This window comes from Pinus tabuliformis, chromosome 3_1 (assembly GCF_031772625.1).
Source record: "Pinus tabuliformis cultivar Carrire ecotype Pingquan chromosome 3_1, CPIR1, whole genome shotgun sequence".
Taxonomy (NCBI): Eukaryota; Viridiplantae; Streptophyta; class Pinopsida; order Pinales; family Pinaceae; genus Pinus; species Pinus tabuliformis.
In genome coordinates, this window is record NC_142301.1 from 100,600,839 (window position 1) to 101,177,554 (window position 576,716).

Here is a 576,716-nt window from a genome sequence, read left to right on the forward strand (position 1 = left end):
CTACCACGCGTAGTGACTTTTTCTCAAAAATCATTTTGCTCTTTTTCAGATTTATGACTCCATTCATATCGGTAGCCCAGTCTATTCCTAGTAGCGTGGGATAGGGATTGCTGTCATCGACAATCTCTATCACTTCAAAATCCGCCTGTGCGCTCGTGCCTTCAATATCGATTGTCACCCCTTGCAATCTTCCCATGGGCAAAATCTTCTGTTGGTTCGCCATTCGTAACTGAATAGGGGACCATTGTAACGCGGGTCTGCCCATGCATTCCCATGTTTGCTTTGGTAGTACATTCACGTCCGAACCCAGATCCAGGATTACCTGATCCATTTCGTACTCGCCTATTTGTGCAGTCAACCTCATCTCCCTTCCTATGCACAATGCATGCTTTCCAAGTTTTCGGACCACGCGCAGTTCTCCTGACCCGCGCACCTAGTGATAAGTTCCTGTAGCCCTTTGACTGCCTTGTTGTCGTGTAATAGTTTCATGCATGTCTCCAAAAAGGTAGTGAGCATTGAAGGATCCATCCCTGGTTCTAGTTGATCCTTATTACCTAAAGTGGAGGCCTCTGTGAAGCTCTTCTTAGCTTCCATGAATGTCTCCTTCGCGCATTCTAAGTTAAACTTGGGTTCCTTTGTAGGAGCCTTGTGAACCCACACGCTGTCTTCTGGTGGCTTCCCTTTATCATCTCTCGTGGTCATACCGCTCCTGAGCATCATGTTTACATTTGGGTCTTCTTTGCGTGTTTTAGACCTCATAATTTGTAAATTCTAGGTTGGAGGGGGCTGGGGTACCCCCTTTTCGAGCATCCTTGCTATCAATGAAGGGAAATCTTCTACCTCATGATCAAATTGATTACAGTACCAACATGATATCCTAGTTGGGTTCGTACAATCGCGGGCATAATGCCCTGGCCCTCCGCAATTGTAACAAATTATCTGGCCGCGACCCCTTCTTGGTCCCATTCCACCTCGACCTCGACCGCGCCCCTAAAACCTTGTGTGCGCCATCCCTGCATTTGGATCGAGGGCTCGCATTTTAGCCCGCACCCTATAGGTAGGAGTGCGATCCATCATTAGTTCATAGCTTCAGCAGGTGCATTCGTCATGGCCTACCGACCTGCAAAAATTACAAAACAATTCCTGGGATGTCTGTGTATACTTCTGCAGCAGATGACAATTATCTGTGGTGTGTTTTCCTCCTATCTGACAGATCGCCCACCATAATGCAGATGCCATGCTTGGCCCTGCCTATGCCTCCGGTCTTAATGGCATTGGTCCTCCCCCTGCCAAGTAGTTCATGAAAGGCAATGGTCCTTGTCGTGCCCTTGGCCTTTGCATTTTATGCACCACACTTCCTCGTGCACCTTCGGCCGAGTTGTCCTATCCTGTTTCAAACTTTGCATCTCCAGACACAGATTCTGTAGTTGTGTATGGATTTGTTGGACTCCCAACCCAAGGTCTTGTATAGGGGTCTCATGCAATCTCATCGCCATCTCCAACGCTTCGGCCTAGGTGGAAAGTTTTTGCTGAGATAGTGCTGTCCTTAAGTGTGGCGTAAGCGAGGCCACAAACCATGTGCAATGCTGTGCATCTGTTAACGTCATATTGGCTTCGTGGATCGTACTCTTCAGCCTTTGGTCTAAATCCCAGGGGGTCTCACCCGGGAGCATCGCGATCTCCTTAAACACGATGATTGATTGTGTCTTTGATTTTGGCCTGCTAAATTCCCTGTTCAGCGCGGTCTGGATCTCTACAATTCCTGCGTTCGGGTGGTCATTAGAATGCTTGATATTGGCATTTTGGCACAGATGTGGCGCTATGGTACAGGTGTTGTCCTTGATGGCAACTCACTTTGGCGATAGATCTGAGTTCAAGTGCTCAGAATGAAGGAAATCTTGTATACATAGGTACATCTTGCCGAAGACGCGTATACACGCGGTTTATACGTTCCGAAGTCGCGTATGCGTATACACGCACTTTTATGCACATAAAAGCGCGTACATGATGGGAAACTTATTTTTGGTCCGTGGTTGTTAGTCCTTGGAATTTGAACCTTTGGTTGTGGACCATGGTATCTCGGCAGAAGAGTTGAACCCAGGTTTTTGGCCCTTGGTATTGGTTTATTATGGTTTTGGACCGTGGTATTGAGGAAGGCCTAAAACTATAAAAGAGGAAGTAGATCATGTGGCAAGGATCATCTGAATTATTGAATATCTGATATTGTGATAGATCTGGAATACGGGTGATTGGGTTATGGTGCAGATCTAGATCTGAATGAAGGTGGAACCTGAGCGCAAGAAGGATAAGGACTATTGATGGATCTAAATCTCAAGGCTTGAACATTGGTATCTCTGTATGATTTTGATCTGTTATATGTGGCGCACTCTTGATCTATAAATCTGGGTTAACTAATGTCTGAATGCTTAAAAGAATAAATTATCCTTTATAGATCTGTACGCAGGTTCAGTGAATTGAAGGTGCGTATATACGCGTTTTCTGTGAATGAAAGACGCGTATACGCAGGTTGGTTGTGGTACAGAAGCGTATACTCGCAGGTTGATGAACAGTGAAGTAGCGTATATGTCTTGATTTATGTTCTAGCTGCTTCTGTTTTATTGCTGCAGTGTTCTGGGTTCAGAATTGGTGTTTGATTACAGTTACTGTGTTCTGGGTTCAGTGGTCAGAGGAGTGCTTAGTTGTTTCAGCTTTTGATTGGTGAAAAGGAGTTTGGGTTATGCAGAAATTCTTGATGTTTGATTGATGTTACTTGTGGATCCAGTCTGAAAATTAATGAAACGAGGTCCCTGAAAGCAAAGAGAAGGTTGCAGCCTTCTGCAGGTAGGAGCCTGCGTACTAGTATCTCAAGCTAGTACAAGAACTAAGGGGGTTGAAGCTCCCTTCCAGGGAAGCTGGAAAACGAGAGAGAGTTGTAGCTCTCTGCAGGTTGCAGCCTGCGTACTGGTAAAGTCTGCTCCAGTACAAGACATTGTAAAGAGAAGTTTCTAATTAAAAAGAAGATAGAGACGAATTGCAGCAGGGGGTTTTCACCCACATTGGGTTTCCTCCTTATATCTTGTGTTCTTGTGTGTGACTGTCTTCTGCTCCGTTTCACTGTTTCTAGTACTGTTTATGTGCATCTGAATCACAGATTAATAACTGACATCTGAAAGATAATTCAAATTATAAGTCTGATTTATATACGCGGGTTTCTTTATCTGTAGTTGCGTATATACGCGGGTTGTATTAACTGAAGTAGCGTATATCATCTGGAATTTGAAAAGGAAATATTTGGCTTGATAATATTGATTCACCCCCCCTCTCAGTATTATTTCCAACACTTGATATACCACATTAAGGTGCGATCTTGCAGCGCGCTCACCAACGTAGCATTTTTAATATTATAATCCATGACACCCTGTGCTTCCCATACTTCTCTTACCATGAACCAAAATTGGTCCAGATCTTCATTTCCTACTCCTTTGAACACCGATAGTTTGATCACACTCGCCATACTGAACTGCGGTGGTGGCGGAGGTGGAGTGGGTGGAGATGGAGGTGAGGGGGGTGAAATGGGTGGCGGTGTGGGTGGAGGTGGTAAATGCGGAATTCTCTGTCTTATCAAACTGACCGCGCTTCTCAGAGAAACTTTCACGAGCTCCTCCTCGCTTTCCCGCGAGGGTGAAATCAAGGGACTGTTTTCTAACTCTTCACTACTTCCACTTTTGTAGATCTTCCCGCTCCACGTAGTCCCAAACATTAATTTATTCGCATAACCCGCTTTTCACACAATAGCATTTTAATCCAAGTGTTCAAAGATTTAATATACTTACCTCGTGGTCCCTTGAGAAAACATCACTCTGCCTCGATGTAGCTGACAGTCGTGTCTACCGCGAACTCAGTGATAAATCCTCCTATTATTCGGTCGAGCCAATGGTCCACAGCTCGCGCTATCTTATCTTCTAACGCTTCTAGTCTGCGCACTAATTCTGGAGTCCACACTATTGGTTTGTCGAACCTAAACCTTCCTTGACTGTCTGCTAACTTCGCGATCCACTCATACAACTTAGAAGGAAAGGATGCAAAGAAAATTTCGTGGATTTCCATGTACAAGTAGTGCTCCAACCACTGTTCCTTAGATACTTGTGAATTTCTGTTCTCCTGTGCCGCAAACTCGTGAATCTTTTTGTCCAACCACTCTTCAATTTCTTTCTTTGTTGGATTCCAGTGGCACGACATCAGACATCCTTTATGCAGATCCCGGTCCTGGCAACGGAACCATTTGTTGGCTTGTATGGGCCTGACCCAGGTTCAGAGGTGATTTAACCAAGCAAATCTGGTACTACTGGCCCTTTCGGCAACAGTTCGCGGAGCACGGACTGAGGTATTACCCGAAGTAGTATGGGAGTGTGCTAGAACTAAGTTTCCGCACCCTGGGGATGTCTGATGGGCTTCTGGAGGTTTGCGGTCTGACCTGTCGCTATGCGCACTTGCTATTCCTTCACAACCCGCATTGTTGTTTTCGCGCAGCACTGCTTGGAGCGCGACCCGTACAATACCCAAGTTCCTTGCTAATTAACTGATTACTTAACTTGTGTGTGTAAGATTTATGGTTATTACAACATATTCAATAATCATATCAGTGTGCATGATACATAAACTAATACAAACATAAAGAAGATAATGCACAACAAATACACAGAAATAAGAATCAACTTCTCTTTATTAATCTTCAATCCCGATTATAGACTCGACACCACCCTGCGCACTCAGCTGCAGACTCAGCTGCAGACTCTACTAGGCCTCTGCACACTCAGCTGCAGAGCCTCTTCCTACTACTACGACCCAATACACTTAGAATCCTACTCTAAGCTCGAACCATTCCTTCGCTACTCACTCTATCATCTACTCTCTTTTCAACTTAGAGCCTCGCTCTATTTATACAATCCCATGGTCCACGGACCATGGGTAGGCCGACATGACTTTATATTATATTGCATTACTTTAGGGAGGACATCCCTATGACTTAACCTCTACTTCGTGCTCCGCACCTACAATTCGCAGAGTCTTACAAAACCTTTGACCAAAACTTGGGCTTTGAGCCCAAAAACCTGTTGTGGGGGATTCCATGCCCAACAACAACAAAGTGACAAGCAGATTTTGAGCAACGTTAGATGTGCGTTGGGTCAAGGAAGTAACCAGATTTGGATCAGTTTATCTTGCAGCCTGTGGGTGCCATTTGGAGGACCTTCCATGGTGGTGAAGAGTCCATACTAGGAGCAGAATATACAGTGAAGGATTGGGCATCTTTGGATTGTTGGAGGGCAGCGTGTTTATAGCCCAAAGTAGCCCTAGATGAGCTATCTTGAAGTGAAGAAGAGGATATGAAGTTTGGGTGAATTAGTGCCAAAGTGCAGTACCTTGATGGACTAAGGTGATTGCTAGCCTTGCAGTTTGGAGCTTAGGATTAGGCCTACTCAAAGAGAAGATTGGATCAGTTTGTGTACATTCTACAAAAGTGACTTTTAGCAGTGTTAGGTGGAAGCCCTCCTAGAGTCTCAATGTGTTTTCCTTTGAAGGACCAAGGGGAAGCTAGTGAGCCATACGAAAGCGAAGGACCGATAAGACAAGGTATGACTTAGAGTTTGCGTAGAAAGTTTGTCATTGTATCTTGTATACCATAAACTGTTGTATTATTCAAAATTGGTTTAATATACCGAAGACTGGGTTGTACATTATTGTACAATATTTGTTAAAATTTGTGTACATGTGATTTACTGCTTTATATTTTCCACTGTGCAAAGTAGTTATGGTTGAGATTCTTGGTTTGATAGCATCGGTGTTTTTAAGACTCTAACCTAGACCCAAGATTGTGGAAATTCAACATCTAGATGATGCAAGTTGTGTCGCCCTGGCTCTTGTTGGTATAATCATCATCCTTGTTCTTTATGCCAATGATATTATTCTTATGCCAAGGAATTTGTACGAACTTAGTAAGCAACTAAGGAGCCTCGAGGACTTATACTCTAGTATGGATGTGACTATGAATATGAACGAAATGGATGTTATGATAATTAAATATAAAAATATCACCTACGATACTTTCATATATGACAAATAGCTAGGATGAAGTGCCTTCATACAAATATCTCAAAATCGGTATCCATAACAAGATCAATTGGAACTATAGCATTGAGAAAGGATAAATGGAGGGTGCAAATCTTATTAAGGGTGAAAACAATTGTAAATTAGTGGAATTTTGGCTATGGGATAAAAAAAAACTCCTCTTTTAGATTCTTGTCACTCTTTTTATCTTATGTATATGCAAATTTTGGGGATATAGTATCTCTAGATAATCTTGGAGAAAGATAGAGAAAATCCAAAAGAATTTTATAAGTTATAATCTCAAAATTAAAGGCAATACACCATATCCTATCCTATTCCAAGGAGCAAGCCTTTCCTCCATTGAGAGCAAAAATATGATTAGTCATGTTGCGATATAATGTATGAGAATAAGATAAACCACATGAACAACAAAAGGATCCTCAAACTTGCTTCAAACTCCAACAAAAACTACTGGTAGTTCAAGTGGCTATGGAATAAACATGCCAAGTCCTAGCAAAGTAATCGACGAATATAGGCAAAAGTCATTATATAGATTATGATAACATTAAAAATATTATTACAACTACATTTAAATAAAATATGTCGTATGACAGAGAATTAGAAAATTAAATAACTTTAAGATACTACAAGGAGGTGGTCAAACTTAATCTAGAAGATAAAAAATATCTCTCAGTTTTGACCACTACCTAGAAGGAATCGATATTGCTAAAACATGAACAAATGCCCTTGAGTTGCTTAGTGAGACTGGGTGTTGGACAATTCACAAAATAATGTGGGATGAATGAATCTATGAGCTTTGCAACAATGACACTAAGAGGGTTGAAGATGAAAAACACAGTGTCTTGTGTATATCTAAATTAGATCATAATTTCATAATATTTGTTATAACATGGACCTTTCTAACCTTCTAATTCACCAAATTTATGGTAAGCTTGAAATACTTCTTTTAACACATTTTGAGCACAAAAAAAAGTTCTTACCTTTCTTTAATGTGATAAACGAAGTCTAATGGCACTATATATATATAATCAAGATAAAGTTAATGTACTAAGTTAATTAGTGTCAAACTTGTTTTTATTTATTATTATAATGAATAAAATAACTTTTATTATTATTATAGCAGAGAATTTGTCATAAAAAGAACATACAATCATTGCTATCACTATGGCTCACATAACATTGGCGTCCAGAGAAATCCCCTTTGATTGAATATGATAACCCACAAACCAAACCATATTGAATAAAGTTAACCATAATTCAAACCTAAATAAATAGCATTATCAATGTGAATCCTAACCATTCAAAAATTATTTTAATTAATAATTCAATAGAGTTAATGCCACTAGCCGAATATAATAAACAAATCATATCAAACAAATTTAACTAATATTCAAATGTAAATTATGAATGTAAATCTCAACCAATTGTTATAAAACTAATGAAGATGTTTTTAGTATAAACTAAAATTATATTAAATTTTAATATTTTATTAATTAAATAAAATTTTAAATTAATAAAATCATTAATTTAAAAAAATTGTTAAATGGATGATATCCACCATCACCAATAAACAATTAAATTTGTCCTTTATAATAATATTTATAACTTTAACTCTACTCTAAGTTATATATATATAGATATCTTTTTTTCTTCTATGTATTGCCATTACCATAAACATATTTTTTTGGTTGGTTAACTCATGGTGGTTTGAACATAAAACCTTATGGAGCTCAACATTTCATGATCAAATCCATTGTCAATTAAGTAACCCCATAAACACCATAAACATTATATAGTGTTAAATAAATGATTCTCCACCATCACCAATAAACACTTAAGTTTGTCCTTTAAAATGATATTTATAACTTTAAACTCTACTCTAAGTTATATATATATATATATATTACAATTACCATAACCATTTTTTTTGGTTAGTTGACTCACAGTGGTTTGAACCTAGAATCTTATGGAGCTTAACACTTCATTATCAAAGCCATCATCAATTAAGCTACACCATGGACACAATATGTGTGTGTATATATATACATACACACACATTGTGTCCATGGGGTAGCTTAATTGACAATGGCTTTGTATATATATATACATATACACACACACACACACACATTGTGTCCATGGGGTAGCTTAATTGATGATGACTTTGATTATACACACACACACACACACACACATTGTGTCCATGGGGTAGCTTAATTGACGATGGCTTTGATAATGAAGTGTTAAGCTCCATAATATATATAATATTTTTAATTATTTATTTAAAAAACTATAATACATATGTCAAAGGAACATAACTCAAGTGGTATGATTCACGATTTTTGTCTCAAGTGGCGTGGGTTCAAGTCTCCAAAGACATGTTGGCTCACATGACATTTATGAAATAGTTCTACTAATGGTGGAATAGTGGCAGTCGTTTCTACGTAGTTACTAATTGTGCCTAGTGGAATGTACTCATTACTATTAAAAATATATATATAATACACATATAATTTTCTACTTGTAATCTCCAATTAAAATAATTATTTATGACCATTTATTTTTCTCCAAATTCTATCTAAAAGAGATTTTCCTGTGTATCCTTGTGCACACTGATCAACCCAATGCCCTTTGTTGTGTTTCTCTCTTCAATGAATATGGATTAGGGTTCAAGAGGGCCCTTGTGTTCCCCCCTCGCTGTCCCCTCCATACATAGCACCATTCAACACCCTTGTTGCTAGAGGGCCATGTTTTCAGAAGGCCAAATCCTCCAAATTTGTTAAGAAGATCGACAACATTCCAAAGGTGGAGGTTCATGCCTCTCAATCTAGATCAGTGGCCATGAAGCTTGCAGATCGAGGGCTTATTGGTCAGTTTATGGGCTAGTGGCCCTCTCGCAAATCCCTACGGGCATGGATCGATAAGAACTAGATATCCAAGATTAAAAATAAGATTTCAACGCCATTTTGCAATTGATAGTTTTGCACCGTCTTTTTTGAAGATAAAATAGTTTGGGATCTCATCTTCAAGAATAACCCCTACTTCATGGGGGACCAAGGGTTATATCTGGACCATTGGACTCTAGATTTTAATATTGAACGTGATTTTTTGGAAATAGTCTCGGTATGGGTCAAGCTTCACCTCTTCCCTCTACTTTGCTAAAACAAGGACAATTTTAGGAGTATAGGAATTGCCCTTGGAAAATACATCGACTGAATTGAGCCATGAGAAGGATTGCAAGTTTGTGCCAGAATCTATGTGGAGGTGGACCTACATAAGGTTTATTGGAAACAATAAATCTAAACCTAGACAATTGGTCTCACATACAAGAAGTTGATTATGACCAACTTCCATTTAAATGCAATTTTTTCCATGAATATGGCCATTTCACACACAATTTCAAGACGAAGGAATAAGAGCAGCTAAAGTAACCTAATGATGGAGAATAGTGGAAGAAACAAAAAAGGAGAAGAGGCCCCACAAGGATGAAAAACCAAGCTCCTTATCAAGTGACCAGGGTAGAAAGGGAAAGGGCCCATGTATCTAAAAATGCAAGGGCCAACGTTTGAAGAGGGAACCTCTACTAATATTAACAAGAGATCCCCATATCCAAATAATAACTTCAATATATTGAAATTGTTTCTGGAAGAAGGGGGAATTCTAGCTAATGCAATGATAATGGAGAAGGCCCCAAACCCCACTAAACCCTCTTCTCCTACAGCACCAGAAGGGATGCCTCCCCTAGAGGAGACCCCTATGGGACTCAAGGGGAGGGTTGAGACTTAAAAGAACAAGAATTCCAGTCCCCCAAGGCCCAGGGTGGAGGGTTACTAGCAAGATTTACAGATGCAAAATTAGATGCAGATAGGGAAAAGGAAATAAATAGTTTGTAAAGAAAAGTAGCGAGGAAGACAAATTGACAACTCTAGAATGAAAAAATTGAAAAAGATAAGGAAATGGGTACCCAAATGATAATCAATCCATCCAAAATCATCTATAGAAATGTCAATAAAAGCGACCTTGACCTCCATTTTTAAGGAAAAAAGTTTCATAATAAATAATGAAATTCCTCTCCTGGAACTGTAGGGGATTGGGCTCTAATAAACAAATGTTCAAATATAAATCTATAATAAAAAGTAAATGTCATTCATCCTCTTACTCCAAGAGATGAAGTTGGGGGAACAAGAGTCCCTCCAAAAGTTTTCAAAATTATGGAAGAATTTTGAGCTTAGAGTGATTGGATTACGTGGGACTTCTTAGGGCTTTTTTCAATTTGATCTATCTCCATTTTCAAGTTGATTGACTCACATTCAGCTCCTCATTGGCTGCTAGTATATTTTCTTCATCTCCCATCAAACAAGGTGTGTAATATTGTTAATGTATATGTGTATGTTCAATATATAGAAAAGATAAATTGTTGGGAATCTCTCCAAGACCTTAGAGACTCTCCTTGAATTCAAGATTGCATTATGGTAGGGAATTTTAATACAACCCTCCATCCTTGGAAAAGAAAAGGAGCCTTGTTACAGATCCATTTGGGCACATCAACCCCAAATTACAGATCGATACTATTAGGGCCCATCAACCCCTAATGCAGTTGTTACATGCCCTAAAGAAGTTAGTCATCAGAATGCCTTACTTCCAAAGAAGTTCCATCACTGAAAACATCCAAAAACTACCTCTAGGAAGATCAGCGCAGGTAGGCCTTCATTAGGGTGCGCTGCAATGCAAACCATACATTGACAGGGTGCTATGCAGCGCACTTGATCCCTCTTTGGCCTGTGTTGAGCGAATTTGAGCCAATTTCTGTGAGGGTTTGAAGATTCCTTATGCATTGGAAGCCTCTAGAAGTTTCTCAAATGCCACCTGCTCCTTTGAGTTCACCTTTGGATGAGAAAGGGAATTAGGAAACATCAATCCCCTATCCCATCTTCCATGGAATTGATTTCTTAATTTAGAAAGGCATTCATTATCTCCATTGATGGCACAACCTCCTTCACTCACCTATAAATAGATCCTTCATCTAAGAGATCAGGGCTAAAAAATATTGAGTTGTAAGAAGATGTTGGTGATATGAGATTAGAATTGACTGCAAGTATTGTATAGTGTTGGAGTGTATTGCTTTTCATGACGTTGAAGAGGATTTGAATTGGAAGAGTGTCGTTGGATCGAGCTTATATGGGTTGTAATCTTTCCTCTTATCAATAAAGTTTTCAAGACTTTTTACTTAGGCTTGTGTTACATGTTAATGCTTTCATATGTCTATCATGTTCTCGATTCCATGTTATTTATAAGTAATAGATCATTATCATTTTGCCTTGATGGGTCTTTGTTTATGTGGTTGTGCAGGTACTTTCCAAGCGATTTAAGTACGAAAAGGAGCAGCAAGATCGGTCAAGGGAGACAAGGAGCTAGCGAAATCTACAAGTAGGTTTCTCTCCTCTTTTGTTTTATCTATTTATTATAGAAAAAGATTAAGGTTACTTTGTCTGTTGTTTCTAGACCTGCTACTAGATCTATAGGGTTAGGTGTTTGTCCAAGAACACTAAATATTCCCAGAACAAATTGGCAAATCCACTGGGGATCATTTATCCTTCTTAGTAGCTTATCAACCTATTAAGACATTTATACATAATGTACTTGTGGTCGTTTATTGATTTCAGTCCTCTTTCATTGAAAATTGAGTGGAAACTGTGACAAAATTGCCTTCAGAATTGCTTGCTGTCATCAGCGCAGTTTGATGAATGACACAGTGCACTGCAATGCACTTCCCGCATAGGTTCAGTGCGATTCATCGCACTGTCTCTAACTGTTGCCTGCACTGATCCCTTTAGGGTCAGTTTCCCATCTAGGAACTGAAAGTTTTTGCCAATTTTCTCTTGTTTGAATGAGTTGTCAAATGCCAATGATATCTTATCTGTGAAAACAATTTTCATCTCTTGAATTTGGCCCTATTTAGACTGGATTGTTGGATTTTTTTTATGTATTTGTTTTATCATTTGCAATCCATTGTCGAAAGGTAGTTTTGATCAGTTGTTTTGTCGATAGAAAAGTGTCGTAAAATCGTCATTTTCTTCGAAAAACGAAGTTTCGTAAAGTCTTCCTTCATAAATAATCGATTGATTTACTTGTGCATTTGATTTGTATTTTCATTTAAAGTGTCGAAAATATTCATTTCTTTAAAATCGAAAGTGTTGTACAATCTTCCTTTCCCTTTTAAAAGAAATAGTCATAAATCGTCATTTTTTGTGGAAAGAGTTCTGAATCGTTTGTGCATTAGTTTTTCTTATTGCATCATTCACATTAAGAGAAATTGAAAAGAAATACATGCAATTTGCATTTTAGATCTTGAGTTTGTGTGTTCAAAAGGAATGTTTTAGGGAATTGCATTAGTTTGTGCTCTTTGCTTCTTGTTCAAAAAGTACTTCTATGCTCTATCTCTCATAGCTAGGATTTTCATTGTTGAAATTAAATGAAAAGAGTGCTTCTCATTCTAGTTGCATTCTTAGGAATTTCAGAACACATCACACAGTGAACCTTCAAAGGAAATTTTTGAGCAAGACCAAATTTAAAAAAACATCAATTAATCTAACAACGCATTGGAACTTAATGAAAAACATCTAGAGGTCTAGGCTAGAGACGTGTTCTGGCGTCTTTAAACCTAGTGGCTGTCGTTTTCACTGAAGGTTGGGTGATTCCTCCTCTCTGATTCGATAAGTGCTAGTACAGACTTGTGCTCCCTGTATCGTCACGTATATAGTGGGAGACCCCAATAGGTTGAAATCCTTTATCCCTAGGAAGCTGAGTCTGCCGCCTTACCGATCGCAACGCACCAAACACAACATTCGGGAAGATTGACTACCGTACGTAAAGTCCTTGGTCATTTCTCTTTCATTTATCACCAAGGTGTATATTGCAGTTTTGCGATTTGTCTGGTAAACCCTCTTGTCTAGAATCTCCAGAGCAGTCACTTTTGTTCCTTTTCAACTCTTTAAAAGTAAAAGGATCATCTGAGCACTTGTCCTTTCAGGCTCATTAAGAAGCGAAGGCAACTAGAGTCATCTTTTTTTTTTCTCGACTCTTTAAAAATGAAAAAGCAAAGTTGTGTCCTAGTGTCGTAAAAAATAATTGGCCATGAATAACATCCTCATTCCTTAGTTGATTTTAAGTTGATAAAAGTAATCTGCAATCGTGGAGGAAAATCAACCCAAACCCCGTCATTCACGGAGAACAATGAGCCAACTGCCTTTGCCTCCCGAAGCGACACCAGTTTAGACAAAGCAGTCTTGTTTAACTGAGTCTAGTACATCAAGAACTCTTAGTTCTTCACCTGGATTACCTGAAACATTTGTTTCAGTAGTTACAGAGACTCCAGTTACTCTGACTATTTCTGGTACATCCGTTCCTAAAGAAGAAGTTTCACAATTACCTGAGGACATTAGCACTGATCCTAGTGTAACAATAATCTAGGTTGTCCAACAACAAGTTGATACTCAACTTGAAACTGTTCAACCAAAAAGTACCTATAAACTTGAAACAACTCAACCAGGAGTTGGTCTAGGATCTATCCCAGTTCAAATAGAAGTTACATCTGAACCTAAAGTTGTTCAAGAACCTCCCTTTGAAACTGTTGTTCATTTACCGAAACATTTGGATTTCGAATTTCGACATTCAGAAGTTGTTACCCCTCAGACATCAGTCACTATTGAAACTACACTTTCATCAACATCAGAAATCTTTTACGGACCTGACGGTCAACCTCTTCCACCAGATTTGATTGCCATAGAGGAGGAATTAGTAGAGGATTCTACACCTGGAACCCCATTTCACTTTGGAACTGGGATTTATCTTTACCCTACTACTACTCCTGATTACTTTGCTTCATCTGATCCTGCTTCCTTGCAAGTTTCCATCGAATCTTTAAGACAACTTTTGGTCTAGTTAACTATGGTTGAATAACCGTTAACATCCAAGACTCTATCATTTGATGTAGTTGTAGCAGAATCTTCTGTTGTAACTCCTTCGATGTTTTCAACCACACCTGAGTCGCACCTGCATGGTGAATCGTCTATCCCGATTGGTTACCAATCATTGTCTAGAACCCACTCAGGGGTTGCTTATGCACCATGGTCATCACCCATGTCTTCAACCAGAATACTATCTAGTTCTTCTCTAATGGGAACTCAACAGTTTGATCCTGCACATTAGTATCATGCTGGGCAATTTGGTCATCAAAGACCTATGTATCCATTAAATACTGGATTGCCACCATATGGAGAAAAATATGTTTATTCACCATATCCTCCTTATTCCGGAGGACAACCATATGGTAGTTTCCACAATATTCAAGTCAAATTGGAATTAGAGTTTTTCAATGGCAACTAGTAATGCCAACTCAACCAGGGCTTGTGTATCCAACACAACCAACGTAAAATGTGTCAAATATTCCTACTACACCTGTTGTTACTACTGTGCCACAGTCACAAGCTCAAACTGTTGTATCTCAACCAGTACAAACTGATCCTTCTTCCTTGCAACCACAAGTTTCAAGTCAAGAGGTTTAAGTTTCTCAAGTTGTTATACAATAGCCACTTATTTCTGGAGCTCAACAACAACCTCAGGTTAGTATACCTTTATTTGGATTGACCCAGGCTTACACTAATATAGTTGATTCACAAGCCGGTCAACCTTTCATTACTGGGCAACAACAGTTGGTTCAACAACCGTGGCTGCCGCAATTCCAACAATCCCAATTCCAACAGTTCCAACCTCAGTTTGGACTTGGTTCACAAGCTCAACCTATTTTGGTCAATATCAATCTTACCAAGGTCCTGGGCAACAAAGATTTGTAGGTTATGGACAACCACAATATCAATCTGGTTATCAACAACCACCTTATACTGGTTTTGTTCAACAACCTTACCAAGGTTACCAAATGCAGATTCCCTACGATAGTCTGCAAAGACCTACTGCACAGGCAATTCCATCATATCCTGGGTATGCTCAACCTGACTTGAATCGACAGTTGCCATTCGTAGCAACTTTAGAATTACTAGATTTAAATTGACTCACCAATTCCATTGCATATGTACCTTGGTGGCCGGTAATTCCACACAAGTTACCATATGATATTCCAAAGTTTAACGGAAATCCTAGAGAAGACCCATCGAATCATGTGATGACCTTTCATTTATGGTGTTAATCCAACACTTTGAATGATGATTCGATCAGATTTTCTCTTTTCCAAATAAAACTTACTGGTCTAAGTGGTAAATGGTACATTGAATTACAAAGAGCTTCTTTTAATAACTTCACCACTTTAGCCACTACCTTTTTGACCCACTTCCAGTTACCTATCAGATATGAGACTAGAACGGAACTCTTGACCAACTTTAAACAGACTACCTCCACCCATATATCAGATCATATTCATGAGTGGCGGCGTCGTCGTCGAATGGTTAAGACATACGTTCCCGATCAACTTTTAGCTGAGGGGTTCATAAAGTCCTTATTGCCATCAATCACCAAAGATGTGGAAAAAGGTGGAGTTGTCACAGAAGAGAAAGTTATCGCTCATGCCCAATACTTGGATTTGATTTACACACAATCTGGCACGCTCTATGATAAAATTCCTAATGCACCTAGACCAGCTTACACTGTTCCACCACCCCCACAATCGAGTAAGGACTCTCATGCCGGTGACGGTGTGATCGGTTCTTCAAGCACATAGACAACAGGAAGACCATCTGGTCAAACTCTTGCTATTTCCAATCAAGCTGCAAATGCATCAGAAAACACTCATGCCTTTGAGATTAATGTCGTGTCATCTGAAAAAGGCAAAAATCCAAAGCAACCAGGAGGTAAGAAGAAGGGGAAGAATAACAAAAATAAACAGGAAAATTCCACTCCTGAGAAATCATATGATTACCCTACAACGCAGCTAGGAAACCTCATTATCCATGTCTGATATGTAATGACGAGCATTATACAAGAGATTGTCCACATCGCTCTGAGGTCTCTAAACTTTTAAAGACTTCAACCACATCAGCAGTGTTGACAGATCCGTTTCCAACCCCGGAGACACATTTGGTTGCAACTGATCATGCTTCCACATCCCAAGTACTCATGTTATCCATCACAAATCCACAAAACGATGTTTTGGTGTTGACAAGGAATAAAGATTATGGAAATCTGTCATTGTCCAATAACCAGGCCACTGATCAACCTAGTACTTCAACCTCGACTTCATCAGAAGTTGTTCCACCATTTGTACCTGAATTGACGATAAAGCCACCAAAGGGAGTTGTGCACAAATCAAAATTCAATCATCGTGCTCGAGCAGCTCAAAACTATAATATAGTGGAAGATCTGGCTCAATCACCTTCCGCTATGTCGACACTCGAGGTGTTGCAAAACTGTCCCTCCCAAAAACAAGCTTTATTGACAGCAATAGGTGGAATAGATACTACGGATTCCAATCTTATGGTTTTTAACCATGCGGGATATTCACCACAGTTACCTGCGTAATTGGATTTCCTAATACAAGTAAAAGCTCTCAATAAAAATGTTGACCGAACTATTATTGATGAGGGGGCATCTACTTGCATTATGTCCATGAGCAGCTGGAAAACACTTGGTTCACCGCCCTTGTCACAATCACCAACTACGTTAAAAGCTTTTGATGGAAAAGCATATACTCTATATGGGATTTTGAGTAACCTGCAAATTGAACTAGGGGGAAAGACAGTAACTGTTGACGTTGAGGTAGTTGACGGACTTCTTGATTACAACATTTTACTAGGAAGGCCTTGGGTATATGCTATGGCTACTGTCGTTTTCACATGCTTTCATACAATTGCATTCCCTTTCAAGGATGGAATCACAGTAATCGATCAACCAGCCTTCTTTGCCAATAGTTCACAGGCTACAGGAAGCATTCCATTGATACACGGAAACCCACTGCCACTTCAAAGTGTTGGAGTAGGTCTCCTTAAAGATCCTTCCCTGATGGGCACTTTTACCCTCCCGCCACCATTTGGTTTGGCGGAAGTGGCAAGAGTGGAGACTTGCAACATGATTTCTTCTACATCATCTGATTTTATGAAGATTTCCAACTACTTTGAAACTGATGGTCATAGCGAGGCATTGCCGCCAAGCCCCATTGAATCATCATAACAATCAATTTTTCGGGCTTGTGCGGCAAACCCTAATCCGCACTCAACAATTGTATGGGTAGATAGATCGTTAGAATATGGTACCTCTTCAGATCCTTTTTCACGTATACATTCTATGGATGAAGGAATCGTCACATCAATGTTGATAGGAGAGACGCTGTGGGAGGATTATCATCATTGTTCCCACCTTCTAGATGATAATGAAGATTATTCAAATGAACTAAATCACCCATCGATTGTTGATTTTTTGTCAAATTCTGTAAATACTGTAGATTCTGAGCGTAATTTTTCCAACATAGAAGAAACGATTTCTATAAAGATCTCGACCAAGCCTAACATGGTAGAAAACATTCATGTTGGCAAGTCATGTTCTCCCTTGGAACTTGAAAAGTACTGTGCTCTTTTTCATGAATTTCGAGATATCTTTGCATGGTCTTATGAGGATATGCCGGGCATTGACTCAAGTATTGTTGAACATGAGATTAAAATGTACCCTGATGTCAAACCAGTACGACAACGTCTTCGATCTGTTCATCCTAAGAAAGCTACTACCATTAAAGCAGAGGTTGAAAAATTTTTGCGTGCTGGCTTCATTTTCCCTGTACCTCTTACTGATTGGGTATCTAATATTGTTCCAGTGATGAAAAAACAAGGGACAATTCGAGTGTGCGTCGATTATAGGGATGTAAACCAAGCATGTCCAAAGGACAATTATCCTACACCTTTTATTGACCAGATTATTGACGAATGTGCCGGATGTGAAATCTTTTCATTCATGGATGGATTTTCTGGCTACAATCAAATCAATATTTGCCCACAGGACCAATCAAAAACTGCTTTTATATGTCCATGGGGCACATTCGCTTATCAAAATCTACCTTTTGGTTTGAAGAATGCAGGGGCTACATTTCAAAGGGCGATGAATTATGCCTTCCATGACATCAAGCACATTGTTCAACCTTATCTTGATGATTTGCTTGCTCATTCGCGAAAACGGACTGATCACCGGCAACATTTGAGAGCAATATTCTTACAATGTTGACACTACAAGATAAGACTCAATCCACATAAATGTGTGTTTTGTGTTGGCTCTGGTCGATTTTTGGATTCGTAGTTTCGAAAGATGGAATTCGACTCAATCCCATTAAGGTTCAGGAAATCCTTGACTTTCCTCCACCTTCAAACTTGTTACAGATACAAAGACTTCAAGGGAAGGCAAACTTTCTGAGGAGGTTCATTCCAAACTATGTTGAATTACCTAAAGGTTATACACATCTATTGAAGAAAGGGGTACCCTTCCATTGGGACCGAGTTGCGCACGCTTCTTTTGATGCTCTCAAAGATTCCCTGATTAGAGCATCATTAATGTATGCCCCAAACTATCAAAAATACTTTTACCTGTTTCTCGCCGCTGCAGATACAACAGTTGGTATGGTTTTAGTTCAAGAAGAAAGTGGAACTGAACATCCTATTTATTATTTGAGTCGTAATCTCAATGATACAGAAAGTAAATATTCATATGTCGAAAAGTTAGCCTTGGCAGCAGTTCAAGCTATGCAGAGATTTCGTCATTACATCCTCCTTCGCAAAACTACCATTGTATCAGATTGCAACCCTATGACATACATTTTGTCATGTTAATTGTTGGGGGGCAAGTATATTAAATGGATAATTATCTTGCAAGAGTTTGATTTGGAATTCATCAAATCTAAATCAAAGAAATCTCTTGTCTTTGCTGAGTTACTTTGCGATCTTCCCTTGTCCTCCAATGATTTCACATCAGAAGCATCAATCTTGGATGAGTCTCTGTTTCTTATCTCGTCAAGTGATCCATGGTATGGAGATATACTGGTCTATCTCTAGACCCAAGCTTTTCGACCTAATACCTCTCGCTCTGAACAATGACGTACTCAATACGAAGCCAAAGATTATCTGATCATTGGTGATACAATTTATCATTGTGGTGTCGATACGATCTTACGTAGGTGCCTTACTCATGAGGAGGCCGAAAAATATTTGAATGAGTGTCATTCGGGTGCTTGTGGGGGGAATTTATTTGGTTACACAACTGCACAAATTTTTTTACTTGCTAGTTACTTCTTCCCAACCATATTCAAAGATTTCATTCTTGCTATCAGAAGTTGCCATGCTTGTTAAATTTTTTACCATAAAACCAGATTACCGCCTGCACCACTACATCCAGTCATTGTTGTTGGCCCATTCACAAAATGGGGCATTGAATTTATGACATGTAACCCCACCTCGGTCGGGGGGCATGGGAATGTTATAGTCGTTATTGACTACTTTACCAAGTGGGCCGAGGCGATGCCAACATTGAACAACAATGGCGAAATGGCTGCTCTATTTTTTTTTCAACCATGTGGTTGCCAGGTTTGGTATACCACAAGCTATAGTTACAGATCATGGGTCGCATTTTCGCAACCACATGATGATCGAATTAACTGCCAAATTAGGACTGTCACATGATAGTTCTGCTCCATACTACCTGCAAGCTAACGGACAAGTTGAGGCTATCAACAAAGTCCTTAAGCACATGTTGCAAAGAATGATTGGAGTTCATAAAAGAAATTGGCATTTAATCCTGCACTCAGCTTTGTGGGCATATCGAATCGCGGTGAGAAATGCGACTGGATTTACACCTTTTCAGTTGGTGTATGGTTTGGAAGCAGTCTTACCAATCCAATGTGAAATCTCATCTCTCAAACTTGCGATTGACCTACTACCTGACACTTCTGAAGAAGAAGTGCGTTTCTTGGAGTTAATCCATCTAGATGAAACCTGTTGTGATGCCGCAGTGGCTAATGAAGCACATAAGAAACGCATCAAAGCGCAATATGATAAAAATGTTAAGCCTTGTGTCTTCTCAGAAGGTGACCTGGTCTTGCTTTACGATCAGGATTCTGATAAACTTGGAGCGGGAAAATTTGAACCATTATGGATGGGCCCTTATATTGTTAAACGTGTGTTGACGAAAGGTGCCTATGAGTTAGTGGACTATGATGGGATTCCATTGTTGCAGCCTTGAAACGGGTTGTACCTTAAACATTACTATGCTTAGTTGAGTGTAGTAAAACTCACTGTATATATGTTTTGTTTGCATTTGTGTGTGTTAGCTTCTTTTAGAGTTTTTATTTTGGTTAGGTAATCCACTTCGCATTTGTTGCAGATGTTGAACTTTTTGGAACCATTTGTTGGGTATGTCGATGGATCTAGTCGTAGTATGCAAAATTTATCCTCTGCAGCATGGGCCATTTTCACTCCAAGCGGCAAGTTAGTGAGTTTCAGAGGGATATGTATTGGACGATCGACAACCAATATTGCTGAGTATAGTGCGTTGATCGAACTCCTCTCTGATGCCATTTCACTTGGCATACGCTGAATCATCATTAGGCTAGACACACAGCTTGTCGTACTACAGCTTATTGGCATCTATACCGTCCGTAACCCAGCAATTCATCGCATGTTCCTTAGGGTTCATATTTTGGAAAGGTATTTTGAATTTATTCAATATCAGCACATTTCCAGAAATCTAAACACATTAACTGAATCTCTAGCGAACTATGTGTTAAATAGACATTTGCGACATATGTAAAGTAAACATTTCCAAATTCACATCATCATTTGAATAGGATTGCATCACTTAACCATAATAAAACTCTAAAAGTCAAATAGATAGCTGTATATAAGTTTTTACAAGTAATTTGTGTCCAAGACAAAAATTGGTCATTTGACCCAAAAAACTCAAAAATGTATGCAGAAAATATCCAAATAGACTAGTGCTGCTCATGATAATAGGTCACAACCTATGCTATCATGCGTAGGAGTCTCATCCAACGACTCGGCACGCCAATGGTATGGCGTTGCAATCGCATAGGTAACTCCTCAATCCGGACATCTGGAATACCCAGGGTTAAACCCTCTATGTGATCCTGTAGCTCGGCCAAGGTCTCTGCTAAGTCCAAGTCTCGGAGAACTGCCCTCCCAACAGATCTTTGTACTGGTGCACCTGCCTCCTGCTGGCATCCCATAGGTTGAACAAATCCAACATCTGCATGCATATAAATTTTTTTTTTAGTCTTAGCAATAATAAAAAAAAAACACAAAAAAGTAGAAACTTTAAAAAGAAAAAACACTGTGGTCAAACAGTTTACCAATAGCACTCCACTGCATTCCAACTGACAACACCAGATCTGGATCACCACAGAAATCCATCCCAGAGTATGGATATTCTGCAAAGGCCATCTACTGATGGTCAAACCACTCAAAGAAAGCAGAGGTAAATGAGATCAATGACTGGCCAGCATGCCTAGCCAAAAGATCTACCCACCTATGCATCCGTGGGTCTCTAGGTCCAGGTACTCCCAGTGAGATGTGTTGTGGCTGCATGAGTGAGATTCTCTCCAAGGCAAAAGAAATCAAGATAGACCCATAACCAAATTTTTTTGTCTTTCCATTATTTACCTTGGTCAGTTGTTCTTTCATTAATGAAAGAACTGCCTCACACCAGTTGAATACCTTTGGCTCCAGGCACTCTAAAGCACACTGCATATATGACCTGTTTGCCAAATGTAAAGTTGCGCTGCCAGCCAGTTTGGCGAGGGTAAAAAGGATTGTTCTCAATGGTAAATCACTGACATCCCTGATATTGATCTTTCCGTCTCTGCTAGGTTGAGCTCCTTCCTAGCAGAACTGTTGTATATAATCTCTCACCGATTCACCTCCTCTAGTAAATCCTGATAATGAGATGGGGGCACCTCGCCTCGACAGTCCAATTAGAGAGTAAATACCCTCGATGGCAAAGGGGATCATTTTTCCCCTAATGTGAAAAACTTGATCGGTAGGATCCCAAGAATGAACAAGATACTGTAAAAGTTCAATTTGTTGCCGCATACTAGATAATCGAAAATATTTCAGTAACCCACAATTCCTAAGGGCATCAAATTTTCCCTTTTCACTTAGGGCAACCATGTCTTGTTCCTCATGCTCTCGTTCTCTCCATACAATCACCATTTTGATATGATGAATGTTTGAAATGCAACCATTAGACAAATTAGGATCCAATTTTTGCAAAAAATAGTTGAAAATTTGGGAGAAAATAGCTGTAAAAAGTCGATTTTTGCGCCCATCGCACCCCTCCATTAGAGACAGTGCGCTGCAATGCATACTGCTTCTAGGTGTATGCAATGCAACGCACCTTTCCATATTGAAAGGGTGCACTGATCTAGACTGCGCAAAATGAAACCCTAGGAGCCTCAAAAACCAAAAAAATTTGCTCAAAACTGAAAATAAATGGAATTAAATGGAAGAGAATAGGGATAGCTCCTACCTGGTCCAGATGGCACGAGAAACGGTCCATTGAATCCTCCGCAATCAGCTAGTGAACTTTGAGGTAAAAAACTGCTCCAGAGCTCCAAAGTCAAATGGTAAAAGTGAAATGGTGAAAATGAATAATAAAACTTGTTTTATATTTATTTCTTGCATATTAATCGAATAAATGATAGTTTTTTATTCATTTTATCCATAAACATGTATATTTAATCCTTTTGATGGAGTTTTGAGCAGGTTTAACAGTTGAAAGCAGAATTCGACGTGCTTAAGTGTAAATTGAACATCTTTGACCACAAAGAAAACTTTTGTTTCTTTTTCAAGCTTTGTTAAAAATGAAAAGGAACCCCATAGAGTTCTCTTTAAACTCTTTTCAGACTCTCTAAATATGAAAAGATTGTGAGTGCTTGTCTATTCCAGCTCGTTAAGGGATTGGAAACGACATCTCTCTTCTATTATTTTACATTTTTCGGACTTGAGAGATTATTTTACGAAAAAGAACTTGTGAAGTTTTCTTTTTGTCCCTTTTCAAACTCTATAAACATGAAAAGGACCAAGTTATCTTTGTATTTAAACTCGTTAAAAACATCAAATAGCGACAAACTTGTCCATTTAGACAAGGCCGAGTTTCACATTCACTAGACTCGTTAAAGCATAAAATAGCGATGGATTCACTCGAAGGGTGAATTATAAAACAAGCATATGTTATCCTCCTCAAGCTTAATAAAAAATAAAGAGGTACTGGTCAGCAATCACTGGGGAAAATGGGAAAAAGTTGGGAAAACTTTATGGTAGTAGGTCGCTCTTGAACATGACACTTTCACCTCATCACCGTGACTATGTGGGTTGGGTCATTCAGCTTGATGGTTATCACACCGTTGGTCTATCATGCCATCCATTACTTTGTTTTGGGTCAATGCTACCAATTCATCTCAGTGTCGCCGATATGTTTAAGAGAAGTCATTCAGTTCAAACCTGATCCTTTGCAATACAGTAAACCTTCATTGATCCAGGTGGATGTTGGTGGCCACCCACCTATCCCATTTGGACCCCCACAACTCTCTCTTTCATCTTTTCAGTTTCCTTATTTGTAGCACAATTTACTATTTTTAGTAGTTTTTCGGGTCCTGAACTTCCGGAGCCGTTTTGAGGCCCTAAACGATGTTTTTTGGGAAATCTGGGGGAAACATGGGTCCATGGACTGATGTTACCCTTCGTAAAGTTGTAGTGCTCGGATAGATCTTTCTAACGAGCTATTGTATGTGTCAAACAGAGATCGTATGCCAAAGTTACAACCTCGGGAAATTGATGTACCAATTTACCCAAACGGGGCCCACAATTTGGCGTTTCATCTTCTAGGGTTAGATTTTGGGATGTGAAGGGTTTTCCATTGTTTCTCAACAATAAATAGGCCTTCGAGCCTCATTGTAACACAGTTCAGAGGCATGTACCCGCCACATCTCTTCTCAGAGATAAGCTACCATCGCCCTAGCTAGTTTATTTCCATTACTGTTTGTAAGCATAATTCAGTATTTTACATTAATGAAATGAAGTATTATTTTTGCTGCATATTTGCGTTTATGGTTATCTCTATAATTTGTTGCATCCCTGTTTAAATCCGGATCATTCATTTTCATGGTCACCATTCCTGAACCTTGTGTCGTCAGTCGATTCTCATCTCCAAAATCATTTACCTCGTTTCGTGTCATAGATGTGGGATACATCAAGGCCCTCCTGCGACGAGTTGCTTCTTGTCGACATCAGCACATCATCCAAGAAGTTAACTTAGAAACACCCCTTCAGTACCTTGAAGCTTGCATACATCAATGGCAGGTTTCTCGCTTCCGGCGATAGGTTGACATCAATGGCCTTCGACCGAAAGACTTTGTATGGTGTTCAACATCAAATCATTTATTCACACCATGCGAAATGTACTGTAGTACCTTGAGGGTCATCTTCATTATCGGTGATTCCTCTCGCGTCTGTTAACAACTTACATCATTAGCTAGTAATCAGACGATGTCTTTCCATCTTCGACTTCAGAACATCCATTCACATGGTTAGATTTGTACTTGAGAAAAAGATTGAACGAGATTGAAGACCCCGGATCTAGTTTCATCCATTCGGGTTGTGATATTTTCAGGAGTACTAAATCAAATGTACAATGGCCTTACATTCATGGTCAACCATTCATGGGTCTATATCTGTAGATGACTATATTTGTACATGTAATGAAAGTTTATAAGCTGAGCATGGGTATGCCTCCCTCAGCTAGTTCATGAGAAAATCAAATCATCATGATATATGTATTGTAATTGATGCAGGTCACCTTCTATTCGAAACCTCCTCTCCTCGTGATAAAGCATTTCACCCGACATATATATTTACGACTTCATGCTTTAGGGGGCAACTGTTACAGATCCATTTGGGCACATCAACCCCAAATTACAGATCGATACTATTAGGGCCCATCAACCCCTAGTGCAGTTGTTACATGCCCTAAAGAAGTTAGTCATCAGAATGCCTTACTTCCAAAGAAGTTCCATCACTGAAAACATCCAAAAACTACCTCTAAGAAGATCAGCGCAGGTAGGCCTTCATTAGGGTGCATTGCAATGCAAACCATACACTGATAGGGTGCTATGCAGTGCACTTGGTCCCTCTTTGGCCTGCGCTGAGTGAATTTGAGCAAATTTCCGTGAGGGTTTGAAGATTCCTTATCCATTGGAAGCCTCTAGAAGTTTGTCAAATGCCACCTGCTCCTTTGAGTTCGCCTTTGGATGAGAAAGTGAATTAGGAAACATCAATCCCCTATCCCTTCTTCCATGGAACTGATTTCTAAATTTAGAAAGGCATTCATTATCTCATTGATGGCACAACCTCCTTCACTGACCTAGAAATAGATCATTCATCTAAGAGGTCAGGGCTGAAAAATATTGAGTTGTAAGGAGATGCTGGTGATATGAGATTAGAATTGACTGCAAGTATTGTATAGTGTTGGAGTGTCTTGCTTTTCATGAGGTTGAAAGGATTTGAATTGGAAGAGTGCTGCTAGATCGAGCTTATATGGGTTGTAATCTTTCCTCTTATCAATAAAGTTTTCAAGACTTTTTCCTTATTCTTGTGTTACATGTTAATGCTTTCATATGTCTATCATGTTCTTGATTCCATGTTATTTATAAGCAGTAGATCATTATCATTTTGCCTTGATGGGTCTTTGTTTCTGTAGTTGTGTAGGTACTTTCCAAGCGATTTAAGTACGGAAAGGAGCAGCAAAATCAGTCAAGGGAGACAAGGAGCTAGTGAAATCTACAAGTAGGTTTCTCTCCTCTTTTGTTTTATCTGTTGATTATAGAAAAAGATTAAGATTACTTTGTCTGTTGTTTCTAGACATGCTACTAGATCTAGAGGGTTAGGCATTTGTCCAAGAACACTAAATATTCTCCAAACAAGCCTCCCCCATTTGAGATCAATTTAAAAAAAGTTTAGAGGATCTAAATACTTCATTAGATCTAATGGATATTAGGTTGTCTACCAATAAATTTACATGGAATAGTCATAGATCTAGCCTAGGGCATACTGCATCTTGCCTAGACATATTTTTAGTTGCATGCTCTTTTTTATCTCAAGACGCCAAGTCTCCTCTCAGATTCTTCCTTGGGCGAGTTCAAATCATTGTCCAATTCCTCTTGAAGTATCACATACAACAGACTATGGGCAATTTCCTTTCTGCCTCTCTTCTTTTTGGGTCAAAAGGGAAGGGTTCTCAGATTTGGTAAAGGAAGAATGGAGTAGGTGGGAAATTAGTTCTCCAATTACCTTCTGGGAAATAAAAATAAAAATTTTTGAAGTTAGCCATTAAGCAGTGGATAAAAACATATAGTGAAGATAGGGGGACCAAAATAAACATGCATAAATCATAGTGAGAAGAAGCCCAAAGGAAAATAGAGCAGGGATCCATCACAAGGAGCTTCTGCAATAGGATCATGCAAAATTCAAGACCTTCCATCATGCGCTCATATTAGTAGAGGAGGAATGGCACTTCAAGTCCCATAGTTTATGGCTACTACTTAGAGATCACAACACCAAGTTCTTCCATAACAAAAATAAGGCACAGGTTTGAAGGAATAATATTAAATTTGTCAGTATGGATGGAGTTTAAATCAAGGACTTCAAGGGGATCCAAAGGGTGACTATTTATTACTTCGATTCACTATACTATGCCCATCTTTTATGCAATTCATAATCGATATAGTACATGTTAGATAAAATCCCAAAATTGGTGTCTAAAGACGACAATTTGGACTTGTTGCGAAGCAATGTAACTAGGTTCAGCCTTCATAATTTATATTGTACTTGTATTATTGTATACTTCATGAAAACATCAAAAGAAGAATAGTTTTATTGTACTTGTATTATTGTATTATTTTTTCAAGCATAGGTTTCATTCTCAAATCATTTGGTCATCTAGGTCAAGCATGTCATTCATGCTTCTGGGGTTTATTGAGTCAAAAGAATATTTGTTATAAGTCAAAATATTGTTCTTGAGTCAAGTCCCATTTGGACTTTGAAGAGAAAATGGAAAAATAAAATTATTTGAGTCAAAAATGTAATTTTTGTATCTACAAAGGCCAAATTGGCCTTGCCTCTTCAAGTAAGCCTGGAAAGGGGTAATTCGACCTCTTGGATGTGTATATATAGAGACAGTTCAACATAATTTGAAGCATCACTCAAGCAAGTTCTATTTCTAAGACAAGAAGTGCAAAATTCAAGAGAAAAGGGAATTGGAATCAAGAGGGAGAAAGAAGAAAGGAAAATCAAAGTTTCTGCCCTAAAATTTGTCGTAGATTCCTCACACGTGCGAAATTATGAAGTTTTTGTGATCCAAAATTAAAAAAGTGAAGGTTTCATGAAATTATTTGCAAGCTAGTTTATGTCTTTTAGACTATGGATCATGATTTCAAAAGCACACAAACTTAAGTAAATTTCACAGAATTTTAACAGTTAAAAATGGACAAACATGCAACATCAAACAAAACAAATTGATAACAGAGTTCACCCCTACTGGGATATGTCTCTGGGTCTAACTTCCAATGGTGACCTTTTTTAATTATATGATAAAATGCTCAATACATCATGATACAAGCTCCAATATGTAAAAATAACACTGCCATCATGTCCAAAATTCCCAAAAACCCTTGTTTAGGCTCTTCTTGAGCTCAAAAGGATTAAAAATTGAGCAAGATAGGCTTCTTTTTCCAAATTGCCTATAAAATGCTATGCAAAAATGCTTGGTTATGCAAATTGGGAAAAAAAATCGCTTTAGCCCAATTGGTTGGGAATTTAGGTTAGTATCCCACAGGTTGCGGGTTCGATCCACAATTGGTGGCAGAGGTTGTGTTTGTTTTGTTATATATATATATATATATATATATATATATATATATATATATATATTTAATTCATTGGATTGAAGCCCTTCCTAATCTCCATGTTCCTGGTTGTGTGGTCCCATGGGACCGAGGGGCGTGGGCCATAGGCCACGCATTCTCCCTGGCACTGCTCCCAATCCTTTGTTTGACATATATCTTGGGCCTTGGGTGCAAGCAGGGTGCCATGCGCCCCGCCTATGTCTCTTCTGTCATTGGTTACATCGATGCCCATACAACTGGTGGTTGGCCCTTACCTTCCACAATAATTCCAATCTCTTTTCCGTTGGTTTTTCCTGTTCATACGTGACAGCCTCTCCCCAAACGTCAGACTGGTGGTTTTCAAATATAATGTGGCCACTATGTATTAACAAGTCACATAGTTGATTCAATAGTAGAGCACTGGATTGCTTGTTGTGAGGTCTAGGTGTCGATTTCTGTGGCCTCTAGTTCGACCCACATAAATTTTTGCACGGAGATTTAGGCCACTTAATGGCCTCTCATAGGGTCACGTGGCACCCTTTGATTGGCCCATGTGGTGGCCTATGATTGGATCACTTCACCAACCATACAACCCAGTCATTGATGACATCAGCTGACACATGGCTTCATGTGATTCGCCCACCTGTTTTTTTGTACACCCCGTCAACCCTTCCATGCTAGCATACAGATTGCCATGTCAGCTCCCATACCATGCACAATCAACCCGATTTGGCGTTGGTTTTGGGAGATTTTGAGCATTTTCATTTTTGAGCCTTTTTTTATCCCTTGGATAATTTTGCAAGGATGAAGTTGCAGATTCACTGTAAGTCTAAAATTATGAAGTTGGGAGATGAAATTATGAAGTTGGGAGATGAAATTCTGAAGTTGGGGATCGAAATTATGAAGCTAGATTTGTTTTTGAAGGTGTTGACTTGAGTTTACTTTGACTTGTTGGAAGAGCTTGGGAGGAGGGTTGACTTGGGTCTTATTAATGATCTTGGTCTCATTGTTTGGGTCTTGGATTCATCATTTGATTTGATTCTATAAGGAGAGAAGAATTTTCTTGGTTTTACCCCTAGAGGTGTTATATCCTGGCTTGAAGCCTACATCTTATGTTCATTGTCTATTTGTGATCCTCATAGTTTATTGTTTTGGTAATTGTTTGATGAACAAAACATAATATAGTAATAAGAATCCAACATAACTTCACAAGCAATTATCAGGTAAAGAGAAATCACCCCAAGTGCTTCCCCTATCGATTTCTCAACATGGTTTCAAAGCTAAGCTGAAGAAGAAGGCATCTTGAATATCACTCTTGTTGGAACAAGGAGAAGCCTTTCATAAAAGATACCTTGAAGGACATCATTTGTAGGAAGGAAACAAGGAAATACACTAGGAAGGATATAAGGAAGGGCATAAGAAAATGATATAAGGAAGGATACAAGGAATAGGACTAAAAAATGTTCATCTGGAAGGAAGGTTACTACTCCTCCATTAAAAGATTTATATCTTGAAGAAGAACATTGATCTCTCTCTCTTCAAATATCATCATATTGAAGGCACTTTGGAAGACATATTTAAGGAATCATACAAGGACAAGGAATAAAATGAAGCTTTATACAAAGAGGGATCAAGAATCTTGGGAACATCATTAAAGACACTATTGTTGGAGGCATCCTTAAAGTCATCACTCTAGGGTATCTTTGAAGTCTTTTGAAGTCTTGGGAACATCAAGGTATTTTTAGATATCTCTTATATCAAGTAAGTGCTACTTTATTCTCTATGGCTCAATCTTCAAATAAAATCACTTCATTTTGTAAGGAACATAATAAGCTTGATGAGTCAACAAAATTTTAGGCATGGAAGAAAATAATAGATTTGATACTTGTAGAAAATGAAGTCACAAACCATGTTCAAGGAAAAGTTGCAAAACCTGAAAAAGATAAGTCTCAAGAATGGGCCAAGTACATTCAAGGAGAAGTGAGGGCTCAAAGGATCCTTATTGAATCCATTAAGGATCATTCATTCCTTTTGTTGCATATTTGGGCACATCTAAAGCAAATTATGATAAGTTGGTGAAATTATATTATGTGTAGTCTCTTTTTCCAACACCTGTAGCACAAGTGCTTTAGGAGATATGAAAGCTTCCTAGAGACAACCTTTGTGTTGATTATAGACCAGTGCCTAGGACATCTTAAAGAGAGGAGTGCTTTTGGATATTATGAGTAGGGATTTCTGTTGCACTCCAATTGTCACATAGTTGGAAAAGATAATGAAAGGGGCTTGGTTCAATAGTCCTTCATCAAGGTAAACTCAAGCAAATACATGGATCTAAATGCACAAGGGGTAAATCAGGCCAATCTCAAAGAGAAATGTTTGGTTCTGGTGGCCGACACACAACAATAGGCAGCTTTAATATTGGCGTTATAAAAAAATGAAGATGAGGAAAGAAAGTGTTATCACTCCATAATTTATTAAGGCTGTGAAAAAGCCCAGAGGTAACCACAAAACCACTTTTAAGCTTAGAAGATAGCCCTTCTAAACTCAAAGAGGGATATCTTTATTTGATTTAGATTTGTTGTTGTGGGATTTTAGGCTAGTTATTAGGTTCAACGTTTGGTTTTTTGAAATGTTTGGTTGAAACTGCAAGGAAAGGGCATTGGGAAATGGAGTCAAAGTCTTAGGGTGATCAGATGCAGAAATATCATAATAGATTGAAACAAGGCAAGGTAGGCAGGCTATTGGATCTTTGAAGCTTTATGAATTAAAAAAGGAGGAAAATATTCAGATTCAAATAAACATAGAGATTTTTAACATGAATTCTATATTTAATTTCAATTTGAAAACATATATATTGCTTATAAGGCAGGACAGAGTGTAATTAAACAAGTTCAACCCTTCATCTTCTTTTAAACATTTCAGATAAGAAAACATATGAAAACATAGATATAACAAGTTTACAAAAGGAAAGACATCACCAATTAACCTCACATGAATCCTGGAACAATCTTCCATATTAATGAAATAATGACTTTCAGCTCAGTGAACAACTTTACATCAAAATGTGCTTTCTTGATACAAGTCCCAACCTTTCTTTATTACAAATGAAACAATATATAGAATAAAACTATCCTAAAATGTTACAATAATTATGGAATAAAATCCTGAATAATAACTAAAAATAAAATAATATCTCCAATTTATATGCTGGAAATATTGAATTGTTCATTAAACTCTGGAATTAGTTCATTGAATGCTGGAAATATGCAAAATGATCATTAATCTGCTGATCTTCTGCTGCTAGGTTTCTTAGATTGATGATATCTTCATGCCCTTGAAATCTAGAGCTGTTGATTTTCTACCTTGGATTCTGGAATGGTTGATGTTGTCTTCACAAAACCTGCTAGTTGCCCTCTCAAATCTAATTAACTCTGCCTCCTGTATTAACTAGTTGTCCCTTTGAGTTCTATTTCTGTCATTTATTTCTTTTCATCATATTTTGAATACTTCATTATTGTCACAAAATATTTGGGGAAAAATATATTTTGAATAATATTTTCCAAATATTTTGATTAAACTTGCAAATGAATTTCATAATTAAAATTTCAACACATTTGTTTGAATGATTTAAAAAACCATCTTGTTTTGAAATCCATGTGTTGTTTTTCCTTCCCATGGATTTCCAAAACTATGTGTTGTTTTGTCTTCCCATGGATTTTAAAAAACCATGTGTTGTTTTGCCTTCCCATGGATTTTTAAAAACCATGTGTTGTTTTGCATGGTTGGTAAAGTATTTTTACTTTCTCCTTTTACTTTCACCTATAACTTCATTTCACACCTGTAAATATCATTATCTGTAATTAATTTCACTTTGCACATATCTGAGGCATGAAAGATTGAGGGTTGGGACATAAAGGTGATTTGACTTTCGCTGATGCATGAAATTAAATGTGGTCCTAATGTTTTAGAAATTAGGTTACAAAGTTATTTTTGAATTAATTTTAATATTTCAAACAAATAATTTCACACTTAGGCCTTTTTCTTTGTTTTGTGGTTTTTAGGAACATACTTCAACTTGCTCTATATTTTGATCCGGATGTCGGTTTGAACTACCGGATATATCGTTGGAAAGATGATTTTGAGCACCTTACCATGAAAACACCTGCAACATGATCTAAACTAGAATTTATATGAGAAACATCTCCCAAACATTCAGAATTTTCTTGACCACAAGACTTCAAGAATTAAATGGCTCCTTGGATAAGCAAACCTTTAGGCTATGACACCTAGTGATCCATAGGCTAAACTCTATCAACATATTCCCCAAAATAAACAACTAGATAATCATCAATTGATCCTATAAATTATAGGACCCTAACATTGGCTCCAATGGGGATGACATCCTCCCTGTGAGGTGCTAAGAACACCGTAGACTAGTAGCCTAATCCTGTTGGCATTATGATACAGAACTGGCACTATGACCCAGGTGTTGTCCTTGATGGCAACTCACACAGATGACAAATCACAGTTCAGGCTCACAGAATGAAGAAAGAGAGGTATGCGCAGGTTCCCCATTGACCAAGCCGCGTGTACACGCGGGTTCTCAGACCAAAATGCATGTATAGCATACACACGCACTTTCACAGAAGGAAAGGCGCGTACATGTTGGGAAACTAAGTTTTGGTCCGCGGTATTTGGTCCATAGTAGTTTGGTATTAGTCCATGGTATTTGGTCTGAGGTATTGACCCCAGGTATTGGGTCCAAGGTATTGGTCTTACGTGGTTTTGGACCATGGTATTGAGAGAGGTCTAAACCTATATAAGGAGAAGAAGTGTGCAAGTGATGAATATCTGATGAAGGGTGAGATCTAGTATGCAGTTTATGGGTATGTGATGTTTTGTTAAGGATACACCTATGTGGCAAATGAAGGTTGATGAACCAGGATCATGAAGACTAAAATGCATTATCATTATATGGTATGATCATAAATAGATCTAAACACTGACTCATGTCTTATCCTTTATATCTTATGTTCTGGGAATATCTAAAGTTGAAAATTGCAGCGAAGGTATAAGTAATTAGTTTTAGATCTGTACGCAGGTTCCCTTTGGTGAAAGAGCGTATACACATTGGTTCGACATAGCCAAGTAGCATATACATTATGAGATTTGATATTTGAGGTTGTTGTTGGTTCTAGTGGTTGTTGCAGAGTTCTAGGTTCTGCTCTATGTTCTGGTGATTGTGTTTTGATGATAGGGTTTCATTGATTCAGTTGTTGGGTGATTCAAAGATTGATGATGTAGATATAGTTGATGGTTGTATTGCAGTGGAGATTGATTTTGTATTGATGGATCCAGTCTGAAAATTTATGAAACGTGGTCCCTGGAAGAAAAGAGAAGGTCATAGCCTTCTGTAGGCCAGCGCCTACGTACTAGTAAATATATTGGCTAGTACAAGAGCTAGGGGGTTGTAGCTCCCTTCCAGTAGAAGTTGGAGAACGAGAGAAGGTTGTAGCCTTCTGCAGGTGGGTGCCTGCGTACTGGTATGAGTCTGTGCCAGTACAAGATTGTAAACAGGTTTTTCTTATCTTAAAGAAAACAGCAGCAGGTGGTTTTTGTCCCACATTGGGTTTCCACCTTATATCATGGTGTTCATGTGTGCTTCTTATGTGTGATGATCTGTTCTGTTTTATTGCACCTGTTTACTGTTTATATGGTTAATAATGTTCTAATGCACTCATTAAAGATCAACATATGATGAATTAACTGAATCATAAGTTTGCTGGATATACGCTAGTTGCATTAAACACAGTTGCGTATACACACGGGTTGCCTTAACTGAAGTAGTGTATATGAATCTGATAATGGAAATGAAAAGGTTATTGATTTGATAATACTGATTCACCCCCCCCCTCTCAGTGTTATTTCTAACAATTGGTATCAGAGCAGGTCCTTCAGAAGAAGCTTGATCACTTGAAGGAAGATCCATCAGGATGAGTAATTAAGAAAGAGAGGGATCCATCAGACCACCAATCTTCGATGGGAGAAATTTTGTTTACTAGAAGATAAGAACCACAACCTATCTACAATCGCTTGGAACAGATATTTGGGAAATTGTGGAAGGAGGATATACATTTCCGTCAGCAATTCCTACAGATACGGTAGGTAGAAAGCAATATGAAATCAATGCCAAAGCTATTACTATCTTATTGGCAAGTTTGTCAAAATCAGAGTTTGTCAAGGTCATGCAGCTCAAATCAGCCAAAGAAATATGGGACAAAATCATTCTAAGCTATGAAGGAGACGCTCAGGTAAAATGTGCTAAGCTTCAAACTCTCAGAATTCAGTATGAAACTCTTAAGATGCATAGTGATGAAAGCATAGCTAATTACTTCCTACATATAGATGCGATTGTCAATTGTATGAAGAATCTAGGTGAAGAAATTAATGAAGTTGTCTTAGTTGAGAAAGTTTTGAGATCCTTGTCTGCTAAATTTGAACCCAAAGTGTCTACCATAGAAGAAAAATAGGATCTACAGAATATCACTATGACACAGCTTCATGGAATCTTAACTTCTTTTGAAATGAGAAAAGGAGGACCATCAGAAAGGAGAGAAGCCGCATTTAAAGTATCAACAAAGGGAAAAGAAAACCTCAATGAATCAGGATACATTTTAGAAGAAGAATATGAGGTAAATTTTGTCAAGAATCTTCAACAGGGATCTGGAAGGTTCAAAGGTAAGCTACCTTTCAAATGTTTTTCTTGTGGAAGATTTGGTCATTACGCTGCTAGATGCCCTCATAAAAAAGGAAAGATGTCTGAAGAAGGTAATAGAAGTTATTATACTCATAATAATAGTAATGACTCATCCAATAGTGATGAAGATAATCAAGAAATTAAACTTCTCATGGCATATGAAAATAATGACGTAGAAAAATAAGAAGTTACCAGATTAAATGATCAGTTGGAGACAATAACCAGAGTAAGGGAGCAACTGCAGGATGTAGTAAAAGATTAGAGCATAACAATCCAGAGAATTGAAGCTAAGATCCTCTCTCTAAAAGAAGATCTTGAAGAATCAAAGAAGAAGAATGAAGAAGCTCTTGAAGAACAAGAACATGAAGTGCTCGAATTAAGGCAACAAGTGGAAGAAGGAAGAAAAGTTGAAGAAAACATAAAGAAGAAATATCTGGAAAAGGAAGAACAACATCAGGTTGAGGTAAATATCTTAAAAGATAAATTAGAAGAAAAGGATAAACTGTTACAATTTCAAGACAGTACTAAGATTTTGGATGATATTCTTAGTAGTCAAAGATCCCCTGCTATCAAAACTGGTCTTGGTTTTTATGAAACTGTTGAAGGTGAATCTAGCTCACAGGGTGAGGGAAGGAATTCTAATGCAAAATCTGAAATGATCAACAAGGAGATAAGTGGTCAACCCTAGCAACAACCAAGGAAAGAAATTCTTCAAAGAAAATCTTTTGCTCCTAACTGTGGAAGTGATAGACGGTTATTTCCTTCGATGAGTAATGTTGAATGTTATGAATGTCATAATCTTGGACATGTTGCAGCCAAATGTAGAAGAAGAATGGTTCAAGACCATCACACAGAAAGATCATCACGTTCCAGGTACTTTAAGGGATATTGTTTTGCTTGCAATATGTTTGGTCACAAAGCTATTGATTGCAATAAAAGGAATATGAAACATGTAAGATGTTATGCATGTAACAAGTTTGGACATAAAGTAAAGGAATGCAGGAGAAAAATTCAGACACCAAAGCAAAAGGAGCATACATCATCTCAATCGCAGGTATTGAAGAAGACAAAATTAGTGTCAGAAAGATGTGGCATAACTCAGTTAGCAAACATAATAGACCCAGGGGAAGCTGAAAGTGTAAACCTTCAGTATTCCAATTTGCATACACAGATATTATGAAGCGAAGTCACGTATATACGCGAGTTAGAGGCTGCAGAGTCGCGTATATGGAGCTCTAAAGAAAAAGCAGCAGAACAGATTCAGGAAAAGAAGTCTGATATGGTTCGGTCATGGTATATGTTGGTTGGCACAGGTTCAGGGGGAGCATATGCTTCAAATAATGCATTGTTGGCATTATGGTTAGAAGTCTTTGGTGATGATGCTTATGATACATCTTGCTACTTATTGTTGGTTGGCCAAGAGAATGATATTGCAGGTTACAGGTCTGGATGCTGGTGACAGATGCTTATGGTGTAGATCATATATGGTGTATGATAGTTGCTGATGACTATCATGGTCTTGTTTAGATTGCTGGTCATTGTTATAAAATTCATGTATATCATTTGATGTAAAGGTAATGAAAAGACCCAATTTATAACCCCACTTTGCATGGGAAGAATGATGTAATAATGTCTATTTCAGTCATGTATAAACATTTGGTGTATCCCCACTTGGTTGGGAGATTGATGTATGTATGAGTCATTGGTGATAGGAAGATCATACTCACTTAGTTGAGTTGTAGAGTCATGTTATTCTTTTGAAAAATATTTTTGCAGACTCAACATGGGCTCGGGGGAGCATGAATGGATTGATACATCTTAGCATGTACAAAGGGGGAGCTCAATCAGAGATTTCAGCATGTACTCAGGGGGAGTATGGACAACAGAATGTATATCAAGGGAGATAATATCTTGGTCTGCCCTTTTCCCTTGATGTCAAAGGGGGAGAGTGACTTGGTGTGGTTGTTGCCATCAAGTCCAAAGGGGGATATTGTTGGCATTATGATACAGATCTGACACTATGACACGGGTGTTGTCCTTGATGGCAACTCACACAGATGACAGATCACAGTTCAGGCTCACAGAATGAAGAAAGAGAGGTATACACAGGTTCCCCATTGACCAAGCCGCGTGTACACACGGGTTCTTAGACCAAAATATGCTTATAGCGTACACACGCACTTTCACAGAAGGAAAGGTGCGTACATGTTGGAAAACTAAGTTTTGGTCCGTGGTATTTGGTCCATGGTAGTTTGGTATTGGTCCATGGCATTTGGTCTGAGGTATTGACCCCAGGTATTGGGTCCAAGGTATTGGTCTTACGTGGTTTTGGACCACGGTATTGAGAGAGGTCTAAAAATATATAAGGAGAAGAAGTGTGCAAGTGATGAATATCTGATGAAGGGTGAGATCTAGTATGCAGGTTATGGGTACGTGATGTTTTGTTAAGGATACACCTATGTGGCGAATGAAGGTTGATGAACCGGGATCATGAAGACTAAAATGCATTATCATTATATGGTATGATCATAAATAGATTTGAATACTGACTCATGTCTTATCCTTTATAACTTATGTTCTGGGTATATCTAAAGTTGAAAGTTGCAGCGAAGGTATAAGTAATTATTTTCAGATTTATACGTGGGTTCCCTTTGGTGAAAGAGCGTATACACGTTGGTTCGACACAACCAAGTAGTGTATACATTATGAGATTTGATATTTGAGGTTGCTGTTGGTTCTAGTGGTTGATGCAGAGTTCTGGGTTCTACTCTGTGTTTTGGTGACTGTGTTTTGATGATAGGGTTTCAATGATTCAGTTGTTGGGTGATTCAGAGATTGATGATGCAGATATAGTTGATGGTTGTATTGCAATGGAGATTGATTTTGTATTGATGGATCCAGTTTGAAAATTTATGAAATGTGATCCCTGGAAGAAAAGAGAAAGTCATAGCCTTTTGTAGGCCAGCATCTACGTACTAATAAATATATTGGCTAGTACAAGAGCTAGGGGGTTGTAGCTCCCTTCCAGTAGAAGCTAGAGAACGAGAGAAGATTGTAGCCTTCTACAGGTGGGTGCCTGCGTACTGGTATGAGTCTGCGCCAGTACAAGATTGTAAACAGGTTTTTCTTATCTTAAAGAAAACAACAGCAGGTAGTTTTTGTCCCGCATTGGGTTTCCACCTTATATCATGGTTTTCATGTGTGCTTCTTATGTGTGATGATCTGTTCTATTTTACTGCACCTGTTTACTATTTATATGGTCAATAATGTTCTGATGCACTCATTAAAGATCAACATATGATGAATTAACTGAATCATAAGTTTACTGGATATACGCTAGTTGCATTAAACACAGTTTCGTATACACACGGGTTGCCTTAACTGAAGTAACATATATGAATCTAATAATGGAAATGAAAAGGTTATTGATTTGATAATACTGATTCACCCACCCCTCTTAGAATTATTTCCAACAAATCCATTGGGTTGATCCCAAACCTGCAACTTGTGACCTATTCTGAAATTCAAACCTATGTACAAACTGAAAATGATACTGAATACTGTAAACTATAAACTATAAATTCAATATTTCCAATTTATTTGTTGGAAATATTGAATTGTTCATTAAACTCTGGAATTGGTTCACTGAATGCTAGAAATCTACAAAATGATCCTCAATTTGTTGATCTTCTGCTGCTAGGTGTCTTAAACTGATGATATCTTCATGCCCTTGAAATCTAGAGCTGTTGATTTTCTGCCTTGGATTCTGGAAAGTTGAAGCTGTCTTCACAAAACCTGCTAGCTTCCCTCTCAAATCTGATTAACTCTGCCACCTCTATTAACTAGCTGTCTCTTTGAGTTCTATTTTTGTCATTTTTTTCCTTGGATTCTGGAAAGTTGAAGTTGTCTTCACAAAACCTGCTAGCTTCCATCTCAAATCTGATTAACTCTGCCACCTCTATTAACTAGCTGTCTCTTTGAGTTCTATTTTTGTCATTTTCTGCCTTGGATTATGGAAAGTTGAAGTTGTCATCATCTTTTGAATACTTCACTATTGTCACAAAATATTTGGGGAAAAAAATATATTTTGAATAATATTTTCCAAATATTTTGATTAAACCTATAAATGAATTTCATAATTAAAATTTAACCATAGTTGTTTGAATGATTTAATAAACCATCTTGTTTTGAAATCCATGTGTTGTTTTTCCTTCCCATGGATTTCCAAAACTATGCGTTGTTTTTGCCTTCCCATGGATTTTTAAAAACCATGTGTTGTTTTGCCTTCCCATGGACTTTTAAAAACCATGTGTTGTTTTGCATGGTTGGTAAAGTATTTTAGCTTTCCCCTTTTACTTTCACCTGTAACTTCATTTCACACCTATAAATATCCTTACCAATAAATTCATTTCACTTGCCCCAGTAAATTCATTTCACCTATACCTGTAAATTCATTTTACACCTTAGCCTCATTTACCTCAGCCTCCCATCCGTAAAAATAATTTCATAAATCTATGAAATATTTCATTTACATGAGTCTCATTTTACAAAACCTCCCATCCCTAAACTTATTTCATAAATCTATTTTCCTTTCCCGCCAATAAAATTTGAATTAATATGGATAATGGATTTTCGGAGGGGAGGTAGTTTAGGAGGGGGGGGTCCTAAATGAAGGCAAAGAGGACAACTGTAACATCTGGTAAAAGTGAAAACAACTTTTCGGACCCCCCTTGGTTAAATATCAAAGGGTCTGAAATATATCAATAACCATTTATTTAACTTTACACATATCTCGAGGCATGAAAGATTAGGGTGATTTAATATTTAAGTGTGGGGTGGGGACATAAAGGTGATTTGACTTTTTATTTGAGGGGCTAGGGGGTCCGAAATATATCCATAAACATTTATTTAGCTTTGCACATATCTCGAGGCATGAAAGATTAGGGTGATTTAATATTTAAGTGTAGGGTGGGGACATAAAGGTGATTTGACTTTTTTATATTGACTTTGGCTGATGCATGAAATTAAATGTGATTCTAATGTTTTAGAAATTATGTTGCAAAGTTCATTTTGAATTAATTTTATTAATTCAAATAAATAATTTCACACTTAGGCCTCTTTCTTTGTTTTGTGGTTTTGAAGAGAAGACTTCAACTTGCTCTATCTTTTGATCTAGATGTTGGTTTGAAGCACAAGATATACCATTGGAAAGCCGCTTCTGAGAAATTTACCATAAAAACACCTGCAACATGATCTGAAACAGACTTTATATGCAAAAAATATGCCAAACATTCAGACTTGTCTTGACCATAGGACTTCAAGAATTAAATGGCTCCTTGGACAAGCAAACCTTTAGGCTACGACACCTAGTGATTCATAGGCTAAACTTTATCAAAATATTCCCCAAAATAAATAACCAGATAATCATCAATTGATCCTATAATTTATAGGACCCTAATAGAAATAAGGGAATTCGATACAGAGGGTTAGATATAATGCAGAATCCTAAGCATTAAGCTCCAACAGAAGTATGAAAGAATGAGGAGGTGAAATGGTAGGAATTGTGGGGTGAAAATTAAGGTTTCATACTCTATACCTCATGGACACACTTGTCATTAATCAACATCAGTAAATTTGTGTTGATTAAAGATACACAAGTAAATATGTAACTACACAGGTACTATTACTACTTTGCAGCATACATATAACCATGAGAGAGTGAAACCGATAACTTCATTACATAATTTCAGTAGAAGATAAACATGCATGAATTGAAATACAAAGAGGAAAACATACTGCTCATTGCTTTGATAGGAATCAACATAATATTTTCAATTAATCCTTCAAGAGTCTAAATCACGAGTCCATTACCTTTAGCAAAGTATCACTCAAGTCCCTCATGAACAGGCAAATAGAACCAAAAGTGGAATCACGAAATTTGGACCACTCGGGTGCAAAATTATGCAAACCTCAATTAAGTGTTTCTTCCCTCCTTTTATAAGGAGAGGGAGAGCTTTGAAAACCAGATAAAAAATATCTCAGTGAAAGCTATAGCTGTGTGATCGACTAACTATCTCGGCGTGTGACCCACAATGATTATAACAAGGATTTGATTCCTTCCTTTAAAATTATGCAAGAAATACAAAATAAACAAAAATAAGGAAAACTGAATAATGGTGGGGAAAATATCTCCTAGTCATTCCTGTTATGGCCTCTGCTCAACCACGTCTCTGCCTCAATGATTAGGCCAGTTTGCTTGTCTCTTTCCTCTTTAACCGCTTGAATTCCCCACTATCTGGAGCTAATAGCGATCAACTGTGGTGTCCTTAGTGGTGTTGCAGAATCACAACTGTCGACTCATCCATCACTTTAGACTTCCCTATATTACACTATCGGAGCCTGATATGTCTAGTAGTGTCATCACAATGTAATATCAGAGAAGTCCCATATTGCAACTTCATAGTGGTGCGACATTCAAATCCGCCAATTTTTTATCTTCGATATTATGAGCTCTTTGGCCCTTTTTGTTTTAGTTTGTTTTAGAATTTCTCTTGATAAGACTGACGAATGTGACCTGGTGCTTATCTTGAGGCACTAGGGCCTTTTGTTCCTACCAGGGGACTATCATTCCATTGTAAACTTCTCTCTGCCCCTGATTCTTTAAGTTCCTCTTGACCGTGGGCCAACCCTTATATCAGAGCCCCCTTATTGACGATTTCCAATCAAGGTTTTAACTTGGGTGGTGCGACATTTCAATTTCTCCGATCATCGATCGTCGATCACCCTCTGTGCTTAGCCCTTGGTTCTTTGACTCCATATGACCATGTGATAGCCCTTGCATCGGAGCCCCTTTATCAGTGAATTTCAAATGACCACTGTTGTAAAGTTCCGATATCCCTCAACCTCTGATTTGCGATCTACGATGTGGCGTCATCCTTGCCATGTGGCACTTCCTCAGTGGTGACACGTGTCACCCGGATATGCCCCCATAGCCCCCCTCAAAATGCCAAAATTGCATGACGTGTGTCCTTATTAGAGCTAATCATGTGCTGCCACATGTCATTTATGGAGCCAATCTTTGTTCACCATGTGTCCCTTATCGAAACCAATCTTATGTTGCCATGCATCCCTTTGGAGGAGAGAGAAAAAGCCCTAACCTGCTCTGGATTTTCCCTAAAATCCTTTGCTAATTCATCTTTGGTATTTCCTGGTGCTTTAACACTGAAGGCACAATCTGTTAAATTGGCAACTAGGGCCAAACTCCATGTGGGTCGGATTATTTATGGCAGCTGATATTTTTATTGGATCCCTCTCGTTGAGAGGTGTAGGATTGATCCAAAGATCATCCGATTCTGATAAGTATTTATGGAGATATGAATTTATTTTGTTTATGTAATTATTATCAAGCCGACCAGCTCTTATGTAGGCTCTAGAAGCCCAACTGACGTGTCTATTCATCACCCCCATTTTAGTATAAATATAAGAGGATTTGATGTCATTTATACACACACTTTAGGTAATCTCCTCTCCACGTCTGGGTTTTTGGAGAATGAGAAAACGCTAAGAGTAGTTGCCACTATGATGCCCTAACTGCTGTAATGCCCTAGCCGCAGCCGCAGGCTTATGAGGATGCACACAGAGATATTGTACGGTGTTAATGGAGACCATTAATACGCAGATTAGGGAATAAGCTGATGTAGTACATTGATACACAGATCTGGGAATAGGCTGTTCCTTACACGCAAGACTGTCTCATGATAAATCTGCTTCGTTGTCATATTGAAGAGCCGCAACAATTATACGCTGATTAGGAGGAGAATCTTAACACTGTCATGGAGAGGCCTAACACTGTCATAGGAGATGACCTTAACGCAGTCATAAAAGAGGCTTTCATAGCACATTCCATGTGCCCTAAATGCAGACCGTAAGACGCTGCCATTATATGTCCTAAACGCAATCATCTAGACGCAGAGTTCGGAGGGTCATATTATGCCCTAGCTGCAGGGAATAGGAGGGCTATTGACTGTATAAAGGAGGACTAAAGACAGGCCCTAATGCTGTCATAGAAGTGAACCTAAACGCTATCATGGAGATAGCCCTATCACAGTCATAGAAGAAGGCTTAATGTAAGCATGAATTTAAAAGCACCCATATGTAGTTCTAAGGAGAGGTCTACTCACTGTTACAAGAGACTCTCAAACGCAGCAAGAGGAAGACCCATATCCGCACCACAGGTTAGTCTCATGGCAGAAGGACGCAAGGAGGTATGTGCTTGTATCATTCTCGACACACCTGTAAATTAAAGACGTAGTCAAGATAGTCTTCAAATGGACGGAGCAGAAAAGAGGCACTGTACTAATATGAATGACGTAGTCACAATTTCTGTGATATCAATTATCTCACAGTATATGGATCTACCCCCCTGCTATATTAATATGTATATCAGTGATATCACAACAGGTCTCGGTATATATACATATGTGTATCTGTGCTCCTTCATGGTTTGCGTGCAATGAGAGGAAATAGTATCACATGCATTGGTGATGTTTTGAAGTCACTCTCTTCAGCGTTGCTATGTGCTAGGCCTCAGACCATAGCACCATAGCTAAGACTACCTTGGAGCTGCTGTCTTAGGATTGTTTGGAGTTTGTTTAGATCAGCCATTCAGCACAGTGTTGGGTGCAGCATGGTTAATACAACTCACTGCTGGATGCAGCATGATGGGCATCACTATGAAATCATGTGCATGGGCAGCCCAATGATACATTAGCAGGGGTAGCAACATGATAATGATGCACATTAGTCTGAGAAAGATCATGGACCTGGAAAGCAGCAAGGGGCAATATGCAGTAGTGCAACTAGAGGACGAGATGCAGCACGATGATAGGTATCAGTTGAAGTAGAATGTCTTCAACTGATCTCGTCGTTATAGAAGATGATCTATGCTTAGATCTAGACAAGTCAAAGTGTTGACTTTTGTTGTAATTGTACTATCTCTCTCTCTCTTTCTCTGCTGAACTTTGAAGATAAAAGAAGATTTGATCAAAGGGTTTCCCCACACATTGTGGGGTTTTTCCCTGGCTCGCGCCATATCTTGTGTCCTCTTGCCTTGGCTTGTCTTCTGCGATTTATATTTATGTTCTATCTGCAGTTTATCGTAATGTTGATGTGATTGCTAACTGTGAAAATTTAAATAAATTGCTCTAGCATAGAACATACCTAATCTTAACATGGTATCGGAGCTGAGGTGAAGACAATGCCCAAGCAAGAGTGAAATAGCAATCACCGAAGACAGTTGGGACAAGACAGTAGGATCAATGGGTTCCTCATAATTCACCGAGGGTGAATTCAAAGCAAAGAATGTTATCAGAATGGTGCAGCGGAAGATTTTGATGGTCCATCTTAAGATCACTTCATTGGGAAGTTCGGATCTAAGGGTGGAAGGAAAGGCGGATGCCTTGTTGAAATAAGTTCGGTCGTTATGCGAAGGAGTGCCCGAATGGCAGAGACACATCTCTTGATGAAGATAACAATCATTCCTGGGACATCTTCAATGATCAAAAGAATGGCTGGTAATGCAGGTCATCAAGGAAATGGTCGACTCTTCCACGAAAGCAAGGAACCCCAAAATCTCTTCGAACCTGATGTCCATCTCGGAAAAGGTTGCAGGGTGGCACTTATCGATGGAAAGGTACGTGTTTGAAAATAGATCTTTTAAAGATGTTTTTGAGTTCAGGGTTGTATCAAGTTGCAGGAAGTCCACTAGGGACCATGTCCGTTGACTCAGCTCTAGAGGTCTGTGAGTCAAATGGTGACTAGGATGCCTGAATTCAAAAGGAAGCATGAAGGTACATGTCTGAAATGCACCAAAGGAAAATATTATAAGGGTACCATTCCCCTCATGCAGCAGGTTCACAGGTTTGGAACAACCCGAGGAGTTTGAGAATCATGATCAAGGAATCTCATGTATACAGGTGGAAGAAAGCCCTCTATGGCTTGAAGAAAAACACCTCAGGCATAATATGTGAGGATTGATAGCTGTCTAATGCAGCTGAGATTCACTAGGAGTGAAACCAATCCAAACCATTACTCGAAGGTTGTGGATGATAAACCTCTCGTACCAGCACCTATGTCTGACAGGTGCAGACCCTCTCATTTATAGGAGACAGAGGGAGTTGGATTCTGAATGTGGGAAGATAAGATGCAAGCTTGTGACTGCCTCGAGGATCTTAACTTTCAGAAGTTATATGGTAATGATGTTGGACCAGATTTGGGAAATGCCTCTGAGTTTCATAAACTCATTCGCGTTGATGTTCTTGGAGAACCTCCGTCCGGACATCTGTGTTGCAGTTAGCATGGTGAGCTCATATTTGGTTGAGCCTCACTAGATTGGTGCCAAGAATCTTCTAAGATATCTTCAGGGCACAATCTCTCATGAATTGAGATACACTGCCGGAAATATGAAACCACATGATTATTCGAATGATGAGTGGGCAGGAAGTATGGAGGATCACTAGAGCACTTCTCAGTCCTGTTTGGAATCTGCCTTGATATCCTGGATGAGCAGGAAGCAGAAGTCGGTGAATCTAAGCACCACCAAGGCAGAATACATTGCTGATAGTATGGCCTTCTGTGAGGCAGTCTGGTTGCTGAAGCTCTTCAGTGAGCTGTTGGTACACATGATGAATACCACTGTGAATCTCTGTGACAACCAGAGATGGGATTCGATTATTGAGGAATCCCGTATTTCACAATTGCTCCAGCAGATAGACATCAATTACTGCCTTATCTGGGATAGGGTAAGTTGATGATCAAGGAGGCTCCATCACACTGAGATGATGTACAGGACAGAGCCCTGAGGAAAGATCAAATTTTTGATTTTCCCGAACGACTTGTAGTCGTCGAGAGACCTTTGTAAAAGGGTCCTGCATGCTGCATACATTGAGCTCTAGGAGCTTTGGGGGGCTTGCAGTTCTATTGGACAACATACGACCACAGGGTGACTCACCCTCCCCTGGTGGTGCGCACTGAAACAAGATGATTCGCTCTCTTGTGGGACAAGATGATTCGCTCTCTTCTGGGACAAGATGATTCGCTCTCTTGTGTAGCAGGATGATTAGTTCTCCTGTGAGGCCTGGATTGATGTGTTCTCCATGGCGATTGTAGCAGGATTGATGTGTTCTCCTCTGAGGCCTGGATTGATGTGTTCTCCATGGCAATTGTAGCAGGATTGATGTGTTCTCCTGTGAGGCCTGGATTGATGTGTTCTCCATGGCAGCCTGGATTGATGTGTTCTCCATGGCGATTGTAGCAGGATTGATGTGTTCTCCTGTGAGGACAGGATTGATTAAGTTCTCCTATCGAGGCATCCTACCCATGCAGTCTGGGACTCATGGGAAGTACCTCTCATCTGATCAATGAGCAGTGAAATGAAGTTAGGGACCATAGTAGTACCGATGGACGCATCGTTGTATCTACCGTACTCCCTACGCTGGGATGACCTTCATTGATCTGGGATCAATGATACTGGTTTGGGACCAGTGGTAGGAGTTGTACATACTATGACGCTGACTTCGGGTCGGCTGAGACTGGTCTGGGACCAGTGGTACATACTCCGAGACTGACTTCGTGTCAATGCAGTACTGTTCTGGGACCAGTGAGAGTCATACATACTATGACGCTGACTTTGGGTCGGTTGAGACTGGTCTGGGACCAGTGGTACGCACTCTGAGACAAACTTCGGGTTAGTGGAGAATGATATGACTCATTCTCGATCAATTCTTCTTCTTCATAGTTCAGCAGAGCTAAGCAGAGCAGAGCTACCAGAGCCAGCAGAGCAGAGCTAGCAGAGCCTGCAGAGCTGAGCAGAGCAGAGCTAGCAGAGCTACCAGAGCCAGCAGAGCTGAGTAGAGCAGAGCTACCAGAGCCAGCAGAGCTGAGCAGAGCAGAGCTACCAGAGCTAGCAGAGTAGAGCAGAGCCAGCAGAGCTGCGCAGGGTTGGGCAGAGTAGTGCAAGGCACTAATGGCAGAGATAGTACAGTCGTACATATAGATCAGCGGATGGAGTTCTCCCTAGTTGAGAGGGAGTGTTAAATTGGCAACTAGGGCCAAACTCCATGTGGGTCGACTTATTTATGGTAGCTGATATTTTTATTGGATCCCTCTCGTCGAGAGGTGTAGGATTGATCCAAAGATCATCCGATTCCGATAAGTATTTATGGAGATATGAATTTATTTTGTTTATGTAATTATTATCAAGCCGACCAGCTCTTATGTAGGCTCTAGAAGCCCAACCGACGTGTCTATTCATCACCCTCATTTTAGTATAAATATAAGAGGATTTGATGTCATTTAGACACACACTTTAGGTAATCTCCTCTCCACGTCTGGGTTTTTGGAGAAGGAGAAAGCGCTAAGAGTAGTTGCCACTATGATGCCCTAACTGCTGTAATGCCCTAGCCGCAGCCGCAGGCTTATGAGGATGCACACAGAGATCTTGTACGGTGTTAATGGAGACCATTAATACGCAGATTAGGGAATAAGCTGATGTAGTACATTGATACACAGATCTGGGAATAGGCTGTTCCTTACACGCAAGACTATCTCATGATAAATCTGCTTCGTTGTCATATTGAAGAGCCGTAGCAATTATACGCTGATCAAGAGGAGAATCTTAATGCTGTCATGGAGAGGCCTAACACTGTCATAGGAGATGACCTTAACGCAATCATAAAGGAGGCTTTCATAGCACATTCCATGTGCCCTAAATGCAGACCCTAAGACGCTGCCATTATATGTCCTAAACGCAGTCATCTAGACGCAGAGTTCGGAGGGTCATATTATGCCCTAGCTGCAAGGAATAGGAGGGCTATTGACTGTATAAAGGAGGACTAAAGACAGGCCCTAATGCTGTCATAGAAGTGAACCTAAACGCTATCATGGAGATAGCCCTATCACAGTCATAGAAGAAGGCTTAATGTAAGCATGAATAAAAGCACCCATATGCAGTTCTAAGGAGAGGTCTACTCACTGTTACAAGAGACTCTCAAACGCAGCAAGAGGAAGACCCAGATCCGCACCATAGGTTAGTTTCATGGCAGAAGGATGCAAGGAGGTATGTGCTTGTATCATTCTCGGCACACCTGTAAATTAAAGACATAGTCAAGATAGTCTTCAAATGAACGGAGCAGAAAAGAGGCACTGTACTAATATGACTGACGTAGTCACAATTTCTGTGATATCAATTATCTCACAGTATATGGATCTGCCCCCCTGCTATATTAATATGTATATCAGTGATATCACAACAGGTCTCGGTATATATACATATGTGTATCTGTGCTCCTTCATGGTTTGCGTGCAATGAGAGGAAATATTATCACATGCATTGGTGATGTTTTGAAGTCACTCTCTTCAGCATTGCTATGTGCTAGGCCTCAGACCATAGCACCATAGCTAAGACTACCTTGGAGCTGCTGTCTTAGGATTGTTTGGAGTTTGTTTAGATTAGCCATTCAACACAGTGTTGGGTGCAGCATGGTTAATACAACACACTGTTGGATGCAGCATGATGGGTAGCACTATGAAATCATGTGCATGGGCAGCCCAATGATACATTAGCAGGGGCAGCAACATGATAATGATGCACATTAGTCTGAGAAAGATCATGGACCTGGACAGCAGCAAGGGGCAATATGCAGTAGTGCAACTAGAGGACGAGATGCAGCACGATGATAGGTATCAGTTGAAGTAGAATGTCTTCAACTGATCTCGTCGTTATAGAAGATGATCTATGCTTAGATCTAGACAAGTCAAAGTGTTGACTTCTGTTGTAATTGTACTATCTCTCTCTCTCTCTTTCTCTGCTGAACTTTGAAGATAAAAGAAGATTTGATCAAAGGGTTTCCCCACACATTGTGGGTTTTGTCCTTAGCTCGCGCCATATCTTGTGTCCTCTTGCCTTGGCTTGTCTTCTGCGATTTATATTTATGTTCTATCTGCAGTTTATCGTAATGTTGATGTGAATGCTAACTGTGAAAATTTAAATAAATTGCTCTAGCATAGAACATACCTAATCTTAACACAATCCCGATTATTTGACATTATTGGCATTCGCTGATCACAACTTTCTTAATGCTGTCACTTTGAAAACGTTGATTGTCGATATGCAATATGGCCTGGAACCACCAGCTATCAATCACCGATTTGACTTTGTGCCTTTCTTTCGATTGCTGATTGCCAATTGCTCTGGACCTCCGATCACTGATATTTCTATGATGTGCGATCCCCTATATGCAGGACCTATGATATGATCTTCTTTCTTTCCTTTCAAAGGGAACAAAACCCCTTAACTTCAAATGACCATATATTTTGATCCATAAGTCCATTTTTGGAATTCCACATGCCGTTGGAAAGCATATTTCAAGCAACATCCAAGGGATAGGGTTTGATTTAACTTTGAGTGCTTATGTGGCTTGGAAGATGATTGCAAACGTTTATGATCTTTTGCACTCTTTTGACAGCTGAAAACATAATTTGCAGTGAGTGACAACATTATGTAAGCACTACAATGCGAATTTTTTTGAATTGAACAAGTCAGAAATCCTACTGTGGAAAACTGATTTACATCACCTACTTGTATTCTTCATTTAACAAGTTATTTTCATAATTTTTCAGAAAATATTAATGTAAATACAATGCATCCTACACCACTATACAGATCAAGAACTGAAAAATAAATTAGACAATCATGAAAAGGACACACTTATTTTTGGACTAAACATCCCTAGAAAAACCCAATGCGGGAAAACCGTTGCAGCATCTCTGAGGGTTTTCTATTATTAAGTAGAAGGTTTGAATACAAATGTTGGTTGCCCTCCCAGGAAACCAGTGACATAGAAATACAATGGCAGAGAACCTGAGTGAATTTTACCTCACTTCACCCGTCAAAATCTGGATGATCCGGCAACAAAACTGGCTGGCTCTGGCTACAACTTTGTTGCCCCTTCGTAGTAACTATGTGGGCCTACGTGGAGCTCTCTGAGGCTCTGCGTCAACACTTCTTCCCATAGTTTCATCTTTCCCGACTGTTCCGACAACTCCCCAACCTTCTGCGTGGAAGGCAGCTCTTCCTCTATGCTAGCCCTCCTAGCTCTGCGTCAAGGCTACGTGGGCCCAAACTAGCCCAACATAAGCTCTCCCAACTACTGTGATGCCTCCATAAGTTTCTCTTCGCCTCTTTGTCAGTATTCCCAAATTATTACTACCCCTCATCTACAAGATATCCCCAATCGATTTTCCTCCTGAAAACTTCTCACCTCAAAAAATTGATTTCCTCAATCTCTATGTGTGTATTCTCCAACTGACCCCTAGCCTCCATTTATACTTTTCTTGTTGAGGAATCAACGGACGAGATTAAGTCTCTAATCAACAGCTAAGATTAAATTTGACTTGATCCATGTCTCTTTGAAGCTTCTCACCCATATTTTCATTAATACCCATTAATATTTTAATTTTCCTAAGTTTAGACTTAGGAACCCCATTAAAAATATTAATTATTTTAATAAAATACAATCTAAGTGGAATTTTACCAAACGATTTATGGGTCTTGGAGATCTCATGTGTTCTAGCCCCTCCATAAAATTTAGGATCTAGAGCATATCCGATGCTACCCAAAAATCAATACTCCCTCTTAGTGATGAAGGTGCTCAAGCAATACTTCCTAGCAGAAGTATCACACTGATCCATGACATCGGTCCTCTGCTCTGATGATGCTCAGCCTGTTGCCCTTCATCCACTATGCTGCTTCAATCTATACTGCTATCCATGACACTACCACTGTCACTGCTACATTTGTACTACAATTCCCTCTCAATATGTTGCATCATGCTGCCCATAGCACTGCCACTGTTAACTGCTTCACTGCAACTCAATTGCTGAGAAGTAAGCAACTGAAAATTCACCCAAAAACTGACATGCTCGTTAGTCAGGATGCCCTGTGATGATAAAGCTACCTATGCTGCTAATTTTTGTTGACCCTCTGATGCTACTGCGCTGCTGTTGTACCTGTTATGTGCCTCCTACACTGTTGCAACACCCCACTGTGATGCTTCAGACTTTGGCACTCTAGCTTTGCCACTATTGCTCCATCATCCTTCGCACCAACTGACTCCTATCATTTTGCGACTGTCATTAAGGGCTCCCATAGCCGTATGTAATCCAAGAGTTTAGGCGCCTCAAGGATCTTTCCTGTCATGTAGTCCTCTTGAATACAACTCAATATCGCCCCACCTCTTCTCTAGAGGTGCATGAGCACTCATCGTGCGATCCTTATCATTGTCCTCTTTGTTAGCTTTTGATGGAGCATCCTTTGAGTCAGAATTATCTTCCTTGCTCTTCTTCTGAAGGCACTGAGTGGCCAAATGACCCAGTTCTCAAGATCTAAAGCATCTGACTTTGGATATATCTTTCTTTTTCCTCTTCTACTACCCTTGTTGTCCTGCTGATGTGAGAGTTGCATCCTCCTCTTCCTCCTTCTTGGCTCTGATCCCTTTGCTGCTACTTCTAGCCTTGGTCAACCATCTGATCTCTTCTCGTCGAAGATTTTCCCACATCTCCTCCCAACTGGGGAGAGAAGCCCTGCACAAGATGCTCTGGACAAAGGTTTCCCAGTCTTTAGTGACTGCATTCAGGGCAGTCCTGACAATGAATTCAGGATCTGGTGTAGAACCTACGAAATTTAGCTGGTCTCAGATTTCTTACAACCTGAGAAGGAAGGGATTGATTTCTTCTCCCTTTTGCATCTGATATTGTCTCAGCTGACTCTCAAGCAACATCTTTAGTTGAATGGAAGTTCCCTTGTACAAAGTTGTCAAGGCCTCCCACATTTCCCTTGATGTGTCCTTCTCAGTGATATGTGGGATCACATGATCCTTGACCCCATCCAATATCATGCACTTCGCTTTTTCCTGAGCCTCCTCGTACTTCTTGAGAGGATCAACATCAATTGAAACAACAACCGTCTTCAAGGCATAATCCTTGATGTGATTTTTGTCCAAAACTGCTAGGATCCTGGCCTTCCAGATGATAAAGTTGGATGCTCGATCCAACCTGTCCTGATCCCTCAGTCCATTAACTGCCATCTCTGCTCAAATGAGTGTCAAACTGGTTCTATTCTCCCTCTTTCATTTCTGCCCTAGCAAAACTCGGATCTATATTCCTTTGGCGCTGGAAATCCTCTAAGGAACAAGCACCCTCTGAAATTCGATTTCTTTCACGAAAATCCTTCTGCCAACAACTGTTGAACCACCCCTCTCTGATATTGCTTTGCTGTTGCTCAACATTGGATCTAGATTTCTTGGCAAGAAATCTTCTGAGGAACTGATTCCCTCTACTTTTCTTCTGCCCCACTAGGTATTGTTCTGCACCAACATAATCAACACCCCACCAACATCTATAGATGTAATATGCACTACACTTCTAGCCCTAGAAACTGGAAAATTGAGACTCAATAGTCTTTGCACTGGCCCAACAATCATTGCGCTGCCCTCTGTAGCTACAACGTCACACAAACAGGTTGACGCATGCTCTGCATGAGCTTCCCTTGGTGATTGCGTCACCCCTCCTCTGCTCTCTCGGCTAAAAATTGTGCGTCTCTTGGGAAAGTTGTCTTCAGCACAGATTCTCATCTATCCTTTCATTGATGGCTTTAGTCCTCCTTGATCTGCAATCCCTATGATACCATGCGAAAATTTATGAATCGAACAAGTCAGAAATCCTATTGTAGAAAACTGATTTACATCACCTACTTGTATTCTTCATTTAACAAGTTATTTTTAGAAATGTTCAGAAAATATTAATGTAAATAAACTGCATCCTACACCACTATACAGATCAAGAACTGAAAAATAAATGAGATAATCATGCAAAGGACACACTTATTTTTGGACTAAATGTCCCCAGAAAAACCCAATACAGGAAAACCGGTGCAATAGCTATGAGGGTTTTCTATTATTAAGCAGAAGTTATGAATACAAATGTTGGTTGCCCTCCCGAAAAATCAGTGACAAAGTAATACAATGGCAGAGAACCTGAGTGAGTTTTACCTCACTTCACCCGACAGAATCTGGTTGATATGACAAAAAAACAGGCTGGCCCCAACTACAACTTCGCTGCACCTTCGCAGTAACTGCATGGGCCTACGTGGAGCTCTCTGTGTAGAAATTTTGAATAATATAACACTTATTCACAGAGATTATCCCGATTATACACTATTTGCGGAATGCATGCATAATACATAACCTCCTCTATGTTGATCATCAATTTTGCGGAATTAAAAACAATGAAACATCAATCGCATGCGCACATTAACACAGTATGTACTGGGGAAAGCATACAGTTGAAAACCCCCAACTATCTGTATATTATAATGATAGAGAACATGTAACAATACATAGTACAATACTCCTCACAAGTACTCAGTACTATCTCCACCTGCTACACACAAACTAGCTCAGATCTGAATCAAGTCATAGGTTCAAATCTCCTCCACTGTCTGTCTGCCTCTACTGCGCAATCCAATGTGAGAATAGGAATGATCCAAGCTCGTTTTCCTTGGCTTGTACCGCGCAATCCTCATTGGCAATCTCCATCATTGATTGTGCAAATCTCATGCACAGCTATAGTCACAACTGATAGTAGTCTCCACCTCTAACACCTGTCTCCACTGAACTGTCCATGCACTGAGTTAACTGATGTATTATTTAGTTGCTTTATGAGTTAATAATTAGTGAATTAATTAAGAATTAATTCACATCACTCATCACTAGTGTATTCTGCAGTTAGACTAAATACAACTAGTTCAACTAAGTCAAACTGAACACAACTCCATCAACTCCTCAATCAACTCCACCAAACTCAATCACTTGAGTTCTAACTGAATTCCATCATGCAATAGCTCAACTAACCCATAAGAAAAGCGTATTTCCTTCTGGAAGTTACATGTGCCACATCCGTAGCTCGAACTGAAGTGCTCCAAGAGGATAAGATAATGTTTATAATCCAAATATTATTAAGAGCTAATAATATTTGACTGTTCTATTTTTAGCCTGGCAGTCTAAAAATAGACTCCGCCCATATGTCTAAAAATAGAAGTCCATCTATTTTTACCAACATGACCAATCATCCACAAATAGCATCCTGCAACTCATAGACCATGATCCATATGTCTAAAAATAGACATAGTCTGACTTTGCGCAAAAATAGCCTGCAGGCCCACATAGTGAAGGCGACTTCTTTTCACTAAGCTCCATCATCTTGTTGCATTTTCAACACTCTGAGGCTCTACATCAACACTTCTACCCACTGCTTCATATTTACTGGTGGTTCTGGCAGTTTCTGGCAGCTCCTCGACTTTTTGCGTGGAAGGCAGGTCTTCCTTTGCATTGGCCCTCCTGTCTTTGTGTCAAGGCTACGTGGGCCCAAAATGGCCTAGCATCAGCTCTCCTGGCTACTGCGCTGCCTCCATAAGTTTCTCTCCGCATCTCTGTCAGTATTCCTGAACTATCACTTCCCCTCAATTGCAAGATCTCCCCAATCAATTTTCCTCCTGAGAACTTCTCACCTTAGAAAATTGATTTCCTTAATCTCTCTGTGTGTATTCTCCAAGTGACCCCAAGCCTCCATTTATACTTTTCCTGTTTAGGGATAAACGACCAAGGTTAAGTCTCTAATCAATAGTTAAATATTAAATTAGACTTGATCCTTGTCTCTTAAAAGCTTCTCACCCATATTTTCATTAATACCCATTAATATTTTAATTTTCCTAAGGTTAGACTTAGGAACCCCATTAAAAATATTAATTATTTTAATAAAATACAATCTAGGTGGAATTTCACCAAACGATTTATGGGTCTTGGAGATCTCATGTGTTCTAGCCCCTCCACAAAATTTCGGAGCTAGAGCACATTCGATGCTACCCAAAAATCAACATACAAGTAAATATCTCTTAGGAATAAGCTTTACAAGACAAAGTTATAAAAGGATGAAGACTTGACCTCATACCTCTTGAAGGTTTCACAATTAAGGGATTAATTACAAGGGTTTGGAGAGGTTGGGACTCATTCTCAACTAATAACTTGTATACTCAATGCATTACCTCCCTATTAATTTGGTAGCGTAGGGATAAATTACCTCCATTGGACAATATTCCTCATCCAGAGAAGCCCCAAATTTCCCTTGGAAGAATTTAATTTGGTTAAGGAAAAAATGTAATTTAAAGTAAAAAAATCCACAATGACACAAAAGTCATGGTCCACCTAGAAGACAAATTAGCCCTCCTCCAATGCCTATAAATACAAGTCAAGGCACCTCATTTGGACATATTACATCAAGCATCACTCTCTTCTTCTATTGGTTTTTACATGTCAAATATTGTAGGGTTCTCTTTAGATGTGCGAAGGAGGAAGGTTCTCTTTTCTCTTGACCAAATTCTACTTCCGTTTGGGAGTCTTTGACAAGCATTGACCAAATTTGTTCTGGCGCTCTTTGACTTGGTTTGACCAAATTTTGACCTATTTTAGAAGTCCATATTTATTAGCATAAAAACTAAGGATATATGGGAACTTTGACTGCAGTTTACCACAAACCTTCTCTCTTTGTTGACCAGGTTTGACTGATATTTTTGGGGCTGTTTTGACTGAGTTTTGATCAACATTGGAGGTTGAATATTTCAACTGTTGATTGATCTCTTGGAGGACAATTTTAACCATTGACTTGTGACTGGTTAAGGTTTCTTCGACGTAACTGTTGGCTTTGATCAAAATTACAAAATGAATAGTTTGACAAGATTTTACTTTTGGGCTCATCTATTGGAATTTGGACATTGGGTTTGTTGAATGGTCAAAGATTTTAATTTGACTTTGTTGTTGATGAATTGGATCATTGTACTCTCTTTTTTGAAGATTTTACGAAAATCAAATAAAAATAAGAATTTGAAAGGGTTTTCCCCTTTGTGGGGTTTTCCTCTGGTTTTTCACCAATTCTATGTCCCTTGTCATTGCTTCTGATTGTCTCTTATTATACATTACATTTATTTTTCTATTTACAATTGTTATTTATCACTGAAAGATTGAATTGATTGTTAATTGAAGTTAAGAATTGGGCTAAAGTGATTGTTGTAATAGCATAGAACAATGGAAAATTAACACTCCCGAATGGAGTATCCTTTGACAAGAATTTTCTCAAGGAAGGACACTCCAAACTTTGATGAGGTGTGGTCTTTGTGTATGATAAAATAAACAAGAATAAAGTCAAAAGATGACACCAAACCAAATGAAAGGTCCCAACCTTTTGTTGCTAAGGTAGAGAAGAAGAAAGGGAAGTCTGGAAAGTTTGAGCCTCATCAAAGGAACACCAATCAGCCACGAAGAAATTTAGACATGTCTAAAGTGCAATACTTTGGGTGCAATGAACATGGACTCTTTAAGAGAGATTTTCCTAAAGACCCATAAAACAAGAAGAAAAATAAGAGGAAGGAATGAAGTGGGACACCTACATATGAAGAAAGTGAAGAACCCGAGAATAATTTGAAGAATGAAGACACCAAGGATCTATAATATTGAAGGACTCTCCCACAATCATGTTCGTTTACAGTATGTTTTACTTTTCATTAATAGATGGCAGTTATACTAGCATGTACAGTTATATTTGTAGAAGAAGTTTGGTATTGAGCATGACACCATGAAAATAAGTATAAAGCATTGGAAGGAATAAAATCTACATCATCTGTTGCATCTCATTGGTAGCAGTCATCAAACAAAGATAGAAGAAGATAGAATATCTTGGACCATCCAACACTTCACTATTCATGTAATTACTGTTTGACATTCACATCATGATAGAAGCAATCTTCTAGCTAGAAAGGATCACAAGTATCTGTTGTAGCAGCTACAACCACCCTCCAAAATGTTTCCTTAGCTTCGTTTTGGAGCCTCCCTACCAACCCTTCACAACAGCATGTCTTGCTTCGTCAAGTACACAAGCTTCAGTGATTTTCTTGCAGAAGCACAATAGTTTATCCAAGCTTGATGCATTCCCCTCACTGGTTGTTTCTCCAGGCTTGGTCCAGCTATAGGCTTAGCAACTCCCTCAAGAAATTGCGCAATTCTGGAGGGAAACCAACCTTCCCTCTAGAAATTGCACAATTCAGTCTGGCAGCCTGCTAGGCTCCAGAATTGCGCAATTCTTCCAGTCAAGCTTCATCCAGAAAATTGTGCAATTCCTCCCAGCTGGAATACTCAGCCTAGAATTTGCGCAATCCTAGGCAACAGTCAGCTGCTCTACCCAAAAATTGTGCAAATCTCCTGGGCAGTCAGCCCAGCTCCCTTCCAGAAATGCGCATTTTCTCCTAGCAGTTGAGCAGGCTCTTGCATGTGTAGTTGGTTTGACCAGTTCCACCCGGGACCAAGGAAACTTGACTTGCATGCATGGGATGATTTTTCTCGTAATAGAAAAAGCAACATGCAAAAAGCATCCCTAGATTTTAGGGAGCTATTTTTAGTAGTTGGAGGTTACATGCAAAAATCGTTTTAGAATATTTCCTCCAAGTGTCGCTTTTTCCTAGATTTGTGGCATGCACATCATGAGCTTCAAACTATCTATTTGATGCTTCAAAGCTCACTCATTCACATCGATCTTGGAGCTCTGACATCCCACAACACATCCAAGACTCTTCGACACATCCAGCTAAGCTATTCACGGGTAAGTGGTCTCAACTTGCCTTTTGCAGCATTTCTGTCACTTTTAGTGTTTTCGCTTGTGTGAGTGTTGTTTTCTTGATTTATTTGAATGCTCGTTGTTGTTTACATGCATACTAGCTTGTACTAGCATTGTTTTAGTTTTCATTACTATCTCACTGCTATCGCATGCATGAAACTGTTTTGCACGAACGGTCGCCGATTCAGTGACTTGCTTCACCCACATGCATGTTGTTCCATTTTCTGAATCTTTTATTCATTGTTTTCATGCATCATCATTTGCTTCTACTTACACTCAGTATCGCCATGCATTCACTTTCACATTTTCTTTCAGTTGCCCGTCGCCGGGTCTAGGAAGCCTTGGCCCGGACTCTTCCTCACCAAGACATCATTGCGCAATCTTGAGAGGGAAGGCTCTGTCTTTCCCTCAAGAAATGCACATTTTTTCCCAGTAACTGCCCTTCAGGCCTACTTCATGCAATTTTAAGGGACAATGACTGCTGGCCCAGAAAATTGTGCAATGTAGTCACTGAGCCTGTAGCCATTGCTAGTTGAAATTGTGCATTGCGCAATTCCAACAGTCAGTAGTCAGCCCAGATTGCGCATTGTGCAATTCCAGCAGTCAATTATGCCTCCCAGACAACCCAGACTTCCTTTTGCACAGTTCTGGCAGCCAGTTAGCCATCCTCCCAGAAGAAATTGTGCAATCCTTTCCTATCAATCCCCACGTATGTGTTATGTCGTTCCTGAATTTGCTTTGGTTTTCGCAGATATATTTCTTGCCATGCACGTTGCTTTATCTCCAGATCTAGCAGGTGTTCGTCCGCATCTTCACAGTTTAGGATCAATGGCCTCTAAGAGAGCGGGATCAAAGGACACTGATGGAAGTGCAACCAGAGCAGTGGTTGAGCGAGTGTCCGCAAGTCTATCGATCTATGAAGATACCAAGTTGATTCTATACAAGGACATCAAGATGAAGTGGCAAGAGGTCAATGATGCATTGCAGGCACATTTGGGGAAGACCTCAAACACCGCCAGGTATACGTGAACATCATCAAGTCCATCTTTTACCAGATTGCATGCAGATACCCCGTGTTCCCATGCGCAGACATGATACAATGGATTGTCTTGCACACTGACCCCGAGATGATGACCTTGCACAGTGTTAGCGGGATGAAGATTGGAACCTTCAGGGCATAGGATTATGATGATATGTATCAGATGTCGAAGCCCATAACCATCATGGAGACTCCCTTCAGCTTACCCAAAAACAATGCCAAATCCAGAGACATTATGAACAAATGGGTAAAGGAGCTGGCTAGATTAAGGATGACACTCAACCAGATCTACATGATGAAGATACTGCAGAAGGCGTATCAATACTTGGTCATTTTTGCATGTCGACTGTATGGCCAAGAAAGCATGGAAACCTTCCCATAGAGTTGGGTGATTGCGCTGGACCAACTGGCCAGAGAGGGAAAACCATGCAACTGGTCCGACATGTTGGCTCATCAACTGAAGGAATAGGTAAAGAGGGATTGATAGCCACCCAAAGGTATGCAAGCATAAATCTACATGTCCACCTACATCTTGGATGCAGTCTATGCCCGACAGGAGTTCCTAGGCTTGAAGTGGGCATGGTCACCGGCGAAGACTACTATGAACACTTATTGTAAGATGTTGTCTAAATGCAGCTTTAGAGGAGTTATCACACGACTGTCCGATCATTTTTTCACCCCGGTTTACAAGATGATATTCGAATAGGGCCCACCCTGCATGTCAATGGCAACAATGGAGGCATTGATAGACATAGCTAATTGGTATGCCTCATCATCCGACACCTTCATACAGATGTACAGTGTGGAGAATCCTCCACATGTTCTCCTGAATTTTGCCTTGGACGTGCTCGTCATGCAAAAAGTAGCATATCACATCTCGACAAGATTGACAGCTAGGCTGCACCGAAAGAAGAAGGCACCTTGAACCACTCTTCCGCTGTGCATTGGGTTATGCGAGATCCAGAGTTTCAAGCATGCGGATGTCGAGGCAAAGCAGATGAAGAAGCATCCATTCGACCTCCGAAGATACAATTCGTATGACCCGCATTGTCTTGTGAAAGATCACTGCACGAGAGTATAGTTCAACTGGATCCATGGGGCATTTCATTGGGCGGAGGAGGACCCATGGATATATTGCTACAATTTCTCCAGACCTAATGAACAAGTCGGCTTCACTATGGAATGGTTAGCAAAGCAACGTGAAGCAGCATCCCGGAGAGCACCAGACGAAGTAGAGGCGAACATACCGTTGCGCGACAAGGGCAAGAGGAAGATTTTCGATCACATGGAGGAAGAGAAAAGCTGCAAGTTCCGAGCAGATCCACTTGTGGATAAATCAGCTTTAGCCATAGAGGCAAAGAGGCAACAACATGACAAGTGAAACACACAAAGGCAGAGAGAGAAATGGAGAATGGAGGAAACAGAGAAGGAGTTCCATGAGTTGAAGGAGCAACTCCGAAAGGAACAGGAACTGCACAAATAGGAGAGGGAAGCACAACAACAATAGGTACATCAATGGGCGCAACATATACAGATGGATGAAACAATGCCCGTACAGGTAGTGGACTCATTAGAACAACTGACATCAGGAAAACATGGTGAACCATCGTAGGAGCAGGACTTCACTCAGGAGATAGAGCAAGCATTTGAATAGATGGATACGGACATTGAGCAACAGGATTTAGAGAAGGACATCAACCTCATGCCTCACCACCAAGGGGTCAACCCACCAGCTTCACCGCATCCAGAAGATGAGCAAGTCCCAAGTGACAAAGGAGACACTGAGATCCTTGGAGATCAGCCGGAAGGAGTGATGCACAACATCTCATTCGACGAGTCTCAACATAGATTTTTGCAATATCGCAGAGTGTCAAATCTGGAAGATCGTACATCTCTTACGCAGTATGAGGAACGAGTGATCATGCCTGACGTGCGAAAACATCCAAAACCTTGGTTGATGCCACTAGAGCATATGTCGAAGCCACTAGCTGAAGTGTCCAATTTTTGATAGCTGAGAATGAGTGAATGGCTAAGGACCTACAAACGACCAAGCAAGTAGGAGAGTTGGTGACAGCGTCCGCCCGAGAAGAACTAAAGAAGGCAATGCTAGATGAAGTATTGTCCCTTGACATAGTTATGCGGGCATTGTATTCCATGTTTGGTACTGTGCATAAGGCAGTCGTCCATGTCAACGGATGGCAGCCGCAATGTGTTAGAAGAGCACGTATCATGTCGAACATGCATGATGCTATTGATTACATGCAAACATGGATGATGAGATACAAGGGAGCCCTGCTTCACATGCCTAAGATGATGAAGCCTAGAGCAATCGAGTTGAAGGCATGCATCCGGAGTTAGATCCGGAACTACGAAGAGCTCCCATAGCTCATCACTTGTCTACAGGCTTCCCATGCACGTGTTTTCAAGAGTATGGATGTTGTGGTGTGTGCACATGAGATCCCATCTATTGGGACTCTCACCTAGGTGAAGACAAAGGCACAAGTCCGACTATAGCTTGACTCATACTTTGACGAGTTGATGCGCATAGCCACCAGCCCAAAGTTTCCAATCACTGCAGACACCATGCACAAGTATGTTGTTGGTCTGGCCGCATTGAAGACAATGATGCACATGCTTTTAGATGAGTTGGACAGAGGAGCCCGAGTAGTGTACCCGGATGCTATGGAGGCAAGAGTCAGGTTCTAGAAAGATGTCACCTTGGACTACACAGACACCATCGCAGACTATCGATCTTGGCATCAATACGCTACTGTTGATCATCGCGAGGATGTTGAAGAGTTGGACTTCCCATGGTTGTCTGAGTCATAGTGATGTCTTGCATGGCTTGCTCAAGCCGTTTTGTCTCACATGGGTACATGTGCATTGTAATGTAACATCTTGTCAAGTGTAAGTTTAAGTGTCGATAGTTGGATGTAACAATCATAGAGTAGATGAAGAGTCATGAGGGTAGATGAATTGTCACAAAGGGGAATGTCAAGGGTCACCCCACCCTTTGCTATAAATAGTCCCTCATAACTCATTTTAAAGGCTTTTGGTTAGCCAAGCTTCTAATAGGACTATCTTAGAGAAAGCTTGGACAATATTGTAATGAGCCTTGGCTTCTCCACTGCGTAGAGCTAGTACATCTCTTTGGAGGAGCAGGCAGTTGTGGTTGTAACGTTCCGCTGTCAGAACTAGTGGTTGGACATGGATGTATTGTATGACTGGAACTTACACTTCTTAATATAACAGAGCCAACACGTTTCATGCATATGTTGTATTGTATTCTATGCTATCTGGTTTACTCTAAATGATATATGTATTTGTTTGCTTACGCATGCATGTATGGACTATTTTGTATAAGTATGTATGAATCTTTCTGAAATGTGTTGTTGGTTTAACCATCACTTTGGATTGATCACTAACTTTCTTTCCAGCTTATGATGCATCTTCGCTCGTGCATTCCCTTCCAAGTCGCGTACTATTACAGGTTTCCAAGGGGCGCACTCACTTCACCCTCAGTGTGTTAGAACCTCTCATGCACCTTCCTTGACTTACTACAACTGTCACACCCTTTCTACCAACAGGGACATCTTACTTGCCTCTATGTGAAATCGTGGTCAAGGCATTACCATATGACCCACTACTAGGACTCCTACACCAAACAGTCTGAGGTCTAATTGGGACTTCTTACCGGGGAGATCCCCTGACATGTTGGCGGGTCCAACACCGTCAACATTTTTGGTGCTAGAAGGAGGGAAAGATGACAAGTTGTGTCCTCTCATCCTGTTTTGATCCTTTTCATATCTATCATGGATTCTTGCACTCTTCTCCCTCCACGTTGTTTTTCGAATGCCGAATTTGTTACCATCACGAGGGAGTTTTTTGATCTCTTACCCACATACACGTATGATGGTGAAGGTGAAGTGGCTTGGCCTGAGTTCTTGCATGAATTTCTTTCCATGCTTCATGAGGAAGATGGATGTTTTGACAAACACGCTAGTTTGCTTCTTGCATACACACTTCGCGAATATCCACATTGATGGCTATGCAGCCTGCGGATTGACAGTGTGCACTCACTTGAGAACTTGTGTGACCTCATTGAAGACACTTTCTATCATTTTGATCCAGACCATCTTGACCAAAACCTATTACAACAACAGAAGGCTCCGCATGAATCACCTATGGATTTTTGGCAGCACTTCCGTGATTTTCAATTTCAAGCTTCGAAGAGCCAGATGAAATTTTTCTATCATTGGGACCGATTCGAGTATTGCGTTAAGAATTCTTCTCGTCCCAAGAAGAAGTTTAAAATCAAGCCCCGCTCAGTATTCTTCAGTGATGGAGTTGCGCAATCACAGACGGATGTGGTCACTGTAACAAGTGACTGTCCACCATCCCCTCATCAAATAGCTCTGCCACTACAGGGTGATGTGGGAGATCATGCTCACACATCTGTTCAGCTGTCACATCCTCCCAACATCACTTTGCTTAATTTTCGTGCAGATTTGGTTGTGAGTCCATTGAGTTTTCATATGCATTTTGTTACACAACCTCTGTTTTTTTACTCGGCTAATCCTCCGAATGATACTGTCTTGCGCTCTTCCATTCCGAACTCTACACTTGTTGCGAACGAGGAACAAGCCACTGACGGAGTTGGTGTTGCACAACCAACATGCGCTATCATTCATGAAGAGTATGATTGGGATCTTGAGCATCAACACTCGACGAAGTATTACTCCCTTCCGCCCATGCCTCCTCCGTTCTTTCCTGACATCTTTGGTGAACTTGCCATCCATGATTTTGCATGTGTATCTTCAACTACAAATGCACCCATTATTGATCACTCATAGGACACACCGGATGTCAGTCCATCATCTGACAATGGAGAGGATAAGTTATTCATTGAAAATCCACTTGATTTTTCATCTTCCTTTTTTGGAAACACAGAGGATGAATTTGTTCGCTTCTCATCTACCCCTCAGTTTGATTCATCAAATCATGAGGATGCTAATGAAAACATTGATTTTTCTGATTGTGGTTGTCGTGATCCATTTACTCCCATATTCGATCACGATCATAATTCTATCACAGTCGATTTTTCGAAGCCACCAGTTTATGATGATCTATCTGACGATGAAGTTGAAACACCCAAGACTGTCGAGGCACTTTAGCCTGAGATGATGGTTATGTCAGGTCCTCGCTCTCTTGGGGTTAGTTTCACGCTTGATCTGGAAATTGTTCAATCACCCGAGGCTCCTCATCACTCATCTGTATGCATTAAAGATCAAGCTCACACACAAGTCATGCTTCCTCCACTCGAACTGCACGATCCCATCGCTCATGCATTGGAGGAATATTACATTGCAAGCACACGCGCCCGACACAAGTTGTATTTCTTACTTTCATTTGCTTGCATGTCACAGTCAAGAGTATGCGTATGCTTCAAAGCCGCACACAATGTCACAGAGCACCGTGCCAAGTCCACAGACCACATGTCATGCACTTGCACTCACTTATGTTCTGTGGATACTTTTAAACATGAAGTGTGTTTGTCTTCATTGTTATGTCTTTCTTGTTTGTTGGTTTACACAACTGGGTTGCTCGCGGGCCAAGCCTTCACCAACATGGGTCAACCAATGCGCCAGTGGCTGCATTGGAAATATCACTTCACGTGATTAGGCCCATACACCATTAGCTTAGGAGTAGGAGTAGTGTTTTCTTTCAGTTTGTTTGCTTGCATGCTTGTTTGATTACTTGCTTTGCTTGTTTGTTTGCCTACTTGCTTGTTTTCTTTATTGCTTCGCTTTCACATTTACTTTTGCTTCTGCTTTGATTTATTGTTTGTTTGCTTATTTTTGTTTGTAGGTTAGTTTCGCATGAAACCATGTATGACTCTTGAGACAAGCTAGGTAAAGTACAAGAGGTCTTGTACTGCTATCACTACTAGCTTATCTGTCATCCTGTCTCTGTGTGATGAACTTGTTACCATTAGTCCATGATACGTCGAAGGAAAATACGTATTGTTCGAAGTGAACCCTGGTGGAAACACAACACCTGTGTGCTAGATAGTGTCACCTACTCTAGTCAGTTGTTTTTGAGTTAACACTTGTCAACTTAGTCAAGTAGAGTAAGGTGAGGGGGAAAACCTTAACAAACATGTCAGAGGTATATAATAAACTAATTCTTTGAAGGAATAACCTCTTTTGCTCTCAATAAGTCGTGATCCCTTTTGCGCCTCTAAAATGAATAAGTGCTATGCACAATTATGAAAAAAATGAAAAGTGAAAAATGAAAAAAAAATGAAAAAAGAATAAGGTGAAAGAAGAGAAAGTCTTCTTGCGTAGAGAGGTGATGCAAGTAACTCTGCCAAGGTATTGACCAGGCTCGCTAGTAGCAGAGCGATGCTTGTGTTCCTGAGTGACTCCGTCGGGGCACTGTCCAGGCCTGCTGGCAGCGGAGCAACACCAGAGATGAAACTAAGACTTTGATGACTACATTGCTTGTGCACCAATATACCCCTCAACCCCAATTGAAACAACTGTGTTGACTTGGCTTGGAATGTGTGGTCAATTAACCAAGAGCTTGGTAGATGCTACATATTACAATCAAGCTAGTGTGAAACCAAGACAGACTAAGAGTTGAACAATACTTCCAGAGGTGTTAGACTTGTTTTCCACGAACAAGGTCCATTTAGAGAACTGAAGTTCTACCAGTGTGTCACCAAGTGTTGTAGCAGCTACAACCACCCTCCAAAATTTTGCCTTAGCTTCATTCTGGAGCCTCCCTACCAACCCTTCATAGCAGCATGTCTTGCTTCGTCAAGTACACAAGTACACAATCGTCTATTCAAGCTTGATGCATTCTCCTCACCGGTTGTTTCTCCAGACTTGGTCCAACTGCAAGCTAAGCAACTCCCTCAATAAATTGTGCAATTCTGGAGGGAAACCAACCTTTCCTCCAGAAATTGTGAAATTTAGTCTGGCAGCCTGCTGGGCTCCAGAATTGTGCAATTTTTCCAGTCAAGCTTCATCCAGAAAATTGCGCAATTCCTCCCAGCTAGACTTCTCAGCCCATAATTTGTGCAATCCTCGGTAGTAGTCAACTGCTCTACCCAGAAATTGTGCAAATATCGTGGGTAGTCATCCCAACTCCCTTCCAAAAATGCGCAATTTCTCCCAGCAGTTGAGTAGGCTCTTGCATGTGTAGTTGGTTTGATCAGTTCCACTTGGGACCAAGGAAACTTGCCTTGCATGCATGGGCTGCTTTTTCCCAGAATAGAAAAATCAACATGCAAAAAGCATCCCTAGATTTTAGGATCTATTTTTATTAGCTCGAGGTTACATGCAAAGATCGTTTTAGAATCCTTCCTCCAAGTGTCGCTTTTTCCTAGATTTGTGGCATGTGCATCATGAGCTTCAAAATATTTATTCGATGCTTCAGAGCTCACTCATTCACATCGATCTTGGAGCTTTGACATCCCACAGCACATCCAGGACTCTTTGACACATCCAACTCAACTATTCACGGGTAAGTGGTCTCAACTTGTCCTTTGCAGTATTTTTGTCGCTTTTTGTGTTTTAGCTTGTGTGAGTGTTGTTTGCTTTATTTCTTTGGATGCTTGCAATTGTTTACATGCATACTAGCTTGTACTAGCACTGTTTTAGTGTTCGCTATTATCTTGTTGTTGTCGCATGCATGAAACTGTTTTGCACGAACGATCGTCAATTCAGCAACTCACTTCACCCACATGCATGCTGTTCCATTTTCCGAATCTTTCGTTTATTGCTTTCATGCATGGTAATTTTCTTATGCTTACACTCAGTATCGTGATGCATTCACTTTCACATTTGCTTTCAGTTTCCAATCGGTGGGTCTGGGCAACCTTGGGCCAAACTCTGTCTCACCATGACAACATTGCGCAATCCTGAGAGGGAAGGCTTTGTCTTCCCCTCAGGAAATGTGCATTTTTTCCTAGTAACTGTCCTTCAGGCCTGCTTTGCGCAATTCTGAGGGACAATGATTGCTGGCCCAAAAAATTACACAATGCAGTCACTGAGCCTGTAGCCATTACTAGCTGAAATTGCGCATTGTGCAATTCCAACAGTCAGCAGTCTGTTTGGATTGCACATTGCACAATTCCAGCAGCCAATCATGCCTCCCAGACAACCCAGACTGCCTTTTGTGCAATTCTGGTAGCAGTCAGCCATCCTCCCAGAAGAAATTGCGCAATCCTTGCCTATCAATCCTCAGGTATGTGTTATATCGTTCCTGAATTTGCTTTTTCGCTGACATATTTCTTGCCATGCATGTCGCTTTGTCTCCAGATATAGCAGGTGTTCATCCACCTCTTGATAGTTCAGGATCAATGGCCTCCAAGAGAGAAGGATCAAAGGAAACTGATGGAAGTGCAACAGTTGAGCAAGTGTCCCCAAGTCTACTGATCTATGAAGATACCAAGCTAATTCTAGACAAGGACATCAAGCTGAAATGGCAAGACGTCAATGATGCATTTGTAGGCACATTTGGGGAAGACCTCGAAGACCGCTAGGTATACGTGAACATCCACAAGTCCAACTTGTACCGATTGCATGCAGATACCCCATGTTCCCATGTGCGGACATGATACACTGGATCATCTCGCACACTGACCCCAGGATGATGACCTTGAGCAGTGTCAGCAGGATGAAGATTCCAACCTTTAGGGCACAGGATTATGATGAGATGTATCATATGTCAGAGCGCGTAACCATCATGGAGAATCCCTTCAGCTTACGCAATAACAATGCCAACTCCAGAGACATTCTGAAGAATTTGGTAAAAGAGATGGCTAGATTCAGGATGACACCCAACCAGATCTACAAGATGAAGATACTGTGGAAGGCGTATCAATACTTGGTCATTTTCACATGTCAACTGTATGGCCAAGAAAGCACGGAAACCTTCCCACAGAGTTGGGTGATCGCCATGGACCAACTCGTCAGAGAGGGAAAACCATGCAACTGGTCTGACATGTTGGATCATCAGCTGAAGGAACAAGTAACAAGGGCTCGACAACCGCCCAAAGGTATGAAAGCAGAAATCTACATGCCCCCTACATCTTGGATGCAGTCTATGCCCGATAGGAGTTCCTGGGCTTGAAGTGGGCATGTTCACCGACGGAGGCTGTTGTGAACACTTATTGTAATATGTTGTCCAAATGCAGCTTCAGAGGAGTTATCACACAGCTGTCTGATCATTTTGTCACCCCAGTTTACAAGATGATATTCGAAAAGGATCCACTCTGCATGTCGATGGCAACAATGGAGGCACTGATAAACATAGCTGATTGTTATGCCTCACCGTCTGGCACCTTCATACGGATGTACAGTGTAGAGAAGCCTCCACATGTTCTACTGAAGTTTGCCTTGGATGTGCTCGTCATGCAGGAAGTAGCATATCACATCTCAGCAAGATTGACAACTAGGTTGCACTAGAAGAAGAAGGCACCTTGGCCCACTCTTCCGCTGTGCATTGGGTTATACAAGATTTAGAGTTTCAAGCATGTAGATGTCGAAGTAGAGCATATGAAGAAGTATCCATTTGACCTCCGAATTTACAATCGGTATGACCTGCATTGTCTTGTGAAAAAGATCACTGTACGAGAGTACAATTCAACTAGATCCATGGAGCATTTCATTGGGTGGAGGAGGACCCATGGAGATATTGCTACAGTTTCTCTAGACCCAATGAATAGGTCAGCTTTGCTGTGGAATATTTAACAAAGCAACGTGAAGCAGCATCCCAGAGAGAACCACAAGCAGCAACAATAGTATAGGCGAACATACTAGTGCGCAACAAAGGAAAGAGGAAGATTGTCGATCGCATGGAGGAAGAGAAAAGCTACAAGTTTCGAGCAGATCCACTTGTGGAGAAAGCAACTTTGGCCATAGAGGCAAAGAGACAACAACATGACAAGCGAAACACACAAAGCCAGAGAGAGAAACATAGAATGGAGGAAACAAAGAAGGAGTTTCATGAGTTCAAGGAGTAACTCCGAAAGGAACAGGAGCTGCACAAATAGGAGAGGGAAGAGCAACATCAACAGGTGCAACATGGGGCACAACATGTACAGATGAATGAAACAACTCCCATACAGGTAGTGGACTCATCAGAGCAACTGGCATTAGGAGAACAGGGTGAACCATCGTAGGAGCAGGACTTCGCTTAGGAGATAGAGTAAGCACTTGAATAGATGGATACGGACATGGAGCAATGGGAGTTAGAGTAGGACATCACCTTCATGCCTCGCCACCAAGGGGTCGACCCACCAGCTTCACTGCATCTAGAATATGAGTAAGTCCCAAGTGACCAAGGAGACACAAATATCCTTGGAGATCATCTAGAAGGAGAGATGCACAACATCTCATTCGACGAGTCTCAGCATAGAGTTGTGTAATCTCGCAAAGGGTCAACTCTGGAAGATCATACATCTCCTGCGCAGTATGAGGAATGAGTTATTGTGTCTCACATGCACAAACATCCAACAACCTTGGCCGATGCCACTAGAGCATATGCTGAAGCCACTAGCTCAAGTGTCTGCTTTCTGATAGTTGAGAATGAGCGAATGGCTAAGGAGCTACAAATGGCTAAGAAAGGAGGAGAGTTGGTGCAACATCTGCCCGAGCAGAACTTAAGAAGGCAATACTAGATGAAGTATTGTCCCTTGACACAGTTATGCGGGCATTGTATTCCAAGTTTGGTACCGTGCATAAGGCAGTCATCCATCTCAACGGATGGCAACCGCAATGTGCTAGAAGAGCATGCATCTTGTCAAACGTGCATGTTACTGTTATCACCCCAAGAAACTCTCCTAGGTTGTATATCAGAGATGCTCGGGAACATTACAAACTCAACAAAAATGTTGGAAATAGGTGGATATGGAAGCAATGATGCATATTCAAGCTAGAGAACCACTTCTACTATGCTTAACCCCAGACATGGGTGAACACCCCCAGACTACAAGGCTTTAGACCACCAATTACTCACAGTTTAAGGAATAGGTGAACATGGAGAATACTGACCACACCAGCAGATGCACAAGACCATGTGATGGCTGGCTGCAACCAGTAGAAAGGTCTGTAAATCTATTTCCTAATGCACAAACAGGATGACAGCTCTCTGGCACCAAGAAAACAGAAACCTGCATACACCTTCAATAATACATACTAGATTCTAACACAGAGGTGGGATGACAGCCCCTCTAATGCTAAACATCACGAGCACATGAAAAATGCATAACAGGCACAGCCTGGAACAAAGAAGAAGTGGACAGTGAGCAATTAACAGCAAAAGAAGCTTGGATTAGCTGAAAATGAAGACCAGATGCTGCAGGTATCATAGTAGTTACAATCTCAAGAAGTTGAACTTTACATCAAAACAATATCCATCAATCATCAACCCTCATTACATCTTGTTTTTCGGCATATATGGAGGTTGATTACAAAAACATCTGCTATCTTATGCGTGGAGGGATCATAATGGACCACCAACCGCATTAACTGTTTGATATGGGTCTCTGATACAATCTGTTGGCTTCAATGAACAAAATGACCTTTTCTGATGTCCAGCAGTCCTTCTCCGAGCAGGTGGATTCATGTATGAATAGAACCTCATAACTAATGAATGCGCTGATCTGCTCAAGGCTGTCCTTTCCTTTTCTGGCCATGCTGTTCCTTGATTGCAGTGGTTGAAGAGTTAATACAGACAGTATCGGGACTCGTAGCCGACCACCTTCGTTTTTTGGGAGCACAGAATAGGCTATGGACGTGGACAGAATGGCGGAGGCATGGTGGAGAAAGATCAGCCGTTGGATCAAGTGAATGAGCGGCAGAGATCTTTCGGCAGGGGCTATCGAGGTGATGAGGCTACGGATGATCGCAAGTTGTTGGATCTCAGGTGGGGAGATCCAATGGTCGTCGGGCAACTAACGGGAGGAAACGAGTGGAGTGAATCGTGAGCTGTCGGATCGTAGGCGGGCAGATCCGGCAGTGATCGGGAGCGGAAGGTGCGCGGGAGATAACGCGCGGGAGAATGGCGGTTTCGGTGGCGGGCGGTATTCCCCGCACCGCTTTCTGCGTCGGGTGGTAAACATACAATGGGCTTGCGATCCAGTCTTTGTGCGACACGCGGCGGAGGAAAACTGCTTTCCCCACAGGTTAACAAGCGCACAGGTTGCGGTGTCGGGAGGAGCGACTACCGTCAGATCTGGAGATGGACGATCGGATGGTGGGGAGATGAACGAGGTTTAACGTGCGGGGGCAAAGGTGCAAATCGTTGGATGGGGATGATCAACGGCTACGAACGAAGGATGTTATATGGGCTCGGTTTTGTGGGTTAAGCGCCCGGGTTAAAGGAAATGCAGGTTTATGGGAGAAATATGGATTCGAGCTGAGTTTTGAAAGAAAACAGGGCTAGCGGGGAAAGAAGAGATTTTAGGAGACAAAACAGAGAAAGCAGAGCTCATGCGAGCGTAGGAAAAATGAATAAGAAGGAGGAAGCGAAATGCTGCGGGCTCCCTTCTGAGCATAACACACAACCATACCTGTCTTTTACCCAACAAATACCGAATTATGTAGCAGAGCTAACACTGGCTCCTTCTGGGGATGAGATCCTCCCCGTGAGGTCTCAAGAATTGCAGACCAATGCCTTCAAACAAAACCAACTTTAAAAACATTGCCTAGTATTCCATTGGGCATGGAGTCAAATTAAGCTTATACTAAAACTGATAAAACAAAATATTTACAACTTTAAGGCCAAAGACCTTAAATCACACAAATTTTCAGAAAACGCCCATTAACTGGGCCATCAAAAACTGCCTCTCCTCCCATACTTTTCAGTATGAAGGTGTTGTTCCCTTGAATCTGAGAAATGATGAAAGGCCCTGTCCAGAAAGCATAAAATTTTCCATGGTTGCCTTTCTTTTGTTTTAGTGCATCCCATTTAAGGACCAAGTCTCCAACCTGAAAATTATCTGTCTTTGTCTTCCCGTCAAAAGCATCCTTGATCTTTTTCTGATATGCTGTAGCCTTTTCAACCAACTGTTCTCTAATTTGATGTACCTCTGCTAAATCAGTGATCCTCTTTGCCATGTTTTCTTCCTAATTCTGCTCTTCTTGAAGGAACTTTGCCACAGGGAGAGAGAACTGAATTGGGAATACAACTTCAGTGCCATATACCAGCTTGAAAGGAGAATTCCCTGTGGATTTCTTAATGGTCACTTTGCCAGCCCACAGTGCATACTTGAGCTTAGAATCCCAATTCTTTTTATTGTCCTCTAGGAGCTTTTTAATTATCCCGATCAGACTTTTATTAGAGGATTATACTAAACCATTTCCTTGAGGATAATATGCGGTGGAATGAACCAGTTTAATACCCATTGAATCACACATTTCCACTAATTCTTTTTCCCTAAAGGCTGGTGCAATATCTGTGACTAGTTTATGTGGACAACCAAATCTACTGAAGATATTCTCTGTCAAAAACTTCATGACCACACTATGATCAACCTTCCTAGTAGGGATTGCTTCAATCCACTTAGTGAAATAATCAGTAGCTACTAATATCCATCTGTGCTGGCCACTGGAATGTGGATTGATCTCTCCAATGAAATCCAAGCCCCACTGTTGAAAAGGTCCTTTTGCCTGTATTGGTTTTAGGGGCAGGGACTTCAACCACTGCTTTCCTTCAAATATTTTGCACTTGTCACAAGATTTAACAAATGAAAACACATTAGAGAATAAGGTGGGCCAATAATATCCAACTTTGAGAATTTTATGGGTTGTAGTCTTCCAATAATGGTGCCCTCCGCACATGCTGGAATGAAATTGCTGCATGACTTCTATTGATTGTTCTTTGTCCAGACACCTCAAAAGCATTCCAAATGGATCCCTCCAATAGAGCAGATTTTCATAGATACAATATTTTGCTGCCCTAAGCTTTATAGTTCTGGCTTGACTTTGAGTAAAGCTTGAAGGGATTTCTAGCTTCAACAAGAATTTAACTATTTCAGAATACCAATCACAAGAAGCTAGATTTTCGGCCACTCACTGCTTTCTCTCTAGTTCAGTTGCTTCCTCTTCTTTATCTGTCTGACCAACTTCTGCAATTGTGCACAGGAAATCAATATCCAATGATCTGCAATTTTCTTCAGCCAATAATTTGGCAAGCCCCTAACCTCTGACCAGCTTGGTGGGCTTTAGTTCTATATTAAATTCAATTAGCTTTGCAATCTATTTAGCCCTTCTTCCATCAGCATCAAGTTGTGTCAAGACATCTTTTATTGCAGTAGAGGGTACATATGCAATTATCTTGGAATGCAGAATGTAAACTCTGAAATCTTTCAAGGATTTGATAAGAGCATATGTTTGTTTTTCAATAATATCATACCTCAGTTCAACATCTCTCAAGTTCTTGCTGAAAAATGCTACTGGATGTTTTGAACCTTCTTCATTTGCCTGCAATAAAAGTGCTGCAATGGTGTCTTCAGAGGAAAATGAGAATATATGGAACTCCTTGCTATAATCTGGACTTATTAAAGTGGGAGCCTCCATAATAGCTTTTTTAATAGACTCAAATGATTTTCTTGCTGCATCAGTCCATCTGACCTCTGACCCTTTCTTCAACATGGAGGTAACATGCTTTACCAGTTCTGCAAAATTTGGTATAAACCTCCTTACAAAATTAATTTTTCCCAAAAAGGATTGGATATCCTTCTTCGATCTTGGGATAGACAAAGTCTGTATTGATTTTACTCTTTCTGGGTCAATTCGGACACCTGCAATAGAAACAATATGTCCCAACAGCTTGCCTTCTTCTAAAGAAAATTGTGATTTTTTAGGATTGACTGAAATCCCAAACCTTCTGCACTTCAGAAACACTTTTTTCAAATGCTGCAAATGATATTGATGGCTACTGCAGTATACTGTTATGTCATCAAGGTAGATAAGGACAAAATTATCCTTCTCTCTTACAAATGCTATATCCATAGCTCTCTGAAAGGTTGCTCCAACATTCATCAATCCAAAAGGCATCTTGGCATACATAAAAGTGCCCCAAGGAGTGGTGAATGCAGTCTTCTCTTGATCATCTGGATACACAGCAATCTGATTTAACCCTGAAAATCCATCCAAGAAAGACATCACTTTGGCTCCTGAGACCTTCTGCAACAAGTGCTCCATCTTGGGTAAGGGATAATTGTCTTTCTTAGAGCACTTATTAAGTTTCGGAAATCAACACACAGTCTGATTTCTCCATTCTTCTTCCTCACCACCACCAAATTGGCTACCCATTTTGAATATCTGAGAGGAACTATAATCTTGGCAGCAAATTTCTTTTTCAATTAGAGGAAGAAGCATAGGATTTATTGGTCTCAGCTTCTGTTTGAAAGGAATGGTGTCTTTCTCTAAAGGGATTTTATGCTAAATAATCTTTTTATCATAGGTTTTCAAGTCACTGTATTCCCAGGCAAACACATCAGCAAATTGCTTCATTAAACTGCAGTATTCAGAACTTTGGTTAGCAGACAGATGAGAAGACAGATTTATGTATCTAGGCTGACCTGGACTCCCTATGTCATGCTTACAGACTGCATATTGGTCTTCTTTTTGGGCAGCGTTGTAAGGCACATCATTTTGGTCAAACAGTCTTTCAAGAGGAATTGGACCCTTAGGAATATGATTGCTGGGAAGCTGGACAATGCTATTTTTGCCAATTCTACTTCTAAGCTGGGGTTTGGAGCTTTCTTCCAAGGCTTCATTTTCTTGGTCAATTTTCACTTCAGAAAACTCACCAATGACTTGCAGGAACCTATTTATCTCATCATCATCATCAAAAACTTTCCAATGCTGGACATTATTAGGCAAGGATGGTCTGTATTTCATTAGGACTTCATAAACTAGTCTGGGAGGCATGGGAGGGACAAACATGCTAGTAGACATAGCAAGGGAATCAACAAGCTGATTTTTGGCTCTAGGGATATATGAAATACAGAAATAATCAAAAGAATCTCTGATTCTCCATACCTCATCTCTGTATGCTTTTAGCCTTGGGTGCTTTGCCTGAAATGTTTTATTTATTTGCTGAATGATCAAATCCGCATCTCCAAATACCTTTATGTTCTTGATTCCTCTGTCTTTTGCTGCGTTAAGACCCAATATCAGAGCCTCATACTCTGCTATATTGTTAGTGACTTGAAAAGCCAGCTTAAAAGACAGCTGTGTGCTTTTTTGTTCTGGAGATATCAGCACCACCCCTGCTCCTGCAGTCTCCCTGCAGTCTCCCTCGAACATGCTCCATCAAAGAACATCTCCCAAACCTGACTTCCTTGCTCTTTCTCGGCCTGATTTGTTGGTTTCCTGAGCTGCATTGAGGCCTTCTAAGATTTTTGGAGCATGTATTCTTCTATTTGGAGAATACATGCTCCAAAATCGATGTCCACAGCATATATGGGATGATTAGTAGGATTCTTCTCATCACTGATGATGTATGTCAGCTGTGCTTCTATATACAATCTCCTGCTCTTTCCTCCAAAAATAAGGACAATGGCATAAGATAGATCATTCTGTAATGTCCCACCTAGTCTCTTAATCCATCCTCTAGAGAGTAGCATGCCAAACTTGGGAGGCACATCTGCTACCACAATATCCATCATCATACTCTTCATGGGCAACTGAGTTAAGGTAATGGCCAAGTCTTTGATTAATTCTAGGCATTTCACTTTCCTTGAATCAAAAGAGAATAAATTATGATAGGGTCTGGTGATATCAAGGCCTAACTCTTCCATGACAGCTTTAGGCATTAAATTGTAGCTGGCCCCTATGTCTAGCAGGCAATTGTGGAAGATTTTGTCATGAGTGGTCAAGGAGACATAAAAAGATGGAGAATTATTATCAGCAGGTTCAATCATGGGGCTAAGCACAATGGCAGGTTTGTCATCTTGCAAATTGACAGAGTCAGTGGAGGTTTGTGTGATTTCCAGCTCAAGGGCCTCAAGGATAGGCTTTCTAAATACTTCACTCTTTACCAACTCTACCAGAGGCACATATATTTTTAATTTCTGGACTTCTGACTCAAAGCTGAAAGAAGAAGATAACTTATCAGAACCTTTTACCTCTTGAACTGGAGCTTTGAGAATGACTGGATCAGCTGCTGGTCTTCTCTGTCTGATATTCTGTGACTCTGTTTGGACAACAGCTCTTTGGGCAAGATTCTCCTTGACATTTTTTGCATTTGACCTCAGATTATATCTTCGCTGCTCCTCAGTTTGTAGAATAGCTTCTCTGTCCCACTGCTGACTGTCTTGTTCCTGCAACAATGATTCTTCATAAGCAGCCAAAGTCAAGAATGCAGTGCTGCCTTTATCTTCCATGCAGTGAATTTCATCCTCATCTTCAAATTGTTCCTCCTCCATGACTACATTTTGAAAAGGAGCTTTAACTTTTTGTTCTTCTTTTGATTCTTCACCCCTCTGAATTATTTGTAACTGCTCATTTTCTCTTCTGAATGGATTTGGATTTCTTGGAGCAAATGTGTTCTGCTGCCTTGTTTTTCTCGAATTTTGCTCAACCTTTAGCTTAGAAATTTCAGCAGCCAATGACTCTATCATCTTAGTCATTTTTTCTAATTTGGGTTCTGAAGATGAAGCAAAGGAAGTAGAAGCCTGACCTCTCTGCCTTCTTCTGTTAGCTTGAATTTTGAGCTTTTTTGCAGCCATGATATTAGACTCTACTTCTAGGGCTGCATCCTGCATGTCTGCCAGAGTGGCACATCTTCTTTCTCTCAATAACAGGCAGAAATTAGAGTCAAAAGCATTGGCATAAGTGAGTTTGGTAGAGGCGGGGGTAGGATTTACCTCAGCTGGTATCTTACTATACATACGATTGAATCTTTTATTAAAATCAAGCAATGATTCCCCATTTTACCTCTTCAGGTTACCAAACTCTGTATGGTAATATAGCAAATCCTTTTTATCTCCCTAGTGCTTCAAAAATGCATCATCTAAGGCTTCAATATCTGTTATAGATCTCTGGGGTAATTCTCTGAACCACTTTCTGGCCTCTCCATCAAGGCTCTGGACAAAAACTCTCATCCACACATCATTTTCACTTATATCTAAGTTATCAACATAACTATAAAAAGCTTCAAGGTGTTCTTCTGCTGTTACTCCCTCTGTGCCAGTGAACTTAGGCATATATTTTTGATATTCTCCCACAGGCATAGGATTCAAAGGAACAGGCAAGACCAAAGGTCCATATCTGGCAGCTACAATTCTTTCTATCTTCGTGGGTGCTTGCTGGCCTGCCATGACTGGGGTATGTGGAAGGATACTAGCAGATTGAGCAATATGAAACAATCAAATAGATGACAGAGACAAAGGGATGTTTTGGACTGTATGGGAAGATTTCTTTGGACTGAGATTCAAAGGGGAACTAGATGGACAAGGGGCTGTATTAATCTCTGAAGGAATTTCCTTATTAACAGTGCTGGGCTCTAAATCTTCAAACTGTATATCTTCAGCTATAATTTTATCTTTCAAAGATGCATGAGGTTTCTTAGGCTTACCTGATCCTGATGCCACTTTCTGTGATGCTTTCTTCGATTTGATAGTCCTCTCAAGGTCAGGCACTGGTTTAGCTGGTGATTTCTGAGGATTTCTTCGAGTGTGTCTTACAAACTGAGCCAGAACTTCAATGTGGAGTCGCCAAATGTTGGTCTTCCTCTAGTGGAGTCGCCAGATAGATGATTACAACCAGAAATGTGCCCAGACCTTGTCTATCATCAAAATCTGGAACTATGTCGTTTTCCCAGGGAAACTGAGATTCAATTTCTTCTCCCGGCAACGACGCCAATTAATGTTATCACCCCAAGAAACTCTCCTAGGTCGTATATTAGAGATACTCGGGAACATTACAAACTCAACAAAAATGTTGGAAATAGGTGTATGAATGGAAGGAATGATGCATATTCAATCCAGATAACCACTTCTACTATGCTTAACCCCAAACATGGGTGAACACCCCCAGACTACAAGGCTTTAGACCACCAATTACTCACAGTTTAAGGAATAGGTGAACATGGAGAATACTGACCACACCAGTAGATGCACAAGACCATGTGATGGTCGGCTGCAACCAGTAGAAAGGTCTATAAATTTATTTCCTAATGCATAGACAGGATGATAGCTCTCTGGCACCAAGAAAACAGAAACATGCATACACCTTCAATAATATATATTAGATTCTAACACAGAGGTGGGATGACAGCCCCTCTAATGCTAAACATCAAGAGCACATGAAAAATGCATAATAGGCACAACCTGGAACAAAGAAGAAGTGGACAGTGAGCAATTAACAACAAAAGAAGCTTGCATTAGCTGAAAATGAAGACCAGACACTGCAGGTATCACAGCAGTTACAGTCTCCAGAAGTTGAACTTTACATCAAAACAATATCCATCAATCATCAACCCTCATTACATCTTGTTTTTCGGTATATATGGAGGTTGATTACAAAAATATCTGCTATCCTATGCGTGGAGGGGTCATAATGGACCACCAACCGCATTAACTGTTTGATATGGGTCTCTGATACAATCTGCTGGCTTCAATGAACAAAATGACCTTTTCTGATGTTCAATGGTCCTTCTCTGAGCAGGAGGATTCATGTATGAATAGAACCCCATAAATAATGAATGCGCTGATCTGCTCGAGGCTGTCCTTTCCTTTTTTTGGCCATGTTGTTCCTTGATTGCAGTGGTTGAAGAGTTAATATAGACAGTACCGGGACTGGTAGCCGGCCACCTTCGTTTTTCGGGAGCACAGAATAGGCTATGGGCGTGGACAAAATGGCGGAGGCATGGTGGAGAAAGATCAGTCGTTTGATCGAGTGAATGAGCGGCATAGATCTTTCGGCGGGGGCTATCGGGGCGATGAGGCTACAGACGATCGCAAGCCGTTGGATCTCGGGCGAGGAGATCCAACGGTCGTCGGGCAGCTAATGGGAGGAAACGGGCGGAGTGAATCGTGAGCCGTCGGATCACGGGTGGGCAAATCCGACGGTGATCGGGAGTGGAAGGTGCGCGGGAGATAACGCGCGGGAGAATGGCAGTTTCGGTGGCGGGCGGTATTCCCCGCACCACTTTCTGCGTCAGGCGGTAAACGTACAATGGGATTGCGATCCAGTCTTTGCGCGACACGCGGCGGAGGAAAACCGCTTTCCCCACGGGTTAACGAGCGTGCAGGTTGCGGTGTCGGGAGGAGTGACTACCGTCAGATCTGGAGATGGACGATCAGACGGCGGGGAGATGAACGAGGTTTAACGTGTGGGGGCAAAGGCGCAGACCGTTGGATGGGGACGATCAACGTCTACGAACGAAGGATGTTATATGGGCGTGGTTTCATGGGTTAAGCGCCCGGGCTAAAGGAAATGTAGGTTTATGGGAGAAATATGGATTCGCGCTGAGTTTTGAAAGAAAACAGGGCTAGCGGGGAAAGAAGAGATTTTAGGAGACAAAACAGAGAAAGCGGGGTTCATGCGAGCGTAGGAAAAATGAATAAGAAGGAGGAAGCGAACTGCTGTGGGCTCCCTTCTAAGCATAACACACGGCCATACCTGTCTTTTACCCAACAAATACAGAATTATTTAGCAGAGCTAACAGTTACTATTGATTATATGCAAACATGGACGATTAGATACAAGGGAGCCCCGCTTCACTTGCCTAAGATGATGAAGCCCAAAGCGGTCGAGCTGAAGGCATGCATTTGGAGTCAGATCCAGAACTATGAAGAGATCCCGCAGCTCATCACTAGCCTATAGGCTTCCCATGCACGTGTTTTCAAGAGTATGGATGTTGTGGTGCATGCACATGCAATCCCATCTATTGGGACTCTCACCTAGGTGAAGAAAAAGGCACAGGTACGACTAGAGCTTGACTCGTACTTTGACAAGTTGATGTGCATAGCCACTAGCCCAGATTTGCCAATTAGTGCAGACACCATGCACAAGTATGTTGTTGGTCCAACTGCATTGAAGACAATGATGTGCATGCTTTTAGACGAGAAAGAGGTTCCTGAGCAGTGTACCCGAATGCTATGGAGGCAAGAGTTAGGTTCTAAAAATATGTCACCTTGGAGTACACAAACACCATCGCGGACTACCGATCTTGGCATCAATACGCTACTATTGATCATCGTGAGGATGTTGAAGAGTTGGACTTCACACGGTTGTTCGAGTCATAGTGATGTCTTTCATGGATTTCTCAAGTCGTTTTGTCTCACATGGGTACATGTGCATTGTAATGTAACATCTTGTCAAGTGTAAGTTCAAGTGTCGATTATTGGATGTAACAGTCATAGAGTAGATGAAGAGTCATGAGGGTAGTTGAATTGTCACAAAGGGGAATGTCAAGGGTCATCGCACCCTTTGCTATAAATAGTGCCTCATAACTCATTGTAAAGGCTTTTGGTTAGTCAAGCTTCCAATAGAACTATCTTAGAGAAAGCTTGGATAGTATTGTAATGAGCCTTGGCTTCTCCACTGCGCAGAGCTAGTACACCTCTTTGGAGGAGCAAGCAGTTGTGGCTGTAACGTTCCGCTGTCAAAACTAGTGGTTGGATATGGATGTATTGTATGACTGGAACTTACACTTCTTAATATAACAGAGCCAACACGTTTCATGCATATGTTGTGTTGTATTCTATGCTATCTGGTGTACTCAAAATGATATATGTATTTGTTTGCTTACGCATGCATGTATGGACTATTCTGTATAAGTATGTATGAATCTTTCTAACATGTGTTGTTGGTTTAACCATAACTTTGGATTGCTCGCTAACTTGCTTTCCAGCTTGTGATGTATCTTCGCTCGTGTGTTCCCTTCCAAGCCACGTACTATTACATGTGTCCAAGGGGCACACTCACTTCACCCTCAGTGTGTTAGGACCTCTCATGCACCTTCCTTGACTTACTGCAACTGTCACACCCTTGCTACCAATGGGGACATCTTACTTTCCTCTGTACGAAATCACGGTCAAGGCATTACCGTACGACCCACTGCTGGGACTCCTACACCAAATGGTCTGAGGTCTAATTGGGACTTCTTACCGGAGAGATCCACTGACATGTTGGCGGGTCTAGCACTGTCAACAATATCCTTGATAGTATTATGAATATTCTTCACTATGTGAAAGAATATTTGTAACTTGACAAGATGCACATTTCTACCAAAATTATGGAAGCTAACATCAAAGATTCTACACATCACCCTCAAGAGGAAATGCAACTCGAAAAGAATACTAGATGGCAAGCATAAAGAAGAGATTCTCATTAGGAAGTAGAATCCATGTCTTTTGTAATATTTCAAGATGAGATTGTAGCAAAAATACACTTGGAACACAAGCATGGCATGTTTGGACGAAACTCTTTTGTTCAAATTACTCCACATAAAGAAGCATGATGAACAAGAAAGAACTCTTCCATAGAATCATGATAAATGAGCATGATGATTTGTTTTGGAAATATTCCATATAATTATCTATTGTATAGAGCGAAAAACTCATTATAAAGTTGAACAATACTCAATATGGTCTCCGAAAGCATGATATTAATCAACATCCGATTTTGTCTCTTGAAGAATGAAAGATGGTTTACTTAAGAGGGAGTTGCATAAAGTTTGTCAGATATGATCTTGAAGCTTATTAATTAGTTCACTCCACAAACACATTGATTGACACTTGAAAGGATGAAAGCATGAAGAAGGATTTCAATATGAACATAAATAATACAAGGGGATTTTGATCTCAGAGGAAGCTATTGGTAGAACATGACATCTTGAAGGCTATCATAATTGGATAACTCTAATTTTGATAATTTGATATTGATGATTCGTTTGAGATATGACTTGGCTACCTAAAAATACATATTGTAGAAGTATGGATGGGAAAGATAACAATTTAGGCAACATATCTACAACTATTTGGTTTAAGCTCAATTCTAATCACATGGATTGAGTGAACACCATTGATTTTTGGCTTAGTAGTATTGATGAACAAAATGTGTGCACCATGAAGGAAGGAAAGCTCGCAAGTCATAAGATAGCATGTTGGTCATGTTGAATATGATGATATTCACTTTCCAATAGACAAAGAAAGTAATGATTAACTCTACAATGACTGGTTTGGAAAGATACTATTGAAGATGAAGATAATTATTCATGGAAAGTGGTGTAGAAGGCTGATGGCATGAACCCTATTACAAAGAAAGATTAAGAAAATAGTTTGGCTCCACAACATCTAGGAAGGTCAAAGCTCAATATATGATATGAAGATAAGAGAGAGGAGTCGTTGGAAGAACAAGTAGTCAATGAAAGAAACAAAGAATGAAGAATATGAGTATGACGAAGTCTCCCTATTTGAGAGGGAGAAAGATAATATCACTTATATATGAAAAAGGAGTAATGACATCCTCCTTGATTGAGAAGGAGTGATGGTGAACACTATATTCTCTTCTCCATGTGTCATGTACTAGCCAAGACTAATAGCGGTACATCTTGTGAAGGCCATGGATGGAGAATGGAGAATTGAGGATTGGATAAGCATCTGGGAACTAGTACTCCCATAAGATTGGAAATCCAAAGTAGGAAGTAGTTCCATGGACTGACACTCTTTGAGGATCTAACAGGGTATCCAAGATAAGAATAAATCCTGAAAGGACGTACCTTGTAAACATATGGATGGGGTATGTACCTTGAGAGGATGAGGTGTCCATATATATGTGTCTCCCAATATTGTACTTTAATATTGTGGAGAGTTAGAGCTTGTTAGTCAAAATACCTAATTATGTTGGTATTTGACAATGCTAGTCATGATGTTGATGCTTAAAAGATGGCTTACCAATCTGACTCTTCTTATGAGAACATTTTAGTTTGAGAGTATCATTTTACCTATTATGGGTTTATGAATACCTCCCTAGTTAAGAGGGAGTGTTAGAAAATGTAACTACGTTCAGTCTTCATAATTTCTATTGTACTTGTATTATTGTATATTTCATGTAAACATGAAAAGAAGAAAGATAAATATTATTTTTTTCAAGCATGGGTTTCATGCTCAAATCATTTTGGTCATCTAGGTCAAGCATGTTATTCATGATTATAGGGTTTATTGAGTCAAAATAATATTTTTATAAGTCAAATTATTATTTTGAGTCAATTCCCATTTTGACTTTGAAGAAAAAAAAGGAAAAAAATTATTTGATTAAAAATTGTAATTTTTGTGTCTACAAAGACCAAGTTGGCCTTGCCTCTTCAAGTCGGCCTAGAAAGGGGTTATTTAACCTCCTTGATGTGTACATATAGAGACATTTTGATCACATTTGAAGCACCACTCAAGCAAGTTTGATCTCTAAGACAAGAAGTGCGAAATTCAAGAGGAGTTGGAAGCACGAGAGAGAAAGAAGAAAGGAAAATCAAATTTTTTGCCCTAGATTACTCACACATGCGAAATTATAAAGTTTTTGCAGGGCCAAAGTTGTAGATTCACTGCAGGACTACAATTTTGAAGCTGGGAGCCGAAATTATGAAGCTGGGAGCCGAAATTATGAAGATGGGGGTTGAAATTATGAAGCTGGAGTTGTTTTTGAAGGTGTTGACTTGAGTCTACTTTGACTTGCTAGAAGAGCTTTCGAGCAGGGCTAAATTGCATCTTGTTGATGGTCTTGGTCTTATTGTTTGGGTCTTGGATTTGTCATTCAATATGATTCTATGAGAAGAGAATAATTTTCTGGGTTTTTCCCTTGGAGAGGTTTTTCCCTGGCTTGGAGCCTACATCTTGTGTTCATTGTCTATTTGTGATCTTCATAGTTTATTGTTTTGGTAATTGTTTGATGAACATAACATAATAAAGTAATAAGAAGCCAACATAACTTTACAAGCAATTATCAAGTAAAGAGAAATCACCGTAAGTGCTTCCCTTATTGATTTCTCAACACAGATGGGTTTTCAACCCACTTCTATCAGGCTAATTGGGATGTCATTAAGTTTGATCAGATTCATTTAGTGGATTACATCTTCAAGCATGATTATATGGGAGAAGGGATTAAATCATCTTTCATTTCCTTGATTCCTAGGTCAATCTGTCCTCCTTCGCTAGGTATAAACCGATCTCTTTATGTAATGTTTCATATAAGATAATTTCTAAAATTTTAGCACAACACATAAATCCTCTCCTTCCCATGCTCATCTTTAAGAATCAAGGGAGATTAGTAGGAAATAGGTACATAATAGATACTATCATCTTGGTATAAGAAGCAATGCATTTGAGAAACGTAAGTAAGGATAAAGGTATGCTCATCAAACTTGATATGGAAAATGTATTCAACCATGTCAAATAAGAATTTTTATTAAAATTGTTATCTCAATTTGGCCTCAATGGAAATATTATAAAATGGGTGGAGGTTTGTATCTCCTCCCCTTGGATCTCCCCCTTGGTGAATGGCCACTCCTTGGGATTTTGTAAAGCCTCACGAGGGCTTCACCAAGGGTGCCTCTTGTCACCTTTCCTCTACATATTGATGGTAGATTCATTAAGAAAACATATTGAATACAAACGAAGAAGTGGAACCTTTTGGGTATAAGATATGTGTTAGACATCAAGAGTATAAATCACTCCCAATTTGCGGATGATACCCTCTTACTGGGAGGAGCCCCATTAATTATTGTAGGGCACTTCAAGTAGGTTATAGATTAATATCTAGTGGCTTATGAAGGTATTATTAATCATAGAAAATTACAAATCTATTCTTGGAATATTAGGCCCCTTATTGAAAAACAAGTGGGTCTCCTTATTGGGTTTCATCCTATAGCCTCTTGGAAATATTTCAAACATTTGGGGATTTTGATCTGTTTAAAATCCCATTATTCCCAAGCCTGGTCGAAAATTATTGTGAAATTCAAGTCCAAGATACAACAGTGGGGAGCGATTTGGTTGAAATTAGTTGGGAGACAAGTTCTTATTAAAGCAGTGTTATCAACTTTTCCTCTTTACTAATTCATAACTCTCCTAGTGCCAACTATGAATTTTTACAAACTAGCTAAAATTATGAGGATATTTTTATGTGAGGGTGGTAAGTAGAGCCATAAAATTTTTTATCACATCAAATGAGTTGTGTTAAAATCCCCAAAGTCTCATGGTGGTTTGGGGATTTAGGATCCCTCCCTTGTGAATATTGCATTAGATGCCAAGTTGGTATGGAGATACATTTCAAATCATTCTTCTTGGTGGAAAGAAGTTATGCGGTGAAAATACTTTCAACAAAAGCGATAGTTCAACCTCAAAGATCCCCTGGCTCCAAAAGGAGGCTTATTCATATGGAAGTTATTCTATTCATCTATGCATATGATTAATGAGAATATTTACAGATATCTGGGGAATGGGAAGCCAATAAATCTATGTTCAGAGCGAATATTTAATAAGCAAGCTTTAGAAATCCATGAGGAGCTAATCTTCTTGAGATATTGGCTGATCTATAAAAGAAAATTCACACTATTAGATATTTCAAAATAGGATTGCTCTGGTTTTTAGATTCGCTGGAACCTGGGTTGCATTCCACACCATCTTGGCTCAAGTTAACCATTTGATGTCATTGTTGTCTAGTTGTACCTCTAGGAATTAGGCCTTTGGTGATCACTGAGTATGGCAGAACTCAAAATTTACGGTTCAAGAAGGCTACTCAACTTTATTGTTTCAAGCACGACTTTCTCCAAAGTCTCATATTTGGTCATGAGTTTGGATTCCTAACCATCCATCAAAACTCAACTCCTTTTTCTGGGTGTTAACATATGGTAAAATATTGATAATAGATAATCTTTCGAAAAGAGGAATGGCTAGCCCTTCATGTTGTCCTTTATGCCTAAGATAAGAAGAAATAGTAGCTCATATATTTGTTACTTGTTCCTTTGTTTGTGAAGTTTGGAAGTTCACCCGTGCTCCTCTCTTCTCAAGAATTTGATGCCTTGAGCAACCCGCATCCCTCTTCACTTCTTGGGAGGGTCACTATCTTGGAAAATTCGAAAGAAACAACTCTTCCAAGAAAATATGGTTGACATTCTTGAAATTTGTTTGTTGGAAGGTTTGGATAACTCAAAATGACAACATTTTTAATAAGGAGTTGTATCACCCCCATTCTGTAGACTTAAGAGCTTGAGTATTATGTGTTGACTATTGGAAGAATTTTACACTCCCTGTTGATATTGGATACGTGGATTCCCAGGAAATGGAATGGCTTCTTAACCTCCTTCGTGGCTTGCCAAGGAGCGAGAAAACTCACTCAAGGATTGTAGAATGGTGGAAGTTGAACCTAGATCAAAGATGAAACGAACAAATGGAGGAAATCTCATACATCCTTTTTATTGAGTTTTCTTGGTGCTTATAAGCATAATTGAAGGTTGGTAGGAGTGGGAGGGATTATTATCAACCTTGATGGAAAATTTGAAATTGAGTACAGTTAGGGATTAGAAAATTGTACAAATAATGTGGCATAGGCATATGGATTACTGCAAGGGCTCCTTTTGGCCAAAGAAGTGAACATCAAATATTTGGTGGTGTTGGGAGCTTCATAATTGGTTATCCATCACCTTGTTCATGGATCTTTGCTTAGGGTGTTAAGAATGAAAAATTATGCTATAGATGATCTTGTGAATAAAGGTATAAAGCTAGATGTATGAGTCCTAGTGTGAAATGGTATTCCTTCCCTCATAACTATTCCTTAACACTGGGTCTGCTATAAAGTGTAAATTTTGTCTATATCTACAGGTCTTTTGGAGAATCTATATCTAATAGATATTAAAAGTAAAGATTTTCGTGACATTCCCAGTAAAGTTGGCCTCAAAGGATTTTCATTGTACTAACCTATTATGCAACTCATGATCGAAACGTGGATTTTGATTTAATAAAATTTTATCATCGTGATTTAAAAAAAATATGTTTATAATATTTTATAATTCGTATACTTTATAGGTTTGTTGGTAGGTGTATCTATTTCAAAATAGGGTTTCAATAATTTTAATTTGATTATTAAGTGGATGCTAGGAATCTAATCTCCAATAAATATCCAAATAATATTTTTAGCAATAGTAGCAATAAAGGATTCAAATTTATTTTAAAGGTAGTTATGGGTGTAGTCTAACTTATAGACGAAATGACCTTTTTCACGACCGTTTTTCTAGTTGATTTTAATCAAAATATGCCAGAGATTTTTAAAAACTTGAGTTTTAATTGTTTGTTTTGCATAATTCGAGTGCCCCATGGGTTTTTTAGGTGTTTGAATCCATTTTTGCATTCAAAAATGTATTTTGAACAACAAAAAAATTTGAAATTTTATTGCCGGATTTTGGTGAATTCTAGTGAAAAGTGTTATTTCGTCTATAAGTGAGACTACACTGGTAGTTATGTCCTTTTTACATTTCAACTTAATTAAAAAAAATTAATGTCTACATGTGTCAAATTCTATTTCATTAGGATTTTATTTACGACATTAAATTTTCATTACTTTATTACAACATGACTATGTTTTCTTGTTACTTTTTTTTAAATGTATGTATATTTAACTCATATAAGAATTGCTTTTATAATTAATAAATAATAATATTTAAAATAAAATTATAATTTAGTTAATTTTATTATTATTATTATAACCTTGGTAATATGAGATGTATGATGCAAGAAGTGTTTAATCCTTATTATTATGATTAGTCGATCAAAATTGACCAACTATTTGATTTATATTTTATATTTAATTTTTTAACAAATTATAATATAAATATATAATATTTCCAATTTTCTAAATCTACATTTTAATAATTACATAAAAAAAAAATTGTCATTCGAAAAACTTTCATTAGATTTTCAGGGAAGTGTAGCTTACAAAATCAGTGTCAAAAATCCCCTTTCTCTCATTCCGACGAGACTTGTTGAGATTGGGGACTAGAGGATACCATAGAAGACACTTTACAACCATTATTTCTAGGAGGCATTGTAGCCATAACATACGAGGAGGAAACAAAAAGGAGACCATAACTGACAACAACATATCAAGGAGGGGGATGGGGGGTAGTACAGGGGGAGCTGCAAAATAACCAACACGATCATGCATATGGAAATCAATGTGTTCCACCTGCACTTCCAAGCTGTGAAGGTGGTCGTTTGTGTGGCGATGGTTGCGGTGAAGGTTATCCAGTTGTTCTAGAATTTCATTTTGACTATATTGGATATCATTGAGATAGGCCACAATTTCATTGTGGTCTTCATACTTGTGGTCCCTGAGAATGTCCATATTGATTTGAATATTCCAAAGTTGTTCGGCAATGGACTCCATGGTAGCAGAAGCCACTATGTGTCATGTGGAGAGAGCTAGAGAGATAACTGCAACATCCTCGGTTTCCCGACTGGCCGAGTTGTCGGAGGACGAAATATGGCCTGGATCGAGTAACCCTACATGGAATTGTTGATCCCCCTCCCCCCTACAATGAGGCTGACCCCATTGGTGGGGCATAATGAATTTGGCAGGAGTTGACAACCAGCTGGGAGGGAAGGCTAAGGGAAATCCTTCATAGAACCTGCAAGAGAAATTACAATCACCAAGACTAAGAACCTGATGCCCCGGTTGGGTGCACCCCAGAACCCAGGAACCACATACTTTGAAACAGGAAGGGTAGGCGTCCACCTAAACCGAGGAGTTGTGCAGGGAAGACACCGCCCACCACCCAATTGACCCACTAAAACCAATGACACAACCCCAAGTGCGCAAAGAGATGAATTTAGTAGCACTTATCCCAAATGGGCATCCAGACCACAAATAGAACGGACCAGAGACTAGGGTAGCACCCCCACACGAAGAAAAACCATAGGTAATTTGCAACAAGGAGACGACAATGGAGCGACCACAAACAAACAATGACAGAGCCCTCAACTACATTGATAAGCAGAAGAAAATATGAACACTGATACTTTACCCCACACAATAGAAGGGAGTTCCAAGAACCTCTGTTTTCTTGGTGAGGGCCAAAGGCAAGCTGTCCCGAAAATGGTGTGGAGACGACAGAACGCCCTATCCGCTCGAGTGCCCGGATCTCAGGGACCCCAATGAACCTCCATGGAACCTATCTCACGTGCCTCTATTCTCCTCCCGACCTAAATTCATCGCCCAAACTTCTAGGCTGGAGTAAAGCAATAACATACCCTTGAATTTAATTGTTGAATATGCGAGAGAGATCATCGCTCGAGTGTATTTAATGCAGGGACGACGTATGATCAATATTTTAATGACCACTTGGAGGAGGGGCAAACCCCAATGGCCTCTCATGTGGCAGGTGTGTGCGCAATTGATCACCCCCATCGAGGGTAATAATTACATAATTTAAATAGACATTAATCATATTAATTTAACTAACTTTATAACTTTTTTTAAAGTGCTTAAAATCTCGTATTTTTCTACAAGCTATCACCAACTTTTATAGTCCTACATACTATTCTTAACTTCTTCTACACCACAACCTATTCAAGTAAACTTGTGACTATCAAAACAAAAATATATACATATTTAATTGTATATAAATGAAATTATTTCCTCTCTCTCTCTCTCTCTCTCACACATATATATTATTTAATTTAGTTGTTAAATTAGTAGTTATTATTCAATAATGGAGGTTGACTCATCACTGTTATTTTAAGGAAAATCGCATCACCTCGAGATATGGTGCACCGGGGAGCTATAAGGCTCCAACATATCGGTACATATGAACAGGTTGCCGACATTCTGACAAAGCCCCTAGGAAAGGTCAAATTTTTTACTTTCCAAGAACGACTTGGTGTTGTTCAGAAACCCTTGATGAGGGTCCTGTATGATGTGTGGAGCTCTTGTAGCTCCGAGGGGGGTTCGGGTTACTTCTTGGAGCGACATATGACCACAGGGTAAAAGAATCAAAACTTTCCCTGTAACACCCCGTGGCGACTATGTAGCAGGATGATTAGTTCTCTTGTGAGGTCTGGATGATGTGTTCTCCATGATGACTATGTAGCAGGATGTTTAGTTCTCCTGTGAGGACATGATTGATTACTTCTCCTGTCGAGGCATCCTACCCATGTAGTCTGGGACTCATGGGAAGTACCTCTCATCTGATCAATGAGCAGGGAAATGAGAATAGGGACCATAGTAGTACCGATGGACACATCGCTGTATATACCGTAATCCCTATGCTAGGATGACTTTCATTGATCTGGGATCAATGATACTGGTCTGGGACCAATGGTAGGAGTTGTACCCACTATGACACTGACTTCGGGTCGGTTGAGGACTGGTCTAGGACCAGTGGTACACACTCTAAGACCGACTTTGAGTCAGTGGAGGATGATACTGGTCTGGGACCAATGGTAGGAGTTGTACCCACTATGACACTGACTTCGGGTCAGTTGAGGACTGGTCTGGGACCAGTGGTACACACTCTGAGACTGACTTTGAGTCAGTATGATACATCCTCGATCATTTCTTTCTCTTCATAATTCGGACAAAGCAGAGCAGAGTTGAACCGAACAGAGCAGAGCAGATCAGAACAGGGCAGATCAGAACAGGGCAGATCAGAATAGGGCAGATCAGAACAGAGCAGAGCAGGCATGATAGAGCAGAGCAGAGCAGGGATCAAGCTGTACAACGCAGTGCATTTGATGGATGAATAGTAGCGACCGACAGACAGATTGCAGATGGAGTTCTCCCTAGTTGAGAGGGAGTGTTAAAATTGACAACTAGGGCCAAACTCCATGTGGGTCATCTTATTCATGACTGATAATATTTTTATTAGATTCCTCTTGTCAAGAGGTGTAGGATTAATCTAAAGATCATCCGATTCCGATAAGTATTTATGGAGATATGAATTTATTTTGATTATGTAATAATTATCAAGCCGACTAGCAACTCATGTAGGCTCAGAAGCCCAACAGTCGCATCTATTCAATCATCAACAGTTGTGTATAAATACAGGAGGTCTTTTCCTCATTTGGACTCACTCAACTCATCACATCTCCCTCTCTCTCCTGCACAGAAAAGAGGCTCTTCTCCTACTGTGCAGAAAGAGACTCTTCTCTCACACGTGTGGAAGGAAGGTGAAGAATTTAGCGCTGCAACTGCAGATCAGAAGTTTGGCCAGCATTGACCATCAGACTCCCTCCTCAGAACTGTGCTATAGGTGAATCTGGATCTTCTCTGAAGGCCACATTTTTTGGTGAAGGAATCAAGCCGATCCGACGGTCGGTTTGCCAGACATTCTCTGCCCTATTTTGGCTGATCTAGGGTTTGCTGCTACTGATGTAAATCAGATTTATGTACTATTTCTCTCTGCTGAATTATTGAAGATAAAGGAAGATTTGATCAAAGGGCTTCCCTACATTGGGGTTTGTCCCTGGCTAGCTGCCACATCTCGTGTCTCTTGTCTTGGCTTGTTTTCTGTCGATCGTTTAATGTTCTATCTGCACTTTACTTTATATACATGTGATTGCTAATCTGTGGATTATAATAAGAAAGATAAGTAAACTGCTATAAGCATAGAACATACCATAACTTAACACCCTTTGATGCTAGAGCTGCGTTCTCCTCCTCCTCCTTGGTCTTCATCTCACTCCCACTGCTGCCATTGCGGTTGACCTTAACCAGATCCCTCCTTAATTCTTCCTGTTGAAGAGTTTCCCACATCTCCTCCCATGAAGGTAGTCTTTCCCCACGCAATATACTTTGGACGAAGACTTGCCATTCATCTGAAACTCCATTCAAGGCCGTCCTTACCATTGTAGTAGACTAAGGAGTAGACCCCACTGCAATAAGCTGGTCTCTGGTGTCCTGAAGATGTTGAAGGTAGGAGTTAACCCCTTCTCCCTTATACATCAATGCCCGCTGCAACTTTTGTTCTAAGTACATCTTTCGCTGTTCGGAAGAACCCTCATACAGTAAAAACAAAGCTTCCCACATTTCTTGGGTTGAATCTTTACCCTGCAAATGTGAGACCACATGATCTTGAACTCCATCGATGATCTAAGTGGATATTGGTGGCCACCCGCCAATTCCACTTGGACCCCACCATTGCTTATTTCAGTTTTTTAGTTTCCTTAATTGTAGCAGAGTTTACTATTTTTAGCCGTTTTTCGAGTCCTAAACTTCTGGAGCTGTTTTGAGGCCCTAAATGACATTTTTTGGAAATCTACCAGCAACATTTTATTGTCCAAAATTGTCTTATACGTCGCAGTCCTCGGAGATATCTTTCCAATAGGCTATCATGTGTGTCAAACATAGATAATATGACCAAGTCGTGACCCCGGGAAGTTGGCTATCCAACTCACCCTAACGGGGCCCATAAACTCTTGGTGTTACATCTCCCCGGGTTAGGGTTTTGGTTGTTTAGGGTTTACTCTTATTGTTCAATAATAAAAAGGCCCTTGAGCCTCATTGTAAGGCAGTTCAGAGGCATGTAGCCGCCACATCTCTTCTCAGAGATAAGCTACCATTGCCCTAACTGGTTTATTTCCATTTCTGTTTGTAAGCATATTTCAGTATTTTACATTAATGAAATGAAGTATTATTTCCGTTGCATCTCTGTGTTTATGGTTATCTTTGTAATTTGTTGCGTTCTTGTTTAAATCTGGATTAGTGGTATCAGAGCGGTCTGCTTTTTTTTCTCTATCTTTCTTTGCATGTCCCCAACGAGGTTGAGATATAAGGAGTTAGGGCTTGAACTGGTCGAATCTTTGTAAGACCAGCCTCGAAAATCCTGACGACCTCCCATGGTAGATGAAAAGAAATATGAGGGGGTAGGAGATCCTATCAAAATCTTGCTCGAGGAAGCCCTCGAGCGACAAAGGAATGCAATGATGGACAACTTTGCCCAGATCCTTCAGCGGCTACCCAGGGGCGATGCATCGGCTTCCAACAACTACCCTGGAAACGCTGCACCGTTTAAGGTACAAGTTAATTTTGAAATCCCCATATTCGAGGGTCAGATAGATGCAGATGTCATCGATAAGTGGTTAAATTTGCTGGAGGGTTATTTTTCTGTTCATGATTTTTCCAATCGGGAAAAGATTATTTTCGCTCTCATCAAAGCAACCCCCACGTCAAGGACTGGTGGGAAACCTACTGCGAGCAGAAAGATGAAAGTACAGGCTCACTATTTTCAAACGCACCCACTTGGAATTCATTCCGGGATGCCATCAAGGAGTAGTACTACCCTGTCAGAAGCTATGAGGATCAATACATAAAGTGGACCATGCTGCGGCAGGGAAGGGACCAAGACGTGTCGGAGTTCACCAATATTTTCCATACCATTCACACAAAGTTGGGTATCAAGGATATGGAGCAGCATTTGGTACTCAAATACCATGGCTGCCTGCACAAGTACATCCAGGAAGAAATAGAATTCCTGAACACCTCCTCGCTCAGCACGACATATCAATATGCCGTCAAGGTCGAGCAAAAGTTTAAACATAAGAAGCGAGACTTAGGATCTGTGAATTCGAAGCAAGGGAAAGGTGCCCCCAAACCGCAGAACAAAGGATAAAGCCAAGGCGGGGTGGCCCAAGACAACCCGCCAAAGTTGCAAGCAAAGGACAACGCCGTGAAGCCAAATAAGGACACGGGAGAGTGGTGTGAGTTCCATAAGAGCTCCATTCACAACACAAGTGAGTGTCGGGCCAAGCAGTCACTAGTGGTCGAGCTAAAGGTTTCAGAATCAGATGCATGTTCCGACTCTGAGTCAGAACCCGAAAAGGGGAATGACAAAGGACGTAGATTATCGATGTGGAGCCCAACACCACCATTGCCACCACGAAGATCTAGAAGGAGGAACTCGAAGATCTAGAGGAGGAGGAGCGTTTCTTCCACTCTCAAATGTGGGTAAAGGGCACCCCGCTACAGCTCATTATCGATAGTGGGAGCCAAAAGAACCTCATTTTGGCAAAGGTCGTGAAGCGGCTGGGCTTACCGACCACAGCACATCCACAACCGTACACCATCGGGTGGCTTCAACAAGGATGAGATCTTCGCGTGAGCCAATAGTGTTGCTTTCCATACAACATCAAGACCTTCACGGATGAAGTATTGTGTGACATTGCTCCCCTTGAATTTTGTGTTGTATTATTAAGACAAACATACTTGTGGAAGCGACATGCTGTGTATGAATCAAGACCCCGTGCTGTTATTGTTACTTTGGGAAATAATTTGTACAGGATACCAGAGGTAGCACCGCCTACCGTCATCTCTTTGGTTATCGCAAAACAATGCAGTAAGCTCATTTCCAAAACCAGGAATTTTTTTTTCCTGATGATACGCCCTCAAGGAAAGAAGAAGATGGTGACCACGACCTCCAGACATGACCCCTCCACACGACAACTACAGATGGACAAGGTCGTGGAGGAGTACGAGGACATCTTCACCTCCCCCGTAGGGGTTCCTCTACACTGTCAGGTCAAGCACTCCATTGATCCGACCCCAGGTGTGCCGCTGAACAATGGACTAATCTATCGACACTTCGTTCTGGAGAATGATGAAATCAAGAGGCAGATTTGGGAGCTGCTTCAGAAAGGTCACATCCGTTTGAGTTCATCACCTTGTGGGAGCCCAATCATGTTGATACAGAAGAAGGATGGGACTTGGAGACTCTATATTGACTATCAGGCACTGAACAAGATCACTGTCCGTAATAGGTACCCGATCCAATGGATTGATGACCTCTTGGACCAACTGAAGGGGGAAAAATACTTTAGTAAGATCGATTTAAAGTTGAGATATCACTAGGTACCAATTGAACCCTCTGATGTGTGGAAGACTGCCTTCAAAGCCAAGGAGGGCCTTTTCGAATGTTTGGTTATGCCTTTTGGATTGAAGAATGCTCCTGCAACCTTCATGAGCCTAATGGATGACATCTTGCAGCCATTCATCAACTCATTTGTAGTGGTATACTTGGATGACATCCTGATCTTCAGCTAGAGTTGGGAAGAGCACCTCCACCACGTCCGACAGGTTCTCCGAACACTATGACAACACAAGTTATGTGCCAATTTGGAGAAATGCACTTTTGGCATGACCCAGGTTTAGTATCTGGGATACATTATTGATGAACAGGGGGTGCATGTGGATCCAGCCAAGATCCAAGTAATTTGGGATAGGCCATCTCCAACCACTCTGACAAAGCTTCACAGCTTTCTAGGTTTTGTCAACTTCTACCACAAGTTCGTGTTGGGATTTTCTCATATCACTTGGCCCTTGAGTCATGTCACCAAGGGAGGGGCAAGGAAAAATTCTTTTGGTCTGAATCTCAACAGAAGGTATTCACAGAGTTGAAAGATCGCCTCTGCTCGACACCATTGCTCGCATTACCAGACTTGTAACAACCATTTGAGGTCGAGACAATGCCTCTGACTATGCTATTGGGGTAGTCCTTACTCAACGCAGGCATCCAGTGGCATATCACAGTGAGAAACATTCAGACACAGTCCGGAAGTATCCCACTTATGACAAAGAGATGTATTCCATTGTGCAGGCTTGTCAACAATGGAAGCATTACATTCTGGGGAAGGAAATGGTCATCCACACAGACCACCTACCCTTGCAGTTCATACAGGCCCAAGGGAAATTGCAGAATGATTGCCATGAGAAGTGGTCCACATACCTACAACAGTTCCATTTGAATATCAAGTATAAAAAGGGCAGCACCAATAATGTTGCAGATTGCCTTAGTCAACCATTGATCATGGTGTTAACCACCGTGCTCAACTCTTGTGGGCACGAGACTTCTGATTGGCCACTTCTCTACAAAAGCGACTTAGAATTCAGCCACACATACCAGACACTCTTGGAGGGTCAGCATGTTCTAGATTTTCAACTTCAGGATGCCCGGGTATACCACTTGGGTCACCTCTATGTTCCTTCAAGCGAGCGTGCCAAGATGATTTGGGAAGCACACTACAGTCGGGTTGCTGGGCATTTCAGAGTCGAGAAAACAGTGGCAGTATTGCAGAAGTATTTCTATTGGCCGAATCTTCGACAGGATGTCGGGAAGTACATCAGATCATGCACTGTCTGCATCATTGCCAAACTGACCATCAAGAAGCAAGGCCTCTATACCCCGCTGCCTATCCCTAGTCGACCTTGCGAATCCATTCCATGGATTACATGTCAGGCCTTCCTTCCACTAAGCATGGCAACGATTGCGTTTTTGTGGTCGTCGATAGGTTCTCGAAGATGGCCATTATGGCGACCTGCAAGAAGAATATCACAGCAGAAGCCACTGCTAAACTCTTCTTTCAATGAATGTGGGTACACTTTGGGATCCCACAGTCTATCATCTCAGATCGGGACAACAGGTTCCTCAGTACATTTTGGTACAGTCTCTCGTCAATGTTGGACACTAAACTCACTAAGTCCACAGCCTTCCATCCTCAAACTGATGGCCAGACAGAGGTTGTCAACAGGATGATCGTACACATTCTGCGCATGTACAACTCAAAGCATCTATACACATGGGACGAGAGCATCCCCTATGTTCAGCACAGCTACAACCGGGCTCTCCATAGCTCGACTGGTCACAACCCTTTTTAGGTGGGCTTGGGATTCCAGCCACTATGTCCCATTGATGTGGCCATGCCGTTTGCAGCTACTCACACAGATTTGACTCATGTCCAGTCTGAAACAGATAAGGAAAACTTCATTGAGCACATCCAACATATTCGCCAGCAGGTCCATGACATTCTGGAGAAATCAAATGCCAAGTACAAGCAACGACATGATCAACATCAGGTGCCACACAAGTTTTAGGTGGGTGACAAAGTTTGGTTGCATTTGCAAAAGGAACGCCTTATCGGAGCCTATCAGAAACTCAGACCACTCCGATATGGTCCTTACACCATTACCAAGGTTGTGGGAGACAATGCATTTGAACTCAGCATTCCCCCATTCCTTACCTTGCACCCAGTGTTCAATGTGGACCGTCTTTAGCCATACTTTCCACCATTACTAGACACATCCGACATTGCAGAACAACACACACCCACAGAGTTAAATCCAGATTGCATGGAACAAGCGGCAACTGATCGGATCATAGACACACAGATCAATCACACTTGCCAATAGAATATCCAACTGTATTGAGTTGTCAAAGTAGGCCAACTCCTTCACAAGGGCAAGTGGCTCACCAGGGACCAAGTTCACTAGAAGTTCCCTCATCTCATGGAGGAACTCAACGCAATAGGGACCATTGCTTCCTAAGGGCGGAGGAATGATCCAGGTGGTTATTGGTGGCCACCCACCAATTCAACTTGGACCCCCACCATTGCTTCTTTCAGTTTTTCAATTTCCTTAGTTGTAGTACAGTTTACTATTTTTAGTAGTTTTTCGAGTCCTAAACTTCCGGAGCCATTTTGAGGCCCTAAACAACGTTTTTATGGAAATCTACCACCAACAAATTTTTGTCTTAAATCATCTTTTTCGTCATAGTCCTCGGAGAGATCTTTCCAATGGGCTATCATGCACGTCAAATGGAGATAATATGACCAAGTCGCGACCTTGTGAAGTTTGTTGTCCAACTCACCCCAACGGGGCCCATAAACTCTTGGTGTTACATCTCATCGGGTTAGGGTTTTGGTTGTTTAAGGTTTGCTCTTATTGTTCAATAATAAAAAGGCACTTGAGCCTCATTGTAAGGTAGTTCAGAGGCATGTAGCCACTGCATCTCTTCTCAGAGATAAGTTACCATCGCCCTAGCTGGTTTATTTCCATTTCTGCTTGTAAGCATATTTCAATGTTTTACATTAATGAAATGAAGTATTATTTTCGCTACATCTCTGTGTTTATGGTTATCTATATAATTTGTTGCGTTCTTGTTTAAATCCGGATCAGTGGTATCAAAGCGGTCTGTTTTTTTTCTCTTTTTTTCTTTGCATGTCCCCAACGAGGTCGAGATATAAGGAGTTAGGGCTTGAACTGTTAGAACCTTTGCAAGACCAGCCTCGCAAATCCCGATGGCCTCCCATGGCAGATGAAAAGAAATATGAGGGGACATGAAATCCTATCAAAATCTTGCTAGAGGAAGCCCTCAAGCGACAAAGGAATGCAATGATGGACAAATTTCCCAGATCCTTCAGCGGCTACCCTCGGTGACGCATCGGCTTCTAGCAGCTACTCTGGAAAAGCTGTACTGTTTAAGGTACAAGTTAATTTTGAAATCCCCATATTCGAGGGTCAGATAGACGCATACATCATTGATAAATGGTTAAATTTGCTAGAGGGTTATTTTTATGTTCATGATTTTTCCAGTCGGGAAAAGATTATTTTCGCTCTCCTCAAAGCAACCCCCCACGTCAAGGACTGGTGGAAAACCTAGTGCGAGTAGAAGAATGAAAGTACAGGCTCACTATTTTTAGCCTCACCCACTTGGAATTCATTCCATGATGCCATTAAGGAGCAATACTACCCTGTCGAAAGCTATGAGGATCAATACATAAAGTGGACCACGTCGCAGCAGGGAAGGGACCAAGACGTGCCGGAGTTCACCAATATTTTCCATACCCTTCGCACAAAGTTGGGTATTAAGGATACAGAGCAGCATTTGGTACTCAAATACCGTGGCTGCCTGCACAAGTACATCCAAGAAGAAATAGAATTCCTGAACATCTCCTCGCTCGGCACAACATATCGATATGCCGTTAAAGTTGAGAAAAAGTTTAAACAGAAGAAGCGAGACTTTAGATCTACAAATTCGAAGCAAGGGAAAGGTGCCCCTAAACCGTAGAACAAAGGACAAAGCCAAGGCAGGGCGGCCCAACACAAGCCGCCAAGCTGCAAGCAAATAACAACGCTGCGAAGCCAAAAAAGGACACGGGAATGTGGTGTGAGTTCCATAAGAGCTCCACTCACAACACAAGTGAGTGTCGGGCCAAGCAGTCACTGGTGGCCGAACTAAAGGTTTCAGAATCACATGCATGTTATGACTTTGAGTCAGAACCGGACAAGGGGAATGACAAAGGGAAGCAGATTATGGATGCGGAGCCCAACGCCACTGTTGCCACCACGAAGATCTAGAAGGAGGAACCCGAAGATCCAGAGGAGGAGGAGCGTCTCTTCCACTCCCAGAAGTGGGTAAACGGTGCCCCGCTACAATTCATTGTCGACAGTGGGAGCCAAAAGAACCTCATTTCGGTAGAGGTCGTGAAGTGGCTAGGTTTACCGACCACAGCACATCCATGACTGTACACCATTGGGTGGCTTCACCAAGGACATGATTTTCGCGTGAGCCAACAGTGTCGCCTTCCATACAACATCAAGCCCTTCACGGATGAGGTATTGTGTGACATTGCTCCCCTTGAAGTTTGTGATGTATTATTAGGACAACCATACTTGTGGAAGCGACATGCTGTGTATGAATCAAGGCCCCGTGCTGTTATTGTTACTTTGGGAAATAAGTTGTACAAGATACCAGAGGTAGCACCACCTACCGCCATCTCTTTGGTTATTGGAAAACAATGCAGTAAGCTCATTTCCAAAACCGGGAAATTTGATTTCCTGATGATACGCCCTCAAGGAAAGAAGAAGAAGATGGCCACGACCTCCAGATAGGGCCCCTCCACACGACAACTACAGATGGACAAGGTCGTCGAGGAGTACAAGGACATCTTCACCTCCCCCGCAGGGTTTCCTCTGCACTGTCAAGTCAAGCACTCCATCGATCTAACCCCAGGTGCGCCGCTGCCCAGTGGACCAATCTATCGACGCTCCATTCTGGAGAACAATGAAATCAAGAAGCAGATTCAGGAGCTGTTGTAGAAAGGTCACATCTTTCCGAGTTCATCGCCCTGTGGGAGCCCAATCGTGTTGGTACAGAAGAAGAATGGGACTTGGAGACTCTGTATTGACTATGGGGTGCTGAAAAAGATCACTGTCCGTAATAGGTACCCGATCCCATGGATTGATGACCTCCTGGACCAACTGAAGGGGGAAAATATTTCAGCAAGATCGATTTGAAGTCAGGATATCACCAAGTACCAATTGAACCCTCCGATGTGTGGAATACTGCCTTCAAAGCCAAGGAGGGCCTTTTCGAATGGTTGGTTATGCCTTTCGGATTGACGAATGCTCCTGCAACCTTCATGAGGCTAATGGATGACATCTTGTGGCCATTCATCAACTCATTTGTAGTGGTATACTTGGATGACATCCTGATCTTCAGCTAGAGTTGGGAAGAGCACCTCCACCACATCCGATAGGTTCTCCAAACACTGTGGCAACACAAATTATGTGCCAATTTGGAGAAATGAACTTTTGGCATGACCTAGGTTCAGTATCTCGGATACATTATTGATGAACAGGGGGTGCATGTGGATCCAGCCAAGATCCAAGTCATTCGGGATTGGCCATCTCCAACCACTCTGACAGAGCTTTGAAGCTTTCTAAGTCTTGCCAACTTCTATTGTAGGTTCGTGTTGGAATTTTCTCATATCACTTGGCCCTTAAGTCAAGTCACAAAGGGAGGAGCGAAAGCAAAATTCTTTTGGTCTGAATCTCAAGAGAAGACATTCACAGAGTTGAAATATCGTCTCTGCTCAACACCAGTGCTCACATTACTGGACTTGCAACAACCATTTGAGGTTGAGACAGATGCCTTTGACCATGCTATTGGGGTAGTCCTTACTCAACACGAGCATCCAGTGGCATATCATAGTGAGACACTTTCAGACACAGTCTGGAAGTATCCCACTTATGACAAAGAGATGTATTCCATTGTGCAGGCCTACCGACAATGGAAGCATTACATTTTGGGGAAGGAAACGGTCATCCACACAGACCACCGACCCCTTGCAATTCATACAGACCCAAGGGAAATTGCAGAATGATCGCCATCAGAAGTGGTCACATACCTGTAACAGTTCCATTTGAATATCAAGTATAAGAAGGACAACACCAATAATGTTGGAGATTGCCTCAGTCGACCACCAATCATGGCATTAACCATCGTGCTCAACTCTTGTGGGCACGAGACTTTTGATTGGCCACTTCTCTACAAAAGCGACCTAGAATTCAGCCACACATACTAGACACTATTTTAGGGTCAGCATGTTCCAGATTTTCACCTCCAGGATGCCCTGTTATGCCACCTAGGTCACCTTTGTGTTCCTTCAAGCGAGTGTGCCAAGATGATTTGGGAAGCACACTATAGTCGGGCAGCTGGGCATTTCAGATGTTGAAATTTGGTACCAGAGGACAGGTGGTTCCCTAAGGCTTTGATCTTTGGCCTAGGGAAAAATTTCTAAAATAATTTAATTTTTCTCCTAAAGTGACTTTATAATTTTTATAAAGTCAAATCTAATTTAAAAGTGACTTTAAGTGATAAAGTTACTAAAGTCTAATTTTAAAGTGACTTTATTAAAGTCAATGTAATATTAGAAAGGAAAAGTGACTTTGGAAATAAATGACTAAGTGGGTTTTTATTAAAGTGGGGTGAATTAAAAAATAGAAAGTGAAATTTAAATGAGCATTTAATCTCAGCCCTAGATCTCAATCTATTTCAGCCATTAGATTTAGGGATCACCCAAAAGTCACTTAGGGTTAGATTAAAGGAGAAAAGGAGGAAAAGGTCATTCATTCTTTCATGAGCAGATTGGGAGAAGGAGAGCAAGAGAGAAAGGGAGATTTCTGGACGGGGAGAAGAAAGAGGCAGCAGCTTGGCACACATTCCAAGGCAGCATTCCAGCAAGTCCGTACAGCTGAGTTAGCATATAGTGAAAGGCAGATTTTTGGGCACGATTTTCAAGGAGGCCGTACAGCAATTTGCACAGAAATCGAGGAGCAGAAATCTGAGTTTACTGGCACGATTTTCAAGGAGGTCGTACAACAGATTTTCAAGGAGGCAGTACAACAGTTTTCGGCACAGAAATCGAGGAAATCGTACAACAAAATTTCTGGCAGCTTGCACGATTTTCTAGGCAAGCCGTACAACAGAATTTAAGGCTGAAAATTGGCACAAAAATCGAGGAGGACGTACAACATTTATTGCTGTTCAGATTTTGCTATTTTCAAGTTTTTCCAGTTCGCTGTGAGGCACGGAAAACGAGATAAGTTGTAAAAGTTTACTTGCTGATTTTTTTGCTGAATATTTCTCACTGTAAAAAGCATTTTTCAGAAATAAGAAGGAGCTCTCGAACTGGTTTTCCCCAAGAGTTGTAGGGGGTTTTTCCAGGGTCACCTTGACCAAAAATCACTGTGTTTAAATGTGTTGAATGGTTGTTTGTATGCACTGATATTTATTTCTGCATTTTCTAGCATTCTGTAAAATTTCCAGAATTTGTGTTTTCAGCAAAAATTATTTTTCAGTTGTTGAATGTATGGCTATGGGAAAGAGCATTTAACTATTTTGGAGAAATAAGGTGAAACTGAAAATCGGGGTGGGAAATGAGAAATTTTTACATGGTATCAGAGCTTGAGTGCTGAAGTGTAGTTTGGGACAGCAAGGAGAAAAATTACAACCTGCTGATTTTTCACTCAGAAAATTCCAGCAAGCTGATTTTTCACAAACAACAGTTTTATCTTTACTACAGTAGTGCTATTTTTCAGTTTTAGGACAACAGGATGTCATTGGGATTAAGGGTGGAGGATAGGTTGGATGGGCATACAAATTACAGCGTTTGGAAGGAGAGAATGCAGAGTATCTTTGAGGAGGCAGAAGTCTGGGACATCATGGTGCATACCACACAGAACCCTGTTGTTGTGCCTACTGATGCTACTCAGTTGGCTGAGTATAATAAAAAGAACAACAAGGGTAAGAGACTGATTCTAGACGGAGTCAAAGACCATTGCATTCCTCATGTGAGAGGAAAGAGAAATGCCCATGAGATGTGGACAACATTGTCCAATCTCTACCAGAGTACCAATGAGAACCAGAAAATGGTCCTGAAGGAGAAGCTGAAGACTATTAAGATGGGTAATGATAGTGCAGCTGGATATCTCACAAAGATTACTAATGTGAGAGATGAGTTGGCAGCAGTTGGAGAGGACATTCCACCCACTGAGTTGGTGCGGATTGCAGTGAATGGCCTCCCCCGTTCATGGATGAACTTTGCTGATGGGGTTTGTGCACATGAGACCCTTCCCACATGGGAGAGGTTTTGGGATGATTGCATTCAGATAGAGATCAGGAAAGGTCAGCTTGGGGCAGCCAAGCCAGTTGAGCAGGATGAAGATGTAGCACTGTCGGCAGGAAGCAAGAAAGGCAAAGGGAAGAAGCAGGCTTCCACAAGCAATGGTGGGGGCAAAGACAAAGGTAAAGGTAAACAAGGTAACACACAGAAGGACTATTCCAAGGTGAAGTGTTGGAATTGTCAAAAGATGGGACACTATGCAGTTGTGTGTCTGGAGAAGAAGAAGAAGAAGGGGAAGAACCAGAGCATGGCAACTTCAGCAGAGGTTGAGGACTTTGCAGTTCGTTTTGACCGGGAGTTTGGGTTCACTGCGTATGAGTCCTCTAGTGCAGGATCACCTGCCACACAGGTTCAAAGGGAGCATGCTTTTCCCTTGATTAGCGGAGCATCTTCGGGTATCTGGTATGTGGACAGTGGGGCTTCACGTCACATGACAGGAGTCCGTGAGTACTTCTCAGAGCTTTCAAAGAGTGGCACTGATATAGAGGTAGTACTCGGTGATGACAGAGTTGTTAGAGCAGTCGGTGTGGGGACACTGACATTTCAGAGGGAGTCCAAACCTCCCTTGAAGGTGTCAGATATTCTTTATGTGCCAGGGATGAGGAAGAACTTCATATCCGTCTCAGCTTTGGAGGACAGAGGATATGAGGTACTGTTCAGGGGAGGACAGGTGTTGATGTATCCCAGAGGCACTCCAGCTGATTCAGCTAGAGTGATAGGTGTACGCCATGCAAAGGTGTACAAGTTTGCATTCCAGTCCCTTTTGGCATTGAGCGGTAGTATCGACAACAGAGCTAGCAGTTCTGAGCTGTGTGAGATTTGGCACCGCAGGATGGGACATATGTATCATGGAGCCTTGAGGACCTTGCGGGAGATCACTACAGGTGTGCCAAATTTCAGTACTGATCACTTTGATACTTGCAGAGGATGTGCGATGGGCAAGTTTGCCAAATCCCCTTTTCCCAGCAGTGACAGCAGAGTGACTGGGATACTTGATTTGATTCATTCCGATGTGAGCGGTCGAATGTCTCATGTTTCCTTGAGTGGATATGAGTACTATGTTTTATTCATTGATGATCACTCCAGGAGGACCTGGATTTATTTCTTGAAGACCAAGAGTGAGGTCTTCAAGCGGTTTCAGGAGTTTAGAGCTCTTGTGGAGACACAGACAGGTCAAAAGATCAAGTCCCTGAGGTCGGACAATGGGGGAGAGTACGCCCTTGGACAGTTTGTTGATTATTGTGCGGAGGCAGGCATTAGGAGGGAGTTCACTGTTCCTTACAACCCCCAGCAGAACGGGGTTGTGGAGAGGAAGAACAGATCCATCGTAGGGGCTGCCAAAGCCATGTTACATGATCAGGGGTTGCCATTGTTCTTGTGGGCAGAGGCCTGCAACACAGCTGTTTATTTGCAGAACAGGAGTCCGCATCGTGCCTTGGGGCACATGACTCCGGAGGAGGTTTTTTCTGGGAAGAAGCTTGATATTGGTCATCTTCGTATCTTTGGATGCATTACATACTTCTACATACCCAAGGAGAAGAGGACCAAACTAGAGCCCACCGCAGAGAAGGGTATCTTTGTGGGCTACAGTGAGACCTCAAAGGCCTTTCGGATTTACATTCCTGCACAGAGGAAAGTTGTTGTCAGGCGGGATGTGAAGTTCAAGGAGGATAGGGCCTTTATGAGGTCACGGGAGTTAGAGTATCTGGATTAGCCAGACCCTTAGCAGCAGTTGAGTCAGTCGCAGGGATCAGGAGGATCCAGAGGTATATCTATGAAGATGTCAGTTCCGTCAGTGAGCAGTGGCTCACCGAGCAAGAGGGGTGGTGCTCCGGGTAGCATGCAGAGCAGTTCACAAAGCAGTTCACCAGGGAGCCCACTAATGGACAGTTCACACGGTACCTCAGCTTCTACAGGTTCAGGTGCAGGCAGGAGGACAACAGACAGACAGTCAGGAGTTCAGGCTCCTGATGATGATGGGGAGGAGGAGTTTCATTCTCCTATGGGAGAAGTGCACTCAGGGAAGAGGAAGCCCAAGTGGCTTCAGGACACCTTGAGAGATGCCACATCTGTCGCTGAGCCTAAGAGGCCGGTCAGAGAGAGTAGACCACCTGAGAGGTTTTGTAGCTATATGGCAATGGCTACCAGCATCCTTGACTCTGAGCCTTCTAGCTATGAGGAGGCAGCTAGCTAGCAGGTCTGGAGAGAGGCCATGCAGGAGGAGTATTCTTCTATCATGAAGAATGATGTTTGGGAGGTGGTGTCGAGGCCTGAGGGCAAATCCGTGGTTACTTCCAGATGGCTTTACAAGGTAAAGCATGCTGCAGATGGCAGCATTGAGAAATTCAAAGTGAGGTTTGTGGCTAGAGGGTTCTCCCAGGTAGAGGGAGTTGATTATGAGGAGACCTTCGCTCCTGTGGCTCGATATACTTCGATCTGCTCCATTATATCGATAGCAGCAGAGATGGGTTGGAAGATCCACTAGATGGATGTGAAGACTGCATTTCTTAATGGCTTCATACAGGAGGAGGTGTACATTGAGCAGCCACAGGGCTTTGAGGTGCATGGGAAAGAGTCCCATGTGTGCAGACTGAAGAAGGCCCTTTATGGCCTGAAGCAAGCTCCCAGAGCTTGGTACTCCAGGATAGATACATACTTGCAGGGGATGGGTTTCAAAAAGAGTGAGGCAGATCCGAACCTTTACTTTATTGTGATAGGTGAGGAGCCTCTCATTCTGGTGTTGTATGTGAACGACTTGGTCATTACAGGTGTAGAGAGACTCATAGAGCACTACAAGAGAGATCTTGCGGCGGAGTTTGAGATGAAGAACATCATTACTTTTTGGGTTTGGAGGTGTGGCAGGAGGAGGGGCATTTCTTCCTGGGGCAGGGGAAGTATATTGTTGACATCCTTAGCAGATTCCACATGGAGGATTGTAGACCCATGTCGACATCGATGATCACCAATTGGAAGAAGCTTCATGCTTCGGATTCCGAGTTGGTGGATCCCACATTGTACAGGCAGCTGATTGGTTCCTTGATGTATTTGGTCAACACTAGATCATATATTTGTTTTGCAGTTAACACGATGAGTCAGTTTATGTGTGAGCCTAGGAAGGTTCATTGGGTGGTTGAAAAATACATTTTGCGGTATTTGTAGAGGACAGTGGATTATGGTCTGGACTACAGGCAGGGGGATGGAGTGAGACTGGCAGGTTATACTGATTCTGATTGGGCAGGTTGTGCTTCTGATAGGAAGGGCACTTCAGGGCACTGTTTTGGGTTGGGTTCAGCAGTAGTGTCATGGTTCAGCCGAAAGCAGCAGTCAGTAGCATTGATTTCAGCAGAAGCAGAGTATATGGCAGCTAGTCTAGCTAGTTGTGAGGCCATTTGGCTTCGCAAGATGTTGTTTGGCTTATTTGGTCAGCCGTTGAGACCTTTAGTGATTTACTGTGATAATCAGAGTTGCATTAAACTCACGGAGAATCCAGTATTTCATGACAGGTCAAAGCATATCGGGATCAAATATCATTTCATCAGAGACTGTGTTCAGAAGGGCGCTGTGAAGCTTGAGTATATTCTCACTGATGAGTAGGTTGCAGATATTGTTGCCAAAGCCTTACCACGGGGCAAGCATGACTACTTCAGAGACAAGATGGATGTGGTGAGGAACACCTTCCTCGGTAAGAGGGAGTGTTGAAATTTGGTACCGGAGTACAGGTGGTTCCCTAAGGCTTTGATCTTTGGCCTAGGGAAAAGTGTCCAAAATAATTTAATTTTTCTCCTAAAGTGACTTTATAATTTTTATAAAGTTGAATCTAATTTAAAAGTGACTTTAAGTGATAAAGTTACTAAAATCTAATTTTAAAGTGACTTTATTAAAGTCAATGTAAAATTAGAAAGGAAAAGTGACTTTGGAAATAAATGACTAAGTGGGTCTTCATTAAAGTGGGGTGAATTAAAAAATAGAAAGTGAGATTTAAATGAACATTTAATCTCAGCCATAGATCTCAATCTATTTCAGCCATTGGATTTAGGGATCACCCAAAAGTCACTGAGGGTTAGATTAAAGGAGGAAAAGGAGGAAAATGTCATTAATCCTTTCATGAGCAGATTGGGAGAAGGAGAGTAAGAGAGCAAGGGAGATTTCTGGACGGGGAGGAGAAGGAGGCAGTGGCTTGGCACACATTCCAAGGCAGCATTCCAGCAAGTCTGTACAGCGGAGTTAGCATATAGTGAAAGGCAGATTTTGGGGGCACGATTTTCAAGGAGGCTGTACAGCAGTTTGCACAGAAATCGAGGAGCAGAAATCTGAGTTTGCTGGCACGATTTTCAAGGAGGTCGTATAGCAGAATTTCTGGCAGCTTGCACAATTTTCTAGGCAGGCCATACAACAGAATTTAAGGTTGAAAATTGGCACAAAAATCAAGGAGGACGTACAACATTTATTGCTGTTCAGATTTTGTTGTTTGCAAGTTTTTCCAGTTGGCTGTGATGCACGAAAAACAAGATAAGTTGTAAAAGTTTACTTGCTGATTTTTTTGCTGAATATTTCTCACTGTAAAAAGCATTTTTCAGAAATAAGAAGGAGCTCTCGAACTGGTTTTCCCCAAGAGTTGTAGGGGGTTTTTCCAGGGTCACCTTGACAAAAAATCACTGTGTTTAAATGTGTTGAATGGTTGTTTGTATGTGCTGATATTTATTTCTGCATTTTCCAGTGTTTTGTAAAATTTCCAGAATTTGTGTTTTCAGCAAAATTTATTTTTCAGTTGTTGAATGTATGGCTATGGGAAAGGGCATTTAACTATTTTGGAGAAATAAGGTGAAACTGAAAACCGGGGTGGGAAATGAGAAATTTTTACACTAGAGTCGAGAAAACGGTGGCAATACTGCAGAAGTATTTCTATTGGCCGAATCTTCGACAGGATGTCCGGAAGTACATCAGATCATGCACTGCCTGCGCCATTGCCTAACCGACCATCAAGAAGCAAGGCCTCTATACCCCGCTGCCTACCCCTAGTCGACCTTGGGAATCCATCTCCATGGATTACATGTCAGGCCTTCCTTCCATTAAGCATGGAAATGAATGTGTTTTTGTGGTCGTCGATAGGTTCTCGAAGATGGTCATTATGGCGGCCTGCAAAGAGAAAAACAACAAAAGCCACTACTAAACTCTTCTTTGAACGAGCATGGGTACAATTTGGGATCCCACAGCCTAGCATCTCGGATCGGGACAGTAGGTTCCTCAGTACATTTTGGTCCAGTCTCTGGTCAATGCTGGACACCAAACTCACTAAGTCCACAACCTTCCATCCTCAAACTGATGTCCAGACAGAGGTTGTCAACAGGATGATCATACACATTCTGTACATGTACAACTCACAACATCCATGCACATGGGACGAGAGCCTCCCCTATGTTCAGCACAGCTACAGCCGGGCTCTCCACAGCTCGACTGGCTACAATCCTTTTCAGGTGGGATTGGGATTCTAGCCACTATGTCCCATTGATGTGGCCATGCCATTTGCAGCTACTCACGCAGATTTGGCTCATGTCCAGTGCGAAACAGATAAGGCAAAAATCTTCATTGAGCACATCCAACATATTCGCCAGCAAGTCCATGACATTATGGAGAAATCAAATGCCAAGTACAAGCAGTGACATGATCAACATCAGGTGCCACACAAGTTTCAGGTGGGTGACAAAGTCTGGTTACATTTGCAAAAGGAATGCCTTACCAGATCCTATCAGAAACTCAGACCACTCTGATATGGTCCTTACACCATTACCAAGGCTGTGGGAGACAATGCATTTGAGCTCAGCATTCCCCCATTCCTTGGCCTGCACCTAGTGTTCAATGTGGACCACCTTCGGCCATATTTTCCACCATTACGAGACACATCCAACATTGCAGAACAACTCACACCCACAGAGTTAAATCCAGATTCCATGGAACATGCTGCAATTGATCAGATCATGGACACATAGATCAAGCACACTTGCCAGCAAAATATCCAACTGTATTGAGTTGTCAAAGCAAGCCAACTCTTTCACTAGGGCAAGTGGCTCACTAGGGACCAAGTTCAGCAGAAGTTCCTTCATCTCATGGAGGAACTCAACGCAATGGGGACCATTGCTTCGTAGGGGGGGAGGAATGATCCAAGTGGATATTGGTGGCCACCCGCCAATTCCACTTGGACCCCCACAATTGTTTTTTTCAGTTTTGCAGTTTCCTTAATTGTAGCACAGTTTACTATTTTTAGTAGTTTTTCGGGTCCTAAACTTCCGGTGCTGTTTTGAGGCCCTAAACGACGTTTTTTTGGAAATCTACCGCCAGTCATTTTCTGTCTAAAATCATCCTTTACGTCGTAGTCCTCAGAGAGATCTTTCCAACGTGCTATCATGCACATCAAACAGAGATAATATGACCAAGTTGTGACTCCGGAAGTTGGCTGTCCAACTCACCCCAACGGGGCCCATAAACTCTTGGTGTTACATCTCCTCGGATTAGGGTTTTGGTTGTTTAGGGTTTGGTCTTATTGTTCAATAATAGAAAGGCCCTTGAGTCTCATTGTAAGGAAGTTTAGAGGCATATAGCCACCACATCTCTTCTTAGAGATGAGCTACCATTGCCCTAGCTAGTTTATTTCCATTTTCGTTTGTAAGCATATTTCAGTATTTTACATTAATGAAATGAAGTATTATTTCCGCCACATCTCCGTGTTTATGGTTATCTCTATAATTTGTTGCATTCTTGTTTAAATCCGGATCAGTGGTATCAGAGCGGTCTGCTTTTTTTCTTTGTTTTTCTTTGCATGTCCCCAACGAGGTTGGGATATAAGGAATTAGGGCTTGAACTAATCAAACCTTTGCAAGACTAGCCTTGCAAATCCTGACGGCCTTCCATGGTGGATGAAAAGAAAGACGAGGGGGCAGGAGATCCTATCAAAATCTTGCTCGAGGAAGCCCTCCAGCGACAAAGGAATGCAATGATGGATAGCTTTGCCCAGATCTTTCAACAGCTACCCAGGGGTGACGCATCGGCTTCCAACAACTACTCTGGAAAACTGTTTAAGGTACAAGTTAATTTTGAAATCCCCATATTCGAGGGTTAGATAGATGCAGATGCCGTTGATAAATGGTTAAATCTGCTAGAGGGTTATTTTTCTGTTCATGATTTTTCCAGTCGGGAAAAGATTATTTTCGCTCTCCTCAAAGAAGGCCCCCACGTCAAGCACTGATGGGAAACCTAATGCAAGCAGAAGTACAGGCTCAGTATTTTCAGCCGCACCCACTTGGAATTCATTTTGGGATGCCATCGAGGAGCAATACTACCCTGTCGAAAGCTATGAGGATCAATACATAAAGTGGACCACGTTGCGGCAGGGAAGGGACCAAGACGTGCCGGAGTTCACCAATATTTTCCATACCCTTCGCACAAAGTTGGGTATCAAGGATACGGAGCAGCATTTGGTACTCAAATACTGTGGCTGCCTGCACAAGTACATCCAGGAAGAAATAGAATTCCTGAACATCTCCTCGCTCAGCACGACATATCGATATGCCGTCAAGGTCGAGCAAAAGTTTAAACAGAAGAAGCGAGACTTTGGATCTGCGAATCTGAAGCAAGGGAAAGGTGCCCCCAAACCGCAGAACAAAGGACAAAGCCAAGGCGGGGCGACCCAAGACAACCCGCCAAAGCTACAAACAAAGAACAGCGCTGCGAAGCCAAAAAATGACACGGGAAAGTGGTGTGAGTTCCATAAGAGCTCCACTCACAACACAAGTGAGTGTCGGGACAAGCAGTCACTGGTGGCCGAACTAAAGGTTTCAGAATCATATGCATGTTATGACTTTGAGTCAGAACCGGACAAGGGGAATGACAAAGGGAAGCAGATTATCGATGCGGAGCCCAACGCCACCGTTGCCACCACGAAGATCTAGAAGGAGGAACCCGAAGATCCAGAGGAGGAGGAGCGTCTCTTCCACTCCCAGAAGTGGGTAAACGGTGCCCCGCTACAGTTCATTGTCGACAGTGGGAGCCAAAAGAACCTCATTTCGGCAGAGGTCGTGAAGTGGCTAGGCTTACCGACCACAGCACATCCATGACTGTACACCATTGGGTGGCTTCACCAAGGACATGATTTTCGCGTGAGCCAGCAGTGTCACCTTCCATACAACATCAAGCCCTTCACGGATGAGGTATTGTGTGACATTGCTCCCCTTGAAGTTTGTGATGTATTATTAGGAAAACCATACTTGTGGAAGCGACATGCTGTGTATGAATCAAGGCCCCGTGCTGTTATTGTTACTTTGGGAAATAAGTTGTACAAGATACCAGAGGTAGCACCACCTACCGCCATCTCTTTGGTTATTGGAAAACAATGCAGTAAGCTCATTTCCAAAACCGGGAAATTTGATTTCCTGATGATACGCCCTCAAGGAAAGAAGAAGAAGATGGCCACGACCTCCAAATAGGGCCCCTCCACACGACAACTACAGATGGACAAGGTCGTCGAGGAGTACAAGGACATCTTCACCTCCCCCGCAGGGTTTCCTCTGCACTGTCAAGTCAAGCACTCCATCGATCTAACCCCAGGTGCGCCGCTGCCCAGTGGACCAATCTATCGACGCTCCATTATGGAGAACGATGAAATCAAGAGGCAGATCCAGGAGCTGCTGCAGAAAGGTCACATTTGTTCGAGTTCATCGCCTTGTGGGAGCCCGATCGTGTTGGTATAGAAGAAGGACGGGACTTGGAGACTTTGTATTGACTATTGAGCGCTGAACAAGATCACTGTCCGTAATAGGTACCCGATCCCACGGATTGATGACCTCCTGGACCAACTGAAGGGGGAAAATATTTCAGCAAGATCGATTTGAAGTCAGGATATCCCCAGGTTCCAATCGAACCCTCCGATGTGTGGAACATTGCCTTCAAAGCCAAGGAGGGCCTTTTCGAATGGTTGGTTATGCCTTTCGGATTGACGAATGCTCCTGCAACCTCCATGATGCTAATGAATGACATCTTATGGCCATTCATCAACTCATTTGTAGTGGTATACTTGGATGACATCCTGATCTTCAGCCAGAGTTGGGAAGAGCACCTCCACCACATCCGACAGGTTCTCCAAACACTGCAGCAACACAAGTTATGTGCCAATTTGGAGAAGTGCACTTTTGGCATGACCCAGATTCAGTATCTAGGATACATTATTGATGAACAGGGGGTGCATGTGGATCCAGCCAAGATCCAAGTCATTCGAGATTGTCCATCTCCAACTACTCTGATAGAGATTCGCAACTTTCTAGGTCTTGCCAACTTCTACCATAGGTTCATGTCGGGATTTTATCATATCACTTGGCCCTTGAGTCAAGTCACCAAGGGAGGAGCGAAAGCAAAATTCTTTTGGTTTGAATCTCAACAAAAGGCATTCACAGAGTTGAAAGATCGCCTCTGCTCAGCACCAATGCTCGCATTACCAAACTTGCAACAACCATTTGCGGTCGAGACAGATGCCTCTAACTATGCTATTGGGGTATTCCTTACTCAACACAGGCATCCAATGGCATATCATACTGAGACACTTTCAGACACAATCTGGAAGTATCCCACTTATGACAAAGAGATGTATTCCATTGTGCAGCCTACCGACAATGGAAGCATTACATTTTGGGAAAGGAAATGATCATCCACACAGACCACCGACCCTTGCAATTCATACAGACGCAAGGGAAATTGCAGAATGACCGCCATCAGAAGTGGTCCACATACCTGCAACAGTTCCATTTGAATATCAAGTATAAGAAGGGCAACACCAATAATGTTGCAGATTGCCTCAGTCGACCACTGATCATGGCGTTAACCACCGTGCTCAACTCTTGTGGGCATGAAACTTCTGATTGGCCACTTCTCTACAAAAGCGACCTAGAATTCAGCCACACATACCAGACACTCTTGGAGGGTCAGCATGTTCCAGATTTTCATCTCTAGGATGCCTTGTTATGCCACCTGGGTCACCTTTGTGTTCCTTCAAGCGAGTGTGCCAAGATGATTTGGGAAGCACACTATAGTTGGGCTGATGGGCATTTCAGAGTCGAGAAAACGATGGCAGTACTGCAGAAGTATTTCTATTGACCGAATCTTCGACAGGATGTCGCGATGTACATCAGATCATGCACTGCCTGCACCATTGCCAAACCGACCATCAAGAAGCAAGGCCTCTATACCCCGTTTCCTACCCCTAGTCGACCTTGGGAATCCATCTCCATGGATTACATGTCAGGGCTTCCTTCCACTAAGCATGTAAATGACTGTGTTTTTGTGGTCGTCGATAGGTTCTCGAAGATGACCATTATGGCAGTGTGCAAGAATAATATCACAGCAGAAGTCACTGCTAAACTCTTCTTTGAACGAGTGTGGGTACACTTTGGGATCCCACAGTCTATCATCTCAGATCGGGATAGCAGGTTCCTCAGTAAATTTTGGTCCAGTCTCAGGTCAATGCTGGACACCAAACTCACTAAGTCCACAACCTTCCATCCTCAAACTGATGGCCAAACAGAGGTTGTCAACAAGATGATTGTACACATTTTGCTCATGTACAACTCAAAGCATCCATGCACATGGGACGAGAGCCTCCCCTATGTTCAACACAACTACAACCGGGCTCTCCACAACTCGACTGGCCACAACCCTTTTTAGGTGGGCTTAGGATTCCAGCCACTATGTCCCATTGACGTGGCCATGCCATTTGCAGCTACTCACACAGATTCAGCTCATGTCCAGTCCGAAACAGATAAGGCAAATAGCTTCATTGAGCACATCCAACATATTCGCCAGCAGGTCCATGACATTCTGGAGAAATCAAATGCCAAGTACAAGCAGCGACATGATCAACATCGGGTGCCACACAAGTTTCAGGTGGTTGACAAAGTCTGGTTGCATTTGCAAAATGAATGCCTTTACTAGAGCCTATCGGAAACTCAAACCACTCCGTTATGGTCTTTACACCATTACCAAGGCTGTGGGAGACAATGCATTTGAGCTCAGCATTCCCCCATTCCTTGGCCTGCACCTAGTGTTCAATGTAGACCGCCTTCGGCCATACTTTCCACCATTACTAGACACATCCGAGATTGTAGAACAACTCACACCCACAGAGTTAAATCTAGATTGCATGGAACACGCTGCAACTGATTGGATCATGGACACACAGATCAAGCATAGTCGCCAGCAGAATATCCAACTGTATCGAGTTGTCAAAGCAGGCCAACCCCTTCACCAGGGCAAGTGGCTCACCAAGGACCAAGTTCAGCAGAAGTTCTCTCATCTCATGGAGGAACTCAACGCAATGGGGACCATTGCTTCCTAAGGGGGGAGGAATGATCCAGGTGGATATTGGTGGCCACCTGCCAATTCCACTTGGACCCCCACCATTACTTCTTTCAGTTTTTCAGTTTCCGTGATTGTAGCACAATTTACTCTTTTTAGCAGTTTTTCGGGTCCTAAACTTTCGGAGTTGTTTTGAGGCCCTAAATGACGTTTTTTTGGAAATCTATTGCCAACGATATTTTGTGTAAAATCATCTTTTCTGTCGTAGTCCTTGGAGAAATCTTTCCAACGGGCTATCATGCACGTCAAACAGAGATAATATGACCAAGTCGCAACCTCGGGAAGTTGGCTGTCTAACTCACCCTAACGGTGCCCATAAACTCTTGGTGTTACATCTCCTCGGGTTAGGGTTTTGGTTGTTTAGGGTTTTCTCTTATTGTTCAATAATAAAAAGGCCCTTGAGCCTCATTGTAAGTCAGTTCAGAGGCATGTAGCCACCACATCTCTTCTCAGAGATAAGCTACCATTGCCCTAACTGGTTTATTTCCATTTCTGTTTGTAAGCATATTTTAGTATTTTACATTAATGAAATGAAGTATTATTTCCGTTGCATCTCCGTGTTTATGGTTATCTCTGTAATTTGTTGTGTTCCTGTTTAAATCCGGATCAATCGAGTATGAACCTCTTCGCCTTTCCCTGCTTGGCCTTGTACTTCTTCTTCTGATCATTTTCTGTGGGAACAACCACAACACTCTTGACGTAAGCTTCGAGATCGTACTCCTCCAGAACAAATAAGAGTTTGGTCTTCCATATGACATAGTTGGAAACTCCTTCCAACCTATCTTGATCTCTGAGCCCATGTGATGCCATCTCACCCAAACTGTCGAATTGACTCCTCTAGTCACTATGCAACACTGGTGTGCTGCCCGACAAGTGAAATATTCAAACTTTTGGCGAGAAAAGTTATCTGAGGAGAAAATTCCCCTTCTATGTGTCTTCGCTCTTTTATGACAAATTTCTTCCTCGACCGAAATCGTGCCCTTCAAGCACTGTGTTGAAGCTTTGCATCACTCCTTCTACCTCTGCAAGCTCATGATTCAGAAATCGTACCTCTCTGCCGACTCTCTCAAAGAGAGATTTCCCTGGAATCTCTACTTTCCCGATAAGGACTATGCATCCCTTCAAGGGGATTTGAATTGCTGCCAAATGCACCTATTGGCCTCTCTACTCAGTGTTGGATTTGCTCTTCCTATTTCAAAATCAATGCTCCGATACCATGTGAAAATTCCTATACTCAGGGAACCCCTACTACAACAAAACTGAATTTATTTCTCCTACTTGATTTTAATATATATTATCAAGTTATTTTTGAATAATACTAAAGTAAATTAATTCTACAACCTACACCAATTTAATTTGATTACATGAAACAAGAAACTGGGCAAGGAACAAGATACATAGGACATCGTTATTTTTGGACAGAATAGTCCCTGGAAAAACCCAATGCGGGAAAACTGGTGTAGCAACTCTAAGGGTTTTATTTATTAAGTAGTAGTTCAAAATACAATGTTGGTTGCCCTCTCGGCAATCCAGTGATAGAGAAAAAATATAATGGCAGAAAACTGAGTGAGATTACCTCACTTCACTCGGCAATTTTTTGTTGATCTAGTAGGAGAACTGGCTAGCCCCTGCTATCTCTGCGATGGCCCTGCATTAGCCTTACAGGCTCTGCGCTAGCCCTACGCTGTCTCTTCTACCTCCTGGAGCTTCTACGTCAACATCTCCCGACTATTCCGACAGTTCCAGATTTCTACGTGAAGGCAACTTTCTCCTATGCGCTGGCCCTTCTGGCTCTGCGTCAAGCCTGCGTGGGCCTAGACTATGCCATCGTTAGTCCCTCTAACTGTTGCGCTGCCTCCACTAGTGGCTCTCCACCTCTCTGTCCAGTATTCCCGAACTATCCCTGCCCCTTTGTTGCAGAATGATCACTCAGTTCGAATTTTTGGGTGTTGCTTTAGCTTGGGATCTACCATGATCTCTTGGATGAGTAGAAAGCAGAAGTCTGTTGCACTGAGTACAACTTGTTGGAAATAATACTGAGAGGGGGGGGTGAATCAGTATTATCAGATCAATCAAACTTTTTCAATTTCATGCTCAGAATCATATACGCTACTTCAATTAAGTAAACCCGCGTGTACACGCTACTGTGTCTAATGAAACTCGCGTATATCCAGAGATCTTATAATTCAGTTAGCTTAATCTTCAGTAAATGCATCAGATCATTATTAAGCATATTAACAATAAACAGGTGCAGAATAACAGAACAGAACATCACACAAGAGCCACACACATAAACACCATGATATAAGGTGGAAACCCAATGTGGGTGAAAACCACCTGCTGCAATTCGTCTCTTTCTCTTTAATAAGAAACTTCTTTTACAATGTACTGGTGCAGTCCTTTACCAGCACGCAGGCTGCAACCTGCAGAGGGCTACAACCCTCATAGCTCTTGTACTAGCCGATCCATTTACTAGTACGTAGGTGCCAACCCTACAGAAGGCTACAACCTTCACTCGTTTTCCAGCTGCTCCTGGAAGGGAGCTACAACCCCCTTGGCTCTTGTACTGGCTGATATGTTTACCAGTACGTAGGTGCCGGCCTACGATCTTCCCGGGACCACATTTCATACATTTTCATACTGGATCCATGAAACAATCACCATTGTAGAACAACCTGCATCATCAATTACTGAAACACCCAATTCTGAATCACTGTAACCCTGTCAACAACAACCAGACAACATAACAACAACCAGATCCAACTTCATCTTCAAATATCATACTTCACATTGTATACGCTACTTGGATGAACCCAACCTGCGTGTATACGCTCTTTTACCAAAACCAACCCGCGTACAGATCTGCAAATTCTAATTTATAACTTTGCAGCTATATCAGACATTAAAACATACCTAGATCATAACAATAAACATGCGTCAGTAGATCTGATCTATCCACAGTAAAACCATATGAAGATAATTATTCCAAGCCTTGAGATCTCGTTCCATCATTCATCATCCTCCACATGAGTGAAACCTTGGTTCAGATCACCAACCCATAATCAGCACTTGGATCTCACACTTCCTCAGATCTTCATCACTCACACACTCTTGCACCTTGCCTACATTCATATGCCTAATGATCTTCTCCTTATATAGCCTTAGGCCCTTTACAATACCACGGTCCAAAACCATAGTAACACAATACCATCAACTTCAAAACTAGGGATCAACACGTCCGTCGAGACGCCATGGTCCAAAACCATAGGCACAACTTCCAAGGACTAACCGCCATGGACCAAAGGTACGTTTTCACATACACGCGCTTTTACTGAAGCCAACCTGCGTGTACACGCGACTTGGGCTTAACGAACCTGCGTATATGAACTTCCTTGGCATGCTGTACTAAGATCTGTCTTCTGATTAAGTTGCCATCACCTGTACCAACCTCTGAGTGAGTTGCCATCAAGGAAAACACTTGAATCATAATGCCAACAATCTCCCCCTTTGGACTTGATGGCAACCACCACACCAAGTCACTCTCCCCCTTTGACATCAAGGGCAAAGGGCTGTGCTCCCCCTGAGGACATGCTGATACCTCTGCTTGGCTGTGCTGACTCATGCTCCCCCTGACAGTAGGCCAGATCTGCAAAAGATGTTCTTCAACAAGAACCAAGACTTATACACCATAAGGGACTTTCCTATCACCAAAAGACTCAATACTTACATCCATACTCCCTACCAAGAGGGGACATATCAGAAACAACCAATTACATTACAGCAGTCATCCCAGGCATAGTGGGGAAACCAACATAGGCCGTTACATGACCTTGACTCCATAAAAGAGATATCACAAGAGAGATATATGACATAGAGACAACAGATCTAGACCAAGACTTATGAAAATCATCAACAGCATATTATAAACATCTTTTTAGATCAGCAACCAGGATTTCTTTCTGAGCTCCTTTTCTTGAAATCAACAACCAAAACATCTGAATGCCAACAATGCTTTATGAGACTTTTAAGCTGCTCCCCCTGAACCTGTGCCTGCTGCACCTCCTGAAACCGTGCCTGAAGAATTCTGACATACCCACTGCTGTTCAGAACTCCAGAGTTTTCCCTTGCTGTTCAGAACTTCATATACGCGATTTCTCCTGCAAGAAAAGGCGTATGGACGCGGATATAATCTCTGCAACATGCGTACACCATACACGCGACTTTCTCAGCATAAATCCGCGTGTATACGCGTATATACCTTTCGTAACTTGCGTATACCAACTTTTCTGTAGAACAGACAAGCTTCAACAGCAGGATGAAGCATCAACTACTCCCAGCTTTTGTCTGAGATATTCAAAAGTTTCCCTGGGCAGTGGTTTTGTGAGAATATCAGCAACTTGTTCCTTAGAAGGAACATACTCCAACTTGACCTTCTGCTCAAGCACTTGTTCCCGAAGAAAATGGTACTTGATTGGTATGTGCTTGGTCTTTGAGTGCATGACTGGATTCTTTGAAATGCTGATTGCACTTGTATTATCACATAAGATAGAGACGGGTGGAGTGCAAGTGATTTGAAAGTCCTGCAAGGTCTGCATCATCCAAAGAAGTTGTGTGCAACAAGATGCTGCAGCCACATATTCTGCTTCAGCTGTAGATAAGGCAATCGAACTCTGTTTTTTGCTGAACCAAGATACTAATCTGGAACCCATGAAGAAAGCACCACCACTTGTGCTTTTCCTATCATCCACACTTCCAGCCCAATCTGCATCTGTGTAAGCATGAAGAGTGAGATCTGTATTTCTAGGATACCATAAGCCATAGTTTTGGGTCCCTTGAAGATATTTGAAGATTCTTTTGACTGCCTGAAGATGAGTTTCCTTTGGGTTGGCTTGAAATCTTCCAACCATTCCTACTGCATGTGTAATATCTGGTCGAGTCCCTGTCAAATAAAGCAAACTCCCAATCATGGATCTATAAGCAACCACTATATCAATACTGTCAACAATTCTGCCAAGTCTTTTATTGTAGCACTTGTATGCTTTGCTATGTGGAGAATAACCAAGAAGAATGCCCTCATCTGCTCTAGGTTCAAGTTTGCCAAGTTGCTCATCAGTATTCTTAATATAACATTTGCTCCCAAAGATTTTGAAATGCTTCACGGAAGGAGTTTTACCACTCCAAAGCTCATGAGGTGTTTGAGTGCTGTTTACTCGGACATTTGTTTTGTTAAGAATAATAACAGCAGCATGTGCAGCTTCACCCCAGAAGGTTGCAGGAGTACCTGATTCATCGAGCATAGCACGAGCCATTTGTTGGATAGTTCTGTTCATTCTTTCCACAACCCCATTTTGCTGAGGAGTTCTAGCTGTAGAGAATTCTCTTCTTATCCCATGTTCATCGCAGAAATCGAAAAATTCATTTGATGTGAACTCCCCACCTCTGTCAGATCTGAGGCACTTAATTTTGTGTCCTGATTCATTTTCAGCCAATGCTTTGAAGGATTTGAATTTTTCGAATGCTTCATCTTTGTGCTTCATAAGCCCTAACCAAACAAACCTTGAGAAATCATCAATGAATAATATCAGATATTCTTCTCCTCGAGGTGTCCTTTTCCTAAATGGACCACATACATCTGTATGGACTAGCTCAAGAGGCAAGCTAGCTGATCCTTCCTTCTCTGGAAAGTTAGTTCTGGTTTGCTTTCCAAACTGACAAGATTTGCATATGGTGTTGTCTGGAATTTTGATATCTGGAAGATCGCGAACTGCCTGATATTTGCATGCTTTCCTTATTTGTGAGAAGCTTAGATGTCCCAACCTTCGATGCCATAACCAGTGCTCTTCATCCTTGCTAAGATAGCATTGTTGTTGTCCTTCTTCAAATATGTACAGATTATTTGGAGTTCTTTTGCCTTTGAGAACTGTTTTACCTGTATCAAGATCACGAACAAGACATCCATTCGATCTGAAAATAACCTCGGTTTTTTGATCACACATCTGGCTGACACTTAGTAGATTATGCTTCAATCCATCAACATACAAAACATTTCCAGCCTTGACCTTTTCTTTCAAAGGAGCAATACCTTTTCCTTTTATAGTTGCAGGAGTATCATTTCCAAAAGAAACTTTCTTTCCCTTTTCTAAAGTAGAATAAGATTCAAGTTTTTCTTTATCACCTGTCATATGTTTCGAACATCCACTGTCAATGTACCATAGATTTTCCTGTCCTTCTGCATAAAAAACTATTCCACATCTTTCTGTCTGAGGTTCCTTTATTCTCCATTTTTTGGTGCTCGTGGCTTGTTCCTTTTTCTCCTGAAACCTGCTCCTGCATTCAGAGTCTTTATGACCAAAATTATTGCAAATAGAACATTCAACTTCATTTTCAAGAACCGAAAAGTTGTTATAGGTCCTCTTTGTAATCCCTGTCATACTTCTTTGTTTTTGAGCTTCCCTAGTCATGATTGTTTTATATGCAACACACTGAGCTGCTTTGTGACCAAAGTTATGGCAAGAAAAGCATTGTCCATTGAAGAAGCTTCTGCGGTTATTGAATCTACCAGCCAACTGATTGTAATTTCTATTTTCATCTATTCTTGAGCCAAACTGAGAGGATTTTACCTGTGGTTGGTTGTAGCTTTTGTTCACCCTTAAGAAGGATTGTCCCTGATAGTTTCTGTTTGTAATTCGTCCCTGCTTTACCTGATTATCTTCATTGTTCTTCTGCTCATTTCTTCTTGCTGCATCAAGATAACTTTTTGAGGTGGATGCTTGAGAGGTTTCTCCATTATAGCCCAAACCTGTCTTGTTTAGAGGAGACCGCTGCACATTGATAATCTCATCCAAAGTTTCAGATCCTTTGACAAACTTAAGATTAATAGCTTTTGTTTTCTCAATTTCTTTTCTGAGACCAACAATTTCACCTTCTAGTTTTTCAAGATGTTTTTCCTTTTCATCAATTTGAAATTGCAAAGTATCAATGATCACACTCTTTTCTTCTATGCATCTCTTGAGTCTAGTAATTTCATTATAGAGATTATCCACATCTACAGCATCCTCATAATCATCATCTTCAAATGCCATTAACAGCTTATATTTATTACCTTGTTCATCTTCATCACTGTTTGATAAGCCATCACTATCTTCATGGGTGTAGTAGCTTTTCTTATTTGCACTTTGTTTCTTGTTCCATCTAGCAGGTTCTTTTCCTTTATCCTTATAAGGACATTTTGCAGCATAATGACCTACTCTTCCACAAGCAAAGCATTTGAAAGGTAGCTTACCTCTGAACCTTCCAGAACCCCTTTGAAGATTTCTGACAAAATTTGATTCTTCTTCCTCTTCTTCTGGAACATGGCTTGCTTCATAGTAATCTTCTTTTCCTGATGCCTTAAAAGCAGCTTCCCTTCTATCAGATGGACCTTCCTTTCTCATTTCATAAGCAGTTAGAATTCCATGTAGCTGAGACATAGTGAGAACACAGAGATTTTCTTTTTCTTCTATTGCAGATACTTTAGATTCAAACTTGGGGGATAATGATCTTAGAATCTTTTGAACTACTATAGTCTCTTTTATTTCTTCACCCAAATTTTTCATGCAATTAAAAATCTCATCTACCCGAAGAAAATAATTAGCCACACTTTCATCATTATACATCTTGAGAGTCTCATATTGAATCCTGAGAGTTTGAAGTTTAGCTTGCTTTACCTGTTCATCTCCTTCATAGCTAGTGATCATTTTGTCCCATATCTCTTTTGCTGATTTGAAGTGCATGACCTTCATGAATTCTGTTTGGGATATATTTCCTAATAGAGTACTGACTGCTTTTGCATTTGTTTCATACTGCTTTTTCTCAGCTGGATCTGTAGGAGTAGCTGAAGGAAAAGCATAGCCTGTTTCTACAATGTTCCAAACTTCTGTACCAAGAGATTGAAGATATGCAGTAACTCTTACCTTCCAATAATTGAAATTTGTCCCATCAAAAATCGGTGGCCTGATTGATGCTTCTTTCTCGTAGTTGCTCATGATGAATGATCTACCTTCAAGCGATCAAGCTTCTCTGAAGGACCTGCTCTGATACCAATTGTTGGAAATAATACTGAGAGGGGGGGGGGGGGTGAATCAGTATTATCAGATCAATCAAACTTTTTCAATTTCATGCTCAGAATCATATACGCTACTTCAATTAAGTGAACCCGCGTGTACACGCTACTGTGTCTAATGAAACTCGCGTATATCCAGAGATCTTATAATTCAGTTAGCTTAATCTTCAGTAAATGCATCAGATCATTATTAAGCATATTAACAATAAACAGGTGCAGAATAACAGAACAAAACATCACACAAGAGCCACACACATAAACACCATGATATAAGGTGGAAACCCAATGTGGGTGAAAACCACCTGCTGCAATTCGTCTCTTTCTCTTTAATAAGAAACTTCTTTTACAATGTACTGGTGCAGTCCTTTACCAGCACGCAGGCTGCAACCTGCAGAGGGCTACAACCCTCATAGCTCTTGTACTAGCCGATCCATTTACTAGTACGTAGGTGCCAACCCTACAGAAGGCTACAACCTTCACTCGTTTTCCAGCTGCTCCTGGAAGGGAGCTACAACCCCCTTGGCTCTTGTACTGGCTGATATGTTTACCAGTACGTAGGTGCCGGCCTACGATCTTCCCGGGACCACGTTTCATACATTTTCATACTGGATCCATGAAACAATCACCATTGTAGAACAACCTGCATCATCAATTACTGAAACACCCAATTCTGAATCACTGTAACCCTGTCAACAACAACCAGACAACATAACAACAACCAGATCCAACTTCATCTTCAAATATCATACTTCACATTGTATACGCTACTTGGATGAACCCAACCTGCGTGTATACGCTCTTTTACCAAAACCAACCCGCGTACAGATCTGCAAATTCTAATTTATAACTTTGCAGCTATATCAGACATTAAAACATACCCAGATCATAACAATAAACATGCGTCAGTAGATCTGATCTATCCACAGTCAAACCATATGAAGATAATTATTCCAAGCCTTGAGATCTCGTTCCATCATTCATCATCCTCCACATGAGTGAAACCTTGGTTCAGATCACCAACCCATAATCAGCACTTGGATCTCACACTTCCTCAGATCTTCATCACTCACACACTCTTGCACCTTGCCTACATTCATATGCCTAATGATCTTCTCCTTATATAGCCTTAGGCCCTTTACAATACCACGGTCCAAAACCATAGTAACACAATACCATCAACTTCAAAACTAGGGATCAACACGTCCGTCGAGACGCCATGGTCCAAAACCATAGGCACAACTTCCAAGGACTAACCGCCATGGACCAAAGGTACGTTTTCACATACACGCGCTTTTACTGAAGCCAACCTGCGTGTACACGCGACTTGGGCTTAACGAACCTGCGTATATGAACTTCCTTGGCATGCTGTACTAAGATCTGTCTTCTGATTAAGTTGCCATCACCTGTACCAACCTCTGAGCACCTGTACCAACCTCTGAGTGAGTTGCCATCAAGGACAACACTTGAATCATAATGCCAACACAACTGAAGCAAAGTACATTGCTGCTAGCATGGCTAGCTGTGAGGTAGTTTGGCTAAGAAATATTTTTGGGGAACTATTTGAGTACATTCCAGACACAACAGTTATATATTGTGACAATAAGAGTGGGATTCATCTTGCAGAAATTTTTGTGTTTTATGACAAGTCCAAGCATATTGAGATCGAGTATCACTATATTCGAGTATGAAATTATATGATGCAAGTTTACTACCCATTGAATCATAACCTATGTTGGAGAAACATCATCAGAAAAGTACAATTAGTGCCTACGAAAATGGAATGTTTGGCAAGGGAAGCGACTAGATTATATCATTCATGAAATACACTAAAGAGTTGCTTAATAGCAACCTCCTACTTTGTAAGGTAGTGGTCACTCTTTATTGTTTGAATGGGAGCATATAAAGAATGAGATTGATTACCATTGTAATGTTGAATGATCATTAAAAGTATGTTGTGAAAGAACATAATGAATTATATATCATTTCTTGTTAAACTTATTTATAAAACTCCAAGATCTTTAAATTCTATCGTTTTTGGTTTAAAGTTTTATTTTCATAAAACATACAGCCACCCTAGATATTGTTATGAGATGAGAAAATAAAGCAAAATTCTCTATGTAACTTTGAAGAGAGAACCTTCCAATGAATGTTTAAATATCTTATCGTTCTTAGTCTTAAGAGTAGAGAAAGAAAGAACACAAGAACAAAATGAGAGAGAGGACCAAGAAAAATAGAAACTGAAATGTATATCTGTTTTATTCTCGAATGAATTTTCCATTACATGACATTCGATTTATTAGGTGAACAACTACCGTTACCCGTTACATAACTAAAACTAAATTGGTTACAAAACTGTTTGACCAAGTTCGTTGTCAAACCAACAAACTCCACCTTGACAACAACTTTCCCATTCATCATCTTTCCTGCAAGCCAAGAGAAGCTAAACACCACCGCAACTTCTCTACTGTAACTGGCTTTGTGAATATGTCTGCACAATTTTCTCGTGTGTGGACCTTTTTAAGAGCTACTTTTCCACCATCGATCACATGTCTCAGAAAATGATATCTCACATCAATGTGCTTGGTTCTGCTGTGATAGGCAGGATTTGTGGCCAAGTGAATAGCACTTTGACTGTCACAAAGTACACTCACTTTCTCCTGCGTCCTTCCGATTTCATTGAGCAAACCCTTTAACCAGATTGCTTCTTTACTGGCATCTGAAGCAGCTATATATTCAGCTTCGGTAGTGGACAATGCAACCGTGTCTTGAAGCTTTGACATCCAACTAATTGCTCCACCTGCAAGAGTAAAGACGTAACCTGTAGTAGATCTTCTTTTGTCCAAATCACCTGCATAATCAGCATCTACATATCCGCAGACTGATCCTTCACTACCACCAAAGACGATGCAATGATCTCTTGTGCCTCTTAGATATCGAAGCACCCATTTCACTGCTTGCCAATGTTCTTTACCTGGATTTGCCATGAATCTGCTGACAACTCCAACTGCATGTGAAATGTCAGGTCTTGTAGATACCATCGCATACATTAAGTTGCCTACTGCATTTGCATATGGTACATGAGACATATACTGCTTTTCTTCATCATCTCTAGGACTCAAAACCGAAGAAAGCTTAAAATGGGAAGCTAAAGGAACATTAACAGGTTTCACATTATTCATAGAGAACTTTTCAAGTACCTTCTCCACATACTTCTGCTGTGATAACCAAAGCTTACCATTTTTCCTGTCTCTGTGTATCTCCATGCCCAAGATATGTTTTGCTGCTCCAAGATCCTTCATATCAAACGCCCTAGAGAGTTGAGCCTTTAACCTGTTGATCTCTTCCATGCTTTTGCTTGCAATAAGCATATCGTCAACATACAAAGCTAAGATAATGAATATGCCATTGAAACTTTTGAAGTACACACAATGATCATACTCACTTCTTATAAAGTTCTGGCTCACCATGAAGGAATCAAACTTCTTGTACCATTGTCTGGGAGACTGCCTCAGACCATACAATGATTTCCTGAGCTTGCAAACTAATCTTCTGCTGCGACCTCGTACAAAACCTTCTGGTTGTTCCATATATATCTCTTCGTTCAAATCACCATGTAGAAAAGCTGTTTTAACATCTAACTGTTCTAACTCAAGATTAAGCAACGCAGTTAGTGCCAACACAGTACGTATAGAAACAAGTTTTACAACTGGAGAAAAAATCTCATGAAAGTCTATACCTTCAACCTGAGAATACCCTTTTGCTACCAGTCTCGCCTTATACCTCTCGATACTACCATCAACTTTTCGTTTCAACTTGAAGACCCATTTACACCCAACAACACTTCTCCCTTCAGGAAGCTCTACAAGATCCCAGGTATTGTTCTTGGCTAGGGAGTCCATTTCTTCTTCCATAGCCTTTTTCCATTTCTCGCTATCTGTATCATCTATCGCTTCCTGATAACAAGACGGTTCCCCATCTTCAGTAACCAAAGCAAAAGATGAAGCAGCAGAATCTTCATACCTTTTGGGAGTTTTCTTCGCCCTTGTAGACCTTCTCAGAGCTACTGGTTGCTGAACTGGTTCAGAAACTTGCTCTGGTTCAGAAGCTTCAACGGCTTCCTTTGTGTCTTCAACACCTTTGTCTCCAGAAGTCTCTCCTTCCTTTCGACTGTCACCGAAAGATCTAGCCTCCAACTGAACTCGTTGACTCGGCGATACCTGTTCCTGTTCAATTCTTTCAACATTTGATTTTAACAAAGATGATTCATCAAATGTTACATCTCTACTAATAACTATCTTCCGCAATGTAGGATCCCACAACCTATATCCTTTCACTGCATAGTCATACCCAACAAAGACATAACATTTCGACTTTGGATCTAACTTTGAACGCTGATTTTTTGGAATCAGAGAATAAGCATCACAGCCAAATATCCTCAAATGAGAATAGTCACAAGACTGACCTGTCCAGACTTCTTCAGGAATTTTACAATCAATTGCTACTGAGGGTGATCTGTTAACTAAATAACAAGCAGTAGATACTGCTTCCGCCCACAACTCCTTTTGCAAGTTAGCATTGCTGATCATGCTTCTGGCTCTTTCCATAAGAGTCCGATTCATACGCTCAGCAACACCATTTTGCTGAGGAGTATAAACAGCAGTTTTGTGTCTAACAATGCCCTCATCCTTACAGTATTGTTCAAATTCAACAGAAGCGAACTCACCACCATTGTCAGTTCTTAGACATTTAATAGATTTGCCTGTTCTTTTCTCTACCATTACTTTAAATTGTTTAAACACATTGAATACATCAGCTTTCCTTTTTAGCAGATAGACCCAAACTTTACGAGAATAATCATCAATGAACGTTACAAAATACAAAGCACCTCCATATGACATAACAGGGGAAGGCCCCCACACATCAGAATGAATGTAGTCTAAAACATCTTTACTATTATGATTGCCAACTTTAAATCTCTGTTTACACTGTTTCCCATACACACAATGTTTACAGAAATCTAAATTCAAGGATTTCAGACCGGAAAGAGATTTACGTTTCATCAGTATATGAAGACCTTTCTCGCTCATATGACCCAAACGCTGATGCCACAGACGAGTACCTGCTTCTTCCTTTTCCGACGCAACCGCTGCTTCACCGACCTGAGTACTTCCTTTTAACCTGTAAAGATTCCCGACCTTCTCTGCCTTCATAACCACAAGGGCACCTTTGAAGACTTTCAAAACGCCATTCTGACCTGTAAACTTATACCCATCTGAATCCAACACTCCCAAAGAGATTAAATTTTTCTTCAAATCAGGCACATGTCTAACACTAGTTAATGTCCTAACTGTGTTATCATACATCTTAATCCTGATATCTCCCATCCCAACAGTCTGACATGACATATTGTTACCCATAAATATAGAACTACCGTTTACATTTTCATACGAAGTAAACCAGTTTCTATGTCGGCACATATGATGCGAAGCACCAGAGTCTAACAGCCAGCTATCAAAACTATGAGAGACATTACATTCAGGTGAAGTTTCATCTATCGTACACAAATCTTCAGCAGATAAAACTTCGTCTACAATACCTGAATCAGCCTGATTCGCTTCGTTCTTCAGGTTTTCGGATTCCTTCCGTTTCCAACAGTCCTTCCTCAAGTGTCCAACTTTACCGCAGCTCCAACATTTTGCCTTACACTTTTTGCCCTTCGATTTCGACCTGGAAGTTCCCCTTGGTTTGTCTCCTCTTTCCTTTGAGCGTCCTCTAGCAACCATGGCTTCTGATGCAGTTGTATCAGTGCTGGATTTCCTTCGTACCTCTTCAGACAGAAGAGCTCCCACGACTGATTCAAACTTCAAAGAATCAGCAGAGCTAAAGCTGATCGAGGTTACGAAGTGATCCCATGATTCAGGCAGAGAACACAACAAGGTTATGGCTTTATCTTCTTCCTGTATTTTTACTTCCATATCTGTTAATTGACAAATTAGTGTATTAAAGACATTCAAATGTTCTGCAACGCTTGAACCTTCTTTCATTCGAAGACTGTATAATTGTCGTTTCAGATAAATTCTGTTAGTTAATGATTTTGTCATATAAAGGGTTTCAAGTTTTCCCCACAAACCTGACGCCGTGGTCTCTTCAACGATGTTGAAGAGAACTTCATCCGCTAGACATAGCCGGATGGTACTGAGAGCACGGGCATCCAAGTCCTCCCACTCTGTAGTAGTCATGGTTGTGGGTTTCTTAGTAACTCCATCCAATGCCTTGTGCAACCCTTGTTGCACAAGCAGATCCTTGACCTTTAGTTTCCAAAGAGCAAAATTGCTCTTTTCGGTGAATTTCTCCACCTCGAATCTTGCATTCGACATCTTGGCCATTTTTCCTCCTTCGTAGGGTTTCAGTCCGGTTTTCACGCTGTCACAAATCCTCTGCAGCGCCTGCAATTTCCCTCACGCGGTCACTGGACTGGACAAGCTCTTCCTTCACACACAACAGCAAAAAAAAACCGCCTGCAATTTCCCTCACGCAGTCACTGGACTGACGTCCCTCACGCAGACAGCCTCACGCACAGCAGCAAAAAACAAGCTCACTGGACTGGACAGGCTCTTCCTTCACGCACAGCAGCAAAAAAAAACGCCTGCAACGCAGCCTCAGACAGCCTCACTCACAGCAGCAAAAAAAAACAAGCCCTCACGCAGGTCTTGGACTTTCTGCAAGAACACTCTTTGGACTTTCTGCAAGAACACGCCGTCCACTCCACAAGTTCCAATCAATCACGCCGTCCAAGAGATTCTTCAAGCAATTCTGCAGGAACACACGCCGTCTACGGTCCACAGGAATTCAGGTTCGCACAACAGGGGTTTTGTCCTGGCTCCGATACCACTTCTTAGTCTTAAGAGCAGAGAAAGAAAGAACACAAGAACAAAATGAGAGAGAGGACCAAGAAAAATAGAAACTGAAATGTATATCTGTTTTATTCTCGAATGAATTTTCCATTACATGACATTCGATTTATTAGGTGAACAACTACCGTTACCCGTTACATAACTAAAACTAAATTGGTTACAAAACTGTTTGACCAAGTTCGTTGTCAAACCAACAATCGTGAAAAGAAAACCCATATTTTACTTACAAGAAATTCTCATGCATAGGTCTACTCATCTCCAACTATAACCAACCCATGCTTATCTATTCTATCTCAGCAAAACAACGATTTAAGTACCCTAATTTCAAAATTGTTAGTGATTTCTCATGTTTCTATCCCTGAAGGGTTTGCATCTACGTTACCGGATCCGCTGAGGGCAAAAGGTGGAACCGCGGATCCCCGAATCCGAAACTGGTACGGATACGGATACGCTAGGATCCGCGTACGGTCAAGTAGTGATTTAGTTAGTGACCATCTGCCGGTGTATATATATATAAATTTATATATAAAAATTTAAATAAAATTATGCGTAGTTTTTTAGTACCATCTGCCCGCTTATATATATATATATATAAATATTTAAATAAAACTATGCGTTATGTCACCATCTGGCATATAAGATTAAGCGTGAAGTTTTTTAATACATCTTCCGCATAGATTTCAATGAGGTTAATATATATATATAATAAATTTATTTTAAATCAATTTGTTTTTTAATAAGCTTTCAATATAAAAACTTCCGATTTAATTAAAAAGTTTATTTTAATGTTAATATATATATAATAATTTAATAAAGTTATTTTAATTTATTTACGGGTCATATTTTTAATATCATCTGGTATATATATGCGCTTTTTAAGATTACGTGTGAAGTTTCTTAATACCAGCATGAAGTTTCTTAATGCCATCTTCCCGCATATATATATATAAATAAAGATTTCAATAAAATTATGCGTCTAAGTTTTTTTAATAACCTTTTAATATAAAAACTTTCTGATTTAATTAAAAATTTATTTTGAAGTTAATATATATGTATAATAAAGTTATTTTAATTTATTATTTATTTTAAATCAATATGTTTTTTAAATACGCTCTCAATATAAAGATTTTTTATTTAATTAAAAAGTTTATTTTGGATGTTAATATATATAATAAAGTTATTTTAATTTATTTATTTTAAATCAATATATTTATGTTTAATAACCGTATGTTTTATATTTCATTTTAAATTTTTTATTTTTATAAGTCATAATTAAAAATTTATATAACTTTATGTTTGGTTGTTAAAAATTAAAATATTTTTTAATTTTTATAAATAAAAAAAAAAATATTTTATGTTATAACTTTATTTTAACAATTATATTAATATGTTTATTTGTTTGTTAGTTTTTAAATTTCATCATTTCAGTGTTCAGATTCATAAATTATCTAATAATTTTAGTTCTAATGTTGTGATTCATGAATGGTTTTGATTTTAAACATCAAATGTATTTTCTAAAATTTTTAAAAATATTATTATATATATGGTTTTGATTTTAAACATCAAATGTATTTTCTAAAATTTTTAAAAATATTATTATATATTTTTGTACTTGTCGTATCCTCGCCGTATCCGGATCCTGGCTTTTCAAAAATCCAACGGATCCGTATCCGGATCCGGATCCGTATCCGGATCCGTATCCGTATCCTGGTAACTTAGGTTTGCATTCATAGAACCCCTAGTGATGGGGTGTTGTCTGAATGTGTCTCCCTTAAAATTGGAAATAAAACTAACTTTCAAGGAACCCCTCTTCTAGGGAGAAAATTGAATGACATCCATACAGACGACCTCTATACATTTTGACTCATAATTTGACACACATAAAAATGAAGCAAATTTCGTTTTTACTTAATTTGATGAGTCCATCCAATCTCTTAAAGTTATTATATAGATTAAACTTTTAAATCTCATCATTCTCTTTTAAGTCAAAGGAGGTTGTTGATATTTCAGATTCGAAGAGAACAGGAGCATTATACAATTAGTAAGAAACCTGATTTTCGCAGGGCTAGCCAGTTTTGGATAGAATATAATACCACCTTTTTTTATTAGATTGCATGCATAACAACTTTGACATATCTAGAATCTGTATGACGTTATTACAGACAGCAACTGCCTGCTTATCGCATTGTCCATATTATAAATTTCAACTTTGAAAAGTTTCACTAAAGAAAATTACCAACATGCAAGCCATTTATTATGGTAAGAAAAATAACACAAACAACAACAAAACAAAATAGCTTTTTACTTTCAATTGTCAGGTACAACGTTACCCTTCTAGAAAGGGGTAATATAAACTGTTCTCAGGCGTTAGCTATACAATGACTGTGTTCAGGAGAGAAAACAGCTTGAGAACAAGCATGCTCTCTATTTGTTTAACTCAATCAAATGTTTGCTAGAAAGATTTATGATTGAATTCGCAATAACCCGAGCACTGCTTTTCATGTATCCACCTGATCAAAAGCAAACAAGGATGTTGAGTCAACTCAGTACGTTACCAACATAAAAGATGAATATCAAACAAACAGTTATATCTTATTCTTCAGGCTATATTAGCTTAGATATGAAGATGACCTGAAGTCAGCATAACAATAGGAATTTTCTTTTGCTGAGCAAACGCAAAAACCTTCTCATCACGCTTAATTACTCCATCCGGGTCAACCTACATATAGACAATTTCTTACTTTAATATGTTTCATATCAGTTGAAATGGGACCAAAAAAGAGGAGTGTTGTCTGTAAAACTAACTAGACAACCAACATATCCAAGTAGTCTTTCCTGAAATGAAATAAGGGAAGATAATGATAGAATATGTTAATGTCAATTTAAATCTATTTTAATTTTAGAGTATTGTGTTGCCTGTCAACATATAGTATTTGTGCATGTGATTTCTTGCACAGATGCTTTGTAATAGTGGTGTTGGGTTTTCATATGGTCAATGATATACTTTGCTCTTCTTATAAACAGAATATTGGTGAATGGGTTGGAAATATTGAGAAGTGGGGTGAACCAGTAAGTCGTTACTTTTAACAATTTTACACAGTTATTCTTGAAACTGAATTCACATGACATAATCAAGCATCCACAATATATGAATACACAGATCAATGTGCAAGTCAAAACTTGAAGAAGAAACACTTGTAAACAATCTTTATTTCATTACAACCATTTGTGAAGACAATACTCCTCTGTAATCACCAACTTACAACTTTCGTAGGCACCAACCTACAGTAGACTCCAATCTCCTCAGCTGAGCACCAACTCAGCAATTTGTAGGCACCGACCTACTTCTTCAGGATACTTCACAATTTTTCCTGGTTCACACAAACTTCCTTTCTTTAGTAGAAGTTTTCACTCAACCATGCCACTCTTAGATTTTCTCCTTCAAGCACGATCACAGCCACTTGTCCTTCTCCTTTGTCTTGTCCTAGTCCTTAGCTTGGTCACCAGTCATTCCTTAGCCTTCCTTTGTTGTTTTTGATCTGCTCTTCTTAGGTTGTTTTCTTCTGTCCTGGCAGTCCACAAAATTCTTGATTGACTTCACTTCCTAAGTTTGACCTTCCTGTACCTTGCTGCAATTTTGAGGGCTCTTCGAATCACTTAAATATACTGCCCAGTATGTAGCCTTCACTTCTGAACACTGTCAACAATTACAGGCCTTAAGCCTGTCGACAAAAGGGTTTGGCCCTGCTGTCCAATGCTGCAGGTATTCTCCTCCTATTACAGGTCTATAATCAAAGAAATGACACTGTTTTGCTCTTATATGCACCCCACAGGCCTACAGCTTAGCAAGGCTAGGGTTTGGCCTCCAAAACTTGTCACTGGCACAGCCTCCTAAAATTTGTTCATAAACAAGCCCTCAACTGAGCCATTAAACTGTCACAAGTATGCAATGGTCGGCCTGTTCAACTTTTCTGAGGTCTGTTCAAAGCAGGGGTTACCAGCCAGCCCTTTACAGGGTTTGGCCTACCCCAAAAAAGGGCTTAAAACAGGAATCTGCTAGACACACGAATTTGGCCTAGTCTCAGTATGATGCCACAAAAGAATGCCAAAAAATTCACCAGAGACAAAAAACACTCTTGAAATTCAAGTTTTTGCTCCCTCTAAATTTCAGCCTCCTCACCTCTGTCTGACTGCAGGGTATCCTCTGACATAATGTGAAAATTTTAACTCTATTGAAGCAACTGGAAATTATTTTCCTAACTGTAAATTTAATTATGCAGTTTATTTGCTACGACAAACAACGAATAAAATCACAACTGCAATTTTCACCATAAAAACGCTGCGGAAAATAAAATGCTGGAAACTGAGAAATATGCTAGCACACACAAATAATAATGACAATTATTTTTGGACAATTGTCCCCGAAAAACCCAATTGGGGAAACCGATGCAGTAGCTGAGGGTTTTTATTATTATGCAGTAGTGAGAAATTATGAGTACAATTTTTGGATGCCCAACTGGCTATCCGATTAACGAAATCTGACAAAAATATTTAGAGAAAATTTCTCTCCACCTGCAATCCTGACACTTGGCCTTCTCAGAAATCTGGCCATCTAACTCCTGTGCAAGGCCTTTTGCGCAAATGCTGTGCAAAGCCTCACACGTGTGGTTCTGTTCTGCCTCTGATCACGCCGTCCTGCATGTCTTTGCTACTAGAAGTGACTCTTCGAACCTCTGGAAGACTTTCCCGGCCTCTGGAAGCTGAATCCACTCCCGCTTCGGCTAAATCAAACTACTCTGCTGAAGCTTTTGTGCAAGCCCTGCACAACTTCAAAGTGGAATACCTCTGTCACTTGCTGCTGCCTCTCCGGAACTGGAAAAATTCCTCTGGACTCATTGTCTTTGCATCCTCTCTTTGGCTCGAACTCTTCCGACTGAATGCTTCTCTCTCGAAAAATCGCACTGCCAAGGAACAAGCTCACCCAGTGTATTTCTCCATCTACCCATCGACCTCCTTTTATAATCTCTAGTTGAGACTTCAACGACCACGATTAAAACTTAATTGATGGTTGAAATCATCTCCAACTTGATCCGTGTGAGTATCTAGAGAATTCAATCATTTCTCACTTAATTACTATTAATTAACTAGTTTTCCTAAGTTAGACTTAGGAAATATTTAAATGATAGTCAATGAATTTAATTGAGCTATCTCTAGGTGGAATTTCCAGAAACAATTTCTAGGTTTTGGAGAACTCATGTGTTTTAGCCTCTCCACAAAGTTTGAGACTAGAACACCATTCGATGCTACAAAAACTAACACTCCCTCTTAGCGAGGAAGGTGTTCTCCAACTGTCTCCATAACATCCTCCCACGCCGCTGATGTCTGAAAACTGTAGCTGTCTGCCACTGTCCATCAACTACTATCTGTAGCTGAACCATCTTGCATTTGTGTTGTTAATGGCACTGCACTGTACAACATGTACTGTTGCCAACTTTGCATCTGCACTGCAACTAACACTCCCTCACTATTGTTGTTGCCATTGCAACTACTGCAGTTGAGAAGTATCCAAAATATTGAATAAATTGTCTTGTGCTGCAACTATCTCTTGATTCTTTGACTACTACTAGCCTCTGCACTGTCCACTGGGAAATTTGCGTTGTTGTTGACTCTGCAATGTACCCTCTATACTGCTACCAACACTGATCTGTGCTTCTCAACATCTGACTGCAAGTAGTCTGCAACTATCCCTCAAGAACTGATTACACCATCTGACATTGATCCATCTGCTACTGAATACAGTGGGCCCCTAAAGCAAGGGTAATGATCTAAGAGAAAACACCATCCGATGCTTACCTCGATGGACCCTGCGCAACTCTGGAGTCTAGAATTCTATGTCTCCCCACCTCCCCCCTGGAGGTATAGTAGCATACAAATCAAATTGTTCTTCCAATTTGGAGGACACTTGGTCTATATCTACGGATGTTGCCGCCTAACCCTGTGTCGCCTTCTTGTCCTTATTATTAGTTTTTGTAGCATTGGATCGTGTTCTAGTCTCAAAACTTTGTGGAGAGGCTAAAACACGTGTTCTCAAAATCCCAAAAATCATTCATGGAAATTCTACCTAGAGGTGGCTCAATTAAATTAATTGACCATAATTAAAAAATTTCTAAGTCTAAATTAGGAAAAATGGTTAATTAATAGTAATTAATTAAGAAAGGTGAGAATTCTCTAGAAACTTACACGGATCGACTTGGAGATGATCTCAGCCATCGATTAAGTTTTAATTTTGGCCATTAGAGTCCCAACAAGAGATTATAATAAGAGCTCGATGGGTAGATGGAGAACACACCAGTGCAGATACTCAATGATCTAGGCAAATCGATTTTCTAGTAGCAGTGATTCAGCAAGAGGATTCAAGCCACAGATCGAGTAGTAGGTGGTAGAGGGGCAGTAGAGCAAATTTCTGGAGAAGTTTCTAGTTCCAGAGAGGCAGTGGGAGGAGGCCGAGATTATTCTCCAGGAGGTTGCGCAATGCCTCAAGAGGGAAAATCGATTCAGCCAATCAAGTGGCCGATTCAGTTGTTGAGTGCTGGGAATTTCTTCTAGAGGGGCTAGCGAATTTATTTCAAAGGCTGAGGCAGTCATAATCAGGCAGACAGAGGAAGTTCTAGGTTGCTCGAAATTACCTGTGCATGGACAGTTACCCACCACTTGTGGGTAGTATGCATAGGAGAAAATTTTTCTCCTAGATGGTCCTCAGCCGACAACCCCTTGCAACCACCAAATAGCTCGATGTGCCATTGTCTTCGCCACCTGAGCTAGCCATGTGGTCCCTTGCCCATTTGTTATGATCATACTCCCGACCCGAAAGGTATGGCTTTTCATTGGTATAGTTGAGTAATTTTGTTTACTTTTCATGTACACTTTTGGGCATGGATTGGTGGGGGATTTCGGCGGAAAGAGTGGGCTAGGTCTGTACTCTTGTCTCCTCTACCCAATTTGATGGTTAGCCTTGTATCCTAGTCATGTGGGATCTCTTTTACTGGTTACTGGCTTTAGGGTTGGCACTAAATGGGAAATCCTGATTTTGGTTGTCTGGTCCCGCTTCCGGATACCATATACATCACTCCCCTCCGCTCATTATAACCCCATTCATCATATTCACCATCTGGGTACACATGTCGATTGGGTCCACAAAGGGTTAGCCTCCCCTTCTCCTTGTCCACACTTTGGGTCGAGCCTAGAATGAAGCTCCAGAAGTTGATGCAGCTAAAAGAAAAAAAAAGCATAATTTGGCCACTCTCAATAGTAAATGTACCACAAAATGCAAAAGATGGTTGGGAGATACAAATTTAGCATGTGGGCAAAAGCCAAACATAATCTCTACCCCTTATCTATGGCCATCACCCTGGTTCCTATCGGCCTTAGATGAGCCTCCTCCACATTGAGGAACCCATGATTGTCCTAACCCCTCATGGGCAATGAAATGACCCACCTTAAAAGGGGGTACCTACTGCTATATACCACACATCATGCTCTCATTCCCTGGAGCTCCAACTAGTTATGAAGAGAAATCAACAAAAGGAAAAAGGCATATGAAGAAGGGTCTAAAAACAAAGGCCGGGGTAACTTATGTACCAGGATTTCTCCCTCATACACTCATATACCTAAGTGTGGGCTTCCCCTATTATAGCTACCCTTGTTCTGTAACATGTGGCTTGGAGTTTTTCCCTTGACCCCACTCCATCTCATCATTATATCACATGCCACCTACATTTGATGGACTAACATGGACATGTCACCCCATTTAAACGCTGAAACCACTTAATAGGGTCCTTGGTTAAACCTCTTATTAAGCTTGGAGACACTTGTACATGCCAAAGCCCACTATGGAAGAGCATGCCACCATGAAGTGCCCCATTGATTCCATGATTTGTAAACTCTTTTGCTTAATTATTCTAATGATTGTTGTATTGGAGGGCAAAGGGATGCATTGGATCTTATGCGGGATTGCATATGTGTCTCCATTCAGGGTTTGGTCACCCTATATAGGGTCCTAGCCCTCTAGAGGGCCACATTGGCACTTGCAGAGTGAGCGTTGAGAGCCATGGGCCTCCACCATAGCAGAGAGCACTTCATGGATCCCCAACACCCTTCAGAGATTGCTTGTGTTCCACCTATTGGATGAGGATGATGTACCTGGATCCCCATGCCCAACCGACTCCACACTTGCACCAAACACTTGGTAGAGGTCCAGGGTCCAGATGAGGATGTGTCTCATTGCAGGAGACAAAGGGAGGGCTTATGTCATCATCCTAGCCCTTACAGATGGTTTAAAGGCATTATTGATCCACTTGGAGACCCATGAGGATGTCATAGTGCCCCCACACCCACTTGGGGACACCACATGTGACTTGTTTGGATATCAAGGGACCAACCCCTTGATCACTATGTTTGGAGCCTTTTCTCTCAACTTGGCACACTTTGGACTCCACTAGGCCTTCTCAATGGCCCAACGACTCATTATGTATACTATTTTGTCCTATTGAGAGGCTTTATTGTTGTATTATTGAGCTATCTTGGTGGGCTTTTCACCAAGTCATGTCATTATTGAGCATTATTTTATTATTTGGGGCTAAGTAAGACAAATTAGGCTATTTGAATCCCCTATTTCACACATACATTTATTCAAACAGTTAGACCACAGTCCCATGCATTTCTTGTTACATCTAAAGATTTGTGTGCTATCACTCAAGCAACCAGAATCCAACTACCTATCACTGCTGCTACGTAATGCAATGATTTGTACGTGTTTCATTCATACAATTACATTCTTAAGACCGACATACAAGCACAGTTACTGAGGCTGTTGTACAATTTTGAAAAATTTTCATGCAAACATTTCATCAAATGGTGAAAAACCTCATGTACCTCTAAGATTTGAGTTTCCACCAACAAGAGATAGGTCCTCTATATATTATTTTCAGTCTGAACATAGTGAATGACTGTCATACAAGTGTGGGATTTTTGGATGCTTTAACATCTACAGATCGAACCCCAACATATCTATGAGAAAAATAGGATCAGCACCTTACGGTTCTTCTTGTTGTGAGAGGATGGAGTGCCGGTTTGAGGGAAGGCAGCAGATTTTAGGTATATTTGTTAGATGAATCTCAGTTCTACTACTGAATAACAAAGTTGAGAAAGTGAAGATGATGGCTGAATAAGATGGAACCAGTGCTTTGATGAGTATTTGGGTTTATGCGGATAGAATGCTGCAAGGGAGGCCATATTGCTTTACGAGGGAGGGTGTACCAGCTGAAAGTTCAAACCAAAAGAAACCCTATCCTAAAAATTTTAATGATATCAGGAAAAAATTCATAAAAATGCCATGCCAAAGTGGACAAACATTCAGGTTATGGAAACTAAAGTTTATCAGGAAATATTTCTAAGTACATTTTCACCATAAGTTGAGAGAAGAAGACAGCAAAGAAACAATTTCAAGTGATAAGCTTCTCCACAAATAGAACAATGTTGCCAACACAGAAAGCTCCACAATTGATGCTGAAGAAATTCCAAAACAAGCAAGCTCAGACAGAAAGACAATCTTTGTTAGTTTTTGTGGCATCGGATGTGTTCTAGTCTCGAAACTTGGTGGAGGGGTTAGAATACATGAGATCTCCATAACCCAGAAATTGTTTTTGGACATTCTACTTAGGGATGGCTTAAATAGATTATTAGCCCATTTTTAATTATTTCCTAAGTCTAAACTTAGAAAAAAGGGTTAATTAATCATAATTAATTAAGTCAAGGTGAGAATTCTCTAGAAACTCACATGGATCAACTTCGATATGATCCTGGCCCTTGATTAAGTTTTCATCTTCGTCATTGGAGGTTGTTAAAATTGGAAACTAGGGCCAACTTCCACCTTAGGACAGCTCATATGATGGAGATGATTATTGCATTGGATTCCTCTTTCGGAGAGGTACAATTTTGATATAAAGATCATCCCATTCTGACAAGCATAAATGGAATTAAGAATTTATTTCTCTTATGGACAAATTGTCAAGGTCAGCCACAGTGAAATGTAGGCTCATGAAGCCCAATAGATGGGTTTCCTCACCCTCAACGAGTTGTATAAATAGAGGTGACCTTTTCCTCATTTGGACATCTCATCACACCATCTTCTCTCTCTTGATTTGTTTGAACAACTAGGAAGTCTCTCTCTCTTCTTCGCACATGTGGCAGGAGGCCCAGTTTTCTGGGTAAAACAAGTTGAAGATTTCAGGGTGTTGACCAGCGTTGACTTAGGTGATTTGACCAGCATTGACCTTGGTTTTTGGACCAGATGTTAGATTTCTCTAGGCCACATTTATTAGCACAGAAATCGAGAAGTTTGGGACAGGTTGACCAGCGTTGACTTCAGGTTGACTTCATATTTGACTCCTGAAAATTACAGTAGTGTTTCTCTCCTTTGACTGGGTTTGACCGACTTGTTTTGGGCTGATTTTGACTCTACTATAAAGGGAAAATTGGACTGTTGTTGACCGAGCTGATTGGAGGACATTTTGGGGTAGCTTTGACAACAGTTGATTTTCTGGTTAGGGCTGCATTGACTGTTGGTTTGTCCGCTGATTTGGCAGATCTGTTTTGGGCTTACATTTATGATATTTTTACTCTCTCTCTTTCTCTCTACTTAACTATTGAAGAATAATAAGAAGATTTGATCAAAGGGTTTCCCCACATTGGGGTTTGTCCCTGGCATCCACCACATCTTGTGTACTCTTGTCTTGGCTTGTTTTTTGCATATGATTTTACGTTCTATCTGCATTTACCGTCAATGTTTATAAGTTAATGTGATTGCTACTGGATATAATTGGAATTTTTCATTGCGCTGCAAAAGGAGCATTGAGGTAAATTGTCTTAAGCATAGAACATACCATTTTTATCTAAAATTAACATGGTATCAGAACTGAGGTGAAGACAAAGCCCAAGCAAGAGTGAAGCAAAGCAATCACTAAAGGAAGCTGTTGGACAAGGACTTGGAACTAGTCCCAATGACGACTAAATCTTTCTTCAAATCTGAGGACAAGCTTAAGGACAAGTCCGATTATCATGCATGGAAGATGACTTTGGATTTGACTTTGGAAGAGAATGATGCCATGGACTATGTCAAAGGAAGAATCGCAGAGCCTTCTTCAAATGCATCCGCTGCTGCTCAAACCAAGTACAATAAAGGTGACGTAAAAGCTAATAAGATTATTGTTGATTCCATTCATAAGACTTTGCTTGCACATATTTCTGATTTGAAAACATCTAAGGAGATGTATGAAACGCTGGTTGGGATTTTCAAAGTGAACAATGCAAATCAAATTCTTTTTCTCAAGAACAAGTTGAAAGACATCAAAATGGATAGAGGAGAATCCATCCAATCCTACTTCATGAGGATCACTGAGATCAAGAATGATCTCCTATCTATTGGAGAGTCATTGGTGACAGGAAGCCCACTCTTATTGCACTTGGAGGCCTTACAAGAGAATGGGATGTGTTCAACACTACCATCCTCAACAATGACAGGATTCCGGGATTTGAGGAACTATTGTCTAGATGCACTCATGAAGAAATAAGGATGATGGAAAGAGACAAGCCCTCAAATGGAAACAATCCTACTACCTTCTCCGCTCATTCTAAAAGAAGGAACAATGTTGGTCCAAGGAATCAAGGACAAAGGTTCAAGTCAGGATTCAAAGAAGGAAGAAAAGGAAGGTGCTTCAACTATACCATGTTTGGCCATTTCACTAGAGAGTGTCCTCATAAGAAGGATACTCCAAGAGATGATGACAACAACAACAACAACAACTTCAAGGGCAATGGCAATCGAAGGAACAACAACTTCAATAACAAAGGAAAGAGGAATGCTCCTGCTGCTCGAAATGGAGGTGGTTGTTCTCCCAAGAAGTCGAGAAACTCCAGGTATGATGAAGCTAATGTTGTAAAGAAAAAAGAATTTTATCTTTATTTTTGCCCTTTCCACTGCCTCTCCTCCGGATACATTGGACCTGTTGTCACGCAGATTGGCACGACAACGCTCGGACCGGAGGCTGTCACTCTGATCCCCGATCCCTCCGTTTAAGCCTGTCTCCTGCGGCTAAGGGGGGTAGACCCTGCGAGATAGTGAAGACCAACTGCCAAACAGTTGGGTGGTAGACACGATACACGATATGATAAGCACTAGATGGATTTAGAGATTTAATAGACCAGTGCCTTGTGGAGTTAATGTTTAAATGATTACTTTTTAAATGATATAGAAACATGGACCATGAACAGCAACCATCTATCATCAGCTAAATCACATGACCAAAATGATATCCAGCAATTGAAAACTTCGAAAAGATAAATGCTTAAAACCACCACGAGAATTGTAAATTATTAACCAGATATCATATTTCGTATCTCAAACTTGAAAATTTAGCATCTCAGCATAAAACATATAACGCGAAAGCTCCTGAGACTTGCAAAAAATAATTTTCCACAAAATTTTTTAAATCTTTTTTAAATTTTTTATTTTTCAATATTATAAAAATTTAAAAAAAATCTAAAAAATAATTTAAAAAATTAAAATCTATTCTAAAACAAAAATATAACTCTAAGTCTAAATTTTTTTTTTTTTTTTATTGTTATTTCCTTTTTTTATAAATAAAAAATCTAATCTAAAAGAAACTAAATTATAAAAATCTAAACAAGAACTACGATTTAATATGTGCACCAAAATAAAAATAAAAAAATGAAATTGTATGTAAAACAAAAGAATTAAAATTTAACTAAACTAACAAAACCCTAAATATAACATACCTAAATTAAAACAAAAGAAACCATTAAATAACATCTAATCTAACGAAATACAAACGCTAACCCAAATTACCTGCTACGGACCTGAGCTCATAACGTGAAACCAAGCGGCTGAAAGATTAAACCATCGCGTAAATCAAAATCGAAATTGTAATATACCTGACCTGGCCCGGCGTGAGTTGATCGATATTTTTACCTGTCCGCATACCCAGATTCAATTCACCTGTTCTGCGTAAATGCCTGAAATGCTGAGCCGTCAACACTAATGCTGGTCCGATGCTTTGTCAACGGTGCTTCAGAAATCGATACCAGCAAATGTATCAGTCAATGGTGATGCAAGTCGATGTAGAGGTTGCGGGCTTGCTGCTGCTTTCTCCAGCGGTGATTGGCAAACGTGTGGATACTCCTGTAGATGCCCTTTTCGAATGCGTCTGTGGTTTCTTCAATGCTGAATGCGTTTCAAAACAAACCCTCTGAAGAGCTGCACGATTTTTCTTTTGCAAAAATGGATGGAAACTCAATGATACGATGGTGGAGGAGTCAACCGCATTTCATCATTTATTTTATTTTGATTTGCAGGTTGCAGCAGTTGATGTAATATGACTGCGTGGGAAATGGAGCTGGCAGTATGGGGAAGCAGCAGAAACTGCGTGAGGAAAAGAGGGATAGCCAGGGTATGGACTTAGAACAGCTAGAAATGAAATGAAAAGAGAAAGGACGCAGGAAGAGGAGATGGCTTTGCATGTAAACGTGAGGGAGAAATGGAGGATCTAATGGGCGGAGATTTGCAGCAGAAAAATGGGAAACACGAGCTATAGAAAGCAGATTCACTTGCTATCATTTTGCATGGAGGAGTACTATGATCCGGGCAACCATGATCTTCTTCTGAGAAAAATTTTACTCCTGATGAAAAATCCTGTACAAGAAAACAAAACCCTCGTATAGAGCAGAAACTTGAAAACCCTAGATCAGAAAAAATTTAAACCCTAAGACAGCTGATTAGTGTACAAATTGTGGCCCCTGAAATGCCAGATTTAGCAATAACAGCAGTAATATTTTCAATATATCAGAAATCTTGAACTTCACTGTGAACAGAAAGAAAATCTCTCAATGTAAAACAGAAAAGAAACTTTGAATGATTAACCCAGGGAACAATCAGCTGGGCTCTGCACAGAAAAGCCAGTGGGAGTCGGCTGGTTCAGCCTAGAACTTCCCCAAACGCCCACAATTTCCTTCAGAAAGGTTTTCCTGCACATCTCAAGCAACCATCAGCAAAGAGAGAGAGAATGCTGCTAGATCTCAGGAAATAATGGAGATACCTGCCATTATTCCAGAAACCCTAGCAACACTCAAACCCTAGCAAGTGAACAAGATACCTGTGCTCACAATACTCTAAAAACAAGCTAAAACTAATGGCTGAAAACTGAAATATGCAGAAAAATAAACATCTCACAGCAATTCCAGAGAGTAACACCGGCCAGATTTGGACCCCAAAGTCTTCTTTTATTAACCAGAAAATCAGATTACAAGAGAGCTTTTGAGTACAGACTCACAGATCAGATTGATCTGAAATGACCCCTAGCACCCTATTTAAAGGAAATGATCCCAACGGCTAGTTCGAGTGATCCATGTCGAAATGATCTCGACCGTTGATGAGGATCAAGACATCTCTTGATCTCATCCGTCGATTTATTAAAAAATAATATTTTGCATGCATTCACTTAAAATATTATTATTTTATTATTTAGGGTTTTTGCTCTATTTTTTAATTTTTAATTTTTATTTTTTAATTTTTTATTATTTTATTATTTTTTATTCATTTTTAATTTCTTAATTCATTTTAAAATGGATCATCGAACTAAGCCTTCGGAAACATCACCTAGGACCTAGGACTTAGGACTCATGAGGGAATTTAAAACATTTTCAACCCTCAAGACACATTTCATGATGACTTTTTACAATTTACATCTCAAGGGGACAAACCCACTTAATACAGACCCTCACAAATCACCCAGTTCTGCGACACAACTATAATCTAGCAGATCAACACACTAGGATTCTCCTAAAATTCCAATGACAAAATCCATCCCGGCTTTGGGGTCAGGTTTGAAGGAAAACTCTGCCGATCCATGGATCGGTGAGACGAAAAACCTTCCGGGACGTAGATTACCACTAGAAAGTTAGGTCCACCTAGACAATTCACATACACGACTCATGTCTGCTAAGATTATTTACAATTAATACATGCAGACTGGGTTTACAATTAACTTGATCAAGCTGCTGATGACTGCAGGATGGCACGGACACATCGATCAAGTGCTGCCCCTTTCTGCCAAGAAAAGAGGGGGTGTATTGCATGGGAAGTTGACCAGTAGTGGTCAACATATGGCTCTACTTGGGGACACGTTGCTGCTTGCAGGAATGTGAGAATCCAGAATCTGCATCCATACAACACAAAAATAAGTAGCGTCCATCCAAAAAATCATCATATACGTTAAGCACAGGAAAGATAAAAGCTCTTCATCTATTAACTATCTAAAGCGGAAATAAAAATGCGGAAAAACAAGGAGTAGGGTTAGAAATACGATACAAAGGATGCCCTACGGCATCAGATGTGTTCAATATAGTGCATACTGAGCATTTGCTTGCTTTCAGGCAAATCTGTGGGCTGCTTGTCGGATGTGCCATGTCCAATTTTGCATATGGTAGGACTTTTTCCTATCCGAAAATCAAGCTGCTCACGGCCGTCTGATGTATCAAATCTTCGTCTCATCTTCTTTCTCTTACGTTTTTTCTTTCTGGCAGATGGAATTACTGATGACCTGGAACTTTCTGTTTCAAAACTATCAGATGAAGTATGCGTGATATGTCTTTCTTTATCCTGCATCTGATCTTTATCATTCTTAAATCTATCCGGATCACCTTCAATTAACCATCTTTCAATTGAACTAATGACCTCCTCATAATAAGATGGAGCTTGTTGCGGCAAATGAGAAGGCTCCTGGTTTCTCTTATCATCTGACCATTGTTGAATCTTTTGAACTTGTATTCTAATGGCATCCATCTGACTAGAGCATTCATCCCTTATAGCACTGATTTGTATGGCATGATGCTCTTGCATGTGTTTTATTACTTTATCATTCTTTTCCTTTATGTCCATCAAGCAATGTTGCATGAAATTTATTTCTTCTTTATGATTCGCTTGCATGTCAGCCAACTGATTGTTATGATTGAACGTCATAGAGTCAATTTCCCTATCATGATCAGCTTTCATGGTCACCATATTTTCCTCTAAGACTGACATCTTGCTTTGCATGCTTCTAATTTCTATTTCATATTTAATTTTCATGGCCTCAATTTCCTTAGCATGCTGATTTTGTGTGACCTCCAACTCCCTATTACGTTTTTCCAGGTGGGTGCATAAAGTTTTAACATCATTGATAAGACTAGTTTGATTGCTTTCCATATTTCTTACCAGCATCATTAGATCTTGTATAATTTGCTTTTGTTCTTCCCTTTCACTATTATTTGTCCCTGATTTTTCACTTTCATGAACTTGGTCTGCGATATTTCCGGTGGATGACACATTCTGATCTTGAAAACTTTCTTCAACAGCTGGATTTTTTATAAGATTACTTTCTTTCTTTTGCACAATTTTAGAGGTAGAAGGCAAGCTGTTTGGACTATCATATCTATCTTTAAAAGCATTGAGAATGTCTTGTAAAGAAGTGAAAAAATCATTAGGAAAATTATTAAACCAATTCAAGGCATCGCCCTCTAAAGAATGGACAAATAGACGCATCTTGAAATCTTCATGATTATATTTAGGAAGTCTACAATATAAGATCATTACACAAGTAAACATGTTTAAATGGTGTCTAACAGCGACCGAATCACCACCCGAGAACTTAAATAATTTAGAAATGGCCTCTTTCGGAAGATCATGGAGATTATCAGTAAAATGACATGGTTTACATGAATAATCCATGATGAACAATAAGGGATCAAATGGATGATAGAAAGAGATTTCTGCTCAAGAAAATTAAGAGATGAAAGAAGTGGAGTCGCCACTTGAACAATGAATCTGATTCTAGGATCCAAAAAGTAACCACAAGCAGATATGAGGAAAGCTTCTTGTCTGGGAAAAATGAGAAAGTGGAGTCGCCACCCAAACAAGAAACACACCGAAGAAATGCTGATGCTATGGCAAAAAATAAGGCAATAAAAGATCCAAATGACAACCACAAAGGTTGAATCTGCCAGCTCAAATGAGAGATGAGAAAGATGAGAAGATGAATGTCGATGAAACACCAGGGACAGAAAAACTCTATCCCCGGCAACGGCGCCAAAAAATGTTGGCGTTGCCGGGCCAGATGAAAAGATAAGAAATGAGAAAGATGATTGTCGTTGAAACGCCGAGAAAACAATGTCCCCGGCAACGGCGCCAAAAAATGTTGTCGCGCAGATTGACACGACAACGCTCAGACCGGGGGCTGTCACTCTGATCCCCGATCCCTCCGTTTAAGCCTGTCTCCCGCGGCTAAGGGGGGTAGTCCCTGTGAGATGATGAGACCAACTGTCGACCAGTTGGTTGGGAGACACGAGATACGATATAAAAAGCACTCGATGGATTTGATTAATTTAGCAGACCAGTGCCTTAAGAGATTGTGGTTAAAACGATTACTTGTTAAATGATATAAAAATATGGACCATGAACAGTAATCATCTATCATCAGCTAAATCACAATGCTCTTAGAATGACCAAAACGATATCCAGCAATTGAGAATTTAGAAAAGATGAATGCTTTAAAACACCATGAGAACCATTAACCAGATATCAATTTCGCATCTCGACTTGAAAATTTTAGATCTCAGCATGAAAGATATAACATGATGATTCCCGAAAATAACTGGATCTAAAAAAAGAAAATTTTCCAAATTTTTTTTTTTTTTTTTTTTTTTTTTAAGTCTAAAAATTTAAAATTTAAAATCTATTCTAAAACTAAACCTAAATTAATTAAATAAAATCTCTTTTACTATTTTATATATATATATATATATATATATTTTATTTTTATAAAAAATAAAACAAAAATTAAAATCTAATTAAGTTAAATCTAAAACATTAAAATCTAAAAAATAAAATCAACTTAACAAAGCCTAAGTCCATTTATTTTATATTTTTATTTTTCATATAAACAAAAACTAAATTAAAACCCAAATAAGATAAAACCTAAACTAAACTAAAAATTAAATTAAAATCTAAACTATATTAAAAATAAAACTAAGCCTAAAAACTAATTAAAACATAAACATTTTTTGTTTTATTTTTTATGAATCTATATTTTAAACTAACACACATAACCTACGCTAACCTATGAAAACTCATTAACATATCATTCCACGCCTAAAGAAGTAAAATCGAAACTATGATAAAACCCTAAACCTAAAGAACTGAGGAAACAGAAAAAAAAAACGTGAAACGCAAATGGCTGAGCGTAAATACGATGAGTAATGCGATGGCAAATGAAGGACGCTGTAATGGCGTAAATCGAAATTGGGTAAACACATACGCAAACGCGATCACAAAAACAAAAACGCAAGACTCAATAACTGAATGCGTCCGATGCACAGTCGACAGCGGTCAAAATAAATCGATTTGAAATTCGCTGAAGACACAGAAATTACCTGGAGACAATCGACGCAGTGATCTGAGAAAGACTCGAATCGATCTTACCTGAGCTCACGCCAGAACTCGTGAATGCAGCCAAAAATCTTACAGCGATCCCTGCGGCGGAGTGGGAAACAGTTTACGCAGTCACGCCTTCACCCAAAATAGAAACCGGGACCTTAAATATTTGAATTTAAGTGCAGGTTGCTGGTGCTGTCGGCGGCTTGAGATCGATTTTAGAATAATCTTTCATACGTTTGGTGCATGGCCGCAAATGATAACCCACCGCACATAATCCAGGACCACAAGACTGATGCAAATCGATCTATTACTCCCACGCAAAATGCCCGCATATGCTTTACTGAAGACTCCTTCACGCTGGACGCAAAAGAAAACTCGTTTTCCTTGTTCACGAATGCACTTCGACGGACAGGCATACAGGCTTGATTTATAGCTTCCAAAAATGCTCAGTACAACACACAAAATGTCTGCTGGCGTTTGCTGAATAAATGAACTGATTCACGTGAAACTTTGCTTGCTATCGTTTTGCATGGAGGAGTGCTATGATCCGGGCAAGTCTGATCTCTTTCTGAAAATCCTAAAAAAAATTTACTCCTGATGAAAAACAAACCTGTACAAGAAAAAACAGAACCCTAATGAGAACTGTGTAAAGCAAAATATGAAACCCTAGATCAGCTAATTTAATGTACAGATTTGGCCCCTTAACAGCCAGATTCAGCAGTAGGCACAGAAATATTTTAAAGAAATAAAGATTTTCAGATTTTCACTGTGAAGAACTTCAGAAAATCTCTCATGCAACTTAGAAAAATATACCGAATGATGGACCCAGGATCAAATCCAACTGGGCTCAACAAAAAATGCTTGCGGGAGTTGGCTGGTTCAGCCGAGAACTTCCCCGAACACCCACAAAATTCCTTCAGAAAATGTTTTCTGCACAGCTCAAAACAACCGTCAATAAAGAGGGCAAAAATGCTGCTAGATCTCAAACAGTAATGGAGATACCTGCCATTACTTCAGAAACCCTAACAGCACTCAAACCCTAGCAAGTGGACAAGATACCTGTGCCCACACTACTCTACAAAAAGCTATTATTAATGGCTGAAAAGAAAATATGCAGAAAATTAAACAATCTCACAGCATTTCCAGAGAGTAACACCAGCAAAGATATGGACCCCAAAGTCTTCTTTTATTAACCAGAAACAGATTTACAAGAGAGCTTCTTCAGTATCAGACTCACAGATCGAATTGATCTGAAATGACCCCTAGCACCCTATTTAAAGGAAATGATCCCAACGGCTAGTTCGAGTGATCCATGTCGAAATGATCTCGACCGTTGATGAGGATCAAGACATCTCTTGATCTCATCCGTCGATTTATTAAAAAATAATATTTTGCATGCATTCACTTAAAATATTATTATTTTATTATTTAGGGTTTTTGCTCTATTTTTTAATTTTTTATTATTTTTTAATTTTTAATTTTTAATTATTTTATTAATTATTTTATTTATTTTATTATTTTTTATTCATTTTTAATTTTTTAATTCATTTTAAAATGGATCATCGAACTAAGCCTTCGGAAACATCATGAGGGAATTTAAAACATTTTCAACCCTCAAGACACATTTCATGATGACTTTTTACAATTTACATCTCAAGGGGACAAACCCACTTAATACAGACCCTCACAAATCACCCAGTTCTGCGACACAACTATAATCTAGCAGATCAACACACTAGGATTCTCCTAAAATTCCAATGACAAAATCCATCCTGGCTTTGGGGTCAGGTTTGAAGGAAAACTCTGCCGATCCATGGATCGGTGAGACGAAAAACCTTTCGGGACGTAGATTACCACTAGAAAGTTAGGTCCACCTAGACAATTCACATACACGACTCATGTCTGCTAAGATTATTTACAATTAATACATGCAGACTGGGTTTACAATTAACTTGATCAAGCTGCTGATGACTGCAGGATGGCACGGACACATCGATCAAGTGCTGCCCCTTTCTGCCAAGAAAAGAGGGGGTGTACTGCATGGGAAGTTGACCAGTAGTGGTCAACAGGACCATTGGTTGATTGATAGTGGTGCCTCAAGGCACTTCACTAGGTACAAAGAAGCTCTCTCAAACTTGGTTGAAAAGAAAACAAATATGGAAATTATATTGTTGCATTTTCTAATTCTATTGGTTAGAAAATTAATTTGTATTCTGCTGGTTTATTTCTTCTACTTGTAAATTCTAAACAAGTTATTTAAAACATTTAAATACCAAAATAAAGACAATACAGTCACAACATCTACAGATCATCAACTAAAAGAAAACAAGCACACAAGTGACACCGTTATTTTTGGACAAATGTCCATGGAAAAACTCAATGCGAGAAAATCGGTGCAACTATTCTGAGGGTTATATTATTATGCAGTCTTTCTAAGAACAACTAGGTGCCTAACCGACTCACCCAACATAGAAAAATACACGGTAGAAATACCTCTCTATCCGGAAATAGGTATTCAGAAAACCTATCCCACAAAACCCTCTCCAGCACAACTGAAGATCAGCGCTGGCCCTTCTGGCCTCTGCGTCAACCCCAGGACCCTCTGCGTCAGCCCTACGAGGCACTGCGCAACCTCTGGGACCCTTTGCGTCACTCCAACAACCTCTGCGTGGATGACGCAGTCCCTCTAGCCTCTGCGTTGACTCTGCTGGGCTCTATGTAGCCTGGACTAGCTGTTGCTCTCGCTCTCTCTGCTTCTGCACTAGTCTCTCACTACTGTCTCTGCCTCTCTGCCTCATACTCATTGCCCCTCACTACTGATCACTGATTCAACTTTGCTTAGCAAGCTCGCTCTAGCAAAATGAATGACTGATCACTTTGGTGTATTCTCCAACTGACCCTCAAGCCTCTTCTTATACTTTTCTCGTTGGCCCTTCAACGGCCTAGATTAAATCTCTAATCAACGGCTAAGATTAGATTTGGCTTGATCCATGACTTTTGGAACCTTCTAACCCAGTTTTATATTAATACCCATTAATATTTTAATTTTCCTAAGTTTAGACTTAGGAACTCCATTAAAAATATTAATTATTTTAATATCTCCCAAACTGGGTACAATCTATCCAAACCATTTATGGGCCTTGGAGATCTCATGTGCTTTAGCCTCTCCACCAATTTTCATGGCTAGAGCACATCCGATGCTACCCCAAATCAACACTCCCTCTTAGCAAGGAGTGTGCTCTAGTAATACTCCACATTGAGCATCACCCTGATTATCCGACACCGGTACTTGTGCTGATGCTAAGCCTCCCTGCCCAACATCCTCTGCACTGCTGCATCCTGTACTGCTGCCCATGGCTTTGCCATTGCCATTGCTGCATCCATATGACAGCTCCCTCTGCATCCGTGCTACCGCTGGTCCTTTCTCCCAACACTGCATCTGCACTGCAACCCCCTCTCATCATGCTGCATCGTGCCACTGCTAACTGCTACTGCACTGATACACAATTACTGAGAAGTAATTGATCCACCCAACTACTGACATCCATGCCAGGCTAGAAACACTCCTGATGTTGAAGCTACCTTTGCCACTAACAAGTGCTCCCTCTATTGACCTCTGCGTTGCTGCAACAACTCCCTGCATCTCGCATCGTTGCACACCTCTCTGTGCCATCCTACACTGGTGCAACACTCCTGTGCCTCTCACACTGTTGCAGCCTGCTAGCCTCGCGCTGCCCGGGGACTCCTGCATTGTAGCACTCTCTGCCGCTTCATTTGCATCCGTCTCTATCTACATCCGCTAGTCCTGCTACTCCTCTTTGGGGCTCCCGTAGCAAGGTATAATCCAAGAGGTTGGGTACCTCAAGGATCCTACCCCTCATCGCTTATAGTCCTTCTGACTACAACCCGATGTCTCCCCACTTCTTCTCAAGTGGCACATGAGCACTCATGGCATAATCGTCATCCTCCTCGACTTCTTTCTCCGCCTCGCTGGTGCTGCGTTTGAGTCAGAAGCCTCTCCCTTACTCTTCTTCTTCGAACACTGGCTCTCATAGTGACCCAGTTCCCCACAATGGAAGCACTTGACCTTGGAGAGGTCCGTCTTCTTCCTCTTCTCCTGCTTTCCCGCAGATGCTAGAGCCGCATCCTCTTCCTCTTCCTTCTTGATCCTAACCCCTTTGCCGCTACTTCTCGACTTGGTCAGCCATCTGATCTCTTCTTGACGAAGAGCCGCCCATAGTTCTTTCCAATCCGAAAGACTCGTCCTGCCCAATATGCTCTAGAAAAATGTCCGAATCCTCAGAGACTACGTTAAGTGCGGTCCTTACCATTAACTCCTGATCCGGCGTGGCCCCTATGGAAGTTAGTTGGTCATGGATTTCCTTCAACCAACAGAGGAAGACATCTATCTGCTCTCCCTTTTGCATCTGGTATGACCTTAGCTGGTTCTCCAAGAGCATCTTCCTCTGCACAAAAGTATGCTGGTATAATGTCTTCAAAGTGTCCCACATCTCCTTTGCCGTTTCCTTCTCGGTAATATGTGGGACCACATGATCCTTGACCCCATCAAGGATGATACACTTTGCCTTGGCCATTGCCTCCTCGTACCTTTCATTAGCTACCGGGTCAACTACGATAGCCATCACTCTCAAGGCGAAGCCCTTGATACGATGTCTGTCTAGAATGGACAAGATCCTGGCATTCCAGACCACAAAGTTGGACCCTCTGTCCAACCTGTCCTAATCTCTCAACCCATTCACGACCATCTCGTTGCTCATCTTTGTCGACTCCTCCGAGTCTCTCTACTTCCTACCTAGAAGTTCTCGGGTCGACTCCTACTGAGTCTCTCTACTTCCCATCTGGAAGTTCTCGGTTCGACTCCTCCGAGTCTCTCTACTTCTCGTCTAGAAGTTCTCTTGTAGACTCCCTCTAAGTCTCGATTTCCCTCCTAGAAATCCTTCTGCCAACTGTCAAGTTGCTCCTCTCCGATCGTCTGTGCAACTGCAACACTGATCTGGATTCCTTGGCTAGAAATCCGCCTCGGCAGCAACTCCCTCTACCTTGGTCTTGCCTTGTTAGGTACTGTTCTAACTACAGTACCCCACGAGCTTCGCTCTCGTAAACTGCCCACAACTTCCTTTGCCCCGGCAACTGAAGGATTGCGCCTCTTGGCTCTGCGCAATCCCAGCACACGAGAAAACAACTCCCTCAGCCAACTGCATCAGCCCTCCTGGCCTCTACGTGAGCCTTTCTTTGCGCTCCTCAGCCTCTGCGTTGGCCTCTCTCTAGCCCAGACTAATGACGTAATTCCTCTGCCTCAACCCTTCCTCTGTCTCTTCTGTAAGGATCAACTTCTGTCACTGGGGACAACTGATTCTGCTGCAAAAGCTCTACCTAGTTGATGCCTTCAGCTCTCCTGTGATCTGTAACCACCCTCTGATACCATGTTGAATTTTCTAATTCTATCCGTTTGAAAATTAATCTGTATTCTGCTGATTTATTTCTTCTACTTGTAAATTTTGAACAAGTTATTTAAAACATTTAAATACCGAAATAAACACAATACAGTCACAACATCTACAGATCAACAACTGAAAGAAAACAATCACATATGTGACACCGTTATTTTTGGACAAATATCCCCGGAAAAACCCAATGCGGGAAAACTGGTGCAGCGATTCTGAGGGTTATATTATTATGCAGTCTTTTAGAGTACAACTGGGTGCCTAACTGGCTCACCCAACAGAGAAAAATACACGGCAGCAATACCTCTCTATCCAGAAATAGGTATTCAGAAAACCTGTCCCACAAAACCCTCTCCAGCACAACTGAAGCTCAGTGCTGGCCCTTTTGGCCTCTGCATTAGCCTCCTGCTGACCTACGTCAGCCCCAGGACCCTCTGCGTCAACCCTCTGAGTCACTGCGTAGCCTCTGGGACCCTTTGCGTCACTCCAGTAGCCTCTGCGTGGATGACGCAGTCCATCTGGCCTATGCACTGACTCTGCTAGGCTCTGTGTAGCCTGGACTGGCTGCTGCTCTCGCTCTCTCTGCTTCTGCGCTGGTCTCTCAGTACTACCTCTCTGCCTCGTATTCACTGCCCCTTGCTGCTGATCACTGATTCAACTTTGCTTAGCAACCCCGCTCTAGCAAAATGAATGACTGATCACTCTGGTGTATTCTCCAACTAACCCTCAAGCCTCTTCTTATACTTTTCTCGTTGGTCTTTCAACGGCCGAGATTAAATCTCTAATCAACGACTAAGATTAGATTTGGCTTGATACATGACTTTTGGAACCTTCTACCCCAGTTTTATATTAATACCCATTAATATTTTATTTTTCCTAAGTTTAGACTTAGGAACTCCATTAAAAATATTAATTATTTTAATATCTTCCAAACTGGGTACAATCTGTCCAAACCATTCTGGGTCTTGGAGATCTCATGTGCTTTAGCCTCTCCACCAATTTTCATGGCTAGAGCACATCCGATGCTACCCCCAATCAACATATACTTGGGGATAATGCCACTTCTCCCGTGAAAGGAATTGGGACTGTTATTCTTCACTTAAATCAAGGTCAAACCCTTCACCTACAAGAAGTGATGTATGTACCTGATCTGAAAAAGAACTTAGTTTCTATTTCTGCGATGGAAGACAAAGGTTTTAAGGTGTCATTCATTGATGGGAAGGTTCGTCTTTGGCAAAGGAATCCAAGAGATGCATTCACTCTAGGATTCAGGGTTGAAGGTCTCTATCAGGTTGGAGGAAGTCCATTGGGAGCAATGATTTGTGACACCTCTCTTCAATCCGAATTATGGCACTGAAGATTTGCTCACCTTCATTTCAAAGCCTTACCCGATGTAAGGAAGATAGTCACAGGGATGCTCGAATTCAACTTGAATCATGAAGGTGTTTGTCAGGGACGTAAAGCTGGAAAATGTACAAGGGGACCATTCCCCTCAAGTGAGACTCAAACCACTGATATTCTTCAATTGGTCCATTCTGATCTATCAGGTATGTTGCTCGTGACATCTTTGGGTGGATATTTGTATTATGCTATTTTTGTGGATGACTTCTCTCACAAGACATGGATCTATTTCTTAAAGAAGAAGAATGAAGTATTCAAATGGTTCCTCTCCTTCAAAGCCTTGATCGAGAATCAAATAGGGAAGAAGATCAAAATTCTGAGGACCGATAATGGGACTGAATATGAGTCTAATGAATTCAAAGAATATTGTAGAGAAGCTGGCATTAAGAGGGAGACTACCACCGCATATACTCATGAAAAAAATGGTGTCGCTTAAAGGAAGAATCGTACTATCATTGAAGCCACCCGGGCTATGCTTCATGATCAAGGTCTTCCAAAGTTCTTATGGGAAGAAGCTGCCAACACCACTGTGTATGTCCAAAACCAATGCCCACATCAAGCTTTGGACTTCAGGGCACTCGAAGAAGTATTCACCGATAAGAAACCTAATGTTTCTCATTTTAGAATTTTTGGTTGTCCTGTATACTTTCATGTGTCAAAAGAGAAAAGAAACAAACTAGATGCATCGTTTGGGAAAAAGGGAACATTCGTGGGCTACAGTGAAACTTCAAAGGCATATAGAATCTATGTGCCTGGTCAAAGGGAAGTGGAATTAAGTCATGATGTCACTTTTGATGAAGATTTTGCACTTAGAAAAGTTCAAGATCTTCCTAGTCCTAGGAAGGCCAACGATGATGCTGATGTAGAAAAGCATGATGAATCTTCGTCCGATGAACCGATGCCCGATGTTGAAGGTCGGATGGATCCCATTGATCCACCTTCTAGTGACCCCTTTACTACAATAAAGGAACCTTTGTGGTTTAAAGATACTCTTGAAGATGTCAAGAAACACATTGCACTGAGGGGGACATTTCGTGAAAGCAAGAAGCCAAATAGGTACCAAGGGTACTTCGCTGCCATGAGTACCATTGTACAATCTAAGCTTTGTACATTCGAAAAAACCGTGAAGCAATAGGTTTGGAAGGATGCGATGAATGAAGAGCATGAATCGATCATGAAGAATGATGTACAGGATGTGGTTCTTAGACCTAAGGATAAGTTTGTGGCACAAAATCAAACATGGAGCTTATGGGAGTGCTGAAAAATTCAAGGCTAGATTTGTAGCTCGAGGCTTCTCTCAAAAGAAAGGAATAGACTATGATGAGATATTTACACTAGTTGCCCGATATACCACCATCCGTTCGATCATAGCTCTTGTTGCCTCGCAAGGATGGAACCTTCATCAGAAGGATGTCAAAACTACCTTCTTGCATGGTTCACTTAAGGAGGAAGTATATGTGGAACAACTCAAGGGGTTTGAAGTTCAAGATCGTGAGACACATGTATGCAGGTTGAAGAAATCCCTCTATGGGTTGAAGCAAGCCCCTAGGGCTTAGTATGAGAGGATCAATAGCTATCTTATGAAGCTAGGATTTACGAGAAGTGATGCTGACCCAAACCTATACTTCAAGGTTGAAAAGGACAGACCTCTCATTTTGGTCCTTTATGTGGATGATCTCTTTTTGACAGGTGATGACCCTCTCATTCATCAATGCAAGAGGGAGTTGGCTTCCAAGTTCGAGATGAAGGACCTAGGACTAATGCATTATTTCCTAGGGTTGGAGGTCTGGCAAAAGCCAGGTGAGATTTTCCTTTCTCAAGGAAAATATATTGTGAAGCTACTTGAGAGATGTGGGATGGTGGACTGCAAGTCTGTGACTACTCTGATGGAACTCAACTTCAAGAAGCTATGTGGAAGTGTTGTTGGGCCCGAATTGGCGAACCCTACCAAGTATTGTCAACTTGTGGGGGCCTTGATGATTCTGGTCAACTCTTGTCCTACATATGCTTCGTTGTGAACATGTTGAGTCAATATATGGTCGAGCCTCATCACATTCATTGGATTGCTGCCAAGAATCTCTTGAGATATCTCTGGGGCACAATCCACTATGGACTGAGATACACTGTCGGGGATTTGAGACTACATGGATATACAGATGTTAACTAGGCTGGTAGTGTGGTGGATTGTAAGAGCACGTCTAGATGCTACTTCTCTTTGGGGTCTGCTTCTATATCTTGGATGAGCATGGAGCAAAAATCGGTTGCACTAAGCACTGCCGAGGCCGAATACATTGTTGCGAGTATGACCTGCTATGAAGCAGTTTGGTTGAGGAAGCTCTTCAGTGAGCTATTTGAGCACGTGCTAGATACCACTGTGATCTTCTACAACAACCAAAGTGGGATTCGTCTATCAGAGAATCCTGTTTTCCACGACTGCTACAAGCACATTGATATTGTTGAAGAATCTAGGGCATTGATGTATAGTAGGATTCTTCTAGACTTGATAACAATTTGTGAAGCACTTTTACAATTTATCCTGTTAACTTAATCTTCTTCTCTTCTTATCAATGCATGTGTGCTTACTTCATCAAACTGCTACCAAAACACAAGAAACAAGAACACAAAATATTGGCTCTCTGCTTGGGCAAAACCTCTCTCTCTTAGAAAGGAAAATCCTTTCATAAATTTCTCTTATTGAAGCTTCTATTGATCAATGCCAAACCCTAGACCCTTGACAAGAATATCCTCCAAGCACACGTCAAATCCTTCCTCCTTCCTGCACTTTGTTTTCCGGCACTTCGTCCTCCTTTCGGGCCTCCGACACTTCGTTCCCCAACACTTCATCCTCCTTCTTCCTTCTTTAACTGGAGATAGACCTTGTCTATGTGAGCTCTAGAGATACTTGTTTTTTATATTTAGTGAGATCCTTCACCTATGAAGACACCTTTCCTTTCTTGACCAACCGAGTTTCTTCCTGATGTGTAGTTGTAGGCTTGATGTGACAGCACAACAACCCTAGTTTCTCGCACGTGTTGGAGGTTTCCTTGAATATTTGATGACTCCTATCTGTTGTCGCTTCCAAAGACAACCTCAGATTGCTTACATGACCAGTGCCTAGACACATCTAGATTTAGTGTGTCTCATATGATTCTTAGGAAACTGGGGACATCACATATATTTTTGTATATATATATAATAAACAACATGGGTTGGTTCATTCATCTAAAGGCATAAGCCATGTATTTTTGGTACTTCTTCACATGTACAACTCACAGAAATATATGTATGAAATAGTGGAGGCCAAGTAGTTCAATGACCTACAGTTTAATAAGCTTTGGCAGAGCGATGAGAGAGGATAGGGAGATAGAGTAACTCATCACATAGAACTTGAAGTGTCAGGAATTCTACACTTATCGCATAGAGCTTGAAGCCTCCAGAATTCTACATTTCTGAGCTAAAGGTAGACATAATGGATGAAAGAGGATGGGAGTGATGATTCATTGAGCGCAATTTTAAAGATATAGTATCAAATATCCATACAGGAACATGCATTAAAGAGTCAATACAAATGAATCTGTAAGAACATATGAAGCCTTTCTAGCAGCTACGATTACATGAATTCAGAGAGGAAAGATGAACATAATGGAATTTAACAAAAGGATAACATTTTCTTAATATTCTAAAAGACACATATCATAAAATCATACAGTCTTGACAATAACATGTAATTCTTTCTTTGGAATTCTGAACCTGTGTGAAGTGCTGCCTCCCCCTATTTATATGGGGAGGGGAGCATTGAACAGTAACTACAACAAAATATCTCAGTTGAGCCTCAGCTGTTAGATCGACTAGTTGTCTCGGCTTGGGATGGCTCTGTGGCCCAAAAATGACTACAAAAATTAATTCTTTCAATAAATGGCAACACATTACAAGAAAACAAAACATATCGATCAATCAAATGAACATGCCAACAAAATATCTCCATGCCCATCCCTGTGATCACCTTTGCTTCAGGTTGTTGCTTGCCCACGGTCTGGTCACCTGTGTCACAAGCCGATTCCCGTCACTTCTGCCTTTACTGCTCGGATCATTCGTTCTTCAAAACTGGGAGCGGTCAACTATCAGTTTAATGCCACAGTACAAAAGCAGAGGTTGCTTGGGCGGTACTTTGTCTTCCCTCTGCGTGGAGCACCATGCTGGATCATCAAGTCCTCCTAAGCTTCCATGTCTTCATTTACTCTGTATTCGTCGACCCTGGTTTCGTGTCACAAGGGGCCTTTCTGGGTCAGCCCATGCCGATTTTGAATGCTGCACCTCCTTTCTTAAATGCCTCAGTTGCCGACCCACCACGCCTTTAAAGTTTTGTGTTACTTCATCGCAGAGCTATCGCATCGGGGTTTTCCATTAAAGGTCCTTATGGGACAGGAGTGCCTCCCCTTGACAATTGTGATCGCCGATATGCAGGATTGGGCCCACCCGAGATATCGCAATCGGCCATTACATAGTATTACCTCTGTTTTCCCTGTTTGGTGATCATGCTGTTGAATATATGCCAAAAAATACGCTCGTCGTCCCACCGAGCGAAAGCGAAATAGACGTCTTAATGCTTATTGACCTGGGTCGTTGATCCGGGCCGATTTAATCTGGGAAGTTGATCCGGACCTAATGGTATCACAATCACAATGCAGGAGAGGGCCTTTTTACCACATTTCATAGTGCTTGCCAATAGTCCAGGCGCAAAACCTCCATAAAGCATGATACATAAAATATCGCATTAAGAACCAGGACTCGCATATCGCCATCGGAAAGGGCAGAGGGGCTTTAACACGGATTTATGGTGATTTCCGATGTTTCAGACGCGACGGTTTATAGAATGTATCACATAAAATATCACATCCGGGAGGGTTCTCGCACATCGCAATCGCAGGTTGGAAGGGACTTCGGTGGAGGAGGGACTTTGATGTGTGTGATCCCCGATTGCGATATCACAATTTGGGGAGGGGGGGGATTATCGCAATCGACGAGGAGTGGTGACGGGCAGATATGGCAATCAGCGGGGGATCTTTGCGATATGCGATATCGGCAGAGGAGGGATTCCATTGCAATTGGTGAGAAGGAGTGGTGCCGGGTGGATATGTATCACAAAAAAGGGAAAGGGTCGATAGCGATTACGGTTTGTGGGTCCCGATGCTTAAAAAAGGGTTTCGGCATGATCTCCGAATGTTTTAAAACATTTCAAAGGGGAATGGAAAACATTGCTAGAGTTGGATATACAAGGGATTTCGGCTAGAGATAAAAAAGGGTCACTGTGGCTAGAGTTTTAAAAAACAAAGGAAAAATGGGCTTTGTGAAAGAAATGGTTTTTAGAGAACATGGAAATTTCTCCAAAACGATTTAAGTTGGACTTGTTCTTCCCCCTTTAATCTCCAATTTGCAAAGCACAACAACCTCCTCTCTGTTCTTTTGCCCTCTTTGTGCAACTAGAACTCTCTTTTCAAAGGGTGACAACAACTATATTTGCTTGGGAGAGCCTCTTCTTAGCTCTAGTGGGAGGCCTTATAGGCCTAAGTTACTACCCAAACAAAGAGAGATATGGAACTGATATGTTGTTGTTGTTATGACCGCAGAGAGGCCTCTTTTTCTCGCACATGTGGCTGTGTTTGACCCTTGGAACAACCCCTTAAACTTCGGTCTTGTCTTCTCCTTCTTCGCTGCACTAGAGGCTCCTTATACTTGGCTTATTTTACTCTTTTCTTGACTTCTCTTGCTCACTGATTTCAGAGGTGAATTTCTTGTCGTTGGAGGAGTGGACAACCTCTATATATAGAGGATTATCCCTCCCTTAGGCCAACTTGAGTTTTCTTCATCGTTTTTGCTCCTTTTGGTGATGTCGTTGCATGGAGAGGACTTGTCTTTTCTTAGAGGGATATTCTTTGACTATTATACAAATATATAGATGGTGTAACATGCCCTTAAGGGTCTTCAACATTTTCTTTTGACTCTTTGACTCACCTATAGCACTTTGACATGTGCTAGACCTATTTCAATGAGCAAGAAACTCATTGATAAATATAACAAAAATAATATTTCTTTTCTTGAATAAATACAAATATCAAAAAACATTTATGAAGACCGAACCTAGTTACACTTTCTTCAACACTCCCTCTTAACTAAGGAGGTATTCATAAATCATTACAAGGTGTTTGTCTATTTTTCAATCTTGAAGAATTGACATAAGAGAAACCGGATTGGCAATCCATCTATTATAGCATCATAGTAACCAACATTGTTCATAACAAGGCCTTGACTAATAGCTCTATCTCTCATAAGATCAGAGCACAGTGTTGGCAAAACCAATGACTTATAGACACCTTAGTCATTGTCTCTCAAGGTACATACCCACCCGAGTGTTCACTGAGTATGACCTTCTAGGACTATTCTTGTCTTGGGTTCCCAGCCCTCAAAGAATATTTGTCCTCTTGCCTACTCTTGTCTTGGATGCCCTACACATCCTCAAAAAGTATCAGATGTCAGATGATTACCCAATCCTCCCATTCTTTCTTCCCAAGTGAAGATAAGAATGTTGTGTCTATCTCTTCCTCTTAATTGAGGAAGACATGCCTAGGTTTCCTCTGACAAGGAACTTGCCCAAGCTCCTTTGTAGTGGGGAACTTGTTAGAACTCCCTCTTAACTAGGGACTTGTCCATTCATCAACAACTTCCTTTTCATGGGTCCTTCAGCTGCTTGATCTCCTTCTTTCCTTCAATGTCATGAAGTCTTTGTTTGAACTTCTTCTTGGTAGGGCACCGACCATCGATCACTTTCCTTCCTGGTTTGTCATGTCATTGCTCCCTTCGTGGAAAGTGGCCTTCTTGATATATATCAGGTCCTTTTGTCATCTGGCTACTCCTTTGTCATCTTGTCTATGCTTCAGAATACTTATCACATGGATGCTTAGTTGTACTTGCTTGTTCCCATACTTTGATTTAGTAGCCCTTCATGACTTCATCCTGATATTGCTTCAACATCAAATGGTGCTTTTGCTGGATGGCTTCTTCATCATGACATCTTTGTAGAGTTGAATCAGTTATCTGCACCTTACTATCTCCAAGGCCTTCATAGGTGTCAAGGGTCCTTTGATCTTTTTCTTCCTTTGTCAGAGTTGTCATGCCTTCTTTCAGGAGATGTCTTTAATGGATCTTGTCAGATAGTGATTCTTTGTGACCATGGTGTTCTTCACATGCTTGATCTCTTTCTTCATTTGCTTCTTCTTGGATGATTAGTCAACCACCTTATACTCCTTATGGGAGCAATTCTTATGTTGACCTTCATTGCATTGCAGTACATGCCTTCGAGCATATCATTGGTAAAAGAGATCCTTTTATTCTTGATCATGCTTCTAGAACTTTTCCCATGACCTAATATGATGCTGCTGTTATGACCGCAGAGAGGCCTCTTTTTCTCGCACGTGTGGCTGTGTTTGACCTTTAAAACAACCCCTTAAACTTTGGTCTTGTCTTCTCCTTCTTCGCTACACTAAAGGCTCTTTATACTTGGCTTCTTTTACTCTTTTCTTGACTTCTCTTGCCCGCTGATATCAGAGGTGAATTGCTTGTCGTTGGAGGAGTGGACAACCTCTATATATAGAGGACCGCCCCTCCCTTATGCCAACTTGAGGCGACTTGAGTTTTCTTCATCGTTTTTGCTCCTTTTGGTGATGTCGTTGCATGGAGAGGACTTGTCTTTGCTTGGAGGGATATTCTTTAACTCTTATACAAATATATACATGGTGTAACATGCCCTTTAGGGTCTTCAACATTTTCTTTTGACTCTTTGACTCACCTATATCACTGACATGTGTTAGACCTATTTCAATGAGCAAGAAACTCATTGATAAATATAACAAAGATAATATTTATTTTCTTGAATAAATACAAATATCAAAAGTACATTTATGAAGACCGAACCTAGTTACACTTTCTTCAACAGATATTAGGTACCACATTATCTAGGATATGGTACAACGAGGAGCAGCTGGGCTCCAACACATCAGGACAGATGAGCACGTTGCAGACATTCTCACAAAGCCTCTCGGGAAGGTCAAATTCTTAACCTTCCGAGAGAGATTTGTAGTCGTGGAACAACCCTCTTATGAGGGTCCCATATGAGTTGAACATAGAGCTTTGGGAGCTCCTGGGTGCGTGTTGATTTGGGGTAGCATCGGATGTGCTCTAGCCATGAAAATTGGTGGAGAGGCTAAAGCACATGAGATCTCCAAGACCAAGAAATGGTTTGGGCAGATTGTACCCGGTTTGGGAGATATTAAAATAATTAATATTTTTAATGGAGTACTTAAGTCTAAACTTAGGAAAAATAAAATATTAATGGGTATTAATATAAGACTGGGTTAGAAAGTTCCAAACGTCATGGATCAAGCCAAATCTAATCTTAGTTGTTGATTAGAGATGTAATCTTGGCCGTTGAAGGAGCAACAGGAAAAGTATAAGAGGAGGCTTGAGGGTCAGTTGGAGAACACACCAGAGTGATCAGTCATTCGATTTACTAAAGCAGGGTTGCTAAGTAAGGTTGAATCAGTGATTAGCAGCGAGGGGCAGTGAGTATTGGACAGAGAGGCAAAGATAGTGCCGAGAGACCATCACAGAGGTAGAGAGGCAGACGCAAAAGCTAGAGCAGGTCACGCAGAGCCCAGGAGAGAGCGCAGAGGTCAGAGGGCCATCGTAATCCACGTAGAGGGAAACAGGAGCAACGCAGAGGGTCCCAGAGGCTGCACAGTGCCTCAGAAGGGCTGGTGCAGAGGGTTTTGAGGCTGACAAAGAGGCCAGGAGGGCTGACATAGTGCTTCAGTGGTGCTGGAGAGGGTTTCATGGGGTAGGTTTTCTGAATACCTGCTTTTGAATAGAGAGGTGTTACTGCCGGTTATTTTCTCTATCGGGTGAGCCAGTTTGGCACCCAGTTGTACTCAAGTATATACTGCATAATAATATAACCCTCAGAATTGCTGCACCAGTTTCCGCGCACTGGGTTTTTCCAGGGACGAGTTGTCCAAAAATAACAGTGTCATTTGTGTGTTTGCTATTTCTTTCAGTTGTTGATCTGTAGATGGTTGAGACTGTATTGTGTTTATTTCGATGTTTACATGTTTAAATAACTTGTTTGTAATTAACAAGTAGGAGAAATAAACCAGAAGAATACAAATAAAATTTCTAACAGATACACTTAGAAATTTCAACATGGTATCAGAGCGTGGTTGCAGATCACAGGAGAGTTGAAGGCATCAGCTGAAGCAGAGCCAACTGTCCCGAGTGACAGAAGCTGTTCCTTGTAGAAAGCAACAGAAGAAGGGTTGATGCAGAGGGGCTGCGTCATCAGTCCCGGTCAGAGAGAGGCCAGCGTAGAGTCTGAGGAGAGCGGAAAAAGGCTCACGCGGAGCCACGCAGAAACCAAAAGGGTTGACGCGGTTGGCGAAGGGGGCATTTTTGCCAATGTCGGGATTGCGTAGAGCCTAGAGGCTCAATCCTTCAGTTGCTGGGGCATAGGAAGATGTGGGCAGTTTGGGGAGTGAAGCTGGTGGGGTACTATGGGCAGAGCAATACCTAACAGGGTAAAACCAAGGTAGAGGGAGTTGCTACCGAGGTGGATTTCTAGCCAAGGAATCCAGATCAATGTTGCAGGTGCATAGAAGATCGGAGAGGTGCGACTTGACAATTGGCAAGAGGATTTCCAGAAGGGAAATCGTGACTCAGAGGGAGTCTAGCAGAGAACTTCCAGGCGGGAAGTAGAGAGACTCAACAGGAGTCGAAGAGAGAACTTCCGGAGGGAAGTAGAGAGACTCGGAGGAGTCAACAAGAAGAGCAGAGAGATGGCCATAAATGGGCTTAGGGATCAAGATAGGCTGGATGGGGCGTCCAACTTTGTGGTCTAGAAGGCCAGGATCCTGTCCATTCTAGATAGACATCGCATCAAGGCCTTCGCCTTGAAAACAATTGCGATCTTAGTTGACCCGACTGATAATGAGAAGTACGAGGAGGCAATGGCCAAGGCGAAATGTATCATCCTTGATGGGGTCAAGGATCATGTGGTCCAACATATTACTGAGAAGGAGACGACAAAGAAAATGTGGAACGCCTTGAAGACAATGTACCAGTATACTTTCCTGCAGAGGAAGATGTTATTTGAAAACCAGCTGCGATCATACTAGATGCAGAAGGGGGAACAAATAGATCACTTCCTTGGTAAATTGAAGGAGATACGAGACCAACTAACTTCCATAGGGGCCACGCTGGATCAGGAGTTGATGGTGAGGACCGCTCTAAACACAGTCTCCTAGGATTGGGAGACATTCGTCCAGAGCATTCTGGGCAGGGCGAATCTTCCAGATTGGGAAGAATTGTGGGTGGCTCTCTGCCAAGAAGAGATCAGACAGCTACGCAAGACGAGAAGTAGCAACAAAGGAGTCCGGATCAAGAAGGAAGAGGAAGAGGATGTAGCTCTGGAATCTGCGGGAAAGCAGGAGAAGAGGAAGAAAAAGGACCTCTCCAAGGTCAAGTGCTTCAACTGTGGGGAAATGGGTCATTATGCGAACCAGTGTCCGAGGAAGAAGAACAAGGGAGAGGGGTATGACTTTATGGCAGTGTTAGCGAAGGTAGAAAATGAGGTAGAGGAGGATGAAGATTGTGCCATGAGTGCTCATGTACCTCTAGAGAAGAGGTGGGGAGACATCGCGCTATAGTCGGGAAGACTACAAGCGATGAAGGGCAGGATCCTTGAAGTACCCAGACTCTTGGATCAGATCCTTGCTATGGGAGCCCCGAAGTGAGAAGAGCAGGACTGGCTGATGTTGGTAGAGACGGATGCAGATGAAGCGGCAGAGAGTGCTACAGTGCAGAAGTCCTTGGGCAGCGCGAGGCTAGCATGCTGCAACAGTGCGAGAGGCACAAAGAGTGTTGCAACAGTGCACGATGGCACAGAGAGGTTTGCAGCGGTGCGAGATGCAAGGAGTTGTTGCAGCAACACAGAGGCGGTAGAGGGAGCACTTGTTAGCGGCAGAGAGAGCTTCAACATTAGAAGTGTTTCTAGCCTGACAAGGATGTCAATAGTTGGGTGGATCGGTTACTTCCTTCTCAGTAACTGAGTTGCAGTGCAGTAGCACGATGCAGCATGATGAGAGGGGGTTGCAGCGCAGATGCAGTGTTGGGAGAAAGGACTAGTAGCAACACAGATGCAGAGGGAGCTACCGTACCGATGCAGCAGTGGCAGTGGCAGGTCCATGGGCAACAGCACAAGATGCAGCAGTGCAGAGGATGTTGGGCAGGGAGGCCCAGCATCAGCACAGGTACTGGTGCCATATAATCAGAGTAATGCTCAGTGAGGAGTATTACTAGAGCACAGTCCTCGTTAAGAGGGAGTGTTGATATGGGGTAGCATCGAATGTGCTCTAGCCATGGAAATTGGTGGAGACGCTAAAGCACATGAGATCTCCAAGACCTAGAAATGGTTTGGGTAGATTGTACCCGGTTTGGGAGATATTAAAATAATTAATATTTTTAGTGGAGTTCCTAAGTCTAAACTTAGGAAAATAAAATATTAATGGGTATTAATATAAAACTGGGTTAGAAGGTTCCAAAAGTCATGGATCAATCCAAATCTAATATTAGCCATTGATTAGAGATGTAATCTTGGTCGTTGAAGGAGCAACAGGAAAAGTATAAGAGGAGGCTTGAAGGTCAGTTGGAGAAGACACCAGAGTGATCAGTCATTCGATTTACTAAAGCGGGGTTGCTAAGTAAAGTCGAATCAATGATCAACAACGAGGGGTAGTGAGTGCTGGACAAAGACGTAGAGATAGTGCCGAGAGACCAGCGTAGAGGTAGAAAGGCAGACGCAGAAGCCAAAGCAAGCCACGTAGAGCCCAGTAGAGACAGTGTAGAGGCCAGAGGGCCTGCGTCATCCACGCAGAGGGCAGCAGGAGTGATGCAGAAGGTCCCAGAGGCTGCGTAGTGCCTCAGAGGGCTGACGCAGTGCTTCAGTGGTGCTAGAGAGGGTTTCGTGGGGCAGGTTTTCTGAATACTTACTTCCGAATAGAAAGGTATTACTACCGGTTATTTTCTTAGTCGGGTGAGCCAATTTGGCACCTAGTTGTACTCAAGGATATACTGCATAATAATATAACCCTCAGAATTACTGCACTAGTTTCCTCGCATTGGGTTTTTCCAGGGATGAGTTGTCCAAAAATAACTGTGTCACTTGTGTGTTTTCTATTTCTTTCAGTTGTTGATCTGTAGATGGTTGAGAGTGTATTGTGTTTATTTCGATGTTTATATGTTTAAATAACTTGTTTGTAATTAACAAGTAGGAGAAATAAACCAAAAGAATACAGATAAAATTTCTAACAGTTAGACTTAGAAATTTCAACAGTGTGTGGGGTACTTATTGGAGCTCGCTATGAGTGGCCATAGGGTGAGTGGTTCACCTTCCCCTAGTGGTATGTTGGATACAGGGTAAGTGGTTCACCTTCCTCTGTGATACCCCATTATGGTTGACATGTGTGTAGGGTGAGTGGTTCACCTTCCCCTACGATTGACATATGCATAGGATTAGTGGTTCACCTTCTCCTATGGCATATGAGTAGGATGAGTGGTTCACTTTCTCCTGTTGATTCCCCGACACACATCCTACCCATAGAGTCCGAGACTCATGGGAAGTACCTCTCATCTAGCCAATGAGTTGGGAAAAGCTGGTTAGGGACCATAGCACTACAGATGGCCGCATCATGTACTGCCCTACTCCCTATGACTAGGATGCTTGGTGTTCAACAACTTGATCTGGGATCAAGGACTGACTTTAGTTAGTAGAGAGTGGTATGATACACTCTCCATCACTTCTTCATTATTAATTCATGGTTCAGCAGACAAGAGCAACACAGTGATGGCACGGATGGTTCAGGATGACAAGTTGGCATGATGATGGATTGGCAAGTGGAATTCCCTCTAGTTGAGAGGGAGTGTTAAAATTGGCAACTAGGGCCAGCTTCCACCTTAGGACAACTCATATGATAGAGATGATTATTGCATTGGATTCCTATTTCAAAGAGGTACAATTTTGATATAAAGCTCATCTCATTCTGACAAGCAGAAATGGAATTAAGAATCTATTTCTCTTACGGACAAATTGTCAAGGTCAACCACAGTCAAATGTAGGCTCATGAAGCCCAATAGATGGGTCTCCTCACCCTCAATGAATTGTATAAATAGAGGTGACCTTTTCCTCATTTGGACATCATCTCATTACATCATCTTCTCTCTATTGATTAGTTCAAACATCTTGGAGGTCTCTCTCTTCTTTGCACGTGTGGCAGGAGGCCCAGTTTTCTGGGTAAAACAGGTTGAAGATTTCAAGGCGTTGACCAACGTTGACTTAGGGTGATTTGACCACCATTGACCTCAGTTTCTGGGCCAGAAGTTCGATTTCTCTAGGCTGCATTTATTGGCACAGAAATCGAAAAGTTTGGGACAGGTTGACCAACGTTGACTTCAGGTTGACTTCAGATTTGACTGCTGAAAATTACAGCAGTGTTTCTCTCTCATTTGACTGGGTTTGACCAACTTGTTTTGGGCTGATTTTGACTCTCCTATGAAGGCCGATATGACTGTTGTTGACTGAGTTGATTGGAGGACATTTTGGGGCAGCTTTGACCACCGTTGATTTTCTGGTTAGGGCTGCATTGACTGCTAGTTTGTCTGCTGATTTGGCATATCTGTTTTGGGCTTACATTTATGATATTTGTATTCTCTCTCTCTCTCTCTGCTGAGCTATTGAAGAATAATAAAAAGATTTGATCAAAGGGTTTCCCCACATTGGGGTTTGTCCCTGGCATTCGCCACATCTTGTGTTTTCTTGTCTTGGCTTGTTTTCTGCATATGATTTTTTGTTCTATCTGCATTTACTGCGAATGTTTATAAGTTAATGTGATTGCTACTAGATATAATTGGAAATTTTCATTGGGCTGCTAAAGGAACATTGAAGTAAATTGTCTTAAGCATAGAACATACCATTGTTATCTAAAATTAACAAAGGTCCAACAAAGGAGATTAAGAAGAAGTCGATGGGCACTTCGAGAATACACATGAGACACTTGAAATCGATTTTCCTCGAAGAGTTTGATTTTCTAGAGTAGCAGCAATCACTTGCCAGAAGAGTTTGAGCTTCAGGAGGGAAGCAAAGACAGTGAGGGGCAGGGACAGTGATCCAGAGGAAGTTTTCCAAATCCAGAGAGGCAACAGCAAGAGACCGAGTTATTCCCAGTGAGGCAATGCAGAGGACTGCGTAATTGCTTCAAAGGAGCAATTAGATTTAGCTGGAGGAAAAATCAATTCAACTTCCAAAGGCTTGGAAAGTCTTCTAGAAGGACAGAGAACCATTTTCCTCAGCAGAGACAGGTAGAACAACTTGATTAGAGGCAGTTCCGGGCTAGATTTCATAGGATCTGTGCAAGCACTACGCAAAGGGTCTAGGAGGACGAGTTTGTAAAGGAAAGTTGTGTTGGCGTTGCTTGTTGAGGGAAGGAAATTCCCTTAGATAATTTTGGTCAGATTTTCTTGCTGTTTGGATTGCCATTTGGGCATCCATAGATTGTACTCAAAATTTCATTGTTGCATTATAATAAAAAACTTCAACTGCTACATAAGTTTTCCCTAGTTGGGTTTTTCCGGGGGCATTTACCCAAAAATAATTGTCTCAAATTTTTTTATGTGCGCTAGATTTTCTCAATTTCCAGCGCTATTTTCTTCCGCGGTTTAATTTGTGACAGTTGCAGTGTGAATTATTTGATATTTGTCATAGCAGATAAACTGTTAAATTTAATTAAAAATTAGAAAAATAATTTCCAGTTGTTGCAATAGGATTTCAGTTTTAGAATTTTCACTTGGTATCAAAGCGTGATTGATTAGGCGGGAAGCTTAGAAGTGAAAGGTAGAAATCGTCCATATTTAGAGGGAGTTTGGCAGCACGATTTCCAAATCTGCGTAGAGGCTGGCTTAACATATCGAACTGCTGGGTAGAGGGTTCGGTTTTTCCAATGCAAGTGGCAAGAAAAATTCGCAGAGCCTAGAAATAGTTCCAGCATGCAGTAGAAAAGCCGATAAGCAGTTCCAGTGAGACAGATCAGATTTTCGCTGAGAAAATTCCTTGCTTTGACGCAGAAGGGTTTTGCAACAACAAAATCAACATCAGATGGAAGAGAAAGAGCACAAACTGAGGGAAAATTTCTCTCAGGGGATTTCAAGTTTTAGAAATCCAATTTTCTGTTGCAGATTGGTAGGTGTTGTGGGCAGAATTACTCACTCCAGAAGGTAGTGCGTGTAGCAGATCCAACATCCGATCAAGGAAGAGCGAGCTTTCGAGACTATTTTCTCCAATTTTTGAGTTTCACAGATTTTACAGCTTTGAAGGGATAATCGTACGAGATTGCCAGAATAGGTAGTGCGAGTTATCCATAATGCAGAATTGGGCAGTAGTTCGACTACCAGTTGTTGGAGGCAAGTGCCAAGGAAGTGTGAGTTTCAAAGAAAGGAAGGGTCCTACCCAGGGACTAGGCTTGAAAGGAGATTGTTAGGCACCAAATCTAGGAGGAGGGGGGGTGTGAGATTCTAGTGTGCTAGTTGGGTAGGGTCCATTGATGTGTCCTCCTCATGGATCATTACCTTGCTACAGCGGCCCACAGTATTCAGTACCAGGATGGATCAGTGTCAGAGATGCAGTCAAATTCCAGAGTGACAGTCGCAGACTAGTAGTTGTCAGGTGTTGAAGAGAGCAGTGCAGTGTTGGTAGCAGTGTAGAGTGGCACAATGCAGAGTCAACAACAGAGCAGATTCTTCAGTGGAAAGTGCAGTAGCTAGTAGCAGTGAGGACTTGGGAGACAAAAACTATTGATTTTTGGGTACCATTGGATGTGCTCTAGGTCCGAAATTTTGTGGAGGGTCTAGAACACATGAGATCTCCAAGACCCCATAAATCGTTTGGAGAAATTCCACTCGGAGTTAATGTTATTTAGATAATTAATTATTTTTAATGGTGCCTAAGTTAAAACTTAGGAAATTAAAATAATTAAAGTGAATTAATGTAAATATGGGTGAGAAGCTTCTAAGTGACGAGGATCAAGTCTAATTTAATTTTCGCTGTTGATTAGAGATTAGATCACGACCGTTAATTTCTCAACAAGAAAAGTATAAAGGAAGGCTTGGGGTGAGTTAGATAACACACACAGTAAGAGGAACACTTGAGCTAGGTCGAAATTCTAGGGCGTGGTTTGCTGAGAATTTCGGAGTAAGCTTCTAGTACAGAGGGGTAGTTTGGCAGCAGCACTTTCGTCCAAGGTCGAGAATACATAACAGAGTGGCAAAGCAGTAGCACGAAGAGACAATGCAGCTCTAGGAGGGTGACGCAGAGGCTTTGGACTGACGCAGTCACGCAGAGGTAGTGATGGGGTTTCTGTGAGGCAATTCGGGCATTGATTCAACAGATCGATTTCTGAGACGGGAAGGTTCACTGGGAGGATGACACAGCTCCTAGAGGAGGTGACGCAGTTCCAACACAGAGTTGGGAGTAGCCATTGCTGTACAACATTAGGGACAGTGCAGTCACTTGTGGGGTTTGTTCATCTAGTTGCTGGATCCGCCAAAATATCTGTCTTTAGATAGAGGTACTTCTGTCGGGTTTATTCTTTGTTAGGTGAGCCGGATTTGGCACCCTAGTTGTATTCAGAAATCTGCTTAATAATAAAACCCTCATATCTGCTGCACCGGTTTTCCCAGATTGGGTTTTTTCGGGGAGGTTTAGTCCAAAAATAAGTGTGTCCTTTGTGTGGTTGTCTCATTTATTTTTTCAGTACTTGATCTGTATATTGGTGTAGGCTGCAATGTATTTGCATTAATATTTTATGAATATTTCTTAAAATAACTTGCTAAAATGAAGAACACAAGTAGGAAATGCAAATCAGTTTACTGCAGTAGGATTTTTGATTTGTTAGATTCAGAAATTTTCATAGATGCATCATACTAAACACAGTTGATTCAGTATTTTGGATGCTTCTCAGTTGCAGTAGTTGCAGTTGCAACAACAACAGATGAGAGGGAGTTGCAGTGCAGATGCAGAGTTGGCAGCAGCATGGCAGTGTCAACAACAACATAGATGCAACATCAGAGTTGTGCAGTAGTTGGTGGTCTGTATGGCTAGGCATCAATAGTGTGACAGAAGGTGGTATGGAGACAGGGTGTTGGAGCAGGGTGTGCAACACTAGAACATAGTCCTCGCTAAAAGGGAGTGTTGGTTTTTGTAGCATCGGATGTGTTCTAGTCTTGAAACTTGGTGGAGAAGCTAGAATACATGAAATCTCCATAAGGCAGAAATCATTTATGGAAATTCCACCTAGAGATGGCTTAATTAGATTATTAGCCCATTTTTAATTATTTCCTAAGTCTAAACTTAGGAAAAGATGTTAATTAATTAAAATTAATTAATTCAAGGTGAGAATTCTCTAGAAACTCACACAGATCGACGCCGATATGATTCTGGCCCTTGATTAAGTTTTAATCTTGGTCATTGGAGGTTCAACAAAGGATATTAAGAAGAAGTCGATGGGCACTTGGTGAATACACTTGAGACACTTGAGATCGATTTTCCTTGGAGAGTTGATTTTCCATAGTAGCAGCAGTCACTTGCCGGAAGAGTTTGAGCTTCAGGAGGGAAGCAAAGATAGTGAGGGGCAGTGATCCAGAGGAAGTTTTCTAGATCCGGAGAGGCAGCAACAAGAGGTCAAGTTATTCCCAGTGAGGCAGCCCAGAGGACCGCGCAATTGCTTCAGAAGAGCAATTCGATTTAGCTAGAGGAAAAATCGATTCAACTTCCAGAGGCCTGGAAAGTCTTCTAGAAAGCCAGAGAATCATTTTCCTCAGCAGAGACAAGTAGAACAACTTGATCAAAGGCAATTCCAGGCTAGACATCATAGGCAATGTTGCACTAGTTGTTATCGGGATAATATCGGCGCGAGGAAAAAATCGGAAAAAATTGTAATAATCGGGAAAAAATTGGTAATAATTGGGAAAAAATCGTTCGGTACAAAAATATTCATTTTTTTTCAATTTTTTAATATCTAAACCATCTACAACATAAAATAAATACATTGACACTTAAATATGATAAAAGAACTAATATATAAGATGTTTAATATCATTTCTAGTGCTAAAATCACACATAACAGTGAATCATGTCCTGAATAGTAAGTCCGACTCCTGAGTCCCAACTCAGCCTCAAAATATAAAAAAAAAATATAATAATGTATCTCATGAGTAATAATGTCATATACAATGAAATGAACAAAATAACTAAAGTCTAATACTATTGATTTCCTCTGCCCCTCTTGTGAGAAAATTCCATAGCTTTCCCTTTCCCTCTAGATGTAGATGCTGGTGTTGGTGGAGTTGGCAGTGGAGTCTGTTGTGCTCTAGAAGCTGAAGAACTAGGAGTAGGAGCTATAGGAGGTAGACCACGTTCTCTACTGGTGGCAGGGGTAGCCCGAGCAGGTGGTGTCACCTCCTCCTCCTGTTCCTCGGCCTCCTCCTCCTCCTCCTCCTCCTCCCCCTCCACTACATCTTGCACTAACCAATCATCAGCAGACTCCATGAGAGGCCTCTTGGCCTCAACCCTCCATGCAGCAGTGGCGTCAATCCCATCCAATGAGATGGCCTCCATATCAGGTGTCCTCTCAAGTTGCCTCACCCACAATCGAAGATTGTAGTAGACGTAGACCATGTCATTAAGTCATTGGGACTCCAACCTGTACAAGATCATGAAATAATAATTAATAATTATAAAAAAAATGTTGTTTAATGAATTCAAAAATTTATTTGGAAATTTGCAATATTTTAAATTTTTAAGTGTTAACCTGTTGCGCTTCTTGTTGTGTATTTTTTCAAACACTCCAGTTGCGCTCACATCCTGAGGAGCTACATGTTTGGCTGAGCATTGGAATGGCAAGCTTTTGCAAAAGGGGTACCCTGGCACCATACATTCTCCACCATGCATCTACAACAAAATCCTCAGCTGCTGCATCAGTTTTTCCGGGGACATTTGTCCAAAAATAATTGTCTCAATTTTTTTTGTGTGTGCTAGATTTTCTCAGTTTTCTTCCATAGTTTAATTTGTGATGGTTGCAGAGTGAATTATTTTATATTTGTCGTAGCAAATAAATTGTTAAATTTAATTAACAATTAGAAAAATAATTTCCAATTGCTGCAATAGGATTTCATTTTTGGAATTTTCACAATCTTAGCCTAAAGGATGCACCATTATGATTAGACCATCCACCAGCTGTTTTCAGAAAATAAGACAAGAGAATCCAGTATCTATTCCTTCAACCACACTTACAGTAGCAGGGAGGGCTGCATAAATATGCCCAAGTTCCAGCCCCAACAGTCATTTGTAACAGCTATATTCAAGGAGGAGGGCGCCCCATTTTTTGTGACAAACCAATCCAGCTCTGTTCAAGTATTTAACTAATATCTACCATGCCACAGCCTGCATCATGGGCGTCATAAAATCCATAACATCTACCCTCTTATGCTGCATAGTGACTAAAAACTTGCCTTACATTTTACCTCATAACTAGTACACTAATTTATCTTTGTCCGTAATTGATTGACTCGTGTATAATGTTAGTTAAAATTCCATCAGATGCCAATTGAACTTTAGTAGTTATAACATTTGTAGCAAAAGTGTTTAACCTTAAAACCCAACTTAGTAAGCAAATCGTTCAAAACGGAGGAAAATTCTTTGGGTTCTTTCACATATACTACAAGCATTCATTAAAGATTAATCACAAAACAACACATTACTATATGCGTGAAACAAGAATTACAATTCAAAAGAAAATTGACAATAATCATTGCTTCTACACATTTAACAAATGCATATAAAAGCCAATTAGAAAGCAAGTCATTAACTTTAATTCAAACACATAAAAGAGCAAACCTAGTTGCATAGGATCTTAAGTTTTTGAAAGGGAGGAGAACAAATCTTATGTGCATTTCATCCTAAGAGATAAAAGGAAACTAACCTTTAGCCTACCTAATGGATCACCATTAAGAATATCAGTCCCTGCATTGTATAAAATCAAATCTGGTTCAAATGCATTCTGAGCAACCTGTGTTCCAAATGGAGTTAGAAATAAATTGAAGTGTACGATCAATAAACTTGAGAAAAAGCAACCATTTCCTGTCAGAATTGACCAACTGTCATACAAAATTATGCATTCATCTTCATCTGAACAATGCTATTACATTCAATTCAAAAGCTAACCATTACAAAGAGAATATCACCTTGTATGTGACTGAAGAATATGATCAAAGAGACGAGCTATATTGCCTAGCTTTTGAATGTTTGGCTCTTGACCTTTAAGCATAGGATAGTTGATCTAAAAGACTTATTTTCTTAAATGAAATTTTCTTCAATTCACTACAAGATTGATATAAAGTTGTTCCCTCTTGACATTTTAATCATTTCTCTTAACTAAATATCAAACAATAGATTTTCCACTCTCCCTTATGTAGTAGCAACTACCAAAGAGTTGGATATAATGAGGAGCTCAAGCAGAGGTACAACCTGTTGTCACCCTAACTCGCACTTCTTGAGATACAGTCCAAAAGCTCAAGTGCGAATCCAAGGGAAACTAAGAGGGAAGCCACTGTCACCTCACCAGCCCTCTTCTCACTTTAGGTTGGCTCTCCTGCAGCTCAACAAGGGCTTCCCTAGGATTTAAGGCAACGAGTTCCAAGGTGATATGAAGAGTAAATCTAGAAAAATGGTTCCGAAAGAGTTTTAGAATATAAAATTTGATGGGAGGAGCAGAGACTAGTGTCGTTTCATTGGGAAAATGGGGTTAACTTGGCCTGCCTTCAGAAAATATGAATGGATCTAGGGTGATGACTTGGGTTGTCCACTCTAACCCTAGTAGATCCATCTGCTACCTTTTACAAACTCCAAGATAAACTCGAGGGAAAATTAAAAACCTTCATAGGGTTTACAAGAAAGGATCTATCTAATAACAATATAAGAGAAAGCACCCTCACCACTAGATAAGTACATTTGCACTTATTACATTCAAAAATTAAATCCACAAGTCTTAGAAAGATCACTCGCTCAAGAAACCATTGCTCATCTATAAACCCTAGCCATGAAAAAATGAAAGAGGTTGCAACATTCATATGCAAATCATCTCCTCTCAATGAGGTGCATTACCCTTCATTGCATAGCACCAAATCGAAGACAAAAAAACTCCAACAAGATTTTAGAAATTTCAGAATTTGCCAAGGAATTTCTCACCCAATCCAATCATGATTTGCAAATGAGGAAGTGCATCTCTATTTATAGAGAGATGCTCAACTTGCCTTACATTAAAAATATTAATTTCTTTAAGAAAAGCCCCTAATCTAGACTATATAAGGGTATGTTACCCACCAATTTGTGGGTGATATCTATAGGGAAAAAATTTCTCCCAGATGGTCTTCAGCCAGCAGACAACAGCCCCTTGTAGGCACTAGATAGCTCAAAGTGCCATTTTCTCCGCCACCTGAGCCAGCAATGTGGTCCCTTGCCCATCTGTTATGATCATATGTTTGAAGGCAGGCCTTCCAAACTCGAAGGTATGGCTTATCATTGGACAATTGAGTATTTTTGTTTATTTATCATGGACACTTTGGGGATGGATTAGTGGGGGGATTTAGTGGAAAGAGTGGATTAGGTATGTACTCTTGTCTCCTCTGCCCTCTGGATGGTTAACCTCGTATTCTAGTCCTGTGGGAACTCTTTTATTGGCCACTAGGCTTTAGGGATGGCACTACATGGAAAAACCTGATTTTGGTTGCGTGGTCCCCGCTTCCCAAAACCATATACATCACTCCCCTTCTGCTCATTACAACCTCATTCATCATATTTCCCATCCGGGCCCACATTTGTTCATTACATCCACAAGGAGTTAGCCTCCCCCTCCCATTTTCCAAACCTTGGGTTGAGCCTGGAACGATGCCCCGAAGGTTGATGCAACTATAAAGAAAGAAAAAACATATTTGGCCAATTTCAATAGGGAATTGTACCATAAAATGCAAAAGATGGTCAGGACATACAAATTTTGCACGTGGGCAAAAGCCAAACATGAACTCTACCCCTTATCCATGGCCATCACTCTAGTTCCTATGGACCCTAGATGAGCCCCCCTCCATCCTTAAGGAACCCATGATTGTCCCAACCCTTGGTGGCCAATGACCTGCCCCACCTAAAGGGGGTATCTACTGTTGTATCCTACATATCATGCTCTCATCCCCTGGAGCCTCGAGTAGTTATAAAAGAAAAATCAATAAACAACAAAAAGCATATGAAGAAGGGTGGAAAAACAAAGGTCGGGGTAACTCATGTACCACAATTGCTCCCTCCTACACTCATATACTCAAGTGTGGGCTTCCCCATATTAGCTACCCTTGTACCATGGCATGTGGCCCAGAGCTTCCCCTTCACCCCATTCCATTCCATCACTATATCACATGCCACCTACCATTTGATGGATGTACCATGGACATGTCACCCCCTTTAGAGGTTGAAACCACCTAATAGGGTCCTTGGTTAACCCCCTTTTGAGCTTGGAGACACCTATACATGCCAAAGCCCACTATGGAAGGGCATGCCATTATGAAGTGTCCACTTGTGTTTCATGATTTGTAAGCTCTTTTACTTGATTACTCTAATGATTTGTTGTACTGGAAGGCGAGGAGACACATTGGATCTTATGCAGGATTGTAGGTGGATCTCCATTTGGGGTTCGGTCTCCCTATACGGGGTCCAAGCCCTTTAGAAGGTCACATTGGCACTTGTAAGGTGAGCGTAGAGAGCCATGGGCCTCCACCATAGCAGAGAGCACTTGATAGATTCCCAGCACCACTAAGTGTTTGTTCATGTTCCACCTTTTGGATGAGGATGATGCACCTAGATCACCATGCCCAACCAGCTTCACACTTGTACCACACACATGGGAAAGGTTCTAGGGTCCAGATGAAGATTTGGAGGGTTTATGTCATCGTCCTAGTCCTTGCAGATGGTTTATAGGCATTACTAATCCACTTGGAGACCCATGAGGATGTCATTGTGCCCCCACACCCACTTGGGGACACCACATGTGACTTGCTTGGATATCAAGGGGCCAACCCCTTGTTCACTATGTTTAGAGCCTATTCTCACACTTTGTCACACCTTAGCCTCCACGAGGTATTCTCAATGGCCCAATGACTCATTATGTTTACTATTTTGCCCTCTTGAAAGACTTATCTTTCTATTTTGGAGCTATCTTGGTGGGCTTGTCACCAAGTCGTATCATTATTGTACATTATTTTATTATTTGGGGCTTAATTAGGCCTAACTAGGAAAATCGAACTCATTAGGAAGGATATAAATTGATGAGAGCTCATTTGAGTTTCATCATCACTTGGATTTGGATCATTTGTTTCTTCTAGAAATTTCGTTGGGCCTTTTGATGGATGAATTGGAGATCTAAATGCATTTTGATGTTTGGAAGAGCTTAATGTCTTGTCTTGGAGCTTCGATCTCTTTGCATTTTGATGATTGGAATAATTTGGCTATACTTGTGAGTACCTTTTTCATGTTTATTTTTGTCTTATAAATTGTCTACGGAATATTTTCGTTCACGAAGTTGGTGTAGTTGCTCTTTATGTCAAGTTGTTATCTTTGTGAGGGATTTTCATATGATCATTGGAAGTATGGTGAGTTATTGTCCTAGAGGCAAATGAATGTTCATGAATTGCCTTGACAAGTCATCATTTGCAATATAAAGAAGTATAAATTTCCCTTTGTAGCCTAGTTGTTGCTTAGGCCATACGAAGTTGTTGGGGAACTGCTTGGTTGGAATTAAGCATATCTAAACGTTGATTTCATTTGACTCCATTCTCCCAATTGGCCAGGCACTTATCTAGTCTGAGGTGATCACCAAAAGAATATCTTTTACACCTCCTTTTCCTCTATTATAGACCTAACCCTATTGGGTCACCTAGGGCATCAAGCGAAATCTTTTGTAGCAATTCAAAACCCTTGAATATTGGTCCATTACTGCACTGGGGTTTTCTCAAGAGGTCCTCCAAGTTTGAGACAAAGCAGACGGTGGAATCCCGAGATATAGCAAGCCCTAGCCATAAGACCATCTCTTTCCCTAGGTTGATTTGGGGTTAGTGTTCTCACTTGGATCATTGCATTTAAAATTCAAGAAAGAATTTGTCCATGATCCTATTCTCCTCCCTAAACTAGTCAAGCCCCTCTAGTGTTGATCAACTCCACATCATTGACATAGTTTGGGTCCACTTTGGTTCTTTGTGGTTCCACAACTTTATAACTCAAATTCCACAAAGATTGCATAAAAACAACTTCTCCACAAGGATTCTTAGGTCAAGGAAGCTTGTCAAGGGACATTCCTCAAACCTAGGCTTAAGCATCCTCTTAACCCTTCCTAGACAGCCCATCACCTTGCTTCTTAAGCAAGTAAGCCACTCAATTGAGTCTCTCTAGTGAATAGGTTCTAGGGATCACTATCCACCCATTCATTAACATATTCATCCTTGTGATTCCTCTTATATGTTGAAGTTTCTAAGTTTACTTAGTTAGAAACCCTCCATGCACTTTATCTGATTTATTCCTACCTACTTGTTATTTTCCTTAATAAGTTAATTACAATGTAAATACTGAAAATAAACACTAGTGCATGCTCAACATATTACAGATCAACAACTAAAAAGAAACAAAAACAAACACACCATATGACACCATTATTTTTGGACCAATGTCTCTGTTGACCACTACGTGTCAACTAGCTGTAGCAGTACACCCCCTTTTTTCGAAAAAGGGATAGCACCTGATCAACGTGTCCATGCCATTCGACTACCATCATCAGCCCGATCATGTTATGTTGTAAACTCAGTCTGCATGTGTAAATTGTAAATAATCTTAGCAGATCTGTATCATGTATGTAATTACCTAGGTAAACCTAATTTTCTAGTGATGATCTACATTCCGGAAGGTTTTTTGTCTCACCGATCCATGATCGGCAGAGTTTTCCTTCAGCGTAACCCCAAAGCCGAAATGGATTTTGTCATTAGAATCTTAGGGGAGTCCTAGTGTGCTAAGTCGAATCTATGTAAAAGTGATTTGGGAATAATCGTAACTATTTGGTTAGGTTATTCCAAATTGCTTGATCTGCTAGATTATATTTGTGTCGCAAAACTAGGTGGTCTATGAGGGTCTATGTCAAATGGGTTTTCCCCCTTGAGATGTAAAAGTGTAAAAATCATGATGTAAAGTGTCTTGAGGGTTAGGAAATGTTTTATCCCCTCATAGGTCCTAGGTCCTAGGTAAAATTCCCAAAGGCTAAGTTCGAGGGTCCAAAAAAAAAATAAAATTAATAATAATAATAATAATACATATATAATAAAATAAAAAAATTAAAAATAAAAAAATACATAAAATAAAATAATACTAAGTCAAAGTTTTGAGGAAATAAATGCAAAATTTTAATTTTTTAATATATTAATATGCATTTAATTTAAAAAATGTGAAATTTCCTCGACATTTAAAATTTCGACGAATGAGATTAGAAGAGATTTTGATCCTCATCGACGGTCTAGATTACTTTGACATGGATCACTTGAACTAGCTGTTGGGAAATTTATCTTTAAATAGGGTGTCAGGGGTCATTTGAAATCATTCAATCTGGGAGTCTTGTGCTAAAGAAAGCTCTCTTGTAGTCATTTTTCATGTGCAATAAAGAAAGACTTTGGGGTTGAACTCTTGCTGGTGTTACTCTTCTGGAAATGCTGTAAGATGTTTTATTTTTGTGCATAATTTTAATTTCAGCCAGTGATGATAGCTTTATAAAGAGTGATTTTAAACAAAGGTATCTTGTTTGGTCGCTAGGGTTTGAATGGTAGTTAAATTTCTGAATATGATGGCAGGTATCTCCATTAGATCTAGATTTTAGTATCGTTTTCTCCCTCTTTGTTAATGGTTGAATTAAGTTGTGCAGGATATCCTTGATTTTGAGTTTACCAGGCGTTCGGGGAAGTTCTCGGCTGAACCAGCCAACTCCCGGATTGCATTTTCTGAAGAGCCCAGTTGGTTTTGATCCCGGGCTTATCATTAGAATTTCTGTTGCGGATGCATGAAGGGTTTTCTGAAGCACCTCATATCAAACTTCAAATTCTGAAAATATTTCTGTGGCATACTGATAAATATGGCTATTTAGAGCCTTTGAACTGTAATGTTGTAATTATTAGCTGGTTTTAGGGTTTCTAGTTTTGTTTCTTGCATATTTTGTTTCTGGGTGTTTGTTTTTGTCATTAAAGGTTGCAGATCTGAAGGTGAGATTCAATCTTGAAGCCAGATCTAGGCCCTGGAGGGTAAGATATGGCCTCAGGATCAGCTCTAGTAGGAATATTTGCTTCAGAACCACTTTTTTGCAGGTGCACGTTTCTATTATTCAAGGGTTTGAAAATCCAGCAAATTTTTATAGGGGTTAAATTGACAAATCTGAAGCAGCACGATTCAAAATTTCCATTAAAATTTTCAGAAAATTTCTTCAAGGGTTTCTGGGACACTGGTTTGCTACTTGCATTTTTAGTTTTTTTGTTGCTGCCTAAGGTTTCATTTTTATTACCGGAAAAAATTCGAATTTTTCTGTGGGCAATCCGATTTTCCCTATGGCTCCCATACCCTGTCCTCTACGTGCTGCCATCTAAGTTGCCGGAAACGGCTACCCTAAGCCCCAAAACAACATTTTCCCGTTTCAAATTCGGAACTGGGAACAAAACGCCGGAAAAACGCCAGAAAAACGTTTTGGTGCCGTTTTTTGTTTTTGGATACGGGACTTTTTTTTTCAAATGGCGCTTTTGTAGAAAAAAACGTGCCGTTTTAAAAAATTGAAAACGTTTTCTGAAATTCTGAAACGTATTTGGAAAAATTTTAAATGTTTGACAACAAAAAAACGGTTTTGAGGTCTACCTGCCGGGAACAGCAAACTTAAAATTGAAAATTCGCTACACGCATTACAAAATTGCTTTACTAACTTATATGCATTACTAAACCTAAGCTATTTGTTGTTGCCTTATTCATAACCCGCCGTTTACTTGCTGCTGCGTTGAGAACTTAAGCCGCCATCGAGACAGGTTGCTGCTGCGTTACTTGCTGTTCAGTAACCAGTTTGGACACCAAGGAGAGTTGAAACTTGAGAGCCGAGTTGAAAGCGCTCAGCACTGTCTGTTCAAAGAATCTAAAATCAAGTTGAGGACCCAAGACTCGAGCGTTGTTTGCACGAGGTATCAGGTATGTAGCATTTAAATTTACGGGTATTAGTCTTTAGACTCTTAGAGTTTAAGATTGTTTCACCGTTTGAGTTTTCAATAATATGCAATATGCTCGGTTTGTCAGTTAAACGTCCAGATTCCAGAAGGAAAACACCATGTTTAAGTTTAGTTTGCCATCCGCAAATACCAGATTTATTTCGTTTTATTTGAAGGCTGACCAAAAGCTGCAAAGCCCATATTTTTGTCTCCCAACACGCTTTCTTGAATTGCATCACACAAACCTGTGTTTGATTCTGCTTTTGCATCTATGCTGCTGGAGTTCCGAGGCTCTGCTAACATTAACCTATTGTGACCTTGAAATCTCAACCACAGGTTTATGACATATGTGCTTCCTAAAGTTTGTTTTTCCAGTTTCTTAATATGCTTTTGAGCATACTTGAATATATTAACTGTGATTTCATTTGTCATTTATCGACTTCTATGCCATCATGTAGTTTTGATTAACGTGTGTTTGTTCCCGATGAAGTTCTTTCCAAGTTAGTAAATTCACTCTCTTGGTTTCCGATTGAGAAACCTCAAACCTGTTCTTGGAGCTATATAAAAGAAGTTAACTACTTGCCATTTTCTTGAAGTTTCATCAACCCTATTTTACTGTTTTTGGATGTATTATGCTTTTCTTTGAGGCACAATTCAAATTTTATCGATCTACTTGCTTACAAATCTTATGTAAACTCTTTAGCGTATATATTTTAATGTGGCTTGATTATAAGTCTTCGACTTTTAGTTTACAAAAGGTATTTTGTTATTTTACACTATATTTATTTGCCATGCATAGCATGTACATGTTGAGATTTCTCGCTTAATGAGGGACATTCTTTTGTCTCGTATATATAGAGAGGCTCAAAATTTCAAATAAGTTTCCAAACACTGTCATACACTCAAGAAATTATACTTGGTTGTCTTAAAGTAAGGCTTTGTGGCAAAATATGCTAAGGCAAGCACATAGTTTTGTCTATCACATGCAAACTTTCACGGCAAAACTTCTATCCAACCCTTATGGGACATGTAGCCATTTCTGGAATCCTCCACTAGAACCTGTCCGTGGAACCAAGGAAAGAAGATCAAGTAAAATAAATGTAGCAGCTGACTCCACCAGATAGGACGATTTCTAGATGCTTCTAACATGATCCATGATGGGATTTTAAACAAAAAATTACCAAAACCTTTGCAGTTCAAGATATTTGAAGCCCATCTGTTGAACTGATTCTCATTTCCTACATAAAAAATTAACAATTTTGGAACAAGAAGCAAAGCTAGCAGAAAAACAAAAATAAACCAGAGCAGCGGTTGATATAGTGAACCCCAGTGACATCCCATCACCCAAAATTCTTGCCATGTCCATTTCAATGGAGCTGCTTTTAAATTTACAGAGAATGGCCTTATTTGGCTATATGCATGTTTTCCAGAATCCTCAACTGCCTCAGGTTCAGGTTCAGAAATTTGCAATAAAACCAGAATAAACGTAGTATTTTTTCCTTCCAATATATAGTTTGAGGTTTAGGCTTTGACCAATTACAAACAATAAAACAAATTCTGAAAATATAATAAAAATAGGCTGTCTTGTAACCAACTTTGCTATAGGGGTGAAGCATAAAAGTTTAAAACAGAATGTCAGAAACAGATATATTTAATAGTACATTAAATGGCAGACAAATTGATCATTAATCATTTAATGACATTCATATTACAGACATAAACAGTTTCACCATAAAGTACATAACAGTGGTACATCATTGGTCCTATCCACTAAATAATAATAAATATTTTTAGTTGGGACAGAAATTCTTAATTATCAGTATCTGGCAATGAAAATAGTGACCATGCTATATGCAACCATGCTGTATTTTTAATATATGATATATTGATATTTGTCAATTTTCTTTTTCAGTTTCATTTACAGCATCATCATCATCATTCATGGCAACTTCAAGTTCAGCCATTCATGAGGCAGAGGAAGTGGCACATGAAATTGAATCCACCCCTGGGCCTAAAGTTGATCCAAAGTCACCACTTTGGAAATATGTATCTACTGTTGGGAAGATCCAAGGAGGTGGATCATTGGCATGGGTTTGCAGCGAGTGTAAAAAGGAGTATAAGGGATCATACACACGGGTTAAAGCACATTTGCTTGCGTTAAAAGGCAATGGGGTTCGAATATGCAGTGGCCCACCTAAAGAGAATGGGGCAGATGGAAATGGTTTAAGCAAGGTAAAAATTGCAAAATATCAGAGAGAACAAGATGAGGCAGATGCTAAAGCAAATGAGGCAAATCCTACCTCCCATTTAAAACACCCAACAAGGTTGGGAGCATCTTCATCAAAGCCTCCACTTCATTCTCATGGAATTGTTGGTTCAAAGCGGTCAAATTTGGGACCACTTGAGAAGAGTTTTAATAATGATGCTCGAGAGATAGCAGATGCAGCTGTAGCCCAATGCATTTATGCAAATGGCCTTCCCTTTAACCTTGTGCGATCTCCTTACTGGGCAAAGATGGTAAAAAGTTTGAATGAAGCCCCAAGAGGGTACAAGAGCCCTGGATATGAGAAGATACGCACCACATTGTTGAGTGCTCAAAAGTTAGATTTGGAGGCTAAATTAGCCCCCATTCGTGATTCATGGCTCATTTCAGGGGTGTCCATCATTTCTGATGGATGGAAAGATCAAAGAAATAGGCCTTTGATCAATGTGATTGCTCAGAGCCCACATGGGGCAATGCTTTTGAAGGTAGTGGATTGTGAGGGGCAGATGAAAGATTCTCAATTCATTGCTAACATCTTGATTGAAGCAATTGAATTGGTGGGGCCTAAAAATGTTGTCCAGGTAATAACTGACAATGCAACGATGTGTAGAGCAACAAGCCTAATTATTGAAGGCAAATATCAACACATCTTTTGGACCCCTTGTGTTGTACATTCATTGAACCTCATGTTGAGCAAGTTGGGGAAGCAAATTGAGTGGATTCGAGTTATTTTTGAAGAGGCAAAAGAAATTCAAGCCTTTATCACAAACCACTACATGTCCCAAGGCATCTATAGGGAATTTGCTAAGTTAGAGCTCCTTAAGGTACCTATACTTTAAAGTGTAAACTTTAAAGTTTATTAAATATTTCATGGATTCTAATTTCTGACTCTAAATTCAAATATTTGAATTGAATTCTCAAATGTCATGATTCGTGAACCATAATAGGTTATTCAATCAAATTATAATTTTTAATTTGTTGAAATTTGAAACATTGGCAATTTGACCCCTGCAGGTTGCTGAGACTCGATTTGCTTCTCACATCATAGTCTTAACAAGGCTCATGCAGGTGAAAGATGCATTACAATCAATGGTATGCAGTTCTCTTTGGAATCAGTGGAGGCAATCCCAATCTGATAGAGCACAAGCAATGAAACGGTTGGTTGTTGATGGTGAATGGTGGGATAGGGTGGAGTACCTCTTGGCATTTACTAAACCAATTGTGGATTTGCTCTGTATGTTTGACACAGATATGCCTAATCTGAGAGAGGTGTATGAGGGCATTGATTCCATGATAGAGAAGATAAGGTTGGTTATAAATGCCAAGGAGAATGACCCGGATGAAATCTTATACAGAGAAGTAGAAGATATAATGACCAAAAGGTGGAATAAGATGACCACCCCATTGCACCTTTTAGCCTATGCAGCGAATCCAAAATATTATGCTGCAGAGTTGCTATGTGATCCAGAAAGAAGCGCACCAAACAAAGACCTAGAAGTCATAGAAGGATTTAAAAATGCTTTTAGAAAGCTTTTTGTAGATCCTGAAATTGGGCTTCGGATTCGTGCACAGTTTTCTCATTTTGTGGGATCAGAGGGTTGGGGTTGTGATATTGAGTGTATGCGGGACAAAAGCAGATTAAGTCCAATTGAGTGGTGGAACTTCTATGGTGGGGCACTTCCACATATCCAAAAATTGGCCATCAAGATCTTGTCACAGGTTGCTAGTTCCTCTTCAGCAGAAAGGAACTGGAGTACATACGGCTTCATCCATTCAATGAGGCGAAACAGATTGGGCTCTAAGAAGGCTGAGGAACTAGTGTATGTTCATTCAAACCTTCGCCTTCTGTCACACAAGAGAGATGAATACAAATTTGGGCCCACCAAATTATGGGACGTGGAACCAGAGTTGCCTGACTTGGATATGACATTGAATGCCATGTCTCATATGAATTTGTTTGATTCGGAGTCACCAATAGGTGGATCTTCAAGTGGACATGGCAGCAATGTTCCCAGTGCCACTTCTAGAGAGGATGTGGAAGTGGAACATTATAGTGGCATGAATGAAGACATATTTGATGATATGTAAATGTAATTTATGATGGTGTTTAAACTTTTGAACAACCATATGAATTATAATTTATGAGTAATGATAGTAGACTGCCAGTCATAGTTCATTTTGTACTTTGTAGTATGTACTATGTAGTAATTAGTATGCATTATTAATTTTGGTAATGATGGTGTCCATGTAACTTGTCATGTTGATAACTTGATGTTTGAAATTTGAAACAAAAACTTGATGATATGTTGAAACTTGAAACTTGAACCATGAATGTTTTAATAATCGTTAATGATGTTGACAATGTTGAATGTTTATGGCATATGTTGAATTGACGATGATGAATCATGATAGATCATAGATGATAATCTAGATTCTGAAATATGAATGGTAACATGAAATTTTTATTTTTAATATATATATATATATATGTGTGTGTGTGTGTGTCGTTTCTTGCCGTATCGTATCCAGATTTTTTGAAAATTTGCCGTATCCGTTACAAACCCCGTACTCGTATCCGTTTTCTGGTAACTTAGGCTGCCATCCCTCAATCGCTTCCAAAACCTGCAAACAAGTGGCTACCTGCTCCATCTACTACGCAGCTCTACGTTTCCCTCTACGCTGCATTTTCCTTGCTCCATTTGCAGCTTCAATGTTGCCATAACTAGCGTGCTGCCCACCTGCTCCTCATCACTATCATCGATCTGCATCCTCAAAAACACTTCCACCATTGCCATACCTCGCTTTGTCCACGACTTCCAAACCTGCAAAAATGCTGCCAATCCCTCTGCGTCTTCACCCCCGAGCGTCCAAATCCACGCACCTTTATCCGCATCCTGCCCCCACTACCCATTCACGCTGCCAGTCCTTTCCCAAACTGCTATCCATGTAGCCTACTCCACCTGTGTTTTCCCTCCCAAAGCACGCAATCCTCTTGCTGCTACGATCTATCCTCAAACAGCTATCCATTGAGCTACCATCTGTGTCCCTTCCTGCGTGCTGGTCAGCCCCTTCTAAGCTCGATTTCCCTTCATCATTCGACCCACAGCAAGCAAGCAAACTTGCAAAACAAACAAACTTGCAAAACAAACCCATGTCATCCCATCGCTCAGCCTCTCTGCCTGCGTCGAGCCTCTACACGTACCTGCATTTGCATCTTTTGTTTTCTTTTTGATACGTCTAGATCTAGGTTTTAGATTTTGATTAAATTTTAGTTTTAGAGTTAGGTTATATTTGTAATGTTTCGATCACATGAGTGTTATTATAATTAGATCTTAGGGTTAATATAATTAGTTTTTATTATTATTATTATTATTATTATTATTATAAACTTTTAGTTTTAGATTTCATTTTACTTGTATATATTTATTGTTTATTTTAAGTTTCATTTTAGACTTCTGTTTATTTTGATTTTAATCATTTAAAATAAAAATAAAAAATATAAAAATCATAAAATCATAATTTTTTTCTTTTTTAGGTTTTGGTTTGGTCTTATTTTAGAATTTAGTTTTTATTTTATTAAAAATAAAAAATTTTGAAATATTTTGTCACATTTAGTCTTGGCATATTCACTTAAGGATTTGTCGCATTTACAATTTTGGGTGTATCCTTTTCGCTAAGGCTAAAAGATTTTAAATGTGGGATTAATGTTTGTCATTTTTATATAGTCAAACGTGCTTAAATTTTATCTAAAGATTAGCTATATGAAAGTGGTAACTGGTTAACAATTAAATTTTATGGTTATTCAAAGCATTTGATCTTTTGAAGTATAATTGCTAAAGCTTTGTGCATCTTTTGAATATCTTGCATCTGGTGAAATTAATCATTGCTTGGATTATATAATGCTCGTTACATGTTGGATATTTTGTAAATATTTTCAAGCAATCATTAAATTACTTCATAAGCAGCAGCAGCTAATTAATTACTTGGTTTTCATTGACTCCATAAGGCATTGGTATTAATCATTTTTGATCAAATTATAAATCTTGAGCCTTAATCGAGTATTTGATTGCCTTGTTGTGTCTCCCGAACTAGCTGGTTCCCAGTTGGTCTTCCTTTTTCCCATAGGGTCTACCCCCCTTAGCCTGCTTCAAGGAGACGACTTAAACAGAGAGATCGGGGATCAGGGTGACAGCCCCCGCTCTGAGCGTTGTCGCGGTGCCTAAACACTCTGTATGACAACAGTCCCTAGAAAAACCCAATGTGGGAAAACCGGTGCAACTATCTAAGGGTTTTCTTATTAAGCAATATCAGAGTACAATCTGGGTGCCGAAACTGGCCTACCTAACAGAGAATTTCCTTGGCAATAATACCTCTTGGTTTCTGACAAATCTCCTAGCTGGAACCCTAGATAATCCTTCCGGCAGCTCCTCAGCATCAATCTACCCCATAAACCCCAGCATCTACACAATCTGGACTACATCAGCCTCTCCTAGTACAACGCTGGCCCTGCGTCAGCCTATCTTGGCCTGCGTTAGCCCCAAGAGGCCCTGCGTCAGCTCTTTGAGCCTCTGCGTCAGCTACACTAGCCTCTCTGGTGCTCTGCGCAGCACTTAGCTGCCTCTGCGTGGCCCTGCGTGAGCACTGGCTACTCTACTGCTCTCCCGGCACTATCTCTGCCTCTTTGTCTCTCTGTACTCAATGCCCCTCAACTGCTCTCCGATCACTGATTCTATCTCTCTTAGCAAACCCCGCTCTAGAGAATAGAATGACTAATCACTCTGGTGTACTTCTCCAAGTGACCCTCAAGCCTCCTCTTATACTCTTCCTGTTGACATTTCAACAGTCGAGATTAAGTCCCTAATCAACGACTAAGATTAGATCTGGCTTGATCCATGTCTTTTGGACCATTCTAACACAGATTGATATTAATACACATTAATATTTTATTTTCCCTAAGTTTAGACTTAGGGACTCCATTAAAAATATTAATTATTTTAATATCTCCTGATCTGTTTAGAATCTGCCTAAACCCTTTCTGGGTATTGGAGATCTCATGTGTCCCAACCTCTCCACTAAATTTCGTGGCTAGAGCACATCTGATGCTACCCCAAATCAACACTCCCTCTTAGAGAGGACTGCGCTCTAGCAATACTCCTCATTGAGTATTACTCTGATCATCTGGCATCGGTACCTATGCTGATGCTAGGCCTTCTTGCCCAACATCCTCTACACTGCTGCCCATGGCTGCCCATGGTTCTGCCACTGCCACTGCTGCATCTGTACGACAGCTCCCTCTACATCCGTGCTGCTGCTGGTCCTTTCTCCTAGCACTACATCCGCACTGCACCTCCTCTCATCATGTTGCATCGTGTTGCCAACTGTTGCACTGCAACTTAGTTACTGAGAAGTAACTAATCTCCCAACTGACCTCCCTGTTGGGCTAGAGACACTCACTGATGCTGAAGCTCCCTCTGCCGCTGACAAGTGCTCCCTCTCTAACCTCTGTGTTGCTGCAACAACTCCCTGCATCTCGCACCGTTGCACACCTCTCTGTGCCTTCCTGCACTGGTGCAACACTCTTGTGCCTATCGCACTGCTGCAGCTTGTTAGCCTTGCGCTGTCTCGGGACTCCTGCACTATAGCTCTCTCTACTACTTCATCCGCATCCATCTCTACTCGACTCAGCGAGTCTTGCTACTCCTCTTCAGGGCTCCCATAGGAAGGTCTAATCCAAGAGGCTGGGTACCTCGAGGATCCTACCCCTCATCGCCTGTAGTCCGCTTGACTACAGCTCGATGTCTCCCCACTTTCGCTCAAGTGGTGCGTGTGCACTCATGGCACAGTGATCGTCTGTCAAAACTTCCTTCTCTGCCCGTGTTGGAGCTACCTTAGTCTCAGAAGACTCTTCCTTACTCTTCTTCCTTGGACACTGGGTCGCATAATGACCCAGCTCCCCACAGTGGAAGCACTTGATCTTGGAGAGATCTTTCTTCTTCTGCTTTTCCTGATTTCCCTCAGATGCTAGGGCCACATCTTCTTCCTCCTGCTTGACTTTGATCCCCTTGTTGCTGCTGCTCGTCTTCGACTGCTATCTGATCTCTTCCTGGCGAAGAGCTGCCCACATCTCGTCCCAAGGTGGAAGTGTCCCTCTGCCCAGTATACTCTGGACGAATACTTCCCAGTGTTTTGAGACAACATTCAGGGTTGTCCTCACCATTAGCTCCTAATCCGGTGTCGCCCCTATAGCAGTCAACTAATCTCGGATCTCATTCAGTCCTCCGAGGAAGGTGTCAATCGATTGTCCCTTCTTCATTTGATATGACCTCATCTGATTCTCAAGCAGCTTTCTTCTTTGCATAGAAGTATGCTGGTACAGCTTCTTGAGATCCTCCCACATCTCAAATGTCGTTTCCTTCTCGGCTATGTGTGGTACTACATGATCCTTGACCTCGTCAAGGATAATGCTCTTGGCCCTCGCCATCGCCTCCTCGTACCTATCATTATCACTGGGGTCGACTGGGACAGCTATTACCTTCAAGGCGAAGTTCTTGACACGATTCCTGTCAAGTATGGATAAGATTCTGGCCTTCCAGACTGCAAAGTTCGATGCTCCGTCCAGTCTATCCTGGTCTCTTACTCCATGTAGTGCCATGATGCTCCTCTACTTCCCTCCTGGAAGTTCTATGTTCGACTCCTCTGAGTCGCTACTTCCCGTCTAGAAGCTCTCTTCTGGACTCCCTCTGAGTCCTGATTTCCCTCTTGGAAATCCTTCTGCCGCTTGTCGAGATGCCCCCTACTCTGATCGTCATGTGCAACCGCACCACTGATCTGGGTTCCTCGGCTGGAAACCCTCAGTAGCAACTCCTATGGCCTTAATCTGTCAGGTACTGTTCTGACTACAGTACCTCACCAGGTCCACTCTGCAATATTCCTTTAGCCTTCTAAACCCCAACAATTGCCTATTTGTGGACTGCATCAGCCCCTCTCTGCCTCACGCTGGCCCTGTGTCACCCCTGATGGGTCTGCGTCAGCCCTCGGAGGCCCTGCGTCACCCCTCTGGGCCTCTGCACAGCTCCCGACTGCCTCTGTGTGGCCCTGCGTGAGCCCTGGCTGGCTCTGCGTCACACTCCTTGGCTTTTGCGCTGCTAGAAACAACAACTGTCACCTCGAGACAGCTGTTTTCTGCTGCTATTGCTCCGCTCGGCTGATGTCTTTTAGTCCTCCTGTGATCTGCAATCACGCTCTGATACCATGTTGAAGTTTCTAAATTTACTTAGTTAGAAACCCTCCATGCACTTTATCTCATTTATTCCTACCTACTTGTTATTTTCCTTAACAAGTTATTTACAATGTAAATACTGAAAATAAACACTAGCGTGTGCTCAACATATTACAGATCAGCAACTAAAAAGAAATAGAAACAAACACACCATATGACACCATTATTTTTGGACCAATGTCCCCGGAAAAACCCAGTGTGGGAAAACCGGTGCAGCTATCTGAGGGTTTTCTTATTAAGCAATATCAGAGTACAATCTGGGTGCCAAAACTGGCCTACCCAACAGAGAATTTCCTTGGCAGTAATACCTCTTGGTTTTTGACCAATCTCCTAGTTGAAACCCTGGATAATCCTTCCGGCAGCTTCTCAGCACCAATCTGGACTGCGTCAGCCTCTCCTAGCCCAGTGTTGGCCCTGCGTCAGCCTATCTTGGCCTGCGTCAACCCTAGGAGGCCCTGCGTCAGCTCTCTGAGCCTATGCGTCAACTACACTGGCCTCTCTAGTGCTTTGCGCAACACTTACTGCCTTTGTGTGGCCCTGTGTGAGCACTCGCTACTCCTGCGTCACTCTCTCTAGCTGCTCTGCTGCTCTCCCGACACTATCTTTGCCTCTCTATCTCTCTGTACTCAATGCCCCTCAGCTGCTCTCCGATCACTGATTCTATCTCTCTTAGCAAAACCCACTCTAGAGAATAGAATGACTGATCACTCTGGTGTACTTCTCCAAGTGACCCTCAAGCCTCCTCTTATACTTTTCCTGTTGACATTTCAACGGCCGAGATTAAGTCCCTAATCAATGGCTAAGATTAGATCTGGCTTGATCCATGTCTTTTGGACCATTCTAACACAGATCCATATTAATACACATTAATATTTTATTTTCCCTAAGTTTAGACTTAGGGACTCCATTAAAAATATTAATTATTTTAATATTTCCTTATCTGTTTAGAATCTGCTCAAACCCTTTCTGGGTATTGGAGATCTCATGTGTCCCAACCTCTCCACCAAATTTTGTGGCTAGAGCACATCCGATGCTACCCCAAATCAACAATATATTGGGTCTCCTCCCATTGGTGAAAATTCATAAAGAGCAGGTAGCTATAGCTGAAGTGACAGTGGGCTATTGCTCCATTGTTGCCACTTGACCTAGTAGTTGCTCTATAGGATCCCCTCCTATGATCCCTGCTAGTTTGAGTGGTAATAGGGTAAAAAGCCCTCTTCTCTAATTAAGAAATCTAAAATACAAAGGAGGGCTTGTTCAAAGACACATGTACAATGATCTAATCCCAAATCCTCAAAGGAATGACATGCCCACATGTAATGGCAAGCAAGGGCTCCATAATACAACGTCCAACCTCCAAAGGTTCCCTAGAAGCTCTCTAAAACATATATATGCCCAAGAAATTCTTCAAAGTGTGCCAATTTGCATACCATGCCCCTTCTAAGTGGATATGTGGGCTTCCAAGGTGTAATGTCCCTAAATGGAAATTAACAACAAATACCAAGCAATGAGCTAGGAACAACAAAAATGAATCAAACCACGGACACGAATTTAAACACAATGAATTCAATAGAATAAACTAAGCCATTTTATTAATTATATGGAAACTGTGTACAAAATATGAGTTGAAATGATAGAACCTGGCTTGCTTCTAAGAGCATGCAATACCTAGGTGAGAAACTAAGTGAAATGTCCAGTTGAAATAGCCCAATCTGCCCAAATGCATTGCCCAAGAATTTTTGTTACTACTATTGTTGCTGTGGGAGGAAAATCGTATTATTACCCCTCAAAACTGCTCCAAAAATTCTGAAAAATTAGGGGGAGGCTCCTCACACAGAAACTAACAAAACCCAGAAAAATCTCAAAGACCCAAGTGGTAGAAATGGCTCCCCAATTAACTGTGCCTTGTTCTAGAAATACTTTTGCTGCTGGCTAGATTCAACTCTCTGTTTTGGCCTTCAAAAGTGCTCAGAAAATTTTGCCAAATTAACTGGAGCCTCACCACATAAAACCCACAAAAACCCTAAAATTGTTTGGGCTAATTCCAATTGTCCCAGAATGCCCACAATAGTGCAAAGTTCCCAACCACTAGGATGTGTGTCCAGCTAAAAATCTTTGTTGCAAAATGGCTCCAATTCCTCCCTCACACTACTGGAAATTTCTCAGATAAAATTCCTCCAGCAATAATAGTGAATTTCCAACCCAACTCCTGCTCCAAATATCCACTGTAAATCTTGGCTCTGAATGATGCTCAAAAGACCTTGTGCAGGGCCTTGGAGAGAGAATTTTGATCCCCTAGAGAGTGGAGTTCTCAGTCTGGAAAATTCCAAAGAGAAACTCGTCCTCCCTTAAGGAAATTTTCTGCAAATTCTCCAACCCAAATTCCACTGGTTAGCTACTCTCCTAAGCTTCACGAATTCTTCTTCTGCTTCCTCTTGGAATTTGCACTAGTTGAAGATTTGTTGTGAATTGGCTCACCAAATGACAGAAATTTGCTCTCAAAATCTCTCCTAGTGTGGCACTCAAAGTTCATCAAAGAGAGGTGGAATTCTCGCTTAGAAATTCCTTGTGCTAAACAACATTAATTAGCTTGGCTAAGCAGCTCAAGCAAACTCTCTACTTCTGAAAATGAAATGCCAAAAGACGTCCAAAATGAGACTCTCCTCCTTTATTTATAACCGTTTCTCCCCCTTTCTTTGTGGGCTCCACCAATTCGACCTCCCCTCTTCATCACTTTCTCTCTAATTTCATTCTTCCTAAGGACTTCGATTCCTTGTGCTAAACATCACTGGTTAGCTTAGTTAAGCAGCTCAAGCAAACTCTCTAGTTCTGAAAATGAAATGCCAAAAGATGTCCAAAATGAGACTCTCCTCCTCTATTTATACTTGTTGCTCCCCCTTTCCTTGTGGGCTCCACCAATTCGACCTCCCCTCTTCAACACTTCCTCTCTAATTTGATTCTTCCTAAGGACTTCGATTTTCCCTTTTGAGTGGCCCCCACAACCCATTACCATTTTAATTTATCTTTTTCTCCCAAGTTTAGCCTCCTTTTCTCTCCAAAATTAAGTGTTGCCTTCAAGATCTGCTTTTTCCTAAGTTTTATATGCCAAAATATTTATTAATCACCAAAATTGCAAAATTGAAAATTTTGCTTAGCAAAATTATTTATTGGGGACATGACAGACCTCCCCGCCAAAAATTGCTTGTCCTCAAGCAATTTCTGAACAAGTGCCCTCTCTATTTGCTGACCCAAATCGCTACTACAAATGATACTAGGGTCCCAAATGTGCCTCTGAGTCATCCCTATCCTCAACACTATCATGTCGTGAAGGAGTCCCTCGATACGAGGATCCCAAGCCATCTTGATCAATGTGAAGCACCCCTGGCTCCACTCATTGTCTAACCTGGTATAGGCATCCAAAGCCCTCCACATACCATCAGTAAGTAGAGCATCATGATAATGTAAAGCCCTCTCAAACTCCTCACGCAGCTGCTCTATTGAGTCACCAACCTCATGCACTCCAAAGGAGACCTCTGGATGATACAATTCGACCCCTGTGGAGATGTGTTAGTTTTTTTATCGTTGGGAAGCATTGGACAGGTGTTCTAGTCTCAAATTTGGCCAAAGAAGCTTAGAAAGCCCTCCACATACCATCAGTAAGTAGAGCATCATGATAATGTAAAGCCCTCTCAAACTCCTCACGCAGCTGCTCTATTGAGTCACCAACCTCATGCACTCCAAAGCAGCCCTCTGGAAGATACAATACGACCCCTGTGGAGATGTGTTAGTTTTTTATGGTTGGGAAGCATTGGACAGGTGTTCTAGTCTCGACTTTGGCCAAAGAAGCTTAGAAAGCCCTCCACATACCATCAGTAAGTAGAGCATCATGATAATGTAAAGCCCTCTCAAACTCCTCACACAGCTGCTCTATTGAGTCACCAACCTCATGCACTCCAAAGGAGACTTCTAGAAGATACAATTCGACCCTTGTGGAGATGTGTTAGTTTTTTTATGGTTGGGAAGCATTGGACAGGTGTTCTAGTCTCGACTTTGGCCAAAGAAGCTTAGACACACAAGAACTCTAGAACCCAGAAAAAGCTTCAAGAGAAAACACCTAGGGATTGCACAATTAAGTTAATTAGTCAATAATTAAATATTTCCCAAGTCTAACTTAGGAAAAGTGATTAATTAACAGGAATTAATTGAGAAAGGTGAGATTTCTCTAGAAACTCACATGGATTGGCTCGAAGATAATCTTAGCCATTGATGAAGATTTAATCATGGTTGTCGGTGAGCCAACGAGAGATTATAAGAAGAGGTCGAATTGGTAGATTGAGCTATCCAGCAGCAACAAAGAAGAAGAGTTCGAGCCAGAAGTGACGTGGGAGTAAGAGGGAACAGATACAGCATATCCAGAGGAGATTTCCAGTTTCGGACAGTCAGTAGCAAGCGGCCGAGTTATTCCTCAGGAGGCTGCGCAAAGACTGTGCAGGCAACTTCATAGAGGCAATTCGATTTGGCTAGAGAGGAAGTTGATTCAGCTTCCAGAGGTTGCGAAAGTTTTCCAGAGGGACGAAAAATCACTTCCAGAGTTAGCATAAGGCAAAACGACTTGATCAGAGGCAGTTTTCAGGAGTGTGAGTTACAAGTTGTGCATAAGCAGTGCAGAGGCTTGTGTTGGGGTTCTAGAAAAGCTAGTGTCTGAAGCTAAGTTGTGTCGGGATTGCTTGAGGAGATAGAAAATTCTCTCTAATAATTTTTGCCAGATTACCTTGGTGTGGATTGCCTAGTGAGGGCATCTAGATTCTGTACTCAGATTTGTTGCTGCTATAAATTATAATAATAAAACCCTCATCTGTTGCATCGATTTTCCCAAATTGGGTTTTTTCGGGGACATTTTTCAAAAACAAAATGTCATATTTTTATGTGTGTGCTCTATATTTCTCAATTTTCAGCATTTTATTTCTGCCGTGTTTATACTGTGAAGAAATTGCAGTGTGATTAATTCGTTATTTTGCTGTAAAAAAAATAAACTGTATAATTAATCAAGTTAGAAGAATTAATTCCAGTTGTTGCATTTCAAGGAAAATTTCACATGGTATTAGAGAAAGTTTAACAAATCAGTGGCTCAGAGACAAAGAGGGAGAAATTCCCAGTTCAGAGGGAGCAACAACACAATTTTCCCCAGATTTGTGCAAAGCCAGCCAGGCAGTGCGAACTATTAGGCAGAGGGATTGATTTTCTAGTGCAGGTGGCAGGAAAATTCGCAAAGCCCAGTAGCAGTTCCAGCAGGTGGTGGTGAAGGCGAGAAGTAGTTCCGGTGAGTAGATAACAAAGTTCATTGAGAAAATCTCGGCGTAGTGTTTTTTGTTGTAGCAGATCAATGTTGGGTGGAAGAGAAAAGCACACACAAAGGAATTTTCGGAATTTCTCAGAGGGTTTCCTGTTTCAGGAAGGAAATCTAAGATTTCCAGTTGCAGGAGAACATAGCAGTTTTGCCAGTCAGCCAGTGGAAGCATCAGGAGCAGCAGATCGTGTACCAGATTCTAGAGGACTTCCGGAAGGTTCACTGAGTTGCTTAGTTGAGGTAGCAGGCAGTGCAAGTACCAAAAAAGGACATCTAGAGGAAAGCAGTAGCAGATCTGCACATTTCCTAAGGAAGTGCGAGTAATAGAAGAAAGGCCAAGATGGAAAGAGAAGGAGATTTCCAGATCTAGTCTCTAGTTATTGAGTTTCACAAATTTTGCAGCTTTCTAGAGATGGTTGTACAAGATTGCCAGAGGAGGTCGTGTGAGTTATCCAGAATGCAGATCTAGGCAGCATATTGACTTCTAGTTGTTGGAGGCAGGTGTCGGAGGAAGTGCGAGTTGCAAAGCAAAGAAGGGTCCCAAATAGGAACCGCACTCAAAAGGAGATAGTGAGGCACTAGATCCAGGATGAGGAGAAGCTGGATACCTATAGCCTATGCATATCAAGCTGGGAAGGGTCCATAAAGGAGCAACAATAGTTTTTGATTACTCTTGATATGGATCATTACCCTTATTACCGGGGCCCACAGTATTCAGTCGCAGATGGATCAATGTTCAAGATGGCACAGTCAGTTCTTGAGGGACTGTTGCAGTACTAGTTGTAGCGTAGACAGTTACTAAAATAAAATAATGTACAAAATAACTAACTTTTGGTGACAAGCCCACCAAACTAGCTCATAAACAAAAGAATACGTCTCTTAAGAGGTCGAACGACCAATAATACATGTCGTTGGGCCTTATAAGAAGCCTGATGAAGTCCATAGGTGCCATAATAAGAAATAGGACTCCCAAAAGTAGTGGACAAGGGATTGGCCCCTTGTTCTCCAAATAATAAACCTGTGGTGCTCCAAATGGGTGTGGAGGCACACAAATAACCTTTGGGTCTCCAAATAGATCGAAGATGCATGTAGACAATCTGCAAGGGCTCAGATGATGGTGTAAGTGATGCCACATCATCATACAAGTCCTGGGTCATCTACCAAGTGCATGGTACAACTGTGGGGCCGACTTGGCATGGTGAACCAGGTGTATCTTCTTCATCCAATAGGTGAATCTTGAGCAATCTCTGAACGTCTCCAGGGATCCATGAAATGTTGTTTATTGCTGTTGAGGCCCATGGCTCTCTACACACACCCTTTGGGATGTTAGGACCCCGTATAGGGAGACCAAACCCAAAATGAAGACCATTTGCAATCCTGCATAAGATCCAATGTGTCCCCCTGCCTTCTAGTACAACAAGTCATTTAAAGAAATCGAGTTAAAGGGTTTACAAACCATGGACAGAACGAGGGCACTTCATAATGGCATGCCCTTCCATAGTGGGTTTTGGCATGTGCTAATGTCTCCAAGCTCCAAGGGGGATTAACAAAGTACCCTATTAGGTGGTTTCTACCTTTAAAGGGGGCAATATGTCCAAGGAAAGGTTACTTGGGAGCGGGAGCGGGAGCGATGTTTTTAGAAGCTCCCAGTGCGGGAGAGAATTTTTTATATAATATATATATTTTTTATATTTTGATGCATATATGTCAACAAAAGCATGCATAATGATGAAATAGATATAAATAGCATAAAAACATAGATTGACCATTGAACCATATAACATCAATCATCTAGAAGTTATAATCTTCATCAACCATGTCCACAAGTTAGTAACATACAACATATTGAGTCTCATGATTCATCAATCTTAAAGTTTCAAGCTTTCAAAATTCAATATATAAAATTTATTATCATTGATCACAAAAATTGTACTTGTAAGCTAAGTGTAACCATTACAACAAAGAATATCTAGCATGAAATGAAATGTTATAAAATGAAATGAAATGAAACAACTTTCAACTTTCACGAAGCATTATATTCATAATTCATTACCAATGAGTTATAATTGCCAACTTCAAACTTCAAACTTAAATTGTCATATATTGTTTACAAAAAATATCATAATAAATATGAAAGAGTCAACAGTTGTAAAAACTACTAGAAACTAGAAAAGACAAGTAAATCTATTATCTATTGCTAATGCTTGGGCCTCTTGCTGCCACGAGAAATGTCTAATTTTTTTTAGTCTTGTTGGAAAACCAATATCTTTGTCACTAATATCACCTTCTAAGCATTATCATAAGACAGAAAAAACATAGCGTGTCAAATCAAGATTTTGTTTGAGTGATGGGTACATCTTTTGTAGGGTCATGACAGAGGAGTTCGACAACCAATGTTACTAACATCAAGGTACATAGAGCGATTGGTGCTCTTGATTAAATATGAGTTCCATACCCTAAAACATAATAGAATCCAATGGAAACATTGCAATCCCCCAATCTTGAAATCTTGAAAAACTGATAAGTCTGTTGGATTTTGAATGAGATCTAAAATTCTACTTTCTCCATAACAAATCCAACGAGGTTGGAACCACTCTCAAACATCCTGAGTCATTTCATGGTAATGTTAAAAATTTAAGTAAAAGTATGAAAATGAAGATTAAGGAGAATATAACATTACCATGAATCGCATATCAATACTAGGGCCATAGGTTTGATCATTAGGCAACCCCACTAAAAAATTATTTGTTTCTTTGAGCAAGAATTGCATTTGGAATGTTACTGCAAAAACAAAATTGCAAAAAAGGCTAGGGAGTGAAAAATTCGCTGTCGAGGTCACTCCCGAAATTCGGTCCCTGCGGGAGTGATTTCAGGAGCGCACTCCGGGAGTAAGTTCGAGGGGGGGAGCAGCTCCCCCGCAACCCTAGTCCAAGGTACATCCTCCAAATGGTGGTGGCATGTGATAAAAAGATGAATGGAGTAGGGAATGAAAGGGGCAATCCTGGGCCACATGTCGAGGTACAAGGGTAGCTAATAAAAGGAAACCCATCCTTAGGTATATAATTTATAGGAGAGAGCAATCGTGGTACATGAGTTAACCCGACCTTGATTTTTCCACCCTTTTTCATGTCTTTTTCCTTTTATGATTTTTCTTTGATTAACTACTCGGTGCTCAAGGAACAAAAGCATGATGTGTAAAGTATAGCAGTGGATACCCCCTTTAAGGTGGGGCAATTCATCACCCACCAGGGGTTGGGACAATCATGGGTTTCTGAATGATAGAGGGGGCTCATCTAGGGCCTATAGGAACTGTTGACCACTCTGTGTCAACGACCCTATAACAGTACACCCTTTTTTTTGCAAAAGGGATTTCATCATTTAGATCATCCAAGATTCATCATCAGTCTTCAGTTTGTTAAAGTTGTAAACCCATTCTGCATGTTTATAATGTAAATGATCTTAGTAAGACCATTATGTATGTAACAACCTAGGTAAGCCTATTATTTTGGTGACGATTTCTATCCTAGGAGGTTTTTCGTCTCACTGATTCATCTGTGTTTTTAGACACAAATGATCGACAGAGTTTTTCCCTCCAGCCTCACCCCAAAGCTAGGGTGGATTTTGTCGTCAAAATCTTAGGTAAGTTCTAGTGTTCTAGTCGAGTCTTCTGTAAAGTGATTTGGGAATAATTTTAGCTAATTGGCTAAATTATTTTATTACAAATCACTTTGTCTACTAGATCATATTTGAGTCGCAGAATTCAGTAAACAATTAAGGGCCTATAATGAACGGGTGTTCCCCCTTTATGGATTAATTGTAATTATCTTATGTAAATAATATTTTCGCCATGATGCTAAAATATTAGAGCGTTGGAAAAAATAATTAATCCCTTCATGTGTCAATTAATTAAATTTTCTGGTAAAAATAAATTAAAAATTATAAGCTAAAAAATTTAATTAATTTGAGTCAAAGTTAAGTGTTAAGAAAAATAAAATCTCCAAATTAAAAAAATCGTGGGTTTTAGAAAATTTAATTTTTGAAAGTCCTTCACCAAGGGAATATTGAAAATATCAAGAAATTTTGGACCCTCGGGCCTTGGTAGTTAAGTAAAAGTCAGTTTTTTGAGAAAATTAACTCAAAATAATTAATTTTGAGTTAATTAAAAATCAGTTAAATGAAAAATTCGAATTTTCCTCATAAAATAAATATTTCGACGGTGATGATTAAAAGATAATTAGAACTCTATTAACGGTCAAGATTACTTTGACGGGGATCAAGCCAACAAGTTGTTTGGAGAATTTATCTCTAAATTAGAGGTCATTTGTCACATCAAAGGATCTGATTATTGAGTCGTGTACTTGTTTTTTAAGCTCTCTTGTAATCTTTTCTAGAATAATAATAACATAAAGTCTTTGGAGTTTACATTGATGGTGGTGTTCCTCTCCTGCATCTTATGGTAATATTGTTTTCAATGTTCTACTGAATATTATTTTTATAAATTGTTGATTAATATCCTTTAAGGAACAATTTATTGCACAGGTATCTTGCATAGTTTATTGGGTTTAAAATAGCATTTTAATTTAATAGAGTTAGCAGATATCTCTAATTCTAGAAAAATTACATTGTTATTTTATGTCTTTATTAATCTGACAGTTAAATCTGAAGTGCATAGAAATCATTTGAATTTAAAAAATCGGGCGTTTGGGGAAATCCTTGGTTGGACCAGCCAAATCCCAAGGCATAAGATCTAAAGAGCCCTCTTGATTAAAATCCTAAGATTATCTAACGATTTTCCTCTTGCGGGGATTTTCTGAGCTAATACCTAAATTAAAATTTTTATTTATCTTCAATAATTTGTGCTAAATAGATAGATCTGTAGTTTATTTGTATAGATCTGAAGTTTTATAATATTATTTTAAATTTCTGACAACTAGGTTTTGGGTATTAGTTTAATTTTCGTATATATGTGGGGTTTGGGGTTTCATTTTCATTTTGTGCAAGCATAGATTTGAAATTTGCCAATGATATTTTTTGGGTTTTGAGGCAGATCTAGGCCCTGGAGAGCAATATCTAGCCTCAAATTCTTGTTTGCAGGGATAAAACAACAAGATCCTTCAGTAAAAGTTTCGATTCAGGGTTTTCATAAAAAATTCTAAGATTTGAAATCAAATCTTGGGCCAAAATTTATTCTAAATTTAATTTTAATTTTTTTAAAGGCCTAGAAGCCCATTGTTGCCTTGGCTGCCCAACATTGCCTCTTTTTAGCCCTGTCATGGCTCCTGAAGGCCCTGTTGTGGCCTCAACTTCCTAATTTGGAATTTATCCAGGACATAATTAAATGTATTACAGACTTATGTGCATGGATATGCCTATGTTACTTTATGCAACGGATCGATAAGATTGCGAAATACATAGACACTGAAGCAGTTAGAGAAAACATAATAGGCAAACATGTAAACACGACAAGTTTAATAAGGAGTTCACCCAATACTCTCGGGCTACGTCTTCTAGTCCAGCCTTCAGTGGTGGCCTCTATATTATGTTTTCAAAGTAGAGTTTTTACAATAGTGAGCTCAATATGAGTCTCACTCAACAGATATAAATCAAAAGGACTGGATTTGGATCCCCCAAGTCTCTGGAATACATAGACTCTCCTTACTGAAACTCAACCTCTATTGGTCACAGTAGTATGAGCCCAATCTGAGACTCATACATGACAGGCATGTATAGAGGAGTTCGCTTGAATCTCTCAAGCCTTCTCTGGAGTACACAGACTCTCTGACTCTCTCTGGCTCTGTCTGGCTCAATGCTACCTTCAAGACAGCTCGGCTTCTCTCTGTTCTCCGCTCTTGGCTTTCTGCCTTGACTAACTCTCCTTTCTTGCTTTGTTTCTGTCAGTTCGTGGCTTTAAAGCCAATCTGCTTTCTGACTGTTCGTTTCTGCTTCCCGACGTTCTGGTTCTCCTGCCTCTTGTTCGTTTGAATTCCTCTATTTGGCGTCATCATCACTGTGTAATGCCTTTCAGGGAGGTGGCCACCTGTTTCATAACGAACTGAGTGTCAGTTCTCTTGGAAATGTTTGAACTGTCGTTATTTTCGTTTAACTCCCAGATTGCCCACGAACATGATTCCTCTGCCAACTCATTGTTCATGTCGGACTTCAAACTTTATACAACTCGGCCTGTTTACCTCATTGAATCCAGTCATCCGTCGGATCGCATGTCCGCCGTCGATCTGGAGCCTCCAAATCCTACAGTCTCCATCCATATCGGGCGAGTAAGTTGCACGACGTTTACCCGTCCGATGTGAACGGTTTTCTCTCTCTTCCGACAGGCGCATGGCACCCAGTGTGTGGCATCGGGCGGGACTTGGTTGAAACCGCTTACCACTCGAAGCCCTTCCGATATCCTACCGGTTTTCGTGTGGGACCCGCCTCTAACGGAATCGGCGAATTCCGTACGGTTTTTGACCTTTCGGGTCCGGGTCGCTCGGGGCTTTTTCTTTTCTGAGGGGTTTGCCCGACGATATGCAATTAGGGGTCTCAAAAACCTCCCCCGTTTCTCAAAAAGGCTTCCCGTTTTGTTGTTCCGTGGCAGTGCGCGTTACCATGGTCCAACGATCGACACGCTTGACCGAGGGTCCGCGTTACTCGGCGCTGCTCACAAATTACAACTGTTCGAGGATATTTCTGATAAGCTCAACCTTTGTAAGTCTTTGAAACTTTGGCATGAATTTTACAGAGTTATGAAAACTTAGAGACTTCTTTAGGATCCAATTTGGATCACGGCCTTTCCACTGAAAATCTTTTGGACCACCAAAAGTTGGTTTTTAAGCATCAATCAAGTGAGGGTACAGATTCCTTGCTTGCCCAATTTCTATCCATTTCGCACTGCTTGGTTTTGAACCTTTGAGTCCAATCCTCAGGTACTCAACATCCCCCCTGCGTGTAGTTCTCACCTTCCTATCCAGAACTATATCTTCTTGCAACTCATTGAGATGTTCAGGTAACAGATCATCAATAGAAGGCAATTGACTCTGCTCTTTGGGATCTTCAATTAATGAAGGTTCAAATAGTCTCAAGTTGTCTGCATTAACAACTGAGTAGATATGCATGTAAGCTGGTAAATTAAGGCGAAAAGCATTCTCACCAATTTTATCAAGTATCTTGAAAGGTCCATACCTTATTGGCTTCAGCTTCTTACCTTCACCTTGCATTCTGTCTTTGCTGATATATAGACAGACTTGATCACCAACTTGGAAACTATGCTCAGTCCGATGCTTATCATGCCTTGCTTTGTACTTGGCTTGGCTCTTTTCCAGTTGTTCCTGTACTGCCTGGTGAATCTCTTGGATTTGTTCGATAAACTTGGTTGCCTTGTCCACATTGTTAGCGCTTGAAATTTCACCTCAGGCTGAGAAAGGTAAACCTCAAGGCAACATCAAACCACTTAGCCTCGTAGCTAGCCCTACGGGGCTGGAGAGGGCTCTCTCCGGTCTATCTCGGTGAGATCTTCAATGGATGAGATGAACAATAGGGTAACACTGATTTTAGGCTAGTAAACTGATCAAAAAGGTTGATTTAGGGTTTTTAGGGTTTTTGGTGGCAAATTGAGGGGATGACAATTTTGGGTGCGGGGATTGGACACAGTTTCTGCAGGGGGTTCTTTGGGGCGAGGTAGGAGACAGTATTGATGCATTTGATTGAGGTGGATGGTCAGGAATGACAGGTGAGGAGCTAAGGAGAGCAAACAATAACTTTGAATTCTCCTTAAACAGTAGAAAACATAGAAATTAAACAAACTTAAAAGCAGAGCATGATAGTCATGAATTCTTACTTTAACACTTCGTTTGTTTAATGTGTAGAAGGAAAAGAAAGGAAATGATTCACATAACACACTTACAGGTACATAGAGAAACACACCATCAATACATGTAACCACAAGAATCCCAAAAAGGACTGCAAAACCCTGGTCTTCCTTAGCCAAAAATTGCAGAGATACAATGAATAATACAATGATAGCTTATCCCTCAAGAGTCCAACCTTCCAACCCCTGAAAATGATTAAGAAAATACATAATATAGGCAAGCCAACCTCTTCCCTTGCCTCTAGGGGTCGAGCTCATCCTTCTAGGAGCTGTTTCAACTAATTCTAAACTGAGCACTAAAATCTAGGCAGTCAAAACAACTTGCCTCTATAAGCTAGGAAACCAATTCATTCATTTAATTTTCACCTATCTCATGAATGAATCTTCTAGAAGAGATACATAAGTGTAAAAGTATCAAAAAATTACATTATTTACATCAAGGAGGATAACAATTCACTCCAAAAAGTCAAACATGGTCAAATCTGCGTTTTTTTGAGCTGTACAGTGAAATTTTGAGAAAATTGCCTGACAGGTCGCGCGCCTTTGGGACCACATTTGGGGCACTTCCAGGTGGCCAAATTGAGCAAGAGTAGGCTTGTTGGAAAGGTCTGTGAGTCTACTTTTCAACCCAACTGGAATTTCTGAATTTGGTGGTCATTTGCCCCTCCAAAATTGCAATCTCCCAAGACTGCTTTCTGCAACTCAAAAATGTGGCAGAAAGTCATTTTTTGCTTGTTTTTTGACTTTTTGGAGGCCCAAAACTTCATAAAATCTCAAGTCCATTGATGAGCATATGTAACTTCTCATGAAAAATCTGGAAATGTTGAGTTTTTGCAAAATGGAGTTGCCGGGATGAAGGGTCGCGCGGGGGGTGAGACCCGTTAATGGACAAAAACCTATAAATTGCCTGAAAAATAAAAATTGACCCAAAATTTTCAAAATTTCTTGGGATTTGTTCTGTGGCTGGGCTATTTAGTGCCTTGGTCCTTCAAGAAAGCCTCGGCCAAGATATGGAGGGGATCGGGCCTCTCTCCTTTTTTTTGCCTTGGCTAACCGCCTTTGGAACATCTTCATCTTCGCCTTGCATACATGCATTCTCGCCCAATAATGGTTCGTCATGTTCCGAAGCAGGCTCAACTTCTGGTGTTGACTTACGATCATCACTTTGCTCATAGTCGGTTTCGGTTTCTGACATGGTTTCAGGGGCAAAGTCACTGAAATGTACTGCTGCTTCTGCTTTGAAATCTGTTGTTTTAACTATTTTGAAATGCTGTCTCAAGGGGACAAGTAGCACAAGGGAAATGTTAGGGAAGGGAGACTTGGAAGGGAAATTGGGAAAAATATATGAAACAGGGGTTAAAGAGAGGAATCATGACATCAACATCATCATACAATTTCATTTGCAAGGATGTTATGGAAGGTAGGGTTTAGGGTTTGATTTCTTAGGGAGAGGGGTAGGGTTTAAGGCTCTTAGCAAATTTGGAAGGGAAATTTAAATAAATTGATAAGGAATATGTAATGGGAGGTGGTCGATAGGAAAGAAAAGGGATACCTCAAAACAGCATAATAAACCCTAGCAATTTTGACAACTTCAAGCTCAAAAGCACAATGGAGACTTTTACAAATACAATCATGACCTTCTTGAACTGTAGCAAGCAATAATTTTTCATAATTGAGGGCCTACCTTGCAAAATTTAGCAACTTGTGGTTCCTTGGCAGCTTGCTGGTAACTTTCTGTGGAGGAAACCCTGATGGGTCGCGCGCCAGGCTCAACGGGTCGCGCTTTTGCAGGAGGCTTTTGGAGGCCTTCCCGATGTCAGAATCAGGTGCAGGATAGCTCGTTGGAAAGGTCTTTGAGTCTACTTTCCAACCCAACTGGAATTTTTCAATTTGGAGTTCATTTGCCCTATCAAAAGTCAAATCTCCCAAGACTGGTCAAAAAGTGCCAAATGAGGCTGCCTCAAGGAAGAGTGTTGTTGCAGTCAACTTTTGAATGCCTTCCTCAACCCCAAATTTAGCTCATGATAGCTCATTGGAAAGCTCTTTGTGTCTAGTTATCATGTTACCCATCAAGAAAATAATTTGGTGTAAAAATTTCTGTTTTCCCACCCCGGTTTTCAGTTTCTCCTTATTTCTCCCATGTAGTTAAATGCCCATTCCCATAACCATACATTTAACAGACTGAAAAAAATAAATATTGCTGAAAACACAAATTCTGGAAATTTTTCAGAATGCTGGAAATTGCAGAATTAAAAATCAGCAATTAAAAACAGCCATTAAAACACATTAAAACACTGATATTTTTGGTCAACTTGACCCTGGAAAAACCCCCTACAACTCTTGGGGAAAACCAGTTTGAGAGCTCTTCTTTATTTCTGAAAATTGTCTTTTTATAGTAAGAATTATTCAGCAAAAAATCAGCAAGCAAATTTACAACTTATCTCCTTTCCCGTGCCTCACAGCAATCTGGAAATTACAGCAAACAGGACAACAATAAATGTTGTACGACCTCCGTTTTGTGTGCAGAAAAATCAGCAAACTGCTCCTCGATTTTTGTGCAAAAATCTGCCTTTCACTATGTGCTGAATCAGCTGTACAAATCTGCTCAACTGCTGCCTTGGAATGTGTGCCAAGCTGTTGTCTCCTTCTCCTTCCTGCTCAGAAATCTCTCTTGCTCTCTTGCTCTCCTTCTCCCAATCTGCTCATGAAAGAATGAATGATCTTTTCCTCCTTTTCCTCCTTTAATATAACTCCAAGTGACTTTTGGGTGATCTCTAAATCCAATGGCTGAAATAGATTTAGATCAATGGTTGAGATTAAATGCTCATTTAAATCTCACTTTCTATTTTTTAATTCACCCCACTTTAATAAAGACCCACTTAGTCATTTATTTCCAAAGTCACTTTTCCTTTCTAATTTTTCATTGACTTTATAAAAGTCACTTTAAAATTAGACTTAATAACTTTATCACTTAAAGTCACTTTTAAATTAGATTTAACTTTATAAAATTATAAAGTCACTTTAGGAGAAAAATTAAATTCTTTTGGACACTTTTCCCTAGGCCAAAGATCAAAGCCTAAGGGAACCACCTGTCCTCCGGTACCAAATTTCAACACTCCCTCTTACCGAGGAAGGTGTTCCTCACCACACCCATCTTGTCTCTGAAGTAAACATGCTTGCCCCGTGGTAAGGCTTTGGTAAGGATATCTGCAACCTGCTCATCAGTGGAAATATACTCAAGCTTCACAGCTCCCTTCTGAACATAGTCTCTGATGAAATGATATCTGATCCCGATATGCTTTGACCTGTCATGAAATACTGGATTCTCCGTGAGTTTAATGCAACTCTGATTATCACAGTAAATCACTGAAGGTCTCAACCGCTGACCAAATAAGCCAAACAACATCTTGCGAAGCCAGATGGCCTCACAACTAGCTAGACTGGCTGCCATATACTCTGCTTCCGCTGAACTCAGTGCTACTGACTGCTGCTTCCGGCTGAACCATGACACTACTGCTGAACCCAACCCAAAACAACACCCTGAAGTGCTCTTCCTATCAGAAGCACAACCTGCCCAATCAGAATCAGTGTATCCTGCCAATCTCACTCCATCTCCCTGCCTGTAGTCCGGACCATAATCCACTGTCCCCTGCAAGTACCGCAAAATGTGTTTTGCAGCCACCCAGTGAACCTTCCTAGGCTCACACATAAACTGACTCATCGTGTTGACTGCAAAACAGATATCTGGTCTAGTGTTGACCAAATACATCAAGGAACCAATCAGCTGCCTGTACAATGTGGGATCCACCAACTCGGAATCCGAAGCATGAAGCTTCTTCCAGTTGGTGATCATCGGTGTCGACATGGGTCTACAATCCTCCATGTGGAATCTGCTAAGGATGTCCACAATATACTTCCCCTGCCCCAGGAAGAAATGCCCCTCCTCCTGCCACACCTCCAAACCCAAAAAGTAATGCATCAAGCCGATGTCCTTCATCTCAAACTCCGCCGCAAGATCTCTCTTGCAGTGCTCTATGAGTCTCTCTGCACCTGTAATGATCAAGTCATCCACATACAGCACCAGAATGAGAGGCTCCTCACCAATCACAATAAAGTAAAGGTTCGGATCTGCCTCACTCTTTGTGAAACCCATCCCCTGCAAGTATGCATCTATCCTGGAGGACCAAGCTCTGGGAGCTTGCTTCAGGCCATAAAGGGCCTTCTTCAATCTGCACACATGGGACTCCTTCCCATGCACCTCAAAGCCCTGTGGCTGCTCAATGTACACCTCCTCCTGTATGAAGCCATTGAGAAATGCGGTCTTCACATCCATCTGGTGGATCTTTCAACCCATCTCTGCTGCTATTGATATAATGGAGCGGATCGAAGTATATCGAGCCACGGGAGCGAAGGTCTCCTCATAATCAACTCCCTCTACCTGGGAGAACCCTCTAGCCACAAACCTCGCTTTGAATTTCTCAATGCTGCCATCTGCAGCATGCTTTACCTTGTAAAGCCATCTGGAAGTAACCACGGATTTGCCCTCAGGCCTCGGCACCACCTCCCAAACATCATTCTTCATGATAGAAGAATACTCTTCCTGCATGGCCTCTCTCCAGACCTGCTGGCTAGCTGCCTCCTCATAGCTAGAAGGCTCAGAGTCAAGGATGCTGGTAACCATCGCCATATAACTACAAAACCTCTCAGGTGGTCTACTCTCTCTGACCGGCCTCTTCGGCTCAGCAACAGATGTGGCATCTCTCAAGGTGTCCTGAAGCCACTTGGGCTTCCTCTTCCCTGAGCGCACTTCTTCCACCGAAGAATGAAACTCCTCCTCATCATCATCAGTAGCCTGAACTCCTGACTGTCTGTCTGCTGTCCTCCTGCCTGCACCTGAACCTGTAGAAGCTGAGGTACCGTGTGAACTGTCCATCAGTGGACTCCCTAGTGAACTGCTCTGTGAACTGCTCTGCATGCTGCCTGGAGCACCACCCCTCTGGCTCGATGAGCCACTGCTCACTGACGGACCTGACATCCTCATAGATGTACCTCCGGATCCTCCTGATCCCTGCCCACTGGATCCGTGCGACTGACTCAACTGCTGCTGAGGGTCTGGCTGATCCAGATACTCTAACTCCCGTGACCTCCTAAAGGCCCTGTCCTCCTCGAACTTCACATCCCGTCTGACAACAACTCTCCTCTGTGCAGGAATGTAAATCCGAAAGGCCTTTGAGGTCTCACTGTAGCCCACAAAGATACCCTTCTCTGCGGTGGGCTCTAGTTTGGTCCTCTTCTCCTTGGGTATATAGGAGTATGTAATGCATCCAAAGATATGAAGATGACCAAGATCAGGCTTCTTCCCAGAGAAAGCCTCCTCCGGAGTCATGTGCCCCAAGGCACGATGCGGACTCCTGTTCTGCAAGTAAACAGCTGTGTTGCAGGCCTCTGCCCACAAGAACAATGGCAACCCCTGATCATGTAACATAGCTTTGGCAGCCTCTATGATGGATCTGTTCTTCCTCTCCGCAACCCCGTTCTGCTGGGGGTTGTAAGGAACAGTGAACTCCCTCCTAATGCCTGCCTCCGCACAATAGTCAACAAACTCTCCAAGGGTGTACTCTCCTCCATTGTCCGACCTCAAGGACTTGATCTTTCGGCCTGTCTGTGTCTCCACAAGAGCTCTGAACTCCTGAAACCGCTTGAAGACCTCACTCTTGGTCTTCAAGAAATAAATCCAGGTCCTCCTGGAGTGATCATCAATGAATAAAACATAGTACTCATACCCACTCAAGGAAACATGAGACATCCGACCGCTCACATCGGAATGAATCAAATCAAGTATCCCCGTCGCTCTGCTGTCACTGCTGGGAAAAGGGGATTTGGCAAATTTGCCCATCGCACAACCTCTGCAAGTATCAAAGTGATCAGTATTGAAATCTGGCACACCTGTAGTGATCTCCCGCAATGTCCTCAAGGCTCCATGATACATATGTCCCATCCTGCGGTGCCAAATCTCACACAGCTCAGAACTGCTAGCTCTGCTGTCGGTACTACTGCTCAATGCCAAAAGGGGCTGAAATGCAAACTTGTACACCTTTGCATGGCGTACACCTATCACTCTAGCTGAATCAGCTGGAGTGTCCCTGGGATACATCAACACCTGTCCTCCCCTGAACAGTACGTCATATCCTCTGTCCTCCAAAGCTGAGACGGATATGAGGTTCTTCCTCATCCCTGGCACATAAAGAACCTCTGACACCTTCAAGGGAGGTTTGGACTCCCTCTGAAATGTCACTGTCCCCACCCCGACTGCTCTAACAACTCTGTCATCACCGAGTACTACCTCAATATCAGTGCCACTCTTTGAAAGCTCTGAGAAGTACTCACGGACTCCTGTCATGTGACGTGAAGCCCCACTGTCCACATACCAAATACCTGTAGATGCTCCGCTAATCGAGGGAAAAGCATGCTCCCTCTGAACCTGTGTGGCAGGTGATCCTGCACTAGAGGACTCACATGTAGTGAACGCAAACTCCCGGTCAAAACGACCTGCAAAGTCCTCAATCTCAGCTGAAGCTGCCACGTCCTGGTTCTTCCCCTTCTTCTTCTTCTTCTCCGGACACACAACTGCATAGTGTCCCATCTTTTGACAATTCCAACACTTCACCTTGGAATAGTCCTTCTGTGAGTTCCCCGGTTTACCTTTACCTTTGCCTTTGCCCCCACCACTGCTTGTGGAAGCCTGCTTCTTCCCTTTGCCTTTCTTGCCTCCTGCCACCAGTGCTACATCCTCATCCTGCTCAACTGGCTTGGCTGCCCCAAGCTGTCCTTTCCTGATCTCTGTCTGAATGCAATCATCCCAAAACCTCTCCCATGTGGGAAGGGTCTCACGTGCACAAACCCCATCAGCAAAGTTCAACCATGAACGGGGGAGGCCATTCACTGCAATACGCACCAACTCAGTGGATGGAATGGCCTCTCCAATCGCTGCCAACTCATCTCTCACATTGGTAATCTTTGTGAGATATCCAGCTGCACTATCATTACCCATCTTAATGTTCTTCAGCTTCTCCTTCAGGACCATCTTCCGGTTCTCATTGGTACTCTGGTAGAGATTGGACAATGCTGTCCACATCTCATTGGCATTGCTCTTTCCTCTCACATGAGGAATGCAATGGTCTTTGATTCCGTCTAGAATCAGCCTCTTACCCTTATTGTTCTTCTTTTTATACTCAGCCAACTGAGTAACATCAGTGGGCACAACAACAGGGCTCTGTGCGGTATGCACCATGATATCCCAGACTTCTGCCTCCTCAAAGATACTCTGCATTCTCTCCTTCCAAACGCTGTAATTTATATGCCCATCCAGCCTATCCTCCACCCTCAATCCCAATGACATCCTGCTGTCCTAAAACTGAAAAATAGCACTGCTGTAGTAAAGATAAAACTGCTGTTTATGAAAAAATCAGCTTGCTGGAATTTTTTGAGTGAAAAATCAGCAACTGTAATTTTTCCTTTTGCTGTCCCAAACTGCCCTTCAGCACTCAAGCTCTGATACCATGTAAAAATTTCTGTTTTCCCACCCCGGTTTTCAGTTTCTCCTTATTTCTCCCATGTAGTTAAATGCCCATTCCCATAACCATACATTTAACAGACTGAAAAAAATAAATATTGCTGAAAACACAAATTCTGGAAATTTTTCAGAATGCTGGAAATTGCAGAATTAAAAATCAGCAATTAAAAACAGCCATTAAAACACATTAAAACACTGATATTTTTGGTCAACTTGACCCTGGAAAAACCCCCTACAACTCTTGGGGAAAACCAGTTTGAGAGCTCTTCTTTATTTCTGAAAATTGTCTTTTTATAGTGAGAATTATTCAGCAAAAAATCAGCAAGCAAATTTACAACTTATCTCCTTTCCCGTGCCTCACAGCAATCTGGAAATTACAGCAAACAGGACAACAATAAATGTTGTACGACCTCCGTTTTGTGTGCAGAAAAATCAGCAAACTGCTCCTCGATTTTTGTGCAAAAATCTGCCTTTCACTATGTGCTGAATCAGCTGTACAAATCTGCTCAACTGCTGCCTTGGAATGTGTGCCAAGCTGCTGTCTCCTTCTCCTTCCTGCTCAGAAATCTCTCTTGCTCTCTTGCTCTCCTTCTCCCAATCTGCTCATGAAAGAATGAATGATCTTTTCCTCTTTTCCTCCTTTAATATAACTCCAAGTGACTTTTGGGTGATCCAAGTGACTTTTGGGTGATCTCTAAATCCAATGGCTGAAATAGATTTAGATCAATGGTTGAGATTAAATGCTCATTTAAATCTCACTTTCTATTTTTTAATTCACCCCACTTTAATAAAGACCCACTTAGTCATTTATTTCCAAAGTCACTTTTCCTTTCTAATTTTTCATTGACTTTATAAAAGTCACTTTAAAATTAGACTTAATAACTTTATCACTTAAAGTCACTTTTAAATTAGATTTAACTTTATAAAATTATAAAGTCACTTTAGGAGAAAAATTAAATTCTTTTGGACACTTTTCCCTAGGCCAAAGATCAAACCCTAAGGGAACCACCTGTCCTCCGGTACCAAATTTCAACATTTGGCCAACCAATCTAGGAGAAAACTTGATTTTCCCAAGGTTACTTCAGAGGTGTCTTTGATTCTCCTGAGGCAACGGTATTCTTGACATTTCTCTCAAACCATGACACCTGTGCAAAAAGTGAAAGAGGTTTTTCTTCCTTGGCATGTTTTGGACAGAAACCTCTCTCAGTTTCCCAAAATTCATCTTTTATTTCTCTAAAACATCTTTTGAGTGAAACTTATCCCGATGTGTGGAACAGGGGATTTTGCCGAAATGAAGCGGAATGAAGGGGATAAGAAGCTTCTAAATTCTTAGGGAAATTTTTGGAAGTAGGGAGGGATGTTAGGAAGCAGGGGAAAGTGGAATATCAGAGATTGAGCGAGGGGAAGGGGTCCAAAAGGGCAAAACACAGGCCAAACCTAGAAAATTGCCAGGTTGTAGCTAGAAATTAGGGTTTGTGCAAAAATGAGGAATTTGGGGATCTAAGGGATGGGAAGCATTTGATAGGGTATTTTAAGGATAGGGGAAGGTGTATGAACATCTGGATACAAGTTTTGCCGATGACTTGACCGTCCAAGAGAAATTGGCTTTCAAAACCCTAGGAGAGGGAAATGACCTTGCCAAGGCACAACTGAAGCATGAACAAGGTGTAAAATGACTCATTAGACACTGAGATGATAATGACAACCCTATGAATGATGATAGACTCAGCTGAATAGTGACATAGATTGGCATTTGGGCAACTTTTAGAAGGAGTGAAAGCAAACCCTAGACCTAATGCCTAGTGACCAAATTTTGCTTGAAAACTCTTTGAAATGACAAAATTTGACCTTGACACTCTGAGATCACTTTGTAAGATCATATTTGATCACTGAAGGAAGGCTGGAAAGACTGACACTAAAACACATCACTGTGTCCATCAACCGCTATGTCTTTACCAAAGACAAAATCCAAGGGAGACCTTGGTGTGAAACCAAAACAGGTCTCAAAAGGAGATCTCTGTGTAGAAGAATGTTTAGCTCGGTTGTAAGCATGTTGCACATAACATAAATGTTCATCCCAAAGCTTGGGATGCTTGCTGCAATAGCCTCTGAGCAACTGGATCACTGTCCTGTTGACCACTTCTGTTTGGCCATCTGTTTGCAGATGAAAAGTTGTGCTCTTTTTCAATCTGGTGTCCATCAATTCCCACAAACTCGACCAAAATTTCCCAACAAATCGGGTATCTCGATCAGATATAATGGAAGTGGGTAATCCAAAATGAACCCATACATGCTGAAAGAACAACTTTGCAGTTTGTTCAGCTGTAATCTATTTGTTACAAGGTATTAAAATACACATTTTGCTGAACCTATCCACAACAACATATAAATAGTCATGACCTTTTCTAGATTTAGGCAGTCCCCCAACGAAGTCAATAGAAACACTTTCCCAAGGATGAGAAGGAGTTGGTAGTGGAGTGTACAAGCCTAGTTTTCTATTGCTGGGCTTGCTTTTAGCACACATGGTATACCCTCTTACATATCTAGAAACTGTCTCATGCATTTTTGGCCAATAACAAAATCTTTGCAGCTGTGCAACTGGTTTACTTATACCAAAGTGACTTGATATTAGAGAAGTGTGTGCTTCTCGAATTATCTTTACTCTTTCTGTTTGAGGAATGCGTAACTTTCCCAAATGATACAAGAGTTGGTCCTTAACATGATAATCCAATTCTTCTACTTGTTTGCAATGACTTAAAGTTGCATATACATCTTTAAAATCTATATCTTGAGCATACTGTTCAATGTAGCTTTCATGCAATATTGAATTATGCTTTAGTGGATACATTTATGATTGGTCTGGACAAATATCTACAACTTTGTTGTGTATGCCCTTTTTATATCTAATGACAAGATGAAACTGTTGTAAAAACCCATCCACCTATAGTGTCTTGATTGCTGCAACTTAGTTTGTGAGTGCAAATATTGAAGTGGTTGATAATCAGTGTGTATAACTGTCTCTTTGCCCATTAAATAATGTTTCCACTTTTTCACACTTTGTACTAATACATACAATTCTTTATCATATGTGGGATAGTTAACTACAGCAGAATTAAATGTCTCAGAATGATAACATATGGGGTTACCGTGCTGCATCAACACTGCTCCCATGGCATAGTCACTGACATCCGTTTCAATCTCAAATGGTCTTTGAAGATCGGGCAGTGCTAGTACTGGTGCTGTACTAATATTTTCTTTTAAGGTGTCGAAGGCTTTCTGCTGTTTGCCTCCCCACTGAAACACCTTGTTCAATCCCGTTAAAGCATGTAAGGGAGCTGCAATCAAGGAAAAGTTAGAAATAAACTTTCTCCAATATTGTGTTGCTCCTAAGAAGCTTCTAACTTCCGTAACAGATTTGGGTTCAAGCCAGTTTACAATGACTGCAACCTTAGAGGGATCTATTTTCAATTCACCACCCCCTACAATATGACCCAAATAATTCAAAGATGTTTTGCCAAATTCACATTTTGAGAGCTTAACATAAAGATTCTTTTTTTTCAAAACATCTAAAGTCTGCTTGACATGCTTTAAATGTTCTTCCCATGTTTTACTAAATATAAGAATGTCATCCAAATATACAATGACAAAATCATCAATAAAAGGTCTGAGTACATCATTCATTATTCTCATGAAAGTAGCAGGAGCATTAGTTAAGCCAAAAGGCATAACCAACCACTCATACAATCCCTGCTTTGTATTGAAAGCAATCTTCCATACATCTTGCTCTGCAACTCTGACCTGATAATAGCCACTATGCAAGTCCAACTTGGAAAAATAAACAGCTTCTTTCAACTGATCTAATAGATCATCTATGCGAGGAAGGGGATAACGATTTGTTATCGTTATCTTATTCAATGCTCGGTAATCAATGCACATTCTCCATGAGCCATCTTTCTTTCTCCCCAAGACAATTGGAGACCCACAAGGCGATGTGTTAGGTCTTATGAACCCTTTCTCGAGCAGCTCCTGTACCTGCTTCTTGATTTCTGCATTTTTTAAAGCGGACAACGTGTACATTCCGATGTTAGGCAATGGAGCATCTTGCTGCAAATTAATATCATGTACTATTTCCTTTTTGGGTGGCAGACCTTTAGGTTCTTGAAATAATATATCATATTCTGAAACAACTTTTTCTAAATCCGCTGCTTGTTTAGCATTACAGCCCTCAAATACATTGGTTTTATCAAGTTTCTTTTCCTTTACAACCATCAGCAAAAATTGTTTGCATGAATTTATAATTCTTTTCATCTGCCCTGAGTTTATGAGAGTATAATTATTCTTGAGTTTATGAGCTCTTACAATATATTCGATTCCATCTTTAACAAGTTGATACTTGTTTTCAGCTCTATAAAAAATAGCTTTTCTATCATACAAGTAAGGACTTCCTAAAACAATTCCACATATATTCAAGGGAACAATATCTAACTCAACCTGATCTACAAATGCTAACCCAAAAGAAAACCTAAATTTACATTGTCTAGTCACTTGTAGCTGTGCTTTATCACATAACCAACCTAATGGATATGGCTTTTTGTGAGGTGTGGTTAGTAATCCCAACTTCTTTACAATTTCTTCAGAAATTAAATTTACTTGTGAGCCACTATCAAACAAAGTATCAATCTTTTGATGCTTGGAAATAACTCAAATATGAAAAAGCTCATGTCTTTTCCTCTCATTTTCTTCATTATCAGTTGATTGTGTAGAATTACTAGTAGATGCTTCAGAATTTTTACTTTTTATACTTGTGGCTGCAATTGTTGTTTCATTTCCTGAATCTGACCCCAAATCTTTTTGAATAGCTGCAACAGTGTTCTTCTTCTTGCCATCGTACTTCTTGGGTTTCAGCTCCGGATGCAGAATCCAGCAGTGTTCATCATCATGCCCATCCTTCTTATAGTGAGTGCATGAAGATTTGGTCTTTTGTACAGTATTTGTCTTCTTCTCTTTCCATTTCTATTTTATTTTCTCCTTATTCTTGCTTGCAATGGGTTTTGATGATCCCCCAACTTCTGGGTTCACATTCTTGCCTCTAGCCTCTAGATGTGTAGCTTGAACAGATACCTCATCTATGCTAGTGGGATTAAACATGAGAATTGTGTGCCTTAAGTAGCTGTGTAGACCACCTATATACTTCAACAAAGTTTCAAGTGAGTCTAAAGAAATTCCTAGAATCAAAGCTCTTTTCCTAAATTCTTGAGTGTAACTTTGTACACTTTGCCCTTTTAATTGTCGAAGAGTTTGCCAACTCATCATGGCTTGCTGCATATAAGCTAGTGGATAGAATTGCTTTTTAATTGCAGAAACAAATTCACTCCAGACAGAAAGAATTTTACCATGCTTCTTCATGTCAGCTTGTGTCCTGCCTTCCCACCATACCAAGGCAATGCCTCCAAGGCGTAGGCTGGCCAGCTGAATCTTACTACTGTCTGAATCAATGCTCTGCACTCTGCAATAAACATCAATCTGTCTAATCCAATTATCCAACTTCTCTGCATTCAACTCTCCATCATATATTGGTAAATCAAATTTAACATCTAATTTAATCAAAGATGTCTTCTTTTTGTTTTCAGGGCTACTAGGAGGTGTGGGAAGTTTTTCTTCTTTCCCTTTGTCTTTAGAGTGGTCATGGAGGAGAGATTCTTCTGCTCCTTTATCTCGTTTGGTGTTTGATGCATCTTCCTCTCTACCTTTCTTAAATTCTCTTTACGTTTCCTCTACCATGGCTCTCATGGTCAGGAAACTATCCATGAACTGAGGGTCTGATTCCAAGGGACTTTCTTCTGACATTTTCCCCTTAGGATAGACTCTTCCAATTTCAGGATTAGTTTCAACCAACTCTCCTTCTCCTAATTTAAGCTTTCATCTAGTTAGCATTCAACAACAAAAGCTAGCACAAGTTTGTCTAACCTTAGTAACCTAGAGCTCTGATACCACTTGATCTAGAATTTATCAAGGACAAAGAATTAAAGGTATTACAGACTTATGTGCATGGATGTTCCTATGTTACTTTATGCAACGGATCGATAATATTGTGAAATACATAGACACTGAAGCAGTTAGAGAAAACATAATAGGCAAACATGTAAACACAACAAGTTTAATAAGGAGTTCACCTAATACTCCTAGGGTACGTCTCATGGTCCAGCCTTCAGTGGTGGCCTCTCTATTATGTTTTCAAAGCAGAGTTTTTACAACAGTGAGTTCAATTTGAGTCTCACTCAACAGATATAAATCAGTAGGACTGGACTTGGATCCCCCAAGTCTCTAGAGTACACAGACTCTCCTTACTGAAACTCGACCTCTATTGGTCACAGTAGTATGAGCCCAATCTAAGACTCATACATGACAGGCATGTACAAAGGAGTTCGCTTGAACCTCTCAAGCCTTCTCTGGAGTACACAGACTCTCTAACTCTCTCTGGCTCTGTCTGGCTTGATGTTGCCTTCAGGTCAGCTTGGCTTCTTCTCTCTGTTCTCTGCTCTTGGCTTTCTGCCTTGACTAACTCTCCTTGCTTGCTTTGTTTCTGTCAGTTCGTGGCTTTAAAGCCAATCTGCTTTCTGACTGTTCGTTTCCGCTTCCCGACATTCTGGTTCTCCTACCTCTTGTCCATTTGAATTCCTCTATTCGGCATCATCATCACTATGTAACGCCTTTCAGGGAGGTGGCCACTTGTTTCATAACGAACTAAGTGTCAGTTCTCTTGGAAATGTTTGAACTGCCGTTATTTTCGTTTAACTCCCAGATTGCCCGCGAACATGATTCCTCTGCCAACTCATCGTTCACACCGGACTTCAAACTTTATACAACTCAGCCTGTTTACCCCGTTGACTCTGGTCATCCGTCGGATCGCATGTCCACCATCGATCTGGAGCCTCCAGATCCTACGGTTTCCATCCATATCGGGCGGGTAAGTTGCATGATGTTTACCCATCCGATGTGAGCGATTTTCTCTCTCTTCCGCCGGACGCGTGGCACCCAGTGTGTGGCATCGGGCGGGACTCGATTGAAACCACTTACCACTCGAAGCCCTTCCAATATCTTGCCGGTTTTCGTGTGGGACCCACCTCTGACGGAATCAGCGAATTCCGTACAGTTTTTTACTTTTCGAGTCTGGGTCGCTTGGGGCTTTTTCTTCTCTGAGGGGTTTGCCCGGCGATATGCGATTAGGGGTCTCAGAAACCTCCTCCGTTTCTCAAAAAAGCTTCCCGTTTTGCTGTTCCGTGGCAGCGCGCATTACCATGGGCCAACGGTCGGCGCGCTTGACCGAGGATCCTCGTTACTTGGTGCTGCTCACAAATTACAACTATTTGAGGATATTTCTCATAAGCTCGACCTTTGTAAGTCTTTGAAACTTTGGCATGAATTTTATAGAGTTATGAAAACTTAGAGAGTTCTTTAGGATCCAATTCGGAGCACTTCCTCACAACCCTCCTTTCCCTTTCCCTTTCCGCTGCTCCCTTTCCTCCCTTATTTCTCCGCAACAGCTTCCTCCCTTGCTGTCGCTGCCCTCTTTTCCCTGCGACACCATCTCCCTCCCTGCCTTTTCTCCTCTCTTCCTCACCTCGCTCAGCCCTCCCCTTCCCTCCTACCTTCTTTCACGTTGTTGTAGCAACCTCCCTCTAATCAGCACCCCATTCCTCGTCCATTTTGCCTATCGCAAGGCCTTCTCCCCTATCGTGGCTTCTAGCCCCTCAGCCTTCTCATTCCCTGCTTCCTAAAACTCCTTTCGCAACCCTTAATTCCATATACTAGGCCTGCCTGCCCTCTTAAAACCCTCATGACACCTCGTTAAATCTTATCACTGCCTTCATTTTGTTGCTTGTAGCAACTCTCAGGCCTTAACGCAGACATTTAGTGGCCTCTTAACCTCATCTGCTGCCCTATCTTCCTCCTTAAGTTTGAATGCGAGCTCTTTCTTGGCCTCATTCCCTCACTGTCTGGACTGCCTTTGATTCGCTTCATCATTGTGGGAAAAGAGACAAACTTCTGGGTTGTTGCATCAAAAATTTTGCAGAAGAAACTCATGTTTCAATCCACATGTCACTGCAAATTTTGGGCAAGTGGCTTGTGGCTTCAAGGCCTAGGGACTCACGTTTCATTCCCTAACCTCTATTTCTATCACTGTCCAATACATTAAGCTAATTATTTATGCAGTGACATTAAGCACATTGAAAATAATCATCGAGTATAAATCTATAATTTAAGTGATTGTCTCATTGCTTTCAGAGGTCTGATCATAATACTTGGTTGCATCATTAGTAGAAAAGATAATTTGTTTGATTGATTGAGCATTAACTTGGCATCTTGAATTCATTGGTAACTCACTGCTATTCTGAATACATTTCTGAAGTTAAAGTGCTGAAAGAGAATTTAATTCACTGTTGTCCTCACTATTTCCATCACTGGTTAAACTAAAAGTAACTTTGAGACTGATATTCAGAATTTTATAAGTGTTTGTTGTCTCTCATGATCTGAAATTGCATTTAAGCTTAGTTTCTAGAAGTGTTTCACCCCTGCAGTGTGAGAAGCGTTTAGCATCTAATATTTTTTTATTGACTTTCTTGTTTCGTCAGAAAATATAGGGGTGATTATGCTCATGATCTAATCCTCTTTAAGGTAAGTAGCATTTGAAAGAATTGCTAAATTACATTGAATACTTGAGCTACTTTTGCAAATCTCTTAGCTAACTAGCTCTAAATTTCAAGAAGTTTGTCATTGACATTTTTCATCAAGATTGGATAAGTGCTTAATCGTGATTTTGGACAAATTGTACATTTTGCGAAAATTTCATTTCAGTATTCTTCGTATTGAACATTTATTTTTGGGATTGAAAATTGAAAACTTAGCTTAAGTACTTAGTGCATAACTCAAAATCAATCGTAAATCTAAGTGCTCCAAAGTTTCAAATCTCACTTTACTAATCATCTTCTAATTCCTCCTTGCATTTTGCATTCTAAGTTAGTCTTGCATTTAATAATCGAATTTCAAGCATAAGTTTGGTTGAAAGAAAGATAAGAACACCTTTGTGTCTTCTCTTGAGAAGTCTAGTATTTTTAGGGTCTAAAACGGTGATCTTGCAGTCGTCGGAGCCACAGCCCATACAACACCAGAGACATCAGGTACGTTAGATTTCAAGCAGAGGAATTGTTAATCACACCCTATTGTGCTTCACCTTGACTTCTCTCTGCCATTCATTGTAAATCTTAGGCTCAATACAGACAAAATCAAAGGACAAACTTAGAATAGACATTTAAAAAAATCAACCAAAATTCTTGCATTTCACTTAAGTCATAGAAATTGCATTTTCATATAGAATAGTTAATCATTAGAGCAAGAGTTGTCCATTTTGTACTTCGTTCTAAATCTACTTAGCAATATAGTTGACTCCACAAGGCACTGGTGGCAATCATCTAAATCTAATCAAATCCTTAAAGTCTTGCTAGATCTAAACAAGTACATGACCGCTCTACTGTGTCTCTCTGATTGGTTGGTTCCCAACTAGTCCTTCTTCCATCCATTTCCGTAGGGTCTACCCCCCTTAATCTGTTGTTGGGAGACAACTTAAATGAAGAAATTGGAGATCAGTGTGACAGCCCCCGATCTGAGCCGTTATCACGGTGCCTAGACATTTTGTGCGACAACAGGAACTAGGGTGATGGCCATGGGAATGGGGTAGAGCTCATGCATTGGCTTTTGCCCACGTGCTAAATGTGTTTGTCCTGACCATCTTTTGAATTTTTTGGTACATTTCCTGTTGAATGTGGCCAATTATGCTTTCACTTTTCTTTTTAGCTGCATCAACCTCCAGGGCATCGTTCTATGTCTGACCCAAAGTGTGGGTAAGGGGAAGGGGAGGTTAACCCTATGTGGACCCTGTTGACCACTACGTGTCAACGACCCATAGCAGTACACCCCATTTTTTTCACAGAAGGGATAATCCCTGATCGATGTGTTTGTGCCGTCCAGCTATCATCATCAGCGTGATCATCATCTTATAATGTAAACCCAGTCTGCATGTGTATAATGTAAATAATCTCAGCAGATGTGTGTCGTGTATGTAATCATCTAGGTAAACATAATTTTCTAGTGACGATCTACATTTCGGGAGGTTTTTTGTCTCACCGATCCATTCTCGGATGGTCGGCAGAGTTTTCCTTCAGCGTTACCCCAAAGCCGGAGTGGATTTTGTCACTGGGATCTTAGGGGAGTACTAGTGTTCTAGATCGAGTCTATGTAAAAGTGATTTGGGAATAATTCTAACTATATGGTTAGGTTATTTTATTACAAATTGCTTGATCTGTTAGATTATATTTTGGTGTCGCAGAACTGGGTACTCTGTGAGGGTCTTTTGCAAATGGGTTTTCCCCATTGAGAAGTAAAAAACGTAAAAATCATGATGTAAAGTATCTTGAAGGTTAGAAAAATAATTTATCCCCTCATAGGTTAATTAAATAAATTTTCTGGCCAAAATTAATTAGAATCCTAAGCCAAAAATTTAATTAATTATAGGGCCTAGATAAATTTAAATTTTCCAAAGACAAAATTCGTGAGTCCTTTAAAATTCAAATTTTAAAAGGCCCAGGGACTAAGATAAATTGATTATTTTGCTAAATTTTAGGCCTTTGGTCCCTGGGGTTAAGTCAAAGTCAAAATTTTGAGGAAATTAATTCAAAAATTTAATTTTTGAATTAATTAAAATATATTTAATTGAAAAATTCGAAATTTCCTCAATAATTAAAATTTCAATGGATGAAATTAAAAGAAATTTTGATCCTTATCAACGGTCGAGATTACTTTGAGAAGGATAACTCAAACTAGCCGTTAGAAGATTTATCTTTAAATAAGGGGTCAGTTGTCAGTTGAGATCATCCGATCTCTGGATTGTGTACTAAGCTCTCAAGCTCTCTTGTATACTTTTTTGAATTAATGCAAAAGTCTTTGGGGTTTCAACATGTTGTAGTGTTCCTCTTTATGAATTTATGGTAACATTGTTTTAATTTCTGCTTAATATTATGTGAAAACTACCAATCAATAGCTCTCTTAGAATAATTTGAATATAGGTATCTCATTCAGTTTGTTGGATCTAGGATAACATTTTTAATTTTGATTGAAGTAGCAAGTATCTCTATTTCTTCAGAATTTTATTGTTGTTCTATTTCTCTAGTTGATTTGATGGTTGATCTAGTGTTTGCAAAAGATCTCTCAGTTTCTCATTAAGCGTTTGGGGAAAGTTCTCGGTTGGATCAGCCAACTCTCAACACATATTTTCTGAAGAACCTACTTCATATAAGCCTCGGGATTTATCTAACGATAATCTTTTTTCTGCGGGGTGTGTTTGGGCTAGTATCTCTCTAAAATTTCAAAATCTTTTAAATATTTTGTGGAAATTTTGATAGATTTGGCTATTAAGAGCCTTAGATTATCAGATCTGGGAGCAGAGTTGGACTCATACTCTCAAATCTGTTAGATCTATAAATTATTTGTATAGATCTGTAAATTATTTGTATAGATCTATTATTTACTTGTGTAGATCTGAAATTTTGTAACATAATTTTGAATTTTAACACTTGGGTTTTTGGGATTTTCTCTATTTTTTGTACATATTGGGCATTGGGTTTTTCTTTTTTCACTTGTGCAGGAATAGATCTAAGAAATCAGCCAAGAAAATCTTCAAGTCTACGCTAGATCTAGACCCTGGAGGGCAAGATCTGGCTCAAAAATTGTTTGCAGGAATAGATCTGAGAAATCAGCCAAGTGAATCTTTAGATCTGAGCTAGATCTAGACCCTGGAGGGCTAGATCTGGGCTCAAAAATTGTTTGCAGGAATAGATCTAAGGAATCAACCAAGTAAATCTTCAAATCTGAGATTTTTCAAGCAGATCTGGGGGTGTTGAGACAGATCTAGGCCCTGAAGGGCAATATCTTATCCCAAATCCTTTTACAAGGCCAATCATTAAAAATTTTGCAATAAATCCGAAGATCTGAAACAAAATAATTTTTTTCAGAACAAGAGTTTCAAGTTTCTGGGCTCCTAAGCCCAGATCTGCCTTCTCCTAGCCCAACGCTAGTTCTATTAGGCCTAGTGCTAGCTCTCATTGGCCTTAGATTCCCTTGCTCCATTTCTGATTTGAATATTTGATTTTCTGAAGCTAATCATTGGTGGGCTTTTGCAAAAAATTTGGTAAAAATTTGTGTTTCAGATATTGAATTTTTTTTGGCAACTTGAGCAAGTGATCTTCAAGGCCTAGGGCCTAAGGGTTTGATCTCTAAACCATCTTTTTTCTCACTGTTTGCTACAACAGTCATATACCTTTCTAATAGTGGTGAAAAACACATCTAAGTGGTTTGAAATTAACTAAAAAATTGCTAAATACATTAATAAGTCATTTATGTTTGATGTGTATAAAGAATTTGGCCTAGATCTACATTTTGGGTCACTGTTATCTCTGAATAATTTTGTTTCTGAAGTCTGAAATATAACAGTGAAAAAAATTCATGTGGGTCAACCTAAAATCAATTCCTAAGTTGTCTAATACATTAAGGAATTAATTTTTTGAGTTGGGCATTCATCATTAGGTTTATTTCATGTTTTAATCGCTCGCTGTAATAAGTATATCAGATCTTATATAATTCCGGAAATCACATCACAACATGCTGAAAATTTTTGATAATTCACGTGGGCAAGTTTGGAAAATTTTTGGTAAATTTTTGGCATAAAGATATCATTGATAGCTCACTGTTTTCATTGTCATATTGTTGTAGTCATAAAGTTTTTCTTACTGCTGTCCAAAAAATTAATTTCTGAAAATTAAGTACTTTGTCATGGAATTGTGATAAAATGCATATCCTTTGTTTCATAAACTAAATATTTTTTTTAGCATCTGTTGACATTGATATCGAATTGCAAAGTTGTTTTTGTTCTCTTTGAGCTAAATTGTATCAAGAAGATTTGAAATACGCTGGTGTTTCAATTATAGTATCTTCAAGAGTTTATTTTCTAAGTCTTCATCTAAAAAAAGGCGAGCATTTCATTTGGGTAATTGAGGGCTTTTGTGGCATCAGTGTTTTCCCATTCTCGAGTCTAACTTCATCTCATCTTCTGGTGCATTTGCATATAAGTTAACTGTGCATATATAAAATTTACTTCCAAGCATAAGCTTGTCGATAGACAGATAGATCTCCATCCATCTTTTCTTGAGAACCCTGTTTTAATAGTACTTAAAAGTTAAAACGGTGACCTTGCAGTCGTCAGAGCCACAGTTCTCTGCAACACCTAGGCACCGGGTATGTTAGAATTTCAGGAGAGGTATCGTTAATCACACCTTAGTGTATTTCTCCTAATCTTCTCTCTGCCAATTACTATGAAATCAGGCTCAACACAGAAAGGATTGAAGGGTTCACATTTAAATAGGCATTTAACTAAAATTAACCAAAATCCTTGCATCTCACATTAGTTTTAGGATCTGCATTTCATATAAAATACTCATTCATCTAAGCAGCTGTTGCTAATCGATTACTTGGTCTTAATTTCCCTAGCAAGATCGTTGACTCCATTAGGCACTGGTATCAATCGTTTAAAATCTAATCAAATCCTATAAGTCTTGCTAAATCTTAATCAAGTACTTGATCGCTTCACTATGTCTCTCGAACTGGTTGGTTCCCAACTAGTTCTTTTTCATTCCACTTTTCCATAGGGTCTACCCCCCTTAGCCTGTTGTAGGGAGACAGCTTAAACGGAGAGACTGGCGATCAGGGTGATAGCCCCCGATCTGAGTCGTTGTCGTGGTGCCTAGACATTCTGTGCGATAATAGACCCAGTCGAAGAATGTGGACCCAAGTGGGAAGAATGATGAAATTATGTTATAATGAATGGAGGGGGAGTGACATATGTCGATGAGGGAGAGGGGCCACGTGACCAAAATTAGGGTTTCCCATGAAGTACCATCCCTAGAACCCAAAGGTTAGTAAAAGAGATCCCACGAGACTAAGGTCCAAGGGTAACATCCAAAGAGGTCTAGGGACAAGAGTATAGACCTAGCCCACTCTTTCTGCCGAATCCCCCCATCAATTCATGCCAAAAAGTTTCCATGATAAGTAAACTAAAATACTCAATTACCAAATGACAAGGCATACCTTTAGGTTTGGGAGGCCCACCTTCAAGCATACGATCATGACAAATGAATCAGGGACCACATGGCTAGCTCAGGTGGCAGAAAAGTAGCACAACGAGCTAGTTGGTGGCTACAAGTGTGAAAATTCTATCACTACAACAACTGATTTATTTTACCTACTTATTTCCCGATAAGTTATTTATGAAAATCCTTCAGTAAACATTAAAATAAATTATGTTGCAGATATCACATCATAATACAGAAAAAAACACATGCACAAGAATTAACACATCGACACAAATATTTCGGACAATCAGTCCCCGGAAAAATCCAATGTAGGAAAACCGGTGTAGCAAGGGAGGATTTTATTATTCAACAATTCTTCAATACAACTGGGTGCCAAACTGGCTTACCTAACAGAGAGAAAATTCTTTAGCACTTCCCCCAGTCCTAGCGTCAGCCTGGCTGACCTCTATGTTAGCCCCTGCCTCTCTATGTCAACACTGAGCCTCTCTGTGTCACCCACGCAGGCCCTCCAGTGACTGCGTAGTCTACTGCCTCTACATCTGCCTATCCAACCTCTGTGTTGTTCCTCTGGTGTTGTTCTCGACTCTCTGTTCCGTAGTCGTTGCTCTCCAGACCACTAGTTCGAATTTCTCAGCTAACCTCACTCCAGAAATCGAACTGACTGGTCTACCTCAGCATATTCTCCAACTGACCCTCAAGCCTCTACTTATACTTTTCCTGTTGGTCCTTTAATGACCGAGAATAAATCTCTAATCAACGGCTAAGATTAGATTTGGATTGATTCATGACTTTTGGAACCTTCTAACCTAGTTTTATGTTAATACCCATTAATATTTTATTTTTCCTAAGTTTAGACTTAGCAACTCCATTAAAAATATTAATTATTTTAATATCTCCCACACTAGTTAGAATCTGCCCAAACCATTTCTGGGTCTTGGAGATCTCATGTGCTTTAGCCTCTCCACCAATTTTCATAGCTAGAGCACATCCGATGCTACCCCAAATCAACACTCCCTCTTAGCGAGGACTGTGCTCTAGTAATACTTCACACTAAGCATTACTCTGATCATACGACATCGGTACCTGTGCTGATGCTAAGCCTCCCTACCCAACATCCTTTGCTCTGCTGCATCCTGTACTGCTGCCCATGGCTCTATCATTGCCACTGCTACATCTGTGTTGTAGTTCCCTTTGCATCCGTGCTATTGCTAATCCATCTTCCCGACACTACATCTGCACTGCAAACTCCTTCTCATCATGTTGCATCGTGCTACTGTTGACTACTACTGCACTGGAACATCATATCCATTTCTGCTACTAAAATGGATTCTTTATCATCCCCATCTTCTCCCTGAAATAATCAAACTTGGTTCTTCCAAAGGCCTTGGTAAGGATGTCTGCCACCTGTTCTCCTGTAGGAGTGTAGCTCAACTGTATAGCTCCTCGTTGGACACAGTGTCTGACAAAGTGACACCGGATATCAATATGCTTTGACCGATCATGAAACACTGGATTCTCAGAGAGCTTGATGCAACTCTGATTATTACACATGATCCTGGTCGCCTCCATCTTTCTTCTGAATAGGTTCACAAGCAGTTTTCTAAGCCATATGGCCTCGCACGAAGTTGTGCTTGCGGCCATATATTCTGCCTCAGCTGAGCTCAAAGCCACGGATTTTTGTTTCCTACTGCACCAGGAGGTCATTCCTGATCCAATGTTGAAACAGTACCTAGAGGTACTTTTCCGATCCACTGAACTTCCTGCCCAATCTGCATCAGTAAACCCACTCAATCTGATAACCTTACCCCTGGCATACAAGAGTCCATAATCAACTATTCCCTGTAAATACCTGAGAACATGTTTGGCTGTTGCCCAGTGCGCCCTCTTCGACTCCACCATGAACTGACTGAGGGTGTTGACAGCGTAGCAAATGTCTGTCCTGGTATTGACTAGATACATCAGGGACCCTATGAGCTGCCTGTATAAGGTGAGATCAACATCTTTGTCTTTTAATGCATTAATCTTCTTCTAGTTGGTTATCATTGGAGTAACCATGGGATTCAGGATTTCTGAAGCATATCTCCCTTGCCCAAGGAAAATCTCCCCCTTTTCTGACAAACTTCCAACCCTAGGAAATAATGCATTCGTTCCAAATCCTTCATGTCAAACTCCGTGGCTAGATTCTTCTTGCAGTCCCCTATGAGCCGGGATGATCCTGTCAAGAAGAGATCATCCACATATAATACTAATATTAGAGGCTCATTCTCTACAACCAGATAGTAGAGATTTGGATCTGCATCACTCTTGACAAATCCCATTTTTTGCAAGTAGCCATCAATTCGCCCATACCACGCTCTAGGTGTCTGTTTCAGCCCATACAAGGCTTTCTTCAATCTGCATACATGAGACTTCTTCTCATGTGTCTCAAAGCCCTCTGGTTGTTCAATGTATACCTCTTCTTCTATCACACCGTTCAGAAATGTCATTTTGACATCCATCTGATGAATCTCCTACCCCATCTATGCTACAAGAGATATCACAGTTCGAATAGATGTATACCTGGCTACCAGGGTGAAGGTTTCTTCGTAGTCAATTCCTTCCGAACATACCCCTTAGCCACAAACTTGTCTTTGTATTTCTCAACACTGTTGTCTGCAGCGTATTTAATCTTGTAGATCCACCTTGAACCTACCACTGATCTGTCTTCAGGCCTTGGCACTACCTCCCAGACATCGTTCACTGTTATGGAGTTGTACTCCTCTACCATCGCATCCAGCCAAACCTAATGTTGAGCTGCGTCCTGAAAACTGGTAGGCTCCCCATCCTGAGCTACTAATGCTTGATATCTATCTGGCTGTTTTCGCTCCCTCTTATTGTTCCTTGGCGCATCGATGAAGTCCTCTGCATCTCGCAGAATCTGATGAAGTTCCCTGCTCGTTCTTCCTCTGCCAGCAGGCGCTTCTGTTAGCTCCTCCTCATCCTGTGATTCTTCCTAACCCGAGGAAGAATTCTTTTCTTCTGTTGGTTGAACAGGTTTGACCAACGATTCCTCTTTTGACTGCTCCTCGGAAGGCATTTCTCGAGATTTTCTAAAAGCCCTGTGTTCCATGAACTTCACATCTCGTCGAACTATTATCTTCCTGCTCCCCGGAAGATAGATTTTGTATGCCTTAGTGTTCTCGCTATATCCCACTAGATATTCTTTCTCTACAGTTTGATCCAACTTCTTCCTCTTTTCCTCAGGTATGCGGCAATATGCTAAGCTCCCAAATATCCTGAAATCACTGATAAGGAGTTCTATTCTGAACATAGACTGTTGTGTTGCATGCTTCTGCCCAAAGGAATTTTAGCATATCCTAAAAACACATCATGGCCCTAGTTGCTTCTACAATAGTCATGTTCTTTCTTTCTACTACTCCATTCTGCTCCGGATTGTACGGAGTTGTCCACTCTCTTCTGATGCCCTCCTTAGCGCAAAAATTAGTGAAGTCCTTATCGACATACTCTCCACCATTATTTGAGTGCAAAACTTCTATTTTCTTCCCAATCAGATTCTCGACCAGAGCCTTGAACTCTTTGAATCGACAAAAAACCTCGCCCTTGGTTTTCAGAAAATAAATCCAAGTTTTCCTTGAGTGGTCAACATTGAAGGTAAGGAAGTACTCGGCACCACTAAGAGCTTTAGCAGACATGGGTCCACAGATATCTGAGTGTATCAATCCTAGTACACTCTTGGCCCTGTTTTTACTTCTAGGAAATGCTGCCTTGGCATACTTTCCTAGAGCACATCCTCTGCATACATCATCTCGCTTTGTACTAAGATCTGGAACTCCTGTTACAGTGCTCCTAAGAATTCTCAAAGCCCCATGGTGCAAATGTCCCATTCTTCTGTGCCATAGTTCGTTCAAATCCTTGTCTCCGTGACTACCTATTAGTGTCATTGGTGATTCTAGTTGTAGTCTATATAGCCTGTTACTTTCGATCCCGATCTGCACTTTCTTTTTCCAACTAGGGTGTTTGATGTATACTTTCTCCTTGATGAAGAAAACGTCATAGCCTTTGCCTTGAAGTTGTGACACGGAAAGTAAGTTCATCCCCAATCCTGGTACATGCAGAACATTAGTAGCATGGAACCGCTCTCCTGTTTCAATTTGAAAAACTATGGTACCCTCCCTACTAGAGTACATTTTGCCTTGTTCCCCATGGTGATCTGAAAGTTCATCTTCTCCCCCCGATAATCTGAGAAACATTCCCGGATTCCCGTCATATGCCAAGAGGCCCCACTGTCTTTATACCATACCTCTAATGATGCAAAGCTAGTCACACAAGCCACTTCTTCTTCCAGCCTGGGAGCCATCTTAGAGAAATCGAAATCACTTTCTCTTGCGAAATTTTCAGAAAATTTGTGCGAGTCTCCTGACATAGATGCCTCTGCATCATGGTCTCAACCCATAATTGATTTTTCCTTCCTGTCTTTGATTACTTCCTCTAGTACCATGTGAAAATTCTATCACTACAACAACTGATTTATTTTACCTATTTATTTCCCGACAAGTTATTTATGAAAATCCTTCAGTAAACATTAAAATCAATTCTGTTGCAGATATCACATCATAATACAGAAACAAACAGATGCACAAGAATTAACACATCGACACAAATATTTGGACAATCAGTCCCCAGAAAAACCCAATGTGGGAAAACGGTGCAGCAAGGGAGGATTTTATTATTCAGCAATTCATTAGTACAACTGGGTGCCAAACTGGCTTACCCAACAGAGAGAAAATTCTTCAGCACTTCCCCCAGTCCCAGCGTCAGCCTGGCTGATCTCTACGTAGCTCCCAGACTCTCTGTGCCAGCCCCTGCCTCTCTGCGTCAGCATTGGGCTTCTCTGCGTCACCCACGCAGGGCCTCCGGTCACTGTGCAGACTGCAACCTCTGCGTCTGCCTCTCCAACCTCTGCACTGTTCCCCTGGTGTTGTTCCCAACTCTCTGTTCCGTACGTGCTGCCTCCTGCTACGCTCCAGACCACTAGTTCGAATTTCTCAGCTAACCCCACTCCAGAAATCGAACTGACTGGTCTCCCTAAGTGTATTCTCCAACTGACCCTCAAGCCCCTTCTTATACTTTTCTTGCTGGTCCTTCAACAACCGAGATTAAATCTCTAATCAACGGCTAAGATTAGATTTGCCTTGATCCATGACTTTTGGAACCTTCTAACCCAGTTTTATATTAATACCCATTAATATTTTATTTTTCCTAAGTTTAGGCTTAGCAACTCCATTAAAAATATTAATTATTTTAATATCTCCCAAACTGGTTAGAATCTGCCCAAACCATTTCTGGGTCTTGGAGATCTCATGTGCTTTACCCTCTCCACCAAGTTTCATGGCTAGAGCACATCTGATGCTACCGCAAATCAACAACAAGGGGTTGCAAGCTGCGGGCTGAGAACCATCTTGGAGAAAATTTTCTCCTAGGCATATGACCCACAAAATGGTGGGTAACATCTAGCTCCAACTAGAACGTGATCTCTCGAAAAGTGGGCGAAGCTACTCAAACGGGAGGTCATAAGAACACCAGGAATCTCTTGGTTACCGTATACCTGTTACCTACACATATCAAAGACTAAACGCACGGGGCAACATGTTTCTATGGTGTCTTAAGATCACCCACGCTTAGTGTTAGCCCATAAAATCAATAGGAAAGTAAATATAATGCAAATTTAATTTAAATGCATCTAATCTACCATGAGAAATATCATATGATGTTAGTTCTAATGAGAAAATGAGCATGCAATGCATCCTACCCTAACATGCATACGACGAAGCTAATATTAAGTGTAATCATAAAGCCAGTGCAACCAACATATCATCAAATCAATATAAATATGACTACCTATATGATTCATGTAGAAAATCCCAAAGGGAATGCAAGCCCAAACACATGGAGGATGTTGCGGGCAAGGAGGTGGGACAATATGGTTTCCTTGTGAGGTAAGAGGAATCCCTAAGAAAAGGAACACGAGTCAATCTAGAAATGCAAAGTCTTCCCTCTAAGTACACAATGGTGGAATGAATTATTATCCTTAAGAACTTCTTATCACAATCATCACTCATAATATTGTGCTTTGTAGCTACCCCAAGGTTGTGATGAGAGGGGAACGAAGGGTGAGGGAAAGAACGAGTGCAACAAAAAGGTTGCTCAAGGTGATGGTCAGATTGGAGAAGGGAGGTCTTGGAGTGATCAAAACCCTGAGGGTGTGTCCAACGAGGTAAAGTATAATAAATGAGGGGCTCTTCCTCGACACTATACCTGGAAGGGGAAAAGGGCTCACGGTCACTTGAGATCATATGACAAGGGGTGAGGGAATCACTTAATGAAGACTCAAGATGATGAACAATAGAAAAGGGCAAAGGGGAAGGTGAAGTCTCAATGGGATTATTTTCCTGAAAATCCAACTCTAGAGGCTCAAGTGATTTGAATATAATCCTGGAATCAAAAGGAAGGTACGTATGAGCAACGGCCTTATCAATCCTATCATTGTTGGTACCAAAGATTGGGTCTTCCCAAAAAGGAGAATCAATCATCTCCAATTGCTCCTTTTCATGCAAGGGAAATGATAATTCTCCTCTCCAAGGGTATTGATGGATATTTCCTCATAAATAATGCTCGAGAGAAAGGGAGGACCACCCTCAACCTCATCCTCCTTGTCGATGTCATAAGTGGGAGCACGATCAAATTGAGGACCAACAATTTCCCATTTCTCCTTTTCAATATGGAAATAATCGCCAATGTCATCTTCTAAGGAGCTAACGGGATCACCTTCCTCAAGGTTCTCAAAAGGAGAATCATCGGGAGTACTATCCTTGAGAAAGGTAAGATTAGTCTCAACTTCACTTTCCATAGCCTCATTCTTCCCAACACGTGTCCTCAAAATCATCCTTTTCATCATGTGGACCCAAGCAGAACTCGTCTTCCAGCTCATTACTTTGATTCTCAATGTCGTGATGACGCTCAATGAAGGCTTCCTCTTGGATGCTTAATGCAGGGTCTACTTGAAAATGTCTAAGAAAGCCATCAATGAAGTCTTCAATAGATGAGATACTCCTAGGTTCGTGATTATGCAACTGTGAGTTATGACCACCAATAGATCTCATGAACAACAACATAAGGACATCCTAGTGAACCACTCTCTCTTTTGAAGTATGTGCATTAAATCTTTCTACATGGTCAATTGTGGAGAGTGGATCACCATCAAACACGGGTGCCCAGGGACGCTAGGGTTGTCCAAAGCAGGAAAATCATAAAAGAAAGACACCCTACTTTGGGTATACATGTAAAATTTGGTAGAGTCGCCAGGCTGAATTTAAAGATGCCTAGAAAAAATGCTTGTTTCACCCTACAAGCATCGACTTTAAAGTTCAATGAAGAACTAGGGCTTTGCTCTTCCAACGGAGTCTCCAAGAATGATGTCAATATGTTGTATGGGGAACAAAACACACATCTCGTGTGCCTGACAACGACGCTAGAAATGTTACTTCTCAAACTAGCAAGGGTCCTAAAAGGGGATCCTCGAAGGGCTACTACCAGGTTAAGGGCAACAATGGAGGAATAGCCCATTGTCACCTTGGCTAAGGCTCCCTACTCTTTACAAACTTTGGCCAATGGGAGGAGACCCGTTATGACAAGGATCACGATATGGATGGATCAATGATAAGGTGAGGGGTGATCCCAGAAGCCTATTCACAAGAGAGGCTCAAATATGTGGCTTGCTTGCTTTGGAGTGCAAGCTTGAAAGGCTCTCAAGGAAGGGCTTAAGCAGAATTTCAAGGTTTAGGTTCAAGGTATGTATCTTATAATGGAGGTTCCTAAGCCCTAAAATTCCTATGAATACTTGGATTCCAAGTGATCTTTGAAGGATTGTCCTTAATGGTGTATGGGACCACATGGGACCAACTGGTCCCGAGGTTAGGCCAAGGGGGGAGGGTTTAGCAACCAAGGATATGTTTGAACTGCTCCAAAGGAAGAAAGGGACCAAAGAAAGAATTTCTTGAGCAAGGCCATATAAGAGTCCCAATGAGGTTTCTAGCCTAAGGAAACCAAGGGCAAGATTCAATCTCGAGGATAGGGCTTGAGATATCTCAAAATCCCATGGTCAGAATTTCTTCAAAATTGGAGGGCACTTAGGAGACACACCAGCACAGAGGATGCCATGAGATCGAATTTTTTGAGTGGATGGTTTGCGGGATAAATGATGCCCTAGGAGACGTAATGGGCTAGGCTTGGGAAAAAAAAAAGGTGAGAGAAGGAAATAAGTTTAAGGTGATCACCTTTATGGTGGACCAGTGCCTAATCCTTTGGGGAGATTTGGAGTCAAGAGTAATTATGACTATGGTTATTGAATTTTCTATGTCAAGGATGCCTCAAAGACAACTTCGCATGGCATTAGGGTAGCAGCAAAAACAACTTCAAAAACTTTATACTTCGTTTTGCAAAATAGATGGCTTATCAAGATGAATTTCAATGAAGAAGCATCTCTAGGAACATTCATTCATAATACATGGCCCATACATGAAGCATCACTATCTAGAAATTGAATTTCCACAACTTTGCATAAATGGATGCAGTAAATTAGCCTTAGTATAGCAAAATCCGAACAACAATGTATGTGACAAAAAATAGAAAAGAGAAAATCGCATTAAATTGCACTTACATGTATTAAGAGTATATCCAACCATCAAGACTTTGCCAATCAAGAAGCTCCAAGACAAGAGAAAATGATCCAAACATCAAAATTCATTCCATGCTCCAAAAATTCATCCTCCAAGAAGGGTAGCAAAGTTCTCTAGGGAGATACAAGTCTAATCCAAGTGATGACGCTAAAATGAAATCACATCACTTGTATTTATAGTATATACACTACTAATGAGTTCGATTTAGCTAATTATGCCTGATTAGCCCCTAAAATAAAATAGCGTACAAAGTTTTGATGACAAGCCCAACAAACTAGCTCATAAACAAAAGAATAAGCTTCTCAAGAGGTCGAATGACCAATATTTTCTGTCGTTGGGCCTTATAAGAGGCCTAGTGAAGTCCATAGGTGCGATAATGAGAAATAGGACTCCCAAAGTAGTGGACAAGGGGTTGGCTACTTATTCTCCAAATAATAAACTTGTGGTGTTCCAAATGGGTGTGAGGGCACACAAGTAACCTCATGGGTCTCCAAATAGATCAAAGATGCATGTAGACCAAATGCAAGGGTTCAAATGATGGTGTAAGTGATGCCACATCATCATATAGCTCCTAGGTCATCTGTCAAGTGCATGGTACAACTGTGGGGTCGGCTAGGCATGGTGAACCAGGTGCATCTTCTTTGTCCAATAGGTGAATCTTGAGCAACTTTTGAACGTCTCCCGGGATCCATGGAAAGTGATCTACTGTTGTGGAGACCCATGGCTCTCTACACACACCCTACATGTGTCAATGTAGCCCTCTGGAGGGTTAGAACCCCGTATAGGGAGACCAAACCCAAAATGGAGACCATTTGCAATCCTACATAAGATCCAATGCATTCCCTTGCCTTCCAGTATAACAAGTCATTTAAATAAATCAAGTTAAGGAGCTTACAAACCATAGACAACAGGTGGGCACTTCATAATGGCATGCCCTTCCATAGTGGGCTTTGGCATGTGCTAATGTCTCCAAGCTCCAAGGGGGGTTAACCAAGTACCCTATTAGGTGGTTTCTACCCTTAAAAGGGGCAGTATGTCCTAAGTACATCCTCCAAATGGTGGTGGCATGTGATAAAGAGATGAATGGGGTAGGGAATGAAAGGGGCAATCCTACGCCACATGTCGAGGTACAAGGTTAGCTAATAAAGGGAATCCCACACTTGGGTATATAACGTATAGGAGGGAGTAATCGTGGTACATGAGTTAGCTTGACTTTGAGTTTTCCACCCTTCTTATGCCTTTTGCCTTTTATGATTTTTCTTTGATTAACTGTTTGGGGCTCGAGGAACAAGAGTATGATGTGTAAAGTACAGTAGTGGATACCCCCTTTAAGGTGGGGCAATTCATCGCCCGCCAAGGGTTGGGACAATCAAAGGTTCCTGAATGATAGAGGAGGCTCATCTAGGGCCTATAGGAACGAGGGTGATGGCCATGGGAATGGGGTAGAGCTCATGGATTGGCTTTTGCCCGCGTGCTAAATGTGTTTGTCCCAACCATCTTTTGCATTTTGTGGTACATTTTCATGTTGAATGTGGTCAATTATTCTTTTACTTTTCTTTTTAGCTGCATCAACCTTTGGGGCATCGTTCAATGCTTAAACCAAGGTGTGGGTAAGGGGAAGGGGAGGCTAACCCTATGTGGACCTAGTGGAGGAATGTGGACCCAGGTGGGAAGAATGATGAAATAAGGTTATAATGAATGGAGGGGGAGTGATATATGTGGATGAGGGAGTGGGACCACGCAACCAAAATCAGTGTTTCCCATGAAGTACTATCCATATAACCCAAAGGTTAGTAAAAGAGATCCCACGAACTAAGGTCCAAGGGTAACATCCAAAAGAGGTCGAGGGGACAGGAGCACAAACCTAACCCACTCTTTCCGCCGAATCCCCCCATCAATTCATGCCCAAAAGTTTCCATGATCAGTAAACTACAATACTCAATTACCAAATGACAAGGCATATCTTTAAGTTTGGGAAACCCACCTTCAAACATACAATCATGACAAATAGGTTAGGGACCACATGGCTGGCTCAGGTGGCAGAGAAGTGGCACAACGAGCTAGTTGGTGGTTGCAAGGGGCTGCTAGCTATCGACTGAGAACCATCTTGGAGAAAATTTTAACCTAGGGATATCACCCACAAAATGGTGGGTAATAGTCCCTAAATGGAAATTAACAGCAAATACCAAACAAAGAACTAGGAACAAAAATGAATCAAACCACGGACACAACTTTATACACACAATGAATCCAACAAAATAAACTGAGCCATTTTATTAATTATATGGAAACTGTGTACAAAATATGAGCTAAAATGATAGAACCCGGGCTTGCTTCTGCAAGCATGCAATACCCAGGTGAGAAACTATGTGAAATCTCTAGCTGAAATAGCCCAATATGCCCAAATGCACTGCCCAGGAATTTATGCTACTGTTTCTAGATGAATGCATAAAGATGGGTTACACTTTTGGGCCAAATGTGGCAATGAAATTTCAAAATTTTATTCTTTTATCAAATTGAAGCCCTCAAAATTCATATAAGCATTGTGAATTTCGATACAGAGTAAAAAGACAATTTGTGGAGAATTATGTTGTCCTAATGATATTTTTTGAAAAAAATTTAATGGTGTATAATCCGTCAATTTTCCATTAAATGAAATGCTTGTCCTTGCAAATTTTGCACATCTTAATAGGTATGCGTGTGTTCATCTTAATAGGTATGCGTGTGTTCACGTAGCATAACTTAATCTAAAATGTGTAATTTAAATATATATATATATATAAATGAGGATGACCTAGATGGAGAGAACTAAGTTTTTCATATTAAATTTTTTTTTTTAATGCAAAATTATATTTTTTTTGTTATTTTTCGAAGTTGGCGGAGTAATATTTCAATTTCATTTTGCAGACACGTCTTCGCATAAGATTTTTTTCTACTATTTAAATAAATTTAAAAACAAAGAGTACCCTTTTGAATAGGACTTGTAAACAAAGATATTCGTATTTTTTGAAAATTTTTCGTTTTGTATATTTTACGTTATTGATTTTTTATTCAGCCCTTTGAAACTGTTAAAAAAAATTCAAGCATTATGTTTAAAAGAAACTAGATGAAAAATATCATATGAATTCGAAAATGTCAAACTCTTATGCCATTGGATAGAGGATTCCTTCATGAATCCAACATGATCAACTCCACCACATAAGGACAAATTCTGCCTGAAGTCCACTAGGGTACAAAATGGTGTTGCAAAGAAATCTACAGAAGGGGAGCTAAAACTCCATTTTTTAGGCCCTCAACAGCTCGATCGAGCACTTAAAAAGCTCGATCAAGCGCTTAAGGTAAAATTTGAAATAGCTTGATTGAGGGTTTAACAAACCCTCGATCGAGCTCTTGACATGGTTAAAAAAGGGCTCGATCAAGCTATAGCTCAATTGAGCCCTTTAAATCATAAACTTCCCTTTGTGTTTTGGGCAGGAAGTTTTAAAAAACATAGCTCAATCGAGCATATGGATGGATCGAGCTCCTATGTAACTGTGGGTTACGTAGGAGCTTGATCGAGGGTTTATTTTTAAGCAGTCAAACAACTCGATCGAGCACTAAAATATACCTTGGTTGAGTTGCTTTTTTTCTCCCTCCCAACTCACGTGCTTTCCAAAAACTGTAACCCATCTTCATGCATTCACCTTATTGTTTCTGCTAGAGGAAAACTGTAATAATACCCTTCAAAACTACTCCACAATTTCTAAAAAATTATGGGGAGGGTCCTTGCAACCCAGCTAACAAAACCCAAAAAAATCTCACGGACCCAAGTGGTAGAAACGGCTCCCCAAATAATTGTTAGCCTCATACTCACAACCAATAAGTCCAAAATAATAAAATTATGAAACTTGAAAATATAATTCCTACTTGTCTTTGATGTGCTCATCAATTCTAGAATGAGTTTGTTCCTAATACTTGGGATCTTGTTGAGGTCTAGTTGGTTGAGAGATTCTCTCCAACTAGTTAGCCTCCTAGATTAGTGTGTAGTTGAGATATTCACTCAACCAAGAGATTGCATGTCTAAGATAGACTAACTATCTTGAGACATAGCTTGATGTATTTATATTGTATCATTATCATTATTTGGTAATAAAATACATAGTGGAATTGGATGGAAACCTGCTGAAGAAGGTTTTGCATTTGCGAAGAAAATCAAATCCGTGGAAAGAAATGTTTATGTGCGAAGTATGCCTATTCACAGTGGGTGTAGTTGAAATGGAACATTCATGGATTGTGAGGAGCAGTAGATAAGTGTATTCGTGTGTTGTGCGCTATGTGGATCTGTAGCGTACAAGTGTGCTACGAGTGTTGCTTGCAAATCCCAATTGGTCGTCGATACAAGGAAAGAAGTCGCAGCAGATCAAAAAGGCATGTGAGAGGAATGGCAGAATCAATTGTAGGAGAAATCACTGCTTGCTTGATGTGTGGAAGGGTTATGACATTCAACAGAGCTTGGTAATGGAGGCGGTGGCTTAGTTGATGTGGAATGGACTACTACTTGGCTTACAACGTGTACTGAGTTGACTAACAGTGAGGTGTTAAACCCTATGTGAAGCAGAATTTCGGAGTCGAGAATTTCTAGCTTAAACTCGGCTTATAAATTTGTATTACCTACCTGATTGCTATACTGCAAGGCCCAAGAGTCAAACACCCATGCAATAAATTTTCTTAAATTTCTGGCAGTTGGACCCAGAGGTGATGTTTCCAGGATCCAACCAGCACTAATAAGGCATCCAATCGATGAAGAAGCGGAAATAGTGTAAGTTTGAAAAAGATTCTCCTTTAAATGCCTACGTAAATCAATACGAGCGACGAGAATGGAAACATGTATCGCAGAGAATTATAAATAAAGGCCTGGACAAAGATCCAAAATCCTGTGCAGAGCACTGGAAGAACTACCTGAAGCCTAGAATTAAGAGAGGCTCCTTATCCGAAGACGAGCAGCAACTCGTAAATCTTTTGGGAAAATGCGGTAACAGGTGGAAAGGTATGTGAGTCGAGTCGACTCATGTAACTCGAGAAAGAGCGTTGTGAGAAAGGCTCTCATGTGTTCGAGAGAGGGGTGATCCAGGATTTTTTTGCTATGGATGCGTTATTAAATTACATATAACAGAGCACTTAAAAACCATGGAACACAAGCATATAAAACGAAGATAAAAGACATAATCACACATGAAATCAAGAAACAAAGATTTGATTACAGAGTTCATCCAATTTGGACTACATCTCTAGGCCCTGCTCAATAGTAGGGACGCCTTCATTCATTAAGTGGCATAAAAAGAGATAAAAGTACAAGCAACATTCATTTACAATCCTTATACCTCCAAGCTAGAAGATGGACGAAGAATGGAGAGCCCAACTTCAGAAACAGACAATACCACTAAATTCCTAGTGAAAAATTGCGTAGAATCGCCTATCGGAACACCCAATTCGGAGAAATGAAGCTTCTGCATCCTCTCGAAAACTCCCTGCTGCTCAAGGTGAGGCTCTGGCCTGCTACCAGGTCAAGTTACTGCTGTACACAATGATTTTCTGAATTCCTATGCCAGTCCCCCCTTTTTCCTATGCAGACTGTCCATTATATATGTTGGTGGCTAACTCCTCAATCCCGGGCAGTTCCTAGCAAAGGACAAGTATAGCAAGTGGGCAGTTTCTTCACCAAGAATCTCGGACCCTGATAGCACGCAGGTAACAACCCGCCAAACATAGCGAAACCTCTTAACTTCTTAACTGCACATTAATCACAGAGAATCGACGCTTTCAATCGGCAGACAGACTTGGCCTTTGCGACAAGCGGCCTGCGATAAAGGTGGACCTGACGAACTATTAAACTATAGTATATAATATATCGGGTCTGGAAGAACTTCGCAAATCGCAAATCAGCAGACCCGAGGGCGATTCTCCATACAACCACTTCCCTTTGCAATCTGTGATTGCGATATCGCACGCTGACTCAGCCAGGGGCCGATTCTTTACTGCGGGCTTCTGCGATTGCGATTAGTGAACTGCAACACGCCACTTGGCATTTCCTCATTCGCCGAAGAGTCCTGCCACGTCATCTTCTCCTGCCACCTATCCAAGTCAAACCTGAACTTTGACTTGCTCTAACTTCTTCATATGAGCTTGAATTCGAGTGTCGTTCGCATCGTTGGAATCAGGATGACGAGCACTCCGATCCGATTCTAAGTTTATATAGTTTCTGTCAATTTGAGTTTTGAGCCTTTTTACCATGCCACTAGTACTTTTTAAAGATCCACCTGGATCCTCCTAGATCAATCCTCCCCACTAAGAGAAGCTTTTGGTCCTCCAAAAGCATTAAATAATCTGCAACTACTCTGTACATTATCTGCACCACAAGTGTCCTAACAGGTCATCCTTCCTTCTCCTTCACCTTTGTCCTTCAGAGCCATAAGCAATGAGCTGACACCTGCATCCCCTGCAAACCTGTAGTAAAATATCTTGCAAATTACATGTTTAGCTATATGACCAAAAATGATCCAAGCATCCCATACTTGCCACGAGTTTATAACACATACTCTATGGTCAAGTTTACATAAAAATGGAAACAATACCCAGCTATCAATACAAGGCCAAACATCATTGTTGCTTCAACAAGTGATGGAAAACACATCATCACTGCAACACATGATTTACAAAAATAAGGCCAAACACTATTGTTGCTTCAACAAGTGATGGAAACACATCATCACTTTCACAGTTTAAAATGCAACACAAAATAAGGCCAAACATCATGGTTGCTTCTACAAGTGATGGAAAACACATCATCACTACAACACATGATTTACAAGAAATACAGCCATGACGTTCTACCCCACCTAGAAGAACCATCTCTCACTTATCAAAGTGACTAGGTCGTCTCCTTGTGGCGCATTCGCTAGTCAAACAACTGTTTCACCTGGTTCATGCACGGATGCTTTGTCCTTGCGACGCTGCTCTAGATGGAGCCTCCAACACGTGGCTCTTTGATGACCACCTCTATCGCAATGACTACAATAAGCCTTCTTCCTCCAGATCTGCTTTACCTTCTTCTTTGCTTGCTATTGAGAGGGTCTTTCACGCCTCATCCCTTTTCGTGCTGCTATTCTTCTCCAACACTCAGCAAACACATGGTTATGCAATCCAAAAAAACTGCAAGTTTTTCTATGCCATGATTTTCGTTCATTATTAACAATACAGTTGTAATCAAAATGAACATTAGAATACCAAGACTGGTTATACCTTTCTTGTTGGTCTCTGGTATGATCATGGGAACGAGAGCTTGCCTCAACTCTTTCTCTGCAATGCATACTGCCATAGGTTGATGGTGATGTGTTCCCATCATCCTCTTTCCTCAATGGTTTCAACAATGTCATGGAAGCTTCTAACATCTTTGAGCACTATCCTTCAGTGCACCCCAACCTTGTGAATCGAGGTCTTTGCTCAACCTCCAATGGCTGAGTTATGCCTTGGCTATTAACACCAAGTCCTTCTTCCTTGTACCTCATCTCGGTAAGGAGTCTCATGTTTGTCCCTGTAATGGGTACTTCCACAGTTCCAACAGAAATTATATTATGCGAAGACGAAACTAAAGAGAAATCAACATCTTTTACCTCCACTATCGATTTGGAAAGAACTAATGAGGGCTTCTCATCATCTGTCGTTGGTGGTTCGTTGGTTGTTTTGGCACATTCCCCAACCTCCTTCCTGACATACCCAAGTCCTGTATGTCGAGGTAATTCCTCTACTTTGATGGGGTTTATGATGCCCTGGCCATTAATGTCGAGGCCCTTCCCCTCATACCCCATTCTCCTTAACAGTTTGGAGCTGATTCCTGTGGTATGGTTTTCAAAAGCAGCGAAATCATCATCAGGAAAAATACACGAAGTCGAAGAATTACTTTTTACCTCACGGGGGTCACACTACAGCTTTTCCAAGGCCTCGTCCTTGGCTTGCAACCTCTATTTCTCCTCTTTCTTTTCCTATAGAAGCCTCCTTAATTCAGCAAGCTCTGCTTGAAGACTCTAGTTGTTTCACTTCAACTCTTCCAGGGCCTCATCTGTGGTTCGCAACTGATGCTGCAATCATTGCTTCTCTCTTTCTCTTCTCGTAGTAGCCTTCTTAATTCAGCGTTCTCTTCTTGAAGTCTCTGGTTAATCTCCTCATTCGAGGAAGGCGAGGAATAAAATGCATAAACACCGAAAGATGTGGAGAACGCATCACTCTCCAATCTCTCTGTCTCCTCCACTGTTCTCTTCTCATACGTGCCATACATGATGTCCACCATTTTGGACATTTGCAAAAAGGTCTCGTGCATTTCTTTATCATTCTCCATGGCTGCACACTCGGTCATTCATGCTTGCAATTCTTAACAACAAGAAGACCGCTTCTCTTCCCAACAAGCTTCAACATCCGCCATGTCTCCTCTTCGTGATGCACATCCTTTAAGGCTTATTTCTAGTTAGCGTACTCATGCAATTCACATCAACTAAGCCCTGCTCTGATACCACTTGATCCAAGATTTTTTTGCTATGGATGCGTTATTAAATTACATATAATAGAGCACTTAAAAACCATGGAACACAAGCATATAAAATGAAGATAAAAAACATAATCACGCATGAGATCAAGACACGGAGATTTGATTACGGATTTCATCAAATTTGGACTACGTCTCCAAGCCCTGCTCAATAGTGAGGAGGCCTTCATTCATTAAGTGGCATAAAAAGAGATACAAGTACAAGCAACATTAATTTACAATCCTTATACCTCCAAGCTAGAAGATGGAAGAAGAATGGAGAGCCCAACTTCAAAAACACATAATACCACTGAAATCCTGGCAAAAAATCGTGCAGAACCGCCTATTTGAACACCCAATTCGGAGAAATGAAGCTTCTGCACTCAAGGCAAGGTTCCGGCCTGCTGCCAGGTCGGGTTACTGCTGTACACAATGATTTTCTGAATTCCTATGCCAGTCCCCCCTTTTTCCTATGCAGACAGTCCATTATATATGCTGGTGGCTAACTCCTCAATCCCAGGCAGTTCCTAGCGAAGGACAAGTATAGCAGGCGGGCAATTTCTTCACCAAGAATCTCGAATCCTGATAGCACGCAAGTAACAACCCACCAAACATAGCGAAACCTCTTAACTTCTTAACCGCACATTAATCACCGAGAATCGACGCTTTCAGTCGGAAAACAGACCTGGCCTTTGCGACAAGCAGCCTGCGATAAAGGCGTACCCGACGGACTATTAAACTACAGTATATAATATATCAGGTCTGGAAAACCTTTGCAAATTGCAAATCGGCAGACCCGGGGGTGATTCTCCATACAACCACTTCCCTTTGCGATCTACGATTGTGATATCGCAAATCGCAACCTGACTAAACCGGGGGCCGATTCCTTAACCGCGTTCCTTGCGATTTGCGATTGCGATATATCGCATCGCACTCTGGCTTGCTCCGGGGGCCGATTCTTTACCACCAACCCGCCTCCGATCTATGATTGCGATATCGCAAATCGCAACTTGGTAGTGCTGGAGACCGATTCTTTACTTGCGAGCTTCTGCGATTGTGATCAGCGAACTGCAACCCGCCACTTGGCGTTTCCTCATTCGTCGAAGAGTCCTGCCACGTCATCTTCTCCTGCCCCATGTCCAAGTAAAACCTGAACATTGACTTTCTCTAACTTCTTCATATGAGCTCGGATTCGAGTGTCGTTCGCATCGTTGGAATCAGGATGATGAGCACTTCGATCCGATGCTAAGTTTATACAATTTCTAACACTTTGAGTTTTGAGCATTTTTACTATGCCATTAGTCCTTTTTAGAGATCCACCTGGATCAATCCTCCTAGATCCTCCGGTATCAATCCTCCTAGATCCTCCTAGATTCTCCTGGATCAAGGGGTGTCAGATTTGGTGAACAAGACTGAAGAATTGTCTTTCATTAAATGTTATAAACACATCTATGTATTTAATCTTGTTCATGTAGGAAGATTCTTCATTTAGGCAGATAGCAAGATGCTAGTGGAGAATCGTAAGGTATATCTCAACATCCCATTGATGACTACTGTTGTCTGCATGTGTATATGAGACTCTGAGACCATTTTGTAAAATCATATATTCTTCATTTGGAAAAACAATTGCATGAATAAGGAGCAGGAGCAGACGCAGGAGGTGGAGACGGAGACGAGCTTGCTGACAAGAACTAAAACAAACTGTCACCATATGCAAGATTCACAACCACAATTTTCGATGCCACTACAATTGCTAACGTTATAATTTAGCACCCTGTTCTAGAAATACTACTATTGTTGGCTAGCTTCAACCCTCTGTTTTGGTCTTCAAAAGTGCTCATAAAATTCTGCCAAATTAACTGGAGACTCATCTCATAAAACCCATAAATTGTTTGGGCTAATTCCAACTGTCCCAAAACGCCCAGAATATTACGAAGTTCCCAACTACTGGGTTTTGCGTCCAACTAAAAATCTCTGCTGCAAAATGGCTCCAATTCCTCCCTCACACTGCTGGAAATTTCTCCTGCAAAATTCCTTTGGCAATAATAGTGAATTTCCAGCCCAACTCCTGCTCCAAATCTCCACTGTAAATCTCTACTCTGAATGATGCTCAAAAAACCCTGCATAGGCCCTTGGAGAGAGAAATTTGATCCTCTCGATAACAGATTTCTCAGCCTAGAAAATTACCAAGAGAAACTCGTCCTCCCCTAGGGAATTTTTTTGCAAATTCTCCAGCCCCACTGGTTAGATTCTCTCCTAAGCTAGACGAATTCTTCTTTTACATCCTCTTGGAATTCGCACTAGTTGAAGATTTGTTGTGAACTGGCTTTCCAAATGGAAAAATTTTGCTCTCAAAATCTCTCCTAGGGTGACACTCAAAGTTCACCGAAGAAGAGGTGGAATTCTCGCTTGGAAATTCCTTATGCTAAACAACATTGGTTAACTTGGCTAAGCAACTCAAGCAAACTCTCTAGTTTTGAAAAAGAAATCCCAAAAGATGTCCAAAATGAGACTCTCCTCTATTTATAATTGTTTCTCCCCCTTTCTTTGTGAGCTCCACCAATTCGATCTCCCCTCTTCATCACTTTCTCTCTATTTCGATTCTTCCTAAGGAGTTCAATTTTTCCCTTTTGAGTGACACCCACAACCCACTATCATTTTAATTTATCTTTTTCTCATAAGTTTAGCCTCCTTTTCTCTCCAAATTAAGTGTTGCCTCCAAGATCCATGTTTTCCTAAGTTTTATATGCCAAAATATTTATTAATCACCAAAATTGAAAATTTTGGTTAGCGAAATTATGTATTGGGGACACAAGGTATATACTCAACCTCTGAAGTTCCAAACTAGTGGGTCTCTTCAACCAATCATGCAAAAAAGGGTTGCCAACTCTTCCATCAACATTGGATATGTTAACCCTCAGTTAGAGGGGGTATATAGACGTTTCCAGTGTATCATTCACCACCATTGTAAGCCCAAGGTCAAAATTCAAAGCCTTGTAAAAACCATGTGAGGACTTGTATTAGCCTTTAGGTCTCATAGACCCGTGTCTTGTCAATTTGTGTCTATATTCATTGCGATTGGTTGGACCATGCCCAGTCCCTTAAAAGCTTCATTTAGGTGATCAGATTGGGATACCTAGCGAGGCTTCTCATGAGGACTCATGGTTTTATGGGAGCCTACCTTCTGTAGGAGCGATTGTGAAATTTTGATTTATTGTTGCAAATATTGGTTATTATTCTCCTATCTTTTCTGATTTTTTGTCCACTACAATTTACTTGTGGCAAATACTCAATAAAACAAAATTGCAACCTCACGAAAAATAAATACTACAAGAATTGAGAAATATATGCACACACACAAATAATGAACATCAATGTTTTTGGATAATTATCCCTAGAAAAACACCGAAGGGAAAACCAATTCTGCAGATGAGAGTTTTATTATTAAATCTTCAACAAAAATATTACAACTGCTTGCCTAGCACTGGCAAAGCTCCGGAAAAATTATTTCTTCACTTCTAAAAGACACCTCTGACCTCCTCAAAGTTGTTCAACCCACCAAAATCAATTTGGCCTCCCTCTGAAGTTGATTTCAGCTCACACGTGTGACATGGCTGAGAAAATCGACCCTCCTGGCAACTTGCATTGGCTAGGTAAATAATCTCAGCCTCCACTAGAAATTTGTCCCCTCTAGCGAATCAATCCTCCTATGCAAATCCATCTCTCCTGTGCAAATATCCTTGCTCCGGAAATTTTCCTCTTTAAGCAATTCACACTGCCAGTCTAGGTAATTCTTACCCCCTACTGGATCAATTTGCATTGTTGGAAAATCCAGTGAAGCACCACCCGCATAAGACCCGCGAGTACCTGCGGGTCTTGGTGAGTTTTAAAGCCAGCCAGGTCACTCGCATAGAACCCACGCTTAAGACCTGGACTCTGTGGGTATTTTATTAAACCCGGCTACCCATTTAAGACTCGCGGGTTTGCCATAAGACCCATTGACCCTCAAAAGGCAATGATTTTTTTATTTTTTTATTTTTGATTTTATTTTTCTTTTCTTTTTTGGAAATGAGGTGGAGGGAAAGGGAAAATGGAGGCAAGAAAATGCTTTATAAGCACCTCTCTCGCTTTCATTTGTCATTCACTTGTCATTTGAGTGTTTCGCTAAATTCTATGTATGTTGAGTGACTCCATTGCATAGTGAAGAGCTCTTGGAGGAGGCTAAAGGAGGTTTCAACAGATCAGACCCAGCTTCAGGTAGGCTTCATGAACCTTGTTTGAATGTTTTCCATGTAAATTTTTTTAAATTTTTTGTATTCAATTTTTTTTTAGTTTGCAAATTTTTTTGGCCTTGTCGCTGAGTTTCTCAACCACACAGCGGCACCACAATTACAAGAATTCACCATCAGAGTTCTAAGTCAACCCTGCAGTGCTTCTTCTTGTGAGCGCAATTGATCAGTGTTTGAGCACATCCACAACAAAAAGAAAAACAGGTTGGAGCATGAGAGGTTGGAGAAGTTGGTTTTCATCTACTACAACCTTCGAATGCTCACAAACCAAGTGCAACCAAAGGATATAGATCCAATTTTATTGGATACTATTGATTTAGAGTCTGATTGGGTTGTGGAGGAGTCCCCTGATTTGAGTTGGCTTGATGAAGAGGCTGAGGATCTCTCTAGTTTGCCATCTCAAGTGGAGACTCCAAATACTCTTGACTCATAGTTGCTTCAGCCTTCCGATGTTAGCACTAGCTCCACGAGGGCTTATTGTAGGCGTATTCATCCATCAGTGATGAGACTCAAGATTGTTATCAGACAATAATTTATCATTTATGACATATGTATTTGAATTTTGAACTTGCTGACATTTTTTATTTTAATTATGGAATCATTAATCCTTTTCTTATTCAGTATCTAAATGTTTTGCTTACAAAAATCGAATATGTTATGTTGTACTTTTATAAATATGAGATGATGTTATGAATTATTGCATATATTGCGGTTTTTATAACTTATAAGGATTGGAATTGTCATTAGTTTCTTTTTTGTGCTTAAAATTTACCATATTTTAACATTTTTTTGTATTTTGACGAGTCTTATATGAGTCTTATATGGGTTGTTCCCGAGTCTTATACGAGTCAATGAGTCAATAGCGAGGCAAGTCTTATACGAGTACGAGTCGTGCAACATTGGGAAAATCAGCGTCTCATTACAGAAAAATTGATCTCCTAATTTCTTTGGAAATCTCTATGAAGAATCCCTCTAACAACCTCTGCTGAAACACCTGCTACTGATGTCCCTGCGCTACCTCTGTGCCTTTACCCTCACCACAAATTTGTGTCTCTGTGTGTTCTCCAAATGCACATAAATTTCCTCTTATAACCTCTTGTTGACGAATCAATAGCCATGATCTAATTGCAATCGATGGCTAAGATCATCTCGACTCCATCAAGTGAATTTTCCGAAAGTCTCTAGAGGAAAATCGACTTACCCCTAAGTTAGACTTAGGAAAATTAATTGACTGTTTAATTAAATCTAATTAGGGCCACCAATTCTGGGTATTGAAGAAAATGTGTTCCTTAGCCTTATAGACACATTCTAAGACTAGAACACTTGTTTGAGCTACACCAACTAACAACGATCACTGGTGTATGGGCCAGTCCAACCTATGTGACGGTGCACCTATGTCATTCCACATTTTTAGTATCTATAGAGTTTGTAGGTGACCTTGGGCTTGATGAAGTATTACTCACAATAGCTCACAACATAGCAATCTCTTGTGACAACATTCACGCTTCCCAATGCAAAATGGTCTAGGGAATTAAAAAGTCAACCCACACTTAAATTGTAGAACAAGACTAGAGGATGCCATGTGACATGGAAATTTCAGAATCGGAGCATCCAGTGAAAAGTTATGGCTTGGTCAAACTTAGTCATCAATATAGGGATTATTCCAACTAGATTTTCAAGCAGAACACTGGGCAGTTTCTTGCCTGCATTATGTCAAAAGTGATTAGTACGAAAAGACAGAAAACATGTGTTAGAATTCTAAGATCATGTAGGACATTGGACATCAGGCACAAGGGCAGGGTGACGTAGTAGTTTAGTGATGATGTGACAATGTACTAGAGGTTAAGGAAAAACATAGGCAAACCCATTACAGAGCAAGACTAGAGCAGCAAAACTCAGGTTTCAGATTTTCTAGAATAGAATTGACGATGGATATCTCCTTTATGGGCCCAAATCGAATTATTGAAGGGAGAATTAGTGCCAAGTCAAGGTCGAATTAGTCATTGGGATCAAAAAGTAACCGTTGGAAAGGAAGTCAACTAGCTGTTAGACTTACTTTGGACCAAAAATTTAGAAGATGGACCTAGCAACTAGCCATTGCAACAATTTCTCTTCAAAGGACCAATTCGACTCCCACCAAATCAATTCATACCCTTCAATGCGCACAAATCAAATTGCGTATGGACCAAAGAAGCTAGACGTTGGAAGAATCTTGGTGTTATTTTACTTTTTGAACATTGAAGACCATTTTCAAAAGAATGTCGTGGCCTATCCTGGGATTCTTAGACCAATTCGAACCCCCTGGAGATTATTAAATTTATTTTGTAATATTTCATGAAATTAAAAATTGCTAAGTCTTGAATTGTGGAAGACTAGCAATATTTTTAATGAGGACAGCCAACTAGCCTTTAACTAGCCATTAGAGTTTTTTTCTATAAAATGCTAGGCTCTCCTCCATTGTAATTTTTGTTGTTCACTTTAGACAAGTGCCATCTAATAAAAGGAGCTCATCTATTTTGCAAACATTTGTTCTTTTGTATAATTGTGGAGTGTTTGGTATTAATATTCTTCTTCTTGCTATTGCCATTGAATATTATGTTTTTAATTCTAATTTCACTTTGCTAATTAGTAATTTTTTCCTAAAAAAATGTTCTTTGCCAATGAGGAGCTATTACGTTACATGGAAGCATGCAATTAGGGTTCCACACTTGTTTGTTTTAGTTTTGGAAGTAAATCAGTATGAGGGTTCTAAATTGTTTCAAAAAAAGGTTTTATTATCTCAAGGGCTTTGTATTTTGCCACACAAAGAGAACAAAGGTTGGAGATCTAACATAAGAGGGATGATCCTAAGGAGAATTGAAAGTTGCAAGGTGGATTAAGCTAAAGTGGGGGCAATTTATTGAAGGACCAAGCCCACTCCCTGGACATGAACCGGGCATAGAAACTTAGAGGAATCTCTACTTCACACTCTAGCAAAGGGTGAGACTCCAAGGCACGGGTAAAAAATCCAACAACCAACAATATCAAATTCTTCAAATTTCTTTTAATTTTTTGCAATAAAGTAGAATTTCTGCATGCTAGTTTTCATTGTCATATTAATTGACACCAAGCTATTTGTTGGGGAAAATTAATAAAATTGTTAGGTCTGTTACCCACCACCTATGGGTAGTGTATATAGGAGAAAATTTTTCTCGTAGATGGTCCTTGTTACCCACCATTTTGTGGGTGATATCCCTCAAAGAAATTTTTTCTCAATGATGGTCCTCAGCCAGCAACCAGCAACCCCTTGCAGCCACCATCTAGCTCATTGTGTCAGTTCTCTGCCAACAGAGTCAGCGATGTGGTCCCTCACCCATTTGTCATGATCGTATTTTTGAAGGTGGGTCTCCCAAACCTAAAGGTATGGCTTGTCATTTCATGATTGAGTATTTTAGTTTACTTATCATGGAAACTCTTGGGCATGGATTAATGGGGGGATTTGGCGGAAAGAGTGGACTAGGTCTGTGATCTTGTCCCCTAAGTCTCTTTTGAATGTTAAACTTGGACCCTAGTCCTGTGGGATCTCTTTTATTGACCTTTCGGCTTTAGGGATGGCACTACATGGGAAACCCCAATTTTGGTTGCGTGGTCCCACTCCCCGATCCACATATATCAACCCCCTTCCTCATTATAATTCTATTCATCACTTCTCCCACCTGGGTCCACACAGGGTCAACCACCCCCTCCCCTTGCCCACATCTTAGGTCGATGCTACCCCAAATCAACATAGAGGCTCATTCTCTATAACCAGATAGTAGAGATTTGGATCTGCGTGACTCTTGACAAATCCCATCTTCTGCAAGTAGCCATCGATTCGACCATACCATGCTCTAGGTGCATGTTTCAGCCCATATGAGGCTTTCTTCAATCTGCATACATGAGACTTCTTCTCATGTGCCCCAAAGCCCTCTCGTTGTTCAATGTATACCTCTTCTTCTATCACCCCTGTTCAGAAATGTCGTTTTGACATCCATCTGATGAATCTCCCACCCCATCTATGTTGCAAGAGATATCACAGTTCTAATAGATGTATACCTGGCAACCAGGGCGAGGGTCTTTTCGTAGTCAATTCCTTCCTTCTAAGCATACCCCTTAGCCACAGACCTGGCTTTGTATTTCTCAACACTCTCGTCTGCAGCATATTTAATCTTGTAGATCCATCTTGAACGTACCACTGATCTATCTTGAGGCCTTGGTACCACCTCCCAGACATCATTCACCATTATGGAGTTGTACTCCTCTACCATCACATCCAGCAAAACCTAATGTTGAGCTGCCTCCTGAAAACTGGCAAGCTCCCCATCTTGAGCTACTAATGCCTGATATCTATCTGGTTGTTTTCGCTCCCTCTTATTGTTCCTTGGCGCATCGATGAAGTCCTCTTCATCTCGCAGAATCTAACGAAGTATCCTGCTCGTTCTTACTCTGCCAGTGGGTGCTTCTGTTAGCTCCTCATCCTGAGATTCTTGCTGATCCGAGGAAGAATTCTTTACTTTCGTTGGTTGAAGAGGTTTGACCAACGGCTCCTCTTTTGACTGCTCTTCGGAAGGCATTTCTCGAGATTTTCTGAAAGCCCTTTCCTCCATGAACTTCACATCTCGTCGAACTACTACCTTCTTACTCCCTGGAAGATAGATTTTGTCTGCCTTAGCGTTCTCGCTATATCCCACTAGATATCCTTTCTCTCCAGTTTGATCTAGCTTCTTCCTCTCTTCCTCGAGTACGCAGCAATATGCTAAGCTCCCAAATATCCTGAAATGACTGACTTCAGGCGTCTTCCCTGTGAAAACTTTCTTTGGAGTAATCTTGCCCAATGCCCGATGAGGAGTCCTGTTCTAAACATAGACTGTTGTGTTGCATGCTTTTGCCCAGAAGAATTTTGGCATAACCTGACCATACATCATGGCCCTAGCTGCTTCTACAATAGTCCTATTCTTCCTTTCTGCTACTCCATTCTGCTCCGAATTGTAAGGAGTTGTCCACTCTCGTCTGATGCCCTCCTTAACGCAAAAATCCATGAAGTCCTTATCGACATACTCTCCACCATTATTTGAGCGCAAAACTTTTATTTTCTTCCCAGTCAGATTCTCCACCGGAGCCTTGAACTCTTTGAATTGACAGAAGACCTCGTCCTTGGTTTTCAGAAAATAAATCCAAGTTCTCCTTGAGTGGTCATTAATGAAAGTAAGGAAGTACTTAGCACCACTAAGAGCTTTAGTGGACATAGGTCCGCAGATATCTGAGTGTATCAATCCTAGTACACTCTTAGCCCTGTTCTTACTTCTAGGAAATGCTGCTTTGGCATACTTTCACAGAGCACATCCTCTGTATACATCAGCTCGTTTCGTACTAAGATCCGGAACTCCTATTACAGTGTTTCTAAGAATTCTCAGAGCCCCATGGTGTAAATGTCCCATTCTTCTGTGCCATAATTCGTTCAAATCCTTGTCTCCACGACTGCCTATTAGTGCCATTAGTGATTCTAGTTGTATTTTGTACAACATGTTACTTTTGATCCCGATCTGCACATTCTTTTTCTAGCTTGGGTGCTTGACGTATACTTTCTCCTTGATGAAGAAAACGTCATAGCCTTTGACTTGAAGTTGCGACACGGAAAGTAAATTCATCCCCAATCCTGGTACATGCAGCACATTGGTAGCACAGAACCGCTCTCCCGTTTCTATTTGAAAAACTATGGTACCCCTCCCTACTGGAGTACACTTTGCCTTGTTCCCCATGGTGATCTGAGAGTTCATCCTCTCCTCCCGATAATCTGAGGAAAATTCTCGGATTCCCGTCATATGCCAAGAGGCTTCACTGTCTATATACCATACTTTTGATGATGCAGAGCTAGTCACAAAAGCCACTTCTTCTTCCAGCTTGGAAGCCAACATAGAGAAATCGAAGTCACTATCTCTCGTGCAATTTTCTGAAAATCTGTGCGAGTCTCCTGACATAGATGCCTTTGCATCATGGTTTCGACCCATAATTGATTTTCCCTTCCTGTCTCTAATTACTTGCTCTGATACCATGTGAAAATTTTATCACTGCGACAACTAATTTATTTTACCTACTTATTTGCCAATAAGTTATTTACGAAAAACCCTTCAATAAACATTAAAATAAACATTGATACAAATATCACACCATAATACAAAAACAAAAACATGCACAAGAATCAACAAATCAACACAGATATTTTGGACAAATGTCTCTAGAAAAACCCAATGCGGGAAAACCGGTGCAGCATAGGAGGATTTTATTATTCAGCAATTCTTCAGTACAACTGGGTGCCAAACTGGCTTACCCAATAGAGGCCAAATTCTCCAACCCTTCTCCCAACCTCAACGTTAGGCTTACTGGCCTCTACGCAGTTCGTAGACCTACTACGTCAACTCCTGCCTCTGTGTGTCAGCACTGGGCCTCTCTATGTCACCCATGCAGGCCTTCAGTGATTGCGCAATCTGCTTCCTCTGCGTCTGCCTCTCCCACCTTTGCGCTGGTCTTCTGGTGTTGATCCCGACTCTCTCTTCCATACCTGTTGCCTCCTGCTGCTCCCCAGACCACTAGTTCGAATTTCTCAGCTAACCCTGCTCAAGAAATCGAACTGACTGGACTCCCTCAGTGTGTTCATCCACTGACCCTCAAGCCTCTTCTTATACTTTTCCTATTGGTCCTTCAATGACTAAGATTAAATCTCTAATCAACGGCTAAGATTAGATTTGGCTTGATCCATGACTTTTGGAACCTTCTAACCCAGTTTTATATTAATACCCACTAAAATTTTATTTTTCCTAAGTTTAGACTTAGGACCTCCATTAAAATATTAATTATTTTAATATCTCGCAAACCGGTTAGAATCTGCCCAAACCATTTCTGGGTATTGGAGATCTCGTGTGCTTTAGCCTCTCCACCAATTTTCATGGCTAGAGCACATCTGATGCTACCCCAAATAAACACCAGTACGAGATCAGACGTGCTCATCTCAGTACTCTAACAATTGCCCAAAGCACGTCTGAAGAATTGGAGAAAGATAAGAAAGCCTCAAGGAAGTTAGAAATCCATGGTTTTGAAAGAGTCCAAGTTAGGTCTAAAGGGAAAGAAATCAAAGAAGAAGAGTAAAAAATTTTAAGGAATTGACTAGATTAATGAAAGAAATGATACCAAACAAACGAGTGACATGCGGTCCAGAATGATTCAAATGCTAAACATACAACCTAGAGGTGATAGTTATCCTTGGCCAAGAACGAATCCTCCTGCTGAGAAAAGGCCTCCTGGTCCTCAAATTAATATGTTTGGAAAAGAGTTTCATTTGCCTTTAGAAGATTGGATGAAAGTTATTATAAGTAGTCATAATGTTGCAACTCTTAATTTAGGCAATATTGAGAATGAAAATGAAGATTGGCTTGAGGAGTCATCTATCCAAGACATGGGAGAATCGACCTCTAATTTTCTTAAAGTTAATCTTGGTTTTAAATTAGGAGAATGGATCAGCGAAATAAAAATATGTGTGCCTATCACTCAGATGATCAAAAGACCAATTCAGAATAATGTGGTCATGTAGGAAGTCAAGGTTCCTCTTATAGAAACTCCTAGAGATGAGCACCAAGCTCCTCCTTGCTCTGTTCCATGTGATGATTGTGCCAAGGTTAATGAAGTTTCAAACGAAGCATCCCCTCCCAAGGACCTTTTAGAAGAGCCTATTGTGATGCAGTCCAACATTGGAAATTATGTTGTCCTTTCTGATCCTTTAGATGTGCCAAAGGATGAAATGGAGTCTAACAATCAAATGTGGCACATGAGTTTTGATGGTGCCTTTTCAAAATTAGGTAAAGGGGTCGGAATTGTTTTAACTTCACCTCTGGGGCATGTGTTCAAATTTGCTTTCCACCTAGAATTCGAAGCTACTAACAATGTAGCTGAGTATGAAGCTTTGTTGTAGGCTTGGAAATAGCTAGGGATCTTGGAATAAAATCATTAGCTGTGAAAGGTGACTCAGATCTTGTCATCAAGCAAGTCAAGGGTATATTCTCATGCAAAAGTGATAGACTCAGGAAGTACAAAAACGTTTTATGGGATACAATAGAATTATTTCATGCATTTGCCATACAAATTATTCCTAGATAAAAAAATAGTCAAGCCGATGAGCTTGCTATAGCCGCTTCTACCTTCAAAATATCTGACAATTTAATAAAGGATAAAGCCAAAAAGGAAGTCATTTTCAGACCATCAGTTCTAGATAGTGTTGAGCATTGGCAAGTCTATGATGATGAAAATCAAATTATCCATTTCCTTGATCGTTTAGACGAATTTAGAAACTTCCAATCTTGTCCTAAGAAAGAATGGTATAAACTCAGAAGAAAGGATGTGGTAAATCCCACCTTTGGTGTTAGTTTTTGGTAGCGTTGGAAGTGCTCTAGCCTTGAAAATTAGTCGAGAGGCTAAGGCACATGAATTCTAAAGAACCCAGAAATTGTTTGGTGAAATTCCACCAGGATTATATTTTATTAAAATAATTAATATTTTTAATGGGGTTCCTAAGTCTAAACTTAGGGAGATTAAAATATTAATGGGTATTAACCAAAATATGGGTGAGAATGACCTAGAAGGAAGATTAAGTCATGTTTTAATCTTAGTCGTTGATTAGAGACTTAATCTCAGCCGTTGAAGACTCAACGAGAAAAGTATAAAATGGAGGCTTGGGGTTCATTTGGAAATACACACGGAGAGAACAAACTGATCAAGAATTCGATTCCTAGGGCAGGGTTTGCTAAGGATTTCAAATTAAGTGATCATTCTGTAGCAGAGGGGCAGTGAGAATCTAGGAGGAGGAATTTCCGGAGAATACAGACGGAGAGGAGAGAGAGCCAGCAGAGCAGAAAAGTTGTCTGTCACGCAGAAGCCGAAACTGCCAAGAACAGCCAGAAATGCCTGAAAAGCCGACGCAGAGGGCAGAAGCTGGAACTATCGGGAACAGTCGGAACTGCCAAAACAACCGGGAAAGATGACGCAGAGGGCAGAAGTCGGAACTGTCGGGAACAACCAGAACTGCCGGGAACTGCCGGAACAGCCAGGAAAGCTGATGCAGAGGTCAGAAGCCGGAACTGTCGGGAACAACCTGAACTGTCAGGAAATGCCGGAACAGCCAGGCATTGGGCAGAAGTTGGAACTGTTGGGAACATTCGGAACTGCCGAGAACTGCTGAAATAGCTGAGAAAGCTGACACAAAGGGCAGAAGCCGGAACTGTCGGAACAACCGGGAAAGCTGATGCAGAGGGCAAAAGCCGGAACTGCTGGGAACAGCCGGAACTGCCAGGAACTGCCAGAACAGCCGAGAAAGCTGACACAGAGGGAAAAATCCGGAACTGCCAGGAACTGCCGGGAAAGCTGACGCAGAGGGCAGAAGAGGTGATGCAGAAATAGCAAGGGTTATACAGTGTTGTGTCGGATTAGCCGTAATTCTGCTGGGTGAAGTGAGGTAAAACTCACTCAGATTTTCCACCATTATTTTCTCTGTAAAAGATTGCTAGATGAGCATCCTAGATTTGTATTTAGATATTTCTCTTGCATAAACCCTCAGAGTTGTTGCACTGGTTTTCCCGCATTGGGTTTTTCTGGGGACTATTGTGTCCACAAATAAGTGTCCTATGTATTTGTTCTTTGCTCTGTTTTTTGTTTCATAAGATCAAATATTTAATTAGTGTAGGCTGCAGAAGTAATTTGCTTCAGTATTCAGAAGAATAACTTGATGAATGTAATTTTAAAAAAAATCAAGTAGGTGAAGTAGATTCAGATTTGCTGCAGTAGGGGTTCCTTCGAGTCTAGGAATTTTCACATTTGGGAATATGGTAGCCATGGAATAGCCCTTTGATAGAAATGATGTCACCAAAAAGTCTGACGAAAAGAAGATGGATCCCGAGGAATTCATTGAGGTAAATATTGGTTTTCCCGAAAATCCGAAAATGGTCAAAATTCGCAAAGGGATTTCTAAAGAAGAAATCGAAGATTTAATTGATCTGCTCATTGAATATCAAGATGTCCTGGCCTTTTCCTATGACGAGCTCAAGGGATACAAAAAGGATGTTATTCAACATATTGTGAAAATTCTATTACTGCAGCAACTGATTTATTTTTCCTACTTATTTTTCAATAAGTTATTTACGAAATCGCTTCAATAAATATTAAAATAAACTCTACTGCAGATATCACACCATAGAACAAAAACAAATACATGCACAAAAACAAAACACATCAACACAGTTTTTTGGGACAAATGTCCCCGGAAAAAAACCAATGCGGGAAAACCGGTGCAGCAGAGGAGGATTTTATTAATCAGCTATTCTTGAGTGCATCTGGGTGCCAAACTGGTTTACCCAACAGAGATAAATTCTCCAACACCTCCCCCAGACTCAACGTCAGACTTGCTGGCCTCTGCACAGCTCCCAGACCCTCTACGTCAACTCCTATCTCTCTGCTTCAGCACTGGGCCTCTCTGCGTCACCCACGCAGGCCCTCCAGTGACTGTGCAGTCCTACTGCCTCTGTGTTTGCCTCTTTGATCTCTGCGTTAATCTTCTGGTACTGTTCTTGCGTCTCTGTTCCGTACTCGCTACCTCATGCTGCAATCCAGACCTCTAGTTTGAATTTCTCAGCAAACCCCACTCCAGAAATCAAACTGACTGGTCTCCCTCGATATATTTCCAACTAACCCTCAAGTCTTCTCTTATACTTTTCTTGTTGATGAATCAACAGCCGAGATTAAGTCCATAATCAACGGCTAAGATTAAAATATTCTTGATCTTCGTCTCTTAGAAGCTTCTCATCCTTATGTTTATTAATACCCATTAATATTTTTATTTTCCTAAGTTTAGACTTAGGACCTCATTAAAAATATTAATTATTTTAATAACTTTTCATCCAGATGGATTTTTCCAAAACAATTTCTGGGTCTTGGAGATCTCATGCTCTTTAGTCTCTCCACCAATTTTCATGGCTAGAGCACATCCGATGCTACCCCAAATGAACACATACAATTTTGTTAAAGGATGAAGAGGCCAAACCTTTTAAGCAGAAGCTTAGGCAAATCAATCCTAAGCTGGCCCCTCTCATTCAGAAAGAGTTGCAGAAAATGCTTGCTGCTGGTATCATCCGACAAACTCGGCATTCCTCATGGTGCTCAAACCTGGTCATTGTTAGAAAGAAGAATGGTACTATTAGGCTATGTGTTGATTTCCGAAATCTTAACTTAGCCTGTAAAAAAGATAATTATCCATTGCCCAACATGGAAAATATGTTGCAAAGGATAACGGGGTCCGGTATGATGTCATTGTTAGATGGTTTTTCTGGTTATAACCAAGTTTGGGTTAAGGAAGAAGATCGTCATAAGACCACCTTCACCACACCTTGGGGCACTTTTGAATATCTCATAATGCCTTTCGGATTGACAAATGCAGGGGCTACTTTTCAGAGGGCTATGGATTATGCTTTCAAGGGATTAATTGGCAAAATCATTGAAATCTATCAGGATGACCTTACTGTTTTCTCTAAGGATGGTAAAGCTCATATCAACCATCTAAAGCAGGTTTTTGACAAATGTCGTGAATTTGGTATATCATTAAACCCGACCAAGTCTGTTTTTGGGGTGACTGAAGGGAAATTATTGGGTCATATCATCTCCAAGGATGGCATCAAGATTGATCTTGAAAGAGTTGAGGCTATTCAGCAAATTCCATTGCCTCATAATCTTAAATCCCTGTAGTCCTTCCTGGGTAAAACAAATTTCCTCAGAAGATTCATTCCAAACTATGCTGAAATTGCTAAACCCATACAATGCCTTCTAAAGAAAGATGCAAAGTTTATTTGGAAAGAGGAGGGTAAGATGGGATTTCAAAATATCAAGGATGCTATAGCCAAAGCTCCTGTTTTGGTTAGTCCAGATTATTCAAAGGACTTTATGGTCTTTTCATTTGCTTCCGAAGACACTATAGCAAGTGTTCTATTACAAAAGAACAAAGATGGTCATGAGCAACCAATTGCCTTCATGAGCAAATCCTTGCAGAATTCAGAATTGAAGTACAACATTATGGAAAAACAAGCTTATGCATTGGTCAAATCCCTTAAGCATTTCAGAACATATGTGGGTTATTCAAAGATCATTGCATTTGTTTCGCACTCAGCTATTAAAGATATATTGACTCAAACTGATTGCTTAGGAACTTGTGCCAGATGGGTAACTAAGATTCAAGAATATGATCTTGAGATTAGACCAACCAAGCTTGTCAAGGGTCAAGGATTAGCTCAAATGTTGACAAAAAGTAATGAGAAAGCCTTAGAGATGGTTTGCCAGAATGAGGTTGTTGAGCCTTCTATCTCCCCCGAGCTTCAAAAACTGGAAAGGATCGAATGGTATAAGGACATCATTTATTATTTGACAAACCTAACTTGTCCTAATCACTTGGTAGCCCATAAAAGGAGGGCTCTCAGATTAAAGGCATCCAAATATTGTATCTTAAAAGATGGCCTTGGATGGAGAAATCTGGATGGGATAATACTCAGATGCATTGATGAGGATGAAGCTAAGAAGCTTATCATTGAGTTCCATGCAGGATTTTGTGGAGGGCACTTTGCAGCAAAAACCACAGCCCACAAGATTTTGCGTGCGGGATATTATTGGCCCACCATTTTTTCAGATGTGCATAAATTTGTTAGAAAATGTCAAGAATGCCAACTTTTCACAGGAAAACAGAAATTAGCAGCCTTGCCTCTCTAGTTGGTCGTAGCGGAAGCTCCTTTTCAGCAATGGGGGTTGGACTTCATTGGTAAATTTAACCAAAATTCTAGTAATGGTTATTCATGGATTTTGACTGCTACAGATTACTTCACGAAGTGGGTTGAGGCCATTCCGACAAAGCATGCTACTGAAAAGGTTGTCATGGACTTTATTGAGAATCACATCATTACTCGATTTGGTGTTCCAGCCAAGATCACAACTGACAATGCCAAAGCCTTCAGCTCTTCTGAATTTTCTTCTTTCTACTTCAAGTATGGTATTATTCTATCTCATTCTTCAAATTATTATCCCCAAGGAAATGGTTTAGCTGAATCAAGCAATAAAAATTTAATCACCATCATTAAGAAAATCTTGGGGGATAATAAACGATCTTGGGACAGTAAGATCAAGTATGCATTATGGGCAGACAGGATCACAAAGAAGAGGGCTACCGGAAAAAGTCCTTTCGAGCTTGTTTATGGTTTGGAAGTAACCTTGCCTGTTCACCTCAAGCTCCTTGCTTATCAGCTTCTTCAGCATTTTACAGAGGACAAAGATGCAGTACAAAAAAGAATAGATCAAATAATGGAACTCGATGAGGCCCGAAGAGATACTTTTGATAACATATGTCAGAGCCAATCCAGAACAAAAGAAGGATTTGACAAGTCTGCATGAAATAGGTCTCTACAGATCGGTGATATGGTATTATTATGGGATCGCAGGAACGAGAAGCCCAACAACCATGGAAAGTTTGATAGTCTATGGCTTGGACCATATATTATCAGAGGAATCGCTGGAGCAAATTCTTTCTATCTCAGTACTTTGAAAGACGATCCTATGGACCTGCTAGCAAATGGGCAGATGTTGAAGTTGTACTACAGAAATGACATTCGATGCCATAGTATTTCAGTCTGTTAGAGTAGATTTTTTCTATTCTAGCGGTATTTTCTATATATGCATGATGATTTCGATTTTCAATGAACATCTATTTGATGGACTTCTATTTTCTTGGATGTAGGATTTTGGGGTTCTCACGTTACTTCATGGAAGCAACGTGTCCCCATATGAAGCCAGATGTTGGACTCAATTTGCCAAAGTTTCAAGGAAGCTAAAGGACCAAATTTTTTCAGAAGATCAGATCATCTATCAGCTGTTTACATGTCACTTTTAAACCCATTCTACAAGTTATATAATGTAAATTATGCTAGTAAGACCATGAAAGTATGTAACAACCTAGGTAAGCCTATTATTTTGGCAAGAGTTTCATCCTAGGAGGTTTTTTGTCTCACTAATTCATTTGTGTTTCTAAACATGAATGGTCAGCATAGTTTATCCCTCCAACCTCACCCCAAAGTTAAGGTGGAATTCTTCGTCAAAGTCTTAAGTGAGTCCTAGTGTTCTAGACGAGTCTTATGTAAAAGTGATTTGGGAATAATTTAAGCTATTTGGCTAAATTATTTTATTACAAATCACTTGGTTTGCTAGATCATGTTGTGTCGCAGAATTGAGTAAATGTCTTGAGGGTCTAACCAAATGTGTATTCCCCCGTTGAAGGTTGTAAATGTAAAATCTTATGTGTTAGAGGGTGGAAAAATAATTGAAACCCCTCGTGTAAATTAATTAATCTTTCAGGCAAAACAAAATTAAATCCTAAGCCAGAAAATGAATTCATTAGAGTCAAAATTAAAATGTCTTAGGAAAAATAATTCTCCAAGTGGAAAAATTCGTGGATCCTAAAAGAATCAATTTTTAAAGGTTCTCCACCAAAAGAATATTGTGTATTTTAAGAAAACTTGGACCTTTGGAAGTTTGGACCTTGGTGGTTAAATCAAAGTCAAATTTTTTAGGAAATTAGCTCAAAATAATTAATTTTGAGCTAATAAAAAAGGGATCAAAAGAAAATTTCGAATTTTCCTCAAAAATAATTATTTCAACGACTAAGATTAAAAGATGATCAAGTATTATTTGACGGCCGAGATTATTTTGACAAGGATCAAAAAAACTAGCCGTTATTTTTCCACTTTGAGGATTTAGCTATAAATTAGAGAGTCAGTTGAGTCTCTAGCTGTCTTATTTCTGGCTAGGAAATTATTGTTGAAGCATTTGTGAAAACTATTGTCTCACTGGGAACTATTTTTTTTGCCATAATAAAGACTTTGGGGTGCAACTTGAGGTGTACTTGTTCATTGATTTGTAGTATGTACTGACTACGAGCTTCCTATTTTGTGCTTATATATAATTATTTTGAGATAATACATAGTGTTTGAAAGTACTTTAGTCCTTGGTCTCCAAGTTCACAAACTGTGGGCAAAGATCATTTTGCTTGGATCCTAAGTATTTGTATGGTGGATTAAATATTCGCTAAGGCTATAGTGTGCATGGGGTTTCTGAAGCATTTTTAGCCATTTATCAAAGAAAAATACCATAAAAAAATATTTCTCAAAATTTATTTTAAAACCCTTGTATAATTTGTAAAATTATTTTGTAAATTATTGTTTGCTAATTGGAGTTTGGAGTTTTAAGAATGCTTTGTATATATTTGGGGTTTGGGTGTTGTATATTAATTTTTGCAAGTATGAATGAAGAGAAAAGGCTGAAGTAGAGCTAGATCTAGGCCCTTGAACATCAAATCATCATCATTTCATCTCTAAGTTGGCCACGGGCAAAGGAGGAAAAGACAGGAGATGACGAGAAGAAGAAAGGGAAGCAGGGCGTCAGTGTTGCCACCTCTGTTAAGATAGATCCTCCCACCAAGAGGTTGGAAGAGGAATTTTCAATGATCTCTCATTTCTCGCAGGGTACTATCGATGAGGATGGATGGCACGTGGACAGTGGTGCGTCGAAACATATGATAGGGTCACAGGAGGTTTTCGAGACTCTGGCTGAATGGGACTCGAAGTTGCACATGGTGTTGGGCGACAAGAGTCGATAAGAGATCCGAGGATCGAGAGTTGTGCCATTTAGGATGGAGACAGGACAGGTGATGCGGGTCCAAGATGTATTGTTTGTACCAGGACTCAAATATAGCGTGATATCTATCTCGATGATCGAGAAGAAGGGGTTTGAGGTCTTGTTCCAGAATGGGAAGGCAAGACTCAGGCCCAGAGGCTCTATCTCCACGTGTATTATACTTGGAGTTAGAGAGCATGGTCTATACAGGCTGACGAGCAAGCCTATAGACCATGGGAAGAAGAAGCCGGTGGACCAAGTGCAGGTTCCAAAGAAGCAATTGTAGGTGCAGGATTCATAGATACAGGTACAGGTTCCAGAGAAGAAGGTCCAAGTTCTAGAATCTTAGAGGGAGTCGAGTTCTAGTGAGAGCTTGCAGATTCAGAAGAGACTTTGCAGTACAGGAAGAGCGTGTGGTCAGTGGGGAGCAAGGGTGCTTCCACATCTGCCAAGAAGGAATCATGGAGGGACTGGAAAGCGATACAGGAGAAGAAGAAGAAGCAAGATGCTTCCACTAACAGCGACACTTCCGAGAGAGGCGTAGTTCATACTTCAAGGATTGCTGCAGTTGTGAGCGCTAGGAGTTGGGCGAGTGTTACGAGTGATGATGATGATGAGTTACTTCCTAGTCTTAGAAGTACCTCCCTCGCTAAGAGGGAGTGTTGATTTTTGAGTAGCTTGGGAGGTACTCCAAGCCCTAGGGTTCAGGGTTTGGAGGTTGGAGCACCACAAAATCATTTGTGGGCTTGGAACCCAAGGTTGGGGTTTTGCACCCATCGATGTTTGGGCCAAAACCATGGAGCATTTTGGACATGAGATGGATGGAGATGATAGAGGACGATGAGGAGAATCCAACACTTTGAGAATCGTCGAATTCCGAGATGTCCTTGATGAGATATGAATTTTTGAAGTTGACAATGAATTTTTTGGGTGTTCAAGTCATGTAGGCTTGAAGTGAAATTACCCAAAAGTCATGTCTCTTCATGAAGTCGTTGAGCCCTCTTGTTTGGTATAAATAAGAGGTGATGTCAAGTCATTTTAGCATCCAAATGTGCAACAAACATAGAAGATCAACTTCAGAGGTAGTCGTAGCTCTAGAAGAAGGCAAGTCGAGTTTCAACAGACTGGGTTTCCACAGGAAGCGAGTTTCCGCAGACTAGGTTTCCGCAGGACCAAGTTTACACAGCATGGGTTTCTGCAGGCAGTGCCTTTTTTCAAACTGGGTTTCTGCAGGCAGTGCGTTTTTGCAAACTGGGTTTTTGCAAGCAAGGGCCATAGTTTGATAGCAAATTTGAGGTATGGTGATCTTGATTTTATGTTGAATTTGTTACTAGTTGGATGGTCCTAGTGTGGATAGATTTGTTGCAGCTTATGGGAGCCATGTATTAAGGTTGTCTTGTGTGTTAAGAAACCTTAACTAGGAGCAAATTTCATAGTGGAGGTATTGGGCACTTAGTGGTTGGCGGCGGGCAACAAGAAAGTGATGAAAGTAGCCCTTGACAAGCAGTCATAATGAGAGCTTGACAACTTAAGGATGGGTGAAGGATTGGAGCCTAATGTGCAGCACTTTGATGGACGAAAGTCACTGCTAGATTGGCAGATTGGAGCTCAGGGATTGGCCAACCTAGAAGAGTAGACTGGATCAGCCCATGTTCATTGTAATAGAAGCGACTTGCAGCAGCGATAGGTGGTAGCCCTTTTGAAGACTCTGTGTTGTCCTTTGATGGACTAAGGGGCAGCTAGAGAGCAGAACGGAAGCGAAGGACCAACAAGACGAGATACAACATAGAGACTGCAGCGAGATTGTCATTGTATCTTGTATCCCTAGACTATTGTATTATTCATAATGGTTTAATATAACGAAGATTGGGTTGTACATATTTGTACAATATTTTGTAAAAAGTTGTCTATACTTGTGCATGTGTGATTTACTGCTTTATATTTTCCGTTGTGCAAAGTAGCTTTTGTTGAGATTCTTGGTTTGGTAGCGTCAGAGATTCTAAGATTCTATCCTAGACCCAAAATTGTGGAAATTCAACATGGTATCAAAGTGTGTCTGAGCTACTTTGGAAGACATTGAATCATCAGAGTGCACAGTAAAGTACAACTTAAGACTCCAGACGGAGTTGGTCACATTGTAGGTGAAGGGCTCACTATAATGTCGAAGTTGCAGATTGGTCTCCAGTATGAGGACAGGTTGGAAGGGTTGTCCAACTATAGTCCTTGGAAGGAAAGGATCAAGTTGGTATTGCAGGTCAACAAGATTTGGGAGTTCACCGATAAAGAGATCAAGAAGCCAACCGACCCTAAGGAGCTGGAAATATACAAGGATTTGGATAATCCTTGATGGTGAGATAGATCCCCGAATACCTCATTTGTCTGGGAAGAACATTGCACATGAGATGAGGATAGCTCTTCAGAATTTGTTCCAGAATAAGAACGAGAACCAGGTATTGGTATTGGAGGATAAGTTGAAGTCCACCAAGATGATACAGGGCGAAGGAGTGACTTCGTATCTAGCAAGATTGTCTTAGGTCAAAGATGAGCTTGTTGTCGTCGATGTGACTATTTCAGAGAATGATATGGTGAGGATCCCCTTGAAAGGGTTCACCGAGGAATGGAAGCCTTTCATCAAAGGGATCATTGCCAGAGGGAAGTTGCCATACTAGAATAGGTTGTTGGACGACTTCATTCAGAAGGAGATGCGAGACGAGGATCTTCATCTGAAGAAGAGGGCTTTAGATGATGACATGGCACTTGCAACACAAATGAAGGGTAAGTAGAAGACGAACTTGAGTAAAGTCAAGTGTTTCAACTGTCGCGAGATGGGTCATTTTTCATCGAGATGTCCGATAAAAAAAAACGGGAGATGACGAGAAGAAGAAAGGGAAGCAGGTCGCTTGTGTTGCCACCTCTGCTGATATAGATGCTCTCACTGGGAGGTTGGAGGAGGAGGACTTTGTTATGATCTCTCATTTCTCGCAGGGTACTATCAATGAGGATGGATGGTACGTGGATAGTGGTGCGTCGAAACATATGACAGGGTCACAGGAGGTTTTCGAGACTCTAGCTGAATGGGACTTAAAGTTGCACATGGTGTTGGGCAACAAGAGTCAAAAGGAGATCTGAGGATCGGGAGTTATGCCATTCAGGATGGAGATAGGACGGGTGATGCGGGTCCAGGATGTACTATTTGTACCAGGACTCAGATATAGCGTGATATCTGTCTCGATGATCGAGAAGAAGGTGTTTGAGGTCTTGTTCTAGGATGGGAAGGCAAGACTCAGGCCCAGAGGATCTAGCTCTGCAGGTATTGTATTTGGAGTTAGAGAGCATGGTCTATACAAGTTGACGAGCAAGCCTATAGATCATGGGAAGAAGAAGTAGGTGGACTAGGTGCAGGTTCCAGACAAGCAAGTGTAGGTGCAGGCTTCAAAGGTATAGGTACATATTCCAGAGAAGAAGGTCCAGGTTCCAGAGGCTCAGAGGGAGTTGGTTCTAGCGGGAGCTTGCAGATTCAGAGGGAGAATTTGCAGTCCAAGAAGAGCGCAAGGTCAGTGGGGAGCAAGGGTGCTTCCACATCTGCCAAGAAGGAATCATGGAGGGACTAGAAAGCAATACGGGAGAAGAAGAAGAAGCGAAACTTCCGAGAGAGGCATAGTTCATACTTCAGGGATTGCTGCAGTTGTGAGCACCATGAGTTAGGCGAGTGTTGCGAGTGATGATGATGATGAGTTACTTCCTAGTCTTGGAAGTACCTCACTCGCTAAGAGGAAGTGTTGATTTTTTAGTAGCTTGGTGTTAGTTTTTGGTAGCATCGATGTGCTCTAGCCATGAAAATTGGTGGACAGGCTAAGGCACATGAATTCTAAAGAACCTAGAAATAGTTTGGTGAAATTCCACCTGGATTGTATTTTATTAAAATAATTAATATTTTTATTGGGGTTCGTAAGTCTAACTTGGGAAAATTAAAATATTAATGGGTATTAATCAAAATATGGGTGAGAATGATTTAGAAGGCGGATCAAGTCATGTTTTAATCTTAGTCGTTGATTAGAGACTTAATCTCAGCCATTGAAGTCTCAACGAGAAAAGTATAAGAAGGAGACTTGGGGTTCATTTAGAAACACACACAGAGAGAACGAATTGATCCGGAGTTTGATTTTTGGGGCTAGGAAGCTGAGAATTCGAACTAGGTGATCATTCTGCAGCAAAGGGGTAGGGATAGTTCAGGAATACTGATAGAGAGGCAAAAAGAAGCTACTGGAGGCAGTGCAACAGCTAAGAGAACTGATGTTGGGCCAATTTGGGCCCACGCAGGCTTGACGTAGAGCCAGAAGGGCCAGCACATAAGCAAAAGCTACCCTCCACAAAGAAAGTCGGAACTATCAGGGAATTGCTAGAACAGTCGGGAAAGCAGCGGCAGTAGGCAGAAGAGACAACGCAGAGCTGACACAGAGCTTGTAGGGCTGACGCAAGGGCCTACGCGAGGCCAGCACAGAAGTAGTCGGGGTTAGCTAGTTTTGCTGCCGGATCAGTCAGAATCTGCCGGGTGAAGTGAGGTAAAACTCACTCAGTTTTTCCGCCATTGAATTTTCTTTGTCACTGGATTGCCAGGAGGGCATCCAATATTTGTATTCAAAATTACTGCTAAAAATAGAAAACCCTCAGAGCTGCTGCATCGATATTCCCGCATTGGGTTTTTCCGGGGACTATTTTGGCCAAAAATATCTATCCTATGTATCTTGTTCTTTGCTCAATTTTTTGTTCCTGTAATCAAATATTAAAGTAGTGTAGGTTGCAGAAGTAATTTTCTTTAGTATTCAGAGAATAACTTGGTAATTAAAATCAAGTAGGTGAAGTAGATTCAAATTTGCTGCAGTAAGGGTTCCTTGAGGATTAGGAATTTTCACATGGTACCAGAGCATTGATTTTGAAACAGGAAGAGCAGATCCAGCGCTGAGCAGAGAGACCAAAAGCTGCATTTGGCAACAATTCGAATCCCCTTGAAGGGATTGCGCAATCATTGCCGGGAAAAGCAGAGATTCCGAGCAAAATCTCTCTCTAAGAGAGTCGACAGAGAGGTACGATTTCCAATTGGTGAGCTTGCAGAGGTAGAGGGAGTGACGCAGAGCCTCAACGCAGTGCTTGAAGGGCGCAGTTTATGTTGGGGCAGAAATCCGTTAGAAAAGAGCAAAGACACATAGAAGGGGAATTTTCTCCTCAAAGGACTTTTCTCGCCAAAAAGCTTGAATTCTTCACTTGCTGGACAATAGATCAATGTTGAGCAATGACTAAAGGAGTCAGTTCGACAGTTGGGTGAGATGGCATCACATGGGCTCAGAGATCAGGATAGGTTGGAAGGAGCTTCCAACTATGTCATATGGAAGACCAGAATCTTAGATGTTCTGGAAGAATACGATCTCGAAGCCTATGTCAAGAGTGTTGTGGTTGTTCGCACTGACAATGATCAGAAGAAAAAGTACAAGGTTGAGCAGGGGAAGGCGAAGAGGTTCATTCTCGATGGAGTTCGAGATCATGTGGTCTCATACTTGTAGGGAAAAGATACAATCCGAGAGATGTGGGAAGCTTTGTCTTCATTGTATGAAGGTTCTTCTGAACAACGAAAGATGTACCTAGAACAAAAGTTGCAGCAGACATTGATGCAAAAGGGAGGAGTTAACTCCTATCTTCAACGTCTTTAGGACACCAGGGACCAGCTTGCTGCAGTGGGGTCTACTCAGTGTACCGTGATTGTAAGGACAGCCCTGAATGGAGTCTCAGATGAATGGCAAGTCTTCATTCAAAGTATATTAGGCAGGGAAAGACTACCTTCATGGGAGGAGATGTGGGCAGCCCTTCAATAGGAAGAATTAAGGAGGGATCTCGTTAAGGTAAACCTCAATGGAAGCAATGGGAGTGGCATGAAGACCAAGGAGGAGGAGGAGAACGCAGCTCTAGCATCAAAGGGATAGCAGAAGCAGAAGCGGAAGAAGGACATTTCGAAGGTGAAATGTTTCAGATGTGGCGAGTTGAGCCACTTTGCATCCCAATGTCCTTTGAAGCAAAAGGATAAGGATGAGAAACATGATCCTAAGGTTGCTCCAGCGAAGATTGACGAAGATGAGTTTGCCATGAGTGCCCACGCATCTAAAAGAGGGAAATGGGGCGATATTGAGTTGTAGTCGGGAGGACTACATATGGGCAGGATCCTTGAGGAGTCCACCTCTTGGATCAATTCCTTGCTACAAGAGTCGAGATTCAGCAGTAGCGAGATGGACTTAGTGTCAAATGATGCAGTGGATTGTTTGGAGAGATAGATACAGTAGCCTGAGACCAGAGACTGATCAGTGCAGAGCAAGGTTGGCAGTAGTGCAGAAGTCAACAGCAGCGCAAAAGATTCAGAGGGTCAGAGACTAGTAGTAGTCAGATTCCAACATTCATGGTATTATGCTGAACACAGTTAAGTTTAGTAATTTTGGATGTTTTTTAGTTGTTTCTCTCAACAACTGAGTTGCAGTACGAATGCAATGTTAACAGTCACAGTGCTAGCAGCATAGCAAATGCATCATTTGAGAGGGAGTTGTAGTACAGATGCAGTAGTGGCAATGTCAGTGTCATGGGCAACAGTACAATAGCAGCAACAACACAGTGTTGGTGGAAGCAACAGTGCGGAAAGGAGATGCTTCAGAACCAGAGCAGCATGTAGTTGGACATTGTTGCTAGAGCACTTTCCTCACTAAGAGGGAGTGTTAGTTTTTGGTAGCATCGGATGTGCTCTAGCCATGAAAATTGGTGGAGAGGCTAAGGCACATGAGTTCTAAAGAACCCAAAAACTGTTTGGTGAAATTCCACTCGGATTGTATTTTATTAAAATAATTAATATTTTTAATGGGTTTTCTAAGTCTAAACTTAGGAAAATTAAAATATTAATGGGTATTAATCAAAATATGGGTGAGAATGACCTAGAAGGTTAATCAAGTCATGTTTTAATCTTTGTCATTGATTAGAGACTTAATCTCGTTCGTTGAAGTCTCAATGAGAAAAGTATAAGGAGGAGGCTTGGGGTTCATTTAGAAACACACATGGAGAGAACGAATTGATCTGGAGTTCGATTTTTGGGGCTAAGAAGCTGAGAATTCGAACTAGGTGATCATTCCGTAGCAGAGGGGCAGGGATAGTTTGGGAGTAGTGACAAAGAGGCGGAGAGAAGCTAATGGAGGCAGTGCAGTAGCTAAGAGGACTAATGTTGGGCCAATTTGGGCCCATGCAGGCTTGACGCGAAGCCAGAAGGGCCAGCGCAGAAGCAGAAGCTGCCCTCCATGCAAAAAGTCGGAATTGTCAAGGAACTGTCGGAACAGTTCGGAAAGTTGATGTTGTGGGCATAAGAGACAGCGTAAAGCTGACACATAGCCTGTAGGGCTGATGCAGGACCTACGCAGGGCAAGCGTAGAAGCAGCTGGGGTTAGCCAGTTTTGCTACCGGATCAACCGGAATCTGCAGGGTCACGGGTGAAGTGAGTTAAAACTCACTCAGGTTTTCTACCATTGAATTTTCTCTATCACTGGATTGTCGAGAGGGCATCCAGCATTTGTATTCAGAGTTACTGAATAATAGAAAACCCTCGGAGTTGTTGCACTGGTTTTCCCGCATTGGGTTTTTCCGGGGACTATTTTGTCCAAAAAATAACTGTGTCCTATGTATCTTGTTCTTTGCTCAGTTTTATGTCTCATGTAATCAAATATTAAGGTAGTGTAGGTTGTAGAAGTAATTTGCTTCAGTATTCAGAGAATAACCTGGTAATTAAAATCAAGTAGGTGAAGTAGATTCAGATTTGCTGCAGTAGGGGTTCCTTGAGGATTAGGAATTTTCACACTTGGGAGGTACTCCAAGCCTTCGGGTTCAGGGTTTGGAGGTTGGAGCACCACAAAATCAATTGTGGGCTTGGAACCCAAGGTTGGGGTTTTGCACCCATTGATGTTTGGGCCAAAACCATGGAGCATTTTGGACATGATATGGATGGAGATGATAGAGGACGACGAGGGGAATCCAACGCTTCAAGAATTGTCGAATTCCAAGATGTCCTTGATGAGACATGAATTTTTGAAGTTGACAATGAATTTTTTGGGTGTTCAAGTCATGTAGGCTTGAAGTGAAATTACCCAAAAGTCGTGTCTCTTCATGAAGTCGTTGAGCTCTCTTGTTTGGTATATACTATAAATAAGAGGTGATGTCGATTCATTTTAGCATCCAAATGTGCAACAAACATAGAAAATCAACTTCAAAGATAGTCGCAGCACTAGAAGAAGGCAGGTCGAGTTTCCACACACTGGGTTTCCGCAGGCAACGAGTTTCCGCAGACTGGGTTTTTGCAGGCAGCGAGTTTGCGCAGACTAGGTTTCCACAGGCAGTGTGTTTACACAGGCTGGGTATAGGCCAAGTTTCCGCATGCAGGGGCCGCAATTTGACAGCAGATTTATCATTTGAGGAATGGTGATGTTGATTTTATGTTGGATTTGTTGCTAGTTGGATGGTCCTAGGGTGGAAAAATTTGTTGCAGCCTGTGGGAGCCATGTGTTAAGGTTGTCTTGGGTGTTAAGAAACCTTAACTAGGAGCAGATTTCACAGTGGAGGTGTTGTCGCACAAAGTGTCTAGGCAGCGCGACAACACTCAGAGTAAGGGCTGTCACTCTTAATCCATACTCCGTTTAGACTCTCTCCTAGGCAAGTCAAGGGGGGTAGTCCCTAAGGCAAATGGATGAGAAAACCCTGTGGATCACAGGCTCTAGGAGATTCTAATGACGGACAACTTGATGAATCTAAACGATTAAATCAGAAATGCCAATGTAAACAAGACACGACCACAAGATAGAAACAATTATAGACCAGTGCCTTTGATATTTGAATTAACCATCAACAAAACAAGTTATCCAGAATTATTTTCAATATATGACGAAAAGTGACAATGATCCATATAAGTGCCCAACACTGTAGCACGCAGGAGAATTTTAGATTTAAAAATGATTACTGTTAATGACAAGATCTAGAACAGTCAATATGATTTATCGCGCCCTAACCATAGAAAAATCATGAGAAATTTATTTAATGACCAAAAGACACTAAGGAAATTTAGATTAAAATCTTTCAATTTATTCCTTAGGAACTTAATTTAATCGAACAGTAAAAAATCAAAAATTTTAATGGGCCATAGGCCACATTAAAATTTAATGTTTATGCGAAAAAACCCCTTAACCCCTTAGCAACCAAAGCCTCCCTTTTTTTTTTAGAAATTTTTAGATTTTGTGAAGGATCCAACTTTCGATGAAAGATTTCAAGACAATTCTCCACATCAAAATGTGCCATCCACTTGTACTATTGCAGATCAAATTCATCACAGTGAGAAAACAGGGACAAGTTGTCAAATCAGTGTCGACAATGAAACGGAAAATCAGAAGCAAATTATAGAAGAACTAATGTGGCTGGTAAAAAATATGGAGCTTAATCAAGAAAAATTTGTAATTGATTACGTCAAGGATATGAGAACTTTATACACCCACATGGACAAGCGAGATAAGGAGATGGAAACCATGAAAGCTAATCATAACAGGGAAAGTAATTCTATGCAAAACAAGTTATTAACTATGGATGAAGAAATGACCATCATGACATTCGATTATAATAATTAGTTGACTACTATGCAAGCAAATCATAAGAAAGAGATAAACTATAAGCAAAATTGTTTCATGGGAATGAGAGAAAGAGAATGAGAAAGCGATTTGATGCATCAGATGGCCGCGAGCAGCTTGATTTTCGGATAGGAAAAAGTCCTACTGTATGTAGGATTGGACATGGCACATTCGAAAAGTAGCTGACAGATTTGTCTGAAAGCAGGCAAATTCTCAATATGCACTATATTAAACGCATCTGATGCCATGGGGCATCTTTGTATTGTATTTCTAACCTTATGCCCTGTTATTTCAGTATTTCATTTTGTAGTTAGATTTGTGTTTCTCATGTTATCAGACTAGTTAATAAATGAAGAGCTTATATATTTCCTGTGCTTAATGTTATAGGATGATTTTGGATGGATGCTACTTATGTTTTGTTGTGTGTTGCTTGGATGCCGATTCTGGATTCTCCCATTCCTCCAGTGTAGCAACGTGTCCCCAAGTAGAGCCAGATGTTGACCACTATGTGTCAACGACCCATAGCTGTACACCCCCTTTTTTGCAAAAGGGATAGAGCCTGATCGACGTGTTCCTGCCATCCAGCTATCATCGTCAGCCTGAGGATCATCTTATAATGTAAACCCAGTCTGCATGTGTATAATGTAAATAATCTCAGCAGATCCGTGTCATGTATGTAATCACCTAGGTAAACCTAGTTTTCTGGTAATGATCTACATTCCAGGAGGTTTTTTGTCTCACCGATCCATTCTCGAATGGTCGACAAAGTTTTCCTTCAACCTACCCCAAAGCCCGAATGGATTTTGTCACTGGAATCTTAGGGGAGTCCTAGTGTTCTAGATCGAGTCTATGTAAAAGTGATTTGCGAATATTCCTAACTATTTGATTAGGTTGTTTTATTACAAATTGCTTGATCTGCTAGATTATATTTGTGTCCCAAAACTGGGTAGTCTGTGAGGGTCTTTTGCACATGGGTTTTCCCCCTTGAGATGTAAAAATGTAAAAAATCATGATGTAAAATGTCTTGAGGGTTAGAAAAATAATTTATCCTCTCATAGGTCCTAGGTCCTGAGTAAATTTAAATTTTCCATAGGTAAAATTCGTGGATCCTTTAAAAATTTAAATCTTAACAAGTCCAGGGACAAAGGTTAATTGATTATTTTGCTAAATTTTATGCCTTGGGTCTTTGGGGTTAAGTCAAAGTCAAAATTTTGAGGAAATAAATGCAAAATTTTCATTTTTGAATTTATTAAAATGCATTTAATTGAAAAAATCGAAATTTCCTCAATATTTCAAATTTCGGCGAATGAGATTAAAAGAAATTTTGATCCTCATCAACGGTCGAGATCACTTTGACAAGAATCACTCAAACTAGCCGTTGGAAGATTTATCTTTAAATAGGAGGTCATTTTGTCAGTCAGATTCATCCGATCTTTTGATTGTGTACTAAACGAAAAGCTCTCTTGTAATCTCTTTTTATGAGCAATAAAGAAAGACTTTGGGGTTAAAAACAACAAAAAAAAGGAGGCTTTGGTTGCTAAGGGGTTAGGGGCTTTTTTCGCGTAAACATTAGAAATTTTAATGTGGCCTATGGCCCATTAAAAATTTTGATTTTTTACCCTTCGACTAAATTAAGTTCCTAAGGAATAAATTAAAAAAATTTAATCTAAATTTCCTTAGCGTCTTTTGGTCATTAAATGAAATTTTCATGATTTTTCTATGGTCAGTGCGCGATAAATCATATTGACTGTTCTAGATCTTGTCATTAACAGTAATCATTTTTAAACCTGGATTTCTCCTGCGTGCTACAGTGTTGGGCACTTATATGGATCATTGTCACTTTTCATCACATATTGAAAATCATTCTGAATAACTTGTTTTGTTGATGGTTAATTCAAATATCAAAGGCACTAGTCTATAATTGTTTCTATCTTGTGGTCGTGTCTTGTTTACGTTGGCGTTTCTGATTTAATCGTTTAGATTCATCAAATTGTCCGTCATTAGAATCTCCTAGAGCCTGTGATCCACAGGTTTTTCTCATCCATTCGCCTTAGGGACTACCCCCCTTGACTTGCCTAAGAGAGAGTCTAAACGGAATGAGTAAGGATTAAGAGTGACAGCCCTTACTCTGAGCGTTGTTGTGCTGCCTAGACACTTTGTGCGACAACAGGAGGTATTGAACACTTAGTGGTTGGTGGAGGGCAACAAGCAAGTGAACAAAGTAGCCCTTGACAAGCAATCATAACGAAAGCTTGAAAACTGAAGGTTGGGTGAAGGATTGATGGACGAAAATGAGTGCTAGATTGGCAGATTGGAGCTCAGGGATTGGCAAACCTAGAAGAGCATATTGGATCAGTCAATGTTCATTGTAGCAGAAGCGACTTGCAGCAGTGATAGGTGGAAGCCCTCCTAGAGACTTTATGTGTTGTCCTTTGATGGGCTAAGGGGCAGCTAGAGAGCAGAATGAAAGTGAAGGAACAGCAGAACGAGATACGACATAGAGACTGCAATGAGATTGTCATTGTATCTTGTATTCCCTAGACCGTTGTATTATTTAGATTGGTTTAATATAACGAAGATTGGGTTGTACATATTTGTACAATATTTTGTAAAAGGTTGTCTATACTTGTGCTTGTGTGATTTACTGCTTTATATTTTCCGCTGTGCAAAGTAGCTTTTGTTGAGATTCTTGGTTTGGTAGCGTAAGAGAATCTAAGATTCTATCCTAGACCCAAGATCGTGAAAATTCAACATTCTGAAGCATTTTTAGCCATTTATCAAACAGAAATACCATAAAAAATTATTTCTCAAAATTTATTTTAAAACCCTTGTATAATTTGTAAAATTATTTTGTAAATTATTTTTGCTAATTGAGGTTTGGGGTTTTAAGGATTTTTTGTATATATTTGGGGTTTGGGTGTTGTATATTCATTTTTACAGGTTTGAATCGAGACAAAAGGTTGAAGTAGAGCTAGATCTAGGCCCATGAGGGTAAGATCTAGTCTCTAGGAATTTTTGCAGGGCCAGCCATAGAAGAATTTTAAAAAAACTGAAGAGTTGAAGCACAAAATTTTTTGGATCAAGGGTTTTAAGGTTTTCCGGGCTCCTAGCCCAGGTTTTCTCCTCCAAACCCTCAACGTCATCCTTCTGGCCCTCTGTGTCACCCCTTTCGGCCTTCGTAAGGTTGGTCGTAAGCCCTAGGGCTCTCGGCCTCCCCTCTAACCCTTGTCGTTGGCCTTAGAGGTCCTTTGTCCCCCTCTGTGGCCTCACGTCCTCCCTCCTCGACCTTTATCCTCCTCCATTAAGCCTCCTTCGGCCTCCTCTTCCTCCTCAACCCCTCCATTTTCCCTCCATCCCTCTCTCCCTTAAGCCGCAGCCCCTAAAGGGCTTGTGAATGCCTCTTTTGAGGCCTCCCCTAGGGTGTTGCAGGCCTTAGGGCCTCAAAACCCCAAGCCGCAACCCCTAGTAGGCCTTTCGTCCCTTCCTAAGTCGAATGGCAGCCTTTTTGGGCTTGCCGTAAGGCCTAATTGGCCTTTTACCCTAGCCGCAGACCTATTAAGGCCTTTTCCCTTCATTTTTGGCCTCTCTTGCCCTCTTTTGGCCCTAAATTGCCATATGCTTATCTCTAAAAAATTTCTAGATTGATTGTTGGTGTGTTTTGTAGAGAAAATTGGTTCAAAGTTTGTATTTTCAGGTATCAAGTCATTGGACAAAATTTTGCACAAGTTGGGCTAGTAGACTTCAAGGCCTAGGGCCTAAGGGTTTGATCTCCTAACCCTTGTTTCCTCACTATTTTACTTCAGCAAGTAAATTAACTCATAACAGTGATAAAAACATCCTAAATTGCCCTAAAAAATCATTCATAAGTTGCTTGGCATATTAAGGAATAAATTGCATAAGTTGGGCAATCATAGCTTGGCATAGATCTTGAATTTTTGGTGACTGATATATCTGCATAACAAATCTGATATAACAGTGGTAAATTATATATTTGAAAGGCTAATCTATCCAAATTCTTGAGTTGGCAAAGTTTGATTTGATAATTGGGTTTCTTTTCATTACATTGGGCAAGTATTTGCACTTTAAATTGGGCATATAAAGCTAATTTACTTGTCAAAAAATTTTCATTGCTGTCATAATAGTCACTTATTGCTCATTGTGAGGTCATTGGAACATAAATTGCATAAGTGCTCTCATAGTCTTACACTCTATTGTATATTGTTCTTAGCATTGACATTTGAAAGTGACTAACATTATGTTTTCCTCGTGAGTTTGTATGCTATAAAAAGTTTGAAATTCACATCTAATAAGCTCACTCTCTAAGCATACTCCAAATCTTTGGTTTAAGTACATAAATTGATCCTAAGTCTCTCTAATCCAAGTGGTATTGAAACAACTTGCTTCATTTTTGCATCTAATTGGTGGTGATCTAGATTGCATCCAAGTGTTCTTAACTTGAAAATTGATAAATCATATTGTGTTGAGGAATATTGGCTAAGAACACTTGCTATCTTATTGTCTTTTGTGGATAATGGTCATTGGCTTATCATACTGGATCATTGGTTAATTGTTGCTCTATTGTTTATCAATTGTGGATCTATATTCATTAAGAAATTATATCTTGTGGATATCTTATCTCTTGTTGGCACTGTTAAAATCTAGCACCTGTCTTTCTGTTGAGATTACCTTTTCTAAAACATTATGAAGTACGTAACATCATAACTAGAATAAAAGATAACTAAGTACTCAAGTAATCATACTTAAAAGTCTCACTCATAATCTTTTGCACAAGCATCATAGTTCTAGCTTGCATTAAAATTTACCTCCTAGCATAAGCTAGGTTGATAGAGATCTAGGGCAACCCTCTTCCAATTAGCTTGAGGGATTCAACTCTCCTTAGTGGTTAACACAGTGACCTGGCAGTCGTCAGAGCCATAGTCTCTGCAGCACCGGAGGCACTGAGTGGGTGTAACACAGGGGGAGGTATCATTAATCAGACCACTGCCTGCTTCCCGTTGGTTTCCATTTCACAACCAACTCTGAAGATTGTTTCGCAAAACAGTTAAGAAAGAGGTTCTATTTAGACAAGTCATATAATTAAAAATAACGCAAATCATTGCATCACATATAGATCCTAGGATTTGCACATCATATAGGTTAGTGAATCATTTAAGCAGCGGGTGTCCATCTAGTTACTTGGTTTCAAATTTATAATAAGCAAGAATTGTGACTCGATAAAACACTGATCTCATAATTGAAAATATAATCTAGTCATAAATCTTGCTAAAATTCAACTGAGTAGCTAGGCCACTCATATGTGTCTCCCACCAAGTTGGTTCCCAACTTGTTTTCCTTACCTCATTCCATAGCGACTACCTCCCATACCCAGTTGGGAGATAGCGAGAACAGAGTGGGCAGGAATCAGAGTGACAGCCCCCACCCTGAGAGGTTGTCGCAGTGCCTGTACAATCCGGGTGACAACAGGTCTCACTCCCTGATCCACATATATCACCCCATTCTGCTCATTATAATCTCATTCATCACTTCTCCCACCTGGGTCCACATTCCTCCCCTGGGTCCACATAGGGTCAGCCACCCCCTCCCCTTGCCCACATCTTGGGCCGGGCTTGGAACGATGCCCCAGGAGGTTGATGTAGTTGAAAAGAAAAGAAAAAGCAAAATTGACCACATTCAATAGGAAATTGTACCACAAAATGTAAAAGATGGTCGAGACAAAAACATTTAGCACATGGGCAAAAGCCATTACAAGAGCTATACCCCTTCCATGGCCATCACCTTGGTTCCTAGAGACCCTAGATGAGTCTTCTTTATCATTCAAGAACCCAAGATTGTCCCAACGCCTAGTGGGCGATGAAATGCCCCACCTTAAAAGGAGGTATCCACTGTTATACCCTATACATCATGCTCTCATTCCTTTGAGCCCTGAGCAGTTAACCAAAAAAAATCCTAAAACGCAAAAGGCATACAAAGAAGGGTGGAAAAATTAAGGCCGAGGTAACGCACGTACTACAATTGCTCCCTCCTGCACATCATTTACCCAAGTGTGGGCTTTCCTCTTATTGGCTACTCTTGTACCATGGCATGTGACCCAGGTTGTTCCCCTTCATCCCCTACTTTGTTCTATCATTATATCACATGCCACCACCATTTGAAGGATGTACCATGGACATATCACCCCCTTTGGAAGCAGAAACCACTTAATAGGATGACTGGTTAACCCCCTTTGGAGCTTCGAGACATTAACATATGCCAAAGCCCATTATGGAAGGGCATGCCATTATGAAGTGCCCACTTGTTTTCCATGGTTTGTAAATACTTTTACTTGATTACTTTAATGACTTGATATTTTGGAAGGTACAGGGATGCATTGGATCTTATGCAGGATTGTAGATGGTCTCCATTTTGGGTTTGGTCTCCCTATACGGGGTCTTAACCCTCTAGAGGGCTACATTGGCATATGTAGGTGTGTAGAGAGCCATGGGCCTCCACGACAATAGACAACATTCTATGGATCCCCAGAGGTATTCAAAGATTGCTCGAGATTCACCTATTGGACAAGGAAGATGCACCTGATTCACCATGCCCAGCGGACCCCACAGTTATATCATGCACTTGGCAGATGACCCAGGACCTGTATGATGATGTGGCATCACTTACACCATCATCTAAGCCCTTGAAGATGGTCTACAGGCATCTTCGATCTATTTGGAAACCTATGAGGACACTTGTGTGCCCCCACACCAAGGAGAGCACCACAGGTTTTCTATTTGGAGAACAAGGGGCCAACACCTTGTCCACTACTTTTGGGAGTCTTATTTCACATTTTGGCACCTATGGACTTCATCAAGCCTCTTCTAAGGCCCAACATCATATATTATTGATCATTCGACCTCTTCAGAGGCTTATTCTTTTGATTATGAGCTAATTTGGTGGGATTGTTGCCAAAAGTTTGTAATTTTGCACATTATTTTATTTTAGGGGTTATATTAGGCCTCATTAGGCAAATCAAATTCATTTGGACATGTATAAATACAAGTAATGTGATTTCATTTTAACATCGTCACTTGGATTGGAATTGTATCTCTCTAGGGAACTTCAATATGCTTCTTGGAAGACAATTTTTTGGAGCATGGAATGAATTTTGATGTTTGGATTATTTTCTCTTGTCTTGGAGCTTCTTGATTGGCAATGTCTTAATGGTTGGATATACTCTTAATACATGTAAGTGCAATTTAATGCTATTTTCTCTTTCTATTTTTGTCACATACATTGTTGCTAGGATTTCTCTATACTAGGGCTAATTCAATGCATCCATTTATGCGAAGTTGTGGAAATTCGGTTTCTAGATAGTGATGCTTCATGTATGGGCCATGTATTATGAATGAATGTTCCTAAAGATGCTTCTTTATTGAAATTCATCTTGATAAGCCATATATTTTTCAAAACGAAGGATAAAGTTCTTGACATTGCTTTTGATGTTGCCCTAAAGCCATGCGAAATCAATTCAATATCCATAGTCATAATTAATCTTGACTCCAAATCTCCCCAAAGTATTAGGCATTGGTCCACCATAAAGGTGATCACCTTAAACTTATTTTCCTTCTCTCACCTTTTTTTTCTAGGCCTAGCCCATTAGGTTTCCTAGGGCATCATTTATCCCACAAACCACCCACTCAAAAAATTCGATCTCTTGCCATCCTCTGTGTTGGTGTGTCTCCTAGGCACCCTCCAATTTTAAAGAAATTCCAACAGTGGGATTTTGAGATATCTCAAGCCCTAGCCTCGAGATTGAATCTTGCCCTTGGTTTCCTTAGGCTAGAAACCTCATTGGGACCCTCATATTGCCTTGCACAAAAAAATTTTCTTTGGTCCCTTTCTCCCTCTAGAATATGTCAAGCATATCATTGGTTGCTAAACACTACCCTCTTGACCTAACCCCGAGTCCACTTGATCACGTGTGGTTCCCATACACCATTAAGGACAATCCTTCAAAGATCACTTGGAATCCAAGTCTTCATAGGAATTTTGGGGCTTAGGAGCCTCCATTATAAGATACATATGTTGAACCTAAACCTTGAAATTCTCCTTAAGCCCTTCCTTGAGAGCCTTTCAAACTTGCACTTTGAAGCAAGCAAACCACATATTTGAGCCTCTCTTGTGAATAGGCTTCTAGGATCACCCCTCACCCTATCATTGATCCATCCATATCATGATCCTTATCATAATGGGTCTCCTCCCATCGGTGAAAGTCCGTAAAGAGTAGGGAGCCTTAACTGAGGTGACAGTGGGCTATTGCTCCATTGTTGCCCTTAACCCGGTAGTAGCCCTTCAAGGATCCCCTTTTAGGACCCCTGCTAATTTGAGCAGTAACAAGGTGTCAGGGACATTATAGTGGTATCACAGCATGATCTTGGCTAGGTGTAGGGAAGCTAGGAAGATCATGGAGGTTTTAGACATGCATGCACAGTCATTGGTGAATTTATGAACACTCAAATGATGCAAAAGGGGAAGAGTACACAAGGGATCATGGAGGAGTTGGTGAGGCAAAACCAATAGGTCTTAGAGGGGATGCAACAGAGAAGCCATGCACATGCATGCGCAGTCCAGCAAAACAATACCCATGGCCAACCTAGCCGATCTACCAAAGCCTTTGCAGATCTGATGAGGTCCGTCATGGATAGGATTGATGAGTATGATGCATTGGACTTGTTCTCGCCCGGATTGTATAGACAACGCTCAAGTTGGGCGTTGTCCCCCTGATCCTTGACCTCTCTGTTCTAGTTGTCTCCCAACAACAGGTTATGGGGGTAGTCCTTATGGAAATGAGATGAAGGAAAACAAGTTGGGAGCCAACTTGCCCGGGAGACACAGTTGAGTGGCCTAACCACTTGGCAAAACTTTAGCAAGATTAATGATTTGATTAGATTTAGAGTTTGAGACCAGTTCCTTATGGAGTCAAGATTTCTTGCTTATTATAAATTATGACCAAGTAATCGGATGGACAACCGCTGCTTGTATGATTATCTAACCTATATTATTATGCAAATCCTAGGATCTAGGTGTGATGCAAGTATCTTGGTTAATTTTAATTATATGCCTAGTCTAGATGTAACCTTCCCTTAACTGTTTTGAAGCTAGGCTAGAAGGTAGGTTGTGGAAAGGAGGCCAACAGGAAGCAGGCAAAGACCATATTAACGATACCTTTTGTTAAGCTCCTACCACCCGATGTCTCCGACGCTGCAGAGACTGTGGTTCTGACGACTGCAAGGTCACCATGTTAACCACCGAAGAGTTGCTAAGACCCTTAAGCGAGGTGAGAATGGTGGCCCTATGTTTCTATCAACCAAGCTTATGCTTGGAGGTAAGTTTTAATGCAACTAGTTCCTAAAATGCTTGTGCAATGATGATGAGTGAAATTATCTTGAGTTAAGATTTGTTTGGGTTCTTTAAGTACTTAATGTAAAATATCTTACAGCAAGAGTACTTAACAATAATGATATGACAATCTTAAATAAGATAAATGCTTAAGGATGCAAGTGCAAGCTTTCAATTATAGATTAGTCCACAAGATGCTTAACCAATTTGTGATAAGAACTTAGAGCAATTTATCCAATTATCAATTAACCAATGGATACAAGATGTCAACCGCAATTACCAAATATGGTTCTCAACAAGATATTTTGTGATCTTATTATTCGATGCTAACTATCAAGAAATGCTCAATTGCATTCAATCAATGTTTATAACCACAATATCTTAAACAACTTTAGACAAGATTAGAAAATTTAGGGCTTCAGTGACTAAGTGTCAAGTTAACAAATTCTCAAATTCAACTCAAAACAAGCCAATGTTAAATTAGTTGTAATACTTCAGAAATTCAACACTTATTAGTCCTATCTTAGCAGTAGGAAAATCTCTTTAAATCATTAAATTTGCCAAGCATATGAAAAAGAAAATTTCTCAATGATTAGCCAATGTAAATTTATGATTTTCAAACCTCTTAAAATGTAACAAATGATTGTTATGATAGCGGTAAGAAATTTATAACAACAGTAAGGAAAACACCTTAGATCCAAGATACCATAAGCTAACGATGACTAGACATGATCAGTGAGATGCCCAACAACTTGCCAAAATAAAATATGAGTTTTAAATCACTTTAAGATGTAGTGTTCAAAAATAAATTAGATCTGATATAACTTATTACAGCAGCAAGTAAATCAGCAAACCAGTAAGTTATTGATGCTACAACAAGTGCCCAAAATGCCCAAAACTAGAAACAAATTGCCGAAATTGAAAAAATTCATTTTTGAGTCTTTTTAAGGTAAATTATTCAAAAAATTATAAATATGATTCAGTGATTTACGCAGAAAATTCCAGTGAGCAAAATTTTAGATCTAAGCTAGATCTTTGATGCCTAAGTGGCCAAATTTTTAGAAAATTTAAATTTTGCAATTTTAGAGTAATTTGACCTATGTTGCACGGGTTCTCGTCCCCAATTACCGAATTCGGGTACGAGTGCCTCTGAGAAGAACCCATAAGAATCGGGTTCTTCTATGAAGAATCAGGTTCTCCATTAAAAAAATTTGGGTTCTTTTGTCTTGATAGGTACGAAGAACCCCGATAATGGGTACCTGGAACCCCAAAATTGGGTTCTTTGGGGTTCATTTTAGTTTTTTTTTTTTTTTAGTTAGTTTAATGGACTTCCCCTAATATTCCAGGTAGCTAGTTCTTCATCTTGTGAGAGGAATTGGAGTACCTATGCCGTTATCGATTCAATAAAGAGAAATAGGTTGGGTTCAAAGAAGGCAAAGAACCTAGTGTACATTCATAACGCACTTCATCTCATATCTCAAAAAGACCCTGGGTACAAGGAGGGTTCTTTCAAGAGATGGGACCAATAAACAGATGATGTTATGTGTGTGGACGAGGAGATACAACCAGATGGCCTTATTGAGCTACCTCCAGTTGCTATGGATGAGCAGGAGCCTCAATATGAGAGTGATTCCTACCTAGGGAGCATGCTACCTGAAGATCTGAGTGATGCTAATGACATGGTTTGAGGAAGCCATTGTTCACTATTAGCTATTTTTATTTTAGTATTTTAAAATTTCCTAGTTCATGTTTGGAGATGTCGTAAGGCAAATTTTGAATGTAGTATGACAATGGACATATATTATGAGTCTTATTAATATGTAAACTCCAATTTGCACTTGATATCAAACTAGAAATTTTGAAATTTCAATGTGAATGTTAAATGTTAAATGATTTGCATGTTTAAATTTTTAAAGTTTAAATTATAAATATTTTAGTTTTCTTGTTTAAAGTTGAAAAATATACAAATTCATATATATTATAATTTATAAAATATAACATTTATATACTATATATATATATATATAAATTATAATATACCCCCGAAGAACCCATGCACACTTTTTCAAAAAATGATGTACCCGTCCCCTTCCCCATCCCAGAACCCACATTTCCTGGCAACATAGATTTTGACCAACCAAATGTGATTTTAGGGCTTATGTATCACTGTTATGAAACAAAAATTACAACAGTAGCAAACCAGTGAGAAAACTAGGGTTTAGAGAGCAAACCCTAGGCCCAAGGCCTTCTAGATTACTTGCCCAAATTTGTCAAAATTTCTCCAATGTACTTGGCACCTGAAAACACAAGATTTGAGCCAAAATTGTTGAAAAACAAATTGTTAGAGATAAAATGTCAATCCATTGAAAAAACCCTTGTTTGCAATGAGATCTAGCCCTTGTAGGGCTTATGGTATTCTTAATGCTTGCAAAATAGATCCCACACACTAGCCTTTTAGGTTGGGTAAGGGCTAGGGACTTCAGAAAATGGGTTTTTTCCTCGATTTGAAAATAAGCAACCTGCAAACATATCTTGAAAACCCTAGACGTCTAGGGTTTCTGAGGTCTCCAATGTCAATTTCTTCCTCAATCTTAAAACAAATTTAGAATAGAAACCCAAATACCCAATATAAAAAAAAATAAATTTCAAAACCCCAAATACTATACAAAAATTTAAAACCCCAAATATACAAAACACTAAAAATCCCAAAAACCCAAGTTAGAAAAATAATTTACAAGTTAGATCTACAAGATTATTCACAAGATTTGCAAATATACAAGGGTTTTGAAATTTTTAATTTTTTTAGAAAAAAATTGGAGTTTTTTTCCTTTGAAGAATGGCTAAAAATACTTTAGAAACTCCAATGTATACTATAGTTTTAGTGAAGATTTAATCCACCATATATATATTTGGAATCCAAGCAACAGTAATTGTTGTCCAACTTTGTGAACTTGGAGGCCAAGGACTGAAGTACCTGCAAGCACTATGAAATTATCTCAAAAATAAGTTGTTAGATCACATGCGGAATCAAACCACCTAAGATTAGCCCAAAACTTTCAATAGTATGGTTTTATCTTCATCTAATGAAAAAACAAATCTTACCAATATTCAACACGACATAGAGATGCCCATAATCAGCACATACCACAAATCAATAAGCAAGAACACCTTGAATTGCACCCCAAAGTTTTTATTATGATTGAAATAATAGTTCCCAACAGAACAATAGTTACAAAGTTGCTTCAGCATAAATTTTATAGCCAGAGATTAAGATGTTAGAGACTCAAATGACTCTAATTTATAGATTTATCCTCCAAGTGGAAAAATAACGGCTAGTTTTTTTTTGTCTTCGTCAAAATAATCTTGGTCATTAATAAACACTTCAAGATCTTTTAATCTTGGCATTTGATTTTTCATTTTTGAGAAATTTTCGAAATTATCATTTAATTCCATTTTTATTAACTCAAAAATAATTATTTTGAGCTAATTTCCTCAAAAATTTGACTTTGATTTAACCACCAAGGTCCAAGGGTCCAAACTTTCTTGAAGTATACAATATTCCTTTGGTGGAGGACCTTTAAAAATTGATTCCTTTAGGACCCACGAATTTTTCCACTTGGAAAATTATTTTTCCTAAGACAGCTTAATTTTGACTTTATTAATTTATTTTCTGGATTACGATTTAATTTTATTTTCCAGAAAAATTAAGTAATTTACACATGAGGGGATTTAATTATTTTTCCACCCTCTAATACATAAGATTTTACATTTACAACCCTCAAAAGAGGAATACACATTTGGCTTAGACCCTCAAGATACATAACCCATTTGTGACACAATAAGATCTAGTAAACCAAGTGATCTATAATCAAATAATTAAGCCAAGTAGCTTAAAGTATTCCCAGGCCACTTTTACATCAGACTCGACTAAAAACACTAGGACTCACCTAATAATTCGACAATAAATTTCACCTTAGTTTTGGGGTTTAAGTTAGAGGGGAAAAACTCTTCTGAATAGTCGTGTTTAGAAACACAAGTAATCAGGGAGGTTAAAGAACCTCTTAAGATGAAATTTGTCATCAAAAATTATAGGCTTGCCTAGGTTGTTACATAGACACAAGGTTTTACTAAGATCATTTACATTACATAACTTGCAGAATGGGATAACCATGACTCATGGATTGCTAATATGTGATCCAATAGTGTTGAAAAAAATGGTACTTCCGCTGCCGTGGAACTTTGACAATTTGAGTGCAATAGGACCCTAGTATCAGGAGGGCTCTCTCGTTTAAGGAGCATAGATCAGGGACTGAATCATCATATAAAGGAGGGTAGTTGGAGGGTGAGACCAGGAGGCGATTCTATTGGTGGAGACCCGGTTTTAGATATCAGGTGTCTGAGGAGGAGGTGGAGCATGAGGCTGATAGCGCACAGGAGGAGCACGTAGATATACCCAAAGTGACGCAAGAGTCACCCTTGTTGGAGATTCCTTTGATAGCTCTGGTTGACACCTTGGTGGAGACAATTGAGCATACACCCGTAGGGCCATCCGTTGAGGAGGTATCCATTGATGAGGCACCCAGAGCTGTGACAAAGTTTCCAGATGATGACCGCCTATAGCAGGTTGATGAGGTGCCAAGAGATATAGAGGTATCCATTGTTGATGAGGTACCAAGAGATATATCCAACATTAATGAGGTGCCTGGAGACACAGAGGTATATAGAGTTGTGACCGAGCTTACAAATGATAACCGCCCACAACAGTTTCAATAGCTCCAAACCGACCTTCTAACATTGAAAAAGAAGGTCACGACAGTCTGAGAGACCATTCTGCAACAAAATGAGTTGGAGGGGATGAGAGCGGTCTATGTCGAGTTAGTGGTCAAGTTGACTCACGTTGGGGAACGGTTGACGTCCCTAACAATGCAGCTAGAGGGGTTTACATTGGAGTGCAACAATAGCCCTCTTCAGACATACATAGATGGGGCTTGTGACACTAGTGGGTTGCCTTTGCACATTGGAGAGGAAGAGGTAGGATCACCTCAACAAATTTTAGGTGTCGACTAGACCAGTGAGATGAGGCGACATGATGGTACATGACGACAAGATGGCATGATGATTGGTGATGGATGGATTGGCAGGTGGAATTCTGCCTAGTTGAGAGGGATTGTTAAAATTGGCAACTAGAGCCAAATTCCTCTTCGAAAAGCTCACTTGATGGAGATAATGATTGCATTGAATTTCTCTTTTCGAGAGGACCAAAATTCACCTAAAGATCATCAAATTCGAACAAGCAGAAATGTGTTTTTCAATTTATGCCCACACATGTGCAAATTGTCAAGGTCGGCCACATCATCATGTAGGCTCGTGTAGCCCAATGGACATGTCACTTCACCCTCAACAATTTGTATGAATGTATTATGTAAGTGACCTCCATTCTCATTTGGCAACTCACTCAATCACGCATTCTTCTCTCCTTATCTCATTAGTTCATACAACTATTGGGCATACCTTTTTCTCTCACACATGTGGCAAAGAAGACAAATTTCAAACAAAATTACAAGCCAAAAATTTCAAATTTTCCTACAGTTTGACCAACGTTTACCAGTGTTGACTTTGACTTTCCAAGAAGATTTTGACTTCGATCTTTTGGGACTCTGCCTCAGCAGGCCGCATTTATTGGCACAAAAACCGAGGCTTTTATTGACTTTGACTACGTTGACTTCAAACCTGCAACTAGGGTTTTTGCAGCAGATTTGACTTTGACTTTGACAGAGTTTGAGGAATTTTGGGATTGTTTTCAAGGCATCTTCACCAGCTAATCAGGCCGCATTTGAACAAGGTTGACCAAGCTCTTTTGTAGAATTTTTGTTGTTGCATCATTCACTGGTTAGGGCTGATTTGACTATTGTTGACTAAGAACAACATTGCAGATTTTGACAAGGTTGTTTTGGACATCTATTGGCAAGTCAATTTTGACTTTTGTACTCTCTTTCTTTATTGAACATTTGATATAATAATAAGAAGAATTGATCAAAGGGTTTTACCCATCTTGGGGTTTTTCTTTGGCATCCGCCAAATCTAGTGTCCTCTTATCTTGGTTTGTCTTCTGCTTTTATTATTCATGTTCTATCTATAGTTATTGTCAATGTGACTTATGGTTAATGTGATTTCTATTGGAGAACTAAATTGGAAATTGTCATTGAGTTGTGTTGACCACTCTATGTCAACTACCCTATAGCAGTACACCCCTTTTTTTCGCAAAAGAGATTTTATCATGTTCCTGTTTCAGATCACCCAAGATTCATCATCAGTGGACAGTTTCTCAAATTTGTAAACCCATTTTGCATGTTTGTAATGTAAATGATCTTAGTAATACCATAATGTATGTAACAACCTAGGTTAAACTATTATTTTGATGACGATTTTCATCCTATGAGGTTTTTCGTCTCACCGATTCATTTGTGTTTCTAAACACAAATGATCGGCAGAGTTTTTCCCTCCAGCCTCATCTAAAAGCTAGAGTGGATTTTGTCGTCAAGATCTTAAGTAAGTCCTAGTGTTTTAGTCGAGTCTTTTGTAAAGTGATTTGGGAATAATTTTAGCTATTTGGCTAAATTATCTTATTACACTATAAGCTGAGATACACTATATCGTTCATGCTCCCCCTGAGCACATGCAGAGTCTGCAAAAATATTTTTCAAAAGAATAACATGAATCTATAACTCAACTATGTGAGTATGACCTTCCTATCACCAATGACTCATACATACATCAATATCCCAACCAAGTGGAGATATACCAAATTTGACTCATCTACCCAACCAAGTGGAGATATACCAATTGTTTATACATGACTGAAATATAGCAATTAATACATCATCCTTCCCATGCATAGTGAGGGTACAAATTACATCATAAGACCAAAAAGGACTCATTAAAAGACTATGATAGATAGAGACATATTATTACATCATGGGCCTTTATATGACCTTTACATCAAATGATGTACATGACATTTATAACAAAGACCAAAGATCATGATAGTCATCAGCAACTATTATACACCATATATGATCTGCACCATAAGCATCTCTTAGCAACATCTAGACGAACAACCTCTATATGTCCATCATCAGTTCCCAAGATATGACAATGTAAATATCATCAACCTGTAACAAAGTATGTCGCATATAGATATCCACTCATCCTCTTGATCTCATCAAGATCAACATGCTTTGTTTCCTTAATAGAAAGAGCCTTATCATAAACTTCCGTGAATCAACTAAGCATATGTCATATCTCCAAGTAGTAACAAAAAATCATTCACATCATATCATATGTATGTGAAAACACCATAGTCATCATCTGTGATCATAACATCAACTTCAAGAACTGCATGATCTTTCCACAAGAACCCTCAATATATCAACCATGATAATCAACATATGTGAGTATCAAACCTATCATCATAAAGTAAGAAGTCATCATCATTATGTGACTAAGTAAGCCATGTCTCCGAATATCCATGTCTTCAAATAGCTATGTCTTCATGAGACCTGCAATAACACCATTCTCTTGGCCAACCAACAATATTTATCAATATGCAACTTAAGTAATCATCCATGTATCTAGCATAATGTGTATCCATCAAAGAGATAGCAATATGTATCTAGAAAACCATGAGCTCATAGTCATTTGTCAAGCTTTCTTGATACCATCAACAACAGCAATCCTCAACCATGTGAGAGCCAAGAACTATAGGAATCCTCATCCATAACTGCACCATATGAAGTTTATGCATCTTTGAAGGCATGATGACAACAACATAAAAGAAATGACACTTATCAAATAATGAAGTTGTGTACTCAAGCTTTGTTCTTCTCCTTGTCCTTATGAAGATCATCATGTAAGCAACATACCATATATGCATCATCAAAAAGAGTCATCCACAATCATCCATAAATCTGATCTGAATAATAACTATGTGGCTCAAGCAATATAAGTATCATCTGAGATTTCATCATAGGCAACTTATGACTGCAGCATAGCATGATGTATCATTTAAACACTTCAACAACATAAGCATCCTCACCATTGATAATAATCATTAAAGACTTCTAAACATAATGCCAACAATGCATTAATAGAAGCATAGCCTATTCTCCCCCACCTGTTCACTGTCAGATCTGATCATTGCATATATCAGTAAGGATCATCAAGGCATCATCATCAACTAGTTACACATCAAGTCATCAACAACTTATGAGGGTCAAAATCATTTCTTACTATCATCCACAGACTGTAGTTATCAATCACCTAGATAGAAAGGATAATTGATAATTGTCTGAAACATATCAAACTCTTTTTATGAGTCTATCCCACTGCATCTTTATCAAATCAACATATACGTGGTTGTACAGCTTCTAACTCGCGTATATATGCGACTTGCCTTCATGATAACTGCGTATGAGAATTAGAACATTGAAATTTCATACTTTCAGTTCTTCCTGAGTCTATTCTGTTTGTATATTGAGCTATGCCACATATTTCTAATTGTACTTCCTTCTTCTTCCATACCTTGGAGTGTGATGATGTTTGCTCCTTTTGGTATGTTGGCCAAAATTTTCTCCTGCATTCTTTTGCTATATGCCCAAACTTGTTACAAGCATAACATCTTATATGTTTCATATTCCTTCTAAAGCAATCAATGGCTTTGTGACCAAACATATTGCAAGAAAAACAATATCCCTTAAAATACCTGGAAGCTAATGATCTTTCTGTGTGATGGTTATTAGCTTGAACATTCTACTTCTACATCTAGCTGCAACATGTCCAAAATTATGACATATAAAACATTCAACATTATTCATCATAGGAAATAACCGATTATCACTTTCATAGTTAGGAATAAATGATTTTCTTTGAAGTCTTTCTTTCTTTGGTTGTTGATGGGGTTGACCTCTTATCTCCTTGTTGAGCATTTCAAATTTTGCACAAGAGTTCCTTGCTTCAATTTGTGAGCTAGATTCACCTTTAACAGTTTCATGAAAACCAAGACCAGATTTGATGGCAGGAGACCTTTGACTACTAAGAATATCATCCAAAATCTTAGTACTATCTTGAAATCATAAAAGTTTATCTTTTCTTTTAATTTACCTTTTAGGATATTTACCTCAACCTGATATTGCTCTTCCTTTTCTAGAGATTGATTCTTCGTGATTTCTTCAGCCTTTCTTCCTTCTTCCACTTGTTTCCTTAATTTGAGAATCTCATTTTCTTGTTCTTCATCTGCTTGACATAGTTCTTCATTCTGCTTATTTGAATTTTCAAGATATTTTACAGAGACCATCTCAACTTCAAGACTCTCATAGTAACTAGATCTATCTTTAAGTTTCTTGATTGTTGTATCATTTTCATTTACTTCATTTCTTAATGATGTCACTTCATCTTGCAGTCTTTGACATTGATCTTCCTTTTCCTTGCACTGTTTCCTTTATTTCCTTCCTCCAACTGAGCTTTTAATCTAGTAACTTCTTCTTTGTAGGCACATTCCCTTTTATCAATTAGATCTTTTTGATCTCTAATTGTGTCTATGAGCTTTTTAAATTCTGCCTCTATTTGATTTCTTTCTCTTTCACCCATAAGAGCAAATTTTGTCGTTTCGCTGTCACATTCATTATCTTCAAATGAACAGAAAAATGTATCACCAAAGGACAACAAATTCGTACCTGATAATTCCTTTGCTTGTTCATCTTCATTCTGAGGTGATTCTGAATCTGAAGAGTTGCTTCCACATAATGGCCAATCGTCTCTCCCACTGTCATAGTTCCTTTGAGATGTCTTCTTCTTTTGAGGTGCTTTCTTCTTTTGCTTCTTTCCCATTGTTACTACGAATCTCCTTCAAGCGATCAAGCTTCTGCCAAAGGACCTGCTCTGATACCAATTGTTGGGAATAATACTGAGAAGGTGGGGGGGGGGGGGGGGGGTTGAATAAGTATTTACAAATCAATAACTTTTTCATTTCCATAATTAGATTTATATATGCCACTTCAATGAAGGGAACTCGCGTGTGCACACAACTGTTCTTAAGGCAACCATCGTATATCCAGTGAACTTATGATTCAAATAATTCATCATATGTTGATATTTAATCAGTGCATCAATACTTTATTAAACATTAAAAGTAACCATGTTTAGTAATAACATAATAAACCATCACACATAAGCAACACACATGAACACCAAGATTTAAGGTGGAAACCCAATGCAAGAGAAAAATCACCTGTTGTTGTTGTCTATGTCTTATTTTAATATAAAGAATAATCAATTTACAGTCTTGTACTGGTGCAGACTCATACCAATACGTAAGCACCCACCTGCAAAAGGCTACAGCCTTCTCTCGTTTTCCAGCTTCTACTGGAAGGGAGCTACAACCCCCCAGCTCTTGTACTAGCTGATATGTTTACTAGTACATAGGTGTTGGCCTACAAAAGGCTACAACCTTCACTCGTTCTCCAGGTGCTACTGGAAAGGAGCTCCAACCCCCTGATCAAATCACCAGCCACCACTGGTAAGAAGCTTCAACTTCCTCACTGAAGGCTCCAACCCTTAGTATCCTCCAGGGACCACGTTTCAAAAATTTTCATACTGGATACCCCTAGTACACAACAACAAAGTATGTAGACCACATTTCATCAAATTTTCATACTGGACCCATCAGTAACATTGAAGCTCAAAATCAATCACCACTGCAATACATCTGCATCAACCACTCACTGAAACTCAATCATCAATCTCTGATATAACTGAAACCCAATCATCAATCTCTGAATCAATCAATCGCTGAAACCTCTGACATACTGAATCAAACAATCACTGAACCTCTGACACAACTGAATCAATCATTCACTGAAACCTCTAACATACAGAATCAAACAATCACAACTGAATCAACCATTCATTCAAACTTAATCAAATTCAACCAATCAAATGGAACAGACAGATCACTGTAGCCAATACAGATCTGAACCCAGAACACTGCATCAACAACCAGAACCAACTATAACATCAAAAGTCATGTGTCAAAATGTATACGCTTCATCAATAAAGACAACTTGCGTGTATACACTACTTCCTTTAGCCCAACCTGCGTATACCTCTAAAGATACCGAATCATAAAACCTCTTAACCACAATTGTACCAACCAGTAACAATCTGAAGATCTATTGTCAAATTACAGATATCTAAATAGACAGCAACAAAGATCACCCTTCTCACTTAATCAATCAATCAATCATACTCAATCTCCTTATGCATTCAGTTCTACTTTCAGATCTAAGAAGACATCATTGACATACAACAGTAAAACAACAGCATTGATCAGATAGATCAGTCATCTCTGAACAACAGGCTTTTCTTTTGCATACGCTACTTGGAAGTGTCGAACCAGCATGTATACGCGCCTTCACCAAGGCGAACCAGCATACAGATTTGCAGATAAAAACTTATAACTTTGCAGCTATTCTAGTCTTCAGATATACCCATATCATAGCATTTAAAGCACAAAACATTTGTTAGCACTCAGATCTAGCCTATCCATTATCAAATCTCATAATGATAAGTCATTATAATCCTGATCCATCATTAGATCTCATCCATCATCAAACAGTGAGGTGCATACTTAGTCCAGATCAAGCAAAGCATCATAAACCCATAACATACATAATTGCTTTTGATCTAACACTTCATAAGATATTCATTACTTGTGCACTTATCCCTTTGACCTTCTCCTCCTTGTATAGTTTTAGCCTTTCTCAATACCTTAGACCAAAACCTCGGACCAATACCTCGAACCAAAACCTTGATTTTCCACCCCATATTCGTTTTTCCTTCTGAGAAAGTGCGTGCATACATATACACTTCTTCTGTTCCGTGAGCCCGCATGTATACGCTACTTGGACAAAGTGAACCAGCGTATACTTCTTAAACCATTCTCTTTCTTCGATTTCTTGATTCTGATCTGTAGTCCTTTGTTCCTTCATCCTATTCTTTTGTACCATTACTTTGTTCCCTCTGAAATAGACCTGTTATAATGTGATTTTCCATACTATTTCTGAAATGATTCCTTTGAACTGCCCTGCATTTTGTCACATCTGTAAACACAACTGCCATGCATTCTGTCACATCTGATATCTCTCATGTATATTCATCTAGTTACATATATTCATTTAGTTACCATATACAAGTGAGTTGTTCTACTACAAGTGGATTGCCATCAAGTACAACACATGCATCATAATGCCAACACATCTTCTGTTAAACATAAGTTCCCTCATACAAGGTGATCAAGGCCTCCCACATCTCCCTTCCTGTGTCATTTTCAGTAATATGTGGGACCACATGATCCTTAACCCCATCCAAACTCATGCACTTCGCCTTTGCTTGAGCCTCCTCGTATTTCTTGAGAGGATCAGCATCGACCGGAACAACAACCACTTTCAAGGCATAATCCCTTATGCGATTCTTGTCCAAGACTGCTAGGATCCTGGCTTTCCAGATGACAAAGTTGGATGCTCCATCCAATCTGTCCTGATCCCTCAGTCCATTAACTGGCATCTCTGCTCAAACGAGTGTCGAATAGGTTCTCTTCTCCCTCTCTCGCTGCTGCCCCAACAAGACTCGGATCTATATTTCTTTGGCGCTAGAAATCCTCTAAGGAACAAGTTCTTTCTAGACTTCCTCTAAGTCCTGATTTCCCTCATAAAAATCCTTTCGCCAAATAATGTCGAATCACCCCTTCTACAATCCTCCTTTGTTGCTGCTCAACAACCGGTATTTAGATTTCTTTGGCAAGAAATCTGTTAAGGCATTGACTCCCTTTACCTCGGTTTCGTCTCCACAGACACTGTTTTGCAACAACAGCAACAACGTCCCACCAGCACCACAGATCGAATCTGCACTACTCCTACTGCCTCGACAACTGACTGATCTGAGCCCCTCAAGCTCTACGCTGGCCTAGAGAGCTAATGCAGTCACTGTGTGAGCTCCTCTCGGCTACTGCGTCTCCTCCTCTAACTCAGAAAATTGACGTAAGCGCTGCGTGAGCTTCTGCGTCACTCCTCTGGCACTGTGTCACTCCTTCACCTGCTTCTCTAGCTCTGAAACAACGTTGTCCCCTGGGACAGCTGCCTCTCTGCAGCAGATTTTCTAGATCTCCCAGTTGATGGCTTCAGCGTCCTATGATCTGCAATGCTCTGATACCATGTGAAAATTTCTAAATCTTTACAAACAGAAATCTTACTACAGTCACTGGTTTAGCATCTCCTACTTTTTATTTCATTCAACAAGTTATTTAATTTATAAATAGTGATAAAAAACACTACTGCAGACTACACTGACATACAGATCATAAATTGAAACAATAGATCAGACAAACACACAAGGGACACAGTTAATTTTGAACAACACGTCCCCGGAAAAACCCAATGCAGGAAAACCGGTGCAGTAGATAGAGGGTTTGTATTATTAAGCAAGCAGAATCTGAGTACAACATGTTGCCTCTCACACCGGCTAACCTTTCAGAGAAATCTCAGCAGCAAGAAATACATACGAGAGTTTACCTCGTTCCTCAAGTCACAATTGATCCAATAAGCGATCTAGCTCCTCCCGACAACCACTACAAAGTCCCTACACAATCACTACGTGGGCCAGCGTCTTGCCTCTAGAAAACTGCGTCACCCCTTCTGCTGGATCGATTTGTTGGATGAAGACTGTTGTTTAGTCCTCCTGGCTCAGAACCTTGCTTCTCCAACAAAATCTCGGACTTCTGACGAATACTTTTCACTTCCACTCCAAGAGACCCTCCTAGCCTGTGTCAGCACTGCGTGAGCCCCTCTTGAGTTGCGTAGGCCTCTACGCTACCTCTTTGATGCTACTATTGCCTCTCTGCCACGTACTCTTTGGCTCGGAACTCCTTTCCGATCCAAATCTCTGTTTCTGCCCCTCATTGCAACTCAGATCACTTGTTCAAATTTCTCAGCAAACCACGGCCCAGAAAAATCGAACTAACTGATCAACTTGGTGTATTTCCAACTGACCCTCAAGCTTCCCCTTATACTCTTCCTGTTGATGAATCAATGGTCAAGATTAAGTCCCTAATCAACGGCTAAGATTAAAACAGACTTTATCCTCGTATCTTAGAAGCTTCTCACCCATATTTTTATTAATATCCATTAATATTTTTATTTTCCTAAGTTTAGACTTAGGGAACCCCATTAAAAATATCAATTATTTTAATAAAACACAAACCGGTTGGAATTTCACTAAACGATTTCTGGGTCTTGGAGATCTCATGTATTCTAGCCCCTCCACAAAATTTCGGAGCTAGAGCACATCCGATGCTACCCAAAATCAACAGTTTGCATGTGACACAAACGGAAAAAATTTCTACATTTCTTATCCCAGATCCACCAAGTAATTCACTTTCCAAAGGGGTAAAAATCTGTGCTAACAAGGAGCAAATTCTAGAGCTGGGAGAAACAAATAATTATTTTATTGTAAGGAGATCTTGAGCTAAACTCTATTTAAAAAGCTGCTCTCTCCATTATTTTTCATGGTTAAATTTGGGGGGATTTCCCCTTGGAGCATAGTTGAACATCTTGAAGGAAAATAGGAAGCTAAGGGTTCTTCTTGAGGCATGATATTTTGGAGCTAAAATTGCTGAATGGTGATCCTGGAGATGCTCGCAAAGATATATATTTGAAGGGCTAATTTAAAGGTAATTTTGTTCCTTGTTTGGAAGAAGTTTAATTGTGGTTTACTCCCCTTTTCGATCTCTTTGATGTTTTATATCTGGAAATGCAAATATTGCATCTTTCTTCTTAATCTGAGTTGTTGCATGTTTTCATCTCCATGGATAAGCACACCCACAAATTTATTTTAGAAGGTTCTCCTTCATTTGGGTTCTTCCAAAAGAATTTTATGTATTTCAAAAATCATATTATAAATTCTATTCTGCTAAAGTTGACTTCTCCATTTTACCTTGAACCTAAATTGCCTATTAGAAATCCTAACCCCCTTGTGCCAGAATAGAGCTGATCTAAAGTGAAAAGAAGGGATGATGTGGTGATAGTGGGCAGCCTTCCTAATCTCTAAGGTTGCACCTGTGTTTAGGCTTTACCACAGAAAGTGCAGGTTTTGGTGGTGGCAAGGATCAAGAAGAAGAATTTTTCAATAAAACTTATCATCATCCTAGTCATGAGATTGTTTCTTTCATCAATCAACTTATCAACATTCTTTTGAAGAAAGAACATTTTTTCATTTTAAAAAGAAACAGATCGAATACGGTTTCTTTCAAACTACATACATGGAGTCAGAATCAGAGAAGTTCCATTCTAGAGTCTTATCAATGGATAATACCAATAAAGTTCTACCTAAAATGGATAGATGCTTCTCTAATGCATCGAGTTTCACTGATCTGTTTTCCTCGTTTCCTCACATGCTTCAAGGATCAATCCTTCCTAGATGGGAGGACATGTAATATATCTAAATTATTAGTATTTAATTAAGATTGTGTCTTTTAGCATAGTCATGTCTCTTATATGTGTGTGTGTGTGTGTTATTGACTTCATTTCAATCAATTCATGTTGATATGTATATTCCACATTTATTAACTATTATTTTTGTCAGTTGGAAAATATGTCCTTGCCCCTTTTGTTATGATTGCTTATGGTATCCTGTGACTAATGCAACTTATGTCACACGCTGATTCCAGCTAGTGTGGCTTTCCTCCAAAACATCAAGCAATCTCTGCGAAATGAGGTTTCAAAACAACAATTAGCTTGACTTTATGAATGGAATGATAAGCAAAGATAAAAGGCTTCCCGAAACACAGACTCTGAATTTTCAGAGCTTAAATAGATTATATATCAGCTCGCTATATATCAAGAAATAACTCAAAACCAACAAGGCTCTGTAATGTATCAGCCTGTTGTCTTACTTCATCTTGTCACTCTTTGCAGCTTGCTTATGGATACTGTATATTGTACACTATGTATTAACATACATACAATCAACTCCATAAAAAATATTTACCTGGGATTACAGTTATTCATGACTGGACTGACTGTAACGTCACTTGTATGCCTCTCATTTAATGCATTTTGCTATCAAAAGATCCAAACTGGATAAAGCTACAAATTTAAAAATTATGTGATGATTACCAGATAAACTGCATACCTCAAGTTCTTTATCCAGGCGTTCCAAGTACTCCTTAGTTGAAGCACCACTCTGGAAAGGAATGTAGAGGCATTAAACTGTAAGAAGTCAAACATCTGCAGATGTATCTTATGATTTTTAGTTCCAACAAAATACATATAAATGCAATTTTCAGTGTGAGGTTAAAGGTATCCCATATTTGTTCATTGCTACTCAATACATACAGAGAACCTATCTACGATGCAAAAAAGGGATATCATGCTACAGAGGAAGCATAAGTCCGTTAATGTATGAAATGCTTTGTCTTGATAAAATTGCTTGCTATAAACATACCAATAATTCCACTCTTTGATGAATGTATCTCTTTGCTTCATAATCCTGGAAAAACCAAAAGCAATAAAAGAAAAAGGACTAATCAAACAAAAGAAAACTTACCTAGGGCTTTGTGTGTTAAACAAAATAATTAATCTTGATTCTCAACCACTTTGCATACTTAAAAAAGCCATCATCATATGGAAATAGTCATGGCTTAGATATTCTCACCTGAGGATATATCTCAGTATTATACATATCCAATATGTAGACCCTCCCTGTGCCAACCAAATATCATAGACCTAAATTCCAAAGCTAAGAGAGACACGAGGATTGCACATCAAGGTATCAATAGAAAGAGAACCTGTTTTGTCAAACAGCAATCATTGAATGAACAGTACAATTTGGATCCTACCATCATGGGCAAAGTCCATTTCGTGCCCATTTCCCTGATGGGCATCAAGATCAATTATCATCACTCTGCATGTTTGAATTGGAATGACAAAACATGAAAATGCAATGTGTCAAAGAATGCCAGAGGAAAAGCAAAAATGACAATTAATGAAACAAACTCTCTCATCTTAAAGTTGATGACATATATGATAGTACAGAAGTTACTGTCAATTGATGAATTCTAGAACATACTTGGAGACCCCCAACCGAGCAAAGGCAAACTGTATACAAAGAGAAATGTCTGCATACACACAAAAACCACCCCCTTTGTTCTTACTGCAGTGGTGAAAACCTCCTCCTACGTTGATTGCCCAGCCTCTCTCCTTGGCAAGCTTTCCAGCTAGAACAGTCCCTCCCACCTACCAGAAACTCTTCATGGTTCAATTATTTATTAATCCTAAGCCAATGAAGCAAACAATTGCTTATATGTACTACCAAGTACAAATCTTACCTGCTTACAAAAAGGTTGGAGAACCCTTTTCCGCACAATAAAATTAGGTAGCAATGCTACAGGAGGCACCTGCAAAATATAAACTCGTTAGACTTCTTGGATAAAACTGGCTATTACTGGAGGGTTTCAAGATAAGATTGGAGCTTTCACTTTCAACGTGGAGGCAGAGTTGCCTATATTTTGGGTGAATCATCATTCAAATGAAACTTCAAGTTACTTTCTTATGGATGTTTACCTCGATAATAAAAGCAATATTTATACTGCTTTTCAGGCTGTCCAAATAAGATTCTGTATGTACCTGGTCGAAAAAAAGAGAGAACTATTACTACCAAAAGAAGACGAAAAATTTGTAGACAGTGAAAAAAAAAGGTGGAAACAAAGATTAACAAATGCATGAAGACTAAACTTGTGATAAGCCATTTGGATTTTCACTGAATAATGTGTTTTTTTGGACAAGCAAATCTGTCAATACAATGGGATAAACTTAAGCAAGAGTCTTGGACTGATAACCTATAAAATGGTGATGAGACATGCATAAATATGGCAGAAATCCACAAAATATGATCTGGTACCAATTTCTGCCTAGAATTTCCCATTAGGCTACAGCTGTTGATTCCCAATGACACATTAAACCAAGTAAAACATGGAAAAATGCATCAACATTTCATACATTTTCTTCCAGGCATCCTTACTTTCAAGAGTCCATATCCATAGAGCTTTATTACCCCCCCCCCCCCCAGTAGTACTTATGCAACTGAATGGTTAACCTCCAATGAAATTCCATCTCATTTGGTTTCATATTAGATGCATCTAGATATTGGCCTTGGTCAGGGCTCCTTCCAGAGTCAATTTCAAGGGATTCTAGAAAACTGCTAACTTTGGCAGCTTGTTCCTTTCCCAGTATTTGGAGAGTTGGGACCTGAATATCAGAGATGATTGCGTATTCTTGATCCTTGTAAAAAGAGAAACCTGTGACTGCTCAAACTAGCAGGGGTCCTAGGAGGGGATCCTATAGAGCAACTCTAGGTCAAGGGGCAACAATGGAGAGATAGCCCACTGTCACCTCAGCTAAAGCTCCCCACTCTTTACAGACTTTCACTGATGGGAGGAGTCCCGGTATGAGAGGAATCACAAGAATAGATGGATCAATGATAGGATATGGGGTGATTCCTAAAGCCTATTCACAAGAGAGGCTCAGAAAATGGGCTTGCTTGCTATAGGAACAAGATGGATGGCTCTCTTAAAAGGACTAAGAGGGTACCTAGACCTAGGGTTTGAGGAGTGCTACTTAAAAATAGGTGCCCAAGATCAAGGAATCATACAAGAAAAAGGGTTTCTAAGTGTCCTTTGTGAGATTGGAGTTTCAAGTTTGTGAGACCACAAAGAAGCCCAAGTCGACCAGAACAAGGCCAAGGGTTTGGATGGTAGCAACAAATTGATGGTCTTGACCAAGTTGGGAGGAGAATAGGATCTGAGGAATTGAATTTATCTTGACATTTGAGTGCAATGATCCTAATGAAGCCACTAACCAAAGGATACCTAGGGAGGAGAACGGTCTTTAAGCTAGGGCTTGGAATATCTTGAGATTTTACCATGGGGTCGACCTCAAATTTCGAGGACCTCTCAAGAAGACCCCAGCGCAGTGGTTGACCAATTTTCAATGGCTAGAAATGATTTTAGGTGATGCCCTAGGGGGCCTACTACGTTAGGGCTTAGAAAAGAAGGAGGTGAAAAGGAGTTTTCTTTTTGTGATCACCTTTGGACTAGACCAGTGCCTAGCCTATTGGGAGAATGGAGTCTAATGAAAACAACGTTTAGAGATGCTTAGTTCCAATCAAGGAGTCTCTTAGCAACTTCGCATAGCCCTAGAGGCAGCAAATAGGTTACTAAGAAAGTTTATACTTCTTTGATGCTGCAATTAATGACTTATCAAGGTAATAATGAACAATCATATACCTCTAGGACATTTGTTCACCATACTTTTGCATGAAACATATGAAAAGCCCTCACAAAGACAAGTTTAAACAAATTCGCATTTCTTAAAGGCAGTTACACCAGCTTCATGAGCGAAAACATTCATACATTACACAAGTGATAATACATGTAAAGTAAAACATGAAAATGACACTTACAAGTATAGCGAAAATCCTTCAATCATCAATGTGCAAAAATATCGAAGCTCCAAGACAAAAGATAAGCTTTCCAAACATCGAAATGCATTTAGAAATCCAATTCATCCATCAAAGAGGCTAGCCAAAATTCTCAAGAAGAGAGTCCAATCCAAAATGTGATGAGAGAAATGAATGAGCATCTCATCTAGTTATACAATACATAAGGGGGCTCGAATAGCCTATTAGCCTAATAATGTTCCTTAACAATAAAATAATGTACAATAATAACATGACTTGGTGACAAGCCTACCAAGATAGCTCTATAACACAAAGATAAGCCTCTCAAGAGGGCAAAATACTAAATAGAAGATACAATGAGTCATTGGGCCCTTTAAGAGGCCTAGTGGAGTCCAGAGTGTGCCAAGGTGAGAGAATAGGCTCCAAACATAGTGATCAAGGGGGTGGCCCCTTGATATCCAAGCAAATCAAATGTGGTGTCCCCAAGTGGGTGTGGGGGCACAATGACATCTTCATGGATCTCCAAGTGAATTGATGATTGATGATGCCTGTATACCATCTGTAAGGGCTAGAATGATGACATAAGCTCTCCCTCTAACTCCCATGGTGAGACATATCCTCACCTGGGCCCCAGAACATCTGCCAAGTGTGTGGTGCAAGTGCGAAGTCGACTAGGCATGGTGGTCCAGATGCATCATCCTCATCCAAAAGGCGAAACACGAGCAATCAATGAATGGTGTTGATGGATCCATGAAGTGGCACTACTCTCTGTTATGGTGGAGACCCATGGCTCTCAATGCTCACCCCACAAGTGCCAATATGACCCTGTGGAGGGCTTGGACCCCGTATAGGGAGACCAAATCCCAAATGGGGACCCACCTACAATCCTATATAAGATCTGATGCGTCCCCTAGCCTTCCAGTACAACAAACCATTAGAGAAATCGAGTAAAAGAGCTTACAAATCATGGAATCAAATGGACACTTCATGGTGGCATCCCCTTCCATAGTGGGCTCTAGCATGTACAGGTGTCTCCAAGCTCAATACAGAGGTTAAGCAAGGACCCTATTAAGTGGTTTCTACCTCTAAAGGGGGTAACACGTCCATGGTACATCTATCAATTGGTAGGTAGCATGTGTTAAATGTTGAAATATGTAACTAGGTTCAAAGTTCATAACGGCATATGTAATCGTGATTTTATGTATTTAATGAAAAGAGGAAAATAAATTTATTATTAGGTAAAGCACCCATTCATGCTGAAGGGAAATTTTTTTTTAGGTCAAGCATCCATTGAGTGCTTCTAGGTTTGTCATGAAGTCAATTGAGTCATTGTCATGTATTGGGAACCCGTTTGGGCATATTACATATTGTAAGAAAAATTTATTGAGTCAAAATACCCTCCAAGACCTCGTCATAGCACAAAGATCAAGTCAACCTACATGAAGGGACAAGTCGGCCTCAAGATAGCAATTTGTACCCCTCACAAGCCTATAAAAAAAAATGAATTCGACCTCATTTGCACACTCACTCAAGCAAGTTCGATCTCCTCAAGGTAGAAGCTGGAAAAGGACAAAGAAGAAGAAGAAGATCAAGATAGAATTTTTTGGGCCTCTCTCTCTCTTTCGTTAGGGTTTTTATAGTTTCTGGGCTAGACAAAAATCTGAAGCTGCATTGAAGCTGTGAAGCTACAAAGTCGAAGTTGTGAAGCTGCAAGGTCGACGCTGTGACGCTGCAATGTCGATGCTGTGAAGCTACCTCTAGATCGAAGTTGTGAAGTTGTTATGTTGAAGCTGTTGAAGCTGCATCAAGGTCGAAGTTGTGAAGTTGCTAGGTCAAAGTTGTTGAAGTTGCTAGGTCGGAGTTGCAGAAATTATTGTTGGGGTCAAAGTTGCTGGAGAATTTACTGGAAGGTCAAAGTTTGTTGCTGGAAGTTGTGTAAGGAAAGCTCATCAAGAAGGAAGGATGACTTTGTCCTGGAGGATCTTGGTCAAGGGTCATAGGTCTTGGAATTCGTCAATTGAAGTTCTATAAGAAGAGAAGGATTATGGTGGGTTTTCCTCTCAGTTGGAGAGGCTTTGGCCCTAGCTAATAGCCTATATCTTGTGCCCTATTGCCTCATTGTTCTTTATGATTTGGTATTTGTTTGATGATAGAGAACACTAATAATAATAAGAGAAAAGAAGAAGTTAATTAAGTAAAGTAAAAACACATCACAAGCAGTTATCAAAGTAAGAGAAATCATCTACACTTGTTGCCCCTAGATTTCTTAACATGGTATCAAAGCTAGGGTGACTACATCAAGGAAGGGCAACACGAAGAAGGATACTCTAGGGCCGAAGTATAAAAGGATCATCTTGGAAACATCAAGAGCATCAATCATCAAGAAGGACTAACCCTCTCATCATATTGAAAGGGAATAATTAAGAGCATCAAAGAAGACCTCAAAACCCTAGCTCATCCAAAGAAGGGTTCCACTCTTGAAGCGTTCTTAGGAAACTCACATATTCTACAATCATTATCACGAAGAAGGAAGAGCGAAGCACTTTTGGGTCTGTTTTTTTGGGCTATATTCTCCACTCGTACGAAGTATTAAGACATCCTTCTGCAGCAACAAGTATTGAATTGCCCCCACCATCAAGGATCAAGTTTTGTACCAAGAAAGGTATACTTTGCAAGCCAAAATAACAAGAAAAAGAAGTCAAGTCAAGCAAAGCAGAAAGGAAGCAAATTTGTCCATCTTCTAGACACACGTGTGAACTAGGGTTATTGCAGAAAAGGCCAAAATTGCAAAACTGCTACAACAAGCCGAAATTCTGAAGAAGGGCCTAGATTTGAGGTTATGAAACAAGTTTAACTAGCGTTGCCTTGAACGAAGAAAAGCAGGAAAAAGCGTTGTCATCATCATCAAGGAATCAATGTGATCTCCCTTTGAACCAAGGATCACTTTTGAAGAAAGACATCTTCACCAAGAAGACATCTTCTATTATCTACATCATCATCAAAATCAAGAAGGCATCAAGTTGAAGATTTCATCATCTAGGAGTATCTTAACTTATCAAGTAAGTATTTTTATATCTATATTTCATTCTTTGAATATTTCAAAATGACTTCATATTGCAAGGAGAGCAACAAATTAGCTAGGTCATCAAACTTTCTTGCATGGAAGAAGAGGATAGATTTGATCCTCATAGAAAATGAAATCATTGGTCATGTTAAGGGTTTAATTGTCGAACCACCGAAAGAAGAAGCTCAAGCTCTACAAGATGAAGATATCAAAAGAAGAAGGAATAGCCTCATACTTTATGAGGGTGTCAGAAATAAGAGACCAACTCCAAGAGTTGGGAGAAATAATGTCTGACAAGGAAATGACTATCATAGTGCTCACTGCACTACTAGAGGAATGGGACAACATCACATTAAGCATCTATGGAAGAAGGAAGCTACTCCATTCAATGAACTATGGTCATTGTGCAAAATCAAAGTAACAAAGCTAAAGGCAAAAATCAATGTAGGCTCAAGCGAGCAAGCTCAAGCATTTACTGCCATGGCTAGAAGAAAAGGGAAGTTTGGGAAGCTTGGTCCTCAGAAAAAGAAAAAGAACATACCGAAGGTTCAATGTTATGGTTGTCATGAATATGGGCACTACAAGAGAGATTGTCCAAAACTCAAGAAGGACAACAACAAAAGAGGAAGTGAAGAAGCCCATATCACTGAAGAAGTGGAAGAAGCTGAACAGAAGAAATTCAAGGAGGAAGTAAAGGATCTCTACTATGATCGAGATAGTCTTCCTCACCTAGTTCTTTTCAAGTCTTTGTTTCAAGTTTTCTGTTGGAAAGTATAACTATCATGGTAGGAATCATTAGAAGCATGATAAGATGCATTATGTTAGGAGATGGCATCATAGAAGCATACGATTGAAAGCAAAATTTCGTGACATCATCATAAAGAAGCATGAAAGATAGTTGAAATAGAAGTCTATGACTGTCACCTATAGAAGGATGTAGCTCTTGGTAACCTCATTAGAAGCATAAGTAGAAATTATAGGAAAAAGAAAGTCATCTAGTATAAAGCTCATTATACATCATTCAAAAGGAGCATTTGCAATATGAGGATGATCAAGATCCTCCGTTGGAATCTTCATTGGAAGTTTCACCTTCTGGAAGAAGCACATGTCTCGCCGAGAATTCCAACTTGTATGGGATTCATGGGATGATGGTATGATGTCAAAAGTGTTGATTTGGGGTAGCATTAGATGTGTTCTAACCCTCAAATTTTGTAGGGAGGCTTGGGCACATGTATTCCAAAGAACCCAGAAAGCGTTTTGAGAAATTCCACTCATAAGTGATTTTATTAAAATAATTAATATTTTTAATGGGGTTCCTAAGTCTAAACTTAGGAAAATTAAAATATTAATGGGTATTAATCTAATCAGGGGTGAAACTTCTAGAAAAAGACACGGATCAAGCCAAAACAATCTGGGCCTTTGATTATGATTTAATCTAGGCCATTGGTTGTCCAACGGGAATATATAATAAGGGGCTTGAGGGTCATTTGGAAAACACACTAAGAGATCAAGGAAATCTGGAAATGAGTAGTTCTCAAGAGGAAAAATCGATTGAGGAGATCTTTTGCAGTAGAGGGGCAGTGAGAATCCAGAACAAGGAATTTCCGGAGAGTACGAGGTAGAGAAAGGACAGAAAGACGTCCAAAGGAAGGCTGACGCTGGCCCATGCAGTGCTGACACAGAGGCAGCGCAGTCCTTGAGGGGAAGTCGAGTTTCCTGCTAAGGGAAGTCAAGATTCAGTTGTCGAAAGCCGAGGTGTGAGTCTGAGAGGCAAAAGGTCGATTTCTCAGCCAGCAGAGGATCCAGAGGAGAGGCAGTGTAATACCCAGGAGGGGTGACGTAGAAACTGTCGGGGGTGACACAGTTTTGCGCAGAGGCCACGCAGAGGGTGACACAGAGACTCCAATTCAGCAGGCACAGTCACTGATTCTCCCAGTGATAGGGTGCGATCATTTCACCAGTATTTTGTTCAGTATTATCTCTGTATCGGATTGCTAGTTGAGCATCCTAGAAGTGTACTCAGATTTTCACCTGCATAATAATAGAACCCTCAAAGCTGCTGCGTCGGTTTTCCCGCATTAGGTTTTTCTGGGGACTATTGTCCAAAAATAATGGTGTCCTATGTGTTTATATTTCCTTGCTCAGTTTCTATGTTTCAAAATCATATTTAATTTGGTGTAGGTTGCTTTGGTAATTTACTTCAATATTTCAAGAAGAAATCTAAAATAAGTTAGTAACATAATTTAAAATCTAGGTGAAGTAGATTCAGTTGGTCGCAGTAGGATTCCTGAGATTGTTAGAACTAGGAATTTTCACAAAAAGAATTGAAGCAGGTCAAGGGATTGAAGTTCTTTCAATCAAGGAAGCTTCCAAAGGAATTCTAGATGACCAAAAGAAAGAGATGAGGTATGTATGCATGTACTTGATAAAATAGAGTCATGTCATATGGTTGCAAATATCATGAATGAGTGCTCTACCTCAAGAGCATGATCAAAAGAAAGGATCTCCTCTTGTGAAAGGATGCATGAAGGCATGGTTCACACATTGACTAGATGAAATCAACATAATATGTCCTCATATGAAATATGAGGTGGTTGACAAAGTCGAAGGAACTATGATTGGAAGTTCCTGGGAAGAAATGTGTGAATAAAGAAAGGAAGAGATCATGAAAAATGCAACTATGGAGAAGGCAATCAACATCCAAGAACTAGAAGATTTAACTATGATATCTCCATGGGAAAGATATGAAGATCTTGATAAAATCTGAAAAAAGAAAGAGACCCTACATGTTGTATATCTTTTTGGAGATGTGTCAATATGTATGCAGGATGTTCATGCAAACAAGGAGATGTCATGATAAAAGACCATCACAAAGGTATTTTTGATTTAATGTTCATTTTCTATTTTTGAACAATATCTGGATGGGTTAATGCAGGGCTACCAAAGGAAGAGTTGTAGATGTCATCTACAACTAACACTCATGTGGTAGGATGAAAGATCCTGAAGGAAACATGATGCGAAGAAGGTAGCAAGGTATGAAGGAAAGGCTAGATATGGATTAATGGATCACTTTCCAATGAAAGAAAGGATGACATGACTGACACGGTTCATGAATGAAAGTGATGGATGGTCGATGCCCTACGAAGAAGTCCCAAAAAGATGAAGACTCTTGAATAAAGAAAAAAAGGTTCATGACATCGAACGAAGGAGCTCTTCAAGCAGCTGGCTGTCCCATGATCTCCACCTAAAGAGCTGTTGGAAACAAGTCTCTAGTCAAGAAGGAGCTTAGTCAAGTCCCTGATTAAGAGGGAGCTTGGGTAAATTCCTTTTATAGGAATGGGTACATTCCTTCACTGGATGGCCACATCCTCCCTAGTTGAGAGGGAGAGAGAGACACATCATTCTTGTCTTCACCTGGGAAGATAGAATGGAGGATTCGGTAAGCATCTGGCATCCAATACTCTTTGAGGATGTGGTAGGGCATCCAAGATAAGAGTAATCGTAGAGGACTGATATTCTTTGAGAACTGGGAATCCAAAATAAAAATAGTCCTGGTGGAACATACTCTAAGAGAATCTAAGTGGGGTATGCTCTGAGAGAGACAATGATGAGGGTGTCTATAAATCATTGGTCTCGCCAACATTGTGCTCTGATCTTGTGGAGAGATAGAGTTGTTAGTCAAGGCCTTGCTATGTGACAATGTTGGATGATATGATGCTATACAGATGGGTTACCAATCCGACTCTTCTTATGAGAATTCTTCAGAATGAGAATGTCCAAGTCCCTTGTATGGATTATGAATACCTCCCTAGTTAAGAGAGAGTGTTGAAATATGTAACTAGGTTCGGTCTTCATAATGGCATATGTAATCGTGATTTTATGTATTTAATGAAAAGAGAAAAATCAGTGTTCCATTGGGACTCGCCTCCCCCCCTAGGGGTCTAGTTTCCTCGCTCCCCCGCGCTCTGGGGACTTGGGGACGAGTAGGGGACGTTTCCCCACGCTCCCAAAACCCAGGGTACGCAGGGGGATGTGCCAGGGGGTCGTTTCCCTGTCATGAGGGGACGTTTCCGAAAAGGGGGACGAGGGGGGTCGTGAGGGGACGAGGGGGGTCATGAGGGGTCGTGGGGGAGACGAGGGGGAACGAGAGGAGACGAGAGCATGCTTTAAAAAAAATTGTTTAAATGAACAGTTTTAAAACTAAGTTAAACTTTAATTAATTTATAACTAAAATTTAATTAATATAATAGACACGTAGGGTTTTAAGTTATAATGCGTAGGACATCTATGCTTGACGTTAGATCAAGATGAGAACTTAGAGAAGAGAGATGCCATCAGCTTGTAAATGATTGAAACTGCTTCCTGGAACACTGGAACTGACTACTGCACTGCTGCTACAAGCTGTGTATGCTGAGAATTTGGTGATTTGAATTTTGGACGACAAAAGGTTCTTTGTTTTATGTCAATGAGGTTAATGAACACTAGAAACCCTAGGATTGTACGTTGGTAAAGTTGTGTTCACCTGTGGGAGCTAAACTGGGCAGAAATCTACACAAAATAATGAGCACAATGAAGATATTTTTTGTTGTTGGTTTTATATAGAAAAACATCTGGAGTTTTTGATTGGGCTTGTGAGTCTGAATTGCTGAGCTGTGAAAAACTTTGTGATACTCACCAATTAGATAACCTGCAAGTGCTCGCATGTGTATTTTCTTGCTAGTAAGTTAGACTCATTGTTAGCTAGTCTAGCCTATAGCTGTTTCATAATGGCTTGTTTCAACAGCTGGGCCGAATTTGACTCTCAAGTCTGAGCCAAACTTGCCGGGATTTTCTGCTGGTTTGGACCCAATTTACTGTGTTAACTTTTTGCTCCAAAAGACCTTGTTTTTTCTCCAAGCAATATTATCTCTGTTAGATTAGAAATTACTTAGAACTGAATGCTATCTCTTGTGGCTCTTTTGGGTGCAACAGATGACTAATGTGTGATCTATTACTGTGTCTATAGAATATACATCTATGAGCTCCTATGAATTCATATTATTGACTGATTTACATCTTCTTACACAGACACACACTAATACACACATTAGTTACTTCAAATCACACCACAAATAAGTGGAAGAGAAAACTTCAGCTAAAGTCTAGAATAGAAACTTGCCCTTAGGGATCATCACATTGTCGTGTCAAGTTATATTGATAAGTCAAAGCAAATTGGTTGGTATTGAAACTGTATTTTGTGTGGTTCATGGTAAAAGATCTTTGCGGTTAAAGACCTTTCAATCTCATAGTAAATTTCCTCCTTGTTGATCATAAAATTTAATGATATTTGAAGACACATACCCTCAACGTTATATGTTATCTTTAATCTTTAAATTTATGTTATCTTGCATTGAGCTCAGCTGATTCAAACCCAATTGTCATAGTGGACTCAATTAATAAATTATATTTTATATTTATAAGTTTTTAAGACCCTGACGCTCCCCCACGTTTCCTAAAAATTGGTGGGGAGATTTTGCATAGGCCGCTCCCGCGTATGCTCGCTCCCTCGCCCCCTCGTCCCGAAACCTTGGTGGAACATTGAGAAAAATAAATTTATTATTTGTATTCTTGAGGCATGGCTTTCATGCTCAAGGGAAAATTATTTTTAGGTCAAGCACCCATTGAGTGCTTTTAGGTTTGTCATAAAGTCAATTGAGTCATTGTCATGTGTATTGAAGATCCATTTGGGCATGTTACATATTGTAAAGAAAAAAAAAATGAGTCAAAATAGAGTCAAAAGACCCTCCAAGACCTCGTCATGGCACAAAGATCAAGTCGGCCTTAAGATAGCAATCCGTACCCCTCACAAGCCTACAAATAAGAAGGAATTCGACCTCATTTGCACACTCACTCAAGCAAGTTCGATCTCTTCAAGATAGAAGCTAGAAAAGGACGAAGAAGAAGAAGAAGATCAAGATCAAAGTTTTTGGGCCTCTCTCTCTCTCTCTTTCAATAGGGTTTCTACAATTTCTAAGCTAGACAAAATTCTGAAGCTACATCGACGCTGTGAAGCTGCAAGGTCAAAGTTGTGAAGTTGTTAGGTCAAAGCTGCTAAAGTTGCATCAAGGTCGAAGTTGTGACACTATTAGGTCGAAGTTGTTGAAGCTACTAGGACGAAGTTGCAAAAATTGTTGTTGGGGTCGAAGTTGCTGGAGAAGTTACTGGAAGGTCAAAGTTTGTTGTTGGAAGTTGTGTAAGGAAAGCTCATCAAGAAGGAAGGATGATTTGGTCTTTGAGGGTCTTGGTCAAGGATCATAGGTCTTGGAATTCGTCAATTGAAATTCTATAAGAAGAGAAAGATTCTGGTGGGTTTTCTTCTTAGATGGAGAGGTTTTGGCCCTCGCTAATCGCCTTTATTTTATGTCTGATTGTCTCATTGTTCTTTATGATTATTTGATAATAGAGAACACTAATAATAATAAGAGAAAAAGAAGAAGTTAATTAAGTAAAGTAAAAACACATCACAAGCAGTTATCATAGTAAGAGAAATCACCTACACTTGTTGCCCCCTGGATTTCTCAACAATAAAATGGGAATGGAACGGCGCATCAGGGGAAGGCTCCAAGCCACATGCCACAGTACAAGGGTAGCCATAGTAAGGGAAGCCCACACTTGGGTGTATGAATGTAGGAAGGAGCAATCGTGGCACATAAGTTACCTTGGCCTTTGTTTTCCCACCCTTCTTCATATGTCTTTTTTCCCTTTATTGATTTTATTTTATAACTGCTCGGGGCTCGAGGGAATGAAATCATAATGTGTAGGATATAGCAGTGGATACCCCTTTTAAGGTGGGGAAGTTCATCGCCCCCCAGGGGTTGGGACAATCATGGGTTCCTTAATGATGAAAGGGGTCAATATGAGGGACCCTAAACAGCAGGGTGATGGCCATAATGATAGGGGTAGAGCTCATATTTGGCTTTTGCCCACATGCTAAATGTGTATGTCCCAACTATCTTTTGCATTTTATGGTACATTTCCTGTTGAGTATGCTTTTTCTTTTTCTTTTAGCTGCATCAACCTCTGAAGCATCGTTCTAAGCCCAATCCAAGGTGTGGACGAGGGGAGGGGGAGGCTAACTCCTTGTGGACCTATTATCGCTCAAATTGTACAGTTACTGAGACAACGACTCAAGTCGGGGGCTGTCACCCTAATTCCCAGGCTCTCCGTTCTAGCCGTCTCCCAACAACAAGCTATGGGGGGTAGTCCCTGTGGAAATGTGAAGGCAAAGGACAAGTTGGTATCAACAAGTTTGGAAGACACAGTTGAGTGGCGTAGCTACATGGTTAAATTTAGCAAGATCCTAAGGATTAGATTAAATTCAAATATGAGACCAGTGCCTTATGGAGTCAAAACTCTTGCTTATTATTAAATTAAGACCAAGTAACCAGATGGACAACTACTGCTTAGATGCTTCACTAACCTATATGCGATGCAAATCCTAAGACCTAGGTGTGATGCAAGGATCTTGGTTACTTTTAGTTATATGCCTAATCTAAGTATGACCTTCCCTTAACTGTTTTGAAGCTAGGCTCCAAGGTAGGTTGTGGGAAGGAGGCCAACAAGAAGCAAGCAAAGGCTTGATTAACGATACCTTCTGTTAGGCTCCTATCACCGAATTCCTCCAGCGCCACAGAGACTATTACTTTAACAACTGCAAGGTCACCATGTTAACCACCGAAGAGTTGCTAAGCCCCTCAAGCTAGATGAGAAGGGTGGCCCTAGAAGCCTATCAACCAAGCTTATGCTTGGAGGTAAATTATTAGTGCAACTAGGCCTAGAATGCTTATGCAAGATGGATGAGTGACTTCATAGGTTAAGATTGTTTATGCTTAAGTACTTAAGTTAATATTAGCTTCTTGTGACAAGAGTACTTAATGATGAATTATAAAACAATTCTTGGCTTAATTATTAAGTGCCAATATTAAACACTCCAAAGACAAGCTTATATTTCACAAGATGCTTAACCAATGAACGATTAGCCAATGATTATCAATCACAATTGCTCAAGATATTCCATTGATGATTATCAACAATCTTATGCCAAAGATAATACCATAAATTATGTTCTTTAGACAATGGCACTTATTTAAGAGATCCAAGACAACCAAATAGATTCTTCAATGCTTTAGATCACAATTAGAACAAGATGCCAATTTATCACTTATCAATTCAACACAATTAGATATAAAAAAAACAATATGACTTAGATCACAAGATATCAATATGCCCAAAGAGACTTAAGATGTTTAACAAGATTAGAGCCTAGATGAGTGATTTTAGTGCTAAGTTAATAATTTTTAGATCTAACACGTTACACAACATAAGTAAACATTAGATTTCAGTAGTATAAATTACAATGAGCCAATTAGAGCATGAAAACCACTTATGTGACTTATAAGACAGCAGCAAGTAAGTCACTCTAGATCCAATAATTGATGAGCATGCAAGAACCAAAATTGGTCAATGAGACACTAAGTGAATTGCCAAGCAATTATATGATCTACTTAACCCTCTTATGATGAAGTATTCAGAGATATATCAGATCTAGAAACACTTACAACAGCAGGAAGAAAGATATGCAAGTAGTGAGCTATCAATGTGAAAGTGTGTTCCAAATTGTGTCCAAAAATTGCCAAATGCTAGAACAAGCTTGCTAAATTGAATATTTTGATTTGTAAACCCTTTAAGATGTGATCTTCAGATTTATATCAGATCTGATCTACTGGTTATGCAAAGATATTTCAGTCACTAAATAAATAGATCTATGCTCAAAAATCAATGTCCAACTCACCAAACAATTAACAAAATTTTACCATGAAACTTTTATGTGTTTGGAATACTTAGATATTATTTTTAGGGCACTTAATCATGAATTTTGTCACTGTTATGAATGATTTATTACAGATGTAGCAAAACAGTGAGAGGACAAGGGTTTAGAGATCAAACCCTATGCCCTGTTATCGCTCAAACTAGCAGGGGGACTAGAAGGGACAACTGCTAGATCAACGGCAACAATGGAGACTTAGCCCACTGTCACCTCAGCTAAGACTCCCTACTCTTTACAGACTTTCACAGATGGGAGGAGACCCGGTATTATATAGGACGTCACTTGTGTAATGTTCCCAATTTTTGTGAGTGCAAAATTCACTAAGGAGTTTTGCCAATTTTTGGTGATATTAAATAAAAAGGAGAAAATATTATTTTGTGGGAGAAAAATGGAAATTATTATTTTAATGAAGAATGGTGACAAAGTAATATTTTATTAGTGGAAGGTGGGGACCACCAAGGGAGAGGACTAGCAATTATAAATAGAGCTTGGAAGTCTCCATTTGGTATCTTTGATCATTTGACAATTCAACATTAGTTCTCTTGAGCTGCTTAGCCAAGACAATCGTGTTGTTCAGCACAAGGAATTTTTGAGCGGGAATTCCACCCTCATTTCAGAGAACTTCGAGTGTCTCCCTAGTGAGGCAATTTGGGGAGCTCAATTTAGAGTTTCCATTGGGCATATTTGCAAGTTATTTCAGCTGGGCTAAGTTGAGAGAATTCTTGGGGTCGAAATTCTACATTTCTGGAAGTGCACAAGGGTTGGAGGAATAGAGGTTGAGGAGAGATAAATGTCGGAGATTGGAGGTATTCCTCAGGGGAGAATTTAGCCAAAGTTGGGAGAGATTTCCAGTGGTAGATTTGGGCTTAATTCAACAGTATTAGTTTTGTGGGGCGTTTTCTGGCCAAATTGGGCAATTTGCACTTATTGGGGGTCACTAGGGATTGGTGGATTCAGCCAAAACCCTTTTTGGGTTTTTGTGGGTTTATTGAGAGGAGTCTATAGATAATTTTACAGAATTTTTCGGGCGATATTCGGACCTGAAATCCTAATTCTTATAGCAGGGCGAATTGCTAGTTAGCTAGGGAATTTGCACCATTTTGTGGATTCGACTTTGGCTTGGAGATAGGCCAAACCCTTTCTGGGTTTTTCTGGGTTTTGGGCAAAGAGACTCTCCTAACTTTATAGAATTTTGTGGGCACTCTAGAGTAAGAAAATCAGGGAGCGAAGTCAAGCAGCAGTGCAGTTTTGGAGCAGCAACGCAATTTTCTAGAGGAGCTTGCTATTATAGTTGTTGAGCTTTCTTGTATTCATCACCTGGTGCTTGTAGCTTGCCTTGTGCAAGCCCAGGTGCATTTTCTCCAACTCATTTGTACCACAACACTATTATTAATAAAATCTTGGCCAGTTTGTGGATTTGGAGATATTTCTAGTTTATGTGTATGCATTTTTGAAAAATTTTGTGTTATTATCTTTGCATGACTTTGTTATCATTGTAAAATTTCCATTAGGAATATTACATTGGTATCAGAGCATGATCTTGGCCAGTTGTGGAGTAGCCATCAAGATCATGGAATATTTGGGCATGTATGCACTGTGATGGGTGAACTATAGACAAACCCATGGCTCAAGGGAGAGTATCATTGATTGAAAAATGACCCTCACCCACTTTGATGGTTCAACTAGGAGTTTGTCAGAAAATGGGTACAAGAATTGGACACATATTTCCGGCTAAACCCCATGAGGGAGGTGGACGCTATTAGAAATGCTACTTTGCACTTGGATGGAGATGCTATGGAATGGTGGTACCAAGGGTTGATCCCTTTGGGTCATGTACGTATCACATCCTACAAAGAGTTCACACAGAGGCTCGTGGAGAGATTTGACCGAAAGGACACCAGACCCCCTCAAAGGGAGTGGATAGGACGAGGAAAGCTAGAGGATGAGACCAAGAGGCATTTCTACTGGTGGAGATCGGGCTTTAGATGTCAGAAGCTCGAGGAGGAGGTTGAGCAAGAGGACACGCAGGATGGTGAGGGGCACATCAATATACCCAGTGTGGCGCAAGAGTCACCATTGTTAGAGGCCTCTTTGGTAGCTCCAACTGACACCTCGGTTGAGGGAGTAGAGCATACACTTGGAGGGCCATCTATTGATGAGATGCCAACACTTGATGAGGTACCTAGTGCTATGACCCAGTTTCTAGATGATGGATGACCACCGCAGGTTGATGATGATGTGGATGGCTACCAAATTTGGAGTGATAGTCTTACAATTAGACTAACGATTCACTTAAAAACCAATCAGTTGCACGTTAAACATATTTTATATGTGTAGTCTTTCCAAGGGTCCCAATTGTCTGACCAATCACCGTCGGTCCTACTTTGACTTCTTACTCCCCAAGCGCTTCAATCTCCACTGTTGATCTGGCTTCTGCAGATCCGACAAATATCGCGCCGTATCACGCGCCAACTAGTCGAACGATTTCCACCGTCAATCTGTCATGTTCGATCCAACGGTTATCATACCATCTCGTGTGAATTCTTGCACGACCGATATCAAGTTGAGAGCATGCGAGAAAAGTGGTTTTCCCATGCGACGTGTCACCAACTTAGGTTAATCGCGCAATTTGGAGAAATACCATTTCCCATTTATTTTCCACGCGATATACCACTTACTGCTTTCCAATACTACCCACGTGTTTAATACAGAACCTTTAATAAATGTGCTTAATAAGATTTAGTGCCTAATCTCAGTGTTAACCCTTAACGCTAATTGACTATAATTAACAATAAACACATAAATGGAAATAATACTCGATTAGGGTACAAAACGCCGATACGCAGATTCAAGAGAAACTTTGCACCAGGAATAACACGCAACACCAAACTTAATCAATTATTCAATAATATAGAAATTACAGTCTTGGCCCTCTCGACTCGATTACAACAATTTTTTTTAACCTCTGTTTCCTCGCAAACCCTCTCTCTCCCTCAATCATTCGCTTACCCCCTCTTCTATTCTATTCCAAAAAAAAAAATCCCTATCATTACATTCTTTTCCCCTTTATGGATCAAATCCTATCCTGACTGCATTGGACAACTCAATCTCTATTTTTATCAGCGCAACTATTAAATCTCTATTCTCAAGCTCTGATACACACCTATTCTAACAACTTATCTCCTATTCTAAAAATAATACAATGATTTAATTATTACCATAATTGAAGTAATAGATAAATTCGAAGATCCAACTCTCTCTATTAAAACTAATTTTGACCACTCAGGTCAATGAAATTCAGCTCATGTTAGCCACAACATGTGAACATACAATCACATTGCTGGCTAAGTCTGGATGCTCCTACATCAGACTCCTGGGGAAGAAAAGAATCATTCATCAAACTTTCAGGATTGACTCCATACTTCTGCAACTCTGCTGCTGTCAACCAACTGGCATCCTCTATTGGCTGTCCCTTCCATTTGACCAAATACTTAAAATAAACTTGTCCTTTGGTTCTTTTAGTTACTCTTTTCTCCAGAACAGCTTCCACCTCTTTCTTGATTGTCTTTGGCATTTGTTCTTCCCAATGTACAGTCTATTCTTCATCTTCTGCAGGTTCATTCTGTATCTCTGTCTCTGTCTCCTTGTATGGGTACAAATCTGCAACATTGAAGATAGGTGATATTCCAATCCCTTCTGGCAACTCAATTTCATAAGCATTGGTTGAAAACTTCCTCACAATTCTGCATGGCCCTATCTTTTTCATCTTTAGTTTATTATAAGTCCCAACAGGAAACCTTTCTTTCCTCAAGTGTACCATCACTAGATCACCCACTTGGAATTCTTTTTCCTTTTGCTTCATAGTAGCTCTCTGTTTGTATTTGCCACTGCTTTCCTGCAGTTTGTCTTTGACATCTTCTTGTAGTCTCTACATCTGCTCTACAAACTCTTCAGCCTTTGCATTTCTTGTCTCCTGTTTGCCCAAATTTCTGAGCTCATACACACCTCCTAGATTCATCCCAAAAACAATATGAAATGGACTCATCCCAGTACTTCGGTTTGGAGTGTCATTATAAGCAAACTCAGCTTGAGCAAGTGCTAAATCCCACTGCTTAGGATTTTGATACACTAAACTTCTCAATATATTTCCCAAGCTTCGGTTTACCACTTTAGTCTGTCTATCTGTTTGAGGATGATATGTTGAACTAAAACTAAGGTTGGTACCTAGTTTCTTCGAAAGAGTTCTCCAGAAATGCCCAACAAACTTTGTATCCCTATCAGACACAATAATTATAGGCAATCCATGTAACCTTACAACTTCTGAAAAAAATAGATTGGCAATATGTGTTGCATCACTAGTCTTTTTGCATTCAATGAAATGTGCCATTTTAGAAAATCTATCTACCACAACATAAATGGAATCATTTCCTCTTTGAGTTCTAGGTAATCCCAAAACAAAATCCATACTAACTGCATCCCATGGTCGGTCTGGTATTGATAATGGCTAGTACAATCCTGTATTTTGGCTTCTTCCCTTAGCATGCTGATATATCCTGCACTTTTCAAAAAATCTCTTAACATCAGTTTGCATCTTTGGCTAGTAGTAAAAAGCATTTACCTAAGCAAAGGTTTTGTCTTGTCCAAAGTTCCCAAATAACCCTCCACTGTGTTTCTCCTTGATTATGTTTTCCCTCATAGAACATTTGGGAATGCACAATTTGTTACCTTTAAACAGTAAACCTCCTTGGATGAGATAATCTAACCACTGGCTTCTATTATGAACTGTCGGATTTTGTACAACTGTATAAATATCTTTAAATTTGCATCATCTTTATACATATAAACTATTTCTTCAAATCCTACAACACCAACTCTTAATTCTTGCACAATGAAATTTACCCTGCTTAAAGCATCAGCGACTTTGTTCAACTTACCACTTGTATGTTTTATCACAAAAGTGAAACTCTGCAAAAAGTCCACTCACTTGACATGCTTCTGGTTTAATTTGGGTTGGTTGTTTATGAACTGCGATGCATGATTGTCAGAAAACAATACAAACTCCTTTGGTAGCAAATAATGTCTCCAGTTTTTTAAAGCTTGCACAATAGCATAAAATTCTTTGTCATAAGAAGAATATTTCTTCTTAGCTTCATTTAGTTTCTCACTAAAGTATGCTATTGGTCTCTGTTCCTAACTTAAAACTACTCCAATTGCAACTCCACTAGCATCAGTTTCAACTTGAAAAACTTTTCCAAAATCAGGCAAAGCTAAAACTGGTTTTTCTGTAATTTTCTTCTTCAGCAACTTAAAATTTCGGTTTGCTGCTTCTGTCCACTTGAATGGCTGATTAGTCTCTTTGATTGTTTCAATAATTGGTGCACAAATCTGGCTAAAACTTCTGATAAATTTTCGATTAAAACTTGCAAGACCATGAAAGCTTCTTACCTCAAATATGTTTCTTGGAATAGGCCAGTTCCAAATTGCTTGGACTTTCTCTGGATCCATTTTCAGACCTTCTTTAGAAACTACAAACCCCAAATAGATTAATTCTTCTTTCATGAAACTACATTTCTTCAGATTTATCAACAGTTTCTTTTTCTACAGAGTTCTTAGAACCAACTTAAAATGCTCCAGATGTTCTTCTTTGCTTCTACTGAAAACTAGAATATCATCAAGATAAACAATGACAAACTTGCCTGCATATTCCTTCAAGACATCATTCATCAATCTCATGAATGTGCTAGGTGCATTAGTGAGTCCAAAAGGCATCACTAACCACTCATACAGCCCACTGTTTGTTTTAAATGCAATTTTCCATTCATCTCCTTCTCTAATCCTTATTTGATGGTATCCGCTCTTCAGATCTATTTTAGTAAAATAGTTTGACCCACTTAAACAATCCATCAAATCATCCATGCATGGTAAAGGAAATATATCCCTGATAGTAATCTTATTTATGGCTTTGGAATCAGCACACATGCGCCATTCACCTCCTTTCTTTGGACTGAGTATTATTGGTACAACACATGGACTAAGACTCTCTCTGATTAATCCCTTATCCATCAGTTCTAGCACTTGTCTACCAACTTTTGCATTTCCTTGAGAAGTTAACCTGTATGCTGCTTTATTTGGCAAACTTGCTCCAGGTATTAGGTCTATATGATGACTAATACCCCTGATTGGTGGCAATGCATTTGGCAACTCATCCACAGTAATATCAGCAAAATCATTCAATAGAGTTTTGATTTCTTCAGGTAAATAATCCAAGTTTGTAGAAGTCAAAATTACCTTAGGTCTCCCTATGACAGCAAAATGCATTTCTTCACCTTTTCCAACTTCTTGCAACAGCTCCTTTCCACTCATCAGCATAACACTATTTCCAGCTATTCCTTTGTCTGCTTCATCCTTTAACGGCAGCAATGTATGCTTCACTCCATCCTTCTCCAAGGTATAGGTGTTTCTTCTACCATCATGAATGGCTTTTCTATCAAACTACCAGGGTCTTCCCAGAAATATATGGCACACTTCCATTGGCATTACATCACAAAATATTACATCCTTGTAAGTACCAATCTGGCTTTCTACTTTGCATTGTTCTGTCACAACAAGCTGATGTCTTTTTTGCAACCATGATACTTTGTAAGGAGTAGGGTGTACTATTTTTACTAATCCTAACTTGTCCACCATTTATGTAGAAACAAGGTTATCAGTGCTTCCACTATCAATTATCACTTTACAACATTTTCCTTTGGACTTGCATGTAGTTCTGAATAAACTCTTTCTCTGAGCTGGTTCTCCTGTCTCTTTCTCTGCTTTGAGCAATACCCTTTTCAATAACAAAGATTCTCCTACTTCGGGTGACTCTTCCTTATTTGCAATCTGAAGTTTTTCTTCCTTTGCCTCAGCCACATTCACATTCCGCTAATTTGTTGCTTTATTATGAGGACAGTCCCATGATCCATGTCCCCATTCTCCACATGTATAACACCGAATTTCTCTTCCTCAGCCTCTTCCTCTGGGTGCAAATCTCCCTCTACTAAAGTCTCCTCTCTGTGGTGATCTACTACTTGAACCTCCTGCTTCTCCTTGAGGGTGCTGAAATCTTGATCTGGTAGTTCCTCTACCTCTTGCTGAACTTTTCCTTTTGTTCCTCTAATTTTGTTTCCCCAACATCTTCTCCTCTGCTTTCGAAGCTGCTTGATAGGCATCTTCAATTGTCTTCAGACTCAGCAAGTTGATTTCATCTTGTATGTCATACCTCAAGCCATTGATGTATCTGGCTACCTTTTCTACGTCATCCTTTGCATGTCCTACTCTAATGCTCAACTTATAAAATTCTTCTGTATATTCTTTGACAATCATACCTTTTTGTCTCAAATTTTGCAATTGTCTGAAAAGATTTAACTGATAATCTTTTGGCATAAATTTAGCTTTCAATCTACTCACCATTTTATCCCATTGTTTGATCTTTGGTTTTCCCTTTCTTGCTCTGGATGTTTGTAGTTCATCCCACCAGATAGTTGCATGACCCTTCAATCTGGTAACTGCAAATTTCACCTTCTTTTTGTCATCAACCTCCTCATAGTCGAAATATTTGTCCAGTGAACTGATCCAGTCCATCAAGTCTTCTATATTAAGATTCCCGTTATACAAAGGTATTTCCACCTTTGGTCTTCCACTTGCTTTAGCCAATATCTTGAGAACTTTGGCAACTTCACTTTTATCCTCTTCTTCTTCCTCAAAAGATTCCTCTGCAGCACTAGCATCTCCTTCGTCAGGTGCTCTCCTTTAAGCAGTTTCCATTGTCTCCATCCTTGTGCGCAAATTTCGAATCTCTTCCAGCAGAACTGCATTCGCTACAGGTCTCCCCCAACCTATGCCAGCTCCTCTCCTAGGTGGCATGTTTACTGTAGCAGACTTAATCCTTGAGCTCCAATACCAAATGATGTGGATGGCTACCAAATTCGGAGTGATAGTCTTACAATTAGACTAACAGTTCACTTAAAAACCAATCAGCTGCGCGTTAAACATATTTTATACGTGTAGTCTTTCCAAGGGTCCCGCTTGTCTGACCAATCATCGTCGGTCCTACTTTGACTTCTTACTCCCCGAGCGCTTCAATCTCCACCGTTGATCTGGCTTCTGCAGATCCGACAAATAACGCGTCGTATCACACGCCAACTAGTCGAATCATTTCCACCGTCGATCTGTCCCATTCGATCCAACGAGTATCGTACCATCTCGCGTGAATTCTTGCACGACCGATATCAGGTTGAGAGCACGCAAGAAAAGTGGTTTTCCCGTGCGACATGTCACCAGCTTAGGTTAATCGCGCAATTTGGAGAAATACCATTTCCCATTTATTTTCCACGCGATATACCACTTACTGCTTTCCAATACTACCCATGTGTTTAATACAGAACCTTTAATAAATGTGCTTAATAAGATTTAGCGCCTAATCTCGGTATTAACCCTTAACGCTAATTGACTGTAATTAACAATAAACACATAAATGGAAATAATACCCGATTAGGGTACAAAACGCCGATATGCAGATTCAAGAGAAACTCTGCACCAGGAATAACACGCAACACCACACTTAATCAATTATTCAATAATATAGAAATTACAGAGTCTTGGCCCTCTCGGCTTGATTACAACAATTTTTCTGACCTCTGTTTCCTCGCAAACCCTATCTCTCCCTCAATCTTTTGCTTACCCCCTCTTCTATTCCATTCCAAAAAAAAATCCCTATCATTACATTTTTTTCTCTTTTATGGATCAAATCCTATCCTAACTGCATTGACAACTCAATCTCTATTTTTATCAGCTCAACTATTAAATCCCTATTCTCAAGCTCTGATACACACCTATTCTAACAACTTATCTCCTATTCTAAAAATAATACAATGATTTAATATTTACCATAATTGAAGTAATAGATAAATTCGAGAGATCCAACTCTCTCTATTAAAACTGATTTTGACCACTCAGGTCAATGAAATTCAGCTCATGTTAGCCACAACATGTGAACATACAATCACATTGCTAGCTAAGTCCAGATGCTCCTGCATCAGATGAGGTGCCTAGAGGCATACTTGTTATTGAGGAGGTACCAGAAGAGACGGAGGGGTCCAGAGCGGTGACTGAGTTTACAAAGGATAACCGCCCTCCACAGTTTCATCAGTTCCGAGCTAGCCTTCTAGCATTGAGAAAGAAGGCCACGACAATGCGAGAGGCCATTCTACAGCAGAATGAGGAGTTGGAGGGCATGAGAGTAGTTTGTCCTGAGTCAGTGACCAAACTGACTCGCGTTGGGGAATGGTTGGGTTCCCTAATGGTTCAGTTGGAGTGCACATTGGAGCGATGGGGCAATGTCGGTAGCCCTAGCAGGTTACCACTACACATTGGAGAGGGAGAGGCAGAGTCACCTCAACATATTTTATGTGTTGACCAGGATGGTGAGATAAGGTGACACGAGTTGCGTAGGGTGCATCCTTGGCAGGATGGAGGGTTAGTTCCATGTACGGGAGTTTATGCTCTCGATCCTTCCCTTGGGGTTGGATGGCGAGAGATATTGAGTTGGTATCTGGTGGAGCTGGCTAGGAGGTTAGATGCATCCATGGCCACAGCTCAGTGGAGGCTGTGGATTACCAGGGAGGCTCGAAGGACATACTATTGTTGGGATCCATGTGGGATTCTCCATCACATCGTGAAGTCGGTAGGTCATGGTAGCAGCTACGTGATGGACTCGGTGGTTGGGTGCACACCTTAGTTTTAAAAAACGATCGTTTCAAAACGGAAATGGCCGAGTTGGTCCGTTCCATTGCCCTCCAGAGTGACTCGGTACAAAAAACGGCTCGGTTGGCCGAGTCATGGCTGACTCGGCCAACTCTGTCGTTTCCCGTACTGACTTTGCCGAGTCACAAACAGCGGCCTGTAACCCACTAAAACAGTGATTTAACATTATTTTAATGAAATTTTAAGAGGTTTGCTGATTGGTTTGGACTTCAAGGTGTTTTATGAATTAGCTAAATGTTATTTGGGGTCCATTTCCCCCTCCCAAACCCTATTTAACACACTCAAATGCTCTCTACTATTGATATGTTATTCAAATTTCATGGTAATGTTAAATTCTTAAAGTAAAAGTGACATTCTCCTTAATCTTCATTTTCATCCTTTTACTTAAATTTTTAACATTACCATGAAATGACTCAGGATGTTTGAGAGTGGTTTCAGCCTCATTAGATTTCATATGGAGAAAGTAGAATTTTAGATTTCATTCAAAATCCAGCAGACTTATCAGTTTTTTAGGATTTCAGGATTGGAGGATTGTAATGTTTCCATTGAATTTTGTCATGTATTAGGGTATGGAACTCGTATTTAATCAAGAGCACCAATCCCTCTATGTACCTTGATGTTAGTGACATTGGTTGTCGAACTCCTCTGGGATTCGCTCCCAAACCAGGAGCTTCTAAAAATGTCGCTCCCGCTCCCGTTTTCGCTCCTGCTCCCAAGTAACACAAAGAAGAGAAACCGTTTGGATAAAAAACAGTTAAATGATCTAGTTTATGTCCAATACAACCTCCGGCTCAGACGAAACCATTTGCTGAACAAAAGACCTGATTCAGATCCCATTGTGTTGGAAGACATTGATCCAACATCAGATTGGGTAGTGGAGAGTCGTCCAGCAGAGTTTGATCCTGATGAGGATCTTGATTTAGATTTAGATATCGAGACATCAGTTGAACTTGAACATGTTGTTCAGTTGAATGCAGATCCCAATCCACCAACCTCAGTCTCACAGCCAGCAAGGACTCCAGTTGTAGGTGCTTCCTCTGCTCAGCCACGACAGAAGCACAGCCGCATATCTACTCTATCTCAGCTTGCATCTGCTGCAGTTGCACAGCCTGCTAGTGGTACCACTTCTACAGCTGCAGTTGGAGATGATGATGATGATGAGGAGCCATGGGGCCCCCTATCTGACTCTGATGATGATCCAGAGATTGATCGACATGATCTTGGCTCCTCTGGCAGTAGCTACTAGCCAGTAGCTGTAGTACTAGTACTGGAGTCTGGTCACAGTTTACTTTTGTTGTAGAGGCCATTTCTAGCTTCCTTGGTTATGTGTTTTTTTGTTTTGAGTCTTTGATCATGTATGACAGTTGACTATGTATTGCCATTGGGTACCATTTTCATATAATGGATTGGTTCATGAGCCTACTTTGATCATATGTTGTCTTCCATCTATATTATAATGCTGTGTGTTTGGAAACATGAATGAAAATTTAAAATTATGTTTTTTATAAAAAAAAAAAAATTTAATGTATTTTTTACAACAACCGAATCATTGAAATCGAGCCGGCCGAATCATTACCGTTTCGGAGTCGGAGTCGGAGTTTTAAAACTATGGTGCACACACCTTTTCATATCCCCTTCAAAGTTCCTGACAACACTAGTGACAGGATGGATTGGCAGAGGAGCAGGCAGATTTCATGAGTTGTCATGGCATATTGATTGTGCATGGAGTCATGGCTGATTAGCCTACTCTGGCAGGAGCTGGTAGGAGGAGGTGGCATCGGCAGACCACCGGACAGGGCATTACATGGAGACGGTGCTCTCTCATTGGTATATTGGACATTGGAGCTACTGAGGATAGACACAATAGTGTCATTCCCATTGGCATGTGAGGAGTCAGACCGCTCAGGTCTTTCAGGGAAGATGGGGAGATGTAGCCCACATCATGGAGGGATTACTAGCAGAGTGGTGGATGTGTTGGCACATGCAGGATGGCATATGATACAAGGTGGTACAACAATAGGCAGTGGTACCTAGGGGTGCACAAGGATATGCTGCAGAGTCCAGTCTTATGTAGAGGGATGCGACCTAATGCATACAGACCCAATTTTAGAACCTAGCATACAGTGTTGTATAGAGGTATGCAGTGATGAGCAGTGACCTGCAAAGGAGCATGGAGATGCATGGTTGTTTGATGTAGCATGTTGGCTTGCATTGAGCGACTCACATCGCATCGCATACACGTGGGGAGAGCTAGATACAGTGACACAAGCAGGATACGAGACAGTACAAGATGATACATCAGTAGCACGGGGTATCCAGTGGTGTATAGCGATAGGCTGCAAGGTACAGTGCCAAGTCGAGGACTGTAGGGATACTCGGTGGGATGCAGGGGCATATGGTGCTGCACAGCGAGGTCTTGTGTTGATTTGGGGTAGCATCGGATGTGCTCTAGCCATGAAAATTGGTCGAGAGGCTAAAGCACATGAGATCTCCAAGACCCAAAAATGGTTTGGGCAAATTCTAACTGGTTTGTGAAATATCAAAATAATTAATATTTTTAATGGAATTCTTAAGTCTAAACTTAGGAAAATAAAATATTAATGGGTATTAATATAAAACTGGGTTAGAAGGTTCCAAAAGTCATGGATCAAGTCAAATCTAACCTTAGCCATTGATTAGAGATTTAATCTCGGTCGTTGATGGACCAACAGGAAAAGTATAAGAGGAGGCTTGAGGATCAGTTGGAGAACACACCAGAGTGATCAGTGATTCATTTTGCTAGAGCGGGGTTACTAAGCAAAGTTGAATCAGTGATCAGCAGCGAGGGGCAGCGAGTACGAGGTAGAGAGGCAAGGACAATACTGGGAGACCAGCGCAGAAGCAGAGAGAGCAAAAGCAGCAGCCAATCCAGGCTATGCAGAGGCAGCGTAGAGCCCAGAGGGACTGCGTCATCCACGCAGAGGGCAGAGGGAGTGACGTAGAGGCTCCCAGAGGCTGCGCAGTGCCTCAAAGGGCTGACGCAGAGGGTCCTGGGGCTGACGCAGAGGCTGACGCAGAGGCTAGAAGGGCTAGCGCTGAGCTTCAATTGTGCCGGAGAGGGTTTCGTGGGACAGGTTTTCTGAATACCTGTTTCCGAATATAGAGGTATTGCTGCCATATTTTTTTTTTCCGGGTGAGCCAGTTTAGGCATCAAGTTGTACTCAAAAAAACTGCATAATAATATAACCCTCAGAATAGCTGCACCGGTTTTCCCGTATTGGGTTTTTCTGAGGACATTGGTCCAAAATAACAGTGTCACTTGTGTGCTTGTTTTCTTTCAGTTGATAATCTGTAGATGTTGATACTGTACTTGTGTTTATTTTCAGTATTTACATGGTAAATAACTTGTTAAGTAATTAAACAAGTAGGTGAAATAAACCAGATAGTACAGGAAGAATTTCTAACGGGTTAGACTTAGAAATTCCAACATGGTATCGGAGCGTGGTTGCATATCACAGGAAAACTACAGGCATCAGCCGAGCAAAGCGTGTACATCAAATTCAGTTGTCCCGAGTGACAGAGTTGATCCTTGCAGAACGCGACAGAGGAAGGAGTGATGCAGAGGGACTACGTCATTAGTCTGGGCCAGAGAAAGGCCAGCACAGAGATTGAGGGAGGCATAATCAAGCTCACGCAAAGGCTAGAAGGGTTGATGCAGTTGGCTGAGGGAGCTGATTCGCCGGTGTCGAGATTGCGCAGAGCCAAGTGGCTCAATCCTTCAATTGCTAGGGCATAGGAGGCTGTGGGTAGTTTGCGGAGCAAAGCTGGTGGGGTACTGTGGTCAGAACAGTACCTAACAGGGCAAGACCAAGGTAGAGGGAGTTGCTGCCAAGGCGAATTTCTAGCAAAGGGATCCGGATCAATGTTCTAGTTGCACAGACGATCGGAGTGGGGCAAGTTGACATAGGTAGAAGGACTTCCAGAAGGGAAATCGAGACTCAGAGGGAGTCCAATCGAGAACTTCCAGATGGGACGTTGAGAGACTCAACAGGGGTCGAGCAGAGAACTTCCAGGAGGGAAGTAGAGAGATTCGGCGGAGTCGAAAGAAGAGCAGCGAGATGGTCGTGAATGGGCTAAGAAATCAAGATATGCTGGGCAGAGCATCCAACTTTGTGGTCTGGAAGGCCAGGATCTTGTCCATTCTAGACAGACATTGCCTCAAGGGCTTCATCTCGAGAGTGATAGCTATCCCAGTTGACCCGGTAGCTAATGAACGGTACAAGGAGGCAATGACTAAGGCTAAGTTCATCATCCTTGATGGGGTCAAGGATCATGTGGTACGACATAATTCCGAGAAGGCAACGGCAAAGGAGATGTGGGACGCCTTGAGAACATTGTACCAGCATACTTCCGTGTAGAGGAAGATGCTCCTGGAGAATCAGCTAAGGGCATACCAGATGTAGAATGGAGAGCAGATAGATGTCTTCCTCGGTCAATTGAAGGAGATCCGTGACCAGCTAACTTCCATAGGGGCCACGTCAGATGAGGAATTGATGGTGAGGACCGCACTGAAGGCAGTTTCCGAGGATTGGGAGGTATTTGTTCAGATCATACTGGGCAGGATGAGTGTTCCAGATTGGGAAGAACTGTGGGCAGCTCTTCATCAAGAAGAGATCAAACAGATGATCAAGTCAAGGAGTAGCAGCAAAGGGGTCAGAATCAAGGAGGAAGAAGAGGATGCTGCTCTAGCATCTGTGAGAAAGCAGGAGAAGAGGAAGAAGAAGGACCTCTCCAAGGTCAAGTGCTTCCATTATGGGGAACTGGGTCATTTTGCAAACCAATGTCCTAAGAAGAAGAGTAAGGGAGAGGCTTATGACTCAAAGGCAGCACCAGCAAAGGTGGAGAAAGAAGTCGAGGAAGATGATGATTGTGCCATGAGTGCTCATGTGCCACTTGAGACGAAGTGGGGAGACATCGAGTTGTAGTTAGGAGGACTACAGGCGATCAGGGGCAGGTTCCTTGAGGTACCCAACCTCTTGGATTATACCTGGCTACGGAGCCCTGAAGAGGAGTAGCAGGACTGGCGGATGGAGGTAGAGACGAATGCAGGTGAAGCGGTAGAGAGTGCTACAATGCAAGAGTCCCCGGGCAGCGCGAGGCTAGCAGGTTGCAACAGTGCGAGAGGCACAAGAGTGTTGCACCAATGCAGGATGGCATAGAGAGGTGTGCAACAGTGTGAGATGCAGGGAGTTGTTGCAGTAGCGCAGAGGTTAGTGGAGGGAGCACTTGTTAGCGGCAGAGGGAGCTTCGGCATCGGGAGTGTTTCTAGCCTGACAGGGATGTCAGAAGTTGGGTAGATCAGTTAGTTACTTCTCAGTAGCAGTGCAGTAGAAGTCAGCAGTAGCACGATGCAACATGATGAGGAGTTTGCAGTGCAGATGCAGTGTTGGGAAGAAGGACCAGCAGCAGCACGGATGCGGAGGGAGTTGTAGTGCAAATGCAGTGTTGGGAAGATGGACCAACAGCAACATGAATGCAGAGGGAGCTGCAATACAGATGTAGCAGTGGCAGTGATAGAGCCATGGGCAGCAGTACAGGATGCAGCAATGCAGAGGATGTTGGGCGGGGAGGCCTAGCATCGGGACAAGGACCGGTGCCGGATAATCAAGGTGATGCTCACTGTGGACTATTACTAGAGCACAGTCCTCGCTAAGAGGGAGTGTTGATTTGGGGTAGCATCGGATGTGCTCTAGCCAGGAAAATTGGTGGAGAGGCTAAAGCACATGAGATCTCCAAGACACAGAAATGGTTTGAGCAGATTCTAACCAATTTGGGAGATATTAAAATATGCCAACGTTTCAAATCCCAAATGGGATCCATCATTCTTAAGTCCTGATGATGGATCCCATTTGGGATTTGAAACGTTGGCATAAAAATGTTCATACTGTGGATTCTCCGGTCACTGATTCAAAAGATACAAACCAGAGATCTCTTAAATCCAGATATTAAAATAATTAATACTTTTAATGGAGTTCTTAAGTCTAAACATAGGAAAAATAAAATATTGATGGTTATTAATATAAAACTGGGTTAGAAGGTTCCAAAAGTCATGGATCAAGCCAAATCTAATCTTAGCCATTGATTAGAGATTTAATCTCGGTCGTTGATGGACCAACAGAAAAAGTATAAGAGAAGGCTTGAGGGTCAGTTGGAGAACACACCAAAGTGATCAATCATTCATTTTGCTAGAGCGGGGTTGCTAAGCAATGTTGAATCAGTGATCAGCAGCGAGGGGCAGTGAGTACAAGGCAAAGAGGCAGAGACAATACTGGGAGACCAGCGCAGAAGCAAAGAGAGCGAGAGCAACAGCCAGTCCAAGCTACACAGAGCCCAGCAGAGGCAGCGTAGAGCCCAGAGGGACTGCGTCATCCACGCAGAGGGCAGAGGGAGTGACGTAGAGGCTCCCAGAGGCTGCGCAGTGCCTCAGAGGGCTGACACAGAGGGTCCTGAGGCTGACACGGGTCAACAAGAGGCTGACGTAGAGGCCAGAAGGGCCAGCGTTGAGCTTCAGTTGTGCCAGAGAGGGTTTCGTGGGACAGGTTTTTTGAATACCTGTTTCTGAATATAGAGGTATTGCTGCCATATATTTTTCTTTGTCGGGTGAGCCGGTTTAGGCACCCAGTTGTACTCAGAAATACTGCATAATAATTTAACCCTCAGAATATGTGCACCGGTTTTCCCGCATTGGGTTTTTCTGGGCACATTGGTCCAAAATAACGATGTCACTTGTGTGCTTGTTTTCTTTCAGTTGATGATCTGTAGATGTTGATATTGTATTTGTGTTTATTTTCAGTATTTACATGGTAAATAACTTGTTAAGTAATTAAACAAGTAGGTGAAATAAACTAGATAGTACAGAAAGAATTTCTAACGGGTTAGACTTAGAAATTCCAACATTTTGGAGGGTTGCCTCCAAGGAGACTTATGGACGGAGACACCAGGCATACCTCTGGGTGTTCTTCATCAGGCATACCCTTCTCTGCCATGGGTTCCAGCTTCGTCCTCTACTCCTTGGGGATATAAGAATATGTGAGACATCCAAAGATACAAAGATGTGCCACATGAGGCTTCTCTCCAATGAAAGCCTCCTCCGAAGTCATATTCCCCAATACTCTGTGAGGACTCCTGTTCTGAAGATAAACAGCAGTATTGCAGGCCTCAGCCCATAAAAATAAACGCAACCCCTGATCATGAATCATTGCTCTAGCAGCCCCAACAATAGCTCTGTTCTTCATTTCAGACACCCCATTCTGTTGGGGGTTGTAAGGAACCGTGAACTCTCTCCTAATTCCCTCCTGTGCACAAAAGTCAGAAAACCCACCATCAGTGTACTCACTACCATTGTCTGACTTCAAGACCCGAATCTTCCTACTTATCTCCTTTTACACAAGAGCTTTGAACTCTCTAAAGTGACTGAAGACCTCACCCTTGGTCTTTAGGAAATATATCCAAGTCCTCCTAGAGTAGTCATCAATGAATATAACATAATACTCATAACCACCCAAAGACACATGGGACATATGGCCACTAACATCAGTATGAATCAAGTCTAGAATACCTGTAGATCTACTGTCGCTCGCTGGGAATGATAACTTGGTGTACTTGCCCAAAGCACACCCTCTTTAGACCTCATAATGCTCCACACTGAAATCAAGAACTCCAGTAGTGATCTCCCTCAGTACTCTCAAAGCTCAATGATGCATATGCGCCATCCTCCGGTGCCATAACTCGCACAAGTCTCTACTCCTGGTGGTACTAGTGTGAGTGCTACTAGATGTGCTACTCACCAATGCCCCTGCTGACTGAAAATTGAACCTGTATAGTTTCCCGGAGCATACTCCAATCACTTTGGCCAAAGTGATGAAAGCTCCCCTAGGATGCATCAATACCTTCCCTTCTGAGAAAGTTACGTCAAACCCCTTCTCCTCCATAGCAGACACTGAAATCAAGTTCTTCTTCATCCCCGGAACATACAAAACATTCATGACCTTCAAAGGAGGCAAAGACTCCCTCTCAAAGGTCACAGTCCCCACACCAACTTCTCTCACAGTGCGGTCATCTCCTAGTACAATCTCAATATCAAGTGCCCTCTCTGCAAGCTCTAAAAAGAACTCCCATGCACCTATCATATGGCGGGAAGCCCCGCTGTCTATGTACCACACATCGGATGATGTACTACTAGATGTAGAAGTAATAAATGAAAAGTCCTTGTCAAACTATGAAGCACACTGCTCCACCTCTGTTGAAGCTACAATACCCTTCTTCCCCTTGTTCTTCCTCTCAGGACACATAGCAGCATAGTGTCCCATCTTCTGACATGCCCAATATTTGACTTTGGACATATCTATATCTTTATTCTTCTTCTTTTCCTTTCCCTTAGCCCCATCTGATGAGGCCCCTTTCTTGGTCTACCCTTGTTCTTCCTCCTAGCTGTCAAGGCTACATCGTCCTCATCTGCTATCTTCACCCCACCACTGCCAGTCTTTCGTATCTCATGCTGCACACAATCATCCCAGAATCTGTCCCAATTGGGATTATTCTCCCTAGAGGTAACAACATCTCCAAAGACGTCCCAAGCCTTAGGAAGTCTCGCTACAGCTATCCTGAATAACTCTGTGGGTGCAACTGTCTCACCAATAGCAGTCAAATCATCACGTACCTATTTGACCTTGCCAAGATAATGAACTACACTTTCAGCCTTTGTCATCCGATGTTCTTCAATTGTTCTTTGAGTACGATCTTCTTGCTCTCATTGGTACTTTGATAGAGAGTGGTTAGAGCTGTCCACATCTGATATGCATATGTGTTTCCTCTCACCTCAGGAACCACATGATCCTTCAAATTGTCCATCAAAATCCTTTTTGCCTTTGCATTATTTTTTGTGAATTCAGCAAGTTCATCTGTAGCAGTGGGAGGTACAACCACTTGCCGCACTATGTCCCAAACCACTGCCTCCTCAAACACTGTCTGAATTATGTCCTTCCAAACGGCATAGTTGCTCCCAAAATTTAAAAAACCAAGAAAATGGAGAAATGAACTTTCCAGCACACCTTGTTGTCCCAAAAATTCAGTTTGTGTGAAATTTCACCTTCTTGTCCCAAAATATCAGTTTGTTGTCCAAACTGAGTTTGTTGTCCAAAAATTCAGTTTGTTGTCCAAACCACTGTTTGCTGTCCCAAACTACTGTATGTTGTTCAAACTGCAATTTTCAGTTTGTACCTCCGATACCATGTTGAAATTTGGTGACCAAAAAAAGGTTTCCAACAATCCCAACCCGGTTTTAATATCAGCTTATCACTCTCATTCAGTTAAATGCCCTTTCCCATAAACATACATTCAACATATAGAATTCTAGAAATGAAATTCTCATATTAAAACACATGGGACTGTCAACACATGCTAAAAATAAATATGGACATAACCTGACCAGCAATACACATAAAAATGCACAGATTTTTGGTCAACTTAGACCCAGGAAAAACCCCTTCAATCTTCTCCGGAGAAAACCTGTTAGAGAGCTCTTCAAATTTATTCATCTTTCAAGTTCAGAAAAAATACATTTGCAGAAAAAACAAAACAACAAAATACAACTTATCTCTTCAGCCCAAAACTCCTTGAAAACCGTGCCCACTTGAAGCTGAAAATATGTACTTTACGAATACGACTCTACGGATTGTACCATACGAACTGCAATGATGTTCGTACTGTACCTTTTGTTGTCTTCTAAGCCTTGATTTCCATGCCCAATTTTTGCCCAAAAGTCACTCCTTCAGCTTGCTGCAACAAATTTCTCCTTCAAAACTTCTCTCCAGCTCTCAGCCTCCTTTCTCCAATCTACTCATGAAGAATGAATGCAATCTATATTTTTTCCCCCTTTTGTTTCCCTAAACGACTTTTGGGCAGCCCTAAGATCTAATGGATCAGATTCATTTAGATCAAGGAATGAGAATAAATGTGCATTTAATTCTCACTTTCGATTTTTTAACTCACCCATTAAATAAAGTACCCACATTATACTTTGTCTAAAGTCACTTTTCACTTTATAATTTAACATTGACTTTACCACTTATAAAGTCACTTTCACTTTATAAAGTCACACTTAGGAAAAAAATTATTTTGGACATTTTTCCCTAGGTAGAGACTAACCCATGGGAAACCACATGTCCAAGGTACATTAAAAATCAACATAATTCTTCAAGCATAAACCATTAGAACAACAATGAATCAGATCATGTATGATAAGCCCAAAACTTATCAATAGAATGTTCCTATCATCTACAATGAAATATGAATTTAATTTAAAAATTTAAATAGAATATAGGAATGCATGTACCTAGCACATACCACAAATCAGTAGAACATAGACACCATGAACTACACCCCAAAGTCTTTATTATGATTATTCAAAAACATTCCCAGCGAGACAGTAGCTTTACATCAACTTTTCTACATAATTACATTAGCCAAACATCAGATGGCTTGAAACACAAATGACCTCTAATTTATAGATAAATCCTCTAAGTGGAAAATAAAGGCTAGTTCGCTTGATCCCCGTCAAAATAATCTCGACTGTCAATAAATCTTTGATGATCTTTTAATCTTTGTCGTCGAAATAATTATTTTTAAGGAATTTTTCGAATTTCTCATTAAAACAATTTTTTATTAGCTCAAAAATAATTATTTTAAGCTAATTTCCTCAAAAAATTAACTTTGACTTAACCACCAAGATCCAACGGTCTAGTTTTTCTTAAAATTCTCAATATTCTCTTGCTGATTTTTCCACTTGGAGAATTTAATTTCTCCAGCATTTTAATTTTTTACTCTAATTAATTAAATTTCTGCCTTAGGATTTTTAATTTAATTTTTTCAAAAAATTTAATAAGTTAACACTTGAGAGAATTAATAATTTTTCCACCCTCTAATATTTTAGCCATGGTGTCTAAGTATGAGGGACCGTGCACTAAAATATTTTTTACATAAGATTTTACATAATTCAAGTCTCAAAGGAGGAATACCCGTTTGCTATAGACCTGTTGTCGCACAGATTGTCATGACAACGCTCAAACCGGGGGCTGTCACCTTGATCCCCGATCTCTCCGTTTAAGCCGTCTCCCGCAGCTAAGGGGGGTAGACCCTATTGGATGAATGAAAACCAACTGCGGACAAGTTGGGTTGGGAGACACAACAAGGCGATTTAGCACCTGATTGATTTTTGGAAATTAAAGTACCAGTGCCTTCTGGAGTTAATGATTAAATGATTGTTTATCAAAAGCTACAGAAATATGAACTTTATCATTCCATGATTAGCAATCATTTATAAGCAAAATAAGAGATATTCAACAAATGCACAACGCCTTCAACAATAATCCAGCAACTAAATTTATAAAGGTTGAATACATTAAACCACGAAATTTAAATGCTAACCAGCTATCACTTTTATATAGCTAATATTCAAATGAGCATTTAAGCACATTTAACCATATAAAAAATGATAAATATTAATCCCACATCAAAATTTTAGCCTCAGCGGAAAAGATATATCGCAAACATGACAAATCCTTGAGCCAAGACTTAATCTGACAAAATATTTCCAATTTTATTTTTTTTTTGTATTTTTATATTTTCAAATAAAACAAAACTAAGCTAAGCAAAAACAGAAGTCTAAATAAATGAAACTTAAATCTAAATAAAAATCTAACCCATAGAACAAAATAAAAAGTCTAAAGATTACCTTTTTATGTTTTTTTGAGAATTTTTTTTTTTGTTAACACTATACTAAACTAAATCCTAAAAGAACCTTTTTATATATTTTTTTTAATTTTATTATGATATAAAATTCTAAAACTTAAAATCAACAAAACTAAAATTACAATTTAATCTGAACTAAAACTTAACACCTAATCTATATAAAAAACAAAAATGAAATAATATAAAATCTAATTCTAAACTTTTTTATGTCCCCTTTTTATATTTTATATGAAACAAAACTAAACTAAAAAAAAAAAGTCTAATTCTAAAATCATATAACAAAATGAAAACTCATTAAAACTGAATCCTAACTAAATGGACCTAACGCATATATATAAACTGAAAAGAAAACCCAGAATTTTTTTTTTTTTTGTTTAATTTAAATTCTAAACTACAGATACAAAAAAAAAAAAAGTAAAATCAAATCTAAATCCTAATAAATAATTTTATTTTATTTTAAAAGTACTGAAATCTAAATATATAAAACTGAAATAAAAATAAAACTTTAATCTCATCTAAATCTAACGCTAACTTAATCCTACTCTACAGCTAAAACAATGAGAATCGATTTTTTTATTTTCAAACTCTTATATGTTCACGCTAACCTAAAATCATACAACTTACCCAAAATTACCCAAAATTTTTTTTTGTTTGTTTTGTTTTTTACTGTTGCAGATGTGCAGGTTTGCGTGAGAGCTGGAAGGGAATAAACGACAGATTTTGGATGCTACGGAAGAGGTGCTGGATGCAGTGATTACAGCATGAAGGGACTATTGGTGTGAAGGTTGGACGGTAGCGGCAACGTGAGGAGCAACAGCGTATGGAGGAGGCTAAACCGATTTGCAAGTGAAGGCGTGGGCTGGTGAGAAACGTTGGATGGCAGTTGCTCGTCGCGCAGTAGGAAGAGAACAGGTAGCAGGCTGGTTTGGAATGGAGCAAAGAAGAGCGTGGCTGCAAGGAGACGAGATGGAGCTGTGGAAAAGATTACAGGTTGAGAAAAAACGCATGGAAGAGAAGCGTGGAAATGGAGGACAACACGAGTTAAAGTCTGAGGGCGGAGATGATGGGGCTGCGTAAGGATGCCAGTGAGAGGGACAGCGTGGATGGCATGGATACTTTTGCAGCGTGGGCAAAAATGATGGCCGGCGTAGAGCTGCGTAGGAAGATTTGTGGGCAGCGTTGAGGGATGTGACTGCCTGAGAATGAGGAGCTGCGGATTGGCAGTCTGCGTTGAGGAGATTTGGATGGTTCTGGCAGCACGCAGATGGAGGGGGCAGAGTGAGGAAAGAAGCAGATATGTATGGCAGCGTGAAGGCTGCGCGGGAAATTGATGGGGAGCCTATTGCAGGCCCAGGGCAGTAAATAAAAAATTTCGAACAAATTTCCTCCGAATAATGAAACCCCAGACAGCCAAAAAATGGATTGGAAAACCCTCTTAAGATTTTCCAAGGCTTTTAAAAAATTTGAATCAGCTGCTTCAGATTCTCTGATGAAAACCCTGCAAAATTTTTAAAATCTATACCTGCAACCTGCAATGGCAAAAACAAAACACCGAGAAGTAAAATGTGCAAGAAACAAAACTGAAAACCCTAAAACCAGCTAAAAAAATTTACAATATTTACAGAATTTTGACTCTTAAGCAGCAAGATTTATCAATAATCCACAGAAATATTTTCAAAAGTTAATTTTAATGTGAGATACTCTAGAAAACCCTTCCTGCATTCATTTAAAAAAAAAAAATAATCAAATGATAAGCTCGGAATTAAAACTGGTTGGGCTCTTTCAGAAAATGCAATCTGGGAGTTGGCTGATTCAGCCGAGAACTTCCCCTAACGCCTGGTAAACTCAAAACTAAGATTTCCTGCACAGCTTAAAATCAACCATTAACATAGAAGGAGAAAACAATAGTGAAATCCAGATCAAATGGAAATACCTACCCATTATATTTCAGAATCTAAACTATCATTCAAACCCCAAAGATCAGACAAGATACCTGTGCCTAAATCAATCTTGATCAAGCTATTATCAATGGCTGAAAATAAAATTATGCAGAAAAATAAAACATCTTACAGCTCTTTCAGAAGAGTAACACCAGCAAGATTTTCAACCCCAAAGTCTTTTTTTATTGCACAAAAAATGACTACAAGAGAGCTTTCTTTAGCACCAGACTCTCAGATCTAATCTGATCTCAAATGACCCCTAACACCCTATTTAAAGGAAAAATTCCCAAAGGCTAGTTCGAGTGATCCATGTCAAAATGATCTCGACCATCGATGAGGATCAAGATTTCTTTTAATCTTATCTGTCGAATTTTTAAATTCATTTTAATATATTAAAAAATTAAAATTCTACATTTATTTACTCAAAAATTTGACTTATTATTATTTTTTATTTTTTATTTTTTTATTTTTATTTTTTTAATTTCATTTTATTTATTTATTTATTTATTTTAATTATTTATTTAATTTTATTATTATTTTATTATAATTTTTATTTATTTTTTAATTTTTTTAATTTCTTTAATTTTTTAATTTTTATTTTTTGGATCCTCGAACTTAGCCTTTGGAAAAATTACCTAAGACCTAGGACTTAGGACTTATGAGGGGATTAAAACATTTTCTAACCCTCAAGACACTTTACATCATGACTTTTACAATTTTACATTTCAAGGGGGAAAACCCATTTGACATAGACCCTCATAGACCACCCAGATCTGCGACACAACTATAATCTAGCAGATCAACACACCAGGATTCCCCTAAGATTCTAATGACAAAATTCATTCCGGCTTTGGGGTTAGGCTGAAAGAAAACTCTGCCGACCATGGATCGGTGAGACAAAAAACCTTCCAGAACGTAGATTATCACTAGAAAATTAGGTCCACCTAGGCAATTTACATACATGGCTCAGATCTGCTAAGATTATTTACAATTTACACATGCAGACTGGGTTTACAACATAACATGATCAGGTCGACGATGACTGTCGAATGGCATGGACATGTCGATTAAGCACTATCCCTTTTGCGAAAAAAGGGGGTGTACTGCTATGGGTAGTTGACACGTAGTGGTCAACAAGACCCTCAAATAATTTACCCAATTCTGCGACACAATAGGATCTAGTAGACCAAATGACTTATAATAAAATAATTTAACCAATTCGCTAAAATTATTCCCAAATCACTTTTACATAAGACTCAACTAAAACACTAGGAATCACCTAAGACTTTGACAATAAATTTCACCCTAGCTTTGGGGTGAGGTTGGAGAGAAACACTCTGGCGATCATCCGTGTTTAGAAACACGAATGAATCAGTTGGACAAAAACCTCCTAGGATGAAATTCGTCACCAAAATATTAGGCTTACCTAAGTTGTTACATACATACACGATCTTACTAGCATCATTTATATCAAAAATTTGCAGAATGGGTTTACAATGACATAATAGTTGATGGTTGATGATCCCGATCTTTGAAGAAAAATGTGGTACCACTGCTTCCTTGGAACTATGACAAATGTGTGCAATAGAACCCAATGGACACATGTGGACCCGGATGGGAAATATGGTGAATGGGGTTATAATGAATGGAGGGGGGTGATGTATGTTGTTAAAATTTGCAACTAGGGCCAAACTCCATGTGGGTCATCTTATTAATGAACGTTGATAGATTTCTTGGATCCCTCTCATTGAGAGGTGTAGGATTGATCTAAAGATCATCCGATTCTAATAAGTATTCATGGAGATATGAATTTATTTGTGTTATGGGAAAATTCGTCAAGGTCGGCCAGCAACCAAATAAACCCCACTTGTGCTCAACATTTTAGTATAAATAGAGGTGGTCTTCAAGTCATTTCAACACACTTGGGATCTCTTCCTCTCTACTTGTCGTTGGGTTTTAGTAGGAGGAGAGATCCTAAGGGATAACGCTACCCTAATCCAGAGGGCAAAAGCTGGAACTGCCAGGAACTACCGGGAACAACCGGAATTCCTGGGAACTACCAGAACTGCTGGGAAAGCTGACGCAGAGAGCAGAAGTCGGAACAGCGAGAATTGCAGGGAACTGTCGGAACTGCCGGGAAAGCTGGCGCAGAGAGCAGAAGCCAGAACTGCCAGGAATAGACGAAACTGCCGAGAATTGCCGAAACAGCTGGGAAAGCTGACGCAGAAGGCAGAAGCCGAAGCAGCCGGAACTACCGGGAATTGCTGGAACAGCCGGGAAAGCTAACGCAGAGGGCAGAATCCGGAACTACCAGAACTGTCGGGAACTACCGGAACTGCCGGGAAAGCTGATGTAGAGGGCAGAAGCCGAAACTGCCGGGAACAGCCAGAACAGCCAGAACTACCGGGAACTTCTGGAACTGTCGAGAACAGCCGAAACCGCCGGGACCTACCGGGAATAGCTGGAACTGCGGGAACTGCCAAAACTGACGGGAACTACCGGAATGGTTGGGAACTGCCGGAACTATCGGGAACAGCCGGAACTGGCGGAACTGTCGGGAACTACCAGAACAGTTGGAGCATCTGTCTCCGAAGGAGAGAAGCATGCAAGGGACAGCTAACTAACATTGGGACAGTTGTATGGTACTTAGCAGCAAATACACCAAGCGTGCAATGTTACAGCTAGCATGCAAGGGACAACTAGCATGCAACAGCAAGCATGCTAAGGACAACAAGCAAGCAAGGGACAACAAGCAAGAAAGGTGCAGCCAACACATAGGTTAGTATGACAACATGGTGTAGCAATGGCACATAATGCAGTATAGTGATGGGTACAGTCATGATTAATGAAGCATGATGAGATGCAGCATAGTGATGATGGGTGTAGAATGGTCCAGCACGGTGAGGTGCAGCATGATGAAAAAATGCAGCACAACGATAGGTGAAGGAGTCACCTTGGAGAATCAGTTGAAGTAGCGTGTCTTCAACTAATCTCATGTATCATCTTCTTAGAGATGATCTATGCTCTTATCTAGATAAGTCAAAGTGTTGACTTCTGTTGTAAACGTACTATCTCTCTCTCTCTGCTAAACTATTGAAGAACATATAAGAAGAATTGATCAAGGGTTTCCCCACATTGGGGTTTGTCCCTGCCTAGCGCCACATCTTGTGTCCTCTTGTCTTGGCTTGTCTTCTGCAATTTATGTTTATGTTCTATCTGCAGTTTACTTTAATGCTGATGTGATTGCTAATCTGGAAAAGATATTGAGCTAGCTGTGAAAATTGAAATAAATTGCTCTAAGCATAGAACATACCTAAAATTAACATGGTATCAGAGCTGAGGTGAAGACAATGCCCAAGTAAGAGTGAAAGAGCAATCACCGAAGATAGTTGGGAAAGGACAAAAGGATCAGTGGATTCCTCATCTCTCTTTAAATTCACCGAGGGTGAAGTCAAAGCAGAGAATATTATCAGAATGGCGCATCGGAAGTTTCTGATGGCCTACCTAAATATCACTTCATTGGGAAGTCCGGATCTAAGGGTGGAAGGAAAGGCAAATGCCTTGGTTGCAATAAGTTCGGCCATTATGCAAAGGAGTGTCTGAATGGCAGAGACACATCTCTTGATGAAGATAACAATCATTCCAGGGACATCTTCAATGATCAAAGCAATGACAGGTAATGCAGGTCATCAAGGAAATGGCCGACTCTTCAAAGAAAGCAAGGAACCCTAGGTATGAAGAATCAAATGTTGTTTTTGATAAGATAAAGAAGCGTTATCTTGTATTGGCCCTCTCCTTCAAATTTTTTTGGAATCTGGCTTATTGATTGTAGTGCTTCAAGGCACTTCATCGGATAGAAGGGTGCACTCTCTAATTTGGTTGAGATGGAAACAATCGTGGGATTATACTTGGAGCCGATGCCACCTATCCCGTAAAGGGTGTAGGGAATGTTACCCCTCAATTGAATGAGGGTAACTCGATTCATTTACAGAATCTCTTTTATGTACCTGATCGCAAGAACAACTTGGTGTCCATCTCGGAAATGGAAGTCAAAAGTTTCCGGGTGGCATTCATCGATGGAAAGGTATATGTTAAAAAATAGAATTTTCAAAGATGTTTTTGAGTTCAGGGTTGTATCAAGTTGCAGGAAGTTCACTGGGGACCATGTCCATTGACACATAGCACCGAAGTCTATGAGTCAGATGGTGACAGGGATGCCTAAATTCAAAAAGAGCATGAAAGTACATGTCTGAGATGTAACGAAGGAAAATCTTATAAGGGGACCATTCCCCTCATGTAGCAGATCCACAGGTTTGGAACAACCCGAGGGGTTTGAGATTCATGATCAGGAATCTCATGTATACAGGTGGAAGAAAGCCCTCTATGGCTTGAAACAAAACACCCCAGGCGTAGTATGAGAGGATTGATAGCTGTCTGATGAAGCTGAGATTCACTAGGAGTGAAACCAATCCAAACCATTATCTGAAGGTTGTGGATGATAGACCTCTCATACCGGCACCTTATGAGGACAACCTATTGCTGACAGGTGCAGACCCTCTCATTTGCAGAAGTAAGAGGGAGTTGGATTCCGGATGTGGAATGATAAACTACAAACCTGTGACTACCTCGAGGATCTTACTTTCAAAAGTAATATGGTAGTGATGTCGGACCGGTTTGGGAAATGCCTCCGAGTTTCATAAACTCATTCGCTTTGATGTTCTTGGTGAACTTCCATCCGGACATATGTTTTGCAATTATCATGGTGAGCTCATATTTGGTTAAGCCTCACTCGATTGGTGCCAAGAATCTTCCGAGATATCTTCGGGGCACAATCTCTCATGGATTGAGATACACTGCCAGAAATATGAAACTGCATGATTATTCGAATGTTGACTGGGCAGGCAGTGTGGAGGATCACTAGAGCACTTCTCAGCGCTGGTTCTCTTTGGATTTTGCTTCGATATCATGGATGAGCAAGAAGCAGAAGTCGGTTGCTATAAGCACCACCGAGACCGAATACATAGCTACAAGTATGATCTCATGTGAAGCTGCATGGTTGCAGAAGCTCTTAAGTGAGTTGTTTGTACACATGATGAATACCACTGTCATTCTCCGTGACAACCAGAGGGGGTATTCGATTATTGAGGAATCTCGTATTCGATGATTGCTCCAGCAGATAGACATCATACACTGCCTTATCTGGGATATGGTAAGTCGATGAGCGAGGAGGCTCCATCGCATTGAGACTGATATACAAGTCGCAGACATTTTGTCAAAGCCCCGAGGAAAAGTCAAATCTGTGACTCTCCCGAACGACTTGGAGTCGTTGAGAGACCTTCTTATAAGGGTCCTACATGTTGCATGCATTGAGCTCTAGGAGCTCTGGGGGGCTTGGGGTACTTACTGGAGCAATATACAACCACAGGGTGACTCACCCTCCCCTGGTGGTGCGCTATGTACAAGATGACAGGTTCAACCTTCCACTGTGATACCCCATGGCGACTGTGGAACAGGATGATTAGTTTTCCTGTGGGCCAGGATGATTAGTTCTCCCGTGGCAACTGTGGAACAGGATGATTAGTTCTCCTATGGGTCGGGATGATTAGTTCTCCCGTGGCAACTGTGGAACAGGATGATTAGTTCTCCTCTGGGCTGGGATGATTAGTTCTCCCGTGCCAATTGTGAAACAGGATGATTAGTTCTCCTGTGGGCCGGGATGATTAGTTCTCCCGTGGCAATTGTGAAACGGGATGATTAGTTCTCCTGTGGGCCGGGATGATTAGTTCTCCCGTGGCAACTGTGAAATGGGATGATTAGTTCTCCTGTGGGCCAGGATGATTAGTTCTCCCGTGGCAACTGTGAAACGGGATGATTAGTTCTCCTGTGGACCGAGATGATTAGTTGTCCCGTGGCAACTGTGAAACAGGATGATTAGTTCTCCTGTGGACCGAGATGATTAGTTCTCCTGTGGCAACTGTGAAACGGGATGATTAGTTCTCCTGTGGGTCCGAATGATTAGTTCTCTCATGGCAACTGTGAAACAGGGTGATTAGTTCTCCTGTGGGCCGGGATGATTAGTTCTCTCGTGGCAACTGTGCAACAGGATGATTAGTTCTCTTGTGGGCCGGGATGATTAGTTCTCCCTTGGCAATTGTGAAACAAGATGATTAGTTCTCCTGTGCGCCGGGATGATTAGTTCTCCCGTGGCGACTATGGGGCAGGATGATTCGTTCTCCTGTGGACAAGATGATTAGTTCTCCTATCGAGGCATCCTACCCATGCAGTCTGGGACACATGGGAAGTACCTCTCATCTCATCAATGAGAAGGGAAATGGGGTTAGGGACCATAGTAGTACTATCGATGGACGCATCGATGTATCTACTGTACTCCCTATGCTAGGATGACCTCCATTGATCTAGGATCAATGAAACTGATATGGGATCAGTATGAGTGGTTTGAGACACTCTCTTGTGATATTGATCTTGGATCAATAAAGCTGACTTCGGGCCAGTAAGAGTGATGTGACACACTCTCTTCAGATGAAACTGACTTTGGGTCAATAGAGAATGGTAGGAGACATTCTCGATCAATTCTTCTTCTTCATGGTTCAGCAGAGCAGAGCAATGCAGGGCACTGATGGCAGAGATAGTACAATCAGACATATGGATCAGCGAATGGAGTTCTCCCTAGTTGAGAGGGAGTGTTAAAATTTGCAACTAGGGCCAAACTCCATGTGGGTCATCTTATTAATGGACGTTGATATTTTTCTTGGACCCCTCTCATCGAGAGGTGTAGGATTGATCTAAAGATCATCCGATTCCGATAAGTATTAATGGAGATATGAATTTATTTGTGTTATGGGACAATTCGTCAAGGCTGGCCAGCAACCAAATAAACCCCACTTGTGCTCAACGTTTTAGTACAAATAGAGGTGGCCTTCAAGTCATTTCAACACACTTGGGATCTCTTCCTCTCTACTTGTCTTTGGGTTTTAGTAGGAGGAGAGATCCTAAGAGATAACGCTACCCTAATCCAGAGGGCAGAAGCCGGAACTGCCGGGAACAACCGAAATTGTCGGGAACTGTCGAAACTGCCAGGAAAGTTGACGCAGAGGGCAGAAGTCGGAACAGTCGGAACTGCCAGGAAAGCTGACGCAGAGGGCAGAAGTTGGAACAGCCGGAACTGCCAAGAACTGTCGGGAAAGTTGACGCAGAGGGTAGAAGCCGAAACTGCCAGGAATTGTCGAAACCGCCGGGAAAGCTGACGCAGAGGAAGAAGTCGGAACCGCCGGGAATAACCGGAACTGTCGGAACAGCTAGGAAAGCTGACGCAGAGGGCAGAAGCCGGAACTGTCGGGAACTGCTGGAACAGCTGGGAACGCTGATGCAGAGGGCAGAAGCCGGAACTACCAGGAACTGTCGGGAACTGCTGGAACTATCGGGAAAGCTGATGTAGAGGGCAAAAGTCGAAACTGTCGGGAATAGCCAGAACTGTCGGGAACTGCCGGAACTGCCGGGAACTGCCAAAAACTGCGGAAACTGCCGGAACTGCCGGGAACTGCCAAAAACTGCGGAAACTGCCAGAACTGTCAGGAACCGCTGGAACTGCTGGAACTGTCAGGAACTGCCAGAACAACCGGAGCATTTGTCTCTGAAGGAGAGCAGCATGCAAGGGACAGCGAACTAACAATGGGATAGTTGTATGGTACTTAGCAGCAAATACACCAAGCATGCAATGTTACAGCTAGCATGCAAGAGACAGCTAGCATGCAACAGCAAGCATGCTAAGGACAACAAGCAAGCAAAGTGTAGCCAACACATAGGTCAGTATGGCAACATGGTGCAGCAATGGCACATAATGCAGTACAGTGATGGGCACAGTCATGATTAATGAAGCATGATGAGATGCAGCATAGTGATGATGGGTGCAGCATGGTGTAGCACGGTGAGGTGCAGCATGATGACAAAATGCAGCACAACGATAGGTGAAGGAGTCACCTTGGAGAATCAGTTGAAGCAGCATGTCTTCAACTGATCTCATGTATCATTTTCTTAGAGATTATCTATGCTCTTATCTAGATAAGTCAAAGTGTTGACTTCTGTTGTAAACGTACTATCTCTCTCTCTCTCTGCTAAACTATTGAAGAACATATAAGAAGAATTGATCAAGGGTTTCCCCACATTGGGGTTTGTCCCTGCCTAGCGCCACATCTTGTGTCCTCTTGTCTTGGCTTGTCTTCTGCGATTTATGTTTATGTTATATCTGCAGTTTACTTTAATGCTGATGTGATTGCTAATCTGGAAATGATATTGAGCTAACAATGGAAATTGAAATAAATTGTTGTAAGCATAGAACATACCTAAAATTAACATATGTGGTATCGGGAAGTGGGACCACGCAACCAAAATCAAGGTTCCCCATGTAGTGTCACCCCTAAAGTTAGTAGCCAATAAAGGAGGTCCCATGAGACTAGGATACAAGGCTAACCATCAAATTGGACAAAGGAGACAAGAGCACCAACCAAACCCACTCTTTCCACTGAATCCCCCCACCAATCCATGTCCGAGAGTGTTCATGATAAGTAAACAAAATTACCAAACTACACAATGAAAATCCATACCTTTGGGGTCGGAAGGCCCACCTTCAAACATACCATCATAACAGATGGGCGAGGAACCACATGGCTAGCTTAGGAGGCAAAGATAGTGGCACATTGAACTGTCTGGTGGCTGCTAGGGGCCATTAGCTATCGGCTGAGGACCATCTAGGAGGAAGTTTTCTCCTATGGATACCACCCACAGATGGTGGGTAACAAGACCAATGACACTGCTTTTCACTACATGTGAAATGAGCAATCTAGCCTGTTTTTTTATTTTTGCATCTTTCTTTTTTTAATATAGACTGATGCACCATCTCTTCATGATCAATGTTTTCCACTTCTTTTTTTTGCTCTTTTGGAGAAAAACTATCTTTTTTTAGCATGTTTATAATTAACAATTTTTATTCATGGAAAGTACAACTTGAATGTCATGTTTCCAAGCAAGCAATGACCATCTAGTTTGAGATTCCAAGGGGTGAGGTTTGATAAGACAAAAGCAGTGTAAACGGGGGGGTGGTCGCTCACTGTGTCACGTGGCAGATGGCTAGAAGAACGGAGGTGTCATTTGACCTCCTAAGTATTTTTGACAAAAAGTTAAAAGGGTTGACTTTGGCATTGGAGTTTTTATCCTTTCTTGAAAATTAAAAGGTATGAAAGTTGGAGTTGTTACATGAAATAATTTGATAATTTTGCAATCGGGTGCATATATTTTTTTGTTTTGGGCATTTAGTATGGATAAATGGATGATATGGAAGATTGACTGATCTTGACTGTAAATTTGTTCTCTCACCTTACCAGGGTGTTAACGTTTAGCCCTAGTCTAGTTGGACCCCCCTTAAGGCCATAGGGTTATAGGAGGGGCACTACTTGGAAGACCCGAATTGAGATAGCGTGTTCATTTTACCTTACGCCATACTTGACACTTTCCATGCCACATTACAAGCCCCCTATACCACCTCATTCTTCAGGTCTAACTTGTCTTTGGTTCATTGGGATTTGGCACCCTCCCATATTCACAATCCTTGAGTAGGACTGGAAACATCACTCTAGAAATTGATGCAACTAAAGGAATAAAGAAACATAATAAAGAAACATAATTTGGCCACAATGAAAGAAAAAAAGTTCAAAATGCAAAACATGGTCCAGACATAAGATAGTGTGAGCGCAAAAGCCTAGAATGAGCTCTACCCTCCTCATTAACCATCACCCGGTTTGTGAGCACTTGATGCTCTATTACATCAAGAGGAACTATTGACCATGTACATATCAACAGTCCAGGAAGCAACGTATAAAGCAGTGGATCAAAATTTTTAGTCAATTTCATCATTGTAATCCCAAATTCTGCAAAATTATTGTAAATGATTCTAGTATAACTATTAAACCATGTAACAACACCTAGGTAAGCCTATGATTCTTCTCGAAAGGTTTTATCCTAGGAGTTTTTTAACCTCCCCAAATTACATTTGTTTGTAAACAAGAATAATTGGTAAATTTTTTCTCCTAGATATACCCCAATGCTAGGGTGAAGCTCATTGACGAGGTCTTAGGTGAGTCCTAGTGTTAACGAATCTATGTATTTTTCATACTAGATCATTTGTCTTGTCACAAAATTTGGTGGAGTCTCAAGATTTTTGTGTTTATGTGTATTTCCCCTTCCAAGGGTTGATATTGTAATATTTTGATGTAAAAGAGTTATCTAGGAATATTTTTTGTGAAAGGTTCATCATAATTAGAACACCATTACCAAAATATTTTTAGAAACACTTAGACGGTGGAAAAATAATTAATCCCCTCTTGAGTCCTTTTAACTTTAATTTCTTGTAAAAATAGAAATTAAATTAGCTAGAAATTATCTAAAAATAAAATGAAGAGAAAATTAATTACCCTCCAAGTGGAAAAATCATCAAAAAATTATTTGAGGTTATTTTCAAAAGAAAATTTCAAACCAAATATAAAATGCCTCATTTCCAAGGCAGAAGGACTTAGTCTAGAAATTCGATGTTGCAAAAAAAACTATTTTCCTAGCAAATCGAATTTTTTGGACCCAGCAGAGAATTATTTTGCACAAGTAACGATAATTCTATTTTTTGGAGGTTCTCCATGGTCCAAAAGTCAAAGTTTGACCCCTCCAGCACAGTGAACAAGGAAAGCCAAATTTTTTGGAGATTTGTGCTAGGTAATCAAGGGTTTGAATTTTTTCCTCCAGGATCAAGCCATGGATTGAGCGACTCGCTATTATTTTCCACTTGGAGGGGTTTTTCCCTCTCATTTTTTCTATATAAGGAAGATTTAAAGCTCCTCATTGTAACTTCAACTATGATGAAAATCTTTTGTATTGAGTTAAGCTCTGCTGGAGTTTCTACATTAATAAAGGCTCTATTTATTCATATTGCAGGTGCCAAAGGACTAAATCTTTGAAGACAAACTCAAAGTGTGAAGGTCCTTACCCTCACCTAGCCTAGAAGGCTAGGGTTTGGAGGGGTATTCAACTTAAAGAGGAGTCGTCCAACGCAAAGAAGCAAGTCATTCACCTTCTGAGGGTCAATCTAGGGTCTTAGGACCAAGATCTACAAGACCTAAGTCCCATTTTTGCAATGCCTACCCTCCTTGAGGAAGTCGCTAGCCCTAGACAGCTTTTCTACTGCTGCAACTGAGGCTTTTCTTGAGCAATTGATTTCTAAAGTGGTTTTGAAGGTGGATTCTCAAGGTTGAGGTCATTTTTGTGCCTTTTTTTTTAGTTTTCAAGCTAGACTGGCCTAGCTGCAAGGGCTAGAGGCCATTCTTGACCTAGCCGCAAGGATTGGAGGGCTAAAAGCCCTAGTCATAGCCTCTATTCAGCCTCCCCAAGAGGGCCGCAAGCCTAATTAGGCCTCTAAGCCTAGGGCGCAGCCCTAGAAGGCCTCAAATTCAAATTCTGCAAGTGGTTTCAAGGTTAATATTTTGTTTTGCAGGCCTTGTTACCCACCACTCGGGGGTAGTATCCATAGGAGAAAAATTTTCTCCTAGATGGTCCTCAGCTAGCAGCCGGCGGCCCCTTACAACCACCAGATAGCTCGATGTGCCACTATCTCCGCCACTTGAGCTAGCCATATGCTCCCTTGCCCATCTGTTACGATCGTATTTTTGAAGGTGGGCCTTCTAACCCCGAAGGTATGGCTTTTCATTGTGTAGTTGGGTATTTTTGTTTACTTATCATGGACACTTTTGGGCATGGATTAGTGGGGGGATTCAGCAGAAAGAGTGGGCTTGGTTTGTACTCTTGTCTCTTCTATCCAATTTGATGGTTAACCTTGTATCTTAGTCCCGTGGGATCTCCTTTATTGGCTACTAGCTTTAGGGGTGGCACTACATGGGAAACCCCGATTTTGGTTGCGTGGTCCCGCTTCCCAACACCATACACATCACTCTCCTCCACTCACCATAACCCCATTCACCATATTTCCCATCTCGGTACACATTTGTCCATCAGGTCCACAATGAGTTAGCCTCCGCTTCCCCTTGTCCACACTTTGGGTAGGGCCTGGAACGATGCCCTGGAGGTTGATGTAGCTAAAAGAAAAGAAAATGCATAATTTGGCCACTCTCAACACGAAATGTACCATAAAATGCAAAATATGGTCAAGACATACAAATTTAACATGTGGGCAAAAGTCAAGCATGAGCTCTACCCCTAATATCATGGCCATCACCCTAGTTCCTAGGGCCCCTCATATTAAGGAACCCATGATTGTCCCAACCCCTGGTGAGCGATGAACTGCCCCACCTTAAGGGGGTAATCACTGCTATATCTTGCATATCATGCTCTCATCCCCTGGAGCCCCGAGCAATTTCAAAAGAGAAATCAATAAAAAGCAAAAGGCATATGAAGAAGGGTAGAAAAACAGACGTCAGGGTAACTCATGCACCAGGATTTCTCCCTCAAACATTCATATACCCAAGTGTGGGTTTTCCTTATTATAGCTACCCTTGTACTGTGGCATGTGGCTTGAAGCCTTCCCTTGATGCCCCACTCCATTTCATCATTACATCGCATACCACCTACCATTTGATGCATGTACCATGGACATGTCACCCCCTTAGAGGCTGAAACCACCTAATAGAGTCCTTAGTCAACCTTCCTCCTGAACTTGGAGACACGTGTATGTTCTGCAGTGCATTATGGAAGGGCATGCCACTATGAAGTGTCCATTTGGTTCCATGATTTGTAAGCTCATTTACTCAATTGTGCTAATGTTTAGTTATATTAGAAGGTGAGGGAACTCATTGGATCTTATACAGGATTACAGATGGGTCTTCGTCTGGGGTTTGGTCTCCCTATACGGGGTCCAAGCCCTCCAAAGGGTCATATTGGCATTTGTAGGGTGAGCATTGAGAGCCACGGGTCTCTACCATAGCAGAGAACAAATTGCCGCTCCATGGGATCCTTTAGTTTCACTCATTGCTTGCTCATGTTCCACCTATTGGACAATGATGCTGCACCTGGACCACCTTGCGCAACCAGCTCCACTCCTGCACCACACACTTGGCAGTTAATCCAAGGCCTACATGAGGATGTGTCTCGTCGAATGTTGCACGAAGCGGGAGCGAAGCGGAAGCATTTTTTGGAAGCGGGGACGCCGAAGCGTCATTTTCCAAAAATCTAGGAAGCGAAGCGTCCGCGGAAGCGTCTGCTATATATATATATATATATATATATATATATATATATATATATATATATATTATATTTTTTTGCATTTATACTCAAAACAAACATCCCAAATACCAAATTAATTGTAGAAGACATGAAAAAATGCATATTTTTGCATAAATCAAGATAGATATAACATCCATTGTACATTAATGATCTAGAATCTAGATTCTTCTCCTCTTGTCTAGCCTTTGCCTCTACCTCGATTGTCTAGGGATATTAGTCAACATTGCCCAATTTTGATCAAACTACCTAATTCAAGACTTAAAATATGGTAGAAAAAGCTTAACATGTTTGATCGATGATTTTGACTTGATTGAAAGGTAATTTTTTGCTAAGGGCGTGCCGCGTGACAAAGGAGTTCAACAATTAACACCACCAACACCAGGGTACATATAGGGCTTGGTGCTCTTGATTAAATGCTAATCGCATACCTTCATACTTGATATAATCTAATGAAATGCCACAATCCCATTGATCCTGAATACCTGAAAACTGTTAAGTCTGCTGAATTTTGAATAGGATATGAAATTCTATTTTCTCCATATGAAGTCCAATGAGGCTGGAACCACTCTCAAACATTCTGAGTCATTTCATGGTAATGTTAAAAATTTAAGTAAAAGGATGAAAATGAAAAATAAAGGAGAATGTCACTTTTACTTTAAGAATTTAACATTACCATGAGGGAGCATCTGCTATATTTATATTTCTTTTTGCTTTCATTTGTCACCCTAACCCAAGGTGGACCCACCCCCAACAAGCAAACTCACCTAAAATTTAAAAAAAAATTGAAAAAAAAACGATTTTCTAAATGCTTTTCCGGAAGCTTTTCTGGAAGCGTCTGGGAAGCGTCTGGGAAGCGCCTGGGAAGCGTCTGGGAAGCGTTTGGGAAGCACCGTACGAACCGCGCTTCGGCGCTTCGGAGCGCCAGCGCTTCCAAATTTCCAAGAAGCGGCTAAAAAATCCGGAAGCGCGCTTCCGGCCAAGCTTCCTAGGCGCTTCCGTACGGGACGCGCTTCGGGGCTTGGAACCGGGGGGGGCGCTTCGTGCAACACTGGTCTCGTCATGGGAGACAATGGGAGGGCTTACATCGTTCTTCCATCCCTTACAGATGGGATACATGCCTGTTCGATCCATTTGGAGACCCATAAGGATGTTTTCTTTGTTCACTATGTCCTGATTCGTCTCATGTGTTTGTTGTGTTGGCATTCCTTTTAAATTCTTTTGATGATTACGATGCTTGTACAGTTTGTCACCAGTTACAGGAAAATGGTTTGTCACATTCGGCACGCGAGGAAGTTGGTTCTATTGTTCAGAGCATTCACGAAGCTGTTCAAATTGATTTATCTCTGTTAACTACTAACTAGGAATTTGATGCTTTAATCAGCCCATCTGATCATGATGACTATCATTCAATTTACCATTTTCCCATCAGCAAATCCGATGATAGTTGTCCTACATTCTTTGATCCTTATGGTTTAACATCTCACTATTTGGGTACTTGTCAAGTAGTTGAGGCACTTCAGCCTTCGCTAATGGTTATGTCAGGTCCTCACTATTTTGACAAGCCCTCTAAATATGATCAGATTCATTTCCCCTCGCAAGATTCTCATCTTGATACTATGCCTTTAATTGAAAATTCACCTCTTCAAGGATTTCAAGGTTTTCAAGAGGACTGTTTCGAATTTTACGATCCAATCATTGAATGGTTGGAGCAATCCTACTTGGCAAGCTCTGTCACAAATAAAAAGTTTCGATTTTTCCCTGTGTTTGCTAAGTGCAGTGCGGATGAAGATACGTTCGCAAGAAGTTTCTAAGGTTTGTGTAATTATGGTTTTCATCGAAAAGGTAAGAACGCAAGTTGGTTAGAGGTAGTGGCTATGACATATCTTTTTGCTGACAAGCAAGATCTTCAATTTGTTGTGCAAATTATTCAAGCTCTTACCTCTTTTCTTGCACACAACTTTATATCAGTTTTAATCGATCGTATCTTTGTGATTGCAGGTCGGGAACAACTACGGTGGCTTCATTGGAAATTTCATTATACTTGACCCCGACCTTCTAGCTACTTGGGTTAGGAGTAGGTTTAGTTGCATGTTAGTTTCCTTTGCACATTCATCCCGCACTCGTTTTCTATAGTTTCTCTTGTTTTTTGTAACTTTCATCTTGCATACTCTTTTCGGTTAGCCTCCTTTTGTTTTTGTCCTCATAGTTTTGTTTCCTTGTGTTTTGTCTTTTGTGTTTTGTTTAATGAGACTTTGCATGAAGGGTGTCCTATTTGGGCTTGAAAGACAATGTGGAAAAATAGAAAAGGACTTTGTGACACTGTAACATTTGGCTAACTCTTTGTCCTTCTTCCTTGTCTTGGTTACACCTTTTAGTCGATGATGTTCCGACAGAAAATACGATCCTTGCGTAAGGAAAGCCTTGTGTCGAACCATGATCTCCATGTCTATTCTGGAAACCTCATGCCTACACTCGGGTCTTTATGTTTCAGTGTTTTTAGGCTGATCCAATCAAGTAGAGAAGGAAAAGGGGAAAATCTAAACGAGCAAACCAATATCAAAGGTCTTATATATGCTTCTCTGAAGGGACAACCTCTTCTACTCTCAATAAGTCGGGATCCCTCTTCCGCCCATGAAATAAATAAGTGTCGATGCATAGTCCTATATAAAATAAATAAATAAAGGCGAAAGAAGAGAAAGGCTTCCTACGCAAAGAGGTGAAGCAAGCAACTCCGTCGGGGTACTATCCAGGCCTGCTGGCAGCGGATCAATGTTTGTGTCCCTAAAGTGACTCCATCGGGGTACTGTCCAGGCCTACTGGCAGCAGAGCAACACCAGAGATGAAAAACTATACTCTGAAAATATAAAGCTCGCAAACTTCATTACCCTTTCCTGATTCAAAACATTGTGTGATCGTTGATCTTGTGTTTGTGTTTAACCGAGTAAAGGAATGAAGGGGACTATGTTTATGCATGGGGTAAGTGGGGAATCCATGGTAATCTGAACGATGAATCAATACTCCTTGAAGAACTAGACCCTGCACGAAAGAATTGACCAAGGTAGAGAAGCTGGAGTTCTACTAGTGTGTCGCCAAGTGTTGTCGCTGCGACAAACACCCTCCAAAATTTTACCTACACTTGAATTTTGGAGCCTACTATGGATCTTTCGATCGGTCATTTCGTGGTCACTTCTTGATCAATCGAAGTCACTTGCTCACACATGCTCAGTTTGCAACAAGTTCATGAGCGCATTCTTTTACGCAAGCTTGAACAAGCATAGCACAGAACACCAATGTAGTGCATGTGCAATGTTCAACCCATGTCGACAGTCAGTGCGCACTGTCATTGACAGTGCCTCACTTTTAGTTGTGTTTGTACTTTTATTTTGGTGAGTCTTTCAAATTGTCTCTATTGCGCACCTTCACTTTCGCGAGTGTCGTTTTCATGCTTTCGATTGTCGCTTTCGCTTGCTTTCACTTTAATTAGTGTTGTTTTCAGTTATCTTCGCTCTGGCATATGTCGCTTTCACTGTCGTTCACGTATTGCAAGTGTCATTCGCACTTTTTCTCTTCATATAGTAAATGTCGTCTTATAGCATGTGAAGTGTCACACAATGCACGAAAACTAGTTTTTGTGGTTTCAAAGGGTAACCTTTCTGTAAATGAGTTGGTCGTACCATGTAAACATGTATCGCACTCATTTTCAAAGTTTCAAGCAATGTCGCACAAGTGTCGTCACGGTCGTCGCAAAGTGTATCTTTGGTGTAGGTCATCGCAAAGTTGTTGCATTAAGGAAAGGATGTTGTTCATGTGTTCCGGTGTTCCATGTTGTGTCGTCGAGTGATCTAAGTGTGTGGTCATGTTCAAAGTCATGCTTTTGCCTCTCTTCCTCTCATTGATCCGACACTTAAATCAAATTGGCAAAACTCTCCGACCAAACCACTCAGTCTCCTTTAGTCAGTCTGAACTACGCATTGTGCAGTCTTAGCCATCAAGCAACAGCCTTGTCTCTTGGCATTACACAATGCACAGTTTTGACCTCCCAGAACTGCGAATACGTAGTTTTGACCTCCCAGATCTGCGAATACGTAGTTTTGACCTCCCAGAACTGCGAATACGTAGTTTTGACCTCCCAGATCTGCGAATACGTAGTTTTGACCTCCCAGAACTGCACACTGCGCAATCTCAATTCTCAAGCCCAGCCCCTGAGCTCCAGAACTATGCAATATTTCCCTCCATCCATGCTTGAACTGCACATTGTGTAGTCTCAATCCTCAAGCCTCAGCCTTGAGCTCCTGAACTACGCAATTGAACAATCACTTGGGCTCCCTATCCTTCCAGCACTTCGTAGTGGAAAAACTCAGTGCTCAAGCCCTCAACCTGGATCCTTGAATCCCTCAACTGCGTAATCATTCATCCTAGGCCTTCAGAACTGTGCACTGCGCAGTCTCAAGCCTCAAGCCTCCAACTTGAGCCCTTGAGTCCCTCAACTGCGCAGTCCCTCTGCCTAGGCCTCCAAAACTGTGCATTACGCAGTCTCAAGGCTCAAGCCTCCAGCCTGAGTCCTTGAGTCCCTCAACTGCGCAATCCTTTGACCCTGGCCATCCTGAACTGCGCATTGCGCAGTCTCAAGCCTCAGTCCTAGACCTTGGCCTCTGGAACTGCACAATCCCTGAGTCAATCACTCAAGTGGTTTACGCGATCAAAATCATCGATACCATACAAACTAATTGGTTTCTAAATATAAAGATGTAATGTGTACCTTTTGTGTGTGTTGCACATCATGGAGATCAAAATATTGCTCCATCTGTAGTATCCAAGTTACTAGATCCTTGTGTTAGTTTTTGTAGCATTGGATGTGTTCTAGCCATGAAATTTGGTGGAGAGGCTAGAATACATGAGATCTCCAAAACCCAGAAAACGTTTCTAGAAATTCCGCCAATATTTCATAAGTCTAAACTTAGGGAATATGGTTAATTAATCAATGTTAATTAATTCAAGGCGAAAATCATCTAGAAACTCACACGGATCGATCCATAGATGATCCTAGTCATTGATTAAGTTTTAATCTTGGTCGTTGGTGCTCCAACAGAGGATTATAAGAGGAGATCAATGTGGTGATGGAGAAATCACTTTTGAGGCACTTGAGCAGTTCGATTTCTTAACAGATCGATTTCCAGAGTAGCAGCAGTCAGTTGCCACAGAGAGCTAGAGATCGAAGCAGTGATTGAGGGGCAGAGACAGTGAGGCTGGAGGAAGTATTCCAGATCCAGTGAGTGCATTTGCAAAGAGGCAGAAGAGCCACAGAGAAGTTGACGCAGGGACAGCGCAGCAGCTTCTAGAGGCAAGTTCCATTTGCTAAGAGGGGAAGACGTCTTAAGTTCTAGAGGTCGTGAAGGAGTCTCGAAGTGTCGAAGAAGAATCTTTCCAGCCAGCAGAGGGAAGAACGACTTCATCAGAGACCACTCAGAGGCTTGACATCAAGCAGGCAGCACAGAACAGTGCAAACATTGACGCAGAGGGTCAAAGGGCCGAGTTTCTAAAGGCAAGTTGTATCGGGGAATGCCTGTGGGGTGAGGTAAATTCCTCACAAGATTTTTGTTGGTATTTTTCTCTGTAGGATTGCCAAATTTCGGCATCCAGTTGTACTCGGAATTTCTCACTGCTGCATAATAATAAAACCCTCAGTTGTTGCACTGGTTTTCCCAAGTTGGGTTTTCTCGAGGACTTTTGTCCAAAAATAATTGTGTTAATTTTATGTGTGTGCTATAGCATTTCTCAGCTTCTAGCGTTTTATTTTTTTCCGCAAAATTTTATTTGTGAAGGTTGCAGTGTATTTATTTCGATATTTGTCGTAGCAGATAAATTGTTAATTAATTAACAATTAGGAGAAATAATATATGTTGCTGCAATAGGGCTCCAGTTTTGGAATTTTCACACCTTGCCATCAAACTTCCTCATATCGACCTTTGGAATGTGGTGGGTCTTAAACCCAACATTGTGTTGAAATCACGATTGTCGTTACACCAAAACCCGCAAGTGTTAGTAAACAGACGCATCGCCAGAGTTAACGGATCCCCTAGAGGCAGCTAAACACATGTCACGAAAGACACGAGGAGCGTTGGTTTATCCAATGTCCAACAATCTCCCCCCCAATGCAAGCCGAGTGTGATTCGAAGTTCGAACTTGAGACCTTTGGCTCTGATACCACTTGTTGGAATCACGATTGTCATTACACCAAAACTTAAAGGTGTTAGTAAACAGATGCATCACCAGAGCTAACGGATCCACGAGAGGCGGTTAAGCACATGTCACGAAACACACGGGGAGCGTTGGTTTATCCAATGTCCAACACATTAGAGTCTCTAAAATAATAATTCATATTCCTTTTGTCCTCATCATGATTTTGATGGATTACCTTGTCACCATTGGGAAGTCTTTCTTGCAGCAACTTTGTCAACCCTTCCTTCAACCCTTCCATCTTGACATTCATCATTCCTTCCACGTCTACTTTTAAACTATCATTCAACCCTTTTATTTATGTTTTTAAAGTTTAAACCATCCATGTCCCCTTTTAAGCCATCCATGTCATCTTTGATTGCTCTTTGTGGGAGCGATATTTGTTGCACTTGGTCCTGTAATTTTGATATATCATGTTGCAATTCTTCCTCTTCATGCGTCATAGTAGAGTTTTCTAAGGGCTTAATGGGAGTAGAATTCTTTTGTTTGGGAGGCATTTTAGAACCAAATACTGATATCTATGCTTCAATATGCCCTTGGAATCACTTCAACTGATTTTTCAAACAAAAGTTATTCAATTTTTAAAAAGTTATACACATTTTTCATGTTTTTAGGAGTTTGATCTTGAAATGGTTGTAACTCTGTAATTTCGGCTCTCCAAAGTCTGAAATTTTGTCTTGTGGTAGCCCTCTTGAGTCTTGTTTCCAACAACACAACTCATACTAAGATTGGATTCTTCAAGGTAAAGTTACGCCCAATTTCCCACAATGACCTGGTTATGGTCTGGTTCAATAAAGCAAAATTGTATGGAATGTCACGTGTCACTATTTCAACCTTCGGCCCTGAAAATGATACACGGAAAACTACAGTCCATGTGCTTTCAATCACTTTTTACGAAGTTCAAATCTGATGCTCATAGAGAAAGTTATGATGATTTTTCCTAGGTCACATGTTTGAGACTGAATTCTAGAGCATGCAAAAAACCCTAACTTCTTCGGACCATATCTCAGAAAATATAGCGAACCAAGATCTCAAATTTCTACACAAAGTTCACAAGGAATTCTACTCCACAAGGTCGAAATTTTAGCTTCTAAAGCTTCGTAAAAGAAACGTTATAGCGAAAATGCCAAGATGACCTGTTTGAAGCAACGAAACCCTAGGATCCAAAGCTCTAATACCAAATGTTATGCAACCAGATCACAAAACAAAAGAAAATATAGATCAATGACTTAAAAATTATCCTCTTCAAGGGAGAAACCTCCTTTACATTACATAAATGAACAATTCTTGGATGATACAAATGATAAGACCTCCTTGGTATATATAGGAGTTTAGGGAGTCACAATACAATAAGAACCTACATAACAATAATAATGTAAGAGCACAACAATAACAATAGTGAGCTTCTATGGGGCACAACAATAACAATATGGGGGATACATGGGCACAACAATAACAATAGAGGGCTATACTAACAATAACAATAAGGGGGATAGACTAGTATTATAGGGACCTAACATATAGCTTCGCACATAGTTGTGCTAGCTGCCATATACTTTGCCTCTGCAGAGATCAGTGCTATTGACTTATGCTTCCTACTACACCAAGAAACCATCCCTAATCCAATGCTAAAACAGTACATGTGTTACTTTCCTATCCACTGAACTGTCTGCCCAATCTGCATCTGTGAACCCACATAGTCTAACATCATCCCCTCAGGTATATTTCAACCCATACTCTATTGTGTCACGCACATACCTCAAAATGTGTTTCACTGTTGTCCAATGTACTGTCTTTGGTTTCACCATAAACTGACTAAGAATATTGACCGCGAAGCAAATATCTAGCCTAGTGTTGACCAGATACATGAGAGAATCAATAAGTTGTCTATACAAGGTGGGATCAACATCCTTGTCATCTAATGCATCTATCTTCTTCCAGTTGGTGATCATGGGCATAGACATGGGTCTACAATCCTGCATTCTGAATCTCTTCAGAATATCTGTAGCATATCTCCCTTGACTAAGGAAGATCTCCCCGTCCTTCTGCCACACTTCCAATCCTAGGAAATAGTGCATCAACCCCAAATCCTTCATATCAAACTCTACTGCCAGGTTCCTCTTGCAATCCTCTATGAGCCTTGATGACCCTGTCAAGAAGAGATCATCCACATACAATACTAGGATGAGTGGCTCATCCTCTACCATTAAATAGTAAAGGTTGGGATTTACATCACTCTCGACCACTCCCATCTACTGCAATTAGCTATCAATCCGACCATACCATGCCCTGGGAGCCAGCTTGAACCCGTATAGAGCTTTCATCTTGTACACGTGTGCACCCTCATGAGTCTCGAAGCCCTCTGGTTGTTCTATGTATACCTCCTCCTCTAACACCCGATTCAAGAATGTACTCTTGACGTCCATCTGGTGAATCTGCCACCCCATCTGAGTTGTTAGGGATACAACTGACCGGATAGAGGTGTATCTAGCAACTGAGGCGAAGGTCTCCTCATAGTCTATCCCTTCTTTCTATGCATACCCCTTTGCCACAAATCGAGCCTTGTACTTTTCCACGATCCCATCTGCAGCGTACTTGATCTTGTAGATCCAACAAGAACCTACAATTGACTTGTCCTAAAGCCTTGACACCACCTCCCAAACGTCATTCGTCATAATAGAATTGTACTCCTCTACCATGGCATCGACCCACACCTGATGTTGTGCGGCCTCCTGAAAACTGGAAGGTTCTGCAACTTGAGCCACCAATTCTTGGTACCTGTTAGGTTGTCTGCGCTCTCTTTTGTTCGTCTTAGGAGCTCCAATGAACTCCTCTGCATCTCTTAATGTATGGCGAACTTCTTTGCTGGTTCGACCACTAGTGGTGGGAGGTTCAACTAGCTCCTCCTCATCCTACCTCTGCTGCTCTGTCTGCTATGAACTCACTTGATCCCCTGCGCCTAAGGAAATGCTAGTACTAGTCATTGTACTGGATTCACAGTCTTTTCTAAGTTTTGTCCCTGCTGCTGGACTAATGGAGCTTCTATTGGCTCACTCTGATCTCTTGCTGGCATCTCACAAGACTTCTTGAAGGCTCTGTTCTCCACAAACTTCACATCCCGTCTCACTACGATCTTCCTACTACTAGGAACATAGATCCTGTATGCCTTTGAGGTTTCACTATACCCAACGAGAAACCCCTTCTCCGCAGTCTGATCCAATTTGGTACACTTCTCATCTAGCAAATGGCAATAAGCTATTCTGCCAAAGATTCTGAAGTGACTTACCTCGGGCTTCTTTCCTAAAAAGACCTCTTCTGGTGTTATTTTCCCCAATACCTTATGAGGAATCTTGTTTTGAATAGACATTTTTGTGTTACATGCCTATGTCCACAAAAGCATGGGTAAATCCTGGTCATATAACATTGCTTTTGCATCCCCAACTATAGAACTGTTCTTTTGCTCTGCTACCCCATTCTGTTGTGGATTGTATGGAGTTGTCCACTCTCTTTTGATGCCTTCCTTCACACAGAAATCTGTGAAGTCTTTATATGTGTACTCCCCACCATTATCTGAGTGAAGCACCTTGATCTTCTTCTTTGTTGCATGCTCTACCAGAGCCTTAAACTCTTTGAATTGATCAAAGACCTCATCTTTGGTCTTCAAGAAGTAGATCCAGGTCTTCCTGGAATGGTCATTAATAAAGGTGATAAAGTACTCAGCCCCACTGAGAGATCTAGTGGACATAAGGCCACAAATGTCTGAATCTGTAAGTCCCAACACGCCATCTGCTCTACTGTCACTTTCTTGGGAATGCTTCCTTAGCATATTTCCCAAGCACGCACCCTTCGCACACATCATCGTATGATGTGCCAAGTTCTGGAACACATGTCACAGTCTCCCTAAGCATTTTAAGTGCTCCTTGGTGTAAATGTCCCATTCTCCCGTGCCATAGTTCATTCAGGTCTTTCCCACTACTATCGTCATTGCCTACTAGTGCCATTGGAGAATCAAGTTGCAACCTGTACAATCTGTTGCTTCGAACTCTAATATGTCTCACCCTCTTCCAACTCGGGTGTCTGACAAACACCCTCTTCCTTACGAAGTGAACATCATATCCCTTATCATGTACCTAGGATACTAAAATCAGGTTCATACCTAATCCCGGCACATGCAGTACATCTGTAGCATTGGTACTTGCTCTTGACTCCCTCTAAAAATCGATGGTACCTCTCCCCACTGGAGTGCACTTCATCCTGTTTCCCATCATAATCTGGAAGTCGATCTGCTCTTCATTGTAGCTAAAGAAATATTTTCTAACCCTTGGCATGTGAGTTGACCCTCCATTGTCTATATGCCAGACACCTTGTGAAGCTGAGCCAGATAAGCAAGAAAATTCGTCCTCTAATCTAGAAGAAAATTCTGAAGCCCCCTGAATATCACATCTATCCATGGCCATACTTGAGAATTCTGGAGAATCCCTGAATATCACATCCATCCATGGCCATACTGGAGAATTTACTGAAGACATCCTGAGTACAAATTTGTGTTATTTCTCTTTCACTGGGCGTTGATTCTGCTCTAGCAATTCACTACAAAACCCTTTTGCGCCCAAACAAGAAATCTGCTCAGCGAAAATATTGATCTACTTCACTCGAATTGCTTCCTAGCATCACCACTACCTGTTGGAACTACTACTGGGCTCTGTGAATTTTTTTGCCACTTACACTAGAAAAAGTCTAACCCTCTGCCCAATAGTTTCAACTGTCTGGCCAGCCTCTACGCAAATTTAGAAATCGAACTACCAGACTCCCTCTGAATCTGGACAATTTCTTCCTTCTGCCTCTAAGCTTCGTGTCTGATCAAATGAGCTCTGACACCATGTGAAAATTCCTTGAAATGCAGCAACTGGAATAGTTTATTAATTTTTTAATCAATATTAAATTTAATCACTGCAATTTGTTTACAAAATAAAATAGAAGTTGCGAAAATAAAAACTCTAGAAATTGAGAAATTTTAGCGCACACAAATTATGACACCATTATTTTTGGACAAATGTCCCTAGAAAAACCTAATGTGGGAAAATCGGTGCAACAATGACAGTTGTTATTATTATGCAACAGTAGAATTTTTTAGTACAATAAAATGTCGCTAAACTGGCAATTCTACCCAAGAGAAATACTGGCAAAAATACACTGAGGGATTTTACCCTCTCTCCAAGCAATCCCTACACTTGATTGCCTTTGAAAAGCAAGTCATCCAACTCAAGGTTACTTGGGAGCGGGAGCAGAAGCAGGAGCGAGAGCAACATTTTCAGAAGCCCCCAGTTTGGGAGCGAATCAGGGAGCGAATTTTTATATAATATATATTTTTTATATTTTGATGCATATATGTCAACAAAGCATGTAGAATGATGAATTATATATAAAAAGCATAAAAACATAGATTGAACCATATAACATCAATGATCTAAAAGTTATAATCTTCATCAACCACATCCACAAGTTAGTAACATACAACATATTGAGTCTCATGATTCATCAATCTTAAAGTTTCAAGCTTTCAAAATTCAATATATAACATTTATCATCATTGATCACCAAAGTTGTACTTGTAAGCTAATTGTAAACATTACAACAAAGAATATCCAACATGAAATGAAACAACTTTCAACTTTCATGAAGCATCATATTCATAATTCATTACCAATGAGTTATAATTGCCAACTTCAAACTTCAAACTTAAATTGTAATATATTGTTTAGAAAAAATATCATGATAAATATGAAAGTGTCAACGGTTATTAAAACTACTACAAACTAGAAAAGATAAGTAAATCTATTACCTATAGCTTCATCTTGCCACGAGAAATGTCTAATTTCTGAGCAGGTCGTGGTACTGGTGGTCTTCTAGGAGTCTCCTCCCAGATAGTCGCACGACCAGAACCAGAAGGCACATGCCATCCATGTGAGGATGTAGATGGAGGCAACAGCAGCAAAGGAACAATAGTTGGAACTCAAGCACTGGCACTGCTACTGGATGGTGGGGGTGGCATGGTTGTTGTTGCTTCATCATCATCTCTCAAGATGTATAGTGTCATCCTCCAAATTATCATCCTCTAGGTGGTTGTCCCAAATTTTATATATTGGATCCTCATAAGCCCGACCACAATAATGACTCAACAACCTCAAGTTATAGTGCACATAAACCAAGCTTTCTACCCGGTTTTCATTGAGCCAGTTTCTTCTCACATTATGTATGAAGTTGTAGGTACTCCAACACCTCTCTGCAGAAGAAGTATTTACAACCTATGAGAGAACTTTTTTTGCCAATTTTGGAAAACGTCCCATGCCGCCATATGCTTCCCACCATGTGAGAACATCAAATTTGTCTCTATCTTCCATTGCATGCAAAGAACCAAACAAACTAGTGCAACTAAAGTATCTGCCTAATTCAAAACGCAGATTAGCACACTCCTCCTTGTCAAGTACCAACTTGTCTAATGCTTCCATATATCCTTTAGATACCTCTAGATCTGTATGGGGTTTGATCCTAGCCCCACCCCCAGGTGCAAGTTGGCCCAACCAAGATGGAGAGTAGTATTTTGGCATAAGGAGATATGCCAAGGCATGTAGTGGAACATTAAGTTTATTACACTAAATTGTGAATCATTGTATACAAGTTGGGATCATTTTCCTAAACAATACCTGTTATTTGCACCAACATGCTATCAATTTGCTCATAACCTACCCAATCACTGGTTTATTTATATCTGCAAAACAAATCATACTACAAATGGGCTTGGCGAATTGCAATACTTCCCTCACACGTGCCCAAAATAAACCATCAAGAGTGGTCTCCTCCACCTGTTCAAAACCTTGATTGTCAATTGCATTTGTAGCCCTGTCCTTTAATACCTGCCAGTGTTGACTTGATACCATGCTAGCCAATGACTCTTTTACCTTCAAAAGGCACCTGAAGATGAGGTAATAGCTAGCAAATCTAGTCTTCGCAATCTTCAACAGCTCCAATCTTGAGTGACTGCGGAAAAGCCCATGGGTATTGCTATGATTTGTAATAAATTTTATCATTTGTTTGCCTCTCTTGTACAAATCACCAATCCATTTGTATTGTTGGTTTTTGTTCTTAATAATATCATGCATCAAAAGGTTCATTATGTGAACAAAATACCCAGACCAAAATATGTTGGGGTATTTATCCTCAATAATTGCTCCTGCTGCCTTACAATTAGCAGCATTATCAGTGATGACTTGGATGACATTGTATGGCCCAATACGTTCAATTGTTTCAAGTAATGGTTCTGCAATGTTGATGTCGGTCTTGAACTTCTCTGAGTAATCATATGCTGAAAGGAAGATGGCACCACTAACAGACACAGCAAGAACACTTTGTTGATCTTGGGTAGCATCGCATGTGCTCTAGCTCCGAAATTTTGTGGAGGGCTAGAACACATGAGATCTTCAAGAGATGGAAATCATTTGGTGAAATTCCACCCTGATTGTGTTTTATTAAAATAATTAATATTTTTAATGGGGTTCCTAAGTCTAAACTTAGGAAAATAAAAATATTAATGGGCATTAATGAAAATATGGGTGACAAGCTTCTAAGAGATGAGGATAAAGTCTAATTTAATCTTATCCATTGATTAGAGGCTTAATCTCGGTCATTGATTCATCAACAGGAAAAGTATAAGAGAAGGCTTGGGGGTCAGTTGGAGATACGCCGGGCAAATACTCAGTAACCCGAGGGAAATCGATTCTCAAGGAGTAAGAATCTGATTTCAAAGGGAGACTTGCAGGGTGAAGGAAGAGGAGGGCATCAGCATCAGTCAGACACTAAGGAGGAGGTGACATAATGCATCAGAGAGACGGCGCAAAGGGGGAGCTCTGAGAGACAGCGCAGCTAGGGACGCAGTTCTCATGCAGTCCTCAAGAAGAAGATGCAGAGGTGACGTAGAGAAGGCTGGAGGGTCTCTGGGGTGTCAGAATTTCTCCAAAATGAGCAGAAAAATGATCTCAGGTGTTTTCTCAAAATTTTCTCTATGTTCTGCAGAATCATTCCTTGTAAAGAGATTGTTGTTGAAGATTAATAAATAAACCCTCATCTGTTGCATCGGTTTTCCCGCATTGGATTTTTCCGGGGACAATCGTCCAAAAATAACTGTGTTGATGTGATTGATTCTTGTGTTTGTGTTTCACTGTTATTTTCTCTATGCTATTATGTGACAATTGCAGTAGAATTTATTTTGATGTTTACTGAAGGGTTTTGTAAATAACTTATTGTGGAAAATAAGTAGAAGAAATAAATCAGTTACTGCAGTAGAATTTCATGTTAGAAATTTTCACATGGTATCAGAGCTAAGATCGGACAATAAGATTAGAGAATCTGCAATGAGTCGGGAGCATGACGCTAGAGCAACAACTCAGAAGGACTCGCGCAGTTCTCTCGGGAAAGAGGAAAGCACGAAGAATATGGATCATGACTTTTCTATGTTAGCTTCGAGACTGGAAGAAGAAGTTACTTGCTTAGCAAGTTCTGCCTCCTCTAAGGTTTGGTATACTGATAGTGGAGCTTCTGCGCACATGATAGGAATACGAGAATGTTTCTCGAGCTATCAAGAAGAACGGATGAACTTCCAAATCACCATGGGAAATAAGTCAAAATGTACCCCTGTAGGAAGAGGTACTATAGTTTTTCAAACAGAAGCAAGGGATCGGCTTCGAGCGACCAATGTGTTGCATGTGCCTGGATTGGGGATGAACTTACTCTCTGTATCTCAGTTACAAAACACGGGCTATGATGTTTTCTTCATTGGGAAGAAAGTATATGTTAAACATGCAAGTTGGAAGAAGAAGGCCCAAATTGGAGTCAAAATTAACAGATTGTATAAGTTACAGCTAGAATCTCCAATGGCAGTGATAAGCAGCAATGGGGAAAAAGATTTGAATGAACTATGGCACAGGAGGATGCGGCACTTACACCATGGGTGTCACGCCCCTACACCTGCGTGCTCTTCCAACCGCTTATAGCGAGGTGCGGCACCACTGAACGCTTTCTTTTCACCAATACTCACCTTCGTGGACTACGCCTAATTCACTTGTCCTTACTTAGTTTGTGTTTCGCAACCAAGTAAAATGCATTTATCCTTTATACTTAATGAAGCCCATACTCATTCATTATCCATATGCAATTAACCAAGAACATCAACAATTGCAAACAAGTATAAAGGGAGGGGCAACTCCCGAACAGTCTGCCCAACAATATATTATAACAGTTTCTTCAATAATACATCATCAAGTATACTTGGCAAAACTCCAAGTCTATACTTAGAATAATTTACAATCAAGGCATAGAACAGCCTTTACAATACATGTGCCAACCTCATACGGTAGGAGGGTGCTCACCCGAGACACCAAGAACTCCACCTCTAAGTTCTGCACAATTTCCACCTCAAACCGCACTCTTGTCGACCTACGACTGACTCCGGTAAAACTGCGCACTTCCTCCTAGAGCGCATGAGCTATGCGCACTTATCTGCGCCCTTTTACCCCTGCTCAATGCGTAGAAGAGATATGCGAAGTTCGTTGGTTGGATTGATGCCAAATGAGCTCAAGTCTCTTTGTATTTATACACATTCCTGCGTGTGTTTGGAGGGGGTGTCCAGCCTTAAGGCCGACCCCATAAACCAACACTAACGCCCACATGTGCACTCCTCACAAGTCGGCCTAGCTCCATAATACATCGCATATAAAAGGTGGTTCAACACTTAGTTTATTTTAAGTGTTTCACCCTATCGTCGCACTTAATGTCGCATGTGTTCGTCGCATAAGGAGCGCCTGCCCGTCGCATGTCCGCCCGCTCGTCGCACCGATGTGCGCCCGTCGTGCCCGCGCGCCCGTCGCACCCGACGCTCGTCTGCCCGAGTTGTGAAGACCTTACAATGGGGCTCTAAGACTTCTCGGAAGAACCATCACAGGATTTCTAGAATTAAGTACGAAATGAGATGATGTATGCAGAGGGTGCGCACTAGGTAAGTACGCCAAGGCAGCTTATTCCAGAAGCAACAGTACGGCTAAGAGTGTTCTAGGATTGATACACTCAAATATCTACGGCCCTATGTCCACAAAAGCTCTTAGTGGTGCCGAATACTTCGTCACCTTCATTGATGACCATTCTAGGAAGACTTGGATCTACTTTTTAAAAACCAAGGATGAGGTTTTTGGCCGATTCAAAGAGTTTAAGGCTCTGGTTGAGAATCTGACAGGGAAGAGGATAAAGGTGTTGCGCTCAGACAATGGTGGAGAGCACATTGATAACGACATCATTAATTTCTGCGCAAGGGAAGGCATCAGAAGAGAATGGCCAGCTCTGTATAATCCGGAGCAGAATGTAATAGCAAAAAGGAAGAACAGGACTATTGTTGAAGCGGCAAGGGCAATGTTGTATGATCAGGATATGCACAAATTTCTATGGACAGAAGCATGCAGCACAGCGATATACGTCCAAAACAGGACTCCTCACAGGGCATTAGGTAAGATTACTTCTGAGAGTGTCTTCACTGGCAAGAAACCTGAAGTGAGCCATTTCATAACATTTTGGAGTTTGGCATACTGCAATATACCCGAAGAAAAGAGGAAGAAGTTGGATCAAACTGCAGAAAAAGGATATCTTGTGGGATATAGGGAGAATGTTAAGGCGTATTGAATCTACCTTCTGGGAAATAGGAAGATTGTAGTACGACGAGATGTAAAGTTCATGGAGGACAGAGCTTTTAGAAAATCCAGAGAAAAGCCTTCCGAAGAGCAGTCTAAGGATGATCCATTGGTCCAACCACTTCAACCAGCAGAAACCAGCACCAATATTTCTCCAAAAGACAAGAATCCAGAGATATCACAGAAGGAGGAATCTCAGGAGGAGGAGCAAATAAATCTACCCACTACCAGTGGAAGAACGAGTCGAGAACTTCGATAGATACTATGGGATGCAGAGGATTTCGTTGGAGCTCCTAGGAACGAGAAAAGGGAACGTAGACAACCAGATAGGTACCAAGCCTTGGTGGCTCAGGTTGGAGAACCCTCTAGTTTTCAGGAGGCCATTCAGCATCAAGTATGGGTAGATGCTATGGTGGAGGAATACAGTTCCATAATGATAAACGATGTCTGGGAAGTGGTACCTAGACCTCAGGACAGGTCAGTTGTAGGTTTGAGATGGATCTACAAGGTTAAATATGATGCAGATGGCAATGTGGAAAAATACAAAGTCAGGTTCGTGGCTAAAGGCTATGCTCAAAAGGAAGGAATAGACTACGAAGAAACCTTCGCCCCAGTAGCCAGGTATACTTCTATCAGATTCGTGATATACCTTGCGGCACAAGTGGGGTGGGAGATTCACTAGATGGACGTCAAGACTGCGTTCTTGAACGGGGTGATAGAAGAAGAAGTGTACATTGAACAACCAGAGGATTTTGAGACACATGAGAAGAAATCTCATGTGTGCAGGTTGAAGAAATCCTTGTATGGGCTTAAACAAGCGCCTAGAGCATGGTACGGTTGAATTGATCGCTACTTGCAGAAGATGGGATTCGTCAAGAGTGACGCAGATCCCAACCTCTACTATCTGATTGTAGAGAATGAGCCTCTAATTCTAGTGTTATATATGGATGACCTTTTCCTAACTAGTTCATCCAGGCTCATCAAAGATTGCAAGGAAAACCTAGCTAGAGAATTCGACATGAAGGATTTGGGACGGATGCATTATTTTCTGAGGTTGGAAGTTGTTGACCACTACGTGTCAACGACCCATAGCAGTACACCCCATTTTTCGCAAAAGGGATAGCACCTGATTGATGTGTCTGCGTCGTCCAGCTATCATTATCAGCCTAATTGTCATGTTATAATGTAAACCCATTCTGCATGTATGTGATGTAAATAATCTCAGCAGATCTGTGTCATGTATGTAATTGCCTAGGTAAACCTATTTTTCTGGTGACGATCTACATTCCGAGAGGTTTTTGTCTCACCGATCCATTCTCGGATGGTCAGCAGAGTTTTCCTTCAGCCTTACCTTAAAGCCGGAATGAATTTTGTCACCAGGATCTTAGGTGAGTCCTAGTGTTATAGATCGAGTCTATGTAAAAGTGATTTGGGAAGAATCCTAACTATTTGGTTAGGTTATTTTATTACAAATTGCTTAGTCTGTTGGATTATATTTGTGTTGCAGAAATGGGTAGACTGTGAGGGTCTATTTCAGATGGGTTTTCCCCCTTGTGATGTAAAAGTTATGAAAATAATGATGTAAAGTGTCTCAAGGGTTGGAAAAATAATTTATCCCCTGATAGGTTAATTAATTAAATTTTCTGGCCAAAATTAATTAAAATCCTAAGCCAAAAATTTAATTAATTCTAGGTCGTAGGTAAATTTAAATTCACCGAAGGCAAAATTCGTTAGTCCTTAAAAATTAAATTTTAAGAGGTACAGGGACTAAGGTAAATTGATTATTTTGCTAAATTTTAAGCCTTTGGTCGCTAGGGTTAAGTCAAAGTCAAAATTTTGAGGAAATTAATTCAAAAATTTAATTTTTGAATTAATTAAAATGCATTTAATTGAAAAATTCGAAATTTCCTCAATAATTAATATTTCAACGGATGAGATTAAAAGAAATTTTGATCCTCACCAACGGTCGAGATTATTTTGACAAAGATCACTCGAACTAGCCATTGGAATATTTATCTTTAAATAGGAGGTCAGTTGTCAGATGAAAGGAATTAGAACTTGGAGTCGTGTGCTAAGTGAAAGTTCTCTTGTAATGTTTTTCTTATGAGCAATAAAGAAAGATTTTGGGGTTAATTTCTGTTGGTGTTACTCTTCGTGGAAATGTTGTAAGAGGTGTTATTTTCATGCATAGATTTCCTTTTAGCCATTGATAATAGCTTTCTGAAGAGTGATTTGAGCACAGGTATCTTGCTCAATCACTGGAGTTTGAATGGTAACTTAAGTTTTGAATATAATAGCAGGTATCTCTATTAGATCTGAATTTTATTATCGTTTTCTTGCCCTATGTTGATGGTTGCACTGAGATGTGTAGGACATTCTTGATTTTTTTAAGATCATCGGGTGTTCGGGGAAGTTTTCAGTTTGACCAGCCAACTCTCGATTCGTATTTTCTGAAGAGCCCAGCTTGATTTGATCCTGGGCTTATCACAAGATTTTCACTGGTGATGCATGAGGGGTTTTGGGCGAAGCACCTAAGTTTAAATTAATATTTTCAAATTTTTTCTATGCTAAATTGATAAATCTGGCTTTAAAGAGCCTTAGATTATCAGATCTGGGAGTGGAGATGGATTCACACTCGCCAGATCTGATAGATCTGTTGTCCCTATGAATAGATCTGTAATGTTTTTTATTTTTTTCTCTAATTAGGGTTTCTGGGGTTTCATTTATTTTGTCTATCCAGGTTCTGGGTGTTTGTGTTTTTAGGAACAGGTTGCAGATCTTAAAGTGAAGTTTGATTTTGAAGCCAGATCTAGCCCCTGGAGGGTAAGATCTGGCCTCAGAACCAGCTCTTGCAGGGGCATTATTTCTGCGGTCCAAGAGTTTTAAAATATTTTAAATCTGGAAACAGTCATACGAGGGTTTCATTGATAAATCTGAAGCGCAAGTGTGGAATTCGTTTTTCTGGTTTTGTCTTGAGCTTGGGCTGCCTTCTTGAGGCCTTCAAAATTTCTTCTTCTGCCTGGAGTTCTCAGAAAATTTTGGATTTGTTCTATTGCCTTGGGTTTATTTTTTTCGTTTTTCTGTTCTCTGGAGAAAATTTTCAAAATTTTGCCTGCTGTCATAGCTCCCCATCCTTGCAAAAAAGCCTCTCTCACGCAGCCTCACGTCCCTCTTATTCTGCCCACAGCTCAATCCCTCATCCGCTCCTCATTTCCCTTCCTTTCACGCTGCCCTGCGTAACTCCTCGGCATTCCCATTCTCCCTGTCCGCGTGAACTTCCCTGTCCATTCCGCACCAATATCCCTCTGCCTCCTCATGCAACCTTGTGTGATACCCTTTGCTCTCATGCAGCTCCCAAACGTTGCATAGCTACCATCGAATCCGCAATCCTTTCCTGCACAGTGTATTACCTTGCTCGTTGCCCGTCGTTCCTCCCTTGCCCTCCTCACGTGGTCCTCTTAACCTGCTAAACCCTCCATCAAATCCATATCTCTGCTATTCGCATTCTCTTTGAACACCGTCAACCTGCAAAACAAATAGTGACTTACGACTTCCTTGTGTTTCGATTTACTTTGGTAAAATTTCTTTTAGGTTTTTTTTTTCTCTCTTTCGATTTTTTTTTAATGAGCCTTCATTACTATTTGTTTTGATTTTGTTTGAATTCAATTTTCTTTTTTTGTCTTTTTGGTTGTTTAATTTATGATTTTGATTGTGTCATTTAAATTTGATTAAAAAAAAATCTAAAGACATAAAAAAAGGGGGTTCGATTTTGTTTTTGCTTTAATTTGTTTCATTTTGATTTAAAATTTTTATTTGTTTTATTTTGATTTAAAATTCAAAAAAATATAAATAATCTAAAAACCCTAAAAAAATTAAATAAAAACTAAAAAGCTAAAAGGGGCTTCCCTTTTATTTTATTTTATGTGACTTTGAGACATCCTAAATTTTTAAATCAAAAGTAAATTTTTAGCGTTAAAAGATTTTAAATTTTTTTATGTGGCCTCTAGCCCATTAAAAAATTTTAAAATTATTTAATCTTTTGATTTACTTTGGTCACATTAAGAGAAAATCTTGATTAATCATTTACCACATTAAGTCTTGCTTAGCATATTGAAAAAGGTTTTCCTAAGGATTAGTCAAATTTGTCAAGGATAAAATCTAAAGGAGGATTTTTGTGGTATTAGCATTTCTTTTTCTTTATAGTTAAATGTTCTTAAATTTTTATATCTAAAGATTAACTATAGAAAAGTGGTAAATTTTCCTAGATTTGGGTCAATAAGCGTGCATCTTTTAATTCTAGGATCGAAATTGGTTAGCATTTTAAATTTCATGGTTGTTTAGAGTATTTGAATCTCTAGAAATTTAATTGCTAGAACATTGTGCCTCTGTTGAATATCTTGCATCTATCTATCGTCATCGCTTGGATTATTTAATGCTCGTTACATGCTAGACATTTTACAAATGTTTTCAAGTGATTGTTAAAGAATCTCGTTGTGGAATTACAATAGATTGTGTATCTTTGTTTCCCAAGCTAAGCATACTTTGAGCATTTGTTGACATTGATATCAAATTGCAAAGTAGTTTTTGTTCTCTTTCAGCTAAATTGTATCAAGAAGATTTGAAATAAGCTAGTGTTTTAATTGTAATATCTTCAAGAGTTTATCATTTAAGTCTTCATCTAATAAAGCGAGCATCTCATTTGGATAATTGAAGGCTTTAGCAACGCAAGTGTTTCCCCATCCTTGAGTCTAACTTCATCTCATCTTCCGGTGCATTTGCATATAAGTTAGTCTTCCATAAATAAAATTTACTTCCAAGCATAAGCTTGGTCGATAGACAAATAGATCTCCATCTGTCTTTTCTTGAGAAGCCTGTTTTAATAGTACTTAAAACGGTGACCTTGCAGTCATCAGAGCCACAACTCTTTGCAGCGCCGGAGGCACCAGGTATGTTAGAAGTTCATGAGAGGTATCGTTAATCACACCCTAGTGTGCTTCTCCTGACCTTCTCTCTGCCAATTACTACAAAATCAAGCTCAACACAGAAAGGATTGAAGGATTCAAAACCTAAGTAGGCATTTAACTAAAATCAACCAAGATTCTTGCATCTCACATTAGTTTTAGGATCTGCATTTCATATAAGCTGGTCATTCACCTAAGCAACAGTCGTTAATCGACTACTTGGTCTTCATTTCCCTAGCAAGATCGTTGACTCCATAAGGCAATGGTATAAAACGTTTAAAATCTAATCAAATTCTAAGTCTTGCTAAATCTTAATCAAGTACTTGATCCCCTCGTTGTGTCTCCCGAACTGATTGGTTCCCAACTAGTTCTTCCTCTTTCCATTTTTTCCATAGGGTCTACTCCCCTTAGCCTGCTGTAGGGAGACAGCTTAAACGGAGAGATTGGGGATCAGGGTGACAGCCCCCGATATGAGCGTTGTCGCGGTGCCTAGACATTCTGTGCGATAACGTTTTTTGGTGTCGTTGCCGGGGATAGAGTTTTTCTGTCCTTGGCTCCTTCGACATTCATCTCATTTCTTTCCTCTCATCCTTTCGTCTCTTGCCAAGATAAGTTCCTTGTCCTTGGCTCCTTACTTTTGGGTTATTTTGATTTACACCTTTTGTCCAATTGGCGATTCCACTACCTCTATCTTCTACAAGAGTGTACACCAGAAGACATCCAAGCAGTTTGGTTAATCCTGCTCCTGATCCTGAAAGGGCTCTTAGAGTACGATTACACATTCTTCTTGTACCCTTCTTGTTAATCTCGAACAAGAAGCCCTCTCTGATATCCATTTGCTTTTTACTAACCTGGTCGAGCACGACATCATGGACATATTCGCCCCTTGTAACTTTGCTAACATTTAAGGTTATCCCAATGATATTCCAAAGGATGGGATGGATAAATTGCCTATCTTTCAGGGCAATAATGCAGTTAGTGCTAACTCTCATCTAAAATCTTTTAGTTCATGGCTGGGTAAGTATGCAAGGGCTACTGATTTTAATCATGAAGATGTAAAAATGACCCTTTTTGTTCTTACCTTGGAGGGGGATGCTTTAGATTGGTTTACGGAAAAGCCTCAAAATTCATTTGATTCTTTGCAATCGATTGTTAATGCCTTTAAAGAAAAGTATGGAGATAAGAGAGAAGGAAAGCATCTCGTAAAAGCTATCAGTTTCATTAAAAAGAAAGAAAATGAGACCACAGAAGAATTTAACAAGAGGTTCAATGATATTATTAAGGAATTACCTCAAGATTATAAACCTACTGATAAATCTCTTCAGGACTTTTATATTGATGCCTTTAGCCCTAAGCCCTCTTATGAGTTAAGACGTGCTAAACTTCCTACTTATAAGGATTGTCAAGCTTTAATAGTAGATCTTGAAGAAGATAAGGCAGCATCTGGGAAGTCTGAAATCCCAGGTTTTGATAGGGCTTCAACGAAATTGAAAGAACCTAAAGGAAAAGAGGTTCAAGAATCTGATAACGACCTTGTTCAGAAATTACTGCAAAAAATTGAAAGCATGGAGATTAACCAAGCGAAATTAACCTCTAACCATGCTAAGGAAATAACTACTTTGCAAAATAGGTTGGTCCAAATGGAAAGAGCTCAAACGCAAAATTTCCAGCCTAGAAATAATAATAATAATCAAAATAACAATTGGCGGAAGAAAGGTCAATCTAGTGAGCAGAGACCACCTAATCCGCTTGAACATATTAATTTGGTCAATGATGCCCCACATTATTGTCGGGTTTGTGATGTTCCTAATGAGGAGGCTACTTAACCCATAGTTAGAAGGATTTTGGATAATAGAATGTTTAGGGTAGGTAATCAAATAAATGTAGTGGGTAAAGAATTTCTTTGTCTATGAAAGACTGGATGGAAGTTAAGGAAAATAGTGGAGATGTTATGCCTCCCACATCATATTTTAATATAAATAATTTTGAGAATGAAGATGATATGATGGTTAAATTATATGGTGAGAAGCCTTCTCCAAAGAGAATCATGTAAATTGCTAAAGATAAGGGTTTAACTTATCAAAGAAGGGATAAAGATCAAAGCGGGAATCAAATTCCCCCTGGAATTTTCAACCCAGGTTCAAACTCTAGATTAGATGTCGATTTGGGAAGTTGGTTTAATAATGCAAAAATCTGGATTCATGTCGCCGAGATTGCGAAGATTCCTTCCCAAAGGGCTAAGTTACTAAAAGCTATTGAAGCTCCTCAAGTGAATGTTTCTCAACAGAAGACACCTAAGGTTGATTATCAGGATGCTCCTATATATTTGCAAAGTTTAGATTCAGCTAACAAGGATCATCAGCCATTCTTTATTATTTTGATGGTTAATGGATATAAATTGAATAATTGCATGCTGGATTCTAGTGCATCAGCTTGTGTCATGACCAAGATGGTCATGGAACAACTTAATTTAAGAGTTTCTAGGCCTTACTACAATATATGTGCCATGGATTCTAAGAAGATTGAAGTTCACGATCTGATCAAGGATTTACAAGTTCATTTATCCGTTTACCTTGACATTATGATTGTTATAGACATTGTTGTTGTTGATGTGCCTGATGCTTGGGGTATGCTTTTATCTAGAAAATGGACCTCTAACCTAGGAGGGAGTATTCAAATGTATTGGTCATATGCTATGATTCCTTCTCCTAGAGGTGATGGCTTTGTGAGACTTAATAGAGAGCCAGAGAGAAGATTCCATGTTGAAGATCCTAAGAGACCTCATAATGAGATAATTAAAGAACAATCTGACATTGGGAATTATGCTATCTTGTCTAATTCCATAATTCTTCCCGATGATAAGGTTGATAAAAAGATTGGGGATCTCGAGGATAAAGTTTGGTACTTGTATTTTGATGGTGCATCGTCTAGGCATGGTAAAGGTGCAGGAATAGTATTAAAATCTCCCCTTGGTCATATTTTCAAGTTTGCCTATCGGCTGGAATTTGAAGCAACCAACAACGTTGCTAAATATGAAGCTTTGTTGTTGGGTCTTGAGTTGGCAAAGGCTTTAAGAGTTAAGTTGCTTAGCATCAAGGGGGATTTTGACTTAATTATCATGCAAATTAAAAATAAATTTACATGTAAAAATCAAAGGTTAAGGAATTATTGAAATGTTGTATGGGATACTATGGAATACTTTGATGCCCTTGACCTTGAGGCTATCCCAAGAGAGCATAATAGTTTGGCTGATGAGCTTGTCGTAGCTGCTTCTACTTTGCAGTTATCTGATGGGTTGATTAAGGATAAGATAAAAATGGAAGTTATATTTAGGCCTTCTGTTCTAGATAACTCAGAGCATTGGCAAGTTTTTGATGACGAGAAACAAGTGATTCGTTTTCTTGATAATTTGGATGAGTTTGAAAATTTTCGGATAGATTCTAAGGAGGATGGATCTGATGATCATGAAGATATCATAAATCGTACTCCTAGGAATGTGGTTTCTTTAAAACAGTACTTTGATCGGCATGATGCCACAAAGATGAAAGAGGAAAATAAAATGGATCCAGGCGAATACATCGAGGTAAACATTGGTACTTCTAGGGATCCAAAGATCATCAAAATTGGTAAGGGTACTAATGTTGAAGAAAGAAAAAAATTAACCAATTTACTTCCTGAATATCGAGATGTTGTAGCATTTTCTTATGATGAATTAAAAGGTTATAAGGAAGATATCATGGAGCACACTATCCCTTTGAAAGATGAAAATGCTAAACCTTTTCGTCAAAAGCTTAGGCAAATAAATCCTAAGTTAGCCCCTTTGGTTCAAAAGCAGCTTTCAAAGATGCTTGCACCAGGAATTATTGCTCAAACGAGGCATTCAACATGGTGTTCCAATGATCCAAAATGGATCCTGAATAGACTTCTAAGTCTAAAGTGTTCCTCACAGAGGAAAATGAAAGTCCAAGGATACTCTTGGAAATGGTACCATTGCATAGATCTTCTCATTCTAAATCTACTGCAACTTGAATGGACTAAAATGGACTTTGAATGAAGAAGTTATCGCAGAAAGAAGATTGCCTTTGTCCTTTGGAAAATGAGGCATTTCTTCTAAAAATGGCCTCAAAGGCTCCTTAAGGAAATCACATCGCAAAAGGCCAAAGGGAAGGACTTAACGCAAAGGCAGAAGGACCCCCGATCAGCGATCTCTGATATATTGGATCGGAGGTAGGCCTTTGCCCGATATTGGGACACCAGACAAGGCGACATGCGATAATGCGATTGCGATATCGGCAGATCAACAGATCGGTGGTTGGCATACCCAAAGGGCAGACCCCGAGCCGTTGCGATTGCGATTAGCGATCAAAACCCGGACTCGATAGGAATTACAGAGCCGATTGCATAAAATTTGAAGTCCGGGAACTTCGGAATTTCAATGTATTTCCCATGTATTTGGGTTTTGGCCAATCCGCCTATGCGATGCGATATGCGACTAAAGCCGGACCCAAAAGGGTTTATGGATGCGAATATATATATATATTTAGTTCCGGTAAAAAGGGTTTTTCTATGTATTTTCGCATTTTCGTTAAGAGAACAAAATACAAAGGAAATGCGCCCAGAGTGATAAAACGAAGCCGAAAGCTTTATACATGCAGCTTTGTATTATTTGAGTTCCATAATGAGCAAGATTTCGAGCGGGCCTCAGGCAGTAAGTGGTATTGGACGGGCTCCGCCCGATCCCATACATTGGCCGACACGTGGCTTGGCACCGGAGAGAGAAAACCGCCTTTTCGGGCGGGTAATCTCCGTGCACATAAGCCGCCCAAAATGAATATCAACCATTGGATCAGAGATCACACAGCTCAACGGTGGGTGTGTGACAGCAACCAAAGGCGGACTTGATATGATTATAGGGCGGATTCAATGATTTTTGAAGTCCGATAGAACGAGTTTTTGCGTGTTTTAAGTGTATTTCTCTGTGTAAACAAGGAAACGTGTTCCTGGGGATTTCAATCGCGCCAGTGGTCCCTTCACCATTTAAAAAACAAGTGGCCACCATACCTGAAAGCGTTCCACAATGATTGTTTAACGCTCAGAGGGGATTTGAACGGACAGAGGCCGGGAGCCAGACAGCCCGAAAGGGGAAACGAACAGACAAGCGCCGATAAGCTTAAAAGCCACTCAATGTCAAAGACAGTGGAGACAGTTGCTGAGACAGAGAAAAAGCTGAAGGCAGAGTAGCTGAGGGGAGTCTTGGAGTCGCGTGGAGGTCGAGTGGAAAAACCAGAGAGCCCGAAAAGGAACGAACAGAGAAGCGTCGATAAGCTTAAAAGCCACTCAATGTCAGAGAGAGTGCAGGCAGTTGCTGAGACAGAGAAAAAGTTGAATGTCGAGCAGCGCAGAGAGTTTCGAGAGTCACTTGGAGGTCGAATGAACCAGAAATCTCAATTGACAGCAGCAGAGATTGCTGAGGGCCACTGGAAGGTTGCTAATGGGGGCTTGGAGGTTAAGCGATCCATTGATGCACATAGAGGCCGAGAAAGAGCTCAGAGAAGCCAAAGTCGAAGAGCCAGAGCCAGAGCCAGAGCCAAGAGCCAGAGAGCCAAGAGCCAGAGCCCGAGCCCAGAGCCAGAGCCAAAAAGCCTGATTGCTTCAGAGCCAGGGATGAGATGGTGTTCTAAGCCCATTGTTTCTGTGTAATACAGTGAAGTTGAGCATGGAGTTTGTAAAAGGACCTTGCCAAAATCCCAGAGAGCCTAGTCGAGTTGACTAGAGCTCAAGGAGACGTAGCCCAAGAGTTTTGGGTGAACTCCATATTATATTGTTGTTATGTGTGTTTGTTATTTACTACATTGTTCCACTGTTATATGTTTTATATCAGTTCAAGCAAATCATCTTATTGCACATAAACAGTTTTAAAATAAACACGAGCATACACCTATTTCAAGCATATTTAATTCCGCAATTGGTTAATCACTAGATCTTGGGAATATTTAAACTTTGGAAGTGGAAGAGGTTCTTGTAATTTAGACAAGAAGCCTATAGCGCCCCATTTTCAGATCAGGTGGTATTAGAGCCTGAGATTTGGTTAACCCCACCTTCAAAGAAGGTTATATCAGAATGCTTGATTGGCAGAGCAAAGATTGCTTGTCTGAAAGGTGTTTGGGTAGTCAAAGATTGATTGTCTGATTGATTGTATGCTTGTTGCAGACTGACTATTGTGTGAGTTCTCAGAGGTGAAGGGAAAGCTATTGATAGCTCAGTCTAGGAAGGACAAGAAGGAAAAAGGGCTGAAGGCATTCTTCTTATCCCAAAGGACCTCAAAGCAATCCTTGAAGCACAAGAGGTTTGTTGCAAAAGGTTGCTTGGATAAGCTCTTTGTTAATCTTGTTTGAAGTTTTTTGTTCATTGGCATAATGACAACTTCTACAAGTGAGTCCTCAAATTATTTTTTCTTCACAAGAGTCTTTGATGAAGATATGAAGCAAGACTTGTTCATCATGATGGATATGGTGAGAGAAATGTATGAGGATGGAAGAAAGAGCAGCATACTTAGAGAGCAGTTGGATTCCGTGGAGGAAGAGAAGCAGTTGCTTTCTGACAAATTGCGGGAAATGGAGAGGCAACTTCATATTGCAAATATGAACCTGGAAATGATGCATGAGTTGGAGGCACAGCGCTTTGTTACACAAGAAACCTTGGTCAAGTATCAGCTTGAAGAAGAGGTAAATAATTCCAGTTTGTCTTCAATTTCCTCTAAGAATGCTTATATTGGTTCTTTTGAAAAACATACCAGAGGCATAGGTTACAAGCTAATGTCCAAGATGGGCTATGAAGGAAAAGGCTTGGGCAAACATGCACAAGGTATTGTTGAACCAATAATAGTTGAGGAAAGACCTAAGTATTTGGGTCTTGGCTAAGGACAAGCTTATGGAGAAAGTTCCAAAGCTGCCATGAAGGCCATTGAAACAGCTCCAAGAAGGAGTTGCATTGCAGGTCTTCTACCTCAAAAGTGTAAAGATTGTATTCAGGAGGAATGCAATAGCTTGAAACATCATTTGCAGGATGCAGGTGTTCAGAAGCACACACTTGAACCAAAGAGTTGTGGAAACTCTAACAGCCTTGAAGAGATTGATGGTGTTCCAAAGGGAGTCACTTCTTCATTTGCTTCACCTCCTCATGAAGGCAATAAAGGTGAAAGAGAAAGGTATAAATCTAGTTCTAGCCATATTCCTTTTGATTTTGTTCAGCATGGTAAATTTTCACATAGATATGGGAAAAGAATTGCATGTTCCTTTTGTGGTTTGGATAACCATAATGTTTCTAGATGTTGGAAGAGAATGGCCACATACAGGAAACTTTTGAAGGAAAGGAAGCAAGAAGCCAAAGATCCCTTGGACAAGGCAAGTCATGCTGTCAATAGGATGCACATGCAGTGCACTTACTGCCATAAGCAAGGACATCTTGCTGCAAAGTGTTGGACTTTGAATCTAGCAATGCTTCCACAAACGTTGAAGAAAGTGGAAAGAGAAGGCAGAAATGGAAAGGAAGATTCCATGATTGATGTGTTTCAGGATGATTAACATGTTGATGCTGATGTGCAGACAAAGGTAGTACCTTTGAAAGGGATTGGTGAGAAATGGTTAGAATTCTTATCCAATTAAGATTGCATGTCTATTTTGCATCTATTTGCATTTCTTTGTTAATGGAATGCAAGTTGCAAGATTTTACCAAGAAGGTGAATGGAGAAGTTGAGTAGGAGACTCACTTTGTTGCTACAACATTATATTTCATTTCAGCTTCAAAAGTACAGCATGCTTAAGTGAAAGTTGAAGGATGAAATGCATGCATAGATTGATGTGCATGAACACAGGGATGTTGATGATTTCCTTGTTTTTGAACATGTGTGTGTAATTAACTTGAAGGGTTGATTGCTTTGTTGTAACATGCATGTAATGTTGACTTGGGAGAAGTTAACTTGGTCTCCAAGATGGAGATAATGATGAAGTGTTTCATCTTTTTAAACAAAAAAGTTATAATAGTCTTTTTCTACATGCTTGACTTGAAGGGTCATTTGTTTTAAAGGCATGTTTTGTGGACTTGTTATCTAGTCCATCATTTGTATGCAAATGTAAGACATGGAGGTGTCACAAGATGTGAAAATCTGTTTCTTTTGTTGAAGCAGGAGTTTAGGCCATCCAGTTGTTTTCAGTATTTCTGTTGTTGTTAACAGTTGTTGTTGACAGCTTGTCAAACAGGTACAAATGAGAATTTTGTGAAGCAGATGTAACTTCACATTTGTTTGAGCCACCTTGGATCAATGATCAAGGCAGAGAAGTTCAAACTACCTTCTGTGGCCATCTCAGCAAGAGTTCTGCATGAAGTCAAGGAGGAAACCAGTTCTTCCTAGGAGGACTAGCACATCCAGGAAGGAGAGTGGTCAAAGGCTTTGGTTCAGAGGCACTATGCAAGGCAAGTATATGGAGGTTGAAAGAAGAGGGTGTTGTTACTCTCATTTACTGTTCAGATCGGTATGTCAGACTTTTGGAGACCAAAAGTTCTTTTAGTGGGAAGGAATGATCTAAAATGGATCCTAGATAGATTTCTAAGTCTAAAGTGTTCTTCACAGAGGAAAATTAAAGTCCAAAGATGCTCTTGGAAATAGTCCCATTGCATAGATCTTCTCATTCTGAATCTACTACAACTTGAATGGGCTAAAATGGACTTTGGATGAAGAAGTTATCGCAAAAAGAAGATTGCCTTTGTCCTTTGGAAAAGGAGGCATTTCTTCTAAAAATGGCCTAAAAGGCTCCTTAAGGAAATCACATCGCAAAAGGCCAAAGGGAAGGACTTAACACAAAGGCAGAAGGACCCCCGATCAGCGATCTCCGATATATCGGATCGGAGGTAGGCCTTCGCCCAATATCGGGACCCCAGACAAGGTGACATGCGATAATGCGATTGCGATATCGGCGATTGGAGGGGCAGAAGGCATAGACCCCCGCCGATGCGATACGCGAGGTGCGATATCGGCGATCGGCATACCCAAAGGGCAAACCCCCGGGCCATTGCGATTGCGATTAGCGATCAAAACCCGGACCCGATTGCATAAAATTTGAAGTCCAGGAACTTCGGAATTTCAATGTATTACCCATGTATTTGGGTTTTGGCCAATCCGCCTATGCGATGCGATATGTGACTAAAGCTGGACCCGAAAAGGTTTATGGATACGAATATATATATATTGAGTTCCAGTAAAAAGGGTTTTTCTATGTATTTTCGCATTTTTGTTAAGAGAACAAAATACAAAGGAAATGCGCCCGGAGTGATAAAACGGACCCGAAAGGTTTATACATGCAGCTTTGTATTATTTGAGTTCCGTAATGAGCAGGATTTCGGGCGGGCCTCGGGTGATAAGTGGTATTGCACGGGCTCCGCCCAATCCCATACACTGGCCGACACGTGGCTTGGCACCGGAGAGAGAAAACCGCCTTTTCGAGCAAGTAATCTCCGTGCGCATAAGCCGCCCGAAATGAATATCAACCGTTGGATCAGAGATCACACAGATCAACGGTGGGCATGTGACAGCAACCAAACGCAAACCCGATATGATTATGGGGCGGATTCAATGATTTTTGAACTCTGATAGAACAAGTTTTTGCGTGTTTTTAGTGTATTTCTCTGTGTAAATGGGGAAATGTGTTCCTGGGAATTTCAACCGCGCCAGTGGTCCCTTTCCGTTTAAAAAACAGGTGGCCACCACACCTAAAGGCGTTCCACAATGATTGTTTAACGCTCAGAGGGGATTTGAATGGATAGAGGCCGGAAGCCAGAGAGCCCAAAAGGGGAAACGAACAGACAAGCGTCGATAAGCTTAAAAGCCACTCAATGTCAGAGACAGTGGAGACAGTTGTTGAGACAGAGAAAAAGCTGAAGGCAGAGCAACTGAGGGGAGTCTTCGAGTCGCGTGGAGGTCGAGTGGAAAAACCAGAGAGCCCGAAAGGCGAAATAAACAGACAAGCGCCGATAAGCTTAAAAGCCACTCAATGTCAGAGACAGTGCAAACAGTTGCTGAGACAGAGAAAAAGCTGAAGGCCGAGCAGCGCAAAGAGTTTCGAGAGTCACTTGGAGGTAGAGTGAACCAGAAAGGTCAATTGACAGCAGCAGAGATTGCTGAGGGCCACTGGAAGGTTACTAAGGGGCGCTTGGAGGTCAAGCGATCCATTGATGCACGCAGAGACCGAGAGAGAGCTCAGAGAAGCCAGAGTCAAAGAGCTAGAACCAGAGCCAGAGCGAGAGCCAAGAGCCAGAGCCAGAGCTAGAGCCAGAAAGCCTGAGAGCTTCAGAGCCAGGGATGAGATGGTGTTCTAAGCCCATTGTTTCTGTGTAATATAGTGGAGTTTGTAAAAGGACCTTGCCATAGTCCCAGAGAGCCTAGTCGAGTTGACTAGAGCTCAAGGAGACATAGCCCAAGAGTTTTGGGTGAACTCCATATTATATTGTTGTTATGTGTGTTTGTTATTTACTGCATTGTTCCACTGTTATATGTTTTATAGCAGTTCAAGCAAATCATCTTACAGCACATAAACAGTTTTAAAATAAACACAAGCATACACCTATTTCAAGCATATTTAATTCCGCAATTGATTAATCACTAGATCTTGGGAATATTTAAGCTTTGGAAGTGGGAGGGGTTCTTGTAAGTTAGACAAGAAGCCTATAGCGCCCCATTTTCAGATCATCCAACCTTGTGATTGTTAGAAAAAAAAACGGTACAATAAGACTTTGTGTCGATTTTCGAAACCTTAATCTAGCAGGTAAGAAAGATAATTACCCTTTGCCAAACATGGAGACTATGTTGCAAAGAGTAACTGGTTCTGGAATGATGTCATTGCTAGATGGTTTTTCTGGATATAATCAAGTATGGGTTAAGAAGGAGGATCGTCACAAAACTACATGCACACTTTCGAATATATTAGAATGTCGTTTGGATTAACCAACGCTGGGGCTATGTTTCAAAGGGTTATGGATTATGCCTTCAAAGGGTTAATTGGGAAGTTTATCGAAATTTATCAGGATGATCTTACTGTTTTTTCTAAGGATGGTATTAGTCATATAAGTCATTTTAGGCAAGTTTTTGATAAATGTAGAGAGTACAGGATTTATTTAAATCCGGCTAAGTCTGTTTTTGGAGTAACTGAAGGGAAATTATTTGGTCACATCATTTCTAAAGATGGAATCAAGATTGATCCCGAAAGAGTTGAGGCAATCCAAAAGATTCCTCTGCCCCATAATCTTAAATCCCTTCAGTGTTTTCTTGGAAAAACAAATTTTCTTAGAAGATTTATTCCAAATTACGCGGAAGTAGCTAAGCCTATTCAAAGTCTTCTGAAAAAAGATGTAAAATTTATTTGGAAAGAAGATGGCAAAAGGGCTTTTCAGGAAATCAAAGGTGCTATTGCAAAAGCCCCTGTTTTAGTTGGTCCTGATTACTCTAAGGATTTCATGATTTTCTCTTTCGCTTCTGAAGATACCATTGCCGGTGTCTTATTGCAGAAAAATAAGGATGGTCACAAGAAGCCTATTTCTTTCATGAGTAGAGTGCTTCAAAATTCTAAATTAAAATACAAAACCAGAGAAGAAGAATATTGCCATCAATGACAAAGGGGGAGATTGTTGATCTAGATTGTCATTAATGTCAATATGAAGCCAAGGAGAAGCAGAGCAGACTTGTGAAGAACAGGAGCAAAGCCACTGGAAAGAGGATCGCATCAGCGAAGGTACATAAACAGAGTCATCGGAAGTCATAGAGAGATATGTCCAAGGGAAACCGCTATCGGAAGAACAAAGAGCAACAAAGCTATCAAAGCAGAGAAGAGAAGCAAGTGTAAGAGCGGAAGATTGAGGAGGAGCCACATTAGAGGAGCCATATCGGGAGTATTGCGTGTAATGTATGCCCAAAAAGTGAGAGGAAGAGTCCATCGGAAGCCCTCAAAGAAGCAGGTTACGAAGCAAGAGAAGCATAGAGGAAGATTCATTTGAAACCACGAGAAGCAAAGAGCGGAAGAGTACAAAGAGCGGAGGAGTATATATATTATATAGATGCGATATAATAACACGGACCCAAACAGGTTATAGCAACAATCCTTAATATGACACCGCGTCCGCCCATCAGAACCCTCATATCGCAAGTTAGAAAGGGTTGTCACCCCCGAAACCTCCAATTTTATAAAGGTTGGAAGAGTTAGCTCCTAAAGCAAGAGCAGCGTAAATCCATCAATAGCGAACGAGATCAAGTCAAGGAGGAAACAGACTGAGAGTGCATGAGATCCGTTAGCTCTTATAAATCGACGGTCATCGCATGGCAAAGATGTGAGGTCGTTAATTCGCGAGGAAAGTGGTTCCGCAACAGGAAATGGTCTTTCGAGCGAGGTAAAAGTGGTAAGTGGTATTGAAGGGTGAGCACCCGATTCCACTAACCGAGCAACATGTAGCAATTGGGAGGAGAGAGGAAACCGCTTTTTCGGGCGGGTAATCCCCGTGCTATTTGTCTACCCGAAATCAATGTCAACTATCGGATCAAAAGGAGGTGATCAACAGTGGAGATCAAGCGAACTGGTTGGTGATCAGGCTAAGCGACAACCGTCGGATCGAGGGCTAGATCAACGGTCTAGATTTAATCGCTGATCACATTTCGGGAAGGTTAAGTGACGGTGTGGTGGTATGTCGATTGTCGATGGGCCGATCCGCCGATGACCAATAGCAATGAAGCCGAGCGTTGATCGGAGATCGGTTAATGTAGAGGTCGGAGAGCGCTGTCGAAAGGATTGGAGGAGCAGACCCGATGAAGTTATAGATGCGGGTGTAATGCACTTGAAGTCCAACCTTATGTGTTCGGAGGGTGTATTTCCATGTATTCCTGTGATTTCGATAAATGTGTTGCCCGGGGCTTAAAGTCAAATAAACGCTTCCAATAGGTTTGGGTCCATTGTATGAATATTGAAAAAAAAGGGGGGGGCTTCTCTGATATAGTTATTTTTTTAATATGCAATATTATTATAATACGGCCTCTCTTCCGCATTAACGTGTCCTGTAAGAATTTGATGAATTCGAAGAGACAAAGGAAGCTGAAGAGTGAGCGCAGAGGAAGCCGAAAGATCAAGCGAGCGAAGAGGAAACGAGCAGAAGCCAAAGGTCAAGAGTATCAGACATTTAAAACAGAGAACAAGGGAAAGTTTGAGTTGCTGGCGAACTATAAGAAAAAAAGGGAGCCGAAGTTTTGGCAGAAGTGGAAGGAACAGGAGGACAGAAGTAAGTCATAGGTCCAGCAGGGTTGGGAGCAGAGAATTACAACCAAACAGATCCAGACCGTTACAGCAGAGGGTTGGAGCCCTTGAGGTTGGTGCCTCAAAACTAAAAGGATTGGTGTCCTGGGAGTTGGTGCTCCTAAATTCAAGGTTGGTGCCTTGACAAGACAAAGTTGGTGCTCTGGAGGTTGAAGCCTCACAAAGAGTACCAGTTGGTGCTTGGCAACTGATTGAAACCATCCATATATATATATATATATATATTATACTTGATTTATTGCAAAGATCACATCTATTCCTGTTAGCTATTTCTGTGTTCCAAATATAAATGTTTTCAACTGATAAAAATAATAATTGAAAAGAAATACTGATTCACCCCCCCTCTCAATATTTCCAACAACCACAAACGAGTTGGTGAAAGGCTGCAAGATGTCATCCATCAACATCATAAAAGTTGCAGGGGCATTTGTCAACCCGAAGGGCATGACCAACCACTCAAAAATTCCCTCCTTGGATTTGAAGGCGGCCTTCTATACATCTGTGGGCTCTATTGGAACTTGGTGATATCTGGACTTCAAATCAATCTTGTTTGAAGTACTTGGCCCCCTTGAGCTGATCAAGAAGGTCATCAATCCGTGGGATCGAGTCCCTATTCCTAATAATGATTTTATTCAGTGCCTAATAATCAATGCAGAATCTCTAGGTCTCATCCTTTTGTACGAGTACAATTGGGCTCCCACAAGGTGAGGAGCTTGGTCGAATGTGCACTTTTTGTAGCAACTCCTACATCTGCCGCTTGATTTCCTCATTTTCCAGAAGAGAGTGTCGGTATATTGGCCCATTAGGTAGAGGAGCTTTGGGAGTCAGATCGATCAAGTGCTTGACCTGACAGTGCAAGGGTACTACTGTGGGTGAGGAGAAGATGTCCCCATATTCTTCCACGACCTTAACAACCTACTTTTGCTGCCTGGAGCGACCCTTTCCAGAGGCCATGGATGTGGCCACAATCTTCCCCTTACTTTGAGAACAGATCAGAAATAAAAACAAATTTCTCGATCTGGGGGATGATCTTACTACATTGCTTAGTAGAGATCAAATAGATGGCAGTAGGCAGGGCTACCTCTTGTATCCTGTATAGTTTCCTGCCCAAAGTAATAATAACAGTGTGGGACCTAGACTCATACACAGCATAACGCTTCCACAAATATGGTTGGCCTAATAAAACATCACAAACTTCAAGAGGAGCAACATCACATTGTACCTCGTTCATGAAGGGCTTGATGTTGTAGGGAAGGCAACACTGTTGACTGACACGGAGATCTTGTCGTCGGTGGAGCCACCCGATGGTATATGGTTGTGGGTGTGGGGTAGTCGGTAGGCCCAACCGCTTAACGACCTTTGCTGAGATGAGGTTCTTCTGGCTCCCACTATCAACAATGAATTACAATGAAGAACCCTTCACTCACATCTGTGAGTGGAAGAGACGCTCCCCCTCCTCTAGATCTTCGGGCTCAGTCTTCTAGACCTTGGTGGTGGCAACAGTGGCATTGGTTCTGTGTCAATAATCTGCTTCCCCTAGTCATTCCCCTTGTCTAAATCTGGCTCATAACAAGAACATGCATCGAACTCTGAAGCTTTTAACTTGGCCACCAATGACTGCTTGGCACGACACTCATTCGTGTTGTGGGTGGGGCTCTTGTGGAACTCACACCACTCTCAGGTGTCCTTCTTCGTCTTCATGGTACCATTTTTTGCTTGTGGCTTCGATGGGTTGTCCTGGGTCGTTCCACCTTGGCTTTGTCCTTTGTTTTGTGATTTGGGAGTGCTCTTGCCCTACTTTGGATTCATAGATCCAAATTCTCGCTTCTTTTGTTTAAATTTTTGTTCAATCTTGGCAGCATATCGGTATGCTGCCAAGCGAGGAAATGTCCAAGAACTCCATTTCTTCCTGAATGTATTTGTGCAGACAGTCGCGGTACTTGAGCACTAGATGTCACTCAAAGTCTTTGATACTCAACTTTGTGCGTAGAGTATGAAAAATATTGGTGATTTCATGCACATCTTGGTCCCTTTGTTGTCGTAGTGTGATCCATTGTATGCACTTGTTTTCATAGCTCCCAGTTGGGTAATACTATTTCTTGACAACATCTTGGAAAGAGTTTCAAGAGGGTGCGGCTATAAACAGCGAGGGTTCCTCGACCCTTTTCTCATAATAAGTTTCCCACCAGTCCTTGACATGAGGGGGGGCAACAGTGCAAAAGTAGTCGTTTCCCTATCGGAGAAACTATGGACCAAAAAATAACTTTCCAGCAAACCTAACCATTTATCTACAACATCTGCATCTATCTGACCTTTGAATATAGGGATATCGAAGTTAACTTGTACCTTGAAGGGAGAGGCACCTCCGAAGTGATCGTTGGTTGAAGATGTGCCGCCTATTGGCGTCCGCCAAAGGATCTGAGAAAAGTTGTCCATCATCTCGTTTCTTTTCCGCTCAAGGGCTTCTTCGAACAATAAATTGATAGGATCCCTTGCTCCCTCATGTCATTTCTTTGCCGCTCAAGGGCTTCTTCGAGCAATAATTGATAGAATCCCCTGCTCCCTCGTCTTTCTTTTCCTCCGCCATGGGAGGCCATCGATGTCGGCGGGGACGGTCTTGCAAGGGCTCAACAAATTCAAGTCCAATTCCTTATACCACGACCTTGTAGGGGACATGCACAGAAAAACAGAGAAAGAGCAAGTTGCTATGATACCACTGATTCAGATTTATGAAGGAATGAAATGAAATACAAATGTAAACAGATCACAGAGAAACAACGAAAGAACAGAACTTCAATTAATTAATAACAACTGTTGAAAACTATTTACTTGCATAATGGAATAAACTAGCTCGGGCAATGGCAGTTTATCTCTGAAAAGAGATGTGTCAGCTACATGCCTACTGAACTGTCTTACAATGAGGCTCGGAGGCCTTTTTATCATAAAGAAGAAGTGTAAAACCCTAATCCTAGGAGATGAAGCGCCAACGATTTTGCGCCCCGTTGGGGTAAGTTGGATCGCCAATGGTTTTGGGCCCCGTTGGGGTAAAAGTTGGACCACCAACTTCCCAGAGTTGTAACTTTGGCATACTATCTATGTTTGGCTATCATAATACCTCCTTTCAAAGATCTCCACAAGAAGGCGAAGAAAGAATATGTGAAACAAATTTTGGCACTTTTCCGGTCTCTCCATTTTCCTAGAAAACTTCTTTTAGGACCTCAAAATGGCTCCGAGAGTTTAGCACCCGAAAAATTTCCAAAACTATGAAGTCGTGCTAGATTAAGGAAACTGAAAGGAAACAGTGTTGAGGGTCCAAGTGGAATAGGCGGGTGGCCACCAATATCCACCTAGATCAGGGCGAAATTCTTGTTTCTAGTAGGCCGAATTTGTAACTTCAATGGACCGAGTAGACCATTCTAGGAGTGACCGAATTTATTGTGAAGAAGAGCTTTATTGCCACCGAGTTGTTCAGGTTGAAGGAAGGATATCATATGCATCTCCAGTTGAATTTCAGCCAGGAAGTTACAGTGCATAAGGGGGTATTCATGATATCCATTTAAGGAGCTGAGCTGCTATATTTATTTCCAGAATTGAAGGCTGATTTGTAGCAGAGATTTTCAGTGGTTTGCCATGCAAGTATGAGGCTGAATTATGGAGGGCTGAGTCGTTTCATGCACATCAAAATCACCTTCAGAATTTCCAATGCCAAGAGAGGAGTTTGATTTCTTCCCTTAAGGAGGGTGAATTGTTTTAAAAAGGGAGGCAAAGTTTACATGGTTCCAGCATTATCATTCCCAAGAGGTATAGGAGGACTTCTTGCATTGTCATCATGATACCAATTTCAGAGGAGAGGACCAAATTTTTGAACTAAAGGAGCCAACTAATATATATATATATATATAGATATTCACAGATAGCTCCAGATTTTAGGTCTATTCTTGGGCTGAGTTTAATTTTGTCATAGTCTTGTAGTAGCTTATCCACACTACCATGTATTTGCGGCCAGTACCAGATCAGAGTTTTCTCTCACAACCCAGGCCAAATTGTGAAAGTGAAGAGTGTTGAAGCAGCTTGTTACTTGGAGGAAAAACAATTCCTTTAGGAGGCAGAATTGATCCCCGTGTATTCAAAGAAGAATTACCCCAAAGTCTGCCAATCTTATCATTCCAAAGCATGTTCCAGGTGTTATCTTCCAATGGCCATTGTAAATTTTAACTAATGTTATTAATGAAAGAATCAGATTTTTGCCCCAGATATTAGTTGAAGTTCCCTTTAAAAGTTTGTTATCAAAGTGTTTGTGAAAAGTTCTGTGTGGTCTATTGAAAGTATTTTTACAGGATTTGCACTCTAACTGTTTGTAGAGGAGTGATAAAGAATATTTCAAACAGTTTTGGGAAACATTTGCTTGAAAAATATTTGGGAACATTACACTATGATCATTGCTAAGCCAACTGGGGGCATACTGGTCTAGTGCATCATCCCACAAAGGTAAAGGATATAGGGCAAAGAGTAGGAACGTTGTGGGTGTTGCCCATGGATACATATGATGCTCTACAACTGTCTGAAGGCCAATGGCTCTCAATGCCTCACCTGTGGGTGTCAATATGTCCCTCTAGAGGACTTGGACCCTAGTTAGGTTGCCCAAACCTACAGATGGAACCACTTGTCAATTACACACAATATCCGGTGCTGCAACTTTCACCATTAGGCACTGTTACCGCTCAAACTAGTTGGGGGCATAAAAGGGACTCCTAAAGTGGACAACTGCTAGATCAAGGGCAACGATGAAGGCTTAGCCCACTGTCACCTCAGCTAAGACTCCCTAATCTTTACAGACTTTCACCGATGGGAGGAGACCCAGTATGATAAGGATCACAAAGATGAATAGATCAAAGATAGGATGAAGGGTGATCCTAGAAGCCTATTCACAAGAGAGGCTCAACATTGTAGCTTGCTTGTCTTTGAAGACAAGATGGAAGGCTCTCTAGGAAGGGCTTGGGGAGAATTTCAAGGGTTACGTTTTGAGTATGTGTCTTATAAAGGAGATCCCTAGCCTTAGAATTCTTGTGGAAACTTGGGTTCCAGGTAATCTTTGAAGAATTAACATTGATAGTGCATGGGACCACAGGGACCAAGTGGACCCAAGGTTAAGTCAAGAGGATGGGACTTTGTAACAACCCTGGTGAAAATTCTATGTAATAAAAGTTAATAAAGGCAAAAATAATAACCACAGTTGATGGGACACTTATTCCTAGTTGAAGGTTGGGCAAGTCATCCTAGTGTGGGTGTTCATTTGATTTATTATAACTAAGGAAATTGGCAAAGGCAATGGCTACGGCTTTGGAAAGGCAAAATGGCATTTTTGGCACATTTATTTATGAAAATAAAGGAAAATAGGAAAAAAGGAAGGTGAAAGGTCACAGATTGCATGTGAGAGGAAAATGAAGGAAAATAATGGAAAATGAAGAAAATAGAGGCCTAATTGATTAAAAGGCTTCTGAGGATCAGTTGGTACCTTTTTTTTCAATTCAGTTTTGGAGCTCTCTCATTATTTTCTTGGAGCACTTTGGCATTGGATCAAGAAAGGCAAAAAAGGCAAGAGGAAGGAAGAAGCAAGCAAGGAACAGCGGAATTCTTTGCAGGTATCTATTTGCATATGTGTTTTTCTTGCTAGATTTGGCATGCATGGTATTGCATGTGGTTCTTTGCCGCTACGGCATGGTTTTTGCCAGGTGTGACAGTGTTTACAGACAATGTTTTCAACCTAGAATTGGCATTTCCAGATAGCCATGGTGTGATGGGGTTCTCATGTTTTGGTTGAGCTAGATTGCTAGATAGATTCGAAGCTGAGTGAGGTGGATCTCTAAATAATAGAACACATGGCCTAGTAACCCCTGAACCGGACTGTGGGTTACGGTAACGCCAGATTTTGTGTTGCCTCAGTGGGCCTAGGAATCCTCGACCGGTGAATGGAAGGATATACGATAAAACCTAGAGGTGGTTTCCCGTGATTAGGCCTAGGAATCCTTGCCGATGAATGGCGAGATATACGGTAAAGCTTAGAGGGTGGAGTCTTGGTTTAGAGCCTAGTGATCCCTGGATCGGACTGTGGATTGCGGTAAAACCTGAGAGACTAGAAGACAGGAAAATTCCTCATGGTGTAGGTGGAGCAATCGGTGGCATCCATGCTTGTTTTGACCTAGTGATCTGGTGGAGATCATGGTAAATCCTATTATTACATGTTTATTGTGTTGGCCTAGTGATCTAGGATGGATTATGGTAAAGCCTGGTTTCTATTGATGAGAGTGAGGTGGTTTAGCCTCAGGATGCCCTGATTGGTTCTTTTGGTTTGATTCCCACATTCATGCTTGGAGTATGGCACGGAGGTGAATGGTTGAAGAGAGAATTGGCTCAGTCATTCAATGGTCGAGTGGAACGTGGTAGTCCCATCTTGAGTCGGCTTTTGCATTCATTAATAAGAGGTTCTTTCCTTGACATCTTATGTGTAAATGTACTGGTGTATATATGGATTCTATGGCTGATGTATCCTTGATATTTCTGTTGTTATTATGCTAGTTCTAAGCATGTTTTATGACAATGATGATGTATGGCTCTCCTCAGGTGTTTTATTTGTAAATGAATGAATACTGTATCTATGACCTAACAGATGATAATGCAACTAATGATATAAAGGAACAATACTTCTTAGTGATTCTCAAATAAGTATGAGATCTCTCTACTCAGATCTGTTGTTTAAACCTGTAGATAACATATTCGTGACATGTTTGATGAAATGCCTGTCATGGCTAGTAAGAGTCCAGTCTAGACCTTGTCATTGTTTTTGCAAATGAATCATTGTTGTGTAAATTCATTTTCGAAAGTGTCATTGAGTTCTAGGCAATGACCTAGGCTCTGGGCTTCAAAAAGTGGCACAAATCCCGAACGCAAGCACAGGTCTGAAGAGAAAAGTCCCTGGACGCATGCATACCCATGTTGTGGGAGCGTCCAGAGCCTCCTAGATGCATGCATGCCTATATCAAGGGAGCGTCCAGAGCCTCCTAGATGCATGCATGCCTATATCAAGGGAGCGTCTAGGGGTTTAATGGTCTAAAACTTCAATTAGTCTCAGGAATTGGTTACCTGAGAGGTTGGGATGGCTCCTGGGAGTTCTGTTGCAATGTGGAAGGTCTTTGTGGTGTGTTTTCGTCGATTCCACTTCCTTAAGGAGGTTGAATCCCGTTATAGTGGCCTCTCGTTGCATATTTACCCCAGTTGGCTTGTTACTTGGGTAGATGTGGGATGAGGGTGTTACAGAGTGGTATCAGAGCAGGTTGCGCTCTCTTTGGGTCATATATGATACCACAGAGTGGTATCAGAGCATGGTTCACCCCTTGGACTAGATGGGCGATGTGTGTTGGTCATGCATTCATGTTGGTTGCACATGTGTTAATCATCCCGTGGTCTATATGCTTGTTGCATATGCATGGTGTCGATCATGGTTGTGGTGATGTTGCCATGTGAAAGAGGATGTTGTTGTTGTGAAGTGTGTCGTCGTGAGTGTATGAATGGTTACCTGTTGTTTATGCTTGCATATTGTCAGTGTGCGTTGGTATGGTTGTTGTCACCATGCATGAGGTCATGGTATGTGTAGTTGTTATGGTCATGCATTGGTGACTGGACTCTAGCTAAAATGATGTTTATGTGTTGACACACCTATTTATTGTATGTCTATATGTTGTTACGATTATGTTTGTACATGTATTACACTAATTGGTTGATCTTGCAAATGAGATATCCTCCCCAAATTTTGTTAAGGTACGTTGGTTTATTGTGATTTGGTTTAGCTGACATAGTATGCTTTGCAGGAAAGAGATCAAAATGGCTAGCAAGATGGTAAACTACAGAGATTCTCCCTATGAATCAGATGTGTAGTGTGGTGTTGGGCACTCTTCTAACTTAGCAGACACATTGAGAAGCTTGAAGGAAGAAATAAGGAGTTGTAAGGCGGACAATGACAAAATCATGCAGGGACAAGAGAAACAAGCAGAGGTTAATGCAATACTTCTTCAGAGTTTGTCAAAATTGCAGCGACAAGGGCCAGTTCAGATCCACCATGGATAGGAGGACAGAACTTAGCAGACAAGAGAAACAAGCAGAGGTTAATGCAATACTTCTTCAGAGTTTGTCAAAATTGCAGCGACAAGGGCCAGTTCAGATCAACCATGGACAGGAGGACAACCATGGACAAGAGGACAGAACTAATGGGGCATATGGCAGTAGGTTGTAACAAACTAAATTTATATAAAAATAAACACATAATGTAAAAGACAACAAATAATATTAATAATTAATTAGTTAGCAATTAATGAAAAGGTATGTCCCAAAGGACATAACCGTTAATGAAAGGGTACTTACCTGGCTATATATACAAGACCCTCATTCTCATTTGTATCATCCTACATTCATTCTTTTATACAATATACAATTTACAATTACTATCCTACGATGGATGTCTTTGTCTACGAAGTATTTTAATATTTCCGCTGCGTATATGACTAGTAGTCATTACATTGGTATCAGAGCAGTTCAATCCTCTGGCCGCTCCACTGCTGCACAGAGCCACACTCTTTGATCCAGGCCCTTGGCCATCCAGGTTTCGTCAACATTGTTGTCGTCGAGATTGAAGCGTTTCGCTACACTTTTGGGAGTTTCTCCATCGCTAATTCGTCAGAGGCCTTTGGCCATTAAACAAAAAAAAAATAAAGAAAAAAAGAATATAGTCAAAGAAAAGAAAAGAAAAAGTACATATAAAGATTAAAAAAAAATTAAAGGAAAAAAGTCATATAAAATATATTATTATATATATAATATATATATATATATATATACTCTGGTGTAAAATTTGAATCAGAGCATTCATATACATATATAGGTTCTACATTATTGATAAAAAGTGCATGATAAAATTAAGAGGAAATCTTTCCAAATATCTTTAAAACTATATGTAAGAGAAGGAAGAGTATATAATATTATCTTGATTCTTCATTAAGTGGTTTACAAACTTGTGGTTTTAGCAAACCATGGTAATTGCCCATGGTATTTTCAAGGTAAAAAAAACAAAAGGAATATAAAAAATCTATATGTGAATAGTAAGTTTTACTTTTACGTGGAGAAAATTAACCGAGTCAAAGGAACATAAGTGGACATGTATTTTATATTATACCGCAAAGGGATGAATAGTCGCGTTTCACTAGGGTTGTAACTTTTCAAAAAGAAAAAGAAAAGATTATAAATAAAAGATACATAAAGAGAAGTTTTATATTATAAAGGGGTATTTTAAAGAAAAGTTCAAGTCAACAAAAAAAAGGAGAGAATATAAAGTTCAAAAAAAAAAAAAAATACTCTAAATTAAGAAGGTTACGTGAAAGCATATCTCTTTATATAAGTATAAAGTGAAACATTCAAATATATATAAGTGAATATAAGTAAATGGTAGTATTAAATTTTATTCCTTAGTGGATTAAAGGGAAGATATATATTGCTATAAAACATAAAAAGGTGAATTTAGAGAATATTCCAATTCATAGCTAAGTGTTCACAATCCATCAAATTAAAAAATATATATATATATATATTTAGATTACATAATACCTTAAGTCATCTCGACAAAACAAATGATTGAACAAATGGGATCTCAATCATTGAAAAAAAATGATGGAGCTCAATTCTAAAATGACGAAGGAAGAAAGGTTTTCTTATAATGGTCTTTCAGTGACAGATCATGGAGTAATTACATTAAAAAGAATTATCCAATGAAGAGAAGTTAATGTCGCTATCAGCCCATGCAATGATAAAAATTATATCAACATCAACTTGGAAAATCAACTATTAATTCCAGATCTAAGAATTGGTGTAAAGAAAAATATTTTTGACCAAAAAGAGTATAAAATTAGTGATCTACAAGTGACAATAGGTCATTATGAGTACACATCTCGATTTCATGTTGTAAGGATGGATAAAAAGACAAGCATCATACTCAGCCAACCCTGGTTTTTAAGGACTTGGGTACATTCATGTTAAACATAGAGAAACAAGTTTTGATGTTTCCTTATAAAGGGAAGATGGTCATGTTTCGAGACATAACAAGTAAATCAAAATCAATAAAATCTTCATTAGAAGACCTTAAGGATATCTCAGACTTGATGTTTCAAGATAACGAAAAAACTAAATCAAAGAAGCAAAAAAAGCTTGAAGAAGTCATCTACAGCAAAGACAAAGAAATTTCGCACCTCAGAGATCACCAAGAAAAACTACTCGAAAAAGTCAAGAAAGCTAAAGCATCAAAGAAGGAACTCAAGGAGCGTTTATTAGAACAAGAAGAAGAAAATTTATGTTTAAAGAGACTTAACCAAACATTAGTAGAACAAATCAAGTGTTTAAAAGACGAGAAGCGTGAAGGCCAAAATAAAGTTGACTCAGAGAATGAGGAATGCTTACGTCTCGAAAGTCATAATCAAAATTTGCTTAAACAGATTAAAAAACTTAAGGACGAAAATAAATCATTGACGAATAGTTTCAAAGAACTTGTCGCAAAGGAAGCATCAAAATCTCCAAATGTAGCAGTCCAAACAGAAGAAACAAACATCAATACCACTAATCTCGCAGTTCAGGCAAATGCAAACCCTATTGTAGTAACGTACTCAGAGGTTGTCGTTCAAACAGAGGACACCCCAAATAAGGATTCAGTAGTTAAGCCAACAACAACAATGCTCGATGGAAATCAAGAAACTGCCATAAAAACGTTTAAGGAAGTTCAAACAAGAAAAATTTCTTATCTACAACCGAATCACAAGAGTAGACGCCTTAATAAATCTATAAATCTATATCACGCAGAACATAAACAAACTTATGTTCCGAAGAATACTGAAATAAGCTCAATCCAGTCATACGATAACTATTCACCACACATCTCCAAGGGTCAAAAGATTTCCCGAAAGATTAATATAGGATGGTCTGATCTGTTTTCAGTACAACAATTTTGCTATCGCTCAAAATGTCATATCATCTTGTACCAACAAAGATGAAAGTTCAGAAATGAGAACCTATTTCGAATGACACAAAAGATTTGATCCGTCATCAGTAAGCTTTGAGGACAAAGCTTTTTTAAGGCAATCTAACAAACTAAATTTTTATAAAAATAAACACAAATAATATAAAAGACAACAAATAAGAATAAGAATTAATTAGTTAGCAATTAATGAAAAGGTATGTCCCAAAGGACATAACCGTTAGTGAAAGGGTACTTACCTGGCTATATATGCAGGGCCCTCATTCTCATTTGTATCATCCTACATTCATTCTTTTATACAATATACAATATACAATTACTATCCTACAATGGATGTCTTTGTCTACTGTTATGGCTAAATCTAGCACCCTGTGGCACAAGCGCTGCAGGGGAGATAGAAAGCCTCCTAGAAACAGCGTCTAGGTTGATTGTAGACCAGTGCCTAGGACATCTTAAATAGAGGAGTGTTTGTAAGGTTATATATGAGGGGTTAGCAGCACTCCAATTGTCACATAAAAAAGGTAATAAAAGGGGCTTGGTTCAATACGCCTTCATTAGGTAGACTCAAGCCAATACATGGATCCAAATCGGTGGGTATATCAGGGCAATCTCAAAGAGTAATGGCCTCTTCTAGTGGCCGACACACAACAATGAGACAGCTTAAAATTGAAGTTGTAGTAATGGTGGAGAGGAGGAAAGGAAGGAGGGAAGTAGATGCATAGGTTGTAACAAACAGAATCCTAAGCAACAATGTTCCAACATAAATATGGAAGAGGAAGGAGGTGGTGTGATAGAAATAGAGGAGCGCAAAAAGAAGGTTTCAAGCTAAACATGACATGGGTATCATTCTCTGCCAACAGCTAAAGTAAATCTGAGCTACCACAGGTACTGCAGGCTAAACAAATACACAAATAAATCTGCATTTCTACAGGTACTATAGTGCTAGTGAATAACACAAGTAAATCTGAGATAACACAGGTACTGTTATCTATTTAGCAGCTAAGATAAATCCACAAATCAACAAGAAACCAATAGCCTCATTACACTATTTCAGAAATGGGGAAAAGACAAATGAAGTGAGATTTACCAAGAGACAACATACTGCACACTGATTATGCTTGGAATCGCCAAAGAGTTTCAATAATCCAATATGAGTCCAACATACCAGTCCATAACATTTGGCACAAAATCAATCAATTCCCCCATGAATAAGAAAATTGGAACCAAACATGGAATTGCAGAATTCAAACCCCTTGGGTGAGAAATTCCAGAACCGCTTTTATAGATTACTTCCCCCTATTTATAAGAAGAGGGGGAGAACAAGAGTTACAATCAAAATATCTCAGAGTACAGGGCTCCAGCTGCCATACTAGACTAGTTGTGTCAGCGTCTATCAGGCTCTACTACCACCTACCTAAAGATTACAATAGGGATCGAATCCCTTTCTTGGAAAAATACAAAAATAAATGCACAGAGAAAGAAAATCGAGAGAGGAAAGAGGAGGTGTCCCCTTGCTTCTTCAGTGGAGGCCTTGAATTGAGCCACGTCCCTGCTGTCATCAGGCTTCTTTCGGCTATTTCAGGCAGTTCACTGCTGCCTTGGCCAGCTTCTATCAATTCCTTTTAAATGCTTTTTGTGCTATCTTATGGAGGCGTATTGCAGGCTGAGTCCTTCCATGAATGCGCCCATACCTTCATTAACCACCCCAGCTGCCGACCCATCCATCTTTTAAAGCTCTATGCAGTCCTTTCAGCGCTCTGGTTGCCTTATGTTGTAGCGAATAGTTGTGTGGTCGCGGGCCTTTAATGTTTAAAACAAATGAACAGGCGGGCACTTTTGATTTGCTCTTAGGCCCCTTTTATTACAACCCCCTCTGTAGTCTTTCGCATGTGACTGGGAGCTAGAACCAAGGGCCCATGTGTTTTGGCGCTAAAGCTCTCAACGGCTATGCGGGGGCCTTTTCTTTTGTTACTTGAAATGCCTTTGTTTTCCCTTTACACCGCCCTGGTCGATATCCCAGACCCGAAAACTCTATAGATCGCAGCTCATAATACATCACATATGGGGCCTTTCCTTATCGCAATAGCAATCACCGATAAACCTGAAATCAAGAACCGTCGATCGTCGATCGCCGATAAACCTACTAACGTCATCACTACCATGTCACCGCTGACATCATCACTGCCACGTGTCACCCTGTGAGTGGTGACACGTGGCACCCGAAAACAGCCCCATAGGACCCCTAAAAACACCAAAAAAGAGTAACACGTGTCCACCTGCCACATCATCATCCGTACGTGCCACGTCATTGCTGATGTCAGCTTCCATGTCAGCTCGATGGACCAATCAAAAGCCACCACATGGCCCCCTGGAGGAGAGAGAAAAAGGCCTGCCCGACCCTGTATTTTCATGCTTTTCCTTTGTATTTGGTTTTCTCGAACCCCCAGCGATGCGCCACCTTATCGCACTATCAGCGGTTTGCAGGTCTTTTTAAGTTGAAACCCCGCCGATCGTCGATCGCTGATGCCACGTGGAGGAGAGAGAAGAAGGGCGCTCCACCTTGGTTTTGCAGGCATTTCCTTTGTTAAAGTGTTTTAGCCCTCCCCCAGTGATACAGCATTATTCGCAGATCGGCCCCGCAAAATCTTGTGAACCGCAAATAATCCTTAAGCATGTGCCCTGGGAACCTGCTAATATTCGATCATCGATAAAAGTTGTGCCCAGACCCGCCGACTGCCAATAAGCGATATCGGCGATCGGCAGATCGCTGCTTCTCATTCTACAACTACTACTTACCTGCCAACAAGCCTGATTTGCGATTGCGATAAGCCTCCCGGGTCCCGATTGCAATTTACCTCCACACTTAGCCATTTTCCATGTTTTCTGAGTTTTTCAAAGGAATTCTTCAATAGGGTCTAACTTCTGATCCAGGAGTCCTTTTTTGGACTTCTATATACCATTAGAAATCTTTTTCTGAGCACTAGGCAATGGAGAGGGTCTAGTCAAGCTCTGATAGCTTTTGTGGCTCAGGAAATGGCTTCCACTTTAGTGTTCTTATGCATCCTGGACAATTTATCATTTGCAAAGCAGTGAGTGAGCAGTGAGTGACAACAGTGGCTCCTACTGGGTGTTAGCGCTTGAAATTTCACCTCAGGCTGAGAAAGGTAAACCTCAAGGCAACATCAAACCACTTAGCCTCGTAGCTAGCCCTACGGGGCAGGAGAGGGCTCTCTCCGGTCTATCTCGATAAAGATCTTCAATGGGCGAGATAACCAATAGGGTAACACTGATTTTAGGCTAGTAAACTGATCAAAAGGCTTAAATTTGGGATTTTTAAAGTTTTGGTGGAAAATTGGGGAATGGCAATTTCGGGTGAGGGGATTGGACACAGTTTTCGCAAGGAGTTCTTTGGGGCGAGGTAGGAAACAGTATTGATGCCTTTGATAGAGATGGATGGATAAGAATGACTGGTGAGGAGTTAAGGAGAGCAAGCAATAACCTTGAATTCCCCTTAAACAGTTGAAAACATTGATATCAAGCAAACTTAAAAGCAGAGCATGACAGTCATGAATTCTACTTTAACACTTCATTTGCCTAATTTGCAGAAGGAAAGGTAAGGAAATGATTCACATAACACACTTACAAGTACAAAGAGAAACACACCATCAATACATGTGACCACAAGAATCCCAAAAAGGACTGCAAAACCCTGGTCTTCCTTTGCCAAAAATTGCAGAGATACAGTGAATAATACAATAAGAGCTTCTCCCTCAAGAGTCCAACCATGAAAATGAGCAAGAAAGTACATAATATAGATCCTCTAACATCTTTCCCTGCCTCTAGGGGTCGAGCTCACTATCCTAGGAGCTGTTTCAACCACTTCTAAACTAAGCACTGAAAACTAGGCAGTCAAAACAACTTGCCTCTATAAGCTAGGAAACCAATTCATTCATTTAATTTTCACCTATTTCATGAATGAATCTTCTAGAAGAGATACATAAGTGTAAAAGTATCAAAAAATTACAATATTTACATCAAGGAGGATAACAATCCACTCCAAAAAGTCAAACATGGTCAAATCTGCGTTTTTCTGAGCTGTACAGTGAAATTTTGAGAAAATTGCCTGATAGGTCGCGCGCCTCTGCCTGACGGGTCGCGCGCCTTTGAGGGCACTTTTGGGGCACTTCCAGGTGTCCAAATTGGGCAAGAGTAGGCTTGTTGGAAAGGTCTATGAGTCTACTTTCCAACCCAATTGGAATTTCTGAATTTGGTGGTCATTTGGCCCTCCAAAATTGCAATCTCCCAAGACTACTTTCTGTGTCTCAAAAATGTGGCAGAAAGTCATTTTTTGCTTGTTTTTTTACTTTCTGGAGGCCCAAAACTTCACAAAATCTCTTGGCAATGGATGAGCATATGTAACTTTTCATGACAAATCTGGAAATGCTGAGTTTTTGCAAAATGAAGTTGCCAAGAGAAAGGGTCGCGCGGGGGGTGAGACCCGTTAAAGGGACAAAACCTGTAAATTGCCTGAAAAAACCAAAATTGACCCAAAATGCTCAAAATTTCTTGGGATTTGTGCTGTGGCTGAGCTATTTAGTGCCTTACTCCTTCAAGGAAGCTTCGGCCAAAATGTGGAGGGGATCGGGCCTCTTTCTCCTTTTTTGTGCCTTGGCCAACCGCCTTTGGAACATCTTCATCTTCGCCTTGCACACGTGCATCCGCGACCAATAATGGTTCTTCATGTTTCTCAACAATTTCTTATCTTGGTTGGCCTTAGCCAACAGCCTCTCCAAGTGAGCATTGAGCTGGATAAGCATAGACTCTCGCTCAGCGGGCAATGGATCACCGGGTCTTCTTTGGTTCAAGTTGCGGTCACTACGGATCCTCCACAACTCATCAAGAGCTTGCTCATCCTCCAACTGTTTGTTGCGCTGCTCAAGATATGAGATTGTCCATTGTGCCCCCTCTAATCTCCTCTGCAATGCATCATTTTCAGCTCTAAGGTGCTGAATGATCTCCTTTGACTCTCGGCTAGGAGAACTGACATCAAGATCAATAAGCTCTATATCTGGAACACCTGATGGTCCCTCATCAATCTTAGGCTGCTTGCCCCTCTGTGCTGCCTGTGCTGCTGAAGAAAGCGAGGCCCCTTCCACCTGCTGTGGAGATAACACGTTGAGCTGATAAAGAAGGCGAGACCCCTTCCACCTGGTGTGGAGAAAATACTCGCCAAGCTGCTGCAAATAAGGCCCTGTGGCCTCTCTGATAAGTGACCAATGGAGAAGAGCTGACATTGCTAGTCACAGGGATGTCATGCTGCTGTGATGGTCCTCCCTCCTCGTGAATAACCTCATGATGTGGCGGTGGTGGTGCTGTGAAAAGCTCACGAGAGATAAACTCCTCCCATGAGATGCCCTGCTGAGCCAACTGATGTAAGACCACAAGCTGAATCAAACCATAATGGTAAAGGCTCCTATACTGTTGTGCCGGGCTCTTCCGTTGCATCACAGACACCATCCTCTCAATGTTCTGGCAGAAAAAAACAGGGATGTTCATCATCCGTACCCGTGTGAAATGCATCAATAGGCGAATATGGTACGAATATACCTATGAAAATCTGCCCTCACAGGTAAAATAGAGCATGATGAGCCTCATCATGGGAGCATACTCACTCCTGAGAAATCTGAAGGGAAACACACCTGTCAAGTGTCTCATGAGTGTTGGTCTAACGAAAGGCTCAAAATGAACATTGTCCAACACCTTGCGCTTATTCCATACCTCTCCGACATTAGGTATCCCTGTGGCCTGTGCAATCATCTCGGGTGTCAATGTAAAGTCCACCCCGGCAAGGTTGACATGTCCATCATGCAAATGTAAAACAAATAGGCGAGCTAACTCTCTGTGATGCTGAATCCGAGAGATCCTCTCGCAAAACTCATAACAAGACATATACTTGAAACATGAAACTGCCATAGGACAAGCCTGTAAATCTGTCAAAGAAGTGGGCTCCTCTCTCTTATGATGACCACCCTTTCCACCCTTATGAGGCCTCCTCTGTACCTCAATCTCTGAAGCTGATGCCTGGTCATCACTCTGCTCATAGGTTTCGGATTCTGACATTGTTTAAGGAGCAAAGTGGCCAAAATGTACTGTTGTTTCTGCTTGATAAAATGCTGATTAAAATGTTGTTTCAAGGGGACAAGGAGCACGAGGGGAATGTTAGGGGAGGGACACTTTAAAGGGAAAATGGGAATAAATATATAAAACAGGGATTTTGGGAAAAATCATTGCAAAATCATTGCATATACACCATTATACAAACTTATTAACATGGATATTATTAGAGGTAGGGTTAGGGTTTGATTTTTACTTGTTAGGGAAGAGGGGTAGGGTTTAGGGCTTTTCACTAATTTTGCAAGGGAAATTTACATGGAATGTCAAGGAAAAAGAAATGGGAATGAGGAAAAAATGATTACAAGGGAATACCTTAAAACAGCATAAAACCCTAGCCACTTTTAAATTTCAAACTACAGCAACATGGAGCTTTTCTCTTGCACATGGAGATCTTTGAAAATGTACTCATGATTTCTTTTAACCATAACAAGCAACAAATTTTTAAGCTTGAGGGCCTACCTCACACAATCCGGCGATTTTGTGGCTCCTTGGTGAAATTTGCAGGCGATTTTATAAGGAGGGCGCTGACGGGTCGCGCGCCTCACCCAACGGGTCGCGCGCCTAGTCTGACGGGTCGCGCGCCTGTCAAGCTCCCAAACTCAGCTCGAAATCACTTGCAAGCACTTGCTCCACGACTTGGATACACAATGAGGGTCGATGGAGGGAGATTGGGCTTTTATAACTTTGATTTGAATTAATTTCATGCCCAAACCCACTTTATAATGTTTTTCTTTGACACTTTATAAACTTGATGTTTTTGGTTTCCTTTTATCCTGAAATTGACTAATTTGATGCTTTTGCTCGATACTTTTTGCAGGGATAACATCTGAGGGATCTTGGCAAGGCAGCCAGGGTTACATGCTGTCCTTTGAAGCCTTTTGAAATTTTACCATTTTTTACAAAATTTTGAAAAATGACTTTGGCTTTAAAAACAGGGTTTTTAAATCCAAGGTGAAAATTAACTGTACAAGATAGAATCTTTTGAAAAAACACTTTAAAAATCATCCCTCTGGCTTGCTGGGTACTTATTGACTTTTAGAGACATGACCTTGAAGACAAACTGGACCTAAACCCTAGACCTAGAAATTTTGACCTCAAGACAAGACAAATAACCTTGAAAAAGTTTAATGACTAAAACAACTTGATCCAGCAGTTCCAAGAGGGGAATAAAGACACCAGCTCCTCCATCAGGGTTATGGCATGCCTAATGGAATGCAAGACACTGATGAGACACCTACTTATGCAAATGCAAAGAGCTTTGATCGCTGATGGAGGGCTACTAGACCGACTCTAACATTGGCTCCAATGGGGATGGTAGCTCCTTGGAGGTACCAAGAACCTTAGACCTCTGGGAGAGCAGACCAGTGCTTTATAATCATTGGGCAATGGAGTCAAAAACTCAAGCTGAAATGCATGACTGAAAACCAACACAAACTAACTTAACAACAAGACTGAAAATTGACTCACAAAGGACTCATGACTCAACTAAAAACTGACTCGATACTTAAACACAATCGACCAACGGGAAATGATGCTCAAAGTGGAGCTTATTCATCAACACCTACTCTAACACTTTCATTCATCACCTGATCAAGTGAAATGAAACAACCAATGCAACCAAGTAAGTATCCTGTCTGCTGTTCGAAGTCTCCGCAAGTGCTCATTTATGAACAACAAGAGAGAACTACTGAAAGGCAACTCCCATGACAACTTAGAAACAGATCCGTTGAATGATATAAATTCTCTATCCGCCTCCAAAAACACTGCATAAGGATCTTGAAATTTATGCACACTGGAACTTAGCTCATCCAATGGATTACTTCTCTTCTCCTCATACCATGAATGCAAACTTTGATCTGAGCCTTGTGACGAGACCTCTGCTGAAAATGACAAAGAAACCGACTGCTGGATCAAATTCATATCAGCACATGTTTCAAGCTCACCTGTAATCAATGGAGAAAGACTTTGACTGCAAACCGCATCCAAAACATCAGCTATTGGATCATGAAAAACTTGAAAAGACTGTTGTAATGTATCCATTGAAAATGTATGACATCCTTCTAGCTGTTCATCTTTTTCTTGAGAGATTTTACGAAGATTCTACCTTATAAACTGAAATGCTTCGAAACAAAAGGGTATAGAATCTTCCTGCATCATCAAATCATGTATTTCATCCTCCACAGCTTCATCTGTAATCTGCCCTTCAATTTCATTTGGTGGCTGCAAATCTGATGCTACAGGCTGCTCAAGAATTTTGTTATCTCTTTCATCCTCAACATTAACACTGAGAGATTGCTGATTTGTTATAGGTTGTTCATTTGAAGATTTACTATGCAATCTACCCTTCAAAAACTGAAATGATTCAAAACAGAATGGTACGGAGTCACCTTGAATCATTAAATCATGTGTGTGCACTTCCAAGTCTTCATCTGCAACTTGACAATCAATGGCTTTCGGGGGTTGCAAATCTGAATATGAGAAGTCTTGAACAAAATTCCCTTTGCTCTCAAGATGATTCAAATCAAGACTTGTTGACATTTGATTTCTGACTGCATAGTAGTTATCTCTGATGAACTGAAACGAATCAAAACAAAAAGGCAAAGATCCTCCACTTACTTCAGACTTTGCTGCACTTTCCTCATCAATGTCATAGCTGATATGCATCGGTTGATCATTGTACTCGAGCTGCTGTAAGTGAACTTCTTCCTCCCACAAACTAGCTGCTTGTTTGATTGCAAGATTAGCTGCTGTTTGGAGAACATAATCATCATCATACTCATCAAATTGAGGCAAATCATCACTATAAAACACATCATCAATCATACATTTCATATCAATAGATCTCTCTTCTCCAAGGTGATCTACAAAACAATCATCATCAGATCTATAACAATTGGGATAAGAAACAAAATGTTTTGGATCAGCAACTTGTTCTTCTTCAATCAGCGAGCCTTGAACTTGAACATCATAATCATTCCTTGTGTTGATCTTGTCCATCATCTTTTCCACTGCACTTACCAAAATGTCAAGCTTCACCTCTAGAGATGTTGATTCGGCCGGATCTATGTTTTTCATCTCTTCTTCTTTCAACCTTGCCCTTCGGATCAGCATATGAGCCTCTACATTTACTGCACTGTTTTGCATCTCGTGAAGTGTTGCAATCTCCATTTCTCTCAGCTGAAACTCCATCTCCGGGTCAAAGGCACCCGGATAGTGCAAGAGAGCAGATCTAGGAGTAGGCCTTATATCAACTGGCATCGAATAATAAACTTGGTTAAATCTGGCAGAAAATTGTTGTACTGTCTCCCCTGGTAGTCTTTTCAGCTGATTATACTCTTCTACAATCAAGAGAAGGTTCTGTCCGATCATCCACCTATCGAGAAAAACTTTGACGAACTGCTGGAAATCTGAGATGCTTGCATCAGGCAGGACTTTGAACCAACTCTTAACTTCAGCTTGCAAAGAAAGAGCAAAAAGCCTAATACTGACATCTTCTTCATCAACTTCAAAAAGGTCTAGAAAATTCTCAACATTCTGCACATGTTGCTTAGCGTTGACATTCTTACATTCACCATCAAACCTCGGCAAGTATAGATCATAGTTTTTGGGGAAAGCATGAAGAACAGGAGGTAAAACAAGAGGTTTATACCGATCTGGGATTTTACAAGGTGTAGGGGTATGTACAGCAGGTATAGAATTAGTCTTGGTCTCTTGAGATTCATCAATTTGAAGATGGTCATCACAAAATTCGGAAAAAGGATCGTGATCAAGCTCAAAGGTATGCAAATCTTTGGTATTCACAATCTTCAAAGGGAAAGAATCAACTGCAGGCCGTGGATCTCTTCTCAAGCATAGTATATTTTGCAAAGCCTTCTTGACATTCTTGGGAAAAGAGAAGAAATAATTTATGACAAAAAACAAAATGTCTTGGATGAAATTCCAACTTGAATACCTGATCTGTCCATGTTGTCCTTTCATGTTTTTGTTGGTCGGGATCATCCACCAGTGGAGTCTTTGGATCTGATCTCAAAAATGATTTAGAGTCGCCAAGTGAATGATTTCAGCCTTTCAAGTGTCTGATCGTTGTCCACAATCAACAACCAGATCTGAACTTGATACATGTACTGGGGTAAAATGCAAATGAAGTGGCTGTATTCACAAGCTCACGGAGATTGACTGAAGCAGCGTTTATCTACTTCCGCTTATGCAAAGCAAAAGCGTTTCGAAGGCTACCTGGCATAACTTCAGGCTCCGTCTAAGACTTATGAAACAAACACATCAACCCACAAACAAATTTGTTCTCCCCAGTATGGTCGCCAATATGTTAGCGCTTGAAATTTCACCTCAGGCTGAGAAAGGTAAACCTCAAGGCAACATCAAACCACTTAGCCTCGTAGCTAGCCCTACGGGGCAAGAGAGGGCTCTCTCCGGTCTATCTCGATAAAGATCTTCAATGGGCGAGATAACCAATAGGGTAACACTGATTTTAGGCTAGTAAACTGATCAAAAGGTTTAAATTTGGGATTTTTAAAGTTTTGGTGGAAAATTGGGGAATGGCAATTTCGGGTGAGGGGATTGGACACAGTTTTCGCAGGGAGTTCTTTGGGGCGAGGTAGGAAACAGTATTGATGCCTTTGATAGAGATGGATGGATGAAAATGACTGGTGAGGAGTTAAGGAGAGCAAGCAATAACCTTGAATTCCCCTTAAACAGTTGAAAACATTGATATCAAGCAAACTTAAAAGCAGAGCATGACAGTCATGAATTCTACTTTAACACTTCATTTGCCTAATTTGCAGAAGGAAAGGTAAGGAAATGATTCACATAACACACTTACAAGTACAAAGAGAAACACACCATCAATACATGTGACCACAAGAATCCCAAAAAGGACTGCAAAACCCTGGTCTTCCTTTGCCAAAAATTGCAGAGATACAGTGAATAATACAATAAGAGCTTCTCCCTCAAAAGTCCAACCATGAAAATGAGCAAGAAAGTACATAATATAGATCCTCTAACATCTTTCCCTGCCTCTAGGGGTCGATCTCACTATCCTAGGAGCTGTTTCAACCACTTCTAAAATAAGCACTGAAAACTAGGCAGTCAAAACAACTTGCCTCTATAAGCTAGGAAACCAATTCATTCATTTAATTTTCACCTATTTCATGAATGAATCTTCTAGAAGAAATACATAAGTGTAAAAGTATCAAAAAATTACAATATTTACATCAAGGAGGATAACAATCCACTCCAAAAAGTCAAACATGGTCAAATCTGCGTTTTTCTGAGCTGTACAGTGAAATTTTGAGAAAATTGCCTGATAGGTCACGCGCCTCTGCCTGACGGGTCGCGCGCCTTTGAGGGCACTTTTGGGGCACTTCCAGGTGTCCAAATTGGGCAAGAGTAGGCTTGTTGGAAAGGTCTGTGAGTCTACTTTCCAACCCAACTGGAATTTCTGAATTTGGTGGTAATTTGCCCCTCCAAAATTGCAATCTCCCAAGACTGCTTTCTGTGTCTCAAAAATGTGGCAGAAAGTCATTTTTTGCTTGTTTTTTTACTTTCTGGAGGCCCAAAACTTCACAAAATCTCTTGGCAATGGATAATCATATGTAACTTTTCATGACAAATCTGGAAATGCTGAGTTTTTGCAAAATGAAGTTGCCAAGAGAAAGGGTCGCGCGGGGGGTGAGACCCGTTAAAGGGACAAAACCTGTAAATTGCCTGAAAAAACCAAAATTGACCCAAAATGCTCAAACTTTCTTGGGATTTGTGATGTGGCTGAGCTATTTAGTGCCTTACTCCTTCAAGGAAGCTTCGGCCAAAATGTGGAGGGGATCGGGCCTCTTTCTCCTTTTTTGTGCCTTGGCCAACCGCCTTTGGAACATCTTCATCTTCGCCTTGCACACGTGCATCCGCGCCCAATAATGGTTCTTCATGTTTCTCAACAATTTCTTATCTTGGTTGGCCTTAGCCAACAGCCTCTCCAAGTGAGCATTGAGCTGGATAAGCATAAACTCTCGCTCAGCGGGCAATGGATCACCGGGTCTTCTTCGGTTCAAGTTGCGGTCACTACAGATCCTCCACAACTCATCAAGAGCTTGCTCATCCTCCAACCGTTTGTTGCGCTGCTCAAGATATGAGATTGTCCATTGTGCCCCCTCTAATCTCCTCTGCAATGCATCATTTTCAGCTCTAAGGTGTTGAATGATCTCCTTTGACTCTCGGCTAGGAGAACTGACATCAAGATCAATAAGCTCTATATCTGGAACACCTGATGGTCCCTCATCAATCTTGGGCTGCTTGCCCCTCTGTGCTGCCTGTGCTACTGAAGAAAGCGAGGCCCCTTCAACCTGCTGTAGAGATAACACTCGCTGAGCTGATGAAGAAGGCGAGACCCCTTCCACCTGGTGTGGAGAAAATACTCGCCTAGCTATTGCAAATAAGGCCCTGTGGCCTCTCTGATAAGTGACCAATGGAGAAGAGCTGACATGGCTAGTCACGAGGATGTCATGTTGCTGTGATGGTCCTCCCTCCTCGTGAATAACCTCAGGATGTGGGGGTGGTGGTGCTGTGAAAAGCTCACGAGAGATAAACTCCTCCCATGAGATGCCCTGCTGAGCCAACTAATGTAAGACCACAAGCTGAATCAAACCATAATGGTAAAGGCTCCTATACTGCTGTGCCGGGCTCTTCCGCTGCATCACAGACACCATCCTCTCAATGTTCTGGCAGAAGAAAACAGGGATGTTCATCATCCGTACCCGTGTGAAATGCATCAATAGGCGAATATGGTACGAATATACCTGTGAAAATTTGCCCTCACAGGTAAAATAGAGCATGATGAGCCTCATCATGGGAGCATACTCACTCCTGAGAAATCTGAAGGGAAACACACCTGTCAAGTGTCTCATGAGTGCTGGTCTAACGAAAGGCTCAAAATGAACACTGTCCAACACCTTGCGCTTATTCCATACCTCTCCGACATTAGGTATCCCTGTGGCCTGTGCAATCATCTCGGGTGTCAATGTAAAGCCCACCCCGGCAAGGTTGACATGTCCATCATGCAAATGTAAAACAAATAGGCGAGCTAACTCTCTGTGATGCTGAATCCGAGAGATCCTCTCGCAAAACTCATAACAAGACATATACTTGAAACATGAAACTGCCATAGGACAAGCCTGTAAATATGTCAAAGAAGTGGGCTCCTCTCTCTTATGATGACCACCCTTTCCACCCTTATGAGGCCTCCTCTGTACCTCAATCTCTGAAGCTGATGCCTGGTCATCACTCTGCTCATAAGTTTCGGTTTCTGACATTGTTTAAGGAGCAAAGTGGCCAAAATGTACTGTTGTTTCTGCTTGATAAAATGCTGATTAAAATGTTGTTTCAAGGGGACAAGGAGCACAAGGGGAATGTTAGGGGAGGGACACTTGAAAGGGAAAATGGGAATAAATATATAAAACAGGGATTTTGGGAAAAATCATTGCAAAATCATTGCATATACACCATTATACAAACTTATTAACATGGATATTATTAGAGGTAGGGTTAGGGTTTGATTTTTACTTGTTAGGGAAGAGGGGTAGGGTTTAGGGCTTTTCACTAATTTTGCAAGGGAAATTTACATGGAATGTCAAGGAAAAAGAAATGGGAATGGGGAAAAAATGATTACAAGGGAATACCTTAAAACAGCATAAAACCCTAGCCACTTTTACAATTTCAAACTACAGCAACATGGAGCTTTTCTCTTGCACATGGAGATCTTTGAAAATGTACTCATGATTTCTTTTAACCATAACAAGCAACAAATTTTTAAGCTTGAGGGCCTACCTCACACAATCCGGCGATTTTGTGGCTCCTTGGTGAAATTTGCAGGCGGTTTTATAAGGAGGGCACTGACGGGTCGCGCGCCTCACCCAACGGGTCGCGCGCCACTGACAGGTCGCGCGCCTGTCAAGCTCCCAAACTCAGCTCGAAATCACTTGCAAGCACTTGCTCCACGACTTGGATACACAATGAGGGTCGATGGAGGGAGATTGGGCTTTTATAACTTTGATTTGAATTAATTTCATGCCCAAACCCACTTTATAATGTTTTTCTTTGACACTTTATAAACTTGATGTTTTTGGTTTCCTTTTATCCTGAAATTGACTAATTTGATGCTTTTGCTCGATACTTTTTGCAGGGATAACATCTGAGGGATCTTGGCAAGGGAGCCAGGGTTACATGCTGTCCTTTGAAGCCTTTTGAAATTTTACCATTTTTTACAAAATTTTGAAAAATGACTTTGGCTTTAAAAACAGGGTGTTTAAATCCAAGGTGAAAATTAACTGTACAAGATAGAATCTTTTGAAAAAACACTTTAAAGATCATCCCTCTGGGTTGTTGGGTACTTATTGACTTTTAGAGACATGACCTTGAAGACAAACTGGACCTAAACCCTAGACCTAGAAATTTTGACCTCAAGACAAGACAAATAACCTTGAAAAAGTTTAATGACTAAAACAACTTGATCCAGCAGTGCCAAGAGGGGAATAAAGACACCAGCTCCTCCATCAGGGTTATGGCATGCCTAATGGAATGCAAGACACTGATGAGACACCTACTTATGCAAATGCAAAGAGCTTTGATCGCTGATGGAGGGCTACTAGACCGACTCTAACACTGGGGACAGTGCCTTGTTGGCAAGGTGTTGAGAACTTGCAGACCAGTATTCTTCAGCATTGGGCATGGAGTCAATAATATATGAACTTTGTAATTAGCAAAATCTCCATGGGACTTTCCTCCTAAATCTAAACTGCAGAAATAAAAATTATAACAACTAAAAAGTAAATGCTTAGTCGGTGAGCTTATTTATGTACAATCCTACTTATGCACAGAACTTAATTCAGCTGAGTGTGTTCAACCCTCCAATGGAGCCAGTCCAACACTAGAGTACTGGACCATATACCTTCACACTGCTGAAAAACAAAAATTAAAATGAGCATGCACCATTAAAAATCTTCAAACAAGGAACCTAATACATGCTCTTGAAATAACCTCTGTCGCTGGCTTAAGAATAGGTTCATGTACTCAGCCACAGCCACAGGGTCATGGAACATGCAAGGAAAGTTTGTAGCTGCCTTGATTTCATATGTAGTTTGTGACCAATATCCTCTTCGCCAGGGCAGCGACAAACACCCTTTAGCTCCTCAACTTCAGCCTTTTCAAGAAAAACTGGTTGTTGATCTTTCGCTACCCATTTTTCAATGGGGAAATCTTCGTGGAAATCTGCAACAGACTCTTCACTGTCTGAACTGTAAGAGTCATAGATTGGAGGGTCTGTTGAGAATTCTTGGCAGACATCTTGTTGCAGCAGGCAGCAGTAGACTTTGCGTGGTCTTTTAGCCTTGAGTTCTTCTTGAAAAACATGTTGTTGGGAGATTTCTCCCCACTTGTTGGTAAACAGCGCCTTTTGAACCTCCATGGCCATCTCTTCCTCCTCTGAATGATTTGAATCATAGATAGGAGGAGATCTTTGATCCTGCTCTTCATGTGAAAGATATGCATCATGGACTGGAGCCCCTTTGTTGACCTCCTAATGGGCATCTTCTTCTTGTTTAGCTTCCCATAACTGCAAGTATGATAGCTCTGCCTCACTTGACTCTCCATCAGAATCATATTCATCATAAGAAGGAGGAACATCAGACTCAACTGAATAAGCCCTCTGTGAGTTTATTGGCAGCTCAGTGGTGTTTCCTTCTTCTCTTTCTTGCTCATAGGGTGATGCTTCTTGATGAGAGTAGATGTTTTCTTGGAGAGGAGCTCCACAAACATCTTCAGCAAATTCATCAACCTCGGGAATATCTTCATTATTACAAAGTGTGCAGCAATCTTCAAATAAAGCATTCAATGGATAAAATCTTTTGAAATATTGATAGAATGTTGTGTGAAAATATTTCAAAGAAGATATGCTACCACGAGGTATCTTTTTAAACCAAACTCTAGCATCCTCATCTAAAGACAACTTGAACAACTTCATTTGTACTTCTTCAAGAGAAATACCTTGTTGTCCCATGCATTCATGAAATTCTTCGAGGTGTTGGTCAAGTCTTCTCTCTGAGTTCCCACTGAATTTAGGCAAATAGGTATTCCACACATGATATGAAGGAACATGGTTAGGATAACCAGTAAATGGAAGAGAAATCCACTGGGGCAAATTTGTTGACTAGGGATGCAGGAACGGCCATCTTGAAAACCTCCCTATATGATTGATTTCGGCTTCAAAGGTAGGGAGAGTTTTGGGTTGTTGTAGCATCAAAGTGAGTATGAGGCTGCATAAAAGCTACACTTCAACCCACACTTCCTATGCTCAACTAACAGAGGAAATGAAATGCTTTGTCGTACCCAGGGAAAAATATTCTAATCCGTTCCCCGGAAACGGCGCCAGAAATATGTTGTCGCTAAATCTTGCACCTACAGCACCAGTGCAACATGAGGCAAGGACAACTCCCTAGAGACAACCTCTGGGTTGATTGTAGACCAATGCCTAGGACATCTTAAATAGAGGAGTGCTTGTAAGGTTATACATGAGGGGTTGGCAGCGCTCCAATTGTCACGTACAAAAGGTAATAAAAGGGGCTTGGTTCAATAGGCCTTCATTAGGTAGACTCAAGCCAATACATGGATCCAAATGTGGGGGTATATCGAGGTAATCTCAAAGAGTAATGGCTTCTTCTGGTGGCTGACACACAATAATGAGACAGCTTAAAATTGAAGTTGTAGTAATGGTGGAGAGAAGGGAAGTAGATGCATAGGGCTGTAACAAACAAAATCCTAAGCAACAATGTTCCAACATAAATATGGAAGAGGAAGGAAGTGGTGTGATAGAAATAGAGCGCAAAAATAAGGTTTCGGGCTAAACATGACATGGGTATCATTCTTTGCCAACAGCTAAAGTAAATATGAGCTACCACAGGTACTGTAGGCTAAACAAATACACAAGTAAATCTATATTTCTACAGGGACTATAGTGCTAGTGAATAACACAAGTAAATCTAAGATAAACACAGGTACAGTTCTCTATTTAGCAGCTAAGATAAATCCACAAATCAGCAAGAAACCAACAGCCTCATTACACTATTTCAAAAATGGGGAAAACACAAACAAAGTGAGATTTACCAAGAGAGAACATGCTTCACACTGATTATGCTTGGAATCACCAAAGAGTTTCATTAATCCAATATGAGTCCAACATACCAGTCCATAACATTTGGCCCAAAATCAGTCAAGTCCCCCCATGAATAAGCAAATTGGAACCAAACATGGAATCGCAAAACTCAGACCCCTTGGGTGAGAAATTTTGGAACCTCTTTTATAGATTACTTCCCCCTATTTATAAGAAGAGGGGGAGAGCAGGAGTTACAATCAAAATATCTCAGAGTACAGGGCTCCAGCTGCCATACTAGACTCGCTGGGTCAACCTCTGTAAGGCTCTGCTACCACCTACCTAAAAATTACAACAAGGATCGAATCCCTTTCTTGGAAAAATACATAAATAAATGCACAGAGAAAGAAAATCGAGAGACGAAAGAGGAGGTGTCCCCTTGTTGCTTCAGTGGAGGCCTTGAATTGAGCCACGTCCCTGTTGTCATCAGTCTTCTTTCGGCCATTTAAGGAGGTTCAATGCTGCCTTGATCGGCTTCTGTCAATTCCTTTTAAATGATTTCTGTGCTAGCTTATGGAGGCTTGTTGCAAGCTAAGTCCTTCCATGAATGCGCCCATACCTTCATTAATCACCCCAATTGTCGATCCATCCATCTTTTAAAGCTCTGCGCAGTCCTTTCAGTGCTCTGGTTGCCTTATGTTGTAGCGAACAGTTGTGTGGTCGCAAGCCTTTAATGTTTAAAACAAATGAACAGGTGTGCACTTTTGATTTGCTCTTAGGCCCCTTGTATTACAACCCCCTCTGTAGTCTTTCGCATGTGACTGGGGGCTAGAACCAAGGGCCCATGTGTTTTGGCGCTAAAGCTCTCAACGGCTATGCAGGGGCCTTTTCTTTTGTTACTTGAAATGCCTTTGATTTCCCCTTACACCGCGCTGGCCGATATCCCAGACCCGAAAACTCTATAGATCGCATCTCATAATATATCGCATCCGGGGCCTTTCCTTATCGCAATAGCAATCGTCAATAAGCCCGAAATCAGGAACCATCAATCGCCAATAAACCTGCTAACGTCATCACTGCCACATGTCACCCTATAAGTGGTGACACATGGCCCCCAGAAACAGTGACATAGGACCCCTAAAAACGCCAAAAACGAGTGACACGTGTCCACCCACCACATCATCATCTGTATGTGCCACGTCATTGCCTACCATGTCAGCTTGGTGGACCAATCAAAGGCCACCACGTGCCCCCCTGGAGGAGAGAGAAAAAGGCTTGTCCGGCCCTGTATTTCATGCTTTTCCTTTGTATTTGGTTTACTCGGCCCCCCCGCGATGCACCACCTTATCGCACTATCAGCGGTTTACAGGTCTTTTTAAGTTGAAACCCTGCCAATCGTCGACCGTCGATGCCACGTGGAGGAGAGAGGAGGGCGGTCCGCCTTGGTTTTACAGGCATTTCCTTCGTTAAAGTTTTTTAGCCCTCCCCGGCAATACAATGTTATATCGCAGATCGGCCCCCGCAAAATCTTGTGAACCGCGGATAATCCTTAAGCATGTGCCCTAGGACCCTGCCAATAGTCGGTCGCCGATAAAAGCTGTGCCGGACCCGCCAACTACCGATATGTGATATCAGCGAATGGTGTATCGCTGCTTTTCATTCCGCCACTGCTCCTTACCCGCCATCAAGCCTGATTTGTGATTGCAATAAGCCTCTCGAGTACCGATTGCGATTTACCTCCACACTTAGCCATTTTCCTTGTTTTCTGAGTTTTTCAAAGGAATTCTTCAATGGGGTCTAACTTTTGATCCAAGAATCCTTTTTTGGACTTCTATATACCATTGGAAAGATTTTTCTGAGCACTAAGCAATGGAGAGGGTCTAGTTAAGCTCTGGTAGCTTTTGTGGCTCAGGAAATGGCTTCCACTTCAGTGTTCTTACGCATCCTGGACAATTTATCATTTGCAAAGCAATGAGTGACAACATCTACTAAGTATTTTAAATATTTCCGCTGTGTATATGACTTTTGGTTGTTACATAGGTCTCATGGTGGTCACAGGTCGGATAAAGATGACATGGTTAGAGATCGCAGCTTGTTGGATACACCAGATAGGAGAGGTGATGGATACAAGTATTATTCTAGTTTTGGTTCTAACAGTCATCATGATCGTCATCGTTATCATCCTTACAGGAGGAGTGATAGGGGATACTTTCCAGATGAATTTAAGAAAGAAAAGCCACCTACTTTTGATGGAGACTTGAAGAAACCAGAAGATGCAAAGGCTTGGATACTTGGGATGAACAAGTTCTTTGAGTTGCATGAGTACACAGAAAACATGAAGGCCATAATTGTTATCTTCAGCCTGAAAGGTAAAGCAGATATCTGGTGGGAAGATGTGAAGCGGGTCAGAGACATTAGGACAGAGGACTTGAGTTGGCATGAGTTCAAGAGGCTTTTCAGGAAGAAGTACTTGTCAGAAAGGTACTACGACAGTAAGGCCAAAGAATTCTATGAGCTAAAGATGGGATCGATGACATATGAAGAGTACACGACTAAGTTCCTGGAGCTATTGAGGTATGTACCATATCTTAAAGATGAGAAGGCTAAAGTTCAACGATTTGTCAATGGTTTTCCATTAGCATTTAGAGATCGAATTGAGTATGATGAGCCTCGGTCACTTGAGGAAGTTATTGGGAAATTGAAGCATTGTTATGAACAGCGAAAGCATAAGAATAAGTCTCAACAAGGATGGAAAGGAAAGGATAAGGATAACGGTAAGGGTAAATGGCAGTTGAAAAAAACAAGGCCTCAGAATGCAAAAGAGAAAGAAAATGTGGCACCACAAAAGAAGTTCAATGTAGCTAGACAGGGACATGGATCACAGCAACAGCATAGAGGTGATGGTACTGGACGGTTGGAGTGTTGGACATGCGATAAGGAACACCTTAAGAGAGATTTTCCACAGAATCAGGGTGGTAGGCATCAAATCTATAGTGCACAGGAGGCACACACTTGGGGATGTTGGTCAGAGCGTTCCTCGTATCTATGCAGCACTGGACAACAGACAGGCAGACCATCAGGCATCTATCATTGACATGGACGATAAGCTTTGTGAGCAAGTTGTTTCTATTTTGATTGACCCTAGATCTAATTATAGTTATGTTAGTCCTGACTTGGTGGATAAGTGTGGTTTGAATAAAGAAGTGCAAGTAGAATCTCGATTAGTGCAATTGGCTACAGGTACAAAGAAAAGGGTATTGCCATTGGGATCGTATAGTATGCTATTAGGTGTGGACTGGCTATACCTTCACAGGACTAAGGTGGATTGTTATGACAAATCCATTGACTGTTTGGATGATAGTGGAGAACCGAGAGTCTGACAGGGAAAGAAGAAAGCCACATCAGTTAGGATGGTTACAACTATGCAAACCAAAATTAGTCGCAGGAAAGGGTGTGTGTTATTTGCGGTGCATATTTCCAGCGACAAAGGTAAGGAAGTTGAGGATGAAGAAGTTTTGAGCAGGTACCCGGTTCTATAATAGTTTCAGGATGTGTTTCCTGCAGAAATTTCAGAGTTTCCACCTCACAGGGAAGTAGACTTTTCTATTGAGTTGGTGTTAGGGGCAACTCCAGCATCAAAAGCACCTTACAGGATGAGCACACCTGAGTTGGTAGAGTTAAAGTTGCAGCTGAAAGAGATGCTTGACAAGGGATACATTAGGCCAAGTGTATCGCCATGGGGCGCACCGGTATTGTTTGTGAAGAAGAAGGATGGTACTCTCAAATTATGCATTGACTACAGGCAGTTGAACAAAGTGACCATCAAGAACAGGTATCTGTTGCTGAGGATTGATGACTTGTTTGATTAGCTGAAGGGAGCAGCAGTGTTCTCGAAGATTGATCTGAGATCCAGATATCATCAGGTAGGCATTGAAGAGTAGGACATTTACAAGACAGCTTTCCGGACCAGTTATGGGCATTATGAGTTTGTTGTAGTTCCATTCAGTTTGACTAATGCCCCATCTACATTTATGTGTTTGATGAATAACATGTTGCGTCCCTATTTGGACAAGTTTGTTATTGTGTTCATTGATGACATATTGGTATATTCTAAAAATGAGGAAGAGCATGTCGAGCATTTGGCAACAGTGTTGAGATTGTTGAGAGAGAATCAATTGTATGCTAAGCTCAACAAGTGCAGTTTCTTTCAAACTGAGGTACATTACTTGGGACATGTTGTCTCCAAGGAGGGCATAACAGTGGATCCAGAAAAGGTAAGAGCTATCATGGAGTGGGCAACTCCTAGAAATGTAGATGAGGTGAGATCCTTCATGGGATTGGCAGGTTATTACAGGAGGTTCATCAGGAACTTCTCACAGATTGTTTATCCAATTACATCATTGCAGAGGAAAGGCAAAAAGTTTGAATGGGCAGAGGAGTGTGAGGCCAATTTTGAGCAACTCAAGCAGTTGTTGACACATGCACCAGTGTTAAAGATCGCAGATCTAGACAAAGAATTTGTAGTATGTACAGATGCTTGCAAGAGAGGACTTGGTGGAGTCCTTATGTAGGATGGACAAGTGGTATGCTATGAGTCACGAAAACTAAATGAACATGAGCAGAACTATCTGACACATGATCTTGAGTTAGCAGTGATCATACATGCATTGAAAATGTGGAGACACTATCTTCTGGGCAAGAAGTTTGTACTGATGAGTGATCACAGTGGGTTGAAATACTTGTTTGACCAACCGAATCTGAATGTCAAGCAGGCTAGATGGTTGGCCACGATCAATGAGTTTGAATTCGAAATTAGGTACATCAAAGGAAAGGAGAACAGGGTCGCAGATGCTCTTAGCAGGCAGATACAGGTAAATCATATAGCAACTATGAGTTCTTATGGGACAGATCTACAAGATAGGATCTTGTAGGCAAGTCAGTAGGATGTTAACTATATGAAGATTGTGCACAGGTTGAGTACAGGTAGTGGTACAGGTATAGGTAGTGGCACAGGTACAGGTGCACAAGGTGTGGACTCTTGTCTCACAACAGATGGATTGGTCAGGTTCAGAGACAGGATATATGTGTAAGACAATAGTGAGCTCAAGAAGGTGACCTTGAGGGAGTTTCATGCGAAACCATATTCCAGTCACCCAGGCTATCAGAAGACGCTGACCACAGTGAAGAAGTTTTATTATTGGCTGAATTTAAAGAAGGATGTAGCAGAGTTTGTGGCTAGGTGTTTGGATTGTCAACAGGTAAAGGCAGAGTGTAGGCATCCAGGTGGACTGTTACAGCGAATTGCGATTTCAGAGTGGAAATGGGAGGTCATTTGCATGGACTTTATCACAGGGTTCCCGAGGACAGTGAGACAGCATGATTCCATCATGGTTGTTATGGACAGGTTGACAAAGGTTGCGCACTCCATTCCAATGAAGTCTACGTTCTCAACTAGCGATGTAGCACGTGTTCATTAGAGTACATGGTGTCCCAAAGAAGATTGTGTCAGACAGTGATGCAAAGTTCACTTCCAAGTTTTGGAAGGAGTTGTTTGCTGGTTTGGGCACAGAGTTGGCCTTCAGTACAGCTTATCATCCGCACACAGATGGACAAACCAAGAGGATCAACAGGATATTGGAGGACATGTTGAGGATGTATGTGATGAATCAGAAGCGAAAGTGGGAAGAGTATCTTCCATTGGTAGAGTTCTCTTAAAACAATGGGTATCAGGAACCTTTGAAGATGAGTCCGTTTGAGGCATTGTATGTGCGGAGTTGCAATACTCCCATCAATGGGAGTGATCCAGTTAACAGGGTGTTGATTGGACCAGACATGTTGGCAGAAATGGAACGGAAATGCAGGTAATCAAGAAGAATTTGAAAGCAACACAGGATAGGCAGAAAAGCTATGCGGATTGGAATAGGTTGTTCAAGGAGTTCCAGGCAGGGACCAGTTATACTAGTGCCTCAAACCAAAGAAGACCTCCTTGCGGATTGGATCATGTGCCAAGTTGGCATCCCGGTTTTGTGGACCTTTCAGGATTATTTAGAGGATTGGGCCAGTAGCTTATCGACTTGCACTGCCTTCGACAGTGAAAGTCCATGATGTTTTCCATGTGTCATTGCTTAAGATGTTAAAAATGATGATCATGTGATTGACTGGTCTGTATTGCAGGTGGAGCCAGATGAAGAATTCCATCCGGAGCCTCAGTGTATATTGCAAAAAAAGGTGCTCATGCTCCAGAACCGAGCAATTGAGCAAGTTAAAGTGCAATGGAAGCACTTTGGGCCCGATGAAGCTACATGGAAGATGGCATATCATATGTGGGCTATGTATCCTTCCTTATTCGCTGGTTGAGCAGATGTTTTGGTATATGTCTTTGGTATATGTTTTGGCATAAATTTTTGTGTGATGTTTAGATATATGTACATATGTATATGGATGTAAATACCGCCATGAGCTATGTTATAAAGCTCTAATAAGCGGTATGGGTGTTATAATATGGTATGTTATATAACAAAACAACAATTGCAACTAAGAAACAACCCATCCCACTACCTTTCCATTGACATACTTAACCATCATCTATGCAACTGTGTATATTGCAAACACAAGGCTGCCACAATCCCCAGTGTTTGTTGGATCTATGGCATCATGACAATCATGACAAAGAACGCATCCAACAAATTTCCATGAAATTAAAATATGAGAACACAGTGATGATTTCCCATTTAGGATAATAGGAATAAAAATTCAAGTTTACTAGCCCCTACTATGGAATGATGGATGTGAACCTCACTTACCTTTTTCGTGTATGGAAGTATAATGTCTTGAATCGACAAGAATGTTAGTGTGTTTGGTAAATAATTTTGGTTGTTGGGTTTGATTTTAACTCCAAGATTATATATTTTTTGGAGGGTAAACATGAATTTCCACATATATTTATCTAATTGGAGGGGTCAAAGTTCAAACCCCAATAGTTGGAAAAGTTGGGTTTGATTGGTTTGAAATGGAGACCTTATTATCTAGGTTAAATTTTTTGTTTTTCCCAACTAAAGAGTATGGGATTGTAGTATTGGGTCTCAATAATGCCAAAAAATAAGCCATACCTCAGAGAAGTGGCAGTAACACATTATCTTTTGGGAAGTAATGTTGAAGAACACATCTATGATTGGTGCTTATTTTCCCCACGCATCCGTATGGATCGCGGATCGGGGTTTTGATCCAGGGGGGGCGACGTTTGGCAGACGCTTCGCTTCCTAGATTTTTGGAAAATGACGCTTCGCTTCCTAGATTTTTGGAAATGACGCTTCTGCATCCCCGCTTCCAAAAAACGTCCCCGTTTCGTCCCCACTTCGTGCAACATTGGTTATGGGTGTCATGTCATTATAGTTGTTATGTTGTCATGTTGGTTTGCTTCTCAGCAGGGTGATCATTGTAAATACTGCATCGAGCTATGTTATAAAGCTCCATGGGCAGTATGTTTTCTTTTCAGCGGTTTTGCTGAGGTATAGGTGTGGTTGAACACCGAGGATGGTGTCCCCCAAGGGGGAGGGTTCTGTAACAGCCCTGGTGAAAATTCCATGTAATAAAAGTTAATAAAGGCAAAAATAATAACCACAGTTGATGGGACACTTATTCCAAGCTGAATGTTGGGCAAGACATCCTAGTGTGGGTGTTCATTTGGTTTATTATGGCTAAGGAAAATGGCAAAGGCAATGGCTAAGGCTTTGGAAAGGCAAAATGGCATTTTTGACACATTTATTTACAAAAATAAAGGAAATAAGGAGAAAAGGAAGGTGAAAGGTCACAAGTTGCAACTGAGGAGGAAAATGAAGGAAAATAATGGAAAATGAAGAAAATAGAGACCTAATTGATAAAAAGGCTTCTGAGGATCAATTGGTACCCTTTTTTCAGTTCAGTTTTGGAACTCTCTCATTATTCTCTCAATCTCTCTCTCACACTCTTGGACACTTAGAGTTTTCTTGGAGCACTTTAGCATTGGATCAAGAAAGGCAAAGAAGGCAAGAAGAAGGAAGGAGAAAGCAAGGAAGAGTAGGATCAAGCAGCTACAACGGGATTCTTTGCAGGTATCGATTTGCATGTGTGTTTTCCTTGCTAGATTTGGCATGCATGGTATTTCATGTGGTTCTTTGTTGTTATGGCATGGGTTTTTCCAGGTGTGACAGTGTTTTCAGCCTAGCCTTGCCATTTCTAGATAGCCATGGTGTGATGGGGTTCTCATGTTTTGGTTGAGTTGGATTGTCGGATGGATTCGAAGCTGAGTGAGGTGGATCTCTGAATAATAGAACACATGGCCTAGTAACCCCTGAACTGGACTGTGGGTTGTGGTAAAGCCGGATTTTGTGTTGCCTCGATGGGCCTAAGAATCCTCAACCGGTGAATGGCGAGATATACGGTAAAGCCTAGAGGTGGTTGCCCTTGATTAGGCCTAGGAATCCTTGTCAGTGAATGGCGGGATATACGATAAATCCTAGAGGGTGGAGTCTCGGTTTAGGGCCTAGTGATCCCTGGATCAGACTGTGGATTGCGATAAAGCCTGAGAGACTAGGAGACAGGAAAATTCCTCACGGTGTAGGTGGAGAAATCTGGTGGCATCCATGCTTGTTTTGGCCTAGTGATCTAGTGGAGATCATGGTAAAGCCTGTTATTACATGTTTATTGTGTTGGCCTAGTGATCCGGGATGGATTACGGTAAAGCCTGGTTTCTATTGATGAGGGTGAGGTGGTTTAGCCTCGGGATGCCTTGGTTGGTTCTTTTGGTTTGAGTCCCACATTCATGCTTGGAATATGGCATGGGGGTGAATGGCTGAAGAGAGAATTGGCTCAGCCATTCTATGGTCAGGTGGAACATGGTAGTCCCATCCCGAGTTGGCTTTTGCATTCATTAATAAGAGGTTCTTTCCTTGACATCTTATGTGTAAATGTATTGGTGTATATGTGAATACTATGGCTGGTGTATCCTTGATATTTCTGTTGTTATTACGTTGGTTATAAGCATGCTTTATGACAGTGATGATGTATGGCTCTCCACATGTTTTTATTTGTAAATGAATGAATAACGTATCTATGACCTAATATATGATAATGTAGCTAATGATATAAGGGAACAATGCCTCTTAGTGATTCTCAGATAAGTATGAGATCGTTATGCTCAGATCTGTTGTTTAAACCTGTAGATAACATATTCGTGACATGTTTGACGAAATGGCTATCATGGCTAGTCGGGGTCCAGTCTAGGCCTTGTCCTTGTTTTTACAAATGCATCATTGTTATGTTCTGTAAATTCATTTCCGAAAGTGTCATTGAGTTTTGGGTAGTGAACTGGGCTCTAGGCCTGAAAAGGTGGCACAAAGACGCAAGCACAGGTCTAAAGAGAAAAGTCCCTAGACGCATGCATACCCATGTTATGGGAGTGTCCAGAGCCTCCTGGACACATGCATGCCCATAGCAAGGGAGCGTCCAGGGGTTTAATGGTCTAAAACTTCAGTTGGTTTCAGGGGTTAGTTACCTGAGTGGTTGGGATGGCTACTAAGAGTTTTGTTGTTGATGTGGAAGGTCTTTGTGGTGTGCTTATGTCGATTCCACTTCCTTAAGGGCACCTAGGAGATTGAATCCCATTATAGTGGCCTCTCGTCACATATTTAACCTGGTTGGCCAGTTACTTGGGTAGATGTGGGATGAGGGTGTTAAAGATTTTAGCAATCAATTATATACTTGACCTAATTAGGGAGGGGAAAGGGATCAAGGAAGAATTTCCAATTAAAAGTAACAAATTAATCCTATGAGGTGCTAGCCTAGGGAATACCAAGGCAAAGTTTGATCTCAGAGCTAGGGTTTGGGTTATCTCACAACTCCACCGTCATAATGGCTTCAAAAGTGGAGAAGGCCTTGAGGACACACCAACGTAGTAGAGGCTAGGAGATTGAACCTTTTCTTGGGCTATTTTGTTGGGAAAGTGATGCCCTAGGTGACCCAACTTCGTTGGACCTAGAAGAGAGAGGGAAAGGTGGTGAGAGATGTTCTTTGAGTGATCACCTATTGGAGGACCAATGCCTTAATCCCTTGGGGAGAATGGAGTCTAGGAGAATGATGAGAAAGGAACTTGTATTTCAGTCAAGGAGGCCTTAAGGACTACTTCGCTTAGCCTTTAGGGCAAGAAGAAGAGACCTCAAGATTTTATACTTCACTTGGCAAAAGAGATGGCTTATCAAGATAAATTCACCGGTGGAATTATCCCTAGGAGATTTCATTCACATACATGGCCCAAACATTGAGAGATGCTATATAGAAACAATAATTCCACAAATTTGCAATTATGCAATGCAACAATTAGCCCTATTATAGCGAAAATCCCATTCAATGCATATGACAAAAGTAAAACAAGAATAGCATTAAAAGTGTGTACTTACATGTAATAGAACATATCCAACCATCAACAATTTGACAATAAATAAGCTCCAAGATAAAATACTCCAATCCAAACATCAAAATTCATCCATGCTCTAATTCTTCATCCCAGAAAAAGTGTGAAATTCTCTAAAGAGAAGAGTGATCCAATCCAAAGTGATGATGAGAAAATGAACTCATCTCACTTGTATTTATACATTAATTAGGAGTTTGAATTAGTCTCTTAGGCCTACATAAGCCCCAAAAATAAATTAATGTGCTAATAACCTAATTTTTTGTGACAAGCCCACCAAACTAGCTTATAAATGAAATAATAAGCCTCTCAAGAGGTCAAATGATAAACAATACATGTCGTAGGGCCCTCCAAGAGGCCTAATGAGGTCCATAAGTGCCATAATGAAGGATAGAACCCTAAAAAGTGATGGACAAGGTGGTGGCCCCTTGTTCTCCAAACAATAAACATGTGGTGCTCCCAGTGGGTGTGGGGGCACAATAATAACCTCATGGGTCTCCAAATGAGTCGAAGATGCATGTAGACCATCTGTAAGGGCTCAAATGATGGTGTAGGTGATGCCACATCATCCTATGAGTCCTGGGTCAGCTGTCAAGTGCATTGTACATCTGTGGGGCTGGATGGGCAAAGGTAAACCAAGTGCATCTTCCTTGGATCTTGAGCCAATATCTGAACATCTTTGGGGATCCATGAAGTGTTGTCTACTGCTGTGGAGGCCCATGGCTCTCAACACACACCCTACATGTGCCAATGTAACCCTCTGGAGGGTTAGGACCCCGTATAGGGAGACCAAACCCAAGATGGAGACCACCTGCAATCTTGCATAAGATCCAATGCGTCCCCTAGCCTTCCAGTATAACAAGTCATCAAGGAAATCGAGTAAAAGAGCTTACAAACCATGGACCACAAGTGGGGACTTCATAATGGTCTACCCTTCCATAATGGGCTTTAGCATGTGCTAATGTCTCCAAACTCCAAATGGGGTTAACCAAGTATCCCATTAGGTGGTTTCTACTTCTAAAGGGGATAATATGTCCAAGGTACATCCTTTAAAAGGTGGTGGTATGTGATAAAGAGGTGAATGGAGTAGGGGATGAGAAGGGGCAGCCTTGGGCCACATGCTGGGGTACAAGGGTAGCTAGTAGAAGGGAAGCCCACACTTGGGTATATAATGTATAGGAGGGAGCAATCGTGGTACATGAGGTGCCCCGGCCTTGATTTTTCCACCCTCCTTTATATGTCTTTCGCCTTTTTAGGGAGCAATCATGGTACATGAGGTGCCCCGGCCTTGATTTTTCCACCCTCCTTTATATGTCTTTCGCCTTTTTATGATTTTTCTTCAATTAACTGCTCGGGGCTCAAGGGGTAAGAGCATGATGTGTGATATATCGCAGTGAATACCCCCTTTTAAGGTACGGCGGTTCACTGCCCACCAGGGGTTGGGACAATCATGGATTCCTATATGATGAGGAGGCTCATAGAACCTGTAAGAACCAGTGTGATGGCCATGGTGACGGGGTAGAGCTCATGTGTTGCCCACGTGTTAAATATGTTTATCCCAGCCATCTTTTGCATTTTGTGGTACGTTTTCCTGTTAAATGTGGCCAATTTTGTTTTTGTTTTTCTTTTTAGCTGCATCAACCTCCGGAGCATCATTCCAAGCTTGACCCAAGGTGTGGGCAAGGGGAAGGGGAGAGCTAGCCCTATGTGGACTCAGTGGAGGAATGTGGACCCAGGTGGGAGAAATGATGAATGGGGTAATCATGAGTGGAAAGGGGGTAATATATGTGGATAAAGGAGCAGGACCACGCAACCAAAATCAGGGTTTCCCAAGAAATACCATCCCTAAAGCTAAATGGTCAGTAAAAGAGATCCCACAGGATTAGAATCCAAGGTTAATCATCCAAAGGGAACTAGGGGACAAGAGCACAGACCTAGCCCATTCTTTCCGTCGAATCCCCCCATTAATCCATGCCCAGAAGTTTCCATGATAAGCAAACTACAATACTCAATTACCAAATGACAAGGCATACCTTTAGGTTCGGGAGGCCCACCTTCAAGCATACGATCATGACAGATGGGTGAGGGACCACATGGCTGGCTCAAGGGGCGAAGAAGTGGCACAACGAGCTAGTTGGTGGCTGCAAGGGGTTGTTGGCTATCAGCTGGGGATGGAGAAAAGTTTTCTCCTAGGGATATCACCAACAAAATGGTGGGTAATAGGTACATTTAATCATCATTGCATCTAAGTGAACCCAGCTTGAAAGAAATGGACAAATTAACACTTCATACAAGGCTTTTTTTCCAAAATTGTGGCTTTAGTCACATAATGTTGTTACCTCCCTACGTAGGAGTGGTTAATAGAAGATCCTATTAGGTGTTCTCAACCGCCAAGGGGAAGTGACATGTCCTTGGTCCACCCTTCAATCAATAGGTGCCATGTGAATAATAATGGAACAGAAGGGGAAAGACTTCATGGCCAAGTGCCATGGTCAAATGGACCGGCTTTGATGGAGTGTCTCATTCTGGGTGTAGAGATGTGAGGAGTGAGCAATTGTGGATGCATGAGTTACCAACTCGGCCTTTCTTTTTCCACCCATCTTATGCCTTTTGCTTTTTCTTGATTCTTCTTTGTATTACCGCTTGTAGCTCAAGGAATGAGAGCTTGCTTTATATGATGTATAACAATTATTCACCCCCTTTAGCATGTGGTAGCTCATTTCCCACCAGGGGTTAGGACATGCAATGGTTCCTTTTCATTAATATAATAGGGAAACATTGGCCCAAGAACCGAGTGATGGCAATAACGAGTGAGGTAGAGCTCATGCTTGGCGTTTTCCCATGTGCTAATTTGAATGGTCTCGACCATCTTTTGCATTTTGATTTTTCCTTTGTTTTTCTTGTCGCCATCATATGTTCTTTCTATTTCTTTCGAATGCATCAACCTCCTAGGTTACATTTCCAAGCTCTACCCAGGTGTGAGGATGTGTGGGTGCCAAGTCCCAATGAACCAGTGGTCAGTTGAACCTGAAGAATGGAGGTGGAAAAGGGGCTTGTAAAGTGGTAAGTATGGAAAGGAAAGAGATGGGGCTACACTATTTGAATCATGGCTTCCCAAGTAGTGCCCCTCCTATACTCGTTGGGCCATTAGGAGAGGTCTCACTGGACTAGGATTGAAAATTAACCCCCCATTTAAGGTGAGGGAACAAGTTCACGGCCAAGACCCTTCTTTCTTCCAGGTTACCCCATGATCCATGTCAAAATGCCCATATGCAAATAAGCATAAGCACTCAACTACAAAATGAATAAAGTACCTTTTGGTCAAAAGCCCACATTCCAACATGTGCTATTGGAAAATAGGCGAGGAAACGTATGACTAGTGCAGGTGGCAAATATATGAATGGCACGTTGTCATCGGCTACTAGTGGCTCTTAGGGGTTGTTGGTTGTCAGCTGAAAAGGATGAATAGGAGAAAAGTTTCTCCTAGTGGTCACCCATTTTTGGTGGGTAACACGACCCTAGTCGATTTTTTGTTGGTGTCGATGTTATCAACACTAATGCTACCTACCTTGATCCCTAGTGATACCTAGTGGCCTAGGCCAAGAGACACTTACCTAAGAACAATTATGTCTCGCCATGGTTAGACGAGACAAGAAGGTAAAAATTTTACACAATTATAGATAATAAAGGTTCATAGCTATGTAGCAGCACACTTACAAACAAGTTAGAATTATCAAAACCATTATAAGCTAGGAAACAACAAATGGAATCATGCTAGAAGAAATCATCATGGAGTAATATCCGCTAGCACATATGAAATGAAGTGTCTAGGGAGTAGGAACTAATATATCACTATAGAATGAATATGAAGCACACGTGTATGATGGAGTTTATGAGAGAAGTAAGTCTGGATCTGAAAAGCTAGAACAGGAACCTCGTACAAACAGCAATATCACACTCGACAGCATGTATCTCTAACATAGTTACCCTGAAGGGCCAACACACTAGATCTAAACTATCATGAACATATGCCCTAGGGCATTGACCTAGGGCAGTGGGAGATCATCATCATGTATAGTGTGCATATGGTAACAAACCAAATCTATCAGACATTGATAATTTATCTTGCACTAATGTCAGTTGCAATGAGCATATCAAGACATGGATTCCACAACTTCTTTCAAAAAAAAGCAACAAGCCATTAAATCATTAAGCATATTATTAAAGTAAGAATCAAAGCCTATTAGAAACAACTTTAGTTGAATTTTTCATTTGTTCCTTCATAGATTCATATTTCAAAACTTAAAAGCAAGTATCTCCAAGTCAGTCAAACACTTTGTCAGATCCATGTATAGAACAGAAATACAGATTTTACCACTTTGGTTGTTTGGATTAGAAGGATACCACAAGCAAGTCATCTTTAGTAGCCTCGCTAGGTTCCACAAGTCTGTTACGGTCTAGGATGCCTTCTGAAATGAGAAATTGACAGACTCGACCCCACTTTGAAGAATCAAAGGGATGCCTAAAAAGACAAGAAACATAATAATAATTAGCATGCTACAAAAATATAAAAGAAAAACTTCATAGCAACCTTTAAATATTAATGAACAAGGTAGGATTGAAGAAAAATTGATTCTAAAACAACAAAGACAACTCTCAGACACAAGGAAATACTAAATAGATGCTAATATTGAACTCAATGTTCTAATTAGTTCAATATTAATTACCATAAAAATGTTAGATCCTTGAATCCATCATACTCTAAATAAATATAATAATGCTACAATGGAATAAACATTGGTCCTTTGAAAGTTTGAAACTATAAGTTCTTATGGGTCCTTAAATGATAAATAAGTTACACCATTCACATGGATAGACTAAAGGCTACTACCAGTACAATACTCATTATCTACGAAGTACATGAAGAGTACACCAACGACGGAGCATTAACAATATAATTTTACAATGATGCACAAGCAATGCAATCTTATTTATTATGGAAACATATATTTAAACATGGATGAAAGAGATCTTGTTAAACAACCCCCTCAAGATCACTCAACAAAAAGTATCATAATCTCAAATCGATGTTTTGAAATATGAGCACACCAACAACAAAATTTCTAATAAGAATAAGTATAACCAAATGAATCATTAACTTGACATTTCTCCGCTGTTACCCCTTAAAATGCATGGGCATGTGTGGGACTCTAAGACAAACCAGCACCAGTCATAATGTATTCCTTCTTTGACATGTTCATGGAGTTAGTTATATTAATATTACTTCTTTATGCATTCTTAGAATAGATCTAGGGATTTAGAATGGATATTATTATTTGATTGGAGAAGATTTTAAGTTCTTCATTTATATAATATGAGCTCCTCCTCGTGTAATGGTTGTTGAAAGTTTGTGGAGACAGACTAGGCTACTACAATTGTTGTTTGTTTTGGGAGATTAAAGCTTATGATTTGAACTCAAATGTTAAAAAGGGTTGGAACTTATATCACTTCTGGTTGTCTATGAAGAGCTTAATCCAGGTATAACATTTCCTTGATTATGAGAGTTTATGGATGGATTATTTCCTCTTAAAATTTCTCTGTCATTATTCGATGAAAATAGTGGATAAAAAGTAAATTTTCATTATTAGAAATTCCATCAAGCAACTTATTTTCAGTTATAGACAATCTCCTCTCTCAACTTGATGCATTTTCGTCTTGTATGTGTACCTTGTTCTTGATAAATCTTTGAATTTTATGTCTAATGTATGGAATGCATTGATAATCTAGGGTTTTTCAATTATGCCCTAATTTGTTGAATATCAATAGCATAGATTCTAGATATCATCATTGTATGCATTACTCATATTGGAAATGTGAATGACATTCCCCTTGGTGAATCTTGATTATAGCTCTCCCAAGTGACTTTGATCCCTCACAAAGGCAATAGTTAGGGTTTTGTTGCTAGGGCATCAAAATATCCTTACTCCTTTGCAAGATCTAGCTAATCTTAAGCATCCATACACTCCATCAACCCAAGGACCAAGCATTGGCCTTGTCTAGTTGTTGATCAAGTCATCTTTGTCCACAAATTCAATTTTTCTTCCTTGCCTAATAGCCTGTTGTCGCTCAAATTGTATAGGCACGGTGTGACAACTACTCAAGGCGGGAGCTGTCACTCTGATCCCCAACCTCTCAGTTCAAGTTGTCTCCCAACAGCAGGCTAATGTGGTAGTCCCTATGGAATATGAAAATGCAAGACTTGTTGGCAATCAACAAGTCTGGGAGATACGATTGAATGGCCTAGCCACTTGGTTGATTTTAGCAAGTTAAAAGATTAGATTAAATTACTTATGAGACCAGTGCATTATGGAGTCAACTACTTAATGAAAAGAAGAAAAATAAAATTATTGTAAATGCTTGTCTCATGGGTTTCATGAGCAAGGAATTAATTTTTAGTGATGGCTCCCATTGTGAGCCTTTAGCATTTGTCATCTAGTCATAAAAGTCAATTTGAGTCTATGTCATGTATGAAGGACCCTTCTTGGGCATGTTACATTTTATATGAGTCATTAAAGTAAGTATGAAAGCCCTCCAAGACAAGCACAAGACCTCTCCTTCAAGTTGGTTTCAAAAAGGAATAATGTAAACTCTCCAAAGGACATGTCGGCTCACATATACTCATGTCGGCTCATTATGAAGGGAAACAACTATAAATAGGGCAGTTCAGATTCCATTTCATGGCAGAATTTCAAAGAAGTAATTTGGTGAAGATTTGAAGTTAGGAAGAAGTGTGAAGGTCATCAAGTGAGCCTAATAACCAGCGAGGAAGAAGGAAAGGAGAAGCGAAGTCTCTAGTGTTGTTTTGGGACTATTTTTGGGCCAACTTACCTCCACACGTGCGAGATTGCAGACTTGTGTATTACAGAAAGAAGGTCGAGGTATAATAGTCACAGTGAGAGAGGATTTCGGGTGAAAGACAAAGTCGAAGTGTCAAGAAGAAGTCTCCTTCTAGAGCGAAGAAGATACAAGTAAAAAGTTGGTCAAGCTCATGTGCTAAGGGTTTCTAAACTAGAACCAAGGAGTGCAGTACTGAACCAAGGGACCAAAATTATGAAGAGTAGCTATGAAGGAATAAGAAGCAGAGATTTGATCATTGCAGGAAGAATCTCATCAAGGAGGATTTGTGTCTTGGTCATGGAGTGGCAAATAGGTTAAGGGTCTTGGTCTTGGTATTCGTCAATTAAAGTCTGTTGGAATTTCTAAGTCTGACACTTTAGAAACCCTTCATGCACTTTACTGATTTATTCATACCTAATTGTTTTGTTAATTAACAAGTTCTTTACCATGTAAATACTAGAAATAAATACAAGTACATGCTCAACACATTACAGATCATCAACTGAAGGAAATAGAAACAAGCACACAAGTGACACCGTTGTTTTTGGACTAATGTCCCCGGAAATACCCAATGCGGGAAAACCGGTGCAGCTATCTAAGGGTTTGATTTATTAAGCAGTTTCAGAATAAAATCTGGGTGCCAAATCCGGCTCACCCAATAGAGAAAAATATCAGCAGTGGTACCTCTCTACTCGGAAGCAGATATTCCAGATGAAACCCCGAATAAACACTCTAACAGCGCCACAGCTCCAATCTGCCCCACGAAACCCCAGCATCAGCCTCTCTCTGGCCCAACGTTAGCCCAGCGTCACTCTAACTTGGCCTGCGTCAGCCCTCAGGCCCTTTGCGTCACCCACGCTAGCCCTCTGAGGCACTGCGCAGCTCCTGGCTGCCTCTGTGTGAACCCCGGCTGGCTCTACATCAGCCTCTAGAGGCACTGCGTCAGCCCTCAAGCCCTTTGCGTCAGCCCTCAAGCCCTCTGAGGCACTACACAGCTCGTGGCTGCCTCTGCATGAGCCCTGGCTGGCTCTGCGTGAACCCTTGGCTACTTCTGCGTCCCTCTCTCCGGCTACTGCACTGATCCTCCCAATCCTATCTCTGCCTCTCTGTATTCACTGCCCCTCAACTGCAACTCCGATCACTCTCAACTTTCTCAGCAAACACAGCCCCAGAAAGTCGAAATCTTGATATCTTGGTGTGTTCTCCAAGTGGCCCTCAAGCTGCCTCTTATACTTTTCTCGCTGACAAATCAACAACCGAGATTAAGCCCCTAATCAACGGCTAAGATTAGATCTGGCTTGATCCATGACTTTTGGACCATTCTAACACAGTTTTACATTAATTCACCTTAATATTTTATTTTCCCTAAGTTTAGACTTAGGGACTACATTAAAAATATTAATTATTTTAATATCTCCCAAACTGTTTAGAATCTGCCCAAACCCTTTATGGGTATTGGAGATCGCATGTGCCTTAGCCTCTCCACCAATTTTCGTGGCTAGAGCACATCCGATGCTACCCCAAATCAACAAAGTCTTTGTAAGAAAAAAGAATTTGTGCGGGTTTTCCTCCCAAGTGGGAGAGGTTCTAGCCCTCACTAATAGCCTACATTTTGTGTCTCTTGTTTCTTTATGTTTATGCATTGGTAGTTGTTTGATGAAGAAAAACACAATAATAACATAAGTAAAAGAAGATCCTAATCTAAGAAGTAAAAAGCATTCACAAGTAGTTATCTAAGAAGAGAAATCACCTAATACTTGATGCCCTAGACTTTGCAACATGGTATCAGAGCTAAGGTGACTAAGTTAAGGAAGAGCATCTTATCAAGGGGCACTCAAGGATCAAATCTTGAGGAAGGCATCAAAGTAAATATCATTTTGAAGTTGAAGTATCTTGAAGACTATTCATTCAAAGGAAGCTAGATCAAAAGGCATTGACATCAAGACTCTAAGGCGATCTCTATCTCGTTGAAACATGTTAATTTTAGGTATGTTCTATGCTGAGAGCAAATTTACTTCAATTTTCCACATTAGCTCAATATCAATTCCAGATTAGCAATCACATTTAACATGATAGTACAATGCAAATAGAAAATAAACATAAATCGCAAAAAACAAGCCAAGACAAGAGGACACAAGATGTGGCGCCAGCCAAGGACAAACCCCAATGTGGGGAAACCCTTGAGCAATTCTTCTTATGTTCTTCAATAGTTTAGTAGAGAGAGAGATAGTACATATACATCAGAAGTCAACATTTTGACTTGACAAAATAAGAGCAGAGATCTTCACTAAGAAGATAACACATGAGGTAGCTGATCTGAACACAGGTGATTCCATCACCATGCTGCACCATTCATAATCACTATGCTGCACCCAATAGTGTGCTGCATTAACCATGTTGCATCCAATAGTGTTACATTCATTGTCACCATGTTGCACCCAACAGTCAGTGCATTCATTGCCCATGCTACATCCATCCAAGCTGCGCCCAACACTGAGTTGTTCTCATTACTGTGCTGCTCCCATTACTGAGTTGCACTTTGTTTTATCCTTCATTGCACTATGCTGCACCCATCATACACTCAATGCATATTGCAATACATCATGATGCTACTATACATCCATGCCCATCATCATGCTGCATCCATTGTGCTGCACCATACTGCACCACGCTGCTCCATGCACCTTACTGCACCATGCTATCCTATGCACCTTACTGCACCATGCTACTCCATGCACCTTACTGCACCATGTTGTATCCAATTACCAGCCTTAGCTGCTTGCTATGGCTTGCAGCCTAGCAGAGCAGCTAGGCTATAGTTACACTCTTCATGATACAATGTTACTTAAGGACAGCGTTCAAGGTCCTCTCCTATGACAGCGTTTAGGCAGCGTAGAGTTTCTTTATGACAGCGTGAAAGCCTTTTCCAAGTAGCACGTAAGACCTCCTTCTGACTGCGTCTTTGACTCTTTCTAAATAGCGGATTATAACACCTTTGATGACTGCGTTTGGGGCAGCATAGAGTCCTTCTCTTGCTGTGGAATAGGGCTAGCCTTTAGGGTGCATCTGAACAGAGACTAGGGCACACACAGAACTGTTGAAGTCCGGAATTGTGTTTTATGCGGATTTTTCCATGTTTTGCAGCGTTTTCCTGTTTTAACAGAAAACAATTGTTTCAAGGATTTCGAAAGCTCGATAGTTCCCTTCCGTTACAAAATAGGTGGCATTCATCCCAGAGGGTGTTTAGCAATGATGGCTAACGCCTAGAGAAGGGATTAGAGCGGACAAAACAAGAAGACAGAGAGCTCGAGAGGGACAATGAACAGGCAGCGCCAATTTGGCTTAAAAAGCCACAGAACAACAGAACGGAGACGGTTGGTGGTTGCTGGGTTGTTGGTCGTTGTGGGAGTTGTTGCTGAAGCCAAGCACAAGCAGGCAGCGCTGAGACAGCAGTGCAGAAGCAAAAGGACATCCTATGGGGTCACTTGGAAGCCAAGTGAAAAGCCAAGAGGGTTGTGAACTGATAGAGAGCCAAAGAAGCCAGAGCTAAAGAGCCAAGAGCCGGAACCAAAAGCCAAAGAGTCAGAGTCAGAGCCAAGAGCCAGAACCAAGAGCCAGAGAGCCAAGAGCCAGAGCTTCAAGAGCCAAGGGATAAAATGGTGTCTGAACCCACTGGTTATGTGTAGAACAGCAAGAGTTGAGCCAAAGAGCTTATAAAAAGACTTAAAACATAATCCCAGAGAGCCTAGTTGAATTAACTAGAGCTCACGGAGACGTAGCCCAAGAGTTGTGGGTGAACTCCAAATTAATATTGTTGTTCATGTGTCTGTCTTACTGCTGCATTGTCTCTGCACATTAATTTATAGCACATAACTAGTTTAAAAAAAATACAAGCATACACCTATATTTTCAAGCATTTCTTATTTCTGCATTGGTTAATCAATAAGACTTGGGAAAATTTAAAGCTTTGGAAGTGGGAGAGGTTCTTGTAAGTTAGACAAGAATCCTAAGAGCCCCATTTTCAGATCATCCACCATGACGCTATTTTACACTAGCAATTGCTACAAAATACTGCGTCCAGCTAGAGATCTTCTCTACAAGGAAAATACTAGTTGCTCCTTCTGCCTCTGGTAATCCTCGAACTGGAGAAATCCGATTTCTCTGTCGCTCTCTCAGAGAAATCGATTTTTCCTCAAGAAATTGACCCTCCTGGCCAAGAAACTGCGCTGCCTTTAAGGGTTTCGAATTGTTGCTTACACAGAGCTACGAAATTCCTCTTCCCTTCTGTTACTGAGCTCTCTGGCTTACAATTTGCGCTCTGATACCATGTGAAAATTCGGCTAACCCCGAATCCTATTGCAGCAACTGATGTTATTTCTTCTATTTGTTAATTTAATTAAACAAATTATTTGTTGTGTGCTACAGCAAATATCGAAACAAATACATTGCAACCTTCACAAAACAAATACTGTGAAAGAAATAAAAATGCTGGAAAAAATAGATGCACACACACAATATGACACCATTATTTTTGGACTAAGTCCCTGGAAAAACCCAACTCGGGAAAACCAGTGCAGTAGTTGAGGGTTTTAATATTATGCAGTAGTGAAAATCTGAGTACAATCTATGGATGCTTAAACTAGCAATCCAAACAGAGAAATAACTGGCAATAATAACTAGTGAGAAAAATTTCTCACTCCACAAGCAATCCAACACTGACCTTAGCTCGAATTGAGCTGCTCCTTGCTCCCTTTGCGTAGTCACTACGTCAGCCTACGCAGTTATTGCGTCCCTCTAGCCTAGAACTGTGTCACCTCTCATTGTCTCGTCCGCTGTTGCCTGGGAAACTGATTCTCCCGGCCTCTGGAACCTCCATCCAACTTTTGGCACTAAGTCTCGACTTCTCTCTAGCAAAACAAAAATTTCCTCTAGAGGGCTCTGTGTTGCCTCTGTGCTGCCTTTTTGGGGCAATCACTGCCTCTCTGCAATGTACTCGCCAGATCTGGAAAAGCTTCCTCCGGCCTCACTATCTTTGCCCCTCCCTCACTGCTTCAATCTCACTGAATCACCTCCGGCAACTAAATGCTTCTAGTCTGGAGATCAATTTCCCAGCAAATCCGAATGTTCAACTGATTTGATGTTTGTCTTCTCCAAGCCCCATCGACTTCTTATAATCCTCTGTTGAGACTTCAATGGCCACGATTAATTCTTAATCGATGGTTAAGCTTAACTAGAAATCAATCCATGTACTTTTCTAGAAGATTCTCACCATGCCTGAAATAATTCTGATTAATTAATCATATTTCCTAAGTTTAGACAGAAAATATTAAAAATTGACTAATAAATCTAATTAAGTCGTCTCTAGGTGGAATTTCCAAAAACAATTTCTGGGTATTGGAGAATACATGTATTCTAGCCTCTCCACCAAGTCTCATGGCTAGAACACATTTGATGCTACAAAAACTAACAGGATCTAGCCTCCTAAGGCCCTACGTCAACCCTAGAAACCCCAGCGTCATCCTTTTTCCCCTTTGCGTCATCTTTTTTACCCCTTTTTAGGGTTGGTCGTAAACCCTAGGGACCTCGGCCCTCCTTCTTGCCCTTGTCGTGTTGATTTCCAGGCCTTTTAGGCTTAGCCATAAGGCTTAAGGCCTTCGGCCCCCCTCCTTCCCCTCATTTTCCCTTGGTCACAGCCCTAAAGGGCTCGCTGCCGCTACCTCTTTGAGGCCTCCTTTAGGGTGTCGCAGGCCTAAGGGCCTCAAAACCCTAGGCCGCAGCCCCTAAGGGCCTCTCAACCCTGCCTTTAGCCAAGCGGCAGCCCTATCAAGAGCATTATCTTCCAATGATAGAACAAACAACTTTATCCTGACATCTTCATGGTTGTAGGCAGTGAAATGAGCATATCTCTTGATAGGGCTACCACTTGGCTAAAGGGAGGGCTGAGAGGCCCTTAGGGGCTACGGACTAGGGTTTTGAGGCCCTAAGGCCTGCGAATCCCTAGAGGAGGCCTCAAAGAGACAGTTGCAGCAAGCCCTTTATGGCTACGACCAAGGGAAAATGAGGGGAAGGAGGGGGCCCGAAGGCCTTAAGCCTTACAGCTAGGCCTAAAAGGCCTGGAAATCGACACGACAAGGGCAGGAAGGAGGGTTGAGGCCCCTAGGGCTTACGAACAACCCTAAAAAGGGGTAAAAAAGGATATCCTCATGATTTTAAAAATGAGTCTACCTGATTCATTGGAGAAGGCATTCAAGTTGGCAAGAAAATTTGAATGACAACATGGAAGATTTGAAGAAAAACATGGAAGGTATGAAGGAAGGTGGGACAAAGTCGCTACAAGAAAGGCTTCCTAATGACGAAAAGGTAGATATGAGGAAGTTTGATGGCAAGGATCCAGTAACTTGGATATTACAGATGGAGCAATTTTTTGATCTACATGATGTGCAACTGTTACAAAAGGTACGTATTGCATCTTTATATTTAGAATTGGATCAGTTTGAATGGTATAAAGGGCTTTGTTATAGTTGTGATAGAAAATACACTAAAGGTCATAACTGTGCTGAGAAGAAATTATTTTACATAGATTGTGAAGAGGAGGAAGAAAAGGAACAAGAAACGTCAAAAGAAGAGGATATACACCAGGAATCAACCTTAGAGAAAGAAAAAATAAATCCGATCATATCTTGTAATGCATTGGCAGGAATTACCACTCCTCAAACCCTCAAGATAGAAGAACATATCAAGAAGAAAAAGGTAATAGTGTTGATTGATTCGGGTAGTACCCATAATTTTATTCATTGTAAGATAGCCAAGGAATTGAATTGCTTCTTATATCCAGCATCAGAGTGTCAAGAGATGGTTGCAAATGGACGAACCATAAATTGCTCTGGAAAGTGCCATAATATCAAGTTATCCATGGGAGAATATGTATTAAATAGTCCAATGCTTTCCATTCCAATGGGCAGTGCTGATGTTGTACTAGAAGTCCAATGGCTATAATCTTTGGGTACAATAGCTTTTAATTTTCAAGAACTTTTCTTGAAATTTTTTTGGGAAGGAAAGGAAGTTGAATTAAGGGGTATCGTAGGGAAACCGGGAAAGATAATCATTTCTAATGGCATAACAAAGATTCTAAAAGAAGAACGAAGCGTAATTGCACAATTATGTTCACTAGAGGTTCAAACAGCGAAATCATCTATTTCCCCTGATCTCCAAAAATTATTCTAAGGTTCAAGAAGTGGAAGATCACATCGAGCATCAACAACAAGTTCTCCAACTCTTAAAAGATAACCTCACTTTCGTGCAGAATCAAATGAAACAACAAGCAAATCAACATCACAGTGAAAGAAGTTGTGATGTAGGTGACTAGGTATGTTTACGGCTACAACCATACAAACAAATGTCCCTCAAGCAAGCTAAGAAGGATAATAAATTATCATCAAAGTACTATGGTCCTTACAAGGTGTTGCAAAATATTGGTACTATAGCAATACAAATTGGAGCTTCTTGCATCTTCCTGAGTGCACCCTGTTCTCCATGTTTCATGCTTAAATAAGGTTATAGGTGACAAGTTCCCAGTTCAAACAATATTGTCGGAACTTGACGAGGAAGGAAGAATCATATTGGAACCTGAAGTAGTCATGGAAACTAGAACCCGACAGGTACGAAATCAATCAATTTCAGAGTATCTCATAAAGTCAAAGAACTTACTTGCTGAAGATTCCACATGGGAGGACGATAATTTTATACAGAAGCATCCAGAACTACTCAAGCATTGAGGACAACACTTTTTGAAGGAGAGGGGCATGTTAAGTCCCTATACTAGTAGTGTAGCCCCTTATTGTTATTAGTGCAACCCCCTTACTGTATTGTTGTGCCCATGTAGTCCCCATATTGATATTATTGTTCCCCATAGAAGCCCACTATTGTTATTTTTGTGCCCTTACATTATTATTGTTATGTCGACTTTGATTATATTGTGACTTCTTAGACTCTTATATGTAGAAAGGAGTTTTTGTTATTTGTATCATCGATGAATTGTTCATTTGTGTAATGTAAAGGAGGTTTCCCTCTTGAAGAGGCTTATTTTGAAGTCATTGATTTATCTCTTCTTCTATTTTGTGAGTTGGTTGCATAACAGATTGGGCCGCATGGATCAATAGCATTAAGATGTTTGTCCCGGTGCTTGAACTTCTAAGAATTCCCTCTCAGAAGGCATCTTTCTTCAAGGCTTTAGGTATAGTTCAGCAAAGTAATAATGATAACAGTCCTAAGGATGAGGAAATTAATTTAAAAGATTTAAACTGCTACATGACGAATGAAGACCATCAACCTTTCTTCCTGACTTTGGACATAAATGACCGTTTGCTCCACAATTGCATGCTTGATTCTAGTGCATCTACAAATGTTATGACTAAGAAAGTTATGGAACAATTAAACTTAAGAATTTCTAGACCTTATCATAACATTTGCTCAATGGATTCTAAAAAGGTTGAAGTTCTTAGTGTGGTTAAAGATCTACAGGTCTCCTTGACTGATTACCCATACAGGATCATCACCATGGATATGGCAGTGATTGATGCACCAGATGTTTGGGGAATACTCATTTCCAGAAAGTTTGCAGCTAATTTAGGTGGATATATTCAGATGGATTTATCTTACGCCACTAATTCGGTCGCAATTAGTGGCATGGTCAAATTTATATAGAGAAGTAGAAAGAAGATATCACGTGGAAGATCCAAAGAGACTGGAAAATGGTGAAGAGGTTGTGCCACAGGGTCATCCACCGCATTTTGAGTCAGAGTTTGTCTAGCTAGTTTATCACTTTTCTTCGTTCCATCGCCCATCCCCTCCTCTGAGCAAAAAGAGAAGCAGGTTTCAGTTTGACAGAGATATGCAGCACAGTGGTCAGGAAATTCATCAACCAAAGAGGGTAAAGTTTCGGCAAGGGACATCTGATAAGCAGCCTATTGATCTACCATTCAGCAAGCAGATGTCCGAGATTGTGCCACATCGATGACATTTGATGCCATAGGGCATCGTTTGTATAGTATCTCTAACCCTACTCCTTTTTATTTCATGTCGTTAGCTAGTTTTATTTTAAGCATTCATGTTATGTCTTTTATATTTCGGTTTTGTTAGAGTAGATTTTTCTATTCCAGCGAAATTTACTATGTATACATGATGATTTCGATTTTGAATGGATATCTATTTGATGGACTTTTGTTTTCTTGGATGCAGGATTCTGGGGTTCTCACGTTACTTCATGGAAGCAATGTGTCCCCATATGGAGCCAGATGTTGCACACTTTTTGTCAAAGTTCCAAGGACGCAGATTTGCCAAAGATTTTTTCAAAGGGTCGAATCATCTGTCAATTGTTTATTGAGTCTTTGTAAACCCATTCTACAAATTTATAATGTAAATGATGCTAGTAAGACCATGTGTGTATGTAACAACCTAAATAAGCCTATTATTTTGGCAATAGTTTCATCTTAGGAGGTTTTTCGTCTCACTGATTCATATGTATTTCTAAACACAGATGGTCGATAGAGTATTCCCTCCAACCTCACCCCAAAGCTAGGTTGGAATTCTTCGTCAAAATCTCAAGTGAGTCATAGTGTTCTAGTCGAATCTTATGTAAAAGTTATTTAGAGCTAATTTAAGTTAATTTGCTAAATTATTTTATTACAAATCACTTCGTCTACTAGATCATATTGTGTCGCATAATTAGGTATGTAATTTGAGGGTCTAAACCGAACGGGTATTCCCCCTTTGAGGGTTGAATTTATAAAAATCTTATGTAAAAAATATTTTAGTGCATGGTCCCTCATACTTAAGACTCCATGCCCACTCCGGATGCGGGTGACACCATGGTTGAAGGCGAGGAGCCACATGGAAGCCATGTGCGGCCTCAAGCCTGAGACAGGCATTCAAAGCGAACCGCCGCCAAGGAATATAAGCGTGGGTTCAGGTGCGATGAAGGACGGCAATTCAATGCACTGTCCGGAGTTCAGGTGCGATTACAGAGTGCAGTTATGGCATGCAGAGTTCGAGGAAAAGATGAGGAGCTTAAGAATGGTGAGGGGGTGGATCGCATTGTGTTGGTTCGCGCTCAGAAACTGGAGACTGGTTTATGGTTCAAGGAGTGTGCAATTGCTTGGTCTATGGTTCACGGAGCAACTGCTCACGCCGCTCCTCTGTCAATTGACTGTGGCTTCAAGTCTGAAAGGGTGGGTGGAGGGCGCTTCAATCTCCCCAATTCCTCCTATTCTGCTCTGTTCTTCCCCCCGGTTATTTGTGGAAAAATGGTCAGGCCTCGACAGCGCCTTCTCAGCCGTCGAGGCACTAGCCGAGGCGGGTCTTCTCGCCCCTCAGATGCATCTCCCCAATCCCGTTGATGTCGATGCCTCTGCCATCGAGTTGCAGAAGCCCATCCCATCCAATCGAGCCAATTTTTGGACTCTAGAAGCCCAGAATCGGACTCGGCACCTCTACCTGCGTTTGGCACTGCTGTCTTCTCTCTCAGTAGCTCCCAGGAAAATTCCCGCATCAATGCCCATGTCTCGGTCCTTTTCCTTGAAGAACCGCAGGATGAGGGCGAGGAACACCCCAGCAAGAAGATGCACCAGGCAGGAAGCTCAAGGGATGTCGAGGGATCGCCAGAGGCTGCCCCAGAGCATGCGGTCAATCCACCTCCGTCTCAGGCAGCGCCTTCTCCAACGGGGGACAAGAAAGAATCGGACCCTCTCCCTGAAGGATATGGCTGGTACCCGGTCATCGAGGAGGAGCCGGACGATTAGCCGTCCTTTCGCTCAGCATCACTCTCTCAGACACTGCTCAGGTTCACCCATGATTTACTATGTCTGTTACAATGGCCTACTGTATGTTTTTGCTGTTTATGTATGGTTCAAAAGAAATCTTGTTGAATGCTTTTTGAAGCCCCTGCGAGGGTTCCTAATGAAGGTCTCCTTTTTCCTTTTTGAGCCCCTGCGCGGGTTGTCAATTTTTGCTCTGATAGCACTCCGGTGGTTTAAAGCCCCTGCACGGGCGGTTTGTCTCAGTTGCGGTGCCCCTGCGTGGGTTGCTCTGTCTGATAACTTTCAGTCCAAAGTGCCATCCGTGGCCTTTGGCAGTATGACTCAATGACTGTAAATGTTTTCCTGTTCATGTAAATAATAGAATAGCATAGTTTTAACGAAAAAAAAAAAAAAAAGACTCCATGCCCAAAATATTAGAGGGTGGAAAAAATATTTAATCCCCTCAAGTGTCAATTATTCAAATTTTCTGGCAAAATTAAATTAAAATCCCAAGCCAGAAATTTAACTAATTAGAGTCAAAATTAAAATCTCTAGAGAAATTAAATTTTCCAAGTGGAAAAATTCGTAGGTCTCAAAGGAATTAATTTTTGGAGGTCCCCCACCAAGGGAATTTGGAAATTTCAAGAAAAATTGAACCCTTGAACCTTCGTGGTTAAGTCAAAATCAAATTTTTGAGGAAATTAGCTCAAAATAATTAATTTTGAACTAATAAAAAAGGGATTTAATGAGAAATTTGAAAATTCCTCAAAATAAATATTTTCAACGACTAAGATTAAAAGATCATCAAGGATTTATCAACGGCCAAAATTATTTTGAGGATCAAGCCAATTAGCCGTTATTTTTCCACTTGGAGAATTTATCTATAAATTAGATAGTCATTTGAGTTTCAAGCCCTCTGATTTTGGCTAGGAAATTTTTGCAGAAAAGTTGATGTAACACTATTGTCCCACTGGGAACATTTTTTGAATCATAATAAAAACTTTGGGGTGCAGTTCATGGTGTTCCATGTTCATTAATTTGTGGTATGTGCTAGGTACGAGCTTTCCTATATTGTGCTTAATTATTTCTAAAAAATTGATTTTCATTGGATGGGGATAACATTCAATTAATAGATTTTGGATATATTTTAAGTGATCTGATTTGCCATATGTCTAACAAGCTTGCTTGAGAAAATATATAGTGTTCGCAAGTTCCCCAGTCCTTGGGCTCCAAGTTCACAAACTGTGGGCATGAACTGACCTTGTTTGGACTTCAAATATTTGTTGTGGTTTATCTAACTTTGCTAAGGTTGTAGCTTGCATCTAATTTCAAAAGTTTTATTAGCCATTTATCAAAGAAAAATTCCAAAAAATTATTTCAAAACCCTTGTATATTTGTAAATTTTGTAAATAGATTTGTAAAATATATTTTGTAAATTATTTCTAATTGGGGTTTTGGGGTTTTAAAGATTTTTTTATATATTGGGGTTTTGGGTATTTGTGAATTTATTTTTGCAGGTGAGATCAAGTGGAGAAAGTTGGAATAGAGCTAGATCTAGGCCCTTGAGGGTAAGATCTAGTCTCCAAATTTATTTCAGGGCCAACCATTGAAGAAATAGAGTAAAATTGCAGATCTAAAAAAAAATATTTTTTTCTGAAGCAAGGGCCTCATTTTTCAACCCCCCCCCCCCGGACCTAGATCTAGCCTCTTATAGCCCTGCGTCAGCCCTAGAAGCCCCAGTGTCATCCTTTTCTCCCTTTGCATCATCTTGTTTAACCCTTTTTAAGGTTGGTCGTAAGCTCTCAGGGCCTCGGCCCTCCTTCCTGCCCTTGCCGTGGTGATTTTTGTGCCTTTTAGGCCTAATCGTAAGGCTTAGGGCCTTCGGCCCCCCTCTTTCCCCTTGTTTTCCGTTGGCCGTGGCCCTAAAGGGCTTGTGGTTGCCTCTTTGAGGCCTCCTTTAGGGTGCCACAGACCTTAGGGCCTTAAAACCCTAGGCCATAGCCCCTAAGGGCCTCTCAGCCCTCCCTTTAGCTAAGCGGCAGCCCTTTAGGGCTTGTTGTACGCCTTTTGACCCTAGCCGCAGGCCTATTTAGGCCTTTCCCCCTCCTCTTTGGCATCTTCCTAGCTCTAACTTGCCTTTTGAATATTGGGGACTGAATACTTGGTGTATTTTGCAAAAAATTTGGCTCAAAATCTTGTGTTTCAGGTGGCAACTTCATTGCAAAATTCTGGCAAACTTGAGCAAGTTTATCTACAAGGCCATGGGCCTAGGGTTTGCTCTCTAAACTCTTTTTTTCTCACTGTTTTGTTACAGCTGTAATATCTAACTTGTAACAGTGAATTAAAAGCCCTAAAAACACATCTAATTGGTCAAAATACTAAAAAATTGCATAATAAAATTTTCTTAAATTTTTGGCCACTTGGGCATTGCATATCTAACCTAAATCTAGTTTTTAGCTTGACGGAATATCTCTACATAACTAAATAATCAGATATGATATTTTCCGAATATTCCATTTTAAAGAACTTAAGAATCAAATTTTTCAGTTGGGCAAGCTTGTTTCGGCATTTTACAAATTTTGGGCATATTTGGCACTTGGTGTAACATCAATAGCTCACAGTGGTTTACTTTTTCTTGTTGTAACAAGTCATTTCAGATCTGATATAACAGTTAATAACTCATCATAAGTGGGCTAGAATTCATTAATGTACATTAGCAAGTCATTAGATTACTCCTTAATCATCTTATGATTCATATGTTCGGATTTTCATTGATTTGAAGTGAGATATTTATTGTTGTCTCATATTGCATCATAAATATCTCTTCATCAATTACTTGGTTTATAGTGGTTTATGTGTTAGGCTCTAACAATTGCTTGTCTTGTGATTGATTTTAAGAATTCATTAACTTGGCACTAAAATCACTCACACATCCAAATTATAATCTTGTTAATGGTTTGAGTTACTTTGGGCATTTGAAATCTAATTGGAATTATAACATTGGCATAAGATCATTGGTAATCTTGTTATAGAATCATCATTGGAATATCTTGAGCAATTGTGATTGGCATCTTGTGTTGATAACCATTGGCTAACTGATAAGTGTTCTAAGTTCCTTTCATTTTTGTCATTGGTTAAATATCTTGTGGATTGATCTATTGTTGGCACAAAGTAAATTGACACTTTCTTGGTTGTGAGATTGCACATAACTCATTAATAAGTACTCTTGTCGTTAAGGATTCATCATAACTTAAAGTACTTAAGACATTAAGCTAATCCCAAAACTACAAATTTCGTTCATTATCATTGCATAAACATTCTAGGCTTAGCTTGCATTAAAAACTTGCCTCCAAGCATAAGTTTGGTTGATAGACTCCTAGGACAACCCTCTCTCATCTAGCTTGAGGGATTCAGCCCTTCTTAGTGGTTAACACAGTGACCTTGCTGTCGTCAGAGCCACAATCTTTGTAGCCCAGAGGCACTGAGTTGTTGGAACAAAGGGGGAGATATCATTAATCAAGTCTTTGCTTGCTTCCCGTTGGCTTCCATCCCACAACCTACTATAAACACTGTTCTCAAAACAGTTAAGAGAAGGGTTCCATTTAGATTAGGCATATAATCTAAAATTAACCAAGATCTTTACATTACACCTAGATCTTAGCTCTTGCATTTCATATAGGTTAGTCTATCATTTAAACAATGGTTGTCCATCTGGTTACTTAGTCTTGATTTGTAATAAGCAAGAATTGTGACTCCAATAGGCATTGATCTCATCTAATCAAATCTTTAAGTCTTGCTAAGTTTTACCAAGTAGCTATGCCACTCATCCGTTCTCCCAAGCTTGTTGGTTGCCAACCTGCCTTCCATCATCTCATTTCCATAGGGACTACCCCCCATAGCCTGTTGTTGGGATACAGTTAAAACGGAGTGGGCGGGGATCAGAGTGACAGTCCCCACCCGAAGCGGTTGTCACGATGTCTGTACAATCCGAGCGACAACATCCCCCAAGTGGGTTTTCCCACAGTAAATCTTGTGTTCTCTTTGTGCATTGTGATCTCTACTGTCCTTATGGTTTTATGGTTGAATTTTTGAAGTGTGATTGCCTAATGATAAATTGGAATAGTTAAAAGAAGATCTATATCATTAGAAGTAATTATCATAATGTCAAAAATTTGTGCTTGTATATATTATACATGAAAAACCAACACCCTTAAGGGTTGGAAACACCTAATAGGGTTGTCCTTTAGCGACTCGTACCTAGGGAGGAAACACCATTGCGAGCTCAAGGCCCTAAATTTGGAAGGCAATTCTTAGTTAATGTGTTAAATAGCCCTTTACATTCAAGCTTGGTTCACTTAGATGCAAAAATTATTATTGTCGCTGATGATTGGTTGCTTTCACTAGACTTTATGTTGTGTTTGTTAGGTGGTTCATCAGCCCATGACCTGGGCACCTTACCCACACGTACCCAAGCCCTAGAGAAGTATATTGGCACCCACGGGTGAAGCGTTGAGAGAATTAGGCCTTCGAGCAACAAGAGCACATCACATATGACTTTGGGCACCTCCTGCACCTAGAATGTTCTATCACTTTGCGCTACCTTTGAGGATTCTTCAAGATGATACATCTGGACCCAGCATGCCCCCAGATCAGCCTTAACACCATATGAGGGATGGTAGTTGATCCAAGGCCCATATGAGGATGGTCTCACCTTTAGAGACTTGGGAGGGCTAGTACCACCTAGAAAGCCCTCAACGTTGGAGCAAAGATGGACATTATGAGCAGTTGGAGACCCAAGAGACCACTTTATGGTACCCCAATTGGATTGTGGGGACCATAGAGGGATATTGATGGAAATTTGAGGGCCAACCCTCAAATTGTAATTTTTAGAGGCTTCTACATCACACTTGGCACTTAATAGCTTCAACACTTGCCATTTTGAGCTCTTATCATGCATGACGTCAGCCCTATAGTGCTAACAGCTCACACGTGTGGGTTGGTTTTTCACTTTTGGTATAAAGCTAGTGGGTTGGCTTGTAACCCAAGGCATCATTATGATTTAACTTGTATCTAGGGGCTTTTAGGCTCAAATTATCATCCTCCTCAAATAAATAGAGGAGAGGATCATTTGTAAATCACCATCATCACTTGGACTAATCTGGCCCTCCTTAGAGAGAATTCGGCCTTTTGTTTCTTGGCAAGATGTGATCTATGGAATACTTTATCTATTGGAGCTATTTTCTTGGCTTTGGAGAAGTTGCCTTGGATCAATAATGGAATGTTCATACATTTTCATCTTACAAGTGTACCTTGTTCTTGATGAAACTTTGAATTTTATGTCTAATGTATGGAATGCAGTAATAAGCTAAGGTTTTTCTATTGTGCCTAATATGTTGAATATTGATTATATAGAACCTAGATATCATCATTGTATGTATTACTCATATTGGAAATGTGAATGGTGTTCCCCTTGGTGAATCTTGATTATAGCTCTACCAAGTGACTTTGATCCCTCACAAAGGCAATAGTTAGGGTTTTGTTCCTAGGGAATCAAAATATCCTTACTCCTTTGCAAGATCTAGCTAATCTTAAGCATCCATAGACTCCATCAACCCAAGGACTAGGCACTGCCCTTGTCTTGTTGATGATCAAGTCATCATTATCCACAAATTCAATTTATCTTTCTTCCTTGCCTAATTTGGTCCTCTTAAGCCCAAGTCGCCCAATTAGGGCTTAGCGTTAATTGGCTAGGAAGAGGAAATTTTGGTCTTGGAAGGTCTCAACATCAATTTCTCTTACCCTAGTTATTTGCCCTGGGATAAAACACTAGTTTGGTTAAAGCTTCAACTTGAGGGCTTGTTGAAGGTTTCATGTGCCTTTACCTTGCTAATACTCATTATTGGAAACCTTTTCTTGGCATCTTGACCTTAGGTCATCCCAACTCACAACATATCAATCAAACCCTAGGTCTTGTGTTGCCTCAATTTAGCCTCTACTTGGGATGCAAATTGCCTTTTCTCATAGTCTGAACCTCGTTCTTAAGCCAAGCCATCCCTAAGTGTGTTATTTTGTCACCTTAAATCTCTAAACCTAGAATATCTCTTGTAGGTGACCTTATACCGAGACTCCTCCCATTGGTGAAAATCCATAAAGAGCAAGGGGTAATAGTTGTGGCCACAATGGGCTTGTTAAAATTGGAAACTAGGGCCAAATTTCGCCTTAGGACAGCTCTTATGATGGAGGTGATTATTGCATTGGATTCCTCTCATTCTGACAAGCAGAAATGGAATTTTAAATTTATTCTTTCTCATGCACAAATTGTCAAGGTCGGCCTTAGTCAAATGTAGGCTCAGAATCCCAATAGATGCGTCTCCTCACCCTCAACGAAGTGTATAAATAGGAGTGACCTCTCTCTCATTTGGATATCACTCATCTCATCTCATATCTCTCTCTCCTCCCTTGATTGGTTAGTACAGCTTGGAGGCTTTGCACGTGTGAAAGGAGGACAAATTTCAAGATTGCTTTGGAGGCCGAAAATTTCAGAAAACATGACAGCGTTGACTTCGATCTTGAGAGCAGAATTCCGATTTTTGAAGGCCACATTGATTGGGACAATTTGACTGTTTGACTTCAGCATTTGACCGCAGAAATTAAAGCAGTGTTTGACTGGGTTGACGAACTGTTTTTGGGCTGACTTTGACCCTCTTGGAAGGCTAAATTCTTTTGTTGTTGACCGAGCTGCTTGGAGGACATTTTGGAGTTTCTTTGACCACCGTTGACTTTTTGGTTAGGGTTGCATTGACTGTTGGTTTATCTACTGATTTGGCAGATCTCTTTTGGGCTTACATTTATGATAATTGTACTCTCTCTCTCTCTCTCTGCTGAACTATTGAAGAATAATAAGAAGATTTGATCAAAGGCTTTACCCACATTGGGGTTTGTCCCTGGCATCTGCCATATCTTGTGTCCTCTTGTCTTGGCTTGTCTTCTGCACATGTTTTTATGTTCTATCTACATTTACTATCAATGTGTTTCAGTTAATGTGATTGCTACTGGTATAATTGGAAATTGTCATTGAGTTGCTAAAGGAACAATGAAGTAAATTGTGCTAAAGCATAGAACATACCATTGTTATCTAAAATTAATATGGTATCAAAGCTCAGGTGAAGACAAAGCCCAAGCAAGAGTGAAGCAAAGCAATCACTAAAGGAAGCTATTGGACAAGGACTTGGAACTAGTCCCAATGACGACTAAATCTTTCTTCAAATCCGAGGACAAGCTTAAGGACAAATTCGACTATCATGCATGGAAGATGACTCGAGATTTGACATTGGAAGAAAATGATGCTATGGCATATGTCAAAGGAAGAGTAGTGGAGCCTCCTTCAAATGCATCTGCAACTACACAAACAAAGTACAAGAAAGGTGAGGTTAAAGCTAATAAATTATTGTTGATTCTATTCACAAGCCTTTGGTTGCCTATATTTCTGATTTGGAAACATCTAAGGAGATGTATGACAAGTTGGTTGGGATGTTCAAAGTAAATAATGCAAATCAAGTTCTCTTTCTCAAGAACAAGTTGAAAGACATCAAGATGGATAGAGGAGAATCCATCCAATCCTACTTCATGAGGATTACCAAGATCAAGAATGATCTCCTATCTATTGGAGAAGTCATTGGTGATAGAAAGTTTACTCTTATTGCACTTGGAGGCCTTACAAGAGAATGGGATGTGTTCAACACTACTATCCTCAACAATGACAGGATTCCGGGATTTGATGAATTATTGGCTAAATGCACTCAAGAAGAAATAAAGATGATGGAAAGAGACAAGCCCTCAAATGGAAACAATCCTACCGCCTTCTCCACTCATTCTAAGAGGAGGAACAATGTTGGTCCAAGGAATCAAGGACAAGGGTTCAAGTCAGGATTCAAAGAAAGAAGAAAAGGAGGATGCTTCAATTGTAACAGGTTTGGCCACTTCACTAGAGAGTGTCCTCACAAGAAGGATACTCCAAGAGATGATGATAACAATAACAACAACTACAAAGGCAACGGCAATCAGAGGAACAACAGGTTCAATAACAAACGAAAGAGGAATGCTCCTACTACTCGAAATGGAAATGGTCGTCCTCCCAAGAAGTCGAGAAACTCCAGGTATGAGGAAGTTAATGTTGTAAATCAAAAAGAATTTTATCTTATTTATGCCCTCACCACCGCCTCTCCTTCGGATACATTAGACCATTGGTTAATTGATAGTGGTGCCTCAAGGCACTTCACTAGGTACAAGGAGGCCCTCTCAAACTTGGTTGAAAAGAAGACAAATATGGAGATTATACTTGGGGATAATGCCACTTATCCCGTGAAAGGAATTGGGACTGTTACTCTTCACTTAAATCAAGGTCAAACCCTCTACTTACAAGAAGTGCTATATGTACTTGATCTGAAAAAGAATTTGGTTTCTATTTTTGCGATGGAAGATAAAGGTTTTAAGGTGACATGCATTGATGGAAAGGTTCGTGTTTGGCAAATGAACCCAAGACATGCATTCACTCTTGGATTCAGGGTTGAAGGTCTCTATCAGGTTGGAGGAAGTTCGTTGGGAGCAATGACTTATGATACTTCTCTTCAATCCGAATTATGGCACCGAAGATTTTCTCACCTTCATTTCAAAGCCTTACTTGATTTAAGAAAGATGGTCACAGGTATGCCCGAATTCAACTTAAATCATGAAGGTGTTTGTCAGAGATGTGACGCTGGAAAATATACAAGGGGACCATTCCCCTCAAGTGAAACTCAAACCATTGATATTCTTCAATTGGTCCATTTTGATCTATTGGGTATGTTTCCCGTGACATCTTTGGGTGGATATTTGTAATATGCTATTTTTGTGGATGACTTCTCCCACAAAACATGGATCTATTTCTTAAAGAAGAAGGATGCAGTATTCAAATGGTTCTGCTCTTTCAAAGCCTTGGTCAAGAATCAAACAGGAAAGAAGATCAAAATATTGAGAACCGATAATGGGACCGAATATGAGTCAAATGAATTCAAAGACTATTGTAGAGAAGCTGGCATTAAGAGGGAGACCACTACTGCATATACTCCTGAACAAAATGGTGTTGCCAAAAGGATGAATCGTACTATCATAGAAGCCACTTGTCCTAAGCTACATGATCAAGGTCTTCCGAAGTTCTTATGGGGAGAAGTTGTCAACACCGTTGCGTATGTCCAAAACAGATGCCCACATCAAGCTTTGGACTTCAAGACACCCGAAGAAGTTTTCACCGATAAAAAACCTGATGTTGCTCATTTTAGAATTTTTGGTTATCCTGTATATTTTCATGTGCCGAAATAGAAAAGAAACAAACTAGATGCATATGGGAAGAAAGGAACTGGAACAAACAAAGTTCGTTCTTCACGTTAAATACTCCAGAAGACTTGGAATATGTAGATCTCCATTGAGATACAAGAATATATATTAAATGTATGAATAAGAATGATGTTACAATTAGGAGTGAGGGCCCTGTATATATAGGCAGGAAGTACCCTTTCACGAAGAGTCATGTCGGTAAAGACATGCCTCTTTGTTTAACTAATTATTATTTAATTACATATTACTATGATTATTATTTATTATCTATACCTATTACTTTTACATAAATTATGTTCATAACATTGCCTTCCCCTTCAAAAAGCTTTGTCCTCAAAGTTTGTTGATGAAAGGACTTGATCTTTTTTTCTGCTACGAATGTCTTCTCGTCTCAGAACAGTTATCTTTGTCGATACAAGTTGATATGATCCTTGGAGTGACATATAAAATTGTTGCACAGGGGAAGGATCTGATCATCCTAAATTAATCTTTGTGAAAAAATTTTATTACTGGAAATTTGTGATGAATTGTTATCACTGGACTGAGTTGTGCGCACTTCAGTATCCTTCGGAACATAAGTTTTTTGTTTATATTCCGAGTGATACGGATTCGTAGATTGATTGAGATGTTTGTTCTTGTGATTCGGATGTAGATAAAGAGTTCTTTTCGTTTCCCTTATCATGTGTGTGGCTAGATTCTGATTTACTTCAGATTCCAATGTCGTCGAATTCGTTACAAAATCTTCACTTGGAATTTCCTTCGTCCCAACATCTGAGTGTGTTTTTTCTTTAACTGATGTGTCTTCTTCTTGAGTTATGGTATCCACTAGTTCGGTATTCATTCCATTTTCTTCTACTTGGACTGAAACGACTAGAGACTTCGATACTACTTCTTGAAGTTGTTCTAACTTGTCTCATCATGTTTAAGCTTCTTTATTTGTGGAAGGAGGTTTTGGTTATGATTCCTTAGACGTAAAACCTTTTCACTTTCTGGATTGTTGATTTATTCTTAGTAGCCTCATCATCTTTTAAACTTTTGATTTGTTCTAATAATGTTTGATTAAGGCTCTTTAAACGTAGATTTTCTTCTTCTTGTTCCAACAAGTGTTTCTTGAATTCCTTCTTTATGGCTTTAACTTTCTTGACTTGTTCAAGTAGTTTTTCATTGTGTTCTCTGAGGCATAAAATTTCTTTGTCTTTACCGAAGATGACTTCTTCAAGCTCTTTCTGCTTTTTTGGTATAGTTTTTTTTATTATCTTGAAACATTAATTCTGAAATATCCTTAAAGTCTTCTGATGAAGGCTTTATCGATTTTGACTTCATTGTCACATCCTGGAAGGTGGTCATCTTCCTCTTGTAAGGAAACATCAAGAATTTGTTTTCTGTGTTTAGAATGAACGTACTTAATTCCTTGAACCAAGGTTGACTGAGAATTATGTCAACCTCTACGTCAGGAATAGTTACGACATGAAATTGAAATATGTACTCACAATGATCAATTGTCACTTGTAAATCATTAATTTCATCCAAAAATATTTGTTCTTTCTCCTATGTTTGACTCTAGAATTAATAGTTGATTTGCTAGATTAACATTGATGTAATTTTCCTCGCGACTTGTGTTGATAGTGATATTAATCTCCTTCCCTTGGGTATTCCCTTTTAATGTAATTAATCTACAATCTGTGATTGGAATACTTTTATATGGGAATCTTTTTATTTTCGAATTAGGCTCTATTTTTGCTTGTCGATAATTTTTCGTCAGCAACACTAATATATTCTTCCTTTTTTTTATTTTTTTCAAATAAACACCCCCTTTTTTTCTTCCTTTTTTTTATTTTTTTCAAATAAACACCCCCTTTTTTTCTTTATATATATATATATATTATTACACTCTCCTCTTTTAATTTTTTAATTATTTTTAATAATACTTTTCATTTTTTTACTAATTTTCTAATAGTACCCTCTCTCTTTTAAGTATGTTTCCCTTTCTATACTTAGGAGTATCACAACTTTCTTCCTTTTTACCTTTATAACTTTTTCCTCAAAAAAGGTAACTTAATATTTTATAATATTTTTTTAAGAATTACCTCAAAAACACATTTTGTATCCTTTGACTTACTCAAGGCACTTTAATAAATACCCTTATGTTTATTGAATCAAATACCCTTATGTTTATTTGAATCAAATCACACTTTGATTTAATATAATGGTCTATGTAGCCTTGTTTAAATTTTGTTAATATATAAATAATATGAAGGCGTGCAAATTATTTAAATTAGAACCCTTATAAATAACCTTGTTCCATGTATGGACGTGACTCTCTTTGTATGGACGCAACTACATAGGTGGATGACACCATCCAGCAACTTAAAGGGAATGGTGGTAGTTTGAAGGCAACTATAGCGGATTTACAACTTCGACAACGACTACAGCAGAATGAATCTGAGGGCGAACAGAGATGCCTATTGGTCGGCTATGTTGCTAGCTGACAGACAAGGTTACGGTGTGGGTAGCGGAGCTAGTCGATGGACTGCAGATGGTGTGAGACGGTTCTCAGAAGGTGGCAGCAGGGGGAAATGCACGTTGTTGCAGTGACTCACTGTGGCTGCGGTGGAGGCTAAGGTGTTGTCAACAACCAAGAAGAGATAGAAAGCAGCGACGACTGAGGCTTTTCGACGGCAAGGCCGGCTCAGAAGGCTGCCTTTAATTTTTATTTTATTTTTTCAAACTTTTGATTTTTATAATTATTTTTTTATAATTTATTTTATTTATTTTTTTCCTTTCTTTTTTTTCTTTTTTTTACTTATTATTAGTTTGTTTTTAATTAATTCTATACTCTCCTTTTTTTTATTTTCCTTCCCCTTTTTTATGTTGATTTTTTCCCTTTTTTTCTTTTTTAAAGGATATATCTTTTTTTGTTTTTTTAAATTATTATTATTATTATTATTATCATCATCTTAAATGGCCAAGGGCCTGATAGCGAAAATTGAGACCCTCCAAAAGCTTGTAGCGAAACACTCCAATGGCAACAAGGTTGACGAATTTGATGGCCAAAGGCCTAGACCAGACAGGCTTTGTGCAGCGGTGGAGCGGCCAGAGGAACAAACAACTTCGATTGGAACGAATAAAGTTCTTTTTTCACGTTAAATACTCCAGAAGACTTGGAATATGTAGATCTCCATTGAGATACAAGAATATATATTAAATGTATGAATAAGAATGATGTTACAATTGGGAATGAGGGCCCTGTATATATAGGCAGGAAGTACCCTTTCACGAAGAGTCATGTCTATAGAGACATGCCTCTTTGTTTAACTAATTATTATTTAATTACATATTATTATGATTATTATTTATTATCTACACTTGTTACTTTTACATAAATTATGTTCATAACAGGAACGTTTGTGGGCTACAGTGAAACTTCAAAGGCATATACAATCTATGTGCCTGGTCAAAGGGAAGTGGAATTAAGTCATGATGTCACTTTCGATGAAGATTCTACTCTTAGAAAGATCTGATATCTTCCTACCCCTAGGAAGGACAATAATGATGCTAACGCAGAAAAGCAAGATGAAATTTCATCTGATTAACCAATGCCCGATGTGGAAGGTCCGATGGATCCCATTGATCCACCTCCTAGTTAGCCTTCTACTTCAAGAAAAAGAGCTTTGTGGCTCAAAGATACTCTGGAAGATGTTGAGAAACATATTGCACCAAGGGGGACATTTCGTGAAAGCAAGAAGCTGAATAGGTACCAAGGGTACTTAGCTGTCGTGAGTACCATGTTGATTTTTGGTAGCATCGGATGTGCTCTAGCCATGAAAATTGGTGGAGAAGCTAAAGCACATGAGATCTCCAAGACCAAGAAATTGTTTTGAGAAATTCCACCCGGATGAAGAGTTATTAAAATAATTAATATTTTTAATGTGTTCCTAAGTCTAAACTTAGGAAAATAAAAATATTAATGGATATTAATAAAGATAAGGGTGAGAAGCTTCTAAGAGACGAGGATCAAGTCTGTTTTAATCTTAGTCGTTGATTCGAGACTTAATCTCGGTCATTGATTCATCAACAGGAAAAGTATAAGAGAAAACTTGAGAATCATTTGGAGAAACACCGGCGGATACTCAGTATCTCTAGGAAAATCGATTCTCAAGTAAAGGAGATCGATTTCAGAGGGAGAGTTACAGGGTGGAGGAAGAGGAGGGCATCAGCAGCAAACAGTGACTGAGGAGGAGGTGACGCAGGTGTGAAAATTCTATCACTGCAACAACTGATTTACTTTTCCTACTTATTTCATCATAATTTATTCACGAAATCACTTCAAAAAACATTAAAATAGATACTGCTGCAGATATCACATCGTAGTACAGAAACATAAATATGCACACATTGACACAGTTATTTTGGACTAATGTCCCTGGAAAAACCCAATGTGGAAAAACCGGTGCAGCAAGGGAGGATTAATTTATTCAGCAATTTTCTTGTACAACAGGGTGCCAAACCGGCTTACCCACAGATAGACAAACTTCCAGCACTTTCCTAAACCCAACGTAGGCCCTACTGACCTCTGCTACAGCCTAAAACCCTCTGTGTCAACCTACTGAGGCTCTGCGCAGCCTCTCTGGGCTTCTCTGTCACTCCTACAGCCTCTGCATGGATGACGCAAGCCCTTCTGGCTCTGCACAGTCTCTGCTGCCTCTGCGTGGCTTCCTCTAGCTCTGCGTCTGCCTCTTTTGCACTGATCTCCTGTCTCTCTATTCCGTACTTGCTGCCTCCTGACTGCTCTCCAAACCACTGGTTCAATTTCTTAGCAAACCCTGCTCCAGAAATTGAACTGACTAGTCTCCCTCAGTGTGTTCTCCAAGTGCCCCTCAAGCCTCCTCTTATACTTTTTCTGTTGACATTTCAACGGCCGAAATTAAGTCCCTAATCAACAGCTTAGATTAGATTTGGCTTAATCCATGTCTTTTGGACCATTCTAACACAGATTCATATTAATACACATTAATATTTTATTTTCCCTAAGTTTAGACTTAGGGACTCCATTAAAAATATTAATTATTTTAATATCTCATGATCTGTTTAGAATCTGCCCAAACCCTTTCTGGGTATTGGAGATCTCATGTGCCCCAACCTCTCCACCAAATTTCGTGGCTATAGCACATTCGATGCTACCCCAAATCAACAGCAGGGACAGTGGGAGACAGCACAGAGAGAGACGCAGGCTGATGCAGAGGGATGCAGAGCCACTCAGAGCCACGTTGAGCCACGTAGAGTGACACAGAAGTGATGCATGAGTGGGAGCAGGGTCTCCAAAGTGTCAGAAAGTCTCAAAGGAAAAGTCTCAGGTGTTTTCTTTTAGTTTCTCTCTAAAATCATTCCTTGTAAAAGCAATTGTTGTTGAAGATTAATAAAGCCCTCATCTGTTGCACTGTTTTTTTCCCGCATTGGGTTTTTCTGGGGACAATTGTCCTAAAACAACTATGTTGATGTGATTGGTTCTTGTGCATGTATTTTTCTCTGGGTAATCGTGTGATAACTGCAGTAGAATTTATTTTAATATTTGTTGAAGGGATTTCGTAAATAACTTATTGTGAATAATAAGTAGGTGAAATAAATCAGTTGTTGCAGTAGAATTTTAGTTTAGAAATTTTCACACGAGTATGAGTCGATCATGAAGAATGATGTTTAGGATGTCGTTCCTAGACCCAAGGACAAGTCAGTGGTCAATTCTAAATGGCTCTACAAGACCAAACATGGAGCTGATGGGAGTACTGAAAAGTTCAAGGCCAGATTTGTCGCTTGAGGCTTCTCTCAAAAGGATGAAGTAGACTACAATGAGATATTTGCACCAGTTGCCCGATATACCACCATACGTTCAATTATAGCCCTTGCTACCTCACAAGGATGGAGCCTACACCAGATGGATGTCAAAACTGCTTTCTTGCATGGTTCGCTTAAGGAGGAAGTCTATGTGGAACAACCCGAGGGGTTCGAGGTTCAAGATCGTGAGACACATGTATGCAGGTTGAAGAAAGCCCTCTATGGGTTGAAGCAAGCCCCTAGGGCTTGGTATGAGAGGATCGATAGCTATCTTATGAAGTTGGGATTTACAAGGAGTGATGCTGACCCGAACCTATACTTCAAGGTTGAAAATGACAGACCTCTCATTCTGGTCCTTTATGTGGATGATCTCTTTCTGACAAGTGATGACCCTCTCATTCATCAATGCAAGAGGGAGTTGGCTTCCGAGTTCGAGATGAAGGACCTAGGACTGATGCATTATTTCCTAGGGCTGGAGGTCTAGCAAAAGCCAGGTGAGATTTTCCTTTCTCAAGGAAAATACATTGTGAAGCTACTTGAGAGATGTGGGATGGTGGATTGCAAGTCCATGACTACTCCGATGGAACTCAACTTTAAGAAGCTATGTGGAAGTGTTGTTGGGCTCGGATTAGCGAACCCTTCTGAGTATCGTCAACTTGTGGGGGCCCTGATGTTCTTGGTCAACTCTCATCCTGACATATGCTTCGTTGTGAACACATTGAGTCAGTTTATGGTTGAGCCTCATCACATTCATTGGATTGCTGCTAAGAATCTCTTGAGATATCTCTGGGGCACAATCCACTATGGACTGAGATACATTGCCGAAAATTTGAGGCTACATGGATATTCAGACGTTGACTGGGCAGGCAGTGTGGTGGATCGCAAGAGCACATTTGGGTGTCGCTTCTCTTTGGGGTATGCTTCTATATCTTGGATGAGTAGGAAGAACAGTAAGCACCGTCGAGGTCGAATACATTGTTGCAAGTATGGCCTGTTGTGAATTTGTTTGGTTGAGGAAGCTCTTTAGTCTTCAGTGAGCTATTTGAGCATGTGTTGGATATCGCCGTGATCTTCTGTGACAACCAGAGTGGGATTCGCCTATTAGAGCAGTGTTCCATGACTGCTCCAAGCACATTGATATCAGGTACCACTTTATCCGAGATATGATACAACGAGGAGCAATAAGGCTCCAACACATTAGAACAAATGAGCAGTTCGCAGACATTCTCACGAAGCCTTTGGGGAAGGTCAAATTCTTAACCTTCCGAGAGAGACTTGGAGTCATGGAACGACCCTCCTATGAGGGTCCCGTATGAGTTGGACACAGAGCTCTGGGAGCTCCTGGGGGCTTGGGGTACTTCTTGGAGCTATGAGCGACCATAGGGTGAGTGGTTCACCTTCCCCTAGTGGTGCGTTGGATACAGGGTGAGTGGTTCACCTTCCCCTGTGATACCCCATTATGGTTGACATGTGTGTAGGGTGAGTGGTTCACCTTCCCCTACAATTGACATATGCATAGGATGAGTGGTTCACCTTCTCCTATGGCATATGAGCAGGATGAGTGGTTCACCTTCTCCTGTTGATGCCTCAGCACACATCCTACCCATAAAGTCTAGGACTCATGGGAAGTACCTCTCATATGGCCAATGAGTTGGGAAAAGATGGTTAGGGACCATAGCACTACTGATGGATGCATCGTGTACTGTCATACTCCCTATGACTAGGATGGTGTTCAACAACTGGATCTAGGATCAAGGACTGACTTTTGTCAGTGGAGAGTGGTATGATCTTATGGCTCACTCTCGATCACTTCTTCTTCATTATTACTTCATGGTTCAGTAGAGCAGGGCAATGATGACAGGGATGGTACAGGATGACAGGATGGCATGATGATGACAGATGGATTGGCAGGTGGAATTCTCCCTAGTTGAGAGGGAGTGTTAAAATTGGCAACTAGGGCCAAATTCCACCTTAGGACAACTCATATGATGGAGATGATTATTGCATTGGATTCCTCTTTTCAAGAGGTCCAATTTTGATATAAAGATCATCTCATTCTCACAAGCAAAAATGGAATTTTGAATTTATTCTCTCATGCACAAATTGTCAAGGTCGGCCTCAGTGAAATGTAGGCTCATAAGCCCAATAGATGTGTCTCCTCACCCTCAACGAAGTGTATAAATAGGAGTGACCTCTCTCTCATTTGGACATCACTCATCTCATCTCATATCTCTCTCTCTCCTCTCTTGATTGGTTCGTACAGCTTGGAGGCTTCCCTACTTTGCACGTGTGAAAGGAGGACAGATTTCAGGACTATTTTGGAGGCCGAAAATTTCAGGAAACAAAACAGCGTGACTTGGGTGACTTTGACCAGCATTGACTTCGATCTTGAGGGCAGAATTCCGATTTTTGAAGGCCGCATTTATTGGCATGGTTTTCGAGGTGATTAGGACAATTTCACTGGTTTGACTTCAGTGTTGACTTCAGCCTTTGACCACAGAAATTACAGCAGCATTTGACTGAGTTGACCGAATTGTTTTTGGGCTGACTTTGACCCTCTTGAAAGGCCAAATTCTTCTACTGTTGATCAAGCTGCTTGGAGGACATTTTGGAGCACCTTTGACCACTGTTGACTTTCTGGTTAGGGCTGTAGTTGATTGCTGTTGACTGCTGATTTGACAGGACTGTTTTGGGCATGTAATTCTGATATTTGTACTCTCTCTCTGCTGAACTATTGAAGAATAATAAGAAGATTTGATCAAAGAGTTTCCCCACATTAGGGTTTGTCTCTAGCATCCACCATATCTTGTGTCCTCTTGTCTTGGCTTGTCTTTTGCACATGTTTTTATGTTCTATCTGTGTTTACTGTCAATGTGTTTAAGTTAATGTGATTGCTACTGGATATAATTGGAAATTGTCATTGGACTGCTAAAGGAACATTGAAGTAAATTGTGCTAAAGCATAGAACATACCATTGTTATCTAAAATTAACAGGGCTATTACCTTTTGTTGTCACTTGGTCTAATGGTTGTCTTGTAGGGTACCCCTCCACAAGGCCTGCTAGATTTTGCGGCAACACAATCAACACAGATGCAAGCCAAATTTCTAAGGGGGGCAAATTGCTATGTTCCACTGCTGCATTTTCCATGTAATCTCTATGGGTCAATTTCCTTGTTAAAATAGGCCCTAATTTTCTTGAGCAATAGAAATTCAAGGAGAATTTGTTGGGTATAATATTATGTGGTGTTTTGTGACTGATTTTACATTTATTTTCTGCAGCAAATTTTATTTATAGTTAAAATACTAGTGTATTTTTTTCAGTCATTTTTCAAAAAAATATTTTACTTGGTGAAACATTTTTTGGGTATAAAATAAATTGCTAGGAAACTAAAATCAAAACAAACGCAGAATACAAAACAATGGTTGGACTAACTTGTGAAGTAGTATAGTTACGAAGGATTTTAAGTGATTTTAAGCTTCCATCAATGCAACCTACAATTTTACACTGTGAAAACCAAAGCACCATCAAGATGACGAAGAATCTGATTTATCATTCAAAAACAAAACATGTTGAAATTCAACATCATTATATCAAAGAAAAAGTGCAGAACAAAGAAATAGAGTTGATTTATTGCAAGTCCCAAGATCAAGTAGCAGACATCTTCACCAAGGCACTCAATAAGGAGAAGTTTGAAATTTTTCGAGAAATGTTAGGGGTTATGGAAAATGAAATCATCTTTAAGAGGGGGTGTTAGATATTGTAATGATGATTTCTTTAATAATGTAATAAAGTTGTGTTACATATGTAATTATTAACTAGGTAAATAGTTAATAATTAGGTGACCATTTCCTAACGAGAGTAACAAAACCTCCTAAATATATATATGACACCATCTTATGTAATTTGAAATACATTGAAATAATACATCTATAGTTCATTCATGTTGTCTTGCTTATCTCTCATATTTTCTTTAGTTTAACACCTCACTCCTCCAGCCATGCTTTACAAGATAGAGGAAGGCTCTATTTATAAGAAATACCCACTTTAATAAAACAATAAAATATGAAATTCACTAGTTGGGGTGGCTCTAAGCTTCTACAGAGGTCTATGTCTCTCTCTTAGAAGCCATGCCAATACATTAGCTTTTTACGAACATTCCTCGTGAAATATTCACCAAACACATTTGAGGAGTGCATTCCACCTTCTTTTAGGCCTAAGGTTAAATAATGATAGACACTAATTCTTTTCATGTAGGTCCTGTGAGGTGCAACTGACTTTACACGCCCAAGGTCAACGTTATCCTTTTATGAAATGATTATGAAATAATTAAAAATATGCCTTTGCGGGGTGCACCCACATTCCTGGCTAGAAAATCCAAATAATGTGATGCAACAATTCCCATGTGTGCCCGAAGATGGTGTGCCCACTTTGTTTTGCCAAGGTTAACAACTTATGTCATCTCCCTACTGAAATTTTGTTGAAATTAGAGAAGACAATGATATTAGACTCTTTTTTTAAATAATTGACTTGAAAACCTTAGTCATGACTTAGCAAGATAGTTAATTAATCACCATTGATCAAAAACATGGGAGGATGCTAGCACATGTGATATGTCTCCAGAATAAATGTAAAGCACAATGAAATCCTTGGAGACCAAAATATGACCAATAAACTCAAGGAGATAGGAAAGGGGTGAAGCAGTGCATCCTCCTAACCAAGTACTCCACCAAGGGGAACATCAATATGCTAAAGAAAATGTTGGGAAATGTCACTAGAGACATGATCATTGAAACCTATGTTCTCGAATATGTTCACGATTGTTGCTCTAAAACTACCAAATGATCATGGGGTCCTAAATTCTAATGCAAAAATCCTCCATGTAACATATGTGGTAACACACCCAAAGTAAATGCACTTCCTACTATCAGTGAGTTGGTTTCCTTTTGTATTTGACTCATATCCATCCAAATATTTCCTTTCTCACTAATATTGATGCTTAGTATATGCAAACACCCAATGAGAGCAATTGGAAAGCAACAAAAATGACACTTGGTTATCCAAGGTAGAGTTTAATTTGATACATTACAATTCAGAGGGACTACTTCATTGGTTAGTTTCATTGATTTAGCTAGTGACCCTAATGATCAAAAGTCTACTAAAGTTATGTTTCCAATCTAGGTTCGAATTTTATCACTTAGGCTTGTAAAAAGTAACCAGCCCTTGCTCTTTCCTCAATGGAAGCACAATATTGAGCAAATTATTGCAAGTCAAGAAGCCATGTGGCTTCAACGGATCCTTTCAAAGTTTGGATTCCAACAACAACATCTGACCATACTCTAATGTGACAATCGAAGTGCCATTAAACTTGCCAATGGTCCAGTTCAACGTGAGCTCAACAAACACATTGAGCTACACATGCATTTCACCAAAAAGTTTCTTTAGGACCGCATTCTCAAAGTGTTTTGTAGCACTACAGATGATCAAGTTGCAGACAGTTTCACAAAGTCCTACAGAAGCAAAGTTTTCAAACTTTGATCTATGTTAATCATTCAAGAAGTTGTCATTAAGGTGTCATAAGGGTCAATAGGATCTAATGCCTATTTCTTCTCCAATTGTGTCTTCAATCCTATCACAAGTTGTTCATAAGGGGCATGTTAAGATATTTAGACACTTAGGCATTAATTAAGATCAACTTGATCTAATATGTGTTTAGGTAAAGTGTCTTTATTTAGGCGCATAGTAATTATCTAGGCTAATGGTCAAAATTGTGTTCTAGAGTCTAGACATAAAGTGATCTAATAGTTCATATTTTCCTCTCTACTAGTACTAACAACTAAAGGGGGGGTCCATGCATGCATGCAAAAACATGCATGCAAAAATATCCAAGAAAGAAAAGTGTAACTCCCCAAGTAATGTGCCCCACATGTGCCAAGAATAGGTAGGCACATGCCTAGTGCACTCCTCCATGTGGTGGCCACATGCCAATGCAAACCTAGCACACTCCTCTATGTGACGGACACACACACCAACACAGGCCAAGCACTCAACTCATTATTTTAATGGCAAACAACTCACTGATTACTGATCAGTAGTCAACCGTCTTTAATAGAACTGCTAAAAATAAAACATTCCTATAAATAGGAAATCACAGAAACTGGTGATCAGTGGAAAACATGCTCACGACAACCCTGTGCATCTTTACGGGCCTGCTGTATTATACTCATTATTGATCAAAACACTTAAGACAATGGCTTGAATATGGATGATGGAACCTCCTTGCTCATATTCTCTAGTCTTGTCATCTGCTCTGCTGCAAGTTAGTATCTTTTGCAGTCAGAATTATTGCACTTTTCAATTTTGACCGACAGAAACGCAGGATTGCAGCAACAATACGCTGAGTTTATTGACAGCGACCCTCCCCGGTCAAGGTAACAAATTGATTGGACTTCAATTCCCGTTCCTTTCAGAGGCAGGGAAAGGGATATTATTAAACCTATTGACCTTCCGTCCATTGATCTATAGTTTAATTGTAAGTCAAGGCAACTGAGCCTCTCGTCCGCACTTTCCAGCTATTCCACATTGGGTCACAGGTCTGGTCAATGGTAGCATATAAATCCCAACATATGATAATTATGTCAATGAGCATCCACAGCAATTGGGTCCTACTTTAACATGGTTGGAGATGAATATTTATTACCATGTTTACTATCTTATATTATTTTAACAGCATAAACAATCTAAAACATAAAATCCTGTTAAAATCTTATTATCCAAAACATATAACATCTTATAATATTTCAGCAACCAAACACATGACATCCTATCATATTTCAACAACCAACATGACAATGGATATGAATTAAGTAAAAGGACTAGATCAGATGACAATGGATATGTATTAAGTATAAGGACTAAATGAGATGTCATAAATTTGGTAAAACTTACAGTTTTTCGATTCCCATAAAAGATATGTTGTAGGAGGAGGAATAGATTACAGGCACCTGCAGTAGAATTGCCCATTATTGATAATACATAAATATGTAGTTCAACACAAACGTTATAGAACTGAATTGAAGAACTAACTTTTCTTTATTTTTTCAAATTACCTTTGAGGGAGAAACATCCATGTAAAGTTTACTGGAAAAAATCCGCTCCGTGCCCTTGGCTTCCAGGTCAGTAGACGACGCCATCGCAGATATTGAAGGCACAGAATAATTATTCTTCTTAATTGCAGAAGCAGCCAACAACTTCCAGAATGCTGATATCAGGCTTTGGCTGTCAAGATTCGAACCCTTGCGTACATGTTTCCTGATAGTGTGTTTTCCTAATGAGCCAAATCTTCCTCCAAATACGGTGTTCTGATGCAGAAATTTACTTTCGAGAGCACAGGAAGGTGAAATGCTAAGAAATGTGTGTACTTCTCCTCTCTCTTCTAGCTTATCTGACACCGCCTTAATTCTATGTTTGCCCAGTCGTTGGACATCGCATACATGTTTCACTGACACTGTGGGCGACATATGTAGTCGTAGCTTCTTAGCGTTAGAATTCACATGAATTGTCACTCTAAGGCTAGGGTGTTTAATAGCCTTGCATATAGCAAATGGGTTTGGCAAAGATTTTATCATTATATTGTATATGTGAGAAAGTAAGATTTGTCTTTGTTTGTGCCTTTTCGTATATAGTTAATTCTACAAGAATATGTGAAATTGTTTTTTTGGTGGTAATTAATTATTTCATAAATGTTATAAATGTGCGAGTTACAACATGTCTTCATAGACTTGAACCTACATTATACAATTAGAGAAACAAATTGTTCACCAAACCACTTAAGCTAAAATCTTTTGACATGGAATGAATTGAGAGACTTGAACCTACACAACTAGAGAAACAAATTGTTCACCAAACCACTTAAGCTAAAATCCTTTGACATGGAATGAATTGATTAGTTGAGAATGCCTTTTACTCATATTTATTAGGGTAATTTTCCAATAATTAAAGTGTCTCTTATATATTTGGATCTTTTATTTCTAAGCAATATTTTATAAGTTTCTATATATTAGAAAGTTACCAACTCATAAAAGTTATAGAGAACGATCCTTCTTAATAAATAACATAATGATTTTCTTATCCTACTCAAAAAAAATAAAAAATCCATGCATACAAAAGTCTAAGTGGTTTGAAACTTTACAACCCAAAATAATTTATCTCCTAAAAGAGAAGGATTGTGGAGAGAAGTTGACTACATGATGGCTTGTCCTATCGCTAAATAGAATTAGCAAGAGGGTCAAATTAGAATGTGTGCTTTAAGCATTTCAGCACACTCACACTATGGACATTAAGGATTATGAATTCTCGTGTGAATGAGTCTAGTAGATATAGGAAAACCTCCCATAATGATTATGGACAAAAATTATTTCTTGGGTTTAACATTGCATTTTGTTTATTGTGTGCCATAATCAACCAAGATGCTTGTATTTTGGTGTCTATAATTTGTTCAAACAACCATTATATCAAACTACAAATTATATTGATGAATAATTTTATATTTTTAGATATGCCTTATATTTGCACAAAATTATTTACAAATAGATATACAAGAAGTAGAAGGGTATATACAATGAAAATCATAGCCTCTTCCGAAGAACAATAAAAGTTGGAAGAAAATTAGACTAGGTAGTGAGATTAAGAGCTTGGGTATCCTTTATCAAAAGGGGCTCCTTAGGAAGGAGTTGATTGTATACATATCTCACCACACATAACAAAAGGTAGACAATGAGTTATGCTCATTCTCAAAAACAAACTTACGTCGTACTTTCAAAAGGACAAACAAGGTGGTGATCCACAAGCACTATCATACCACCTAGAAAGGAACCTAAACAAGAGAACGACCATCTCCAAACAATAATGCATGGAAATTCAACTTGTCTTGGAAGAGAGCGGAATAGTAATCCTTAACATGATTATGACAATGCTTGACAAATGGACACTCCCAAAAATTATACTTCTTAAATGTTTGAGTGATGATAAACCAAATATAGCCCATCTGAAAGCCTACTCTTTGCTAGTCGATCCTTAGAAGGGATCTCCTAATAGATCGCCTACTAGCCAAAAACTTGCAATTTATGAGTTACTCAAACAAACCACGTAATGTGAAGCCAATGCCCCCATATATCATTCGCATCAGTGGACACCCACCTCACATTAAAACTTGAGGATAGCATATATCATTGATGAAGTACAAAATATTATCACTTAGAGTCATACTCAAGAAGTGGGTGAAAAAAACTCCAAGCCTAATCTCTCCAAAAGTTCCTAGACATCCTAGTGTTCATTTGAACACCTTACACTCTAGAAGAAGGATCCTCAACTCCATAGTCAAAGGATGACTAGGGACAATTAAGCCAAGCTCTTGAGGAAGAGAACCCCATTCTTTCAAGCAACAAGAAGTAAAATCATCAAATATCTCCAAGAGAAAATTCCTTTCTTACTCAACCTACAAGCTTGAAAATGAAGCATTTTCTCAACACAAGACCCCTACACCTACCAAGTCCAAATGGGCCTAGTAGCTAGATGCCATCTAGCTCTACTTCCCTCCCAATGATAATGAATCGGATATATGATAGCTCTCCAAGCTCAAAACACTTTGAAAATAAGGGCACCAAACACTTGAAACAAGTGGGGAGATGTGATAATATCACATAACCCTAAAGTTTGATTAACTCAACTAAAATGTACTCATTCATCACCCCATTGTGAAATAGATTATACCAACGAGTGGAATTTTCCAAACACCTTACCACCCATTTGACCACAATGTACTACCTTGAGTCACGAGATAAATTAAACTAAACCCCCTTTCATCCTTACACATAGTACAAACATCCCAAGGCACCAATTGAAGACTCTTTAAGACTATGAAATTTTCTCTAATCATTGAAATTGACTTCTACCAAGTAATCAACAAGAGGCATAATAAACATGAGAAGCCTAAACAATGTTTCCTATAGTAGTCAACTTCCCAATAAAGGGTCCATATGATGTCAAACATGAAACTTGCACCAAATCCCTTAAAGACACCAATCTCACATTGCCATAGGCTACAAGCCAGCCCCAAATTAGATACCTCTCTACCTCACAATAACATGAGGTTGAATATGAACCCAAGTTGTAGGTATCCAATCCAATGGGGTATATATCCTTACCAACCAATGGCCATTTTTGTAGTATTAACCACAAATCTAGAAGTCACATAAAATGTGTCTAAACAAGCTAGGGCTCCATCAACTAAGCACCACCCATCACCCATAAATAAGAGAATGATCGATGAAATGGTTATTAACTATCTCAAAAATATCTAGAAAGTAACCCCAAATAATCAATTGCCAACACATACAAATGAGTATTGGAAGGGTAGCCCTAGTAAATAGATGATGTGATAGAACCCATGAGGACAGAGCACGGTTGACAAAGACAAAGGTATAGGCACTAGTGAAGAACACGTTCACCATAGCCACTCAACACGTGCCAAACAAGTATAGTCAACATTTCTAAAGTGAATGGCCAGTCCACTCAATCTTCAGTTGTGTCAAAATCAATTTTAAGGAAAGGGACTATTGGTCAAACTCTCAATCCCACTCCATAACCTCACATGTTGAAAACACATAATTTGTTAAGGATAACTCTTCCCTAAACGAAACCCATCTACTCTCGATGCATTACTATGCAATCAAATGGATCTACAAAATTAAATCCTTGGTCATGAGTTTATGAGAAAGTATAAGCAAAGTAATAGGTTTTCATCCCCCAATAAAGTCACTCAAAGCATTCTTCAAAATGAGCTTGATAAGCTTCCCATTAAAGAACTTAGTATGTTTACCTAAAGTAGAAGAGGCGAACTAATAGAATTCATCACCAAACACATGGCACATGGCCTTGTAAACCTCATAAGGAAATGTTTCCATGTGCAATGACTTTCCATTCCTCATGAACATCAAAGAAACATACAACTCCTACTATAAAAATGATGTATCCAACCCATCCCCATCACCACTAAAGACCTTGCAAGGAACAACCCACACATACTTATAGTGACCACCATGTCATTTATTAAAGTATCAAGAGAAAATATATGTTGAAAACGAGAGATAAGCATATCCATAACCTCATAAGGGATCCTATACAAGAGAACAATCTTCCTTAAGGAGACCAAGCACCATGTCAAGAGTCACCTTCCACTTGATGAAATAAAAGTAGAATTTGAACCCTTCATCCCCTTCCTAAATCTACTAAAAATGAGAGAGGATCCTAATCCCACTAGTAATATAGTCCCAACCTCTGCACATTGCCATATCCAACCTCATACCCTCCTTTTAAATGGTATAATTTTGAATATTCTCCTAAAAATATATAAACCTACTTGAACCTAATCCAAGCCACTTGCAATTGTTTTCTCCATTTGGGTGCCATCATCTAACCCCAATCACACATAAACTTAATGGTATAGAAAACTATATCCTCACACTAAATAATACATCCATGATCTCCCCTAGCCTAGGTGAGAGATTCCAAACTCTTTGAACAAGGGCATGGAAATCCGTTGACTTCAAATGAGCAACATTTAGCTTGAGCAATGAAGGAGGAGGTTGATCAATTATATGACTCAAAGAAATCATACTCTGAATCATAAGGTGATTTAAACTTATTATGTTCATTAACATATCCATAGGATGAAACCTACTTGAAAAAGACATGTTCTCTTGAGAAACATAGAATGGTCCAATCTAGTTTGCACCTAATCAAACCCATGTCTAACGTTAGACAAGTGAACCAACTACCATATATGAGCTCCTTTTATTTCCAATTAGGGTCAAAAACCTAGAGGGGGGAATTATACCTACACCATGCCTACTTCTTTACTCTAACAAACATTATACCGAAGTCACCATAGTTGCCACCTCCTTTCCACCATATTAAATTCATCACCAATAATCTAATCCACTACTAACAGAGAGGAAGCCATCCAATCATAAAGCATACCATGCTCCATACTAGGATTAGGAGTGTAGACCACACATAATCCAATATACTAATCCTAGATCAAGGTGTGACCCACACACAATAATCCTCTAAGTCTAGGTGAGATGTATCACAACAAAATCTAGCACCCTAGTGCAAATCCTCATTGGATAACCTAGATAGAGTGCAACAATGGGAGTGTTACCATTGTCACCTTAGCTAATGACTCCCCTTGTTTTAGTGGATGACAAAATCCAACATAAGGGAGGCTTCCCTAGTAGAACTTAGGGATCAAGTAACCCAATTACCTTAAGCTAAGCGTCCCCTAAGGGTTCTACAATGATTTCCACCCAACAATAAGAATAGGAAATATAGGGTGGATAAGAGAGTAATTTCCAAATTTTGTTACAAAGATTATTATGGCTCAATATAGAGGCTTAGAATAACCAATAGAGGCTCAAATAGGTTTCCTGAACACATCAAACAAGAAAACTATATAAAACTAGTAATGAAAAACCAGCAATTGCAACAATATAACAACTTACGATAGAAATAAATTTAGTCCTGAAAACAATGATAACAAAGTGTAAAATGAAAGCTAAATTTGTGAGTAAACAAGATAATAAATTAGAACAACTTTCTATGGTTTAAAATAGCAGATAACATGACTAAAACCCTAGACATCATCCCTAATTTATGGTTGGAAATTACTCATGAAATGTAAAATTCACTTATCTAATGCTTTCAAAGTAATTCCAAACCCTAGGTCACTCACATATAGGTCAATAAAATGTTGTAAATATAAAGGTTTGTTGTAATAAAACCCTAATTTACTATAGAACAAAAAATGATTTTATGAAAATATGATTGTGACAAGAGAGAAGATTAGTGCCTTCTCAATTTAGGGCCAATAGAGTCTACGAACAAACTAATATAGGGTTTCCTTGGAGTAGAAACAAGATTTAAACAAACTAGGGAAAGTAAACCTACTTACTTTAGGGTTTAAGATCAAGATTCTCAATCTTCAAGATGAGTTAAGGGAAGGAGCTAACATGTTGCTTCCTTAAATTCTTAGAAGAAGGGTTCGTTCAACAAGGATCATGACACAAATACCATGCCAATTGGATTAATACATAAATAATCCATCCAATAAAACATGAAACCAAGATAAAAACAAGTAAAGTTACTTACTTCACCATGTATTCATCCATGATTCACCATAACCATCAATTAAAAGAGATCAATCCACATCATAGGAGTCCCTAAGGAAAGTCGCTCAATTAGTGATTTATAACAAATTAAAAAAAGATTCTAATACAATAGATGAATCTCCAAGTACGACAACAATCAAATGAAGTGAATATCTCCTCGATCTCTATGAGGGTAATGAAACTAATTACTCCAAATTAGGTTAAAATCCCATAAAAACACAAAAATCAAGATATGGGTGGATAGGTCATTAATCCAACACCCAAAAATAGTCTCATCAATGCTACAACATAAAAGGTAGCGTCAAATTAACCCACACATTTGAGTTAAAATGCCTCCAAGGGTGACATCCTCTCAAAATATGGCTAAAGGTAACCAAAAGGTCATGTCTCATCATGAAAAGGTGCGTCTCTTAATCAAGGGAGTTTATCCTAGCTCAAATGTCACCTCTAATCATCAAAATGTGCCCAAATATTTCATCAAGGTACCAAAGTAACCCCACATGTCACCATAAAGAATAACATTCATCCAATACGTGACATCCTTATGCATTTGTACAATCCTCTAGCTCAAAATAGAAACATCTAAGATGAAAAGGGCAGGGGAACATCTACGATTGCATGCCATATCATAATCTAAGTCAATGTCACTCATCCAATATGGAACATCGAAGGTGTGGAGGGAGGCCCTCCAAAGGGTGTAACATCAATCCAAGAGGAATGAGTGAAGTATCATCAATGTCCTCATGACCATGTTCTAATCATCATCAAGCATGGGCTTAAACTGTCAAGTCAAATCAACTAACATGATCACAAAAGTCATTGAAGCATAAAAAGTGGACCATCTTTAATGTCAAAGCCATGTAATTATATCACACAAAATATCTTCTTCAAAATTCACATTATCTTAAGACATCGTATTGGTTGACAAATTTAGGTATGGAAGGATCATCAAATGTCCCTATTAGGTGCTTCTAGACCCAAGGGGAGGACCAATTCCTAGGTTGATCCTTCCATTGATAGGTGTAGGTGATAAGTCATGTACTTTGGGGTGCACTTCACGAGAGGTGTCATATTTTTATATTAGTTTATATCATACCTTTTGTTATGGACATTAGACCTTAAAAATGATAAGAAACCAATAATTACAATCCTCTTCAAGGGGGAAACTGCCTTTTACAATGAATACAATGTACAAGACCAGATTTGGTGATTATAATACTAGCTCTCCTTAGTGTGTGTGTGTGTGTATGTGTACACACACACACATATAGATAGATAGATAGATAGATAGATAGGATACAAGAGGTGTAATTATAATAAAATGGGACCATGAAAGGTTTTGGCCTACATAACAATCTAACAATAAAAATGTGATCTCCCAATATTTAGGGATTAATAAGGGGCTTTAGGGTTAATGTGGGGCTTATACAAGACTTAACATGCCCCTCCCCTTCAAACAAGTAGTGTCCTCAACCTTTGACTATTTACAGGTGTTTCTGCATGGATAACTCATCTTCCCATGTCACTTCTTCCATTGGTAGGTTCTTCCATTTGATGAGGTACTTAGTAATTACTCAATTTCTTAGCTACTCAATTCATGTTTCCAGGATTATTTCTAGTTCTAGTATCATTTTTCTTCTTTATTAATCTTTGTTAAAATAGTTTGGATGAGGACCTTGTCATTGATTACCTTCTTTAAGAAAGAAACAAGGAAGACTAGACGTACATGTGAAGATGGAGGCAACGCCAATTTTTAAGTCATACTTCTAATTCTCTACAACACCTTATAGGGGCCATATTTCCTCGGTGCTAATTTATTGTCCTTTTTTTTCTTGATAGGCATATGTTTATATGATTGTAGTCTCACAAATGCCCAATCCCCCACTTTAAATTCCATTTCATTGAGATGTTGAGATACTTGTTGTTTCATCCTATTTTGTTCTATAATCAAGCTGTTCTTTAGTAGTTTGAGAACCTCTTGTTTTTGTAATATGTGGTCCTCTACTGCCTAAGCATTTATATTCCCTTTCAAATGGGATGTGATGGATGGAGGATGGTATCCATAAAGTACCATAATTGTAACATTTTTTTATTAAGTATGGAAGGATGTGTTGTACCACCATTCTGTCAAGGGAAACCATTTGACCCATTTGTGTATGTTTGTCAGATGAAAAGAAACATAGATATCCTTCTAAACATTTATTCACAATCTTAGTTTTCCCATCAACTTGAGGATAGTAAGATGACTTGTCGGTCAACTGAGTACCCAAACAAGAAAATAGTTCAGTCCAAAAATTTCCAGTGAAAATTGGAACTCTATTACTTACAATAATCTTGGATATTCCACATAGCTTTTAGATTATTTCCATGAATTCTTTTGCCACTATACTTGATTTAAAAGGATAGGAAAGAGAGAAAAATGGGCATACTTTGTCATTCGATCTACTACTAACGTAATGATGCTTTTTCCTTTGGATTTAGGTAAACCTATAAGAAAAACCATCGAAACTTCTTCACAACATTGGCTTGGTATGGCTAATGGTTTAAGGATCCCTAGGGTCTTGATTGTTTGTTTCTTATTTTGTTAGTATACCACACATTCGTCTACAAAATTTTGCACATATACTTTATGACCTTCCAAAAAAAAACTTTTGTGATCTTATGGCATGTCTTCAAGAACCCTAAATTTCTTCCTATTGGAGAAAGGTGTAATTCCAAAAGAACCTTATATTTGAGTTGATAATTCTTACATAAGTGATCTCCATACTAGAAAAAATCATTCGTCCACATAAAAAATTTATTGCATCGAGGTCCTCCTATAGATGTTGAATTATCTTGCATACCTTCTCATCATTCTTCAATTCTATCCTTGCTTCTTCCACCCCCATCAAGATTGTGGAATGGAAATAGTGCATAGTAAATACTTGTGTCTTCCTCTTTCCTTGAAAGTGCATCTACCACAACATTTTGTTTTCCCTCTTTGTAGATATTTTCAAAGTCATAACCCAACATCTTTGTAACCCTTATTTGTTGGTCTTTTGAAAATGGTGTTCGTTCTAAGAAGTAATTTAAACTATCATGATCTGTTTTTATCTTCAAGTGTCTTCCTACTAGGCATGGATGTCATTTCTTAATTTCATGTAGTATCGCCAACATTTCCTTTCATAGATCGGTTTGGGTAAGTTCATTCCTTTAAGTTCACTACTTTCAAAGGAAAGGGGCATTCCTTCTTGCATCAAAATTGCACCAATGCCATGGTCTAAGGCGTCACACTCCATAATGAAGGTTTTTGTGAATTTAGGTGTTGTTAGGACGAGAGTTGTACACTTGTCCTCTTTAAGTTTTTCAAAAGCTTTGGTTCCTTCTTTAGTCCAAGAAAATGCTTCCTTCTTCAATAATTTTATTAGAGGTGTTGCTATTTGACTATAATTCTTGATAAAATTGTGGTAATATCCTATCAATCCTAAAAATCCTAAAAATCCTTTGAGTTTCTACAAGGTATTGGGGATTGACCATTCCCTCATAGCTTTGATTTTTTTAGGATCCGCTTTGACACCCTCATGGGATTCAATATGACCCCAATATTCCACTTCTTGAACCCCAAAGGCACACTTGGAAGGCTTTGCATATATTTGGTTCTCTTCCAATAGTGTTAAAACCCTATCAACATGTTGCACTTTCCCAAGATTTGTTATATATTAGTATGTCATCAAAAAATACTAAAAAAAAAATTGACGAAGGTTTTGAAAATAGAATTCATCAAGCTTTGAAATGTTGAAGGTGCATTTCTAAGTCCAAATGCCATAACCAAAAACTCATAATGACCTTCATGTGTTCTAAAGGTTCATTTGGGAATGTCTTCTTGCATCATTATGACATGATGATATCTTGAACGAAGATCCAACTTGGTAAAAAAATTGCTCCTTGATATTCATCTAATAATTCATCACTAATAGGAATAGGAAACTTATATTTGATTATCACTTTGTTGAATTATCTGTAATATGTACACTATGAACCATCCTTTTTATTACCATCACCATTAGGGAAGAGAAAGCTCTCTCGCTAGGTTGAGAGATCCCAACCTCTAAGATTTCTTAAGCCATATGATCAATCTCCCTCTTCTCGGCATATGGATACCAACAAGGCCTAATGTTAGATGGTACACTTCCAAGTTTCAAATGTATAGCATGATCATGATCTTGAGTAGGTGAAGAACCTTAGGCATCTCTCCAAATATGTTTGAATGATTTTTTATAACTTTTTGGACATCCTTTGGAGTAGAGAAAATAGATGTTTGAACATCTAATGAACACAAATGTGCAATTACATCTTGGTGTCCCTTTTTTAGTAATTTTGTCTTGTTGTTAGAGCTTATAACTTTACTAAGTTTCCTTGTATACCTCTAATCTCAATTTCCTGTTGTTATGAGGAAAATATTATGAAAAGATCTTAAAAGTTATGGGTCACGGTAGCTGATGGTTGTGACCATTGTACCCCTAATACAACATCGACACCACCCATTTGGATTGCAATCATTGAACTATCCAACAAATACTCCCCCATAGATATATCCTTCTATCTTGAGGGTTTGTGGACTACTAATGCTAACCAATGCATGACAAGATATTATTGGCGCAGTCTCTTTTAGCTCTAGATTTTGTGATGATTCCACTTCTTGATATTCTTGATCTTCAGAGTCTATGTAGAATTGTTTCTTCTCATTGTATTTATGCTCCTTACTATACGTGTTGTCACACTTAAAACATGTTCCCTTTGTTCTTATTTCATCCATTTGTTGAGGAGTTAACATTGTTGGTTTAGGAGAAGGAGTGTGATTTTCTCTATAGTTATTAGGGGCCAATTTTCTGGTGGCCATATTTTTACTTTGAACTTTGTTTTCGAAACTAAAAGCATGCTCTAGAGATTTAGGTTCAAAGAGACACACCTCATGTTGTATGCTTTCCTTTAACATTCCCATAAGTATGTATAATAGATTATCCTCTGAAATATTCTTTACCCTAAGACTCAACTTTTAGAATTGTTGAATGTGCTCTGTAGTTGTACCTTTTGTCAAAAATTTACCAATTAACTAAAGAATGTATTTTTCTTCATATTCCCATAATGTGTTATCAATTCCTTTATAAAAATGGACCAAGATATAATATAACCATTTTTCCTTTCACAAAGCCATTGCTACCTTACATGTTGGTATTGTTATAAAAACATGGATGCAATATTTGTTTTTTTCTAAGGAAACCACTTGGTCTAGATTAAAGTATTGTTCCATCTGGAATATCCATGTTATAGGATCATTATTGTCAAACTTCCTCATATTTATCTTCAGAATGTTGTATTTCCTTGATGTTGACTTGAAGCCTTGATGATGTGGACCTTAGATTGAAAATTCATAATTACTATTATGTGATTCAATATTTGTGCTCTCCAATTGTGACAAAACACTCTGCATATGTGGTTGAATCTCAACTCCATGTTTTTCCTTATGTTCACGATTTACTTGGATCTCCATAACCTTTATAGGGAGACCCTTCAATAGAATGGTTTGTAATTCTTTTATGGATTTTTGTATTTATTCATTATCTTCATTCATCTTTTGTTCTATTTCATCTATCATTTCCCGTTTAAGGTTTTATTAAGAACCCAATAAATCCACCTTTTTCAACATACAACCATCTGTTTCATTAACTTTTTATTGGAAGAACCTAAATTCTAAGTCTTCACTTTCTTCATAAGACTTGGATGAGTCTTAAAGAGGTTTAAATGGTGTAGTAGCTTTTGGATCTTTCTTTAGAGCCATGTGAGAAAATAATAGCAATACTACAATTTCCAGTCACCCAAAAGGATGGATCTTCTAATCAAAAGTTATGTTCCTTGTAACTTACATAACTTTAAAACCTTACTTTGGAGAATATTTAGATGGTTTTTTTTCTAAAATAAGGTTTTAAAGGTATGTATGTATATATATATATATATATATATATATATATAGGCCATTTTGAATCTAAAACTTTAGTTTGTAATACTCTGACATGTCTTCTATGTAATTCCACAAGGCTAGCCAAAAATTGATGTGCCAAGTGAAAGTTATTGTAACTTTCCAAAAACTTATTGATTTTCGGTCTCTTCCTAAGACAAAATTTGTATAGTGTGCCATATGTCTGATTTTTCAAATATAATTCTAGAACTTTTATCTGAGCTACTTATGTATGTATCATAATATCTTTAAAATTTCACAATCAAAATCCTAGAAATAAAGTTATAGCAAATGCTGAGATTGTAATTTGGAAGGTGATTTTGCATGGATCAGGTGTTATTACATGCAACAAGTCACCTTAATTATCTCATATGATAGTTAATTAATGAATTTTCAAGACTTTAGATGGAAATTTAATTTAATTTTTAGGTACATTTTTGTAACATGGAAAATAAGTCAACAAAAAATTAAGTCATGACTGTTGATCTTAGTAAAACCTAAATTGTTGAGATTAGGGTTTGATATTTTTAATAGGGGTTTCAAGCCAAAGGAGGTGAACACTTTGTTTTTGCCTTAGTTTGGATTCAATGGAGTGCAGTGTTTGGTAGTAATAGTAGGAAGAGGCTATATTGAGCTAGCTAGAGCAAGATCAAGGCATGCAAGATCAATAAAGAGGTTGAGTTATCTTGAGTGAATAGGTTGAGTTTTTCTTTTGGGACCATAAGGCCGAGCTTTTCTTGTGTGCAGAAGTTCTTCTGCTGGGCTGAGTGTGGGTCATACAAGGGTCGATTGACCGAGAGGGCCAAGATCTTTTTTCTATGTATTTGTTAGAGAAAATTCTTGTTTCTCTACTCTAAAAAGAATAATTATCTTGAAGTTGAATAAGAAGCATAATGTTTATTGTTTTACCCATACTAAGATTTCCAGGGTATATATGTGTTATTTTCGATTTCATGTGATTGGTTTCGTGTATGTTTGCTTATGTTGATTATTTGGTTACAAACCTAGCATATTTATTGTTACAAATCATATTAGAAAGCATTATTTATTTTAGATATGTGATTAATTGTTGAGATAGTAAATTTATAACTTGGTTTAAAGAAATTAGCATGGCATCAGAGCACTAAACTCTAAATATGAAGCCAGGGCTATTTGACACAAGTTTTAGTACAAAAAACATTCATATTTATAGTTTTGAAACTCTTCAAGGGTTTCATTCTACAATGGAAACCAATGTTCGATATGAGAATATGCTTGCGGGTTCTTTGAACTATTTGTAGTGGAACATTCGAATCTCTGTCATTCTCAAAGAGAACAAGATGGTGGTTTTTCATTAATACAGTAGTTGTGCCACTAAGTTCAGATTTAATTGCTTTTGATTTGCATGAGGTCAAGGAGGCTAAGGCACAAACGATTATTCTCGATGGGGTTAAAGATCATCACATAACCCGTCTGCTAGAGAAGATATTGCAAAGAAGATGTGGGATGCGCTCACAAATCTATATCAGAGCGATTATCAAAGTTAAAAGATGATGCTCAATGATCCAGGGGATAAAAAATATGCTTAAAATCTCCTGAAACTAGTGCCAAACTGTGTTGGGTTGTGTTATATTCTTTCCACGTAGTTAATAGGGGGTTTGAGGGGCACCCGTAACCCCACTTTGCTGCCCCGGAAAATTTTGGTTTTGGACCCTATGTTAGGTTGGGCGGACCCACCTATGGTTTTGTGCATGATTTTTGCACATGTTTTTTGGACGTGATGTTTTTCGGTCCATGGTATTGGACGCGATGGTTTTCGGTCCATGGTATTGGATGCTTCGGCATGTATAAATATGTATTGTGACATTGAAAGGAACATAATGAAACAATCAAGCTGGTAGTCCCAGTTTTGGGATCCAGGGGAAAATCTCTGTGTATATGTGTTTTATGTGTTATGCTCTCGCATTGTTTATTTTCTGTGTTTTAGAATTCGTATGTAGGTAATTTCTGTACGGGGTTAAAACCTACAAACCGTAGATCTCGTCTTTTTTATTCTAGTGATGCTTGAATTGCCTCAATCTGACACTGTATGTGAAGGTTATTGTGTTCTAAATTTTTTAGCAAACAACTAAAAAGTTAATTTGCAGGGCTGACTGGGCAGGTGGTACAGTGATGTGGCGTTGATGTCAACGGGCTAACTAGGTAGTGTGGATGTTAGACGGGCCAATCCCATGCTGACACATGGCATGATTTTACAGGTTGGATTAACAAAGTTTGATTGGTTGGTGAGTTTTTGTGTTGGCTAATCAGGAGGCGCCACGTGGCCCTTGGAGTTGGGCCAAAATTTTGCTATGGTTACTAGCCGACTCTGCTGGAGTCGAACCCATGACCTTATAGTTACAAACTGACTGTTGAATCATTACACCACCAGAATTCCTTGTTAATGCATAATGGCGGATTTATATTTAAAATAGAGTAGTTTTAGCGTCGACAAGACGAGGCGGGGAACGTGGCCCCAACTCTGGGTCATATGGTGTGCGACGTGCCTATGGTGTAAGGCAAGAGGGGCGGGGCGGGAGGCCCTGGCCCTGATCCCATTATACAACGAAACCAAACGTGAGGGTTGTAGAGGAGGGGTTGGTGTGTGGCCCTAGCCCACAATCCTATCACTTATCATGTGACAAATAGCGGAAGGGCCAATAGGCGCGTTGCCTCTGGCGTGTGTCCTTGGTCATTTAGATTGCCATGTGACCATTAAAAAGGGTGAAAGTTAGGGCGCAAGAGTCAAGTTAACTACTCGACAAATTGCACCAATTTTGAGAGAATTTCCATCGCTCCCGCACTAGTTTGTCGCCCGACGGTTCCACCAAAGGTAGATTTGTTTCCAGTTTAGCCACTTTTGTCATTTTGTAGGACAAATAGCAGAGAAAGGAACAAGGAGGCCTATCTTGGCCATTTTTTAGCCTTTTTGGGCCTAAGAAGAGCCTACACAGGGATTTTGGGGTGTTTTGAACATAAGGGAAACATTATTTTTGTGATTTGAGAATTGTATGTTGATGTAATTGACAATTTGAACATATAATTTAAAGGGCCAACATTGGAAGCTAGACTTGGAGACGTAGCCCAGGAGGGGTGAACTCTGTCATCAAATTGTTGTTTTGTGATGCTGAATGTTGTCTATTTTTCTCTGTTTAAATCTGCAAAACTTAACTAAAATTACTAAGTTTATGTGCTTTTGCAATTTTGATCCATTTCCCACAAGACATAAACTAGCTTGCAAACTTTTTCAATAAACCTTCAATTTTTAATTTCAAATCAGTTTAGTATCAGAGCATGGTTGTTCTGAGGGTTTGACAGTTTTATCAAGTGTTTTCTTGAATGATTACAAGGTCTAAGTTGAGTAGAGGAGAAGGAGTGCTTGAAGAACCAAACCTTCAAATTGGTTCAAGGAGGTCACAAACTCCAAAAACTCCACCAGTCATGGCACATGAAGAAGGATAGGAGTTGATGTCTGAGGATGAGATAGCTTTCAGAAAGGATTTATATGATATGTTTGAGATGGTGAAAGTGTTGTATGAAGAGAGAACAACAAGGTTGCAAGGAGAAAGTTCTAATCAACAAAAAGGTAATGGTGATGATGGGAGAAAGCCTCCACGTCCACCTCCATATTCACCTCCATCCTCACCTTCTTCTTCACCTCCTTCAACACCTAGACATCCTCCTGTTAGATCTTCAAAAGGACATGATAAGTCTCCTTTGCTTAAGCTTGATGTCAAATTTGAATGCCTATGTACAATGGGGAAGTAAGTGCTGAAAAGTTGGATAATTGAGTTCGTCAAATTGAAGTCTATTGCAGGATTCAAAAGATTGTTGATGATGTTACAAAGATCCAGCTTGCTTCTCTTCTTTTGGAAAGTGTAACCCTCATCTCATAGGAGGCCAGAACTCAAGAAGATTTGAAGAAAAGTGGCAAAATTATCTCTTCTTGAAATGATTTTATAGTTGCATTAAGAAGCCAATTTTATCCATTAGCTTATAAGCAAAAAGCAATTATGGATTGGAATAATTTTAGACAAGCTAAAGGTGAGAGTGTCCAAATTTACACACAAAGATTTATAAGAAGAGCTTTAATATTGGGTGTTGATTTGTCTTCACAATACGCTCTCCTTAAGTTCATAGGTGTATTACATAGTTATTTGCGACATGTTATACTGATGTTTAATCCCACCAATCTAGATGAAGTGTGTGTTCAGGAAACTAATGTAGAATCAAGAGGCAAAAATGTTCCTCAAGAGACTAGCAAGAAGCCATCCAAATCTGGAGACAAAGGAAAGGGAGAGTTTAAAGGCAAAGGAAAAAAAAATGCTACAGTCAAGAAAGAGGGAGAGAAACTTACCTGTAAACATTGTTCAAAACAAGGCCATGATGAAGACCATTGTTGGAAACTACATCCATAAATCATATGAGAGAAAAGAAGCTCAATAAAAAGGGGAAACAAAAGACTGTTGCAATAACTCAACAAGATCTAGGATCTAATTCAGGTGATGAAACGAAAATCACAGTTATGGGAATAAAAGCTAAAGCTTCTAATGTAAGTACTATTTCTTCTAGTAAGCCTACTGAGTCTCAAAATGATAAATAAATAAGTGAGGTTTTTCATATTAGGGTCATTATTAAACATATAAAAGTTAATACATTGTTTTATAGTGGATCCCAAGTCAATATTATCTCCGAAGCAATTGTCAAGAAAGTAAATCTAGAAACTCCACCTCATACTAAACCTTATCATTTTGGTTGGGTATGTGAAGATTCCAAATTGCAAGTGACAAGAAAGTGTAAACTCAAATTCGTCATCACTGCAAATTTTATAGATGAGGTAGAGACTGATGGTGTACCACTTGATATATGTGGGATTGTTTTAGGGAGTCCATACTTGTATGACCAAAAAGCCATAGTCTATCGTCATGAGAATAGATATCATCTTTCTAAATATGGAGTTGAGTATATTTTTAGAGCACATCGCAAGAAATGAATTTATCTCTTGTAAGTGCTGGTTAGATGAAAAGGCTTGTTAATGCTATTAAGAATTTTGTGTTGTTGACGAGTAAAGCTAAAGATACTGCTAAATATGAATCTTTACATGATGTGATTCTAAACTCAAGCATGAATTGGTTGAAGTTGTTAACACTTATGACAATATGTTTCAGGAACCTGAAGGATTGCCTCCTAAAAGAGGAATCCAACATGAGATTCATTTGCAGTAGGATGCACCACTTCCAAACATTGGCATGTATAGAATGTTAGTTTTGGAGAATGCATAAATCAAGAAACAAATTCAAGAGTTGCTTGACAAAGGGGTCATTAGGCCTAGCACATCTCCTTGTGGGTCTCCTATTATCTTGGTTCCAAAGAAAGATGGTACATGGCACATGTGTGTGGATTTTAGAGCTTTGAACAAAATCACGGTAAAGAATCGCTATCCTCTTCCTCGCATTGATGATTTGCTAGATCAGTTAAATGATGTTGTTTACTTTGCTAAGTTAGATTTGAGAAGTGATTATCATCATATAAGGATTGTTGAAGATGATATTTCGAAAACTACTTTCAAGATGAAACAAGGTTTATTTGAATGGTTAGTTATGCCATTTGGGGTTTTGAATGCACCTGCAACATTCATGAGATTTATGAATGATGTGTTGAGACCATTCCTTGATGATTTTTTCTTATTTTACTTAGATGATATTCTGATTTTCAGTAAGACTTGTGAAGAGCATGTCAAGCATGTGAAACAAGTTTTAGATGTCTTGAAAAAAGAGAAGTTGTATTTGAAGATGTCTAAGTGTGAATTTGTGAAAACCTCTTTGGTTTATTTGAGTAATATTGTAGGAGGGGATCAACTTAAGATTGATCCCTCAAAAGTTAAAGTCATTGTAAATTGGCCTAAACCCAATAATGTAACAGAAGTTAGGAGCTTTGTGGGAGCAACCCAATATTGGAGAAAATTTATAGCTAACTTGTCACTCATGGCGGCACCATTACATGCCTTAACAAGTGTTAAATAGGTATTTCAGTGGGGAGGCAAGCAACAAAAATCCTTCGACACATTAAAAGAGAAAATCAATACAACACCAGTTCTAGCACTTCCAGATCTTAAGTAGCCATTTGAGATTCAAACCGATGCAAGCGATTATGCTATGGGAGCAATTTTGATGCAGCATGGTAAGCCTATTTGTTATCATTTTGAAACCTTTACCAATGCAGTAATTAACTATCTAACTTATGACAAAGAGTTGTATGCTTTGGTACAAAGCGTGAAGAAATGGAAGCACTATTTGATGGGTAAAGAAATGATTATTCATACTGACCATCAACCTTTGCAATATTTACAATCGCAAACCAAGCTACAACAAGCTAGACATTTTAGGTGGATGGGATTCCTACAACAATTTCATTTGGTAATCAGGTACAAGAAAGGTATATACAACAAAGTTGTTGATATGTTATCAAGGCCTATTTTTAATGCATATGTTATTCTTAAGCATAATTCAATAATACATGCAGGTTATATTGAACAGCATGCTCAAGATGACGATTTTAAAGATGTTTATGCAACTTTGATTCAAGGAAATCATGTTGAAGAGTTAGATTGTCATGTTCATAACAAGTTGTTGTATCATCTTGGAAAGTTATGTGTTCCACAGGGTGAAAGATTCAATGTCATAAGGGAAGCTCACACTTCTCTTATTGCAAGTCACTTTGGTGTAGGAAAAACAATTGCACAAATTTAGAGGTATTGTTATTGGCCTCACATGCATGAAAATGTTTCAAGATATCTAAGAGGATGTTCCATGTGTGCTATTAGAAATCCTAGAAATATAAAATTGGGTTTGTATACTCCATTTCCTATTCCTTCTCGTCCTTGGAAAATATTTCTATGGATTCTGTAGGTGGACTAAAAATGTCTAAGAAAGGTCATGACTATCTATATGTTGTTGTGGATCATTTCAACAAAATGTGTGTGTTGATGCTATGTAAGAAACATGTTATAGCTAAACAAACCACAAATATGTTCTTCCAAAATGTATGGATTCACTTTTGGGTTGCCCACTTATATTATTTCTAATCGAGATTCTTGATTTGTCGGGAAGCTTTGGTCAAGTTTATGGGAACTCATGGACACCAAGTTGAAGAAGAACATCACATTTCATCCACAAACTGATGGCCAGAAAAAAGTGGTGAACATAATAGTAGTGTATCTCCTTCGAGGATATTGTGGTAAGCATCCTAAACTTTGGGATGAGCATTGCATTACATCCAACATGCCTACAATAGTGCCAAACACTGATCTATGCAAGTATCCCCATTTGAAGCTTGTTTGGGTTATTTTCCAAAGTCTCCTTAGGATTTAATCTTTGGTAAAGATATTGTGGTAGATGGACATAGTGATGTGGACAAAGCCAATCATTTCATTGAACAAATTCAACTAGTGCATCAAAAAGTACAAGAGCAACTAGAGAAAAGCAAAGCAAAGTACAAAGGAAGACATGAAAAACATCGGGTTGATCATGATTTTCAAGTGGGAGATGAAGTTTGGTTGCATATCAGCAAGGAAATACTTCAAGGTGAAGGTAAAAATATCAAGTCAATCAAATATGGTTCTTTAAAATTTTTGGAGAAGATTGGTAACAATGCTTTCCGATTAGATTTACCACTTTACATGCAAATTTATTTTGTTGTGAATGTGGAAAACTTGAGATTGTATGAGCCTACAATGATTGATGATCATGAAGAGAATGTTAATATTCCATCTATTGAATATTTTGCTCTTGAAAATTTAAATTAGTTGCAGGAAGATTCAATTCTTGACACATACATTATGACTTCACTCAGAGGCAATGTGGAGTATCTTTAAGTGGGGCTCAAAGGTGCCAATCCAAGTAAAGCAAGGTGAATTAAGATAGGTAAAGTGAGGGATTTTTTTTTTTCTTAATAAGAACGGGTAATGGATATATTGCCAAAGGTGGAGCAAGCTCCAATTACAATCGACTGTAACTTAAAAAAACTGAGCAATGAGAGTGATATGGGAACGTAGTCCCTTCTACATTGCTTATATTCAAAAATTCATTGAGATCTTTAGTTATTCTTGAATACTATCTTACAATTGTCCCTCTAAAAAAGCAAATTTACATAACATTGGTCGTTCTGCTTGTTATTCCTTCTGCTTATTGTTCCTTCTGCTTGTCGCTCCGTCTGCTTGTTGTACCTTCAACTTGCTGTTCCTTATGCTTGTTGTTCCTTCTGATTGTTGTTCCTTCTGCTTGTTGTTCCTTCTTCTGTTTGTTGTTCCTTCGCCTGCTGTTCCTTCGGATGTTGTTCCTTCTGCTGCTGTTCCTTTTGTTTGTTGTTCCTTCGGGTTGCTGTTCCTTCGGATGTTGTTCCTTCGAGTGTTGTTCCCTTTGCTGTTGTTCCTTCTGCAGTTGTTCCTTATGCTTGTTGTTCCTTCAAATGTTGTTCCTTCTGTTGTTGTTCCTTCGGCTTGCTGTTCCTTTTGCAGCTGTTCCTTCTGCTTGTTGTTCCTTCTACTGTTGTTCCTTCTGTGTGCTATTCCTTCTGCTTGTTGTTCCTTTCCCTGTTGTTCCTTCTGCTTGTTGTTCCTTCTGCTGCTGTTCCCTCTGCTTGTTGTTCCTTATGCTTGTTGTTCCTTCTGCTAGCTGTTCCTTTCGCTGTTGTTCCTTCTGAAGTTGTTCCTTATGCTTGTTGTTCATTCTGCTTTTTTCTTGGCGTTCCTGAATGTGACTTGCTGAATTCCTAAAACAACTCTCACTCTGAATATTGGGGCCAGTGAGCGCAGATCTGTCAGTTGTAGGATGGTTAAGGCAAGGGATGAGTCGAGCAGGGTCCTCCATTAAGGCTAAGATTTCCTTGGGACAGTAGACAACCTTTGTTTGCTAGCGAATCTGCTTGCTTATTTAATTCCCGCAGAATGTGGTATGAGTCGACTGTGTCAAATTCTTTCAATAAGTTTCGAATTCGCTGCAAGGTTTTGTTTAAAGCAGGGTTATGAAAATGATCTTTGGAGTTTAAGAGATTAATCAGAAGCTCTGAGTCTCTGAAAATTTGAATTGTTTTATATCCTAGCTCCTTCGCAATCTGGCATGCTTTTAAGAGACTGTAGCTCTCTACTTGATTGTTCGAACTTATGCCTAGACCCCAACTAAAGCTAGTTTTATTTGATCTATCTGGGGAGAGAATCAATCCTCCTGCACCTGCAGTTCCTGGGTTCCCCTTGGATGCTCCATCGAAGAAGATAATGGCTTTTGAGGTCCCCTGCCACCACTTGAGAAAGTCACCTTCAGTGAGACGCAATCACCAAGTTGGAGCATTCATTGGTTTGCTGACTGTATCTTTCCTTCCACCTGATGCGCAGAATCCTATCCACTCAGAAGATTCTCGTGGTAGAGGGGAGGCAAAGATTGTTTTATCTATTATTTCCAACACGATAACTTTAACTTTGGCAGCCACTTCCACTGAGTTTGGGAGCTTGTTGTTGAAAACGCAATCGTTTCTAGCCAACCATACTTTCCACCAAAGACATTTTGGAATAGCTTGCCAAATGTTTTTCCAAACTGCGTTTTTAGTTTTTTTCTCTGGGTTTTGGTTTGCCCAGGAGGTGAAGAGGGCAACCACTGATATCTAGGAGGGGGGGGACACTAAGTTTGTGGAGGAACATCTTCCAGACTACTTGAGTGAAATCGCAGTCAACCATTAAGTGGTCAGAGGTTTCGATAGCAAAATTGCATAGGCCGCATCTAAAGGGGCCGTGGAATCCTCTTTTGGTTAGGTTTTCTCCTGTTAGATCCTTTTTGTGCATGAGTAACCAAGTGAAAAAATTCACCTTTGGTAGACTAAAGGGGGACCAAACAGATTTCCAGAGCTTCGGTGTTAGCAAAGGGGCATGTATAGCTTGTAAAGAGGAGAATCCTTGAGCTGTTGTATATATTCTGGTTCTTCCCCACCCCCATTTGTCTTTGGATGAGTGATGGACAGGGGTGAGACCAGAGAGTGCTACACATAACAAGTTTTTTTGGGATTCTAGGTGGTCGGGAACCCCTAGAAAAGTCCATCCTTCCCAGTTCCCTTTGCTGTCCCAAGAACAAATATCTACTAGCTGAAGGAGACCTTTGTTCACTAGCCAGATCTTTAAATCGTTGCAGGAGTTTAGGGTGGCCAAAGGGGCATTCCCTTGTATAGTATCCTCCCACAGTAATGTTCTTTGTCCATTGCCTGGAATTCTATATAAATGCTGTTGTACATGGTCGATGCTTCTTCTAACTAAATTCCATATTGTTGTTCCTATTGGAGTAGATGCTGTTGTGAGGTTTCTCAGTGAGCTTCCCTTTAGGTATTTCTTCCAGAGGATCTTACTGACAAGATGATTTTTATTTGCGTGCAGTCGCCATATGATTTTTCCACCAAGAGCCAGATTTGCCAGACTTGGATCTCGTATGTGTAACCCGCCTTGCTGGAGTGGTCTTTTTAGGATATCCAAACTTACCAGATGTAAATTGCTCTGATTGCCCTTGACTCCGTTCCAAAGAAAGTCCCGGAGGAGCTTGGAGATCTATTCTGTGATAGTCTTGGGTGCTAGCAGGAGGGAAGACTGGAATATGGGGAGGGCGGAGAGGACTGCCTTTATCAAAACCATCTTTCCAGCCTTTGTAAGCCATTGGCCTCCCCAGTATGTTATTTTTGCTTTTATCTTACTTATTACTTCCGTCCAGAGGGAGGGAGGGCTTTGTCCTAGGGTTAACAGAAGGCCTAGGTATTTGATCTTTTCCCATTTGTCATATCCAAGGAAACCCAAAGTGCAGGCAATTCGAAGGATAGTTGAGTGATCTACATTCCAGCCGTAGACATCGCTTTTCTTTTGTTGATCAAGGCTCCTGAGATTGAGCAGTAGTGATGAAGAATTTCTTTGAAAGCTTTTGCTATCTTAATCGAGGCACCTCCCAAAAGGAGAGAATCATCCGCAAAAAGGGCATGATTTATTGGGTCAACTCCTCTTGCTGCCTTGATGCCTGGGATAGAGCCTGATTTCATTTCCGCTGTTAGCTTTCTGCTTAGGGATTCTGCCAACAAGATATAAAGAAAGGGTGACAATGGGCACCCTTGGCAGAGACCTCTTGGACCTTGAAAAAAGTTAGTAGGTCTGCCATTGACCAGGGGCGCTATCCAAGGTATATGAGTGCAAGCTTTTATCAAATTGACAAACTCAGCACTAAAATCGAAGGAGAGAAGGATTTTATAAAGGAATGAAAGTTTAACCCGGTCAAAAGTATTTGACATATCCAGCTTGATGAGCATGCCTTTTTCCTTCTGAGTGTGGCTAGGGTGGACGACTTCTTGCACTTGGATCACATTGTCTATGAGGTGTCTTCCTTTGACAAAACCGCCCTGCAGAGGGGAGATTAGGTTCCCTAATAGAGGCTTGATTCTATTGGCTAAAAGTTTGGCAAGGATCTTGTAGGAGGCATTACAGAGAGAGATAGGCCGGAATCTGTCGAGAGTCTCAAGGTTAACTTCTTTCGGGATTAGGGCAAAGAAGGTGGAGTTGGTGCACTCTCCTACTTTGGCTTTCTTTTGAAGGGCTTTTACCATTCTGAGGAGATCAGGTTTTATTACATTCCAGCAAGCTATGTAAAAATGAATGGTGAAGCCAACCGGCCCAGGGGCTTTATCTGGCTCCATTGACCAAACGACTTCGACTATCTCTTTTTCTGTAAAAGGCTTCAATAACCCATCATTTAAATCTGTTGTGACAAGTGAGGGGATATTTTACAAAAAGTCATTAGCCAGGTCTTTGTTGGAAGAACCATCCTCCTGGAATAGATGCTGAAAATGGGAAGTGGCGGCCTGTTTTATGAGCGGTTGTCCTTTGATAACTTCCCCCTCACTGGTTGATATTTTTGAAATGTGATTCTGTGAGAGACAAGCTTTGCATTGTCTATGAAAGAAAGTTGTGTTTCTATGTCCAGCTTGCAGCCAGAGGCTGCGAGACTTAAGGCGCCAATATTCCTCTTCCTTTCGAAAGGAAAGAAAAGAGTTGAACTGGGTGTTCTGTTCAAGGAGCAACTGAGCTTTGGTGATTTCGGTTCCTTCCATGCCTAACTGAATCTCGTCTAGAGTCTGTACAGCCTTTTGTTTAGTGCTCGTTGGAGTGGATAGAGGTTTTTTTTTTTGCCCAGAATTTTAGTGTAAACTTAGTGTACTTGAGCTTCTGCACCCACACAAAATTGGGGGATCCTTCAACTGGTTGCGACCAAGCAAGAGTCATTGTGTCCATAAAGCCTTCTTTCGAGACCCATAGAGGGTTGAATCTAAAGGGAATGGGTCCCAAGTCCTCCTCTTTTTCTATCAGCAGCGAGATGGGATTGTGGTCAGATGTTATTTTGGGCAGGATTTTTGAAGAGATTAAATGCTTCCCCTCCATCAAAGTACTTTGAACTAGAAACCAGTCTAGATGAGCAGCAATGTTGGCATTACCAACTCTATTGTTCGTCCTGGTATAACGACCTTTCTTGGGTTTGAGATCAAGTAGGTCCCATGCGAGAATCAAAGACTCCATCGAGACATGGAAAGGATCTTTACCCCATACTCCACCTTTTTTCTCATTTGGATCTAGTGTGATGTTAAGGTCGCTTGCCAGAATGATGTTTGGGGGGGAGTAGATTTCTAGGAAATCTGAGAGAGTGTGCCAACAGTCCTTCTTTTCTAGAAAATTCACAGGAACATATAGATTGAAGAGGGCTAAAGAAGTCTTACTTGGGAGGTGTAGAAGATCTGTGTATATCCAGTGTTGGGTTGCGAAGGAGCTCTTCAGCTAAAACATATCCTCCGACCATAAGGTTGCAAGGCCCCCTGAAGTACCTTGGGCACTAACCGCTTTTCCTGAGTTCTTTTTCCACTTGGTTTGACTTAACGATAGAAGAGCATCTTCTTCTATCTTTGTCTTTTGAAGTAGGAGGATATCTGAGGTTCCATTCTTAATAAATCTTTTACTGCTTCAGCTTTCAAGGGGTTCCCCAGGCCCCTGCAATTCCAAGAGACAATCTGCATTATTTACTGGGGAAGGAAGGAGTAGACCCTCCCTTTGTGGGTCGGGTCCTTATGTTTCTGCCTAGTGACATTTCAATTGTGGACTGACTGCCCTGCATCTTTAGTCGTTCCACCTCTTCTTCTCTAATCTCCTTGCGAGACTTTCTTCCTGCCTTTTTATTGGGTCGCTCGAAAGAATCATCTTTGGAAGAACCAGGACTGTCTATCAGCTTTTTCTTTTTAGTCATTTCTGCATATGAGGGTGGAGAAATGGCGCCTGCTGGAGGATCCTGATTTTCCTGCTGGGTTGCATCTACACAAGGGATTTCTGTAGTGGCTTCTCCCATTTGTTCCTGAGGTCCTGAGTTTATTTCTACGTCTACTATCTGTTCCATATTCTGTTGCACCTCCCCCTCTTCAAGTTCTGGTTGGTCATCTGGAGGGATTAGTGCAGCAAAGGGATTTGAAGAGATGGTGACATTTGTTGTGTCCTGATCTTCAGGTTGGCTCTTCCCAATGGAGGATCCTCCGTTCTCTGGATTCCCTCCTTTCCTTTTCGCTCTGTTGGTCTGTTTCGATGTGCCTGGTTTTTGGGCTTGTGTCCATTGTTCGCCCTTATCTTTTTCTGTTGCTTCCTCAGCTTTCTTCTTGTAGTTTCGAGCGAAATGACCATAGCCGTGACAGTGTTGGCACTTGAAGGGAAGCTATTCATAATCAAGTTCCTATATGTGAGACCAACCAGCTATGGTAAGCTCAATAGCCTCAGGCAACCCTATCTCCATATCGACTTCAACACATATTCTGGCACACGAGTATTGTTCTCTCCTTTCAGCCCTATCAATGTATTTTCCTAGTTTGTTCCCAATTGTTTCCATGGATTCCGAGTTCTAGCAATGAAGTGGTAGGTGGGGTAACCTTACCCAGACAGGAACGACTGAAGGAGTATCTTGGGAAGGATCAAAGTCCGACGTCCATTTATTCAGATAGAGCCCTTGGGGGCCCATGAAATATGGACCGTTTCGGAAGATAAGATCTCTATCTTCTGCTGATTCAAAGACAAACACATAATATCCTCTGCCTACCAGATGACTTCAGATTCCTTCAGAGACAAGGGGCCTCCAGTTTCTTTGGACCCATCCATCAATGGCTTTGGGAGAGGGCTAGAGGCCCGTAAATTGACCAATAAGTCTGCGTTTTGCTAGATTTAGCACAGTTCGGCACGGGTGTTCCGCAGGCAATTCTACAGAGGGGATGGATTCGGATTTCTTAACAAACTTCTGCTAGTTTGGGGTTGCTTTCCTCTTGCCGCAGGAGGCTAGCAATCATGTGAAGGGAGCGATCTCAGGAGGGAGGGGAGGCTGAGGGCCCCCTCTAGCATCCATGCTGGAGGACTCAGATTTTTACCAGATGAAGAGGCTAACCACATAGAGCTTTCCCTACTCTCTTTCTGGTTGGCCTCAGCAGCAGGAGGCTGCCGAGGGAGGGTTCTGCAGAAGCGACGACGGCTAGGTCAAGGTTGAGCGCGCTCCAGAGCTCTCTCGCTAAAACTTAATTAAAGTGAAGGATTTTGACTCGCACTTACTTGCTAAGTAAAAACTAACTTTTAGTGGTCCAAAAGCTTCCAGTGGGGAGGAATGATCTAGTGGATAAAAAATATGCTCAAAAATCAAAGTGCTCAAAATCTCCCAAAACTAGTGCCAAATCTTAGATCTTGTTGTTCTGATTCCAACGACGCTTGAATTGCCTCTGACACTATATGTGAAAGTTATTGCATTCTAAAGTTTTGGAAAACAACTAAAAATTCAACTTGCAGGGTTGATTGGGCAGGTCATACAGTGACGTGGTGTTAATGTTAGTAGGCTAACTTGGTAGTATAGATGTCAGAAGGGCCAATCTCGTGTTGACTTGTGGCGTGATCGTACATGTCGGGTTGGTGAAGTTTGATTGGTTGATGAGTTTTTGAGTTCGCCAATCAGGGGGTGCCATGTGGCCCAAAGGGATGGTGCCACGTGGCCCTCAGAGTTGGGCCAAAATTTTGTTATGGTTACCAGCCGACCCCGCCAGAGTCAAATCCACGACCTTATAGTTACAAACCAACCACCAAACCGTTACATCAGTGGAATTCCTTGTTAATGCATAATGACGAATTTATATTTAAAATAGAGCAGTTTTGGCCTCGGGGGGAGGGGACGTGACATGTGGCCCCAGACCCGGGTCATATGGCATGTGGCATGCCCATGGTGTAAGGCGAGAGGGGCGAGGCAGGAAGCCCTGGCCCCGATCCCATTATACAACAAAATTGAAGGCAGGGGCTGTGATGTAGGTTTTAACCCCGTACAGAAATTACCTGCATACGAATTCTAAAACACAGAAAATAAACAATGCGAGAGCATAACACATAAAACACATATACACAAAGATTTTCCCCTGGATCCAAAAACTGGGACTACCAGCTTGATTTTTCATTATGTTTCTTTCAATGTTACAATACATATATATACATGCCGAAGCATCCAATACAATGGACTAAAAACCATCGCACCCAAAACCATGTGCGAAAACCATGCACAAAACCATAGGTAGGTCCGCCAACTTAATATTGATCCGAATGGGATCCATAAAGAACTGTCAAAGGAACCATGACTGTATCAGGTCGGGACAAACACTAAGGAAATCAAAACAACGATAAAAAACACCCCTGAACCAGTGGCAATGGTAGCCAGCGTGGAACGACGAGGACCTCGGTCAAAGCGCATTGACCGAGGCCCATGGAGATTGCGCAGGAGGCTGAATTAGCCCCTGGGAGGCCCGTATCGAGAAACGGAGGTGGATTTTGATGCATGATTAGCGAGATTGCTGGGAAAAAATGCTAAATGGGGAAGCGCTAAGCACTTGGTCGTGTGGGGAGCCGGAGAACCATAGGGCAAAAGGCAGAAAGGCTAAAGGATAAGGCGGGACCTGCGCTCCGCAAAACCAACAGTATTGATCGGGGTGCCCTCAAACGGTAAGCAGTTTTGGAGAAATTGGAGCGATCCCACTTAGTGATCGATGCGTGGCAAGCGAAGGAGAGAGAAAACCGTCGTTCATCGCACGCTAACGATCGAGCAAGTCAACGACGCGAAATGGGTGAACGACGTTGGATCTGGGGGATCCAGATCTTATGATTGAGATCACGCCCGATGGGGAAGCAGAATCGACGAAGGATTAAGCCACAGTTCGTAAAGAATTTGAGGTCCGTTTGAATGCCACGGTGGAGGAAGACTCATTCCATGACAAAACTGAAGAATTGAACTGATGAAGCAGGCTGGCGTGTTACAGGAGGACATGTGGCCACTCCCTGCGAGCCGATGATGACGCCGAACAGGGAACTCCAAGCGCAGCTATAGAAGGTGATTCGACGTAGGTGGAAGAGGAATCAAACAGTCTTGGAATGAATGGCCTTAAAGCCATGAATAGAGACAAAAGACAAAAGGGGAAAAAAAGAGGGACAGAGAACCCCGAGAGATAGAGAGACCAAAATCCCGAGAGGAGGATGGAACACAGAGAAGAAGATAGTGAAGCAAAAGTAGTAAGAAGACAGAGGCCGAGCTGACCAAAGGCAACATCAAGCACCAAAGAGCTTGAGAGATTCAAGCCATCCCAGAGAGGATCTGTCTAGACTGAGCACCACATTGGGCTTTCTCCATTGTAGACCAAAAGGTCACAGAGCTGGTAGGCAACAGAGTATGTGCACTCCAGTGGCTTGGGGAATCCAAGAACCACCCTGCCAAGCAAATCTGCTTCAGGTGACTCATATTGAGCTCTTGCATTGTAATTCTCTGCTTAAGACACAATAAAATAAGGCCACCACTGAGAGCTAGATCGGAGATGTAGCCCTAGAGGATAGGGTGAACTCCTTATTAATTTCTTGTGTTCTTGTATTTGCTTACTGTATTTCTCTGCTGTCTTTCCATTTCAAGTGTCTGTGTATTTGCAATCTGATCGATCCGTTGCTTAAATAACACAGAACACACACCAGCATATGAGTCTGTAATACCTTTATTTAATAAATCTTTAACTGAGGTCACTCATAGGGTGATTATCAGATCAAATATAGGGTCCAATTTTTTTTTCTTTGGGGCGCTGCCCTAGACCGCGTAGAGGGGGGCTAACTGCCCCCCTCAAACCCCCTGTACAGGGGGGCTGCTGCCCCCCCTGTGACCTCCCCGTTGTGTAATCGACGCAATGAAGGGGGGGCTTCACAAGTCGTGGAAAGAATATAACACAACCCAACAGCCTCCCACTTGTTGTTTTATTTCCAGAGGGGGCCACAGGAGAGCTTTGTCATTTATCCAGCCCTGCAACGCCCATTGTTTCTCTACACCAAGAGAACTTCTCAGAGCTCACAAATTTTGTCAATGCATCTACAATATTCTTCAAAGTGTCCACCTTTACCAGCAACACCTTTTTGTCTTCTATCATATCCCTCACAAAGTGATACAAAACATCAATGTGCTTTGTCTTTGAATGGTAAGCAGGGTTCTTTGCCAAGAAAATTGCACTTTGGCTATCACAGTCTATTCTTATAGCTCCCTGTACTAACCCCATACTTGAACACAATCTCTGCAACTAGACTGCTTCCTTTCTTGCATGAGTGGCTGCCATGTATATAGTGCCACTACATATTGTTTCTTACTCATCCAACTGACTGCACCTCCAAATAGGTTAAACACACACCCACTTGTATATATTATGTGATCCAGATCTCCAGCCCAGTCTACATCAACAAAGCCACGAATATCCAAAACTCTGTCCAATCCTGGTCTTCCTTGGTAGCAAAAACCATAATCACTAGTGCCACGCAAATACCCGAAGACCTGCTTCACTATTGTCCAATGTGTTATCACTTAGATTTTCCTTAGAAGTTATGGGAAGAAGGAAAGGGGTCCGAGGTAACCAAAAACCAATATTTTAAGTACAGAATCTAGCCAATCTGTACTCAGAGAGGGTTCTCTCTTTACAATTTAGCTTTGTTTTGGTGTGATATTAGGCTAGTTATTGATGTTCAAGGTTGTTTTGTTTGAGAGTGGTGGAATTCTAGGAACAGATGGATAGAGCAAGGTCTTCAAGCCATTGGGCTATGGAGTCAATAAAGTGATGGCTTAACTAGATCAGATCATTTACTAAAGGGAAAACTCACAGGGAAAAGTAGTAAAATAAAAGGCAAATGTCAGGTTCAGGTGGATGAAATGGTCTTAACCAGGGAGAAAGGACAATCAAGAATCCTTTAACCGGGGTCAAAATGAGGAACTGAAGAGGCCTATCAACAAAGGGCAATTAAGAATTCTTTGTTCAATTGGACCAAAGGGATAAACTACAAAGTAAGGGAGCATTCAAGAATTCCCTAACTATGATAGTCTAGCAGAAAACATAGAGAAGATAAACAGTTTAAAACAGAGTGCAGTAAAGCAATTTTTGAAAAATCACTACTCGTTTATCATTCAAGTTTTATGAAAACACATATGATTATTAATAAACATAGGAAAAACAATAATAAACAAGAGATATAGAATACTTATTTGATTTCTGTTTGACACAAGTATCCCGTGAACAATGTTTACTTTATTCCTTGATCCAACAAGCCATACAAGTCTTGGTACAATAACACTTCAATTCTAGAAGAAAATGTCTATATACATGTCTTTGAATCCACCCCCTAATACTTCGAATAAAGAAGTATTTATATAAAATTTACATCAAAATATCTCATAACTAAATGAGATTTATTCTAGGAAAATAAAATATCTATTTACACAAATATAGAGATAGATGGTCTCGAATATAGTGACAGATAATGAATTGATTTTTGTTGTCCCTGTTTTTGTTGAAGGAGCTGGAGGCATGCTCTACGAATCTGCATCTTGTTGTTGTCTTAGTAACTCTGTGCTGGACATCTGATTTGATCTTTTTAACTGATACTCTTTTACCTGTAACTGATACTCTTTACCTGTTCACCAGCATTCATCCTTTTTACCAAAATTTACTATGGTAATTATTTCTATTTACCTCACTGTTTACCATGGTAATTTATAGGATGTCAGTCATGTTGGTCCACCAATCTTGTTTTTTTCAGCTTCCTGTAAATTTCATCTGCTTCTGTATATTTTACAAAATTGGGTTGTACTGGGAATAAGTGCTTTACTTCATGTTCAATGAAAAAGAGGTTCTCTAAACCGTCGTACAATGCTTTTCCTGTTGGTAATGCCTTGGTTGAAGATGAACTAGCCTGACTGTCAGCCTGCCGATATAATTTATTAATGTAATCAATCTGAACCATTAGCTTATCATTGATGACTAAAGGACTTGGGAGCCCTTTAATTCTTAAGATGTCAAATTTCTTCATGAAATCATCTGTATCTTCCTGCATGCTTTGACATCTACATTCCAGGCCTTGCATCAGATTCATTTTGGTCAAAGCTTTCTTTATTTCGAGGATGGTAGCAGTCCTATCCTCAATGTCTAATTGTTCTAACCGTTTCCTGCTTTTACTGTTCAGAAAATTGTTTAATATGATAGCTTCCTCAAGTTTCTTGCCCAACTCTTCTCTGGTCTTCTCAATTTCTTCACGAGCAAGATTTACTAAATCAATCTGTTCAAAAATAATTTGAATTGATGACCAAATATCATTGATGGAATCAATGATATTGGTCCACAACATTTTCCTGATGTTTGTCAAAGGCTTTTCAAATGTCATATCCTTCTCCAATGCTTTAATTTGTTGGGCCATGCCTTTGTTTTTCCTTATTTCTTCTGCATACTTCATCTTTGATATATCATATTTCTGCTCCAAAGTAGTGAATTTCTCTTTTACTTTTTGCAACTCTGTTACTTGGAGTTTCATTTCTACCATTGACCTAATAAAGTCCTCTGTGCTCTGTGTAGGTGTACCTGCCTGTGATGTACCTGTTGCCTCTATGGGTGCAGCTGTTGCCAAAGGAATGTTTGGTGCTAAAACAGTTGCCAGTGTTGCTAAAGGAATGTTTGGTGCTAAAACAGTTGCCAGTGTAGAAGGGACTGTTGTTGAAACTACTGGCACTACAGTTTGAGGCTGTGTGGTCGACTCACTCTGCCTTGACTGCACTGCTTTCTCCAATTCCTGCTCTGTTTCCTTCAGTTGCTCGTTTAACTTAAGGACCAAGTCCATAAGTTCTTCTTCATTTTTCTTCTCTATCACTTCAGCAGTCTGAGGGTGAATGAGTGGTGGCAACTTCAACTGTTTTCTAAGTGCAGCTATGTCTTCATTCTTTTTCTTAATTAAGCTTTCTGCTGCCTTAACATATTTTGGGTCATGACCCAACTCAATTACTAACTCTTCCAGTGATTTTATCCTATTATCTTTTGCCTGTGAGGAGGCTTTCTCCAGCTGCAATTGGGCTGTAGTGTTGCTCAATGAATTTTGCAATCTATGAGCCATCATTGCTTTGTTGGTCAGTGTTGAGTAGACCATCTCACCTATTTGCTTGTGTAGTTCAATCTGATCAATAGGGTGGATGTCTTTAGCCATTACTTCAAAGTCAATTTTGAGATAATCTGCCAAGGATTTTGGCTGCAACATTGTGGCATTTAGGAAACTCATTTGCATTTTGCCATCTTTGATGTCAAAGGCTGACATCAGTCTAGTTTGGTTTGTAGGGGCCATATTTAAGTACTGAGCATAGGCTTGGGCCTTCAGTTTCTCATTCTTTGTCTTGATTTCTTTAAACTTCCTCTTTATATCTATAATTTTCTCAGAAGAAGACCTGAGAGATGAAACTTCTATGCTATGTTGTCTTTCTAGTTCCTACCTTTGTGAACTTGAGGGTGTCCCACCTGTTGGGAATGTTTGTAAACTATTTGTCCCTTCCTTTCTCATGCTTTCTGTAGTTTCTCCAATGAATTCCTCCTCTGAATATGGATTCATCCTTTGCCTATTAGCAAAGGTTGATCTGTGGGTATGCTTGGAGGGGTCATTGCTTCCCCGTCTCTTTTTAGATTCTTTTCCTCATTTAGAGGATTCTGTAGTATTGGAGGATTTCCCATATTAGTTTGAGCTGGAGGTGGTTGTGGTGGGTCCAACTCTACAGAGATTTCAGGCTGATGCTCTAATTTCTCTAGCTGTTCTGATGTAGATGGACCTGTTTCCTGAGTTTTCCTCTGTGAAGGCTCGGCTGTGGGAGCACTGGTTTCCTGGGCTGGCCTTTGGGAAGTCTCTGCATGCACCTATACAAAGGAGTCCAGGTCAAGTCTTTTCTCCAAATCTTTCATCACCTTCTCAACTTCAACTTTATCACTATCTTTCTCTATCAATGTCCCTTCCCTCCATTCATTCATATTGGAATTTTGTTCTATTTCAGGGATGGTGTGATGGATATAAGGTGATAGCTGGTGTTTTATCCTTCTATCACAGATGAAACTGTGAGGATCATATGCCCAATCAAAGCTTTTCTTTAAATGCATCCTCCTCTCTATGATTTCCTCTGCTTCTTGCCCTACCTTTTTGTTGTTGCAGACAAATGGGCCTAAGTGGGCTTTGATTCTCATCTGGGCTTTTTTCTTTGCTTTCATGAAATGGATTTGATCAGAGTTGATTATTTTCCTATAGTTCTCCAAGGCAAATAATCTCATGGGGACATATTTGGGAAATTTGAATGGAGGCAGTTCACACCCATAGACTCTGATCTTAGTACGATTATGGTATAAGTACCAGTCACCTATCCTATACTGCTTTGACAATTGAAGGATTCTTTTGATATCATTATTGATTATGGGAGGAGAACTTCCTATCAGCATGGTAGTTATAGGATGGACAAACTTATCAATGAAGTCTATGTATGAATAGGGAGAAGAGGATGAGTAGTGAAAAATAGAGGTCTAGAAAATGACTGACCTAGGGCTACCTTTTGTATCAAGCTTATGCATAGAGCAAGGGAACTTGTTAGATTGATGGTAAAGGATGAGGTGATATATGACTGTAGAATACTTAAACACTCTCTAATTTTCTAGCCTCATGAACTGGTCATCGATTTTTTCAGCAATGAATGCAGCATAGTCATATTTGACAGCAGGAGGTTGTCCAGGGGTGAAGATAGACATGAGAACTAGGGTCAATTCATCAACAAACTCACTAGTATTGAAACCCATAATGGTAGCAATCATATTAACAATATTTTGGCCCATCTTAGTGAAGAAACATGTCAGATAGGGAGGGGGATCTTTGGGTAGATGATTCTTATCCATGAAGGTATGGCAAATACGACTAAGTTCAGAATTAGACATTTTGGTGGATTTTTCAAGTAATTCTCCAATGGAAATGGGGGTGAGGTTCTGGCCAGGCTGAAGCTGTAACATTTCGTTAATTGAATCAGCAGTAATGGTAAACAAGACTGACTGGTCGGGGGACATTACGGCTCTGAGGTTAGGGTTATAATTGGCCTGACATTGGTGGATAATGTCCGGGAAAATGTGCATAGAAGGGAATATGTACTTTGGGAGATTTGATTCCCAAAGTCCTATGGTATCAGAATTGTTCATGTAATCGTCTCGGCATCGGTAATATAATTTCAAGGGGCTTTTATCAGGTTCAAGGTCTTTAATTTAGAAGTCTTTATCTGCTAAGGGAAGGTAATCCAAATTCCTATGAGGAGTAGTGATGGGAGGTACGTTGAGGGCCACGGGGGTTTCCATCCTAGTTCTTGTGTTTTCAGGGACGAAACTGGGATTTTCAATAAAAATTTTGAAAACAGAGGTGTCTGGGAGTTTTAAACTAAGCTTAGCAACTCAAATATGTTGAAAATTTTGGGTTTTAAAGCAATTTAGAGGAATTTTCAGTATATAACAGGGTTTCCGAGAGAAAGTCTGGTAAATACATGTTTCTAGGCAACTGGAAAGGATGTTCACGTTCACAGGATGCACACAGTGGACTGGAGTGGTGTTGAAGGGTAGCGTTCAAGGTGGTTGACAGTTTGGGGACGAACTGGTTGATTTGAACATACTGTGTGCATGCATGGAACTGTTCCGGATAAAGGACGAAGAATGGATTATAATCGTTTTTATGCAAAGTCAATATTTTGGTGGGTTTAGTGACAAAGACAGGTGGCGTCATCTTGATGATGTGACGTTTTGTCGTTTGTGGGAGGTGGTAAGCGGGTTTCATCTCACCCCTTATGGGAGGTTGGCGGTATTCAGGGAGGGCCGCACGATTCCACTAGTCAGTTGACACGTAGCATTGACGCTTTTGGGAAAACCGATCATATCGTGCGTTTAACGTCCAACCAAAAGGCCTGTGCGATACGAGTGATAACTGTCAGATCTGAGAGATCTGATCGGACGGTGGTCGGGGGTGGGAAGTGAATAATAGTTAATGGAGGAGGCCCGACATTTAATTAAAGACTTTAATTACACCGGGGGCAATGTGATTGGTCGAAAGTTGTTAATTAATCCAAATGATCAATTAACCCTTTATTTAGCATGGCGGGGGTCGGGGTTCTTAATTAGTCACAGGTTGACTAATTAATCCCATTACCAAACGTTATTAAGGTTATATTGCAACCATGGAGCGGGATATATAATTTATTGGGTTTGTAATAATAATACGGGCAAGGGGTAGTTTATTTCTGGGAGTTAAATAATATTATTAATTAGCGGTTAATATGATTTTGTAAGATATGAATGCACGCTAAGTTAAAATGTTTCTGAAAGCATTTTCATCATACACATTTAAGACTTAGGCTAAGTGAATATGAGGGTTTATATGGAGAATGTTTTAATTTCCCTAAGTAAAATAGAATTTTACTTAGGAAAAGCTTTATTAAGGGAATGAATGATTTTATGGAGGGGTAAATGTTGATGAAGTGGATTTAAGTACTTTAGGTATTTCAAATTATTGGGCTGAGGGTCCGATCCCTCCAAAAGTCAAAGAAATGCTCTGAGCCCCTCTAACTTGTTTATAGGTACCTTTAGCACTTAGGGGAAATTAGTGAATTTTTAGGGAAAATGGAGTAAGGAAGTTAATTAATTTGACTTTGTTTCCTTGATGTGCTATCTCCAATGTGAGTTGTGCTTTGTCCAAGTGATGAAAGCAAAAGATTTAAGCATTAAACTTAACCATTCACCACACATTTATTCTGCAACCATCATCTACTTACCCTACCTACTTTATCCTAGCATTTTCACTTCTTTATTAGGGTGCACTTAGATTGGCAAACCCTTTTCACACTTTCTTTTCTTTTACATAGTGATATCTATCTAAATCTACACTTATTACATCCAAGGGCTCAGATTAAACTGTTGAGCTCCTTTTATTCACTCTACCTATCTACTTATCTGCCAAGATTAAACAGTTTGGTCAGATTTTCGTTCTCTATCTCTATAACATGGAAATTAAAAACATGAAATAACCAAGATTGCGCTGTTTGGTTACCATGGATTGTGGCATAGGTGACAAGTTGCACACAATCTTTATTATGCATAAGTTAAATAGTAGTGGCATTTGTGCTTGCACACTTTCATGGTCTTTTCTTTTTGTTGGGGTTCATTTTCTTTGATTTTTTTGACCTTTTCTTTATTCTTTTTACCCTTTGATTTTTCTTGTAGGGTATACCCTCTTTACATTTTTTAATTTTTTTGATTTTTCACAAATATGGAAAACATTTGCAACAAGCAAAGGTATAAACATATTTCAAAGTTAAACCAAGTCAATCATGATATATGACACCTATTGGTATAGGAACATAACAGTGGCTACACTTGGGGATGGCTTTCCCTAGTGGAAAGTCAAGAATTGTAGATCAATGGCCTTCTGAAAGATTGTGATTTTACTCTACAAATTTTCCTTTTACTTTGCTGCTTTATTCGTATGTATGACAATAATATTTATGAAGCTTAGGGCCTTCTCTTCGGGCTTCAACTTCATAATTTTACCATCCAATCAACACTAAACATTATAAAGGATATAGTATGTACAACTGAACTTGTAAATTAGTAGATGGGGTCAATGTAGTGCTTTAACATTCGACCATTGACTGGTCCTCCTTCAATCTCTGCACCATTCAATTCTTTCAGAAAATATGCATTATTTCCTCTGAAAGCATATATAATGTATGGTCCTTTCCACAGGAAGTCAAACTTCCCATGTTTTCCTTTGTCCTCTCTTCTGGAATCCCACCTTAACACTTTATCTCCCAGATAGAAGTCTTCTGCTTTGGTCCTTTTGTCAAAAATCTTCTTGAGTTTTTCTTGTAGTACTTGGGATCTTTGGTACACTTCCTCCCTAGTTTGCTGTAAATGGATGGTCTGGTTTATTCTTCTCTGTATATCATTTGGTTCCACTTGAGCTTCTTGAAGTAGCTTCATGACAGGAACCCCAAAAGATGAAGGAAAACCTGCCTCCATTCCATATACTAGCTCATAGGGACTGTTTCCAATGGACTTCTTAGTAGTAAGCCTATTTGCCCACAAAGCATTGGTTAATTTCTTGTTCCAAGTTTTCTTATTTTCTTCCAACAATTCATTGATAATATTGATTAGGCTTTTATTGGAAGATTCTGCTAGACCATTCCCTTGAGGATAGTAAGCTGTGGAATGACCAAGTGTTATATGATACTTGTGACAGAAACCAATCATTTTCTTTGACTTGAAGGCTGCAACATTATTTGTGATAATTTTGTCAGGACAACCAAACCTAGAAAGGATATTAGACTCTAGAAAACTTATTATCACAATGTCAGTGGCTTGTTTAGAGGGAATGGCTTCTATCCATTTAGTAAAGTAATCAGTTGCAGTGAGTATCCATTTATGTTGACCAGAAGAAGGTGGATGAATTTCCCCAATGAAGTCAAGACCCCATTATTGAAAAGGTTTCTCGATGGAAATAGGTTTCAATGGTAAAGGTAACAATTTTCTTTGCCTTCAAAGGTTTGGCATTTATGGAAGGAAGTTACAAATTTCTTCACATCTGCAAACAAGGTTGGCCAATAAAATCCAGCTCTTAGAATTTTGTCAGCGGTTGACTTCCAATAGAGATGTCCACCACAATCCCCTGCATGAAATTCTTGGAGTACTTTGTCAGATTCTTCTTTTAATAAACAGTTTAACAAAATTCCTTCATGATTTTTCCAAAATAAAGTATTATCCATAATGCAAAATTTTGATGCTTTCATTTTCAAAAACCTACTTTTAGTTCTGGATAACCCTGGAGGAGCCTGCAGGTTTTGTAGAACATATATTATATCAGCATACCAAGGTGAGTCTAAAAAGGACTGGCTGATCTGTGGAGTCGCCATCTCCTATTCGTTATCCAACTCTGCAATAAGATTGATGTCTAGGGCTTGGCAATTTGTTTCTGCCATGAGTTTTTCCAACCCCTAACCTTTAATTAACTTGGTAGGTTTTATCTCTATATCATATTCTAAGATAGTAGCTATCCATTTTCCCCTTTTGCCATCAACTCCATCCTGTGTCAGGATATCTTTGACTATAGCATTTGGAACATAAGCTACTACATGAGCATATAAAATATAGACCCTAAAATCCTTAATAGCCTTTACTAGAGGAAAAGCTTGTTTCTCCATTATTTTATACTTTAATGAGGCATCTCTAAGAGCTTTACTAAAAAAGGCTATTGGTTTTTCACATCCTTGATCATCCTTTTGTAGTAAAACTGCAGCTATGGTGTGTTATTATGCAAAAGAAAAAATAATGAAGTCTCTGTCAAATTGTGGACTTGTGAGGATTGGTGTTCGAGTTAAGGCTAATTTTATTTCTTCAAATGATTGTTTAGCCTCTACTGTCCACTTAATAGTCGAATATTTTTTCAACATGTTATTCAATAATCTAATTAGTTCAGCTAAGTTAGAGATGAGCCTTCTTAAAAAATTTATCTTTCCTAAAAATGCCTGAAGTTCTTTAATGTTTCTTGGGTGAGGTATTTGAAAAATAGCTTCAATCCTGGAGGGGTCAATTCGGATGCCATCTTTGAAAATGATGTGACCTAACAGATTTCCTTCTTCTAAGCCGAATAAATATTTCTTTGGATTTAATGAAATACCATATTTTCTGCATTTTAGGAAAACTTGCCTGAGATGCTCCAAGTGCTATTGATATGATTTGGAAAAAACAGTGAGATCATCAAGATATATAACAAGAAAATCATGAATCTCTTTTGAAAAGGCAATGTCCATTGCTCTTTGAAAAGTTGCTCCTACATTTTTTAGTCCAAAGGGAATTTTAATGTACATGAAGGTACCCCATGGTGTAGTGAATGCAGTTTTCTCTTGGTCATCAGGATGAACTAAGATCTGGTTATAACCTGAAAACCCATCTAAAAGTGAAATTCTAGAGGAGCCTACTACCCTTTGCAGTATATGGTCCATTTTGGGCAAAGGATAGTTATCTTTAAGCGAGACCTTGTTCACATTTCTTAAGTCAACACATAATCTTATTTCCCTCGTTTTCTTCCTAGTAGGTACTAGGTTAGATACCCATTATGAAAATCTAATAGGGGCAATAATTCCTGCTTCATACATGCGTTTGATTTCTTTCTCAATTGATGGTAATAACACAGGGTTAATTCTTCTGAGTTTTTGCTTAAAGGGCTTTTGATTTTCTTTCAAAGGGATAGTGTGCTGAATGATAGAGGTGTCATAGGATTTCAAATCTTCGTAACTCCAGGCAAAGACATCCTAGAATTCCCTCATAAGTTCAACATACTTTAGCTTCTGATCAGGAGGTAAAGATTTTGACAATTTTATCAATTTGGGATCATCCTGTGTTCCTAGGTTATACTCTTCAATGTCTGCTTTTAAAGGCTCCATTTTAGGTTTCTTTGGAATGTCATTAGAGTCAAACAAATCCTCCAAAGGAGTTAATCCTTTGGGTAAATGATTATCCTTTAGATTTATAACCTCTGTTTCTTCTTCGATTATCTCATCTAGGTCCATTTGTTTCAGGTCTTTGATTTCTGCTTGTGAGAATTTAGTAGGGTGAAGCATGTTTATTGAATTCTCTTCCAGATTGTTAATGTCTACCTCATTAGTGTGATCAAAATCTGAAACTAGGTCTACATCTATATTAATGCTAGAAAATTCCTCATTTAAAGTTAGAAAATTATTAATCTTCTTATCACTATCAAAAACCTACCAGTTCTTAAGATTATCAGGGATGGCTGGCCTATGCCTAATCTCAACAGTATACTGGTGATTGGGCTGGAAAGGCAATTTGCAGGTACTGGCAAACATAGCCAGGCTATGAGCTTGCATGTTGTGTTTTCTAGGAATAGTTGCAAGCTGGGTTTCTAAGAAAGTGTTAAGGATTTCTATGACTGTCCCTCTGTAATATCCCAATCTAGGATCTCTGGTTATGTAAGTTCCTTTTATCTGTTTAACTATCAGTTCAGAATCTCCCATGATTGATACCCTTATAGCTCCTAACCTTTTGACTAACTTGAGGCCTAGCAGAAGTGCTTCATATTTTTCCATATTGTTTGTACATTTGAAATTCAACCTATAGGCATGTCCTTCTGCATGATCATTCTCTAAGTTATAGACCCATACACCTGCCCCTGCACCTAGTTTGTTTACTGAACCATCAAATTCTAAATGCCATAAAATTTCATGTTCATAATTTGTATCTGGGGTAGTGTAATTTTTTTTGACTAGGGCATCTAGATTTTGTTTATCATCTGGTTTGTATTTATCATCTGATATCTCTTGAATTTGGACAGTTGACCTTTCTTCTTTTTGAATTTCTTTTGGTTCTGTTGCTAAATCTTTAGGATTATCAATTTCTGGATTTATTTCAACATTATAGAGAATAAAGGAATCCATTTCATAATGTACTAAGTAAATGGGAAAGTTTTGAGGCTTCTCCTAACTACTCACTACATCATTAAATTTTCTCTATATGACTTCTTTGGTTGTCTAAAAACATATATGGTAGTGTATGACATGTCTAATTGTAGAGATCCCTGAAGTTTGGCACCCCAGGATCTGGACAACATCATGCCATACTTGGGTGGAATATCTGCTACCACTATGTCCATAAGTATAGTTTTAGCAGGGTATTGAACCAAAGAGAGACATAAGTCCTTTATAAGACCTAAACACCTCACTTGACTAGAATCAAAGGAAAATAAATCCCTATAGGGTCTAGTGATGTCTAGGTTGAGTTTCTCCATAACAGACTTGGGCATGAGGTTGTGAGAAGCACCAAAGTCAAACATGGGATTATGCAAAATCTTATCATGGATATTGAGACTGACATAGAAAGGTGGTATCCCTCCTTCCAGTGGTTTCCCATTTACTTCAGGGCCAAAAATCAACTCGGGCTGGTCATCAAAGAGATTTACAGAATCTGCATTTTCAATGATATTTAATGATTTGCTTATTTGAGACCTGTAAACATCATGTTTCACCAATTCTGTCAAAGGAACTGAAATTTTAAGCTTGGCTACTTCTGCTCCTAGATTAAAGGGTAGGATTGTTTTGTCAGTTTGAGCCTCTAGGTTCCTGGCAGACATGTTTTGTACGTCTTCTTCTATTTTAGGATTTGAAACATCCTTTGCTGATTTCTCTGATGTGATCTTTTGAGGTTCTTCCATTGTTTCCTTGGAGGGAATTGAAGTGGAAGGTTGTTCATTGCTGGGCTAGTTATCAGACACATCTTCTATGGTGGGGCTGGAAGGATTTTGATTAGTTCTTGAAAGGATCTGAAACGTTTTTGTCACTAGGCCTGTTTTCCCTTTTTTGGGTTGATTAGGAGTTGTTTTTTGGGTTGATTCAGGGTTATCAATACTTTTTCCACTTCTCAGGTTATACCGCTTATGTACTTCAAAGATGGCAGAGTCATATCCCTGTCTGAAGTCAAATGATTCTCCTGTTTGAGTTTGAAATTGTTAGAGTATATGAGACTCTTGGTCATCCTGAGTTAGAAATACATCATCCTCCCCCTTTAGACCCATTAAATTTATCTGAGTGTCTTGCTTAGGGTCTTTTGATTGAGAGGCTTCTGCATAGTTTTCTTGGAAAGGTGGTCTGATATTCTGGTCAGGAATATTCTTACCAGTGTTTTGATTTTGATTTTTCCTAAAATTAGGATTTCTCCCTGAATTGGCTTGTTGGCCATCCCAAGGAGATTTCCTTTCAATTGTATCAACTCTATCAAACAATTTGTCCATTCCTTTAACAATAGCATCAAGCTTTTGTTCAAAGGGTGAACTTTCATCTTTTGTAGGTATTCTTCTCTCGTTTCTAGCTTTAGCTCGTTTAGAAAGCAAGTTTGCTTCAACACTTACAACTATGCTTTGCATTTCTTCCAGAGTGGGGGGATTTCTTTCTCTCAGCTGAAAAGCCATGTCTGAATCAAATCCATTAGGAAATTTGATTAGGGCTAAACCATGAGGGGATCTAAGGTCGAGTGGAATGGCACTATAAACACTATTGAATCTAGTGCAATAGTCCTGGATGGTTTCATGGGGTCCCCTTCTAAGGTTCTTGTATTCAGACAAAATCTGAAGGGGGTCTTTCCTTTTTTCCCACCTGTTCAAGAATTGTTGGTAGAGAGTTCTTAGGCTATCTATACTATTGGGTGTTAAGGCTCTAAACTAGGTTCTAACTTCTCCAGACAAACTTTGAACAAAAATTCTCATTTGAACATCAGCAGTGTCTATCTCATATATTTCAAAGTAAGCGGTCATCTTCTTAGTGTGCTGCTGAGCAATGTAGGTTCCAGTCCCATCAAAGGTGGTAATCTTACTCTGATAGTCTTGAGGCATTGCACCTAGGTTAGCGGGTAGCACCAGGGGAGCATATTTGTTGGCCATTGTTCTGGGTTTGGTGGGAGTAGAACCAGGAGTTGGGGTAATGGGAGGTGTTTGTGTTGTAGAGGAGGAACTAGAAGTGGTGGTGGGATGTTTGGTGGTTATTGTGGGAGAGGAAGTGAAGGGGTGAAAGGGGGAGTGGAATGGATTTCAGAAAAGGGATGGAATAATGATGAACTAGCAGAAAGTGAGGTGGTTTCAGAACATTTAGGTGTTCTATCGGTGGTAAGGGATGACTGAGAAGAGTTTTGCAAATACTGATCAAATGACAAATTGGCTCTTTGGATTTCAAGTTCTCTGAGGAATTCTAGATCTTGGACTAGATCTGATAATTCACTGTCGAATGAGGTTCTAAATAGAGAGAGTTCGAACTGTTCATCAAAAGGAAGATCTTCTAGGGAAATCTGTTTAACAAGACATGAATGTGATCTGAACAAAGGTCTGGGACTTACTGAGCTTTCTTGTCTTCTGATGATTGTAGGAATCAGGTTAGGATTCTCAAACATAAGTGGTGGATTGGGATCAGGATTAGCCCTAGTGTAATGAGTCCTTTCTGAAGCCAAATTTCAAATTTTTATGAATTTTCTTATATAAACTTTCCAAAATAACTTCTAAAATCTTCTAAGATGCTTTCAAATCAAAATTTTCAGTTCCTTAAAGGTTTATTTCACTGAGGAATTGTTCATTCCCCAGTATGGTCGCCACTATGTTATCACTCAGATTTTCCTTAGAAGTTATGGGAAGAAGGAAAGGGGTCCGAGGTAACCACAAACCAATCTTTTAAGTACAAAATCTAGCCAATCTGTACTCAGAGAGGGCTCTCTCTTTATAATTTAGCTTTGTTTTGGTGTGATATTAGGCTAGTTATTAATGTTCAAGGTTGTTTTGTTTGAGAGTGGTGGAATTTTGGGAACAGATGGATAGAGAAAGGTCTTCAAGCCATTGGGCTATGGAGTCAATAGAGTGATGGCTTAACTGGATCAGATCATTTACTAAAGGGAAAACTCACAGGGCAAGGTAGTAAAACAAAAGGCAAATGTCAGGTTTAGGTGGATGAAATGGTCTTAACCAGGGAGAAAGGGCAATCAAGAATCCTTTAATTGGGGTCAAAATGAGGAACATAAGAGGCCTATCAACAAAGGGCAATTAAGAATTCTTTGTTCAATTAGACCAAAGGGATAAACTACGAAGTAAGGGAGCATTTAAGAATTCCCGAACTATGATAGTCTAGCAGAAAACATTGAGAAGATAAACAGTTTAAAACAGAGTGCAGTAAAGCAATTTTTGGAAAATCATTACTCGTTTATAATTCAGGTTTTATGAAAACACATATGATTATTAATAAACAAAGGAAAAACAATAATAAACAAGAGATATAGAATACTTAATTGATTTCTGTTTGACACAAGTATCCCGTGAACAGTCTTTACTTTATTCCTTGATCCAGCAAGCCATACAAGTCTTGGTACAATAGCACTTCAATTCTAGAAGAAAATGTCTATAGAAATGTCTTTGAATCCACCCCTAATACTTTGAATAAAGAAGTATTTATAAAAAATTTACATCAAAATATCTCATAACTAAATGAGATTTATTCTAGGAAAATAAAATATCTATTTACACAAATATAGAGACAGATGGTCTCGAATATAGTGACACATAATGAACTGATTTTTGCCGTCCCTATTTTTGTTGAAGGAGCTGGAGGCATGCTCTACGAATCTGCATCTTGATGTTGTCTTTGTAACTCTGTGCTGGACATTTGATTTGATCTTTTTAATTGATACTCTTTCACCTGTAACTGATACTCTTTACCTCTTCACCAACATTCATCCTTTTTACCAAAATTTACTGTGGTAATTATTTCTATTTACCTCATTGTTTACCATGGTAATTTATAGGATGTCAGTCATGTTGTCCACCAATCATCCTTTGGTATTCTTGTTTTTGTCAGCTTCCTGTAAATTTCATTTGCTTCTGTATATTTTACAAAATTGGGCTGTACTGGGAATAAGTGCTTTACTTCATGTTCAATGAAAAAGAGGTTCTCTAAACCGTCGTACAACACTTTTCCTGTTGGTAATGCCTTGGCTGAAGATGAACTAGCCTGACTGTCAGCCTGCTGATGTAATTTATTAATGTAATCAATCTGAACCATTAGCTTATCATTGATGACTAAAGGACTTGGGAGCCCTTTAATTCTTAAGATGTCAAATTTCTTCATGAACTCATCTATATCTTCCTGCATGCTTTGACATCTACGTTCCAGGCCTTGCATCAGATTCCTTTTGGTCAACACTTTCTTTATTTCGAGGATGGTAGCAGTCCTATCCTCAATGTCTAATTGTTCTAACTGTTGCCTGCTTTTACTGTTCAGAAAATTGATTAATCTGATAGCTTCCTCAAGTTTCCTGCCCAACTCTTCTCTGGTCTTCTCAATTTCTTCAAGAGCAAGCTTTACTAAATCAATTTGTTCAAAAATAATTTGAATTGATGACCAAATATCATTGATGGAATCAATGATATTGGTCCACAATATTTTCCTGATGTCTGTCAAAGGCTTTTCAAATGTTAGATCCTTCTCCAATGCTTTAATTTGTTGGGCCATGCCTTTGTTTTTCCTTATTTCTTTTGCATAATTCATCTTTGATATATCATATTTCTGCTCCAAAGTAGTGAATTTCTCTTTTACTTTCTGCAGCTCTGTTACTTGGAGTTTCATTTTTTCCATTGACTTAATCAAGTCCTCTGTGCTCTGTGTAGGTGTACCTGCCTATGATGTACCTGTTGCCTCTACGGGTGCAGCTGTTGTAAAAGGAATGTTTAGTGCTAAAATAGTTGCTAGTGTTGCCAAAGGAATGTTTAGTGCTAAAACAGTTGCCACTGTAGAAGGGACTGTTGTTGAAACTACTGGCACTACAGTTTGAGGCTGTGTGGTCGACTCACTCTGCCTTGACTGCATTGCTTTCTCCAATTCCTGCTCTGTTTCCTTCAGTTGCTCGTTTAACTTAAGGACCAAGTCCATAAGTTCTTCATTTTTCTTCTCTATCACTTCAACAGTCTGAGGGTGAATGAGTGGTGGCAACTTCAACTATTTTCTAAGTGCAACTATGTCTTCATTCTTTTTCTTAATTAAGCTTTCTGCTGCCTTAACATATTTTGGGTCATGACCCAACTCAATTACTAACTCTTCCAGTGATTTTATCCTATTATCTTTTGCCTGTGAGGAGGCTTTCTCCAGTTGCAATTGGGCTGTAGTGTTGCTCAATGAATTTTGCAATCTATGAGCCATCATTGCTTTGCTGGTCAGTGTTGAGTAGACCATCTCACCTGTTTGCTTGTGTAGTTCAATCTGATCAATAGGGTGGATGTCTTTAGCCATGACTTCAAAGTCAGTTTTGAGATAATCTGCCAAGGATTTTGGCTGCAACACTGTGGGCTTTAGGAAACTCATTTGCATTTTGCCCTCTTTGATGTCAAAGGCTGACATCAGTCTGGTCTGGTTTGTAGGGGCCATCTTTAAGTACTGAGCATAGGCTTGGGCCTTCAGTTGCTCATTCTTTGTCTTGATTTCTTTAAACTTCCCCTTTATATCTATAATTTTCTCAAAAGAAGACCTGAGAGATGAAACTTCTATGCTTTGTTGTCTTTCTAGTTCTTGCCTTTGTGAACTTGAGGGTGTCCCACCTGTTGGGAATGTTTGTAAACTATCTGTCCCTTCCTTTCTCATGCTTTCTGTAGTTTCTCCAATGAATTCCTCCTCTGAATATGGATTCATCCTTTGCCTCTTAGCAAAGGGTTGATTTGTGGGTATGCTTGGAGGGGTAGTTGCTTCCCTGTCTCTTTTTAGATTCTTTTCCTCATTTAGAGGAGTCTGTAGTATTGGAGGATTTCCCATATTAGTTTGAGTTGGATGTGGCTGTGGTGGGTCCAACTCTACAGAGATTTCAGGCTGCTGCTCTGATTTCTCTGGCTGTTCTGATGTAGATGGTTGTTCTGATGTAGATGGACCTATTTCCTGAGTTTGCCTCTGTGAAGGCTCGACTGTGGGAGCACTGGTTTCCTGGGCTGGCCTTTGGGAAGACTCTGCATGCACCTGTACAAAGGAGTCCAAGTCAAGTCTTTTCTCCAAATCTTTCATCACATTCTCAACTTCAACTTTATCACTATCTTGCTCTATCAATGTCCCTTCCCTCCATTCATTCATATTGGCATATTGTTCTATTTCAGGGATGTTGTGATGGATATAAGGTGATAACTTGTGTTTTATCCTTCTATCACAGATGAAACTGTGAGGATCATAGGCCCAAGCAAAAATTTTCCTTAAATGTATCCTCCTCTTTATGATTTCTTCTGCTTCTTGCCTTGCGTTTTTGTTGTTGCAGGCAAATGGGCCTAAGTGGTCTTTGATTCTCAGATGGGCTTTTTTCTTTGCTTTCATGAAATGGATTTGATCAGAGTTGATTATTTGCCTGTAGTACTCTAGGGAAAATAATCTCATGGGGACATATTTGGGCAATTTGAATGGAGGCAGTTCACATCCATAGACTCTGATCTCAGTACGATTTTGGTATAAGTACCAGTCACCTATCCTATACTGCTTTGACAATTGAAGGATTCTTTTGATATCATCACTGATTCTGGGAGGAGAACTTCCTATCAGCATGGTAGTTACAGGATGGACGAACTTATCAATGAAGTCTATGTATGAATAGGGAGAAGAGGATGAGTAGTGAAAAATAGAGGTCTAGAAAATGACTGACCTAGGGCTACCTTTTGTATCAAGCTTATGCACATAGAAAGGGAACTTGTCAGATTGATAGTAAAGGAAGAGGTGATATATCACTGTAGAATACTTAAACACTCTCTCATTTTTTAGCCTCATGAATTGGTCATGGATTTTTTCAGCAATGAATGCAGCATAGTCATATTTGACAACAGGAGGCTGTCCAGGGGTGAAGATAGACATGAGAACTAGGGTCAATTCATCAACAAACTCATTAGTATTGAAACCCATAATGGCAACAATCATATTAACAATATTTTGGCCCATCTCAGTGAAGAAACATGTCAGATAGGGAGGGGGATCATTGGGTAGATGATTCTTATCCATGAAGGTATGGAAAATACGGTTGAGTTCAGAATTAGACATTTTGGTGGATTTTTCAAGTAATTCTCCAATGGAAATGGGGGTGAGGTTCTGGCCAGGCTGAAGCTGTAACATTTCATTAATTAAATCAGTAGTAATGGTAAACAAGACTGACTGGTCGAGGGACATTACGGCTCTGAGGTTAGGGTTATAATTGGCCTGACATTGGTGGATAATGTCCGGGAAAATGTGCACAGAAGGGAATATGTACCTTGGGAGATTTGATTCCCAAAGTCCTATGGTATCAGAGTTGTTCATGTAATCGTCTCGACATCGGCAATATACTTTTAAGGGGCTTTTATCAGGTTCAAGGTCTTTTATTTGGAATTCTTTATCTGCTAAGGGAAGGTAATCCAAATCCCTATGAAAAGTAGTGATGGGAGGTACGTTGAGGGCCACGGGGGTTTCCATCCTGGTTCTTGTGTTTTCAGGGACGAAAATGGGATTTTCAATAAAATTGTTGATGGGAGTTTTAAACTAAGCTTAGCAACTCAAATATACTGAAAATTTTGGGTTTTAAAGCAATTTAGAGGAATTTTCAGTATATAACAGGGTTTTTGGGAGAAAGTCTGGTAAATACATGTTTTTGGGAAACTGGCAAGGATGTTCACGTTCGCAGGATGCACACAGTGGACTGGAGTGGCGTTGAAGGGCAACGTTCAAGGTGGTTGACAGTTTGGGGACAAACTGGTTGATTTGGACGTACTGCGTGCATGCATGGAACTGTTCTGGATAAAGGACGAAGAATGGATTATAATCGTTTTTTATGCAAAGTCAATATTTTGGTGGGTTTAGTGACAAAGACAGGTGGCGTCATCTTGACGATGTGACGTTTTGTCGTTTGTGGGAGGCGGTAAGCTGGTTTCATCGCACCGCTTATGGGAGATTGGCGGTATTGAGGGAGGGCCGCGTGATTCCACTAGTCAGTTGACATGTAGCATCGACGCTTTTGGGAAAACCACTCATTTCGCATGTTTAACGTCCGACCAAAAGGCCTGCGCGATACGAGCGATAGCCGTCGGATCTGAGAGATCTGATCAGATGGTGGTCGGGGGTGGGAAGTGAATAATAGTTAATGGAGGGGGCTCGACGTTTAATTAAAGACTTTAATTACATCGGGGGCAATGTGATTGGTCGAAAGTTGTTAATTAATCCTGATGATGAATTAACCCTTTATTTAGCATGGCGATGGTCGAGGTTCTTAATTAGTCATGGGTTGACTAATTAATCCCATTACAAAACGCTATTAAGGTTATATTGCAACCATGGAGCGGGATATATAATTTATTGGGTTTTTAATACTAATACGGGTAAGGGGTAGTTTATTTCCGGGAGTTAAATAATAATATTAATTAGTGGTTAATATGATTTTGTAAGATATGAATGCGCGCTAAGTTAAAATGTTTCTGAAAGCATTTTCATCATACACATTTAAGACTTAGGCTAAGTGAATATGAGGGTTTATATGGAGAATGTTTTAATTTCCCTAAGTAAAATAGGATTTTACTTAGGAAAAGCTTTATTAAGGGAATGAATGATTTTATGGAGGGGTAAATGTTGATGAAGGGGATTTAAGTACTTTAGGTATTTCAAATTATTGGGCCGAGGGTCCGGTCCCTCCAAAAGTCAGAGAAATGCTCTGAGCCCCTCTAACTTGTTTATAGGTACCTTTAGCACTTAGGGGAAATTAGTGAATTTTTAGGGAAAAATGGAGTAAGGAAGTTAATTAATTTGACTTTGTTTCCTTGATGTGCTGTCTCCAATGTGAGTTGTTCTTTTTCCAAGTGATGAAAGCAAAAGATTTAAGCATTAAACTTAACCATTCACCACACATTTATTCTGCAACCATCATCTACTTACCCTACGTACTTTATCCTAGCTTTTTCACTTCTTTATTAGGGTGCACTTAGACTGTTAAACCCTTTTCACACTTTCTTTTCTTTTACATAGTGATATCTATCTAAATCTACACTTATTACATCCAAGGGCTCAGATTAAACTGTTGAGCTCCTTTTATTCACTCTACCTATCTACTTATCTGCCAAGATTGAACAGTTTGGTCAGATTTTCATTCTCTATCTCTATAACATGGAAATTAAAAACATGAAATAACCAAGATTGAGCTGTTTGGTTACCATGGATTGTGGCATAGGTGACAAGGTGCACACAATCTTTATTATGCATAAGGTAAACAGTAGTGGCATTTGGGCTTGCACACTTTCATGGTCTTTTTTTTTTTGTTGGGGTTCATTTTCTTTGTTTTTTTTGACCTTTTCTTTATTCTTTTTACCCTTGATTTTTCTTTTAGGGTATACCCTCTTTACATTTTTTTAATTTTTTTGACTTTTCAAAAATATGGAAAACATTTGCAACAAGCAAAGATATAAACATATTTCAGAGTTAAACCAAGTCAATCATGATATATGACACCTATTGGTATAGGAACATAACACAATGCTCCTTCCCTCGTTTTGACATAAACCTGCTCAATACTCCCACTGCATGTGCAATGTCTGCTCTAGTACAGACCATCGCATACATCAGGCTAATAACTGCACTTGCATATGGAACACGGGACATGTCCTGTTCCTCTTCTTGTGTCTTGGGACACTATTCAGCAGATAACTTTACACCTACAGGAATAGGAACCTTCACCGGTTTACTATCCTGCATATTAAACATCTGCAGTATTGTCTCGACATACTTCCTCTGGTTTAACTAGAGCTTCCTCTTTGCCTGATCTATTTTAATTTCCATGCCCAAAATATAGTTTGCAGCACCAAGATCTTTCATGTCGAATTTGGAGGACAATTAGGTCTTCAAATCCTAGATAATTTCTTTGTCATTTCCAACCAGCAACATATCATTCACATACAAGACCAGATAAATAACATGGTCACCAATTAATTTATAATACACACAGTGATATGCTTTGCTTCTGGTGAAGCCAAGTCCCCGTATAAATGTATCAAATTTCTGATACCACATCCTTGGTGATTGTTTTAACCAATACAGAGACTTATTTAACTTGCATACCAATTCTTTCTTACCCTTCACTGCAAAGCCTTCAGGTTGCTTCATGTAGATCTCTTCTTCCAGATCCCTGTGAAGAAACGTTGTCTTCACATCCATCTTTTCTATCTCAAAATCAAAAGCAGCAACAACAGATAAAAGTAATCTAATAGAAGCTACCTTGGCAACAGGAGAAAAAATATCACCAAAATCTATTCCCGACACCTGGGAATAACCTTTTGCTACCAACCGAGCTTTGTATTTCTCCACCTTTCCTTTTCCATTTGTCTTATTCTTGAACACCCATTTGCTGCCAATGGGTTTCCTTCTAGCCGGCAACTCCACCAGATCCCAAGCCTCATTTTTGTGCAAAGATGCCATTTCATTAACCATGGCTTCTTTCCAGAGTTTTCCATCCTTTGAATCTACTACTTCCTTCACAGTTATGGGATCATGATCAGTAATAGATAAAGAAAAAATTGAATAGAAAGCAGATGGACTATATCTTTCTGGCTGCCTTCTTTCTTGAACTGATCTTCTCACAATCGGAGTTTGTGGCTCTTCATCTTCTGATTCCTCTTCTGCTGTAGAGTCTGATTCTTCCTCCTTAAGCTCAAACTCTATCTTCTCAGGTTCCTTTGGTTGGACTTCATGTTTAATAACATCTTTCACCTCTCTGAACACCACATCTCAGTTGTGCACAACCTTCCTTGTTACTGGGTTCCAAAGTTTATAACCCTTTAAACCATCCTTATACCCAATAAAGATGCACTTTTCAGGTTTACTATCCAACTTTGTTCTTTTCTCGTTTGGAACATGTACATATGCATTACATCCAAATACCCTCAGATGTGAAAGAGAGGGTTTCTTACCAGTCCATACCTCTTGTGGAGTCTTATCCTCCAATGCTGATGAAGGTGATCTGGTTACTAGGTAACATGCAGTCTCCACCACCTCTGCCTAGAATTCCTGTTCTAACCCGGCACCACTGACCATGCTTCTTGCCCTTTCCTTCAATGTCTTTTTCATTCTTCTTGCAACTCCATTTTTCTCTGGTGTGTATGGAGTAGTCTTCTGCCATGCTTTACCACACTTCTTATAGAATTCTTCAAATTCCTTCTTGCAAAACTCTCCACCATTATCTGTCCTCAGCACCTTGATCTTCTTCTCTGTCTGGTTTTCCACCAAAGCCTTAAATTATTTAAACCTATCAAAGACTTCAGATTTCTTCTTAGGGAAATATATCCATGTATTCCTTGAGAAGTCATCTATAAATGATACATAGTACACAGACTTACCCAGTGATGGAACCTTCACAGGTCCAAACACATCACTGTGAACAAGCTTTAATATCTGTTTAGCCCTCTTACCACCAGAGGGGAAACTCACCCGATTCTGCTTTCCATATACACAATTTTCATAGAAATCAAAATACAGAGAGCTATTAGTCATACTTTCTACCATACCTTTACCATGAAGTATTTGAAGGCCCTTCTCTCCAATATGTCCAAGCCTTTGATGCCATAGCATGGCCTTTTCTTCAGAGACCACTAGATTTTCTTCTCCACTTTCAGGAACCACAGAACTATTGCACCCATCAAAAACAGTGCTACCTTGTAGCTTGTATAAAGTTTCAATCTGAACTCCCCGCATCAATACCAATGCTCCTCGAACCATATTGCAAGTATCCTTCTCGAACATTGTTTTTACGCTTGCATCATCCATCTTGCTTAAAGAAATCAAATTTCTGGCCAATGCAGGGATATGTAGAACACCCGGAAGTGTTCTAATCCTTCCACCTTGTAAATTCAACTTAACTTTTACGCGACCAACAATTTTAGCCTTCCTGTCATCCCCCAAGAAGACATCACCACCATCATATTTCTCATGCTCGCAGAACCACTCTCTATGGGGAGTGATGTGAAAGGATGCACTTGAGTCAATCAACCATGCCTCATGATCTACATGTGTACTTGAAGAAGCCAAGTACACATCCCCACCTTCATCTGAGGTGGTTTTCGCCTCTGCAGAAGGAGCATCATCAAATCCCTTTCCTTTGTCAGAAGCTTTAGATTTACAATACCTTTTGTAGTGCCCTTCCTTTTCGCATTTCCAGCACACCTTTATAGGTTTTCCTAGAGATTTAGATCTCCCACTCAATGACGTATTTTTGTTTCTGTTCTAGGACCGTCCTCGTACAGACAAGGCATCACCATTCTGGATCTCCATATTTTCCTGTCTCATCTCCTCCATCAGTAAGGATGAGACTATTTCATCAAGCTGCAAGGCAGTTGCATTGCTACCTATTGCAATAACCTGACTATCCCTCGAATCTGGTAGAGAACACAACAAACTGATGCACTTATCTTCATCTGAAATTTTAATATCAACAGATAATAACTAACTTACCATAGTATTAAATGTGTTCAGATTCTCTGTCACCGAGTCTCCACCTTTCATCCTCAGGTTATACAACTTTTTCCGTAGGAACAATTTATTTACTAGAGAATTAGATTGGTACAAAGTCCCTAACTTGTCCCACAAAGCCTTAGCAGTACCTTCCCCTGATACATTCAGCAATACTAAATCTAAGACACACAATCATATTGTGCTCTTTGCCTTCTGATCCAACTTCTTTCATTCTTCATCGGACACTCCCGTTGGTTTAGTACCTGGATCTATTGTGATCCATTGATCTTTATCTACCAACAAATCCTCTATCTTGAGTTTCCATAACTCAAAACTCTGACCATTAAATTTTTCGATCTTTAGCTTTCCACTGCTCACCATCTTCTCTCACCACCAGAATCGATCCCATAGATCTCCCACTGAACAGGGTCTACCACAAGCCCGAGCGAAACCCCTCAGCAACAAAGGCTCCCCTTGAAGCCAAAACAACTTTGATACCAAATGTAGGTTTTAACCCCATATAGAAATTACCTGCATACGAATTCTAAAACACAGAAAATAAACAATGCGAGAGCATAACACATAAAACACATATACACAAAGATTTTCCCCTGGATCCCAAAACTGGGACTACCAACTTGATTTTTCATTATGTTCCTTTCAATGTTACAATACATATATATACATGCTGAAGCATCCAATACCATGGACTGAAAACCATCGCGCCCAAAACCATGTGCGAAAACCATGCACAAAACCATAGGGAGGTTCGCCCACCTAATATAGGGTCCAAAATAAATTTCCTCGGGGTGCTGCCCCGGACCCCATAGAGGGGGGTTAACCACCCTCCTCAAACCCCCTATGACCCCCCTGCTACACAATCAACACAACGAAGGGGGGCTCCGCAAGTCGTGGAAAGAATATAACACAACCACACATGAAAAGGAGGGGTTGGTGTGTGGCCCTAGCTCACAGTCCTATCACCTAGAATGTGACCAGGAGAGGAATGGCCAATGGGTGCGTGGCCTTTGGTTCGCGTCCCTGGTCATTTGGATTACCACATGATCGTTAAAAACGGTAGAAGTTAGGGCGCAAGAGTCAAGTTAACTACTCGAAAAATTCCACCAAAGGCATATCCGTTGCCAGTTTTGTCATTTTGTCATTTTGCAAGACAGAAAGTAGAAAAAAGAACAAGGAGGCCTATCTTGGCCATTTTCAGCCTTTTAGAGACCAAGAAGAGCTTACATAGGGGTTGTTGTAGTAAAAGGTTCAAGAAGTGAAAGATCACATCGAGCATCAAGAAATGAATCAGACCATATCTTGTAATGCATTGAAAAGAATTACCACTCCTCAAACTCTCAAGATAGAAGGACATATAAAGAAGAAAAAGGTTCAAGTAGTGAAAGATCACATTGAGCATCAACAACAAGTTCTCCAACTTTTAAAGGATAACCCCACTTTGTTGCAGAATCGAATGAAACAACATGCATATCAACATCACGGTGAAAGAAGTTTTGATGTTGGCAATTGGGTATTTTTATGAATACAACCATACAAACAAATGTCCCTCAAGCAAGCTAAGAAGGATAATAAATTACCACCAAAGTACTACGGTCCTTACAAGGTGCTGCAAAATATTGGTACTATGGCATACGAATTGGAGCTTCCTGCATTTTCCCTAGTGCCCCCAATTTTCCATGTTTCATGCTTAAAGAAGGTTATAGGTGACAAGCTACCAGTTCAAACAATATTGTCGGAACTTGAAAAGGAAGGAAAAATCATATTGGAACCTGAAGCAGTCACGGAAATAAGAACTTGGCAGTTACAAAATCGATCAATTTCAAAGTATCTCATCAAGTGGAAGGACTTACCTGCTGCAGATTCCACATGGGAGGACGAGAATTTTATACAAAAGCATCCAAAACTACTCAAGCGTTGAGGACAACACTTTTTGAAGGAGAGGGGCATGCTAGGTCCCTATAATACTAGTGTAACCCCTTATTGTTATTAGTGCAACCCCCTTTGTATATTGTTTTGCACATGTAGTTCCCATATTGTTATTATTGTGCCCCATAAAAGCCCATTATTGTTATTGTTGCGCCCTTACATTATTGTTGTTATGTCGTCTATGATTATATTATGACCCCTTAGACTCCTATACATAGAAAGGAGGTCTTGTCATTTGTATCATCCAAGTATTGTAAATTTGTGTAATGTAAAGGAGGTTGCCCCCTCGAAGAGGCTGAATTCTAAGGTGTTTATCTCTCTTTTCTATCTTTTTGTGAGCTGGTTTCATAACACATGGTTGGCATATTTACATAGCTCTAAAAGGAATTTCAAAACATGGATATTATTCCTAGGTATGTTGACATGGATTCGTGTTTCCTAACTCCTACCTTGGTCAAATCCATTAGGCTCTAGCTCATGATCTATAATTCAAACAACTCACACAGGCATAATAAGGCGACCAAATTCAGATGCGATTTACGGACAAACTAAGACTAATTTGGGAAATCTACAACATTGGTTTTTCTTAGAATATCCCTAATTAGGTGACACACGAATGGTTTCTCCAAGAAGTTCATGGATTGGGAGCTACGTGCGGTTCTTTCAAGCATATATTTCATGTTGTGACTATTAACAGACGTGTCCCAAATCGAGAAATCAATTGGCAACTAAAACAACTCCAGCCTATTCTCAATTGATTCTATAATAAATAAATCTATTGTACTCATATCTTGAGTTTTTTTCCAACTAGGATCTCCAAAAAGCAAATAGAGTCAATATTTTGTAATATGTCCATAACTATGACAACCCAAATTTGGGGGATTTGTTCCAATTTGTCCCCTTATCTCTTTGTATAAAATGTATGGGCAGAGAACATGTTGGAGGTAAGCAAGGAAGAGTTGGGATAGAGTTAGGATAAGAACGAGTTGGTACCATCATTTATGTAACAACACATCTTGTAATTTCATTTCCAAAGCTAATGCAATCTCTGCAAGTTGTGGCTTATCTATGAATTTCTCATTTGTGAATTGTGAATCACCAACCCACTACTAAGGAGGAAGGGCCCTCCTCTTTAGTAGGGGTTGGTTTGTCCATAGAGGTAGATAACTATTACGTATTAATTTATTTGCAGGTTATGTTAATTTAGTTATTATTATATCATTGTTACACGTTCTTGCTAATATACATTGTTGTTATTGTTGGTTAATTTAACTTGTAGAATATGTAATGTTGATTGCTCGTGTTTCAACATAATTAATCCTAGATTGATCCTTACTAACTGTGTGTTGTTGTTTTATTGCTACTACAACTTTTTAATTCATTGCTAATTCATAATGTTAGCTGGTTTTTGTTACACAGTTAATGAATGAGTTTATTTCAGCTAACTCGATGGTTGTGATCGAATGGTTTTGTGAATATTGATTTCAAGGAGTGTTATTTCATTTCCACAAGTGTGATTTCATTTCCAGTACTATGTGCAATGATTTATTTTATGGAAGTGAGGGTTTGACAATAAGACTGATTTTCATTCCTACAAGTGTGTAGAGTGACAAAATTGTCATTGTAGGAGAAAGATTAGCATTAGGAATTAACCAATGCTAGTTAACTATTGTTGAATGCATATATTTTGCACGATAACCTTGAAATAAAAAGACTTACCTAGATTTGTAATTTATGTTTGAGCAAATTGACATGTTTTATTAAAACAATTTGTTTTCCCACTAATCTCCATTCACATAATTCTTTGAAGGGTCCTCCTCTTATTTGTGCCTTCATGTTCGACTCTGGTCTAAGCTGACAAAGAATAAAAAACGTGGCGCAGAGAGTGCTCTTCTCAATATTACGATTCAGTTAAATAAGATTCCATTGGAGACATAAAAAATAAATGATTGCAGTGAGACTGAACTGAACTCAATAGCACTGGACTTAACTCAACTAACTATGACACTTGTATGGTTGGTTCTGACACCTAGCAGGTGGTTGGAATTAGATTCTCAAACACCCCCCTTAATTACAAGCACATAAAATTTAATTGAGATGCCTGTTGGTATAAGTCTAAGCTATGCTTACAATGTAAAAAAATTGACATTAACTATATTTCCTTTTCTTTTTCTCTTCTTCCAGATCCTATAGCCTCTAAATCATTTTAGCTTTTTGTTCTTGTTGTATTCTTCAAATTTTAGTTTCTTCATTTGCTAGTGCATGTCTTCCATTGTTATAGGTTGTCTAAGCATGTCCTGTACTTCTTAAAAAATCAACTTGTATGTGGATTGTTGCCACATGTCATCTTCTATAGTGTTCTTTTTATCATCAACCTTTTGCTGGAACATAAGTTCATAATATAATTTCATCTCTTTAGGAATCCAATGCATGAAAATTTCATTAAGGTTTTCATCATCCACACTGTCTTCAAGGTTCATTGCTGCAGCCTCTACATAGACTTCATCAAGACATGTGTTGCAAGCCATGTTGCAAGAAAAAATAACTCTTCTTCATAATCATCCTAATGAGAGCTTTTTGTTGTTGCGCTTCCTTTTCTGCCTTTGCTTCTGTCTCTGTATCTTCAAATTCTTTGCTAACTCGTGCTATTGCAAATAGGTTGTCTTCCACTTAGTTTTGAGACTCAAGTGGGCTTCTCTCACTGAATACCATCATGTTGATATGATGTTTATGTTGCATCATCCACAACCATTCATCATTAGCTAACAATTCTTCATCAAAATTTACATCAATAATTTTTATTGATGGATTCATTTTAGCATTGACTGCTCCAATGAAAACTTCACTGTCATCAGCAAGCACTATTGCTAGATTCACCAAGTTGTCATCAACAAGCTTTGTTTTTGGATTCACCCAATTGTCATCAACAAGCTCTACTATTGTATTCACCAAGTTGTAATTAACAAGCTCTATTGCTGGATTCACCAAATTTTCATCAACAAGCTTTGTTGTTGGATTCACCAAATTGTCACTAACAAGCTTTGTTGTTGGTTTCACCAAGTTGTCATCAACAAGCTCTATTGTTGGATTCACCAAATTGTCATCAACAAACTCTGTTTCTGGATTCATCAAACTCTTCATCTTCAACCTGATTACTCCCCCTTACACTAAGAATCCTTTTCATTTCCAAAATCTTTCAAAAAAAATTCAAGCATCACCTACTGCTGCTTTTAATTTCTTAACCTCTTGGTTTTTCCCATTTATTGAGCATTGACTGACTGTAGCTTAACAAGAAAATGTACTTGCAGACATAATGGTTGTCTGAAACAAAAACATATTTGCAATGGCTTCTCTTCTACTCAATGTAAAAAAAATGGGTCTACAAATTTTCACAAGAACGACTCTTTCACAAAAGCTTTTACAAGCCCTTCTAAGACACCTTGCAAATTGTTTTTCAAATCCTTTGATTAAAAAAAACTCTTTTAAACAAAGAAACACTTCAAAAAATCCCCTTTTTCTTTAAAACCTTGAATATAGCTCTTTATTGTTTTTAATAACAAACTCCTTTTAGATAGCGACCTTCTATAATAAGGACTGTCACACGGAATAAGTCGATCTTGCGGACAAGATAGACCTTCCTAGAATCTAAAGAAGACCTAATGACAAGCAAACCAACCAGACACTATCTTTCTCTAAATATGCTTTAATAAACAATAACCAACAAGTGTTTTTAGGGCCTACCTTAGGTCCAACGCTAGCTTGTGAATGCCCTCGCTCCTTCGATCCAAATGAGCTCCTTTTCGCGAATCTGCAAACACAAACAAGGCAAACAAATTAAATAGCACCTGAAAGCCAATTGCATAAAACATATTTAACATGAAAGTCAAGGAGTCCATGAAACAAATAACATAAGATACTTGTTGAGAAAAATGAGTTTGATTGTATTAATTCAAAAGAAGAAGAACTTTACAACCTTTGCCTTGACGCTTTACAAGCTCCTCCCAGGGTCTAGCAAGAAGTCTCCTCTACTTTGACAAGTTTCACTCACTCCCCAATGAAGCCAAAAAGATGTGTGATTTCTCCTCTTAAGCTCAACTAGGAAGTCTTGATTTCACCAGCATTTACCCTCAAAAATGTTCAGCTTCTAACCTCTCTAGCAATCAGCCCAATGCCTGTATTTATAGTGCAATGGAGGGAGGTTACTAGGTCCTCCTTCAAAGGGATAAAGCCCTCCTTCAAAGGGATAGCTCCTCTCATCAAGGGATTAGCTCCTTCTCTTTTGGGATGCATGAACCACCTCAGAGCGAACAATCCACGTCAAAATTCCTTCTAGAAACCTCTAGAATTAACCCAAAGTGAGTTTTTTAAGATAAAACTTGCGCCTTTTGACTTTCACAGGGGTCCGCACCTACACCGTTAGGGACAGAGCAGGCAGGTCCGCAGTTTTTGTACACAGAAGGTGCGGGACCACAGGTGACCATGAGAGAAAGTGCGGAACCAGAGTTACATTGATTTTTAATGTCTTTCTCTCATTTCCAAAGCTTGATTTGAAGAGCTGAGGTCTGAGACTTGCTTAGGAGGACAGTACAAGTGATGATAGACCCATACTGACTGCAAATAATCATGGTGACGATATTTTTGTGTAACAGATTTCCCCCTAAAGTGCGAAGTCTGTAGTAGATGAGGATTTCTTATCATTTAGGAAGAGTGAAGTACTTTATCATTTCAAGGATCGTCTTGTGGAGAACCTGGTTGGAACCTGTAAAAAAATTCAATGCAAAATATATATATGAGATCATATCATCGCTGAGGTAGGCATTCCCATGCTCAGATCAAAACTGACTAGAAAACTAACTACTGCTCTGATACAGGAATGATCTTGTAAAACATCACAAGTAAAGACTCATGTGGACACAGTATGGACACAACCATCTGTTTATGAATAGTCCATTATATAATGAATACAAAATTCCTCGCAGCCTGGATTGTGGAAACTAGATCCAGGGTCTTCATTTCTACTTCCCGAAACAGTACGATTCTATCCATGCGAATGAATGTGTTGATGTCGAACATGGTAGAAACCACTTGATTACCAGTCAATGATGTAAACTGTTAACAAGTGTGAGAGAAACCACCAGTGATGTCAATGGCTCTCAAAGTACCCAGTACAATCCATGAGATGCAAATAAATGTGTTGATGTCGAGCATGTCACGGAATCCTTTGATCGCCAGTCAATGATGTAAACTGTCGTCAAAGGCGAGAAACCTGCCATTGATGCATGTAGATCTCAAGGTACTGACGATTCCTAGATCATCTTTCTAGATAATGAGCTGATGTCGATAGAAAGCGATCCGTCGTAGGCAAGCCCACAACACGAAATCATAGATCAAGTTGAAGAAATTTAGTTGCAAGAACTGACTCAGGGATGGTCAAGATGGATGACAGATATTTTGCAGATGAATGGCTTATTGGCAGTGACCTCTTGAACACATAACGACACGACAGATGGTTCGGTGACAATTGACCCAAAGTTAATACCCAGAAACCGGCTGAAGACTTTCAATGTGGTTTGATCAACTGTTAGGCAAAGGATTTCCCAACCCAGGTGAATAAAAGTGTCGTGTTCAAGAGTGGTTACAAAGTATGACAAACAGGCTCATTTTTCTCTCTTTTCCCCCACCATTTCTGGCAAGTACCTCTTTATTTTTGACAAGCTTGAGGAGGATAACCTTTGCTTGATTATAAGCTCATCCTTCAGACGAGTCCAACTTAGTTTAAATTCGAACCCTAAGAAGGAGTGGTTCGTTCCTGTTTGTAATTGAACAGGTCCTTTACTATGAAATTTTAACGAGTCCAGTATAGGAGAAACTCGACGTTTTTCAATTTTAGAGAGTCTGAAAAAACTTAAGAAGACTCCAGGGTTGACCTTTTTCGTAAATTTGTGTCTCCCAAGCCCGAAAAAGTATAAAATAATACTTGAGAGAACCGCTTGATCTTTTACGACCAAGGAGTACTTTTCGTCATTAGTGCCTTTGACCCGAAAAAGTAAAAAAGCGATCAATGACACGTCGTTTTATAACCAATATCGAATTTGAAACGACAAAAATCAGGCAATCTTTTCATGTTTTTACGGTCGGAAAAGAGCTGTAAGTGGACCGTCTTTTAATTCCATTTTAATGAGTTTAAAAGAAACACTCGGAAATCTTTTCATATTTTAGGAGTCAGAAAAGAGCTTAAAGATGACTCGACATGTTTTTCTGTTGAAAATGATAGATTTCACCTGAATAATCCGTTATTCTGCACAAAAACACAAACATTACTCATACCTGTTTGAAATGGATAAAAATGTCGCAAAATACCTTTTCAAAGTGAAACATAAACAAATTTGCAATTTATTTACTCAAAAAACTTATAAAAAGGGCCTTTGGCAATTCATTTTTACCGTTTGAGTTTGGGTGAGAAAATAGTGCTTTTGCTTAGAAAACTTCCCGTGAAGATTGCGGAAAATCCAACCGTCGGAATCGAGTGCCGTCTTCTCCAGGTAATCCACATCATCCTACTCTTCATTTTTAACTGTTTAATTTTTTGTTTTAGTCCTTTATTTCATTTTTGGGAGGGTTTTTAGGCGCAAAACCCGCGCGCGGGGGCCCGCAGGTTTACCATTGCGGGCCTGCGGACCCCGACTTTTTCTCCATTGGGAAAAAGCTCGGGGTCCGCACCTTCTGTGTAGACAAAGTGCGGTCCCACGCACTATGTCTAACCCGGAGGGTGCGTACCCCGCCGCAAGGGTTTTGAACCCAAAAATTCTCAAAAATGGACCAACCAAAATATTTTCTAGCAATTTAATTAATCTTTATACTTGATGCAGAGAGTACATCATGCTAGATTGGCGTGAACGAGAGCATGAGGACGTGGATGCTGCCGCATGGAATCATCAGCCTTCACTTGATGCTTTGAGGGCGTGCGGATTGTACAAATTCTGGGCCATTCCTGGCATGAGGGCTCAGGTGGATTTCTTACAGTGGCTGGTTGACAGATGGAGCATACACGACCAGTGCTTCTTCATTGGCTGCCACCAGCTCGAAATCGAGCCAGCGGACATTTATTTCTTGACTGGTTTGCCTAAGAGAGGCGAAGACTTGACTCTGCACGGGACTAGGCCAGGTGGCCAGTCTGTCGATAGCCTCCGGCTAGAGTACTGCAACAGCCAGGCTAGAGACAAAGGGATAGACATAAAGACCATATCCCGTCCTGAACTCATGGTGATTGCATTTACTAGCACTAGACTTTGCGAAGCTGCCGCATTACATATTGCCACCGGATCCCAGATGCGTATGGCAGTTGATTGCTTTCGAGGCACCATCTTCAACTGGTGCGATGCCGTGTTGGCCAATGTGAAAGGCCAACTGACCAGGGCCAAGAACGGACGACTAAAGACCTTTGGTTATGGGGCTTTGGTCGTGAGTTTTGGCCTGGAGAGGGTTCCTATGCTGATCCCACAGCACCTTACTGTTGGAGCTGGGCTTCCTCGAGAGCCCAAACTGATGCGATGGGTTGCAGTCATGGCCCGTCACCCGGACGAGAGGACAGAGGTTGCTCGCTTCAAACCTGAGTATTTCCAATGGCTGGAAAACCAAGTCTTTTCCATTCAGGACTTCCCTTACGCTGGGATAGATTTTCATGGTGACCCAGACATGGCTCTTCCACCAGGAGAGCAGTGGGACGAGTTAGGTAAAATCCTTTCCAACATTTTTCCTATTTCATTTTTTTTTTTTTTTTTTTTTGCATCGTCTCAAAACTGATAGTAAAAATTTTAAAATGCAGATGTGGGTCCACAGCGACCAGCCGCTCTCCAGCCTTTCGAGATGAGGCAACCAGTTGCACCCGCGCCAGCCCCACAGGACGAATCAGCAGAGGTTTTGGCCGAGTTGGAGGGTCATCTCAAGCGCTTGACAGGAGATATTCCTGAGACCACTATAGACGACATTCCTCGTCGACTTCAGCGCTATGTGATTGGGGTCCCGGGACCTTTTAGGAGGTTCCTTTGCAAGGTGGCCCGTGCAGTGGTTTCTTATAGAGATCATCACCAGTGATAGGATGATCGCCTATTGTGGGCACATGTGACATTTTTGTTTTTTGTACTTATCATTTTTGCCGATCATAAGGTGTTTTTCAACCTATGATCGAAGACGATGTATTTTTTGACACACTCCTATATATATATATATCACTATTACCGGCTTATCTTGTTAATCATGTTATGGAATGATTTTAAATTTACATGTATGATTATTGCAAATATCTATTTAACATTCGAGAAGAAATTGCATCTGCTAATGTATTTAAATACCTTGGAATATGCTGATATTCAATATAATCAAACTCACGTTCCAAGAGACGCACTCTAAAAAATAATCTTAATAACACTAGATTTCTAATGGCATACACTCTATTAAGCTGTAATACAACGAGTTCAGAATCTAACCTCACTATCAAACTCCTAATCCCAAATGAAATAGATTCAGACAATAACTCAATCACTGCACTGTACTCGGCAATGTTGTTCGTTGTTTGACTGAGGCTTACCCCATGCATAGATACTAACTCATCAGAGGGAAAATAGATAACCCAAGCTGCGGAAGAGATGTTCCGTGTATTACGACAAGCACCATCAGCGAAACCAATGTATGTTTGGAGAGGCATCGACATCTGCAATATCAAGAGTAAAACCAAGATAAGCAGGAATAATGACGAAAAAAACACTCTCTAAGCTAAGCACACTGTTTAAACTAAAACACACCAGCTGGAAGGAAAAACTATCCTAACTAAAAATATCAATACCCATTCTTTTAAGCATAATACCTCTTCAAGTAAAGGCCATTTCTGGGTTTACCCAAAGAGTCCCCATCAAAGTCTACCAATTCATAAGCCTCTTTGGCTAGCTTTCGCTTGACAACATAGGGACCATGCCACATAGGAACGAATTTTCCAGCGCCTAATTTATCATTAGCTTGATCATAAACTAAGACTAGATCTCCTTCCGAAAAATTTCGAGGGGTCACATTTCGATCATACTGAGCTTTCATCCGTTTTGCGTGAGTCTCGATCGCCAATGCAGCATCACGTCGATTCTCATCTAATTGAGCCAAGTATAACAAACACTTTTCCTCTTCGGAAGTGGCTGGAAGTAACTCGATGGCAATTTGCAGTGACGGGATTTCGCATTCAATGGGTAACACAGCTTCCAAACCATAGACTAGTTGGAAAGGAGTGAAACCTGTTGATGTTTTTACTGAAGTTCGGTACGCCCAAAGCGCTGAAAATAGCATGTTGTGCCAATTCGACTGATGAATCCCAATGATTCGTCGGATCATGATAACTAAAACTTTGTTGATGGACTCAACCAGACCATTCGCTTGTGGATAATAAGGGGTTGAACTATCATGACGTAAACCAAGCTGGCCTGTAAGTTCGGTCATCATAACATTTCGAAAATGACGCCCATGATCAGTGATTATCACTTGCGGGACACCAAACCTAGCAATTATATGATTGAACACAAAAATTGCAGCTGTCTTGCCGTCTGCCTCGAATGTAGGCATCGCCTCGGCCCACTTAGTAAAATAATCTACCGCAAGGATGATATACGCATGCCCCCCGGCCGAGTGAGGGTTACATGTAATAAAATCGATACCCCATTTGGCAAAAGGACCAACGGCAATTATAGGGTGGAGAGGAGCAGGTGGAGCGCGCATCTTACGATAAAAAATCTGGCAGTTGTGGCATTTTCGGACCGCCGTAATACAATCTTTAAATAAAGACGGCCAGAAGTAGCGAGCGCGCAATATCTTTTGGGTTGTGGCAAACCCAGACATATGACGCCACACGCTCCAGAGTGACAGTCATTTAGAACCCTTTCAGCTTCCTCGTGAGTTAAGCAACGTCGAAAAACAGAATCCGCCCCACGGCGATAAAGAGTATCTCCAATAATTCTGAATTGTTGGGACTGGAATCGAATTTTCCGACGTTCTGACCTTGAAATTTCTGGCCGAAAGGATTGGGTCTGGAGATAAACGATGATATCCCCATACCACGGATCTAAAGTGCTGATTAGAAACAAGGACTCGTTCGCAATGGGCTCCTCCGCCATAGTTTCCGTGTCAGTACGCGGGAAGTCACACATTAACTCCGCAAAAACTAAAGATTTCTTAGACTTAGATTTCTCAAATTCCAAGTCGAACTCTTGCAGGATAACGATCCATTTAGAGTACTTGCCCCCTAGCAATTGCTTGGTCAAAATGTAGATCATAGGGTTGCAATCCGAAATTACCGTAGTTTTACGTAGTAGAATGTAGTGACGAAAACGTTGGACAGCTTGGACGGCTGCCAATGCCAATTTCTCCGCATGTGAGTATTTTAGCTCAGCTGGATTTAACGTTCGACTAAGGTAATATATCACATGTTCAGTTCCTGATTCATCTTCCTGAACTAGGACCATTCCAATGGTGGAATGAGAAGCGGCGAGATACAAGAAGTAATCCTGGTTGTAGTTGGGAGGATGCAACAACGGTGCATGTGTCAACGCGTGTTTGAGTGCATCAAAAGATTTCTGAGCTATCTCATCCCAATAGAATGGAGTGTTCTGTTTCAACAACCGGGTAAAACCCTTTGTAACCTCGACGTAGTTAGGAATGAATCGTCGTAAAAAGTTTGCTTTCCCCTGCAAACTTTGGAGTTGGCGAAGACTTAAAGGAGGAGGCAATTTGATGATAGCTTCGACCTTTTAGGGATCAACACGAATGCCGGCTTTCGAAACTACAAATCCCAGCAATCGACCCGTTTCTATACAGAAGACACATTTGTGTGGGTTCAACTGAATACGATAATGCCTACACCTCATAAAGATTGCTCGTAAATGGACGAGGTGATCAGCTCGATGTAATGAATGAGCAGGCAAGTCATCGAGATAGGGTTGCACAATGTGCTTGATGTCATGAAACGCATAAGACATCGCCCTTTGAAAAGTTGCTTCGGCATTCTTAAGCCCAAAAGGTAATTTGCAATAAGCAAACGTCCCCCATGGACAAATGAAAGCCATTTTTGGTTGATCGGCAGGTAGAATGTTGATTTGATTGTATCCGGAAAAACCGTCCATAAAGGAGAATATTTCGCTGCCGGCACAATCATCAATGATTTGATCGATATAGGGAGTTGGGTAATTGTCCTTTGGACAGGCTCGATTAATGTCCCTATAGTCGATGCATATTCTTATTGTTCCCTGCTTTTTGTTAACCGGAACAATATTTGATACCCAATCCGTTAACGGTGTCGGATAAATGAAACCTGCTTTCAACAGTTTTTCAACTTCTGCTTTAATTGCAGCAGCTTTTCGCAGGTGAATCTGACGCAAACGTTGCCGAACGGGTTTAGCGTCCGGGTAAGTTTTGATCTCATGGACAACAATCGCGGGATCAATTCCTGGCATTTCTTCATAGGACCAGGCAAACACGTCACGAAATTCTTCAAATAGGACCTTATATAATTGAATTTCGTCATCTGTACACGAGGCACCTATATGAATGTTCTCAACAATTCCGGGCTTAACCGAAATGTCAATAGGAATAGTTCAAGAGATGTTTCCCAAATTTAACTCTGAATCGGGATGTTTCATTGGATTCTGAGGTTCCTTGACATATTCAGTTGTAAAAATTGATGAGAAATCATTTTCAAAACGATCATCCTCAGGTAAAAACGAAGATCTGTGATGGAGATCTTCCCATGGTAAATCATCTACACATAGGATTTCACGAATTTTCTCATCAGAGTGAACAAGTTCAGAAAACGTAGTTAAATCCGAGGTTGATGTGAAAAGTGATTCCTCACGGACCACATTCATTAAGTCATTTTCGGTTGAACACAGGTCGGAAAACGACTGCACGACTTCATAGACAATTTCATATGGACTCAAAGGCATGGAATTACCAAATGAGTCTATCTCAGATTCAGAAGGAACGATCCAAGGATCATCATAAATAATGGTGTCTGATGTAATCATATGAATGGTTGCAAATGAAGATGATGCGTTGATTGGAGGAAAAGGAAAAGTTCCCAGTAAACCGACATCTTTAACTAATCCTACTCCAACATCCTTATATGGGATAGTCGTTTTACCAACATGCTGAATACTCTCCGAAGAGGCTGGGTCGGATGAAAAGTAAGCCAGCTGGTCTATTGTTACGATCTTTCCATTGTGTGGAAACTTTATTACTCGAAAGACCGATGAAACGACCGCTGTCATAGCGTAAGACCAACTTCGACCCAAGAGAAGGTTGTAGTCTAGAGGGGCATCAACCACCTCCACATCTAGACTAACGGTTTTTCCTTCAACCCCTATAGGCAAATCCTGTAGAATGCCAAAAGGATGAAACCCACGGCCATCAAAGGCCTTTAGAATCGTCGGGGATTGATTTAGTGAAGGAGAACCAAGCGATCTCCAACACTGTATCGACATAATACACGTTGAGGCTCCCTCATCAATTACAGTCCGATGAATAGGCCTGTTTTTGACTATCACTGGAATCTGGAAAGCCATTTGATGAGGCAAACGTGGTGTACTATTTTCTAGATCGAAAATTATTAGGTTCGGGTCCTGAACATCAACAGCTCCTATAGCCGACAAAAGTAATTTACGTTGTGCTGGGCATGATTGCAGCACTTCCAAAGCCGACATTGCTGAGGGTGAAACAGCTAAATCCTCAACAATGTTATTATTCTGAGCCGCTCTCGCATGTGGATTGAAAGCTGACTTTCGAAGTATACCCTTGGCGAGCGGTTTGATTACCAAGTCTGGATTAGGTTTCTTGATCTGTAGTGGATCGGAACCGGGAGCTGAGGTTGATGGATTAGAATGAGAAGATTCTGCTTCTTTACCATCAACAGGACTCTTACTACCATAATCTTGCGATCGAGTCGCAATCCTAACATGGGACATCATCAGTATGGGTTCTTCATTGGCACTCGAGGATGAACCTATCATCTTACTGTCTTGAGCCGGAAAAGGATCCTTCAAAACAGCAGGAGTTTGGGAACCCTTGACAATCTTCACAACCTCTGCACGATGAGGGCAGTCTCTTGTAAAATGTTCATCGTCACAAATGAGACAAGGATAACGAGGTTTGCGCTTTTCGTCATTGGATTCCGCCTTTTCAGGTTTCTCCTTTGAACTTTTGTCCGTTTTATTCTTCTTCTTTCCTTTCTTCTTCCCACTGGATTTTGATTTGGCTGTAGATGACTCTACAACGTGAACATCGGCGGAAATCTCTGCAGAAAAATCTCCTGTTGGGGAATCAGGCAAGGTTATGATAGGGGAAGACTTCTTCTTACTTTTAGTGTTAACCGTGCCAATCATACCATCAGCGGAATGAGATCCCGAAGGAGCTGCAGCGATTTGATTTTGCTTGGGAAGATCGGGGATTTTTTCGTGTAACGTACCCGACTGAGTATAGACCAAGTCAAGGTACTGTGCTTGAGCAATGACTTGCTCCTCAGTAACCACTCCGGCTTTAGCAACATCTTCAGTGATCTTTGGCAATAAAGATTTTACAAACCACTCAGGCAAGATCTAATCCGGAATAAATACCTTCACTAAACGACGTCGACGTCTCCACTCATGAATATGATTTGAAATGTACGTGGATGTCGATTGTTTTAGCGAAGTTAACAATTCCGTGCCATTGTCATATCGGACTGGCAACTGAAAATGAGTTAAAAACGAGGTAGCTAACTGACTAAAATTATAAAAAGTGCCTCGCGGTAACTCAATGTACCACTTGGCCGCGAGACCAATTAGAGTGCGCTGGAAAAGTCTAAGACGGATTGAATCATCTGTGATGGAGTTAGACGCACACCAGAGGTGGTAAGTCATCACATGGTTCGACGGGTCCTCTCCTGATTTACCTTCGAACTTGGGAATGTCACTGGGCAACTTATTCGGCATTGGCGGCCAAAACGGAAGATAATTAATGGGATCGTTCGTTAGGCGCGACAAGTCAGGTAAGTCCAAAGTTACGATAATCGGTAACTGCCGATTAGGATCCCTAAAACTCTGGGTCATGAGACCAGCCCCAGGAGGAGGATATCCGGGATAACTAGGAATAGGAATCGCATTCGGGATATTGTATCCTCCCGGAAAACCAGGATTAACCGGACCGTACTGGGGTTGTTGAGGTTGTTGATAAGTGTACCCAGGATACGGTTGATACTGATAAACTGGCTGCTGGATAGTAGGACCGAATTGGTACTGTCCCTGGTACGGTTGATAGGTGAATTGTGGATGACTTGTGACAACCGTACTTAAACCAGGTTGTCCTATAGGCATCTGAACCGAAGTTTGAATCATGGATCCAGACGGTGGTAAAGATGTCTGAGGAATAGATATAGGAACAGTAGAAACCGGAGCTGTCAATACTCCAGAAGTAGGTGGATTAGATTGAACAGATGTAGCGGCAGTTGTAGTAGTCGTTTGAGGCGGAGTACGAGGCATACTAGGCCCAGGCTGAGAAACTACCGAAGGTACAGAAGTTTGAATGTTAGACTGGACTGGTTGCTGGGGTGTACCAGAAACTAAGGGTTGTCCAGTTTGAGATGACAACTGTACACTTGGCTGCCACACCTGTTGGGTTTGCGATGGATCCCACACTATATTCATTCCGGGGTACTGACCCATAACTGGTTGAGAATACTGAGGACCATAACTGGGTTGAGGGCAGGATTGATAATTGAAAGGTACATTTCCCGTTCCTTGAACATACGTTTGACCTTGGGATGGTTGGAAACCTTGGTTCGAGTATTGACCTTGGGGTTGATACCCTTGAGGCACATACTGATACTGGGGTTGACCTTGAGGTATAAATTGATACTGGGGTTGACCTTGGGGTACATATTGAGTCTGGGGTTGACCTTGAGGAACGTACTGTCTCGTAGGTATGTACTGTCCTTGAGGTTGCCCCCCAGATGCAAATTGTGTACCTTGAGGTTGCCCCCCAGGGGTTAATTGAGGCTGCCCCCCAGGCGGTAACTGGCCACCTTGAGGTTGAGGATTGGGAATAGAACCTGACATCATAAGAATGTCTTCTACGCTCAATGGCTTTGTACCATTGCTTCTAGTTAATAACCCTTGCTCAATGGGTTGAGGAGATGCTCCCAAAAAAGTACCAGAAAGACACTGATACCCAGAAGGAACAGAAGGACCGCCGTACAAAAAAGATTCGGGCAATTGAGTAAACATGGATGACTGTCCTGACATATTTACGGGAGTATAAAAACCTCTAGGTGTTGAGTGATAAGGAGCACGAGGTGGTGAAAAACTTAACCCTGAGTTTTCTAAATAATTAGTCAAAGAAAGATACCAAGAACTACTCCTAGGTGGACTGTAAAAAATTGATTCACGCTCCCTTAGTTCGATAACAGGTTGATTTTCAGGGATAGGGATGCCTACTTCTTCTTCTTCCGGAGCAAGTTCTTCAATAGAAATAAGTCCAGAAGGAAGATCTTGAGTGATTACTCTTTCTACCCTAGGTGAACCAGGACCACTAAAAGTTGGAGAAACAAACCCCGATGTCGGAGTAGCAAAAAATTCACTTTCAGGCTCGGATATTTCGGGTTCTTCACCTATATCACTAGTAGATGAAAAGCTACCAGCGATTTCGGAGACAGACACTGACTGTGGATTATATTCTGCTACTGGCGTTTGAAAATCAGGATGTACTATCAAAGAAGATTCTCCTTCTTCCGGTGACCCAACTCTACTGTCTCTAGGAGTTACGAGGACTTTTAAGCCTTCATGTTGGCTTGGTACTTCCTCAGGAGGTTGGCCCCGAAGTCTACGGGACTTCCTCAGTAACTCAGCCACGTTTATAATCTCAAGAGACTAGCCCCGAAGTCTACGGGACTGTCTTGGTAATTCAGCCACAGTTAAAGACTTTTAACTACTTCACACGCAAACAAAGTAAAATCTCAATAAAAAGCACCTAAGGTCTCTAAAGAACCAAACAAATTTGAATCACACGCCTAAAGAATCTAGGAGATCAAACACACACAAACAATAACTTTCCGGACCGAAAACACTAGTTGGTGATGAAATCCAACGTCGAGTTCAGTACAGAAATGGCGGTTGGAACAGTTACCCCGGCAACCTGCTTAATGAATAGACTAGCACAAGTTCCTCCACTTAACCGTCTCGAGTGAAGTGAACCCCCCAGAAAATCCAAGTGAGTCTAGCCGACGTCTGCTCCAGGTATAGTGGGATCTTCCCACCACTGTCACCTCAGGAAGAGTCTTAAAGAATATGGCCACTAAGGTTACCAACTGAGACAAATACACCTGGGGGAACAGTCTACAATCCGATACGCACGCAAGGGCAGAGTAGCAAGCTCAATCCCCTTGAAGGCTCCTTGACATAATCCAAGGTTTACCAACAAGTGACCCCAGGCTCCTCGACAATGGTTAATCCGAGGTTTACCGTTTTTAATACATGAATATCTGGCGTCGTTCCCAATGAGGAAGGATTGATTACCACACTGGTTCGGACACGATCTCGTGCTTCTCCTTTAAGAGGAGTGGTTGAAGGGAAAGTACCCCTAGGGTCCTTTGGGCTAAGACTCTACCAGACTGAAAATTGCTTATCCAAAGAAACACACACACACAACCATCATTTTTACTTTTAAGCAAATTCTAATGTTTAGGGTACGTACCTAAGGTCCTACGTTCGAGAAGGCCTTTAGGGTCCAAACCCTCCTTGGAGTTCCCTTCTTCTTCCTTTGACCTGCAAGACAAACAAATCAAAGAACACAATAGTACATATACAAATACTTATGTATAAACCATCTTTATGCTATAAAGTTAGTTATAAAAATCTTTAAGTAACCACTTGCATAAGAATTCAAGACAAGAATCTCATAAGCATAAAGAAAGATTGTTTCGGGAACAAAGACGTGTTTCTTTATATATAAAGGCAAATAAAGTACATATAACGGAAAGATATCACCTGAACACCTTCAGCAGGCTCCAAGCAAAGCTTCCTCCCGGATTCGTTCCAGCCTCAAGCCTCCAACAAGAGCTCCTTCCAAGTCTTACTCAATGATGATATCAAGGATGAATGATCACCAATATACATGGAAACAAGGGTTTCCTATGCAAAATGGGGGAAGTGCAGAAAGCACCAAGGACTTCAGACCTGGTCTAAGGGGAAAATCTCAGCATAATAATCTTGCTCTACTCTCTCTCTCTCCTTGGCCTTCCCTTTGATGTCTTTTTATACCCTCTCCAAAGTAGTTTTTTAGTTAGGAGTTGGTTGGGAACAGTTGGGCCACGGGCACTAACAGGTGATCCAGCAGGTAAAACCCGCGATCTCCGCCCGAAAAAGAGGAATTTATTATTTTTTTAAGTGTTTTAATAGATACACGCGGGTTGGGTATAACAGACCCGTGTGTACACGCGTTTAACTCAGGGCAATGTCGCGTATAGGGAATAAAACATTGTTTTTTAAATTTTTGGACCAGGTCTGGAAGGAGGGGTTGCCCTAGGCCATAAGTGGAGCATCACAAACCATAAGAGTGAGATTTGGAGCTATAACAGATGCCCCCTAATGTATGAGGTCAGAAGGGGAACATGATGGCCGAAATATATTAAGTAAGTACAAGGAAAGGAACTCTGCCGAAAAACCGAGGAGGAATTCACCAGAATTCAGCCTGCCAAGCCACCGAAAGGAGATCAGAAAGAAACACTGTCTGAGGCAGGCATACCCATGCTCAGGAAAAGTAAAGCATGTCCGCATATCAAGTACAAGCGGATCCACTAAGTATACAAGTATAAATGACTGGAAAATACATAATGGATCATCTGATCATAATGAGTAAGTACATGTCTGAATATCACATATAAGACTGTCAATGATGCTGAAAGATGCAACGGATCACTGATATCAAAGACTGATCCCAAAAAGGTACCAACTGAACATGATGGAATAGGATGGTACTACACTGCAAACTCAGGTGCCAGCATATAGAATGTCGCCGTGACTGACTGCAACATATAAGGTGGAGTGGTATCAACTAGCAGCAACAGGAGCAACTGTCAAGTGAACCAATGAATGCTGATACAACCTGAGGTCTTCACCGACCGCCGTGGTACATTTCTACACCATGGGAATAAATGATCTGAAGTCGACCATGTGAGAAATCGTTTGATTACCGATCATTGATGTATACCGTTAACAAACGCGAGACTACTCACCGATAATGATAATGAGCGTCAAGGTACCCAGTACAATCTAACAAGTGTGAATAGATGAGCTGAAGTCGAACACCTGTAAGAATCTATCAATCAGGAGACAATGATGGTTTCCCACTGTCGATAGCGAGGAATCTGCCACTAATGACTGCAAACCCCAAGGCACTGCCAAATGGACTCTAGATCTTTGCCCCAGAGCAATGAGTCGGAGTCGATAGGGAAAGATCCGCTAGAAGGAAGGCATTAAGGCATCCTCCATCAATCTAGCGCGAGTGTAACCCGTAGGCCAATAATGTGGAAGGAATCGGACGAAAAAAGATGTAGTAACCCAACCGAAGTACGTTTCCGGCGTACACAAGATGTGGCTAGCGCACGGCAGAAACCCTCTGAACCAACCAATAATGAAAGCTGACACAAAGGCGAGGTATCCACCAATAGGGTCAAATGGAAACCAAGGTACTGCACGAATCCCAATGTGTGATAATGTATGCTGATGTCGAACACAAGGGAAACCACTCAGTCAAAGACCCATGATACTGATCGATGCTGAGCACAAGGTGACCTATCAATAATGAAAATAGGGCCAGGGTGCGGCTCTAGGCCTGTCCTCAGAGCAGTGTGTCGTCGTCGATAAGGAAAAGACCCGCCAGCAAGAAGTCAATGGGGACCTTCTCAAACCGGCACGAGTAAAGAACCAATATAACTGATGTGATGATAGACATGACACTGACAACCAGGGATGGCCGACTGAAAAATGAGTCAAGAGACACCGCAGAAAGGCTGACTCAGGCTAACTTCCCTTGAACAAAAGCACGACTCAATGTGACTATGTGGCAGCATATGATGAATCTGTATAAGTTCGTCATGCAGGAGGCACGAACGAACCCTCCATATGATTGGAAGAGATAACCAATCGGGGGAGAACTGACTCGATAACAAGGTTATGGCGTACCTAAGTCAAACTAAATCCCACCCATGCGGAGGAGACTTTGTTTTGAGTGCTTTGTTCAAGGGCGACACGACTGACTCTAGCTGCCACCAATAAATGGAAATAATGTCCCTGTTCCCGCTCTTTTTGGAATATTTAATTTTTTTGTCTTTTTCTGATAAGCCGGAAAAAGAATAAAAGAATGCTATGGTACAGTGGAAAGAACGAGTGTCGGTGAAACAGATGATCTAGTTCCTGGGAAAGGAACGTTCCTATGCTCAATGCAGGGAGGTGAAAAACTGGTCAGTGACACTCAGAGGTAAGTTCCTTCCACGGATCTGTGTATGTCAAGCTGCAGAAGTCAAGGGTATGCAAGGTTGATTTTGCAGACGTCATGGTCAAAAGTTGGCTTAAACACGAGTCCAAGTGAAGCCGGCTATAGGCCAAAAGGTGCAAATGGTCAACATGCAATGCAGAAGTACAACTCAACACACATAGGAGCCTCTAGGGTATAAGGCCAGAACGAAGCGAAGAAGCAAAGAGGAATGAGTCTTCAACGCATAAGTCATGGCGGGACTACAGAGGACTCCCGAGCCTACTCAAAACGAAGCAGCATGGGCAACAAATGTCAGTGAGGTGCTAACTAGGATGCCCATGCAAAGGGATGGCTCTACCATCGTGTCATGATTTAAAGAATCGGCGAGTGAAAATGGTTTACGAACCATGACACGATGGGATCGACCCTATGGCAGATGTATCGGTCAAATGGAGGCTAGTATGCATAATGCAACGGAAAAATGGTGTCCCTAACCTATATGCCAGTGAGAACACGATACCTGCCATGACGGGTCAGCAGTCATGGAACCGTCTCGAACCGTCGAAAAATGTCCAAAATGTCCTGAAAAACAACCCAATCTCGACATTCCAAGCTCCCAAGTTAAAAGTGACATGAAACCAAACAAAATAAAATTTTGAAAAAATTTTGCATTTTCAAAACTTATAAAAAGAAATTTTGGACTTACCATTTTCACCGTTTGACTTGGAGAGCAAAAATTGTGGAGCAAAAGGAGCAAACTTCCCCGTGACTTATTCAACCGTTCAAACTTGCCGAAAACTTCCAGGTAAGCACTAAACTTGTCTTGTAATCAATTGTGATAGTTTTTAGGAAGTTTAATTGATGTTTCACCGTTAGATTTTTGCAAAAAATCGCTCTGCGGCGTACACGCGGGTTGGCTGTATAGAACTCGCGTATACGACGGCCCTACACGCGACTGTGTACAAGTGAACCCGCGTGTGCGCAGCAAACTAATTTTATACAAAAAACTAACGGATGAAAATGATTTTTTCTTCCAGGATGACTGTCACATGGCGTGAAAGAGAGCACTCAGCCGTAGATAATGAAGTTATGAACAATGATGAGGCATTAGACGCCCTACGGGGATGCGGATTGTTAAAATTCTTCAAGTTGCCAAATATGAAAGCAAACGTGCGTCTGCTCGAGAGACTCATTGATTATTGGGATGTCGAGGAGGAAGCTTTTGTGATTGATCAGATGCCACTCAGGGTAGAAGTGGAAGATATATATTTCATCACGGGCCTTTCCCGAAGGGGAGAGGTAGTACACTCCCGGGGCAGGACCCGGAATAGTCTCAGTGTAGACGACTATGTTCAAATTTACTGCCCAGGTCATCGGAAGGTCGGGAGCCAGATCTCTATCCCACACGTGGCGAGTTTGTCACTGCGGATAATCTTGTTCACCATAGCTCGAGTGAACGGATCATCCTCACTACATCAGGCATCACGGGTAAACATGAGCGTAGCAGTGGACTGTCTCACCACGGTGTTTGACTGGTGTACTCCTCTACTTGCCAACATGAAGGAACAACTTGCTTCTATCAGGAGGGGACAGACCAAGAACTTTGGGTACGGAACCATTTTATGCACTTTCTTCTTCGAGAAGGTTCCCGCACTCCGCCCCAGGGTAGCAGTTCCCATCAGTAGTCCACGTGATCCACGCATGGGCCGGTGGGCTGACTTGATGAAACGTCTGGGGGGTGGGGAAGTGCCTAGGAATGCATTCGACGATGACTTTTTTGCTTGGTGGGAGCAACAGATCATCGCCATAGATGACTACCCCTATGTTGGGCTGGATTTCCGAGGAGATCCTGATCTAGTGTTACCACCGGATGCAGCATGGGGCGAGATTGGTACGATTTTTTATTTTTATGATTATATAATTTTTTGGATTTTTCAAATATAATGATAAATTTTGAAAAATATTTTTTTGATGAGATTCAAATGACTAATATGATGATCATGTTCCAGACATTGGGCCCGTGCGACCAGATGGATTCCCGCGGCATGGACGGCGTGGCCGAGGAGCCGAAGAGGCGGCTGCAGATGCGGAAAGGACCCTCAATAACGTCCAGCGACACTTGGCGAGACTGAGCTGTCAAGTACCGATGGCCGAGATAGAGGACCTTCCTCCAGATATGCAGCGTCACGTGGTTGGGATGCCACGTGACTGGGTTCGCGTCTTTCGGCGCGTGGCCAATGCTATAATTACTTATTTAGCTGCTCATCCAGAGCCAAGGCATTAGATATGCCTGACATGATTATGGGCATTTGAGTCCCAATTTTGTATATTTTTGGACACACATATGTACACTCGAGACGCTTTGCGATATATATATATATATATATATATTGACTTTTTGATGCATGATTTTATGATGATGAATGATTGATATGCCAGTCTAATGCTTGATTAGCGATAGAATCAGCTAACCAATTTTGAGATCTTGGAATGTGCAAATAATTAATGTAAATAAATGATCTTTGCAACAACCTCACCCTTAAAAATTGGCGATATAATAATGGATCTCTAACCCGATAAATGTTATTTAACTGAGACACTATCAATTGAGAATCAAGATATACTACCAACGAGTCGATCCCATAAGAGATTGCCTCGGATAATAAATTGATAACGGCTGTATACTCGGCCATATTGTTTGAAGCAGGACCGATACACACGCCTCTCGATATCATCAACTGACCAGTTGGGTAATAAAGTACCCAAGCTGCGGAAGCAAGATTCCGAGTGTGCCGACTAGCACCATCGGCGAACCCAAAATAAACCAAATCATCCATCAACACCTGCCAAAGCAGACCAAAAAGTGCTGATATCAGAAAACGCTTGACAATATATGTACAAATATACATAAAATACAAAGAAGTCATTGCTTGGTAAAACTAAGCAAAATACTTCTTTAAATAGAGCCCATTTCGGGGCTCCGCCAGCTTGTTTCCTTCGAAATCAATTAACTCATACGATCCTTTTTCTAAGACTCGTTTGATAATGAAAGGACCGTACCACATAGGCTTGAATTTGCCTGCCTCCAAGGCGTCCTTATCTTGGTCATAGACCAAGACAAGGTCACCTTCAGAAAAGACACGAGGACGGACAGACTTATCATACTGAGTTTTGACCCTTTTCTTATGGGCTTCATTCATCGTGGCGGCATCTCGACGCTGCTCATCGAGACGTTCCAGGTGAACTAGGCGCTCCTCGAGACTCGAAGTCTCAGGAAGAAGCTCGACAGCCAATTTCAGAGATGGAATTTCACATTCAACCGGAAAGATAGATTCCATCCCGTAAACCAACTGAAAAGGAGTAAAACCAGTAGCCGTTTTGACGGAGGTTCGGTATGCCCAAAGAGCCGGATACAACATAATGTGCCAATTGGACCGATTTTTATCGATTGTCCGTTGGAGTATCGTCTTAAGAGTTTTATTGACCGCCTCGACCTGTCCATTGGCCTGAGGATAGTAAGGAGACGAATGCTCCTGACGGAAACCTAATTTAAGAGCCAATTCGGACATTAGCTGATTTTGGAAATGACTGCCATGGTCAGTGACAATCTCTCTTGGGATACCGAATCTTGAGATAACCTGATTGAAAAGAAACAAAGCTGCCGTGTCACTGTCGTTCTTATAAGTAGGCATGGCCTCAGCCCACTTCGTGAAGTAGTCTACAGCCACGATAATGTACTTGTGATTCGCCGCTGAAAGCGGATTACAAGTCGTAAAATCAATACCCCACTTAGTGAAGGGACCGACGGTGACAACGGGAAAAAGGGGAGCTGGATGCGCGCGCATCTTGCGAGTAAAAATTTGACACGGGTGACAGCGTTTGACCGCTTCCACACAGTCCTTAAAGAGTGAAGGCCAAAAGTAGCCGGCACGTAAGATGCGCTGGGCTGTAGCAAGCCCAGATAGATGACCACCACAAGCTCCACTGTGGCAATCATTAAGCACAGACTCTGCTTCCTCTAAGGTTAAACAACGTCGACGAATTGAATCAACCCCTCGACGGTATAATGTGTCACCAATGATAACATAGTTTTTAGCCAGGTGACGTAACTTGCGACGTTCATCCTTGGAGAAAGTAGAGGGAAACTTCGAAGTCTGGAGATAAACAATGATATCTCCATACCAAGGGTCTTGTGAAGAGATGAGGAATATATGTTCGTCGGGTAAACTTTCCTCATAAACAATATCCTCTCCACAAGGAAGCTCAGAAATTAGCTCCGCGAAGACCATAGATTTCTTAGACTTGGCGGACAAGAACTCGAGGTCGAATTCTTGTAAAATGACTATCCATCTATTATATTTGCCCCCAATCACTCGCCTACTGAGGACAAATTGGAATGGATTGACCGCCGCTAGGACAAAAGTTTTGCGTAGCAAAATATAATGACGGAGCCTCTGGACAGCATGGACAGCTGCCAAGGCCAACTTCTCAACCGGAGAATAGCGGAGTTCAGGGCCTATTAAGCCTCGGATCAAATAATAAATCACGTGCTCGACGAGAGCATCGTCTTCCTGAACTAGAACCATACCAATGGTAGATTCTGCTGCAGCAAGATATAAAAGGAAGTCTCTACCATAATCCGGTGGACTCAAAAGCGGGGCAGAGACTAATGCCTTTTTCAAAGCATCAAACGACCGCTGCGCAAAGTCGTCCCACACAAATGGAACTCCTTTCCGTAGCAAACGCATGAACCCTTTAGTGATCTCGGCGTAGTTTGCTATAAACCGTCTCAAGAAATTGGCCTTCCCTTGAAGACTTTGAAGTTGACGGATTGAGGAGGGGGAGTTGACGGATTGAGGAGGGGGGAGGCAACTGAACTATTGCCTCAACCTTGAAGGGATCAACCCGAATCCCTTCATTAGACACTATAAATCCTAACAACCGACCAAATGTAACCGCGAAAACGCACTTATTGGGATTCAACCGGATTTTATAGAAACGACATCGCTCAAAGACTAATCGAAGATGACTAGGGTGATCTGTTCTCTTTCGAGAACGAGCAGCGAGATCATCTAAGTATGCTTCGATGACATGTTTGATGTCGTGGAAAGCGTAGGACATGGCCCGCTGAAACGTGGCTCCAACGTTTTTAAGACCAAAGGGCATCTTTCGATATGAAAAGGTACCCCAGGGACATATGAAGGCAGTCTTATGCTGATCCTCAGGACGAATAAAGATTTGATTATAACCTGAGAAACCATCCACAAAGGAGAAAATCTCATTACCCGCACACTCGTCGATAATCTGATCAATGAATGGCGTGGGGTAATTGTCTTTTGGACAAGCCTTGTTTAAGTCCCTAAAATCGATGCATACGCGGATTGTTCCTTGCTTTTTGTCCACAGGGACTGGATTCGAAACCCAATCCGTAAGAGGAACAGGGTATATAAAACCCGCCCTTAGCAGCTTCTCAACCTCAGCTTTGATAGCCGCTGCTTTCCTAGGGTTAACCGGCCGAAGCCTTTGACGAATCGGTTTTGTGTTTTCGTACGTCTTGATCTCATGTTGGACTATAGAAGGATCAATGCCGGGCATTTCCTCATAAGACCAAGCAAATACATCACGATATTCCTTGAATAGGTCGGTGTAAATTTGAATTTCTTCAGGGGAACACTCAATTCCGATGAAGATATTCTCAATGATGTTAGGATCCTTAGAGATGTTTATAGGTATCGTCTTTGAAATTACCGACATATTACCTTCGGCACGTGTGTGTGTTGGAGCCAAAGGGTTCGACACCGTACAAACATCACTACCAACGAGCTCGGAGAATCTAGATTCTACTTCCTGCAATGGAGGAAGAAAATATGAGCGATGGTGTAAGTCTTCCCAAGGTCGATCTATACCCATCATTACTTCGAGGATTGCTTCTTCAGAAGGTAGAACCGAATCTAAGCAGTCCAAGGCAAAGGTAGAATCAAAGCTCCAAGCTGGGGCCACATGACCATCTAACTCCTCTTCGGAAAAAGGAGTAGAATGGTTATCTGCAGAGTCTACGATAGACTGATATCTAAGCTCAGCTGCAGATATAGGAAACGCCATTCCATTCACTTGTCCTTCAACTAATGTGGTCGTAGGTGAAGGCAAGGTCCAAGGGTCGGAAAAATAATGAGTACGAAAGAACTCTTCTCGAGAAGACTCCTTGGATGATGAAATCGCATTGATTCTTGCAAAAGGAGAGGGAAGATCAAACGTACCCATCAATGAGGAATACATCCCTACTCCTAAATTCTCAGTCGGCGGGCGAGGGTTATCCACCAAAGGAACAGTAGAGTCGGAGGTTGCTTGAGGATCGATTGGAGCATAGTCCAATTGATCAACCTTAACGATTTTCCCCTCATGAGGAAAGCAAATGACACGAAACAGAGTCGATACGACGGCTTCCATCTCGTACACCCAGTTCCTTCCTAATAGGAGATTATAGTCTAGGTTAGCATCTACGACTTCAACTTCGATATTAACGACCTTCCCTCCAACACATATAGGAAAGGCCGGGATAATCCCATGCGGCTTGTGAGAATGGCCATCAAATGCAGTTAAGACGGTTGGTGAAGGAATGGCCGAAGGTGAACCAATAGCCTTCCAACATGACATGGACATGACGCATGTGGAAGCTCCTTCATCTATAACGGTGCGAAAAATATTGATTTTCCGGTATGTTGACTTTACCTGAAAAGCCATATGATGAGGGAGTCTCTTTTTGACATTTGACATGTCAAAAGAGAGCACTAAAGAGTTAGCTGGATCGACTGCTCCAATGGCGGAGAGTAAAGCACTTCTCTGAGACGGACACAATTGGAGAACTTCCAAAGCGGACATAGCACACGGGCTTTGAGCCAAATCCTCCACAATGGAGTAATTTTGGGCGGCCCTAGCATTAGGGTTAATCGTCGCGCGTTTGGCGGAACCTTTCGGTATCCTAGGCATAGTCTCAACAAGAGGTCGCTCAATATGAAGGTCATTACTTCCGGGAACCGTTTTATCCTTAGATGTTTCGGCTTCACCATAATCACGTGACCGAGTAGTCACGTTAACGTTTGAATCCATCATAAAAACATTTGATGCTTTTTCCCCTTCCTGGTTGCCCCCTGAGGAGGTCCCAGGATTCGAATTCGCGCCAGCAAGAAGTTGCTGCCCTTGGGGAAACGGGTTAGTTAACACAGCTTGCGAACTAGAAGTCCCTTGCTGTCCTAACAAGCGCTGAGCGTCTTCAATTCTAGGGCAAAGATGAGTTAGATGGTCCCCACTGCATAACTTGCAAGGGAACTTAACTTTCTTTCTCGACTCACTTTTACCACCACCAGCGTTGTTGCCGGATTTATTTGCATCGAGCTTCCCATTCGAGTTCTTCTTCTTACCACGTCCTTTCTTTTTCCCATTGGAATTTTGATTTCCTTTGGGGTTATCGGATTGGACGACGTTAATGGAAGAATTTTGGGAGGCTTGAGGATTAGACATTGTGACTTGGTTGTTAGGAGCAGTTTGTAATGACAACTGCTGCAATTGATTCAACAAGTTCACTGTAGTCGAGTCTACTGACCCTACGATACCATCCGCGTGCGGACCTGGCTTTGGCTTAGCTAAATCAACCTTAGATCCAGGAGCATCTGGCAAGTACTTTTGGAGGATCCCAGACTGAGAGTAAATCAGTTCTAACTGCTGGGCCCTGAAGATGGCTTGCTCCTCAGAATATACCCCAGACATGGAGACATCCTTGGAGATCTCAGGTTGCAAAGACTTCAAAAACCACTCTAGACGGTACTCCGGAGGGATTTCGGCTTTAATGAGCCTTTTTCTCCGTCTCCATTCCTGAATGTGATCAGAAATGTGGGTTGCCTTATCCTGACGAAAGGTAGCCAGAAGTTCAGTTCCGGCATCATAGCGGACAGGCAACTGGAAGTGATTCAAGAAGATATTGGCTAAGTCTGCGAACGATGTAAAGCTGCCCCCTGGCAACTCTATATACCATTTAGCCGCATTACCAGTCAAGGTGCGCTGAAAGAGTCTCAACCTAATCGAATCCTCGATGAGGGAGTTGGATGAGCACCACAAATGGAATGTGGTTACATGATCGCCCGGATCTTCACCACTCTTCCCTTCGAATTTTGGTATATCCGAAGGGAGTTTGGTTGGGACCGGAGGCCAGGCCGGATTGTATCTGATAGGGTCGTTCGTTAGCGTAGTGAGATCTGGCAAGTTTAACGTTGCCAGAAACGGAAGCCTAGGAGGACCTAGGGGATTCCACCCAGATTGGGCAGAACTCCCAAAGCTCTGAAAAGATTGTCCTGGGATTTGGGAGGCACCAGGCTGCCCGAAGTGACCAGTAGAACCGGCTGAACCAAAAGGCAAGCCTTGTGGTCCAGCAAAATTCGGAGTTTGACCAACTCCTGCCGTATAACCTCTGTAGCCCGCAAAGTTTCCTCCTAAATAATGGTAAGGAGTTGATAACCCCTGATATGGGTTCCAAGCCGAAGCAAGGGGAGGAATGCTTTGAAACATGCTAACCGTGGAATACGGCCTACTTCCTTGTTGGCCGATAAATGGATTCGCAGTTCCTGCAGTACTAACCCCAGGGTTATTCCAACCTTGGAAAGGATTGCTGCTTTGTCCTATTGAAGAAAAAGGCATGGATCCTACTGTCGGGTTGGAATGTGGTATATGACCACTTCCGAAAGGAAAACCCTGGAATGAAGCCGATCCGCCCATCATGGACGTAGCGGCACTGAACGGAACCGATGGAATACCCTGTGATTGGGTGCCAAAAAGGAAGGAACCAGTACTAAAAGCATTGGTTTGGGCATTTCCACTCGTGGACGGAATGGAGGTAGACCCAATTAAAGACGTGCTAGCAAAATATCCGAACAAGGAAGCGGAGGGGATGGAAATGGTTCCTCCCCCTTGCACCGATGTTGGGGTTTGCATAGTCGCAGCACTCGTAGAAGCTATGCTTCCAGTAGTGATCATAAATGGTAAGCGCGTAGCGTAACCTGGACTCGCTGGTCTATGTGACGGAGTCCCAACGTATTGCAATACGTCCGGATAACTAGATGGTAGTGGAGAATTTGGAATCACTAGAGATTCTGAAAGTTCTTCTACCTCTACGTTATTCTCCGCTTGAAAGCGAACTCGAGAAAGGACTGGAGTGTCCCTCTCTTGCTCAGAAGTGTCAGGCCTTGCTTGGCCGCTAATATCCCTGAGAGGAGGATCAATCCCCGATGCGTCAACCGGCGTGGGACGGGCCCCACCGGTAGTATCCCCTCTGTGCCTTCTAGGAGAAGGCTCTAAACTAGGTGGCGAGAGACCACGAAGTCTTCGAGACCAGTCAGCCACTTTGAATTTTTTGTTATGATCTAACTAAAGACTCAAAAAATTAAAAGCTAAGCCGACTAGGAGCACAGAGCACACACTATAAAGTTCCTAAAGATACAGCTAGTCAAACAACTTCCAAGTATTTCCGCTCCGGGTGATTAGGACCGGACACCAAAATACAAGAAAGTGAATCAAAGGGCCTTCCGAAGATAGTCTGGGATGATGAGGGCCCAGTCCTATCAGCGAAGGTATCAGAGGAAGTTACGCTGACCTCCTAACAACAGCCTGCGCCGGTGCAAGCCCCCAAGCTTCGCAAGGGTGCCCTCCAGTAGTACTGTCGAGAGTGATACAACGTCGACCTCAGGTGCCACGGGATTCCCCTCCGCAGCCACCTATGCAGATCCCTAGGAGAGGCAACTATGGGTACCAACTCGTCGCAGAAGCCAGGCGGAACAGTCGTGAGGTAAGTTCGAACAAGTAGGAGAGGGGGTATCTCTCTTCCCTGTCTTCACAGACCCTCGTGCTTAACTCCCAGATCCGGAGCTTTCCTGGTCTTCCTAACGCTATTGGATTTACTCTCGTTAATCAGAATCTTATGTTTGACGTTTTATGTGGCCTTGGAGAGTTAACTCTCTACTCGCCTAATCCAAGGCCCTAAAATCCTAGACTTGTTGGTGTAATAACTAAAACAAAAAGTTCTAGTGGATTTTAATTAAGCGCTTGATTTTATTAGGCTGTTCTTTAAGTCACAAGGTAATGGAGATGAAACTTGTGGTGTTTTTATGGACGCAAAAGAAATTAATAAAACTTAGCTACATGCACATGCACTTTTGTTTTCGATGAAGAGCAATTTCTATGAGGTTCAGAGGTACTTGTAATATAAACAAATTTTCTTTTTCTTTTCAGACTCCACACTCACAAAAACTAACAAAACTAAATATGCCTAAAAAGAGATGCAAATCCTACCCTAATGCAAGAACTATATGTGGATGCAAGATTCAAAGACTACTCTAAAAACAAAGAAGGAAAGTTGCTGCTTTACCAAATTTTGTCTTGCCACTAAAATGCTTAGATAGAAGATGATGTGTTACCAATCATTTCGTCCAAACAGTAAAAACAAGTTCTAAGATAAAAACAAAGCACTTTCACTTCGCAAAAAAGAAAATCAAATGAGAATCGAGTTTAAGAAAGCGAAACTCAAAAACTTTCAAAAGATTTTCTTTCGATCAAACCAAAAAGTCTTTTTCAAAGGAAAGCTCTCAAAAATACTGGCACCAATGATTGATAAATGGGCAACCAAACACTTTTGTGAATTGACACCTTTCAAATGATGAAAACTCAACAAAAATAAATGTGTTTGAAATCGCTTTTGACAATAAAAAACAACAATGAAAGTCCCAAAAGATCAAAAGACAAGTTTCAAGAAAATGATAACAAACAACTTTCCCGAAATGAAGGAGCAAATGGTCACAAGAATGATTTCGTTAAGCAAACAAAAGTGTCATGAAAGAAAAATGGACACAAAGATTGAACCCAATCTTCCTACTCTGCCGAAACAGAGCAATCAAGATTCTTAAACAGAAATCTTATGTGTCAAAAATCAATGACGCTTGCAATCAACGAAAACAAGACTAATACTCCTTATGACTAGAGAGAGTTCAGAACAAGATGCCCCCTGTCAAACAGAGAACTGTTACTGGAAAAGTGACTGCTTGACACTGACCCAAACCACCAGACAAACATTCAGCAAAAAGAAAATTTATAAATCTTGAAATTTATGTAATATACGCGCCTGCAATTAAGTGCAGAATGCGTGTACATGCGACTGTAACTAAGGAAACCTGCGTATACGCGGGTTCACTTAGTGCAACTTGCGTATATACGCTTCTGTAATCCAGGAAAAGAGTGTATCTGAAGTCTTTCAAGAAAAATAAAAAAAACACAGACTGAAAAACTGGAAAAGCTTGGAGTTCAAGAAAAGATCAGACAGTCAGAGCCAACAAACAGAGGGGATGAGCCTTGATTGGCTTGAAGACTACCCAAACTAGGAACAACAAGAGTGTTGTCCCCAGCGGAGTTGCCAATTCTGGTTGAAGGGAAAGTACCCCTAGGGTCCTTTGGGCTAAGACTCTACCAGACTGAAAATTGCTTATCCAAAGAAACACACACACACAGCCATCATTTTTACTTTTAAGCAAATTCTAATGTTTAGGGTACGTACCTAAGGTCCTACGTTCGAGAAGGCCTTTAGGGTCCAAACCCTCCTTGGAGTTCCCTTCTTCTTCCTTTGACCTGCAAGACAAACAAATCAAAGAACACAACAATACATATACAAATACTTATGTATAAACCATCTTTATGCTATAAAGTTAGTTATAAAAATCTTTAAGTAACCACTTGCATAAGAATTCAAGACAAGAATCTCATAAGCATAAAGAAAGATTGTTTCGGGAACAAAGACGTGTTTCTTTATATATAAAGGCAAATAAAGTACATATAACGGAAAGATATCACCTGAACACCTTCAGCAGGCTCCAAGCAAAGCTTCCTCCCGGATTCGTTCCAGCCTCAAGCCTCCAACAAGAGCTCCTTCCAAGTCTTACTCAATGATGATATCAAGGATGAATGATCACCAATACACATGGAAACAAGGGTTTCCTATGCAAAATGGGGGAAGTGCAGAAAGCACCAAGGACTTCAGACCTGGTCTAAGGGGAAAATCTCAGCATAATAATCTTGCTCTACTCTCTCTCTCTCCTTGGCCTTCCCTTTGATGTCTTTTTATACCCTCTCCAAAGTAGTTTTTTAGTTAGGAGTTGGTTGGGAACAGTTGGGCCACGGGCACTAACAGGTGATCCAACAGGTAAAACCCGCGATCTCCGCCCGAAAAAGAGGAATTCATTATTTTTTTAAGTGTTTTAATAGATACACGCGGGTTGGGTATAACAGACCCGCGTGTACACGCGTTTAACTCAGGGCAATGTCGTGTATAGGGAATAAAACACTGTTTTTTAAATTTTTGGACCAGGTCTGGAAGGAGGGGTTGCCCTAGGCCATAAGTGGAGCATCACAAACCATAAGAGTGAGATTTGGAGCTATAACAAGGAGCTTTCCCAGAGCATAAATGCAACAATTGGATTTCTTCCATACCACAAGATACAACTACTTGTTTGTTTTTACTGTCTTGGAGAGTTAATTACTCTCCTACTCCAAGACACTAGCCTAAGCTAAGTTGGTGTATCGAAGCCCTAGAAATAAAATGTTACTAGGTGAATTTTACTTTAAGCGTTAATTTTAGTGGTTTTTGTTTAAGTCCAAAGGTGTGGAGATGAAACTCGTGGTATGAAGACTCGACTCACAATCACTAAAAATGCACCTAAGATGATCTAAACAATCTTATTCTCTTCGATGAACTTCTAAACTAAGAAAGAGTTTGAGAATGCAAATACTTTGTAAACACAAATCTTTCTCAATTAAACAAATTAAAAGAAGAGCTTTTCCTTTCCAAAGCACTCAAAACGAGACAACTAATTATTTCACAAAAATTTCCCTTTTTCGTTTCAAAGCATTCAATCACTACAACAAACAAACTTTTTCAAAAGAGATTTTTTTTATATTTTGTAAATAAAACACTCAAAACTATGCAAATGACTAACTTTGAGAGCTACAAATTATAAAAAACCTATTTGAAGTCAAAGCCTACTAAAAGTCTTTTTTAAGGATGTTTTTACTCAGCTAGATGCAAGCTAAGGACTAATTTATGCAGAATCACAAATCGGTCAAGAACAACCAATTTCGTTTTCTTTTTGAAAATGAAAATCCAAACTCTCAAGCACAAGCTTTTCGAAGTTTTGTAAAGAGAAAACTCAAAGCGGATTCCTCAAACAAGGGGATATTTCATTAATGGTCAGACTCATAAGAAAGCTGGTAGACACTAAGGTGATCTGAAGTCCCTACAGCCTCTAAGCTCAGAGCCACTACACAACCAAAACGAAAAACAAACCCAACAAGCAAAACTCCTAGGAATTTCACCTAAAACCCTAACACTAACGAAATCAATCCAAGGAAATATTCTGACAAGTTATATGCAGGTATGGGCAGTGGATAACAATTTCTAAAGACAAACTAAGCTGACTGACAGAGGAAATTTTAGGGTTTTCAAAATTTTGACGGGGTCCACAGGCCCACAGTTGGCACAGGTGCGGTCCCGCTCTGTGCTAAAAGCCAAGCTGCGGGTAAGTACGCACTGTGTCAAACGGCTAGGGTGCGGTCCTCTCCCAAAGCTATGAAAAACAAAAAATAACCCTGGATCTACAAACTCTACCCAATTTTCCACACAACAAGCCAAAAACAGAAACAAAAATAAAGTTTCTCAGGTCAAAGTAAAAACAAGGAAAACAATCAATTCCCCAGCGGAGTCGCCATTTTGTCACACGGAATAAGTCGATCTTGCGGAAGAGATAGACCTTCCTAGAATCTAAAGAAGACCTAATGACAAGCAAACCAACCAGACACTATCTTTCTCTAAATGTGCTTTAATAAACAATAGCAAACAAGTGTTTTTAGGGCCTACCTTAGGTCCAACGCTAGCTTGTGAATGCCCTCGCTCCTTCGATCCAAATGAGCTCCTTTTCGCCAATTTGCAAACACAAACAAGGCAAACAAATTAAATAGCACCTAAAAAGCCAATTGCATAAAACATATTTAACATGAAAGTCAAGGAGTCCATGAAACAAATAACATAAGATACTTGTTGAGAAAAATGAGTTTGATTGTATTAATTCAAAAGAAGAACTTTACAACCTTTGCCTTGACGCTGTACAAGCTCCTCCCAGGGTCCAGTAAGAAGTCTCCTCTACTTTGACAAGTTTCACTCACTCCCCAATGAAGCCAAAAAGATGTGTGAGTTCTCCTCTTAAGCTCAACTAGGAAGTCTTGATTTCACCAGCATTTACCCTAAAAAATGTTCAGCTTCTAACCTCTCTAGCAATCAGCCCAATGCCTGTATTTATAGTGCAATGGAGGGAGGTTACTAGGTCCTCCTTCAAAGGGATAAAGCCCTCCTTCAAAGGGATAGCTCCTCTCATCAAGGGATTAGCTCCTTCTCTTTTGGGATGCATGAACCACCTCAGAGCGAACAATCCACGTCAAAATTCCTTCTATAAACCTCTAGAATTAACCCAAAGTGAGTTTTTTAAGATAAAACTTGCGCCTTTTGACTTTCACAGGGGTCCGCACCTACACCGTTAGGGACAGAGCGGGCATGTCCGCAGTTTTTGTACACAGAAGGTGCGGGACCGCAGGTGACCATGAGAGAAAGTGCGGAACCAAAGTTACATTGATTTTTAATGTCTTTCTCTCATTTCCAAAGCTTGATTTGAAGAGCTGAGGTTTGATACTTGCTTAGGAGGACAGTACAAGTGATGATAGACCCATACTGACTGCAAATAATCATGGTGACGATATTTTTGTGTAACAAGGACAAAACCTTTTTTTAAAAGAAAAATCAAGCCATGAATTTGTTGACGGTGCTGGAAATCCGTCAACCAAGGGGTCTCCCTGATGTGAAGTCCCAATTAGACCTCACACTGTTTGGAGTAGGAGCCCCATCCTGAATATCAACTCGGTTGCCATGTATTTCTATAGATTTTCCTTGGCTCTAACTGTTAACAAGAGAGCGAAATGCGTGGTTCCTTCTAAAAGCAAGGGGGTATGCCTGGTGAGTGGTCGATCCTATGTGTGTCAAAGTTATTTCAATGCAGAGGGGAGGAAAAATGAGCCTCTAAGAGAGAGGTAGGAGTACCACCCTAGTAGAGACACAGATGAACAAGAAGGGTCCATACAACATCAAGCAAAATAGTCCATAGAGATGCGACAGTCATTGAAACCAATATAACAAGGAAGATCTATCTAATATCCAGTGAAATAGTCCACACAGATGTGACAATGATAATAGAAATTAGATCACATTCTCAATATGATAAGTACCAAAATAACCGAAATAGTTTAAATACTTTAGTACAAATGAAAGCAAACATGAATTACAAACATTCACATAATAGTATTACAAATATCCATAATTCGTGCATGAAGAATTTGTTGGCCCATAGGGCTTCTCATATTAAGTAAAAGTTCGAAGACACATGTATACAATGAAAACCAATAGCTCCAATAGTGGAGCATTGGAGCCACTCCTTGCTCCTCAAAAGAACTAGCTTATCTCTCTAATGCCTTATGGGAGGAGCCAAGGTGAAAATTCCTTTGCTCATATAATGAGGGTGTATATATAACCAAGGGGTGATGCTTCACCCTCCTTGTGACTCTTTGACTACCCTCATGATTGTTTGAATTCCTATGAATTTTGACTTACATGACTCTTCATATTCCATGTGTGTCCTTTGGACTTCCACTTTACAATACATTTCGAATAGGTAATTACATAATCCACAATAATGATGTGGCATATGATGACTTGTGACAAGACATGGCATGACACTGATGACATGGACTACATGATGATGTGACAGTGCCAAGTTGTCCTTCTTGTTTCTTCTTTCTTTGTGTCTTCTTGAACATATGGTACATGTTCTTCTTCTTCCTCCTCCTTATGAATTGAATATGAGGAGTCTTCCATGTGATCTTGATCTTCATCTCTTGTTAGAGTTAGATGCTCCTTCATCATATTGCATGTTGATCATCTTATCTCTTTAGCTCCATATGTGTCTTCTAACATGTTCTCCTTCTCCATCTCCTTCTTCATCATATTTTCATAGCATGATAGACTTCATGTATATGCAATTCATTCATGACAAGACAACATCAGTTCAATAAAACCCTAGTCTAATATTGTTCACATTGATCCACTAACTGAGTTGGAACCATGTGATAGGCTGAGAAAGAGGCTTAGTAATTGTGAAATTTTGCAGCTCAGGCAGTCAGGGGTGAAACTTGAGCCTTGAGACTATGCGATACGTAGTTGAGGTTGGGCTGAGGAAGAAAAATGCACAGTCTAAGAGCTCAGGATGACAAGTTGAGGGGATAGGCACTGAATCAACCTATTTCACAGTTCAAGAGGACAAATGAGCTAAGGTTATTATGCAATTGCGTAGTTCAAGAGCTCACGGCTGAGGCTTGAGCGTCAAGACTGCATAGTGCGTTGTTCAGGTTGGACTGAGGGAGAAAACTACGCAGTTCTGAGAGCTAGAGAGGCAAGATGAGGGGATGGACACTAAGTGAACACCTTGCATAGTTCTGGGAGACAAGGGAGGTGAAGCTATTATGCAACTGTGCATTTTAGAAGCTTAGGGAATGAGCTTGTGGCTTGTGATTGCATAGTTAGGGCCAAGCCGGGGGAAAGGATTGCTCAATTCTGGAGGTCAAGGCCGGAGCTTGAGCACATAAAATGCATAGTGTAGTAGTTCTGGGAGGTAGGAACTATGCATTGAATAGTGCCAAAGGGGAAGGTCATAGCTAGAGGATTGAAACTACACAGTGCATAGTTCAGGGAGGTCAGGTGAAGCTATGCTGCATGGTCGAGGAGCCTTTCCATAAATGGCTAAGTGTGAGACTAATGTGGACAATGATAAGACTTTGACTGAGATCACACACTTAGAATACTGGATGACATAATCAACATATACCATCCATGATACATGAACAATGCATTTCCCTCCATGTGACAACTTTACAACAAGTTATGACAAGTGCGACACTTAAGATACACTTTATGATGATTTTGACGACACTTGTGCGACAATGCTTAAAACTTTGGGAATGAGTGTGATTGATGTTTACATGGTTATACCAACTCATTCACACAAATATAACTCCTTGAAACCACCAGAACAAGCATCCATACATCGTGCGATAACTAATATGCGAAAAATACGACAATTGATAAAGTGTGAACGAATCTTGCGATATGTGAATGACAGTGAAAGTAACACATGTCAGACCAAAGATTAAATGAAAATGACACTAGTTAGAGTGAAAGCAAGTGAAAGCGATAGCTAAAAACATGAAAGTGAAACTCGTGAAAACAAAGGTGTGCAGGAGTGACAGTTTGCAAAACTCACCGAAATAGAAGTGTAAACACAACTATAATTTGAGAAGCTATCATTGCTAATGACCATTGAATGTCGACATGGATTGGACATCACAAATGCATAGTCTTGATGGAACATGCTATGTTTGTCCAAGCTTGCGTCAAAGAACGTGTTCATGAACTAGTTGCGGTCTGAGCATGTGTGAGTAAGTGACTTTGACACTTCTGATCCAAGAAGGGAGCTTAAAAGCATCAACGAACCAAGAAGTGACTATGGAACGACCAATCACAGGATCCACAATAGGCTTAATAATTTGAGTATATGCAAAATTTTGGAGGGTGTTTGTCACAACGACAACACTTGGCGACCCACTGGTAGAACTCCAGCTTCTCTGCCTTGGTCAATTATTTTGTGTGGGGTCTAGTTCTTCAGGAAGTATTGATTCATCATTTAGATTACCATGGCTTCCCCACTTACCTCGTGCATAAACATAGTCCCCTTCATTCCTTTACTCGATTAAACACAAACATAAGATCAACGATCACACAATGTTTTGAATTAGGATAGAGTAATGAAGTTTGCGAGCTTTAGATTTCCAGAGTATAATTTTTCATCTATGGTGTTGCTCCACTACTAGTAGGCCTAGACAATACCCCTGCAGAGTCACTTTAGGGACACAACCATTGCTCTGTTGCCAGTGAGCCTGGATAGTACCCCAACGAAGTTTTTTTCTTCACCTCTCTGAACAGGAAGCCTTTCTCTTCTTTCGCCTTTATTTATTTACTTATATAGGACTATGCATCAACACTTATTTATTTCATGGGTGGAAGAGGGATCCCGACTTATTGAGAGGAGGAGAGGTTGTCCATTTAGAGAAGCATATATAATACCTATGATATTGGTTTGCTCATTTAGATTTTCCCCTTGTCCTTCATACTTGATTGGATTAGCTTGAAAAAAATGAAACGTAAAGACCTGAGTGTAGGCATGAGGTTTCCGGAATAGACATGGAGGTGATGGTTTGACATAAGGATTTCTTAACACAAGGATCGTATTTTCAATCAGAACATCATCGACCAAAAGATGTAACCCAGACAAGAAAGAAGAACAGAGAGTTAGCCAAACGTTGTAGTGTTACAAAGACCTTTTTTATTTTGCCACATTCCCTTTGAGCTGACAGAGCATCTTCATGCACGGTCTCACAAAATGAAAGGAAAGACAACACACAACAAGGAAACAAAACTAGAAGACAAGAAAATGAAGCTAAACCAAAGCATAATGCAAGAGAAAAGAAATAAATGACAAGAGAGACTAAAGAGAACAACAAAGGATGAGTGAAAGAGAAGGACAACTAGGATGTAGCTAATCCTACTCCTAACCTAACAACTAGAAGGTACGATGAACACCCATAGGGCTTATTACAAGACACATGTATACAATGAACACCACTAGCTCCAATAGTGGAGTGTTGGAGCCACTCCTTGCTCCTCAAAAGGACTGGCTTATCTCTCTAATGCCTTGCGGAAAGAGCGAAGGTGAAAAGTCCTTTTCTCATACAATGAGGGTGTATATATAACCAAGGGGTGATGCTTCACCCTCATTGTGACTCTTTGAATCTAAACCTCCTGGTCTTTTCACTTCCCCAACTCTTGTAAATCACGAGACACCTCTAATTTTATAGGAGGAACCTATTATTCCTTTTATTCCTTGTCCTCCTAATTTTTCAGTCCCGATGTGGGTACCTCCTTGCAGTGATTGTGAAGTTGGGAAATATGTAAATTAAATTCCTAATCCATCTTCTCATTCTTCTTCCACTTTTCACGATTCAGATTCAATGGAGGAAATTCCAGATTGGCTCATGAAGCCTACGGTGAAGACTAACTCCTACATTCCGCAAGATGATGTTACTATTCATAATTATAGTCTCGAATCTGATTTGGATTTCTGTTATCCTCTATCATCTAATGGCCATGACTCTTTTTACCGTGATCCACGTGAGCAATCTATTCCACCAGCCAGTTTGCCACTCTCTTGATTTTGACGTTGCTAGTTTAAATTGCGATCAGATACAAGGCAGTCACATTACACATGTAGAGGAGCATAAAGGTGAAGATGATTTCAATCCTTCTTATATTTTCCAAAATCCTCCACGCAGAGATGATGCACTTACATTCTTGGATGATTTTCAATCTGCTAATCTCGGTAGTGAATCAAATGAAATCATTTATTTCGATCAATCCGTAGCCTCGGGATATAATCATTCCAATGATGATGACTTTATTGATGTATGCAGTCCCAAATGCCTAGGTGTATCATCTGATATTCTGGTTTCTTATGAAGACTTTATTTTAGATCCAGAATCTAATTCAGTCAAAGAATGTGTGCTTATTGAAACTTCCTCTTCATCTCACTATCCCTTGTACTCTACTATTTGTGATGCATCTAATTGTGACAAAGTGTTGGCTTATTGGGGCCTGACCCAGGTTCAGAAATGTTAGCCCAACAAATCCTGAAATTACCGGCCCTTTCGGCAACATTCCGTGGAGCGCGGACTGAGGTCTCACCCGAGGTAGTATGGGAGGGTGCTGGAACCAGGTTTCCGCACCCTAGGGATGTCTAGATGAGGTCTGGAAGTTCACGAACTAATCCTACGCGGTGCGCTACCCCCACACAACCATCTGTTCATAGTATCTACCTTCGCGTGGTTTGGAAGACGAGTGCGAGTGCAATTTACCTTTTTTGTGCTTAATATTATTATAGATCATGAATTACTTAAGATGACACAATGCTTTCAGTTACCATTAACATAACAGACATACGCGCAATCATAAACTATAAACAGATGCATAAACCAGAATATAGAATAGATACGCAATATTCTAAAACCAACTTATCTTTATTAATGCCTTTTTCCAGTTACAATCCTCTTCTTGCCCTACGCACACAGCTGCAGGGGTCTGCACACACAGCTGCAAACTCTACCAGGCCTCCGCGCACACAGCTGTGGAGCCTCTATCTCTGACTACAACCCTGGACTCAAACTTACAGACTCAGAGCGACTATCGCTGTTACCAACCCATACACTATAGATCTTCTCCAAAAATTTCAAAAAACTATCTTCTACACCTAGAGCCTTGCTCTATTTACACATTCTCATGGTCCGCGGACCATGGGCAGGTAGACTCACTTTCTATTATTTTACCTTATTTTCGGGCGGACTACCCTTTGACTTGACTCATTACAACTCACACTCTGTGCACTTCGCGGAGCCTTTACAATGCCAATATCCCAAAATTGTGGGATTTAAGCCCTAAAACCGTTACGCGGGGGACCCGCTACCCAACAGGTCCCCAACACAAACATCGTGACTCATCTCGAGTCACTTGGCTGGTGTGGCGATCTTCGCTCAGAGTCCATCCAACAACCTCTATGCTTCGCAGATGTCGGCCACACATTCCTTCGCTATCTACTGTATCAATTTTGCGCAACGCTTTGAAGCATCGTTGTCAGAGGTGTCCTCTTTCCTTTTCTCATATGTGTCCTGCATCTGGGTCAACTTACTTTCATTCGTGGCAGTGACCGTGAATTCTTCCTCGAGCTAAGGCTGGATGTGTGCTTTAAGCCCTACTTCTTTCTGTCGTGCGGCATCCACCAGTTCTTTCAGATCCTGGACCTCCCTTATCTTGGCCAATCACTGGGTGAGGGCGACCGTCTACGTGATTCCCTGAACATCGTCATAAGCCTGCTACAATTCCCACGCTTTTGTCTCTAACTGCTGTAGCGTTGGGTCCTCCTGGAGTGAGGTGAGCGTTAAGAGGGACTGGTCCAACAAGCCAGTGTAGTCTTGTACAACATGCTCTATCTCTTTCAACCCCGATTGAATGGCTTGGTGGCACTACTCTCTGACTTCCGGGGGTGTAGAGGACTGCGCCTTTAGTCGTAGCTCTGCTATCTACAAGTTCAGCTCCAACTGAACCTTTGTAGCCTCCTCCTGGGTCCTGCAGACTCCAGCTGCCAGTTGGCGAATATTTTCTGCGATGGGGAGTGCTGCTGGTACGACCAACTCTGCAATGCTGCTACAGGCCTCCTCCATTGCCTGTTCTAATCCCTGGTTTTGGGCAACCATGCTATCGCACTGCAGGCTGAGCTGTTCTAAATTTACCTTCTGCTCACTCAAGACTTGGAGAGCACGGCCCTCCCTGGCACGAAGCTCAATAGTTACCCCATCCTGCAGCTGGTGTAGGGTTTCTCTAGGAAGGGCAGCTAAATTCAACCCCTAGCCCCTCATGTCACCTTCGGCTGCTGCTAAGACGACTCCTTCTGGTAACACCAAAGTGTTCGTTGTGCGTGCACGCAGCATCTGTTCAGCCTCGGTTATACCTTCCGCAAGGTGCGGTGTCATCATTCATGGGGATCACACCTGTAATGCCTGCAATTGTATTATGAGCACCCCCAACACAGTTGTCTGCTCCATCATCAACTCTGCCAGAGCATCCTTGTCAATAAGGGTTCCTCCCACGGTCTTTGTTGTCTTTGTCCTTTTGCGCGCGGGAGGCTACTCCTAGACGCACGGCCTCTTGAGTTGGGTCACATTCGTTGTAAGGTCCATGCATTCCTGTGTCTCCACCTCCCCCTGTATATCTTGCTCCATGGACATTTCTTGGCCTTCCTCGGCCTCCTCAGTGGGCGCGGTTATGGTCTATGTCATCTTCTCTAGTGCTGCTGCCTCAGCCGCTGTTTGCTGCGTGGCCGCTTCCTGTTCCTGACGCTTTCTTTCCGCTAGCTTTGCAATGTGCAGCTTGGTATCCTTCTTCTTCTGCTGTGCCGTGATCTTTTCCAATTCTGCCAAGTTCGAGGCGTGCTACTTCGGAGACCATGACGCCATTAATTTGAAGATTGCATCATCTGTGGCAATGAATGGCAGCTTTTCCCATCCTCGGGCTGGATCCTTGCGTGCCTGGATATACAAGTTATGCATATCCGCCTTGAATTCCGCCACACTCTGTAAAGTGTTATATACCGTTGGGGACAAGCGCGGCCTATGGTTGATCCACGTTTGTAAACTCGCCTCTACAAATGTCCAAAATACCTTTATCTCCCAGATCCTTGCCATGTCTTTTGTTGCCCAAAGCGAGGTATACCTCACGGCCTCAAGTATGTTCCGCTCCATGGCGGGAAACTAGCTGTCTGCTAGCAGCTCCCTGGCAACCAACAGGATGGATAAGAGCACCCACGCGTAGTGGAAGGTCTTACCCTGGTCCTGGGCTTCCCTGCAATTCGTCAAAAATTCATCACAGAGAAACTGCGCCCAATTGAACTGGACCCCTTCTGCACACTGCTCCGCCAATGCAATTACAGATGCTGGCACTTCGTCTGCACGACATTTCCTCATGAGCTTGCTGGCCAGCAGCTGGGTGGCAACGTGCACCCCTCGGTCCTTGATACTTGCTATTACATACCCTCGCTTCCTTTTCTCTAGCTTATATTTGGCCTTCATAGCTTCTGCGAGGCCCAAGTCGCTACTCTTTCTGAAGATGTCTGCGGGATTTCTTCCTTTAATCGGTAGCCGCGAAATTCGGTGAATTAAGTCAGTCGTGATGGGAATCAGCTCTTCTAGCCACAGATACCCATCATGTACTAGACATAGTAGCTACCGGATGACAAATATTGTGATAGGCGCGCGGTGGTAGTGGGGTATCCACCGCATATGAAGTAACCCTGCCTTCTCCACACCTCGCAACCATTTCTGCTGTAGTAGTTTTTCCATGGCCAACTGTGGGAACTTCTCACTATCCGCGAGGTCCCAGTCTTTGAATTTTATATTCGGTACCCGTCCCAATGGCGGACCGTCAAACCTTATATCATTCGGAAGAAGCGGGGTCTGGAGCGCACTCTTCGTGGCCTCCAGGTCCTTCGGTATCTTGGCTATCCCTTTCCATGGGGGAATGTAGGAGGGTAACTCTATCGCTGAAGGTGCTTGGGAGACATTTTCCGCCTCATCGTCCTGTGCCTCAATTTGGGCTATCAGGGCTTGCAGATCTTCCTCCTCCTCCTCTGTTTCAACTGTGACAGCTTTTCCCTTCTCTGTCATCGATACTTTACTAACTCTTGGGTGCCGTGGTGATAACCGGACTAGCCCCATTGGTTGTTTGTTTTTCTATGGTCGCGGTGTGCGTGGGGACTTCGGTACCTCTGGTGCGCCTGCTGCCTCTCTAGGCTCCTCCTGGGTCACCCGGGGTTCTGGGCTACCTCCCATAACTCGCACTCTAGTTCTCGACATTGTGTTTATACTAGATTCGGTCGGTCATGTACTCACGGGTGGCACGGTAGCTTAGGGCTCGCTGCTCTATACTAACTCAATTCTCAAACAACCTAGAGTTGCTTTGAAACTATCCCGCGGAATTTTATAGTAACATTCAGATTTGAATTTAGCCATTCCCTCCATTTCTGAGTCATTAGTACCTGCTTGGCGATAGATCTCCCTGAATCTAGCTCATAATTCATGTCTTAATGGCCCGCCACCCGCTCCTTTCTACATTAAATTAGCCTTCTTGTCATGAACAGTGTCGTCAACAGTCACCCCCTAGCCTATCCGCGCAGCAGCGCATCCCCTTAAGCGTGACCGCGAGCCTTGTGACAGACAGGCCCTATGCGGAACCTCCTTTCTGTGTAGATTTCCTGCAACCTTGTTTATAGTCCCGTGCCTTCTTTCAACTGCCTGGAGCGCTGAGATTGTGCCTTCTACAGATATTCAGGTGGTCGCACCCCTGGTGCGAGACTGCACTTTTCCTGCTAGCCCGGGCTACGGGCACCTTTCACAAGCCTTTGCACCCTGTTCCTCTGTATATAGTACCTTCCCTTGTTCAGTAAGGTGCGGCTGCAACAATGATAGCGGGGTCACAACTCTTTATAATGTAGTAGTAGGGCTGGCCAGACTCGATCTCATCATACTTAGTTTCTCGCAGCCCACTTGCGTGACTTCAGTTTCTAGTTTGCGGATTTCTTCATCCAATGTCATACTTCTCTTCCTCAACCGTGCCCACTCATCATCGATTTCACAAAGTTTCATGCTTCCTCACCGAAGGTCTTCTTGCAGCTACATAATTCCTTTACCTAGGTCCTCGCGTCCTGTTCCTATTGCGGGAGCCATGGTCTGGGGATTCTTCTCTGTCCTCTTGGTCTCTTCTCTTCCTGTCACTATTGGGATCATTTCCGCACTCCGGTTTTTGCTTATGGTCCTATAGGCCCATCGAACCACGAGCGTGTGCAGGTCCCAATCCGTTCGCCCCACCTGGTAAACTTTCTAGATGATCCCACATAACCTTGTTAATGCTCCACCATGGGGTATTTGTGGTGTGCGTCGTTCTTTCTGCTGTCGCATCGGGTATTGATTTTTGATCCTGAGCCTGGGTTGTGCCTGCCCAGCACGCGATTGCACCCATCGACACAGGTGTGCGTGCAAACTGCTTTGCCCTGGCTGCCTGCCTTGTTTTGGACGTTGGGGACTTCCAAACCGTAAGTGCATCCTTCTTCTGCATTCGCGCCAGCTCCTAATATTCTTCTGCTGTGTCTGCCACCATTGTGCAGGCATCGCGCGCAACGCCCAGTCCATCGCATCGTACCGCTGCTGTTTTGGTACTGACCTTCCGACTTTGTGTAAGACTTCATCTCCCACCTGTGTCCCCCTCATATGTTGGCAGTTCCCTGGCTTCAGTCATCACGTACCGCAGTGATTTAATCATCATGTTGCAATTTAGCGTTGAAACTTCGTGCAACCAGTTCTTCTAGTGTTCTATTTCTTTGTCTGAATCCAAAGTACAGTAACTGTCGCGCTCCCATGAGATTCTCCCATATTCAATCGGGTTTACCATATCTTGGTCTTGCGTCGTTATCTAGTAAATGTAGTCTAGCTCATCATCACTGTCATCTTCGTGCACAGGTTCAGTGTAGCGCACTCCTTCAGCTGGATCTAGCGGAACTACTATGTGTAGAGATTTTTTCACGAAAGTCATTTTTCGCTTCTTCAAGTTGATGACTCCATTCATATCTGTAGCCCAATATATCCCTAATAACGTGGGGTAAGGGTCACTATCATCCACAATTTCTATTACCTCAAAGTCCGTCTGCGTGCTTTCACCTTCAATATCCATTGTTACCCCTTGCAGTCTTCCCATGGGCACGATATTTTGTTGGTTCGCCATCCGTAATTGAATAGGAGACCACTGTAACATGGGCCAGCCCATTCATTCCCAAGTCTATTTTGGTAACACGTTCGTGTCCGAACCCAGGTCGAGGACTACCTGATCCATCTCATATTCGCCAATTTGTGCCGTCAACCGCATTTCCCTCCTAGTGCGCAAAGCATGCTTCCCCATCTTTCGAACTACGCGCAGTTCCCCTGATCCTGTGCACCTAGTGATCAGCTCTTGGAGTCCTTTAACTACCTTATTGTCTCGTAGCAGCTTCATGCATGTCTCTAAAAAGGTAGTAAGCATAGACGGATCCATTCCCGGTTCTGGTTGATCCTTACTACCTAAAGTAGAGGCCTCCTTGAAGCTCTTCTTAGCTTCCATAACCGTTTCCTTTGCGCGTTCCGAGTCAAGCTCAGATTCCTTCGTAGGGGCCTTGCGAACCCATGTATCGTCCTCAAGTTTCTTTCCCTTATCTTCCCCTGTAGTCGCGCCACTTCTAAGCACCATATTCACGTTGGGGTCTTCTTCATGTGGTTTAGACCTCATCATTTGGATATTTTGAGTTGGAGTAGGCTGTAGTACCCCTTTCTCACGCATCTGTGCGATCAACATCGGACAATCTACTGCTTCATGATCAAACTGATAATAATACGGACAACATATTCTAGTTGGATTCGTACAGTCGCGTGTGTAGTGCTCAGGTCCTCCGCAATTGTAGCAGATTGATTGTCCGCGCCCTCGTACGAGTCCCATTCCTCCTCGTCCTCGACCTCACCCTTGAAATCCCCCCCACGTGATTACTACAGCTGGATCGAGGCCTCACATTTCTGTCTGCATTTGATAAGCTGGGGTCCTATCCATCATTAGCTCATAGCTCCAACATGTCCGCTCATCGTGACCCACAGATCTACAGAAATTGCAGTACAGTTGTTACGGAGTCTGAGTATACTTCTGCAACAGGTGACAGTTGTCTGTCACGTGCTTTCCTCCCACTTGACAAATTGCGGACCAAAGTGCGGGGGGCGCACTTGACCCTGCTTGTGCCTCCAGTCTCAACGGCATTGGTCCCCCTCCTGCCAAATAGTTCGCGAATACAGGATAGTGATCCTTATCGTGACCTTGGCCTTTACATTTTATACACCACACTTCTTCGCGTGCCTCTAGCTGGGGTGCCCTATCCTGCTTCAAACTTTGCATCTCCAAGCATAGGTTTTGTAGTTGCGCGTGGATTTGTTGGACTCCCAACCCTAGATCCTATATCGGTGTTTCGTGCAACCTCATCGCCATTTCCAATGCTTCTACCTGGGTTGAGAGCTTTTGTTGTGACAATGTCATCCTCAGGTGTGGTGTCAAAGACGCCACAAACCACACACGGTGCTGCGCATCTGTCAGTGTCATATTAGCCTCACGGATCGTACTTTTCAGCGTCTAATCTAGATCCCATAGGGTTTCGCTTGGAAGCATCGTGATCTCCTTGAATTCGATGATCGACTGCATCTCCGATTTCGGCTGGCTAAATTCTCTGTTCAATGCAATTTGGATCTCCGCTATTCCGACATTCGGGTGATCATTTGAGTGCTTGATATACCATGTCAGCACGCGATCTTGGAGCGCACTTACCAATGTGGCCTTATTAATGTTATCATCCATAACCCCGTGCGCTTCCCACACTGCTCTTACTATGAACCAAAACTGATCTGGATCTTCGTTCCTTACTCCTCTAAATACAGGAAACTTGATCACGCTCGCCATGCTAAACTGTTGGTTTGGTGGAGGTGGTGTGGGCGAAGATGGAGGTGAAGAAGGTGATGGGAGTGGTGGCGTTAGCGGGGATGATAACTGCAGAATGCGCTGCCTGATCAAACTGACCGCACTCCTCGGAGAAACCCAAGCGCGCTCTTCCTCACTTGCTCACGGAGGTGAAATTAAAGGACTATTTCCTAACCCTTTGATCCCTTTGTAGACCTTTCCACTCCGCATCGTTCCACTCATTAATGTATTCGCATCACCCGTTTTTCACATAACAACATCTTAATCTAGGTATTCAAAGACTTGATGTACTTACCTCGCGGTCCCTTGAGAAAATGTCTTTTTGCTTCACTGTAGCTGACAGTTGTGTCTATCGCAAATTCAGTGATAAACCCTCCTATTATTCGATCCAGCCAATGGTCTATGGCCCACGCGATCTTATCTTCAGATGCCTCTAGCCTGCGCACCAACTCTAGAGTCCACACTATCGGTTGATCGAGCTTGCACCTTCCTTGGCTGTTTGCTAGCCTCATGATCCAATCGTACAGTTCCAAAGAGAAGGTCGCGAAGAAGATCTCATGGATTTCTATATATATGAAGCGATCCAACCACCTCTTCTCGGATATCTGCGGGGTTTTGTTTTCTTGTATTACGAACTCGTGCAGCTTCTGATCCAACCAATCTTCAATTTCTTTCTTTGTAGGGTTCCAGTGTTCCGACATCAGACATCCCTTAGGCAGATCCTAGTCCCGACAATGGAACCATTTGTTGGCTTATTGGGGCCTGACCCAGGTTCAGAAATGTTTAGCCAAACAAATCCCGAAACTACTGACCCTTTCGGCAATAGTCCGCGGAGCACGGACTAAGGTCTCACCCGAGGTAGTATGGGAGGGTGTTGGAACTAGGTTTCCACACCCTAGGGATGTCTTGATGAGGTCTGGAAGTTCGCGAACTGATCCTACACACTGCGCTACTCCCGTGCAACCGTCTATTCAGAGTATCTACCTTCGTGTGGTTTGGAAGACGAGTGCGAGTGAAATTTACCTTTTCTGTGCTTAATATTATTATAGATCTTGAATTACTTAAGACGACACAATGCTTTCAGTTACCATTTAACATAACAGACATACGCGCAATCATAAACCATAAATAGATGCATAAACTAGAATATAGAGCAGATACGCAATATTCCAAAACCAAATTATCTTTATTAATGCCTTTTTCCAGTTACAATCTTCTTCCTGCCCTGCGCACACAGCTGCGGACTCTACCGTGCCTCCGTGCACACAACTGTGGAACCTCTATCTCCTACTACAACCCTCAACTCAGACTTACAGAATTAGAGTGACTATCGCTGTTACCAACCCATACACTATAGATCTTCTCCAAAACTTCCAAAAAATTATCTTCTATACCTAGAGCTTTGCTCTATTTATACATTCTCATGGTCCATGGACCATGGGCAGGTTGACTCACTTTTTATTATTTTACCTTATTTTTAGGAAGACTACCCTTTGACTTGACTCATTACAACTCATGCTCCGCGCACTTCGCGGAGCCTTTACAATACCAATATCCCAAAATTGTGGGCTTTAAGCCCTAAAACAGTTACGCGGGGGACCCGCTGCCCAACACAAAGATACTCCATGCTCTTTAATTTCTTCATCCAATGATTTATCTTCACAATTGACACAAGGTAGTGAGATTATCCATGATGCAATTGAAAAAAATCGAATCATTGAGTACTCTTTCCATCCCTCATCGTCTCTTCTCTTGCATCGAGACAACTCTTCAAATCAACTTGCTCATGAAGTTTCCCCGATTCATTCATCTTCGAATTTTCAATCAGAAGAAGCTTTCGACTTGAGTAATCTGGTTGTTGAATTTACAAAATCCAGTAAAATCAGTGACAGGGATGGTTTCCATCCGATGAGCATTGGCTTTATTGAAACCAGTGGTAGCAGATATCCTCAAACCATGCATGATCTGGTTCAATCTTCAAAATGTGATTTTACAATCTTGGAAATTTTTAGGACAAGCCAAGTTGTCAAGGCACTTAAAATTCTGTTGATGGTTATGTAAGTATCTCATGACTCTGGTAAGCCCCCCAAACAAAGTCAAATATGGTTTCTCCCGCACAATCCTTCTCTTTGCATGATTTCACTCGACAAAAATTTCCTTTTGAAAAATGTTTTGTCTTCTAGATGTGATCTTTCAAGATTTTTTTTCAATTCATTCATCTTCATGCAAATATCTCAATCAAACTCAGGTTTGGAATGTGTATCTCTCATAAAACCATGGAATTGCGAATTTAATCATTCCAAGGAATATCTTTGGTCGAAGGAGTCACGCTTATCGAATTCATTCCTTAATAGTCAGCTCCTGGTTCTTCTTGCAAATGTTATATTGCAAATATTTCCCTTCATCACATCTGAAATCCTCTTGAGTGATAATGAATGCATGAGTTATCGTGCGAATCAAATTCTTCTTTGTTCACTACATCTTGACTGGCTTCATGTGTTTTCTCTACTAACATTCCTTTTCACTTCTTTCAATAATTACGATGCTAGTGTAGTGTGTTACCAGTTACAAAGAAATAGTTTGTCACATTCATTATGCGAGGAAGATGATTCAATTATTTAGAACATTTGCGAAACTGTTCAAATTGATTTATCTTCGTTTATTACAAATTGAGAATTTAATGCTTTAATCATCCCATCTTATCATTATTCTGTTTCTGATGACTGTCATTCATTTTATCATTTTCCCATCAGCACATCCAATGACAGTTGTTTTACATCCTTTGATCTTTTTGGTTCAACATTTCACTATCTGGAGACTTGTCAAGTAGTTGAGGCACTTCAGTCTTCGCTGACGGTTATGTCAGGTCCTCAATGTCTCGACATGACTGTTGAATATGATCAGATCTATTTTCCCTCACAAGATTCCCATCGTAATCCCCTACCTCTAATTGAAAATTAATCTTTTCAAATATTTCATGGTTTTCAAGAGGATCATCATGAATTTTATGATCCAATCGTTGAATGGTTGGAACAATCTTACCTCGCAAGCTCCATCACAAGTAACAAGTTTCACCCTTTGCTCACGCTTGCTAAGGGGCTCGGTGCAAATGGAGACACATCGCGAGAACTTTCCAAGGTTTTTCAAATGATGGTTCTCGTCGAAAGGGAAAGAATGTAAACTAGATAGAAATAGAGGCTATGGCCTATCTTTCTGCCCACATGTAAGACCTTCAAATTTTTATGCAAGTTATTCAAGTTTTTATCTTTTTCTGTTGCACATTACTTTATATCTATTTTAATTGTTCGTATCTTTGTGGATGTAGGTTGGTAACAACTACGGTGGCTTCACTAATAATTTCATTATACATGACCACGACCTTTTAATTGTTAGGTTAGGAGTAGGACTAGCTGCATTCTAGTTTTCCCTCTCTTGCATTCATCCCATGCTTATTCTCTTTAGTCTCTCTTGTATTTTCTTACTATTCTCTTGCATTATCCTTTGGTTTAGATTCTTTTGCTTGTGCTTTTGTTTTTATTTCTTGTTGTGCTGTGTATTTTCCTTTTGTTCCATTAATAATACCTTGCATGAATATGCTTTGTTGGCTTAGAAGGGAATGGCAAAATAGAAAATGACATTGTAACACCGCAACATTTGGTTAAATCTCTATCCTTCTTCCTTGTCTTGGTTACATATTTTGGTCGATGATGTTCTGACGGAAAATATGATCCTTGTGCTAAGAATTCTTTATGTCAAACCATGACCCCCATATCTATTCTGGAAACCCATTGCCTGCACTCAGGTTTTTATGTTTTGATGTTTTCAAGCTGATCCAATCAAGTAGAGAAGGACAAAGGGGGAATATAAACGAGCAAACTAATATCAGAGGTCTTATATATTCTTCTCTGAAGGGAAAACCTCTACTGCTCTCAATAAGTAGGGATCCCTCTTCCACCCATAAATAAATAAGTGTCGATACACAATCCTTTACATAAATAAATAAAGGTGAAATAAGAGAGGATTCCTACGCAAAGAGGTGAAGAAAGCAACTCCTCTAGGGTATTTTCAAACTCGCTGGCAGCAGATCAAGGTTTGTGTTCCTGTAGTGACTCTGTCCGGGTACTGTTTAGGCCTATTGGCAGTGGAGCAACACAAGAGATGAAAAAATACACTCTAAAAATATAAATCTTGTGAACTTCATTATGTGATCCTGATTCAAAACATTGTGTGATCGTTGAAGTGTTTAACCGAGTAAAGTAATGAAAGGGACTATGTTTATGCAAGGGGTAAGTGGGGAAGCCATGGCAATATGAAAAATGAATCAATACTTCCTAAAGAACTAGAGCCTACAAAAAAATAATTGACGAAGGCATAGAAGGTGGAACTCTATCAATGAGTTGCCAAGTGTTGTCACTGCAACAAACACCCTCCAAAATTTTGCATACACTCAAATTTTGGAGCCTATTGTGGATCGTACAATCGATTGTTCAATAGTCACTTCTTGGCTAGCTAATGCTTTTGAGCTCCCTTTTTGGATCTGAAGTGTTGAAATCACTTGCTCACACATGCTCAGTCCGCAATAAGTTCATGAGCACATTCTTTTACACAAGCCTTGACAAGCATAGACCATTCCATCAAGACTGTGCCTATGCAATGTACAATCCATGTCAATGTTGGGAAAAATGCTGAGAGGAGGGGGGGGGGGTGAATCAGTATTTTCAAATCATTCAACTTTTCAATTTCATATCCATATTTATGTACGCGACTTTATTGAAGGGAACCAGCATATGTACGCGATTGCTATGCAGACAACTAGCGTATATCCAATAAACTTATGTTTCAGTTAATTCATCATCTGTTAACTTGAGCCAGTGTATCAGTACCTCATTAAACATTAATTAAACAAAAACTATGTGCAGTAAGAACAAAATAAATCATCACACATAAGCAACACATCAACACACATGAACACCAAGATTTTTAGGTGGAAATCCAATGTGGAAAAAAACCACCACTGTTGTCGTCTTTGTCTTTTTTTTATTATAAAGAAAAAATTCGTACAATCTTGTACTGGTGCATAATCATACCAGCACGTAGGCACCCACCTGGAGAAGGCTACAACCTTCTCTCGTTCTCTAGCACCCACTAGAAGGGAGCTGCAACCCACTGATCTTGTTTACCGACACCCACCAGAAGGGAGCTCCAACCCCCTGATTAGATTTACTAGCTACCATTGGAAGGAAGCTTCAACTCCCTCATTGAAGGCTCCAACCCTCAACAACTTTGTGGACCATGTTTCATGAATTTTCATACTGGATCCACTTGCTACAAAACATCACAACTGTAGGCCACGTTTCATCAAATTTTCAGACTGGACACACTACCAACATTTAAGCCCAATACCAAATATCAAAATTGAAAACTAATCACTGCAACACAATCATTGAATCAACCAAAACAACCAATCTCTGACCCAACTAAATCAACTAGTCACTGAATCAACTGAAACCCAACTCAATCAACTTATTCTCAAACAACCAGAATAATTAGATCACTGTAACCAGAGTACTAATACTGAGCCCAAACACTGTATTAACTTATTGAATCAACTGAAAGCCCCGATCAATAAATTATCAGAATATATATGCTACTTTGTTGTAGCAAATACGCGTGTATACATGACTTACTTGATGCATACCCACGTACAGATCTCAAAACATTCAACCCTGAAACTAAACCACTGTCACTCTGAAATAAACACTAAATCATACATAGATCAACTGCATCATTATGAAATAATCACAAAACCATTACTGATCTTCAATCATAAACAACTAGTAGCTTCATCGTTCTTCAATCAATCAATTCTCAAGAAAAACGTCACTATTAAGCCCATATCATCAAGTAAGACTTCATTGACAGATAACATAAACAAAACAAGATTGATTAAACTGATCAGACATCTTTTTCAGCAAAACCATAGCTTATATATGTGCTTTTCTCAAAACATTTCCGCGTGTATACGCGCTTCTCTAGAATCAAACCTACGTATAGATCTGAATATATACGTGCCTTAGCTGTGTTAAACCCGCGTGTGTATATGCCTTTCAGGTTATCAAACCCGAATACAAACCTGCAATTACTGGCACAAACCTTCGCTGCATCACATAATTTCAGACATACCTAGATCTCGACATACACAGAAAAATCACACGTCAAGACACTATCATCATTGATAAAATCAACCCATAATCAAAACTATCATTTCAAATCTATTGGATCTAATCCATGATCAAATTCTCAAGTGCATACTTAGTTTTAGATCAAGAAAATCATTATCCATTACATGCATATTTGCTTCAGATCTAACTATTCATAAAATATTCATCTCTTGCACACGCCAAACACTTTGATCTTCATCTCCTTATATAGCTTAGCCCTTAGACAATACCATAGGTCAAAACCATACTAATGCCAGTGGTATTCTTGGATAGGATCAAATATCTGTTGCTGGGCTTAATACCATGGTAAGGATCCTTGGTATTTGGAATACCATGGAGCAGAATATGTACGTGCTTTTTCTTCTTCATATCCGCGTGTGTACACAATTTTTTTTTACAGAACCTGCATATACTCTACTTTTCTTCACCAAACATGAGTGTGTACACGACTTTGCTTCATAGAACCTATGTATACTCTGTTAGGTTGTGTTATATTCTTTCCATGGCTACCCCACGTGCGGTGGGGGGGGGGGGGGGTAGCAGCATCCCTTGTATGTTGCGCAGGGGGGACGGCTACCCCCCTGCATGGGGTCCAGGGTAGTGCCCCAGGAAAGCTTTTTTGGACCCTATATTAGGTGGGCAGACCTACCTATGGTTTTTTGCATGGATTTCGCACATGGTTATGTTCTAATCCAGGGTTAATGGATTGGGGTTTATGGATGCTTCAACATGTATATATATGTATTGTAAGATTGAAAGGAATATAATGAAAAATTAATCTAGTAGTCTTGATTTTGGGATCGAGGGGAAAATCTATGTGTAGATCTATTTTATGTTTAATGCTCTTAGCATTGTTTAGTTTTTGTTTTTAGAATCCTTATGCAGGTAATTTCTGTACGGGGTTAAAACCTACATTTGGTATCAGAGTTGTTTTGGCTTCAAAGGGATGCCTTTGTTGCTGAAGGGTTTTTCTCGAGCCTGTGGCAGACCTTGTTCAGAGGAAGATCTACAGTATCGATTCTTGTGGTGAAAGAAGATGGCTAGTAGTGGAAAGGTAGAGATCAAGAAATTTAAATGTCAGAGTTTTGAGTTGTGGAAACTAAAGATGGAGGATCTGCTGGCAGATAAAGATCAATGGATCACAGTAGATCTGGCTACTAAACCAACAACAATTTCAGCTGAAGACTGGGCAAAGTTGGATCAGAAGGCAAAGAGCACAATACGATTGTGTGTCTCAGATTCAGTATTGCTGAATGTATCAGGGGAAGCTTCGGCGAAGGCTTTAGGGGATAATTTAGGGACTTTGTACCAATCTAAGTCTTTGGTATGATAAAATGTTCCTATGGGAAAATTTGTATAAGTTGAGGATGAAAGATGGAGACTCAGTGACAGAGCATCTAAACGCCTATAATACTGTGATAAGCCAATTATTGTATGTTGATATTAAAATTTAGATGAAGATAAGTGCATTAGTTTATTGTGTTCTCTACTAGATCCATGGGATAGTCTCATTTTTGCAATAGGTAGCAATACAACTGCCTTGTAGTTTGGTGAAATAGTCTCATCCTTGCTGTCGGAGGAGATGAGACAAAAAAATATGGAGGGCCAAAATGGTGATGCCTTGTTTGTATGAGGACGTTCCCAGAACATAAACAAAAATAGGTCCTCGAGTGGGAGATCTAAATATAGACGGAGATCTAAATCTCTAGGAAAACATGTAAATGTGTGTTGGAAATGTGGAAAGGAAGGGCACTTCAAAAGGGACTATAAATCTAAAGTTCCTGAGAAAGGAAAGGGATCTGATGATGCTCCTTTTGCAGAGGCGAAAACCACCTCAGATGAAGGTGGGGATGTGTACTTGGCTTCTTCTTCAAGTAAAAATGTAGATCATGAGTCATGGTTGATTGACTCAAGTGCATCCTTTCACTTCACTCCCCATAGGGAGTGGTTCTGCGAGTATGAGAAATATGATGGTGGTGATGTCTTCTTAGGCGATTACAGGAAGGCTAGAAGTGTCGGTTGTAGAAAATTCAAGTTGACGTTGCAAGGTGGAAGGATTAGAACACTTCCGGGTGTTCTGCATATTCCTACATTGGCCAGAAATCTGACTTTTATAAGCAAGTTGGATGATGTAGGTGTAAAAATAGTGTTCGAGAAAGATACCTGCAAGCTGATTCGGGGAGAACTGGCATTGATGCGAGGAGTTCGGATTGGAACTCTATACAAGCTTCAGGGTAGCATTGTTATTGATGGGTGCAACAGCTCTGTGGTTCCTGAATGTGGAGCAAAAAATCTAGTGGTCTCTGAAGAAAAGACCATGCTATGGCATCAAAGGCTTGGACATATTGGAGAAAAGGGCCTTCAAATACTTCATGGTAATGGTATGGTAGAAGGTATGTCTAATTTATCTTTGGATTTTGATTTCTATGAAAATTGTGTATATGGGAAGCAGAATCGGGTGAGTTTCCCCTCTAGTGCTAAAAGGGTGAAACATATATTAGAGCTTGTGCACAGTGATGTGTTTAGATCGGTGTCGATTCCAT

At 40.5% G+C, this 576,716-nt stretch overlaps 1 protein-coding gene across 3 annotated transcripts; it reads right to left on the reverse strand.

The window, feature by feature from the left end:
* Window positions 1-131,552: 131,552 nt before the first annotated feature.
* On the reverse strand, window positions 131,553-465,996 carry HDA2 (histone deacetylase 2). 3 transcript variants are annotated; one of them, XM_089410849.1, is made up of 13 exons: window positions 465,508-465,994; window positions 465,347-465,402; window positions 429,914-430,031; window positions 300,756-300,818; window positions 300,521-300,589; window positions 300,262-300,428; window positions 300,032-300,096; window positions 299,848-299,894; window positions 299,638-299,682; window positions 299,326-299,376; window positions 174,820-174,906; window positions 131,915-132,002; window positions 131,553-131,793 (listed from the first exon to the last, which is right to left on the reverse strand). In XM_089410849.1, exons 1-13 carry the CDS (start codon window positions 465,916-465,918, stop codon window positions 131,708-131,710), a joined length of 1,353 nt encoding a protein of 450 aa, XP_089266975.1. In that variant the 5' UTR covers window positions 465,919-465,994; the 3' UTR covers window positions 131,553-131,707. The 3 variants fall into 3 exon arrangements, 2 of the variants coding, with proteins under 2 accessions (XP_089266975.1, XP_089266976.1); XR_016255679.1 differs by having other exon boundaries at window positions 131,667-131,793; window positions 174,831-174,906; XM_089410850.1 differs by lacking the exon at window positions 174,820-174,906 and having other exon boundaries at window positions 465,508-465,996.
* Window positions 465,997-576,716: the final 110,720 nt, after the last annotated feature.

What these genes read in the sequence shown, in the direction of transcription:
- HDA2 (XM_089410849.1), bottom strand. Translation starts at nt 465,918, where the DNA reads ATGTCGCCCACAGTGTCAGTGAAACATGTATGCGATGTCCAACGACTG. An exon ending in ATATTGCTTTTATTATCGAG is followed by an intron (nt 300,590 to 300,755) that starts GTAAACATCCAT and finishes TATATTTTGCAG; the next exon opens with GTGCCTCCTGTAGCATTGCT. An exon ending in ATCCATTAGGTAGGCTAAAG is followed by an intron (nt 132,003 to 174,819) that starts GTTAGTTTCCTT and finishes GTCTATATGTAG; the next exon opens with GTTGACCCGGATGGAGTAAT.